This window comes from Neofelis nebulosa, chromosome 7 (genome assembly GCF_028018385.1).
Source record: "Neofelis nebulosa isolate mNeoNeb1 chromosome 7, mNeoNeb1.pri, whole genome shotgun sequence".
Classification (NCBI taxonomy): domain Eukaryota; kingdom Metazoa; phylum Chordata; class Mammalia; order Carnivora; family Felidae; genus Neofelis; species Neofelis nebulosa.
This window is the reverse complement of record NC_080788.1, coordinates 39,478,692-40,055,407: the sequence shown is the minus strand read 5'-3', so window position 1 is coordinate 40,055,407 and position 576,716 is coordinate 39,478,692. Positions and strand designations below refer to the sequence as shown.

Below are 576,716 nucleotides of genomic sequence, written 5' to 3'. Positions count from 1 at the left end.
TGAGAGTTCCATTTGCTCCACTTGGTATTTTGAGGTTTTGGTTTATTTGGTTGTTTGGGTTTTGTTTTGTTTTGTTTTGTAATCTATTCTAATTGACTTAAAATGGTATGATGGTATCTTATTGTACTTTTAGTTTGCATTTCTCTAATGACTAATGCTGTTAAGTAAGCTTTCATAACATTTTAAATAAGAAAACTTGTCAAAGATTGGACTATTACTAAATCACCTTTCCTACCCTGAAAATGATTGAGGAGAGATTCTCTCAGCTTCTCAGCTCTAAATCAGTTGTACTCTATGGTGCCAAAAAAAGGGATATTAAAGCAAAGCAAGCAGAGGTATTTAGTTGACTATGTAGGTATGGTCATATAGTTTACTTTAATAGTAGCTTCGTATTCATGGTGGTAGATAAAAGAATAGGGGAGAGAAAAGGCAATAGAAATATCATTACTATTACATTCCTGGGTCTTTAGGACATTGCCTTTTGTATCATAGGGGCTATCTAGAGTTCAAGGGACACTGGCCAAGTTGCTTCGGAAGGAGGAATTCAGTAGAGGTTAGTGTTATTGCCCAAAAGCACATATAAGGGATAGATCTAAGGAAGAAACTAAAAAAAGTAACCAGAATAAAAGCGTGGCCAGTAATGAAACTATAAATTAGGGTAAGAAGTGGTTGTGGCTTTGGGAAAGTCTCTGCTAGATTGTTTACTTGACCTTTTATTTTACTTAGGTTTGGTTTCATTTTTCTACAGAACATGTGCAAAGTGAAACACTTTGCCTATATAGATTTAATATGACCTACAAGACCTAATGTAGAGGCTTTATTAATACTTCTGCTAAGGCATACACTTAAGGAAAAGCAAAGTTTTAGAATATTAGGAAGTCCTACATATAAAAGCAATCACCATAAAATAAATCTTCATATGTAAAGATAAGAGCACAGTGAACTATTTATAAGGAACTATAATAATGCAAAATAGACTCTAAATGATGAAAAATAAGGGTTTCCAAAGCAACGGGGAAGACGAAACAAGTACATTTGGGGGGTGGAGCCTATTAGAAATAGTTGCAGATGAAAGTTTGGGGAAGAATTGCTAATGCCTACTGAAAGAATTTGAATAACTGGACCAGAAGCGGAGTCGGATAAATAAGAATGTCATCCAGACCGAATACATCAATGCTGCTAACTAGAGTGGGTCAGAAAATATCTTCCAAATCTTCCGGAATAATTTGCTCTTGTCACTACTGCTGCTTTGATTTGTCAGAAAAAGATTTATGGCTTAAGTAAGTGCACTGTCTATGAAACAAGGTTTTGTTCCAGATGTTAAGCCAGTCATAAAACGAGATCTGTCAATTTCTGAAACTAGAACAGGAAAGATGTGTGTGATGCATGTTTTGTTGGTGAAAAGACCTTTGGACCATGATTATTAGCTTCTAGTTCCAGAGAAAACTTCATATCCAGGGCCTAAGAAACCTCACTCATTTTTTTTTTCTTTGTGTCGTGGTTAAAGTCCTTGGAATGGGAAGTTATGACGCTAATACTTTCAAGAACTGCGCAGATACCTCTGAGAAATTTATAAGGTCCTTAAAAGAATCCATAATTTAGAAGGAACAGGAAAGGGAATTTTTGTAGAGAAAAGGCTAGAGTTAAAAGCCAGACGTGAAACAGCTCATGGAAGAACTGGGCTTTTTTTGTTAGTTTTGTTTGTTTGGTCTCGTTCACAATTGAGAAGCTATTAAGATCACAGATCCTAGCCCAGATTTGGAGATACTGGGGGGAAAGCCCTGACCTTTTATTTTCAATTCACTACCTCCCTTCCGCTGCAAATACAACCCCAACTACATCTGAACCATTCTCTCCTTTTGAGTATTTTATGATCAAGGCTACAATTGTTTGAAGGATTTCTCGGATCTTTCATCACATTACCTATCATTCATTTTGTGAAAGTATGGTGTCGCAGTTCTTTTTAATTTTTTAATGTTTTTATTTTATTTTTGAGAGAGAGACAGAGAGACAGAGAGGCAGAGCATGAGTGGGGAAGGAGCAGAGAGAGAGGGAGAGGGAGACACAGAATCTGAAGCAGGCTGCAGTCTCTGAGCTGTCAGCACAGAGCCCTATGCAGGGCTCAAACTCACAAACCATGAAGATCATGACCTGAGCAGAAGTCAGTGCTTAACCAACTGAGCCACCTAAGCACCTCTGTTGTCCCAGTTCTTAATACAACCTCTGTATTGATCTGATAGAATGATCATTAACTATCACCATTATAAAAAACATTCAATTGTCTATGTAGACCCACACAAATAGGCATTTACAAAAGAAATTCCACATATTCCCCTTTTTTCCCATCAGCCAAAAATAACCTCAACACCAGACAGTTATTTGAAATGATCAATTTTTGGTCTCCCATTTTTCTTCCTGAACCCCATTTCAAACGCTGAAACCTCAAAAGGAACCACAAAAAACTACATACCTTATGGGTACTCAATAAATGATGAACAACTGTTGCTATTGCACTGGTCTTCATAATTCTCACTTTATAAAAATGGTGGTCATTTATTCAGACAATCAATTGTCCTTAATTCATTTTTGTCCTAAACTTCAGCATCTCTGCAGGAATCACCATAATCTTTAATAAAACCAGAGCTCATTTAGGGTACAAGCTGAGAGAACTTAGAAATTTTGGTTTTAAAAATCAGTTACCCAGGCACCTGCGTAGCTCAGACAGTTAAGCATCCAACTCCGGCTCAGGTCATGAACTCACAGTTCGTGGGTTCAAGCCCCACGTTGGGCTCTGTGCTGACAGCTCAGAGCCTGGAGCCTGCTTCAGAGTCTGTATCTCCTTGTGTCACTGCCTCTCCCCCATTCATGCACGTGCTCTCTCTCCCTCTCTCTCTCTGAAAGATAAACATTTTTAAAAATTTTAAAAAATAAGTAGAAATCGGTTACCGACTATGAGATCTTCATGTGAAAAATTATATGGAGGACTCTTTACCCTGATCTTTTCTTCTTCTTCCTTTTTTTTTTTTTTCCTGTCTTCTCCGGTTTACAACAGACACAGCTACTTTACAGCCACAAAGCAGTTTTGCAACAGAATGGCCTCGAAATAGAATACTGCCCAGCTGAAAACTTAGGCAATCAAAGTGAAATAAATGAAATCGTGCCTGCTAGCCTTCACGTGTCATTTCTTAGAAGGAAAGCTATCACATTTTTAGGAGAATGTTATTCTTTAAGTGACTCTATACCTTCTCCATATCAGAGTTCTCAATTGCTGTAACATTCAGTCATGGCACGGCAACTAAGACGTTACCTGATTATCTACAAGTGCTGCTTTAGTGACGAAAATGCAGCTTCTGAAAATACGTTAAGTGCTACCACTTAGTAAGTACAATAGTGTTTCTCATTTCTCTTAGACTGGTAAAATCACTGAGAGCACATAAACTCTTTAAAAATTAACTATAAATGTCTACCTACTTGAGCTGCTCCAGCGCATGAATTAAACTGCTGCAATAATGCTGTGAAACCAAAGCCTGTTTCTGAAAAATGTGTTAATCTCTGTGGGGTTTTTTTGTTTTGTTTTTCTATTTTCTTTCTTTCTTTCTTTCTTTCTTTCTTTCTTTCTTTCTTTCTTTCTTTCTTTCTTTCTTTCTTCCTTTCTTCCTTTTTTCTTGTGAGAGGCCCTACTCTGGCCACAGATGACTTACTTGGGTCTCAGAGTTTTCTTTTTTTCAGTTTTGATTCTGATATGAAATTGAAATGATAAAAAGCAACATATGGGCCACTCTGATAGACTGAAAATTCTAGGGCAGCACATGACTCATGATAACTGTGTCGTTTGCTGTCATTAGAACTGCTTGTCCCACCATCTCAAAACATTTTGTAAACATGTTGTGTCCACTCAACACCAGCCCGATGGGAGTGACTTTTCCACATTTTTTTTTCTCCATTCCTACACACATGAGATCATTTTTAATGTGGAAACTTGAAGAAAGGTTTAAAATTATTTTTTTTAAGTCATTGTGGGTAAATTTGCCAGAGTTCTTATAAATGTCAGAAGCCAGTAGCCAACAAATCAGTAATATGGATTTCCTAACCACGTAGAAGTATGCGCAACTAGTCAGTGGTCTCATGATCTATCTACTGGCTTTAATCATGTGACTGGGTGCCCTATTTTATGATAATTAGGTGACACTAAAGCCTCAGAAAAAACATGATTCCAGGGTAATACAAGATGCCAGTTTCCTTCAGTCATTTTTTTTTTTCTATAGAAGTTTCTTGGGTTCTTGGATGGTTGGAATAACTTACCTTCGTGACTGGAGTTAGTTGAATTATTTATAAATTAAGATTTTTATTATGTAGTTTAATAGAAACTCATGCACTGAATAAGCTATTGTCAACACACTTAAATCCTCCCTCGTATAGCACTTGAATCTGTGAGGGGTTACACAAAGTTGGTTTCTCTTAGTCTAGTTTGTTTCAATAGTTAATTGTGAAAAGTCATTGTTCACCTTTGTAACCGGATGAAAAGGCTGTCCTCTTTTGGCCTGAAAAACGAGGAATCTCTGCATTTGTGGCAGCATCTACATGGTACAATGACATTGGAGATTTGGTGAACACCCGGTTTCAGTTATTCTGAGAAATGGGGAAAACTAGTTCGGACTTTGTGGTCTAAGTTACTTGGTTTAGGTTTGACTCTTTGGGTTTGACTCCTTACTTTTTTTTTTTTTTTTAAATAGCATTCCTCAAAAAACGTGGCAATGTGTTCCAAGTTGTTGATGATTCTTTTCAGAAAGCAGCTATTCCTGTCTTCAGCAAAGTAGGCAAGCACATTTCTCTTACATGCATTACAAAGCAAATATAGTCATTCAACTTGCAGGGAAGAATAATCTGTCACACACTATGATTTTTCACGTTGTTTTCCACAGATTGAGGAAAAAAATATTTGTAATCTTATTTTCATTAAAAAAATTTTTTTAATGTTTATTTATTTTTGACAGAGGGAGAGAGAGACAGTGGGAGTGGAGGAGGAGCAGAGGGAGAGGGAGACACAGAATCCAAAGCAGGCTCCAGGTTCTGAGCTGACAGCACAGAGCCCAATGCGAGGCTCGAACCCACAAACTGTGAGATCATGACCTGAGCCAAAGTCAGATGCTCAACTGACTGAGACACCCAGGCACCCCTGTAATTTTATTTTTATTTGAAAGTCCATTAAAATAAAAGAGCTAGAATTCAATTCGTATGGAAGCAAACTCTGATTCTTTAGCTAAAAGCTTCTTGGCTTAGCCTTAGATTTACAGTTCAGAATATTCTCAGGCTGCTGGCTTGGTTCAGAAGAGCAAGCACTCTGTATAACTCTGAATTAGAAGTCTCAACACACACACACACACACACACACACACACACACACACACACACACACCAAAAACCAAAAAACCCCAAACCCCTACTTTTCTTAATTACACTGTATTTTATAAGAAGATTACTCCCTCTAAAATTAGCTTTCTAATGGCAAAACAGCTGGATGAAATGTGAAAAATTCAAGGACTCATCTTGCTACTTCAAACATATAATTTCAACGACCTCTTTGATTCTTATTCTTATGTTTTGCAGTTTTAGAAAATACTCAAAACTTTGGTACGTTAAACTTTGGTACATTTGGTGCATTTAAGTCTGATATGTATGGTTTTTTATTTCCCGCTGTATGTTAGAAATCTAAAATTAGAAATACTGTTCACTTTTATATGAGGTTTGGTGCATAATCTCATTTCACAATGAGAATTGAACTCACTTTTTCTTTTTCTTTCTTTCTCTCTCTCTTTTTGTTTTGTTTTGTTTTGTTTTGTTTTTGAGAGAGACAGAGCATGAGCAGGGAAGAGGGGCAGAGGGAGAGAGAGAGGAGAGAAAGAGAGAGAGTGTGCCTTAAGCAGTCTCCATGCTCAGTGATGAGCCCGACATGGGGCTCAATCCCACAACCCTGGGATCCTGACAGGTCAGGATGCTCAACCAACTGAGCCACCCAGGCACTCTGAACTCACTTTTTCTTTTTTTCTTTTTAATGTTTTTTAAACATTTATTTATTTTTGAGAGACAGAGAGAGATAGAGCACGAGTGGGGGGAAGGGCAGAGAGAGAGAGGGAGACACAGAATCCAAAACAGGCTCCAGGCTCTGAGCTGTCAGCCCAGAGCCCGATGCGGAGCTTGAACCCATGAACCGTGAGATCATGACCTGAACCAAAGTCAGACGCTTAACTGACTGAGTCACCCAGGTGCCCCTGAACTTACCTTTGTAGAGCATAGCTTGCCCTTGGCCAACAGAGATGGTCAGAGACCCTATTGTATTTCTACCCAGTCTGACCATCTTTTTCTTAAAAAAATTATTTAACGCAGTAAAAATAAGTTCTGGCAAGTGCATAGAGTGGTAAAACTACCACTACAATCAAAATATGGAATACAAACCCCCCACATTCCTATATGCTACCCCCTTGAGATCAGACCCTCACCCCCCACTTAACCTCAGGCAACCACTAATCTGTTCCTATTGTTTTTCTAGAGTGTCATGTAAATGGAATCATAGAATATGTAGTGTCTTGAGCCTGGCTGCTTTCACTTAGCAAAACACTTTGAGGTTCATCCATGGTCTTATGTGTATCAAGAGTTTATTACTTTTTTTAATTTTAAGTTTATTTAATTTTGAGAGAGACAGTGCAAGTGGGAGAGGGGCAGAGAGAGAGGGAGAGAGAGAATCCCAAGCGGGCTCCGCATCATCAGCAAAGAGCCCAATACAGGGTTTGAACCCATGAACCATGAAATCGTGACCTGAGCCAAAACCAAGAGTCCGATGCTTAACCAGCTGAGCCACCCAGGTGCCCCAAGCTTATTCATTTTTTTATTGCTAGGTAATATTCCATTTTGTGGACATACTATAGCTTCTTTATTGCTCAGTCAATGGAAATCTGGGCTGTTTCCAATTGTTGGCTGTTACAAATAAAGCTATTATTAATATTTGTGCTCAGGTTTTTGAAAGAACATAAGTTTTAATTTCACTCTGGTAGATATGTGGGACTGAGATTGCTGCATCTGTGGTAATTCTATGTTTAACTTTGTAAAAACTGCCAAACTGCTTTCTAGAGTGTCTGTACCATTATGCATTGGCCACCAACAAATGCATGGGAATGTTTGAAAGAATACAGTTACTTTCTGTTCTTACCAGCTCTTGGTATGGTCAGATTGTTTTATTTTAGCTATTCTAACAGGTATGTAGTAGGATCTCATTGTAGTTTAATTTATATTTCCATAATGGCTAATGATGTTGAGCAACCTTTCATTGCTTATTTACTATCCATACTTCTTCTTTGGTGACATAAATATTTAAATCTTTTGCCCATTATTTTACTAGGGTGTTTGTTTTCTTTTTTCTTTTCTTTCTTTTTTTTTAATTTGAGAGAGAGAGAGCGTGCACACAAGTGGGGGAGAGGAGCAGAGAGAGAGAGAGAGAGAGAGAGAGAGAGAGAATCCCAAGCAAGCTCCACGTTCAGCATGGAGCCAACATGGGGCTTGATCCCATGACCCTGGGATCATGACCTGAGCTGAAATCAAGAGTCAGGTGCTCAACTGACTGAGCCATCCAGGTGCTCCTAAGGGGTTTGCTTTCTTATTGTTGAAATTTGAGAGTTCTTTATATATTCTGGACATAAGTCATTTGTCAAATACATGCTTTGCAATGTGTATGCATTTCATTCTCTCAACAGTGTCTTTTCATTCTCTTAACAAAAGATTTTCATTTAAATCTGTTTGTTCTTTGGTTTTTAGGGGTTTTTTTTTAAGAGAGAGAGAGAGAGAGAGAGAGAGAGAGAGCATGAGCAGGGGAGAGGGGCAGAGGGAGAGAGAGAGAATCTGAAACAGGTTGCACTCTCAGCACAAAGCCTGATAGGGGTCTAGATCTCACAACCCTGGGATCAATATCTGAGTTGAAATCAAGAGTTGGATGCTCAACCAACTGAACCACCCAGGTGCCCCTTAAATCTGTGTTTTGAAACAGACTGGTCCTAGAAAATTCTTTCAGATATTGTCTCTGTACCATTTTCTTGTTCCTCTCCTTCTAGAACTCCAATCAAATTAATGTATTTAAAGAATATCTTACTTTATTCTCCATATCTATTAACTGAGCTCATGTTTCCTTTTTCCTTGTCTCTTTTTAGTGTATGCTAGGTAATTTCTATTGTCATACCTTTCTGTTCATTAATTTTCTCTTCACTTGTATCTAATTGCTGTTAAGCCTGTCCATTGTGTTACTGATTTCAGTTACTGTGTAACTACATACTGTGTTTTTCATTTCTAGAAGTTGTTTTTTAATCTACTTGGCTATTTTCTATGGTTTCTTGTTTTAAATAGGTATTTTCCATTTTGTATTTTATTTCTTTAAAGAAATGAAAGAGTTATTTCACTTCCTGTGTCTGATAATTCAAATATCTGAAGTCTTTGTGGGAATTTTATGTTGATTCTATTGGATATTGTTTCTGCTGGCTCTCACCCATGTAACTTATTTTTGGGGGTGCTTAATGTTTATTACTGTGAGCTGTTCATTTTCCTTAGAGAATAATTTATGGATTATTGAGATACATCTCTTCAGAAAAGATCTGCATTGTTTCATCCCAACACAGAGCCTACTCAACTTACAATAATGGATTGAGAATTTTTGGATCTATCTTGACTGTAGATTATCATGAGGTTACTACAGTAGTTCAGGAACAGAACTTTTTGGTCCTCAATTCTGCTTAGTACCCCAGGAATTTTCCTTGTAGTCTTCTGAGGATGAATGGGTATATAGGTTTTTCATCCCCAGCTAAAGGGTCCAAGCTTTATTATAGGTTTATTTTATTGTAAGATGACTTATTTATAGGATTCTCCAAGCCTTAGGCTTTAGTTTCCGTCCCAGCTTCCCCTACCCAAACCAAAGCTGAAGTTCACCAGCTTGAACAAATATAACTTTGGGCAAAAACAACTTCAGGGTCATAGAATTGAGCAATTAGAGTGATATCATTTAGGTGAGTAGCATATAAATGGTGCCTCCTAGTGTTATATACCTGGACAATGTCAATTACCTGTCTGGGTTCCTACTTTATTTCCCTTTGAGCCAATAATTCCCTGGTTTTTAGTTCATGCTTCAGGGGAACCTGCTTGGGATTCTCTCTCTCTCTTTCTCCCTCTCTCCCTCTCTGTCTCTTTCTACCCCAACCCCTTCGAAATACACAAATAAACATTTAAAAAAAAGAGGTTTAGGTTTTTTTTTTTAAGTTTATTTGTGTATTTTGAGAAAGAGAGAAAGAGTGCAAGCAGGGGAGGGGCAGAGAGAAAGGGAGAGAGAATCCTGACGTGGGCTTGATCCCATGAATTGTGAGATCATGACCTGAGCTGAAATCAAGAGTCGGATGCTAACCAACTGAGCCACCCAGGAGCCCCAGAGTTTAGGATTTTTTAAAAAATTTAAATGTTTTCAGCAGGAAGGGCAGTCTGAACATCTCACCTGTCATATGCCCAGAAATAGAACTCTAAAAACTCAACTTTATATACTCTATAATTTATAAAAATATCTGATAGCCTAATTTGTTCAAATAATAATTACCTTTTTTTTTTTTTTTCTGGTACCAATGCTTTAATTAGGAAGAGTTCAATGGAATTAGAAAGAACCCATAGTCACTAATTCTTAACTATATTTCCTCATGAATTTTACTGACATACGTACTGGATTTACATTGAAATAACAAAGTAGCTCAAAGATTTAATAGTGACCACATTTTTTTAAATGTTTCTCAGAAAATGAGTGTATTAAGCCAGAATCATGTGTGTTTGCTGCATATAAAGTGTTGCATCTCCATGGTTACATTAAACATAACAAGTACAAAGGGGAAATGTCTTTCGGTGGTTGATAAGCTAAAAGGAAGTGAGCCTTGTTGTACTAGAATATTAGGAATGTTTTTAAACTTTCATTCAAGAATGGAAGGTTTCAGATTCTCCTGTAATACCCCTGGCTCAAACACACGTAAAAGTAGTTACGTAAAAACCACATGTGCAGTCAATGCTAAGAGTTGATGTATTGATATCATGTAGAAAACACGATGCAGAGATCATTTTCTGTGGTTTATTTAATTCTCTCTGTTATTTATAGTATTTTCTCTGAAGTATAGCTCAAAAAGTTCTAGCAATTAAAGTGAAAGGAAATCTGTCCTAGCCCAATATTAGCCCTACTTCTCTACTTGCAAGATATTATTTTATAGCATATACCAAATCAACCTTGGAGACAACAGTATCCACTTGTCCCTGGCATGTAATAGATATTCAGCAAGTGCTTGTTGAACCGATTAACTAAGGAACAGTCTATAATGGGCTGTTGTAAGGAAGGTGTGCAGTAGCTAAAATGTTGACTGGATCAAGTTACGAAAAGAACATTAAAGAAGGAAGATTCCTGGGATTCGATCTCCATTCTAGTTCTCCTTAGTGCTATGGCCTTGGGTAATCCTCAACCACTTTGGGCCCCAAGTTTCTTCATCACTTGCTCTAGTCTTGGTTCAAACTGCATTGCTGCTCCCTGTACATGCTGCATGATTTCCCAATTCAGTGTCTTTGTCCTTATAGTTATCTGTCTAAAATGCCTTCCTCCATCACTGCATGACTAAGCCTACCTAGCCGTGGCATCCTAATTCTTTTTTTTTTTTTTTTTTAATGTTTATTCTTGAGAGAGGGAGAGACAGGGCATGAGCAGGGGAGGGGCAGACAGAGAGGGATACACAGAATCCAAAGCAGGCTCCAGGCCCCGAGTTGTCAGCACAGAGCCTGATGCGGGGCTCAAACCCACGAACCGTGAGATCATGACCTGAGCCAAAGTCGGATGCTTAACCGACTGAGCCACCCAGGCACTCCCCTACTGATTATTTTTTTTAGTTTATTTATTTATGTTTGAGAGAGAGAGAGAGAGAAAGAAAACAAGCAGAGGAGGGGCAGAGAGAGAGAGGGAGACACAGAACCCAAAGCAGTCTCCAGGCTCCAAGCTGTCAGCACAGAGCCTAACACGGGGCTTGAACCCACAAACCACGAGAGCATGATCTGAGCCAAAGTCAGTTGCTTAATGGACTGAGCCACCCAGGTGCCCCCAGGCTTACTTGATACCATTCCAGCTAGAAGTTACCTTTCCCCTGATCTCACACAGCACTTGTTTACTTTAAACTTAGTGGTGTCATTGAATGTTTTATACCTATAAATGATTTATGATTTTTTATGTATATATCTGTACTTCTTTGCTTCTCTGCAAGGCTGGAAGCTCATAAGGGTAAAGCTCATGTCTGCTATATTTTTGTAGTCCTCCCCATAATACCTAGAAAAATACATCAAAGATTATATATGCTCAGTAAATATCTGCTGAATCTGAAAATAGGGCATAATAATGCTTTTCTTGTCAATGCGAGAGGTCTGTGTCAGATGATGGCTTGAGGTCATTTCCAGCTTTTAGACCAATGATTGTGAAGCACTGATGAGGAATGCTGGATATAGATAAGTATCCATTATGAGGACCAGAAAAGAGAATACTTGGGTGGATCAGAGCCTATTTAAAAGCAGAGAAGAAGAGGAAAATTAATGGTTTAAGAATAGGAAGTAACAAGAGCAGTATAGATATTCTATTCTAGTCATTTAAAAAAGTTCTTTTCTCCACTGCCTTTTTTTTTTTTTTTAAGATTACACATACCTGTGTATAGCTGGCATGTTCTGTACCCAGTTTTGAGAGATCCCCTGGGGACTTGAGCCAGAAAGTGAATTGCAATTTTAGTATGTAGTTAACAATCTCAGAGACAGAATGTTGAATGAAAGAAAGCAGACACAGCCAGTATACTATATGATTTCATTAATAGGAAGTTCAAAAACAGAATTTTTTGAACTTTAAAACTAATTTCTGGTGATAGAGGTTAAAATATGGTTACTTTGGAGGAGGGTGACTAGTGCAGGGCACAAAGTAAGTTTAGACGTGCTGGCAGTGCTCTGTATCTTGATCTGGGTTATGGTTACATTTTATATGCACAGGTAAAAATGTTTTGAGGTTTACAGTTAAGATGTGTGCACTTGACTGTATGTAAGTTATACCTCAATTAAAAAAAAAACAAGAATGTAGTTAATAATTCTGGTTGTACCATGTGTCACTGATGAGCAGGTAGAAGATAGATCTGAGCTATGCAGAGTTTCCTGGAAGAATGAACAAACACTTTTAAAATTCCAGAGTTTTCTCTGCAAACCTGTGGCCAGATGGCTCTCATAAATAATGCATCAAAATATGGCTAGAACTGTAAGAATTCGTGATGTGTGACAAAATGAAAACAACCAGTGATCATATGGTTTACTCATTTTGACTTTCATTGTGATTTTCTGGAAGAGCCAGGATCACCGATAAATTGTCATGCAGTTAAAATGGAATAAGTACGGTAGGAGGACACTTGGTAGTTGTGTGAAACCTTGAATAAGTCACAGGCTTTCTGGGTATCAGATGCTTTTTCTGTTAAAAGGAGAAATATTTTATCTGTCAAAGACAGAGGACAGAATCAATTGATCTCTTAAGGCTCATTCCAGCTCTTAAAATCTTTGGTTTATGGAAGTTGGAACCATAAAGAACAACTCTGGTTAAAGCTTTCACACTATTGGAAATAAGATAGGGAAGTAAGTCACTTTAAGAATCTGTAATAATAGGCAACAAAAAAAATGTAGGTGGAATTGGAGTCCTGCCAAATAGTAAGAGATCCAGGCAGAAAACATCTTTTTAGATGCAGCCAGCTACTACCTGAATCCATTTGCTGTTGTTCCCTGGGGATTTCCCTTGCCTTCAGCAAGGGGTTTAACTTAATAATGCTAAAAGAAAGAAAAAGAGAAAGAAAGAAAGAAGGAAAGAGAGAAAGATAGATAAGGGAACATTTTCAGACTTCAATCAAAGAAGGCATTGTGGGGTAAGTTTTTTCTTTGTGGGTTCATATTTGCAGAGAAAAAACTCCATTGCAGAAAATGATATTTCATAAACTATATGAGCAGAGAAAGAACACTTGTCTAAGTTTGACTTAAATAAAATCTCACAACTAGGAGGAACTACAGTGGTGTCATCTTTTTTTCTAAAGAGGCAGCAGAGACCCAGTGAGGCTAAAGGACTTGCCTAAGGTCACACAGCTGGGAGGATCACAGCCAGGAACACATTTCTGAGGCTTCCAGCCAGTTATATGTCTTCCACTGCACCAGGCTGCCCCCTGTGGTTCCTTTTGGGTGGCTTGAACTCCAAAGAAAAAGTAGGGAGGACTTAACACTATCCTTTGTTTTAAAAACACTCGCGTAGGAGCACCTGGGTGGCTCAGTCGGTTGAGTGTCTAGGTTTTGGCTCAGGTCATGATCTCACCATTTGTGAGTTCAAGCCCCACATCAGGCTCTGTGCTGACAGCGCAGAACCTGCTTGGGGTTCTCTGTCTCCCTCTTTTGCTGCCCTTCCTCCCTTCTGTGCCCCTATCTCTCAAAAATAAATAAACATTTAAAAAATTATATCAAAAGCAATTGAGTATCTGAGAAGCTGATGCACCTGGGAGTTAGAAGACTCTAGCCCTTCTACTCACAGCTGGCTGTGTGACCTTGGGAAATCTCCAAGCCTGAATTTCCTCATCTAAAATAGTACCTCACACTGTCTCCAAGGCAGAGGACCATTGAAGTAACCTATGAGAGAATGCTGTATAATTTGTAACCCAAAATGTGGTTATTAAAATGGAGAAGTTCTTAATGTACTTAGTAAATTAAGAAATTAGTAATTACAAAACAGTAATAACTGATAAAAATGCTCTGGGTGAATGTGTGTTAACAGCAGGGCTACTGTTAGCACATAAAAATCAATCATCCTGTAACAGAAATGTCCTTTGTTTATTTATCACAAGAGTCTAGTCTAATCACTTTTCATAAGACTCCAAGGACCTTTCCCTAATGTGTAGATGCTGGTTGTAAAAAGAACCTTTATGAGAGGCTACCTGTCTTTATCCTCCTTCATACTTTGTATTATCTTTTTCAGTTTGTGAGCCCAAGATGGTAAAAGTGATGTCCCATGGTTATTTTAATTTGCATTTTCCTGATTATTAGCAAGGCTTGGCATCTTTTCATCTTCTTATTGGAAGTGTAAATTGATAAAGTTGTATGGAAGTCTACTAGACAGTACCAAGAAAAAATTTAAGTGCATATTCCTTTCAAACCAGAATTGCTATTTTTCAATCACTCCCTTAGAGAAATAATGCTTAGATATATGCAAATAGAGGCACGCATTGTCTGAAATGGCAGATAACTAAAAACACCCTAAATAACATAACCATCAATAGGTGAAGTGATCAGATAAAGGATAGGATATCCAAGCCATGGAACACTGTGTAACCATTGGAAATGAATGAAGTAGACCTTCAACCTGAGGAAAAAAGCAAGTTGCAGAACAGTATGTGCAACACAACACCATTTACTTAGAAAATGAAAATAAGATCATTTATTTCTATATGCGTATATAGGTGTGTAAATGATAAGCAAATGTCTTGAGAATTACATAACAAACTGAAAACAGGTTACTGAGCGGAAGGAGACCAAGTGAGCCGGCGGCCAAGGGAAACTTCTGTATTCTTTGAATTGTTAGAGACTTTCAAATAAGAATGTATTTGTGTATTAATTGGTTAGTTGATAAAAAATAAAATATGGTTTAAAATGATACAGAGGGGCGCCTGGGTGGCACAGTCGGTTAAGCGTCCGACTTCAGCCAGGTCACGATCTCGCGGTCTGTGAGTTCGAGCCCCGCGTCGGGCTCTGGGCTGATGGCTCGGAGCCTGGAGCCTGTTTCCGATTCTGTGTCTCCCTCTCTCTCTGCCCCTCCCCCGTTCATGCTCTGTCTCTCTCTGCCCCAAAAATAAATAAAAAACGTTGAAAAAAAAAATTTAAAAAAAAATTAAATAAAATAAAATGATACAGAATACTAAACAATGAAAGTTAAAAGAGAGAACATTATTATTTCAGGATAAGGGACAACTTTCGGGTTCTAGAAATTTCTTGGATTTTCCAGAGTTGCAAGATAAGAGTCCTAAACTAAAGTTGAATTAATATGATACCTGCCATTCTGGCGAAGGATAAAAAGTGTAGTCAAGGGGCGCCTGGGTGGCGCAGTCGGTTAAGCGTCAGACTTCAGCTCAGGTCACGATCTCACGGATCTCGCGGTCCGTGAGGTCGAGCCCCGCCTCGGGCTCTGGGCTGATAGCTCAGAGCCTGGAGCCTGCTTCCGATTCTGTGTCTCCTTCTCTCTCTGCCCCTCCCCCCTTCATGCTCTGTCTCTCTCTGTCTCAAAAATAAATAAAAATGTTAAAAAAAAATTAAAAAAAAAAAAGTGTAGTCAAAAATCAAAATCATCTGGGGCACCTGGGTGGCTCAATCAGTTAAACGTCTGACTTCGGCTCAGGACATGATCTCACTGTGAGTTCAAGCCCCACGTTGGGCTGTGTGCTGACAGCTCAGCACCTATAACCTGCTTCAGATTCTGTGTCTCCCTCTCTCTGCACAACCCCCCCCCCCAACACACACACGCACTGTCTCTGTCTCGAAAATAAACATTTAAAAAAAAATTTTTAAATCAAAACCAGCTAATTTATCTGGCTATTTGATATCATGTAGAAATTGACTGATTTTTCTTTCACTTTTCATCCAGATAGCAAATAGACACAGATTGAGGTTCACCCATCATGCCATTGGTTTTAATTTCTTCAATAATTATTGTGTCCATCGTTAATATTTTAAATTAAATAGAGTCCATTTCAATGAGGTCACCTCTCCTTTTTGGCATTGATTTTTTTTTTCTCTGATCACAAAAGTATCATATGCTTGCTGTGAACGGAAAAGAAAGTTGGAAGCTATGAAAAAAAGAAAATGTAATCCCATCATCAAAAAGACATTTTTTTAAAGTATTTTTCTCTTTGCAATAGGTGTTCAAGGATTTGAGCTAATACTATTCATACAGTGTTGTGTCCCTTTTTTTTTTTTTTTTCAATTAACATTTTATGGTAAGCATTTCTGCATATCATCACAGATACTTAAAACATGTTTATAATGGCACAGTGATACTCTAAATTATGGGTACATCATAATTTATATACCTCTTCTCCATTTATAGGAAATTTTGCTTGTTTTCATTTTTTCACTATTCTACTTAATTCTGTGAGGAATATTCTTGCATATGATTTTTTCTTCCATCCTTGATTATGTCCCTAGGGTATATTCCTAGCCTGTGCTGGTTGTTTTCCATTTCTACCCCCACCTACTTCTCTGTCTTTTTTCATTCTGCTCTCTGTCTTATAGATAGCATCTCCAGGACTTCTTGTCCTTTGGCTTCCTTGGAGAGGAGTTCAGAGGGTGAGAAGAGAGAAGTAGGGATATTTCCTCCTCACTCTCTTCCTGCTTTGGAGCGGTGGCTGCATGCCCCTCCCACTCCCCCACACCAGCCTACTTTCTTGGAGGTTCCTACTCCACTGTTCCAGCTCTTATTACTGGATTCTATTCCAAGATTTTTTCCTCCTCTTGTTCTTTAGCTCTAGGAATGGTAACAGCTTCCCACTCTTGTTCTTCTCTGGGTGCCTCAACATCCCTTCTTTACTCCTTTAATCTGGCCCCCATCTATCAGTAGTCTTTTTATTAAAGCTTCTTCATTTGAACCATCCTGAGTGGAACCCCTTTCCTTTTGGGATCCTGACAGGCATAGAGCAAAAGAATATAAACTTTTAAAATGCAGTCTTGGTAGATATTGCCAAATTTCATTCCCAAAAGGTTATATCCATTTACACCCCCATTAGTAGAGTAAGATAGCCAGATGAGATGAACTCTTTAAGTTGCAATAGATTTTTGAAAGCATTCAGTATCCTGTTTGTTATCTTTTGCCTCTCTCTCTCTCCCTCTCTGATGTCACTCATAGGCAAGGTGTTCTGCCATAGGTCATCTAAAGAATAGTCATTAGCGGCAAAGGTGAAAATACTGGGATAAGCACTTGTGTATCACTTACAAATGTGAAATTCCCAGTGTGAGAAGAGACCCTGGGTTTTATTGCGAAAACAACTTCTTTGACTGATACCACTGAAGGGGGAAAACACGTCTGCCTGGGCACAGAGATAGTATGGTGTGGTTTGGGGATGTCAGCTCACATGCAGATGACAGCTAACCTCTAGCCCAGGAAACCAGTAGGGATGCAGTGCTGCAGCCTGTAGCTCTTAGTATCCACTCTGTGGAAGAATTTCTACTTCATCTTCCCTAGTTCTGGCTTTTTAAGGAGAGCAGTTTGTAGGTACATGGCTTATGAGAAAGAGAATCTACAAAGACATCTTCCATTACTTCCTCTCACATGAAAGGCAACTACACTATGGGCGTTTTATGGGTTGTTAGTACGGGGCTGAGATTTTAGCCAAGTGAACTGGATGTTTATACTATAGCTGACTCCTGACACAGGTGGAAACATTGTGCTTTGCATGTTCTTGCAAAATAATGAGACACCTAGTGGGCACAACATGAAAATGTCCTTATGGGAGATGGTAAGTTCAGCCAATACTCAGGTAAATGGTATCCAATAAGTACTTGCCTTAATGCTTCATTCTACAAAAATGTTCTTATTAGAGAAATACCCAGAGCTAGGAATCAGACCGACGATTCTCTCACATTGGATAATTGAGATACATTATTAGCGTATTGTTTTTCTAGCACTTAATAGTTATCAAAGTCCTTTAAACATAAAGTTTCTGCCCCTAACACTGAGTATAATAGTCTCCCCTACTAGGCTTCGGACTCCCCGAGGGCGGGGGCCACACAGGTTGCTTTCTAGCACTAGCTCACAATCTCATATGTAGAGGAGAGGTGCTCGGTAAAGGTTTGACGAACAGAACTCCTCTGAACAACCACGCGAGAGGTGGGACAGTTTGCTTTTTTTCTAAGTGAGGAAACAAAAGGTCAATGAGTGAAGATAATTGCCCTCCAGCTAAAAAAGTAGAAAAGCCAAACATGAACCACACCTTATAATCCTTTGCTTTTGCCCATGCCCAAGCAGACTATGTAGGAAAGCCCCCTTGCTCTCATAAATGCCCTCTGGCCTTCCCCTCTAATATGAGTTAGCAGCATTTGTGTTTATTCCATTATCAGGGACCCCTTATGGAAAATCATAGTGTTTAGATATTTATTTATCTATTTAAAAATTTTTAATGTTTATGTTTGAGAGAGAGACAGAGTGCGAGCAGGGGAGGGGTAGAGAGAGACACACACACAGAATTGGAAGCAGGCGCCAGGCTCTGAGCTGTCAGCACAGAGCCCATTGTGGGGCTTGAACTCACGAGCGGTGAGATTATGACCTGAGCTGAAGTCGGACACTTAACCGACTGAGCCACCCATGCACCCCTGGAAGGGTGTAGTGTTTAAATCAGGGATGGTCAATCAAGTGAGACCCCAGTGGGAGGCCTTCCTCACAGGATTTTCTACATTAGATTGCTTGGTATTGAACTCCATTTTTGTCTCATGCTGGGGCTTATGCATTTCCATCCTCATAGAACACATATTTGATCAGTACTTGGCGTGTAGATGGAGTAATCTGACACAAGCAAATCCCAAGGTGTCCCTTGGTTAGGCTTTGTCTTTGGCAAGCACCTTATGAAAAATCCTCGTCACACACCATGTAAATGAGTAACAAATCCTGTGAGATTATCTGGGTCAGTGTTTCTAAAACCAGGATTCACAGAACCTTGGAGTTTCTACCAATGAATTATCGGGGTCTAGAAGGTATCTGTAAATATTTTAAGTTTGGATGTCCTTTTATAATCATCGAAAGTTAACGCAAATGCCTTCTGGACCATCTTGCTAGCTACCTCATAAGTGAATCTGGACACAAGGATTCACTGTCCCGCACGAGGTATTTATCTTGGTACCCAGTAGTTAACTAAAATACTCTAACTTTTTATTGAGATATAATTCACACACCATAAAATTCATCCTTTTAAAGTGTGCAATTCACTGATTCTTCATAGATTTGCAGGTTGTACAATGACTACCACTATATAATTCCAGAAGATTTTCATTACCACCACCCCCCCCACCATGGGAGATGGTGAGTTCAGCCAATACCCAGGTAAATGATACCCAATAAGTACTTGCCTTAATGCTTCATTCTACAAAAATATTCTTATTAGAGAAATACCCAGAGCTAGGAATCAGACCAACGATTCTCTCACATTGGATAATCGAGATACATTATTACCGTATTATTTTTCTAGCACTTAATAGTTATCAAAATTCCCCCCCCCCCCCGAAAAATCCCCATCCACATTAGCAGTCGGTACCTATTTCCCTCTCCCTCCAGCCCCTGACAATTATGAATCTACTTTCTGTCCCTTTGGATTTGCCTACTCTGGACATTTCATATAAATGGAATCATACAATATGTGGCCTCTTGTGTCTACCTTCTTTCATTTAGCATGTTTTCAAGATTCATCTGTTGTAGCATTTATCAGCATTTTATTCCTTATCACGGCTGGATATTTTTTCATTGTATTCCATTATTTATCCATTCATAAGTTGATGGACATTTGGTTCATGCCCACTTTCTGGCCATTGTGAATAATGCTGCTATGAGAAACTTTTACTTCTAAGTTACAAGAATTCAGGTCCGTTAAGTCTTCAGATATACTGTTGGGGTCTGCAACTTCTCAAATTTGAGAAGTACTGACTCAGGCTGACTCCATTGTTTCCTAAAGAAAGAAATTGATCAGGTCACATTCACAGAGTCAATAGAAGCTTCTCCGACTAGATTCATAGCTCAAACTTGCTGTCTTTTTTTATCTGTAAGAAGTAGATATCTTCATTTAGGGCAGACCTAAGGTTCTGTAATGGTGGAGAGCCACCTTTAGCAGTGTGGTTAACACTTAACCAATAACTCTGGTGAATGTTGATCCAGCCCAGGTGCTGGGCAGCTCTTACTTCTGCAAAGCTCCTGGCCTGAATACTGGTAATATTTCCTCAGGCGAAAAGCCAGCAAAAAGAATCACCTGGCCAAACATCCCCAATTCAGCCTGCTTTTCTTGGAGTGGCCTCCCAGGGGAGCTCTCTGGACAAACAAAGCCTGTTGACCCAGTTTGAAGGCCTGGGAAATTATCATGTGAGTCACTGGGACAACAGAGCAAAGTGCCAGGCCCCTGAGAAACTATAGGCCCAGGCTTCCAGTGTCATTTGTGTCCCCATAGGGTGGGACCGGGAATCCCAAGGAGGTCTGCCACTTTCCACCCAGCCACTCCTCCAAGTGGTTTCCAAGCTCCTTGGTCCTGTGTGCGGTACCACAGAGGCGGATTCTTGTTTTCCTCCAAGCAGGCTTTGCCAACAGCAGGTCAGAGTGACAGCTCAGTTGTAGGAAACTAAAACAACCCTGGATACTTAGAAGAAGACATGTAGTGTTGTTTGGAACAAGGCCACAGGCTCTTTCTGGGAAGGAAGTGCTGAAGCGGCTACAAAAGTTTCAAATTAAAGACCAAGAATTCTGAGGCAGTATTTTAAAATAACACTCACAGGAGTGAGGCCAGGCCTTGCAAAAGAGAACCTCTAGATTACTTAAGGAGTGTTTTATAATGTTCTGAAGATTCTACTTCCTAAATTACACAAAGAGCTGGAGAAACATAGTCAGAAAAGCCATGCGGGTCAAACTTGTTACATTTAGATGGGGTGGAATGTTTGTGGCCTAGAGAGTATGGTGTCAGAAAGAATGCCAGAAGCTTCACAGGTCCTCAGATAACTCTCATGGGTACATAGGACTCCTGGGGAAGGGTAAGTACCAGAGTACAGGCTTCTGAATATCCAGGACAGCATGAGGACAAAGGAGGAGGTATTCATAGGAACAGGTGAAGAGAGGGTCACCCATGGCCGGTTTTCCTTTTTTTTTTTTTTTTTCTCATTTCTTCCTCTTTTTCTTCTCCTTCTCTTTCTCCTTCCTTTTTAAAGCAACACCTGATTCCACCACTTTATTCTAGAGTGTTCGTCATCAGGAAGATGTAGTTTTAACACATAATCCGATCCAGGATTATAAATTCATGCCTGGTGGGTGGTTTAAGAGAGCGAGTGACTATTAAATTCCTCCCACTGTGGGAATGGCACATGAAGTCTCTCCCCTCCGTGGATTTGCGGGATCCACTTCTGTGCCCAGAAGAACTAGAAGAAGACGATTCGATCACCACATTTTTAGGGTCTGTAGGCTTAACTACCCTCATCCCCATACTTCACTTCTTACTTTGTCCCTTTATCCTTTCTGCTTCTGTCTACTTCTGACGGATCTGGCAGAAATACAATAGACTCGCAGAAGCTGACTGTTCACTTCCCACCCTGGTGCTGTTGCTGCAGATTGCTTCGGAGCTGAGCTGCTGCCTCCGGGACTTGGGCAGTGTCGGCATCAGTCTTTGTCATCACAATTGCTGGGTCTGCCCTGGGGGCTGGGCGCCCTGCAGAGCCAGCAGGCCAGCCCCAGGCATGCCCTCTGGGTACTCAGGTGGAACATTGATGGGGGGATTAGAGAAAATATTCAGAACTAGACAATAAAGATGACAGAGGAGCAGAATCAGGTAAAGGTAAGTATTTCGTCTGTTTAAAGGTGCCTTCCTGATGCATGATGGTGATACATCGGCAGCATTGTCCGTTAGAATGTTCTGGGTCCATGGTAAATGTTCTACATCTGCGCCGTCCGATGCGGTAGCAACCCATGGCTACTGAGCACTTGAGGGGGGGGGTTTGTGAGGAATTGAAGTTTTTATTTTGTTTAATTTTGATTGATTTACACTTAAATAGCCATGTGATTAATGACTGCTATACTACGGGCACTAGCATTTTTTTAAAAACAGCAGAGAGAAGTAGGTCAGACATTGAGTCCTGGGTTCTAATTCTACCTCCTCTGTGTTATTAGCTTGTAACCCAAGGAAAGATCCTTAACCTCTCTGTACCTCTTTTTACACAACTGTAAGATGAGGCTAATAATATCTACCTTATGGTGTTGTTATTATAGGTAAGGCGGATGGGGTCTTGGGTAGAAGAAGGGACTCAATCAACAAAACTGGCCGCAAGGATCTGGGAGGAGTGAGGCCCAGGGGCACCTAGGAGGCTCTGTCTTTTGAGCATCTGACTCTTGATTTCAGCTCAGGCCATGATCCCAGGGCTGTGGGATTGAGCTCAGTGTGGAGCTTGCTTGGGATTCTCTCTCTCCCGGTCTCTCTTCCCCTCCCCTGCTTGTGTGCACCCACGTGCACACACATAATGCTCTCTGTCAAAATAAATAAATAAACATTAAAAAAAATCTCATACTCACACCTCCTTTTACTTTTTGATGTCTTCATTGGGATCTTAAACGTTTACTCTGAGGAGCAGGCAAGTCAAAGACTATTCAGTTTTGCAGTGGAGAAAACAGAGACCCAGAAAACAAACAAACAAACAAACCCACAAAAAACTAGTTGCCCCAAGATGTTACACCGAGGAGTTAACACAGGAGACAATCTCCCCGTGGGTCAGGGGCAAATGCTCACTCTGTCCTAAACTTTAGGAAAGTCCTCAAAGCTGTCTGTGGCCCAAAGGAGCCTGCCTCTTCTCCATTCTGCTCCTTTCCCCTCTCCAGTCGGCCAACAATGTGATATCTGTCCTGGCATTGACCCACTTCCAAAGACAGGTAACCACACTCTGCTCTCTGGAAAGCAGCAACTGTAATCTTTGACAAATGACTATGAAGAAATGGTTTAGTCCCGCTGTCTCATTTTTCCTCTGGCCCAGTCTGTAAATGCTTGCTCCTCAGGCACTGAGAATATTCTCACTGTTCCAGGTTTTAATAAACTTTGCACATCCATTTGCCTTTGTCTCCATGCCTATAATTATTTAACTGTTTTCTTCTGGTTCCTGAAAATAAGAATCCTGCCATCTGAGAACGGGTCAGAAGAAACAACCATAGAAGTAAAACTCAGGAAAACCATTTCCTGTCTTGTCACACACAACTACACCCCCTGTTGACAGAGGCATGCCAGTTTGAAACAAAAAACAAAAATCAAAAAACAAAAAAATTCTTTACAGCTTTATTGAGGTATATTTACTGTACCCAAAATTGCACTATTTAAAGTGTACAATTTGGGAGCCCCTGGGTGGTTCAGTCCGTTGAGCGTCTGACTTTGTTCAGGTCATGATCTCCTGGTTTGTGAGTTCAAGCCCTGCATAGGGAGGGCTCTCTTCTGTCAGTGAAGAGCCTACTTGGGATGGATCCTCTGTCCCCTTTTCTCTGTCAAAACAAATACATCAAAAACAAACATTAGGGGCACCTGGCTGGCTCAGTCGGTTAAGTGTCCAACTTCGGCTCAGGTCATGATCTCTCAGTTTGTGGGTTCAAGCCCTGCGTGGGGCTCTGTCCTGACAGCTTGGAGCCTGGAGCCTGCTTTGGGTTCTGTGTCTCTCTTGCTGTCCCTCCCCCATTCGCGCTCTGTCTCTCTTTTTCTCTCCAGAATAAACACAAAAAAAATTTTTTTTAAATAATAAACGTTAAAAAAGATAAAGGGTACAACTTGGTGAGTTTAAACGTGTATATGCCCATGAAACCATGTTAGTCAAGATAGTGAACATTTCCATCACAGACTGCTTTTTCATTTTGGATTGGAACAGAGTAAGTGTGCCCAGATCAAAACTATATAGTAAAAGCAATACCATCCTACTAAAAACTAGCGGCACTGGCCCCTGCAGGGCCATCCTGATTTCAATCACTATTATCATTGGAGAGGCAGTTCTCCCTTTGATCTCGGCATGGCTTTTCCTCTCTCCCCACGGCTACTACATTCATCATTGTGTTTAAGGCCAGCTCCTTTCCTGGCGCTCTGGTTTTCATTCCCTTCCTCTTTGTCAGACCCTCCCATGATGAGCATCCCCTTTCTCTGCTGAATCGTCCATTTCTTATCTACAAGCTCCTTTTCAATCTTAAACAAAAGCAAACAAAAAATTAAATGCCTCTTCCTGCCTCCCCGTATCTCCCCTCAGTCACTTATTACTCTATCTCCTGCCTCCTGGACATGGCCAAACTTTCAGAAATAGTTGCCCAAACTCATTCTACTTCCTGTCTTCTCCCTATCTCTCTCTGTTTTTTTTTTTTTTTAATTTTTTTTTTTAACATTTATTTATTTTGAGACAGAGAGAGACACAGCATGAACGGGGGAGGGGCAGAGAGAGAGGGAGACACAGAATCGGAAGCAGGCTCCAGGCTCTGGGCCATCAGCCCAGAGCCTGACGCGGGCTCGAACTCACGGACCTCGAGAGATCGTGACCTGAGCTGAAGTAGGACGCTTAACCGACTGAGCCACCCAGGCGCCCCTTACTCCTCTCTCTTAAAGCCACCCCCATCTCCTTCCATCACACAGATGCTGTTCTTGACCGGGTCACTCACTACCTCCCTGTTGCTTCAAGCAGTGAACCTTTCTCAGAAGTTATCATATTCTGAAACTGTGGCCACTCTATCCTTTGCAAAACAGCTTGGTTGTATGTGTTTTGTGTTTTTGTTTACAAAAGTGATGCTGTCTTTAAAAAAGAGTCAGGGGTGCCTGGGTGGCTCAGTTGGTAGAGCGCCAGACTTCATTCTGCTCAGATCATGATCTCACAGCTCATGAGTTCAAGCCCCACATTGGGCTCGCTGCTCTCAGCATAGAGCCCACCTCAGACCTTCTGTTCTCCTGCTCTCTCTGCCCCTCCCCCGCTCACGCTCTCTCACACACTCTCTCAAACATGAATAAACAGTAAAAAAAATAAAAATAAAAATAAAAAAGAGGCAGACAATAGATGAAAGTAGTAGGAGGCTCCTTCTAGTCTCACCCTGCCTCACTGCTACAGACAGTCACCTGTGCAGCCTTCAGAAGTCCCAGAAATCAGTCACTGTACCCTTCTAATTGGGGGAAATCCCTTGTTGTTCATAGAAGCCAAGAAATTTTTATAAGCAAACAAACACACAAACAATAGAGAAGGGCTCACATTCACTAACTTTTCAACCCTGATCGTAACAGTTGCTTTATATACTCGCCCTAAAGGTGACTTGGTGGCTGGGTCTACATGACAAGTCCCTGTTGATCTCTCCAGGCAGGAAGCCTGTCCGGGTATGGCTTTCCTGATAGCAATCCGTTGTTTTCCCCTTCCTAAAACTTATCGTTGAGAATGATAGGAATGAAGCGTATGGGCATCTGGGATCTTGTGAGGCTGACTTAGCGGCTTTAAAGGCTTACCGATTTTTAGACACATACACAAAAATGGGAGTTCCCATGACCAGTGTCTTTACCCAAGATAAGGTACAGTGGAAGAAATAAAAATCATTCCCCAAATCCCACAACCCAGAACAACGGCCATAAAAATTCTTTAGACATCTCTAAAGTTCCAAATACACAGGGTAATAATTCACAAATTATTCTGTAATTGCTGTTTCCCTCAGCATTTGCAATTCCAAGTCAGTAAGTACAGACTAACACCATGATTATTAATGCTTGCCAACCATTCAGGATATTTATAAACCATGGTTTACTCAACCAGTCTTCTATTGTTGGGCATTTAGGTTGTTTGCATTTTTTGAGGCCATAAATTACACAATGATAAACATCCTGTTTTAGCTTTTTGCTTTGGTGCAATTGTCTCCTCAGGCTAATTTCTAGAAGTGGACCAGCTTGATACAATGGTGCATACATTTTACTTTTTTTTTTTTTTTTTTAACATTTATTTATTTTTGAGACAGAGAGAGACAGAGCATGAACGGGGGAGGGGCAGAGAGAGAGGGAGACACAAAATCGGAAGCAGGCTCCAGGCTCTGAGCCATCAGCCCAGAGCCTGACGCAGGGCTCGAACTCACGGACTGCGAGATCGTGACCTGAGCTGAAGTCGGACGCTCAACCGACTGAGCCACCCAGGCACCCCTACATTTTACATTTTGATGCAATTAGGCTAAATTCCTTCCAGGGATGTTATACCAATTTATTTTCTCACCAACAGTAGATTTGAGGACATCTTTGGGGGCGCCTGGGTGGCTCAGTCGGTTAAGCGTCTTGACTTCGGCTCAGGTCACGATCTCAGTTTGTGGCCTGGAGTCTGCTTCCGAGTCTGTGTCTCCCTCTCTCTCTGCCCCTTCCCCACTGTGCTCTGTCTCTCCCTGTCTCAAAATAAAGAAAACATTTTTTAAAAAGCTTTAAAAAAAGGGACATCTTTGCCCCACTGTCACCAACACTGGGTTTTATCAACTTCTGGTTTTAGATGTGGCTTTTGTACACTGATTTTTTTCTTTATCAGTTGGAGTATTTATTTTTCTCTCAGCTAATCTCATTCATGTTTATTAATTATTATGTATAGTTTTAGTTCTGTCATCTTATTTTGTTTTCTATTTTTAGGCTTCCTTGGCATATATTTTTCTCCTTCTGGTAATTTTGAGGGTTGTTTGCCTGCTTTTAGTTCTGTAAGTGGGAATTGTGCCTTTCATTATGTACTTAGGTATATCTTTCTCAAACAGCAGAGTATTTACAGTTCTCTGATAATAGCTAACGCTTGTTGTACATTTACTGTACCCTCATAACAACCCTGTGAGGTCACTGGTGGTATGTTTTCTTTCCTTCCTCCAATTTGTTCGTATCTCCAGGCCTGGGATAGCTAAGAGTGTTTTGTGTACTTTAAATTCCTTGGGAAACAAAAATCATACCCTGGTTGGATCAGAGCTGAAATAGTTCTCCCTACTCAACTGGACAGTGATGATTATTTCTTTCTTTCTTTCTTTCTTTTTTTTTTTTTAATGTTTATTTATTTCTGAGACAGAAAGAGACAGAGCACGAGTGGGGGAGGGGCAAAGAGAGAGGGAGACACAGAATCCGAAGCAGGCTCCAGGCTCTGAGCTGTCAGCAGAGAGCCCGACACAGGACTCGAACTCATAAACCGCGAGATCATCACCTGAGCCGAAGTCGGACTCTTAACAAACTGAGCCACCCAGGCACCCCATGATTATTTCTGTTTAGAGCAATTAAATGTCCCTCTCTCACTTCTACTCCCACAATTGACAGTATCCCAAGGACATTATTATTTTCTTTATGTTTATTTATTTTTGAGAGAAAGAGAAAAACAGAATGCGAGTGAGGGAGGGGCAGAGAGAGAGGGAGACACAGAATCCAAAGCAGACTCCAGGCTCCCAACTGTCAGCACAGAGCCCGAGGCGGGGCTCGAACTCCTGAACTGTGAGATCATGACCTGAGCTGAAGTTGGACACTTAACCAACAGCCACCCAGGTGCCCCAAGGGCATTATTTTTTAACCAATCCAGGCTGTTCTGGTATAAACTGCACTTTCACATGAGTAATCTCATTGGGTCCTCACAGCAAGCCTTAAAAAATCCCTAAACTCCCACACTCGTGTGTGTGATTTGTCTTTGTGATCAGTACTCTGGTGCACTCAGCTGGTGTCCTCTGACTATCCTTTGACAGCCACATTTAAAAAAAAAAGAGAGAGAGAGAGAAGAAAAGAATCAAAACCCAGATAATGCCAGAACATCAAATTAACATTCTTTAGGCCTTGCCAAAGGATATACTTGTGTTTGGATGCTATTTAACTCTTATCTCTCTGTTGCAAGACAGAGAATTGGTATATATATGGAATATTGCTTGAAGTGTATAGAAGCCCATCCATCTCTCTAGTTTAGCATTTTCTAAAAAGTGTTGCTTATTTGTTGTGCAGGATGTTAATAGGTGTTATATGAAGAATGGATATGGAGGGGCACCTGGGTGTCTCAGTCGGTTAAGCGTCCAACTTCAGCTCAGGTCATGATCTCATGGTTCAGGAGTTTGAGTCCCACGACAGCTGGGGCTGACTGTTTAGAGCCTGGAGCTTGTTTCAGATTCTGTGTCTCCCTCTCTCTCTGCCCCTCCCCTGCTCTTGCTCTTTCTCTCTGTCTCTGTCTCTCTCCCTCAAAAATAAATAAACATTAAAAAAAAAGAAAGAAAAATGGGTATGGACAACAAATGATAGAAAACTCAAAGTTGCTCATGGAAATTGCTCGAAGAATTGCCTTTAATAGGCTAATGTACACCGCGAATCTATAAGATGAAGATATCATATGCAAACTTATTTGATCTCTATTAATGTCTAATAGGCACTAGTGTTCTGTGGAACACAATTTGGGAAATACTGATAGGTAGGAAATAGTTTCCCCCCCAAAACTCACCAATTATAAAAAAAGAAGGAAAGCCCACCATTTGTGAAAACATGGGTGGACCGTGAGGGCATTATGCTAACTGAAACAAGACAGGTAAAGAAAGAAAACTATTGTATGATTTCACTTATATGTGAAATCTAAAAAAAAAAAAAAACCCTCAAACTCATAGATACAGAAAACATTGGTGGTTAAAACTTCTAATGCATTTATGAAGCACCCTCTCTATGTTTGAAAGAAGTAGAAGGCCTAGGCCTTCAAGTAACTGGGAAGTCAAATGCAGGTTAAAGCAATGGGCACCAACCCAAAATGGCTACCCAAAATCCTACTGTGATTGTATTTTGCTTTGGTGCGTAATTTGGAAAATAAATGTAGGTATCAATAAAATTGAAAGTTACATTTTCCAAAGAAAAGCCTAGTGCCAAAGACACTCTAACACATGTATAAATTCAAACAAACCTACATGAACAGAGGCGAATTTATTGAACTGAGAAACTTCCTAGGAAAAGAGCTTTCACATCCCTTTATTCCTTTCCAAACACTAATTGCTCAATTAAAATTTGAAGGCAAATAATTTTTCCCTTTAAGGAACTAACATTAGTGATGTTTTAGACTAATATATTAAAAAAAATTTTTTTTTAATGTTTATTTATTTTTGAGACAGAGAGAGACAGAGAATGAACGGGGGAGGGTCAGAGAGAGAGGGAGACACAGAATCTGAAACAGGCTCCAGGCTCTGAGCCGTCAGCACAGAGCCCGACGCGGGGCTCGAACCCACAGACCGTGAGATCATGACCTGAGCCGAAGTCGGACGCTTAACCGACTGAGCCACCCAGGCGCCCCCTAATATATTTTTTTTAATGATTATCTCATCTTTTTTTTTTTTTTAACGTTTATTTATTTTTGAGAGAAAGAGACAGAGTGTGAGGGGGAGAGAGGGACAGAGAGAGAGGGAGACACAGAATCGGAAGCAGGCTCCAGGCTCTGAGCTGTCCGCACAGAGCCCGATGCAGGGCTTGAACCCATGAACTGTGAGATCATGACCTGAGCTGAAGTCAGACACTTAACCGACTGAACCACCCAGGTGCCCCTGTTTTAGACTAATATTAATGCTAAAATTATCTGCAAATTTTCTCTGAATTATGGTTTTCTCTTTCCCTGCCTTTTCTCCTGGAGAGCTCCTCACTCATCTTTCAGGCTTTCAGTTTGAATTTTGTTTATTTAAAAGAATTTTTTTTTTTAACATGGTGAGTAGCATTTTGTTGATTTTTTTTTAATATGTGAAATTTATTGTCAAATTGGTTTCCATACAACACCCAGTGCTCATCCCAAAAGGTGCCCTCCTCAATACCCATCACCCACCCTCCCCTCCCTCCCACCCCCCATAAAAGAAATTTTTAACATACAATGTTGTATTGTTTCAGGTGTAGAACATAGTGGTTAGACAACTCTGTGTTATGCTATGCTCACAAGTATAGCTACCGTCTCTCACCATACAACGCTATTATAATACCATTGATTATATTCCCTATGCTGTGCCTTTCATCCTCATGAATATTCATTCCATAACTGGAAGCCTCTGTCTCCCACTCCCCTTCACCCATTTTGCCCTGCCCTCTGACAACTACCAGTTTGTCCTCTGTATTTATGGGTCTAGTTCTGTTTTTTTGTTTGTTCATTTGTTGTATTTTTTAGATGCCACGTATAAATGAAATCATATGGTATTTATCTTTCTTTTTCTGACTTATTTCACTTAGGAAATAATACCTTCTAGGCCCATCCATTTTGTTGCAAATGGAAAGATCTCATTTTTTTTTTTTTTTAATGGCTGAGTAATAAACACAGGGGTGCATATATCTTTTTCAATTATTATTTTTGTTTTCTTTGGGTAAATACTCAGCAGTGGAACTACCGGATTGTATGGTATTTCTACTTTCAATTTTTTGAGAAACCTCCATACTGTTTTCCACAGTGGTTGCACCAATTTGCATCAACAATGTGAAAGGGTTCCCTTTTCTCCACATCCTCACCAACACTTGTTATTTCTTGTCTTTTTGATACTAGCCATTCTGACAGGTTTAAGGTAATATTTCATTGTGTTTTTGATTTGCATTTCCCTGATGATTAGTGATTGAACATCTTTTCATGTGTCTGTTTGCCATCTGTATGTTTTCTTTGGAAAATGTCTACTTAGCTCCTCTGTCCACTTTTTAAATTGGATTATTTGTTGATCTTTTTGGTGTTGAGTTGTATAAATTCTTTTTTTTTTTCTTTTTTTAATGTTTATTTATTTTTGAGAAAGACGGAGACAGAATGCGAGTGGGTTGGGGGCAGAGAGAGGGAGACACAGAATCCGAAGCAGGCTCCAGGCCCTGAGCTGTCAGCACAGAGCCGGACACAGGGCTCAAACCCACAAGCCATGAACTCATGACCCAAGCCAAAGCTGGACGGTCAACTGACTGAGCCACCCAGGCGCCCCAAGTTGTATAAATTCTTAATATACTTCTGATATTAATCGCTTATTGGATGTATTGTTTAAAAATATCTTTTCCATTCAGTAGGCTGCCTTTTCATTTTGTTGGTAGTTTCCTTTGCTATGCAAAAGCTTTTTATTTTGGGGGTAGTCTCAGTAGTTTATTTTTGCTTTTGTTTCTCTTTGCTTGAGAAGACCTATCGATAAATATGTTGCTAAGGCTGATGTCTAAGAGATTATGGCCTATAGTTTTCTTCTAGGAGTTTTATGGTTTCAGGTTTCACAATTGGGTCTTTCATCCAGTTTGAGTTTCTTTTTTTGTGTATGGTGTAAGAAAGTAGTCCAGTTTCATTCTTTTGCATGTAGCTTTCCACTTTTCCCAGCATCATTTATTGATGATCATTTATTGTCCGTTGTATATTCTTGCCTTTGTCAAAGTTGAATTGATCAGATGAGTGTGGGTTTTTTCTGGGCTCTCTATCCTATTCTATTGATCTGTGTGTCTGTTTTTGTGCCAATATTATGTTGCTTTGATTATTATAGCTTTGTAGTATAGTTTGAAATCAGGGAGTGTTATACCTCCAACTTTGTTCTTCTTTCTCATGATTGCCTTGGCTCTTCAGGGTCTTTTTTGCTTCCATATAAATTATTTGTTCTAGTTCTTTGAAAAATACTTATTGGTATTTTGATAGGAATTGCACTGAGTCTGTAGATTGCTTTGGGTAGTATGGACATTTTAGCAACGTTGATTCTTCCAACCCATGAGCATGGTATAGCTTTCTCTTTATGTCATTTTTAATTTATTTCATCAGTGTTTTATAATTTCCAGAGTACAGATCTTTAACCTTCTTGGTTAAGTTTATTCCTAAATATTTTATTCTTTTTGATGTAATTGAAAATGGGATTATTTTCTTAATTTCTCTGTCTACTACTTTATTAATGTACAAAAATGCAGCAGATTTTTGTGTACTGTGACTTTTCATTTATTACTTCTAGTAGTTTTTTGGTGGAGTCTTTAGGGTTTTCTATGTATAATATCATGTCATCTACAAATAATGACAGCTTTATTTCTTCCTTACCAGTTTGGATAGCTTTTATTTCTTTTTCTTCTCTGATTTCTGTGGCTAGGCTTTCCAATACTGCAGAGAATAAAAGTGGGGAGAACAGACATCCTTGTCCTTTTCCTGATCTTAGAGGGAAAGCTTTCAACTCTTTCCCATTGAGTTGATGTTAACTGTGGGTTTTTCATTTATGGCCTTTAATATGTTGAAGTGTTTTCCCTCTAAACTCACCTTGTTGAGAGTTTTTATAATGAATGGATGTTGAATTTGGTCACATGCTTTTTCTACATCTATTGAGATGATCATATGGTTTTTATCCTTTATTTTGTTAACATGGTGTATCATGTTTGATTTGTGGATATTGAAACATCCTCACATATGGATGGAATAATCCCACTTCATCATGGCGAATGGTCCTTTTAATGTACTGTTGAATTTGGCTTAAAAATATTTGGTGGAAAATTTTTACATCTCTGTTCATCAGGAATAATGGCCTGTAGTTTTCTTTTTTCACAGTGACTTTGTCTGGTTTTGGTATCAGGGTAATGCTGGCCTCATAGAATGAGCTTGTAAGCATTCCTTCCTTTTCAGTGTTCTGGAAAATTTGAGAAGGATTCCTTAAATGTTTTATGGAATTCACCTGGGAAGCCATCCGGTCCTGGACTTTTGTTTGTTGGGAGTTTTTGATTATCGATTTAATTTTGTTACTAGTAATTGGTCTGTTCAGATTTTCTATTTCTTCCTGATTCAGTTTTGGAAGACTGCATGTTTCTAGGAATTTATCCATTTATTCTAGGTTGTCCAATGTGTTGGCATATAATTTTTCATAGTAGTCTGTTACAGTGCTTTGCATTTCTGCGGTTTTGGTTGTTATTTCCCTTCTTTCATTTCTGATTTTACTTATTTGAGTCCTCTCTCTTTATTTTTTAGTGAATCTTGCTAAAGGTTTATCAGTTTTATTTATCTTGTTAAAGATTCAGCTCTTGGTTTCATTGACCTTCTCTATTATTTTTAGTTTCTATTTCATTTATTTCTGCTCTGATCTTTATTATTTTCTTCCTTCTACGAACGTTGGTCTTTGTTTGTTCTTCTTGTTCTAGTTCTTTTAGGTGTAAGGTTAAATTGTTTCTTTGGGATTTTTTGTTTGTTTCCTGACGTAGGCCTGTATGGCTATAAACTTCCTGCTTAGAACTGCTCTTGCTGTGTTACAAAGATTTTGGACCATTTGTGTTTTCATTTTCATTTGTTTCAAGGTATTTTTTGGATTTCTCCTTTGATCTCTTAGTGGACCCATTAGTTGTTTAGTAGCATATTGTCTAGCCTCTATATTTTTGTGTTTTTCTGTGTTTGTTTATTTTTCTTATAATTGATTTCAAGTTTTCTTACTGTTGTGGTCAGAAAAAGAGGCTTGATCTGGTTTCAGTCTTCTTAAATTTACTGAGACTTATTTTGTGGCTTAACATGTGATTTATTCTGGAGAATGTTCCATATTCACTTGAAAAGAATGCACATTTTGCTGTTTTGGATGGAATGTATCTGTTAAATCCATCTAGTGTAATGTGTCCTTCAAAGCCACTGTTTTCATACTAATTTTCTTTCTGGATGATTTGTACATGTGTGTAAGTGGGGTGTTAAAGTCCTCTATGTTTAGTGTATTACTGTCAACTTCTCCCTTTATGTCTGTTGCTGTATGTTTTTAGGTACACCAATGTTGTGTGCATAGATGTTGACAGTTGTTGTATCCACTTGTTGGAATGATCCCTTTATCATTATGTAATGCCCTTCTTTGTCTCTTGTTACAGTCTTTGTTTAAAAATCTGTCTTGTGGTGCCTGGGTGGCTCTGTCAGTTAAGTGTCCGACTCTTGATCTTGGCTCAGGTCATGATCTCAACAGTTCGTGGGATTGAGCCCTGTGTCAGGCTCCGTGCTAACAATGTGGAACCTGCTTGGGATTCTCTCTCTCCCTGTCTCTACCCCTCTGTAGCTCTCTGTCTCTGTCTCTCTCTCAAAAAAATAAATAATAAACTTTACAAAAATTTAAAAAAAAACAACAAAGATCATAAAACTATGCAAGTGAGAAGGCAAATCAGTATTAACTGGACACTTTATGTTGACTGTTTCACATACTTTATCTCAGGTGATCCTGACAACAGCTCTAGGATAGACATTTCCCCACTTCACAAATGAAGAAACTAAAGGGAAGAGGGGATAATAATTTGCTCGAGGTCCACAGTGCTTGGAAGTGAGGAAATAGGACTTGACATGTTATTATCTTAAACATATTATTTTATTTTATTATTAAAAAGGTTTTTTTAATGTTTATTTTCTTTTTGGGAGAGAGGCAGAGCACCAGCAGGGGAGGGGCAGAGAAGAGGGAGACATAGGATCCGAAGCAGGCTATAGGCTCTGAGCTGTCAGCATAGAGCCTCACATGGGACTCAGACTCACAAACCACGAGATCATGACTTGAACTGAAGTCAGCGCTCAACTGACTGAGCCACCCAGGCACCCTTTAAACATATTATTTTAAAATGCTTTCTAGGGGCACCTGAGTGGCTCAGTCAGTTGAGTGGTTGACTTCAGCTCAGATCATGATCTCACGGTTCATAAGTTAAAGCCCTGAGTTGGGCTCTGTGCTGACAGCTCAGAGCCTGGAGGCTGCTTTGAATTCTGTGTCTCCCTTTCTCTCTGTCCCTTCCCCACTTGCTCTCTGTCTCTCTCAAAAATGAATTAACATTAAAAAATTAATAAATAAAATGCTTTCTAATACGAGTTAAAGGAGGGAAATAGAGGGAAGATAAGATAAAGAAAAAAAAACTGGGAGAAACGGAAAGAAAAAACAAGAAAGAGAGAGGCAGAGAATCTAAAGAAGAGTTTGTTTTAAGATAGAGACATAGAATTGCACAAAGAAGGAAGATGGGTTTGTTTCGATTTATTTTTTTTGTTGTTTTTTTTTGTTTTTTTTTAATTTATTTTTTAATATATGAAATTTACTGTCAAATTGGTTTCCATACAACACCCAGTGCTCATCCCAAAAGGTGCCCTCCTCAATACCCATCACCCACCCTGCCCTCCCTCCCACCCCCCATCAACCCTCAGTTTGTTCTCAGTTTTTAACAGTCTCTTATGCTTTGGCTCTCTCCCACTCTAACCTCTTTTTTTTTTTTCCTTCCCCTCCCCCATGGGTTTCTGTTACGTTTCTCAGGATCCACATAAGAGTGAAACCATATGGTATCTGTCTTTCTCTGTATGGCTTACTTCACTTAGCATCACACTCTCCAGTTCCATCCACGTTGCTGCAAAAGGCCATATTTCATTTTTTCTCATTGCCACGTAGTATTCCATTGTGTATATAAACCACAATTTCTTTATCCATTCATCAGTTGATGGACATTTCGGCTCTTTCCATAATTTGGCTATTGTTGAGAGTGCTGCTATAAACATTGGGTTACAAGTGCCCCTATGCATCAGTACTCCTGTATCCCTTGGATAAATTCCTAGCAGTGCTATTGCTGGGTCATAGGGTAGGTCTATTTTTAATTTTCTGAGGAACCTCCACACTGCTTTCCAGAGCAGCTGCACCAATTTGCATTCCCACCAACAGTGCAAGAGGGTTTCCATTTCTCCACATCCTCTCCAGCATCTATAGTCTTCTGCTTTCTTCATTTTGGCCACTCTGACTGGCGTGAGGTGATATCTGAGTGTGGTTTTGATTTGTATTTCCCTGATAAGGAGCGACGTTGAACATCTTTTCATGTGCCTGTTGGCCATCTGGATGTCTTCTTTAGAGAAGTGTCTATTCATGTTTTCTGCCCATTTCTTCACTGGGTTATTTGTTTTTCGGGTGTGGAGTTTGATGAGCTCTTTATAGATTTTGGATACTAGCCCTTTGTCCGATATGTCATTTGCAAATATCTTTTCCCATTCCGTTAGTTGCCTTTTAGTTTTGTTGGTTGCTTCCTTTGCTGTGCAGAAGCTTTTCATCTTCATAAGGTCCTAGTAGTTCATTTTTGCTTTTAATTCCCTTGCCTTTGGGGATGTGCCGAGTAAGAGATTGCTACGGCTGAGGTCAGAGAGGTCTTTTCCTGCTTTCTCCTCTAAGGTTTTTTTTTTTTTTTTTTTTTTTTAAATTTTTTTTAACGTTTATTTATTTTTGAGACAGGGAGAGACAGAGCATGAACAGAGGAGGGTCAGAGAGAGGGAGACACAGAATCTGAAACAGGCCCCGGGCTCTGAGCTGTCAGCACAGAGCCCGACGCGGGGCTTGAACTCATGGACCGCGAGATCGTGACCTGAGCTGAAGTCGGCCACTTAACCAACTGAGCCACCCAGGCGCCCCTCTCCTCTAAGGTTTTGATGGTTTCCTGTCTCACATTCAGGTCCTTTATCCATTTTGAGTTTATTTTTGTGAATGGTGTGAGAAAGTGGTCTAGTTTCAACCTTCTGCATGTTGCTGTCCAGTTCTCCCAGCACCATTTGTTAAAGAGACTGTCTTTTTTCCATTGGATGTTCTTTCCTGCTTTGTCAAAGATGAGTTGGCCATACGTTTGTGGGTCTAGTTCTGGGGTTTCTATTCTATTCCATTGGTCTATGTGTCTGTTTTTGTGCCAATACCATGCTGTCTTGATGATGACAGCTTTGTAGTAGAGGCTAAAGTCTGGGATTGTGATGCCTCCTGCTTTCATCTTCTTCTTCAAAATTACTTTGGCTATTCAGGGCCTTTTGTGGTTCCATATGAATTTTAGGATTGCTTGTTCTAGTTTTGAGAAGAATGCTGGTGCAATTTTGATTGGGATTGCATTGAATGTGTAGATAGCTTTGGGTAGTATTGACATTTTGACAATATTTATTCTTCCAATCCATGAGCAGAGAATGTCTTTCCATTTCTTTATATCTTCTTCAATTACCTTCATAAGCTTTCTATAGTTTTCAGCATACATATCTTTTACATCTTTGGTTAGATTTATTCCTAGGTATTTTATGCTTCTTGGTGCAATTGTGAATGGGATCAGTTTCTTTATTTGTCTTTCTGTTGCTTCATTGTTAGTGTATAAGAATGCAACTGATTTCTGTACATTGATTTTGTATCCTGCAACTTTGCTGAATTCATGTATCAGTTCTAGCAGACTTTTGGTGGAGTCTATTGGATTTTCCATGTATAATATCATGTCATCTGCAAAAAGCGAAAGCTTGACTTCATCTTTGCCAATTTTGATGCCTTTGATTTCCTTTTGTTGTCTGATTGCTGATGCTAGAACTTCCAGCACTATGTTAAACAACAGCGGTGAGAGTGGGCATCCCTGTCGTGTTCCTGATCTCAGGGAAAAAGCCTCAGTTTTTCCCCGTTGAGGATGATGTTAGCTGTGGGCTTTTCATAAATGGCTTTTATGATCTTTAAGTATGTTCCTTCTATCCCAACTTTCTCAAGGGTTTTTATTAAGAAAGGGTGCTGGATTTTGTCAAAGGCCTTTTCTGCATCGATTGACAGGATCATATGGTTCTTCTCTTTTTTTTTTGTTAATGTGATGTATCACGTTGATCGATTTGCGAATGTTGAACCAGCCCTGCATCCCAGGAATGAATCCCACTTGATCATGGTGAATAATTCTTTTTATATGCTGTTGAATTCGATTTGCTAGTATCTTATTGAGAATTTTTGCATCCATATTCATCAGGGATATTGGCCTGTAGTTCTCTTTTTTTACTGGGTCTCTGTCTGGTTTAGGAATCAAAGTAATACTGGCTTCATAGAATGAGACTGGAAGTTTTCCTTCCCTTTCTATTTCTTGGAATAGCTTGAGAAGGATAGGTATTATCTCTGCTTTAAATGTCTGATAGAACTCCCCTGGGAAGCCATCTGGTCCTGGGCTCTTATTTGTTGGGAGATTTTTGATAACCGATTCAATTTCTTCACTGGTTATGGGTCTGTTCAAGCTTTCTATTTCCTCCTGATTGAGTTTTGGAAGAGTGTGGGTGTTTAGGAATTTGTCCATTTCTTCCAGGTTGTCCAATTTGTTGGCATATAATTTTTCATAGTATTCCCTGATAATTGTTTGTATCTCTGAGGGATTGGTTGTAATAATTCCATTTTCATTCATGATTTTATCTATTTGGGTCATCTCCCTTTTCTTTTTGAGAAGCCTGGCTAGAGGTTTGTCAATTTTGTTTATTTTTTCAAAAAACCAACTCTTGGTTTCGTTGATCTGCTCTACAGTTTTTTTAGATTCTATATTGTTTATTTCTGCTCTGATCTTTATGATTTCTCTTCTTCTGCTGGGTTTAGGCTGCCTTTGCTGTTCTGCTTCTATTTCCTTTAGGTGTGCTGTTAGATTTTGTATTTGGGATTTTTCTTGTTTCTTGAGATAGGCCTGGATTGCAATGTATTTTCCTCTCAGGACTGCCTTCGCTGCGTCCCAAAGCGTTTGGATTGTTGTATTTTCATTTTCGTTTGTTTCCATATATTTTTTAATTTCTTCTCTAATTGCCTGGTTGACCCACTCATTCGTTAGTAGGGTGTTCTTTAACCTCCATGCTTTTGGAGGTTTTCCAGACTTTTTCCTGTGGTTGATTTCAAGCTTCATAGCATTGTGGTCTGAAAGTATGCATGGTATAATTTCAATTCTTGTAAACTTATGAAGGGCTGTTTTGTGACCCAGTATATGATCTATCTTGGAGAATGTTCCATGTGCACTCGAGAAGAAAGTATATTCTGTTGCTTTGGGATGCAGAGTTCTAAATATATCTGTCAAGTCCATCTGATCCAATGTATCATTCAGGGCCCTTGTTTCTTTATCGACTGTGTGTCTAGATGATCTATCCATTTCTGTAAGTGGGGTGTTAAAGTCCCCTGCAATGACCACATTCTTATCAATAAGGTTGCTTATGTTTATGAGTAATTGTTTTATATATCTGGGGGCTCCGGTATTCAGCACATAGACATTTATAATTGTTAGCTCTTCCTGATGGATAGACCCTGTAATTATTATATAATGCCCTTCTTCATCTCTTGTTACAGCCTTTAATTTAAAGTCTAGTTTGTCTGATATAAGTATGGTTACTCCAGCTTTCTTTTGGCTTCCAGTAGCATGATAAATAGTTCTCCATCCCCTCACTCTCAATCTAAAGGTGTCCTCAGATCTAAAATGAGTCTCTTGTAGACAGCAAATAGATGGGTCTTGTTTTTTTATCCATTCTGATACCCTGTGTCTTTTGGTTGGCGCATTTAATCCATTTACATTCAGTGTTATTATAGAAAGATACGGGTTTAGAGTCACTGTGATGTCTGTATGTTTTATGCTTGTAGTGATGTCTCTGGTACTTTGTCTCACAGGATCCCCCTTAGGATCTCTTGTAGGGCTGGTTTCGTGGTGACAAATTCCTTCAGTTTTTGTTTGTTTGGGAAGACCTTTATCTCTCCTTCTATTCTAAATGACAGACTTGCTGGATAAAGGATTCTCGGCTGCATATTTTTTCTGTTTAGCACACTGAAGATATCGTGCCAAGCCTTTCTGGCCTGCCAAGTTTCAAAGGAGAGATCAGTCACGAGTCTTATAGGTCTCCCTTTATATGTGAGGGCACGTTTATCCCTTGCTGCTTTCAGAATTTTCTCTTTATCCTTGTATTTTCCCAGTTTCACTATGATATGTCGTGCAGAAGATCGATTCAAGTTACGTCTGAAGGGAGTTCTCTGTGCCTCTTGGATTTCAATGTCTTTTTCCTTCCCCAGTTCAGGGAAGTTCTCAGCTATAATTTCTTCAAGTACCCCTTCAGCACCTTTCCCTCTCTCTTCCTCCTCTGGGATACCAATTATGCATATATTATTTCTTTTTAGTGTATCACTTAGTTCTCTAATTTTTCCCTCATACTCCTGGGTTTTTTTAATCTCTCTTTCTCTCAGCTTCCTCTTTTTCCATAACTTTATCTTCTAGTTCACCTATTCTCTCCTGTCTCTTCAATCCGAGCCGTCGTCGTTTCCATTTTGTTTTGCATTTCGTTTAAAGCGCTTTTCAGTTCCTCGTGACTGTTCCTTAGTCCCTTGATCTCTGTGGCAAGAGATTCTCTGCTGTCCTGTATTCTGTTTTCAAGCCCAGCAATTAATTTTATGACTGTTATTCTAAATTCACTTTCTGTTATATTATTTAAATCCTTTTTGATCAGTTCATTAGCTGTTGTTATTTCCTGGAGATTCTGTTGAGGGGAATTCTTCCGTTTGGTCATTTTGGATAGTCCCTGGAGTGGTGAGGACCTGCAGGGCACTTCCCCCGTGCTGTGGTGTATAACTGGAGTTGGTGGGCGGGGCCACAGTCCGCCCTGATGTCTGCCCCCAGCCCACCGCTGGGGCCACAGTCAGACTGGTGTGTGCCTTCTCTTCCCCTCTCCTGGGGGCGGGATTCACTGTGGGGTGGCGTGGCCCGTCTGGGCTACCTGCACACTGCCAGGCTTGTGGTGCTGGGGATCTGGCGTATTAGCTGGGGTGGGTAGGCAAGGTGCACGGGGGCAGGAGGGGCAGGCTTAGCTCACTTCTCCTTAGGTGATCCACTTCAGGAGGGGCCTTGTGGCAGCGGGAGGGAGTCAGATCCGCTGCCGGAGGTTTGGCTCCGCAGAAGCACAGAGTTGGGTGTTTGTGCGGAGTGAGCAAGTTCCCTGGCAGGAACTGGTTCTCTTTGGGATTTTGGCTGGGGGATGGGCGGGGGATGTTCCCCACCAAGCTGAGCTCTGCCGTCCGGGGGCTCAGCAGCTCTCCCTCCCTTTGTCCTCTAGCCTTCCCGCTTTCTGAGCAGAGCTGTTAACTTATGACCTCCCAGACGCTAAGTCGTGCTTGCTGTCGGAACACCGTCCGTCCGACCCCTCCTCTTTTGCCAGCCAGACTCGGGGGCTCTGCTTGGCCGGCGAGCCGCCCCTCTGCCCCGGCTCCCTCCCGCCAGTCCGTGGAGCGCGCACCGCCTCGCCGCCCTTCCTACCCTCTTCCGTGGGCCTCTCGTCTGCGCTTGGCTCCGGAGACTCCGTTCTGCTAATCCTCTGGCGGTTTTCTGGGTTCTTTAGGCAGGTGTAGGTGGAATCTAAGTGATCAGCAGGACGCGCTGTGAGCCCAGCGTCCTCCTACGCCGCCATCTTCCCTCCAACCCCTGTTTTTGATTTAAATACAAGTCCTAGAATTTCACACACAGAGACAGATACACAGAAGCTGATATTTACAAAACGATATCCCTCGTTTAAAAATCTGGATTTTTTTTTTTTTAGTTACTAATCTCAAGAGCAAATGTAACTAAAATCATCAGGTAAATTAAAAAAAAATTTATTTCAAGTTGGGAAGGACAGCTCTTCTTGAAATCATGTCTTCCTAAATTTTGGTGAGAAAAAAATCTCTGCTGTTATTCTTGGAAGATAGAGAATGCCACTTTCTTTTTTTATTTTTATTTATTTATTTTTTTTTTTTAAATTTTTTTTTTTTTTCAACGTTTTTTTATTTATTTTTGGGACAGAGAGAGACAGAGCATGAACGGGGGAGGGGCAGAGAGAGAGGGAGACACAGAATCGGAAACAGGCTCCAGGCACCGAGCCATCAGCCCAGAGCCTGACGCGGGGCTCGAACTCACGGACCGCGAGATCGTGACCTGGCTGAAGTCGGACGCTTAACCAACTGCGCCACCCAGGCGCCCCAGAGAATGCCACTTTCCATGGGAAAGAATGGTCCAGAAAATGATTCCTATCTTGAGGGCTCTTAAGATATCCCTAAGAAAGACACTTAAAGCCAGATACTGTTATTGAGATCATTAGTCATGCTATCTGGGCTGGTATTTGCTTTCTGTGTTCGGTGGAATTAAGATAAGAGCTAAATTTGGCATGGGAGTGGAGAGGAATTCTTCTCCCTTTTCCTAAAATATTGGGATTGTATCTAAGTAGCTTTAATTCCTAATATATGATCACCTAGGTATTTTTTCTTTAAGCTACTTAAAGGTTGATGACTATGTTTACTATTTCCTTTGCTTATAGTTGCTTTTGGTACATGCGTCTTCCTTCAGACTTCAGTTTCTTTCTCCCTGAGTATATCCTTTAATAACTCTTTCAGCAAGAACCTGTAAAAAGTAATCTCTCAGTCTTTGTATGTCTGGAAGTATCCTGAGTGAGAGTATAAGAGCATCTAATATTCTAGGTCATTATCCCTCAGCACTTTGGAGGTGACATTCCAGTCTTCTGGCACTGATTGTTGTCCATGACAAGTCTAGTATAAGTCATGGTCATGTCTTTAAAGATAAGGATTATCATCTGTCTGGTAGTTTTAAGATTTTACTCTTTGACTTTGATGTCCTACAATTTTATTTCATTGTGCCTAGGTGATGGTGTACTGTTATTTTTTCTGCTTGGCTGGTGGGCTTCTTCAGTGAAATAAACCAAATCTTTAAAATTTCACCCATATTTCTCCAAATATTGTCTCTCCTGCATTTTATTTATTTGAAACTCCTACTGTATTTATGTGAGATCTTCTCATTTTTCCTTCATGTCTCCAATTTATTAAAGGTTTTTTTTTTTTTTGTCTCTTTATCTGTGCTGCATTTGGGATAGTTTCTTTATATCCACTTCCAATTCATTAATTTCTTTTCAACTCTGTCTAATGTACTGTGTAATCTGTCTGTTAAGTGTTTTTTTCCCCAATTATATGTTTTGTGTCTGAAATTTCTAATCGGTTCTTTTATCATATTGATAATTTTTTATATAATGTCCTGTTTTTGCCATAAAGTATCTATTTCTTAAAATTCTGAAAAAAATTATTTAAAATCTCTTTAGATTGTTGTATTATCTTGAGGTATTTTCCTGTTTGTTTCTACCTCTCTCTCTCTCTTTTTTTTTTTCTGTGCTTATATTTGGTTTGTTTTTTTTTCAATTTTTTTTTAACGTTTATTCATTTTTGAGACAGAGAGAGACAGAGCATGAATGGGGAAAGGTCAGAGAGAGAGGAAGACACCGAATCTGAAACAGGTTCCAGGCTCTGAGCTGTCAGCACAGAGCCCGACGCAGGGCTCGAACTCACAGACCACGAGATCATGACCTGAGCCGAAGTCGGACGCCCAACCAACTGAGCCACCCAGGCGCCCCTATTTGTTTTGAGAGAGAGAGAGCACAAGCAGGGAAGGGGCACAGAGAGAGGGAGACACAGAATCTGAAGCAGGCTCCAGGCTCTGAGCTATCAACAGAGAACCTGACTCGGGGCTCGATCTCATTAAACACAAGATCATGACCTGAGCCAAAGTTGAACACTTAACCGACTGAGCCACTCAGGTGCCCCTGCTTCTCCCTCTTTTAATCTGCCTGTTAGTGATTTATTTCCTCACGTGATTTGTAATTTTTGACTTCGAGCTCATCTGCAGCAGAGTTGTTTTCCATGGAGTTCTGTGTGCCATGGACTTTGAAAGTGTTTCTAATAGGTCAGTTGCACAGTTTACTGCTGCCAAGACCGCGCAGGTTTCATGAATCATGACCAAATTTTTATGTTGAATTTTTAGTTCAAGAATCCTGCGTCAGATGCAAAATTTGTGTGTTTGTGTGTGTGGTATCTTTCTAAGGGTATATGAATAAATTAATCCTTTCTTTTATTTGATATTATGTAGACACAGAATTAGTAGAATGGAGCGCAAGGTTTTCAAATGTCTCATTTTTATTAAAGTTGTTTTTAGTTCCATATTTCAGTTTTATTTCAAAGTGGTAAAAATTGAGCTCTCACTTACACTCATTTATGTTGTTGTAGAGTGTAGAGTTTGTTGTTTTAAATTAAATCAGAGCTTCAATACTTGGATCCTTTTTTTTAATGCCTTCTCTATTAGCTGTTGCTGTTTTCTCCTCCGGGATGAAAGGCAGTGAGGCTTGAAGAATAGACTTCTTGTCTATAATTTATAGACTTGATTGGAATGCACCATGAATTATCCTTGTGAAGCCTTAATAATTCACTGCTTGTTGGGGAATTGGAAACTATTGATTCATGTTCTGCCCCGGGAGATGTTACTTCTCTCTGCTAAGGGTACATTATAAGGCTGGGTTTGGGCTTCCACTCTGCCAACAGGCGGAGTATTGCCCACTTTTCAATCTAGTATGCATGGAAGTCTTTCTCAGTTCTAGCAGGTAAAGTTTTGAAGCAGAGTTTACTGTATTTCCACATCTTTCTCTCAGATGTTACCCAATTAAACCAAACTTCCTAGAGAAATGAGAGATTTCTCTTTTATTGGAGAATATGTTTGAGACCTCGACTGTCCAATAAGGGAGTCACCAGTCACATGTGACCCCTGAGCACTTGAAATATGGTCAGTTCAAACTGAGATGCATTGCAAATGCAAAATACATAGTATGAAAAAAAAGTAAAATACGGTGTTAATAATTATCGATTACATGTTGAAATGACAGTATTTTGGATATACATTGGGTTAAATAATTAGGTTATTTCACTTGTTTCTTTTTTCTCTTTTATATGTGTGGCTACTAGAAAAATTTTAAATCACTTATGTGGCTAGCATTATATTTCTCCTGGACAGCACTGCCATAGTGTCTGACGAATAGGGAAACCTGTAAGTACTCTAATAAGAACGACTTTTGGTTTGTCATTTCCTCTCTGCACTTCCATTCACCATTGCTTTTACCATGTGATGCATTTAAAAAAAATATTTTACTTATTTATTTACTTATTTTAAGATTTTATTTTTAAGCAATCTCTGCACCCAACACGGGGCTTGAACTCACAACTCTCAGATCAAGAGTTGCATACTCTACCCACTGAGCTGGCCAGGAAACCCAACAATGTCCTGATTTTTTGGTATGAATTAATGCTGTACTACCACAATGCAGGACAATGTAAAAAGGGTTGCATCTCACTTGGGGGGAGTTGTAAGGTCAGCATATAAGGCGAAAACTGGATATAGTCAAAATTATCCTTGAAAATCCCTTACCAAGGCCTCACACTGTCCCTGTCAAGCCACCTTTTAGGTCCCACCCAGGCAATTTTTTCTCTGGGGCAGATTAGGGCAGATCCCTCTTTCTTCATTGAGACCAGATGAAGCAGTTGGCTTATGTTTGGTGCCATATTATAGCAAAATACAAATCTTAAATCCACAGTCACCCTCAGCATGGAGAGATGCCTTCTTGGGGGAAGCAGAAGGGACTGAGGTCCATAGGGAAGCAGGACATTTATCCTTTTTGTTCACTTGCTATAGAAAGGGGACATGCCTACTTAATTTATGTTTCTCTCTTTTCCCCTACCAGTCTTTCTGTTTCTTTTTTACATTTGTTAAGTTGTGATAGTTGAATTTGCATATTTTAGCATGTAAAGGTCTCCCTCTTCTCCAGATCTAATACTCTGTGTATCTCTGTTTCTAAATGTTTATAAAAAGTCAAAATGAAATTGCACAATCATGTGAGTATACTTAATGCCATTAAACTTTAAAATGGTTAAAATGGTTTATTTTATGTTATGTATATCTTACCATCATAAAAAGTCATAATGAAGCATAATTACAATTACTGGGGTAAAAAGGTGGGACTTTGGAGTCAGGCAACATTGGTGAGTGGAGATGTCACAGGTTGGGTTCTCCAGAAAGCAAACTCTGAGACTGCATTAAACGTTCAGGATGTTTATTTTTAAATAGTCTTTTCAGGGGCACCTGGGTGGGTCAGTCAGTTAAGCATCTGACTCTTGATTTTGGCTCAGGTCATGATCTCACGGTTCATGGGATCGAACCCTGTGTCAGGCTCTGTGCTGACAGCATGGAGCCTGCTTGGGATTCTCTCTCTCCGTCTCTCTCTGCCCCTCCCCTGCTCTTTCGCTCTCTCTCTCCCTCTCTCAAAATAAATAAACATTTTTAAAAAAGAAAAATAAAAAGGCTCTTGGAATCAACACCTATGGAAGGGAGAGATGGGAAGCAGGAGTGGGTAGAGGGAAAAATTCAGTTGTGCTGCAAGCTCTCCCAACAGCCTCATTCAGGCTCACAGAGAGCTCTGGAGTGAAAATGGTCCTGCAGAGTTGTGCCATAAAGTTAAAATGGTCAGGCCTTTATACCCCAGCTTCAATAATGTGGGCTGTCCCTGGAAGGGTGTAACCATGAATAGAGTGTTCTCTGCAGCAAAGGAAGTTCCTGGAGGGTTGACAGCTGAAGGCTCTCTGTAAACAACACTGTCACAGCTGGAGTGACAAGTCCCTCTTTGAAGGGGGGTCTGCACACTGAATTAATTTTGAGAAATTATTTCTACAGAATGGGGCTTCTTCATGGGATAGGAAATTACATGTCCTGCTCTCCTTCTGAAGTGAAAGACCATTTGAGGACTCTTTCCGTGAACTTTGAATCCTGAACAAAATGACAGAAGGATGAAAAATGGTTGACGTTCATACTCTCCTGACTAGAGGATGCGGTATTTCTGTTGCCCTGGTTCTGGCCCTGTCTCTCTCTCTCTCTCTCTCTCTCTCTCTCTCTCTCTCTCTCCCTCTCTTTTTTTTTTTTTTAAAGAAGGCTTCACTCACAGCACAGAGCTCAACACAGGGCTTGAACCCATGACCCTGAGATCAAGACCTGAACTGAAATCAGAAGTCATACACTTAACCAACCAAACCACTCAGGCGCCCATTCAGCCTTGTGTTACACAGCTTCCCATTCAGTCTGTGATCTGTTCAGTATCCCTCTAATTAATATCCTCTTTTCAGCTGAACTAAGCCTATTTCTTTTGCTTGCAACCAAATAACCCCAATTGATGCACTGGGGTTCAGATCCTGGCCCCACCACATTTAAGTGTTTGATCTTGAGTAAGTCTCTGTAGGTCTTGTTTTCTCTCATCTCCAAATTTGGTACAATAAAGTCTACCTTGCAGGATAGAGCCGTGGTAAGAGACAGCGTATGCCCAGAATTGTAACCAATAGTCTAAAGAGGTTATAAAATTAATAAAAACAGTTTCTGCTTCCTGCTCTCAGTCTACACTGTGAGCTACTCTGCTAGAATATCAAATGTTGCATATGGAAAATGCGCGAATAATGAGGACTTCTTGTTTGCCAGATTTGTATTTGGAACTGGACTTCAAGGTTCCATGCTCTGTATGGCTCTTCCCCAAAGGCCTTGAGGGGTGACAGCATTCATGACACTGCAGCATAAATTATTAGGATGAAGGAAGGAGACAGTAATCTGTCTTCCAAGAAGTGTTGAACCAATGGATGATCAGATGGAAAGTTTAAAAAATATATGTCCAAGGGGGTTGATAGCGATATCCTTAAAAATTGCTAAATTGGAAAAGGTGACTAATAACTGCCTTGGGATTTAACTGTATTGAGTAAAATATGCTTTGATGGGTATTTTTCATGTGTAGAGACACTGATTGATTTGACCTATGATGCATGTGTTTCTGTGTGTATAGATACCGTGTGGGATTGTAACGGGGTTCTGTTGTGCTTTGCCACAAAAAGAAGGATGAGGAAAAAGTGAAAAGATTCCCTAATCCGGTTGTTCAGATGCTGCAGCTTTTAGACACTCCTCCCTTGCCCCTCAAATCAGCCCTCACTGCCAACATCAGAATATTCAAATGTTTTCTTAGTTGAATTATTTATGACTTTGTGTTCTTTAGACTACAAGTGAAAAAAGCTGAATGAAAAATTAAATGGTTGCTATTGAAATATTTACAGATGGAAGGATATGATGTCTGGTATTTGTTTCAGAAAATGTGGGTGGGAGGCAAATAGCTGGCATAGTTAGGACAGGGTTAGTTACAGGTTAATGTTCTGGGGGGGCTGGATAATAGTACATAGGGCTCATTATTTTATTCTGTCTACTTTGTATATGTTTAAAATTTGCTAAAACAAAACACTTTAAGAACTGGATGATTATAGTTAGTTAAAATATGTATGCATAGGGGCGCCTGGGTGGCGCAGTCGGTTAAGCGTCCGACTTCAGCCAGGTCACGATCTCGCGGTCTGTGAGTTCGAGCCCCGCGTCAGGCTCTGGGCTGATGGCTCGGAGCCTGGAGCCTGTTTCCAATTCTGTGTGTCTCCCTCTCTCTCTGCCCCTTCCCCGTTCATGCTCTGTCTCTCTCTGTCCCAAAAATAAATAAAAAAACGTTGAAAAAAAAAAAATTAAAAAAATAATAAATAAAATAAAAAAATAAAAAAAAAATATGTATGCATAAAGCAAAGACTGGAAGAGAATGCCTAACAGTGAAGAGTTATATTAGCTGTTAGAGTAGATGAATTATGGGCGAATTAATTTTTGAAATTTCATTGAATATTATTCCAAATTTTATTTTTCAATAAATAAAAAAATCCAAAGGGAAGAAAAAACACACCAAAAAACTCTTTGAGGGTAAGAATCTGTGCTGTGCTGGAGCTGGCTTGTATCAGATTGACAGAACATTGTTAAATTTTTAGGAATTTTGCATCCTGGTTAATATCCTGTAAGTACCAAAACTGACGTGGTGGGAATATTGTTACCTCAGAAATCAAGCAAACACTAGAAATAAGTACTCCCAAGAACTAGTTGTTAAACATTTACCAGCATACCACCCATAAGAACTGTGTCAAATGCTTTTCTGCCCAGAATTATCTAAAGATCCTGAAATTAATGGGTAGATACTTATTAATTTATTCCACGCATATTTAGTGAGGTCCTACCATGGGCAAGGAGCTATGCTAGGCACTTTGTGGGGGATAGAAAATATTATCTAAAGAGGAGGAAGATATTCTAAACTTTGTGAGATAATATATACCTAAGAGATTAGAATACAAATATGGCAACTGTGGAAGTTGATGCTCAGTCATCTGCAAGGACTGAAGGTAGCTGACAGCCTCCAGCTAAGTGCCTTTATGATCCAACCCTAGCTTTCTTTCTTTTAAAAAAATTTTTTTGTGATGTTTTATTATTTATTTTTGTGAAAGTGAGAGAGAGAGACACAGTGGGAGCAGGGGAGGGGCAGAGAGAGAGAAAACCCAGAATCCAAAGCATTTCCAGGCTCTGAGCTGTCAGCACAGAGAGCCTGACACAGGGCTCGAACTCACAAGCTGTGAGATAATGACCTGAGCTGAAGTCGGACGCTTAACTGACTGAGCCACCCAGGTGTCCCCGAACCCTAGCTTTCTAAGTGTACACTAAATTGTACACTTCTTTTAAATTTGCATCCAAATTAGTTAGCGTATAGTGCAACAATGATTTCAGGAGTAGATTCCTTAGTGCCCTTACCCATTTAGCCCATCCCCCCTCCCACAACCCCTCCAGCAACCCTCTGTTTCTTCTCCACATTTAAGGGTCTCTTATGTTTTGTCCCCCTCCCTGTTTTTATATTATTTTTGCTTCCCTTCCCTTATGTTCATCTGTTTTGTCTCTTAAAGTCATCATATGAGTGAAGTTATATGATATTTGTCTTTCTATGACTAATTTCACTTAGCATAATACCCTCTAGTTCCATCCACATAGTTGCAAATGGCAAGATTTCATTCTTTTTGATTGTCGAGTAATACTCCGTTGTGTATATATATATATATATATATATATATATATATATATACACCAAATCGTCTTTATCCATTCATCCATCGATGGACATTTGGAGTCTTTCCATACTTTGGCTATTTTTGATAGTGTTGCTATAAACATTGGGGTACATGTGCCCCTTCAAAACAGCACACCTGTATCCCTTGGATAACTACCTGGTAGTGCAATTGCTGGGTCATAGGGTAGTTCTATTTTTAATTTTTTGAGGAACCCCCATACGGTTTTCCAGAGTGGCTGCACCGGCTTGCATTCCCACCAGCATGCAAAAGAGATCCTCTTTCTCCGCATCCTCGCCAACATCTGTTGTTACCTGAGTTGTTCATGTTAGCCATTCTGACAGGTGTGGGGTGGTGTCTCCTTGTGTTTTTGATTTGTCTTTCCCTGATGAGGAGTGATGTGGAGCATTTTTTCACGTGCTGGTTGGCCATCTGGATGTCTTCTCTGGAGAAGTGTCTATTCATGTCTTTTGCCCATTTCTTCACTGGATGATTTGTTTTTTGGGTGTTGAGTTTGATAAATTCTTTATAGATTTTGGATACTAACCCTTTAACTGATATGTCGTTTGCAAATATCTTCTCCCATTCCTTCAGTTGCCTTTTAGTTTTGCTGATTGTTTCCTTCGCTGTGTAGAAGCTTTTTATTTTGATGAGGTCCCAGTAGTTCTTTATTGCTTTTGTTTCCCAGAAATGACTTGTTTTTTATATTGGGTTTTCCCTTCTGTGAACATACATGTCTATTATCCAGGTTTTATTTTATCTATTTTAGTAAAGTTGTATTATTTTCTCTGAAAGCTCCCACATACTTTAGATTAAGCTTATCCAGATGTAGGTCATAACTTTTGCTATTCCTGTAACTCAAATATTTTTCTAACTGGCACATATGTTGTCTTTGTACGTATGTGTGAGTGTGTACGTGTGTGTTTACCTACCTATAGAGTATATACATCTCCTTAGCCACCTTCTTGAACTCTTTAAAAAACTGTTTCTTCCTTCTTGGAGTTACCTCAATATGTAATAAAATGGTCTCCAAATAATGATTTTTTTTAAATCTCTTTCAAAAGTTGTACCTTTTATTTATTTTTCTTGACCTTCCACATTAGATAGGTTTTCCAGAAAAACATTTAACAATAGAAATAGTAACTGGCATCTTTGTTTTGCTTCCAGTTTTTAAATAACAATCTTCTTGAGATATAACTTACATACCATAAAATTCACCCTGTTAAAGTGTACAATTTAAATCCAGTGAAGAAATGGGCAAAAGACATGAATAGACACTTCTCCAGAGAAGACATCCAGATGGCCAACCAGCACGTGAAAAAATGCTCCACATCACTCCTCATCAGGGAAAGACAAATCAAAAACACAAGGAGACACCACCCCACACCTGTCAGAATGGCTAACATGAACAACTCAGGTAACAACAGATGTTGGCGAGGATGCGGAGAAAGAGGATCTCTTTTGCATGCTGGTGGGAATGCAAGCCGGTGCAGCCACTCTGGAAAACCGTATGGGGGTTCCTCAAAAAATTAAAAATAGAACTACCCTATGACCCAGCAATTGCACTACCAGGTAGTTATCCAAGGGATACAGGTGTGCTGTTTTGAAGGGGCACATGTACCCCAATGTTTATAGCAACACTATCAAAAATAGCCAAAGTATGGAAAGACTCCAAATGTCCATCGATGGATGAATGGATAAAGACGATTTGGTGTGTGTATATATATATATATATATATATATATATATATATATATATATAACGGAGTATTACTCGACAATCAAAAAGAATGAAACCTTGCCATTTGCAACTATGTGGATGGAACTAGAGGGTATTATGCTAAGTGAAATTAGTCATAGAAAGACAAATATCATATAACTCCACTCATATGATGACTTTAAGAGACAAAACAGATGAACATAAGGGAAGGGAAGCAAAAATAATATAAAAACAGGGAGGGGGACAAAACATAAGAGACTCTTAAATGTGGAGAAGAAACAGAGGGTTGCTGGAGGGGTTGTGGGAGGGGGGATGGGCTAAATGGGTAAGGTGCGTTAAAGAATCTACTCTGAAATCGTTGCACTATACGGTAATTAATTTGGATGTAAATTTAAAAAATAAAATTAAAGTAAAAAAAATATAAGTCGTTTCTTCACAAATTAATCTATAATTGCAGTGTAATTCCAAAAAAATCACAATAGATTCTTTGGAACTTCTCAAATTGTTTATGATGTTCATCTGAAAACTGGAAATGTGATAAAGCCAAGAAAATTTTGAAAGAAAGGAAAGAGTTAGAAGGAGCAGTGACATCTGGGCAGAAAAGAGTTGATAGAATGAATTAGAAAGTTCTACAGCAGATTCACATATGAAGTTTTAGTGTGCAGATTTCAGGTGACCTTTCAAAACAGTGAGAAAAGATGGATTATTCAATAAATGTTGGGACAACTGGACATTCATGTAAGAACAAAATAATGCTAAAAATAGAACTTTTATATGGAAAAGGTTTCATTAAAAAGGTTAAAATAATAAATTGGGAGAAATATTTGCGACATATTTGACTGGCAAGAATTTAATAGGCTTATTTTTTTAAAGAGATTTTTTGAGTTATTCGGTAAATGATGAATACCCTGGTAGACAAATGGACAAAGGATTCAAATAATCATGTCACACAAAAAAGAAGTAAACATGACCAATTAACATTTAAAAAATTCTTTTTGCAAAAGAGTACTCCTAATTATAATAAAAGTTAGATATTATATGTTATAAAAGTTAGATATTGTATTATATGTTATATTAGTAAAGATGAAAGTGATGGACAGTACATCATATTTTTAAGAATATGGAGAATCAGGAACTCATAAATTATTGGGAATAGAAATTAATACAGCCATTTAAGAAGATATTTCTTCTAGAATTGTATTCAAAGGAAATAAATGGGTGGATGGGTGTTCACTCCAGCATGCTTAACAAAACACTGAGAAGGTCCTAAATGTCAGTAGCAGATTGGTTAAATAGACTCTGGTTCATCCATACAACAGAGTTCTAGAAGAACTTAAACTAGATTCGTATTAGGGGCACCTGGGTGGCTCAGTTGGTTAAGCATCCGACTCTTGATCTTGGCTCAGGTCATGGTCTCATGATCTCATGATCTCATGATTTCATGACCTTGTGATCTCGTGGTCGTGAGATCAAACTTTGCATTGGGCTCAGCCCTGACAACATGGAGCCTGCTTAGGATTCTCTTTCCCTCTGCCCCTCTCCCTCTCTTATACTTTCTCTAAAATTTAAAAAAAAAAATGTAAAAAATTAGCTAGATTTGTATTTAACAGTGAAAAAATTAGACTGCTTCACAGTATTATAGAATTTCTTATGTAAAAATACAATATTCATTTTTATTTGTGTATTAAAGAGTCTGAAAGAATATGTACCAAACTGTTACTACTATTTAAGGAAAGAAGGGGAGGGTATCAGCTTTTGTGTTTTCATTTTGCACGTAATAGAAAATTACACACAAATATGCCTCGATAATAAGTTGTATCTATTGGCCAAGTAACCAAAATGTCCAGCCTTAAAGTGGGCTTTGTTGAAGGAATGACACCAGGGTTCAACAATGTCATTCAGCTGCTAGCTTTCCTCTGGCTTGTAACTCTGCCTTCAAAGGTGAAAGCTTCTTGAGGACATTATGTTAAGTGAAATAAGCCAGACATAAAAGGACAAACACTGTATGATTCCACTTATATGAGGTAGTTAGAGTGGCCAGACTCATAGAGACGGAAGTAGAAGGGTGGGTGCCAAGGACTTGTGGGGAGTGGGAAAAGGGGAGTTGTGGTTTTATGGGTATAGAGTTTCTTTTTGCAAGATGAAAAGTTTTCTGGAGATTGGTTGCACAATGATGTGAATGTGTACTTACAAATGGTTAAGATGGCAAAGTGTATGTATATTTTGTACCACGGTTTAAAAAAATATATTACATTTAAAAAAAAAAAAAAAAGGCCTTATCCCAAGGCTGGCTCCCCCTGGTGGTGGGAGGGTTGCCGGCACATTCAGGCCTGTGGACTTCTGTTACTTGTCACACAGCAGTCGTGGGCACATGCCTGTTCCTGAATCATGCACATTCTAGGGACCCATTTGTAAACTTAGGGAGAAATTTTGGTTGTTATAGTGATTGGGCATTTAGAGACTGTGGGCCAGAGATACTAGATTCTGATAATGTATAGGACAATCCAATCCAACGCAGAATTTCCCTATATCTTGCATGACTTTTAATGTCCTATTTGACTTTAATATACATTTAAAAAACCTGTTCATAATCATCTGAACCTAGACCCTAACTCCATTTTATATATAACATGAACTGTTTTTGCATGTTCTTAATATATACTGAACTTGAAGATATGAGAATTATGGGTAAAGTGAGAGAAAATAGTGCTTTGTTTCACTTGGAACTCTACCAAGAGTTGTTCACTATTTCAGAAAATCATGTTTTCAACAACCAACACCACTGATGGTATTTGAGTTACCAGCTCAGTCCTGCATATTGCAGTTCACACTGCATAATGCAATTCACGCTGCATATTTTATCTCAGAAATCAGGATGTATCCTATGATCCGTGACATCTTAGATTCTATGAAATACGGTACTGAATATTAGTATGCATTTGCAGTATTGCTGGAGCCGTTTCTCACTTGACTTCTTGTAACAACCTCCCGACTGATCTCTCTGCTTCCACCCAGCAGTCTATTCTCAATAGAGCAGCCAGATTTTTCTGTTTAAAATGTAGATGAGATCATGTCACTCCTCTGCTCCAAACCTTCTAACGCGCCATTTTACGGCGTGTACAAGCCTTGCAATGTCCTATGAGGCCCTGTGAGATCTGGCTCTGTTACCTTTCCGACACATCTTCTTCTGCTTTTTCTATTACTGACTCCAGTCCACCTCACTGGCCACTTAAAGCGCACACACTCACCAGACAAGCTTCTGCCTCAGGGCTTTTGCACTGTCTATTCCCTCTGCCTGGACACTGTCCCCCTAGACAGGTGCATGATTCATTCCCTTACCTCCTTCAAATCTTTGCTGTAATGTTACTTTCTAGTGAGGTCTGCCTTGACCGCTCTATTTTAAACTGCAACCCACTACTCACTTCCTTACTGTTTCTTCCCCCCCCCCCCATCATCCTTATTAACTTCTAATATAATATATAATTTACTTATGTGTTGTGTTGATTGCCGTCAGAATGCAAATTTCATAAGGTAGGGATTTCTGTCTGTATAGCCAGGAAATTTAGGAGAGTGCTCAAACACTATTTGTTGAATGAATGGTGATTCTGCCAGTAGGCACAAGCCTCTAACTATCTCATTATGTCTCCTATTATTGTTGTGCCCAAGCATCTACACAGTGAAATAGATATCATTTTATAATGAATTATTTTCCTCTTCTCTCTGTCTTATGTTATAATTATAGCATATCCTAAGTTGTATTATACGATCTATTGATTTGCTAAGTCAGGATGGTGAAGTAGTATTATGAAACGTTTGTTACAATATCAGGGTTTGGATGTTAAGGTTGAGAACTGCAGGTTTAGACCGTTCCAAAGGCCACTCCTTGAACTGCGGGTGGAGATAATCCCAGCAAACTGCCTGGCTGCTTCCTGGATGGGAGGGGTGGGGTGGGTGTTGGGGAGGCCACCACAGCGTTGGCAACCAGGAGGAAACACACTGCCTTTTCCAGCTTTACTATATTCCCATATTGTTCATACTCTTTGAATATTTTACAATGAGCATTCATTCCTTTTGCAACAAGCAAAACCAATAAGGATATTTTTATTTAAAATACTATTGCAGAGGCGCCTGGGTGGCTTAGTTGGCTAAGCCTCTGACTTTGGCTCAGGTCATGATCTCGCAGCTCGTGGGTTTGAGCCCCACGTGGGCTCTGTGCTGACAGCTCAGAGCCTGGTGCCTGCTTTGGATTCTGTGTCTCCCTCTCTCTCTGCCCCTCCCCTGCTCACGCTCTCTTTCTCTCTCTCAAAAAATAAACATTAAACAAAAACACTACTATAAAATATGGAAAGCAGATAAGCAAAAGCAAAACAAATCACCTGTGATCTTATTCTCACTTCTAACATTTCATTTTATAACCTTTGGTTTTTCAGGCATGTGTGTTCACATTTGGATTTGGGGGATCATGTGGTTGGAGGTGTCTTTTGTCAAGGTTATTCTGGCAGCCCCTGTTGGATTGAGGGTAAGGCTAGGTTGTAGCCTGACAGTGGGGAAGGAGGGCTTAGACCAGACCAATGGCTGTGGGGATGGAAAGGGACACGACTCAGAAATACTGTAAAGGAAACGCGCCTTAGCGTGTGCATGTGAGTGAGAGCAGCGGGGCCTTTTGTGTCTGTTTTGCATCTGTGCATTCCAGCCTTGCATTCAAGAATATTGAAGAGGAAGGAGGACCTTTTGTCTGGGTTTGTGCTCTGTTTCTCTCTCACTCTCTTTTTATTTATTTATTTTTTTAACATTAATTAATTAATTTTTTTTTTTAACGTTTATTTATTTTTGAGACAGAGAGAGACAGAGCATGAACAGGGGAGGAGCAGAGTCTCACTCTCTTTTTAAAAAACAATAAGCTGCATTTTTAAAAAAAATTTTTTAACGTTTATTTATTTTTTGAGAGAGAGAGAGACAGAGCATGAACGGGGGAGGGGCAGAGAGAGGGAGACACAGAATCGGAAACAGGCTCCAGGCTCTGAGCCATCAGCCCAGAGCCTGACGCGGGGCTCGAACTCACGGACCATGAGATCGTGACCTGAGCTGAAGTCGGACGCTTAACTGACTGAGCCACCCAGGCGCCCCTAAGCTGCATTTTTGAAGTGTGGAATTTGATGAGTTTTGAGATGTGTATACACCTGTGAAACTATCACCACAACCAAGGCAACGAACATATTCACCATCTCCACAAACGTCCTCATACCTTTTAACCTGCCCCCCCCACCCCGACTCTTGTCTCGAGACTACTGATATGCTTTCTGTCACCCTAGGTCAGTTTGCATGTTGGGGAATGTTGTATAAATGGGATCATATGCTATTTATTTTTTTCCCTCTGGCTTCTTTCACTCGGCATGATTATTTTGAGATTTGGCCACTTGTGTGTTTCCAACATTGCTCAGTACTATTCCTTTGTGTCGATGCACCAAAATTTACTTATCCATTCACCTTCTGATGGAAATTCAGGCTATTGCTAGTTTCATGCTATTACAAATAAGTTTGCTATGAACACTCATATATAGGTTTTTGTATGGGTATATGCTTTCATGTCTTTCAAATACATAGTTAGGAGTGGATTGACTGGGTCACACAGTAAATGTTCCTCTGTTTTCAGCTTTGGCTCTATGTCTAAAAGTGTCACTTTTATCTTCTTTTTGCTCACCACAACCAGTTTAGAATTGTGGCATTTTTATTTCTCAGGGATGCAAGGATCTTTTTGCCCCCCAAATGACCGAAAACAAAAATGAGACTCTGGAGGTCTGCTAGTTTTTTTCTTTTTTTCTTTCTCTCTTTTAAACGAGCATGACTCTTATCCACATGGGAGGTTGCATGGGCTTGATGGGGTCCCACACTGCCAAAGCCAATTCGCTCTTCTAGGAGGTGGTGGTAAACACACAGCCACACACAGGGGCACAGGGTAAGAGTGTGGGGAAGGAAGGAGGATGGTAATTGGTACTCATCTAAAGAAATTACTGTAATGGTGAAATTTCAGAGGTCATAGCAGGTGTCATTTCTAGGCTGGATGTGGATGAGGATGAACAGGCTAACTTTGATCCAAAAAGCCAGCCAGTCCACAGGAGTTCTGGGAGGCTGTCAGGAAAGAGGCAAAAAGCCCCAGAAGGATAGTGATCCTGGGAAGACTGAGGAACTCATAGTATCCTGTCCCAGTCTTGTGACACTATCGCCCTTTTATCCTGACCTTCTGTTTCCTGTATTTTTCCATTTTTTTAAAAACTGAAATCCATTTCCTTATGGTTTTGTGTATTAAAATATACATAAAATTTACCATTTTACCCGTTTTAAGTTGATTGGTGGCATTCAGTACATTCATTATGTTTGCACAAACATCACCACCATCCACTTCCAGAACTTTTTCATCATCCCAAACAGAACCTCTGTACCCAACAAACAATAGCTTCAAGCTTCTGTCTGTAAGAATGTACTCACTCTAGGTACCTCATAGAAGTGGAATCATACAATATTTGTCCATTTGTACCTGGCTTATTTCACTTAGCATAACGTGTTCCAGAGTCACCCATGTTGGAGCATGTAGCAGAATTTCCCTCCTTTTTAAGGCTACATAACATGACATTATTAATATATACCACCTTGTGTTTATCCATTCATCTGCTGATGGAACCTGTGTTATTTCCACCTTTTGGCTATTGTGAATAATGCTGCTATGAACGTTGGTATCTATCTGGTATCTGAACATGTGTCTATCTGGTTGAGTCTGTGTCTTTGCTTTTTGGGGGGGGTATATACCTAGAAGTTGATTTGCTGTACCATACAGTACTTGTATGTTTAACTTTTTGGGAAAAGTTTTCAATTAGCAATAATCGCGCCTCGGATAAACCTCATTGGCTACGACACTGCCACTGCGCAAAGCTTGTTTAACTTTTTAAAGAACCACCAAACTGCAACACAGCGGCTGCACCATTTTACATTCTCGTGAGCAATGTACAAGGTGCAATTTCTTCGCATCCTTGTCACACTTGTTTTGTTAATAAAAGCTATCCTCGTGAGTGTAACATGGTATCTCATATGGTTTTGATTTATATTTCTCTAATGAGTGACGATGTTGAGCACCCTTTCATGTGCTTACGGGCCATTTGTGTATCTTCTTTGGAGATATGTCTATTCATGAAGTCCTTTGCCCATTTTTGAATTAGGTGGTGTTTTTCTTTGTTTTTGTTTTTGTTTTGCTAGTGTTGAGTTGTAATTGTTCTTTATAGATTCTGGATATGAATCACTTATCAGATATTTGATTTGTAAGTATTTTCTCCATTCCGTGCGGTATCTTTTCACCCTCTTGATAGTGTCCTTTTTAATTTTTGAAAGACGACTGTGGTATATGATTTATGATCTATGAGTACTGAACCTAGAAGACTAAGAATATGTGAAAAGTATGGGGCGCCTGGGTGGCTCAAACAGTTGAGGGACTGACTTCTGCTCAGGTCATGATCTCACTGTTTGTGAGTTCGAGCCCTGCATCAGGCTCTGTGCTGACAGCTCAGAGCCCGGAGCCTGCTTTGGATTCTGTGTCTCCCGCTCTCTCTGCCCCTCCCCCACTCATGCTCTGTCTCTCTCTGTCTCAGAAATAAATAAACATTAAAAAAAATTAAAAAAAAAAAGAATACGTGAAGAGTAAAGTGTTATAATAAAAGTCAGAAGGGAGCACCAGATCTTGCTTCCTTCATATAAAAAAAGCTCAGTTGGTTAAGCATCGGACTCCTGGCTTCAGTTCAGGTCATGATCTCATGGTTCTTGAGTTTGAGCCTTACATCAGGCTCTGCACTGGGAGCATGGAGTCTGCTTGGGATCCTCTCTTTCCTTTTCTCTGCCCCTCCCCTGCTTGCTCTCTCTCTCTCTCTCTCAAAATAAATAAACTTAAAAAAAAAAACTCAGAGGTTATTGTGATTCAGATTTCATAATCTGGAAAAAAATATCTATAGTTGAACTACATAGCATTTTGGCATAAATAATAAGTTATAATATACATTTATTTTAAACATGTATGTTTATGACTTAAATATATTTACACATACATTTATTTTACCATTTCTTTCTTTAAGAGTAGTTGGTGTTTTAGTGACTGTCATCAGATAATCAAGGTTGAGAGTTTCTTATCTTGTGTATGATTTGTTACCTTACAATATACTCAATAGAAAAGATAAAAAGCCCCCAAACCAAATCTCACCACGTCATAAGGTCTGTTTACTTTTTTCTCTCAAAAAATTCTTATTGTGAAATAAAGTCAGCATTACAAAAAGGAGCATGAAATTGATATGTAGAGTTTAGCACGTCGTTATAAAGTGAATGACACTATAAAAATCCTTTTGGATCAAGAAATACAACACTGTGTTTCCTTAACAAATAGCACCATGTATGGAAGTATTTTGTGTCAGGCTAGTGGATCCTTGGGCTCCACCCAGGGGATTTTGTGACTATTTTGTGGGATACTGAAGGATCCTGTGGGATCCTGAGGGATACTGTGGGATCTCAGTATTTTGTGAGATACTGGAGGGAAGTATGTGTGTTCTGGGCACTTTTCCTGAGACCTGGGGAGTATGCTCAGCCTTTCCAAAACAAGCAAGGATGGAGATGCGATGTTCATGGTATCCTGCCCTTTTCACACCATAGGCCCTGGCCGGGCCTCTAGCTAGTCTTTGCTATTAACTCATGGTTCTCAACCTTGGCACTAGTGATATGTTGGGCCAGATAATTCTCGGTTGTGGGGGAGCTGTCTGGTGTATTGAGGGATGTTTAGCAGCATTCCTGGTCTCCATCCCCTAGATGCCGGGTGGGCCTCTCACAGTTGTGCACTCCAGGCATGGTGCCAAGAGCGATACATACATCATTTTAATCTTCATGTTTGTCCTCATTTTGCAGATAAGGAACTGAGCTTCAGCAGGATTAGGTGAATTATTAAAGGTGTTACAGCAAGTGAATGGCTGAGTGCGAGTTTAAACACAGACCTATCAGTCCCCACTCTGTTTTCAGTAACCATGTAAAGTTGCCTCCCAGGTGGTGGAGGATGGCATATATTCCAGATCTTGCTTCCTTCATTAAGACATTTCAAATCTGGGGGCACCTGGGTGGCCCAGTCGGTTGAGCATCCAACTTCAGCTCAGGTCATGATCTCCTGGCTCATGAGTTCAAGCCCCGCATCAGGCTCTATGCTGACAGCTTAGAGCCTGGAGGCTGCTTCAGATTCTGTGTCTCCCTCTTTTTCTGCCCGTCCTCTGCTCGCACCCTGTCTCTCTCTCCCTCTCTCTCTCTCTCTCTCAAAATAAATAAAAACATTAAATAAATTAAAAAATTGGGGGGGAAATGCAAGCTGATGCAGCCACTCTGGAAAACAGTATGGAGAAAAAAAAAAAAGAGGTTAGAGTGGGAGAGAGCCAAAGCATAAGAGACTCTTAAAAACTAAGAACAAACTGAGGGTTGATGGGGGTGGGAGGGAGTGGAGGGTGGGTGATGGGTATTGAGGAGGGCACCTTTTGGGATGAGCACTGGGTGTTGTATGGAAACCAATTTGACAATAGATTTCATATATTGAAAAAAAAAAAGAAAACAGTATGGAGGTTCCTGAAAAAACTAAAAATAGAACTACCATACGACCCAGCAATCATACTACTAGGTATTTATCCAAGGGATACAGGTGTGCTGTTTCGAAGGGACACGTGCACCCCCATGTTTATAGCAGCACTATCAACAATAGCCAAAGTATGGAAAGAGCCCAAATGTCCATCGATGGGTGAGTGGATAAAGATGTGGTGTATACACACACACACCACACGCACACCACACACACACACACACACACCCACACACACACACCACACACAATGGAGTATTACTCGGCAATCAAAAAGAATGAAATCTTGCCATTTGCAACTACATGGGTGGAACTGGAGAGTATTATGCTAAGAGAAATTAGAGAAAGACAAAAATCATATGACATCATATGAGGACTTTAAGAGACAAAACAGATGAACATAAGGAAAGGGAAGCAAAAATAATATAAAAACAGGGAGGGGGACAAAACAGAAGAGACTCATAAATATGGAGAACAAACAGAGGGTTACTGGAAGCGTTGTGGGGGGGGGATGGGCTAAATGGGTAAGAGGCATTAAGGAATCTACTCCTGAAATCATTGTTGCACTATATGCTAATTTGGATGTAAATTTAAAAAAATTAATAAAAAAAATAAGAACAACAGTTGGGGCACATGGGTGGCTCAGTAAGTTAAACGTCTGCCTCTTGATTTCAACTCAGGTCATGATCTCACAGTCGTGAGATGGAGCCTCTGCTCAGCACAGAGCCTGCTTAGAATTCTCTCTCTCTCTCTCTCTCTCTCTGCCAAGTGCCACTTCCCCTTAAAATATATAAATATTAACAATCAAATAAGAAAAAAAATTTTTAGAGACATTTCATATCTATATTTCTAGGCTTTTTACTGGATATTTTCTTTTGGTTTTCCTACCAGCTGTTTAAATTGGACATTCCTAAAACTAAAGCCAACATTTTGCTTTTTTTCTGTTTTCTTTTTCCCTCACTTCCCTTCTCCTATTAATCATTCTTCCAAATCAATATTAAACCCCTGATCTTGGGGAGCCAGAGTGTCTCAGTCGTTTAAGTGTCTGACTTCAGCTTGGGCCATGAACTCACGGTTCGTGAGTTTTGCCCCACGTCAGGCTCTGTGCTGGATGGCTCGGAGCCTGGAGCCTGCTTCAGATTCTGTGTCTCCTTTCTCTGTTCCTCTCCTGCTTGCACTCTGAGTCTCTCTCTCTCTCAACAATAAATAAAGATTTAAAAAATATTTAACAAAACCTGATCTCTTTGACTCTTTTTTATATTTTCATAAGCAGAATCTCATATTTTTGTACATCTTGTCCAAACTCTATATTTCATTTCTAAAAAAAAATATTTTTAATGATTAGTAATGCAATCCTAGTCAAAACCCCAATATGGGTATTTTTGGAACTTAAGAAGTTTACTCTAAGGTTCATCTGAAAAAGTCCCTAAATATAGCCAGCGTTTAGAAAGAAAAAAGCAGTGAGAAGGAATTTCTGTATTTGTTTTTATTTATCAAATACATGTGGTTCTTATTAGATGTCAGGCACTATTCTTTTTGTTTTAGAGAAAGAGGGAGAGGGAGGGTGGGGGAGGGGGCAGAGAGAGAGAGAGAATCTCAAGCAGGCTCCAAGCTCAGTGTGACACAGGGTTGGATCCCACGACCCTGAAATCATGACCTGAGCTGAAATTATGAGTCAGACACTCAACCAACTAAGCCACCCAGTTATGTCAGGCAGTATTCTGAGCACTACACAAATATTTACTCATTTAGTACCACGTATGAGACAACGAAATAGACATAAAGCTATATAATAAAGCATAAAGCAGTGTGATATTGGCATAGGAATAGAAAACTTGACTTATTGGACTGTATCAGGTCAGGTCCTCTGGAATTAGAAGTGTAAGAGATTTGGGGCACCTGGGTGGCTCGGTCGGTTAAGTGTCTGACTCTTGGTTTCAGTTCAGGTCATGATCTCACAACTGGTGAGTTCCAGCTCCTCATCGGGCCCTGCTCTGACAGTGCGGAGATTCTTTCTCTCCCTCTCTCTGCCCCTCCCCTGCTTGCACTCTCTCTCTTTCAAAAATAAATAAACATTAAAAAAAAAAAGATGTGTAAGAGATTCATTTGGGAGAAATGTCTGTGAAAGACACAAGGGAGAAGTAGGGCCTTCAAACCACAATTTAGGTCTAATACCCATGCAAGGAGAGAGGGAAGAAAGGAGGATTGGGTAGGAAGAGCCGCAGACTATAATACAATTCTAAGAAAATCTCACCCAGGCCAATCTCGAGCTCCAAAGACTGCCTATTAGAAGAGCCTCATTGTAGACAGAACTGTTCTAGCTCTAGTACCCCTGCCATGCTCAGTCATTGAGAACAGTCCAGAGGGAGCGTGGTTTCAGTGGAAACATCGTAGTAGATCTTGGAGGTGTGGTAGCTAGAGACTGTCAGCCAACAACACTTCTCACACCAGGCTCTCTTGAAGGGACACGTGAGCAGTGTTCCTCTGTAGTTGCCAGAGGTATGGTGTGAAGATTCAAGAACAGACTCATGTGTATGTGGGAGCGTCATTTATAATAAACTAGGCATTTCGAATCAGTGGGAAAAGATGGACTGTTCGAATCAATGATGTTGAAACAATTGGCTATCCATTTGGAAAGAATTAATGTAGAGTCTTATGTCACATCATCCACAATATAAGTGAAAGCTGGATGGAGAAAAAAATTATAAAAATATTTGAAGGAAAGATTTTTTAAAAATAATCTTGGTGTGGAGAAGCCTTCTTATGCACCATGTAATACCCTGAGCCATAAAAGAGGCATATGGAAAAAAAGCATCATTAATGAAATTAAAAGTCAGGTGATAGATTTGAAGAAAATATTTGTGCCATATGTAACATGCAAAGGATTAAAAGGTAAGTATATATAAAGAGATCCTCTACATCAATATGAAAAGATAACCCAACAAAAGGATATTGACAGGCAATTCACAGAAGAAAGATAAATGGCTAATATATATAGGAGAAAATATTTACACTAACTGGTTATCAGAGAAGTGAAAATTACTGAGCAAACCAGATGGGCAAAAATTAAAAGTCATGCTAGTATTTTTTTTTAAGTTTTTAATTTTTTAATTTTTTTTTATGTTCACTGATTTTTGAGAGAGAGGAGAGAGTGAGAGGGGGAGGAACAGAGAGGGAGACACAGAATCCGAAGCAGGCTCCAGGCTCTGAGCTATCAGCACAGAGCCCGATGTGGGGCTCGAACTCACGAACTGTGAGACCATGACCTGAGCCGAAGTCAGATGCTTAACCAACTGAGCCACCCACTCACCCCAAAGTTTTTTATTTTTTTAAAAATTTATTTTGAGAGAGAGAGCAAGCAGGGGAGGGGCAGAGAGAGAATCCAAAGCAGGCTACGCACTGCCAGCACAGAGTCTGATGTGGGGCTCAAACTCACAAACTGTGAGATCACAACCTGTGCTGAAATCAAGAGTCAGACACTTAAGTGACTGAGTCACCCAGGCACCCTGTTAGTATATTTTTATACTAGTGTATAAAATATTGCAAAGTAGCTGGGAAAATAAATATTTGACTTCCTAGTCTCTAGGGAAGTAGGCAAGGAAGAAATGGTTTAGGAATAGTTTTGTTTTGTTTTTTTTAATATTTATTTATTTTTGAGACAGGGAGAGACAGAGCATGAACAGGGGAGGGTCAGAGAGAGGGAGACACAGAATCTGGAACAGCCTCCAGGCTCTGAGCTGTCAGCACAGAGCCCAACGCAGGGCTCAAACTTACAGACTGTGAGATCATGACCTGAGCCGAAGTCAGCCGCTTAACCTACTGAGCCACCCAGGCGCCCCTAGGAATAGGTTTTAATTTAGTGAACCTTCAATATCTGCTATATCCACTGGTAAGAGAATAGGAATGGTTGTACCAACTATGGTATATCCTTGCTAAGTAAAAACTATATAGCACATGAGTTAAATCTATATGGACTGGAAAAGAAAGAAAGAAAGAAAGAAAAAGAAAGAAAGAAAGAAAGAAAGAAAGAAGTTTTCAAGATGGAAAACAGTACACGTAACCTAATTTTATATATACTAAAAAAAAAAAAAAATGTAGCAGTTATCTCTGGGGTTGGAGGAATTATTGAAGTGGAGGAGGCCCTAAAAGGTTTGCTCCATATTTCTGGGGGGTGCCTGGCTGGCTCAGTTGGCAGAGCATGTGACTCTTGATCTTGGGGTTGTACGTTTGAGCCCCATATCGGGTGTAGAGATTATTTAAAAATAGAATCCTTAAAAAAAAAGATTTACTTTATATTTCTGTATTATTTAAGTTATTTACATTAAATTCTTATATTTCTTGAGCGATTAAAACAGACACATCAAGCAATTACTACCCCTCCTGCAAAAAACAAAACAAAACAAAACACGAACATAAAACCCTCTCTTCTTTGTCCATGGGATCCATTCACTGTTTTTTCCATAACAGCCTTTGGTTTTTCTTTCTTCTCTATTCTAATAGATGTACTCCATTTCTATTAGTTTGTGCCTGGTTAATTGCAATAACCTTCTGATACACCTCTTTTTTTTTAATTTTTAATGTTTATTATTTATTAGAGAGAGAGAGAGGAAGCAAGCAGGGGAGGGTTAGAGAGAGAGGGAGACACAGAATCCAAAACAGGCTCCAGGCTCCAAGCTGTCAGCACAGAGCCTGATGCGGGGCTCAGGGCTCGAAATCACGACCCGCGAGATCATGACCTGAGCGAAGTCGGATGCTTAACTGACTGAGACACCCAGGCGCCCCCTCACACCTCTTTCTTTACCCCAATCCTGCAGTCCACAGACACCTTACTTTTCCTAAGACCAGGTTGACTTCAATAATCCCTCTGTCCACAAATCTTTTATGAATTCCCTCAAAGAGTTCAGAGGGATGCTAACAGGTGTTCCATGGAAAAAGAGGCCTGTGGTCTTGGTGAATCTGGGAAATTCTGTGTTTAACACAGTGAAAAAAAGCTTTCTTCAGAGTGAAATACCTAGACTTTAAAATGCCACTGTGCTAAGGGAACTTCTAAAGTGGAGGAGGCTGTGTAATTCTTCTCAATTTATTTGGCCATGCAATCCTTCTTCTAAGTAACACTATTGACCTCCTCAGGACTACACTTTGAGAAACAATAGCTTAAGCGGAAAAGTTCATAATGATTCTTCTGGCATTAATGGCCTTGCTCAACATGTTTTTTAGCATCTGATTTCCTCCACTGTTCAAAATGAGTTTCCTTCCTTGCTTTTTTTCTTCAGGGGGTCAATGCTAGTTCCTCCAGGGAATCCTTCCTAATTATCTCAGTCTTTCTGAACTGTGGCACTTATCACCACAACTCTCATTAATGACATCTTCACAATTGCCTAGTTATTGATATCCCCCTTTTCTTGGGCCCCTTTTGTTTACTCATCTGAGTAGAGCTAGGACTGGGTCTTATAATCTGTGGTACATGTAATATTTAGCTGCTTGAGAATATGGTGCATTTCCCCCAATGTGGATAATACTTACCTTTGCACAAGGCAGTATCTAGACCTTAGATAAACCTTCTATTGCTTATACTATCACAGAAAGCACTAAAAATGACACTGGATAAGTTTCTTATTGCTGTTGTAACAAGTTACCACAAACTTGATGACTTCAAACAACACAAATTTATTATAGTTCTGTGGGTCAGAATTCTGCATGGTGGTCTCACTGGGCTAAAATTAAGATGTTTGCAGGGCTGTATTCCATCTGGGGGCCATGGGGAAGAATCCATTTCCTTCCCTTTTCCATCTTCTAGAAGCCTGTAAATTTCTGGGCTCCTGGTCCCCTTCTTCCATCCTCAAAGCCACAAGGGCTGATTGAGCTCTTCTCACACCACATCACTTTTCCACTTGTAAGGATCCCTGTTACAAATTGGGCTCACCTGGAGAATGTAGGCTCTCTTCCTATTTTGAAGTCAGTTGAAATTTGCAATTTTAATTCCATCTATAACCTTAATTTCCCTTTGCCATGTAATTTAACCTATTCACAGTTTCCAGGAATTGGGAAGTGGACATCTTCAGGGAGCCATTATTCTGCTCACCACAGGTATCCTTGCCCCAAAGTCTAAATTGAAGGTTTGCATATAGGTGGTAGGGGGTATGGCAGCAAACGGGAAAAACGTTTGGTAATAACAAAGCTCTTACCAAATACAGGGAGGCCCTGCTGCACGATCTTTGGGAAGTCACTTAAGTCTTAGTATCCACATTTCTGCTAAAATGAAAATTGCCACTCTGGTCTCTGCTTGTTTAATGAAATAATTATGTAAACGGGTTTAGCTTAGAGGATGACAAATACGGCTCAAGAAGTTCTTGATGAATCTTGATGAGGAGGGTGGGCGAAGTTCTCTAAATGACATCTGGAGATAGTTTGAGATTTCCAGAGAAAAGGAGGGAAAAGCGTCTGTCCTTGAATGAAGTTGGAGGTTGAAATTCTAGCAAAAGGAATCGAGTTGCATTGAAGCTTTGGAAGTAAGCTTTGAGGCAGAAAAGCCCAAGTTAAAAAGAAGGCGAAGTGAACAGTCTCCTTAGGAGACACGCAGGTGACAGTGACTACAGAAACGAAGGGGGGAAATTTGTGAACTCCCGTAGGCAAAGATTATGTTTAGAGAAATTCTTTCCCTACTTAGTTCAATAGTTCAAGGCCATATATACCGCAATTATAAAACAACCAGTTGGTGAATAGGTAAATGAAGTAAAAACGTGGTCAGGAAAAAAGCAGCACAGCGCAGGTTCCACAGTTCAATAGTTCAAGGCCATATATACCGCAATTATAAAACAACCAGTTGGTGAATAGGTAAATGGAAGTAAAAACGTGGTCAGGAAAAAAGCAGCACAGCGCAGGTTCCACCGAGATTTGAACTCGGATCGCTGGATTCAGAGTCCAGAGTGCTAACCATTACACCATGGAACCGCCACAGTAGAAGGGCCGCCTTGGGCTCTCTAATTCCTACACAACCCCGCCCCCATCTACAAACCTACCACGAACAAGCGGGGCTAAATCTCTTCCCAACACCCCGCTTCCCCGCATGGCGGCGCGAGGAATGAGGGAGAGGCCATTAAAAGGGTGACAAGCTGCCGCTAGGAGCTGGGAGTCCAGAGCTCAGTTTCCCCACTAAGCGTCTTGGAGGGGGCAGAATTTGAAGACGGACGCAAAGCTCCCGCAAACCGCCCTTCCTGGGCACAGGGGCGGAGCGCCACCTCCCGGAAGTACTTCCCCTTAGGGGCTGGGGCCTGCCGGAAGTGGCGTAGCGGCAGGGAGGGGTTCTTTACCCTGTCCGGCAGCTGAAGCTCGGCGTTCGGGTTACCCCTGCAGCGACGCCCCCTGGTCCCACCGATACCACTGCTGCTCCCGCCCCTTCGCTCCTCGGCCGCGCCATGGGCACCCGCGACGACGAGTACGACTATCTCTTCAAAGGTGAGGCCATGGGCTCTCCCACTCTCTTCACCGAGTCCCCCGTTCGGGGGCCCGAGACATTCCCGGGGGACCCGCGTGCGGGCTGCCCCTGCCCTGAAATCGGCCTTCCTCAGCCCTTCCTCTCTGTGCGATTTGTTCTGCGGTCTCCCAACTCAGTCCTTCTCCCCTCAGACGGGGAGCCCTCCCCACACGCCGGTCTCTTAGCGACCTCCCCTTAGGCCTTCACTATCCTCAGCGCCCCTCACCCTGTGTCCTTCTCGTGGCAGGCAGCTTTCTCCCCAATCGTCTTCCTTTCCCCGGTTCGGTGGCCCCTTGAAGGGGGCCGCCCCTCCCACCATCTATCTTTTCGGGTTTGGCGCCCCTCCCGCTCAGTATACACCCTTCTCGGCTCGCTCCTTTCCCGAGCCCGTCTGACCGGCCCTTCCCCTCGCTCACCTTTCTTTCGGCGCAGACTCCCACTACAGCTCTTTTTCTAATCTGCCCCCCTTTTCCCCTCGAGCGAGCCTCTCCTCTACGTCTCCTCTCAGCCCCTCCCCTCGGACAGAAGCCTCTCTGAGCAGTTTTCTACCATCCCTGGGCCAGGCCCTCGTTAAAATCTGAACGGGCCAGGGGCCCCCACCCCCACCCGCCCCACAGGTCTCGTGGTCAGTAACCTTCTCGCGCTGCCCCCGGGATCGGTAGCTCTTTCTCTGCCTTTCCTCCCCAAATAATCTAGAGCTCTCCGACGTCTCCTGTGCGACCCCGAGGGTGGGGGGTAGGGCAAGAGGGATTGTCCATCACCCACGCGCGCACTTGTCGCAGTGACCCGGCAGACTGTTGTGACTTCCCATCTAGGCTTTTTTCCTCCTACCCTCCCTACCCAGCGGCAGCCAGCCCGGGATAACTCTAGAGTCTGCTAGCGAGAAGGGGTTGCGGATGGGTGGTGGCTGTTATCCTTGCCAGACCTGAAGGCCCAGTTCCTGAGCAGGAAAGGTTGTGCGCTGCACAAATACTAGCTTGCTTTATCACTATGGACTGGTTGCTTCCTGCTGCAACACTGGGAGGATCCAACCTTTTGGTGTTTTTAGAACAGGAAGGGAAGAGTCTTAGTTGGCCACATACCTTTCCCAAAAGGTGGGGACTAGGGGGAAGTTGTGTGCTCTTTGGTGAAATTAAGTATGTAATACAAGATAGGGAAACATGTAGTGCCCTTGGACAAAACATATTGGAGGGTGGGAGTGGATGGAAAGAATTGCTTATTGGTTAGTCCAGAAAGAATCCCAGTAGTTTGTTGGTTTTTTTTAATCAACAAAACTAAAGGGTACGGTTTTCAATGAGAAACACAACTGTAAATGCTTAATTTTTGTTCATTGAATGCATTCCCACTCAGATGCTCTTTCTCTGCCTCTGAATTAGGGCAGCCATCAAGTAGTATGCTGAACAAAGATCATTACCAGGGAGGAAGAAGCCATTGCTATTAAAGCTTTACAGTGGAGGGTGGAGTTTAAAAAGAGTGTTAAGCATGGTGATTGTTTCTGACCTTGCCATTGGGTGCTAAGAATGATTGACTAAAGGGAACCGGAAACCTTTCTTTGCTTTACCAATACTTTGCAAATCTTATCACTGCTAACTCCTGGGCCAGAATATTCTGTTATATAGGGTGACTACATTCAGTGTTCACCCTCACTGCCCCATGGTGGGAAAGTCATTAACGGAGAAGAGAGCACTTAATGCATTTTACAAATACAAAAAGGAAATGTTAGCATACTGTTAGCTGAAGGCATCTGAGGTCAAGTGAAATTACTTAGGTAGGTGAGACCTTAGCGACTAGTGTTTAGTCATTATCAGGTTTATTTCTTAAGGTACAAGGTGGTAGGCAGCTAGGTACCTTTAAAGTGATGAATTTAGAACAAGATAGACTAACAACACAGTATTTCTCCTGTTTGGTTTGGAGCTTGAGTGTTGTTTATAGAAGCCATTTTTTTTTTTTTCACTAAGAATATTAAGTATCCTGGATTGGTTTAAGAGATTTTAACTTAATTTTGAGATTAGACCATTCTTGTTAACAGTGATTGAGAGTATAGGGCTTACAGGCCTGGATTCAAATTCTGATTCAGGTCCTAAATTTGCTTTGTGACCTTTGAACATCAGTTCCCTCCTCTATAAAAAGGAAATAATACCTACCTCTCAGGACTCCTTCCAGAATTCAATGAGACTGGTTATGAGGACTCAGTAAGTGATAATAATGTGAAGAAAGTTACTGTGGTTCTTGTCAGCTTTTTGAACCTTAACTCTTTATAAGAGCATTTAAGTATTACTAAAGAAACTGAAAAGTAGGAATTTGAGGTGCCTGCATGGCCCAGTTGGTTGAGTGTCCAACTCTTGATTTTGGCACAGGTCATGATCCCAGAGTTGTGGGACTGGGTCCCGCTTCAAGGTTCCACGCTCAGTGCGGAGCCTGCTTAAGATTCTCTCCCTCTGTCCCTCTCCCCTGTTTGTCTCTCTCTTTAAAAGTTCCTTTTTTTTTTTTTTTTAAGTATTTTATGTTTCCATGGGTTATGTTTTCATTTTGTTGTACGTTTTGTACATTTTGCTGTTTAAGATAGGGTGTTTAAAAATTTTGCTGAGAAGAATTTCCACTTTTTTTTAAAGCTCTTACAGGATATGAGTCATTAAAAAAAAAAACTTTAGTGCTGATTATTTGGCCAATTTTTTTAATTTATACAATTATATTTTAAAGCAAAGCAACAATATCACTTTAAAATGGTATCATTCTACAGAGATTATTCAACAAGATGAGCTACAGCTCTCCACTTGGAAGATCGCATACATAGCACACTTAATATTTGAGGGAAATAGAAGTTCATAACTCTGACCAATTGAAAATGAAGGGATATTTTGATTAGTAAACGATGTAGTGGTCCAAATGGGAATGTAAAGTGGGGAGAGCAGGGCAGTTACTCTATGTTACGTATTCGTTCTTGAACATTAGTTAAGTTCAACAATGAGACTTGGGTCTCATTGACCCAAAGTGTGGGGGGGGTTATTTTACTGTTTAAAACTTGACATTTTACTTTAAAAGCTTTATTTAATTGTACAGGTATTTATATACAATGTGGTTATGGCCTGTGGGACACATAAGTGAGCATCAATCATGGTTCCTATTGGTGTTGAAGACACCAAATTCAAAGTCACATTTTTTGCAAATATTTAGATACATCATTTTCTTTTCAATCGAGTTGAAGGTCAATAGTAATTAACCATCAGCTGATTTTCAGTGGAAAAGATCATAGGAACTTTGCTGTCTTGCATCTTGGTAGTTTTTCTTTCACAACTTTTGGTTGAGCAACTCACAATCTGCTGAATCTGGAAAAACTTGTCTAGACTAAAGCCTTATTGACTTATTGAATGCATTTTATTTTCAAGACTCTTTCAGTGAAGTAGGACCATGAATATAGCTGAAAGAGTAGAAAAGTCTCCCAAGTTTATTTATAAAAATCAGAATGAAAATTATCAGTTGATCATTTTAGATGATAACATTTAGATCTGATGCACTGTGTTTGATTTTTCTAATTAAATCTTAGTCTAGTACATTAGTTTGCAAGAGTGTGTAAAACTAAATGTGGTTGAAGAGGTGGAACTTTTTATTAAATAATGGATAATTAATATGTATATTCTGCTTTTATGGCATTTAGCCTAATATTTGATATATTATGAACCAAATTTAATATTAGGTATTATAATGATACTTAAAATTCAGCAGGTGAGGTTGACCAAGTGGTAATAAATATCACTAGGTTATTTTAGAAATGTTACAGGTCTTGGGGCACCTGGGTGGCTCAGTCGGTTAAGCGGCCGACTTCAGCTCAGGTCATGATCTCGCAGTCAGTGAGTTCAAGCCCCGCGTCGGGCTCTGGGCTGACAGCTCAGAGCCTGGAGCCTGTTTCAGATTCTGTGTCTCCCTCTCTCTGACCCTCCCCCGTTCATGCTCTGTCTCTCTCTGTCTCAAAAATAAATAAACGTTAAAAAAAAATTATAAAAAAAAAAAAAGAAATGTTACAGGTCTCTAATATACAGATGCTGTTATTTATGTTTATATTATTATACACACATACATACTTTTACCTAAGGTACTAGTTAAGGAAAACAGGAAAGTCACTGCAGATTCCTTTCTTTGAACTATAGGATGTGATCATATAGTTCACATTTTTAAAAAGCAATTAAATATTGTCATCCTAATGAGAGAAGCTATTTTGATTAGAAACTGAGTCCATGAATTAATTAATTTACTTATTTTTGGTTTATTTTTTCAGTCATAGCCTGTAAATTCTCTTAGGTTGTTCAGGTAATGTAATCCATTCTGGTTTGTTTATTTTTTTAGTGACCTTATATGTAACCCTTCTTGGTTTGATTTTTCATTTGGTAACTGAATAGAACCAGCTTTCCTTATTTTGTCATCTCAGCACTTCTTGGCAGTGCTGTTATTACAGAACCAATATCTTCTGGTGTCATTCAAGATATAATCCTTTAACAAGTTGTTAGTCTTTTAAATCTGGCAACTCTGTCCGTGTCTAGCAGAGGTAATTATTTTATACTGTATAAAGCATTCTTCATGAGTCTTGAATTATTTTTAGATAAGAGTGCAATTTTTTATAATGTTAAAATGAATTGGTTACATTGAGGGGCAAAATGCCTTCACTGTCTTTATGCTGAGGTGGGGAGATAATGAGTATAATCATTAGTTAACATGGCGGTCAAAAGGGAAGAAACCAAAATTTGAAAGTTCTAGAGGTTTTGTGGGAGGGAGAAGGTGTTCTTTGAGTGAGTTATGTATTTAATTTTCCGAAGGCTTTGTCATGCTTTTGTCTAGTTTTGTTATGCTAGATGTCTTGCTCTTTGGTTTTAAGCTGGCTCCTGAATTACTGATTGACATCTGAGTGTCTATAAAGTAGAAATGTTTTAACTTTTTGGTTTTTCCCTTCTTCCTTCTTCCCACCTCAAGTGAGGCTTTTACACCTCTGTGCTAGTGTGGGGCCAGAAATGATTGAAAGAGTTTCCTCAGCAGAACATTAGGTCTCTTGCCCTAAGAGGCAACACTGAGTGTATCCAATTAATAGGGTAGAGTACATCGCTGAAACTGGATTTGACCTCATCTCCAGAAAGGTGCACCTTGGAAACTAACATAACCAGCCATCCTATAAAACTGGAAGTGCATTGTTTTTATATGTTACGTTCATGACCTTAACATCTTTCCTGGTGTTAGAAATTAGAGCGTTTGCTATAATATCTGTGTTTGTCACAATACCTTTGACATCTCTAATTGACTATATAGCTAGAAATTACAGGTTGTACTGCATGGAGTTATTACCACCTGCATGATTTCTTGCTGAATCAGCTAATAGAGGAAGTCAGAAAGATATGCATTTGATAATGTACTCCATCCAAGACTGTCTAGAGGCCAGCGTATAGCCCTTCTTGTGGCAAGGAAGGAATGCGTAATAGACTCTCTTTGCCCTCTGACCAGAGTGCAGTGAGTTCTCACAGTTTTTACCTCCCTCTCTCTACTCCTCTGCCCCCCAATCTCAGTCTCTTTAGGAAGATATGGTCTTATTCCTTGGTATTATTCTCTCATGTTTGATTTTCTAGTCCTGGTGACTAAATCAGTTACCTAATAAGAAGAAGCATTACTAGTCAACAGTAGAAATAAGTATTTTTTCTGAAATGCTGATAACGTTTTTTTCCTTTGTAAAAATTTTCAGTTCATGTTCTGTAAACCTGTGAATGTGTTTTGTTCTTAAATGCTTTAAAACAGGTTAACTGCCTGTTTTATTATTTACGAAAAAAAATTTTTTTGTAAGTTTATTTATTTATTTTGAGAGAGTGAGAGAGCAGGAGGAGGGGAGGGGCAGAGAGAGAGAGGGGGAGACAGAATCTCAAGCAGGCTCTGCGCTGTTAGCGCAGAGCCAGATGCAGGGCTCAAACTCTCGAACCATAAGATCATGGCCTAAGCTGAATCAAGAGTCAGACACTTAACTGACTGAGCCACTCAGGTGCCCCCTTTTTATGAAATTCTTAAGTATAACATTGCCTTGGGTGAAAAAAAAAATCTCCATATATTTAGTTAGTAAATAAACTGTCTCCTTTAGTGATCATAGGAAATAAATTCATCTAAACCAAACTTGTTTTTAAAAAATTCTTAAGTCATAAGAGTAAGTGTGTGCCCCCATTGCTTTGGCTTTTACTCAGAGGAAGTCAAGAATTCTTAGCTTCCTAGGGCCCCTGTTAAACTTAATTGGAGTGTCTGTATTTGTAGGGGTCTCTAGCTTCTGGCCCATGTGATAAATGCAGCTATGAAAGATTCTTTGTAGTTTCTGTAATCTGGGTGGCAGAGTATATAAACCTCATGCCTCATATGGTAAATGTGTTTCATTTTGCCTGGGTGTGAGTCCTGAGATCACACCTAGTCTTTGATGAAATTAGAACACTTTCATTCTTTCCCTCCTTTCTACTAACATCCTTTGTTGCTTTCCTGTATGATACACTTTAATATCACAAATTGTTTATTTGGTGTAGGATTTATCTTCCAAGTTACTACCTCCTATAATAGTAAGGTTGGTATCACATTGATGGTAATTAATCAATGCCTAGCAGACTTATGATTAAAAATTGCATGTGTAAGGCAGGATACTGTATCTGTGCTAAGCAGATGATGTGTCCAAGTTATTATGTAGGTAGAAATAGGTTAAAAAGAATAAATTGGTTTTATTGATTGGTAACAGGTCAGGAATATGGGCTTTTGCCCTCTCCCCCGCCCCCATTCGTTTTAAAATATCTGATGCTCTTTTTTGCTTTAAAGCATGGTGTTATTTTGAATATGTCTGCCTCATTTATCTGACACTAAGTTCTTTGTCTTTTTAATCAGTTGTCCTTATTGGAGATTCTGGTGTTGGAAAGAGTAATCTCTTGTCTCGATTTACTCGAAATGAGTTTAATCTCGAAAGCAAGAGCACCATTGGAGTAGAGTTTGCAACAAGAAGCATCCAGGTTGATGGGAAAACAATCAAGGCACAGATATGGGACACGGCAGGGCAAGAGCGATACCGAGCTATAACATCAGCGTAAGTCTCATCGTTTTTAAGTTCTGAGAAATAGACTGAATTAGCTGACTTTTGGTATTGGAAAAGATAACTGGTTTTTTTTTTGTTTTGTTTTGTTTTCTTCTTTTAAGAATTCTAGTATAAGGATTTTGAAATTTATTTATAAATGTCCTTTTAAAAATAAATAATCCACAAATTTAGTTCTTCACGGTGTTCCCTTCCGTCTTGCGGTTTTTTTCTAATAGTTAAATACATGTTTTTGTTTTCAGATACTATCGTGGAGCTGTAGGTGCCTTATTGGTTTATGACATTGCTAAACATCTCACATATGAAAATGTAGAACGATGGCTGAAAGAACTGAGAGATCATGCTGATAGTAACATTGTTATCATGCTTGTGGGCAATAAGAGTGATTTGCGTCATCTCAGGGCAGTACCTACAGATGAAGCAAGAGCTTTTGCAGGTTAGTGATATGAATTTCACGATATTATAGTGATTCTGTATTTCTTACTGTTATGTCTTGCAGTTTTGAAACTTTTCCAGTGTGGGTAATTGCTTACAATAGTTTCAGGAAAGCAAACATCAGTGCTCAGCAAGGATTGTTGTTCTGAAAGTTAATGATGACTGTATGACTCTTTTGCTTAACCTTGAGTCATTAAAACATTGTATTTTGAGTTTTGCTGCCAAAAGTTGAATATAAATCCGATTTTTTTTCCTGACCCTGGAAGGAATAGATGATACCTGTCAGTTTATTTTATGCTTCTTGTTTTTTTTTTCTATTATGTCTGTGTTTTACCAAAGCTGCTCTATATGGGTGTGAAAAGTAGTGGCCCAGGGAGGTCAAGGACCGATAGAGAATGCGGCTGTTTAGTAGGAGTTATAACTTTTCTGGCTTTAGTGGAGGATCTGCTTGTTTCTTCTGTTCCAGTAGGGACAGCCTGTCGGAAGGCAGCATTATTCACTCTTGGCTAGTGAAGGTTGTGACTGTTTCCCAGTGATTATGCTGTGAATAAAGGTTTTTGTAATAGTTTTTCAGTTTTCCGGGCAAGAAGCTTTATTTCAAATAATATAGTTGCAGAATTTTAAGTGAATAAATACATACCTATCCATGTTTATATCATAATTATGTGGTTGATGGGGAGAAGGACAGTAAGGGATGGAAATAATGGAGTATTTGATAAGTTTACTACCTTTTGAGTAGTGTCACTCATTGCCATTCATTGGTAGTAGATAGATGTAACAAGTATTTATTTTAATTAAGGAGCCAGTGAAAATTTCTCACTGTTATTTTAATCTGCTAAAGTAAAGTAGAATGGTGTCCTTACGACTTAAGGGGTTGGGGAGGTCTTGGGTTTTACAAAATTTTATTATTTTCTTTTTGAAGTTTGAATGTATTACATCTCTTGTGTAAAATTTGACAAGACTGAAGTTTTTCTCTCTCCCCACTCCTTGCCCCCCCCCCCGCCCCCCAGAAAAGAATGGTTTGTCATTCATTGAGACTTCTGCTCTAGACTCTACAAATGTAGAAGCTGCTTTTCAGACAATTCTGACAGGTAAGACTTGAATTTTTACAGTACGCTAGTGGGAATTGGAAGTTTTATGAATGTAAACAAATTAGAAAACTATATATCACACTATCTAAGAATGACTCATTTAAGAGCTGCTATAGCAAGAACTGTTTAGAGTACAAAATTAGTTAACCCTTGCTTGCTGAGCTTTAATCCTAATTCATTTGGTTTATATTGGGAAAAGTACTTTGAAAATAATTTGTTCACTTCTGTTATTACTTCATTCCAGATATTCTGTACTTTGTGGTCACAAGCACAAAGTAACGGTTAAAGTAATCCTTAAATTTTCATAAGATGAATATTGAAATCATGGCTGTGGAGGGGCACCTGGGTGGTTCAGTCAGTTAAAGGTTGGACTCTTTGATTTCGGCTCAGGTCATGATCTTACGGTTCTTGAGTTTGAGCCCTGAGTCAGACTCAGCACTGACAGTGAGGAGTCTGCTTGGGATTCTCTCTCTCTGCCTCTTTCTCTGCCCCTCCCCCACTCATATGCACATGTTCCTGTGCACACGGGCATGTGCATGCTCACTCTCACTCTCTCTCTCTGTCAAATAAATCAATGAATAAATAACCTGAAATCTTGGCTATGGAAAGCTATAAATGCCCTTTGAAATTCAGTAAAGAAAATCTTGCTTGGTTCTGATATGTTACAGAAGCAGCTAGGGAAAACTATACTTTTTTTTTTTTTTAACATTTTTTACATACTTATTTATTTTTGGGAGAGAGAGAGAGACACTGAGCGTGAGCAGGGGAGGGGCAGAGAGAGAAGGAGACACAGAATTGAAGCAGGCTCCAGGCTCTGAGCTGTCAGCACAGAGCCTGACGCAGGGCCCGAACCCACAAACCACGAGATTGTGACCTGAGCCAAAGTCAGATGCTTAACCGACTGATCCACCTAGGTGCCCTGGGAAAAATACATTCTTAAAAATTTAGATGAAAAAACAGTAAAATTCTCCTGTTGTAGAAGAAGCAAGGTGTCACCTTGTGGAGAAAATCAGCAAGTGACTGCATATGGAAAAGTTTAAATACATAGTGGGAAAAGAACAAAGTTCATGCTGTTCTAGAATGTAGATGTGCAGACAGATCAACCTTAGGGATTTCAAGAAGGCATTGTATTTGTGTTGACTTACATTTACTCTGACTTTATTAGAATGACCAAATTTATCAGCAAGTTTAATCTTAATCCTGTAGTAAGTATTTTGGTTGTTTTAAAGTACTTTAAAATTATATATTAACATTATTATTTTTTCAAATTTTTGTTGAGAGAGAGAAAGCAGGCATGCAGCTGCCTGCAAGCGGGGGAGGGGCAGAGAGAGAGGGAGACACAGAGTCTGAAGCAGGCTCCAGGCTCTGAGCTGTCAGCACAGAGCCCGACGTGGGGCTTGATCTCATAAACCTTGAGATCATGACCTGAGCTGAAGTCAGGTGCTTGACTGATTGAGCTACCCAGGCTCCCCGGGATTCACAGATTTTAACTTGTAAATGTCTTATTTTATATTGGAAATATGTAGGGAATAAACCCAAGAATTTAAGAGCATGGACTTGGAAGCCTTACTTGGGTTTTAGTCCTGGCTCCTTCACTTACCAATGGCTCTGTAAGCTTAGGCAGGTTACTTAATCATTTCTAGGCCTTAAATTTTGGGGAATTTTGTTTTTGTTTTGTTTTTTTGAGAGAGGGCTTATATTTATAAATAAATACCTTGTGATATGATTTGACTTGGCTGTTATGTTGTGACTTAAAGGTTTTTGTCTCTATAACCCACAGAGAAGACACTGTCACTTGAGACATCTGTAGACTCCAAAAATGAGTACATGACTTCATACATGTTAAAATACTTAGCTATCCCTGGTACAGAGTGGACATTTGATGAATTAGTAGCTAATAGCAGTTAAAGCATGAAAATAAACTTAATTAGAAATAAACTAGATATTGGTAATTTACATACCTATCTTATTAGAATTCTTCCCTGTTATCAGAAAAATAGTAACTAACAGAACTGGTGCTAAGGTTGGATAAATAGTCTTTGGACCACAGTAGCTTTCCTTTAGAATCTTCTTTGTGTCAAGTTTCATTACAGACTGTTAGAAGCAAGGAAGAATTGATTAAATATGCAGTGTGTCTGCAAATCCCACTTTTCCTTACAACCGCTTGTGTGGATTCTATTAAATCAATGTGTAGAGTACTAAATTTAGACCCAGGAGTTATAGGTTTTTACTTTTTATCACTTTGTTCCCACTCCCTGTGTAACTAGTCGCTGAACTAGTCACTGGACCTCCCTGGTCCTCAGATTCACAGTGTCTTAAATAATGAGTGAGTTAAATCATTTTGAGGGTCTGTGAGTCTCTTAAGGCCTCTGAAAACCTCACTTTTTTTAGTCCTTGTTGAAATAGTTTTTATGTCCCATCACATCTCTGCATTCTAGCCCATTCTGATCTCAGTTTCTAGCCTATTCTGATACTAAGTGAAAATGAGACCATCTTCAGTTCACTATTTTATGTGTCATTTTGCAACGTTTAATTTAATGATCCACTCAAACATGAGCTAAGTGATCAGTAAGTATGATATATACTTAAAATTGAACTGTTTTGTCCTTAAAGATGAAGGACCTATGGCTATTTTTCTTAAAGTTCACTCTAGATTTAACATTTCTTATTGCTTGAACAAGACTTTCACTTACTACCATTTTTTCTCTCTCTATTCACTATTTTCTCAGCTTCCTCCATAAATCTTAAGTATTAATCTGTGGGATCGGAGGTCACTGCATATGGCAGCAGACATCTCTTGTTTTGCATGTGTTAGGATGTTTGTTCTAAACTTTTCTTCGCTTTATACCAGTAGGAGTATTAATAAGAGAAGACAGGGAGGGGGGAAAAAAAGCAACAGGAAACACCACGGTAATCTCCTTAGGTTTAATTCTGCCTTGAATGTTAACAGCATTAAGGGAACATTTACATTGTATTTTGATGTTGCTGGAAGAAAAAAATAGTTTTTTTTCATTTTTAAGGTGAAAAATTAATTGTATGTTGGAAAACTTATCTACATTAATACTCCAGAGTTAATTGTGTTGCTTGTTTAGAATAAACTCATGGCATTTTTGACATCCACAGACGACAGTAACTCCATGACAATTTTACTGATAGAATTTTTTAGAGGTAGTTAGCTAGTACTTGAGTGAACCTGATGGATTGCCTAGCCTTTGCATTGCAGTGCAGTTTTCTTCCTTCATCCTCAAGTTTATTAAGGGATGTTTTTAATTTATATTTTCCATACTCTTATTTTTTCTTTCAACTTGGAATTTGATAATTTCAGACTGAAGAGTTGCAGTAATAGTGCAAAGAATTTGCGAGTACCCTTCACCCATGTTTCCCAAATGTTGGTATTTTATCATATCTGCTTTATTCTTTTTTCTTTCTCTTGCTGTATGCATTTTTTTTTCTTGTATCAGTGTGTATTTCTTAAAGACAAGAATGTTCTCTCTCATAACCATAGTGCACTTGTAAAAAATCAGAGAGGTAGGTAGTAATCCACATCAGTGTTTAACTGCAGACCTTATGCAGATTTTTCCAATTGTTAGCACAAGAAATTCTGGGATCACATCATGCATTGCATTCAGCTGTCCTAGCTCTTTCATCTCCTCTAATCAGGAAAAGATCCTTAGTCTTCTTTTGTTTATTGACATTTTTTTGAAGGGTACAGGCCATTTATTTTGTAGTGTCCCTCATTTTGGGTTTGTCTCATGTTCACTCATAATTGAATTCAGATTATGCACTTCCAGCAGGAACACCACAAAAGTGCTCTTAGTGCATCCATCAGAAGGTCATGATATTGGTTTGTTGTATTTATTACTGGTAATGTTAACTCTGATCACTTGGTTAAAGTGATAACTGCAAGGTTTCTCCAAGTAATTAGTAACTCCAAGTCATCTTTTTAATTAAAGATGGTTAAAGTAGTGAGAATCATTTAATTAGGTGTAGTATCTTTGTTCTTGGCATGTGGCAACCTTTTAAATACATCATTGTATCAAATCAGCACTTTTCTGACTTTGAAGAAAATGGTTAGCAGTGGGTTTGAAGACGACCTAACAAATTCTGACCAAGGCTATAGTGAGTGAAACAACTCAAGCTTCTGTTATTTTCACAATTTTTGGATGGCCCAGAGAACTTTAACTCTTTTTGTTCCCTAATTTGGAACAATTGCATTTAACTTCGGTAGAGTTTACTTGGCAACTAGCTCCATACTTTCATTAGGATAGAAATAAATATGTGTCTTTTTTTTTTTTTTTTTAATGTTTATTTATTTTTGAGAGAGAGAGAGTGTGAGCAAGGGAGGGGCAGAGAGGGAAACACAGAATCCAAGCAGGCTCCAGGCTCTGAGCGGTCAGCACAGAGCCCCATGTGGGGCTCGAACTCACGAGATCATGACCTGAGCCAAAGTCGGACACCCAACCGACTGAACCACCCAGGCGCCTCAAGCATGTGTCTTTTTAATTTTTTTTTTTTTAAGCATGTGTCTTTTTAATTTAACTTTACCTGGTTGTATTTAAAACTATGTTACATTAATATTTTATCTTTCTATTTAGATCTATGAGAGATCCTAATACAAGAACGACACAGAATAGTTCCTTTTCTTTTTAACTTTGCCTATCCTTTGGACATCTTGAAAAGGGACTGCACAGGAATTGGTGTATCACATACATTTGGTTCTAAAGGAGAACATGCCCTTGAAAGAGGAAAATGTTTGCATCTGGTTTAGCAGGTTATTAGTCCTGTTTCTGTTTCCACTTAACCTCTAATCAGATACCAGGTGGAAGGTATCTGCTTCCTATTTTCTTATCAAGGTTTCTTTTAAGTGACACACCCAGCCACAGGAGATGTTAAATACATTACTTGAGTAGCATCTTAGTGCCCATTTCTTTTACTGTTTTGATCCACACTTTCCTATTGATTGCTTTGGCATTTTCATTAGTGGATGTCTTTTTGGTGACTGGAACAAATGTAGCCCTAATCCATTTTTACAAAACTGTACAGTAGTACTTGCAGACCAGTTACACAGTACTGCTCAAATTGCTTGCTTTGGAATGAGACCTCTTTAATATTTAACTTACTGTTCTCTGAGAACTCTGCCTTGTCCTCTCTTACAGTGTTTGCTTTTCATGTAAGAGCCTGCAAAAGATTTTTTGTTGTGGTTCCTCTAATCTTCCAAACGACTTGTAAAGAAGTTAAAATTTGTAGAGGGTCCCATTTAATAATTTGCACTTGAGAAAGAAGAGCCATCCAGTTTGGGATAAGAGAAAACAAAGAAAGAATGAATGAGTAGTGTAGTTTTATAGTAAGTTGATGATTGTTTTTATTCCTTAGGCACTAGCCTGATTGGATGAGTGTCTTTCCCTTTGCCCTTGACACACTCCAGTTCCGTCTCTTTGCAATGAAAAGAATCTAAGTGAATTAGACTACATATCCTGTTTTTTTTGTTTAATTCTAGTCAGTAGGCTTTCTTTATTGCAGTGTTTTTCCCTTGATCCTTCTTCAGCTTTGAACCACTGTCAACTTTCTGAAACACAAATTTTAGCGCCTTCCCCTCCCCACAAAAAAGTAAGAAAAGGTACATTATAACTGTCAGCATTTTTGCTAGTTTACATACTCAGTTGACTACAGCTTGCTGTTTTTCATCTTTAGGGAAATTAGTTCTTAATTTGGAGGAACTTACTCATTTAACACATTTCTTCCTCTTTAACTTTTTGTTATGGAAAGTTTCCAATATACCAAAATCAGGACAGTATCATGAATTCCCATGTAGCCACCAACAGCCATCCGTTCATGACCAGTCTTTCTTCCACCTCTTCCCTCCCTTATTATTTTGAAACCAATCCCAGATATTATATCATTTCATTTGTAAACATTTCATGATGTGTATATCTAAAATATTAGGACTTAAGCTCAAAATAGCAAAACTAGTAAAAAATTGGCAGTATGTCTTATTATCATCTTTATCCAAACAATATTACAATATTCTGTTTCATTTTTTTTTTTTTTTTTTTTACCGTTCAAATTAGAATCCAATCAAATGATGTTCCTATTTGGTTGACATGTCTTGGAGCATTTTGAAAATATAATTCTACTTTTCTCTTTTTTACCCTATAACTTTATAATTTAAAAATATTCAAGTATTATAGAAATAATACAGTGAAAACCTTAAACCTTTCATCTTGAATCACTTTACCACATTGGGCTTATTTGTACATGTGTGTATATACTCTTTTTCCTCTTTGCTCAATCTTCGGAAAATATATTGTAGACATTGTGGCACTTTACAAGTAAATAAATACTGGAGCATTTTATCTTCTAAGTACAAGACATTCTATATAATCAGTACGATATGTTCAAGTAACAAATTTCTTGAATATAATATATGGTACTGTGATTATGTAGAGTAGTTCCTTGAGTATATGGTATTTTGATTATGTAAAATGCCAAGTATAATATATGGTATTGTGACTATGTAGAATGCCTTGTGCTTGGGAGATATGGTGTTAGCTTATGTGCAGTTCATATTCCTGTTTCTTCAAGTATACTAATAATGTCCTTTATAGATTTGGTTTTTACATTTTAAATGTCATTTTGGTCAAAGGTCGCACGTTGATGGAATTGTTTTCTATCTGGGGCATTATTAAATACAGTAGCTACTGGGCACAGGTTGTTATTGAGCACTTGAAATATGACTAGTGGACTGAGAAATTGGTTTTTAAATTTAATTCAATTAAAAATTAAAAAAAAATAGAGAGAGAGAGAGAGAGAGAGAGAGAACGAGTGGGGGTGGGGTAGAGAGAGAGGGAGACACAGAATCTGAAGCAGGCTTACAGGTTCCTAGCTGTCAGCACAGAGCCAGACTCGGGGCTCGAATTCATGAACCATGAGATCATGATCTGAACCAAAGTCGGATGCTTAACTGACTGAACCACCCATGTGCCCCAAATTTTATTTAAATATGTGACTACTGTATTGGACACTACAGATGCAGAACATTTATCCCCATCTTTTAAAGTATTTTATAACAACAAAGTTTTTGAAGACTCTTGGCCAGTTTACTTGTGGGATGTCCCTTAGTCTGGATTTATCTAATTGTTTTCTCAGGATAAATTCATTTTAAACATTTTTGGCAGGAATACACTGGTATCCTTCATAGGAATGCACTGTGTCTTTCGTAGTACATCATAATAGGAGATAGATCGTGTCAGTTTGTCCCATTTTTAGAATTCTCTTACCTTTTGAGGTTTTTGTTTTTGTCTTGAGAGAATAAAGATAAGTAAGATACATTCTCTGTTTGTAAGGAATTTATAATTTAGTCAGAGTAAAATACTTTTAGGCAGTGCAATATATGACCGAATAAAATGAGTTAAATAAAGATACTTGGTGTAGAGGAATTTCATAACATTTATTGGACCAAAAAGTTACTTATTAAATTGTTAAGCCCCTACTATATACCATATGCTGGAGATACAGAAATGAATAAGGTAGACACAGTGTCTATACAGAGTTTAATGTTTAGTGGAAGAGGTAGACACAGATTTTCTTTTCTTTCTTTCTTTCTTTCTTTCTTTCTTTCTTTCTTTCTTTCTTTTTTTTTTTCTTAACAGTTTGGGTGTCATATAAGATCTTAAGTTGCTTGTTAATAATTACTTCATTACAATTTAACTTTAGTTCAGGAGACACTGATAAACATCATCTTTCCCTCCTTTCCAAGAGTCCTTGGCATTTTGGCATGTTGGTGAAGTTGTGTTCTTCCCTGCACAGCCAAGAAAAATACTAATGTGTCTCATAGTGCAGATTTATTTTTATTTTTCTGTGGTACAGTGTGATGCTATGTAGGGTTTCTTGATAAGGGTAGACTGAAAATACTCTCATAGTTTAATATTTATTATTTTTTTTTTCTCTCATGGCTTAATTTACATCTAAGCCCGTAAACTATGTAATCTCTTTAAAACAAGATTTATTTAATTGACTGGTGAACGGGAAAACCAGTTTTTCTCTTCTTACTCTTCGAGAAATTGTTAAAATAATGGATTGACTCTAATCAGTGGCTATTTGAAAATAAAACTTAAATTTATACATTCTTTGGCCAAGTTTGTTTGCAGTCTTTTTCTGCAAATCTCTTTTCTACCTCTGTATACTTACTTTTATATCAACTATTAATGAGTCTATTCACAGTGAGTATTGCTGGATTTTCTTCTTTTTTCAGAGATCTACCGCATTGTTTCCCAGAAGCAAATGTCAGACAGACGTGAAAATGACATGTCTCCAAGCAACAACGTGGTTCCTATTCATGTTCCACCAACCACTGAAAACAAGCCAAAGGTGCAGTGCTGTCAGAACATATAAGGCGTTTCTCTTCTCCCCTAGAAGGCTGTGTATAGTCCATTTCCCAGGTCTGAGATTTAAATATATTTGTAATTCTTGTGGTCACTTTGTGTTTTATTACTTCCTCATACTTATGAATTTTTTCATGTCTTAAGTCTTTTGATTTTAGCTTTATAAAATCATCCACTTGTCCCAAATGACTGCAGCTTTTTTTTCATGCTATGGCTTCACTAGCCTTAGTTTAATAAACTGAATGTTTGGATTCCTCAGTTATTGTTTACTTTTCATCATGGAAGCCTGTCACTGTAGGACATAATAGAACTTGATCGCTTGAAGCTCAGACCTATTGGTCTTGATCAAATCAAACTAAGAAGACCTTAGAAGAAATAAGCTATCATTTTGCCACAGAGCAGCGAATAATGAGCAGCTTATAATTCATACACTCTTCTCTCAATGCAGTGTATATTTCCACAGATCTAAGAATTGCCCTATAAACACAGCAAGATTTTGAGAGCTTGAAAATTTTCCATTATTCTGGAAGTCAATTTCTAAAATGCCTTAATAGGGTTAAGTAGTTTAGTAAATTTTGTTTTTTAATTTTTGTAAGCATCAAAGTTGATTAGAGAGGGGGGACACTTTTTTCTGGACAAGAATTATCTTAATAAACATGAAAGACTGTTCTATGGTTTCAGTAGCAGTGTGGTTATGGAGCCATATGTTCAACAACGCTGCCTGGCAGGCTGGGAACTCGAGAGACTGGTGGAGTTCCATCTGAGATGCCTCTGCTGCAGTGATCAGGCAGCCCAAATCACTGGGCCTACCTGTTTTCCCAGCAGTAGGTTATGTGGCCTTTTATTGCTCAGGCAATAACTGGTTTAATGCTGTTAGTATCAGATTGTGAAGTGTTAATTTTGTCTTAAAACCCTCCAGTAAATGAAATGCAACGTAGTTTTATCACCATATCTATCAGCAGGCATGGATAATTATTTTAACAATGCTGATGTTGAGTTTGCAATATATTATGGAATACAGTCCAGTTAAATTTCTGGTTTCAGTATGTCTAGGAATAGAGTGAGAAGTTAATTTCTGCTCAAGTGGTACCACTTAAAGGCATGTATTCTTTTAGTATGTCGTACCTTGAGTTTAAATAGAATGTATTTAGGCATTATACCAACCTGAAATACTTTTTCCCACTACATTATTGAAATCAATGGAGCAACTAGTTTCCCATTTAGAAATGTGCACACTAATACTGAGTTTTCCTTTCTTGTGGATAATATTAAGCACTTACTCTGCAGTGTTCTGAAAGTTGTGTCAACTGAAGTGATACTATTCAGGATGGTGGAATATCCCCCAAATACAAAAATATATATGTGTGTGGGCTTGCATAGATTACTATGTTGCATAGTTAATCAGTCTTTTGCAGTGCTTATGACGTGTGGGGCACACGGAAGGCATTGCTGTGGTCAGTCTTTTTGGTTTTCTTCTGTAGCCATTTATTATTTTAGTGTATTGGTTGGTTATGAAGATACTATTATCTATTTGTAAATCGCTACTTTGTATTTTATGCATGCTCTGTAACTTGATTTATTTTTATCTTTATTTTATTTTTTAGTTATTGATTTGGAATATATTCACATTCTAATAAACAGTTATAGGGGGACTATTCTTTATGTTGTCAGATTACATTTTTCCTTTGAGTGCTTTGGATGCAGCCATGGAATATTTGATTCTGATGAGTAAGAGCATAGGTCCTTGCATTACAGAGTAAACACTGAATTGGAGGCATCATTGTATGAATTCAGCTTTGATTTTAGACATGGAATGCAATTATGCTTTTCTTGGAAAAGGTATCACCAAAAACATTAGGGAGGTAGTCTTTGTATTTTCATTTATAACAGTGTCATCAGACCCAGCAAGAGGCATTTACTCAAAATTGGTAGTAAATCTTTCACAAAATTATTTAAGAGAAGGAAACCGTAGGTAGTGAATTGAAAATCAATAACTGAATTTTATCAAGTATAGACTTAATGTTGCCTTGGGCATGGTTGGATCTTGGGAGAATTCCAAGAACCCTTTAAGTAGTAGTAGAAAATGTCTTTGCATCTTAACAGTGTCTTCATTCTGAATAGTATCTCAGGAGACAAACTGTCTCAAGTAAGAAACATTAAGTTTTAAATTACTATGACAGTTTAGGGCTCAAGGCAGTTTAGAAGAGTTTTGCTGCTTGACCCTGCTTTTCAGTTATTTTAACTTGGAATTTTTTTTTTAACCTATTCTCCTGGAAAGTCCGTTAGCCCTCCTGATTTAAACTTGTATGTCATTGTTCTTAAGTGCTATCTGTGCTATCTATGATTTTTCTTTAATTGTGGTTGTAACTCTGTAAGGGTATCTTTAGCCATTGCATTGTGTATTCTAAATTCTAATTCTAAGAAGGGGTGCTAGCTGGTGATTTGTGCCAGGGGTCTTTTAAGTTCTGAAAGGTTATGCAGAAAAGTTAGACCTCTTGAGTTTAGATTGCCCATCAGAGCTAGTCATGTTTATTTCATCATTGGGAAAATGAACATCTTAAATTTTGTCCTCAGTGATACTTGTATTTTCAAAATACAGATACTCTCAGTGGTTTGATTGTTGTCCTGATTTCTTCCATCTACCGTAAAGAGGAAAACAAAACTTTTTAGACAGTTTTGGCCAGTACCAGAAGCAGAATAAGTCAAAGGCTGGGTTGATAATTAAGAACTTAATCTAGCCTGTTAGGTTTTAATTAATGGAGCTGTGTGTGTGTGTGTGTGTGTGTGCGCGCGCGCGCGTGCGCGCTTAAACACAGGAGGAAAATAGAGATTGGTTGTTTGAAGTCTCACAAACATTTTAAGCCTGAAAAAAATTCAAAACAAAATCTGAATTTTGTATAAGAACTGTGCATGGCGTGCATTACTTGTGTGGGGAAAAAGAAATGAACAAAGACCCTGAAAGGACCGTCTTCCACCACATGCTTTAATGGGTTAGCATAATAGGCTAGTGCTAAAATTAGGAGGGCTGATTTTTGTTATCCTGTTGGGTCCGTGCTGATGCCACACCCTTTCTGGGATTTGACAGGCCACCTTTTCCACTCACCTAAATGATATGCCAAATAAACTGAAGTTGTCATGCTAATGTTTTAAAGAATGGTTGTATTTCCTCAAGCTATAGGAGGCTGAGGGTAACAATGAAATATAAAATGCTAATATCATCACAGCTTCTGTAAAGGAGATCATAGGCTGAGAAGTAATTTTAATTGAAGGGTTAATTTCACTGAAAATTGAATTGGAGGATAGAGAAGGAACATCTGAAAGGACACTTATATATGTGATATTGGGCATATATTAGAAAGTATGCTAAAAGTGGCAGGTGTACTAGAGCAGTGGACTGAGGAACAAAAACTAGGATTCTAGTCGCAGCTCTTTAAGTTTTTTTTTTTTTTATCGCTGAGCCTCACCTTCTTCCCACTAGTGAGAGGAATAGGTTAGATTATTCCTGGGGTTTATCCCAGCTCCAGTTCATTAATCTTATGAATGAACTCTTCAGGTAGTAGAGTCAAAGTATTATACATTTGAATGTAAATTGAATAGATAAGTAAAAAATCACTTTGCCAAATGTTTTTGGTCTTAGAATAAGTTGATTAAAATGTTATCATTATTTCTATGTTAACCCCATTCAGTGAGATGAAAACTTTCAGAACATTTGCAAAATGACTGCGGTTTTCTACCATAAGTGTCAGTACTTAGCGCATGGGGGTGGGGAGCACATGATGGGCTGCTATGTCACTTGTAAATTGAGAACTGCTTATATTGGCTTTTACTGTTAAAGTTCTGCTGGCTTTTAATATATACCTTCTAAAATATATTCATGTCTGAGAGAGAGAACTTTTAAAAACATTTTGTGTTTAATTTTTTACTATTATCTCTTGAAGGAATCTATAAGAAGGTAGAGCAGTCCACAGTACTAGCTATCCAATAGAAACCAATAATTAAGTCCAGGGATACAGGTTTTTGTGGCCAAATACACATAACATGAATGGCATTATTTGGCTGTTAGTTTAATAGTCCAAATATTAAGCATAGAATTGATAGGTCCCAGCACAGGCGTCATATTTGCTGCTAACTACTCTATTACCAGTACAGAGTAGTGGTGAAAATCAGTAGCCAGCCAATAGGATTCCTTTTCTGTCTTTGAGTCAGTGGGACTTGCCTCTTGCTCCCATCCCAATAAAATGAGTAAGTATTGCTTGTAGACCCATTTCCCTTGACAACTTCCATTCTCAGCATACTATTTTCTCAGATCCTTGTCTTATCTTTAAGTTGCTGACCATGGTTTTTGTCTATGCCAAAGCATTTCATCATGCGGCCCTAAGAATATGATAGGAGAAGGTCATGCCTGATATGGGACATCTGGAAAGCCCCAAGAAGCAAGACTATTTCTGCAGGCTATCTTTGATAGGAGACCAACTCTGGAGGAGCTGTTAGGATCATCAGTTACTGGTTTTGGTTTACATTTAAGTGGGTGCCTAAATAACAGTACTTTGTAATATCTCAGGTCCCTGTGCTTTCTCTTATCCAAGGCTCTGGAAGGCCATCTGCTGGGCTAGACAATGGCTTGGGAGGTAGAAGCTGGAATGAGGAGGAAATCTCACAACTTGTTGCTACACACTAGAGCTTCCATCTGCTGTGGGTTTGGATTGGACCACTGCTTTCTAGTTCTGCAAATCAGGGAAGAAAATGTATAATCGGTACCCTACTAATCCCTAGGGCCCTCCATTTATCTCTGCCCTTTTCTAGTTGCAAAAGCATAAGATTCATAAGTGTGGGAATGTACTTTGTTCATACTTATATTCCTAATATCTGTCCCTTCTACTACTCCATGTCAGAACAATAAAGAAGGAACATCTAAAAGAGTGAGGGGGCTAATCCTAGGATTCATTCTAGTTTCGCTTGGGAGCTATAGTTTGAAAGTTACCATTCAGGCTAAAAATGTTTTAATTAAAAGTTGTGTAAAATTATGATTGGTATGATTATAATACGGCATTTATATAAAGTATAAATTATAGTATAATGAATCCCTATGTACCCATCCATCCCTTCTGAGAAAGATTTTTCAATTTCCTGTTGTCACATACTAATTAAATGGGCCTCTTCTGCCTTCCATCCAGTTAGATGAATGGCTCATAGAATGTATCATTCTTGAATCTTCTGTGTTGAGTGTACAACCTGCAGCCTTTGGTTATCACTTATGGTATTGGGTAGTATTCTGAGCCTTGTAAGTCATAATCTAATATTACTGTTCTCAGTAAATACCTTTGTTAGCCTTAAAACTCTTGATCATGTTTTGTCTTTCACTGAGAAGTCAAGCTCCAGCCCTTGAGAATTGTCTTAGGAAGATCGTTTCTGAATGGTCTTAGTCTCTAACAAAAATGTATTATTCTTGGTTAAACATTTTATTCAGTGGGAATAACTTCTGAGTGTCATGTAAGCCTTGGGAACTGATAAGTTGAAAGCTTTTACTTTGACTTAAATAGGATTATGTACCAACTTTGAAACTATGAAGGAAGAATTTTAAACTTATACTTTTGAAAGCATTCAGTAAGCTATTTTTTTAGCATCTGTGTTTTACTACAAAATTAATCCTGCTGCCTCTTTACCAGTTAGGTCACAAGGTTGTTTTAAAAGGTCCTAAAACATGCACCCACTGTAATGTACTGGGTGATAACTTCTACTAGTGGAAAGCTATTCACTGCACTTACGCAAATTAGGTGGCCCTTTCACTTGCTTTTATTCCATTCCATAGAAGTACCTTTGTGCCTCTGGACCTGAGCACAGGCCTTTGAGTTCAGTCTTTGTGAAAGCAGAGAAATTCTCTATTTGAATATTTGACGTGCATGAGATTTTTCAATCTTTGGACATAAATAAGAATATGTTACTCCTGTTCATTACTTTAAAGGAAGGGACTCTCATTATAAATATGATAGGGCTTGTTCACTTTATTTTCAAGTATCTGTTGGGATAATTTTCACTTTTCTGGCTGCCTAAAGTGACCACACAAAATATAGTTTAGTTCTGCCTTTTAAACCTAAGTTGTAGATTATAGATACACTTTCAATGTGCAGGACAACAGTAGGCATTCTTGTTAAATTAGTTCGAGAAATTCATTTTATTTTGTACAAGGTACGATTCCTCTGAACAGTGAACAAATATATTACAAATCTGGGTTATTTAAAAAAGTATTGCCACTTCATAGTTTCACTTATGCTTTTGTACAATAATAGTGTTTTCTTTATTTGTTTGAATTGTATGCACATCACTTTGAGTGAAAACTAGTTTCTGTAAAATAATCACACAGATCTTTCCAAGTTGCCAATAAAATGCACAGTGCTCATATATAGGTTGACCACGAACCTGTGTGTGATAGTGCTAGACGGAAGTTCCTAACAGTTGCTCTGTAAGATTCAACTGTCTCTTACCAGTAACTCCTAGGTATGTGAAGGCAGCTGTTGTCACCACAGATTAATCACACCCTCTGCCTTTCCCTTCTCTGTGCTGCCTAATATTAATTGCATTACATTTCTTTAAAAAATCATAGAATGCCAGAGCTGAGGGGTTGTGAGAGCTCCCTTACTCTCTACTTCTCTCCTTTTTAATACACAAGGAAGAAAGGAGTCCAGAGAGGGCAAGTAACTCGCCTGACCCAACGCTTTAGCAATTCCACCATGCTACCTCTTGCCGAATTTTGCCCATGAGATAGTTGGCAAAAAAGGGGTGAAACCTGAATGCTGCTGCTGGTTTGCAGTTTGCCAGGCAGCAGTTACTGTACATGCAGGGTAGGGGAAGAAGATAAAACCTGGGATTCAAATGAAGTTTCTCCTGGCTGATCTGACTTCGCCATGCTTCTTGATCCTTGCTTTACAAAGATAATTGAGCACTTTGCTGCCCTGACATACTGAGGTAAGTCTCTTATCTCTATTTCTTCCTATGTATGTATGAGACATATTTACTTGGGTCTACAAAGGAATTTTCTAGTATTTCTATTTTGTAAGGCTTCAGTGGAAAGGAAATTTGCTATTGCTGATCACTTGCTCCCATGCACACATGCAGCATTCATGTAAGTATTCTATATTTTCCCCTAACGATAAAATTTGCTTAAGCTTTGTGTGAAGTGAGGGAGGGGGATTTACTCATTTATTTCTTTTCTTGCTTTTGCTGGTTAGTGCCCAAGTTAATGGGTTCCATGGCAGACTTCCAGGTTGTATCAAGGGCCTCAGAACTCCCACATTTCCTGTAGCAGCTATATGCCAGCTCTATACCCGTTGAGTCCCTCTTCTGTATACCTCTTTGGAAGGAATTTTTACTGGCTGGACTCTTATCAGAATGGAGTAGTATAGGGGTGGCCTTTAGTTTCCTCGGTTTGCCCTTATGGTCTTGAATTCTTGTGAGGAGGTCCTCTTTTTTAGGGCCTGGGAATTGGCTCCATTTTGACTCCTGAGCCCCTGTCTACCTGTGTTTACTACTAGTGGGAGGTATGGACACATCCAAATACTGGGATCTGGAGCATGAGCTCGTTTTAATACGTTTTTGGCCCTGTGAGTAGGTGGTGGTTTTCAGTAGAAACACTTCATACCCTGATACGCTGTTTACTGTGAAGTTTTACATCATGTTACAGCACCTGATTACAGTCTTTATTTGATCATTTCATTTCCATCAAGAAGCATAATGTACTTTAAGCAGACTGTTAAACTTGCTCTATCCACTTTTGTCCAATTTCCTCTACACTTTTAGGTCCTATACTATATCAAGCTCAAGATTTACAAAGAAATGCTTGAAAGCAAGTACTCATCTGACTCGAGGAATGCCAACCAAATAAATATGGGAGGCCAAACAGCCGTTTTTAGGGATGCTTAATTCACACCAGTCTGTGACTGATTGCTTAAAGCATCATCTCAGAGTTCTAGTTCACCTGGAATGACTCAGGTATTGGATGGACTAAGGAGACATGACAAGGCCAGGACTGGGCAATGTTGTTGAACCTTGAATCAGCAAGATTTGGTAAAGCTGGCCTAGAAATCATTGTTGTAGACTGAAAGAGGCTGCTGCTGCGCTTTGGAAAATTTTCCCCCTCCTACTACCACGAAGGGCAGAAGAGGGAAAGTTCATCTGTATTTATTAAAGTCTTACTTTTAAAAAATTGAAGTTGTCAATATTAGACTGTACGCTGTAATCTTGGCCATTGTGATGGGTGGATCAGACATACATGTGTAGGTACTTTAGTGGTGATATTAGCAGTTTGTGTTTGTGTATTATTTAGGTAATAAAACAGAGGTTGAAGGTAACAGCAACCAAAAGTACATATACATTTCAGGTGCTTTAAAGTAATCCCTTCCCCTCCCCAGTTTCCCCTTCCCCCCTAGGAAGTTTGTGAAACCTATGCTACGTGTTTTCTTAAGCATCATTTTCAGATGATTAAGTATGTCAATATATATATTTAGCTGATGTTCAGTAGCTGTATCTTAAATGTTTTAAAAGATCCTATATAGTCCTGGGCATTTTGGGTTGGGTGTGGGTGGGTGGATAGGATTTGCCTTTGTGAACAGACCTTTCGAACAATGACCCCAGTCCCACTTGGAAGCTCTTCTTTAGTTCCAGGTGAAAGTAATAACTAACACGCAGCTGAAGTCAGTCTGTGTCATTATTTCAAGTCAAGGGATTGTCTTCTTTCAGAGAGTCAGAATATTCAGCAGAGCACATTGCAAGAGAGAGGCTTCTCTCTTAAGACTGCTTGTCCTGGGAGGGCCCATTGGCAGGGCTTTGTCTTACTGGGAGGAGGTCATAATGACCAGGAATATGGCTGTTCCTAGGTAGGTCGTATGGATTCTGGATATAGCTGGAGTTATGACCGAGGCCTTCTTGGACCACACTGATTGTGGGCTCTAAGGAATATAGTGAAAAATGAGTTCAGAGAACAGATTAGCTTTGGTTGCCTTGTTGGGGGGAATAGAGTTCTATTTAACTTGATAGGGAGAGAAGCCAGGGATTTATAAATCTGTGATAAATATATGAGGGTTATGACTGAGGCTTGCTCATGAAATGGAAAACCTAAGTGAGTATACTATTAGAATCCCAGGCTCTGGGTCAAAACCAAGAGGTTTAGAATATCCTAGAGGTAGGAGTGTCATCCACGGGCCGGAGACATAGGTGAAACGAAGAAGGTAGGAGACGGTGATTTAGAAACTTGGCAAATGTCTGTTCTGATTGTTTTCTTTTTTAAACTGGGATTTGTATCAGCAATCAGTTGAAGTGTGTGTGTGTGTGTGTGTGTGCGCGCGCGCGCACGCGTGTGTATATACCCACTGACTCCCCACCCCCAGCATTTCTGATTCATACTAGTCCTGGTGTTTTTTTAAAGCACAGTTAATACGAGAATCTGATTTCCTGTGTGAGAGAGGAGGGTAGTCCTGGGAAAGACCGTTCGCCTTGGATTCCTTAAAAAGCAACAAAAGAAGGGTGTGTTTTCAAGACCGGGTGAGTGGAGAGGGCTTGTTTGACTTCAGATACTGCACTATTGCCCTGATTTCACTAAGGTACTTATTTGAGACACCTACCAACTTCATATATATTTTTATTAGATGTCGACAAGGATGCTATATCTGTGTACGGAGACCCTCTGTGCACAGGCGACTTCATTTCTACGTAGCTGCTTTCTGGAAGCTTGCAGGTGAGGATGGGCGGGTCCTTAATTGTGGCGTAAGGGTTTTCACTGCTATTCAAGGAACAAGTGCTAGAACTGCACACGGATTCTTTCATGTAATCTGTAAGGCAAGAAAGATTTCTTAGGACATGAGAGGACATAAGACTTAATTTCAATACCAGAAACAGATTGCAGTTTATGTGCCTTCAGGATCCTAGAGCTGTCAAAGCCTATGATAACCCCAGATTTCCTTCTTAAATATGTTGGAGTGGTTTCCTAGGTAGGGAGAGTTCTTTTCTTAAAGAAACCTACATTTTTGGAGGGACAGGAACATTTTTGCTTTTGGCTGTCAGTTCTAGCACCAGAACAGGATTATTTTATGGTATCTGTAATGCGCTTTCACATCTATTTACTTTTTTACAAAATCCTTCAGAGATGGTAGATAGTTTGCATTTTATAGGATGAAGGCCCAGAGAGATGAAGTGACTTGGCTGATGTCACATAAGCTCATAAATAGCAGTGCCAAAACTTGAATGCATGCCTTGGGACTTCTTGGCCTGTTTGTTCTGTGATATCATTCTTCCTCTGAATTCTTTTTGATGACTAAGAAGCTTAGATTCAAAAAGAAGTAGGTGTGTGTTTTGGCACAGGTGTGGGCAACTTTTAGGCAGCAAACTTTGGCTGCCGGCATCCCTGCTCTTGAGAAGGTTGTGATCAGAGGTGGGGCTGACTGAAGTGTAATAGAGATGTGAAAAGCACCTGGGTCTCAGGCTAGCCTTTGGAAAGTTCCCGTTTTCTAGTAAGCCTTACAGCGTATCCCTGGGGTCACTTACCTTAGTTCTTGTGAATGCTAACTGAAACCTATTTTGACAGTATCTTTTTCTGATACCAGGAGAACTGCTTCCTGTCCTGCTGCCTGTCTAGTGCATCATCCCCAAGACTTCAGGGTATGTTAGGGTACAAAAGGATGCAAACTGATTTCCAAATAGGAGGCAAAGTAACTGTGGCTCACTGGAGGAAGAAAGTGTTTTCTTTGGGACCAGGAGTCACAAAAGGGAAGGGGAGCCCCTCCTTCAGCCTGAGACTATCAGTGCAGCTTCTAGATAATCCCAAGTGAGGCAAGACTGTTCTGATGGCCTTTAACAAGCAGTTGATTCTCTCATCTGGCAATTCAGGCCCTCATTCTGTGAGGATCTGCCAGCCAGGGGGTCTAGAAATAAGCATGGAGTTGCAGGACTTGACAGTCATGAGTGGTCTTCAGAGGTCTAAATTTCTATAAGTGGTAGCAGATGGTGAAATTTCTATATTTCTCAGCTTTAAATTTCTGTAAGTGGTAGCAGATGGTGAAATTCTTGGACAGTCTTCCACTAGAACCATCACATGCTTTCTGCCTCCAGCTTGTGAGATAAATGAAAATGTAAAAAAAAAAAAAAATTGATCATTGTAACTCATGGGGTGACTAGATGTTCCCTTAGGTCCAAGGAGAGCAGAACACTCCATGTGGATGCAAGTTGAGATGTTTGCTACCACTAGCAGTCTTTTGTCCTGTAACAGGTGACTGGGTGGGAGGGGATCTCCTTTTCTGCTAGTACAGGGTTACTGATGTTTGTCTCAGAGGGTAACATTTCCTTAATCTTGTACAAAAGTACATTCACCCATTAATTCATTCAAGTGTTCACAACACCTGTGATCTAGCTTAGAACAATAATTCTTCTCTCTTCCCCTTATTTATTGCTAATGAGGAAACTGAAGCGTGGAGTGAGGAAGTGACTCCCCCAGGGTCACACTGCTCATCGGTAGTAGAGCATGCTCCAGAACCAGGCTCAGAACATTTTCCATCTCACCCTGGCCCACAGGTAGAGAGAGGATGTTGGCCTTGGTCCCATTGCAGATTGTGGCCTCTTTGTAGCATATAGAACCCAAGAGAGGAGTAAGAGAAAACATTCTTGCTAGACAATGAGCAGGCCCAGCTGTTGGTGAGGGGCTCATGAAGAAAGGGGGATGCAGGTCCTGTGAGTCCTGGGCCACAGCCTGCCCAGAGCCACATAAAGCTGCTTCTACTGAGTTCTTTGTTTTCTCTTTTTTTTTTTTTTTCTTTCCTTTCTTCCCTCTTTCCTTCCCTTCCTTCCTTTTTACTACTTTGTTTCTTAGTACAAGGGCTGGAAGTATGTCCAAGAACCCCAGCATAGTCCATCGGTCCCGCTCTGTGGTCTCTGAACGTGGTAGCCAAGGAGTAAGGAAGTACTCAGGACTCAGAGCTGCTTGTTGGAAGCTGAGACTAGAATTGCTTAAAGAAAGGCTGTCTCCTGAGTGATAAGTCCTAACACCCCACCCCTACCTCCTCACCCAGACACATCCTTTTACTTTGATTGGTGGGTGCCTTAGTTGCATGTTTTCTAAAACTTAAGGAATAGCAATGGAAAAGGTAGCCCTTATAGCTAGTATCTTCACTCCATTTAGGTCATTTGAAACTTGTTACATCTGTGAAGAGGGCTGGACACGAAGGACTAGGATTACTACTTCAGAAATGAGGATAGCGAAGCTCATAAAGTTTGCTTGATGCTAGTAAGTGGTCAAGTTACGACTCAACCCATCTTCTCTGGTATCTAGTCATGGTGTTTTCCTCCTTCCATCTGGTTACTTGTGCTCCTGTTCTGTATCTTTCAATGCAAACTGTAGCTGCAACAGCTTTGTTCTACCCTCAACGAGGAATACCTTCTATCGATGGGGGGCCAAGCCCTGCTGGGAGAGAAAGGCCAAGCTCTAAGCTTTTGGTGGATATCCCATGATCAATTTATTTGTGGCAGTGGGGGAGTCTTGAAGCTGTAGCGCAAAGCTGAAAAGAGCCACAGTCAGCCAGTAGTGCCCCTCTTCTCATTTCCACCAGAAGAATCAAGGCTGCCTTCAAATTTGGAGGTATACAGTAGTCTCCTGCCCTCCCCAATCCACAGGGATACTTGTCCACGACCCCCAGTGGATGCATGAAACCACAGATGGTACTGAACCCTTTATATACTGTTGTTTTTTCCTTTGCATACATACCGATGATAAAGTTTAACTTATAAGTCAGGTACAATAAGAGATTAACAACAATAATAGAACAATTATAACAATATAATGTAATAGATGTTATGTGAATGGGGTTTCTGTCAAAATACTGTACTGCACTCACCTTTCTTCTTGCGATGGTGAGGTGAGGTGAATGACCTAGGCATTGTGACAGGCCACTATTGATTGGCCTTGATCATGTGCTTCTGGATCACTGTTGACTACGGGTAACTGAAACCATGGAAAGCAAAACTGCAGGTAAGGGGGACTCCTGTAAATAGTTTGCTGTGCAGCAGGGGATGCAGCTAAGTGGATGAAAGACAAGTTGGGGTTGGGGGAGGGGATTCGTTTTAAGGAGAAGCTGTATCTCATAAAGGGGCCAGAGTGAAAGAAAGGATGGAGAAGCATGTATGTGTTGAGGTGGGTGAGAGAGGGTGTTGGATAATAAAATCATCTGGATTCTATTTTGGGGAACTGGAGGGAGGAAAGGGCCAGGCTAGCTGAAAAACTTACACTTTAGAAAGCTATTCTTTGCTCCAGCTGAGTCATCTACCTGCCTGCCCTCAGGGAGGGTGGGGTAAGGGGAAGAGTAACCTCTCTCAGGCACTTCCCCATCCTTTTACAGCCCCACCCTACACCAGCCAGTCCCTGCACTTGAGGGCATTTTGCAAGGAAAGGGGAAGCGTCAACCAAAGCCACCTAAGCTTTGGAGAGTCACTCCTCAGCGGTCCGTAACTAGCATCTGGACCAAAGACTTAGCTTTATAATGCCTTAGCATTTTTTCTCTTCTAGTTCTTATCTCCCCCAAACCACACATAGCCTTATACCCTCAGATGCAGAAGGGGCCTTGGAAATGAGCCTATACCTCTTGATTTTATAAAGGAAGCAGCAAATCCAGAGAGGGGAAATGACTTTCCGAGGCCATCCTGTAAGTAGGATCTGATCTGAACTGTGGGTGGGAACCTAGAAGGCTTTTAGGTTCACACTAACATCTAGGTAAAGCCAGGATCTCTTAGAAAACCCAGACACTGAACATCTGTTTCTTCTCAGCTTATTATTATTAGTCACACTGCTTTTTTTCTTCCTGGGCCCTAAGTTGGCATTCTTTTCTTCATTGAGAGACCAGGATATGGGGAGAGGAAAAGGGAGATTTCAGGATCAGAAGGAGAATCACACTGACTGAAAAAAGTTTTCAGGAGGTCACTGGACTCCTAACTAATCTTGCAGCCCAAGGTAACTGCAAGGAGAGACGTGGAGGTTGGATTAGTAAGGAGCATACAGGTAGTTTCCCTGAGGCTGCAACAGTGGGATTCAGGATTTCAGGATCATAAAAGTGATGGAGCATACTGGGGAGGATTTCTTCTGTAGCACTTTCAAATGCCTGACGGATAAGGAATTGAACACAAGGCAGTTTGTTACAATATCATTGTGGTGAGGGGGAGAATGGGGAGAGACGGACAGGTGTTTAGGGGTAAAATGGGGTTAGTGCAGCAATGTGTGTGGTGGTGTGCAACTCCAGGATGACAGTGAGTGGAGGTCTTCAGTAAGTAACAAGGATTAAGGTCCTAGAGGGGGCCTTAGAGATGGGGCTAGTTACACCCTCATCCTTGGAACAGAGGTAGAAACCAACACTCAGGAAATAACAATGTGACCTAGTCAGTGCCACGCAGTAAGAACTAGGAACAGAATCCAAAACTTAGAGGCCAGGCTCTTTCCCACTGAGTTCAGAGAACACTCAGACTCTTACTTAGGGTTCTCATTTGGTTTGGCCCAACAGTTTTAGAAAGTAATCATTCCTGGTACAGACTAGTTTATTAAATGTTTATTGGGAGTTCAGCCAGTTAGTGGGGTTTATTCCATAACTTTGGCAAATAGTTCTGTAAAGTTCCAAACTGTGACATTTCATTTTCCTCTTTTTGAAATCTCTTATTCTGATGTGTTGGTTCCTAACATCTGGTGGCATATTTACCTAGACAGCCTTCTTTTCTCGAATTTAAAGGATGTTTATAGCCAGAGTGGTAAAACAAAATCTGGCCTTCCTTGCACTTACAGGCTCAGATACGTGATCCCACAAATGAGGAATGAATGACGCTGAGGCAGAGACCCTGCCCTCCTTAGCTTTGACATTTATGGTTGCGAGTCTGAAAGCAGTTACCCTAATCATAAAACAAAGTGCATAGGAAAGTTGAGTGCTCATTTTATTGAGGTGTTTGGGCCTGTCTGAGCTTATTCATGCCTGAGTCATGCATATTTTGAGAACTGGGAAGTCTCTAAAGAGATCTTTGCTGTCCAGATCTTTGAGAAAGAAACTGAAGTCCCAGGTCACAGTGATAAAACAGTAGAGCTTTCTTTTCTTTTTTTAGCCTCCAGACTGTAATGGTACTTGCCTCCATTTGGATGGTTTAAGTTAATATGCAGAAAATGGCCAGAATTGATGCTCCTAGGGGAGTAGTGTCCTTTGGCTGGTCAGGAGCCTAGGGGTTGACCTCTGTCCTCAGATTGTTCTCTTGTGGTGTGCACATCTTGCCCTCCCTGCTTTAGTATCACCTACCCCTAGCTCACCTAATAACCAAGGGCTATAGATTATAGATGACTAGCTCTTCTTATTTAGGAAATAGTTGTGTCTCAGGTATAACTAAGGCTCACTCTGAAAGACCAGAACCAGTAATTGAGGAATCTGGGTCAATCTAGATCAGTGGTTCTTAAGTGTTAGTTGGGTGATGTGCTGCATAAGAATATCCTGAAGTACTCATTACAAATGCGGATTCCAGGGCTCCACTCTAGATATGCTTCAGAGTCTTGGGAAGATGGGGTGTGGACAACTGTCTGTTTAACAAGCTTTCCAGGTGATTCTGGTGCACAGCTAGATCTAGGATATATCCATTGGAATCTTTGCTGTCAGCCATCTCTCTCAGTGTGGTTGAGACTCCTAAATAGACCTCAAGAGACAAAAGGACAGCCCTATTACATTAGTACAACCCTCTACAGTATGCAAAAAACACTTCCCATAATGTGTTTTTTTTTTTTTTTTTTTTTTTTATTGGCTACTCATGATAACCTTATTAGACAATAGGACAGGTATAAGTATCCTGACTTTGCAGATGAGGAAACAAGGCCTTGGAGAGCTCCCAGTCTAAGGTCACCATTAATGAGACACAGTTTCTATTTCACACATTCTGTTACTTAAATGTAGGGCCTAAGCCCAGGGCAGGACCTGACCTTTATCTTTGGCTTCACCCACAGATGTCCTAGAAGGATGAGCCACCTCGCATTTCCCATGTGCTAAGGATTAGTCCTTTCCCTGCTTTCAGGGGCACAGATGTCAAGGGTGGAGTACCATACTGTATTAAAACTAGGTATTATATTCATTCCTTGTGCTCCAGAAAGCCAGCAGGTGCAGGGTGGCATTCCTCACCAGCACGACAGGAGGCCTCTGGGGCGGGTAGATTGACTTTATTTCAGATTTTATAATCAATTTAACTCATACTAATTGGTTGGATAATGACATTCTACATTTCCGAAGACATTTAGTTGGCATCTATAAAAAACCCACAAGCGCTTGCTAAGCAGGTGCAACTTAAATCGAAATATAAATTCATTATTATTATGATTGCTCCTCCTGAGCAGAGCTACCCAGCAGCCCCAGGTCCTGTGGTCTTTTTACTTTTTTGGGGAATGAGGGGAAGAGATGTGCGCAGTGTCTCTGGTAGAATTCCTGGTCATGTCAGATCTGCACTCTCTATCTTGCTAAGCCCTTTCTAATGGGACGTCAGGATTGGATACTCTACCTTTGAAGCCTTTGTCCATAATGTATGTGTTCTGACGTCTGTCCATTCCACAAGCACCTGCATTAAAATAGTGTAAAGAAAGAAAAATGGGGTGAGTGAAGTTTACTTGGACTGTATACGTTTTTGCTTTATTTTTTTCTTGCCTTTTTTTCCTCCCCTACCCATAAAATTAGCTGAAGTGCTAGAGAATTATTCTGGGTTTAATCTACTCTAAATCATTTTGACCAGGCAGGAATTCTTACAGGGATCAGAAGCATTAGCGGTGAGCTACAGCGCCCCCTGGCATATGCAGCACTGCTTCTCCTCTTTAACCTTAACTGTGAGGTCCTCAAGAGGCAGTTCTCATGACACCCGCAGTCACTGTAGGTGAAGTTCCAAGCTCCGGACTTACAGGATAAGGAATGAATCAGTACCAGTTCCTAGCTTGGGGAAGGGGTATATGACATTCCAAATCCCAGTTCTGTTGGATTTTGGAATGGGGTTGGACTGTTTCTTACCTCTCAGCTCTGGTCCTGCCTCCTCTCCTGGATCTGATGCTCAACTGAGGGGAGCCGGGGAGGGAGGCGGACTGGTGGCTGAGATTCTTTTTTTTTTTTTTTTTTTTTTAAATTTTTTTAACGTTTATTTATTTTTTGAGACAGAGAGAGACAGAGCATGAACGGGGGAGGGTCAGAGAGAGGGAGACACAGAATCTGAAACAGGCTCCGGGCTCTGAGCCGTCAGCACAGAGCCCGACGCGGGGCTCGAACTCACGGAACGTGAGATCATGACCTGAGCAGAAGTCGGACGCTTAACCGACTGAGTCACCCAGGTGCCCCTGAGATTCTTGATTAGTTATCTTTCCAGGATGTACAGTCATTTCTATTCACAGTCTCTCTTAGTTACCCATTTTTGGGGGTGGACCATTTGCACAAAACAGAGGTGCCTTTGACAAGTATTACCACTGTTTCAGTCTGAAAGATTTCTCTCCCTTTTGGCTGTCACAATTTATCTAGCTCCTGCAATGCATGGTCCTTAGCCATAGCCAGATTCAGGACATAAAACTTGAGGGACCAAACTCGGCTTCTTTGTTGCTGGTGATACCAGAGAAGAAGCTGTCTGGCATTTTTAGGTTGAGACTGTAATGACTCTGGTAATTATTTTTCAGCTTTTAACTGAGTCATTATTTTTCAGCGCTTAACTGAGGATACAATACCAGGCAAAAAGGCATGCAGCACATAATGACTAAAATACAATTTTGACTCCACTTGACTCTTCCCTGTTTCAGACACTGAAGACCAACCCACTACTATCTGGATACATCCCTATACCATAACTCCTCCACAGAGTTCCTAAGTTGAATTTGTAGGAATCTATTCTTACCTGCCTGCCTCCCACACATTACGGAGTGATAGGGCAGAACCAGTCCAGGTTTCCCCCTAGGTTGCTGTTCTTCTAAAGGGCCTGCAGGTACCTGTGTCCTTCAGAAACATGACTCAGAATCTGTATCCCTGGCCTCAGTTCAGCTCTTTATACCTATACTATGCTTCCTTCACCCTCCGGGAGGGAGGGAGGCTAGGCTAGGCTGTCAACTTTTCCCTTTTCTAGAGCAGGAAGCAGAGGTCCACAGAAGGACAGTCACTTACCCAACACAAAAACCAGGACCTAGATCTCCCTAACTATTTTCTCCCATTGGCCACCAGCCTACCTTAGTGTAAGCCAAAAAATGATAGCATGTGGTGGCTCTGGCTGCACTGGTTGAAGAGCGAGATCTATAATGCGGGGAGAAATGTGGGCTGAGCCCAGAGGATGCTCCCTTGTGGAAAGAGATGCAGGGTGGTGGGGGTGGGGAGCAGGAGGATTATATTTGGTGGGGTTGCTGAGAAACCGGACACGGCCGAGGGGGCCCACAGCCAAGAGCACAGCCTCCTAGGTATAGACTCTGAGTCTTTGCAGCCCACGACTGCTCAATAGGCAGATGAATTCAGAACCTTTTCTCTTCTTAGTGCTACTGCACCCAGGGACCTGCAGGGGTTGGTGGAGCTTCATTTCCTTGAGCTCTAGAAACCAGCTAGAGCCTGAGGGTTGTCCAGTATGCTAAGGCCCTGCCCTTGAGGAGCCACTTTGCAGGGAGGCTACATTCTCTGCTGATTCATTGTGCTTACTCCTATGGCACCTACTTCTGTAACTCCTACCCACATTCTCCCATAGCAGGACTGACTTTGCCAGTCTCCTTTTTTCATCTTGCCCCAGCCACCAGCTTTGAGTCTAATACAGAGCAGAGAGGATGTCGGTTGACACCTCCTTCCCCCACCTCTCCAGATCCCTGCTCGACAACCCTACCCTATGGTCTCGGAGAGCTTGGCCTGAGCCACTGGTGGGTCTGGGGTCTCTCTTTGTAGGACAGTGGGCTTTTAGACCAGAGAGCCAACTCTCTGTCATCCACACCCACAGGGCCCAGAGAACCCCAGAGGTGCTCCATCCTCAAGTTCTCAATGGTGTGGGATTGTAATCTGTGGTCTATAGGGAGTATAATTATGATGTGTCGCCTTCACCTAATACCACAGTTTGTCTATATCCAGTGACCATGATGGGAACAGAAGGGGTGATGGGGGATGGATCCAGGCAGGCTTCCTTTAGATAGGGTTTTGGGTTTGTAGACTAACCATGTTGGGAAGAGGGCCCAACAGGGAAAGATCTGGGACCATGGCGGGTAAGTCTGGGGCAGGAATGCGGGGTAGGGCAGGGGGTCTAACCTGGTGAGTGTGGCTCAGCGGGGCGGCTGAGGTGTCTAAGTTCAATGTAGAAGTCCTCGGGCGGGTACCTGGCCTCCAGGGCACTGATCTGGAAATGGGAGTCTAGTGAGAGGAATGACAGGGAGGAGCCATTATTCCCAGGGCCCTGGTATGGCAGGGTGGGGAGTATGGAGGGGGTGAGGGTCAGGGTGGGGCAGGTTAGAAGGAATTAGGGCCCCTATGGATAGTAGCCAAAGGGGCTAGGGCCAGGGGGATCTGCTAGAGTTGAGGCCATCGACCTTTCCTCCCTCACCACCCCCCCCCCCCCCACAACAGGAATTGGTGCCTACCAGGACATCAGGGCAGAGGAAGCAGCCCTTGAAAAGAAGTACTTTGGTAGGGCCTGGCTCAGGGAAGGGTCCCTTTCTCAGATGGTGAGTGCATCTTTTGCCTGCATCTGTAAGTCCCGCATCCAGGCTCTAGCTGTCTCCTTTGTGGTCCCTGGGTCATAGCTACCCTCTCCCCTGATATAAAGGGCATCCTGGGCTTCCTTTGCTTATAAGAGCTGAAACCAAGGCTTGGGTTTCCTCCCTGTACCACTTCTCCATGGGGAACCCATGCTCAGGATTCATTTAACCTTCTCCCTTGGAGCTAGGACAGGGCCCCTTTCCATGTGGAAAAAGGAGAACAGGTGGGACATGATGGCAGGAGACCAGACTCAAAGCACTACTGACCTAACACGTTCACAAAGCTGTATGGGGTCCAGCCTGCTGTTTCTCTGTCAAGGGACTTGTTACTGAGCTGTTTGGAGAGTAGGAGAGCAAGTTAATCCCTTGGCTCCCAAGGTGCCCCTGCCCAGCCTTCACTTTGCCCAGCCTTGTGCACCCACCCCTGTGACGATCCTGACCCACCTATGTCTTAGATCGTTGAGGGAAAGGAAGAGCTACATGTAGCATGGCATGGCCGAGACCAGTGGGAGCAGAACCTGCCCCCTTCTAAGCTGTCTGGCTGAAATTGTAGGGTTTGTGGCCCTTAGGACAAAGTAGGGCAGGGCGAACATAGACCCAAGAACGGGGCGGAGCCTAGCTGGCTCTGACAGGGGAAGCAGGTCAGGTAGGTAGGTGGGGCTGAGCTGTAGAACAGGCTCTCCAGTGTCTTAACTGCAACACGAGGCCATTTTCAGTACAAAGAGAGGCGCTGAGATTGCAACATCACTGTCACCTCTGCTACCTGGCCGTGTGTGAGTCTTCCTTTTGTATGAGCAAGGGAAAGCCTCAGCTTTGGCATCATTTTTGCCTCTAATCTGCTGTAGCCTTGATGTGGCTCTAGTTAATCAAGGACCTTGTACTAAGAAAATCTAGATTCCTTGCCCTCAGCTTCCAGCTCCTCAGTTAAGCCTAAAGCTGAAGCTGGGAATGAGAGTCTGAGCTGAGGAGGGGAAGAAAGGGCCAAAGCTGTGGGGTAGATGGCTACAGACTTTGCTTATGGGCCTCAAGATACCCTGCATACAGCACTCCCATTTCATAGGAAAACTGAGGCTGAGAGCCTGTGGAAGAAAGTAGCCTTGGCGCTGGCTTGACCGTGCTTGCTGTTGGGGTTGAACTGTGTGTTATTGTTAAGGGGTTCAAGCTGTGTTCTACCAGGTCTGAGGACTGGTGGACATTTTCTGTGGGCCAGACTGGGAGAAAGGATTCCCAGAGCTCTAGGGCAGAGGCTTAGACTATGAAAACCGCTTCTGTCTGTGTTCCTCACACAGGAAAGATGATGCAGGAAGCCAGGAGGCCTGGGATTGCCCTCCTAATGGTCCTACTGTATGTATACATGTGTAGTTGTGTGTGCACATGCATGCACATGCTTAGGTGGGTGTCAGGAGGAGTGCAGCATGAGGCTTTTCATTTCTGAACCTCCCACTCTGCCCAGTATGGGTCCTGGCACACCAGGGGGACTCCCTACACATGGGTGCTGAGACATCCTTACCCAAGGCCCTGTGATTGTAAGAGGAGGTCTTGCCATTAGCCAGGGTTATGCTGGGAGCTGTGATGGGAGGGCCGCGTCAAGGGTGGTGCACACCTGCCCTTGAACGCTTGTGGGTCTCACTGTCAGTGGGAACACTGGCTATGGCTGATGTTTGGGTTTCCTGTCCCTTGTGTTGGTTCTGATTGCAAAACAAATGGTTGTGGGTATGTAGTTGTAATGTGTATGCCAGATATTAGGACATGAGGGGTACCTGAGTAATAGTGATTACTCTCTAAGGTGCTGGTTGCATGCATAGTGTCGGAAATGGACTGTAGTGATCGGTGGTAGGTGGGGTAGCATGTAGTGTTTTGGTTACATGTCTTACATGGCAAAAGTGACAAGGAGGCTACATGTGATCACATGGGTTGGTACCAGTTCGTTACACACGGGTGTGCGGGTACCTATCCGATTGCTGCTGTAGGTTGGTTTCATGTGATGTCTGCTGGTTACGTGGCACTTGGTTCTGTGTAACCTGCTGGCTTCCTGTCCTATGCTTCACAGAGTGTTTACATGTCCCATGGATCACGGGGCTGTGTTTAATGTACTGGCAGTTGGTTCCACATGGACCCTCCAGGTGGGGTGCAGTTCCTTCCTTGGACAGAGGTGAGGGCTCATTGGGAGGATAGTGGGTGGGGTCTGGGGAGTCAGGGGCCCGGTACCTTGGTGGGGCTGTTCCTGTCCAGAGTGCTGGCCTGGCTGGTGGCAGGCCCCCCGCACGCCAGTGCGTGGTAGCTGGAATTGGAAAAGCACTGGGCATGGCTGCTACTTTGAGACAAATCTGGGAAGAGAACAAGGTGCCATACCATCATATTCCTGCCCTTGGCGTCAGAATACCCCAATACTAACACTTGGGCTGGGCAGCTTTGAAGAGTGCTCTGCAAAGAGAGACTGCTAAGTCCCCCATCCCCCAAGCTTTCTGGCATCCACTCCCCCCACAGATATCTGTAGGGCCTGATTTGCCTCTTCCTTCATGGTGTCCCTCCCTGTAGGATGCAGGTCAGGCTCGCCAGTGTGGAGGGTGGCACCAGCAGCTAGAGCATGGATGAGGGGTGCTGGCTCGCACAGCTTCATATGTCCCTCAGTTGCTACATAGCACTGTGCTGACCCCCCACCACCCCACCCCACCCCCCCGCCTCCCTCCAGTGTTACATCCCAGGAATGAGGCCATAAAGAGAACCCCTCTCTTCTTAGCCCCAGCCCTGCCCACTTGTGGATTCCAGCACCCCTCCACGGTGTTGGGGAATTCCAGTGGAGTGGTGTGGGAAAACCAGCCAAACTTACTCATTATAGTCCTAGAAGAAAATCCCCAAATCATCGCTGTGGGCTTGGGATTTCATCAGGGGATATTTGCTTTGGCTGAAACTCAGGGAGGTGTGCAGGCCAGGACCTCCCTGAAGGTAGGGTCTGCACCTGGGCCACCCCTGTCTACCCGGCAGCACCTAGCATCGAGTGGGCATGTGGTAGGCAGCCCTTAGCAGGAAAGGGCTGAGGTGATCTTGCTTTTCTAAATCCGAGATGCAAGCGGCTGCAGGTCAGCCGTAAGTTAGGAGCCAGCTGGAGGGAGCAGTCATCCTTGTGTTTACCTAGACAGGCCCCGCCTCCTGTGGCCCAGGGCTGTGGGCAATGTCAAAGCATTTTGACCTCAACTCTTTAAGTAAATACGAAGCCAAAAGCCTCATTTTAAGGCAGCAGTCCAGGGTTCAGGAGATGGGAAGGATCTGGCCCAATAGCCCCACCTCCACCCCATTCAGACTCTAGATAGAATGCCCCCTGGGGATACTACCACATTTGTGGACCTACTGGGCCATTGCCCAAACTTTCAGACTCTCCCCCTACCCTGAGCCAGGCACCATCCCCTTCCACTGGATTAATAGGGCGCTCCTAACTCTGGGAACTGGGAGGGAGGGTTGCTCTGAGACCTTCAGCAAGGAAGCAAAAATGGAACAGGGCTCGGATGCAGCCCCAGGCCAGTTTCTTGAGGCGGCTCAGGCACTGGGCTGGAGAGGGGTTCCCTTGGAGAGTTTAGGAAAGTTTCTGTTTAGTATGGGTGTTCCTGTGGCCAAAGCCTGGTGAGAAAGATGGGAAGCTCTGGGTAAATGGAAGGAAGTTCCTAATCATAGCTGCTTCAAGCTGGGCACCCAGGAAGTGACATTCCCATAAAACCCCATCTACTTTTCCTAAGTAGGTTCCTGCTCCCCACACTCATTGTCTCCAGGAGCATCTGACCATCCATCGCCTTCAGGAGATCCTGCAAGCACGACCACCCACCTCCAACAATCAACCTGGGTGTCCCCAAGGATACCATGTGACTCTGGGGTGTGTGTGTATGTGTGGGGAGGGGCAGGAGAGGTGATGCTGGGGGCATAGTCTTTACCTGAGAGTGAGTAGTCCGTGCTGGTCATCCTCATGGCAGGTGTGTAGGAGACACGGGGAGCCAGGTCACGGCCTTTCTCTTTCTGTCGCCGCCGGCGCCAGGCGAACAGGCCCAACAGCACCACAATGAGGAACAACAGGAGGACGATGCCTGTGACCGCACCCACCGAGTGCCGCTCTGCACCCAGTGCCGGGCTGATCTTGGTGTAGGGATTCAGCTCCTCCATCATGAGGGCAGCTGTGAAGGGAGGGAGGACACGAGTGTGGGGGAGGCCTGCTTGCTCTTCAGATCTTGGCCCAGGGCCTAGACTCCTCTAATGTTAGGAGACCTGGGTTCTGGTCTTCGGCCCTATTCTTCAATCCCCGTGTGATCCTGTCCCTCACCGTGCCTGTGTTCTTCAACTGTCTACAGCAGATGGACTTCCAGGGTCACGACCAAGAACAAATGTGATCACGGATGGCAAATAAAATAACAACAAATGTATACTGAGTACTTTCTTCGAAAAATGAGTTACAGATACTAATTCATTTTATCTTCCCAGCAGCCATATGAGTAAGGACTATTTAATTATTTCCCTTTCACAGATGAAGAAACTGACTCACGGTAAGGTTAGATAACTTGCCCAAGATCATATAACCAGTAACTGGTAAAGTCCGGTTTCTCCGGAGTTCGGAAGAATTGCACTCAGTGCATCTCCCTGCTTACCAGCTTTGTGACTCTGAGTCCTCAGTTTGTTCATTTGTAACATGGGGACAATAATCTCACCCTCCCCAGGGAACTGTGAGCACCATAGGACAGACTGGCAAAAAAGCGTGCCATTGTGCCCGATGACTGCCCACAGCATCCCTCTTGATGATACATGAATGGGCTAACTTTTCATACTGCTGCCAAGCCCATGGTGGGGGCATCCTGCCGCCCAGCCGAGGCTAGACCTTTCCTTGGCTATTGGCAACTGGGTGAACGGAGCTAGTCAACATCCTCGGGGAAATGTGCTGCATTATCATTCTCTGTGATCATCAGAATGCAATAGAAATGTCTTTTGGGCCCCTTTCCGTTAGGTGGATAACTGAGAGCCCATTATCATTCCCCATCTCGCACAAACAACAGTGTAATCCCTTATTTGCACCAATTCACGAGGGGTTTTCATGTATACAAAACCATTTATTGAGTGCTTGCTTATGTGCCAGGCACTGTGCTGAGTTCTCTACTCCTATCATCTCAACCTGGTCCTCATAATTCCTATGGGGGGTCCTCTGACTATATAGAGCTGGAGCCAAGGTTGAGCGCCTTTGCACTCCTTGGCCCTCAACAGAACCTTGTGTTGTGTTGGAAGACGGATTAATCTACCCTTCCGACTTTGCATGTGGAAAAATAAGCCCGGTAAAATAAAATGACCTGTCCAGCATACCTAGCCGGTAATGGCAGAACCAGAATTTGGCATATCTTCGATTGTCTGGTGGCCTTTCCAGAGGATTAGCTTGCGCTTACCCTTGTGTGGCTCATAGCAAACTGGCCAAGGAGGAGCATGGGGAAGCCATGACTGAGAGGTTCCTGCTCCATCTGCCTCCAATATCCGGCACCTGGAGCCTCTGCAACCCACCCCACTCCTGCTCTCCTTCCAAAAGTGCACAAACCGAAGTCACAAACCGCCCTTCCAAAATCCAGTTGTTCCATTGGACTCTCCTCCGATCCTGTCTCCATGGGGCCCTTCCAGAGCCCCCTGCCTAGGGACTCTGCCACCTGTTACCTTGGTCACACCGTATTCCTTTGAATCCAGAGCTGCAATAACAGGTGCCGGTGACGTGGTCACAGGTGGCGTTGTTCATGCACTCACATAGCTGCTGACACCCGTAGCCAAAGGTTCCTGGGGCACATCCTGCGTAGCACGAAGAAGAAATGGGACGGATAGACACATCCTCGCTCACTCTTCCCATCCTATATGTGGCCAGCTATGATTAGCCAGTTCCAACTCAGAGTGAAACCTATTACCCTCTGTCTCCCACTGTGGTTGGACCGTGGGAGCACCTTAGCGGTGGACAGAGCACCTTAGCCCTGAGTGTTGGGGGACACCCACTCCTACTTCCTCCTCACCTGACACATTTATGCAGCATCTTTCACAGGCCAGGCCCTGAGCTGGGTGCCATGGAGGCTTCAAAGAATTAAACGACTGTCTCCCTGTATTCCCTCAGTCCCCCCTCAGGCCTCTGTGATCTGCCCTTAGCATCTTCCATTCCTCCCCCCAGCGACTGGAGGAAGAAGCTCTACAGGCACATGGATGTAGGCATGACCTTCAGCCTTTTTTTTCTTGGGAGTTGCCCCAAAAATCCAGGGAACACGAGGTGCAGAGCCCTGAATGAGTGGACTTTGAGGGGCGGTGGCAGGGGGGCTTCCCCTGCAAGAGGCTGATGCCTGGCACCAACACTCAGGGTCAGGGGTTGGGACGGCTTACTCTGCTCGCAGTGTCGCCCGGTGAAGCCCGTGCGGCAGGTGCACTTGCCGCTGATGTGGTCACAGCTGGCGCCATTCTGACACTGGCACACACGCCCACAGTCCTTCCCGTAAAACGCTGCGGGGCAGCCTGGAGAAACAGGGTGGGGACAACTACGGAGATGCAGCTAGGACCAAAGCTGTCATCTGCTGCCTCTCTCTGAGCACAGGGTGGGAACCTGTGAGACCCTGCACCTCAGCTGTCACTACACTCTGGACTCCAGGCTTCATGAAGGGGTAGGGGTGAGAGTGAGGAGTTCTTTAGACAAAGGTGTGTTGGAACCAGAGACCAGGCTAGGGTCTCCTTGCTGTGTAGCCACGGACTGTTCCTCCCTCTCTGGGCCCTACTGTCCAGAGGGTCGGGTCTTGGTGATTGCCCCGGGTACCTTACAGCCCTGACTTTCCAGGACTTGGGGCTCATCAACCCCCTGAATCCATCCAGGCTTCCCAATCCTGGGGTGGGGTAGGGGGCAGCTCCGGCCCCGGGGGCCTCCCTCCTCCCTCCCTCCCTCCACAGGCCCGGACGATGCTCAAGGCAGCCAGCAGGCCGCAGCACGGGATCCCCAATAGCTGGGAGGCCAGGAGGCAGGACTTACGCTGAGTGCAGAAGAGTCCAGTCCAGCCAGGGGTGCAGTGGCAGGCCCCATCCTCGGCGCTACAGCGTCCCCCGTTGTGGCAGCTACACGTGTGGAAGCAGGCAGGGCCCCAGAACCCTGGTGGGCAAGCTGGAGGATGGGTGGGACGCAGAGGGTGAGACAGAGGCAGACAGAATCGGAGGGAGAGGAAGGGGGACTGCACGTCAGCCAAGATGCCAGGATACACCCGGGTGGAATTTCCTGGCTTTCCTGACACGCTGTTCCCAGAATTCCTCCACTCACCTCCTGACCCACTCACCCAGGATCCTCTGCCCACTTGCCCAGCTCCGAGGGCTCCTGAACTTCCCTTCTCGGGGGACCGGCTGTGATTTGGAGCGTGTGGGGGTGTGTGAACTAAATAATGCAGTTTACAGCGTGAACACTGTTAACATTCCCGTGACGACGGGGACTTTCCCAGGGTGGGGACTCCCCTCTTTCGGCTGATGAGCTCCCCAAGGACGGCACTGTGTCTCCTCCACCAGAATGGAAATTCCCTCAGGCCAGGCCATCCAACTGGGACCTCCCTCAGGGTACTGGCCACATCTCACCCATCGCACCAGGAGCTCCACGGGGCTAGAGGTTAGGCCTTCACCCTGGTGTGCTCCCTGTTACTTCCATATCGGATTGGGGTACACCTTACAAGAACAGCTTCTACAATTCCTTGTCCAGGCTTATGTGCCCAGGACATCATTCACATGGGTCACTCAGGGGACCCCTCACCCCTCTGAGGTGACTGCCCTGGCCTCACGTCACTTCCCCACTCCCAAACCCCAGCAAGCCAGTCCTGCCCCCTTCTCCTCCCCAACCAAACGTAGGGGCTACTCCTTGCTCAGGTGCCCACGGAGCATTAATTCTCAGTCTTAGTATCAGTGGTACTCCCAACAATGTCAATATCTCTATTACCAACAGTTAATGCCAGTGATCAATCCTAATGACTCATCATGTTAGCTATGGAGCTAAATGGGACTCAGGTGGACATTCCTGTCCAGAGAAGGAGATTTTGGTGGAGGCACCAGGGACACAGAGTTCTGGGCAAGGAAGGGGTGTGTTAGGGGGCCAGACTTCCGGTGGGGGGGCGTTCCCAGGAGGCAGCTGCTTACCCTGTGAGCAGTCCTTGCCAATCCATCCAGGGAAGCACTGGCAGGAGCCATCGATGGGGCTGCAGGTCCCGTTGTTGGCACAGGAGCAGAGCTGGGCGCAATCCTGTCCAAAGCGCCCTCCAGCACACACTGTGGGCACAGGACAGCCTGGCTCCTGCCCTCCCACCTGCACTCCTCAGACCACCACCCGCAGCTGCTGCACCCCTACATGTTCCCAGGCCATTGCCATCGTGGCCCTGGGCTCACAGATCTGGGTGGGAACTGCCCACCTCCACAGCCCCATCACCCTTCTCCATCTGCGCAGAAATGAGTTCCCCTCTTGTGCCCACAGCTGCATTCTTCTGGACACTCTATTACTGATCCCCTTCGAAAGAGGCCCAGACTGAGGCCCAGAGGGCTAGGTAGAGGCCCTTGACTTGGGCCTCACAGATGGAAGCGGTGAGGCTGGGAATCTGGCCTCTGCCCTCAGTCTACACGGCTCCGCGGCCTTTTGCTTTCCATTACCACATTCTTGCTGGCATCACTATCCCATAGCCACGAGGGTGGACGATGTTTGTAGCTGGAAGCAGAGGGGTGAGAGCAGGGTGGCAGGTCGGCCTGCAGTTAGACTGTTGGAGGACTGTCTCTGCCCACCTGTTTCCTCTGTCTCTACAAATCCCACCTGTTCCTCAAGCCTTAGCTCAGCCTCAAGACAACCCTCCTGAGTCCACAAGGAGCTCTCTTCCACTGAGCTCCTGTGGTTATTTCCACCTTGAGTCACTTGTAGGGTTATGATTCTCACCCCTCCTGGAGGAGTCACTCCTTGGTCCCTAAAGGAAGGGCTGGTAAGCTCTGATAGAACTAAGTCTGAGTGTTAATTGAGCACCTACCTTTCATTTCCCCTGCAGTTCATTCTCCACCTGCTTCCTACAACTTGAGCTCTTTAAAGCATAGTTCTCTTCTTAATGGCACTCCTGTGCCCTGCTCAAACATCCTCAGTGGCTCCCCACTTCCCCAGAATAAAATATAGCTACCTCATCTGGGTTACCCTTGACCACCTGTCTCTCCCAGACACATAAGCCAATGGCCCACACAATACTTTCTAAATACACCGCATGCCTTCACTCCAGCTGTTCCCTTCTAGAGTTTCCCTGACCCTCATGTCCAGCTGTGGAAATCCTACCCTACCTATAAGACTCATTTTGTTCTTAAACTTTATTTGTTTGAGAGAGAGAGAAAGAGCGAGAGACCGAGAGCGAGCACAAGCAGGGAAGAGGGAGAGAGGGAGAGAGGGAGAGAGGGGGAGAGAGAGGGGGAGAGAGAGGGGGAGAGAGAGAGAGGGGGAGAGAGAGAGAGAGAGAGAGAGAGAGAGAGAGAGAGAGAGAGAGAGAGAGAGAATATCCCAATCTCACAATTGTGAGATCATGGCCTGAGCCAGTATCAAGAGTTGGATGCTTAACGGACTGATCCACCCAGATGCCCCTATAAGACTCATTTTAAATGCTACCTTCCCTATGATCTCTCTGTAGTAGACTGTTAATCTTTCAACAATCCATTGTCTTCTTCCTTAGAAGTAGAATCTGAAGTTTTAGCTGGGCTTATGGCCACAAAGACTTCATTTCTTAGGCTCCTGCACCGCTGGGTATGGCCATGTGACTACATTCTGGCCAATGGTAAGTGGAAATGCATGTCTTTAGTTGCCCATTCCTCATCCTTGTGGAAGGATAATGTGGATTCTGGATAAGAACTGTGGATAAGGTGGCTGAGTTTAAGCAGCTAGCTTTCATCAGAGGGGGAAGCCATGTACTGAGGATGGCTGAACAACAAGACAGAAGGTGACTGGTCCCTGACATCTTTGTAAGCTACCCTACCATTCTCCAATGGTTTACTTCTGGACAGTTTCTTTCTTGTTTGTTCGTTTTCCTTTTCCCTTTCTCTCTCTCTTCCGGAAATAATGTTTGTCATTTTCAAGTCAGTTATTTTGGCTTTTTATGTCACTTATAGCTGAACTAAATCCCGATTCACCCATCTTCTCTGGTTTTGGGGTGCTATGTTCTTGTTTGAACTTCCAGACCCTCGGTTAGTTTCTTCTTCCTGGTCTTCTGTTACTGTAACCTGTGAGTCTGTTTCAGGCCAGGCCTGAGTTCTACCCATGTCTTTGTCTCCCACAACACCTGGAAAAACCAGGCAGGGTAGTTGAATGTGTGGAAATAAACCGGCTGCCCCTCAACTCCCAAGTTCTTCTGGGGAAGGCTGAGTTCCAAATTTCCCCCTCTAGACTACAGGCTTTGTGAGGTCAGGGAATGTGGTTCTCCTGTTCTTTATTGCGTCTGAGTGCTCAGCACAGTGTCTGATGTGTAGGAAACACTCAGAGAATATTCCAACATGGCCAAAATAGGCCTCAGGAGCAGTGACCTTCCAGTGGGTTCTGCTGGGACCAGTGACTCTTCTCCCTTTGAGCTCTTCCAGGTTCAACCTTCTCCCCTTAGAGCCCAGTTGTAGCCATCCCCACAATCCTCCAAGAAGGCTTCCGTGCATTCCTGTTATGGGGGAGGAATCCCTTGAATGTCCGAGGCCCTCAGCTAAGTCACTCAGAGGATCATGGGAAAGTGTTGATTCTTAAAGAGAAGCGACTTACCCAGGACCCAGGCCTCTCAAACCTTGGGCTGGCACCCTCTCCTTATGCCACACTGCCTCACCTTCAAGCCCTTCCCCAACCAGATTGTGGGCAGCTGGAGCCTGGGATCTGCGTCCACCTCATGCCTTTCCTGGACATGACCAGTGGTTGGGACAAATAATGAAGGCGGCATGGTGCACCAGGGTCTCCAATGTAAAGCCCTGGGTTTGGGTCTTAATTTTATTTATGTATCCAGCAAACAGTTCTAGGCACTTATATGCACGAGACACCATTCAAAGTGCTTCACAAATACTAGTTCGGTCAACCTTGTAATACTTTCAATATTAGATATTTTCATTACTACTCCCTATTATCAACTCGACAGATGAGGAAACTGAGGGACTGAGGTCAAGTAATTTGCCCAAGGTCACACAGCTAGAAAGGTCTGCCACTTACTCGGTGAGCACTTTTGGACAGACTGCGTGACCCCTCTAAGTCTCTGTTTCCTCATCTCAGAAATGGGGCTAGTGACCCTCGTTCACTGGGCTCAGGCCGTAGTTCGCAGCTATGGGGCTGATCTGGGGCCCTGCGCTTCCCCTGGCCGAAACCTTAGCTCCTTCCAGGGCGGATGGCTTGCCCCTCGCCACCTGCAGCTCAGGTTCCTGCTTCTTCCCCGGCTCTGGGAGGTGCTTGATTTGGGGAGCCCGTTTCCCCAGTCCTGGCCCTGTATGGGGAAGGGGGTGAGCTGCTCCACCTCCCATACCCCCCAAACCGGCTCTGGGCTTCTCTAACAAGACAGTCTTATCTTTGAAGTCTTTCTCACACGCTCCAGGCTGACAAATTCACCCGCAGAGCCGCTAATGCGATCAGTCTAATACATTAATTGGTCGACTTCTTAGCTGAATCAAGAGTGAGGCAAGAAGAGGGGCGGTGGAGAAGGGGGCTGGTGAAAAGAAAACATCTGGTTATATTTAATCTATGTTTAATGATTCTGCATAAGCAGTGTCTGTAATTTGTAACTTGCTGGAAAGCCGGTCATTAGAAAGTGTCAGTTCAATTTTTTACAAGGTTTGAGACTTAACCAGGGCAGTTGCCATTAATAGCAAACTCTATTAGATCTATATGTGGAAAATACTCATTAGGCCAGCGGGCGATAAATCAGACATCGCAGGATCTGAGAGTTACTCCGCGGGCTGTTTAGGTCCTAATTTAGACCCAGCCTATCTGTATTGACGGCTGGGTCTCCGATGTTTAATAAGTAAACCTCGACGCGTCGGGTTATGATTAAACTGTCCTAGGAGGGCTGCAAGCAAATGAAACTGTCACATATGCTTCCCTGGGGCCCAAACTTCTCATGACCTCAAAGCATCATGGAATGAACTTTCCACTCATACATATTAACGGCCCATAGCCTTACAAAACCAGCCCAGCTCAGTGGTGATTATTCATCAAAAGAATCTGTTCCCCTGGGAGGTAGTGAGCTCTCAGTGGAAGCATCTAAGCAGAGGCCAGATGAGATTCTCGAGCAGATGACCTTGAAGTTGCTTTAAGCTCTAAGTTTACCTTAGTCTGAGATCTCTTTGCTTCTATAGGTCAGAGTACAAATTCTGCACCCCTGTGTTCAAAGCTGTCCTGAAGGCCTCAGACCACACCTTCCCAGTCCCCCCTCGGCCATCCCCGGCCCCCACGTTCTTTAGCTACCCCTTAATGCCAGACAGTCCCATGTCCACACCCAAGCTGCTTGCTCTACCCGCAACACCTTTCTTCCTTCTCTGCCTCTTAGGCTAAGACCCAGCTAAAGACCTGCACAGCATGCTGCTGTCCCCCAAATCCACACCGAGCACTGGCCTAATAACTGAGCCAGGGACGGCAGTAGGCAGCGGGGTATGCCAGAGCCCCCTTCTACTTTCGCACTGGTTGCTAAATACTCAAGAATTTTGTGACCGTGTTGAGCCACTGGGACTGTGGCATCAACCACGGCGGAGACATTGAGGTCACAGAACTTGCTTGCAAATGTTACAAAGCGAGGCTTTCCCCCCACAGAGAGCCAGTTTAGCAGCACGCCAATGCAAATAAGCTTTAGTATCTCCCTTTTCAAGTCCTGTTGAGTGGCGGAGGCTGGCTGGAGTTGGCCTTGTGAAGGATGTTGCTGTGGAGATGGGAAACTGCGGTGAGGGATCAGTGACGTTGGCCTGAGTGTGGGGGGAGCAGGGCTGGGAAGCTGCCATCTCCAGCCCATGCCAGAACTGTCTCCTCTGAGTTCCCACAGCATCCTCTGCCTTTACCACTTGGCACTCAGCAGAAGCCATTCGGGGACGCTTCTTACGCAGAACTCATCTACGCTTATTTCATTTTTCCTCAGCTTTGGAGTCACAGTTTGTTTCTCAGCTCTGCCACTTTCTAGTGGTGAGACCATGGAGTAGTCATTTAACCTCTCTGAGCCTGTTCCTTTTAACTGCGCCATGGCTTTGTCTCATGCCTGGCGGTGACCAGTTCTCACAAAGGTAGGCCTACGCCCTGAAGATGCAGGGAGCTGCCTCCACGGAGCATGATGAGAAGCCCCAAACCCCTCCTTCCAGCCCCTTCTCTCCCAGGATGCCTCGCCTCCCTGGCCCATACCTTCCCCTGGAGACACTACCTTGGTTGCAGAGGGCTCCGGAGAATCCAGGGAGGCACTCACAGATGCCACTGATGTGGTGGCAGGGACCACTGCTGTGCACGCAGAGGGGACATGGCTGGGCGCAGCCATGGCCATAGAAGCCAGGGGGGCAGACTGGGGATGAAGGGGAGAGGATGGTCAGCAGCCTCACGGGCCCCAGTCAGCTTGGCTACCTGGCCGGTTCCACACAGGGATGCAGAGAGGCTCCTCAGGGGTATGCGGAGAGCTGTCTCCACCCCACACCTTCCAGGGCCCACCCCCTTCTGCAGAGAGGAGCTGTGGTCTGGTCCTGTTTCCACTGAGGAGCCAGGCTGGGCCCTGAACTTAGGGACAGAAAAGCCAGTGCAGGGAGAGAGGGGACTAGAGGGAGAGGTTTGATGGGGGCTGACTCTGAGACCCCAGCTCCTCTCAGGCCAGGACTAGTTCCAACAGGGAAGGGGTGCAGAGGGTGAGCCATCTTACTTCTCTGGCACAAGGGTCCTCGGAAGCCAGGGGCACACTCGCAGCTCCCGTCCTCTGGGGAGCAGGAGCCACCGTTCTCGCAGCTGCAGGAGACGGAGCAGTTGGCGCCCCAGCGACCAGGTGGACACATGCTGTCACAGCGGATGCCTGTGGGCCAGAGGCAGACTCAGGTCAGTGGTAAGAGGAGTGAAGGCAGAAGGAAGGATGATGGGAAGGGGCGCCATGCAGGATAAAGGGGTGGAGGTGAGCACAGTGTATCTGGGAGTGCAGAGGAAAACTCCTATCTAGACTTGGCTGGTCTAGGGAGGGCTTCCAGGAAGAGGAGATGCCCAAACTAAGTCCTAATGGCCAAGGAGGGATTTACCAGGTAAAGGAAACCCTCTGTGCAAAGCGTAGGAGGCAGGAGAGAGAATCGTGCCTTGAAAGAAAACACAGCATAACGTGGCTGAACCATGAAGTGCAAAACGAGGTATGGCAAGAGATGGGATTATGGGACCAAGAAGGGACCAGGTCACGAAGGACCACTCTCATCTTTGACATCTTAGCTGGTATCCAAGGTTAGGCTTGAGAGAAGCCAACTCTGGGGCAGGTGAATGCTGTTACGGGGCGGGGCTGCACGAGCCACGAGTGAGCTCCCTGCCTAGTGGCCACATCGGCCCAGGAGCCACTGGTCCTTTGGGTCCCAGACAACCAGCCCTAGGGTGAGGGCTCAGACAGTGGGTGGGGTCTTTTCAGATCCTTTTGACCACAGCCCTCGGTGCAAAGTGGATTTTATATCATATGTGCACACATGTTTGTAATAGAAACCAACACTTTGCAAAATGAGGTTTTACTGCCGCTGTATGTGACGCACTCCGATGTTTTCTCTACGCTATGATGTATTCTATTAAGAAAGAGGAGGAGGGGCGCCTGGGTGGCTCAGTCGGCTAAGCGTCCGACCTCAGCTCAGGTCACGGTCTCGCAGTTCGTGGGTTCGAGCCCTGCGTCGGGCTCTGTGCTGACAGCTCAGAGCCTGGAGCCTGTTTCAGATTCTGTGTCTCCCTCTCTCTCTGACCCTCCCCCATTCATGCTCTATCTCTCTCTGTCTCAAAAATAAATAAACGTTAAAAAAAAAAATTAAAAAAAAAAAAAAAAAAAGAAAGAGGAGGAAGGCCTACCTGGTCTTCTTGAGCGGAGACAGAGCAAATACGTTACTGAGATGATGGCAGCCCAAAGGCTAAGAATGAATTTTAAAAGGCCCGAGGCCCCAGCTGAGAGGTGGGGTTTCCTCTCAGTCAGAAAGACTTCCAGTCTGACATGCATTAGGTGAACAGATGGGTGTGGGCCCCAGGAAACTGGCGTGGCTTTGGATGGTGAGTATCAGAGGCTCAGAGAAGAACAGAATTAGCTTGAAGATCATGTCTGCCTTGTTCTAGGGACGGGGGTTGCGAGAAAGAGAAAGAGAGAGGGAGGAAGACTCTCAGGCCCAGTGACGAGAGCCAGCCCTAGCATGAGGAGAGCAGTGGGACCAATTTGGAGGCAGGCTGGAATTGCAGAGGCCCCCCTGTGCCCATGGGAAGGGGAGGGAGGGAGGGAGGACTGAACAGCCAGAGAGAGCGGAGAGTGAGGGGATATGACAGGCCTTATTCACCCTCCGGTGCCTGTCTAGTCCAGTGCATACACTCCCTCTTTCGCCCCCCTCCCTATGACATCTCAATTTGCCAGCAGGGCAAGGGTTTCCGATGCTGCTCTCCTGGAAATGAGGCCTCTTCGTGGCACGGGGAAATCTGGCCAGCACACTCCACCCCTTGATGGAGGCCTCTCCCGGTGCGGTTTCAAGGGCTCAAGAGGCTGACCCTTGACCAACCCCACGGATTGACTGAAGGGCAGCCTGGGGAAGGCAGGGCCACGAAGCTGTTCAAAGCTTTGGATACTGCTTCAAGTTTCCCCTTCTCGAGGCACACGAAACCTGTGACCTGCTCCAAGGAATCTTCTGTTGGAAACCCAGGATCAGACTGTGGGCCGAGGGACTCTGCTGTTCCCGGGAGGCCCACCGGACTAAGGCAGAGCTCTGCTGCCTGACGGCGACCTCTGATCCCATCGGTGCCTCAAGTGCTTTTTGTAGGCTGACCAAGGCACACGGGTCACACATAAACACTGCTCTTTCCTGAAACCGTATGCGGATACTGCTGTGATTAATAAACACAAAAGCACCCTTGAATTCGTGGCAGCTTGTGGCTATTGTGCGTTCTCCCAATCAATGGATATTAAAAGTACAGCTACTCTCCTGTGTGGGATCCTCAACATGTTTTCATGTCAAGAAGGGGTCCTCCTTCTTGGGGCCTGAGATGGTTCTCAGTGCAAGGTAATTATGCCGACGGCAGGTGTCAGCAAGGGCCCACTGGGTTTCAGGATCTGGCAACTTTGATATTACAGGCCTGGTTCTGCGGGAGTGGGGCCCCTGTTGGAGGTTTTTCTATGTCCTAAGAACTCTCTGGAGCTCAAGACACTGGGATCTGAGTGGGGAGAAGGGCCCAGGGTTTGCCCCTGCGTGGAGTGCCCCAGTTCTACTGGAGGGCCAAAGGAGCAGATCCTTGGCCTGGTGGGAGGGTCTCCAGTTACAGCTTCTGAAAACGCACAGCTTCATCAGTTACGCTATCTAGGCCTTGTGTTCCCAGTAGTTGAATAGGGATAACAATCCCCCTTAGAGGTCCTCCCCTGCTGTATTTTTCGGGAGCCCCCTCTTCATCTATACTGATGGGTAAAGCCAGGCAAACAATTCATGTACTGTGACCTCAAATTCATGCCACGAGGCCAGCAGCGACTCAGCAGCCCACACCCTTCAAGGTCTGCTTAGGGTCCTTCTGCAGGAAGCCTTCCCAGATGTCTACCCAGGGATTCGAGCATCTATTTGAAAGTCAGTGGCCTACAGCTTTGTCCCTGCCTATTATTTGAATGTTTCGTACATAAGGCTCGTCTCCCCTGGCAGCAATGTGAAGGGAGCATGGCTTATTGACACTTCTGACCCTCCTTATTTGGTGCTCCTAATGGACAGGACGCCATCTTGGTTATCTTTGCTTCTCCCGTGCCCAGCACAGTGTCAGGTACGTAATAGGTATGCAGGAACTACTGCTTTATTGAATTTTGCTGTTTACTGCTAGGCCTGACACAGTGCTGGGTACATGGTCGTTGCCAAGTAAGGACTACGGTGACTGCTTGAGTCAATAAATGCTAAATGAATGAATAGATGATTCCTTCTTACAATGCAATCCTGTGTCCCCATCCTATTGGCACTAACATTCTGAGACCTTGGACAACTCCCTCTCCTCATCTGTAATCTGAGAGGTTACAGTAGATCATCTTGAAGGTCTCCTTCACTTCAAGGGGAAAACCCATATATGGTTATAGCCCACCTTCTTTCAACTTACTTCAATAAGCATTTAATAAACACCGACTAGGTACAGGCCAAGGGGAACTAGATGTGATGGCACTTGCCAAAAGGGTCTGGCTTATGCAGGCAGGGGGAAGACATGCGCATACTCAGGGCAGAGCAAAACCGGTATTGAGTCCAAGCATGAGCAATGAGCCAGGAGCTGGGAAGTCAGGGAGAGACTTCTTGGGGCAGGTGTGGGTGGGGAGGGTTCACTGAGTGCGTGTCCGGGACCTACACCCCATCCCCTCCTTATCCTTCCTCGGTCCCCTTTTCCATGACAAACCTCAGGACATCAATCACTCCTTTGAAATGACTTCAGGGCCGCATTTGGAGAAATGAGCTTTAGAACAGCAGAGGCCTTGCTGAAAAGTTGTCCATCAAAGACAGAATTTTTAAGCACTAGATATCATTAAAATCTTACCAGCTCGCTTGAAATCAAGGCAATGAAAAATTAAAGTGGATTTCCACTTGGCTCCAGCTAGGCATCTGGGGTGCCAGTAACTAGGGTGGAATCTCACTCCGTACCAAGGGGCAGGGCAGAGGAGCCAGGTCAGAGATGCTGCAGAGGAAGCGACGTCCTTGGCTTTCTGCTGGTCAGCAACCTGGTATGAATTATTATCTGCAGGCCTACACTGCCAGCAACGCCTGCCTCTCTTCCTCTGTCCACCACCTTGGGACCGACTTCATTCCCGCAGCACAGCATGATTAAGCACTTCCTGTATTCATGCGTTACGTTTATTGAGCACAGTGCCATGCACATTTAGCATCTCCCAAGTATTCACTCATTTCAACTTCAAAATGACCCTGCAACTGGGAGGGTTAGAATTATCTGCATTTCATAGATGGAGAATTCAGGACCCCAAGAGGTTAAAGGACTTGCCCAAGGTCACAAACCCAGGCGGTCTGGCTCCAGGTCTGTGTTCCTGACTGCCATGGCCTCTGTCTCTCAGTGGGAGGCAAGCGGTGGATACAGTGACGAACAAGGCCCTGCCTCCAGGGAGCTGATAGTCTAGCTGGGGAGCCGAATAATAAATACTCCGATACAGGTTCAGTGTCGAGTGAGCCAAGTATGGCAAAAAGAAGAGTGTAGGATATGATGAGAATTAATAAAAGGGGCTCTGATGTAGTCTTGGCCTGTTGTAAGGGGAAGGCCGTTATCAGGTGAAGAGAAAAGGAAAGAGTGACCCAGGCAGAAAGAAGGCACGTACAAAGGCCTGGAGTCAGGAGAGTGGTCGGCCCAAATGCTCCAGGGTAGTAGACGGGAGGGGGGGGGGGAGGCAAAAGGGAGGTGGCGGAGGTGGGAGGGGGCCAGATCGTATGGACCCTGGGCCACTGTAAGGAATTTGGATTTTATGTAAGCGCCAGGAGAAGCCACTGAGGACTCTTGAGCAGGGGCTAGTATGAATGCAGCTGTGTTTTAAGAAGTTCACTTGGGCCACCATATGCATAACGGGTGCAGCTGGGCAAGAGGGGTGGCCCAGAAAGAGCAAGTAGAAGGCCAAGGCAGGGCCAGCTGGGAGATGGTGCCTGGAGGACCAGGATCACGGCAATGGGATGGATTTGCTCTACGTCTGGGGAGCAGACTGAAGGATACATTTTGGACCAGGAATACGAGCCGGAGCTAAGCGGAAGGTCCCCGTCCCCCTCCCTACCATATCCTCTGTGAATACAGATTCAGCACCTACACCCACCAAGTGTTCAACCTTTGTCTGATTTCTTACTGGTAGGTTCCTGACCTTCAGAACGAAGCCTGCACGTAATAGATGTTCAATAATTTGTCTGCTTGAATTGTATGGAATGGAGAAGTGGGGCCCAGAGGAGATAAGGGAAAGGTGCATATGTAAGGAGCAAGAAGAAGTGAAAAAGAACCGTCAAGAGAAGTGCAACCCCAAAGACCTAGTTTCACAGGCCTTGGGTGGTGGCGAGGCAGGGGGCAGTTACCTGTCCATCCGGCCAGGCAGCAGCAGTGGCCTGTGACAGGATCGCAGCCGTCCGCATGGCTGCAGTCACAATGCTCACTGCAGTTTAGCCCAAATGTGCCATCCTGTGGAGAGAAGGGGAGGGAGAAATGACCAGACCTAGACTCCCAGAGGTTCGTACACTTCTGTTGGATTTTGATGACAAAACTGAGCCACTGCCCCATGGGGATGCAAAGAGACTGTGGCCGGGGCGCAGTTGGGAGCACTTTTTATAACTGGTGATCGACATGGCCACGAGGTCACTCCAAATCATTCTTTGGCCGCATTCACAGAAATGTAGGGTTCTCGATGGTCAAGCTCAAAAGGATGTAGTTAATGATCATTAACACAAATTTGTAAATGAGAATGAGCTTTGCAAATCACAGTGCATCGGTCCCACGTGAAGAATGACTGATCTATTATTTATTCCTAGGCAAGAAGGTACCAACCGACTTTTGTTGCATGTTCATTAGGTGTCAAGAGCCTTCTATCACTCATTTCTCTTAATCCTCACAGCATACCTTTGGGATGGTTCCATTATATTCACAAGTTAAAGACGAGAAATAGGGTCAGAAAGGCGAAGTAACGCGTTCGAGGTCACATAGTTAGGATGCGGCGAAGTCAGCATTTGAACCCAGGACTGTAGGCCTCATTCAACAATATCACACAGTGGTTGGTTTAACTTATTCGGATCTTAGACTAAGATCCAGTGATTAAGTCTGGGTGGTTATTGCTGAAGAGTGTTTGGTTTTGTCCTCCCATACCCTGATCATAAAATTATTGAGGAACAGCAACCCCGAGGGGTTAGTAATGGCTGTCCTGTAGCAGTGGGTTATGAAGGATTCTGAGGCTGCGCATGGGCTCAGGGAAATGTGCCAGAGACAATTAATAATGTTAACCAAGCACAGCAAGGGGGAAGTGATGCCACGGCACTCCATCTGCCAAAGATCTGCCATTTTCTAGAGGAAAGGGCTGAGGTCCCAAAGCAGGAAAGTGGCCACAGAGATTAGAACTAGGGCTGAGCCCTGAACCCACGTGTCCCACCACCTAGTCCAGGGCTCTTGTCTGCACACCTCCGTGGACAGAACGACCGCAGGGAAAGGGTGAGAGGGGCTGCTGGGCACACCCGGTCCTTCCCTGCCCCGGGCGCTCACCGGGCAGGGCAGTTCGCAGGTGTCTCCGAGCCAGCCGGGGGCACAGGAGCAGGAGCCATCGGCGGGGCTGCAGGCTGCCCCGTTGGCACACGAGCAGCTCTCATTGCAGTCCAGGCCCCACGTCCCGCTGGGACACGGCAGGGTGCAGTCCAGGCCTTGCCACCCTGCGGGGAGGGACGGGGGCTGTCACCGCTCCATCTGGGCCCAGCACGGCCTTCTGCCCCCTCTCCCAGCTGGGCCCCTGCCACCTAAACCTTTGTTTCTCTGATTGCTGCGTTAGAAGACACATTCCACCTGGAGTCTGCTCAGAAACACAGCACGGCTATTAGGAGAGCTGGGGCGAGAACCCAGGTCTCCCGCCTCCCAGTTCTCACTGCCCGTGCTGTAAGTGCTTGATTCCCCCCCCGGGACAGGGAACCGGCTGAGATGCGGAGGGCTATTTCTGCCCAGGGTGCAATCCGGCAGCTTATTTTAGGGCCCTTTTTTTTTTCCAGGACAAGCTGGTTTCCCATTCTGAGGCTGGTCACTGGTCTGCTGGCTCTCAGATCCATTTCTCCCCCTCCCTGCTCTGATCTGTGTCACAGGGGGCTGATCCCTGCTGCCACATACCCCAGGTTCTCCCTCAGCTGGCTCCCAGATGGGCTTCACAGTGGGTGACCTTGCCCACAGACCGCAGTGGGGGAGCAGGAGAGACGTCACGTACCTTGTCCCCTTTCTCTGCTGCAGGCAGGGCCTCTGATGATGGCTGGGTCTCCACCGTGCTCCAGCACTGTCACGCAACCCCTCTATCCATGTGCCAGCTCCCACCCAGTGGCCCTCACTCCCAGGCTCTAGAATTCCACTTCCTCCATCTGTCCTTCCCCTCCAGGAGTGGTGGAAACTCCTCTCTCAGCTTCTAATCTCTAGTCAGCCTGCCTTCCTTTGTATGCCACCCCAGCGATTGTAACACCACTGTAACTAATCCCCTCTATTACATTCCTGCTATTGAAGTCCCTGGCATGGGTTTCCTTGGCTGGAACCTGACAAATAAACTCCCTGACTCTGCATGTGGGTGGATGGGGCAGGAACAGCCCAGACTCCTCAGCTTGGCAGCCCACTCGGGCAGTGTGCACATCTGAGGAGGGTGGGACTGGAAAAGAAGGCACATCACCTTCCTTGCAGGTGCAGGAGCCATCCACGGGGGAGCAGGTACCACCGTTGTTACAGGTACAGACGGACGAGCAGTTGGGGCCGTAGGTCCCCGTGGCACATGGAACTGCACAGACCTCTCCCTGGAAGAAGAGGAGGTGAATTCTGGATCAGAGTTGTCCTGTGCTGGTTGGCTGTGGTAGGGAGAATAATGCCCTCCCCTCTTGCCCCCATAAAAGATGTTCATGTTCTAATCCCTGGAATCTGTGAATGTTACTTTACCTGGTAAAAGGGACTTTGCAGATGTGATTAAGGACCTTGAGGTAAGGAGAATATTCTAGATTATGCAGGTGGACCCAACTAATCACATGAGTCCTTAAAAGTGGAAGATGACTAAAGAAGATCAGAGAACTATGCCATAAGAACTCCCCCACCTGCCTGTCACCTGGTTGGAAGAAAGGGAACACAGCCAAGGAATGCACTGGCCTCCGGAAGACAGGATCAACCCTCATTTTAGAGCCAGCAAGAAAATGGGGACCTGAGTCCTACAACCCTAGGAACTGAATTCTACCAACTTCCCTGAATGAGCAGGAATCAGATTCTCCCCTAGAACCTCCAAAAAGGAACACAGCCTGCAGACCTTGACTTTAATCCAATGAGACCCACACCTGACCTACAGGACTGTAAGATAATAAATCTGTGTTGTCTTAAACCACTAAATGTGTGGTAATTTGTTACAGCAGTGATAGGTAACAGTGATTGTCACTGATTGGGGGAGGGGTCAGGCTTCCAAACTACAGCTCCAGATGGGGAAAGCCCCCATGGAACTTGACCCCTGAGTCTGTATTAGGTCACAGCAGGACAGAATGTAACCCTTTGCCTTTCAATATTATTTGATTCTCGCCAAGAACCCCATGACACAGATAATAGTACTCTAATCTCCATTTATCTGAACCTCAGAGAAGTTAAATGTAGACAGTAATAGTTAATGTTTACTGAGTGCTTTCTCAGTATCAGGCACATACATACATCCTCTCATTTAATCCCCACAAGACTCGCAGGAGACTATTCATTGCCTCAGCGTCATTCCTGATTTATAGATACAGCAATTGTATGGAGAAGTTAGGTAACTCTGCCCCAGTCATGGTACTAAGAACAGCTGATCTCTATTTGAACCAGGGCTGGCTGTCTAACCATTCTGTTACCAGGCATCCTAAATTGGCATCCCCAGAAAGCATCCTCCGAGATGGACATTAGTGAGCTCTTGAGAAGGGTCCCCATGAGGAGTAAGGGAAGCAGGACTGTGTAGGGGAGAAATGGCCCTGAGTTGCAGTCAACAATGATCTCTGCTGATCTGCCAGAAAGCTCTGGAGCTGGGGTGGCCCTTAGAGATATCCAAGCAGGGGAAGGGGAGGGAGAGCCTTTACAGCCCCCACCCAGCATTGGACATCCACTGCTCCGGGGAAGGAGGCATGACTTCATAGGAATCGGCACCCTCTGACTGAGGGCAGTTTCTGGAGAGGGACGCAGTCGGGAGCCACTGTTTCCTGAAGCTGGGGAAGAAGGGGTGCCTCAGCCCCAAAAGCTGAATCTGAGGGGCACACTACAGCGTCCACTATACCAGGCCTCCACGGGTGGGCTATTCATTCCAGTGAAGGGTTCAAGGCGGGGGCGGGGGGGACCAGGAATGGGGACTCCACAGGCCTTGAGGGGTGAGAGCATTCAATGTGCCGGAGAAGAGCCAGGTACAGGCAATCCAGGCAGGAAGAGTGTGGACAAGAGTGCAGAGGAGTATGAGAGCTGAGAATTTTCTAGGGGTAACTGCTGGAAGAGTTTGTGTAGGGAGCGGTGAGGGGGATATTTAAAGGGGAGCTGGGAGCCTTGAACGGCAGGTAAGGGGTTTGGGCTTTCTTCCCTGAGCTCTTTGGGACATGCCTTCCATACTCAGGAGCATGTTTGCTCTGAGCATGTGCTCATTAGAGGTTGAAGTCCTTCACCAGAAGTCTCCATGGTTCCCAAACTTTCCCCTGCCAGTCCCTGGCAGGCCCTGACCAGCTGGAGTCTGCAGCACTCCCATTACCCAGAAAGATCTAATTTTTCCAAGACTATAAATAGCCCCCAGGAATATATTTAAGCTCTGAGGGTCTTGGCCCATGGGCAAATTGCACACACAGCTTATGAGTTTCTCTGCATGAATTTACTTTAAGGGAGAGGGGTTTCTCTCCTGGTATCCTCATTAGTGTCCCCGGCCCCAGTCCTCCCAGGAGGCCTCCAGGGGCCTGTGAGCCCAGCTGTGGGTCTGATGATGGGGCTCAGAGAGGACTTTCCATCCTGGCTCTATTCCAGGGGGCAAGATACAGAATGCCCAGCTTGAAATGTTTGCTCCCCAAAAGGCTGCACCAGGGCACCCATTTTCTCACAGTGAAACCCATGCAGGGATATTGACAGCTTGAGGTTGCCGGGCCGAGAGGACTTTCTTCTTCCCAGAGAAGGAAATGGAGACTCAGAGAGGGTCAGTGACTCATTCTGCACCCCCCACCCCTGGTGTATTAGTGAGGATGAAGGAGAAGGCAGGGAGGGAGGAAGGAGAATCAGACGTTCCTTCCAGAGAGGCGGCAGAGCCCGGTGGTTCGAGAATGGACTCTGGTGCCATCCTATTTCCAGCATTTACTGCGTGACCTCGCACAATTTGCTAAACCGCTCTGGGACTCAGTTCTTGCATCTGTAAAATGGGAGAAATAATATCCCTACCTCATACGATTGTCAAGAGGATCAAATCAGTTACATTTGAAGTAGACAGAACAGCGCCTGGCAGGTAGAAATCGCTATAAAAGCTCTTATTACTGCAAAGAAATCTCTCCCGTGGAAAGAATACACAAAACCCTCCAAGGTTTTGGCAGAAGGCAGCTATGGAAAAGGGATCATCTCTCACTCAGTGAACAATGCTGAGCCCTGTGCAGTAAAGAAGGCTGGTGCTCACAGGGGCAGGAATCCTGACTTCATGCCCCCGGGTTCACCTTCTCCCTCCTCCTGTAGGCTGTGTCCCCAGTTCTCTTCCTCATGGCTGAAGCAGGCCAGAAATTTTATCACGACACACCAGGGGCATGGTCTGGGCGGACAGATTGACCTTTCACTGAGGAGGGGCTACTATGTGCCAGGGGCGCCTCCCAACACTTTGCATGTTAGCTCCTAAAGGCAAAAAGTCCAAACAGAGCAGCGAGCAGTTTCTAAAGTACAGAGTTCTGCACCGAAGGGATGTGAGCCGGGTACGCCTAACTCCGAGCACTCCCCTTCTTCCACCCATTCTGTCCTGACCCCCACTTGGCTCAAACTCCTTCAGAAGCACGCGTACTAAACTTTTCGCCCAGTTTCCTACTTCCGGCCACTGAGCGGAGGGTCAGGCCTGCTCTAGAATTGATTGGCTGTCTCTGGGGATTGACATTTACTGCAAGCCAATCATCAGCCTAATTTCTCAGATTTAGACTAACAGCCCCGCCCACCTCCGGGCAGGCCGGGGAGGCTGGCTAAGGCGGGGTGATTCCCAAGGTGCCCCAAGTACGACCTCCCAACACGCAGGCCATTGTCTCACCCACACACCACCCCAGATTGGGGGACCACTAACAGGCTTTAATCATGATGGCCTGTGAGGCAGGTCTGAGCCTACAGGGTCAGTATTTGTATCTATATGTGCTTAGTCAGTGTATACACCTATGAGTGTGTGCGTGTGTGTGTGTGTGTGTGCATGTGCGCGTGCATGTGTGGATGTCTAGGGGTATCTGTTTACCTGCCTGGGTGGGTCTGGGTAGAAATCCTTTTCCTCTTGCTACGTTCCGTCCCCAGTCCTGCTCTAGTGGGAATGGGTACATACACAGCCACTGTGCTTGCGTCTGCCCTGGGCTGTGAGCTCAGGGAGACGGGGATCTGATTTTATTCATGTTTAGATTCTCAGTGCTTGAGAGCCTGTTGGTACATAATGAGCCCTCAATAAATGTTGTTTAATTGAAATGAGATGTTTGTGGGTACACGCTGGCTTCTACTGTGGACAACCAGAAGGACTGGGCACCTTCCATATGCTTTCTCTCTCATGCCAGGCAATTCAACAAATGTTCGCTACGTGGGGACAACTCTGAGCCAGCCTGGCAGTGGGCTCCAGGGGCCCTCAGGATGCTGAGACCTAGTGTCTGCCTTTGGGCAACTCCCAGGCAGCGTCCACACAGGCACACTCTTGGCTGCATCCAGATGTGTTTACCTGTCCGCTTATTTGCTGTCTGCTCCCCCAGTGAGACTGAAAGTTTCATGACAACAGGGCTCTTATCTGTCTGGGCTGCCCCAGTGTCTGTAGCTCAGCATCTGGCATAGAGTACAGGTATCTATCATGTTGAACAAATGAGTGACGGGACCTGTTGGGCCCAGGTTCTGTGGCTCCCATCACACACACGAAGCAGAATAGTGTCTGGTCTGAGGCTGGCCACGTTACCACGCCGAAGCTGGCCTTTTCTGGGGGCTCTTGTGAAAAGGGAAAGCCAGGCCAGATCCTGGTCTATGGTTCCAAGCCATACCCTGCCACTCCCTGCCCAAAGCCTACCCGGCCAGGCTGAGGGTGAGAAGCGCAGCTACAAAATTACCCTGCTGGCCTCCAGTGCACCTGCTCAGGGAGACAAGACCCTCTGACCTGAACAGGTAAAGATGATCAAACCCATGGCTCTCATGAAAAGGAGACTATAAGCCAGAGGGCCACGAGGCGGAGCTGAGACCTGTGGGCCAACGCTCAGGGGACTGGCTGCCAGACTGCGTCCTCTCTGCTCCCTGTCCCCCGGCCCAGTGCCTGGTCTAGACCAGCCCTGAATCCACATCTGTTGATCTTTTCACACTCCGGGGAAAAGGAGAGGACAAGAGGCCAGGCTTGTGAGCTCACATCAGAGGTAAAGTTGGGGGGACTGCATTTGGCACCTCTCATGCCTCACGGATCTTGGCACTTACGCCCCCACTCCTTCATCAAGAGCACCCTAAGGCCCTGTATTGAGGCTGTTCACCAAGATCTCCATCCAGCACATCTCTTACTGCCAGAAGACAGTGTTCTCTTCTGATTGACCCACGTTCATGCTGGGTCATATATAGGTCTTGGTTTCCCTATCAATTATATGTCGTTATTAAAATCAATCCGTCTCCCCAACTTCTTGCCACCAAGGACCCTTGTTAGTATCCTCCCCCTACAAAGCCCCTTCAATTTGAAAGGCACTGGCGATATTCTGGGCTGGTATCTAAGGACAGTCACGTATTGAGCAGGTGGAATGTGGCCAGTGACCACATGCCACGTGACTCTGGTGGCAGCATCTTGTCCACCAACCATGACCCAGAAATTCCAGTGATGTCACCTGCAACCAATCAGAGCTTCTGATGAGCGCACTGTAACCTGAGATATCACATAGAGTTAATTTAATTCTAATTAAAAGCAAAAGAAAAACCTCGGTGTTTTAGTTAGCTTCATCGCAGGTAATGGAATATTGCCTGTAGGCTCTGTGAAATGTTCAAAACCCCTCTTGGCAACCTGCTGCAGCCTTTTCAAACATCTAGCTGGGAACCACCGGCTGAATTGTCTCTAAGGGCCCTTCAGCTCTGACTCTCTGAACATTTTCTTGCCTGCAGTAGGGGTCTTAGCGGATGGAGGAATGGTAGGAACAGAGGCCCAGGGCTGGGGAGTCCTCCTGGGGCTTTAAGAATCACACGGGCCAGGTGGCCACCTACTCTGCTCATGCATGGTCTGGGCCTGACCACACACCATTCATAACAATGAGGGGACAGCCCACTGTACCAGAGTTGGAAGGACTCTGGCAATCACTTGGTCCAGCTGTCTTGTTTTACAGGTTAAGGAAACTGAAGCCAAGAGAGGGAACATGACTTGCCCAAGGCCATACAGCCAATGAGAAGCAGGGATGGGTTTCAAACTCAACCTCTTGGCACCGATTACAAGCACAGGATGCTAATAGCCTAGCTGTGGTGAAACTCTAGGAGAGCCTACGCTGCCCCTGCTCATACTGACAGCACACTCACCACCGAAGCACAGAGCATCCGGAACACATGGCCCTGACCTTGAGGAAGGGCTGCCTGCTGAGGCCCAGATGCTTGGAGTCTTTCTCAGCACCTGGAAATTGATGTCTGAGCATTCTTACATTCTTACCCATCCCCATCTCCCCTCCACACAGCCCACACCCCCAGCCCCAGAAAGGGAGCCCTCCACCTCCCACAGGGACAGACCCCCGAGGTTCCAGCTTCTGCTGGGGGAAGCCTGCCAGCCCCGCTCAGCGGCTCCACTCTGTGAATGGACAATGGATGTGAACACCTCCTCTCATCCAAAGGCCTGTTAATTATAGATGCAGCATTGGCTATTAACATCTTGAACTTGATTTGAAAGAGCTACCGGTGGAATGGAACCCCTGGAGCTGGTTGCTGAAGAGATGCAAATCTCCCCTACACCTTCCACCTGCCTTCTTGCACAACGTGGCGGCACAGGCCCAGACCCCGGTGGGTAATGAGTTACATGTTCTATTAAATTTGTTTCAAATGCTCTTTATTGAATTTTCTCCCCTGCAATACGCTGCTTTGTAGTTTGGCCCTGTTTGGGAAAATTAATCAGCAGCTGGGCTTCTGGTGTGGATCATCCGTTTTCCTTGCAACGGGCCAGAGGTTAATGAGTATTTTTTGGAGAGGGAGGAGGAGGGGGATGGAAAGTGGTTGACTCCGCCTCCCACAAAAGAGGGAGGCGATGTTGCAAGTTCATCTCTGGGTCCCTTTAAATATGTTCTGGGGGTGGGAGGCAGTGTAAACGGAGCGGAGCTGGGCTCTCTAGATCCAGGCCAGGGTGGTGGGTATATGCTCCTGCCAGCCTATGGGACCTCAGCAGAGAGGACTCTGGGAGAGCCAGTCAGGGAAGCCACCCTGACCCACATGTCTTCTTGTTGGACAGCTACAGATGGTTTAGGTAAGAGCGGCCCTTGCATCTAGGGTCAGAATGCATGGATCGAAGTAAGGCAAAAGCACCAGCTCATGGCAACGTGGCCTCATTCATCCATCCATCCAGTCCACAGAACTTTGCCAAACACCTCCTATACAGGCCAGGCACCATGACAGGCCCCGGGTCTCATCAATGATGACACCGGACTAGATGCGGCCTAAGGTCCTATTCAGCCCCTACCATATTCTTGAGCCTCCCCCCACCCCCCTACTTCAGAGCAGGGGTCCCTGTCACCGGCTCCTTTGCGGCACTAGCTGCAATCGTAATGAATTAAAAAAAGAAAAAAATCAGCTCTCATTCACTGGATTGTAAGTTCCAGGAAGGTAGGGACTGGGTCTGCTTTATTCAGCCCTACAGCCCCAGCCCTTAGCACAGACCCTCGCCCACACTCGGTGCTCAGTGCACATGTACTGACTTAGTTCGGTAGTTCCGGAAATGGTTTTCAAGCATGAGCACGTGTCAGACACTGTGCTAGGCTGGGGGACACACCAAGAGTAGCACAGAGAATTTCCCCCCTCATGGAATTTACCCCCTAGTGGCTGGAGCAGGGTACAGCATGGGGTGAGGCAGTGGCATGAGAAGGGTGGAGGTTAGTCCCCTTCTTACATCCCCACAACGTTCTGCAGGCAGCCTTTAGTGGCCTCCCCGATCTTCTGGTTGCTCCTGTTCCTCCCCCTCCCCTGCTACCCCCGGAGGTTCACGGCCACCAGTGCAGGCTGATCTTGATGTCTAACGTCATGTCAATGCCAGCAGCACACATGTGGAGTCCGCTTGGTTCTTTCCAAGGCCCCCTGCCAGGCGGGTGGCCACGTTTGCCAAGCAAAGTGCCAGCCCTGGGCTGCTGGCTCTCTCCCTGCCCACCCTTCTCAGTCGTCACCACCCCCGGCTCCAATGCTCAGGCAGTGGGACTCCCAGATAGGGAGCCTCATTTATAATTTTCTGGGGAGAAAGAATGACACATGGCTCGCAAGGCAAATAGAGAACAGCTCGGACTGAACGCCAACCACGGAGGGCTCTCCAATGCAGAGCAAACCTCACTGGACCTAATTAGTGTGTCACTGATAAAGCAGCAACTGACAGTGGGTACATGTTGGGGAAAAGAAACTCTGCATAAGGCATGAGGAGCAGAGGGTCAAAGAGATGAGAGGGAGAGAGGGATGGAGGTCACTTATCACATCCATTCCCATCCCTGCCTTCCCATGCTGAGGGGGTAACACCCAGGGTCATTCTGTCTGGCTCCCAAGGGGGATGGGTGGAAAAGGGCTGAAGATTAGGCCTGGAAGCCCTATGTCTGTCCAAAATGAGTTAGCTGTTAGTGACCTGAGGCTGCTCTGTACAGCTGTGCAGGCAACACACTGCACAACTCTAGAGGTGCCACTCACAGGACAGTCATCAGTTTGGGTATATATTACATTAATTTTCTGGCAGATGTCAGTAGAATGTCTTGAGAAAGGGATGCCTTTTTCTCATCTGCACAAATGTGCTATATAACTCTGACCCCTCACAAGTCTTCTCTGAAGGAGCACAGACACCTTCTAATGGTTCCCAAACAGATACCAAGATATTACAGAGACCTGAACAGTTGTGAGTGTGGTCAAGGAAGGATATTTGGGCTCAAGTTAAAGCCATGCCACTTACTGGCTGCAAATCCAGGAGGTCCTCCTGGAGACTCAGCTGCTTGCTGTCTTGGTAAAACAAAGTTTCTCTTCTGGTCTGCATTGCTGTCCTTGTCCTATCAGTAAGTCCCCTCCCCTTCTCCAACTGGTTCCTGCTGAAGAGTCTCTTCTGAGATCAGAGAAGGCATCACAGGCTAACAAGAGCTCATAGAGCCCTCATCAGAGGTCTCTGTATCTTGCCAGGTGACTCCCAAGTCTAAGAGCCCTGCAGAGTTCTTACATGCGTAGTGGGCAGCCCCCAGAGACGGGGAGCAGGTGCAGGCAGGACTCTGGTCCTCACCACTGTCCACACCCTGCACCCCTACAGATGGGGCTGACCTACTGTCTCAGGACAGACTGCTCCCTTGGTGCCAGCCCATAGCAGGTGCTTGATGTCCTCTGTCCCCTTCTGTTCTTATAATAGCCCTGCAGGGAAGGAATTACCTCCCTCGAGAGAGAACCACCCTAGAGAGAGGCCAAACCAAGGCTGGAGGGGTCAATCTGCCCTAAGTCACTGTGGGAAAGGGGCCAACAGATCCCTCTGTTGGGGACCAAGCTCTCCCCTCGACCCAGCCACCTTGGCTGCAGACAGGCTGGCGATACTGGGGACCCAAATGTCCCGAGCACCTACTGCGTGCTGGTGCCTTCCTACACATTAGTTATTAAATGTATGGTGATGGCTACTAGCAACCTCCGGGGGGCAGTCTTAGGGGGCATTTGTATCTCGTGTCGGGAAACTCTTAAAGCCCCAAAGTCTTTAAAACTTGGAGGAATAAAGCTAAGATGGCGGAAAGACAGAGAACAGGCCCCATGAGCGAGAGAGCCTGGGGAGTGAGCCGACACCCATCAAATGGTGTGTATCCTCTGAAAGAGACAGCGCTGGCTACAGTGACGATGCTGGTGACAGCACTGCTGGCGACTGAGCATGCCGTCAGCGTGCCGCACGCGGAGGGCCTCAGCCCTCAGTGGGAAGGCCTCGCTTTCTAAGACGGCTTCGCTTTCCTGCTCTTGGCCTCATCTCCCCATCCCTGCTCCTCCTCCTGTGTCCTGTGCTGAGGGTCTGGGGGTGGGGATGACTCCAGACACAGAGGATCAGGGCCTCCCCTGCAGGATCAGTTCTCCCCTGAGGACAGGACAAGGCTTCCCAACAAAGACTGGGCCCGAAGCTTCGAGAGTCCCTGGACAAGCCCTGACAGCCTTACGGCCCCAGTCACTCCGCATCAGATTTTTTTGAGTTCCTTCGCGGTTTTAGAAAGCGCCAGGAGAACACTGCTTCTGAACTGCCAGGAGAGCCTACGGTGGGGCATCAAGGAGAGGTCTCCATGAGCTTCGAGGAAAGAGTTTGCAGAACAGAGTGGGGCGGGGGCCCAAGATGGGACTAGTACTGGAGGGCCACCGCCCTACTTCAGATGTTCTGCAGACTGTTTCTGGGGAGCCTGTGTGTGTGTGTGTGCACGTGTGTGAGTATACACTCCTGATGCGTGTCATGTGAATATTACACGTGGGCCCTGCACGTACTAGATGCACATGTGCTCTGCATGTGTTGAAGAGCCCGCGAGGGCCAGGATTTATGCCTGTTGTCCCAGGGTCCTGATTTGGATGGTAGTTTCTCGGGGCCGCCATGCGTGGTCCGTGCAGTGCGTGAGTTTGGTGTCGGCGTGCTCTGTACCAATGGTGGGGCAGCTGTGGTATAAGCTTAGCATCTGCACGTCGGACATTTGGGCCAATCCTGGCCCTAGAGCCCCAAGGATGATTTGTTCGGGTAGCTCTGAGTATGGACTGTATGGTGTGGACACGCTGGATCCATGTGAGGGACTGGACACATGAGAGGGGTGTGTGTGTGTGTGTGTGTGTGTGTGTGTGTGTGTGTGTGTGTGTTGCAGGGCCTAGATCCTCTGAGGTGGCGGCTGGGTGGTATGGGCCCAGGGAAGTGGCCTGAACAGCTAGAGTCTCAATAGTGATAATGTCCCAGATGGGAACCAGATTATGGGAAACAGATGATCCTACAGATTCTGATGGGGGTGTTTACCAGGGTCCAAGTAAAATGTGGACTATTCACGACCTAGGGGATGCTTTTTTTTTTTAATGTTTTGTTTTTATTTTTGATAGAGAGAGAGAGAGCAGAGCGTGAGCAGGGGAGGGGCAGAGAGAGAGGGAGACACAGAATCTGAAGCAGGCTCCGGGCTCCGAGCAGTCAGCACAGAGCCGGATGTGGGGCTTAACCTGCAAACTGTGAGATCGTGGCCTGAGCTGAAGTTGGAGGCTCAACCCACTGAGCCACCCAGGCGCCCCAAGGGGATGCTTCTAAATGACCCATGCATTTATTCAACGAATAGCTACCGCTCCCACTCTGTGCAGGAGACTGTGCCAGTCCCGGGAGGGGCCGGGGTTAGGAAGGAAGCAGGGTGGGGAAAAGGGCAGAGACACAGGGATGAATCGGACAGACCTGCCCCCTACCCCGGCCGCTGTCTAGTAGAGAGGACAGAAACATCCACAGTGGGCCACCAGAGCGAGGGGGCCAGCACACAATATGGAGTGGTTTCGTTCCAGTGGGAAGTGAGCAAGGAGGCTGTACAAAGAGGCAGAAACCCAGCTGGGGCTGGTTCCTGCACAGGCCGGGTTCGGCCAGGAGGATGGACAGCAAAGGCATCCGGGGAGGTGGCAGATTGGACAGAGGCACAGCGGCGGGGCCATGCGTGGCTGAGGGGGTCTCCAGGGCAAGGTGATCTGTTAGGATCTGCTGGAACACTGAGGCTGAGGGGCGGTGGGTAAGACAGGCGTCTGGCGGTCAGACCGGCCCAGCCAGGAAGGCCTCGGGTGCCAGGCTCCAAACTGTGCCCTGAAGACAAAGGTGGGTCCAACAGCAGGTAAGCGATTTAGTGTTCCAGCCTATTTTAGGAACCCTCCTCCCCCAAAGGCAGGGGTCTGGGCCACTCCTCTCTGGTTGAGAGAGGTTGAAAACCCAGACTCAGGCAAATTCAATCGCTTATGGACTGTAGAGTCAGTCATTAAAGAAAAGCAGTTATAGGCCTGACTTCTCCCTGCAGGCCAGGGAGAAGAGGGGAGCGACGCCCCAGAGGGAGATGGGGCTGGAGGGGCTTGTCCTGCAGCCCTGGCCTGGGGAGCGGCTCAGGGCTGGGCTTGAGAGTGGGGAAGGCCAAGATGGGTAACCATGCTGAGCCTGTTCCTATGTGTATAAAATGGCAGCAGTGACTTGTCACCCATAGGGCTGTGAGAACACAGGAGATGCTGGGCAGGAGAGCATTTTGGAGTGGAAGAACTGTGGTACAGACAGGGGTCATGGTAGGGACCCGGGGCTCCATCCACACCACCACCTGTCACATTGATGCTTCCCGTCCTACCTGACGGACGCCTGATTGCTCCCCAGTTTGATGCTACTTCCAAATTTGACTCCCGTGGCTGGAGCACCCCTGTGGCCGTGGTTAAGGTTTTAGCCTGGTGGGGGGCGCTGAGGATCCTTTGGGGTTTGCCCAAAGAAGAGGCAGGGCACAGAGGTTCCAGTGGGCTCTGGAATCTGACTGTTGGCCTTAGGTCCTGGCTCTGACACTTACAGAACCCTGGGCATTTTACTTTTTCAGCTTTAATGGGGTATAGTTGACCAACTTGGGGTAAGCTGTTAACCTCTCTGCATCTCAGTCTTCCTGTCTGCAAGACGGGGATTGTGGTAGTACCTTCCTCCAAGGGTAGCGGTGAAGCTCAAGTAAGTTAATATATGTCATCTTCGGGGCGCCTGGGTGGCTCAGTCGTTAAGTGTCCGACTTCAGCTCAGGTCACGATCTCGCAGTCCGTGAGTTCGAGCCCCACGTCGGGCTCTGGGCTGACGGCTCAGAGCCTGGAGCCTGTTTCCGATTCTGTGTCTCCCTCTCTCTGCCCCTCCCCCGTTCATGCTCTGTCTCAAAAATAAATAAACGTTAAAAAAAAAAATTAAAAAAAAAATATGTCATCTTCTTAGAGGAGTGCCAGGCCCAGAGGAAGGGCCATAAATGCTTTAGGCATTTTGAGTGTTACACACGGTCCATTAGAGCCCAGGCCACTGCAGACCGCAAGGAAAGGAACAGATTTACCTGCTCTGGCCACTTTCATGCTCTGTTTCCCTTCACTACCATCCTGCAAGGTACTCCCCATGGGAGGTGAGCAAAGTGAGGTATACGAGGTGGGCCTGTTATACACTGCCACATTGGCGAGATTCAAACGCGGGTTCCCTCGGCTCAAAGCCCACGCCCTCCCCACTACACCAAGCAGCCTCTGCTGAAGAGCCACAGGGAGTGATGGGAACCAACTTCCACTGAGCACTCACTATAAGCTGAGCTCTTAGACAGTGACGTCCCTGTCTCCTCACACAGGGTACGGGGCGGCAGAGGTTAAGCATGGGGCTGCTTTGGTCACCCCCCTTGCTCAAGACTACAGTGGCTCCCTCTTGCCTGCTGAATTCATCTCGTGTCCCTGCCCTGGCGCACAGGGCCCCGCCGGCTCTGCTCCCACTCTCTCCCCTCACATTCCGTCCACCCCTGCTCATCCGGGCCATCAAGCTGGGGTGCCCCTGCCCAGGTCCCCTGTGCCTGTCTCAGGAATGAACACCCCTCCTCAGACCGCTCAGGTGAGGTGAGAACAATTATCTGGTAGTGTTTTTGGAGACAACTTTTGAGTTTTTGTTTTTGTTTTTGTGTTTACCCCCATTGCTAAGTTCCCTATTCGCCCCGCCTTGAAGTAATTTATTCATGACCTTTTTGTGCAACATCTTTCATTTTCCAGACATAATCACATCTTCTGGCAGGAACCCCTTTCCCTCCTGGGGTGCATAATTACTGCTGCAGATGAGACTATTGGTGCTAATGACTAAGTGGGGAGATGGCCGGGGAGGGGCCAGGCTGGGTGGGGTCTTGGAAGAGAGGGCAGGGGTAGCGGGAAGGAAGGGAGGGGGTTCTTCCTTTGTTCCAGACCTGCAAGGTTGGTAGGGAGTCAGTCTGCCCACTGCTCCCCCTCACGTCTCTGGGGACACACACCCTGGAACTTCTTCCAGTCCTTCCTATAAGTGTTTCCTGTGAGCTTTACAGCAGCCCCAGGATGCAGGGAGCACCTATCTTTGTAGAAGATGAAGTGAAGGCACAGACGGGTAAAGTGACTTGGTCCAATAGTGAGGTGGCAGCAAAGCCAGGGTCAGAGCCCAGGTAAGCATCCGGCTGGCCGTCTCCTCAGCCCTGATCCCCTCACCGCACAGCTGTCCTGAGGCGAGTGTGGCCTCTGAACCATAAGCCTTGGGTCCAGCTCAATGTCCTCATGAGTCACGTCACCCTGGACCAGACCTGGAACCCCTCCAAACTTTGGTTTCCTCTTCTGTGCAATAGCCCTAACACTTTTCGCCCTGCTTTCCTCATTAGGGGGGCTATGTGAGGCAGCTGGGTAAGCTGGGAAGGGCCGCCCCAGAGGAAGGGAGGGAGACTGAGGCTCCTAGCCTACCTCCCCTCAAAGACAAAGCGAGGAAGGGCACTAGGCTCCCACCGAGAAACGAGAAATGAGGTTGCCAAGGCTGTGCCCTTTCCCAGGAAAAGGCCTGAGGGAGTCTCCAAGCTGCTTATTTAGCACAGATCCACAGCCCTCTCCTCTCCAGTTTTTGCTTGTGGCTCAAAGTGCAGGCTCTGGGTTCACACAGCTAGAGGCTCAGCTCCTGGTGGCCACTTACAAACTAGGGAAGGTTACTTCACCTCTCTGAGCCTCGGTTTCCTCATCTGCAAAGTGGGGATACTGATAGTCTGCACCTACAGGGTAATCGTGAGGATTACATAAAATGACGAACAAAGAGCAGGGGGCCTGGCCTAAGGCGTGCCATGGTCACTCACAGCTCCGCTCGCTCATCTGCTTCCTCTAGACCTTTCAGGACAGCATCCCTGACTCGTGGCCTGGGCCAACTCTCCAGAGTCTGTGGGGTGGCTAGGCCCGAGAGCCGGTGGGAGCACACACCCCAGGAACACCAGAGAATTGGATGAAAAGAAAACTGGTGATGCTCAAAGCATGGATGCCTCAGCTCCAACACCCTCTTCTGTTTCATGGAGAGAGCTCCAGGCTCTGGACCAAAGTCCCAGCTCCAGACCCCAGTAACGAGGGCACTGATAAAGACATGAGGAAGCCAGCAGGGAGGGGGTGCTCTGACATGAGGGATGTCTATTTTTTAGAACAGAAGAGTCAGCAGTTTTCCCTAATAAAGCCACAAACCACGGGGTCCCAGAGGGGGAAGGCTGGACTCAGCCTTAGTGACATAAAACCAATTTCCCCTACTTTGCTCTGCGGATTAATTGCCAACATGGTTTAATACTCTGGTGACCACTCCCCCAACTGCTATCCCCCTCTTTGCCCTAGGTAAAATCAGTTGATGTCTGCTCCGGGGACAGCAAACTCAGGAGGAGGTAAAGGACTGGGAATTGTGTCACCTGATTTCCATCCCAGTTCTGCTAACGATTTGCTGTGTGACCCGGGATAAGTCACTTTCCCTCTCTGAACCTGTTTCCTTCTTTTTAAAATGAGAAGGTGCGGTAGGGAAGTGCTCAGCATTCTTCCCACTCTGCCATGATGAAGAATAATTCCCGTTTTGTGCTCACACTGACCCTGAAGGGCAGGCACTATTAACCCATTTCACAGATGGGAAACTGAGGCTCAGAGAGGCTGAGGACGTCGCCTAAGTTCACAGAGCTGAGGGACAGGCTTGGGACTCCATCTCAGGCTTGTCTGACCCCAAAGTCCATGCCTTTGCCTCCAGTGTATCAACTCTATACAACCACACAAGAAACCTTGACTTTACTAAGCATTTGCTACATGCCAGCCTTTGTTCTAAGCCTTGTACATATTTATCTAATCCAATCCTGAGAACACTAGAACATAGTACCATTATTTATCCTGTTTTATAGATGAAAAACTAAGGCTTGAGAAGCATAAGTAACTGGGCCAAGGCCACCCAGCAGGCAATGACAGAGCTGGGAGTTGAATCCTGGAGTGTGGTGTGTATATGTTTACATTTTTGCTACTTTGCACTACCTGTGTTCCTCTGCTCACATGGGCAGGGCAGCTAGAGGGTGAATTCCTCATCTGCAGTGCAGCACCCAGGAAAATTTTGTACTATAATTAGGAAACCAGTCAATGGCGGGGCGGGGTGGGGGGGGGGGACATGAAAAGCTTAGAGCTAATAGCCTGCAGACCTTGGGTTTGATAAAGAACAAACAGTTAGAAAAGAAAAGGCACACACATTGTACACATGTCACCTGGCTGTAATTTTTCAGTCCACATTCTCTTCTGGCCCCGCAGCTGTCCTCACTCCCTCGTTCCAGCTCAGGAGCTGCACAAAAGGCAGACACACATTTTGTCCAGCTTGGGGGTGGGGGCTGGAGGAGAGTGACGTCTTTAAAGGACACCAAAAACCTTGGAGGAAAATTCAATCACTGCTCCACTGATCTGGATTTTCATAACTCTCACCCCTGTCCTGCCTTCCCTGGCCAGAGTGGCTGAGGTTTGCATACGACCTACCGACAGCCCAGAGAAAAGGCAGAAAAATGTGGAAACGAGTTTGTTCATTTGGGTGATGGAGTGCCCGCTCCCCTCGCCAGCATGCAGGGTTCAATAACAGCAGACAGGACTTCAAAAAATTGCAGCATAAATAGATGAGCCCTTTAAGGTAATAGAAATTCTGTCATCCAGGGGAGAAATATAGGCCCCGGACCCCATGGGAGGGGACACCAGGTTCCTCTCCCCAGCCTCCCATGCTCCCCACACCCATTATAGCCAGAGCTGAAAGGGAGCATCTGTACTGAGCAATGACCAGAGGGCCCCTTATCTCCCAGACACACGGGTTCCATGCAGGGAGAAGGTCTGGGAAATCCAATCGCTGCAGCTCTGGTGACCACACAGGCTGTTCGCTGCAGGTGCCAAGGTGGCAGCAATTAGTCCGAGAACAGGCGAGGAAGCTTCATCAGGCTGGCCACTTAGGCGAGGCCTTAATTAAGGAAAGCTGGTCAGCAGAGAAGTGTGCAGGGGCTGAGAAGCTAACCTTCTCCCCCTGTGATGAGAAAGCCGATTCTCAGTTCTGTGGCTGCCCTTGGGAACCCAGGAGGCCCCGTCAACCCTGCAGCTCCTGGCCAGAAGGAAGTTTCAACTAACTACTCTCTTTCTCTTGCTCCCCTTTCTGCCTGGACCCCCAAAGAGGGCGTTCAGGCCAGGACCAGTCAATCTCTTCAGGTAGGGAACTGCTTGGGGTAAATAACAACAATAGCAGCAGCAGTATGAATGAAAAAATAATGGTAGTAATAAGCTAACTCTTGTTAAAAGAGTACTGATATGCTAGGTATTCTAGTTATTGTGTATGTATTAATTAGTTCTATCAGCCCAGTAATCCAAAAGACTTTATTATTATTTCCCTTTCATATATGAGAAGACAGAGGCACAGAGAGGTAAAACATCCTGCCCAAGGTCACACAGCTAGTAAGCAGCAAAGCTGGTATTTGAAGTGAGGGAATCTGGCTCTAAAGTCTCTGGGTAACCGCTATGTAATATTGCGTAAGGTAGGAAGCTCACACCATTCCCCGCGCCCCCCCCCCCACCAAAAAAAACAAACCCAGAGATGATGTTGGGTGATAGCTATTCTAGTCCCACTACAGCTACCTGTTTATCTGAACTGCAGAGAAACCAATGGATGTTTTCAAGCCTCAGCCCTGCTGGCATGGTCTCTCAAGAAATGCCATGAGTTTCCTTCCTATAGCGGTCAGTGCTGGAAACTTCTGCTTTAAGGGCATTCACTGCTCTTCTCAAAAGTTTCATCCATTTCAAAATGAGTATGTTGAGCAAGATGTTCACATGCTAGACATGGGCCAGGGGGGAGGCAGCTGGAGGAGTAGACAGACTCTGAGTATGAGCCATCTGCTATGGGAACAGAGGAGAGCTTAATTCTGAAGAAGGAATATTCAGGGAAGGCTTCATGGAAGAGGCAGCCTTTGATCTTAGCTCTGAAAGGCTGAGAAAGATTTTCATAGAGATAAGGAGAGTGGGGAGGGCATTCTAGGAAGAGGGAAAATCTTGAGAAAAGGCACAGTCAGAGGCTCCAAAGCAGACACTGTGCTTAAGGAAAGGTGAGTCATGTGTGGCCACAGCAGAGATTTGTGGCAGGACTTTAGCAGGAGATGAAGTTAAGGTGGACTAACTAGTTTTAAGGGCATACAAAGGACTAGGGTTTGAGTTTTGTTTGGTGGGTAAAGAGAAACCATATAGAGGGATGATGTGATTTCAGCCTCCAAGTGGATAGACAGCTCCGCTTAGTCCCCTCGACCACGGTTAGGCTGTTCCTCACTTCCTGAATCATCCCTCATGTGGGCACTCCTAGGACTCTGCTGGCCTGAGCCTCCTGTCTCGACCCTCACTCTGCCCTCCCCCACCTCTGTTCAACCTGGTGTTCTGACTGGGTGGGGCCCTAGGTTCTGATAGGACAAGACAACCTTAGAGGAGAGAGAGGCTTGTGGCGGCTGTCCTTGGTGCTGAAACAATATGCCTCCCAATTTTAAGCCCTCCCATTTAAAAAAAATTTTTTTTTTAACGTTTATTTATTTTTGAGACAGAGAGAGACAGAGCATGAACAGGGGAGGGGCAGAGAGAGAGGGAGACACAAAATCTGAAACAGGCTCCAGGCTCTGAGCTGTCAGCACAGAGCCCAACGCGGGGCTCGAACTCACAGACTGAGATCATGACGGGAGCTGCAGTTGGACGCTTAACCGACTAAGCCACCCAGGCGCCCCTAAGCACTCCCATTTTAATGATTAGTTCCCATACCACTGTTCTATTGCGGAGCCGATTTCATTCCCATTTTACAGATAAGAAATAGAAGCCCTGAAAGCTAGCATAACCAGAGCTACGAACCTGGTTTCTCACCTTCTAGCCCAGGGCTCTTTTGCCCCACCCAGCAGCCCCAATGTAATTCAGCAAACCATGCCTCAAGTAATTATTACACTGGCATTGCCAAGCTAACATGTAAGATGCCTAGACTTTACTCCTACCTCCAGCTCTATGTCCATTTCCCCAAACATCAGCAGGTGTGTCCACCCCATAATGCTTCCTGAGACTGACCATTTAGGGTGACCCACAGGTACTTGGGTGGACCTGCTTGGAACCACAGCTGTGCATATTCATGGCTCTGCTTGTTCCAAAAGGAACCCCTGGGTATATATAGCTCACCTTGACACTCTCCTTGATGGGAGGGGTGCTGAACTTGGAGGAAACACTGCCAATACTGCCAATACACCCCAATACTCTCATAGTGCACCAATAATCACTATCATTTTACTGGGTGCTTACTGTGTTCCAGGCACTGAATCACAAACTTTCCATATGAAGCTTCTCACTCTCATGGCAAAGTCTACTCTTAACAAATGAGGAAATTCAGGCTTAGGCAGGCTTAGGCTTAGGCTTGCCAGTAGGCAGAGTGGGAATTGGAGGGCAAGGATCTGAACTCAGATTTGTGTGGTTCCATGGTGATCTGTCAGTCAAAGTCTATCATCTAACATATGAGAGCTCAGCGGCTCCCACCACTACTGGCTTTGTGATCCTGGGCAAGTCACTTGTCCTGTTTGAACTTCAGCTCCTCATTTTCAAATTGAAGAATGTGAAAGTGCACCTCTACAGGGCTCTTGTGAGGAATAAAGATGAAGCGTGCAGCAAGGACTCAATAAGTGTTTGCTGCTAGTGTGAATATGATTGTTACTGAGCACAAGCTCTTTGAAGGCTAAATGGATGTCTGATTAGCCTTTCCATACCACCAGATGATTCCCAAGTTTGTCAGGGTAAATATCTAGTGTTCTGAGAAGGAAAGAGGAAGAATGTGAAGGCCAACACACCCAGGCTGCCAGGTGGGTCTTGCTTCTGCCCCATATTCTCATGACCTCTGCAGGGGTTGGGGACCATCTGGCTGGAGCAGGCAGGCCACTAGACTCTCAAGGGTGGTTCTCGCTACCTTATTAGTACTCTTCACATCTACGTTGAGTCTGAGGCCATTCTCAGTCCTCAGAGACTCTGCTTTAATAAAGCTATCCCCAAATCCTCCCTAAAGAGCCCTTGGCAGGGAGAGCTTTGCTGGGTGGGGCCAGCTGAGGATGTGGCCTCACATCGATTACCATGTTGGCTACTCACATCCAATAGCAGACAGGAATGATGTGACTCCCATCTTACAGAAGAGGAAACTGAGGCCCAGCAAAGCGAGGCAACATGTCCAAGGTTAGTGAGCCTAGGATAGAGGTCTCCAAACACTCAGAAAAGGGCTCTTTTAATTAGTCTCTAATTAATTGCTCATCCTAAAAATCCTTCAAGGAAAAGGGCAGCTGCATAAATTTATAGATTAACTAGCAAATAAAGGCATTCCTAATTATTATTGACTGCAGGTCATTCTGGTGAAGGTCTCTGCCAAGTCGGCTCTGCTGATTGCCCCAACCCCAACCCTGACCAGAGCTGGCTAATTGCAGGAAGTTGCATTCATTCAGAAGCTGGAGTAAAAGCAACAGTAATGAGTTCCCCCTTGGAGCCTGGTGCATTCAGGAATGAGTCACACTGGATGAGAACAATTGACTGTTCTGTAATCACCTCCAGCAGCTCCTGCTCAACACCCAACAGGGCCCCAGAAGAGCCTTTCCAGGTATAATGAGGCTGGGCAGGAGGAGATGGATGAGAATTCACAGGGTCTCACCAGGGCAGTTTGGCTTACAATCTGTCTTAGCCCTGAGCCCCACGCAGGTAGGACTCCACAATGAGATGATTACTGCAAGTGCCAAGTCTCCCAAAGTTCAAGGGCAGGAAGTCATTTGCATCCCAGATGGGAGGAAGAGAAGCAGGGGACTGGCCTCCAGACTGCAGGAGCCCTGGCCTGGGGGCAGTAGGCACACAGACTCTGGCCTCCCTAGCCATCTGAAGGCCTTGATTCTCTCTTCTATTGAGGAATAGTGACTAGGCAGGCAGTTGGGGAGTGAAGAAGGGGGAACATGGGACACTCAGCAGTCCCACAGATAATGTATACAACTTCAATGAGCCCCTCTCCCTTGGCTAACACACACACACACACACACACACATACACACACACACCCCTCCTTGCTCCTACTTTCCTTTATCTTCCCCATAAGGGTGTGCTTTCTGATATGGTCCCTGGAGTCTGCACAATGGGCCATCTTACACTTGATCTTAGCCAAAAGGTGGAGAAGCGATGCATAGTGGACCATCTTAGAAATCAGTGGGTTCATTTCCCCCTGCACACTTACCATTTGCAGATGGAGGAACTGGGGGCTCCAGTTCCTGGAGGAACTGGGGAGGAAGCCATCTGTCCAAAGTCATAGTGGAACTGGAACTGGGGTCAGAATGCCCACACTAAATGTCTGGTGTGATCTGTCCACTTCCACTCAGTCTCCCAAACAACTAGTCTCTCCTACCCAAACCAAAACCTTGGGCACTGACATTTTCTGTGGAAATTATGGCCAAAGCTCACACCAACAAAGGTAAATAAGAAAGGAAACCTACAGGGGGAACAGACTTCTTTCTCTTTCAAATATGTCACCGGAATTCATTTTCACCCAGTTTTATCTGCACGAGGGAGGAGGAAGAAGGAACTAAACAGAATTTTGTTCAATAGACCAGGGCAACTTGCCCACAAAGACACCAGGCAAACCCACACTCCCATGTTGTGCTTCCCTGTAGATCAGTGGATCTCCACCTTGGCAGCACACTGGCCTCAACTAGACCGAAAATATCAGTGTTCTGGAGGGGGGGGGGGGGGGTGGACAGGCATCAGTGTTTATAAAGCTCCCCGGGTGATTCCAATGGGCATCCCAAGTTGAGGACCACCCCTTCCTGCTCAAAATGAGGCCACTGACCAGCAGCACTGACATCACTTAGGAGCTTGTTAGAATGCAGAGCCTCAGGCCCCACCTGCATCTACTGGACCGGAACGTGCAATGCAATAGGGCCCACCGCTGATTCATGTGTGCACTGAAGTCTGAGAAGCACTGAGGTGAGGTACTTGATGTATTTCATCTCTACACCTGGCAGCAGTTTTGCGAGGCACGTGTTCCATTCCAGAGATGAGGAAACCGATCCTGAGAGAGGTTAACTCACTGCTCCAAGGTCACGGAGAAGCTCTAGGACAACCAGGATGTGACCCCAGTGTGGTTCCAAAGACCACACTTTGTGCTGCACAGACCACTTCCTACAGCACAATCAAATATATGGCCCTGGGGGACCCCAGAGTGCTTGGGTCCTCAGACCCACTGGGCACGCCCCACCTTCGAACAGGATTCCACTTCCAGTGTCAAGTTCCCTCACCTCATAAAAACCAGCATAATTCATGAGAAAATACAAATAGTAAACACATGGGGGAAAGGTTCACTCTCCCCAGTAATCAGAAGAGAAATGCAAATTAGAGCAACATCAAGGAGCCATTTTCTACCGATATAATTAGCCAAAAAAAAAAAAAAAAAAAAAAAAAGGGATGTTAGCGAAGTTGTTTTGAAATAGGTACATTTGTACATGGCTGGTGGCGGTATAGATTTATATAACCCTTGAGGAAAGTAATATGGCGCCATCCATCAAAAGCCATAAATATATTATGCCCACTGACCCTGGGAATTCACCCTAAGGAAATAATTCAATAGGAGAGGAAAAGCTGTTTGTAGGAAGATGCTTATTGTAACATTTGCCGTGAACATTGGAAACAACTCAATATTCAGCAGTAAGGGAATGGCTGAGTAAACTGGGGTACATCAGCTCCTGCAGTGTTATGCAGCTATTTAAAATGATAATCAAGAAGCCCAAGCAGCAAATGTGGGTGAAAGCAAGTAGAATACAAAACTGTGCATACTGTGGTTATTATGATGGAGAAAGACCGTGTGCATAGGATTTGGACAGGGAAGAGCTGGGCAAAGACAACCGGTGCTCAGGGTTGAGGGGACAATGGAAAGACCCCCTCCTTTTAATCTACAATTACAGACCTCAGTATAACTGACCCTTTGAGAGCAGCCTGGGGGCTCTCTGGTCAGGAGCTCTCTGAGGGGGGTGTGGAGTCACTTCCACTCTTCGTCCCTGGGCAAAGGGATTCCCAGATTCCACTCAGAGGTGGGAGGAGCTGACGCCTCCTCTTCTGTGTAGGCTGGAGAGCATGAGGCCGTGGGAGACCCTTCCCATCTTACCATGAAGCCTGGGGCACAAGTGCAGCTCCCAGTGATGCTGTGGCAGTCGGCGCCGTTCTGACAGGTGCAAGGCAGCTGGCAGCCATTGCCATAGTAGCCAGCAGGGCAGGACTCGTTGCAGTGGTGGCCAGACCAGCCTGGCTGGCAGGTGCACGCTCCAGTTACTGGGTGGCAGCTGAGCAGATGAGAGAAGAATGAGGGGACAGTCTGGCCAGAGAGGCAGCCACGTCCCACCCTCTGCCTACCCTAAGTCTGGTCTGCCAGGGTAGCAGGATCAAAAGGCCTCTCAGGTTAAAATACTTACTGCCTTGTTTGTTTGTCAGAAGGTGCCAAGGTCAAGGTCACATGGTCTTTATGGCCCCAAGAAGGCAAGGCTCATGGTAATTATATAATTTACCTAAAGTCACATAGTTTGTTTGCAAAGGAAGCAGCAAAATCAGGATTATAACACAGGTCTTCTGACTCCCAAAGAAGTGCTCTTTATAATACAGAGTCCAAAGAAGAAGGGAGCCTTCTTCAGTCCCTTCCCTATGACTGTGATGTCCAGAGCCTCACTCACCCTGTACTCAAGGCAGATGCCTGGTGAGGCAGCAGGGCGTGAGAGGGTTGCAGTGAGACCCAGTGACTCTGCATATTGTAGGTACGCCATGGACATTTGCTATGTTAAAATGAGACCTGAGGGCAGATGTGGTCTCTCTCTCTCCTCTGGCGGTGTCTGCATGGGACAGGATACCTTCCATCTGGGCTTTGGTAGGGCTCCTTAAGAGTGACTTAAAGAGTGATAATCTTTACCCCTTATCTGTCTGGCTGCCTGGCATGACCTCTAGAGAATAGGGCAATCTCTGGCTAGCAGAAGTCTGATCCAACCAACAGTCAATATCTATTCATGATCAGAGGGGATGCTGGTGTGGTGACCATGTGCTTCTCAAAGCTTCTGTGGGGAGTGTAACTGACCAATGACCCCAGCTACTGTGTCTGAAATCCATCACTACATTCACTCAGAGCCCACACTTCCCCTGGGCTGCTCCCAACTAGAGCATGGCACAGACATTAAAGGTTGGCCCATTCCTGGGAGACCAGAGATTCTTCTGATGGGCAATTTGATCTAGAGACTCCCCATCTTGCCAGACTTTCTTAGAACTGTGATATAATCTAGGACTTTCCACCCAGCCTTCCTTCCTTCCCTCTCCTTCACATGGGTCAGACCTGCACTGCACTCTGGTGTTTTCCTAGCCTCCCAGCCCCCACCCCGTTTTCCCTCATAGATGTTTCTCTAGTAAATCTCTTGAACGTGGGGAGAACCCAGACTAACACTCCAAGGAAGATGCTGAATGGTAGAGACAAGCCAACCTTCCTAGATTCCCTGTGTCACCTGCCTCTCTTCTCCAGAGTCCAGCTGAAGGGATATGATCAAAAGAGGCATGCTCTGGCCTGGCAGGGGAGCCTGGGTACAATTCTTGATTCTGCTAAATTCCACGAGACATGGGTTTTGTCTCCCCAGGTCATTGCTGTATCCCCAGCACCTGGCTTGTATTCACTGCCCAATTAAATATTTGGGAGTGAGTCATACTTTCACTATGAGTAATTATTTTCTGTGTCTATTGACTTATCATATGTCTCTCCCACCAGGTGGCAGCTCCATTGGGGAGGGCCCTTTGTCTATTCCACCTCTCTCTGTATTGTACCCCAGGGCCCCGCAGAGTCCCTGGCATGCTAGAGATGCTCAATACATATTTGGCAAATGAATTAATGAACACACTAATTGTGTGAAGCCCAGCCAAGCTATTTCTCTTCCGGGAGCCCTGGTTTTCTCATGGAAAATGAGGGATGGACAAGAGTAGACAGTTTCTGAATAATAAGTGCAAGTAGCTAATAATCATCTTGGAAAATGTTTAGTCTCATTAATTATCAAGTCAAAATAACAACGAGATATCACTTTTTCTCTATCAAAATAGATTTTTTTTTTTTTAAGGGACAATACTCAATGCTGGTAGAAGGTTCTGGAAAACTATGTGGGGTTATGTATCAGGAGTTTTAAAAATATTCAGACCCTTTGGTCTTATAATTCCATTTCTAAGAATCTGTCCTAAGGAAATAATCATAGTGGCAGAGAAAGATTTATGCACAGAGATGTTCCCTGAAGCATTATTTATAATAGAGGGCAAATGAAACCAATCTAAATAATAATGTGACCAGGCTATTAAAACACCAGGCACTTTATACATATATTTCTAATCTTCAGATAAGCCTGTGATTTAGGCATTAGAGCCTCTATTTTACAAAGGGCACTTGGAGGTAATGTGACTTGCTCACAGTCACATGGCTAAGTCAGGGGAAGCAGGGATTCAAACCCAGGTCTGTCTGACCATGTTCTATCCATGGTCTTATGCCGCCTCTGACAACAAAGTGTTGGTTACGTGAATTATGACAATTTGTATGAAGAGATGTTACAGAAATATCCAAATGCTTCCCAAAATCTTTACTGATACCAGGTGAAGTGAAATAAGCAAATTTTAAATAAGTCATGATCTAAAATATGGAAAAAGTAAGACAGATATACATAGACGTGTATGAAGCACGAAAAAATGACAACAAAATGGCTTTGGGGTTGAGAAATTATGATGACTCGCAGTTTTTTCTTTAAAAATGTATTGTCGAATTTTCCCAAACTGAGCATCAATTCTATTTATACACAGATGTAAATCAATAAAAAGTGTAAATAAGTGGAAAAGGAGAATCATGCAAGGGATGAGGGTTTATAAGACTTCCTGGCTCCAGACAAACTCTTCCCTGAGCCCCACGCCATGAGGGGGATATGGGTAGTTACGTGGGTGCCATAGGGCGGTGGCCCCCACGTGGTGACCCTGACCCTCAGCTAGACAGATGTGGGGCACATCCCCCTGTCTCAATACTCTGAGCAAGCCCCTTCTTGGTTCCACATTTCCAGGAGCCTCTCCTGGGGTGGGAGGGTCCAGCTTAGTGACCGTCTCAGGGATGGACACAGGTGGATCTAACAAATGACCCGGCAGCCTTGGCTGTGGCCATCAACTCAGCCCAGCCAAAGGGTCTCAGGCACGCTTGTGCCCTTCCCATCGGTGGGTTCTCTCACTGCAGACCCTGGCTCTGGTGGGACCACCACCCCGTGAGAAGCAGACCGGGCACACGCTGCCTGGTGAACCTGACTTCTAAGTGCTCCCGCAGGGCCCGCCTGTAGTCTCAGCCACCAGCGTTTGGGTGTGTGCATTGGTGTCAATTTTACTTTTCACTCAGAGCACCGGAAAAGCTCAAAACTGCATCTGAAATCACTTCTTTCTCCCTCCTTTCATGTCCCTAAAATTCTAGGTAAAAAACCCATGATCTCTAGTTTCTTAATTTGATTGCTTATCATTAATTATAAAACCTCTCAAATACCTTTCAAGAGGGGCTGGGGGGGGGGGCGCCTGGGTGGCTCAGTCGGTTGAGCATCCGACTTCAGCTCAGGTCATGATCTCGCAGTCTGTGAGTTCAAGCCCCGCGTCGGGCTCTGTGCTGACAGCTCGGAGCCTGGAGCTTGCTTCAGATTCTGTGTCTCCCTCTCTCTCTCTGCCCCTCCCCTGCTCATGCTCTGTCTCTCTCTGTCTCAAAAATAAATTAAAAAAAAAAAAAAAACAAAGAGGGGCTGGGGGGGAATGACTGCTGGCTGTGTGATTTATGACTGAGAACTGGGCACCTTCCTCACATCTGATCTCTCCCAGGCGTCCCCTGTTCCCTGCTCCCCTATGCTTCGTGGTGGCACAGCCATTCCCTCAGTCACACGGTGGACAAGTGACTGTTGGTTAGGCTCAGGCAGAGGTCACAAACATTGGTGTTTAGGCAGGCTCAGTTCACTGTTTTTTTTTTTTTTCTTCCCCTTGTCTTTATGCCATTTTCTCCAGACATAGATTAATCACAAATTAATAGGAGCCGAAAGCTGAACAATACAGGAATCTTTTCCAGGTGGATTTTTCTGTCGTTTTTATTTTGGTGGCTCTGAGATTTCTATCAATGCTGCATCTATTGGCTAAATAAAATCTTTCAAAGGTAATACATGATCATGGCTGCTGGAATTCGTCTGTGACAATCCAGTTGTGGAGGGGACACGGCAGAGGCCTGACACACAGGCACTCTCTTTCTCAAGGTTATTCTTTTATGAAGGAGGATCATTTCTTTGTGCGTGCTACACAGCATTTATAAAGAGAATGAAGCGGTGGGGGGTCTGACCAGCCACTTCTTCCCTCCTCGGGCACATGGGTTCAACCTCTGTGAAGCAGCCTCTCCAGAGGGGCACCGGGCAGAGAGAGGCTGGGACCAGATGTGGAGGGTTGGGGGTCGAGAGTACTCTGTCTCCCTGGGAAGATACTCAAGGCCTTGCATGCCTTCTTGGCAGGGCTCTGCCATAAGCTCTCAGAAGCCAGGGGGAATTGGGGGCTAGGCTTCTGGGGACCCCACACTCCATGTCTCAGGGAGCTGGGGGGACACTTCACCTTCAAAGACCACAAGAGAACTTTTGCCCCCACTGGGCTGATGAAAGGTGATGGACAGACTGGGAAACTGAGACCTAGAGAGGACAAGTGTACATAGCAGGGCATTTGATCAGACAGAGCAAATGTCCTGAGGCCAGGACTCAGGGGTCCCAGACCCCACCCAGGATAACTTAACTCCCTCGAGATGAGAAGCCATAGAGTTCTCCCTCTACTTTTCTTGGATCCCAAGAGAAGGCTCTATATTGGGACAAAAGCTCATGGAAGAGAGGAGTGACGTGTGTCCATGCAGAGGAAGAGAGGTGTTCCCTGTGGCCATGAAAATGAAGTCAAAAACAGCCTGAGAGAGTTGAGTCAGGCCAGAGGCTCTCAACCACGGGCAATGTACCCTACATTCCCCATCCAGGAAACAGTTTTGCTTGTCAGAACTTGGGGGCGGGTTGTGGCCACTGGGGTCTAGTGGGTAGAGGCCACGGATGCTGCTAAACCCCCTACGATGCACAGAACAGCCGCCACAACCAAGAATTATCCGGCCCTAAATGCCAACAGTGGCCAAGTTGAGAAACTCTGAGTTAGACTGAATGAAAACGTTGAGTATGTGGGTTCAGTTATTGGGCCAGTGTGCCAAAAGAGCGGGGTGAAACATGAACAAAAATAGTACGGCAGAGGGGCGCCTGGGTGGCGCAGTCGGTTAAGCGTCCGACTTCAGCCAGGTCACGATCTCGCGGTCCGGTCCGTGAGTTCGAGCCCCGCGTCAGGCTCTGGGCTGATGGCTCGGAGCCTGGAGCCTGTTTCCGATTCTGTGTCTCCCTCTCTCTCTGCCCCTCCCCCGTTCATGCTCTGTCTCTCTCTGTCCCAAAAATAAATTTAAAAAACGTTGAAAAAAAAAAAAATTAAAAAAAAAAAAATAGTACGGCAGACATCAGCCCAGTGGCAGAACCACCTAGAGGCATTGGCTGAGTTGAATTCAGTGATTCTTCTTACTGAGGGTCTGCCCTGTGCCAGGCACCGTGCAATGCTGGGCAAGCCAGGTCATAACCGCCCTCAAGGAGCCTGGGCCACGTGTGACACAGCAGCCTGAAAGGAGGCCGCCATGCAGACACGGAGGAGCCCGGCCCGGAGCCCCCAGTTCTAAGAAACGCTATGGACTCCCAATCCCTGAAACATGACACGTGTTAAAGACAGGAAAGCAAACAATCATCAATATTGGATGGGCTGAGATTAGCGACGGAGAAGAGGGAGTCCTTCCAGATTAATAATGCATGGAGGACTCCTTCAGAGGAAAAATAAATTATGCAGGGCACGGCTGCTCAGGCACAGGAGGAAAACAATAGCTCTTTAATCTGGGGGTTGGTTGAATCTCTGTGGCAAGGATTCTCCCTGCATTGGACCTCAGCGGCAGCAGCCCTGCTTCCTGTCCCCGAAAGGGTCCTCCCTTGGCTTCCAGCTGGGGTGAGGGGGGGTCCTGGTGCAGTTCCACCTGTGCAAGAGGTCCAGGCCCCTGACCGGCCATATGGAATCTTTAGAGCCTCAGAGCTCTTACCCTGTCCTCCAGACCCAGCAAGGACGCCACCTCCTCAAGACTTTCCAGACCAACAGAGCAGTTTCCTGTGACGCTTTCTAAGCACAGCCCTGGTCAGTTACTTGAGCACGTGTTGGGACCCAGTGGGGCCAGCCACATAAATCTTACCGATTCCAAGATGCACGTTCCCCCGCATTCCCCCCTCTCAGATATTGGGCGAGCTATACAATCAATGGTACGTCATGGTTCAGGTGATAGCATTTTCCTTTCTTAGTAGTCCGTAAAACAGAGCTGTGCCTCACTACTGGTATTGTCTCGTATTGGAAGACATATGGTAGAAGGGGCTCAGTGTGTGTGAGTGCTCCAGACCTGAGTTCCTGAGGGCTGGACGGGTGCTGAGGGACTCGATTTCCTCCTTGTGGTCCAGCCCCGCACGCTCTCAGTGTTTGCTGAATGAATGACTGAGTGAATGACTCGGGTCATATATAGGTCTGCTAGGGCCCTCTCTACGGTGTCTTCTCAGCCCTCTGCCTCGCAGGCAGCATCATCCCAGCCGCTCAGCTCCAGGGATTGAGGACCGAGGACAGATCCCCTCTAAGCCATAATGTCTGCTAAGATGCCTCCGCTTGCAGTGACCAGAGGCTCTTGGGTGATCTGTGGAGAATCAAATGCTGGAAATGAAGAGGGGGCTGGGGCCAAGTCCTGGCTGTCCCAGCAACTGGGCTGCAAAGAAGAGGCATCTCTGTCTGGCCTGCAAACAGCAGCGGTACCCATTGCCCCGAGCGTGCAGTCCTCCCGAGCTGTCTTGCAGGTCCGAGGAGAGAAGGGAGACTCCCCCATCCTTCACCACCCAGATAAGAGGCAGCCACATAGAGGGCTGTGGAGGTGTTATCTGGGGCCGACAGCCTCATTTATTACCAGAGGGTGCTGCCAGCTGGTGCATGAAGCAGGAAGTGAAGAAGACACGGAAGAGGTGGCCCGGGGCGGCTCTGGCTTCTCTGCTTCCCAGATTCAGGCTTCCCTGGAAGCAGCCGTTGGTGCCAGCTTCACTCGAGGTGGCCTCAAACCCGAAAGGACACAGACCGCAGGGAGAGGCTGGCCCTGACCTCTGTCCCTCCTACTCCTCCACTCTAGCCAGGGCCTGCTGGGACAGCCCTCTTCAGGTCCTAGGAGAGCCACACTGATCTCTAAGGCCCCTTCCAGTATTGATCCTCTGAGCTCCAAGGCCCTGGCTTCTGCCCTGGCAGTCTTGTCCCTGAACCTCTAGGGGCTGGCGGATGGCTTAGTTAGGCATGGAGCACACGGAGGGGAAATTTCTCAAGGACAATGGCCCCAGAGCCTGTGGCACGTGAGCTGAGCCACCCTAGCACCCCAGGACCATGTGGCCACACTCCACGCTGTTGCCCTGAGGGTCACCAAACTCCCTCCTTACTTCTGTGTGTGGGGTCTCAGGCGGGCCCATTTTCAAAGCTGGCAGCTGGGTGTGGTAGACAGAGGCAGGTGACCCGGGTCCTGGTCCTGGCTGTCTGTGGCTTTGGCTTCCCCTTTTCATCAAAGTGGTCAGCTGAGCTCTTCAATGCCCCACCCAGGTGACCAAGCAGGGGCATGTGCCCTGAGAAGCTCCCTCTCCACCAGTGTTCACCCGCCCACCCAGCCCCCGGCTCACCTGACCCCAGCTCGTACCTGATGGTGTTGTCAGCATCACAGGGGCAGGGCAAGGCACAGCCCAGGCCATACAGTCCCTCGGGGCACAGCCGCTCCTGGCAGCGGGGGCCTTTGTAGCCGGGATCACACTCGCAGGCGCCGGTGGTGGGCGAGCACTGGCCTCCATTGTGACAGTCACAGCGCTGTGAGCACTGGAAGCCGAAGGTCCCAAACGGGCATTCCTCTTGGCACCTGCGGGAAGGAGACTGGGGTTGAGGCTGTGCCCCGCCACCTGCCCTTCCAGATCCGCCCAGCACACACCCTGTGCCTCTAGGCCTGAGCCTGGGGTGTGGCACCTGATCCCAGCATCCCTCCCTCCCTTCTCATCTTCCAGGAAGCACCTGCAGGCAAGTCCCCGCTTGGTGCCTGGTCCCCTCAGTCCCCCCGGCACGGAATTTGTATGGTCATATTTCATTGATTAGAGGCCTTAAATGGGGTTTTACTTCACTTTTTTTGATTGCAGTAAAATATATGTAACATAAAATTGAACATTTTAACCATTTTTAGGGCTCAGTGGCATGAAGTATATTCACATTTTGTGCAACTGTTTCCACCATCCAGCTCCAGAACCTTTTCACCTTCCCCAAGCTGGAATGTCTGTACCCATTAAACAATAAACCTTATGTATTTTTTTAATAAAAAAAATTTTTTTAACATGTATTTATTGTTGAGACACAGAGACAAAGCATGTGCAGGGGAGAGGCAGAGAGAGAGAGAGAGACACACACACACAGAACCCAAAGCGGGCTCCAGGCTCCGGGCTGTCAGCACAGAGTCCGATGCAGGGCTCAAACCTACAAACCAGGAGATCATGACCTGAGTTGAAGTTGGATGCTTAATCGACTGAGCCACCCAGGCGTCCCATAAGCCTTATGTTCTTAAGCTATGTTTTAGCATCTCTGCCATCAGTTCAGTCTTACAACTGATGGCGTGTCACAGGGTAATTATCCGTGTTTTCATTCTTAGCCGTCGACAAAATGATGCATCTTATCATTGGTGGCATCTTGGGTTTGATGAAACGTGGTCATTTCATTTCTAATCACTGTTTCCGATTTTATCTTTTGGGCAGATGTACAGTCTCCCTTGGTCAGACTAGAAACGTGTGTCCTCCACCAGTGTGGAATTTTCCTGAGTACAAGAGGTATCCTCCTTCACCAGATGGGAGAATCCCCCACACCAGGGACTAATCCTCCTCGGACTGGGGATGCTGGTGAGCCAAGGAGGAAAAGTGAGCCCCTTTCATGTCTTGACTTTTGTGTCCAATAGTTTGGCCTGCTCCTTGGAGCTTCCAGTAATAACCTTCATTATTTAAATCATTGCCTTGCAGCCCCTGGGTGTGGATCCTCTGTGGAAGAGTGAGACCCCTGCTGCAGAGTGCCCGACACCCCCCACCCCAGGCCAGGGCTATTCCCCAGGGAGGCAAAGTCACTGTCACTGCGATCCTGACAAGGTCAGGGGTACACCTGGGGACACAGAGGGTAAAAGAGGTGGGTGGTTCCTGCATCCCAGAGACAAAGGAAATGGCCTCTGGGATTTGGGATGACCCACGAGGCAGTCTGCTTCTGTGATGCTGGAAGGTCGATTCTGGCATCTGCTTTCTCATCATAGAATGGGATGATAATAAAAGCTCCCCAGGTTGTTTGAGGATGAAATGAGGTAATGTGTGTAAACCCTCAGAAAGGTGCCCCACGCACGGTAAGGGCTCAGTAAGAAATGTGAGTTATTAATTTTCCCGTTAATATTGTTTTCTAAAGTTCTCAGAGCCCATCCGACCTTCTGCCTCATGTTCTGATATGAAAAGGCTTCAAGGGAAAAATTCCAAAGCGTTAACCATGGAGTAGACTTGAGGAATTCTAAAATGTTCTAATTGTCATCTAGACAACCATTTTCCAGTTTTCCTATGCCTTCCACAATAATGGTGGGGAGGGGGGTATAAAAAATACAGCCCTAAGTTCTTTATTAGATCTTGGAGAGTTGTGAGTTGTAACCAGTGTTCTCCACAACAGGGCAGGGAAAGACCATGTCTGGGCGACCTTGGGTACTGATCACGATGGGGAGGGGCCCCGGTGATGCTGTAGGACTGGGTGGCAAGTGCCTCATGCCCAGAGTGGCCGGTGTGCCAGATGTCAGTCTTGGCATAGGGGGTCTCTGTCTCTCTTTTCTTTGTCTCCTTGAGCCCATGATGACAGGAGAAGGAAGAAGGTGACGGAGGTCTAACTTTGCGGGCTTTCCTGAGGAAGATGCCACCCATCCTCCCCTCACAGAGTTACTGTGACAAAAGGAGGAATGGAACAGAATGGACGGGCAGTGGGGATGATGATGGGTACAGCCTGGAATGTGGTCAGAGGGGACTTCCAGCTGTGCACACCCCAAAGTCCGGCCACAGGCCCCTAAAGCAGCAGGCATGCCCGTCACCCTCACTTTGGAGTTGAGGGGGCTGAGACGCATACAGGTGAGGTGTGTTCCAAGCTCACGCAGCCTGCAGGTGGCCAAGATGACGCTGCTCCCCTGCAGGTCTTGTGGCATTTTGGCCAGTCTGGGGTCCCATGTAGGGAAGGTCCAGAAAAAGAATCTGGAAATGAAAGAGAGGGAGGAAGAGAGAAGAAAGAGAGGGAGAAAAGAGAGGGAAGAAGAGAGATGAAAGAAGAGGCTGTGTGAAGAAGAAACAGAAGGTGGAAGACAGGAAGGAGAAATAGTAGTAGGATGGGGGAGGAAAAGAGGGAAACTGAGGCAGAAGGGCAGGACACAAAGCAATGAAGAGCTGGAAACTCACTATCCAAAGTGCCAGCCCCTGTTCAGCCTCAGAATGGATTTTTCCAGATGTCACTCAGTTTGGTTCTCCTCAGATGTCTCAGATGTCAGGGCAAGAGACCCAAGCGAGGAGACTCTCCTGACTCCTCCTCCCTTCCACTGGAACATTCCTGCTCCCTGCCATCCAGAAGGAGTGGGCAGAGCCCTGGCCAGTGAGCTCCTTGTGAAGGGCACCACCCCTACCCTGCCATATTTATGAAGTGACTTATTCCACAGCCCCAGAAAAAGAATCTGGAAATGAAATATTGACAACCTAATCCATTTACATAATCAGCCTCTTTTTTTTTTCTTACTCACAATTTAAACAACTTATTTATTTAGAGATCAAGCAACGACTGCTAATGAATTTTACACAAAGCACGCTAATAACGGGGCCTGTGGAACAGAAGGGTAATCACAGCAGGAATTAGTTTTCTACTTAAACATCCTTCCTTTGCAACATATCAATCTAATGTGTCTGATATTGCCATTAACAACCAGATCCATTGCTCAATTAAATTACAAAATGAGCTGCAAAGCCCTCGTTACGTTTCATGTTTAATTTGCACTGGATTCTGCCTATCCGGGGAGGCCTGCATTATTACACCCACTCAACTTTAATATGCTTGCAATGATTTGGGGAGGGTTAATGCAGCTGTCACCTACAAAATTAATGGAAGCAATTTTACAAAATATTAAACACTAGGTGGCCCGTTTAGGTGGGAAACCCAAATGCTACTGGCCCTCCCACTGAACTCTCTATAGTTGATTGGTGAAGCTTGCTCAGGAGACCCCAAGGATTTGGGATTTCTCTCTGCCCCAGGATTGAGGGCTGCCCCAACAAGAAGAGGGATTAGAATTACTTTTCTGTTGGGCACATCTTGGAAAATCCAGAGCGTCAGTGATGTAAGGTCTACTGGTGTTGCGTCCAGCCAGCTGGAAGTCTGGGCCTGCTTGTCTCCAACAACAAGTGAGCTGTGTTACCTCTCATGTGCAGGTGGACTGCAACAAAGGGTCCTGTTCTGGTTCTGGGGTCTTCTAGCTCCTGACCCTTGTAGCTCATCCTGAGCATTTCCTTATTGGGGGAGAGGGTGAGGATGTGAAGTTGGGCTCGGTGCTTCAGTCCATCCCCTCTGCACCTTCCCCCAGAGACCCCCATCTTTGACAGAAGTCAGAGAGGATTTCCAGATACTGCACCCCATGTTCTAAGGCTGGGAAGATCAAAGGGATGGATACTGGCTCACAAAGAGATTAGATCTGGCTCAAAAGACTTTGGGCTAGAAGCACATAAATGTAAAGCAAAAAATGGAAAATCGCTTTTCTGGACATCGCCAAGAATTTGAGGCTGACTCCAGTCACAGTTGGAGGGGCCCAATTATATTGTCACAACCAGAAAGATCAATTAGTTGACTCAGCCTCGATCCCTGCTTGCTGATGTTATCTGGGCAGGAGAAGCAGAGGGATGGTGAACAAACGTTCCTCTTGCCTCACCTTGTCTGGGCAGAGTAACAAAACCCAAGGTCAGAGATAAAACGCAGATCCCACAGAAGCAGGAAAAGCGTGTGAGAGCCTCCTTTCTACCACCCCTCTCTCTGCTCGAAGAGACACATGTAGTTGAGACTTGGCCTGGGTCCTGTGGGCAAACGTCCTCTTCCAGCTCTGAATTCACTCACCATCCAACACACTGACTGTGGCTTCTCTCACTTCCATAGCACCAAGCCCATCATCATGGCATCCTTCTTCCTACCATGGCAAATGTACTTATACAGTAATTCCTCAGTTATGTGTTTTGTGAGCTATCTGCTCTGCAGGGCTGGAGTGATTCCTGGACCCTGGTGCCCTTGTTCAGTCTGCTCTCAGGCCACTAGCCTTCAGAGAACGCAAACTTATGCCTGTATCCTTTTGGCAGAACTCAAATTAGGCACAGAAATTTACTTCTAGAAGAAATTATGCAAAATGTACTAACTAGTTTGCACCCCCAGCTTCCTTGGATTACTGGTGCCATTGTCTCCCTGCAGTAAGGCAGAAAGCAGAGAGTGGCTAGTAGGTGCTCACTTCCTTCTCTGGGTGAGTCAGTGCAAGTTTAGGGCTTGGGTCACCGGGCTGGGGGCGGGGTGGTGTGTGTAGTGGGCCAAGGGCCAGGAAGGATGAGTTGATGAGTCTTCCTGGCAGGAGGACTCAGAATGCTTTCTGAGAAAGGAGCAGGAAGGCTCACAGAGGGATGCTGTGGGCTGGTGAACCCCAGCCGCTCTCTGCAAGGCTGCTGGGAAAATGAGCAATATGAACAGCAAGGACAATAGCTAACCCCCCTCTTACCTGTCCCCCATGTAGCCAGCTGTGCAGTGGCACCGTCCAGTCACATGATCACACTGCCCTCCATGGTGGCAAGGACAGTCCTGGCTGCAGTTCTGGCCGAATGTCCCTGGTGGGCAGGGCTGGGCACACACTGCTCCCTGAAACAGAGGAGGGAAGACACACATAGGTAGTGCAATCCTGAGGCCACTCTCTCCTAGAAGTGGCACAGCGGCCGTAGTCCAGGGACCACCCCATTTCCTCAGTGGGACTTTCTTCCCAGTCATAAAGCATAAGAAGCTGGACATGGTGGCTTCCAAAGCCCCAATTTAGAGACAGGGAGACTGAGGCCAATTTGCTCACCCAATTATTCAGCACACATTTATTAAGTGCCTGTTGTATACCAGGCTCTGTGTTAGATATTATGGATAAAAAAGTATGAGGGAGACTCGATTTGTGACCTCCCAATCTACTGGGGAGAGAGGCAACAAAGCAGATAACTAAAGTACAATGTGCTAAGCACTGTGACACTGGCAGACAATAAAGTGCTGAGGAAAACAGACACTCTAATTAAACATAGTGGTCTGGAAACACACACTTTATTTCTATTTCTTTCCCCAACCCTGCTAACATGAAAGCAAAGGGGCAAAGGTATGAGCCTGCAAAGACAAAAGCAATGGAAGTGGAGACCATGCAGGACACAAACGTCTTCCAAGATATGCTGGAAGATGGTAACCTCAGTAAAGCTCAGGAATCAAAGACACCAAGAACATCTGAAGGTCCAAGGGCAGGTGTGCAGGAACAGGAAGGCTATTCAAAAGTTTATAATAGATAGAATTAGACCCCAGACCTCTGCCCCCACTTCAAACAGCCAGGTGACTTCCCCAGTCTGGCAGAAGCCTGGAAGTTGACTTTTGAAGAGTCTGACCCACGTAGGCTTGGACAGAGGGACACCAAGCACAACTGAGGGAGGTGCCATGAGAAACAGGGATCCTGTGCACTCTGCCTGCTCAGCAACTAGACTGATTACCATTCCTGCTAGGGATGCAGGTAAGCTCAAAAGCAAAAACATGCAGATATTGATATTTGAGGGTCCCATCAGTCAACAAGCCTGGAAACTCCCCCTACCTTTAAGCTTCCTAACAGCTTTTCTGAGGCTCACCAGAAAACCTGAACAGGTAGTGGAGGATCACCAGATATTTCAAATGAAATAACAGGTGAAGACCTAAGCAGAAAATACACAAAAGGAACACAGAGGAAATAGGAAGTATGCAGGGAGCAAAGACAACTTTTAAAAAGAGAATTACAAACCTCCGTTATAATTAAAATGAGTATCCGTAGGTAGTTATTTGAAATTATTTTTATCTATGAAAGAGCAGAGTGGTATAAAAGGAAATATCCCAGAGAAAAGTAAAGATTTCTTGAAATTTAAAAATAAGATGGCAGAAATTTAAAAATTTTTAGTAGAAGAGCTGGAAAATGCATAAATTTCCCACAAAGTAGGACAAGAGAGAGGGAGAAGTGCAGGGGTGGGGGAGGCACTGAAGGAGGAAACTGTAGGCAAAATATAATAAAATTAGAGGATCAGTCCAGGAGGTCTGACATCTAATTAACAGAGGATTTCAGACAGTGGAACAGAGAAAATGGAGGTGCCTAAATTAAATGGGAAATATAATACAAGAAAAATTTCCCAGAATGGAATAATGGAAAGCACTGATCTCTGAATTGAAAAGGTCTAGAGAGTTTCCAGCATGAAAAATGAAAAAGACCCACATTAAGGCTTATAATTATAAATTTTTATACTTCCATGGATAAAGAAATTATCCTCAAAGTTTTTAGAAAGTCACATACAAAAGAATAGGAATCAAAATGTATTGGATTTCTTAACTAGAAGCTAGATGATAATGGAGCAATGCCTCAGAAATTCAGAGGAAGATAATTTCCAACCTAGAATTCTATACCCAGCTAAACTAACACTCAGGTGGGGCGTAGCCTCAAAAAACTAACTTCCTAAGCTTCTCTTCTAGAAAGCTACTGAAGGACTTTTTTTTCATTAAAAAGAATTATATGATAAAAAGAAAGAAATGGGGACTTCAACAGAAGAGAGAGGTGGAGGGAATCACAGGGTGGCAGTGAAAGGAAGTCTGAGAATGACACCAGGGCAGCAGGAACTGAAGTACACAAAGCTCTGGGGGGTGTGGCCTCCAAGAAAATAATTGGAACAAAACCCAAATTGAGAGATTTCTAATGGGTCTGAACTTAATGAGAGGCCTTTTTGAGTTCTGCCAGAGAGTTTTAGGGATAAATTAGTAACAATACATAGGTGAGCATATTAACATAAACACTGATTTTGAATTCATTATGTCATCAAATTATGAAGTCATCAATGTCATCAAAATGATTCAACCAAAAATTATAATAAAGTTGCACTGAGAGGGTTGGGGAAGGGTTGCATGTGATATGTATGTGTGTGTGTGTGTGTGTGTGTGTGTGTGTGTGTGTGTGTGTGTGTAAGACAGATCTGAATCTTATCCTATGGTAGGAAGTCAACAGAAATGGCAATGAAATGGCAGTGAAGCATGTGATGCAGAAATGAGGAGGGAAATGCCAGAAGAAACACCTACAAGAGGTGAATGCACTTGCCTTTCAGGAGTAGGATTTGTGAGTGAGTCAGGGGACTACTTTCCCCTCCCTTCAGTACTAGCCTTGTGAGATTAGATAACTTAAAAAAATTTTTTTTAATGTTTATTTCTGAGAGAGCAAGAGCGAGAGAGAGAATGAGCAGGGGAGGAGCAGAGAGAGAGAGGAAGACACAGAATCTGAAGCAGGCTCCAGGCTCTGAGCTGTCAGCACAGAGCCTGATGCGGGGCTTGAATTTGTGAACTGTGAGATCATGACCTGAGTGGAAGTTGGACGCCCAACCGACTGAGCCACCCAGGGGCCCCAAGATTAGATAACTTTAAACAATTATATCTGTGAATCTTAGGTCTTTATAAAAGAGAAATCTGAACAAGCTTCCCTTTCAGCCTCTCCCTTTCATTTCTCTTATGGAGACCAAGGATTCTCCCACAATTAATTCATCAATAAGTTCAATACACAGTTATTAAGCACCAATAACTGCTGGCCCAGAGGAAGCTGGTTTACTCAGGAAAATGCTGCCAGACCCAAGTCATTTTTCAATATCATCCAATTTATTGTAATGAATTAGGTGGGAGGCTTTTTAGCTCAGATTTCTCTTCCCCACCTGTCAGAAGGTGAGGGACTGGTGTGGGGGGAGTGGAAGGGGGAATGGAGAAGGCAGAGGCAGCAGCTGAGGGGACAGTGAGATGAGTGTGTATGTGAGGAGAGGGGCAGGGAAAAGCCACAGAGGAAGGGGCCCTTCTCCTCCTATAGGGGTGATAGGGGTTCCCCATAGAGGCTTGCCTTTCTCACTATACCCCAGAAGCTTCTAAGACATGACCAGGACTCTACAAGGAGGCCCACAGAGAAGCTTCGTGTACAGAGTGTTACCTTCTGAAATTGCCTGGGAAAATCAAGCTCTGGATTGTACTCTTTAGATCTGTGAGTGTAGTGGAAGCCGCTGGGGGCCAACACGAAAGTGAGGGCTTGGAGGATGATAAAGGCAGGACCCTTCTGCCCAGCACCCTCTTCCCAGCCCTAGCCGTCCCTGGGAGGGGCCTCAGGACTGAGCTGCAGCGTCCTTACACTGTGACTCTGCATGCATGAGGGGTATTAATAATTCATACAAATCTGCAAGTTAAATGCTGTGTAAAAAATAGAAACGCAATTGTCTACAAAAAAATTAAAAATATAAAGTCCCCAAATCCATAGGTGTCTATTGACAGTTTCCTGTCGTCTTGAAGAACAAACTTCTCACTGTGTTGGGAAGAAAAAAATTCCTCCAAGACTTCCTCCCTTCCCCTTCTTTGACCACTGGCTTCCATCAGTGTCTCTAGAGAGGCCTGTGGCCCATTCTCCTCCTCCCTCACCCTGACCCAACCTCAATGCCTGCTGCTAGGCCTCTGAAAACCCAGCCTGTGGGTGGTGGAATTCTGGAAGCAGGTGGGAGATAAGAGGGTCTTTCCAGAGACTGGTTCAGGGTGGGAGAAATGGGCAGGTGAGAAATGAGAGAGGCAGCAGCCGCCCCTTTGTCCTCAAAAGAGACAGTCAGACAGACACCAAGGGCTGGGGTTCAGGAGTCCAAGAGTCAGGAGACCCAGATTCTAACCCACCTTCCTCTTAACCAGCAGTGTAGCCATGGGCAGGTCACTCAACCTCTCTGGGCCTCAGCTTCCTCATCTGAGAAAGGAGGGGATTGATGGACCAGTGGTGTTCAGACCTCTAAAAGCTGGGAGGCCCTGTTTTTATGTGAAATCTTACCAAGAACCTCAATATAGAAAGTAGATTAAAATGGACAAGTGAGGGTGTGTGGGACCCAGAGCCCTAATTATTAGGCTCCCCACCCACCCTCACCCCCAAGAAACCCTAGGGTTCTGTGAAACTCAGAAGGAAATCCTACAGTCTTGATCAATTATTTCCAAATATGGATCTGCGGACAGGGTTGGCTGCTGCAGAATCATCTGGGGATCTTATTAAAGATAGAGATCCAGGCCCCAGAAAGTCTCTGGTGGGGCCTGGAAATCTGTTCTTAAGACCCACCCTCAGCCCCAGAAACTCTGGCGTGCAGCCACGTTTGGACACTGCTGGACCAAATCATCCCGAGTCCTTTCCTGCTCTAAAAAATCCCGGCAAATCTGTGCCCGTGTCAATGGGCCCTGCAAGCATCCCTCCAGCCTGCTCCCCATGACTTCTGCATTCACAGCTTCCCGAAATACCCTGCTCCTACTCAGCACCCCTGTCCTCTCTGGCTTTGCAAAGAAGTTTCAGGCCCTGGGGGATGCAGCCCCCTGTGTCACTGAGCTTCCCCCAAAATGGGGTGTGTTACTGGAGAGTCAGAGGCGGGGGCACAGCCTGGGAGAGTCCGATTTAGTGACTCGGTGCTCCTGAGAAGCTTGGGTCATTGGTGGGGGGAGCCCTGACAGAGTGTGTTAGCTAAAAAAAAAAGAGGCTTGTGGATTGTCTGCAGGATCCAGGGATATAAAACAAGCAATGATAAAGGACAGAGTCTGCAAAGCACTTTGAACGTGCACTGCCTCATCTGAGCCTTTTGCCCACCAGGGCGGTTATGAAGGGCAGGGCTTACTATTGTTGTATGGGTTCTGCTTACAGATGGGGAAACAGAGACCAGAGTAACTGAGCACTTTTTTCAGGGTCAACACTGGTTGCAGGACCTGAACTGAGGCCTGTGAGGTTATAATTCCCATCCTTTCCTTTCCATAATAGCGGTTCCCAGACACAAGAGCTGGGTTGGTTGAGGCTGCACCAGAATCACCTGGAGCACATATTGAAATACAGATTCTGGGCCCACAGAACAGCGGGGTACAGGCTGGGAATCTGAAGTTCTAGAACTTCAGGTGATCTCTACTCTTCCGTCTCCCCTCCTCCTCCCACCTGTTCCCCTGCCCTCACACCACACCCTTTCTGCCACATTGGGCCCAGAGCCCACGGCAGCTCAGGTGAGTACCTATCTATGTCCAAGGAAAGAGCTTATCTAGATTTCAACTCCTTTGAGCATGACAGACCACAGGCTCAGAGAGGTTAAGGAACCTGCCATCAGTTCACACAGCCCTTAGATGTAGACTGTCATTCAAAGTTGTGTCCAAGGGATCTCCGGTGGTTTTCTAGTGATGCCTGTGACCACAGATAGGAGGGAGGGTTTTCAGGGTGGGAAAAGAATTCAGCCCCTCAACGTGTGTGGGTGAGGGACGCTCACACCTCTTACAGAGGCCCACCCAGGTCCTGTGGGCCCACCTACCGTCCAGCCTGGGGGGCAGGCACACTCTCCAGTGATGTGGTGGCAGGTGCCCCCATTCTGGCAGGGGCAGCGCAGCTCACAGTAAGCCCCGTGGCTTCCAGGCGGACACAGCTCCTCACAGCTGCATGAGGAAGCAGAGGTGTCAGACATGGCAGCATTCAGTCAGTGGCAGTGTCCCAGTACTCCAGGGCTCCCTAGGAATTCGAGAGTCCACAGCCAATGTGAACTGTATTAGCTGAGATGCAGTCCTGCTTTCTGCCAGAAGGGGGAAACAGGGCTCAGACATAATGAACTGGAATGCTGTGTGACTGGGCCCATGCCTATGGGGTAACTTAAGTGCTTAATGTCAAGAAGAGTGTTTTTTGGGGAAGGCTTCCGTGAGAGGAAGACATTTTATGTGGGTCCTGAAGGTGAAGTTAGTTTCACTGGGAGAAGAGAAGGAAGGGCATGCCAGGCAGAAGGAACAGCATGACTAAAGGCACTGAGATGTGGTTATTGATCTGGCTTTTAAGAATCTACCTAGATTCAGGGAGAGTAAGTATCTGAGGCATGCCCCACTTTTAGCCTCTGGAAAGTTCTCAGCTGTCATGACGGGTTCATGTGCACTGCTGAGGTATGAGGGAGGCTTTGCACAGGATCTTGGCCTTGGGCCTCAGGGAAATGGCCCTGGCCTCTAGCTGGAGCTGGCCCTGGAGTTGGCCAGACCTTGGGGCAGGAAACACCCTCAATCAAGGATGTGTCGCTGACCAGTGTCCTTGGATACCCTCTCAGGATCTAGGGCTGTTGGGAGGCCACTGAGTCTTCAACAGGGTGGGGAGCGGGGAGTGGGGAGGAGAACTTCAATCTTGCTCTGAGGGGGTCTCAATTAAGCAGTCTTGGAGGTTCCCTCTCAGTACAGACTCTCTAGAGAACTGGAGTGAGGGGCTGTTTGGGATGTGAGGGGAGAAGACAGGGGATATGAACAGGCACAATAAATTCTCTGAATCTATTCATGGTACTTACTGCCCAGGGCCCTCACCCATCTCTTTCTCAAATGGCCTGGAAGGGTCGGGACCCAGGTGAGCAGCGGGCGTTTGGGTTATGATCAGAGGAGAATGCCAAACAGGTCTGGGGCCCGGACAGGAAGGGCCTCCCGGGAGGAGTTTCATGAACTCCTGATGTACTTGGTCTCAGCTTGCACCTGTTACCCTGGGGCCTGGATGGAGGGACCGGGGACCTGCGTGGGTGAGGCCTGGGCATTTAACCTCTGTAGGGCTTGGGGTCACAGCGCGGGAGATCTGCCAGCCAGGACTACCTTGAACTTCTGTCTGTACCCCCTACCCTGATCCTCTGTTAGGGGCCAGTGGCAGACTGCGCAGCTGCGGGGAGGGAGCCAGCCCCGCCCCGCCCCGCCCCTAGGGCCCTGGGGGCGGTACTCACTAAACTCCGGTATAGCCCGGAGCGCAGAGGCACTGGCCGGTGCGGGGGTCGCAGCTGGCTCCGTGGCGGCACTGGCACTGCAGCTGGCAGCCCTTGCCGTGGGTGCCCGGCGCACAGAGCTCCTCGCAGCGCCAGCCGCGGAAGCCGGCGGCACACACGCAGGCGCCCGTGATGGGGTTGCACAGGGCTCCATTCTGGCATTGGCACCGATTGCTGCAATGGGGGCCCCAGTGGTCGCTGTCACAGCCTGCAAGAGAGGAGCCGGTCAGGGCTGAGGGAATTCCCTGAGGGACTGTCCTTGGGACGGGGGCCTGAACCGATACCCCAAAGGCCACTCTCTGCGTTGCTCTTCCCTGGATAAGGAGACAGCAAGGGCCATTAGTGGGGAAGCTTTGGCACCTCATAACCTCCATGGGTTCTTCGCCAAGCCACTCCACTAATCATACACCCTAAGAAGATTATTTCTTCAAGGTATCTCCCAGTCTGAGCCATCCCATTCCAACCAGTGCTTCCCTGAAGCCCCTCCCGGGTATTGAAATTCTGGAACCATAAGCTATTCACCTCCCTCTGCCTTTGCTAAATTCTTCTTGGTTGGTTGTCTCTGTTCCTCTCAGCCAGGCTTTCTCTTCTGGTTTGCTACCGCTCTTCTCTGTGACACTACTCACTCCCCCTTCTCAGTCCCTCCCCAGCCCAGCCCCCATCTCTCTCTCTTTCCCTCTCTTTCTGAAACTCATTAGTTTTCTCACCTCTTGTACCTCACTCTCCAGTGAGAATGCCTTCTAGCTCCCTGCACCCTCTCCCCCCCACCCCCCTCCCATCTCCCTGTCACCCTTCCCATCTGTCTCTCCGAGGCTTCTCCTTTTCAGCAATGTCTACCCACCCTGCACCCCCACCCCCCGCCCCTGGGTTGCTTTATCTTCAGTTCAATTTCTTTACTTTCCAAGTAGCCAACTTCAGAAGGAGCAGGAAAAAGAAATGTTTCCCTGGGAGGAGCCAGACAGCCTTCAAGATCTTTATATGTAATTAAGTGTTTCAAAGAGTGATGATATCTGAGCCAGCTTTGCAGAAACTTTCACAGCTGTGGAAAGGACCTGAATGGCAGAGCCCCAGGTAGGTCACCCAGCCTGCTGCCACCTCCCCCTCTGACCTTCCCCTGGTGCCTATAGGACACCCAATACCAAGATGTCCTCAAACCACAGGCTCATTCACTTGAATCCTGGAGTGTGGTGGATGTGGGGTTCAAGCATGGCCATAGACGGGCACAGATAATGTTCTACGAGAAGTTCAATGGAGAAAAAGACTACTCCCAGCTAAGGAGATCAGGCAAGACTTCCTAAAGTCTCATTTGTCTGCCTATCAGAGTGACCAAGTGTCCTGGTTTCAGCACTAAAATCCCACCTTCTGAGAAATCCTTCAGTCCTGGCCAAACTGGAATGGCTGGACACCCCACCTTCTGAAGACAAGGTGCCGATCAGATGATCTTTGTGCTCCAGTGATTCTAGGGTTTAGACACTCAGAGAAGGAAGGCGGCAGGTGAGTGTGACTGGGGAAAGTGTCACTGGGACAGGCTCAGTATGAACAAAGAGGCAGTGGCGCTCGAGTGTTGGGCATGCACAAAAGCAGAAGGTTCTAGTGAGGCCAGTGAGTACATGGGATCTTTGGGGACTAAGGCATTGATGGAGGAATCACTCCATCAGCCCCACAAACTCCACTGGATGTACCTCCCACTTGTTGATCAAGGTCAAATGGTCAATGTCATGGAGCCTGTCCATCATCCTTTAACAGATGGAACCAGCCTGGGCCCAAATCCCTGTCTTGCTTTATTCCTTCTTCATCTCTGCCCCAAATATTCACATATACAAACTGAGCTGCCAGCTTATGAGTAAGCCCCACCCTGCATTTTCTACCTGGTACTATGGTGAGGCAAAATCAAGTCCAACAGCCAAAATGATCTTGACAAAGAACAAAGCTGGAGGCATCATGCTTCCGGATTCCAAACTATATTACAAAGCTATAGTAATCAAAACAGTATGATACGGGCATAAAAACAATGGATCAATGGAACAGAACAAAGAGGCCAGAAATAAACCAAGGAATATATGGTCAGTTAATTTATGACCAAGGAGCCAAGAATATACAATGGGGAAAGGACAGTCTCTTACATCATACACAAACATTAACTCAAAATGGATTAAAGATTGAAATGTAAGACCTGAAACTATGAAACTCCTAGAAGAAAACATAGGTGGTAATCTCCTTGACGCAGGTGATAATTTTCTGGATTTGACAAGAAAAGCAAAGGCAACAAAACCAAATATAAACAAGTGGGACTACATTAAACTAAAAAGCTTCTGCATAAGAAAGGAAACCATCAGCAAAATGAAAGGCAACTTACTGAATGGGAGAAAACATGTGCAAATCATGTAACTGACAAGGGGTTAATATTCAAAGTCTATAAAGAACTCATACAACTCAATAGCAAAAAAACAAACAAACAAACAAACAAAAAACGAAACAAAAAACCCAAACGATCCAATTAAAAAATGGGCAGAGGATCTGAACAGTCATTTTTACAAAGAAGACATACAGAGGGCCAACAGGTACATGAAAAGGTGCTACACATCACTAATCATCAGGGAAATGCAAATCAGAACCACAATGAGATATCACCTCACACCTGTTAGAACGGCTAGCATCAAAAGACAAGAAATAACAAGTGTTGGCAAAGATGTGGAAAGAAGGGAACCCTCGGGCACTGTTGGTGGGAATACAAACTGGTGCAACCATTGCGGAAAACAGTATGGAGGTCCCCCCACTCCCAAATTAAAAATAGAACTATCCTGGGGCGCCTGGGTGGCTCAGTCGGTTGAGCGTCGGACTCCAGCTCAGGTCATGATCTCGCGTCCGTGAGTTCGAGCCCTGCGTCAGGCTCTGGGCTGATGGCTCAGAGCCTGGAGCCTGCTTCCGATTCTGTGTCTCCCTCTCTCTCTCACCCTCCCCCATTCATGCTCTGTCTCTCTCTGTCTCAAAAATAAATAAACATTGGGGCGCCTGCGTGGCGCAGTCGGTTGAACGTCCGACTTCAGCCAGGTCACGATCTCGCGGTCCGTGAGTTCGAGCCCCGCGTCAGGCTCTGGGCTGATGGCTCGGAGCCTGGAGCCTGTTTTCGATTCTGTGTCTCCCTCTCTCTCTGCCCCTCCCCCGTTCATGCTATGTCTCTGTCCCAAAAATGAATAAAAAATGTTGAAAAAAAAAATTTAAAAATAAATAAACATTTAAAAAAATTAAAAAAAAAAATAGAACTATCCTATGATCCAGCAATTCCAGTTCTGGGTATTTATCCAAAGGAAATGAAAATACAAACTTGAAAAGATATACGCACCCTCGTGTTCACTGCAGCATTATCTACAACAGCCAAGACATGCAAGCAACTTAAGTGTCCATTAATAGATAAATGGATAAAGAAGATGTGGTATATATAGACAATGGAATGTTATCCAGCCACAAAAGAGAAGGAAATCCTGTAATTTGTAACAACATGGATGGACCTTGAGGGCATTATGCTAGTAAGTCAAACAGAGACTTATGAAATAAGTCAAACAGAGACAAACACCATATGATTTATGTGGAATCTAAAAAAATGAAGAAACAGACAAGAACTGGACTCATAGATGCAAAGAACGATTTGGTGGTTACCAGAGGTAGGGTGTAGGAAGTGGGGAAAATGGGTGAAGGTGGCCAAAAGGTACAAAGTTCTAGTTACCAAATAAATAAGTCATGGGGATGTAATGTCCAGCATGGTGACTAGAGTTAATAACATTGTATAGTTAATAATATGTGAAAGTTAGTAAGAGTAGATCTTAAAGGTTCCCATGGCAAGAAAAAAACCATGTAACTATGTATGGTGACATATGTCGACCTGTGGTGATCATTTCACAATATATACAAATGTGGAATCATTATGTTACATACCTGAAATATTTTTTTTTAATTTTTTAATGTTTATTTATTTTTTTGAGAGAGAGTGAGAGACAGAGCTCGAGAGGGGAAGGACAGAGAGAGGGAGACGCAGAATCCGAAGCAGGCTCCAGGCTCCGAGCTGTCAGCACAGAGCCTGATGTGGGGCTCGAACTCACAGACTGTGAGATCATGACCTGAGCCGGAGTCAGACAGCCATCCAGGCACCTCTGAAACTAATTTCTTAATACAAAAAAAAAAAAAAAAAAAAATCAAGTCCAGATATAGTTACAAACTCCACCCACAATGGAAGAGGCTCACAAGACAGAGAATAACCGAGTATCCAGCAGTCAGCTTCTCCCACGTCACCCTCTCTCTGGGACATATATCAATGAGTGGAAAGACTAGCCGAATTAACTGCTATACCATTTCTCAATCTCTTTTTGTTGCCAAGCACACGTAGTTGAATTCCCATAAATTTAACGTACGTATGACGTGACTCCATTGTAATAATAACGACAACCACGTTTTAAATGCTCACTTGTGACATTTAAAACCCTGTAAGTTAGGCTTTATTACTCTTCATTTTACAGATGGGGAAACTAAAGGGTCAGCGAGGTTAAGTGATTGCTCAAGGTTCTAGTCAAGGGCAGGCTCAGGTCTGGCTCCAGCAACCTCCACTGCTGGTAAATGGGACACTTTCTGAAGGATGCTTCTGTGGACAGAAACTCAGGGGTGCCACTGGGCATAAGGGGGCAGCTGCAGAACACAAGGGTAGAGATGCCACGTAAACCAGCCACTTCCTCTCTGCTCATCACTGGGAACGGCCCCAGGATCTAGAACAAGGGATTCCCTTCGTTGTTAGGGTCATAGTCACTGCCCTCGGACCTTGACTCTGAAGGAAACTGCTAGAGTCCAAAGCCAGTTTGTCCTCGGTGCATCCCAGGGCGTAGTTATGCTTTGCTTATCAGAGGTGACCTCCATTCTCTCTGGCACAACCCAAACCCCAAACTGGAGAGCATACAGTCTAGTGGGGACGGAGATGCTAAGGCGGCATTTAAAGTATCTCAAAGAAGTGCCACAGCAAGGGTCGTTCAGGACAATACAGAAGGGCGCAGGTGGGTTTGAATCCAGACTAAGGGGTTAGGGACTATATCCTCAAAGAGACCTGAAGGAGGGGTGAGCGTGGGGAATGGTTCCAAGCAGAGGAAATAATGTATGTAAAAACTTGGAGCTGGGAAAAAGCATGACATGAGAGAACATTTTAAAAGGTATGTGTGTCTGGAGTATAGACTTTAAGGGAGAGCAAAGTATAGGTGGGGAAGATTCCTGGGCAGGATCCCAGGTCCAAGGGCTTTGTGAGGCATGTTCAGGGGTGTTGACTTCCCACAAGGGCAGCCGGGAAACTCTAGATGTGTTCCAAGTAGGGGACAGACATGATTAGGTATGGCCGTAGAAAGACTGCTCTGGTAAGAATAGATATGTGGGCAGGAAAAACGGAGCAAGAGTGGGGTCAGGGGGACTGGCTGTTATATATATATAGTAGGAAAGAGATGGCGGTGGCCTTGACTAAGGTAGTAGCACTGGGGATGGAGGGAAGGGGACAGACTCCAGCTGTATTGATGAGGTACAAGCCACAAGGACTTGCTGACTGACAGAGTGCTGGAGAAGGAAGACGAGGGAGGAAGGATGTCGACCCGGCTCTGGCTTCAGCTGCCGGGTGGATATTGGTGCCAATCACCCTAATTCTTTATGGGCAACACAAGGGTGAATAGCACATGTCGGGGGAAAGAGAATGATGGGCCAATGAATTTGAGGTGTCCAAGAGACATCCAGGAAGGCATTCAAAGCCACTCACTCACCACTAACTGATGCCCTAACACTTAGGTGCTTTCATTCTTTCACTTGTGTGTTCCACAAACATTGGCCAAGCGCCAAGTAATGCCAGAAAGTGTCCTGCCCTCTTGGAACATACAATCTAGTGGGGACAGAGATGCCAGAAAAGCCTATATGGTGTGCCGTAAAATGCCCTATTAAGGGTGTCAGAGAAGCACAGGCAAACACAGTTCCATTAGGTCTGACAATCTGGGTTCTCAGCGTGCGTGTGTATACACACATGTGCAAATTTGTGTCTGTGTGTTTTATGGAGTTCCTAAAAATACATAGAAAGAGCTTCATATCACAGTAGGAAACCATGGAAACAAACAGTAAACATCTGTAGACTAAAAAAGCAAAGCATTTGCCATATTAATGGAGCCGTTAATCTAGGGGCAAATAGCCCTGTAAGTCCAAGTTGACAGGAAGAGGTTACATTCAATTTAGAATATTCTGATTAAGGGAGCAGGGAAGTGTGTAATCCATTCCATATAAATTTCCCCTCAGAGTGATTAAATGAAAAAAAATGTTAGGGTTCACAGGGATAAGCTTCAGTTATCTAGAAAATCCACTTAAAAACACCTCATTCCCCAGCAATGACAGAGAAATGAGGCAGAGCTGCAGTGAGTCAATTATCTTTCCTGTTGAAGGTGAATAAAAACTACAGTCATTAAAATTACAACAGGATTTTGCATTCTTTCACAGATACAAACTCTTTCCAATTTGGCCTTGGAATGTCACCCCCTCATGCTTTTTTTTTTTTTTTTTTTTTTTCTCCCTGTCACAGACATTCCTTTCTAATTATTTTTTGGCTTTGGCTGATGTTTCAAGTGGATGTATCTTCTCCGGGCAGCTAGCATATGGCCTGGCTTGTTCTGTTCCCTTAGGCTGGCCCACTCACCCCCCTTTCCCAGCCAGTACATCTCCCTACTTCGGGGTCCAAGGCTAATGTGTTCCTGGCTCATTTAATTCTTACAACCACCCACCTGCAAGGGGTGTGCCTCCATTTTGTAGATCAGGAAACTGAGGCCCAGAGAGGTTATGTAACTTGTCCAAAGTCACACAGCTGGGGAGTGACTGGGCATTTGAGCTCCTAACCACTGCTGTCCTGCTGACTGTGGTCCGGTGTTGATGGAAGAGGGGACACGGGACACTGGCAGCCAGCCTGGGCTAAAACAGCCACCTTGGATAATTCACAAGGAGATGAGAAAGAAGAGGCTCATTTTTCACATGCACTTCATTCAAGGGCTGGCGTACGTGTGAATGGCGGTTGTAGGTCCCGGGTTTCCCAGGGTTGGCCCTACTTCTCATAATTCTCTTAAGATTATTGATTTAGAACTTTTTATATTGTGTAAAATACACATAACATACCTTGTGCCATTTCAATCATTTTAATTTTTTTTTAATTTACTTTGAGAGAGTGTGCACACGCATGTGTGCGTGAGAGGGGGAGGGGCAGAGAGAGAGAGAGAGTGAGAGAATCCCAAGCAGGCTCCACGCTCTGCGCTGAGCCTGATGCAGGGCTCAACCTTACAAGTATGAGATCATGACCTGAGCCAAACCAAAAGTCGGACGCTTAACCGACTGAGCCACCCAGGCGCCCTGAATTTCCCTTTTTAAGGCTCAACAGTATTTTATTGTGTAAACAGGCCTCATTTTGTTTATCTGTTGATGGACACTTGGGTTGTTTCCACTTTTTGGCTGTGGTAATAAATGCTGTCATAAACATTGGTGTCAAACATCTTTTTGAGTCCCTGAAGGTCATTTATTAAAGGCACAGCTATGTTTTTATGCCTTCCTTGACTTTCTCTCTTAGGAACAATAACTTGGCTGACCATTGTTTTTTGTCACCACTGCCATATACAAGCAGGTTTACGTGCCTTGTGTCCAATCTCTTCCCTTAGCCTAGAGAGTCCATGCATTGCTGCAGGGGGAGCTGGGGGGCGGGTGCCCTTGCCTGAGTCACCCCATCCCCCACAGGCGCGCAGTCTCCCCCCGTGTCCAGCCCAGAGCTGGGCACAGGAAGAACCGTCAGCCAGCTGACAAGGCTTTTCCAGCGACTGAAGAGCCCTCTCTCAGCTGCTTTTGAGGATTTGCTTCCTCAGCCAGTGGTTCTCAGCCTGGCTGCACGTTAGCATTACCCCAGGAGGTTTTAAAAAAGACACTCATGCCCGGGCTTCACCCCTGGACATTTGAATTATTCTGGGGTGGTGGGGTCAAGCATAGATCCTTTTAAAAGCACAGCTGGCAAGGACTATCATCCTTCCGGTGACCTGTGTGCTCACTGGTCCTCTCAGAGATGGGCAGGAGGATGCTGGGTCTGAGGTGGAGTGGAGCAGATGCTTGGTTCTTCCCATTCCACAGATGGGAATCCTGAGACTCAGCATGGAGGAAGACTGGCCACTGAAGTGAAGGTCAAGCGTTAGAAACAAACCTGGGATCCACTGACCCTGAGTTGCCCTGGCCTGTACGAGAGCCTGGGCCGAGGCCTCTCCACACCCCCCACCATTTAGCAATGGGAAGGCTTGATAGAGTCAGAGCACCTCCCCGGTGGTCCCCAGGCCCCCGCCCACCCCAAGAAGATGTAGGGAGAGCTGACACACGGAATTGCTCCTGAGTTTACAAAGCAGCGGGCACACAGGCAGAGATGGGGCTGGAGCAGCCCCAAACCATTCCAGCTGATAAATAAAGTGACTTCCCAGTGAGTGAGGCCATTTGTCAACTGACTTGCCCTAATAAAAGCACAGGCAAATTCTCGGAGGCTGAGCGCCTCCACGCTTTTCAGGCCCGAGCTGCAATTTTGGGGGCCCACCGAGGCTGAGTCACAGCCAGCGCTGTGCAATCTTGGGCAGCCCCCTCCCCTCTCTGGGCCTGTGCTTTCTCATCTGTAGAATGACATATTTGGATCAGTGGTTTTTGCTTGGAGTAGGTCACCCTCCCCAAGAGGGCATCTGGAAATGGGAGGGGGGAGGGAGGAATTAGGTTGTCACAGATGATCAGGGACAGGGACAGTTCCGCACAATGAAGAACTATGCTCTCCAATGCCAGTGATGCTCTCATTAAAAGACACCAGCGGGTAAATTCTGGGGTCTCTTCCAGCCTCGATTCTGTGTGGTTCTACGCTCCATTGCTAAATGTCCCCACTTGAGAAAGAGGCCAGAGGGGACCGGGGTGAGAGGTGTGTTTGTCCTTGTGTAGACAAGAAAAATTCGAGGTGGTTACCCAGGCTCTGAGCTGAGCCATCGCTCAGCTCCCTATCTTTCCACTACTTAGATTGTTGGAATTAAATATTAATAGACCAAGGTGCCATAGATTAAAACCCAAATCTCCTGACACAGTCCCTAAGCCAGAAGATGCTGACAGCACAGGATTATAATGATGTATCATTAGCTCTTAGTGATCTATTTATTACACTTGTTACTTACTCTGTTATTTAACCACATTATCTGTATCTCCCTTAAGCCTCTGAAGGGAGGCGGGACTCACAGTGGCTGCCTGGGATGCAGAGTGGACCTCCACATCACGCTTGTTTCCTGGGGCACAGGAGCGGACGGATAAACACACACATGCAGGAAAACCCCCTCACCCTGCACACCTACTATGGGTCAGCTGGGTTTCCCACCTGTGTTACTCCACTGATTCCTCTTCTAACCGGGTGCCATTTATTTATTCCTCGCCTTGTTCCAAAGAAGATGGAGGCAAACCATGTGAGGTGGAATCATTACCCCATTTCTCAACTGAGAAAACTGAGGTTCCGAGACATTAAATAACTAAACCGGGGTTTATCAACTTTGGTGCAGTTGATATGTTGAGCCAGAAAATTCTTTGCTGTGGGGGCTGTCCTGTGCATTGTAGGATGCTGAGCAGCACCCCTGGCCTCTCCCCACTGGATGCCAGTAGCAGACCCTCCTCCACGATTGCGACAACCAAAAATGTCTCCACATATTGACAAATGTTCCCTGGAGGGCAAAATCACCCCTGGTTGCAAAAGGCAGAGTTGAGAGTCTGAGTCTGCCTGTCTTACTACTAAGCTTTAGAGGTCATCTCTAAACACATTTTATCAGTCAGGGAACTCTGGACCAGAGAGACTGAGCGCCTTGTCTGTGCCCACACAGCTGATGCAGTGAAGAGCTAGATTGGAAACCAGTTGTGGCCATATCGATGCAGGGCTCTCACCATCCCAGCATACTAGCTTTTGGGAGAGGAGTTGGGCTCATTTATTGCTTGTCAAACAATCATTGAGCACCTACTAGGTTCTAGGAGCCCATAGTTAGTTGGAGAAGCAGACAAGCAAATAGGAAACATGGACCCATTGGAACATGGGGTTACTAGCAGATGCTGGGCGAGCTGTGCTGGGGGAGCTACAACTGGGCAAGGTGCCCCACTGTCAGGGCGGGGGTCAGGAGACCCAGAAGGGCCTTGAGGTAGCCGGGCAGGAGGAGGGAATGAAGCCAGAAGGTACATTAAAATGCCCCGAGCAAAGGCTGTCACTTCAGCCCATTTACCTTCCTCATCTCCAACACCACAGCCTCGACAACAGTTCTGGGCAACCAAGCACATTTCGACCAGATATCATCATGCCATCAGAACACCAGGAGGGAGTCGAGAGACTCAGTAACTCCATTCTGCCAGGGCCCTGAATCTCTCTGTGGATAGATGCATCTGGAATCCAGGACTGGGTCCTTGCTCCAAGATGTCACCAAGTCTGCCTGGCATCCCACCGTTAGGACTGCACTCTTCAGGGTCTGCAGGGATCCCCTAGAAGAATGCTCGTCATCCTTGTTTGTGTAGGAGTGTGTGTCAGTCACAACACATTATTAGACATTAATATCCCAGTTATCTGTTAATATCTGGGAGGAATTAGAAGACCCGGGAGCCAGATTGGGAAGGGTGTGTGCGTGCGCGCATGTGTGCGTATCTGCTTTTGGAGAGGGGAGATGGGAAGGTATAAAAGTCAAATTTATCAGCTTCCCTGGGACTGCTATGGATACAGAATGCCACCATATTACGTGGACAGGGTGATGAGAAAGAAAACTAGGCATTAGGTAGTTTGTAGTGCCTAATTTGTTCATTTCAAGCCACAACTCCTCAGAGTAGCTATAATTATCCCCATTTTACAGAGGATGGAATGAAGGTTAGGCGTGGTTAGGTGACTAGCACACGACCTCACAGCCAGAGTGACCTCCTGCCCCATTTCTTGAAAGGGGACATTTAACAATAATGCCTTGAGTTCAAGGCCCCAGAATATCTGATGTGAGGCATGGTACAGCTGGGACATTGGAGTTCCTTTACACCTGTGCCCGCCTTGTACAGAGCGGGTCTTCAGACCCGAGAGGCAGGGAGCTGTCCAGGTCACTGGGGACAGGTGGGAAAGGGGGAGACTCAGGATCCACGTGAGCTCTCTAGGCCCTGCTTAGCAGAGAGGCTGGTGTGGACTCCATGGGGTCCTGGCAATGCCAGTCACTTCTCTTCCAAAGCCCAAGTTGGAATGCACGCACCGCCCTGCCTCCCCGCCCTCTGGGATAAATGTACCTCTGTGACTTCAGCACTTCTGGCTCGTCCATTTCCACGATGGGGTCAGCGAGGCCCAGGGTGAGAGGTAAGCTGGGGGCTGCCCCCAAATGGATCCAGGGGCAGCTCAGAGCTGGTCTGTCCTCAGCTCTACTTAAAACCTACCCCCCCGCTCCACCTCCACAGGCTTTTAATGAGGCCCAGCTCCTAGCTGCCTGGCTCCCTCTGATCTGTCTGCATCACTGCCTTTGAAGCTTCCCAGCCCCAAAGACCATTTATCTCCACAATTTGCCTAGAAAGCCTCATAAATCATGTCTGTGCACAAAGGAATTACCTCTTTGGAGGAGCTTTCAAAGGCAGCCGGTAAAGGCACCACAGACCTGCTGGGGGACCACCGCTTTGGCCCTGCACCCTCCCTAGCATGGCCCGCCCCTCATCTGGTTTTCAAAGCTCTGAGGAAAATCTGGGCTGGGGATGGGAGGGGAGCTGTTGGGGATCAAAGGGAATTTGGTGAAGATCCAGCGTGTGGGATGGGAGCCCCAGGTACGGGCTCTGAGGGACACGAACTCACAGTTGGAGCGGGAAAGGACACAGGAAGGTCATGGGGTCCAGGCTGGTTTCCCAGGAGAAGTGAACTCATTCCACGACCTTGTCTACCATTTTCCCATCATTCCATGTCATTCCATTTTCTCCAAACAGTGAAGTCTGGGCTGGTAGACAGAGCCTCTCTCTGGCTGTCACAGTGGGTAAGTAAAGTACCACCCTTCCAGGCCTCAGCATCTCCCTTGGCAAAGAGACAGGATCAGTCCAGATGAGTGGGTGCCAAGCTGCGACCCACGGAGGCCAAAGGGGTCCTCCGTGTGCATGTGTGGGGTAGGGGTTGGGGCCATGAAAAGGGCTCCGGACCCTCTATTTCCACAGCTTCAGAGCTGCTGAGTGCCTTGCTGGGTTTTCATATAAGGACAAAGGATTAAGAAGCTAAAGGTTGGTGAAGGGAGGTAAAAAACCAAGGTCTAAGATCCTCTTTGCCTTGCAAAGTCTGTGTTTAATTCCTCTCATGGTCAGAAAGTTCTTCCATAGGTCTGAGAAACTTCTTGCTGCAATCTCAAGTAATTTCTTTTTGCTCTTCTGCTCACTTCTGAGCAGCCAGGGATGCTCACGGGGAAGCAGCCGGAGTGGTGCTCAAGGTCTCTGTCTTTAAGGAACTTCCTTTCTGGCCCTGTGGCCAGCCCCCACCCCCACCCCCACCCCAGGGAATACATAGGAAGCAGAAAGAGAGGCAGTAAAAGCCACGCAGAGGCCTGGCTCCCTTGTGGGCCCACAAACCACTTTTGAACCAAGGCCTGGCTCACCTGTTGCCCTATTCATGATGGGAAAGGGGGTCTTTCTCATCAGGTGGAAAGGGGGAGAAGAGATTGAGGCTGGGGGGATGTACTGGGGCTGTTCCGGTAGCTCATTAGCAGTTCACAGGCACCAGGGAGAGGTAAAGTAAATTGAGGTAGTCTGGGCCCGGGCAGCCTGGAGAGACATGTTGAAAGTCAGAAGGCTGTGGGCCAGAGGCAGGACGGACTAGAAACCTCCACCCCAGCTACTCATCCTGGGAGGTAATGGCACACCCAGAGGCCTGGCGGAAGGCTGTTTTCACCGGCAGACACCCTGGCTCCTCTAACTGTCCTGCAGGGCTTACACCGCAATCATTCTAGTGAAAAAGATTCACATCTGAGCCACTTTTTCTTCTGGAAAAGATAGTACCTAGGGCTGACTGGTTTACCCTGTGCTTTGCATTAGCTGGGCTGACATTTATCGAAAACTAGTTAGATGTAAGCTCTAGCCCGGGGGTGGGGGGTGGGGGCTTACAAAGGGCCTGGTCCATCCCCAGGGGCCACGGAGTGATCAAAGTCAGGTTCACAAGGCTGTAGCACTTGCTGGAGGGGACAGCACATTTGGGAGGCTTGGGGGTGTGGTTGGGGAGGGGTTAACCTGCCCAGGAAGGCCTCATGGAAGAAGTGGGATCTGATTTAGGACCTAGAAGGACAGCAAAGGCCAAGGGAAGGAGACTTCAGGGTAGAGAGCCATCTGGAAAGGACAGGTGAACATAGCCCTGACAGCAGAGGCCCTGAGAAGCAGGCTGACGAGTTTGTTTCATTGAAGGAAGACCAGACCACTGCTTCTCAAAGGGAAGGACCAGCTTTGTTTGCTTTGTTTTATCAGTTTTCCAATCCATCAGAGACGCGCGGGCCTTACTGAGCATGACTTGTACCGTACTGTAGGCACTCACCATGACAGCACTCAGACTATGCCCTGTTCAGCAGAGCTGTCCATCAACCATGGGCCTGGCTGTCACAGCGATGTCAACAGTGCTATACGTTTTCAAACACTTACTCTCAGTTTCTTACTCATTGCAATTCTTACTTATTTCAGTAACAACTCCTGGACCACCCCGAGTGGCACTGGGCCAGCACACAGCTTACAGGACGGATGACGAGCAAACCACGGCAGGGTTAAGCTGGCTTTACTGGAGACCCGGCTGCGTAAGATTTCTGTCCTTTCCATCTCCTTTGGGAAGTCCTGTGGACCCCAAGAGGCTGTGGAGCTGCCTAAAAAAACCAGGAACTTGGGAATGATGGAGGTAACCAAGGAGGACACCGAGAATACTAACAGCCACTGATCAGAAAGGCCGCGTGGTTGCATTGGTGCCTGCTGTTCTATCATGGGGAACAGAACACCCATGCTGTTCTACCCAACACGCAGCAAGCCCTGTTGCAGGTGAAGCACTGTCTGAGCTCTCTGCAATTAGCATCTTGTTTAAACTCCATTTTCAGATAAGGAAACAGAGACAGAAAGACGATACCCTGCGGAAGCAGAGCGTCCAGATGTTGCCCCAGTTGTGAGGAAGTGCTACTCTCCAATCCCTTCCTGTCTCTGGCCCCATCTGCGAGTGATGGACACCACATTCCAGTCCAGGCCCCTCTGCTGAGATTCTGTGTGGCTTTAGGCAGATCACATCTCCTCTTTGGACCTCTACGTTCCCCATTGTAAAATCAAGAGAGGAGAACTAGATGATCCCCAAGATTCCTTCCATTTCAGGCATGCTGAGCTCTCTGAGTCACCTTGAGGAACTATAAGAGACAAAGACCCAGGAACGTGGACAGCAGCAAACCCAAGGGAGGAAGCAAAGTGTTGAATCTTGGAGCACAGGTCTGAATTTCCGCCCATGGACACTCACTGGATTACAGGCATAAATAGAATTTTCAAAACAAGAACAACGAATGGAAGCTTGCCTCCCTTTATACAACCATTCTTCCAAGTCTCTGTGCAACTAATTTGCTGTTTGGAATAACCCTGTTTATCTGTATACTTTTGATCTTCCAAATTACCTCTATGCTTATAGGTCATCAAAGCAAAGATTGGCATTCCCATTGCTCAGATGGATTAACTGAGTCCCAGAAGTGAAGCAGCTTGCCCAAGGCCACTGGTCTAGTTAGCAGGAGAATTCAAGACTCCAGGTCTTCAGGCTCCAATCCCACCCAGCCATTCTCCCCAGCAATGCTTCCCTAGTGGGGTCATTTAACACAGCCTACCTATCAGCAGCAAGCCATGGCTCTTTGATGTTTGGAGTCTCCTGCCCACCCCTGTCTTGGTATTTATGTCATTTGCGTCATGGTCCATTTGTCCCTGTTATAGGGAAAGACTGAGGGCAGCTCCCAGTTGGGCCTGCCAGTCAGAGGACACTCTATTCATCACCGCTGGGCAAGGACCTCTGGTTTCCCTGGAGAGAGGAGGCCTGAGGGCAAATGACAAATGGCCTTCCCGTCTATTGAGAGCTATAATCAAGGACAGGGACTGGCTGCTCCTGGGATCTTTAAGGATGAAAGCAGGAAAAGACACTTGTGCTGCAGTAGGTCTGGTGAGCCATCCATTTGTTCATTCACCCCATAAAACTTTATCGAATGCCTACTATGTGCCAGACACTGGGGATCAAGTGGGGAACAGAACACCCATGGAACCTTCCTGGAGTTGCCGGTCCAGCAGCATAGAGAGACAATAAGCAAATAAGGCCTCTGTTTTGGCCTTTACTCAAATGGCACTTCCTCATTTCTAAGCTCTCTCCCCAACTGCCTTAGCTTTCTCTTTTTTCTAGAACTTATTTGATCTGATATTATATAGTCATTGCATCATATATTTTCTTCTTTTTTTAATTATCTGGGACTCCCTCCAGAATGTCAGCCTCATGAGGGCAGGGCTTTGTCTTATTGACTGTTGTATCCCCAGTTCCTAGAACAGTGTCTGATCTATGGTACATGCTCAATAAATACTTGCTGAACAAGTGAATGGATTAGTAATAAGCTGCAGTAAGGGTATGAAGATCCAAATAAGGGCTTGATGGTAAACAAAGGGAGGGGCTTCCTTTCAGTTGGGAGATCAAAGAAGGCCTCTCTGAGGAGGTGTCATTTATGCGGAGAGCTGAAAGATGGGAAGGAGGCAGGTGAGGGAGGAACAGGAGGTAAAAGCCTTCCAGGTAAAAGCAAGAGTGTGGACAAATGTCCTGAGGTGGGGAAAGGCTGGGCAGAGTCAATGCACCGATGGGGGTGCTGCACAGCTGGGACACCATGAGAGCAATCATAGAGGGAAAGGGCTCTAGGTGAGGTCAAGGGGGCCAGGTCACATATGGCCATGGCAGGGAGCTGGGATTTTAAGAACAATGGGAAACTCCTGAAGCGTTCTATCATGACTCAATGAAGTAATAAAGCAGGACTTCCCTGTGAGCAGGAATCACAACCCTGGACCAGGAGGGACATGGTCCCTTTGCATCCCATTATCATCCTGGGTAGCCTAGGAAGGGGGGGAGGGGGCAGGGGGGAGGGGAAGTGGGAGAGGGAGAGGGAGAGGGAGGGGAAGAAGGAGAGGGAGAGGGCAGGGAAGAGGGAGAAGGGGAAAGAGAGATTTGCTCAGAGAACTGCCTGTTGCCAATGAGATGCCCCACCCACCCACCCCTGTGCCAGGCAGGAGACAGCTGGGGAGGGGGAAGAATAGGGAGGAGAATCGGTCAGGGCAGCTCAGTACATTCGCATCCAGGTGATTCAGAAAATGTGCTGACAGTTGTACACAAGCTGAGATCTCATAAATTATATCCCCCTTTTCCCCCAGGAGGGGCGGAGGCCGTGCTAAATATAGTTCCCCTTATTGTTATTTATATCTCTGGGTGCCAAGCAGGGACTCCCGAAGCATGTCTCACCCATCACTAACTGCGGGTGCTGTGTTTGCCAGAAGTTGGAGAGGGGGGTTCGGGATGGGTCCCCCCGTGCAGCTGAGGACCGTGAGGAGGAGGCCCAGGGTTGCAGGAGAGGCCAGGGCCACTCTGGGAGCTGATTTCCCAGTCAGCTGTCTGGCAAGGAACATGGCCAGCACATGAGCAAAGGAGACGGGGTTAATGACCCTTAGGATTTCTGATGACCACAGGCGTGGCCCACAGCAGGCAGCAGCAAGAAGCTTCATTAAGCAGGACATCCACATTCTATGCTTCTGGAACATCCCTTGAGCTCCTAGGGGCCTGGGACTTCAGAGAGAATCTAATGAGCTTAACTTAGAAAAGTGTCTCAGGTCCTTAGCACCCCTCATTCTGTCTTGGGGGGTGCTCAGTCTCCTCCAGAGCACCTAAACTTGTCCTCCATGTGATAGTCACTTCCTCAGGCCCTGCGGATCCCACACAGGGGAGGGGCTTCTTCACCTCCTGAAACTCTCTTATCCATTAAGGCTCCAGTTAAATGCTCCTCCCTAGAGAAGGTTTCTGGGAAACTTCCTACTCTCCACCTCATTCTAAATTCATTGTGTTTACTGCTTATTTGCCTCACATTGAGGTGGGTGCTTACCCATCAGGCCCCTGGACTTCAGAATCCTACAGAGCTGGGTTCGAATCCCACTGTTCCCTCTTCTCACCTGTGCCATGTCAGACAAGCTATGTTATTCCTTGAAGCTGGGCTTCCTCATCTTCACTATAGAAAGGGGTTCATCCATGACTTAGAGGGCTGTGTCCAGGATATGGTGCAGACATACCTTATTTAAGACTCACAAATAGGAGGTGCTTGATACTACTCAACAAACCCTTTGAGAAAACGTGGAGATAAATAAATGCATAAACAAAGCCAGTGATCAAGGCATCATGCTATGTGCAAGGGCAAACTCATTAGGTAGCTGAATTATTAGGGTCATTAATAATGGGTCATTATTGTCATCGCCTGGCTGAAAACTCCTCTGGGAAAGGAGTTGGTTGGAGGTTCCCCAGAAGCAGACCCTGAGGTGATTCCATGGGGAAGGGGCGGGGGGGGGGGGGGAGATGAAGTGCCACCAGCACCTCTGGGAGGCGACGGAGAACAGGGCTTAGAGGACCCCAGCCAAGAAGCAACGAAGGCAGGGCAGGGCGTTTATCCATTAACCTCCTGGTCCTGGTTGAGGCTGTTGGGATGGGCATTTGCTCTCTGGCACCTCCGCTCATGGAAGTTTGTCACAGGCACCCTCTGGTGTGGGAAATGCACCCTCAGCAGTCTGGGGAATCAGGAGCATCTGTTGCGAGGGACCAAGTCTGTTTCGCTCCCTGCAGTGTGCACCATGCCTAAAGCACTGTCTGGTACACATTAGGCGCTCAATATTCATGTTTATCGATTCAATGACTAATTCATCAACAAATCTACCTAAGACATGGCTAGAGGGGCTGGGGATAAAAAGCTGGCCAGGGCTCCTGCCCTGGGACCCTCAAGACCTGGATGGGGATAGGGGTGGGACAATGACACATGCAAAAGACAAAGGATGGGCTCCTGACAGCATGGAGCCCGCTTGGGATTCTCTGTCAAAATAAATAAATAAACTTAGAAAAAAAGACAAAGGAGGAATTTCATTAAAAGCCGAGGAGCTAAGACCCAGGCAGAGTGAAGGCACACTACAAATATAAGGTGCAGAAAAGGAGTGGTCTCCAGGGCTGGGAAGGCTTTCAGGAGAATGAGGGACTTGCTTTGCCGGGAGGAAGAGTGGACTCAGGCATCAGGGAGAAGAGTCAGGAGGTTTGAAAGAACAGCACAGGCAAGGACTCGGAGGCAGGAATATGGAGGGTGAGGGTAGTCAGTGTGTAGGGAGACCACAGGGTAGGAGAGCTAGTAGGAGCATCTAGTTTCTCTGCCTTTGTCAGGGTTAGAGTTGGGGTTTGGGGTCAGAAATTTGGCCTCAGAGAGCTCATAAGAGAAGGGACCAAATACCCTGGAAACTGAAAGACAGCAAAGGTGGCCCTCATTCTGTAACTCAGTGTCCCTCTAGGATAGGCTCAGCAGCTGTCCTGATATCCCTCTACCTCTCTCTACCTGTCTTGATTTCCATCTTTGCTACCTCTCTCCACACTCTCACCTAATTTTCCCCTGCCCTACCCATCTTTCTCTCTCATCTCCCTTCCTGCCATGGTTGGGATCCAAAAGGGTGGGGTGGGAGGACTAGGTGAGGCTACCCGAGGCCAGGATGTGCTGGGAGATGTGTGGGAGGGTAGTCAGGAAGCCCTCTGAACTGGATGTTTGAACCAAAGGGGGTCCCAGTGGGCATCCCCAGCATGTGGAGGTTTTCTTTCCTTTTCCTTTTAAAACATCTCACTTTCAAAGGAAGCCAGGCCCAAGTGAAGGGATGGGATAAACTCAGGCGCACAATCAAAATGCCTTTGAACCTGGGCTGAGAGCTCTGTGGTCCTCTCCTGTTCCGGTCAGGAGCTGGCAGGGGGCTGGGGAACCCTGATGTCTAATTGGCAGCTAATTGAATACTGGGAGGGGAGAGTGCATTCGGGGCTGAAAGCAAGTTGCTGGGGATTGGGTGAGCGCAGCTCTTTTCAACTCAGTGTAAAAGCAGGTCTATTACGGGTTTTCTTGCCTGCATCTAGGTTGTAGGGAGACAGGCTTCTGTTGCTTAATGAGCTCATGGCTCAGGCTGTCTCCAGCTGGGGAGCTTGCGGAGGATTTCAAGGCAAAGTTAACACTGTAGTTAGTTCTAGCTGGCTACCTGTCATCACTCAGGCTCTAGAGAGAGAACTACCTTATTAAGATGAGCAAACAGAAGACAAGCTCCTCAGCAGAGCCCCCAGGTGGGGGAAGGGCAGGGTTTGGTCACTCACAAAGCCTAGGAGAGTCCCAGACAAGTGTTTCTCTCGTGGTTTGATGTGGACCAAGGAGAACTTGGAAGGCACTACTATGGGGACTGGCCTGGATCTAAGCTTGGGGCTGGGCATTAAGGCATAGGAATTCAGAGCATGGCTGTGAGGCTAACAGACTTGGGTTCAAGTTCTGGTTCTATAGGGTGACCTTGGGCAAGTTACTAAAATGTTCTGTATCTCGATCTCCCTCATCTATAAAATGAAAGTAATAACAGCACCTACCTAGTAGAGTAGTTGTAGTAATTAAATGTGATTACATAGGACTTAGCACAGTGCCAAGCACATGATAAATGGAGAATAAATTATAGAAGTTATGATTATGAAGGATCAGGGCTGAGTAGACTATTTGCAGGCTTCCGAGTTAAGAATCCCACAGATGATTCTCAAGAAGAGAGGAGGAGGATGTAATCACAAATTATGAGCATGGCAAACACCTTCACAATGAGCTAGTCCAGTGCACCCCTTTCACAGGTGCAGAATCAGAGGCCCAGAAAGGGAAAGTGATTTGTCCAAGGTCACATGGTAAACTAGGAACAATGCTGAGCCTGAAGCAGGTCTTCAGAGGCCCCGGGCTGCTTCTTCAACAGAACTGGAGCTGAACCACAGATGTGAGTTAGAAATGAAGAGTGTAAAACAGTTCCCTTTGTTCTTTTCCCTGCCATTTAAGAGTGGGTTATGGTGGTTTCCCTTATTTACCATGTTCGGCTCATGTTTCACGAAGACAAATTTTCTATCCCTGGGAATGACTGAAGTGAGGGTGGGAGGTAAAGCTGGCCCAGGATAAGCCATCAGAGCCTGAGAGTTGCCTGTTACCTGCCAAATAACACAAAAGCACCAGGAGAAAGAGAAACATCAGGTGGCTACAGATTATTGTAACAAGTGTCCAAACCAGTGGCCAACTTGTAGCGTCTTCCTCCATCCCACCTCTGCCTAACTTCCAGAGTAACCTTCCTAAACGTCCAATATGGTGAGGTGACTGCCCTGTGTAGAGCCCTTCCATGGCTCCACAGTGATCTGAAGCGCAAGTTCAGATGCATGGGGGCCTGGCATTCAAAGTCCTCCACACCCAGGCCCAGTCTTTCCACTGCCCAACCCCTTCCCACTCAGGTTCCCAGCAGAGTCTGCCTTTGTACACCTCAACTTTGCTGAAGCTATTCCCCCTGCCCCAGAGTCCTGCTCCACGCAAACCCATTCTAAACCCCCATAAGGCAAGTTGATTTGATTTCCCTTATTATTCAGTTGTCTTTACTATGACTCAAATTTCTCATAGGGAACACAGTGTGTGAGACAAGAAATGTTTCCAACTATGATTTCTCTGATATCTCCATATACAACAGAGGGTGACTTGATATCTTTGAGTTGAGGTGGAGAGCTAAAAAGGCAGATGGACAACACCAAGACCTGTAAAATGGATATACTAATCCATGTTTCACCTCACAGCAAAGACTAGGATGAAATTAAAGGGAAGATGGTGGCCATGAAAGGGCTTAGGGCTGCCACTGAGATCTTAAGTCAAGACTTCCTGGGTGCCTGGGTGGCTCAGTCAGGTCTGACTCTTGGTTTCAGCTCAGGTCATTATCTCACAGTTTCATGAGTTTGAGACCCGTGTTGGGCTCTGCACTGACGGAGGCTGCTTGGGATTCTCTCTCTCTCCTTCTCTCCCTGCCCCTCCCCTGTTCACACCATCTCTGTCTCTCTCAAAATAAACAAATAAACTTAAAATTAAAAAAAAAAAAAGAGACTTCCCTCCAAGTCTTGGTTCCCTTACCTGCTAAATGAGGTGTTGGAGAAGGAGGTCTCCAGGAACCATTTTGGCTCTGATCTAACTTAACCACTGAAGACAGAGGGGTGGAGAAGAATTCACTCAGACAGGGCACAAAGGGGGCTTCAAATATTTTTGTAACATTTTCTTTCTTTAAAAAAGATATGACATAGGGGCGCCTGGGTGGCTCAGTCAGTAAGCGTCTGACTTCAGCTCAGGTCATGATCTCATGGTTCATGAGTTTGAGCCCCGCATCGGGCTCTGTACTGATTCCTGAGAGCCTGGAGCCTGCTTCAGATTCTGTCTCCCTCTCTCTCTGCTCCTCCCCCACTCACACTCTCTCTCTCAAAAATAAACATTAAAAAAAAAACTTTTAAAAAAGATACGACACAAATACAGTGAATCAATCTTTTTTTCAGTCTGGGTGGTGGGTGATTTTCATATTATTTTCTCTATTTTTTTCTATGTCACAAATGTTTAACAATTTAAAAAACAATTTTGTGATCTTCTCAGCAGTAACCATCTATTTGCCTGACTTCTACCATGTCAATAGGAGGCACCATCTCCAAGGGCAAACCATGTATCAGTGGAAAAGACTGAATTTGGGAGTGGTAAGATCCAGTACTGCAGGAGATATTCAAGCAGAGGTCAGATGCGCTGTACATATTATGGAAGTGGTTTGTATGATGGGTGAAGGTTGGTCTCTGTGACCTCAGAAGACTCTTTGTTCTAATTCTCTGTTCTTACAGGGCCAGCAGAGGTGCTGTCCTTGGTGCTGAATCCCACACCAGTAAACTTCTGAACACAGACCATGGAAATGAGAACAATTCCTTTCATTCTTGTCACTCTAAGATACAAACTAATGCCTCAATTTCCAGGACATTCTGGTGACCAAAATGACAGGGAAAAGCCCTTCTTTTTTTTTTTTTTTTAAGTTTATTTATTTATTTTGAGAGAAAGAGAAAGTATGCATGAGCAGAAGAGGGGCAGAGAGAGAGGGAGAGAGTTCCAAGCAGGCTCAGTTCTCTCACATGGAACACCAATATGGGGTTCGAACTCACGAACCGTGAGATCATGACCTGAGCCAAAATCAAGAGTGAGATGCTTAACTGACTGAGCCACCCAGGCGCCCCAAGGATAAGCCCTTCTTAAAAGGGTTTCTGGTATTTGCTTTCCTGAAATTTCTTCTCTGATCCCCAGCTACTGCTGGCGGTTGCTTGTTCTTTCCCAGCCTTATACGGAACAGCACAGAACTGGGAACCAGAATGTTTGGGGATAAGTTCTAGATCAGCCACTGACAGGCTGTGTGACCCACAGCGAATCCCTTCACTATAGTGAGCTTCTGATTCTTTATCTGTCAAGTGGAGATAATTGCACCAGCTGATAAAATGCTTGAAAACATGCTTGCTTGTGAAAACACTTAAGTGTCATATAATTATTAATTGGCAATAATATTATGATTCCTGCTCCAGTAAGTATGAAGTGAAACTATCCCTCAGGGCGGGAAGGCAGTGAGTGTTGGGGGTTGAGTTAAGCTGAGAAAACTCTTGAGGAAGTTTAGAGAAAAACTGTCCAGTTGGTTTCCCTGTGGGTAAATGAAAACCTTTTCAGATAGTGTCTGGTGACATTTGCAAGCATCACAGAATTTTAGAGTGGAGGTGGGTAGTGAAGCATCTCTAAGTGATGTGGTGTTATTTGTACTGACTGAGCTGAGGGGCAGCCTCAATGGGTAGGGAAATGGGGTCCTCCTGGGAGAACAAAAAGGGTTTGAGGTCGGAATGTCAGGGCCCACATTCTAGTCCTGGCTCTCTGCCATTAACCTATTCACATAGTGGAAAGCAGCTGGACTCAAGTCCAATGTACCCACTGACTAGCTGTGTCACCTTGGGAAAGTCATTTCACTTCTCCAACCCTCAGTTTCATCTGGTGGAAAATGGGTATATTGAAGCCTACCCACAAGGATGGTTATAATAGTAAAATGAAGTCTTGGATGACAAAGGGCTTGCTAACCTGTAGCACTGTATGATGGTTCGTATTCATCCTTTGGGGGCCTCTGTATTAATCACCTATAAAATGGAGACAACAGGGCTTGACCTTATGAGCTGGATAAGAATGAGGAGGAGAATCACACAGCCACTGGCATTTTGTTATCATTGTGAGAAGTGGGAAGGGGGAGGAAGATGGGGCAGAGGAGACATGCTGAGCTGAAAGTCAAGAGACGGGTTTCCAGTTTCTGCTCTACCCTACTCAACCACATGACCTCAGCTTCCACATCTCTAAAGTGAAGGATGGGAGTTGGTCCCTGCCAGCTACAACATACAACATACTCAAGCGCTGGGCTTCTCCCTGAGTTCTCTGAGCCCACAGAGCTAAAGCAATGCTGGCCTAGAGTTCTCTGAGGGAGCTAAGCCAACAACTTTCATTTCCATTTCATTCTCTGATTGAAAGGGCCAAGCATCTCAGTCCCTTCTTTCCTCCACCTGTGGTCAAACCCCAAAGCGGGCATGATTTAGACACAGTGGGCCCCAGAGACTGGGTTTTGAATTCAAAATCTTGGTGTTTTGCTGAGCTCTCTGGTTCTGGCCTGGCTTCCTCCCCACTGCTGGCATCCTCGACAGGAAAATAAATTGCTGTTGTCACTCTGCTTTTTGTTCCAGTCTATATTCCATGAATAAGATATCTGAATGACATTAAGTAACCTGTATATAAAAGTCCTTTCTAAAGGCCAGAATGGTAAGCACAGAGAGGTGGGCTCCAGGGCTGGGAGAGAGCCAAGGACAGCTCCCCACTGGCAGCCTTGCCAGTGTTCAAGAAAGTAGGATCTGTACATGTGCACACACAATGGGAAAGGGACCTTCATGCTTTTCCCGGGAAGCAGGGGACCTTGAGCCTGCTGATTCAAACTTAGGAGCAAACACAAACGCCTCATTCTCCTTCACCCAAGGGGCTGCATTTCACTACAACCCTCCTACTATCCCGGATTGAATTATTTCTCTCTTGGCTCAGGCGCTCTCAGTTAAGGCTCATTCATGTTCTGATTCATGTGGCTTCACACTGCTGACCTGCCTGGGGCTGAAGGGTCCATGGTGCCAGCACTGAGTGAGTTAACTTAGGAAGACTCATAGGTCGGCACAGGTGAGTCACCAGGTATTCTGCCAGCCCTGGCTAGCTCCTCACACTAATGGTAGGGTTGACATGTGGCATTATTAGCATGAGGCATATGCAAAGTTCAGCATCAAGTAAGATGATGCCCATACTTGGGACAATCTTAGGAAAATATAGTCACACATAGACACACACACACACACACACACACACACACACACACACACACGATTCCTGACCCACAGGACTTACAGTATGGTATAACTCCCTTCTTTTTTCTTTTCTTTATAAAGTTAGTTATTTTGAGACAGAGAGAGTGTGAGTAGGGGAGGGGCAGAGAGAGGAGACAGAGGATCCCAAGCAGGCTCTGCACAGTCAGCGGGCAGAGCCCGGCGTGGGGCTAAAACTCATAAAACTGTGAGATCATGACCTGAGCCAAAATCAAAAGTCAGACACTTAACAGGATGAGCCACCCAGGTGCCCCAAACTCCCTCCTTTTATAGATCAGGATGCTCTTATTCAGGGAGGGACAGAGACTTGCCCAAGGTAAAAGAGTCACAGGGGCCATAAACCAGATCCCTGGACTCCAAGTCCAGTGCTCTTTCTACTAAATCATGCTGCCTCTACCTAAGAATATTGCCTGTTCCAGAACCCATGGAATAACAAAACCTGAATTCCTGTCCCAGCCTGGCCTGCCAGGTGAGTTGGGAGGCTAATGAAAAGGACAGCAATGTAACCTGAAGTTCATAAGAGCTTTTTGCTCTTGCATTCTGGGAGAAAATTTCTGGTTCTTTGGAGTCTGTCTACTTATGGTCTTAATTACTTGCGTGTACGAGATCTTGCAATCTGTGCCTGGGGACTCTTTGAATTGCAGATTAATATTCAACTAGCTGGAACGATCTTCAGAAGGAGGCTCGTGGTAATTAAGTTGGTTAGAGAACACTTCAAACTAACTTTTTTTTATGGCACACAAGTGCAGTAAATTACCAGTTTAGAAGGAAGACCAGTCCCTTAATGGTATTTCTTGGGAGACATGGTGGGCCATGCACTTCATTCCAAGACGGGGGAGTGTCCTTGGGGGTCCCTTCCTAGGGGCTGGGTGACTGCAGATTGTGGGGATGGGAAGAAAGGGTCAGAGAAAGGAGCAAAGATATGAACTGGGCTGTGAGGCTTTGAGTCAAGACCCAGTGACCTAGCTGACATCTGTGACTTAAAACCCAGTGATTCTGTCTAGGGAGGAGAGACATCACAGTGAAAGAAAGTGACAGAGTATGGGCATTTCAGAAGCAGAGAGTGGGACTGATGAGCAGAATCTAGTGAGTGAAAATGCTGGATCATATCTGGTCTTCTAAACAAAGTGGGCTAGGGTGGGGGAAGCCTTGAAAGACTGCCCAAAGCTGCAGGTATTTTAGAGGATAATTTTCGGTACCGGTGAAGAATAATCTGTGTATCTTAGACTAGCTGTTCTTACCGTTGTGTCGCACATGACAAATCAACAGAGTGTGAGGTTTGTCACAACTGATTTGCTACTAATGTACAAAACTGGTGAATAATTTATTTTTCAGACTAAGTAACAGAAGTGTCAAGGTTGTAAGTGCACGACAACCTCGCTCTATATTACTCACGTTACGTTCTTAAATGGGAGAGGGTGGGAGCCACTGACATTGTCCGTACCCACGGCCAGCTTATCTGGCCCCGGCCCATGGGAACAGCATATGTCACTGTGTCTCAGTGGAACAAAGGTCAAGGAAACCATTTTTAAGGATACACACGGTCAGGTGGGGAGCCATTAGATGTGGCAATGGGGGTGGGGTGGAAGGTGGAAGGAGGAACCCCCCAGCTAGAGTGCTGGGGTCCCCAGCAGCTCTATATGGCATGGTGTGGGGCTGTGGGGGTGCTTAAAGGGAGCTGGCAGGAGCAGCCACATGTGGTGCCTTTCTCATAGCTGGTATAGAAATGCCCAGGTGCTGCAGGAACCTTCCTGTCTGTCCTTCCAGTGGCTTCAGACACTGCATCAGCACAGATGTCCTCAGGGATTGCTCTGACCAAATGTGGCCACCATAAGATTTTAGAAGACCCCAAGGGGTGAGAATGAGGAGGAAGGAAGTACAGGATGGAGTGGGGGGAGTGGAAGGAGGAGGGAGTCCTCCTCGCTTACTGGACATGCCATTGCCCAGCTGGGGGACTCGGACCAAATCACTTCAGAACTCAGTTTCCTTGTCTGTAAAAATGACATCTGCAGGAGATAAAAGATGTGAGAGGCTGCTTATGTGAACATAGAGAACCTGGAGGCAGACAGCACTGTGCGAAAAAACTCCTGGTTTCTTGTAAGAAACCTCCACCTCCAACAAGCCTCGTGTGACATTTTGCAAGTCACTTGGACAAGTCTCTTAACTCCTCTGTTTCCTCGTCTATAAAAAAGGGATAATAATAGTTCACAGGAGGGGCGCCTGGGTGGCTCAGTCGGTTAAGTGTCTGCCTTTGGCTCAGGTCATGGTCTCGTGGTTTGTGGGTTCGAGCCCTGCGTCGAGCTCTGTGTGGACAGCTCAGGGCCTGGTGCCTGCTTCGGATTCTGTGTCTCCCTCTCTCTGCCCCTCCCCCACTCACACTCTGTCTCTCTCTCTCGAAAATAAATAAATATTAAAAAAATTTTTTTTTAAATAGTTCATAGGATTGTGGTGAGGATAAAGCAATGCATGTAAAGCCCGGAATGCAAGCTGTGAGAATAGACCTCTGGTGAATTGACCTAGTATTATTATTATTAAACATAAGGAGTGGACTAGGCAAATTCTAGTACATCCATGGAATATTATGCAGCCCTTCCAAATGACAATTATGTGGCAAATTAAAGCGTGATTATGCCATGCTGTTGACAGAAAAAAAGAACATACTATCACATATCATATGTACACATTATGATCATAAAATGTATGCATATGAACAGAGAATGCAAAATAATGAGGAGAAATATAGATTTCTTTCTCCCCAAATTCTGTTTCTCAATGTTAAAAAATCAGGGTATAGGGGGAGATGCTCCTGGGGGGGGGGGGGTCTCTGGCCCTGGCATGTCGAGGGTTAGGGGCTGTCTCTGCTCCCTGGTTAGCTGCTGCCTGGAGGCTGAACTCCCACAGTGCGATCCCCCTGAGATGTGGGACCCTGAAGCTAGAGCCCAGCATGGAGAGTCCTCAAGCATCTGCCCAAGCAATGTCAAAGTGGCCCAACTGACTCCTCCTTTGCTTAATTTGTGTCAATCGATTTCCTATTTTTAATTAATAATTCTAATTATGATGCAGCAAATTTACCCAACAGCCGTGACTGAATTAATCAGGGTCTATTGATTGGGGCTGCAGAGTTATCCCACAGTTTCTGACACCATCGATTTCCTGTTGGGAACAAATAAGAAAACACGGGTAGGGCAGATGCGGCTGTCATCCCAGTCTTGCCCCTGCTGCTCCCCCACACCCCCTGCTGTCAGAGCCACCAGGCAGCAGCACCTCCCTTAGGAGCCCCAGGGAGGCCATCCCAGCCCTTGTTAGTTTCCACAAGGTAGCAGGGTAGGTGACAACAGGCCTGCCCTGGAGCAGGGGGCTCTGCAGAAAGGGTCACAGCAGTTCTGGGCTTTGTTTAGAATCTGTTCAGAATTCTGCTGCTGTATCAATGGGCAGAGATTAACTTCCATCTCAGTGTCCCTTCTGTAGTAGAGAATCTTGGAGACTCTCCTCTCTTGCCCTGTCATTTTACAGATGAGGAAACCAAGGCCCACGGAGAGCACGGTCTTGCCCAAGACAGCCCACTGGGTCACTGAACAGCTGCAGCTGGAACTTAATTAAGTCTTTGGCCTCCATGTCCCATCCCACTCACATGGCGCAGAAAGTGTGCCTGGCCGAGCTGGAGGAGCCTGGAGGGCAGGGACAGATTTTATCTTGTGTCTCTGTCCTCTACTATGGGGTCGACCATCAGGCAGAGAAGCTTGGTACCCAGCGTGGCCTTGGTGAGCCAGCTCTGTGTGTTCTTGGCCTCACCCTCCAACACTGGCTCTGTGCTTGCTTCTTGCTATTATCCTTCTGGGCCTTGAGAATGCCAGCCTCCCACCCCCTGCCCCAGGTCTCCAGACTCCACACCTGGTCTTGATATCAATGTGGTGACTTCTGTGCCACGCCTGCACTCCTGAGTCCGTGGGGAACCAGATGAGTCCCCACTGCCTTTGTGCCTTCCCTGTGCCAGGTACCTCACACACGTGGTCTAATTTAATCTCCACAACTCACCGAAGAAACAGATGTATGAGGAAACTGAGGTTCAGGGAGATAAAGTAGCTTGCCATATTCCCACTGTGAATAAGGCACAAAGATGTGAGTCTGGGACTGTCTTACTCCAAAGCCCATCGTGATTCCTTCACAGGAGGAGAAAGGAAAGAAATCAGGAGAGGGATATTAATAGTGGAGACTATGGGATACATGCGGTCCTCATAACAACACTGGGAAGGGCACCCAGCTAATAAACGGAAGAGTGACACTTTGAAACTGGCAAAGACTGGGAAGTATGGGAAAGAACAAGAGTAGTTCATTTGGATACAGGTTGGCTGAAGACAAGTGAAGGGGCAAAGAAAGGTTGAGGTTGGAGGGGTATATTGGAGCCAGATCATGCAAGACTTGTGAATGAATGGAGGAGAATCTGGATGTCCTCTGTGCGGCCCGTGAGAGCAGCTTCAAGCTTTGAGCAGAGGAGGGCCATGGTCAGGGTGGTTCAGGGACCCTGATTTGATTAGGGTGGGTTTGAGGGGGGAGAGGCCAGATGAAGCAGAGACCATTAGAAAGTTACCACAATAGTCTTGAATGAATGAAGCCTGGAACCAAGGCATTGGTGGTGGGCACAGGGAAGAAAGCAAGAAGAATTGGGGGAGGGGGCTGATAGCACCTGCAGCTGATTGAAGGTGGGGTCTCCAGGATTTCTTGTTTGGGTCATTGGCAGGCAGTATGACCTCATTTTAACTGATTACATCTGCAAAGATCCTACTCCCAAGTGGGGTCACATTCACAGGCTCCAGGTAGACATGAATTTGGGGGTAGCTGTTCAGTCCAGTACACAGGACTGTGTACACAGTACACAGGGGAATAATACATCTGCCTCATAGGATGGCCCCTTCCTAGGGCTAAATGAGATATGATTACGAGAAACAGCCACCTGACTTCCATTATTCTTCTTTCAGGTACAGAGTTGCTCCAGAATCTTCACCCATGAAGACTTAGAAAGACTATTTAGAAGGACAAATTCAGGAGGGAGAGTGGTCGTCACCAAAATCTGCCTTGAGATTCCCTGGGTGCCTAAGGTGCACAAACTGGGGTTTCCCATTACTCATCAGGTGCCCCAGGGAGGCCCCCTCACCCCCTCCTCAAGTTCTAGTCTTTCATCTCCATGGACTTCCCGTTGGTATCACAGCACGTGCATCAACTTGCATCAAGGGGCAGGGCGACCAAGGAGGACCAGGTCACCTCAAAGAGAGTAACTACATAGAGACGTGGTACTCATGTTCGCGTGGTACTCCAGAAGCTCCCAATTACCAGGTGTAACCTAATCAGTGGGTGCTTATGAACGTTTAACAACCAGGTCTTCGGTGGGGGAGGGCGGGGGGGTGGGGAAGGAGCCCTGGTTTGTAGCACTTGCTCATATCTATGGTGTAAAGACTTCTGCATGGCCAATTTCAAGCTACCAATATGAAGCAACAGAACACAGAATTGGGAATAAATGCACACCATCAGCTGTCATGAGCTGGTATGAGCCAGCTCAGAGCACCACTGCACACAATCATCTGTGAGCCAGGGAGCCACGAGGAAGGGTCTGTGCACATGATTCCCCCTCTCCACCAGCCAGCACCTTCTGGATTGGTCAACTCTGCAGTGGTCATCAGCCAATGGATACGGGTTTAGAGGTGGCAAAAACTCTTATGATTGGGGAGGCTGAGCACCATTTGGACAGGTGTGGTGCTGCAAAGGTGATCCGGGCCAGATGTGAATCCACATTCTGTCACTTACCAGCTGTATAACCTGGGTAAGTCACATAACCTCTTGTTGCATGATTAATCTTTCCCTCAACAATTATTGAAGCTTCACTGTTATAGACAATGGGGGAATAAAGATGAAAAATGAAACAGTCCCTGGGTCAAGAAACTCACCGTTTCGTGAAAAGAGAATCGTAAAAAAATTATAACATCATGGCATAGGTATCAGTCTCCCCATCTATGGGGGTCAGGAGTCTACTCCAGAAAATGGAATAAGAATACACACAGAAAGCTCCCAATAGTAAGTGGAACACAGTAGGGGCTCAGCCAATGTTTGTTAAATCTAGGAAAGGAAATCTACAGCAGGAAATCATCAAGTATATGGCACACACCTGCTCTGGCAAGGTACTGGGCTCAGAGCTCTGGGGACTGCAAAAAATGACCACTGGGCTACAGTCTGGGAAGATGATGGGAAGGTCGCACCTTTCCCTTGCCCCTTCCTGTCTGCTCATCCAGTGGTCACCTTCTTTCGCCATGCCACTGTGGGAGGTCAGGGTTGGGGGAGCCTCTGGCAGATTCCTCAGTGCCTACCCAATCGGAGTAGCTGGGCACAATATGGCTTTCTTTGTTATAGGAGACAGACCCTTAGACATTTTTTTTTTAATGTTTATTTATTTTTTGGGACTGAGAAACAGAGCATGAGTTGGGTGGGGGGGGGGGGGGTAGTGCGGGGAGAGAAGGAGACAGAATCCGAAGCAGGCTCCAGGCTCTGAGCTGTCAGCACAGAGCCTGACACGAGGTTCAAACTCACGAACCAGAAGATGACCTGAGCCAAAGTCAGACACTTAGCTGACTGAGCCACCCAGGCACCCTGACCCTTTGACATTTCTAGGCCTCAAGTCATAGAATGGGATAGTGCAAAGAGTTCACTAATACAATTATAATTTTCTTCTTTTTAACTAATTAAAAAAAAAAACAACAACCTTTTTTCTCAACTTCAGTAGTCATTAGCATATGGCCAAATCTTGCTTCAACTTATCATCTCTTCTCCTACCATCCCCCATGTTTTTCTCTTTCACTGATCAGTTAGGATTGGTTGAGTTTTTGCTGCTACCCCCATCACTCCAGGCTTGCAAAATAACTTCCTCTTGCCTATTTTTCCTACAATACCTGTATGCTGCCAACAGAGGGCAGCAGGCTGCCTCATCCCTATGGTTCAAAGAATTTCATCCTAGAATCAAAACTCTTGATTTTCCAATAAAAACAAAACAATCTGTCATTCTTTTCTTAAAAAAAAAATCTCCTTCCCATCCACCCAATTTTTCGCTGGAAGCAAAGAGTTAAATAAAATTTAAACACAGTGACTCCTCTTAGCAACGCCCTTGACAACCTGCAACATTGACAAATTGTCTCTGATCCAAACTGCCTTCTTTTACAAAGCTTCCAGCTACAAATCCAAGCTGACAGCCGAATATCACCTTCAAAACGACAAGTTTAAATGAGTTATTATTTGTAAAGGGCTTAGAAGGGTGTCTAGCACATAGTAAGCGCTATGCAAGTATTTGAGGTTCTATTTGTTTTCAATTTTTAATTCTTTTCTTCCCCCATTGCACAGGAATGTAAATTTGTTTCAACACTGCAGGAATTAGCAACGAATGAGTCTTTATTACTCCGGTTTAATTATCTACTCCCTGGGAGCGGGAAAGGGGATGCCTATGGAGACCGGAAGTTGTCCCAAAGGTGGCTTGGGCTGGGGCTGATTTCTCTCCTCCTCCAAAACCTCCCCACAGGGGAGACTCTGCAGCTCCTTCTGGTTTACTCATGGTCATCTGACTATCTGGGCTGAGCCAAACCTGCTAATTACAGCGATGTTGGACAGGGGTTATTTTTTTTTTTTTTCTTTCCTGAGTTAAGCCAAGAAATGCTGCTGGAGAAGCACAGCTGGTGTGAGCGGGATCAATTAAATTATCATAAGCAGCAGGGGGATGGAGGAGGGGAGGTCTCACAAGCCAGGGCCATTATTACCACCGCAATGGAGCTGTCATCTGTAGACAGACAGCCGTATGTCAAGCCTGGCAGAGACGGTCAGACTGACGGGAGCCCTCGGTGTCACCTCAGGGAACTGTTGGCGCCCACGAGTTCTCGAGAGGCTGCTAATGATGGTGACAGTGGTGACTGCCATTAACTTAGCTCCTTCTGTGGGCCAAGCATGTCATACGCTGTTAGCACCTAAATGGGTGTTACCCTGCCCATTTTCCAGAAGAGGACACCTGACCCTCAGAGCCACTGACTTACTCAAGGTCTCACAGCCAGTAAAGTGAAAGGGCTGGATGACGGCCAGGTCTGTCTAGCCGGCATGTTCCCGTTCAGAAAAAGCTGGCTTTACTTTCCTTCACCACCCTGGGGTCCTCTGACCCTGCTTGCTGTCCCCCTCCTTCCTCCCCCTCTTAGAGTGCTTCTCCAGAAGATGCTTGCTCTTGGGTGCTCCTTCTCAGTACCCATAGGCTCCTCCAGGCAGGTGAAGCCCAAGGGAGCACGTTTGTTGCTGTCTTTGCCTCGGGCACAGAAATGACTCCAGCCCGGGCTCTCCAGCCTCTAAGGCCTGCCGGTCAGGTTCCTGCTGACTGGTGTCCCAGAGAGAACATTCGGGCGCATGTGGGCATGGGGGGTGTGAGGCAGCGAGAGCCTGACTCGTTGGCCGGGCTGGTGTATGCAGTAAGATTTGGAGCCCGCCCCGGGGTGGTCAGACGTAAAGACCAGGAAGATAGAGATGAGAGGAGACAGGCTCCCAGAGACAAGACTTGAGAGGGTTTCTGGGAAGGAAAAGAGCCTGCCTTTCAGACTTCTTTGGACAGGAGCCAGGTGGGGTTGAAACAGGAAACAGTGGAGTCGGTGGAGGTGAGAGGCAGGGTGTCAGGGGTGCCAGGATACAGGGGACGGGGACGCTGGATGAGCCTGGGAATGGGGAGCTGCACCCAAATACAATGCGTACCCAGCAGGCCTTGCAGACCTGATAGGGTCGTCCAGGCCTCAGTAGGCAGGGTCGCCTATAGGACAATCTAGGCGGGCCACAGAGGGACAGACAGGGAGGGAAGCCAGGCTCCGCTCACAGGAACATCCGTCTCCTTCGGGTGCTTGACAGTCTCATCTCAGGGTCACGTGAAGTCCCCAGTGTGGTTCAGAGTCTGTCCCTCCCATGCGATTCCAGTGACCGGGAAGGGCATGTACCATCCAGCTGGCACTGCCCAATCAGGAGGGGCCTCCCACTTTATTCCGCTGTGCCCCTGCAGGACAGGTAGCCCTGTCTGGGCACCATCCTCTTGGCTTTCACCTCTGACCCTCCCTGTAGAATAAGATGGTGGCTGACAGGTGGCTGGGCTGGCCTCAGAGCCACTCTACGGTTTTAGTGGAGTGGGTACAGACAAGTGGGTGAACCCCAGATGCCCACCCACCCCGGTTCTAACCTGCTGCATCAGCCAGCAGCCCGAAACCATGTGTGACAGTGCGAGAGAGGGGGTGAGTGACAATACGTAAGTGTGCGCGTGTGTGCGTGTGTGCACGCGTGCAGGAGTGTGGATAGATGTTTGTGGAACCGTGCGTGTGAATGTGAAGAGCATGTCAAAGGGGGTGGGGTGGGTGTGAGGCCGCGTGTGGGGCTGTGAAAAAGTTCTGAACGCGAGGTTAGAGCAACAAAGAGCTCTTGACAGACACAGTTGGGCAGACCCAGAGCCAAAGACACGCTGAGATCAAGAGAAGTATTTGGAGAGGCAGAGGCCCCAGAGACAGGCTACGATGAAGGGAATGCAGATCTGGAGAGACAGAGAGGAGAGAGAGACACAGAGACAGGTAAGTTGAGGAAGGAAAGCAAGACAAGGATAGCTTTTCAGCAGAGAGGGCTGAGTGTCAGTGATACCTGTGCATCCCCTAGATAGGGTCCCCCTGAGATGCATTGGAGGGTCAGCCTAATGTAACCCCATCACTGTAGTGAGACCCATCACTGTAACCCCAGACCTGTGGAGCTATTTCTGGTTCCAAATGTCAGCCTTGGAATGGGAAGGGCGGAGCCCAAGGGAGAGGAAAAAGCATGCGTGTCTGTGAATGTGTGGAGGGTTTGGTGGGCAGGGTCTATGCCTATCAACCAGGAGCTACCTTGCAGAAGGGCCCTGACCACCTTCCTCCCTCCCCTCTCTCCACATCCCCCAGCCTCAGTCATCCCAGAGACCACTGACATCCCCCCAGCGGGCTTCTCTCTTGCCAAGCACCAATCCTGATACAACATGCGTATTCTGCTGACTTAAGTCCAATTTACTTGGGGAAGAAAACTTCTCTGGCCCCCAAATCAAATCACTCAGGGAAAGAAGGGGGTTGAAAGGAACCAGGGGAAATAAATGTATTCAGCAAGTGTATTTTTATTCCAATAAAACTTGATTCAATAACCACCATGAATATTTCATTTGCAGGAGGCTGCCCCCCTCCTATAGCCTGCCTGGTCTCAGGCCAATTTTGCCCGCCCTCCCTCTGGGGCAGCACAGTCCCCTGCTCCAGTGCTCTGGGCAGCTCTGACAGTAGACAGGGAATGGCAGGGCCCTCCGGCCTCCCAGCGATCACCAGCTTCTCAAGGGGCCTGGCCCAGTTTCAAGAACAGGGCAGCGCTGAGAGCTTTGGGTGGAGAACTAGGTTCAAACACTGACTTGCTGGTTAACCTTAGTCACGTGACCTCACCCTGCACCTGCTCCTTCTCTCTGCCTTACCACATTCTTATGAAGATCAAAAAAGACACAATGGATATGGACAACTTTATGTACATCAGTGATTATCCTTCCCTGGGATTGGGAGCCAAGGCAGAGTTATCCAAAAACTGTATCCCCACAACAACCTACCCTTTTCTGGATCCATGCTTTTAAGCCATTTCCTTTACTATCCCACTCTCATTCCTTACCCCATCCCAAACCAGGCCATGCCACCTCTAATAAGTAAATCTAGGTGGGGCTGGAAGGGGTCAGACTGGGAAGGGGATTGTAGGCTTCTGTTGTTTTGATAGCACAAAAGCACTACCCTTTTCCTGGGCCCCAGTCATGTGTAATGGGTGGGGCTGATTCCACAGCCAATCAGAACACTCCATTCCCTGTCATAGTGATTAGTCCTGGGATGGGTACAGCCAGGCCAATGTGACAATCCTGGGACTTTCACTGGACTAATTGGGTAAAAAGGGCTCTCTCTCTCCCTCTCTCTCTCCCTCTCTCGGTTGGGGATGTGAAGTTGGGAGACTGCAGGTCTGGAGCTGCTGATGAGCATTTCTGGTTTTTCTTGGGAAGAGAACACTTGAGAATGAAGCCAACACAAAGGAAGATAGCTCCAAGGTGGAGACAGATTACTGACATCATCTGAGCCCTGTGAGGTAGCTGTATCCAGAGAAATATCCACCTCTGTTCTTCCCAGTTACAAGAGATAACAAATCCCCTTCTCTGCCTAAGCCATCTTAGGTTGGGTTCCCATCACTTGCAGTGAAACAGTACTGGTTAATGCCCGGGATCTGAGGCATATCTTTTCATCTCACTAATTAAAACTTTCTTCGTCCCCAGGGAAATGTCTAGGGAAAGCGGGGCATCCAACTGGAAGACATGGTGGGGGCTTCATGCTGGCTCATCCCAGTCCCCTTACCCCTGGAAGTACCTTGAAGAATTCAAATGCAGTCAGCAGTTGTAGTGCCCCCCCCCCCCCGCCCCCGCCATGAAACTCTAGGCATCCCTCAGGGAGTTGGGGTAGGGTCCTGCAGGGACAACTCTAGGGGTTACCCCTACCCCCACCCACCTTGCAGGCGGCTCTTGCTTCTCGGTATTGTCATCAATCAACCAATCAATCAGGTAATCAACAACAAAGGTAAAGTGGAATAATGGGCTCAGGATCAGGAAGATTGGGCAGGTTGGATGCCCCTCTGTGCCTCAGTTTCCCTGTCACTGAGATGAGGGGATTGGAGAAGATGAACTCAAGCCCAGCTCTGACATCATCTATATTTATGAGTCTTTACTATGCTTTAGACACTTGGGAGAAATAGAAATAAAGAAAGGACTCTATTCTTAACCTCACAATCTCTTTGGGACTAGAAGACACACATTAAAATAAAGCAAAAAAAAAAAAAAAACCGCCACAAAAACCCCAAAACAAAAAACAGTAATGCTGTCCTAAAGGCAAAACCTGAAGGAGAGGAGGACTGACCAGGGTGGACTGCAGGCTCTTTCCTGGTTCTCTGAATCTGTGAGAAGGAAAGAGGCTACGTCTTGGGGAGACAGAAACAGCAGCCAGTGCCAGTTGGCTGAAGCCCAAACAGTTTTCTACGGAAGGCTCTGGGCATCAGAGGAGTTTCCCAGAAGCCCCTGCCTTTCCAAGCTGGTTTGGGCAAGTGTGGAACTAAGACCCAGGTGGGCTGGGGTGAAAACTCAGGAGGAGGAGGGTGGAGAAGAGAGGACAGGCACTTGTGGGGAGCTCATTTCTCTTCACTATTTCCTCCCTTGTAAGTTTGCAAATTGCAAAGTGGCTTCTGGTAAGACGGGGCGGGGGGGCAGAGAGAGAGAGAGAGAGAGAAAGGCAGGGCAGGGCTCCTGGGTCAGCTGGGGATTTAGGGTGTGGGGCAAATGAGGAGACTAGAGCTAGCCAGGCAGGTGTGTGGGGTCTGGGGTCTCTGTCAGAGTCCTGAATAAGGGACAGGGAAGAGGCCAGATACAAAGACCCCTGCAAGCAACATAGAGCCACCCAGGCCCTGTACCACAGCTAGCTGAGCTCAGGGCTCCATCCTGCAGGTAGGGCCTGGTGGCTTGGGATGTGGACATGGTGACAGGTGCTGGGGTCTCAGGCCAGCTGGCTATTCTATGACATGTGCCCTCTTGGACCACCATGTAAGGCAATGCAGGAGGTTTGCTGCAAATGGGTGCCCCGTGGAGGGGGCCGGCGGGGAATGGACCTGGCTTATACTCCACTCGCCTGGTCATGTGCCCTGGCATGGGGCTCAGTCCGTCCCCCTGGAGAAGTGTTGCAAGGGTGGGCCCTGTGCTCTCTCTTGAGGTACAGAAGCAAACAGTCCTGAGGACAGAAGTAAAGTGCTGGGGCAGAGATGAGGAGGCTTTGCCCTGACTTGACCTCCTTGACTGTGACCACGGGCAAATCCTCCAACTTCTCTGAGGCTGGGCTAAACTGTGGTCCTCTCCTGACCACATACCCTGGTCCCTTCTCCCTGTATGTCTACACAGAGGGACCACATTCTTTCAGGAGCAAACCATGAGCCAGTCCCCCTGCCTCTTACCAGCCCCACAAATACAATCTCTCCTGGACCCAGCGCAACATGGAAACTCACCCAGGGGGAAGAGAAGAGTGCATGGCCCAGATTCTGTTTGGCCTCGGGCGGGGCCAGTTCCCCAGTACTGACAATACCAACTGCTCATGCTGGGGACAAGCTTTAAAAAAAATTTAAAAAGACCATCCCATTTGCAAAATCTCCTCCTCCTTCCCCTTTCTTCCTCTTCTCCCTAATCTCAGTACCACCTAGGTAGCCCCTGATTCCCAAATCCCAGTTAGAAACCGGGAAACTGGGGTGCCTGGGTAGTTCAGTCAGTTAAGCATCCCTTGGTTTCTGCTCAGGTCATGATCTCACGGTTCATGAGTTTGAGCCCCACGTCAGGCTCTGTGCTGACAGCGTGGAGCCTGCTTGAGATTCTCTGTCTCTGTCTCTCTCTGCCCCTCCCTTTCTTTCTCTCTCAAAAATAAATAAATAAACAACAACAACAAAAAAAGAAAACTGGAAACTATCGTAGGTACCTTCCTCTTTCCTACCCTCTGGAACTAATTGGTCATCAAATTCTGTCAATCCTACTTTCCCCAAACTCCTTGGTGCCCCCTTTGCACGTCCACTCGCCTTTGTTCAGGCCCTGCTATTTCACAACTAGATCACTGCCTCTGCCCTCCAGGTCCCTGGACTTGATCTCCAGCCCACTTGGTTCACCTATAAAGCAAGAGGCTTGATCTAGGTGACCTCTAATTTCCCATCTGGTGCTGCTGGTCATGACTGACAGTCTAATGCAGCCATGCTTGGACCACACTCTTAGGTCCCAGACATTTAAAAAAAACTTTTTTTAAGGTTTTTATTTATTTATTAGAAAGAGAGCATGAGCAGGGGAGGGGCAGAGAGAGAGAGGGAGAGAGAGAATCCCAAGCAGGCTCCATGCTGTCAGCACAGAGTCCAACGTGGGGCTCGAACCCACAGTGGGATCATGACCGGAGCTGAAATCAAGAGTCGGATACTCAACTAACTGAGCCACCAAGGAGCTCTGTGGTCCCAGATACTTTTAAGAATCCGATGAAAGCTGTGGACTGTCCCTGACAAAATGCATACACGTGCGCACACACGCATACATACAATTTGTATATGATTTCAAGGACTTCATGGTCTAACTGGGGCTCGGGTCCACAGACTCCAGGTTCTGAATTTCTGTTTGAATTTCTAGGGCCGCTGGGCTCAGAGGAAAGCCCAGACGAAGATCCTATTCTTTCATCATCCTCTGGATGGACTCCAGGGACAGCTGCTACTTGCCCTGAATTCCAGGTAGCAGTCAACTGCCCATCGGCTCAGGCCCTGGGGCTGAAGCCTGCCTGGAAGAAGCAGGGTTGTATCCACGAGAGCCACTAGACCTGACCCTGCAGGGTGACCCAGTTTACAGGCGGCCCAGCTGGGGCTGGAGAATGTAACCATGTGCCTTGGCCACATGCAGACCCAGTTAAAAGGCAGATTAATGGGTGGTCAGGTGTGAGGAAGCTAGCCAAGGCGCCACGCTGGGGAACACAAGGCATTTGTTCGGGTCTGTGAGGCACTTTATGAGTCCCTCCTAGCTGGCCTTTCTGAATGGAGAAGCCTCCCAAAGACTCACAGCCCCAATTGCGAAAAGGCTCCTCTGTCTTTGCCTGCTGGAGAGTTCACAGAAATCCAAGTGGGGCCGGAGTGCCCCTGTGCGTGTGCAGAAGACAAGTAGCTCAATCAATGGGCTGGATTAGAGACCCTGCCGCAGCGGGCAGGTAATAGCAGCAAGGCACCAGTTGCTCAGACCAAATAACCTTACCCTGCACGTCACAAAGTGTCAATCACAAAGGATTAGAACCAGCCAGGGGCAGCGGCCCCCAAGAGAAAGGCCTGAGGCTGAGCCAGCAGACAAGAATGGGGCTGGGGAGGGTGGGATGGGCCGGTGGGGGCCAGCCTGGCGGCCTTGGGGGGCCGAGGATGGAGGAGGCGGGGGTCGGGACCAGGACAGGGAAGGGTTGGGAGAGAGGTCACGGAGGTCACCAGCAAAAGCAAGGAGGGAAGGGACAGCGAGGGGATAGTGTAGGCTCAGGATGAGGCCGGATTATTCTTGAGAGCGAGACTCTGAGTCTCATTGACTCCCCACTGTCTGTATTCTTGGAGTCTAAACCAACCACTGGAAAAATGTTAAAGTCTCCTGAAGTCCTGGGCTTCTTAAAAAAATATTTTTTTAATGTTTATTTATTTTTGAGAGACAAAGACACAGAGTGCCACGTGGGGGAGGGGCAGAGAGAGGGAGACAAAGAAACTGAAACGGGTGTGCCACGCTCTGAGCTGTCAGCACAGAGCCCGACGTGGGGCTCGAGCCCACAGACAGTGAGATCACGACCTGGGCTGAAGTCAGACACTTAACTGACTGAGCCACCCAGGCACCCTTGAACTCCTGGGCTTCTGTTGATAGTCCAAGTGCTTTGGGGAGCATGGTTGCCCAGAAAAACACCCCCCCCGTGAGGGCAACCCCACAATCTCCAGAATTCTAAACCTGCACCAGCCCTCTGGGGCCCCTAGGCCTTCCCACAACATGATCTCACCCGACCCTCACAGCAAGCTCAGAAGACAGGGCTGTTAGCCCCTAGATCTCACAGAGGAGAACACCAAGGCCCAGAAAGAAGTGACTTCCCCAGAGTCCCACGGCTGGTCAAGGATGCTGCCACAAGCCCCCGTTTCCTTGTTTGTGAAACGGGTATGCTGCCTGTGTGCCTCATGGAAATGATCACGATTGCTGCCATTTACTCCAGGCTGGGCGCCATGCTGAGCCCCAAATGTGCAGGGTGTTGTGGATTCATGTCAAGAATGCTGTAGGCTGGTGGAATCGCTCTGTTTTGCACCTGTAGAAACTACGGCTCAGAGAAGGGAAGTAACTTGCCCAAGATCACACAGCCTGTCAGTGGCCAAGCCAGGATTTGATCCCTGGTGGATCTGGCTTCAGAGCTTCTGAAAATCCAACATGAAGGGGATTTGTAAAGTGCCGTGTGGGGGTCAGTCATCACTGCTGGGACTGCGCAGGGGGTACTGTGGGGAGCAGAGAGAGGAAGCAGCCAGGAATCTCAGTCCCTCTCAGCTGAGCTAAGTGAAGAGCTGGGTCTTGCTGGACGGGGACTGGGTGCCTCTCTGGGTGGGGTGGGGCTCGGTTTGTGTTTGGTGGGGCAACTATGACTGGCTCCTCCCTATAGTTCAGCCTCCCACCACCCCTGCTAACAGCCTACAGGGGAAATCACTTACAAGCTTAAGTGACCTCAAGCGAACGCCTACGAGTCTCCAAGCCTCAATTTCTTAATCTGTAAAATGGGAATGATAAAGACACCTGCCACCTGGATCCATGCCGGGCGGTGCTATATGAATCATTAAGTGGTAGACCCCCTTTTGCCCTGCACGGCCCTTGGGGCTTTGCCCTGTGCCCGAGACCCAGCCTGGGCTTGCAGTCCTGAGCTTTTGTGAACTTCTAACACTCATCATCCGCTTCCTAGGCTTCAGGATCAACCTCTCCAAGCCCTGCAATGCTGGGGAATCCCTGGTCCACCTATTCCCCCGAGATGATAATTAACAATGCCTCCAACCACCTAGCACATCGCACTGAACACTTAGAAGGGAAAACAGGGTGGAGGGGGGGAGTCAGCAGAGACAGGCCTGCCCAGAATTGGTTGGGGCATCCAGGACCGGCTTTCTCACCTTGGTTGCACGTTAGAATTACCTGGGGAACATATAAAAGTCCATGCCAAGGTCCAGCCCCCGGTCTTGGTTCAGATCTCCAGGGTGGAACCCGGGCAGGGGAGATGTCTCTTGCCCAGGTTCCCCAGGTAATTCTAATGTGCAGTCAGCGTGCAGAACGTCTGTCTAGAGACAAGGCATTCTGGACTTTAATGTGTGTGAGAATCACCTGGGAGGGCTTGTTACAACGCAGTCTCGGGCTCAGGTGGCCTGCGGTGGAGCTAGGGGGTCTGTATTTCTAACGAGCTCCGACTGATACTGACACTACGGGTCCGGGGGACTGCGCTTGTGAGTAGCACTGCCTTGATGAAGGCACCCTGACTTGGTCATCTCTCTTCCTTGCCAGCCCTAACAAGTTTCTGCACAGCGCCCCCCTCAGGAAACACTTGTGGAATTCAATGCACCCGTAACTGAAACAGCAATGGATCTGGAGCCTGGTGGCCTGTTTGATTCCTAGTTTAAGTGTTCTAGCTCTGTCGATTAGGGCAAGGCACGTTATCAACCAGGGGTCTCCGTATCTGTGTCTGGAAAATAGGTACACCATTACTCCCCCAAGGGCCTTGGAGGATCGGTGGGAGAAGAAAATGTCATCAAGTTAATGAAACGTAAGTTGATATTCTTTTTTCTTCCACTTGCCACTGAAGGGCACATACGACACAGAGCCTGCCCTCAGTGACCTCTCCATGCCTCTAATCTGGCTATCTTTGGTAACCCTCCAGAACCAGCACCCCAACAGCCCTGGAATCCAGCATGTGCTGGTCATGCTGGCTATGCAGACCATCCTGGGCCCCCCCACCCAGCTCCAGAGCCCTGGCCAGGCCCAAACGGTCCCTCAAAAACAAGCACGCTTCCAGATTTATAAGCACACAAAGACTCACAGGCCTTGGGCTTGAATTTGAACTTTGCCCCTTCCAGCCATGGGGTGAGCCCACGTTTGGGCTCCCAGCAGCCCTTGTAAACAACCGGCCTCCAAATCACCCTTTTCTTCTTCTTCTTTTTTTTAATGTTTATTTATTTTGAGAGAGAGAGAGAGAGAGAGAGAGAGAGAATGCGTGCGAGCAGCGGAGGGGTAGAGGGAGAGGGGGAGGGAGAGAGAATCCCAAGCAGGCTCTGTGGAGCCCATGTCCACCCCCATCCTGTCACACCTTATCTCAGTGGGCCACAGCCTCAGCACCAAGATTCAGACTGAGCAGGTCTTGGGTGGGGGTCAGAATAACCTACTTTAAAAAAAATTTTAAGGTTCATTCATTTTTCAGAGACAGAGAGACAAAGCCTGAGTGGCAGAGGGGTAGAGAGAGAGAGGGGGAGACATAGAATCTGAAGCAGGCCCCAGGCTCTGAGCTGTCAGCACAGAGCCCGTTGCGGGGCTTGAACTCACGGACCGCGAGATCCTGAGCCGAAGTCGGACACTTAACCGAATGAGCCATCCAGGCGCCCCTACCTTTTTTTTTTTTTTTTCTAAGTTCCCAATGGTGCTGTTCCACAGTTAAGGCTGAGGACCACCGCTGTCCATGCTCTCCTCACCCCTATGGGGATGCCTGTCCGAGAGCACTGGGTTCAGATTCAGAAATCCCAGGTTCAAGTTCTGGCTCTGCACTTTAAGCCATGTCCTACAATCCGTCACTTAACAGAGTTGGGCCTCAGTTTCCTCATCTGCAAAATGAGGCTAGTGAGGCCAATCATCTTGGAGGAATATACAGGGTCGAAAAAGATCAGGAGTGTGGAAACACTCTGAAAAGAAGGACGTACACATAAATTCAAGGTGCTCTGAGAAGTGTAGTGCCGGGCCACCCACCGGCGTCCTCCCCTGGAGTCCCTCCCTCAGTACCTCACAGGGGCCAGCCAGCCAGGGCCACCCATGGTCCCTCCAAGCGTCCCTTGCCTGATGGTGCAGGCTCCCCCTGCTGGCTGCACCTCACATTGGCAACTGGCTCTCTCCTTGTCCACTTCCATCCCGGTTCTGAGCACCCACCCTGTCCCACCTCCGTGCCTTTGCTTAAGCTGTCACCTGTGCATGGGCCGCTCTTCCTCCCTCCCCAGATTCGGGGCTCAGCCACCCTTCTAGAGCCACTTCGGTGCACCTGCTCCAGGGAGACATCTCTTCCTGTGCCCAGTCTCCTCTTCCCGGCAGCCATTTGGTTGTAAGCCTGGACTGGACTGTGAGCTGCCTGAGAGGGCCCTTGTCTTAGCATCTCTGTAGCCCCCAAGGCACAGACCCCTACCACAGACCCTGGCACACAGTAAGTAGCCAATAAAAGTCTTTTGTAACACAGAAAATGTTTGTCCTTGCTAGAAAGCCAATAAATGCAAATTAATGCAACCAGGAGGTCCTATTTTATACTTCCTAAATTAGCAATTTAGGGGGGGAAAATGACAATATGCACCGCTGACCATGTTATGTCGAAATTGGTACACATATTACTGATAATGCTGAAATTGGAATGATTATGTGGAAAGTAATATGGCAATATATAATAAGGGTTATAAAAATGCTTATTCATTTTGACCTAGTAATCCCGCCCCTAATACTGCATCCAATGGAAAGCATTCAAAAGAATTACAAGTGTTATATATGCATGAAGATATTCATTGCAACATTATCTATAATAGCCCCAAACGGGAAACAACCTCAATGTTCAACAATAGGGGAATTGTTAAGTAAATTATGGTATATAAACTCCACAAACTATTATGCAGCCATTTAAAATATTTATGAAAACTATGTAACATGGAAAAATACTTATGATAAAATGCAAAATAAAAAATTCAGAATGTAAGATTATATGCACATTATAACTATGTAATAAAACCGTAGCCATGCTGACAAGGATCAGAAGGAACTAGGCAAGAATGAAATTAATTATTGTGTTAAGGTGGTGGGACTAGAGATGGTTTATTTTTATTTTTAAACATTGCCTGTGAGATTGTTATAATGCCATTTTCACAATGCAGAAGTTAACTACCCAAATAATAAATGTTTGTCAAATGAATGCAAGGAGAGAGAGATCAGGGAGAAGAGTGATGTTTGGGGTAGTAGGGGAGGGGGGGGGTGGGAGGACTCTGGATCTACCTTCACCCCTATCCCAAAGTATCTTGGGCCGATTCCCTGGGGTCTGAATAAACAGTGCGGTTCTGGATGTGGCCACGTGAACCCAGAATTACTCTGCCTTTTTGGGTGCTCCTAAATCATTTTGGGTACCTTTGGGGAAAGGTTGGATTTTCTCAGTCTCCCAGAAGCCCGTGCTGCCCTGCAGTGTGGGGGGCTGGACCAGGGAGGAGTCCAGAGGGTGCTCAAGTTCAAGTAGCTGATGACCCACAAGGTCTTCCCTGCCAGGGCCTCTCACACAGGAGACAGGCTGAGCCCGGAGGAGGAGGGGGAAGGCTTTTGCTCTACACCCACCCATCCTTACCTTCGAGCTTTGAGAAACTACATGTCTAGTGCCTAGGAGAGTCCCAGTTCTCACCTGCTGCCCTGGCATAATTATTAACAGCCCCTTTTAGTCTTACAAGTGTCCCAGTTGGGACATGGTCACATTATTCAAACCGTATCACAGCAGGAAAAGAGAGGAAAAGTTACTCTGTGGCTGACGGCTGGGAGGAGAGGGGCATCTCTCTCCTGGGGGGACCCAGACCCAGAGATGTCAAGACGTGTTTTGGGTGGGCCCTTGGGTCACCTGTCCCTTCCATTTCACAGCTCCTGTGTGCTGTCTCTGTCCCGGGGGCCTCCTGGGGGGACATCCATGCCTTCATTCCCCCCTCCTGGAGTGCCCTCTTTCTGTACCTGCCCCCAACATTCACGGCGCCCTGGGCTTTGCACCTCCAAAGGCCTATCCCCTTCCTCCTCCACTCTTCCACTCCTGAGTTATCCCTTTCCTTCCTCTGGACCTCCCCCTCCTGCTAACGGAGACTTTCCGCTTTAATCAGGTATTCTTTCCTGTCTCCCCAGCCCCAACTCATCCTCTGCTGAGCCAGTTGAATTCCTTTCTCTATTCCTGGGGACATTTTTCACCGGTCCTTTCTCCAACCAATGTTATCTCAGCGCTAAGCGGGATAATAATTCTGCCCAATGTCATGGGAATTCTCAGCAATCTTTGCTTCTGACAGTGACAAAGCCCTTCAGGCTCAGATACCTGAGCACACACGCTCATCGATAGATTCAGGCACTACTTTTCACGTGCCCACACTACATACGTGCCACAGGCAAAATTGCAGGCATTCCCGCTGTATGTTCAGCAGACCACACGTTTCCACATCACACACACACAACACACATATCCAAAACTTAGCATGTAATACCCACCCCAAAGACTCATGCTATGCAAACACACATGACACAAATCCCACACGTGTTGTGGGTATGCCTCAGACCACACATCCATTACACACACACACACACACACACACACACACACACCCTCACGTGAAGGCTTTGGGGCTTCTGCAGTGTCAAGATCCTCTTCAGGGAAAAAAGCTCGATTCTTCCCACAGAGGCCACATTCCCCCACCAAGCTGCAAAAGGACTTCGGCGAGGAATGTTCATTACTGCTAACGAGCATTACATGCCTAATTAATTCCCAGGCTTGGTTTGAGGATCTGACCCAGGGCCTGATTTCCATTCAGGGAAAAATAAGCAGCGAGCTAAAAGGGCTTGTGTGCTTTTAGCAGGCTTAGTGGAACCTAGGGCACACTTGCATTTGCCCATCACGTCCCCAAACCCAAACCCCTGGGGTGATCAGCCTGATATGAGAACACCAGACCTTGTCCAAGTGGAGGGAAGCTGGGTCTCCTCTCTGACTGCTTTTCTGCAGCATCAGAACCAAAGCGAGAATGTCTTACGAGCATCTTTGGATAGGTTCTGTGCTCTACCCAGGTAAAGGTCCCTTCACCTCCGCATGGAAAAGAGGCCCTTCTCAGCAACCATTAACAGCTGGTATTCCTTGTTCCTCGATGTGTGGGTGTGGTTCATCCATCTGCACAGTCAGGACCTTCTGTGCCGAGGCTGGTTTCCTTTGCTGGGATATAGCACAGAATATGCAAGGCGATTGCTTTGGGAGAGGGGGCCCGAGCACAGGGTTAGCAAACACGAGGTCCTCTTGGCCAACGCTGCAAACACAAGGTCCTCTTGGCCAACACTGCTTGCGGATCACCGCGCTCTCCCCCACTGAGCCTGGGCTGGGGTCCTCCTTCAACCCAGCACTCTCCTGCCAACAGACCAGAGGCGATGTGCAGGGGGAGGACAACATGCCATTGCGAGAGGAGTATTGCTACCACATTCAGCAACTTTCGGGGGATGGGGGAGAGAGTATCCACAAGCAAACCATGGAAAGGCAGTAAAGAAAGAATGGTGGAGAAGCTGACCTTTATCAAGCCAACCTGGACTCAAAGCCACATGCTGCCATCCATTAGGCATGTGATGTGATAAGGCAACTACTTATCTTCCCTGGGCCTCAGGTTCCAAAGGCGTAAAATGGGATGATAACAATAGGACGTTCCTCATGGGGGTTGCTGTGCAGTTTAAAGAAAGCTGCTGTGCACGCAGTGTGTGGCGAAGTGACTGGCACAGATTAAGAGCTTAATTCTTAGTAGTACAGAGTTGTTTTCTTAGTTGTATATTATTGTTAGTGTTACTATCGCCATTACTGCTCATGCCTCGCTGACATTCCTTTTGGGGAGTTTATACTCCTCGGCACAGCACCGAAGGCCCTCCACAGTAGGGCCTCACCCTGCCTGTTCAACCCTTAACTCCCTAACACAACTACGCTGGTCTCCGGAGCTCATTTCCACTTCCGTGCCTTTGCTCTCGAGGTCCCCTGGCCCGGCACGCCCTTCTCCCTCTTCTGTCTAGCCAAACCTTTCTCCTTCAAAGCCAAGGCTCTTACCAGCTTCCACCATGAACCCGCCCTCTCTCACCACACACGCGGAGGGCCCTCCACATGCATTTCTATGGGGTTTATCATGATCATGAAATGTTTCAAACACACAAGAAGTGATGAAACAAATGCCCACGTACCCACCACTTAGCTTCAAAAAGAAAAGGCAAATCACAGATGCTGCTGCGGTCTCGCACTTCGCTCCTGATTGCATTTCGCCCTCCCTTCCCAGAGGTAACCCGCATCCTGAGTGTGATGTTTATCACTGTCAGGACCGTCTTTAGGTTTTTACCACATGTGTATTCCTTGTCAATATCAGTTGTACTTTCGCATGTTTTGAAGCTTGACAGACACATACGGAATCTGCAGCAGGCACTCTTTGTACTCTGTGCCACGTGCCCTCGGCCCTCCTGCCTTCGGCACAGCCGTGGGGACCTCTCGGGGCACCCCGCCAGCCTCCCATGTCAGCCCCGTGGAGTCTCTGCTTGCCAGCCTCAGGGCTTACTCCCCAGTCCCAGAAGGCTGCTTAGCTTGTGCAGGCACAGCCAGGGGGGCCAAGAGCCAGCACCTCTGGGGTCAAGCCCCAACCAACGGGGGAGAGGAGCCAGTAGACAGCCACCTCGGGTCTCTCTGTCAGAGGCCGTTTCCCATGAGTGTGATTCCTCAGAGGCCCCCGAAGCTGCCCCCACCCCCAGTGACCTGCTCAGTAATCCCCTTGACTGGCTTTCTCCTTCTCTGTTCTCCCCTCCTCCTCCTCCCTCCTTCTCCCCAGGAACAGCTCCCAAAAGAGCTCCCTGCACGCAGCTCTGCTTTTGGGGAACCCCAGCTAAGGCGGTATCGCTTTTGCCCTCAACACTGCTTTGAAGAATCATCCATGTTCTTACGTACAGCTCTATTTCATTCAGCTTCAGTGCCACAAGGTACTGCTCAGCATGAACAGGGGTCTGACTCCATACCCCTCTCGAGCTGGAGGACACTTATGCGGCTTCCAACATGTCGCTATGACAAACAGAGCCACCGTGAGCTTCCTGCCCGGTTCCTGCTTCCCTTGAGTTTTCCATCAGGCTCTCTGACCCCAAGTCACATTCGCCTCACACTGCCGTTTAGCTCTTTGATGTCCACGTCTCCCTTCCTACAGGCAAGCCCCAGAAGGCAGAGGAAGGCGAGGGAAGGAAATTAATTCACCAAACAAACTCAAGGAGATCTGGTGGATTTCAACCCCAGCCAGATCCAGCTGGGTACCACTCAAAGGATCGCCCATTCATTCCTACAGTAAGTATTGATGTGCCCGGCACATGGCTTCCTCCTCCTCTAATTCCTCCCTGCATTTCGTCCTTCTTCCTTCCTCTTTCTTTCTGTCCTACCTCCCCAGGGGTCCTCCCTGCATAATAGGTACAGAGGGAGACGTGGGTCTGCCAGCATCACCAGCGATAGCCTGAGCTATTTCTTAGAACACCATGCTGGTAATGATACTCCATGGCCCGTTAACCTGCGTGCAGATGGCCTGCACGCAGCAGTTCTGAGCTCTCGCCACTGGTCTGGCCCGGGTGATCCTGGGCAGGTGAGCGAGACACTGTCTCTGCCGCGTCCAGCCCTCTGATCAAACCCACACGCTCTGGGAAGGCTTCCTGACTCTCCCGGGCACCACAGTCCTGCAGCTTTTAGCATTTCTGTCTCATGCTTGCTGAGTCAATGACTCAGTAACATTTATTGAGTACCCACTCCAGTCAGGGCCTGAGTGAACTCATGAACTGCCAAAAGACGCCTGCCAGTTTTCATAGCTGAGCTTGCTGTTTTCTTGGTGGCTGGCTTCAGGCAGGTGACCTAACCAACCTCTCCAGGCCTCAGTTTCCTCAAGGATAAGAACAGCCCCCAACTTCGTAAGGTTTGTGTAACGGCAAAATGAGTTCTCATGCGTAAGTGCCTAGAACAGTGCCTGGCATATAGTTAGCGCTCCTTGGGGATTAGCTTCTATAGCCTGGACATTCTCTCTCCCCCATGATGGGTGGGGGGCAGGGCAGAGGAGGGGTCTCAGCTTCAGGAAAGAGTTCTTCCATCAGAAGAGCGGATAAGTGCCCCAGTTCCCTCCAGGTCGCTCGCACCATCCTGGTGGCCCTCTGAAGGCAGGCTTTAATTTCCTCAAGGGACTGGATTCTTCCCCAAGGTGAGGAGGAAGCAAGTTCACCTCCCTTAGCAGACTGAAGGCCTCCAGGGGTAGACAAGATGCTGCTGGCTGTGTCTGTCCCCGGCCTCCCTCCCTGGGGCCAGTTCTTCCCTGGTGGAGCAGACGTCGGGGACACAGACAGGAGGCACCCTCAAGCTGACATCCCCACGGCCACACCAGACCTAAAGTTTGACAAATTAATTAATAGGAAAGGTCAAAACACCTGGCTGCAACCCTCAAAAAATTCTTTTTATTATCCGCTAACGGCAACACTTCCCAGAGCAGTTTGATATGAAATAAAATGTTTTCATTGTCTCAGCCTTGGCTTCGAGAGGCAGAAAAGGAGACCAGGGAGAGAAAAGAAAGGAGTCGTTAACAAGATTAAGAATGCAAACTTCCTAAAAGGGTCAGGGATGATGAATCGAGGCCTGCACCTCGTTCCTCTTCAAAGATGGGGTGACAGGGAGAGGTGGGACTCCTGAGTCCAGGTTCAGGGGGATGTTTAGACTCTGGTATGGAAGAAAGGGCAGGGTTCAGGGGAAAGCTGGATTCTTCTCCTGGTTTTGCTATTCAACCATAAGCATGCTGTTTCTCTGTCTGGGCCTCTGTTTTCTCCTCTGCAAAATGGGCAGATGTTTAAGGACACGATCCCCCAAAGTGTTCTCTGTGGCTAAGGCTTGGCATCTTGGCGTGGTTAAACTCAGTGTTCGCTCCTTCCTCTTCTTTCACACTGGGACAAGAAGATCGTAGTTTGGTTTGGCACTTTAGCCTAACCAAGCCCTTTTAGCACATTCTACAAGAACAGGAGAGATGTGCCGGAAGAACATTATTATCTCCATTTTGCAGATGAGAAAACTGAGGCCCAGATGAGCGAAGTCACCATTGTTTCCATTACAACAACTAGCAGCTCAAGGTCATCCCTGTCAAGAAACAGATAGCAGGCTGAACCCAGGTTTGGCCCCTCAGCCTATGTTCTTTCCACCATATGATGTAGTTTCTCAGAGCAGATGATGGGGGACCAAGCCAAGTTCACTAATCCAATCACCTGGGTCTCACTGGCACCTGTGCTGAGCAGCACCTGGATCCAAAGCAGGAATGGGGGCAGGGAAGAAACAAGAGTAGAAAGGAAGTCTTGGCTCAACCCTTCAGCAGCCAGGGGCCTAGCCAGCTCATTCATGGCACACAATCCCTCTGGTGCAGTCAGCCTAGGGCAATGGTTCTAGAAGTGTGGTCCCTGGACAGCAGCACCAGCTTGTTGGAAATGCAAAGTCTCGGGCTCCGCCTCAGACCTACTGAACCAGAAACGAATGATAAATGGATCCACTTGAGACAAAATAAAGAGGAGGCTACCTATGTGATAAAAATGTTCAGAATGCCAGGATTCATAACTGCACTGACAAACATCTCCCATGAGCAGCTACGAGGAGAATTAGAAGAGGGAGAGGGAGAGAAGCTTTCATTCCACGGTGAGGAGGCCGGTGAGATAAACGCCCTGAGCAAGACTGCACAACCCACCGGTGACGAGAGACGGTGGAGATGTTTTGCTCAGAGTGGGCACTGAGAGCCAAAGGGGGAAGTTCAATGTTTTGGGTACTAAGCCTAACGCTGGCCTCCGAGCCCAATCCCCAGCTAAGGGAAGAGGGAAATGATGGACGTGTGTTGTGGCTATCTAATGAGCTGAGTACACTGAGCTAGACATTTGACTTTTCACCAGCTCATGCAGTTCTTGAGAACGAAAGGCAGGCGGCATTATCCCCACTTACGGACAGGTAAGTAGGCCCGGCGAGCTTGTATAGCCTGCCCAAGTGGCCGCACCAGGGTGGAAGCTGAAACCCAGGTCTCGATGATTTCAAAACCTCCAGCCCTGCTCTCTCCCCTGGATGAGAGCGTCCAAGAACCCATGCCTGCCCCACAGCCTGTACCTCCAGAGAGGGCAGAGAGGGGCCGTCGGTTGACGGTTCCGAGCTGTGTCAGGTGGATGTGAGGTGACAGCCAGCTCTCACTGATCTCTACCTCTTAGCAAACCCTTCCATGTTTCAGGTATGGTGCCAGAGCTGGTAGTCTTTTTTTGTTGTTGTTTTTCCTTTCTTCTTAGAAAGAGACAGTGGGTGCACGCAAGCAGGGAAGAAGCAGACAGACAGAGAGAGACAATCCCAAGCAGGCTCTGTGCTGTGAGCACAGAGCCCAATGTGGGGCTCGAGCTCACCAACTGTGAGATCATGACCTCGGCTGAAATCAAGAGTCAGTCGCTTAGCTGACTGAGCCACCCAGGCACCCCGAGCTGGTAGTCTTTTCGTGTTCACTGAGGCTTCACAGATGATAATGTCAAATGTGGCAGCAGAGAGGCTTACAGCCCAACCGGGGAGACAAATATAACCCAACTGAAACATTTCCTAATGCTAGATAGTAAGTGGTTTAAGACCAATAGGGGTGGCTTAGCAATTCAGAGACGGGAGAGAGAGGGGAGTACCCTTGAGCAGTTTGGGAGGGTTTCCTGGTGCAATGGTGGGTCTACAGTGCTCAGGATCAAGGCCAGTGGCCGTGGTGGTGGCCACAGAAAGTCTGGCACCTCAGAATGGCTCTCCATCAAGCCTCTAAAATAATGCCAGATGTTTCACTGATGCTTCCCCGGCCTCTTTCCCATACAATAATTATCTTTTAATGGCACACATTAATGCAAATTGGGTACATCGGGAAGTATATTTCATAGCAAATGTGCACTCAGTCCTCTAGGTAGTGCCCCCTCCCAGCACTACAAGGTAAGGCAGGCACTCTTCAGTGGGGGTGGTGATGAAGGTCTAGGCTGAGGGCCGGTTATGTGGGCATAGAGGTTGTAGCTCCAAATAGGGAATCAGAAGTCGGCAGATGGGAAGGGAAGTCGAGGGTATCCTACAGCATCGTACTCACCCCTCTTTTGGAGTACTCCTATTGCTACTGTAATCACTCACTTCCGTGCCTCAAAACTCTACTAGACTATATTGTTCCAGGGAACAAGGGAACAGGAACACCATGTATGGTTGTGTGAGTTGTGCACTGCACAAGGTGCCTGGCTTAAAGGGAAAAGGGCTGATATTCAGTCTGCCCTCAGCTTGCCACTGGGACTGTGTCCACTTGGAGGAAGGGCTGCCTTTTGCTGTCTTCACAGAGGGTTCATTTAGGCGTGGGGGTGTCCCAGCCTGATACTGTGCCTGTGTGTTCCTGGCTGTATCCCTGTCCCCCAGCACAGTACTAGGCACATAGTAGGTCCTCAGTAGATGTTTGTTGCATTACTAAAGGCATGAAAATAAGCGAGAATCCAAGAATGACTAAATGGAAGAAAGAACAGCTCTGAAACGAGGTGTGTTATTCCATTTCACAAATAAATAGCCAGCTTTCAGAAAACTAGGGCAGGAACTGTGATTTTTACTTTGAGTATTTCTCTCCTTTTTTCAAGTTTTTTAATGTTTATTTATTCATCTTGCAAGAGAGATATAGAGAGTGAGCAGGGGCAGGGCAGAGAGAGAGGGAGGCAGAGAATCCCAAGCAGGCTCTGCACTGCCAGTGTGGAGCCTGATGTGGGGCTTGAACTCATGAACTATGAGATCATGGCCTGAGCCAAAATCAAGAGTCAGGTGCTTAACCAACTGAGCCACCCAGGAGTGGCTCAGATCCTGAGCCAAAATCAAGAGTCAGATGCTTAACCAACTGAGCCACCCACTTAAGTACTTCTCAACTGCCCCAGTTCTCCCTCTCTAAGTCAAACACAGCTCTGCGCATACAACACAGCCTTAGTAAACTGATCAGCTGGGAAAGGGATAAACCCGTGTCTGTTAAGACCCACGGAGAGCTGGGAGGGTAAGCAAACCCATGCTATTGAGCAGAAGACACAAGCTCTCTACCTCGGCTCCAGATAACTTCTCTGGACCTCAGTTTTCTTGTCCATAAAGTGGGGATATCCACAATTCCTATCTCATGGGGTTTCTGTGAGAGCAAATGAAATTATGTATGAGAAAGGGTTTTGTACCTTCTGAAGAGCTACACAACAACAGCTCCCATGGACTGAGGAAAGCTTTGAGGTATACACCAGACTGGGTGCTTCAGACATGTTATTCAAAGTTGGCCAGCTATGGCCTGTGAGCCACATTTGGCCTGTCACCTGTCTTTGTAAATAAAGTTTTGTTGAATCACAGGCAAGCCATTCATTTGTATATTGTCTGAGACTGCTTTCACTCTACGAGGGCAGAGTTGAGTAGTTGTGACAGAAACTTTTAAGGGAGCACACAAATCCTAAAATATTTACTCTCTGGTCCTTTCCAGAAAAAGTATGCCAACACTTGTATTAACTCATTTAACCTTTTTTTGGTTTTTTTTTTTACATTTATTTATTTTTGAGAGACAGAGCACAGGTGGGGAAGGGGCAGAGAGAGGAGAGGAGGAGACACAGAATCCGAAGCAGGCTCCAGGCTCCAAGCTGTCAGCACAGAGCCCCACATGGGGCTCGAACTCACAAACCGCGAGATCATGACCTGAGCTGAAGTCAGATGCTTAACCAACTGAGCCACCCAGTCGCCCCACTCATTTAACCTTTCTAACCGCCCTATGCGTTAAGTAATAATATTATTTTATTTTAGAATAATTATTATTTAGAATATTTAGATATTATATAGATGATATTATATAGATAATATTATATAGATATTAATATTCTAAATAATAATTATTTAGAATAATATTTACAGAGAAGAAAACAGACACAGAGCAGTTAAGTCACTTTCTGGGAAAGTGGCAGAGCTGGGAATCAACCCAGGGTGGGTAGGGGCCAGTTTAGAAGCTCCTGGACCCCAAGGACAAAGGGGATGTCCCAGAAAAACAACTTAAAGCCAAACAGAAGGTGTTTCTTGCTCACGCGAGGTAGAGAATGCACTGATACGGTTACCCAGGGGAGCCGGTCAGGGCTGAAATGGGAAATGAGGCTGAGAAAGGTTCAGTAAGCTTCGGGGGAACAGACTTTTTTCCAGGTAAGCTAAGAGTCCTGGGGGAATAGATCTGTTTCCTAGGGCTGCCATAACAAAGCACCAAACAACGAAGTAAATTCTTTCCCAGTGCTGGAGGCCAGGAGTCTGAAACTAAGGTGTTAGTGGGCCGGGCTGTGTTCCCTCTGAAACCTGTAGCAGAATCCTTTCTTGCCTTTTCCTGGTCCTAGTGGTTGGCTGGCAGTCCTTGGCATGGTGAGGGCAGCATGTCAGTTTCTGCCTTCACTGAGCATCTCTGTTTCGATGTGGCCATCTTCTCTTTTTTTTTTTTTTTTTTTTTTAATTTTTTTAGTGTTTATTTATTTTTGAGAGACGGACACACACAGCACGAGCTGGGAGGGGCAGAGAGAAGGAGACAGAATCCAAAGCAGGCTCCGGGCTCTGAGCTGTCAGCACAGAGCCCAACGCGGGACTCAAACCCACGAACTATCGGATCATGACCTGAGCCGAAGTCAGATGCTTAACTTATTGAGCCACCCAGGCACCCCATTCATGTGCTCATCTTCTTATAAGGACACTGGTCATGCTGGATAAGGGGCCCACCCTACTCCAGTGGGACCTCATCCTAATTTAAGTAATGATGTCCACAATGACCCTGTTTCCAGGTAAGGTCATATTCTGAGGTACTGGGGGTGAGGACTCCAACATATCTTTTTTGAGAGGGACAAAATTAAGCCCATAACGAGGAATGTCTCAAAACTCTAAAGGGGCTGTCCCAACCCTTCTCTCAGTCAGGAAGGGAGCCAGCCAGAGACAGAGAGAGGGAACAGAGCCCTTCTGGCAACCAGAGTGGGGTGAGTTCATGGCTATTTTGATCTCAAAAAGTCCTCTTCTAGAATTTTCCCTGTCCCCATAGATTGAAAGCTCCTTAAGGCTGGGGCTGGCTCTTATTCCCTCGTCTCCACATAGTAGGTGTTTAATAGTAGCTGGCAACCTGACGGTCATGTCAAACTGCCCCTCGATGCCTCTGTTGGAAAAGTAGCGAGGCCAGAGGGCCATGGGGCTCACCAGCTCTGTGGTTCCTCTTGGGCTGAAATCAGATGCAAAGAAACTGGGCATTGCCAGGCCAGCTGGGATGCTGGGGGCATCCTGGGGTAGGAGGGCCCTGAACTGGCCCCATCTGCTCTCCTGGCAGGGTTTCTGAGGGATGTCTGGACAGAGGCCATACTAATGCCAGATAACATGCAGTGCAGGGGCCTTTGACTGTGTGTTTGCTTGGTTAATATAATTATGCCCTCGAGATGTTGACACAAAAGGAGCCATATTTGAGAAGGGCTTATCAGCCACCCCAAAAGTCCCAGATTACTTCAACAGAAAGGCTCTCACATACACATGTAATCTAAGGAGTGTTCCAGAAGTGTTGGCTGCAGGGCTGGCCCTGCTGATTTAGAGGTAGTAAGATGTACCAGGCACCTACTAATGGCCCCCACACAGAACTCAGTCACTTATTCACTCAACAAATACATCATGAGCTGCTTCTAGTCAGCCAAGCACTGGGATTTTAAGGATGACAAAGACCACAATACCAGCCCCAGAGGGGGAAAGATACACAGAAATAGGTAACCGTGTGCTGAAGTATTTACAGATAACCTGATCCGGGGGCATGGGGAAAATAGGTGGATATGTAGGTGAATCAAGACTAACCAGCCGATGATACTTACTGAAGCTGAGTGATGGTTACGTGGGATTCATATTATTCTTCTACTTTTGTATATATTTTAAATATTCCATAGGAGAAGCTTCAGAAATCAAAATTAAAAGCAAACGGTGCAGTGGTGTGGGGTCGAGGAATACTTTCCAGAGGAGGAAGTAATCTAACTCTAATCTGAGAAAGGAGAGGAAGCTTCTACCCTTGAGGAGCTTGTACAAAACAGACATCTCTGTTATGGCAAGATGATATAGAAGAAGATAGTATTCAGCATCACCCAGATGAGTTCAAATCCCACCCATAAATTTGGGAAAATAACACCTACCCAACAGAATATTTATTGGCCTTAAGGAAGGTAATGGACAAGAAGGGGGCCTTGCCCACAGTAGGCACTGAATCAATGATTATTTCATTCATCTTTCTATGGATGCATCCTCCATTATCCATCCATCCATCCATCCATCAACCATCTATTCACCCCTCCATCATTGATCATCCAACTATCTATCCATCTCCACCCATCTACCCCTCTACTCATCCATCATCTACCCACCCATTCATCCATTATTCATCCACCTACCCTCTCCACATCCATCTATTCACCCATCCATCCCTCCATCCACCTGCCACCCAACTTTCTATGCATCTATCCATCCACCCACCCACCGACCTACCCACCCATCCATTATCTATTTATTCATCCATTACCACACTGTATTCTTTGTGCTCTACTCTACACTGTGAATTCCTTTAAGGCAGAAAGGGATAGTGTGCGTCTTCATATTCCTGATGCCACACACAGAGCCAAAGTCCCAGAAAGTGCCCCATGATTTTCTTCCCAAGAGCAAATGTGTGATGGAAAGTTCTCTCATGTCTGCCTTTGGGGCCACTTAGTCTTAGAAATTAAACCAGAGGATAAGGAGAATGGAAGGGTGGTGTATTAATTGGGAGGCTGGGTCTACAGGATGTGGAGCTGAAGTAAAGGCTTAGCACCAGTGCCCTGCAGAGGGGACACTCTGAATTACGAAACCCAAACGGTGCAAGATGAGAAAGTACAACAGTCAGGAAAGCCTGGGTCATGCTGCTATAACAAACAATTCCCGAATCTAAGAGGATCAACACAACAAAGATTTGTGTTTGGCTCACACAAAGTCTATTGTAGGTCCAGGCAGCTTTCCAGGGCAGCTGGCCTCCATGCAATGAATCAGCAATCCAGGCAGCTCCAATTTTTTCGTTCTACCACCTTAACACAAGGCTTCCATGTCTTCCACAGGAGGGGACAGCATATACCCCCGCCATACTTTCTCCCTCTCATGTCTGAGCCTAGAGTCCCGTAGCTATAGAACCCAGCAGGGCTTTTGCATAAAGGTCCTGTGCTGCAGGACTCCGGGCACGGCAGGAGAGAGTGGAAGGATAGGGCACCTGCTTGTCCACTTAAGACACTGTTCCAGGGTCACCTTCCTATTTCATGGCCTGAACCTCCCTCTGTATAAGCTTCCTCTGATTCAGGGCCCCGTGGCTTGGCATCTCCACTTAACAATTTGTAGCAGAGATATTAATGCCCACCCAATATCCATGTGCTCTGCCACATTACCAGTCCCTTGGGGCCAGGAGGGGCCACGAGAATAGTCCTGGCCAGTGGAATGTGAGGGGTGTGACATGTGTCCCCTCTGACTGAAGCACAGAAGAAGAGGTGTGACTCTGGCCCATACTCTGGCTCCCTTGTTCTCCCAAAACAGCAGAGCTTCGTGTGGGCACAGTGCTTTACAGTTTGCACGGCCCCTGCCCCACCATGATCTCACCTGAGCCTCGCCACAACCACGTGCAATAAGGATGATCATAGCCCCATTTTGCGGTCGTGGCAACTGAGGCTCAGGGAGGTGAAGCGACCTCCTCCAGGTCGCAGGGCAGCTATGTGGCAGGGAGCTGTCTCTCCACTCTCTTTCTTGCCTTATTTTGTTCTTTCCCATCCTTCCAGCTTATCTCCTATCTCCCCACCCCTACACACACACCACTATCCCAAATACCAGACATCCCAAATGACCCTTGGAAGTTTCTAATCTAACTGGAGGGGGGCGGGGTGGTCCACCCAGGCTCAGGAAGCCCTACTTCCAGAAGGTGGGCATTCAGCTTGCAGGGTGTGGGTCTCACAGGGGGCCTGGCAGTCAGGCCATCTCGACGGTTTCGCTGAAGCAGATGTAGGAGGACAGCTGGGCTCTGGCCCAGTGCTGCGAAGCATCCTGCAGAGTATTGCAGCTATCATGAGCAGCAGGCCTCTGCTCTTGACTAAGAGGCTTCTCACACAGGCTTTAGTTTGAGCGTCAACATTGCGGGGCTTCCTTGTTTGCTTTGTTCTTAAGGGATTTGTTCATTTGTAGTGTATACTATGTCCACTTCTAAAGAGAAAGCCCGGGGGCGCCTGGGTGGCTCAGTCTGTTAAGCGTCTGACTCTGAATTTCTGCTCAGCTCACGATCTCACAATCCGTGAGATCGAGCCCCGCGTCGGGCTCTGCGCTGGCAGCACGGAGCCTGCTCGGGATTCTCTCTCTCCCCCTCCCTCTCTGTCCCTCCCCCACTCACGCACGCACGCTCTCTCTCTCTCAAAATAAGTAAATAAACATTTAAAAATAAATAAACACAGAGAAAGTCTGGAGCAGCAGTGAGGAGAAATGCTTATGGGCAGCCCCTTGCCCTCACCCCTGTCCCAGGCTGGCTTTGCCAACACACGCATCAGCCATTTGCTCACCTCCACAGTCTTTGCCCAGACTGTTCCTTCTACCAGAAACACCTTCCTCTCACCTCTGCCTGGCCGACTCTGCCCACAGCTCACGTATGTACAATCAACCACGTAATGCCATACCTCACTCCCTACCACCACCTGTCAGGAATGGGGAAAAGGAGGCACAGAGCATCTCCCTCCCCGGGTGCCCTCTGTTGCAGGTGCCGTGATAACAGTGGTGAACGCACTAAACGAATAAATGTGGACTTCAGTGCATCTCAGGAAGTTCATTTGACTCTCAGCTCGGCAGACCCAAAATTCTGGGTCTCAAGGGAGCCGCACAGGATGTTGTGTCTTCCCTAAGCCCGCCAAGGGAGGGATCCAGGAGACAAAAACCTTACCTAACAGAGGAAGGAAGGCCCAAATGCTTGCTATTCAGAACAAGTGTTTTAAAAGCTGTTGTGTGGTTGCTTGTAGCATGGCCTTGTGATGAGTGTTTTTTTTTTCCTGACAGACAGAACTGGGTTTGAATCCCAGCGCGGCACTGTACCAGCTGTGTGACCTTGAGTCAGTTACTACACGTCTCTGAACCTCTGTTTCTCCCACCGTTTGCTAGCCAGGCCAGTCATTTATCTTCTCTGAGCCTTGGTGTCCTCATGTACAAAATGGAACGGATTCTGCTTTCCTCAGGGGTTCATTTTAAGGATCAAATGAGATCTGTGTGCGCGCGCGCGCACACACACACACACACACACACACAAAACACAGAGCACTGGGCTATAATAAATGTTGGCTCTCCTGGCTCTATAATGACCCGTTTATTACTGGCCCGCTTCACTCCACAAAGATTAATATACAGTGTCTAGAATAAATACCTTCTTCGATTCGTGTCCTTCCTCTCAGAACCCCTTTATCCCTGGGCCACAAGCTCCACCCAAACTCCTAGTGAAACTGTTTGAAAGATGAGAACAAAGGTGCTGATGGCAGGCAGGATTCCGGTCAGCCTGGGAGAGGCTGGGTAGAGCAGGTCTCCCAAGATGCCAGGCTGCCTGCCACACAGGGCATCCTCCGGGACTGAGGCTGAGAGAACTCTCAGCCCACATGCCCTGCAGTGGGTCAGTAATGTAGCTTGAAGTAGAAGATGCCACGCTGGGCTGAGGGTGGGATGATTAGAGCCTGAGGGGACCGGAAGAAACCCCCATTTAGAGGAGTGTTTGTTTCCCGGCTGACCATGGGGCAGCCTCAGGGCAGTGGGGATCGGTGGGCCCCAGGGGGAGTCCATGGGTCTGCCTGAGGTTCTAGATGCTGTGTGATGCCATCAAGGGGGTACCTGGAAGGTGCCCTTCTCCAGGAGGTTCAAAGAAAAAGAGAGAGAGCCATCTGGGTGGATTTTGACATAGGAAGATGGCTTCTCTGCAGCCCAGGGCTCTGCTGGGCCTAGCAGCCATGTGACCACGGGCAAGGCTACTTCTAAGCCTCAGCACCCACCTCCCCAGCCTGTAACACCTGCCTCTCAGTTCACTGTGACATTCAAAGGAGACAATGCGTGGAAATACTTGTGGACTGGACCACTGAGACCCAGTGCCTGGTCTATGCTGGCTGATCGAGCCTCCTGCTTACCCTGGTGGGTCGCAAACAGCAGGGGAAGGCCTGGCCGTCCAGGGTCCCAGATGGGCAAGTGAGACTACAGGAGGCTAACATGCCCCACAAAGCATACTGTAATACTTCTAGAAGGCACTAGAACTAAAAGACAGAATCCACATCGCTATCATTTATGGAAACTTCCAGGGGCCCTGTGCCAAGTGAGTGCTGTACAGGCCTTACCCCCTTTGGATGTCAAAACAGCCCTGTGAAGTGCTCCCTCTCATCATTCCCATTTTACAGTTAGGGAAACCAAGGCTCTCTGATGATCCTCAGTCCAGCTCTCCTCTCAGTAGAGACCATCAGGGGTGTTTCTTGTAACAGGACGGCAGGGCTGCAGAAGGGAGCCAAGGGCCTGGGGCAGGGCATTTCTGGGGGACGCAGCCCCGGTGCCCCAAACAGCTTGCCCCATCCTCCAAGGGTATGTGTCTTTGGGAGCTAGGAAGTGTGGACATGTGGACTGGCTGCTGTTCCCCAGCCTGGAGCGGACCCGCACCAGGATCTGTTTGTTTTGAGGAAGGAGGGAACTGCTTCCCCATTATCTCCCTCATCACAGAAAGACTGTGCTCTAGGCTCCAACTCTGGGTTTCAAACTGTGTTGATCTTGGGGCTCCTGGGCCAGCGGAAGGGTCGGGGTGGGGGGTAGAGGTGACAAAGAAAAGGGATGGTGTGTTCATGGTTCTAATTTACCGATGGCAATTAGCTTCCTAAGATGGCTAACCTTTCAACCTTCTGCCTGCCTTCACTGAGGGAACTATTGACATTTAGAATGTGCAAGCCAAATGCTGCAGCGAGGGAGGCAATGTTTTTTTAATGGGGACTCAGAGCCTGTGGATGTGCTCTCCCGGCCCGTGCCATTTGCATACTTTACAGGGTGTGGGTCGAGCTGCATTTTAACAGGTTTGTGGGCTTGCTGGAAAACCGTCAGTGACAGTGGGAAGTTTTATACACGTGGGTTCCAGACATGGCTGACTACGCATCTTTATACCCTCTCTCTGCTCTGGTCCACGCTAGGAAGAGGAGGCAGAAAGGATGGCTCGGGTCTGGAGTGGGCCTGGAGGCTTCACTCTCACAACCTATGGAATTAAAAGATCAGGGGGGCGCCTGGGTGGCTCGGTCGGTTAAGCGTCTGACTTCAGCTCAGGTCATGATCTCACGGTCCGTGAGTTCGAGCCCCGCGTCGGGCTCTGTGCTGACAGCTCAGAGCCTGGAGCCTGTTTCAGATTCTGTGTCTCCCTCTCTCTCTGCTCCTCCCCTATTCATGCTCTCTCTCTGTCTCAAAAATAAATAAACGTTAAAAAAAAAAAAAATTAAAAAAAAAAAAAAAAAAAAAAAAAGATCGGGGTTCTTTTCCCAGCCTGCCTTCTGGCCCAAACCCACCTTCCTTGCAGAGGAGATTGGGCCTTCCCATGGTTGCTGGGTCCAGCCTTCTGCCTCCAGGCAATGTGGCCCTTCCTCCGACCCAGCCAGGGGCCTGGTTCTTTAGTCCATCCATCTATCTGTCCATCCATTTATCCATGCAAGCAACTAACATTTACCAAGAGCTTATTATTGCCAGGCAGTGTTGTAGGCACTGTGGTTCTAGGCACTGTGGATGCAGCAGAGAATAGGATAGATCCTGTCCCCGTCCTCATGAAGCTTACATTCTAGTAAAGAGGACAGATAAGCAAAATAAATATGTAGGACATCAATTGTGCAATGGGCTGGGAAGAAAATAAGGGTGGAAGGGGGAGAGGGCATCCACTCCAGCAGGGAAGACTTGCACTTTTAGCATGGTAGACAGGAACAGCCTTACCAAGAGGAGCAAAGACGTGGAGCAGTAAGGAGCGAGCCACGGAGCCCAGGGGAACAGCCAATGCAAAGGCCCTGAGGTTTCCAAGAGAGACCTGCAGAGCAAGGAGGTCAGTGCGGCTAGAGACGAGTAAACAAGGTTGGGAGAAGCAGGCCAGACTCCAGCAGGGCTATGCATGCCTCCGACGGGCTTTGGCTCTGACTCTGTTGTGAGGAGTCAATGGAGAAATAGCATGCCCTGATCAGAGCAGTTCTGTGGAGAGATTTCAGGGGCTCGGAGAGACAGGCAGAGAGCAGTGAAGAAGCTATGGCAGTAACCCAGGGGAGAGGTCCTTTCAGCCTCCCCAGAGAAGGTGAGTCCTTAAACTCCCCAGACAGGGGCCCACCCTGACCATAGGGAATTCTCTCGAACATGGCTCAGCCTGGATTTCCAGCCCTTTCAGAGGCTGGCACTTTCCTCTGGGGACTCAAAGCCTAACTTAGAGGAAGCCTGCATTAAAAGATTGTTGGCCTTACCACACCATTTGCTAAGCGCTCTCCCCCAGAGAGTCACTGAGGGTCTCCAGTTAGAGGCACCTTTCCCAGATAGATATGAGCCGCAAGGAATAAACCCTGCAACAAACCCTATGCCTCCCAGCGTTTTAACACTTGCAAAGTCCTTTCACCTGCATGAGCTCACGTGCATCTCGCAATATCCTCCAAGTTAGCTCCTTTTATTATTATGGTTTCTGCTTTGCAGGTGGAGAAACCGAGGCCTCCATTGGAGGAGCTAAGAGTGAGGACAGGGAGGAGGGGTGAGCCTGGGGTGGGGAGGGTCCTGAGTCACTGCCTCCCGTCCCCCAGGCCAGCGAGCCCCTTCTCCTAAAGGCTGGGATGGCGAGAGCAGTTTTCCTCCACGAGGTGACTCTGACACCCGATCTAGCCAAGACCAACAAGGTCCAAGACCCTCTTTCCCACAGAGGAACCTGGCTCAGTTCCATCCAGGAGAAAAAGTTGTCGGAGGAAGATGAGGGTCGGCTCGGCCCAAGTGAGGCTTCTCCCACGGGTTCTCTGTGCTCCGCAGTGTTGAGTGAAGGTATGATGGCAGCCATTCAGCCACAGGGGGACAGAGCCTCTGGTGGGGGGTGGCTCTGGGTGGCTTGTGCTCTTGTGGCTGACCAGGGCTCAGAACTCAGACGGAGGGAGGAAGCGACAGGGAAGTGATCACTGGTCATTTCAGGCCACCCGTGGCCTTCTCTGGGCTCTGCCTGCCTGGTCACTCATTGGACTCCAGGGACAGTGAGGGCGCTGTGCAGTCTGGTGAGGCTTCCTCAGAAACTTCAGCCCATATTTATAATAGATTTATAAGAACTGTGTGGACATGTTTGCTTTTTTTAGCCCCTCATAAGTGATGCCATTATGGCGGCTATAACTCTTATTTACTCCATCAGCAGGCTGCTGGCAACGGCACAAAAATAGATTTGGAGAATTTATCTCATACATGCATCATGAGGAGGCAACAAAGGCCCACAGGTGAGATTTATGTGGGCGGAGGTGGGGGGGCCAGTATCCATCATACATCCCACCTTGGCGTTCACACCGCTTCTCAAAGAGAGCCATTACCCTTCTTAATCGGAGCAAAGTAATTGTGTAAACTTCCTCCCGGCAACAAGAGCAGCTGTCCTCCTTGCCCTCTGGGCGGGGCTGTGCTGAGGGGCTTGGGAGGCTGGCCTGCTCTCAGAGAACAGCAGAGCCCATGGAAGGTGTGGGGTCGGAGTCAGCGTGCTCCACAGAAGGGAGGCCGGAGTGTTTGCACATAGGTTTGTTTTGTGCACTGAAAGAGCCCTCAAAACCACACCCGGCATCCTCATTCCCGGTCCAGATCGTTCGCTGTGTTCTCACTCCTACTCGAAATCCCTCTCTCCCTCCTCTAACCCGGGCTTACCCAGTCACCAAAGCCCCATCAGATCATGCCTCCTTCCAGATGCCTTCTCTGGCTGCTAGCAGGGAGGGGGAGAAGGTACCCTGAGCTGAGAGGGTGAGGACAACGAAGAGCGGCCAAGGCCTGACTCCGCATTGACCGGGTCTCCCCTTGCTGAGACTTGGTTTCCTCGCCTTTAAAATAGGAGGCGAGGGGCGCCTGGGTGGCTCAGTCAGTTGGGCGTCCGACTTCGGCTCAGGTCACGATCTCGCGGTCCGTGAGTCCGAGCCCCGCGTCGGGCTCTGGGCTGATGGCTCAGAGCCTGGAGCCTGCTTCCGAGTCTGTGTCTCCCTCTCTCTCTGCCCCTCCCCCGTTCATGCTCTGTCTCTCTCTGTCTCAAAAATAAATAAAACGTTAAAAAAAAATTAAAAAAAAAAAAATAGGAGGCGATACTAAGGACTTCAGGACCTCTCCAGATCTGAAGTTCACTGAATGTCCCAGCCCTCATCTTCACCGCCCTCCCACGTCTGAAGTGCCAAACCCCTTTTGAGGGTTTTCATCTCTGGCTACGTATTAGGATCCCCAAGGAACTGAAAACTAAATTACCAAAGTTTAGCTCCACCCTTCACCCAATAAACCAGAATCTCTGGGGTGGGGCCTGGGCATCAGCATTTTCTAATGTCTATAGTATTCCAACATCCAGCCAGAGTTGGGAGAACCCACTTGGGATCTGGATAACCTAATTTATGATTATAACGAATGCTAACTGGATGGACAGATGGGTGGAGAGGTAGGCAGACAGGAGAGTGCATGGACGGATGGATGTGTAGATGAGTGGGTCGGTGGGTGCACGGACGGTGGGTAGGCAGGTGGACTGAGTGGGTGACAAAATGGTACTTCCTTGCCAATGTTTGCTAGTTTCCTTGGGTTGATCTTCTCTTTTCATCAAGACTATGACCTTCCTTAGGGCAAAACATTTTCACATCCTTTATGTTCCCCAACAATGCTCAGCATAGAGCCAGAGAAAACTAGTGCTCAGGGGAGTTCTAACACCCTTGCATGGTAAGAACACTAGGCCAGGAGAAGACAGGGGGTTAAACACTGCATCCTTCATTTACTGTGACTCTAATCCAGTCAACTTGCCTTAGGTCTCTCATGGTGTTAGCAACAACAATAGTGATAATAACCCCTGCCAACTTGTCAAGGTCAAGTGGTTCAGATAAATTTTAAAGTGTCGTATGCACGGGGGAACGGTGTTATCAATATCTCTAACATTTGGTTACCCAACTCAGCAGTCGCATCCCCAACCTCCCTTGCGATGCTGGTTAGTCAGTGGCCATCCTGCCTTTGGTGGCATTTTAGCTGCCCCCCTGAGGGCTGAGTCCCCCACTGGCGGAGACATGGGCCCAGACATTCCGGAGGCCCTTGAAACCTAACCCTGACCCCTCTCCATGCCCAGTCAAGCAGCCACAACTCCACAGTCTGGCGTCTCTGCTCTCTACCTGGGGCATTAGCCTTTTCCCTCACCAGCTCCCCTCTCTCGGCCTGCTCCCCTCAGACGCTCAGCTCCCAGCTCTGCTCCGTTCCCAGTAGGTTCCCTGGCAGTAGGGCCCAGCGCGGGCCCTGACTCTAACACGCCAGCCTGCTAGGCTGATGCAACAGCTCCTGTCCAGTCCCTGCCACCCGACGGTGGTCCATCCTGCATGCTAGCCATCCATGGACCTTGCAAACGCAAAGCTGATCGGGTCCCCTCCTGCTGTAAAATTCTCAGTGGGTTCCTTCGTGAGGGCTCCATATAGCCTGATCCTAACAAGCCTCTCCAGCTCCAGCCCCTTACCTCCGCCAAGCCTGTGCTCCTGACACATGGATTTTTCAACATTTCTCAGATACACTGGGTGCTTTTCCAACTCCCGGCCTTTGCATATGCTATTCCCACTGCGTACAATGTCCCTTCTCCTCTCCAGTCTCTTCACTTGACCAACTTCGACTCAGCCTTTAAACCTCACCCCCGGGGCCATCTGGATGAGGATTCTCTCCATTGGCCTGGGCAGGATAAATGGCTTGGCAAAAGGTGAGTGTGTGAACATGGGCTTCAAGTGTGTTCTTTTAAAATGTCAATATGAGAAAGTCCAAATAATGTAATTAGGGCTTCACTCTACTTTATAAAACCCTTCATTTAAAACACACAGTCATTGCGAGGTGCCCTTGAACAGGGAACTACCTTAGGAGAGTTGATGCAAACTTCAAACGTGAGGCACAGTTGGGTTTACAGGGGAGGTCAGGGGAAGGAAGGAAGGAAGGAAGGAAGGAAGGAAGGAAGGAAGGAAGGAAGGAAGGAAATAAATTAGGGAGGAAGGAAGGAAAAGAAAAAAGAGAAGAAAAGAAGGTGAGACACAGAAGGGAAGAATCCAGAGAGGGTACGTCTATAACCTGAGATTACAAAAGAGGCTATTCTCTAGAAGCAGGCAATAAAAGCAGGTAGCATTACTGAATCAGGCATAGAATCTGGATAAGTGGTGGGTGTAGACACAGAATCTAGGTAATTGGAGAGCCAACCCGCCCATGTTGAACCACACAAGACAGAGTAAATTTCACCAACTCAGTCTGGATAAAATACACCCGAAATGCCACAGCCACTGGACAAGATGCACGCTCAACTGCGCCAATTTTCCTCTGATAGGCTGAAAACTCCTGCACTTTTAGATTATTTCATGAAACGCGAAGTATAATTGCTCTGGGCCGTTGGCACTAAGAACTCAATAGGACTATGGAGATTCACAGGCCCAGGATAAAGCGCGTATGAAGTTCCTAAGCGTTAGCTAACGCAGCTTTCAATTACGCTCACCCATTTTAAACTGTAAAAGAGGTAATGTTAATCAAACATTTGGTTTGCAAGTGTTTTTCTTCGTAAATGTCATGTACAAGGAGACATTCAGACGTGATCCACAACATAATTGCGTGAGGGTGCCTCATTCAGTGATGTGTGTTTGCACCGGTGTGTGAGGAGGGAGGGAGCAGTCTCTTTGATTCTCAGGCTCTGTGAATTTCTTTCCACATTTCAGAATACGTAGCATTTGGAAAATAAACCCCGTGCTATTTATAATGTTTGGTAACATTCCGGTCTCAACTCAATTTTCACAGTAAATATCTTGCCCCTGAAGCAAGCTCTGTGTATTCCAGGACGGAGTAAATATAAGGCACCAATTTGTTGTTCAATTACTAGTTATTAAATCATAATACTGGGAAGCTTTACATGGCCACAACTGCTTGGGTTTTGAATACAGAACAGCCTCTATATGATTTGGGAATCTCTCAGGGGGGTTTTCCCATCTCTTTCCTGGAGATTGCTCACAGTAAAAATTCCAAATTTTTGCTCCAAATTCCAGCAGCAGGAGAATGGACTTCATGACCACTGGGAGGCATTGCCAGCAGCAGGAGTGTGTGAATGCATGACACGGGTCAAAGGCTTTTCTGGAAAGCAGGGAGGCAGCTGGCTCTGAAAGGGTGATCCAGTCCTTAGTACTCAAAATGTGGTCCCAGACCAGCCGCAGGGGCATCACACGTGAGCTAATAGTTAGAAATACAGAATTTCAGGCCCCCAATTTTACCCCCTTCCTACATACCGAATCAGACCCTGCATTTTAACAAGACCTCCAGGCGACACACGTGCACATTACAATATGAGAAGCCATGGCTAGTTAATGCCCCAGTGATTCCTCCCAATTACTGGAGTCTCTGACCCATTTCATTTTTTACTGTTCTGGGCCTGAGAAGAGGAAAGAGCTGTGGATGGGGCAGGGTGGGCGGTGAGAAGAGGTCAAAACAAGATTAAGCAAGTTAAACAGAACTTAACCTTCTGAGCCTCATTTTTCCCATCTGTAAAATGGGAGATCAAAATACCTGCCCCACTCAGGGTTGTTGTGATGGTTATAAACAATGTAGACCCAGCGTCCAGCTCTGTGCCTGACAAACAATAGATCCTCAATAGATGTTAGTTCCCTGCCCACGTGAACTCTACATACCCAGCTAGACAGCCACGCAGGCAAGACCTGGCCCGATCATGAGCATGAGGGCGACAACCCCTAATTCAGGCAAAGAAGCCTTCATCCCAGAAGAAAGGAAACAAAAGCCAGAGGAATACACAGGAACCCCTCAATGTTAGGAGGCTGCAGGTACCCGTAACACAGAAAGGGAAGTTCCACAAAGGAGGTATCACTGAGTGACAAGGGGCACAAAGTTAAGATCCTGTCTAGGACTTAGGACACTGGGGTTCCAGACGTGACTCAGGCAGAAACTTACTGTGTGATCCTGGGCCTCAGTTTCCCCACTTATGCCTCAGAGAGGATGGAATTCAGTATCTCCAAGGTCCCTTCTAACCCTATCGTTCTCTGATTCTGCTCGGAGATTCAGGGAACAGCTCTCGCCAAGCTGCAGGCAGACTTTTCTCCCTGGGAAAATTAATTCAGTCCTCAATGTTGCAGTCTATAAATTACCGGCCAATCTGTTTCAGAAATATTAAGGGAACATTTATAAATTGCATCTTCCATTCAATGCTGCAGAGTAAAGATCTTGGGGCCTTCAGATGTTTATCTTACTTAAAGCCCCAGCTAGAATCCATCTCCCCCAGCCTTCATGGGAGAGAACATCATTTCAGGAGTTGGGGAGCGGGGAACCATACGTCAAGCTGACTCCCTGCCTCCTTTTCCCCCATTCCCTGCTCTGGAGAATTTACTGCCCCAAATCCAAGCTGGAGACTTTGAGTGAAGCAAAGCGAGGGTGGGAAGTAGGGGAGGGGGTGCCTGTTGTGACAGGAGGCCGGCGTGGGGCCCATCCCTTTGATCACCCTCGCAAGGCCCAGGGTAGTGGTGCTGGCTCAGGGGCCCCCGAGAACAGGCCAAGAAGTTAAGCTGTCTTCTGCCATAATTGATTTTGACAGCATAACAAGTTAATTCGTCACTGTTTTGCAACTTATTTGAGAATTCATCGGTAAGCAGAGTCCCACAGGACAGCTTGTAATCACTTGTAAACTCAAATTAGGGCTCCCAGTTAAAGACGGTTGATATCAGGTAGAGCCGGACTCCGACCAGTGACTACAAATGCACCTGTTTTCACCTTCTCTCTTACATCAAGGACATGCTCTGCTAGAGGTGATCCAAGACCAGGTTCCAAGCATCACTGTTACCAAGTGATCACGCTAATTGGAAACAGCTTGATGGGAGGGAGGAAAGGCAGACCAAGTCCCCCGTCCCTTAAATACACCATATTCTCTTCTCCTCGGTTATTGTGATTATGGTTAGGCTCATTGACACGTCATGGTGAAAAATGAAATGCACTAGGAGAAAAAGGCTTGTTCAGGGCCCAGCTCCTTGAATAGAATTAATACCTGAGCTAAACCCCCTTCCAGCAGGGTCCCCCTAATACTTTATTACAATAGTTTATCAGGAACAGTTATTTTAATACCAGACCATAAAGACCATCTCGGGTGGCAGCTTTATTTCCCAGGAGTTAAATATTAATTGCCACACAAAAGGAATATAAAAATGACACGGGGAACAAATATTCCAGCTTCCTGCAAAGTGGGAAGAATTCTTTAATATTAGCATCGCCACGATACGGTGCACACTGAGGCTTAATTAAAATGCACAATTATTGTACAATGTTTTTTTTTTTTTTCTTCTTGGTGGCTTCAATGAGATGGGCTCACAGATGGAAGCTGAGGCCACATCCTTGCAAGACGGGCTCTCGATAAAGCACCGCCTCTCCGTGACATAACGGGGCAACCACAATAAATGGTTGATATCAGAACACGGGCCACTCAGAAGGCAAATGCAACTTCACCTAAGAGCCTTAAAATGTTTTAACTACCATTTCAATCAAGTCTGGAAGTTTGAAATGTGGCACTAAACACACTTCTTCGAGAAGCTGTTTTCTTTCCACCCTCAGAACTAATAAATCCAAAAGGCCTACTTAAGCTAAGACAAGCCAGGAGCTGAGGAAGCAGTTTTGGAAACTGTTAAAAACATCCCTCCAGGGGGTTGAGGGGCAGCTGTGGGCTGGGCTCTGGGGGCCCCTCCTGTGCCATGAGGCAGGAGCAGATTTGGGGCAGGGTGTGCAGGACTGGGACATCCCAGTTATATGTACCTCCCCAAATCCCCCAACTCCTTCCACAGCTCCAGAGGAAGGGAAGCAAAGGGCTTCAGGACGCCCCAGCCATATCCCCTCTCTGCAGAAGGGAGGCATCAAGTGGTCACCTCATCCCGTCCCCTCCTTCCAGGTGGCCCTCTCCCAGCAACTCCCACCCCCCTTCAGAAAGAGGAGACGGTGCTGCCTCCTTGGGTGATATGCGGTGCTATTATGCAGCTGGGACACATGGGCACATCCGTGCCGGTTTCTACAATCCTGAACTATTTCCAGACTAGTTGGTGAAGACCCATTTCCCTGAGCCCGTGAAGTCCCTCTCCCCACTGCCCCAGCCACGCCAGCCCCTTCACTGGCACCTCCCCTCCCAGGACTCCCGATCACTCAGCAATTAAGGGACTCATTCCTGCCTCAGCTTGGCAGCTGGACGCCTGGAGGCCGGCGGGTCAGTACCCTCAACCATAGACACCTGTTTCTAACATCACCCTTAGTTACCTTGGAGAAGCTGCTCTGGACCTGGTTCCACTTAGAAACCATCTGTCTAAGTCCCCTTGGTCACATGGAGGACCGGTGGGAGGGTGTGACCCGGTGGCACAGACAGGGCGAACCCCGGCCAGTGCGGGACCCCCCCACCCCCACCTTCCTCACCATTCGGAAGTCCTCCTCCAGTTCTAACCCAAGTCTTTGCTGCTTCCAGGCACATCTTTCTCTGGCTCAGTCCTGCCAGCCTCATTAGGGCCTCACTGCCCTTCTCCCAGCCCCCAGCGTTCTAGCAGAGGAGGAGGGCACCCCGCTGGGCAGGTCCTTTTTCCGCTAATTGGGTTTTAATGGTCCTGGCCAGAGGGATGGGCTTGGCTGCCATGTTTGGCCCCTGGCCAACTGGGGACCCAGGGGGGAAAAGGTAGGGGTGCGGCTTCATGAGCAATGCCTGCAGCCCTCATGACCACCTGCTTCTGACTCCACTGAGGCCCGAGCCACCTTGTCCCTGCCCAGTCCCAAAGACCCCCCCACAAGACTAGCACACACTCTCTAGGCTCCTAAACTGATGGAATGTGAGTCATGCAGGCTTGGGACACGCAGAGATCCAGCGATTCTCATCTGTCAGGACAGGGAGAGGGCCAGCACGCCTGCCAAGCTTCGAGAAATGCTAGGGATATGTCTCAGGCCCCCAGAGACTCCCCTGCCCGCTGTGTGTGTAAGACAGAGCCGCTCCTTCTAGAAGCCAGGCTCCCAAGCAGAGAGCTAATGTGCTGATTTATTTACCTAATTATAGTAAAACAAACAAGCTGGAAGCTAAGGTGGTCTGTGCTCTTGTTCAGAAGGCAGCCACACCTTCCTGCCCGGGTTCTTGGGAGGCTGAGGGGGAGGAAGGACAGGCAAGGATCTGAGCAGGCACCTGGGAAGAGACAAGTGGGAGTGTGGGCACACATTAAGGTCCCCAGTCCGGCACAATCGCTTCCCTTGCAGACCCATCCTGATCCCCATTGTGTCTGCTGCTCCAAACTGTCTCCTGTTCCTGAATGACCCTAAGCATCCCAGCTTCCACACCTTTGCTTGTGCAGAGCGCCCACCCCCCCTTGCCCTTGCCACGTGGCTTCCGTATTACACCTGTCCCCAGGGACCCCAAGGCACTTGGCCTGCCCACCACTTTGGCCATCTGGTTCTCTGGGCATGTCTGTCCCTATAGCACTGGCTCCCAGTCCCTCTGGGGGAGGCAGAGGCCAGACTAGGGACTGGAGGAGGCAGGGAACCCCCTGTCAGGGCCAGAGTAGCAGAAAATGGGAAGCCCAGAAAGAAGAGGGTGCTGGCTGCGGAGACCGGGGCCTCAGGGGGGACTGAAAAGTGTGACTTACAGGCATGTCACCAAATGGTGGTAAATGAAGGCTGCCCTCCCACCCCTCAAACCTCAGGGGCCTTCTGGGGGTGGGGCCAAGGGGTTAAGCCCTGACTCTGCTCAGAGGACCAGGGAAATTGTAGCTCCATCCTGACTGCCAAGGAGACTGAGACCCAAGGAGGTGAAGGGAGCCATCCCAGGCCATCCCCGGGCATTCAGGCTGAGACAGCTTTCCCACCACACTGTCCCCTTCCCCTAATATCTCCATCCCCCTCCCTGGCCCAGACCTGGGAAGGCCTCACCACCCACATCTCAGCCTTAGACTCACTCATTTATTCATTCATTCATTCATTCATTCATTCATTCATTCATTCCATATTTCTTGAGTATGGGGTACTGTTATTGGGGATGACACTGGTGAAGAAGACAAGAGGAGACCCCTCAGTAAGCTTACAGTCCACAGAGAGACAGATAGTAGCCACATAACTCGGTCAATAAAATGATCACAGGTTGTCATCAGAGCCTGTGTGGTGAGTGGAGGGCACAGTGCATGGGGTAGGGGTGCCTCCTTAGGGTCAGGTGGTCAGAGAAGGCCTCTCTGGGAAGGGGACATTTGATACATGAGGGACGAAGAGGAGAGAGCCCTGCAAAGGTTGGAGGAAACTCCTTCCAGGCAAAGGGGTCAGCAAGTGCAAAGGCCCCTGAGTCAGAAAAAAAAGGCTTGCAGGAGGCCAGTGTGACTGATTCATAGCCTGCAGGGGTGAGGCTGGAGGAGGCAGCCCAGGGCCAGGGTGTGCAGCCAAGAATTTGGAGACTTTGGATTTTGCCTAAGGACAATGGGAAGCCATTAGAGGATTTGTAGCAGGTGAGATGACATCGAATTCATTTGCCCCATCACTATCTTCCCCCACGGGCTGCCCTGTATTCGCCTTCAACAGCAGGAGAACGGGGTGTCGATATTACGGCTGCAAAGAGTTGCATGCTGCAGCTACTGGTGGGAGCTTGGAAGCAGATTTTCCCCATTGATCCACTGGTAAGACTATACCCCACTGATACCTTGGTTGCAGCCTTAGGAGACCCAGTAAAAGACCCAACTAAACCATGCCCAACTGCTGGTCCACAGAAACTGTAAGGCAGTAAGTTCGCATCGTTTGTGGTAATTTGTTATGCAGCCATAGAAAACTAAGGTGAAAGAGTGAGCTATGCAGATATTTGGGGGGAAACGATGGCAGGCAGAAGAGCAGCCAGTGCAAAGGCCCTGGCAGGAGAGGGATCCCATGGAGGTCAGAATGGCAGACGCAGGGCAACTGTAGAAGATGAGGTTGAATGACTTGGCCAAGCGACACGGAGGGTTTTTCGTTTTTAGTCTGATGGACATTTTGTTAAGCAACCCGTTTGAATTATGAAAAAAGTATATTTCAGATGTGGATTTTAAAAATACACTCTACTGGGGTGTCTGACTGACTCAGTCAATAGAGCACATGGCTCTTGATCTTGGAGTTGTTTGAGCCCTACGTTGGGCATGGAGAGAAAGTAAATAAGTAAAAAATAAAAACTTAAAAAATACAAGCTACGAAAAGTAGGACCAATATACATATTCAGAACAATTAAGATGTCCCCAGAGCCGGGGTCCCTGGGTGGCTCAGTTGGTTAAGCGTTCGATTCTTGATTTTGGTTCAGGTCATGATCTCACAGTTCGTGGGTCCAAGCCCCGCCTTAGGCTCTGTGCTGGTGGCTCACTTGGGATTCTCTCCCTCTCTCTGCCCCTCTCCTATCGCTCTCTCTCTCTCTCAAAATAAATAAAAATAAACTTAAAAAAAAAAAAAAAGATGTCTCCTGAACCATATTTATAGTGGCAAAACGGTATATAGTCATTGCCCCCAAATTTCATTTTTATTCAAATGCCAACAAATTACATCATTACAAACCAATGGCTTTGTACCTAGATAGTTTGGTACTTTTATTTGGCAACACTCTGGGACATACCTGAAGCTTCAAATATCATTTCTAAGGAGCTCCTGGGGGTTCTGAACAGAAGAGGGACATGATCTGACCCATGTCTGAGAGTGCACACTGGCTGCCAGGTAGAGAATGGGCTGCAGGGGGGCGAAGGCGGATGCAGGGCAGCGAGGGGGAGGCAGGTACACCAGCCTCGGGGAACGATGAGGGACCCTGCCACTCACCCCTGCCCACCGACCAGCCTGGCTGGTCTCCCGCAGGCCCCTGGGGTGGCCTGCCAAGGCGAGGCCAATGACACACCCTGGTCCCCATCCTCGGGCAGCAAAACTTCCAGGCCACAGCTTTGGCCCAGACCAGGATACAAGCCCTTACTACTACTGCACATGCACCTACTGTGTGCAAGGCCACAATTCTCATTCCTGGCTTTTCTGTCTGGGTTAGGAAGACCCCAGGTTGCATTTAGGGGAGATGCTAAGTTTTCTTTAGGGAGCTTTTCCTGATTAATCCCCCAGACTTGGGAGGATTCCTTATGCTTCAAGCTCTCCACGCTTGGGAGTTATCCATTAATTTTGCGTCAGATTAAAACCCAGAGAGGAAAGGAATAAAGGGAGTAAAACAAAAATTTCTTAAGTACTCACTGCTTATCAGGCAGTGTCCTGGGAGCATTTCTTTCTTAAGTGAAGTATGTGAGTGGCCTGACTGCCTTCATTTTGTTTTCTAATGAGGAGACAAGCTCAGAAAAGTCAAGTGACAGGCCTGAGGTTACACAGAAATTCTCAACTCAGCAGCTGGGATTTGAACGGTCCATCTGACTCCAAAGCCCATGTTCAGAACCCACCACCATGTCAGCTACCTAGCACTCTGATGAAACACCAAAATAAAACACCAAATAAAACAACTCCACCTGATGAACATGGATGCAAAAATCCTCAACAAGGTATTAGCCAGCCGGATCCAACAATACATTAAGAAAATTATTCACCACGACCAAGTGGGATTTATACCTGGGATGCAGGGCTGGTTCAATATCCGCAAAACAATTAACGTGATTCATCACATCAGTAAAAGAAAGGACAAGAACCATATGATCCTCTCAATAGCTGTAGAGAAAGCATTTGACAAAATGATGAAAACCCTCAAGAAAGCAGGGATAGAAGGATCATACCTCAAGATGATAAAAGGCATATACGAGCGACCCAATGCTAATATCACCCTCAATGGGAAAAACTGAGAGCTTCCCCCTAAGGTCAGGAACCAGACAGGGATGTCCACTCTCGCCACTGTTATTCAACATAGTATTGGAAGTCTTAGCCTCTGCAAGCAGACAACGCAAAGAAATAAAAGGCATCCAAATCGGCCAGGAGGAGGTCAAACTTTCACTCTTCACAGATGACATGATACTCTAGATGCAAAACCCAAAAGATTCTGCCAAAAAACTGCTAGAACTGATTCATGAATTCAGCAAAGTGGCAGGATATAAAATCAATGCACAGAAATTGGTTGCATTCCTATATACCAACAATGAAGCAACAGAAAGGGAAATCAAGGAATCGATCCCATTTACAGTTGCACCAAAAACCATAAAATACCTAGGAATAAATCTAACCAAAGAGGTGAAAAATCTATACACTGAAAATTATAGAAAGCTTATGAAAGAAATTGAAGAAGACACAAAGAAATGGAAAAAGATTCCATGCTCCTGGATAGGAAGAACAAATATTGTTAAAATGTCGACACTACCCAAAGCAATCTACATGTTCAACACAATCCCTATCAAAGTAACACCAGCATTCTTCACAGAGCTAGAACAAATAATCCTAAAATTTTTATGGAATCAGAAAAGACCCCGAATAGCCAAAGCAATCTTGAAAAAGAAAACCAAAGCAGGAGGCATCACAATCCCAGACTTCAAGCTATACTACAAAGCTGTAATCATCGAGACAGTATGGTACTGGCACAAGAACAGACACTCAGATCAATGGAATAGAATACAGAACCCAGAAATGGACCCACAAACGTATGGCCAACTAATCTTTGACAAAGCAGAAAAGAATATCCAATGGAATAAAGACAGTCTCTTCAGCAAGTGGTGCTGGGAAAACTGGACAGCAACATGCAGAAGAATGAACCTGGACCACTTTCTTACACCATACACAAAAATAAACTCAAAGTGGATAAAATACCTCAATGTAAAACAGGAAGCCATCAAAATCCCCGAGGAGAAAGCAGGCAAAAACCTCTTTGATCTTGCCCGCAGCAATTTCTTACTCAATATGTCTCCAGAGGCAAGGGAAACAAAAGCAAAAATGAACTACTGGGACCTCATCAAAATAAAAAGCTTCTGCACAGCGAAGGAAACAATCAGCAAAATTCAAAGGCAACCAACAGAATGGGAGAAGATATTTGCAAATGACATATCAGATAAAGGGTTAGTATCCAAAATCTACGAAGAACTTATCAAACTCAACACCTAAGAAACAAATAATCCAGTGGAGAAATGGGCAAAAGACATGAATAGACACTTCTCCAAAGAAGACATCCAGATGGCCAACTGACACATGAAAAAATGCTCAACATCACTCATCATCAGGGAAATACAAATCAAAATCACAATGAGATACCACCTTACACCTGTCAGAATGGCTAACATAGGGGCGCCTGGGTGGCTCAGTCAGTTAAGCGTCCAACTTCAGCTCAGGTCACGATCTTGCGGTCTGTGAGTTCGAGCCCCGCATCGGGTTCTGGGCTGATGGCTCAGAGCCTGGAGCCTGCTTCTGATTCTGTGCCTCCCTCTCTCTCTGCCCCTCCCCAGTTCATGCTCTATCTCTCTCTGTCTCAAAAATAAATTAAAAAACTTAAAAAAAAAAAAGCTGCTGAGGATTCAACTCAGTTTAAAAAAAAAAAAGAATGGCTAACATGAACAACTCAGGCAACAACAGATGTTGAGGAGGATGTGGAGAAAGAGGATCTCTTTTGCATTGTTGGTGGGAATGCAAGCCGGTGCAGCCACTCTGGAAAACCGTATGGGGGTTCCTCAAAAAACTAAAAATAGAACTACCCATGACCCAGCAATTGCACTACTAGGCATTTATCCACGGGATACAGGTGTGCTGTTTCAAAGGGACACATGCACCCCTATGTTTATAGCAGCACTATCAACAATAGCCAAAGTATGGAAAGAGCCCAAATGTCCATCGATGGATGAATGGATAAAGAAGATGTGGTGTGTGTGTGTGTGTGTATATATATATATATATATATATATATATATATATATATATGATGGAGTATTACTCGGCAATCAAAAAGAATGAAATCTTGTCATTTCCAACTACGTGGATGGAACTGGAGGATATTATGCTAAGTGAAACTAGTCAATCAGAGAAAGACAAAAATCATATGACTTCACTCATATGAGGACTTTAAGAGACAAAAGAGAGGAACATATGGGAAGGGAAACAAAAATAATATAAAAACAGGGAGGGGGACAAAACAGAAGAGACTCATAAATATGGAGAACAAACTGAGGGTTGCTGGAGGGGTTGTGGGAGGGCAGAATGGGCTAAATGGGTAAGGGACATTAAGGAATCTACTCCTGAAATCATTGTTTCACTATATACTAATTTGGATGTAAATTTTAAAAAATAAAAAATAAAGTTAAATTATAAAAACAAAACAAAACAAAACAAAAAAACAACAACTCCAAATCCCACCAAATAACCCACTTTTCCAAGAAATAGCTAGTGCAATGACATTTCAGGGTAATTAATGAGTTAGGACCATCTCGTAGGAGGGTGCGGGTTTGTGAATTAGATGTTTAATTTAAGGGCTATTATTCCACGATATATTTATGTTTTCTTAAAGTGTTATTATTTCACTGTCTGAGAGACATGGTCTAGACTCCTCCCTCATCCTGGGACCTCTATGAGTCAGAGCCTTGGGCCCCCACACCAACCTGAGAGCTTCCCCTAGACCCCACCAGCCCTGCCTACTAGGCCCCATCCACAGCCCCTATTCGCTGGGTCCTGTGTCCATACGGACCCCACAGGTTTTAGAAGCATGGTCACAGCTGATACAAGCAAGAGGAGAAGCAGCAAACTTGACCACAGATGAGGCAGGAGAGGACATGTCTGCCATCAGCACATGCCCAGAGACCCCACCATGGCACCTAACGGTTTTCTTTGGCAGTTGTCAGAAATAAGATTTAAGACTGAAACTTTACAGAATAATCAATAGACTAGGAAATGATGGAACATAAACCATGAGTCTATTTGTTCTGTGGGGGTGAAAAAAAAGTCAAGTTTATCAGCAGAGTTGAAAAGGAAAACAAAGGGGAAAATGGCGAGTGCCCCCTCCTGGCGGGACCAACTATTGCCAAGCCATCCTGGGCCCCCGTCCTCCTCCCTATTCTGGTCTCCCTGGGCTCTGCACATCTGGATCTACGGGCCCACCGCACTGGGGTCCACAGCGGGGTAGGGGAATTGGTTAGGTCACTTCCAAGTGGCGTTTCCCCCCATGGAGCCTCAAACTGGCTCCCTAAGAGACACTACCCTGGGGCAGGCAGGGATGGGTGCCCACATGCCCTAGAAATTCTCTCCTCAGCAAACATTTCCTGGGCCGGGAGGACACGGCCAAGTATGGCTTAATGGCCTCCCACTGCTCTTTGCATTATTGATTACAATACCTGCTTAGAAGCTTGAAAATGAGATTTTTTTTTTCCCTCCATTGATTTCCACTTGGCAAACGCCAAGATTCTCCTGACTTTTCCCTGCTGAGGATGCTTGAGAAGGGCATAGTGAGGTGCAGGCCAGCTGGGGTTCCCTGCATCATCTTCCAAGGAACATGGGAAACCTCCACCCAACTGCCCTGCTGCAGAGAGGCCGTACCCAGGGCTCAGGAACAAACTTCAGGATTGAGATGAGCAGTTTGACCTTGCATCCTGCACAGAGACACCCCAAGTTAACAGGATTTGGGGCTGCTAAGGCCATTTTGTCCATCTCTCTTTCCAGATAGTTCTGAACAGGGATCCAATAAGGGCAGTCAACCTGAAGGGAAGCCGGCTGGGTGGGTGGGGGGGGGGGTGTTGGTGGAGGGGGACGCTGCCTAAGGACTTCCCAAACCCTGGAAGAAGGTGCCTAATAGAGGGAGCCTGCAAAGTGGGGTTTCTGACAGCTCAGGAATGTGATCACAAGAGAAGTACAGAGGACACTTTCCTGAGAACAGAAGCAGGGGAAGAAAAAGGCCACAGGGAGCTTGGCGACTTGGGGTCAGGAGGGCGTGGATCGTAGGGTCCCAGCACCAGAGCCCGCAGGACCATCTCCCTGGTCACTGACCCTCCCTCCCCACTCCAGGCCTCCTCACCCACGCGGGCACTGCATTTCTTCCAGGGTAATGTTTCTATAGTATTGTTGGAGACCCAGAAGGAAAGTACAGGAGTTTAAAATTTTTATGTGTCTATTTCAATGATAATTTAAAAAACCCAAACATCAGCATGTTGTACAGACCCTGGATGACCACACTGTAACTGAGCCTCAAGCCGCGCTCCCTGCTCTCTGTCCGGGGTGAGGGCTCACTCTGCTGTGCTCCTGGCCTGCTCCCGAATGGAGACCGCCATCCCCTGTGTGTCCCAGTCCAAGAGAAGCCTGCTGTGCTGTCCTCACACCAAGCTCCAATTACAGAAACTGCCCAGACCTCTAGGCTCTCGGGAGGTGAAGTTCTGCCATCTCCTGGCCAGGCCCCTAGGGGGGCTGGAATGTCTCCTCTGGATGGCAGCAGCCAGAGGGCTCAGCCCTGCCTCCTGAATGCACTGCCCTGGGTTAGCCCGTCTCACCTTGAGCCGAGGCTTGGGGTCATCCCGCTTCCCAGGAAAAGTCAAACCCCACAAAAACCAACCAGGGTGCCTCTGTTTCCCTGCAGAGAAGCTGAGGTCAGGGGATGTGCGGGGCATCCCCTGACCCCAGCAGTCAGGAGGCAGTGGAGGCCCGCAGCGAGGAGAGTGCCATCTGACTGCCACCTTCCAACCGACTCCATTTCTCATCTGTGTACCAGGAGCAGTGGTCACTGGTGGAGCTCATCTGCCTGCAACCAGATAGGCAACTCTGGTCCCTCTCTGGGCGGCAGTTTCCTCATCTGTAAAATGGGGATAACACCCATCCCTAATTCCGAGGTTGGAAATAAGGATTAAACGCGTTAGTACAGAGAAAGCGCTGAGAATGATGTTTGGCACACAGTCAGCGCGTGATGAATGAAAGCGATTACTTACACGGTGGGGAAGGTGAACCAGATGAGTCTATAAAGCTACACTCGGGTCTGAGGCTTGATTAAATCTCGAAAGACAGCCCCGTACGTGGCTGCTACAGCGACCATCACTGCTAAGACCACCACCAGCAAAAACGAGGCTTAACATCTCTGCAAAATAGGCCACATCCACTGTCACATCCGTTACCGCATTAAAGGCTGAAAATAGCCCTGTGAGCAAAAACATTAATGTCTCCACTTTACAGATGGAGAAATGGAGGCCCAGAGTACAAACGGGACTTGATGAAGGCCTTGCGGCTATTTTAGGGTCCTAGAAGGGACCAGAACCCAGCTCTCCTGGGGTATACCACACTCTCCCATCACCTTCCCAGCATCCTACACCCACAAGGAAGCATTCGCCTCTGGCCAACAGGGCCTGTAACACCTAAGCCCTGAGGGGTTGCTTTCCTACTTACTGAGGCACCCAACTAGGGAGGGCTGCCATCAAATAGGCTTTTATGGCTCCCATAACCGTTCTAACAAATGTCTTTCCAGCAGCAGTGGCTGAAAGCAGATTAATGTCTCCGTGGCCCTAACACTTCTCGGGCCCCTTTTGCCTGTCAGGTCATTACCGGCTGGTTTATAGTCCTGAGGCCTTTTTCCAGTCCGCAAACGGTTTGCATGATAAAGAGACCACAGGGCTAAGCATTCCTGAGCTGCTACTCCTCCATGAGCTGGCTGGTGGAGACCAGTCCTCTTTTCTCTGATTTGGGGGCAATGGATGGGAGGCCCTGTTAGGAGCCCGGGGCTCTGGAGCAAAAATGCTAATGCCACCACTTACCAGCTGTGTGGCCTTAGGCAAGCTGCTTCACTGGGCTTCCATTTCCTCATCTGTAAAATGGGAACATTAGTACTTTTCAAGGATCGAGAGTTCCGGTTTATGTAAAGAACTCAGTATATAGTTAGCACTCAGCCAATATGAACTCTTATTATTATCTTCATAATCTCTGGGCCCTGGGAGGGCAGGGACTCCGTCCTGTTCACTGCCTGGCACGTAATAGGCACCTGATAAATCCATGTTTGGTGAACAAATGAAGGGGGGCCATTGTAAAGCCAGATTTGTAGATTGTAGGGTTTCTCTGCAGTGGCACGACCAGCACTGGGGCTGTGACAATTGTTTGCTATGGGGCTGTCCTATATGCTGTAGGATGGGGAGTAGCACGTGTGGCCTCTGTCACTAGATACTGGTAGCACCCTTCCCCCAAACTGTGACAATACAAAAGTCTCCGGACACTACAGAATGTCCCCTGAGGGGCAACCCATGCCTCTCCTGATCTCAGGAAATCGGATGACCTCATTTGAAAAATGAGGACGTTAAGGCTCAGAGAGAGAAAGTGACTTCCGGAAATCACACAGCAATTTAGTGGCAGGGCTGGGATTCACACCCGGTTGTCCTGACTCCAAGTCAAGCGCTTCCTCCACTTTACCTCTGCCTTCGGTGGTTCATTGTCATAGCCCTGCCATCAGGACACGGGCATGGGCTCTAAACCAGAGGCTGCTGTGCTGTCCCTTCAGTTATCCTATAACATGGGTGCTGGTCATGAGAGGCCTGGGCAGCCAGTTGTACAAGGTCCCCCTGCTCTGGTGACAGTGCATGGGGCACAGCCACCTCTGTGGTCAGACTGCTCTTCCTGTGTCTCTCATTCGTGAATTCACTCATCAAGCATGGGCAGCGACTAGGGACTGGGACTCAGTTGGTTGAGAGTCACCAGAGGGACAGGTGTTTAATTACTAGGTATGTCGGGGTCAGACAGCCTGGAGGGAATCGTGCTTCTCATGGACACTTACCCTGCCTCAACATCAGTCTCTGCATCTGTAAAATGGGAGTGATAATGGCACCAACTTGAAGACCACAAGCACAAGTGTCCCTCGGCATCCGAGGCTAATTGAGTTCAGAGGAAGCTGTCATGGTGAGTGATTAACCCAAGACTTTATATCCCTCCTTTCTGTTCCTGAATTGGATAGCAAGGGTGTGGATAGGCAGGGTCCTGTACCTGTCTATGAGAAGGGGTTTGCCATGAGGATTAAATGTGTAAACCAGCATTTCCTGGACACTTTGTCGAGGCATCATCTAAGAACCTTACACACGTCATACCTTATTCAGCTCACACAACAAGCCGCCAAAGCAGCCACCATTTTTTAAAAGAAGAAACCGAGGCACAGAGAGGTCATACAACTGTCCAAGACCCCATAGTTGGGAAAGTGGTGAAAACAGGATGTGAGCCAGTCTGCTTCCTTAACCTGTGCCCACTGGGTCCCAGGACTAAGGATTGAAAGCATTTACCCCAGGACCACTGCTGCTGCTATAGTGATGATGATGATGGAGATGATATTATCCTAGATGATAAAAAGGTTTGGTGATCCTGTCTTGAAGGCATTTAATGCTTTTCACGGGGGAAAACATTGGGGCAAAAAATTCTAATGTTCTAAGATAGGAATTGGTAAAGATTTTCTACAAAAGGCCAACCGGTAAGTATTTTTTACTTGGTGGGCAAGACAGACCCCTGCCACAGCTATTCAACCCTGCTAATATTGTGAGAAAATTATCATAGGCATCCAGAAACAAATGGGCACAGATGTGTTCCAATAAAACTTTATTTACAAAGGCAGGCTATGAAACAGACATGGCCCATGGGCCTTTGTTTGCCAAGGTGTTTTAAGAGAACTGCTTTAATTAGGAAGAGTGCCCAGGTCCCTCTCTTTTCTCCAGCCCAGGGGAAATGAGCCCAGTGGTCTGGGGAGAACGTTCAGGAAAGACTGCAGTAAAAGTCACACGTGTGGGCTCTGGGGCAAGGGACAGCTCATGGGAAGGTCAGCCCCAAGGCTGCCGCCACAGGTAGCGAAGCATTGGGAAGCCCAGCTTAGGCAAAAGACCGTGGAGCCTGCAGGCTGTGGGTACTGCCCCGGGCTTGGCTGTCTCTTCCATCAGAGTCTTGCAGTGAGCAATCAGAGGGCTGGGCCCCAGAATCTTCAAAGGGACACCTGCCCTGGCTGTTACCTGCTGTTTTGTGACTCATTGAGGACCCAACCTCAACGGCCCAAACCTGCCGTGGCTGGGCTGAGGATGTCTGATGTGACAAACTCCACTGTGGCAGGAAAGGAAGAACGCTCAGCATTCTGGAATCACCCCTGCGCAAAAACGGTTGGTCGACCACCCCTGGCTCACAGGTTTGTAACCCCGTGTTCACGAAGAGGCTGGCTGCGGTGGCGGGCGGGTCTGCCGAACCCCGTTTATAAAGTTGCTGCAGAGCTAACGAGGTAATTCTGAGCTATGGCGACTATCCTCTTACCCGGACGTGCTCTTTCAAATCAATCCGCCTCTCCCCCAGCAGCCATGCGGCCTTGACAGCTCTGCCTCTCCAGTTCCCTCATCTGCCGAATGAGAATAATTTGCAAGGCTGTCTGGAGGCTTAAATGAAACCCACGTCTGTGCTCGCAGACACAGGCCCGCCCAGAACCTGACACATAGTAGGCGCACTTAATAATGTTCCACCCTCTCCCTTAGATTTGTGTGTAGTCCAGCGGCTACTGAAACCAAAGGTTATAGGAAGATTTCTACAAAGGAAGACATACGGAGCAAACCGTGCATTGGCTTGATCTCCCCAGCTCTCCACCAAGAACTAGGAAAAGACAGCTGTCATTCATTTCAGCGGTGGCTTCTCCTGGTATAATTTAGCGGCCAGGCTGTCTCGTAGTTTCTTCTTTTCTGTTCCAAGGAATTCGTGGGCATGGAATGGGGGAGATAAAAATCCGACCCAAGGCCCGCCTGGTGGAACTGCCCCCTCCCTGCCCACCTGTCCTGTACACAGGCATCAGCACCCACAACGCTGTCAGGCTGTGATTCACTGGCCTGGCTCCCTTTATGAGGCTCTACGTTCCTTTTTTTTTTTTTTAATTTTTTTTTGGTTTATTTATTTTTGAGAAAGAGAGAGAATGCGGGGGGGGGGGGGGAGGGGGAGGGGCAGAGAGAGAGGGAGACACAGAATCAGAAGCAGGCTCCAGGCTCTGAGCCATCAGCACAGAGCCCGACGCGGGGCTCGAACTCATAAACCATGAGATCATGACCTGAGCCGAAGTCAGAGGCTTAACTGACTGAGCCACCCAGGCACCCTGGGGCTCGATGTTCCTTAAGGAAAGGGGCTGCCTTGTCTCCCCCCAGCACCTAACCTACAGCCTGCTCCCTGGGAGTTCCCACAGTGAGATGCTGCTGGGCCAGCCCTTCACATCATCAGCCAGGCTGCCCAGGAAGTCGCTGCATTTCTTGGTTTTTCTCTGGATGCTCTGGCTGTGACCGATGTTGAGAGACGCTCAGAGCTGAGAGCAAAGGCAGGGAGGTCTGTCCTGCTCATCTTTATTTGCTAAGCAAATTGTACTGGCTTATGAAAGAGGGTTGTTCATTTCGACAGCAGGCCTGCCTATGTGGTTTATGCTCTCTCCACAGAGAAGCCCTGCAGCCACATCGGAGATCTGGCATTTCCCGTGATCTGGACCGTCCACGGCTCCTGGGTCCCCATCAGGGCTGCGACCCAGAGCCGAGAAACATGCAGTGCAGAAAAGAGGGGAACCCTCGGGGATTTCCTTTGGCGGTGATAGCAAGGAAGAAACAGTCCACGCCCCTCATCCTGCTGCCAGTTATCAAAAGAAAGCTGGTTCCAATGCCAAGTTCCTTCCTGCCCTCCTGTCCTGGCTCACTCTGGACACCCACCACCCAACCCGGGACATACACCTGAGGGAATAAATGAATACTACCAAACCCAGCACCACTGGCCAAGTCAGCACCCTGCCAGACAACTGCCTGCAGGCACTCTGCCCTCCAGGAGCCCTTCCCCGCTCACCCCAACCTGAAGGGCCCTGCACCTCCTCTGAGCTTTCAGCACAATGCGTGGTGCCGCCTGGAACGCCCTGCCCTGACGTTCCTTGGGTAGTTAGATAATCGCATGCCCCCTAGATCGAAGGCACTGTGTGGGCAGGGACCTGCCTGTCCATAAATCCTCAGCGGAGCCTGCTCAGCAGTTGTCCTGTTCTGCTGAGCCAGAAATAGACCGAGTCCTAAGGTTTACAAACTCACGAACCCTCGCTCTTTGTCTTTCCTTATCATCCGAGTCTCAGCTCAAACGTCCCTCCTCAGGGAAGCCTTCGCTGACCACCCTGCCTCATTCCCTTGAACTTACTCCTCTATTTCATTTTCTTCACACCCACGTCCCTGCCTCCTGTCTCCCTCACTAGAAGGTAAGCCCCCCCTGAAGGCACACGCTCTGTCTTGTTTGCTGCTGTCTCTCCAGCACCCAAACAGGCACACGGTGGGCGGCCAACACCAATGCACTAAGAGAAATGCACTCTTAGATGGGTGAGTTAAGGAAGGCGAGCGCAGTCAGTGCGGTGAGCGCACTTCACCTGAGCCCCCTTGTGTAAGGTGCTCACCCGTGACCTTCTCCTCAGGCAGCCTTTCCAAGCCATACAGACCTCAGACAACTCATACCCGTAGGCCCAAGGGGACACTGCAGAGCCAGGACCTGGGACGGTCGCCCGGCTCATCCCCATGGTAGGACTAGAATCTCATCTTCCTGACTTGCTGTCACACCACTGTGTCCAGCTCCTCTGATCCCCACCCCCACCCCCAGCCCCACCCCATCGGCCCTTTGTTTTTTTTTTTTTTTTTTTTTTTTTTTTTTTTTTCAACATTTTAAATTTATTTTTGGGACAGAGAGAGACATAGCATGAACGGGGGAGGGGCAGAGAGAGAGGGAGACACAGAATCGGAAACAGGCTCCAGGCTCTGAGCCATCAGCCCAGAGCCTGATGCGGGGCTCGAACTCACGGACAGCGAGATCGTGACCTGGCTGAAGTCGGACGCTTAACCGACTGCGCCACCCAGGCGCCCCTTTTTTTTTTTTTTTTTTTTTTTTCAACATTTTTAATTTATTTTTGGGACAGAGAGAGACATAGCATGAACGGGGGAGGGGCAGAGAGAGAGGGAGTCCATCGGCCCTTTGATTTAAGGTGGCGACTTTTCCCAACGGAACAGCAAAACCTTAGTAAGAAATCGGCCCGGGCTGATAGATGACACAAAGTTGGCACCAGCCTCCTCGGAGGGAGTTATTTTAAAGTATTCAGATTTACTAGGAGGGGAGCAAGTCAGAGGAGGATTTAGGGGCTTGGCTCCTGGCAAGACATGTGGACAGGTCCCCGAGGCATCTAAGACAGACATTTCCTGTGCCATCTACCTCTGCCTTTGCCCCGCCACCCTGAGATGGATGGGGAGGCCTCTGGCATGAGGAATTTATTGGGAGCTGGTCAAATAAATTTGAAGTCTGGGATGTGAGCAGAACCTTCCCTGCTGGGGCCCTTGTCTGGGGATGTGCCGTGCAGTGAGCCTTCCCTGAGAGGCTGTGCCCCTCCGCGGAGGGCAGGCTATCTACAGTCTCCTGCAGACTCCAGGAGCCCAGCGCTCCTCAGCCCCCATGATGAATTAGACCCACTTCCCCTCTCCATTTGTCTGGCTCCTGCTGGGCGCTGCAGATAAAGTGCATCTCACCATCCTAGCTGCGGTGTCTTGAGTTCAGAGGCCTTAGCTGCCCTGTCACCTTTCTTTCCCATGCAGACCCAGAGCTTCCTGGAGCTCTAGGTTCCTCTGGTCTCCTAAGTCTCCTACCGATCAATCCCTGTCCATCCTTGAAGGAGCTCAGTCCTCACCTCTTCCGGGGAGACCTCCCTGATTTCCCAGGGCAACCCAGGCTCTTCTTCCTGAACTTTGAGCCTATGTTTGTGGCACGCGTGTTTATCTGCTTTCTGTAGCAGAGATGATGGGCAGCCTGTGCCCTTGACAAACTCCAAGTTTTTTTAAAAGTTTTTTTAACATTTATTCACTTTTGAGAGAGACAGACAGAGCATGAGTGGGGGAGGGGCAGCGAGAGAGAGGGAGACACAGCATCCAAAGCAGGCTCCACGCCCCGAACTGTCGGCACAGAGCCCGATGTGGGGCTCGAACCCACATACCGTGAGATCATGACCTGAGCCGAAGTCGGGTGCTTAACCGACTGAGCCACCCAGGCGCCCTGCCAAACTCCAAATTTTTAAAGTTGCCAAACTCCAAACTCCCTGCCTTCCTGCCTACTCCACACCTCACATCTGGCATTGTCAGACCCTTAGTTGGTGCTCAATCAACATCTGTTGAACTAAATAGAAGGAAGTGGACACCTAAGTTTAATGCAAACCATCACATTCTTTTTCTTCACATGAGCTCGGGTGTTTGCCAGAGAAAGAGGTGACAGCCTTTTCTTTTGCATATGGAATATTTCAAGCATATTGTAAAGGTTAGAGAAAATTAAAGCATCGTATATTCATCACACAAATCTTATCATTCCCCATTTTTGCTATAGATGTTTTTATTTTCTTTAAAAAAATTTTATTAAGTTTATCTATTTAGAGAGAGACAGAGAGCATGAGTTGGGGAGGGGCAGAGAGAGAGAGAGAGAGAGACAGAGAGACAGAGAATCCCAAGCAGGCTCTGCACTGCCAGCCCAGAGCCCGATGTGGGGTTCAAACTCACGAACCATGAGATTATGACCTGAGTCGAAGCCAAGAGTTGGACAGTGAACTGACCGAGCCACCCAGATGCCCCAGACATTATTTTCAAATAAAACAGCACACAGCCGAAATTCCTAGTGTAAACCTCTCTGTCCCTTCGTCTGCCCTCCCAGGGGCGACCTAAGCCCGACTTCGGCATTTACCATTGCCGTGTCTGTTTTTATACTTAGGCGCTACATATTCATTATTTTGCATGCTTTTGAATTTTATATAAAGGATATTATATGGTATGCACGTCGCCTTCTGCAACTTGCATTTTTCACTCAATATTATAGATTTGAGATTCATGCAAGTAGACAGGTATAGCGCTCATTCATTCCTTTGAACTGCTGTGGAGATTCCATTGTGTGAATACATTAGGAGTCACCCATTTCCCACCTGGGGGACTTCTCCGGGTTTGCTCACAGCTTTTCACCACGGTCAACAACGATGCCGCTTGCACATGCTGGAGAAGCTCTCTGGAGAAGCTTTTCAAATTGCAGGTTGCAACCCAGAAGAGAGTCACAACACTGATACAAAAGGTTCCAAGTACTATTGAAAAAAATTAAGTGGAAGAGTTTTTTTTTTTTTTTTTTTGTAATTAACTAAAGAGATTTTATTTTTCAAAGTTTATTTATTTGAGAGACGGGGAGAAAGCACAAGTCAGGGAGGGGCAAAGGGAGAGGGCGAGAGGATCCCAAGCAGGCTCTGCGCTGTCAGCACAGAGCCCGACACGGGGCTTGAACCCACAAAGCCGTGAGATCATGACCTGAGCCGAAACCAAGAGTCAAATGCTTAACCAACTGAGCCACCCAGGCGCCCCGGGTGGCAGATCTCTTCATTTGAATTTGCATTTTCTTGACTACCAGGGAGGTGAGCATCTTTTCCTATGCTTACTGCCCATCAAAATACCCTTTTCCTGTGACATGCATGTTCATATTCTTTGCCACTCTTTGAATGGTTGATCTTATTGATTTGTAGGATTTAACGATATACATTCTGGTTATCAATCCTCTGTGGACTGTAGGTGTTATGAGTGCCTTGTCCCGGTCTGTGGCTTGCCTTTTTACTTCGTTTTGCCAGCTCTGACATCCTGATTCACAATGAGGCAAAAGGGGACGCCTGTCAGGTTGACTCTAGAGCAGGGTGAAAGCTTAGGTCTTTCTGCATCCCCAGAGAAGACCCCTAATAAACGTTTGGTGTCCATAATAGAACTCGCTTAATAAGTCTGTCAGATTTGCCTGGCAGAGAGCTGGGCTTACAGCAAGGGTTCTGTGGAGACTTAATGAATTGAGTCGTGGTTTTGCTACACTAAAAGAAAAGTCTCAATGTCCAGGCAGAGAAATCAGAAAGAGGGTATCTTCACTGCAAAAAGAACATTGGCTTTATGGAAGGATTTCCTGTAGGATGTCTATGAAGTTATGAGTCGATTTAACTCAGAATTCAACTTAACGTCCAGTGTTCCAGAAAGCAAATTTGCGTCTCCAACAGGGAGCCCCAAGCATCTTGACTTCAGTCATCCCTGTGAGCTCACAGTAGCCAAGTGATTCTTTGTACTTTACAGATGAACCAACAAAAAGTAAACATCTTGTCCAGATCACATGGAAAGCAGGGGCCAGGGAGGAGTTGGATCCCACACACCCTGATCTCCACCTGACAAAAGGCTGGGACTCAGAGCAATGGGTATTTTGAAGCCAACAGATCCCTAGGCTCTCAGACGTAGGGGAACAAGCTGACCTTATTGGGAAGGAACCTATTACCTAACTCAAGCCAGGTTCAAGTCCGAATATCTCTATGTGTATCCCTGGGATACCAAGAAAGAGATGAAGGACAAACTCATATTCGACAGGACCTCAGAACAGGAATAGGAATGACAGCTCGCACTACTCAAAGGCCCACTTGCTTGGGCTGGGGGCTCCTTGGGCAGGGGCAGGGGCTTATCTGTCTCCACATTTCCAGGACTCAGCACAGTGTCTGGCACAAGGAAGGGGCTCAAGAGGTATCTGCTGAAGGAATGGGTAGATGGATGGATGGATGAATGGATGGAGAGATGAACGGCTGGACGGAACGATGGACAGATACACAGACAAACGGATACACAGTTAATGGATGGACGGATGTTCCTCATCTGGAAGGAGCCCCAGGGAAAGAATCAGTGTCAACAGACCCTCTCAAGCAGGCAGCCAGATCTGGGAATCTGCTGCAGCTGTTCGTAAAACATACCAAGTGGCATAACTGCAAGAAATAATTGCTTCTAATTGGGCTGAATTATTCTGGCCATATACTAGACATATTTTTATAACTTTATTAATTATTCAATTTGAGGCCTATTACCCAGCCTGCCAAAATGGGCTTTCCTTATTAGAGGGTGATGGATGCCCCAGGTCGTCTGCTTCCTCTGCTGCTGGAGCACCATTGGGCAGTTGCTGCCTGCCTCGGGGCCCCACTGGTGTCTGAGGACTGGGGGGGGGGGGGGGGGGGGGGGAAGGGCAGGGCTGTCCCTGATAGGCAGGCTAGGAGTCAGAGACCCCGGAGGCCAATACGGCTGTTTCAGGTGCTCTGCCTGGACATCCCAGGGGGCCATCAGATCTGCCTTCTCTGGCCTGGCCACGGAGGCAGAAAGGTGTCAGAACACATCCAACCTGGCCTCTGTGGGTCACTCCCTGCCCAGATCCCTTCACCAACTCTTAATCACGACGGTCTCCCCTCCATCCAATCCTCTCCCCACACGATGCCAAGTTAGCCTGCCGTATGTTCTTCAGTGGCCTCCAGTCAGGGACAGGGGGAGGACAGCATGGCCCAGCTAGCCTGGGGGATTAGCCGGGACTGGAGGGGCAGACCAGAGCCTCCAGCATGCTCTCTGTTCCCATACCTGGGTCACAGGTTGGTCACAGATTGGTCGGGAAGAGGAAGAGTACAGAGGTTGCCCCACCAGCAAACGATACAGACTCAGCTGATGAAAAGTGGACCGTCGGGGGCTCCCCGAGGCCCACGGAACAAGGCCAAGCTCCTTGGGCTGTTGGTGTTAGAGCACCACACCAGCTAGCCTGGCCTGGCCTCCTCCACACCAGACGCCCTCTGCTTCAGCCACAGAGACCTGTTCACCATTCAGTACCTGTGCTTCGGTGGGTCAGTCTGCCTGGAATGCCCTCCCTTTCCACACCTGACTATTGAAACTTCAAACCCCACCCTTCTTTGAGCTCTGGTTCCAACCCCTTCTCAGCATCTTTTCCACTTTTCCAGCTGGATGTGACCTCTGCTTCTTCTGAAGGACCAACCTGACTCCTGGCCTCACATCACGGTCCTTGGGAACACGCGCCTGGGTGACACTGGTAGGTGAGAACTTTCGGAAGATCAAGAGACATGGCTTTGAATTCTCCCGAGCTGCCAGCCCAGAGCCCCACACTCTCCCCTAGTCCCAGCACCACCCCTAGATCGTCATCCAGGGGAACCAAAACATGGGAGAGCAAACCCACTGGATCCCACTTAGCACTGTGCTGAATGTCCACCGTGTGCACACAGGGTGCAGGGCCCCGGGGATCACAGAGACAAGACAGACAGACCCGGGCCCTGCCATGGAGAAGATCTCAGGCGACGGGAGCTGAGAGGACAGCAAACACGCAATCAAACGATCATCCAGCGTGGCATGGGCCACAGTGGGCATGTGTATACAGTCCAGGTCTGGGGAATAAGTGTCACAGTAGGGATGGCATCTGAGCTGAGCTTTATTTTTTTTTTTTTAATGTTTTTTTTCAACGTTTTTTATTTATTTTTGGGACAGAGAGAGACAGAGCATGAACGGGGGAGGGGCAGAGAGAGAGGGAGACACAGAATCGGAAGCAGGCTCCAGGCTCCGAGCCGTCAGCCCAGAGCCTGACGCGGGGCTCGAACTCACGGACCGCGAGATGGTGACCTGGCTGAAGTCGGACGCTTAACCGACTGCGCCACCCAGGCGCCCCTGAGCTGAGCTTTAAAGGCAAAAGAGCAATGGGTCAGTGGATACGGGCAAGCTGGGGGTGGGGGGAGGGGAGAGAGTGATGGAAAATGAGGCTAAAACCTAGGCAGGCATCAGAGTCAGAGAAGCCTTACAGGCCTGGCCGAGGAGCTGGGGTACTTCCTGGTGGGCAAAGGGGAGCAGGAAAGTGACATGGCCCAATCTGCATGTGAGCCTTCTCCCTACCTCCCAAGTGTGAGATGGGCTGGAGAGGGAAAGCGGGGAGCCCTGTAAGGAAGGCTACACCAGAATGTTGAGTGTGGTCTCCAGAAACAGACAGCCTGAGTTCAAATCCTGACTGCCACTTACTGGCTGTGTGTCCTCCAGCCAGGTACTCAACCTCTCTGAGCCTCAGTTTCTTCCTCTGAAAGATGGGGATAATAATGAATAGTAATGTCTAATGAAAGGACAGCATGTACAGTATGTGCTGATAGGACAGAAGTCTAAGTGGGACCAAAGTCCAGACCACCCTCCCTTTCAGCATCAAATGCCACCTCGTCCCCAGCCGCACACTCTGGTGGAAACAGTCCTGAGTGAAGGCAGCACACACTCTGGAGCAGGTGAGTGACCTCGGCTTCCTCAATGTCAGAACAAGGGTTGAATCCCCACCCCCGTAGGGAGATGGGACTCCCACCCCCAGTGCTGCCCAGCATGCTGCGGGTCTGGGCTGACTGGGGCAGAGCTGAAAGTCCTTGGGGTCCCGGGGCTGGGCTTAGAGAGCGGCCCCAGAGAGCACGCACCTCCCCCCTCCTCTTCCCTGCCAGAGTTCCAGACAGTTCTCTAGGCTGGTGGGGCCAAGATGGGAGCAGTGCGAGATTCCCTTCCTAGAGGGCTGTGTTTCCCATGGAGACCCAGCCCACGCACCCCTCCTGGAAACGAGGCTGTCCGCTTACGTGTGTGCGTCTGTGTGTGTGTGTGTGTCGGGGGTGGGCACAGTGTCCTTTTCATGCCTGGGCGGGGCCAGGGAGCGGCGGCAGCACTGCCTGCCAGCCCCACACGAAGACACCGGCTTGGCTGCTGTCATTCTGTTCTGTTTCTGTCACATTCTACGCGGGCTCTCCCACCCTCCTCCCTCTCCCCGGTTCGTGAGCCTCCCTGTGTGTCACTTATTTATTAATTTTGTTCTCAGGGAGCAGATGGCCGGAGCTAAGTCTGGCAGAATGTGCCTCCCTCCCCCCCTCTGTGACAGCCCCCTTGAACACGCGGCTCACGCAGGCTGCAGGCTACCCAGTTTCTGGATTTCTCAGACAAAAATTGACTTTCAGGATAGGCCACACGTGCCCTTGCCTGACTCTCCATCCTGCTTGGATGGCATTGGTCCCAGTACCTCTTCTGGTCTGAGAGGCACAGTGTGGGAGGGGATGAAACCCTGAGGGGCTGCCCTCCCTCAAGGAACCGGGGGGGGGGGGGGGGAGGGCAGAAGCCCCATGCCTCTTCTGCCCCATGGCCAGTCTCCCTTGGACTTGGGAAGGAGGCCCTTAGGTCTCCTCTCCTTTCCTGGTGGGTGTCATCGCAGGACAAAGACACAGTGCTGGGACAGACATGAGGTGGGGAGACCAGCTGTCCTCAGTCCCATGTTCTGGGGCCTCCACAGGCTGCCCCCCGCCCCAGCCTCATCCTCACCCCCACAACGGTCTGGGCTCCACGAGGGCACAGCACACCCACATATGCTCCCTCTCACTCCCTGTTTCTCCTGAAAGTCACCTCAGGAGAGGAACAAACTCTGGAAGGGGGATAACAAACCTCTTCACTAGCTTCCACAACATACCCAAGGCCGGGGGGGTGGGGGTGGTCTTAAAAGGGGGAAGGCAGGGGCTGGGGGGGAGGGAGGCGACAGCCAAGGGCAAATCCAGCTTCTTGCCATCCCTCCCCTACGGCCCCCATCCCCGCCCCCCACCCCCAGGACTTGGGCAGTTTCTGGGTTGAGGTCTCTTTCAGCCTCCAACACAGGCTCCTCACACGTGTGTATGTTGTCCCCTTTCTTATCCCCGTGGCCTGTGGAAAAAGCCAGGCAGACCCAACTCCGACATTCACCAAATGTGGGGCCTCAGGCCACCACTTAGCCTCCCTGCGCCTCAGTTTCTTCATCTACAAATGAGAGCACAGCACATACCTGTTTCCTTCCTTCCTGTACCCTCCCCACGGTGACTTTCCTGGGCCATCCAGGTGCCCCCACGCATGAAAGCCAGAGGCCTTCTCTCTCCCTGGACTCCTCCAACTCCCTTCCTCTGTGCTAGTAGTTCAAAGCTCCCCCAGGATGGGGGCTATGCCCTCCACGTCCCCAAATCCGCCCCCCACCCCGCTTTAGCCCTGAACCCTTGGCAGTGCTGTCCTCTGAGAGGAGCTCAATAATGTGCATTAAGTGGAACTCGAGGGACAGGAGCCACTGAGCCGATGGGGCTGGTGGCCCTTGCTACTGACTTCTTTTTTGTTCGAAATTAGAATTCTGGGGTGAATAGCAGCTTCTCTTACGCACAGACCTTGAAAAAGCATTTGCTGCCGCATCCGCCTCTCCCTTCTGTTCCCGTCACGGTGACTGAGCCCCAGCGTGCGGCGCTGACACGGAGCCCACTGTCCCGGGGAGGCCCACAGGCGCACCAGATGCCGGCAGAAGGCAGCCCAGGCGGTTCTGCGAGGGGCCGCGGGCTGGGCAGAGCAGCACGAGAGAAAAAGCAAGTGTGATTGCTTTGTGGTGATTCATCTGAAGTTGCTTTAACCTTGACAGCCAGCACAGCGTAGTGGAAAAAAAAACAACAACCGGGGAGCACCAGCCCTCCCTGTTGGCATGACGCCCCTCCACACGCCCCCTCCCTGATGAGGCGACCAAGGCTCAACAGGACACCCCCACCCGGGGGAGGCAAGGATGTGAGTCATGAGGCTGCCTCCACCCATGGCTGCCCTCCTCCCCACTCCTCTTCCAGGTCCCAGAATGTAGAGAGAGAATCGAAGGAAGGCCGTGCACGGGGGGGCAGGGGAGAGGAGACTCCCTCCCCAGAGGTCGGTGGGAAGGTCACCAGGGCCCTTGATTAGGTAAGGAGATGCTCGATTTTGACTTCCCAGAAAAAGAGCATCACGGGATTTGACAGTGGACTAGCCACACCAACCTTCCCGTTTTATGGATGAGAAAACTGAGGCTCACAGAGAGGGAAGGACTTAGCTACGGTCGCCCAGGCAGCGGTAGGACCTGAAGCCAGCTTTCCTGTGTGTTGTGGCACAGGACCTCCATTTCTTTAGAGGCAGTGTGAAGCTGTGGAAGGACACAGTTCTGGGTTGTAATCCCGGATCTGCTGCTCGTTAGCTGGGTGAGTAACAGAAGCTACTCTTCTTCCTGGAGCTTTGGTTTCTTTATAAAATGGAGATAGCACCCATGACCTCTCCAAGCTGTCGGGGGATGAGATGAGATTGTCTATGTGCAGCATCTGGGAGTGGTGGGAGCAGGAATCCCCATTCACCTTCCTCCACAGACCCTGTGGCCCCTCACGCTTCCTTCTCTCCCACTCTTCCCACTCGGGCTCCTTACCCCATCGCTGAGAAGGATCCCCAAAGTTTTGGGGCCTTCCCAGCAGTCTGCAGTGGCCCTTCCCAGCAGACCTATGGGGCTGCGCCCACTCACTCCCCCATCAGGCCCTGCCCATCTCCTTCTGGGCCCCCTCACCTCCTCCCCAGAGGCAGGAACCCTGGCCCGCATCGTGCACTTGCACTCTGTCCCCATGCCCTGTGCTGCCAGACTGTGACGTCTCCATATTCATCAGCGAGAAGTGTGCCCAGGGATCCCGGAGATGGGGACTCTTCCCTGATGGACTTTTCAAGCCAGGCAGATGGCAGGGTGGCCCCTCTGGAAATTCCCAATCTCAGTGCCTTGGCCTGACCTGCGGTCATGAATCTGTGCTCTAGGCCTGGGCTAAGGAACCAGGAGGATCTGGAACCTTTAGGGTCATCTGCACAAAAGTCTATAGAACAACTTGGTCTATTTGGTTTGACATGATAAGATCCATGTGCCTCTACGACAACTCTAGCCCTGAACTCCTAGAGCAGCTGGTGGGAGACAGGAGGCCTGGGAGCTCTGCCACTACCTCCCTGGGTAACCTCAGAAGCAGTTTCCCTTCTCTAGACCTCAGTTTGCCCGTCTTTCAAATGGAAATAGACCCAACAATTTCTATGGTCTCTCCCAGCTCTTGATTCAATGGCTTCAGGTTAAATTATGAGATCTCAGACATGGTTCCGGGATCCCAGACCATGCTTTCTAATACTCTATTCCAGGACTTTGTGGCTTTATGAAAGATAAGTGAAGAGACCTTCAGGAAAACAGCAATGTGAGATTCCTATGACTCAGAGCCATGAGGGTCAGCACTGAGCACTATGGAAAGATGAAGAGGCCCTAGAATGCCCCGGACCAGGCAGTGGGGGCTGGGCCAGAGCCTTTATGCCGATCCAGAGCCAAGGAGCCCAGATACAGACAGTGGGCATACTGCACACAGCCCAGAATTCTGGAGGGAAGACAGAGTTCCCAAGAACACAGTGGAGAAAGGGGTTCAGGGCCTGATCTCTCTTTCAACCATCCTTGCAAATAGTCACAGCAGCACAGGGAGATCCAATTCTGGTTATGGTCTTTCTGCCTTTCTACTGCTTTCAAACATTACTTCTAAACTGGCCCTGCCCCCAGGAAGGCCTGGTGGCATAGCTCCAAAATGTCCACCAAAGGCTCAAATAATCACATTTTTGTTTTTTGTTTTTTTTAATGAATGCCAATTCTGCATTTCATTCTATAATAAATCTTTATTTGTTTTGATATAAGGAGCAACATTTAAATTACTTATCAGATAACTAATGTACCATTACATGGTGAAAAATTACACTCCATAGTTTCAAAAACCTTTAGCAGAAGTCTTTTTAAAAAAATGCTCAGAAAACTTGATATCCACATGTAAAAAAACCTAAGTTGGACCCCTGCCTTATACCATATACAAAAATTAATTAAAATGGATCAAAGACCTTAATGCAAGATAAAACTCTTAGACAAAACACAGAGGAAGACTTCATGACATTGGATTTGGCAATGACTTCTTGAATATGAGACCAATAGCACAGGCAACAAAAGAAAAACTAAGAAACTGGACTTCATCAAAATCAAAATATTTTGTGCATGAAAGGACCCTAATTAACAGAGCATAAAGGCAACTCACAGAACGAGAGAAAATGTTTTCAAATCATATATTCGATAAGGGATTAATATCCAGAATATATAAAAAACAGCCCAATTAAAAAACAGGCAAAGGACTTGAGTAGACATTTTTCTAAGGAAGATCTACACACAGTCAATAAGCACATGAAAAGATGCTTGACATCACTCATCAGTAGGGAAATGCAAATCAAAACCACAATGGAATACCACTTCATACCCACTGGGATGGCAGTTATTAGAAGAAGAAAAAAATCCTGAAAATAACAAGCACTGGCAAGGGTTTGGAGAAAGCAGAACCCTTGGGCATTGGGCATTGCTGGGAAATGTGAAATGGTACAGATATTGTGGAATAAGGTATGATGATTCCTCAAAAAATTAGACGTAGACTTATCCTGTGATCCAGCAATCCACTTCTGGATTATACGCCCCGAAGAAGCGAAAGTAGAAACTTGAAAAGCTATCTGTATACCCGTGTTTCTAGCAGCATCATTCACAATAGTCAAAGAGTGGAAGCAACGCAAGGGTCCACTGATGAACAGATCAACAGAATGAGGTATGTACAGACAGTGGAATGTTATTCAGCCTTATAAAGCAAACAAGTTCTGATACGTGCTACAGTACGGATGAACCTTGAATATAGGAGGCTAAGTGACGTAAGACAGGCACAGAAAGTCAAATATTATAGAAGGTGCCTAGAGTAGTCAAATTCTTAGGGACAGAAAATAGAATGGGGTTGCTATGGCCAAGGGGAAGGGAGAATGGGAACTACTGTTTAAGGAGTATGGAGCTTCAGGTGGGGAAGATGAAAACGTTCCGGAGATGGATAGTCATTACAACTGTTCGACAATGTGAATACACTTAATGTCACAGACCTGTCCGCTTAAAAATGGTTAAAATGGTAAATTCCACGCCACGTATCTCTTATCACACATGCGCACACAAATCTAGTAATCACATACCTTAGTTTGAAAAGCACTGCCCTCCAGGGTCCCAGGCCACTTTAGGAGCGTGGGTATATTTCCGAACTGGCAACTGTTTTATTTTAATCTGCAGGGTTAACTGAAAGCCAAGGCAGCCAGGGGTCCCACCCACCATCCAAGAGAACAAGGTACTCCCGAGTGGTGGCCCAGCATGGTGGGCCATGGAAGTAATGCCTCGCGCCCAGTGTGGGGTGGTGGGAAGGTCTCATCAGACAGTAAGATGCTGTGTAGCGAGCTTTTACTGTCCTGCACTCTGTCCCCGCACACGGATGGAACAAGTTCAGTGGAGTCCAAGGATGGGGGAGATGGTGGGGAAATGGAGAGGTCTCTCAGGCCCCCCCCCCCCCCGCCCCTCTGGGGGAAGCAGGGCGCCTGGTTGGGTTGGGCGTCCGACTTCCACTCAGGTCATGACCTCACGGCTCTTCAGTTCGAGCCCCGTGTCAGGCTCTGTGCTGACAGCTCAGAGCCTGGAGCCTGCTTTGGATTCTGTGTCTCCTTCTCTCTCTGCCCCAACCCCCGCTCTCACTCTGTCTCTGTCTCTCAAAAATGAATAAATGTTAAAAAAAAAAAAATTAAAAAGAAAAAAAAACAAACAAACAACACCACACTAGAGCCCGGAACCCGAACTGCAAAGCATCACGGGATGGGAGGCAGAGGGGCAGGGCCCGGGAAATACAATAATTAAATAATACAATGAAGGCTTAAGTTTCCAAGCTGATTCTTGGGTATCATTTGTAAAAGTTAACAGGGCATATTTAATTTAGGAATTGGCTCACGTCCTTCTCCTTACAGCCGAAACCTCATAAATGAAATATACTGGATCATTGCCCAGTGCGGAAATAAAAGTTATGAATAATGTTTCTATCTCAATCATTGTCAGCGCTTTAATATTCCTAATTACTTTAAAAAGCTAGATATTCAATATAGGAAAACTTTTTTTTTCTTTTTATCTCCACTTGTGAGATTAGTACAATTTAATAACAGTCGCTCTTTTGTCTTTATTCAGTGTAAACTGACATTTCATCCTTTCACTCTTCATTATTATAGGGGATGGAGGTTTATGACCAAGCATGGAGCCACTCCATTTCCCCATATCGGTCCATCTAACACCTTGGAATTCTCCGCAACAACTCACGTGTCCGCCCCCCAGGCAAATCAGCATCACCTCGCTTTCTTTATGGAGCAGAGAGAATTCAGTCCAGGCCTTAAAGAAATCAGGCTATGGGGTTCTAAGTCCAGAAAAGAACAAAAAGCCTCCCACCCCCACCCCAGTACTAGATAGATCTGTCCCCTTCACAACTGTCAAAGTCATAAATCCCTTGGCAGCCACAAAGGGCAGGACAGGGCAGGCAGTAGGATGATGGATCTTTATAACCCTCCCTGCCACTTCCAGGAATTTACCCTAAGAAGAAACCGGGACAAATGGGCAAAGATAAATGCACCAGAAAAATCACTGTTGCATTTTTTATACAGGGCCACAGTCCCTTGCCCACAATCCAAAAATCCCTAAGAGGTCCAAAAGAAAATTGTTTTTAAAGTTCGGCACCAAAATTCATTTAGAGGCCAGATGTGCACGGAAATGATTTGTGGTTATATATTGTCTCAGTGTCACTAGATGCGATTAGTCATATATCCCTTCAGAAATATTACTATGTTTCATCCCAGGGTGCTGCCAGGACACCACTGAGGCTATAGGTCATATATGTATAGTCATCATACATGTTCCTAACCTCTGAAAAAACTGAAATTCTGAAATCGACAGGCCCCAAGGATCCTGAACAGAGGATGGTGGGGTCTGCAGTAGTGAAAACCCCAAAATGACTTAAATGCCCATCCATGAGAGACTGGTCACATACATCTGGTAATCCATAGAAAGAAACTCTACAAAGCCCATTAAAAATTTAAAGGGAGAATCATGTTTATTGACAAGGAAATGAGTGCATGACCTAAGTTAAATTTAAAAAGCAAGTTCCAGGGGCGCCCGGGTGGCTCAGTCGGTTGAGCGGCCGACTTCGGCTCAGGTCACGATCTCGCGGTCCGTGAGTTCGAGCCCCGCGTCGGGCTCCGGGCTGATGGCTCGGAGCCTGGAGCCTGTTTCCGATTCTGTGTCTCCCTCTCTCTCTGCCCCTCCCCCGTTCATGCTCTGTCTCTCTCTGTCTCAAAAATAAATAAAACGTTAAAAAAAAAAAATTAAAAAAAAAAAAAAAAAAAAAGCAAGTTCCAGAACAGCACATACACATGATCTCATTCATAAAAGTTGTATCCAGATCTAGCTCTCCGTGCAACTATGTAGAGAGAGGACAGGAAGGGCGAACACCCAATGCTGGAGGCGTCTGTCTCTGGGTGTGTGTGTGTCTAACCTTTCTGTACGCTTCTGGTACGGTTTGGATTTTCTTTTTATTTACTGTATTGTATTGATTGTATTTTACTTTTTATTTTTTAATGTTTATTTTTGAGAGACAGAGTGTGAGTGGGGGAGGGGGAAGAGAGAGACAGACGGACAGACGGACAGACAGAATCTGAAGCAGGCTCCAGGCTCTGAGCTGTCAGCACAGAGCCCGACGCGGGGCTTGAACTCACAAACCACAAGACCATGACCTGAGCTGAAGTCGGATGCTTAACCGACTGAGCCACCCAGGCACCCCTCTGTTGTGTTTTTTGAGAGAGAAAGAGGGCACAAGTGAGCAAGGGGCAGAGAGAGAGAGAGAGAGAGAGAGAGAGAGAGAGAGAGAGAGAGAGAGAGAGAATCCCATGAGGGGCAAGGAGAGAGAGAAGCAAGGATCACCCAAAGTGGGGCTCGAGCTCACCCCATGAGGGACTTGAACTCACCAACCGTGAGCTGAAGTCAGATACTTAGCCGACTGAGCCCCCCAGATGCCCTGGATTTTCTTTTTAACGTGAACAGGTATAATTTTATAATCAGAAAAACAAGAATGATGCTTTCCATTAAACAGAAACCAAAGCTTCCCTGCAAGGGTACCACACATACAGACATGCACACGGGCAGCTCCCATGCAGAAATCTCCAGAGGTACACACTGCACTGACCGGGACACCCATCCGCAGGGGCCCGGGCCCCACAGAGACCCCAAGGCACGCTGAGGCAGACAGGCATCCAGCGGCACACTAGCAAGCACGTGCAAATTGCTTGCAGTACACCTAGTCACAGTTCGTGACCCGCAGCGGATTGATCTGTCTGCACAACACTATCTCAGGGACACATCTTTCAAGCAGATCCTTCTTTCCTCTGTGAGCAGCACTGTTTTCTCATCAAAGACCGATCTCAACCCTAAGCTGTATTAACAGAGGTTCAGGATCCAGAGGAAGAACATAAAAATTAAGAGTTCAAGTCTGGGACTCAGGTTTTTGCTTGCTTCACAGCCCCGGTTTCACCATGTACCAGGTGCGAGCCTGTGGAAAGTTCTTTAGCCTTTCTGTGCTTTGACTTTCTCATCCATAAATAGGGCTCATAACCATTCCTCTTCCATAGGGTTGTGAAAATTAAGTGAGAAGAATACCTAGTGCATAGTAAAATTCAATAAATAACCTATTTCTATTATTCTTTTTTCCAGGCAAGCCTATGTTGTGTGGTCAGACCCAGGAATGATAGTTCAAGAGGAATAAAGGCCACAGCCAATGGATGGGGAAGGCAGATCAGACCATGTAAGGAGAAACAAAAGAGTTTGGAGAATAAAAACCTGGGGAAGGAAGTGATTGCTATCTCTAACACCCAAAGGGCTGACCCATGGAAGGGAACTCTGGTTTCTTCTATGTAGCCCCAGTGGCTATTACCAACTACTTATTTCTTTAATGTTTATTTATTTTTGAGAGAGAGAAAGAGTTTGAGCAAGGAAGGGGCAGAGAGAGAGAGGGAGATACAGAATCTGAAACAGGCTCCAGGCTCTGAGCTGCCAGCACAGAGCCCAAGGCGGGACTCAAACTCATGATGAGATGATGACCTGAGCCCAAGTCGGATGCTTAACCGACTGAGCCACCCAGATGCCCCCTATTATCAACTACTTTTTTGAAGAACATCTTCCCATACACAGTCTGTGGCCTTGTTCACTGATCACCTTGGGAGAAATTCCAGACATGGCTGGGAGAGTCATGGCGATCCATCACCCTGCCCTGGGCTTTACCATGAGCGAGAACTGACTGGTGAAAGCTTGAGACAGGTTTCCACTCAGTAGAAGGGGAAACTTTCCAAGAGTCAGCATGTGCTTTCACTGGAGGCAGGGAGCTCTTTGTTAATGGAGGGACTCAGGAAGGAGTCAGAAGGCCCTTAGTGACATCCAAGTATTCAATGCCCTGAGTGACTTTGAAAGTCAGAGTCTGTGAATTCCTGTCCTTCAGTGCTGGTTCCAGCAGAGGGTTGGAACCCATCTTTCGGGGCCTCCTCCGGGCTCAGTACTACGTGCCTTCGAGTAGACTTAGGGGGTGGTGGCTCTCCAGCCCACGAACATGGGTTTAATTGAGGAAACAGCTTATGGGTTGCTCGGCACCAAGTCTGATGACTGAATCGGGGGTGGGGAAATTGAGCAGTCCAATTTTGTACTGGCAACTACCGAGGCCATTTCCCTGTATGTTACACCATACCGTATGTTGGTACGCTGTATGTTACCTCCAACCTGCCCAGTCCTGTTAAATCGACTGCCGCCTTCTTTCCATTTCTTTCACCAGACAGAAACCCTGAGAGAGGCAGACCATGTCTGAAAGACCTGTCAGGGCCCACCCCGTGCCCAGCATATAGTAAACACCAAACACACTTAGGCTGATTGCCGATGGTGGTTTATATGCACTCAGGGCTCCTGAGACTCAGGCTGTATTTCAACCGCCAACAGGCTGCCCTTGACATTGTAATCCAGCAGCAGCAAGCAGACCTGTCCCAGCAGGGTTCACCTAATCCACGTTAGCTCTTCATCAAAGATTCATGGTAAACAAAGTTACATAAAACAAAACATGGACGAGCACAAGCCGGGAAGAAGCTCTTGAACATTTTAGCCAACATGTTTCCTGTTTGTTCACAGAAAGACTAATTGGACACATTTCTTTACCTCAGGAGACTCTCAGGTTTACTTTCCGTTGTTTGGAGGAATCCCTGGCCCACCTCAAAGCAGGGAAACAGGTGGCAGGAGGAGACCACTGTGGTCACTGGAGGCCCAGTGCATTGCAGAGAGTCTCCTGAATACCCCCAGATTCTGGCCCCTCCAAGCCAAGATAACCACCCAGGCTCAAAACAAAACCACATCTAATAGCCTTGCTGTGGAGTATATCCTCATGCACTGGGTAGACAGAGAGGCTCCAGTCAAAGCCTTTGGAAAAAAGAACTAGAACTAGATGTTTCCAACCCAGCAGAGCCAGTGGAAAAGGGAAAGAGCACCACATTGGGCCAACATGGGCCCACCTTTCCCCTCTTCAAGTTTTCATGACCATTGCAGCTGTCTGTAATGGGACGGGGAATGGGGAGGTGGGTCCCAAAGACAGGCAAATACTGGGGGTTAGATCCCCAATGGATCTGCTTAGATATGCTATTGTCTCAAGTCACAATAAGGAGGACACTCTACCCCAGCTCAAGGCAGGAAGAAAACTGGGCTTCAACACTCATCGAGGCCTGTTTGAAAATCATAGAAGACCATAATGTGGTCCAACCATTGACTGCAACCTGTGCCAATGGAAAGAGGGTCATCTGTGAGAATTTAGGGGAAATGAGCCAGAAGAGCAGGAGTGGTCTTCAGCTGGGGTCTTGGCAGAGGACTCCCAGAGCAGCTGCTGGGTGTGCCCCACTCCCTCGGTGGCCAGTCCCACAGCAGAGACGATGCCCTGTAGGTCTGTCCCAAGAGTGTGTGTCTCACCTAGGTCTGTCCCAAGAGTGTCTGTCTCACCCCATCCTATCTAGGAAGCCTTCTCCAGAGAATATGAACTTTCTACCCAGAGAAATGCAGGAATCCAGTGACCCACGCCCTAAGAGTCTCATCCTCCTACTTTTGGGGACACAGAGGTATCCCAGTGCCCACCAGTCTCATGAATTGGTCCCTCAAGCTTCTGTGAGCACCCACAGGACTTGGCCTTTAAACCAATGAAGCTGAGGACCAGGCCTTCACCACAATCCTTGACCCTGTGGGTCTGCACCCTTGGGTGGCATCTCAATTTCACACCAACCCTTGAAAGACCATATCTAGAAGTGTTTCAGCAAGCCAGAGTTGTACAAATACTCCACAGTTCCATACAAATGTGATGCACAATGCCCCTCCAGACCCCACAAACCATTACCCCCATGCCCCTGGGGACTTCTGCCCCAAGTGACATCAGGTAAACTGCAGGTTTCCCTCCTCCCTGATGCTCACACTCGCCTGGGCTGCCCCAGGCCAACGCAAAGAATTCAGCACACACATGGCACGGCCCCTCCCAAACCAGAGCCAAGGGACCCCTCCTGGCCCCAAAAGGCCCCAGACTCACCGCTGGAACAGTCGGGCCCTCCCCAGCCGGGCTCACAGTGGCAGGTGTCCGGGGAAACACAGCGGCCGTGCACACACTCTTCCGTACACAGGGCTGCAGGGGGCCGGGAGAGAGGGAGGAAGAACAGGAACAGACAGTGAAAACCAACCATCTGGTCAAAGAGCATAAACCACTTTATAACGATCCCCTGGGGCCCAAGGATGCTCAGAATGCATCACTGGCTTTGGGGGAAATCAAGCTACTCCTGACCCCAGTCATTTAATTAACTCTGAAATGGATCCAACAGGAGTGTGCTTCATCCCAGCACACTTTCCTTCCTAAAAGGAAACCCAAGCCTGAGAAATGGAAGCCCTAGCTTTTCAAGAACATTCTGTCCAAGATTTAACACTTGGAGACCCTCCACAAACCCCGGCCCTAAACCCACACTCCTGCTCTCTTTCCCATAAGCTCAGGAAGTGACTGGTCACATCCATCTTCGGCTTTCCCCAGTTTCTTTCCACAAGGGCCCCGAATTGTATCAGGTTGCCTGAAAGGTAGCAGGTTCCCCCCACCTTCTGCTCTCCTCCCCAAATGTCCCTATTTTGGGGCTCTCAAATGTCAGCAAATCTGCAAAGTACACAAATGCTAAGGAAAAAGCAACAGCTAATTATAAGAAAGTAATTAAGAGAGACATCTACGATGATGATAATTGTAATTAGAAAGTGTCTGGCAATTTCTTATCATGCAGTCAAATGCTACAGCCTCCTGAGCCGGGAGGCAGCAGCAGCAGCAAACTTTCCATCAACTTCCTCCAGTGCCGAGAAGGCTTATTGGCAGCGGTTTGAGGAAGGGGGATTATTTCTCTCTTCCTTTGACATCCACATTTTCTCAAGGTCGTCCTTTGCTCCTGCGAGATCTGCCCCACCATCTAATCCATCAGTGAAGGATTACAGAAAACCCCCATTTGCCACCCAGGCCAATTTTGTAAGCTCAGGAAATCAGCAGCTACCATCGACCCTGTCAATTTCTTAGACGGGATCTAGATGAACTGCTTCTTTCTGACAAGCAATGAGAGAGACCTTCTCTCTGCCTGGAACTGGCCTGGGCTGGGGGAGCAGGTGGGCCCCAACGGGGAGCTCTGAGGAGCAACCACTGATCTCCAAACACCCCCTCTATTGCCACGTCCACTGCCTGGCCTGGAGGTCCACCGAGAGGCCGCTGCCAGGTTAGACAACAAAGTCCATTTTAGGGCTGGTGTGAGGTCCCTCCGGCCCCTCCCCAACACGGATGCTGACCCTGAAGCTGTTGCCTTGGCTTTGCCCAAGCCCCCAGAGGAGTCATTTCAGATGCCCCACACACAGGTCAGTGGTCTGCAGTCAGCCTGTCCTCTACAAGCCCGGCTATGGTATGTCTGGGGAGGGCCCTGGCACCCAAGTCCTTCTCATTTGCACAGGTGGCCTTCAGGGAGGGTTCTGGTCTGTGAAGATCTCCACATGCCCTTGCTTGGAGCTCCAGAGGATGGCCAGGGCCGACCAGTTCACCCAGTTCTCACTGGGGAACTGGGCTGGCCCCTGGCCCCAGTGACCAGCTCCACTTAAGAGTCACAGTGAACTGCTCACCCAGCAGCTAGCAAGACTTCATGGGCCACTCCTGCCGCCCTAGCTGTCTCTCCTCCACCGGTCTTTCCAAACTCAAATGGGTCAATGTGCCCAGAACACACTGGACACCAGATGTCCATCCCCAGGCTCCCCCTCAGAGGCCAGCACCCAGCCCAGCCAGCTCCAAGCCCTGGCCTCAGCTGCTCCTTTCCCCCATCTGCATCCCCAGAGGCTGAGGCTCCAGCATGGTCCACTGCTGGGCCCCTCAGCCTTCCCGCAGACCCTCCCGTCAGCTCGTCAGATTAGCTCAAGACCCCTCCAGCTGCTTTCTGACTGCACAGAGCAACACCTTGATCCCGGGGGGCTCTGCCTGGGGGCGGCGAGGGCAGACAGGGAACAACGAAACTCTAAGCATCAGGGCTAGAAGAGACCTCAGAGAAAATCATGTCCAACCCCTTCATTTTAGACCCGGAGGAACTGAGGCCCGAGTGTTTGTGACCTCATGGATAGCGTGTGGTCTCTTGACCAGGAAGGAAGGACTCGGGGATGAGCCTCCTGAGAGGGAGGGGAGAGGTGCTCAAGGCCACGGACCTTCACCTCTCACCCAGCTGGATGTCTCCCTCTGCCCACATAGCTCAGGGGCTGGGGGAGCCAGCCCAGAGGGACAGCACAGGGTGCTGGGGTTGACCCCAAGGAGGGTGAGAGCTGAAGGCAGAGGCCAGAGAAGCTGCTTCCAACACACTGAGCCCCCCGCAGGGGGTGCTGCGCAGGGGGCTCAGGGCAGCTCAAGGGCGGAGGGAGGAAAGACGAAGTGTCCTGCTAACCCTGGCCTCTCTCTGGCCCTTCTCCCTCTGGAGACCTGAGCACAGGCCTACCTCCTGTACCCTCCCCCTCGCTGGAAGGGTGAGGCCTTCGGGGGCTCTGGGCAAGCCCCACACCACCTTTTCCCTTGGCCTCTCCCCAAAACCCCAGGAAGCCCTAGGAAAATCTGTCGAGCACCTACCCCATCTCAGCCCTGTATCCAGCACCGGCCCCCAGTGACCCCATGTGCGGAGAAGAGCGCCCCCCCGCCCCCCACTCCCAGTGTGGCTGCTGTCCCTGTGGTCCCTCAAGACCACATTATCCCCTGCCCCTCCTCATCACCCCGGTACTGTGCCTGGGCTATCTGCGTGTCAAAACCTCAATCCGTTCATATTTCATAGGTGTCGTTTAGACAGTGTCGCTTGAAGCATGAACCATTGATGGCAGAGATCCAAGGCTCAGACAGCCATATTTGGCGATTGGGCCACTGTGTGCTTATGGGCCTGGCGGAGAGGGCCCAGGACGTGGGTGCTGGGAGGACAGTCTCCTGAGGAGAATGGAGGGGAGACGCATGCTCCTCCCTGGGGCGGGGGCACCTGACTCCTACCCTTGACTCCACTGTGGCCCAGAGGTGGACAGCCCCTCTACAGACGCCTGGGGCTTACACAGCAGCCACTCCTGGAGTGAACAGGTGCCCGAAGTTCTTTCCGACCCCAGCCCCTCGTGCCAGCCTCTGTCTAGGCCCTGGGAGGGGCCGAGTTAGGCTTCTGCCACACTGGCCTCCCTCTTCTCTGCCCCGTGACTCTAAACAGGGGCCTTTTGTTAAGCCCCTCTTTCCGTTGCTGTTGGGGACAGGGAAGCAGAGGCTGGCCGTGACATAGGCCCACGGTGTGACCGAGGGCCAGCCACCTTCCCTGAGCCTCTGCTCCCTCAGCTTCCCACCACCTACTGTCCTGCCTCTAGCATCTGGGGACTGGAGGCATCTTTAGCGAGAAGCAGCACAGCACAGTGGTCAAGAGCAAAGACTGCACCAGAAAGCCAGTTCTGGGCCCAGGGATGCCACTTAGTAGCTCTAGACCTCAGGCAAGTGCGTACTACCTCCGTGTCAGTCCCCATCTGTCCAGTGGGGGCCAGTGACAGGACGGGCCTCAGGCTGTGTGTGAGGATTATATGAGTTGACAAAGCACCCAGAACAGTGCCTGGGGTATAGTAAGTACGGTAGGAGTCTTGCTATTGTTATTTAGTAAGGTGTCCTCAGACCCGAGGCGGGGGTCTCCACACACAAGCTGTCCCCCTCACTCTCACCCTTCACGGAGTCCCAGGACACATGGGGAGGGCTGCAGGGATCTGCTGACAATCCCTGATAGGGGATGGTACGCTGGAGGGCACCCCTGTCTCCGCCCCTGGTGGGGAGGCCAGGGTGGTAGGTAATGTGACGACCTAGGTTTCAATTCCCTATCTGTCAATTACAATTACAGGACGATAAGCCAATTATCTAACCTTCCGTGCCTCAGTTCCTTCATCTGTAAAATGGGGATAATAATAGTACCTAACTCGTGAGTGGTTGGCAAAGACTTAATGAAAAACATGGAAAGTGCCAAGGCCAGCGGCTGGCACACAGACACCAAATCTCTAGTCCCTGCCCCTTGGCTCTGGCTGTTTCTGGCCACAGGGGACCAGGGTGACTGGGGGTCTTGAGCACCAATGGTGTGGGGTTGCAGGACAGCTCCAGGAGTGAGGAGATCTGGGTTTATTACTATCCGCATCTATCTCAATGATATCAAACATCTCACTTTCCTCTCCGGGCCCTGCAGCTTTACCTATAAATTGAGACAAGACCAGATGAGGTCTGTAAAGTCCCATTCAGCCATGAATCATCACGAGCTATCATTCTGCCCACACCCTCCTTGAAATGCCTGGATCACTGCCACTACCCTAGTCCCACTTCCTGGCCCCCAAGCCCCATCCCCTTTCTATGGCCTGGTAAACCTTAACATCACAGGGAGCCTGGTTTCTGTCCTTCATCCCTTTGGAAACGGCACTGGACTAGGAGGCAGGAGACTACAGCGTGAGTTCGGGCTCTGTACTCCTGCCATATGACTCTAGGCAGGTGGCTTCCTCTCTCTGGTCTGTAAAACAAGCAGACTGCAACTCATCACCCTTAAAGTTCCTCTACTGCTCACAGCCTGTGACGCTTCTAGGGCTATTCAGGCTCCACCATGTCACCTCACAGCAGCTGGAGGCTCAAAACACTTCCACTGGGCTCCCTAGCCCTGGGTCACCAGGGTCACCAAGGCCAGGCATAGCCTCCATCACCCAGCTCTACCGAGAAGCTAGGGAGGCTTCAGACACCCAGTCTGCACATCTATGGAAGGCGAAATGTTTTCCCACCAGAACCCCCCCTCTCCACACAAGGTTCCCCTGACTGACCCAGCCCAGAGAGGCCTCTTCTTCCACCGAATCCCATGACATACTGTATGTGTGTATGCGGGGGGGGGGGGGGGGGGGGGGGAAGGGGGGACAGGGGAGGCAGTCGGTGGCACATAGTCCACTTGGCCGCCTGCCACTTCCCCCTTAGCTTGGGGTCATTTGGTCTCCCCAACTAGACTGTGAGCCACTTGAGACTAAATCCAGAGTCTTAAATATCCCCAGACCTCCCGTTGGGTCATACTTTACAGATGCCCTATGCGTGGCTGGTGGTGACTCTTTTGAGTACCTGTCCTTTCTGAGGAAGGGACATTAACAAGCCCGGAGAAAAGGATCAGGATGTAGAGGGTGTGGACCTGTGATGGTCATGTGAAGGTTGGGACTTGTTGGGAGGGCGGGTACCGTGTTGTCTAGCTTGGAGAAGAAAGTACAGGGTGGGAGGCAGGTCACAATCCGCGGGGCAGGCTGAAATGCTGAAGAGAAGCGGGAGCCGTTCTGTCCCAGACAGAAGAGGGATCCAGGGGCACATGTGACAAGGGGACAGATTTCAGGCTAACCCGAGGCAAGGCTTTCTAACACCTGAATGGGTTCAGCAGTTCGAAAGGCTGTTTCTATAGGTAGGGAGCAACCTATCGCTGGGAACATTCAAGCAGAGCACAGAGGACCCTACAGAAGGGAGGGGTCGGCAGGCAAGCTGGCCCTCGAGCCAAATCCTGCCGGCTGCCTATTTCTGTGAATAGAGATCTCTTGGAGCACAGCCATGCCCATTCACATACATATTACCACGGCTGATTTTGCACTACAGGGACAGAGTGGAGCTGTTGCCGCAGAGATGGATGGTCAGCAAAACCTAAAATACTTACTCTCTGGTACTTTGTGAGGGGACAGGGCCCTTTTGCTCCAGAAGGTTCCCGGCTGGTGGGAAGTCAGACTATGGGACTCTAAAGGTGCCTTTTGCCCTTCTATTTTTCTATCATTGACTCACTCCCAGGTATGATCACATGGTAAAACAAAGCCCAAAATGTGCTTAGGACACACCCGATGATGCCAAGCCTCCTTTTTTAAAGTAGTACTCTGGGTCCACGCAAAGGAACAAGGGCCCGTCAAGCTGCGAGGCATAACCTTCAGCAGCCACAAATGCTCAGCTGGCACTCTACTGCAGTCTTTTCTTCCCTCCCGGGGCTGGGGACAAGGACTATGGATGATTTAGTGACCCCTCGTGTTGCCACTTATGGTCTTGCTCAGGTAGACACTGGTAACTGCAGTCAGTGAGAAAAAGCCAAGTGATGAGTCCTTTCTTTCTGCCAGGCGTTGAATTTCCGTTGCCCATTTCCATCCTGGAGGCAGGTATAATTACTACTCCATTCATAGTTAGGAATCTAGACCACAGGAAGGGCTAAACGATTTGTGCCAATGCCCGTAGCTACAGTGTAAGACAGGTATTTCTCAACCTTGTTTTCATGATCAACCACTCCCCTCCAGGAATCATTTTAGACATTTTGTCCTTAATCACTCTCCCGACATGAACTTTTCATACAACACATATACATGCAATACATACACAGATACACAGTGCATTTGTGCTTTCTATGCAAACAGACTAAGAACCAATTTTTACCCCCTGAGAATGCATGTTCTCTATCTGCCCTTCCAGATCACTCTCAGCCCTTCTGTGCCTCTCTCTGTGTCCCGAGAAGTAGATCTCTGTGGACTGCATGGGCTTCCTTGCCCTCTGGCTTCTGGATGGGTTTGGCCAATGGGAAATACCAGCAGGAGATGGAAGGGCAATGGATTGGCAGTAGTGATGGGCCTTTGCTCTACAGCTCAAGGTCTTGGGCGGGGGCGGGGGTGGGGTTCTTCCTGCCCAAGCATGGAGTGGCTCTTCTTGGCTGCTAGCCCTAAATGCTCTGTCATTCCTTACTGGTTTCCTTATCCCTCCCCGTGCCCTTACAAATACAGATCCCTCCCCCCATCTTGAAAGTAGAGCGTTTCTATGAAACCTTTTGTAAGCCAAAACAGCATAAAGCAAAAAAGGAATTGCCATTAATTTATATGAAAAAATTTCGCCACCCCCCCCCCCCCCCAAATAACCTCTTAGGCTTTTCAGATACCTTGTGACACATCCTGCTAACAGAAGCACAAAATTAAATTGAGATAAAACACAGATGCTCCAACACAATTCAAAGCTATGCAGGCTTGATGCTAAATGTAGCTCCTGGGGAAGGATCCTGGTGGGGTCACTCTTGCTGCTCAGGGTGCATGCTCCCTTTATAACCGCTTGCTGCAAAGCAAACGAGGAGTGCTATCTTCACTTGCACCTTTTTTTTCATGAAAGTAAAAATCCCCCATGGATTTCTCTGTGTTCACAAAAACAGGTAGTAATGTAGAAGTCTTCTGTAAAAGCAAAATGGTTCAACACACACTTTCAATAAGTGGGGGATACCTGCAATCGCTTTCTTAAACTCTCCTCGGTTAACAGGCCATCTGTTTCTTGCCAGAGCCCTCAGTGATCCAGTGGCCAGGCCAAGGTTTGAGCCCATAGCTACGTGATGCTAACAGGCCTGCTCTCATCCGCGTGCTCCATCACCGCCTGGACCACAGGTGACATAAGTAAGTTCCAACACCAGATCCGTCACTAATATAGTCCACTTTCTCCTCTGGGTCTCAGTTTCTCTGTGCAATGAAGGGGCTGAAGGACAGGATCCAAACGTTCCTTTGAGCTTTGGGAATCTAGGGCTCCACTGCACTGGGGATTGGCTTTTTGGCATACTTTGATTTATACCAAGCCGGAGAAGACTCCATTCCACAAAGGCGGGCACAGAGCTTGCCACGAAAGAAATGTATCGAGATATAGATATAAGGCCAGAACATCCGTCCTGGGGCAGGGGATGAGCCCGTATGAGGAGCCAGGACCCAGCACAGGCATCTTGGCATCAAGCAAAGCGGTCTAGGCAGATGTGGGGTCTCTTCTGCAAACAAATTGCCGAGACAACACTGGCCCTTCCCTGGCCGAGGCTCCCAGTCTGCTGTCCCTCGCTCACGGTGAGCCCTCTGAATCAATTCTCACTCCTATTAGCATTCCACCCAAGACAACCCATAAGTCCCTGAGGCGTTCGTGGTAATATATTTTGCCTGGTGGTTTTCAAATGGTCTTACTAGTTAATGGAACTATAAAAATTACTTACATGAAAAGGTCAAGATAAATAAAGACAACTTCCATGTTCCCTGGCCAACTAGGCTGATACCCAGCTAGGACAAAAGAGGGCTAGGGAGCCAGGGAAAGGAGGTGGTAGCCTCCCAGAATTCTGCAGCATATGGCTTCTGGAACTTCCCCCAAACCCAGTGTCCCCGGTGCCCCCAGGCACATTGATCCGTCCTCCATCAACATTCTTGGCAGGAGGAGCCACAGATCAGGCTGTCGTTTGATTCTGCTTAGAAATAAAATGACCTACATCCAAGTGGGCCCAAATGCCAATTCTCAAGTGACACACTTAGCATGAGTGATTCTGCCACACCTAAGGTCATGTGACATGTGGGAGCAGGTGCAGGTGCCTACATCAAGGAGGCCACCAAAGAGAGTTCCAAAACAATTCATCATCCCTTTAAAGCTACCAGCACCAAGTCCGGTGCATGGCCAGGAAGAGTCAAAACAGCTGGTCCTTCCTTCTAAGCACATCTAGAGTCTGCTTTGATTGGCTGTGGTCACATCTGGCTCCAAGATATAAATAGTCAAAAAAAAAAAAGAAAGAAAGAAAGGAAGGAAGGAAGCATTTCACCTGTAGGGCTGATATTGGGAGCCAAGAGCTCTTCTTGTCTGGAGTCCGTAGGCCTGCTGGTCCCCCTTCTTCCCACTGGTGGGGGGCAGGGGGCACTGGGAAGGCTCACACAGGACTCAGACAGGTAACCAGCGGTTTGCGGCCCCCACCCAATCTGCCAAGCCGGCCCATCTTAATCTGGTGGTGTCTTTGCCGAGTTTTATTCTTTGGCAATCTAGTGTTTACCTAAAAGCCTGGGTCCTTGTTCTGCCACTTATTAGCTGCATGTCCTTGAGCAACACGTCTCGTCCTGAGTTTCCCCATCTATAAAATGGCTATGGACTTAGACAGTTGCTGCAAAGAATAAATGAGTTAAGGGGCACCCGGCTGGCTCAGTCAGCTGCGCGTCCAACTCTTGATTTCAGCTCAGGTCATGATCTCACGGTTGTGAGATCGAGCGAGCCCCTTGTCGGGCCCTGTGCTGACAGAGTGGGGCCGCTTGGGATTCTCTCTCCTACTCTCTCTGCCCCTCCCCCACTTGTAATTGCTCTCTTGCCCTGTCCCTCAAATGAAGAAGAAGGACGAGAAGGAGAAGGGAGCTAATTCACACAAAGCACCTAGAACCAGAGGTTAGTTCTAACTGTTGCTGGTTGTTTCTTGTTTTTATGCTGTTGTCATTAACACCCCTCTTCCCAGGGCTGGCCAGGGGAGCTGGGATGCCACAGCCCCAGAGCATTCTTAGGTTCATTTCCAGCTCAAAGAATGATAGAGGGGCCTGAGTTAGACCTGAAGCAGCTTCCTCATTCACTGAGGCAGGGAGGTGAACATAGCCCTGGGAGCACGGCAAGTGCGGGCACTGGGGGCAGGCAAGGAGGCCCCAAGGTGCAGCCTCAGCTCACTGGTGATTGTCATTGTGATTTCAGGGGAGAGAAGCCTGGAACAAGAGGAAGCCACAGTCCGGCTGCCAGGCCCTTCCTCTCCTCGAGGACCGTGGTGGTGCTTCTGGGGGCAAACGTGAACTTGGGTAGGGGCGTGCTCCCCGTTCCTGAGCACCCTCTACTCTTCATGCGCATACCCACCCACACGTGCATTCACTTGACAAGCGTTTATGCGGCACCTGTTGGGTGCTGGGCCCCCTGGGCAGGGATTTACCCAGACGAGTCCAAAAGGCAGAAATGGCCAGGCCCTGCCCTGCCCACGGGACTCCCAGGCGGTGAACACTCCTCCTGCCTGCTGTTGACCCTTTTCCCTCAAGGAGCTCCTCTGGCCCTTAGGAGCTGGGGTGTCCCCTCAGGGAGTTGTGCACAGAGGGACTGCACTCAAATTCCCCCAGGGGCCAAGACCGGGAGGAAAGGCAGAGAACGGACTTGGGAGCCAGGCTGTCTGGATTCAAGTCCTGGGTCTGCCACTTCCTAGTTGTGACCTCAGGCAAGTTACTCTACTTCTCTGGACCTCAGTTTTCTCATCTGTAAAGTGGAGACAAAAAATAAAACTAAAAAACTAAAAACAAATAAATAACATGGGGAGAATGGCACTCTACCTCATAATTTGGTTGCCAACTCATCAATACAAGGAAACTGCTTAGAACACTGCCTGGCACATGGGAACTTACCTATTTTTTTTTTTTTTCAAGGTCATCTCTTCCATTCCCCCGCCTCTGAGCAATCACTTACTCCAGAAGCATTTCCTAAGCTGTGCCCGATCCCCTGCTGGGTGCTGGGAATACCGTAAGCAAGTAAGCCACAGTCCAAGCGAGTAAGCCACAGTCCAAGCGAGTAAGCCACAGTCCAAGCGAGTAAGCCACAGTCCAAGCGAGTAAGCCACAGTCCAAGCGAGTAAGCCACAGTCCAAGCGAGTAAGCCACAGTCCAAGCGAGTAAGCCACAGTCCAAGCGAGTAAGCCACAGTCCAAGCGAGTAAGCCACAGTCCAAGCGAGTAAGCCACAGTCCAAGCGAGTAAGCCACAGTCCAAGCGAGTAAGCCACAGTCCAAGCGAGTAAGCCACAGTCCCCGCTTCCACAGTGCAATACTGAAGCCAGCACCTGAGCGCGAGGGCGAGCAGACAGGGGGGTGGCTGGGTAGGCAGGTGGGGGCACTACAATGTCTCTGGTGCCGAAACCATAGCCAGGTCGGGGTGCAGGACGCGTGCCAACAAATGGGAGGCGATGCTGTTATGTTGACAGGGGAAAGGCTTCACCGAAGAGGGGATGTTCGACTTGACGTTCATTCATAATACCTTTACTGAGCACCTACCATGTGCCAGAGACTGTATCTGCCTTCCCCACGCCTACAGACTATGAGGATTTTGCCTCTTAGGGTTTTCTGCTAGGAGAAAACTTCCTGTACCTTCCTTCTTCCCATCTCTCACCTCTCCAGCCTCGACCCTCGCTCCTGCCATCTCTTCTTTGGCACATGGAGTATCTGCTGGTTGTGAATGAGCCTCTCTACCCCGGGCCTTCTTAGAGCCTGGAACCCATCTATAACCCAGCCCTGCAGCTCTCTTACCACTCCTGGTTACCCTTCACATGAACTTGGACGCCACTTCCCGCAGGAAGCTCTCCCTGACTGCACTGCCCACCCCTCTCCCTGCTCCTACAGCATCTGGTATGCCCCCATAGGGCACAGAACTGACTACTCTGTGCCACTGGTCTATCTCCCATAAATTCCACAAGGGCAGAAAGAACGGCCCTCTGTTGTTCATCTTTATGTCCCCTCGCCTCACATGGTGCCTGACCCACGGCAGGTGTTCAATAACTAAATGTGGAATGAATAGGTGTCTGAATCTACGAAGGATCACTCCCCTTTCCCTTCATCCTGAGCCCTACCTGTCTCTAAAGTGGGCCACACCAGTCTGGTAGGGGTTGAATACATAATTCAGCTAAGAGACCAGGGGAATGCCAAGTCCCAAATCATCTCACGGTAGCCTAGTGAAATGCTCTTTAGAAAGATTCCAGTAACTCTCCAGCTAATAGATAAGAGCTGTTCAGCAAAACCCAATGAGAAGGATTTCAGTCTGGGGTTTGGGCCTCCCGCTTCTAGCCTGGAGCCCTGAGGGCCATCAATCATTAAACGTCAGTATCAGACGGCAGACTCCCCTGGGAACCTTTCTTGTATCTCTACCAATCACCCCAAGATATTAGCCTGCCTCTCATGGCTTGCCTCAACATGGCTTAACTTTTTTTAAACATTTTTATTCATATTTGGAGAGACAGAGTGTAAGCAGGGAAGGGGCAGAGAGAGAGGGAGACACAGAATCCAAAGCAGGCTCCAGGCTCTGAGCTGTCAGCACAGAGCCCGACGTGGGGCCCAAACCCACAAACTGCGAGATCACGACCTGAGCCAAAGTCAGACGTTCAACCGACTGAGCCACCCAGGTGCCCTTGGCTTCACCGTTAATAATTGTCATCAATTTGCCAACTCGTCAGGATGTCCCTAGCGGGTTTCCACGTAGAGCAATCCTGTCCAAACACTGGGCCTGACAAAAGCCCCAGTGTGGCTGTCAATTCCCTTAATCCATCCTGTGGGCCCGGCACCTGCTGGTGGACGCTCCTGATGCTCTCAGCCCTCCTCGCTTTGTAAAAGATTTTCCCGGCCGAGCTGTTCAAACCACCAATACTGCATTCTTACATGCAGCAACAGCTTTTCAACTTGTTAATGATGTTGGAGCATACGGCCTGAGTCAGCAACGCCCAGCGCACAACCCAAGAAAATCTTTCTCCGGGTCTTTTTTTTTCCCCATTTGACAGATGCCAGGCTTACTCTAGAAAGACACATTCCAACTGATTGATTTTTTTTCTTTGAGAAATTGATCCTCATCACCTACGAGGAAAGCAAAACATGAAGCTTGTCGAGTTGTTGTTTTGTCTTTTTTTAATGTTCTGATTTAAAAATCAGTCCCCTGGTTCTGCCTTGCAACTTGCCTTTCCTGAAGGAGCCAGCCTCTTCTCGTGGCCACACGTGACACAGTCCCAAAGGAGGGGGTGCTGGAGGACGGGCAGATGGAGGACAGAGAGGCCCCGGGGCAGACGCATGTGATTAAGCACACGGGCTTCCGGATGCACAGACTTGGGTTCAAGTCCTGATTCCTCCACTTAACTAGCTATGTGATCTTGGGTCAAGTGAAATGACCTAACATCGCAAAGCCTTGGGTTCTTTATCTGTGAAACTGGACCAACGGCACTGCCTAAATAAAGGGTGCTGTGGGGGACTCGCTGAAATAATCAAGCAGTTGACAGAGTGGGCTTCTAGCAAGCGCCCCATAAATCCCAGCTCTTACTACCATGATTGGTTTTAGAGGAGGCAGCCCACATGTGATACCTGAACATGTTGAACCTGGGGACTTCAGCAGACACTCTGAACCACAGCATCTCAGAAGGGGCCAGGGAACTAGAGTCCCCCCTTTCACCTCCTCATCCAGAGCTTGGAGCCTCTCTCCTACACCTCATGCCAAACTTCTGCTGAGATGCCTCTACCAGCAGGGAATGCAGTCACTCTGCCCCAACCTCATTCAATTGCATCCACACCGGCAAGCGAAAAAGGCCCTCTCCAACCTCCGGGCCTTTGCACATGCTGGATTCCTTCCTGTAGCCACCCTTCCCACTCCTCCTTGCCTGGCTAATACATCTCTCAGGTCTCACCCTCAATGGTGCCCACTTTAGGAAGCCATCCTTGATAGATAAGGTGCTCCTGATCTGTGCTCCCCTAGCACCTGCCCTTCCCCACCAAAGCACAGGTCCCTTGTTGCTGTTTCACTTGTTCACGGTCTTCAGCACTGGACCAGGAGCCTCTGAAAGCAAGTCCTCAGGGCCCAGCACAGTAGTGGCCTGGAGCGGGAACTCAAGAAACATCTGCTGAACCTACGAATGAATGAATCAATGAAGCCCCGTCCATGTATCAACAACTCTGATCACTAGAAAGCTTTTTGCTTCACTGGGCTGAAATCTGCCTCCTCGGAGCTTGCCCAACTGCTATCTTGCCCTTCCCTGCCCCCCAACCTACGTCTCCTCCCGATTCCCCATAACAAGACTTCAGGGAGCTCTTCTCCATCAGAATGGAAGCAGATCGGAAACAGAGTGACAGGACCCCACAGAGCAGAGTGGCTGGGACCGAAGGTGCCCACCCATGGAGAAGTGTCCTTCTTTCTGTCAGAGTTAGTCTTTTGTCCTGGGTACTGTAGCCTGGCTGCCACCACTGACCAGCACAATGAAGCCCACCCAAAGCATCTGAGCACTGTCATTGCCCCTGCCTCTGGCAGCGAGGAGCCCGTGGTCCTGCTGGTTTCACATCTCCTCTCAATCGAGAAGCTAAATCAGGAGCTACTTAGCACCACTGATTTAGGGCTTTAATAAAAATAATGCAACAAAGTGAATAGGAAAGGCAGCTGTGAAGGTCACGGTCAGAGCTCCTCCTAGCAGACTTCTGCCTTCCCTGCCTGCGTCTCTGCCCAGCCAAAAGAGCCCTCGATTCCCTTGCAACCCCACAAATGAGAATTGGTGCTTTTATGAAATCAGTCCTCATCACAGCCACATCCCTTTACAGCCCAGGCTGTATCTGTTTCTCACAGGGCCGTGTAGGGGTTCCCTGCCACCTCGGGAACTTAACCCTTCTCTCTACAAAGACCCTGGCCTGAGAGGCTAGAGGCCTCTGAATGTGCCCCAGCTCTGTGACTGATTCACTGCGAGCACCACTCACAGCCTCTGCCTGTGCAAGGTGGCTGGTGACAGGGTGAGGCAGCCGTTCAGAGCCTGTGCCACTGAGGTCCTGTGAGTGGGGGTGGGGCACGGGGAGTTTGCAGTGTTCCCCACCCCCAACCCCTACCCAGGCACAGAGACTTCCACTGGGACCCAATGCCAAGCCCAGAGTGTTTCCTTACATTCTAAATGAGTCTATTTGAACACCTAATGCTTTAGTAATAAGGAGAAAATGTTATTTTTAAGTGACCTTTTTATTTTTAAAATCACTATGGCCTGTCATACAGCTTCTAAGTGGCAAAGCCAGGATTCCAGCCAAGGGCCCTGCAGGCCGTAGCTGGCCCTCCTCTCGGCTCCCCCATTCGGCCTCTTGAGCAGACCCAAACCCGTAGCAGGTGAGTAAAGGGGCAATGCTCCCATGGGCTGGGTGAGCAGGGAAGGCTTTCCAGAGGAAGAGAACACCCCCCCCTACTCCCCATAGGGTGCATAAAACACCTCGCCTGGGCAGACTGAGGTCTCAGAAACACAGCCCCCACCTGCCCTCGCTTCTGACTCCAGTGGTCAGAGCAGGGCCATGGGCCTCTCACTGCTCCCGGGCAGGACCTGCCATCACTCTGGCCCTGGCGACTTGGGTGGAGGGAACACACATCCCACCCTGACCCTCCCAGGCTCTCTCTGCAGGATGCCCCTGCCCTTCGCCCCCTCTCCCACACTCCCCCTCCCCCCTGCCCGTGCCCTGCAGCAGATCCCTCAGCTGGGGTGGGGGGGTGGAACAGCTGAGATGCAAACAGGCAGGGAGGAGCTCTGTTCTCCCCTCAATAGTTCACCTATAGGCCTATCTCTGTATCTCTGGGGAAAAGCATCACCTCAATATCCTTGCACCTGAGTAAATGACAAACGTGAGGGTCATTTACTGCAATACTGTCTAGGGTAGCAAAAACTTGGAAATAACCTAAATGTCCATCCATCCACAAGGGCAAGGACAAAGAAATGACGGCACAGCCACACCGCAGAATACCTTACAGTCGGAAAAAAAAAAGGCACCAGACCCCTCCTCGTGTACTGATAACATACACAAAGCTAGGGCCAAAGGGACAACAGTAAAGGCAGAGCAGGGTTTAGAAGATTCTGCCATCGGTGTAAAAATGAAAATGCGTTGGAAAAGAAGGCATGTATACATTTCCCTAGATGTGCATAAAATAGCTCTGAAAAGACACACAGAAACTCGCAACAGTGGTCCCTTCCAGGAAGGCAACGTGGGAGAAGGGTTTTCTATCGCAGGCCCTTTTGTAGCTGTTAAATATTGAACCAGGTGAAATGTGTTACCTGCGCAGAAAATAAATACCATTAAAACTGAAAAAATAAGACACACCCATGCCAAAAGTTCTGGTTAACATACAAAAGAATCCACTGGGAGAGGAAACACGTGACTGTCACACTTACTAGCCCCAGGTGAGAGTGACAGCTACCACAACGGAGCCCTGAGCCAGTGGGACTCAGGAGCAGTGAGTTTTGCAGAAGGTTTGAGTCAAGGGGCCAGGAACTATGTGCAGCTTGGTTCTCCGGCTGAGTTAGGGCCTGGAAGTCACCTTTGCAGCAACAGCTGGGTCTCTCTCACCCCCAGCCTGGACGACAGCAGGTTCCCCAGCGCCCCTGCTGTGCCTGGGAGGGGGTGCGAGGGCTGCCACTGGCCTCAGCACAGCACCGGGAGACCCGATAAAACACGATGGCACGACGGATTCCTGAGGTGGCGGTTACCTCTGTATCACGCTGAGAGCAATATTGATTCTTTCAAGTGAGACCCTGGTCCTCCCTCCTTCCAACTTTTATCAGCCTAATCTGGTGAGATGCCTCCCTTCTCCAGGCTCCTTCTGTCTTCCTTCCTCTTTGTGTTCTCTCCTTCTCACCACCCCGCTCCCCCCCCCCCCCCCGCCACCACCCCCTCACTCTCCCATCTCCACTCTCCTTCTTAACTCATCAATTCACAGCCCTGCTCACAGGCTTCCTTCTCCCCTTCATCTCTGTGATGCTCTGCTCATCCAGACCCAGTCACCCCAGCCCTTGGCAGGGATGGGTGGGGCAAAAGGAGGGAGGGGCTGAAGCATGGTCCCCCCACCTCCCCAGGGGAGCCTGCAGGAAGGAAGCTGAGGGGCACCCCCCTCTCACTGGTCAGCTGCAGCCCTTGAGAGAACTCTGCTTTCCAGCACAGAGCAGCGAGCCCACACACGATCACCTTCTTTGGGTCCCTGTCCCCCTCCCTCTCTGCACCCCACCCTCGAGCAAGCTCTGCCTTGGAGTGTCGGACTTCCTCTCCCACTTGCTGCCCACTCACCTTTCCACCTTTTCTTTAGGGGTCAGCCCATGACCCTGCTCTTGAGGCGTCCGGCCGGGAACCCCAGCCGGCAGGGAGGTGGCACGCCCTACTTAGTATCACAGTTCCGGTGACACCCGGCTCCTAAATATCTCAAACTCCTTAAAGGTTGGGACAGATCTTCTTCATTTTTTAAATTATTATTTTCATTATTTTTTAAAAATTTATATCCAAGTTGGTTAACATATAGCATATTAACGACTTCGGAAATAGAATTTAGTGACTCATCATTTACAGATAACACCCAGTGCTCATCCCAACAAGGGCCCTCCTTATTGCCTAGTGCCCACTTAGCCCATCCCCTGACCCCATACCCCACCAGCAACCCTCAGTTTGTTCTCTGTATTTAATAGTCTCTTATGGTTCGTCTCCCTCCCTGTGTTTATATTATTTTTGCTTCCCTTCCTTTATGTTTCTCTGTCCTGTATCTTAAATTCCACATATGTGTGACGTCATATGATATTTGTCTTTCTCTAATTTCGCTTAGCATGATACCCTCTCGTTCCATCCACGTAGTTGCGAATGGCAAGATTTCATTCTTTTTGATCGCCGAGTAATACTCCATTGGGTATATACACCACATCTCCTTTATCCATTCATCAGTCTATGGACATTCGGGCTCTTTCCATACTTTGGCTATTGTGGATAGTGCTGCTATAAACATGGGGGTGCATGTGTCCCTTCGAAACAGCACACCTGTATCCCTTGGATAAATACCTAGTAGTGCAATTGCTGGGTCGTAGGGGAGTTATTTTTAGTTTTTTGAGGAACCCCCCCCCCCCATACAGTTTTCCAGAACGGCTCCACCAGTTGGCATTCCCACCAGCAGGTGCAAAAGTGCAACGGGTCTTCATCTGTGCCCCGCTCTCTCCCCCAACCCCAACCTGTCACCAAGCACAGTATTTCCAGAGGAAAGCAACTTGGCAGGCATATGCAGAAAGGAAGGAGAAAAGGAGAAGGAAAAAACTAAAGCAAGAACAGATTTCTGCCTCTGAATTTTCCAAGCATGTAATAGTTAGTATTCATCTGGCACTTCAGCATTTCTAAAGCACATTTATGTTTGCCATTTCATTTGCTTTCACAACTCCCCTAAGAAGTAGCCAAGAATGGGGCGCCTGGGTGACTCAGTCTGTTAAGCATGTGAGTTTGGATCAGGTCATGATCTCACGGTTCGTGAGTTCAAGCCCCACATAGGGCTCTGCTGTCAGCGGAGCCTGCTTCAGATCCTCTGTCTCCTCTCTCTGCCCCTCCCCCTCCTCCCTCACCCAGCGTGTGAGCGCGCTCTCTCTCTCTCAAAAATAGACATATAGAAAAAAGAGAAAGAGAGAGAGAGAGAGAGAGAGAGAGAGAAGTAGGCAAGACAGGTCTGTTATTTCACTCACTTTACATAGGGGGACAGCAAGGCTTTAGAGACATGAAGGTACTTGCCCAAGGTCACCCATACCAGGGCTAGCTCAGAGCCCGATCTCCCTGCTCCATGCCCCTGGACGCTGGCACGGCCTCTCTCTTTGCCTGGAACATTCTCTTAGAGCAGCCGGCATGATCAAATATCACCTCCCGTAGAGGGCTCAGCTTGCAAGCTAAGTTATCAGCCGCTGGAGGGCAGAGACACCTGCCCACTGCTCCTTCCAGTGCAAACACGTAGCCCAGAGCCTGGCCTTGCCCAGTGGCCAGGCGACGGTTGCTGGTTGCTGAGGGCCCTAAGGCGGGCCTTGCTCAAGGCCCAGCGACGAGGAGTTGTGCCGGGAAGGGGGCCAGAAGCCCATGCCTCACGCTGCGGGGTGAGCCACAGTGCTCCTGCGAACCCACGATTCTAGAAACCAGAATGCCTGAAAAGGCAGGGTACTTCTTTTCCCCCGGGGTGGGGGGGGGGGCAGAAAAGTACAGGAAAAGTGACCGTTCGGCCTTTAAACACATAAATAACATTGCTTCTTCTATCCCCCGTCCCAGAGCACCCACCTACAGAGGGCATGAACGGCAGGCACTCAACAAAATGTCTTACTGAAACAAGAGACAAAATCGGGCCCGGAGTAGTGCTGTGCGGGTTGCCATGGAGTCCGACAAGCCATCGGAAGGCAGCGGTCAGGGCCGAAGCCCACATGCTTCCGTGGCTCCCTCCACACGCACGTGCAAACACAGCCCCCGGCACCTGCTCCGTGTTCCTCCAGGGCCACACAAAGGCCTCCCGGAAGAGACCCGGCTCTGGGACTTGGGTGAGTGCTTCTCTATGCCCCAGTTTTCTCTTCTGGAAAAATGAGGCGGATGACACCATCCTGGCTGGAAAGCACACAGATAGAATAACAAGCGTTCTGCAGAAAAGACGAGGTGAGGTGGGCCCTAGGGCCGGGGTTCCTGTGTTCGCATTTCCATTCCGCCCCTAGTAGCTAGTTACTAGGGCAACTCAGCTGCCGGCTGCTGTGTTTCCCCTCATGCCCTTAAGAGCAAGCAGCTGGCAGGCACTACAGGTAGGGGTGGCCTTGGCCTTGGCCAAGGGGGAAAAGAGCAGTGTGGAAGATAGCCTGAGGACAGGTCTCCGTTAGCAGAGCAACCGTACATCTTCCTAGCACTTTACAGTGTGCAGAGACCCTTCTTTCCCAAGGTCATGCTTTCCTGCTCCCCTCTCTACTTGCAGCTTAGAGCCAGGACTGTTAGGCGTACACGGAAGAGAACCCCAAGCAGCTCAGAGGAGGCAGGTAACACAACAAATGAACAGCAGAGCCACAACCGGAATCCAGCCCAGCCAAGCGAGTTTTGGCCGGACACTGTGCTGGGCACTGGGTACCAGACTGTCCTGGAAAAATCGCATCTAGACGGGGAGCCAGAGGTCCCCGGGGCAACCCTACCTCATAGCGGAAGTCCTGTTCCCACAAAGGGAAGAAGGGAGCCCGGGTAAGACTCCACAAGGCAGTGGCTGCCACTGCCTAGCCCAGATGGCCTGGGGGGGGGGGGTGTCTCAGGGCAGAGCCTTCCTATCTGGAGCAACGATAACCCCCCCACACTCCCCAGCTTTGATCCAGGCTCTTGCCTGCATTAGCACTGGTCTAGCAGGTGACAACAAGGTCAGGGGCTATTCCCATGGGAGCCCTCTGGGATCCAGCCCTGCTGGCCTCTCCTATTCTACCCCCCACCACGCCCTCCCCCAGCCCTCTGCTCTCCACCAATTTCTCGTTTCTTGGGCACATACATACATCTCAATCCCACCTGAGGGTCTTCTCCCATGCGGTTCCCCCAGCCAAGAGCTCCCACCCCATCCCCAGGCTTCACTACTCATCCTTCATATCCCAGCCCCATACCCTCTTGCCTGATGTCCCCAACCTCCTATCTGTGGGAGGGGCCCCTGGTAGTGGTTCTCAGCATCCCCTGCTCTTTCGCTCCAAGTCACCCACAGAAAATGTCATTCTCCATTTACCTGGGGAACAACAGTTGAAAGCCTGTCTCTCTCTAGGCTATTAGCTTCATGGGGACACATATCCTGTGTCTTTTGTTGACACTTGGACCTTCCTCCCTGGCCCTAACCCTGAGTACAGTAAACACTCACTACACGTCACCTGAATATAAAAAGTAAATGAACACATTATATAGTATTACAGAGTAGATACTCAACAAATGTGTTAAACAAATGACCCTTTTGTCTGAAAAGATGCAGTAATGACTGTCATATAGACATTACCAAAATAAACACTTTTCTCATCCTGCGTCCGCTCCATGCCTCCATGGGATTGGATGTAAATAACACCTTGCATTTGTGTGTAACAAAATAAAATTCTAATTCGTGTTACAGCCCGCACGTTAACCTTGCAAGGGTAGGTAGCCAAACGCTGCTTTCCTCAGGATGGTGTCCAGGGAGGCTAAGTGATTTCCCCAGCTTCACACAGAGTTAACGGAAACATGGACAGAGAAGCAGGGCGATCACCTCTGCCCTGATCAAGGCAGACCTGAAGCCCCTTCCTACTTTCAAGAGGAAAGTGGAGAAGTCCAGAAATGATGCTTTGCTGGACTGTGAGCTCCCTAAGTGAATGATCATTTATGTTTTATTAATTCCTGTATCTCCATCACCCAGCCCGAGTGGGGCACATTACAGGTGCTTGAAAATAAACTGCTAAATCAACAAATGATGTTCGACCTGGAAAAGAAAATGGGAAGGAGAGGATAAACGAGAGGGGAGAGAGATTCTTAAACATCTAAAAAGCTGTTATGTGGAAGACAGAGACCTGTTCTAGAACCAAAAGAAATACCTTTCTCCCCCTGAAAGCAGTCTGTATCACTTGGGCTTCCTTAGTAAGGAGTGAGTTCCCTGTCAGCCAAGGTAATCAAGCCAAGCCAGAATAACCATGTCTGGTTGTAACAGCAGCAGGGCTTCCATGTTACAGAGAACCCTGGGGCTCCATTTACATATCAAGAGTATGAATGATGGCCCAGGGGCTCAGGTAGATTCAGTGGCCTGTAGAGTTCCACCTAATCCTGAGAATATGTGATTCCCTGATCTAGGAACAGAAAAGAATCAGGATCCACTTCTAGGTCTCTAGATCCACAGTCCCCAGCTCTATGGCACATGAAGCCTGGGGTTCTGGACCAGAGGGTCCGACAACTCAGCTCCAAGCCTCAGCTACTCCTTTCACTGGGAACCAGAAAACCGAAACTCCTCCCCTAGTGTGGGTTCCCTGATGCCCACTGTCCCCTTGGTGCATCTCCCTGGCACAATCTCACACACAGCCCCCCCAAAGTCCTCCCTGAGAGCCATCTCCCATGTGCCCCAACCTCCCCCAGCACAAAGGCACCGTTGCATGGGGAGAACGAGGTGCAGCTGGACCCAGAGACAAAGGGGAAGAGAGGCAGCCATCTTTAGGACAAGGTGCCAGCTCCTGGCTGCCTCTGAAGGTCATTGGATGCAGCTATTGCCTGTAGCCCTCCCCTCTCATTGGGTATAATTAGAGAACTCTCGATGGCCTCCACACAAGGAAGGAAAAATTCATGAAGGCTGAGGAGAAGGGGGAAGCCAAGCAGGAAAGAAGTTCTCACCTCCAGCCTCCTTAGCTTTAGTGATCAGAAGCCATTGCCGCCCCAGAACACAAGGCCAAGTGGGCTGAGATCGGTTTGCCCATTCCCACCAGGCCTCATTGTCTCTGGGGAGGGAGAACCAAAAAGGCAGCCCCTAAAGCCTGGGTCCAGCCCTTCTGCTGCGGAAGCAAGGCCCCCAGCCTCTTTGGGGAGGGGCTATTTTGATTTCCCAGAAGTCCCCTCCTGGCAGACACTGAAATGATCAAGAAACCCTTCCAATTGCCTGTTAGCCCCACAGAGACATAGAAACATTCAGACCCAAACCCTGCTTTCTGGGCCTTCAAGACAACTTCCGCAAGGGGGCCAAGGGAGGAAGACAGGTGACGATGACATAATGAACATAGCACAGCAGGCAGAACAGCAGGGCACCCAGAGCCTGCCCTAGACCTCTGGGGAGAGGGTATTCTTCTGGCTGGGGAGAGGGCAGGGTGCTTTAAGCCTATGTCCCATCCCCACAAGCCAGAGAATGAGGGACGTAGAGGGGGCCACAGGCCATGCTCCCTCCGTGCTGGGACGCCCTGGCAATGGACTAGGGCAGTCAATCCAAGGGTGACCCGCTTAGATCGGTTGTGATGTTTTGACCGTAGAGTCTCATAGTAAGAGGCATGGAGGGATCAGGATGGGGGACAGAGCTGGATTCAGATCAAGTCTTAAAGGGGAGAGGGCACTACAATCCTCCACCTAGGTCTCCTCTCCCCTATCACAGTCCCCAGCTCTACACCAACCTCTCTCCATCCCGGGGAGCGTGGAGGTTAACACATTACCTCCTCAGGGAACAAAGCTACATTTTAGCAGGAACCTTCTGGAGACCAGGAAATCATCCAGGAGAGACTCTAACACAAAAATTCCTGGCTCGTTGGTGGGAGAGATACTGAAGAGCCCTGAGACACAGCAATCGGCACGATGCTTTTTTTCCTAAGAAGCGCGCCCTCAGCTAACACGGCCTTGGAAGATCTGCCTCTGTCCAGGTCTGGCACAGTCTCTAGGAAAGAACCCTGGCTTTGGAGTCAGACAGGCCTAAGTTTGAGTCTTGTCTTCCGGTCCCTAGCTCCAAGGACCTCTGGCCAGTTACTCGGCCTCTCTGTGCTTCTGCTCCCTCATCTGTGAGCTGAGAGGACGCAACCCACCACAAAGCACTGCCGGAAGATCGGAGGAACACGTCACGGCGCGGGCACACCGTGGGCACACCGCGGGCCCCACCCCGTGATTCCCCTTCCACCCCACCGGATACGCAGACGTGCAAAAGAAGATAGCTGTCATTTGGAATGAGAACCCACTGGAATATATTCATCATTCCAACCAGCTGGGGGGCTGGGGATGGAAGAGAGCCACTTTGGGGGAAGGATATTAACCGTTCCAGCCAACCAGAAGTCCCTCATCACCTTTAACTCTCCCAGAGGGAGCCTGTCCAGGTTGAGTTATCTTCTGTGGGAAGGAAAAGCAGCTCTGGCCCTTTTAACCTAACACGGATCATAGAGCAGAGAAAATATAACAGCCCCAAACCACTAAGCACTCTTCAACTAGATTTTCCCAGCCCTGCCGAAGAGGCGAGCGGCGGCCACCGTTAAAGGAATGACATGTGTATTTTCTGGAGGACGTGGAGGCCCCACCTGCCCAGTGGAGATGGTAGAGATCCCCGGGGAGCTAGCAGGGTCCTGGCCCCCAGGACCTCAGAGGCAGGCCCCGGCCAGGACAGTTCAGCAAGGGGGCAGACGCTGAGGCAGGGTTTCTGGGGATGGATGGCCATGCAGCGGGCACGGAGACATCCCATCGCCCTCCATCATCCACCTGCTTGACTGCTGGGTTTGTGGGCGGCTGCAACGTACGCACGAGAATTGCAAGTCCCGTAATTCACCCAGATGGTGGAGGCTCCCGAATTGTTCCTCCTCAAGAGACAGCTGTTCCACCGCTGGGCCATATGGCTCCCCTTGTCTGCACCCTGCTCTGGGAAATGAACCACTTTGCACAGGCTGCTTCTCAGATCTTAGAGCCGTCTCTTGTTCTTCGCGGGTAATTAAGACCTCCGGCTGAGGCATCCCTGTTTCTCCACGTGTGGTCTGTACACATGTCAGAGCAGTGTTTTAAAGCTCCATCAAGGTAAATACAGGCGGGCGAGGCCCGCCAGCCTCCCACTCAAGGGGTGCACCTACCATCACAGACTCAGAGAGGCTGCCGGGAAATCGCCTCGCCACCCCTCTGCGAGGGTGCGCCCTCACCTCACCCAGGCGCGTCCCGGAGTTCTGGGCTGGCAGTGACCTTCGGAGGTCATCTCCCGTCCACCCTTTGACGGAGGCTCATTTCGGCACAGGCAGGAGGAGACAGACACGCCTTAGACACATCTTTTCACCATCGGCGTTATAAAGTTATTCACGGAGACCTTTAAGACTAGCTTTGATTTAGGAATGCACTGAGCGAGCCCCTCGGAAAAGAAAGAGCGCTTCTGGATGGAAATGCCTGCTGTCCGCAGCAGGCTGGGTCCTTGGACCCCCCTCTCTGTCACCATTTCTCTCCAGGACACCCTGGCAAGCTGGACCCCAGACATGCAGAAAAAGACTTTCTTTGTTCTCTAGGAGGGAATGTTGCCATCTGTGTGCTGTCCTAGAGGAAATAGCCATGGCTGGGGCCTCACCCTTTACGAAGCTGATCCGCACGCTTGATGGCTCCACCCCATTTCTGGGACACTCACCAGGAACCCGATAATATTTACTTGCTATCCTTTCTGACGGTTTCGAGCGTTTTCTTTAGGAAGTCAGGGGAAGGGCCCATGTGCCCCACCTCCCAACCCCACGCTTATACAGGGCTTCTTCCCAGATCTGAAAACTGACTCCTCTGGCCCTCAGCCTAGCGGGAAAGCTCTCTCTGCATTATCCTGCCATACCAGGTAATAAGAGCTGACACTGAAGCATTTACGGATTCCAATCATTGCCCGTGAATTTACTCACCTAATCCTCATAAGCCTAAGTGGAAGGTGCTGTGATCACCCCATCACGCAGATGAGGAAAGTGAGGCAAAGAGAGGATACGCAGCGGGGCTCCTTAAACAAGGCTCTATCTCAGCAGGAAATGGGAACTAGCATAGAGAACGAGCGGGACAGGTGGCCAGGTTGGGGACTGGAGTGACCACACACTGCAGGGGCCCAACAGCGGAAGCCACCGTCCTATCCGCTAAATACCACCTACCCTCGGGGCGCCTGGGTGGCGCAGTCGGTTAAGCGTCCGACTTCAGCCAGGTCACGATCTTGCGGTCCGTGAGTTCGAGCCCCGCGTCAGGCTCTGGGCTGATGGCTCGGAGCCTGGAGCCTGTTTCCGATTCTGTGTCTCCCTCTCTCTCTGCCCCTCCCCCGTTCATGCTCTGTCTCTCTCTGTCCCCCCAAAAAAACTAAATAAAAAACGTTGAAAAAAAAATTAAAAAAAAAAAAAATACCACCTACCCTCAACCTCCAGAGATACCAGAAGCTTCCAAATGTGGCCTGGTAGCAGCTGAACCTGCAGACCCCGGGCTAGAACAGCGTGGCTAAGAGCACAGAGCCAACACCAGATGCCCGGGCTTGGCTTCCGGCTGTATCGCTTCATTGCTGGGTGACCTTGGGGAAGTTATGTAACCATTCTGTGCCTCCATTTCCTCATCTGTAAAATGAGAACGTTACCAGTACCTACTTCACGGGGGCGTTGTGCGATTAAATGAGTTAATACAGAAGCGAGGCCCAGCATCTAGTTTGTGTGTTGTGTAAGTGATAGCTCTGATGATGATAAGGCAGCAAGAAGAGGGAGAGGTGGGGGAGGGGAAGACTGTTATTCCTACTGCCAGATGGGTTAGGCGGGTGTCCTCAGGGGCTAGCGATTACAAAGCCCCATCACATAGTTTCGTAGGACAAGGTCGACGCTCCTATTCTGTATACAAGAGAAAGTCTGAGAGGGGAACCGGGTGTCTTGAGTTGCTCGGCTAGTTGGAGTGGACAGTAAGGCTGTAACCCAGGCGCCTGAGCCTGAGCCACAGCTGAATGTTCTGCTGGAGAGCCTGAGCGCTAAGGACAGCACGCCCTCCAGCCTGGGGCGGGGACCTCGTTCTCTTACAGGTCAGCTTCCCCGGGGACTTCACAGTCCCTGCTTCCTCCAAGCTGATCCCCTGGAAACCGGCTCACCACTAACTAGCTGTCGGCCCCCGGGGTAAAGCGTTTAAGTTCTCTGAAGCTCAGTTTGACATGCACAAAGGGAGGGACAGTTCCTGCAAAGTCATCTTGAGGATAAAATGAGATAACAAAAGTGACCCACCTGACACCAAAAAGTCAGCCCCTTGCTCAGCTCCTCACTTTGTGAAGGTGACGCTCCACCAAAGGAGGTCGTTACGGAGGATGTGTTCCCGACGGGCTTGGTGCACCTGAACAAGCTTCTCCACCTTGACCGGTGTCACCGTGAGCCCCTCCTTCCCCTCTCCGCACCCTGCCTTGTGGTTCAACCTTTAGGGGAAACTGGGAAGGCCTGTGCCAGCCCCAGAAGGTCCAAGACGCAAGCCAGGGAGGTCCTGCCCTTGGGAAGCTTGTGAACCTCTGGGTCACATGAAACTTGTCAAGATAATCCCAGGGCTATGTATGTCCACCACCTCGAAGCATTTCCGAGGATCTCCCTGACTCTGTTTCATGATTCTTGGCCAATCATGTTGCCTGTGTTTGGTTCTTCCTCCTGTTGCTTGGTTCCCATTTCAAACTATCCACTCGGTCCTAGGCCTCATGTTAACTTTGCCCACGGACCTGGCAATGAGAAAAACCTCTGCCCCACAGTCACCATCAGTGGAACTCCTATGTCACAGAAGTTCAAAGCCTCTCCGTCTTCTAATTACCCATGAGGAACTAAGGCCCAGAGAGGTAGAATCCTGTACCCAGCCAGCACAGCCAAGATGATGGCCAAGCAGGGGGAGGAGAACTCCCATCTCTGAAAGCCAGGCCAGGACCCACATCTTACAGCGGCGCGGTGGCCTCAAGCCCCAAGGGGGTGGTTCCAAATTACAGGCAAAACCCCAGTCCTCTTAGCCAGGGTCAGTGACCTCCTCAGAGCCAGAAGCCAGTATCGGGGAGGACTCTCAGACAACAAATGCTACTTTAGTGCCCCGGGACTGGGGCAAAACCTCCAACTGAAACCATCCCATCAGGCACCAGATGGCATTTGACTTCAGGGCTGAAGACCTCATCTAGATTCAGACCCAGCCACCGGCTGCAAACGTGGCCCCAAACCTGATCTTGCCTCCGGGGCTTCATGCAGAGAGGCAATTAAAAAAGGAGGGTGTGCTCTGATTAGAAAGAGACTAGGGCAGCCGCTGCCGCGAAGCCACAAAGTCTGTCCCCGGGCTTGTGGATAGAGGTCCAAGCCCAGAAGAAGGAGAAGCAAGAGAAGACGCAGACCGAAGAGGGCAGGGAAGCCCTGCTTCCCTCCCCAGAATCATCTCGGCTGGTAGTGCTTTATAGAAGTCCATTGTGCAAAAACAAGATTAAAAGGGACAGGCAGAACAAAGCATCACTCTCCCTAACAAAGGCCCCTCCACTTAGTAAATTAGGAGCTCTTTCCACCTGACACACTTTTAAAGGAAAATCTTCAATTACCAAGCACTGGCGGGGCCCGGCAACAAAAGGTCTGTCCAGTGACTTTATTCTCAAAGCCCAGAGCAGGCATTGAAATGGTTTTATGTAATAGAGATACTAATCTAGTCCATATAATTTTGAGAATCCTTTATGGAGGACTGAAGGGCGTTTGAGCCCCGCGGCTGTTTCCAAGAGATTTTCTGCAGCTTATGCATTTACCTTGCCAAAAGCTTAGCTGAGCAAACAAACATTCCTCTAAATCACACCCACTGCTGATTTACTATCAGGCCTCTGCAGTTTGTTTGGCGATGGAACCTTGTGGATAAACAGAGGCCAAGGCCTCGGTCCTTCCACCTGACCAGACCAACGGGATGAGGGCCTGCCTTTACACTGGAGCCCCCCTGGCTCCCAGATTTGAGACATTCCCTTTCCCTGCCATCAGCTCAGCCCAGGGTAAAGGCAGCCGGAGGGACAGTTCTTGGTCTGGCCAGGGGCAGGAGGAGGCCTCCCTGGCTTTTGCCCTTGGATCCAGGTCTGCTCCATCCCAGAAGGAGATTGATGGTGTCATTTGGCTCCCCCTTCCCACCCCATCCCGAGCAAAGACAAAGTTCTGGCTCCCTTGGTGACAATTCAGCAACACTGGCTGCTTGAAAAGGAGAAAGGAACGTGGGAAAGCATGATGGGAAAGGTGACTCTCAGGAGAACCGAGAGAGACGAGAACACACACGCTGTCTAAACACACAAGCACGGGGGCGCCTGGGTGGCTCAGTCGGTTAAGCGGCCGACTTCAGCTCAGGTCACGATCTCGCGGTCCGTGAGTTCAAGCCCCGCGTCGGGCTCTGGGCTGACGGCTCGGAGCCTGGAGCCTGCTTCCGATTCTGTGTCTCCCTCTCTCTCTGCCCCTCCCCCGTTCATGCTCTGTCTCTCTCTGTCCCAGAAAGAAATAAACGTTAAAAAAAAAATCATCTAAACACACAAGCACGCAGACCTACACTCGAGACGCGGGCTCCGGGGCCCTTTTCGTTGGCACACATGCAACACACACACACAGCAAGTGTATACACCGCGAACATGCGTGTGCGCACCCAGCAGGGAAGAGGGGAGCTCCTCCCACACGGCGAAGCCGAGTGCTCATGAATAGACAAGTGCACATGTAATAATAAAAGCTAACATTTCCACACCACTTACCATGTGCTTGGTTTACATATATCCACTTATTTAATGCTCATAGCAAGCCCATAAGGAACAGTACAGCACTTTCCAGTTGAGTAAACTGAGGCACAGAGCGGGCACGTAACTTGCCCCCCCCCCCCCCCGGTCACAGAGGCAGGAGGCGGCAGTCTGGTCCCAGGGTCTGCGCTCTTGACCTTTACGCTGTCAAGGACATGCCACACCAATACCCCTTTTTAAAATTTTCTTAAAGATTTCATTGTTAAGTAAACTCTACACCCAACATGAGGCTCGAACTCACAACCCCAAGATCAAAGAGTCATATGCTCTACGGACTGAGTCAGCCAGGCGCCCCGAGACACCCTTTCATGGGTGGGCAGTAGTGTCCACACAGGCAGACTCACAACTTCCTATGCACACACGTACACACAGCCAGATGCCAAAGCATCCACACATCACATACAGGGCCCAGACGTATCACATCTTCAGGTTCAGGCCTAGACTTAGACTGGGGAGAAGGGTGGTGAATATTAACATAGTTAAATACTTCTGCTCTAGTTGGTAAGTATTGCCACCCCCGCCCCTCCCCGCCCACAGTCCAGCACCTACAGAGTTAACCCTGGCACCACAACAGGCCTCAAGGTCCCTATTCCATTCTAACCTCTTGCTGGAAGTGCCACACATGTGGTTAAATATTTTCATTCTTATCCCCAGGTACGGACAAGGTGGAGACAGTGGGATGTCTGCCTGCCACAAGGTGGCGGGGGGGCCTGGTTCTTGGGCCTTCCGTGAGCCTTGGCCAATGCCCAGCCAGCATGGCGTGAGGGGCGTCCAGCTCTCCCAGCTAGTCCCCCCTCCAGCCACTGATGGGCAGCTGATCAAGGCTCTTCAAAGACAAGAGGACTGAGTGGCCACTGGGAGCAAAGGGAGGCTCTGAGGTGTCATTTTCACCTTCACAGAGGCCATTCGGCTTCCCTTAAAGAGCAAAGAGCAGAGGAGACTTGGGGGCTGGCCTGTCTGTCCTCCCCAAAAGCCCATTAATGGCCACTTTTTGAAAGCTCTCTGCTACAAAGGCCAGGAGCCAGGAGGGAGGAAGCAGCTTGACAAACCAGGAGGCACCGCGTGAGCAATTTCTCTTCCTCATGTCTTGGAGGTTCAGTCCCAGCCCAGGGGGTTAGCCTCCTGGGTCATGCCCCCTACGGAGGCTCAGAGCAGGATCCCCAGGCTCTTCGCACACGAGTGTGACACTGGGCGTAGACACCAGAACTCTGGGAGGGGCTCTGGGAGGCCGAGGGAAGGAAAATGGGGACAAGGACCCTATCTGAGGCAGGTCACCCTCCGCTCTGGGATCTCGAGGTCCCGCCCAGAGACCACTCCTCTGGGTGTCCTTTGAGGGTCCCCAGGAAAAGCTAGCCCACACGTCCTTCTTCTAGCCAAGGCTAGTGTCTTCTAGTCAAAGCTTGTGTCTCTGCTGGGCCCTGTGGTGGATGCTAGGGACACAGAGGAGTCCCACAGCCATGGCTCTAAGGCGCTCACTGTGCGGGGAGAGAAAGAATAAGTGAGGACAGGTGGAGCTGAAGAGGGGCCAAGATCAGGACTGGGAGGGGAGAGGGAGGCGTCAGGTGGGGCTCCCCAGAGACCACGCAGCTCTGCACCGAGTCTCCAAGAGCCACTAGCTCCAAGAGCCACTCCAAGAGACAAAAGCAGGACCAGGGGTTCTGGGAGCAGGGGCATCTGGAATGAAGTCCCAGGGAGAGACAGTGTGGAGAATCCGGGTGTCTGGCTGGAGCAGAGAGGATCACAAACCACAAGGGGACCTGGGAAAGCAAGATACAGGATGAGAAGTCCCAGCATGGAGGGGCCTGGGTATAGCCCAGGCACTTAGAGCAAGCAGCAGTGGGGGGGGGGGGGGGGGGGGGGCACAGGGGTGAAGTATCAAAAATATGGGAGGGGGCAGGGCAGACCTCAGATCGGTGGTACCTGATCACTATTTTCTGAGCCCCTACTCTGGGTGTGGTACGCCGTGAGCCACTGTAGACCACACAACAGTATGTTTTTAAAAGGGTGCTCCTACCCACAGGAGCTTATAGTTCACTTGTCCATTCGTTCATTCATCATTTATTGAGCACCTACTATATGGCAGGTACTGTTCTAAGAGTAGAGAGGTCAGCTAGGTCCCTTATCCCTACTGAACACATAATCTAGTTGGGGAGACAGAAAACAAAAATATATATGTTTCACATCTCTATATCAGGTAACAGTAGTGTTAATTAACAAAACAGGATAAGGGGACACAGAAAGATGGTTGGGGGACTGCTATTTCAGATAGGGTGGTCAGGAAAGACTCCGATAATGTGACTTTTGAGAAGAGATGGGGTGAAATAAGGGCGAGAGCCACATGGCTCTCTAAGGGAAGAGCATTCGGACAGAGGGGACGGCACACGGGGCATATACAAAAGAGCAAGGTGGCCAGCACGGGGGAGGGAGGGAGGGAGGAGATGGGTCGGAGGCCGCTGGGGCCGGGCACAGGGAGAACATCAGAGAAGCAGCCAATAGCCAACATGGACCAGAAATCAGAGCTGGCATCCCATAGATGTTGAGGGCATTTAGAAGATGGCAAGCAGGGCCCTTGGGAAGTTCCCATAGAAAAATAGTGAAGTCAGGTTGGGGACAGGTTAGCTACTTCATAGGCTTTACCTGGCCCGAGACACCCAAGAAGGGGACTTTACATAAATGCCCAGCTGTTCTGACACTAATTAAGGCTTCCCCTCAGAGGCTGCCCAGTCCGGATAGCAGAGGTTTAATTACAGCTGCAGCTGGTAATTAAGAAGCAGCACCTAGATCCTTCCACGGCTGTGTCAGCACACCGGACTCTGCTGGCACTCGCCACAGGTGGGGGAAAGGCCTAGCAGGGAACTTTAGGGCCAGGCCGGCAAAATGCAGTCGGACAGACCCCAGATCCCCAAGGTGCCTGAGCACAGCCATACACAGCTCCCCCATCCCCACGCACCTCCTGATTTGTCTTTCACCCCCTTGACTCTTCCTTGCTGCTGCCCCCACAGCAATTGCCACCGTGACCCTTCAAGGCCCTCATGAGATTGTCCAGGATCTTCCGTGTGGTGCTGAGGGTCCAGCCCCAGCCCCACCCAGCCCTCTCGAGTACCACTTCTCCCACATTTCCTGTGCTCTGGCCCCGGAGGCCTGCTGACGATGCCCTGGTCCCGTCTGCTCTTTCCCACCTCTGCTCACACCAGTGCCTCTGCCACAAAGTGCCCTCTTCACACCAAGAACACAGACAGCAGGGGCACCCGGGTGGCTCAGTCAGTTGAGCATCCGGCTTCAGCTCAGATCATGATCTCACGGTTCATGAGCTCAAGCCCCACATTGGGCTCACTGCTGTCAGCACAAAGCCCACTTGGGATCCTCTGTCTCTCTCTCTCTGCCCTGTCTCCCCCACTCATGCTCTCTTGCTTTCCCTCAAAAATAAATAAACATAAAACAAGAACACAAACAGCAGTAGCTACCATTTACGGAGCCCTCACTGTGTGCCAGGTCCTGCCCTGAATGCTTTCCTGGTGGGAACTCCTTTAATCCTCACGACAGCCCAAATGGGCAGGAACTTAATACAGCCCTGCCTTATTTTACAGATGAGGAAAACCAAGGCAGAGAGAAGCTAACTAACATGCTCAGAGAGTCACCCAGGAGAAGAAATGGGATTTAAAACTCATGCTCTGTCTTGGGGCGCCTGGGTCACTCAGTCGGTTAAGCATCCGGCTTCAGCTCAGGTCGACCTCGCGTTTTGTGAGTTCAAGCCCCATGTCGGGCTCTGTGCTGACAGCTCAGAGCCTGGAACCTGCTTCAGATTCTGTGTCTCCCTTTCTCTTGCTGCCCCTCCCCTGCTCACGCTCTGTCTCTCTCTCTCAAAAAATAAACATTTAAAAAATTAAAAATAAATAAAAATAACAAAACTCATTCTCTGTCTTAACCATTGCCCATCTCCTGCTCTCCTGGCAAGTTCCCACTCCCCTTTGAGATTCTGCTCAAAACTAACCTCCTTCAAGGAGTCTTTTTGGATCTCCCTTCCCCCTTCAATTCCCCAGAGTTATAGTTGCTTCTCCCAAAGAGGTCTCTCAGTGCTCAGGGTCTATTTCATTCACGCACTTTCTTACTCACTCATTCAGTAATTATTCAGCACTAAGTGCCAGGCACTGTGCCTGGCCCTGGGACTAACCCGTGTAGGACACATGGTCCCTCTCCTTCGGGAACTCACTTGTGAGTGGGATAGACATGCAAGGCAGCATCACAACCAGTGGGACAGAGTGACAGATGGTGCTCTAGAGTTCAATTGGGGGAATCCGAAATAGGTGCTAACAGGAGCGGTGTCCAGAGAACCCTCCGGGCCTTGGTGCCCTACCGTGGATTCACTTGTTCAACAATTCTTTATGAGGACCTGAAAAGCACTAGCAAGTGATGGAGAGCAAATGTTCTGTTTGCTCACCGGAAACGAATGAATCTGCAGCAGGGTTAAGCATCAGTATCTTATGAGTTTGGTTAGTGTGCATCATCAACTGGAGCTCAGCCACTCGAGGCATCCTAAATCAATGTTCTAAGCCCACAAGACTGGGGAGGAGATCGTAGTGGCTGCACCAACTTTGGCCACTCAGTGAGGATGTGTTGGGGCAGCTAAACAGCCATTACTCCTCCCCCCCCCCCGCCCCCCCCCCCCACATACCAGCCCAGTGACCCTTGGTTTCCTTGCCTACTTATTTAAAGTGTGCTTATCATGCTGTCTTAGAATTTAAGTGTATACATTTCCCACTAGACTGTATGCTTCTTATTCATCCCTCTATCCCCAGGACTCCATAGTGCATTCAAGGCATAGATAGGTAATAAATGCTGATGGATGGATGGATGGATGGATGGATGGACAGATGGAAGAATGGATGTTGTTCTAGGCAGCAAAGCTCAGCACCAGGTGCTGGTGACCCGGGGGAGAAGCATCAGCACTGGTTCTGGTCCTGTCAGCAGGCTGCATTCTCTGGGGAGCCTCCTAGAAGGTCAGCAGGAAATGATTTTTCCTAGTAGCTACGTGGAGAGGCTTTCAGACAGGACCCACAGCTCTGTACACACGTGTACGTACACACACACACACACACACACACTTTGATCCTGGCAGGTCATCCTTGCACCCACCTTTGCAAAATTCTGAAATCAAATCAGTTTGTCTTCCGTCCCTTCCTCTTCCTACAAACCTTTTCACCTGCCCTCTTGTCCGGCCCCACTTCTCTCTTCTGGCCGCAGGTCCCTCCCACCAAGAGGAAACCCTCTGCAGGGGGGAGGGGAAAGTGAAGGACTAGAAGTAGCACAGATCTCAATTCCTGGGCCGCACTTATCCACCGGACAAGGCACTTAGCCTCCCTGGCATCAGTTTCCCCTGCTGTGCAAGGGCCGTGGTAACACTCCTCCAGTCTGTCAGGAGTGAGTGATATACCGTAAGGGAAAGTTCAGGGTAAACCACCAGACGTTACACCGTTTTATTATTGTTGTTCGAAGCTAGCCCTCAGTCCACGAAAGCACTGCCCTAAACGTCACTGGGTCTGGTTATAAAGCCCCCCCGACTCCACCGCTCACTATAAAATAGGTACAGTTCCAGTGACACGGAGAAAGGGCTGATGAAGGCCGCTCCTGCTACAAAAATGCCCCCAAAATATAATTTACAACTAAAAAACCAAAAATGTAGATATCTGCGCTCTAAGGAGAGAAAGGTAAACCGCCAAGTGTAAGAAAGAGCAGTGAGTCTACAGGAGGGACAAAAGGGCAGATACTGAAGCTAAGGTAGGCCAGGGAGCATGGGACCTAGCTAGCCGCTGCCCGCAGCCCCCAGTCCCAGCTAGGAGCCTGGGGTTTAACACCCACACAGGGACAGATGGCCTTGGGACTTACCAGCTCCATGTAGGAGAAACTTGAAAATACGGCCCACCGGCCACATGAGAAATAAGGGATTCCGGATGAGCAGAAAGTCTTCCACAAGAAACAAGAAACCAGGAGGGGGGGATGGAGAGTGACTGTTTAATGGGACCAGAGTCTTCTTCAGGGGTGATGAAAAGGTTTTAGAACTAGACAGAAGTGTCAGATGCACAATGTTACCAATGCACTAAGTGCCACTCTCCTGCACGCTTCAAAATGGTCAATACCATTAGCCATTGTGTCATGTGTGAATTTCGCATCTTTTTTTAAAGGAAAAAGCAAAAAAAACAAAAACAAAAACCCCACGCCTTCGCCACAGTTCCAGCCTCAGCATGGAATCCCAAACCAAGAGATCAGTGCAGAGACTGGTCGTGAGCCAGTGAACAACAGTATTGTGCCTACTAAGAAAACGCAGAACTCATGTGTGGGGCACGTGCACACCCCAGGGCGTGGGGGAGGAGACAAAAAGCTCAAGGGTTCGCAGCAATAAAGAAGGGAAAAAAAAAAAAAAACAAGAAAAAAGAAACTACAACCTATATGGGGAAACAATCCATCACAAGGGAGAGTCAGCTATCTCCACAAACAGCAGAACGGATACTCTGAGCTAACCAAACTCATGGACCCAAGATGGAACTATCTTGACTCTATAGCATAGCTCAAGATAGAACCATCTGAAAGAGACCATCCATACATCTCACATAGTTAAAGCAGTAAGCAAAAGATTAGAATTCATAATGAAAGCACCGGGGCGGCTCAGCTGGTTAAGCCTCCAACTTCAGCTCAGATCATGATCTCACGGTTCGTGAGTTTGAGCCCCACACGGGGCTCACTGCTGCCAGCACGGAGCCCGCTTTGGATCCTCTGTCCTCCTCTCTCTCTGCACCTCCCCTGCTCACTTTCTCTCTCTCTCAAAAATAAAAACATTAAAAAAAAAAAAAAAAAAAAAAGAACAGGACACTACAGAAAAAAAAAAAAAAAGCAAACCTGTAGATCTGAAGAAGGAAAAACAGAATACTCCTAGGAATGAAACATGCCATTGTTGAAATGGAGACCTCAACAGATAGGGTAATTAGCAGAGCCAAAGGATTTGAAAAATGGATCTGAGGAAAATTTCCAAGATACAGGATGGAGAGATAAGGAGATGGAAAAAGAGAGCCTAGGAGAGAGAGAGGAAGTGGAATGAGCATCCAACATTTTGGCACTTCAACAGGAGAAAACTGAGCGAATGAAGGACAGGGGACATTTGAAGAGCTATGGCCGAGAATATTCCAGAATGGATAAAGGACATGAAAATTTAGCTTCAAGGGATATATACGTCTGAGGAGCAAACAGTGTGAACGAAAGCAACTCCACACCCACACGAGCATTAGCCCGCAAAGACGAGGTCCAGAACACGACAGAAAAACATCCTCAGACCCTGAGGGAAGATCACAGAGAACCTAGAATTCCACAGGCAGCTAAAGCACCACTCAGGAGTGAGGGTAAAACAAAGGCGTTTTCAGACAAGTAAAGCATACGAGAGGCGTTCGCTCACGGACCCTCCCAGGAAAAACCCCTGAACACAGATGGCCCTTCGAGAAGAATGAGGCCAAATCTAGCAAGGAGTGAGACCCAAGGAGAGATGAAGAGCAAGCCAATCAGTAAACCGGAGCTGAATTCACAGTTAAACAACAATCCGCTGTAAAAACAACTGCGATCCTAAGACAGGGGTACTTAAATCCCAAAAATGGTGTGAGGAGTTTGCTGGAGTTAGTTAAATCTTAAGCACGGCTCGGGTGCCCTCAGTGCAGCCAGTATCCCAGATCGTCCCCTGCCGGCTCCCCCTTAGCCATCCCAGGACATGCACACTGAGCCGGAGCGGTCTCCCTTCCAGGAGGCTTAGCAACCCCCTCCCCCACCCCTCCTGCACCCCTCTTCCACCCCCAATCAATGGTGGGAGTGGGGAGGGCTGCTGGTGTGGGGCCCGTCAGCCACTTGCCTGGAGCTTCATTCCTCTACTTCTTGATTAGGATGAAACCCACACTGCGGGGAGGCTGGCTCTGGGATTCCAAGCATCCAGTGAGAGGGCTGGAGGACACCACTTAGGAAGTCTGGGGGCATTACCTCCTCCAGGAAAAGGAAAAAGGGGAGGGAGGGAGGGATCAGGCAGACCAGTTCCCCCTCCTTGCTGGCTACTCTGAAGCAGGCCCTCTCCTCTAGCCCATCGAGAGAGGGCCTGACTACCAATGGGATGCACCTGCTAAGCAATCTGCTTTCCCACCATCCTCGGCAGTTTTCAAAGTGTGGTTCCCAATGAGCATCACCTGGGAACTCGTTAGAGAAGCACGCTCTCTGGCTGCCCAGCTCCAATCTTTGAATCTGAGACTGGGGCTGGGGCTCAATGAGTCTGTGTTCAAACGTGTCTTCCACGGGGATCTTCTACTAGGTTATCAGGTGTTCGAGAACACACATGAGTGAATTGTGATTACCACGGCATCTGTAGGGTGATAAGCCCTAATACTGCTCACTAAATATTTCTGACCCGCCAGAGCCCTCTTCTCTCTGCCATGGCAACCAGCAACACTGCAAAGTTCGTGCTCCAGCAGCCTGGGTCCTGGGGCGAGCAGGCCCCAGCCAGCCAACAGTGGTCATGCAAAATGAGCAAGGAAGAGAAGTCTATTGTTTTAAGCCACCGGGATTCGGGGTGTTTGTTACTGCATCATAACCAAGCCCATCCAGTCTGATACAACCTAACGTTTTCAAAGAGCAGAGTTTCCCCAAATATCTCAACAAACACCACCGCCTACGTGACAAAACCGGCTCTGTGAGGCAAAGGTGCCCTCTGGCCTGTCTCACGAGAAAGGAGAAAGAGAGAAATGCCATTTGGGTCCAATGATCCTTAGGAAATATGGGACTCAGCTGTATCTGTAGCTAAGGGAGAGGGTGGGCAGTTCTGGTGCAGAAGGTTCTAGAAGGGCTGCCAAGGCCTCTGGGATATGGATGGCAGTTCTGGGGCAGAGGAAATGGCACAAAAAAGAGAAACAGTAGTGCCACCCTGCATGTATCAAGCTCTATGCATTTCAGGATCTTTACTCCTTCCACCCACAGGGATGATCCATCCTATGCCACGGGGGGTCCAGAGAGGCAAAGCGACTCACCCAAGACTGCACATCTAGCTAGTGGCAGAGTCAGCCACGGCTTTTACTCCCGGGCCGGTGTCCTCCTACTATCTGCTAAGAAACGGGCTCCAAAAAGGCCGTTTTGGAGGGAAGACGATGCCCTCCTACCCCTACCCAGAGCATGGGTAATATTCTCGTGCCTCAGTCCTGAGGCATTAGATGGGTTCTCACCAGGTTCTGGTGAATTCAGGAGTTTCTCTGGTCCCCAAGGGGTGGAGAAGGAGAACTGGAGAGGGAGGGGGCCACAGGGCATCGACTCCTGAATGCTTCTTCTGGGTTTGCAAAGCTTCTCATCTGGCACCCTGGGCACAATCCCTCACTTGCCCGCTACCATTTTTCCCTCATGCAAGTTCCCTGCCCCTGGGGTCTCCACTCGCTCCTGGACGGCTGGCAAAGCCTGCGTGAGGGCTGGCTGGTCCCCCTCCTTTCTTCCCATTGCAATAAGCGGGAACGAAAGAATGCTAGTAATGGCCAACACTCACCTGTTTACGGGTTCAACTGTCTCCCTCCCTAAAATTCATATATTGGAGGCCTAACCCCCAACTCTTCAGAATGTGGCCTTATTTGAAGATAGGGTCTTATAGAGGTAATCAAGTTAAAACAGGGTCATTCGGGTGGGCTCTCATCCAATCTGACTGGTGTCCTTACAAAAAGGGGAAACTTAGAGAGACACAGACACAGAGAGAAGGCTGTGTGGGGAATGGAGTTACCAGAAGCAAGGAGAGGGGCCTGGAACAGATCTCCGGTCACAGCCCTCAGAAGGAAGCAACCCTGCTGACATCCAGATTTGGACTTGTAGCCTCCAGAGGTGTGAGCCAGCACACTCCTGGTGGGGAAGCCCGCCAGGCAGTGCTGCTTTGCAAGGGCGGCCCTGGGAAATGAATGACTGCCTCCCCCAACCCCTCCCCCAGCCAGATCTGCCTCCCCCACCCCCCCACCCCCGTGGTCTCAGGCCAGCTGCCTCCACGCCCTTGCTGACGGGGTTCCCTCTCTCCCACCCACACCCAAAGATACCATTCCATCCAGCCCAAACCCTCACGAAGCCCCCCGAGTGACAGCAGGTCACAGCATGGTCTCCCACCTAGCGTGTCCGGTCTGTGGGTTCCTCCCCACATTCTTCTCCGGCTGTTGTCCACGGATTTTTCTGCATGTGGCCTGGCCTTCCCAACAAGACCGTAGGTTCCACGAGGGCAGGAGCTATTTCTACCCCATCTCTTCTATCCCAAGGCACAGCACCATGGGTGGGCCACGATAGGCGTCTAATAAATGCTGGTGGCACACCCTTCAAGGGCTTCTCCCGTCACTCTTCTGTCAAGAGCTGACGTCTCATTAACTCTCGCTAAGTGGGCATGGCTGAAGAAGACAGTCTCTCCATTCCACTCGGTTCTACTTTATCAAGATGCTCGTTGAAGCATCTGCAACTCTGGGGGCATGTATCTGTGTGCCAGATCATCTCTCTCTGCTAGGGCTGCAAGCCCCTCGGGGTAGCAACCATCTCTCATGCGCACCCAAGTGCGTAGGCAACAAGTCAACAAGCAACAGTGTCAATCGAATGGATAAACATGAACACATGGCAGAAATGATTTACCAGGGTTTCAAAGACTCTGTGAGGGATGTGAGGGATCCATGAACCCACTGCAACTGTGTGCAAAGGAAGGGCTGTGTGTGTGCACATAGGTTTATATATGTCATGTGCATTTTCCCAGGGAGAGGGCCCATGGTGATCTGGAGAATTAAAACAAAAGCCAAGAGTGAAAAAAATGTTAAGACCCAAAGCCATGGAGTAGGGGAGCTGACATTTTTTAAGCCCCTACCCTGTGTCTGGCGGTAGAGGTTATTACCATCCCCATTTTACATGAGTGGAAACTGAGGTTCCAAGAGGTGACGTCTTGCCTAGGCTCACAGAGAGGGCAGCAGCCCATCTGAGAGGTTCAGGGCAGCCTCCAGAGCCAGACAACCTAGGTTCAAATCCCTGTTCTGCCACTTTCTAGCTGTACGACCCTGGTCAAGTTACTTACTCACTCTGTGACTCAGTCTCTCCATCTATAAGATAGAAGTAAGAGTACCTACTTCAGAGGGCTGTTGTGAGAAGCTGATCCATTAATACACATGAAGTGACCGGAACGGCGCCTGGCGCAGGGGGTGTGCTCTGAAGAGGATGAGGAGGAGCATAAAGAGGAAGAAGCTGGGAGGGACAGAGCTGAGAGTCAAACCCAGGCCTGTGTGACTCTTGCCCCTCTGGGTCAGCACTACCAGTACCCCGCATGCCCCAGTGCCCCATCCCACTGCTGAAACTCTCCTGTCCCCCTTCAGAAAAAGCCTTCAGTCCTAAAGTTGGCTTTTCTCGCTGGCTTCCTGGAGGTGGCCTGGCCTGTGGCCACCAGCTCAGCAGGCAGTACCTGGCCGTTACATAAGGAGTAGGTAGGAGGTGACAAGCTGCCGTTCCCAGTCAGCAAGACCGGGCCTGTGCAATCAGGACACTTAGTGTTTCTGCCCTGGTCTTCATTTTCCAAGAGCTTTACCAACACCCGCTAATGGAAATTAGAAAAGAAATGTGCTCATCTGTTCCTGGAGCCCCGTGCTGACATCTGAATTCCCTCTATCATTTCCCTGGGTCCATCTTGGTGCCCTGAGCCCCGAAGGGCCACTCACATCCATTCTGCTTAGGCTTTATGAGTCCTCTGTCACCCCCCCCATGCCTGGTTCTCGCTCTCCTCCAGGCAGACAGAACAGCAGTAAAGCTTGGTCTTGATCTCACATCTACACCCAGGTCCCCATAGGAACCCCATCCCAGGTGACGTGCCAGCCAAGGCCTTGTCCCAGCCCAGTCCTCTGCCCTGCTCCGGAGAAACAGCCTTTTGGGGATGGCTTTGGGTATCTTTGTATTTTTCCTGCAAAACCATCATCAGTGAACGCATCTGTGGGAGCATTTTTCATTCGTTCCTGTAATGCAATTAGAATCGAGTTTCTCCAGCAAGAGGGGATACGTAACATCAGCAGGGGAAAATTGTCATTTCGTTCCCAACGCCAACACGCCCACCCTGCCCAAACTGTCTCTCTGGTGCTGGCTCACTCTACCCACCCAAAGGGCAAGGAGAATGCTAACAAGGAACATCACTCTCCAAATCTGCCTCCAAATGAAGAGGCAGAAGTTTTGGGGGTGGATTCCCCTATGTCATTAATAGTGGGGGGCTCCCAGCTTCTCAGACACTCTCCCACAGTGGCAACCCTCTACTGCCCACAGGAGAGCCCCATCCTGGCCCCATTACACCTGTCAGAGGTGGTGGGAAAGAGTCCATTGGACTCCAACAGGGCCCTGGAGTCATTCTTCCTGAGAGGTGAAATGACTTGCCCAAAGCCACATGCCTCAGAAGCTGTGACCAGAACTCAGATCCGCAGGTTCCTGGGTATCTCCCACTGCACAGAACTGCTCCCCCACCCCCACCCAGAGGGCCTGAAGCTGCCAGAAACTCAGCCCTTGACTCTCTGGGGACACCAAGAGCACTGAGCCACTGCAGACAAACAGGGGGAGAGGTTCCATGTGTCTTTCATGCACCCCCCTTGTTTTCAGTGTCTCCCGATCAGTTTTGGAAACCCCCCACTTCCTGGAACCGGCCCCCTGTGATCTGTCTTACTCTTGCTATCCTCCTTCTAGGTACTATGGTCTTGCTATCCAATGATCCAGCTTGCCTTCCTTCCTCCCTTCGAATCTCTATCCATCTGTCCATCCATCCATCCACTCATCCATCTCGTCACCGTTTATCGATTCAAGTCTCCTTCCATCCGACAAAGCCTTCTGGAGCCCTTCAGATCTGTACCAGCCACTCAGCCCTTTTTCCCCACTGCTCCTCAGAGCACCCTCTCCGGAAGGGTCCACTTCTCTCCTGACCCTACCAAAGCCTGGAACTGACCTGCTTCCATTGATCCCATGTGATCCACGTGTTCCCATGTGATCCCACGCAATGTGTTTATACCAGACCCATGATCCCCTCAGAGCCAGCAGCAGGCAGGGACTTCTGGAGCCCTCGGGTCGGCTGAGGCCTGCTTACCTCCCTTCTCTGTTCTCTCCCCTCGCCTCCCAACCCCAGCGAGGCCAGAACAGAGGCGGCCCCTACGTACGTATGCAGAAGTCTCCATTCTCGTAGTAGCCAGGGCAACACTGGGACCTGCGCCGGTACATGGTCCGGAGGCCACGCCGATACGCCGTCTTATAACTGATCCTAAGGCACAAGGGAGAAAGCCACTTGAAAGTATTGAAAATCAATCACTCCCGTTAGAATGATATTTGTGTTAAGCTACATGGAGGATGCCATTCAATAATTACTTTAAAATGCATGGCGGCTTCAAATATGAAGGAACACAATAAAGAAAAATCGATGGCTGCATCTGGGCCATTGTGATGCAGAATGTATTACTGACGCGGCGTTTGCTACACCTGCTGACTTTCCCAGGTCTCTTCAGCGTGATATTGAACAGGGTTTCGGAAGATACTTTCTGGGGTACTTGTGGAAGGTGACCGGGGCGGGGGGTGGAAGGGCTCTCCTAAAACCCCCCAGAGGAGCTCATAGGGTGACCTAGACCGGAGGTGTGGGCCCCGAGAGTGTCTGCCCCAACAAGCAGACTGCTCACAGCTTCCTAGGGACTGGTCCACACACCTGGAGAACCAAAACGGGGTCAGCAAAGGGTCCCCTGAGTCTGACTCAGTCCCAGGAAGCAGATTAACCTCCGTCACCCCAAAATAACATGTCCTCGTCCCTCGGGAGGCTCAGAACTGACCGCTGGCTCTGCAGAGGAAGAAACTAAGGCCCAGGGAGCAGGAACTCTGGACTGGAAGTCAGAGACTTGCATTCCCGTTCTTCTGCTGACACAGATGTTGACACTTCCTCCTGTGCCAGAGATTTATAGGCGAAATCTCATTCCATTCTCTGCCCGAGGCAGGTAGCATTACTATGTCACCTTTATTTTATTTCCTTTTTAGGGTTTTTTATTCTTGTCTTATGTATCCCTCTTCTGTTTTATGGATGAGAAAACTGGTATTCAGAGAAGTTAATGACTCGCTCAAGGTCACACAACGGATCAGTTTCAGAGCCAAGATTCGAACCCAAATCAGTCTAATCTCAGTGCCCCCAGGTTTCCCTTATTGTCCTGTGCCAGTTCCCACAGGGCGGCTGGCTGGCCATACAGGAAGGCCAGAGTGAGGAGGAAGACCAGGTAAATGGATGGTGGGTGGAATGAGTCCTTAAGAGGGAGTCAAAATGGGGTACTGACAGGCAAAGCCCCTTCCTCACACACAGGGTCAAAATGGAAGAGACTGAAATGGCCATTAAAGGCCAGAGAGAGGAAGTAACTCCCCAAGGTCATGACATGTGACTACGCCTCAACCCCAAGTCCTTGGGCCTTGAAGCCAGAGCCCCTTCACTTCCCCCACCAACACCCCAGGGGAGCCTTCCCTGCAGACCCCTCCCCAGTGGGCAGAGCATCAGGGACCAGACATGGGAGACGCCTACAGCCTGCTTTCCATGGAGGGTTAGGCCAACGTAGGAAGGGAGTCCCACAGCACAGGCTGGGCCAGCCCTCCCAGTCCTTAAAGCCCTCGCTTTATGACAAATGACAGTGCAGGGCTTCTGGGGAAATCTATGATATTTGGGAATGTCGTAAACTAAGGGCATTCTACTTTGTCAAAAGCCCATAATGGGAAGTAAGCCGGCCTCACAGTGAGGCTACTTCCATGACACAGGAAGGCAGCTCCTGGCAATTTCAGGGGTGGTGTAGGCCTCTCAGATAAAGAACGAGGTAGGGCTGGCTTAGATTTCATCCAACCTGGTCGCCATACCACACAGGCTTATCCCTCAGCTCTTCCAGTGGCGGCGGGTGGGGGGGCGGGTGGTCTTGGCACCGTGAAAGCCTGCCGGGACGGAGATGTCTCCCATGGCTTTGGTCTGGGAAACCCTTGCTTGCTCCCAGCACCGGGGTGGGAAGCAGGAGAGGGAAGGGGCCAGGGCCCAGGCTGTCGGGAGAAGGGTGCTACCTTTAAAGAAACCATTCTGCACTGAGGCAGACTGATGGTGCAGCTGCACCTCCTCATTTCGCAGTCAAGGGCGAGGGGAAGGGGATGTAATAATGGCTGACTAGCTCCTATGGGGCCAACCTTCCTGCAAACAACTATGAAATCTGGGGGAAATATAAAAAAAACAACTACCAGAAGGCGCTAGAGAGAGAACAAAGGTGGGTACTGGAGGGAAATACACACTTGGGAAAAAGGAAATGACACTGGGCAAGGTGAGCCCAAGTTCAGGACCCAGTCAACAAGGACTCCGGACGGCTACAATTCAGAGAGAAGGCACCCGGCCTTACTGGTTTGAAGCACCACAAGACAAGTCCAGCAACTTGAAAAGTGAAAATTGAAACCCCGCTCAGAAAAAAGAACAGCAAAGAGGAAGCCCCATATTTGTTACAAAAGTCTCTGTCCAAACTCCTGGCCCCTGAATTATGTGTGTGGAGGACAGGTCCCACACAGTCCAGCTAAGACTAAAAATACTGAACGGGAAATTGATTGTAGCCAGGTTAACTGATAGCTAAAACAAAACAATAACAACAACAACAACAACAACAACAACAACAACAAATCAATACTCTCGGGTGGAACATAACAGAACTCAGTCTCTACAGTCTCTGCTGTTTATAATGCCCAGAATATAATTCAAAATGACTAGACATAAGAAGAAACTGGAGGGGTGCCGGGGTGGCTCGGCCAGTTAGGTGTCTCGACTCTTGGTTTTGGCTCAGGTCGTGAACTTACAGTTGTGAAATAGAGCCCTGTGTCGGGCTCCATGCTAGGCATGGAGCCTACTTAAGATTCTCTCTCTCTCTCTGTCTCTCTCTTTCTCTCTCTCTCTCCCTCTGCCCCTTCCCTGCTCACACATGCTCACTCACGCTCTCTCTCACTCTCTCTCTCTCTCTCGCTCGCTCTCTCAAGAAAAAGGAAACTAGAAAATATCACCTATATTAAAGAAAAGACAACCCATGAAGACCAACCCTGAAGTGGCCCAGATGTTGGAATTAGCCAGTAAGGGTTTTAAAAGCAGCTATCGTGTCCTACACTCAGACATGAAAACCAGGACTTTGGCTTTTCAGCGTAGAGCAAATTTCCCCAGCCACACTGCTACCCACCGTGATTTAGGCATAAACCACAAAGAGGGACTAGGCCCAGGAGGAGGAAGCAAAAGGAATCTGAAACCAACACAGATGCTGAGCAACTAGGAAAGAAACCTAAGGGATGGCGTCCCCCTCATTCCCCCGCTTACCCTCAGATAATAGTGCCACCTTGCCGGATCTAACAGCTCGCTTTTTTCCATCTTCCCCTGTATTTTTCCCAGTATTTTCACATCCCTGACCTCACTGGACCCTGTGAGTAGGCAGGGCAAGGATCACTGTATGTTCGATGAGTACACTGGGAATCCCAAAATAAAGCAGCTTGCCCGGGGTCATCCAACAAAACGTGTTCTCTTCCTTCCTCTCCTCTCTGCCCCAGCAACATGAGAGAATGGCGTGACCTGCGGGGGGCGCTGCAGACAAGGGAGCAGGAGCCCCGTGCAGTCATTTAGACTGAGTGTCTCCCGTGGGCAGCCTGGCCAAGGTGCCGAGGGGGTGCCAAGTCCTAGCCTGAGCTCAGTTCTCCAAACCAGATGCCCTGGCATGGGGCTACCCCTGCTCTGAGGTTTCTGTCTTAGGTTGTATTTCCCCTTGAAGCTGACCCTGAGGCAAAGATTCAAGGACAAGGAGTTTATTTGGGAGGTAACGTAAGGAAGCCCTGGGAGGGGAGAGGGAAAAAGAGGGTGGAAGAGGCAGCCAATTCAGGGTATGCTGGGATATGTGTAGAATACGCCTCAAAGTTTTCCCCTCTGCCCTCCAGTGAGGGAACCAGGGGACTTATCCACCGACTCCCCACCACCTCTCGTTGGGTGAGAGACGCCCCCAAGGGCAGGAATTCTCTAGCACTTCTGCCCTACCCTGCCCATAAGCTTCTCTGGCCAGAGAGAAGCCCTCAGCAGGGACTCTCAGATGGCAGTGCATTGACTACGGCTGCTACAGGAGACTCTTACTACCCGGCACAAAGCCACACTCTGAGGGCTCAGCACCCCCTCCCCAGCCCACCCCCCGAGAGAGGTACTCACCGGTGCCTGGTGCACTTGAACCAGCTGAGGATATCTGTGCACCGCGTGTAGTAGATCTGGTCGAAGGGGTGTGCATATGACTCCTGGACGGTCACCGCATAGCTGAAAGTCAGGCGGGAGGACGAAGAAGCTATGGTCAGCACCTGAGAGGCTGAGCTGGTATGGGGTCTCCTTCCCCAGGGGAGCCGGGCCCACAGCCACGTGTCCAGGCGCTCAAACCTCCCCTCACCCCGCTATCCTCCTCCTGCCCTGCATGCCCTCAGCAATCAAACCTCCCCGACCCCAGGCTGGACCCAAGGCACATCCCTTATTGCCCTTTGGCCCGGTTCATTTTCTGAAATTCCAGTTCATTTATCAGAGAATGAACGAAGCAGAGTTTAGGTTTATTCTACGTGGCTCTGGAAGGCAGAGCCAACAAGTTTCAACATACTTTGTGTGGATCTCTATGGTTTTCAGCGCGTCTACAGGGAAGCCGACCCTTAGAGCAAAGTGGTCCCATTTCACAGCTGAAAAAGACTAAGGCTCAGGGAGAGGCCGGTTGCCCGGGCCACACAGCTGGTACCGATAACTGCGAATACTCATTAAAGGCCCTGTGTTAAGTGTTTGAGCTCATTTTAATCCTCACAATCTTCTAAGACAGGTGGCACTGCTAGTAGCCTTATTTTACAAACAGGGACAATGAACATCACAGAGACCAAGTGACCTCCCCAAGGTCACTTACCTTCCGCTCTCTTTTGTCTCCGGGATAGCTGGGGGAGCATCAAGGACATGCCCCAGATCCCCTAATCCAAGGAGCACCTCGTTATCCTGCCTGCTGGCTGTAAACCCGAACAGTGGGTAGAAGTCACAGAGGGGGGCGGATCTCAGCCTGACCCATATGTCTTTCTACCTGCCCGCCCCTGCCGGGAGTTGTATGAAAAGGCGGTCGAGCCGGGATGCTGAAGGGAAGATTCATGCTTGCTGTGCAGGCTGGGAGAGGGCCCCAGCTGAGACTTCAGGAATTCATTTTTATGTAGGTTGGTATTCCTCACCGCTTCCCCCCAGACGGCTCACTGACCTGGGCCAGATGGCTAGATCCAGGCTATAAAAGCCCGTCTGCTTTGCCTGAGGAAGCTCTTGGTTTGCTTGCAAGGGGGCTGAGCAGGCCAGCTCCCCGAGTGGGTCCACAGCAGGCTCTCTGATGCCCGAAAGGTCAAAGATCTAAAATTCAGAAAGCGGGGCCAGGAGCAGTCAGCAAGGCCCAGGGACTCGGGGTGCTGGGAAATTCTCTGGCTCTTTGAAGCACTGAGGATATGAGGGTCCCTGCTGAGCCTCTATCAGCCAGCAAGCAGCAATCGGAGACAGAGGCACACATCTGCGCAGACATGGGCCAAACCCTTTTTCATCTGCAGGCTCGGGGACACGGAGGCAGCTCGGCACCTACCCCTGACCTCCCACGGGCCCCTTCCAACTCTGAAATTCCACGATCCTATGCTCCCACAGGGCTACTGACTACCTCACTTAGGGCAGAAGAGTGACTGGATAAGCGTGCGTGGGCTCCGGGTCACCTTCGAACCCTGTCACTCGTTAGCCGCAAGTCCTCAGACATGTTATGTAACTCACGGAAGGCTCCGTTTCCTCACCTGTAAATCCATGGCAAATACTGCCAAGGGCTTCGCGCAGTTACTGTGAGGACTAAGAAAGGCAACAAGAGTGTCCATCTCTCAGGGTGGTGGGAAGGTAAAGTAAGATAACAAGTAAAATTGTCAGCGCAAGATAACACACGTAAAATTTTTAATGGGTGCACCGTAAGCGTCCAATAGACGCTGGCCACCATTGCTATACGACTGCAATGGTTCACCTCCTGTGCTACACATTGAGGTATTTCCTCCCCGGCTGTGGCGGGGAGAGGAGGAGCCAGACCACACGAAGAATGGGCTCCCCACCTTTGCTACGCACTCAGGGACTCAGGCACCCCTTCCCGTTCCGACACAGACAGTGGGTGCTCCGAGAAGAGGCATCAGCCCGACAGACGGGTGAGGAGAGTATCATGGGGGGAGCGGTCCCAGCTCTGCAGGGGGTCCCCTGGGCCGAGTGAGTCTGGCAGTGAGACCTTGAATCAATTCCAAGTCTCCGGGGCGAAGAGTGTGCCCCTGGTTTCGTGGCTGGGCGGTTTAACACGCTCGCTTGCCAATATGCTAATGAGGGACCAGATTAATCTTGTAGAACTGGGCTTTACCAGCCAGGGGAGGTCTTTGCGCTGGGTTTAATGGTGGAGGGGCATAATTAACAAGGAGCCTGCCAGAAGCGCTAATCCAGCTGAGAAAGTCTCCCTACGCGGTCTCTGGGGACCAGGGCACGTTTCCGGAATGATGCAGACTAAATCTGTCCATATGTAGTAGGCAGTGGAGCTCAGGTGGGCAAGCCAAGAAGAAGAAGGCACCCGGTGTCAGGGGGCACTGTCTGCGAGGCCTCCTCCCCCTTAAGGGTTGGAGAAGCACCAGGGGCCCCCAGACCTCACTTTAGCCATAGGGTCTGTCCTTGTCCTCCCATCAAATGATCACCTCTGCTGACAGCCCAATCAGCCTGAAATGCCAGCTCAGTGCAAGCTCAGTTCAGAGTGTTTTCCTATTCCCAGTTTATTAATGTTGCGGGGAGGGCGGGGGGTGAGGGCGGTTAGGAAATTAGAGAATTTGGTTTCAGTTTGAACAGATCCACAGTTGGGACTCAGAAGAGGGAAGTGAGGATGGGCCCTGCCATCAGGGAAGGCTCCCTGGAGGAGAGGGCCCAGTTAGAGGAGCTGGGGAAGGCAGCGAAGGGCGGACGGGAGGAGGTATCCTGGAGGTGGGGACATAGCACAGCGATCCTCAGGAAGCAACTATATCTCAGCCTCGGATCAGGTGGATAGTAGGGGGCTGTCGAGGCTGGGATCCGTCAACCAGGGAGGCTAGTGTGCAACTTCACCTGACAGCTCTCTCACCCTCTGGGAAAGAAAGGTTTAAATTCACCAAGACCAGAAGGGCAAGAAGCCCGAGTCACCTCAGAGCCATGTGGAAAGCTTATGAAAAATGCATATCCCTAGGCTCTACCCCAGACCTGTAGAATCAGAGTCTCCGGGGCCAGGACCCAGAACACTCCGTTTTCCACGCCTGCCTCCGCTGAGCCCGATGTGCTTTAAAGTCTGTGAGAACCGGTTCCTGCAAAGCCAGAGGCGTCACCAAGAAAAGACAACAATCGACTTTTGCGGTCGCGAAAGCCCATTCGTGACACCGGTACCCCGATCCTCCAACGTGCCTGTGAGGCCAGGGTAATTATTCTCCCCACGTGACAGTGGGGAAGCAGCCTCAGGCTGGTTCAGACACTGCCCCAAAGTCCTACAGCTGCCGGGTGACAGACTGGAGTGAACCAAGGTCCTCTCGTTGCAGACCTTGTGTTCTCCCCACTGCACCTAACCGGTGTCGGTTTGCTCCAGCGGACTCTGTGGGGACCCCCACGGAGCGCCCAGTCACTGCCGCACATGCTCATACTGGCGTAGGGGCACTCCCTCTGCGCCCCCAGACCCTCATCCCTCCAGGGCTTGGGGTGGCCTGGGCGGGCGGTGCCTTTCCCTGTCGCGGGGCCGGGACATTCACCCTCGCAAGCACGGAGCACGGCCAGCCCCACTCGCCTGTCCTCTACCATCTGCCTCCCCCACCAGGCCCTCATCTTAATTTTATTCATTTGATTTATTAACATCTAAGTGGCAGAGTCGTCCTGGTCAGCGCGGCCAATCAATTCCAGGGTTTAATTCGGTTTTTCCTGATTGGGTCTCCGGTCACTATCTTTCTGCTCACCAAAATCAATACTTTAACCTTGTACTTCAAAGTCGGGCTGTCTGCAGGGCCCTGGCCCATTCCCCACGGACCCAGTGCTGCAGCCAGGATGCGGCCGGCTCTTCTGCAGAGGCCCCGGGCCCCTCTTCCCCTGGTCCCCTCCTGCCCACACCAGGTGGGAAGCAGCAGCAACGGCATCTCAGCATCGGAGAATAGCACATCCGGATTGCGGTCACTCACCGCACCCCACCTGCCTGCGGACGGGCACTGAGCCCCGCTGGGCCTCTGGAAAATGGTCAGGGAGGGCCAGTGCGGGGAGGGACCGGAGTTCATTGTCATCTATCACACTGCATCACTAAGTCAACCCCCTCCCACAGCCCCGAGTCCCAGACAGAATCCATACTGCTTTGTCCTGTCTTCCAGCGTCTGTGCTGTGTCCCCAGCTGGACCACAGGCCCACGGTGGGCAGCTTCTGTACCTCCCGACTCCGCTTTTGTCCCAACAGTGCCAAGCCCAGGGTGAGGCCCTCGGGGAGTGCCTGGACATCTGAGATCCACATCTTACCTCTCCCAGTGGCTGCACACGTTGGGGTCCTCGGGGTTCAGGGAGAGGGCAGTTTGCAGGAGAGAGAAGACAGTGAGCCCTGTCACCGAGAGTGCCATCCCGGGCCCTGTGGGGGGTTGGGGGAGGGGACAAAGGAAGCAGCGTCATTAATCAGACCGTTTTCCCGGGCATCTGTTTGGCACGGAGACTTCTCACACGAAACAACAAAATAGACTTGCTAAGCAGACTAAGTTTCCCCCCAACGTCATGTAATGAGCATTTGATATTTCACACTCGCGGGCTTTGACTACACAGCAACACTTCACCAGCTCTGAGTAACCGGGGAGTGGGAAGCCTGAGTCAGGGAAAAGTTGAAATTCCAGGCCAGAGCTTCTGAAAGTTTTTTTGGCTCGTGGAACTCCTTTGAGAATCGCCGGAAAGTTCAAGAACTTCTCCCCAGAAAAATGCCCACATGCACAACATTTGGCTGCGCTACCGGGGTGTCCTCAGGCCCCTGAGCCCATCCTCGGACAAAGAACCCCTGATCTTTAAACGCAATGTCCTCCCTCTGCCCGTTCTCCCTCATCTCTGGTATGCTTGGAGCATCCAATTCTCTCCCTACTCCTTCCTGCAAAAAGGAAAGAGAAGAAAGGTGTCTGCTGTGGCCAGAGCTGGGAAGCTGAGCTGGGAAAATCCTTCCAGACCACCCAGAAGGCTGGACCTTGCTTCTCTTGCTGCTATGGGGTATCAGTCTCTGACTCCCACACTGATGCACACATCACTCGCACCGAGGGACGAAGGCCTGGTGAGGGGCTTTGAGGAAGCAGCTCATAGAGTTTGATCCAGGCCCCTGAAGTGACAGCCTGTGGCAGGTGTCAAGTGTACCTACACAGATGTCAACCCCCCAGGCTCCTTCCTGCCCTGGCTCCAGGACCCCACGACCCTACAGCCTTAGAGAACTGTCCAGGGCTCCCACCTCTGGGGGCGGGGGTGGGGAGGTTGGGGGCAAAGGGGGAGGGAAACTCACCCCAGGGAGCTGGAATTCATATGTGCTCAAACATCAGCTCTAAAATGAATGAACACTGTGGCTCAGAAAGATAGCACTATTTTTCATGTGTACACAGATGCTATCGTGATTTGCTTAAAAGCTTCACTGAATTCAGAGTAGCTTCTCTTCTCCGTCTGACACACTAAAAAACGCAGTTGCTAATAACTGGGGGCGGGGATGGTATAGAAAATATTTTGACGTTGGAAAGGGGTCCCCAGGCTTGAAATGGTTGAGGATCCAGTCCATTGGCCCTGAGCTCACCGATGAGGAAGTACTCACCCTACTCAGGGACAGACAAGAGTGACAGGGATGTCACACACACCCCCATCTGTACCCGGAGGGAAGCTAAAGAGAGCTCCTGTCTTTCTTCGTGAAAGGTTAAATGCTCTCCTCCCCATCCCCAGTAATTTCCTCACTAAACTCCTTCTTAGCAGCTCCTTCAAAGATAAACAAATTGTCACAAGTTCTGTACAACTGTGGGGGTCCAAATTAATGATTAATGAGGCTTTTCTGTTTGAGATCTGAAAACAATCTGGCTACACGTATTTTGGAAATCAGTTAGGAAAGAGAAAAGCAATTCTGGTGTTCCCGCTCAATTTGCAAAGTCCAGGAGTACGCAGGCCACAGCCACTCTTCTCCCCTCCCCACTCACACTCCCCCCCTATGTCCTTGGGGCCCCAAGGGGCCTCTCCACAGAGAGCTGGGCACAGCCTGGAGCCCACGCAGCACTGAGGCCGCAGGGCGTTTCAGCCCGTTCCCCTCTGAGAAGAGGAATCACAGTCGATCCCGGAAAGAGTCTGCCCGGACGTGGCATCATGTTTTAGGGAGACTCGTGTAGGAGAAGAATCCTCTTCCAGGGCGAGGGGGGCTGATCAGCCATCAGATAAATTAAATCAAGGAACAATGGAAGCGACACGGTGCTCCCAAAGGCACAGAGTCAGGATGCCAGTGGCCGAGAATGCCTCGTTCTGGTTCTCTCCACAGCCCTGTCTCATTAATTTGGTCACTCCTGTAATCTACAGCGATCTCCTGAGTGGACCTCCCGACCGCATCTTCAAACTTAGGAAGCTTAGAACATCAAAGGATAAAGTCACCTGGATTAGAAGAGAGTGTTCCTCTGGCCCCTTTGGATCCATGGTGACAGGAGAGGAGTGGAGGATGGAGGGAGCTGGATCGTTGCTAGAATTTGGGACATCTTTCCAAATGTTCCTGAAAACCTCCTCCCTGAGTCCGATCTGGGCAGGGCAGTTTAGCTGTCTCCCACCGGATATTGGGGCATAGAGGAGGGGGTGGGGGGGGGGCGGGTGTTTGAATAAGCACCCAGGAAGAGGAGGCAAGGACCCAGGCAGCTCGGCAGCCTCTCTCCTCTGTCCGTGTTGTGGCGTGAAGGCCAGCAGAGCAGGGAGGATTCGCATCCAACCCTTGAACAGCCCTGCCACCAGCATCCACGTGGTCCCCCATCTGAGGCCAAGTCTGCCTCTGTGGAAGTGTGGGAAGGGAGCTGAGAAGGATGGCCAAGGACAGCCAGCCTGAGCGTGGAAGGCTCCCCTCAGGTTCCCTCACCCTCACGCTTTCTCCCAGAACCCGGCCCAATCTACAAGATGCAACCTTATCACCCACACTTCCCGCCCTGGGCCACACTGGTCTCTCCCGCTCTTTTCTTCATTCACACTGGCCCCCTTGTCCTCAATGCCCCGACATTGTCAACTTTACACGTGCAAGTACTGTCAACTCGAGGTCCAGCTCAGGCCCCAGCCCCTCCTCCCCTTCAGGGCCTGGGCACCTACTGGGTGCCAGGCACGCTACACTCACAGAGCTTAGAGTCCGGGCCATGCGGCCCAGCGCTTACCAAGTCCCATCTCACGTGGACAGCTTTTCCAGCCTGTGTTCTTCATGTGTCGCATAACGCCTCAAAGGTGGGGTCGAGTCCTAGGTCAGACCAGTCAGTTCCTCTTGGTAACTGGTTTTAGAAGAAGTATTTCGAGGGGCACCTGGGTGGCTCAGTTGATTGGGCGGCCGACCTCGGCTCAGGTCATGATCTAGCGGTTTGTGGGTTTGAGCCCCGCATCGGGCTCTGTACTGACAGCTCAGAGCCTGGAGCCTGCTTCGGATTTTTTATCTCCCTCTCTCTCTGCCCCTCCCCTACTCCTGCTCTGTCCCTCTCTCTCTCTCTCTCTCTCTCTCTGAGAAGTATTTAAAAAAAAAAAAAAGACGAAGAAGAAGCTTTCTACTCATCTCAGACACTTCACTTGAGGCAGAGTGAAGAGAAGCCAGAAGGGAACCACCCCCACATGCGGGCAAACCCCTCGCCATGCACGTTAACGGGGCTTCCCGGGGCTCTCTCTCTCAAGAGGCTGGATCCCAAAGACATGTGCTCACAAGATGACTGAGGGAAAATCAATGCTGCCGCAGTGGTTATTAGGCCGACTCCATTCGGAGTGACAGAGGTTAACGTATCGGGCACCATCTGATTTAGGGCATTAATAATTAAATAAGAAAATGCCCCTGGTTTCACTTGGGGGCAAGGGAACATGTAAATAGATCAGCTGGTTCCCTTCCCTCTTGTCCATGCTCCCTGCATATTAAGGAGCAGAGGAAGAGAGTTGAGGTCCCAGCGATGGAGAAATTTCCTCCCTGACTGTGGGGTCTGGCTGCTTCGCACCCAGTGAGCCAGGTAGGAGGCTGCAGGGGAGAGAAGGTGGCTGGGAGATGAGTCTGCACACCTGCCCCCCGCCTGAACTGGTCATCCGCGCCCTCCTGGAACACCACCGGCTGGACCTGGGCTACACCGTGGACACAAAGAAATAGCACGCGTCAGCTGCCATCTCTTTGAGGAGCTAAAGAGGCAAGCGGTGAAGTCCCCCTGGGGGGCCCGTGGGGGACTCTGTGGAGCGGCCGGACTTAAGATGGACAGAACACGGGGGCGCCTGGGTGGCGCCGTCGGTTAAGCGTCCGACTTCAGCCAGGTCACGATCTCGCGGTCCGTGAGTTCGAGCCCCGCGTCAGGCTCTGGGCTGACGGCTCGGAGCCTGGAGCCTGTTTCCGATTCTGTGTCTCTCTCTCTCTCTGCCCCTCCCCCGTTCATGCTCTGTCTCTCTCTGTCCCAAAAATAAATAAAAAACGTTGAAAAAAAAAGATGGACAGAACACGGAGAGAGGGCGGGGAAGAGAGGGCATTTCGGCGGCAGGCACAGCATTAGCAAGTGCACAGGGAGGCAGGAATGTTCCATGGCGCTGGAGGCAGCAGAGAGATGACGTTGCGGAGCCGTGGGGGCCATGGGGGCAGCTTTGGGAGGTGTTTCCCAAACCAGGGTTCTGTGGAACACTAGTCCCACGAGCCACTGATAGAAATCTCCCAGAGCTTTCCACGAGTGAGTTAGTTCAGGAAATGCTGCACGCTTATGCCCGCATCTTAACTCTCCCAGTGTATCTCAGGCCCTGAGAAGACCCCAAGTAAAGAGACCTGCTTTTACTTTGTTTGATCCAGTGTTTTCCCTACAACCCCTTCTAGTCAATGCGCTAGGAGCAGAGGTCCTCAGAGGTCCATTTGGAAAACTCTGCTCCCCTCCATCAAGGGCAAGTGTGAAGGAAGCCCTGCTCCTATCAGCCTGCATCCTTAGAGTTGGTATTCATTTGTTTATTCTAACACTTGAGGGCCCCCTGTGCCTGGCACGTGGTGTTAAGGGGACCTGCCACTGGGTAACCTAAGAGACACTGACATCGTAGCAAAGGACCCCTCCTCCCAGCCAGGCTTATGTTCCAGTCTGGGTCAGCCCTGCAGGCTGGGCAGACCTTAGAGACGGCAGCGTCCTCGGGAGGCCTGCGCCTCCTGCCCAGGGTTCTGCCATCGCAGGCGCCCCTAGAGTCCAGCCTGAATCTCTGGCCAGACACCAGCTGCTCACATCAGCCAAGATGCATAAAACTAGGGCAGAGGCCAGACAGACAAACAGATGGCCTCTGCCCCGGGATCAGTTGCTATGACCTCACAGTCCATCTGTGCAAAAATCCTCCCCCACCTGCTTCGCTTCCACCACCTGCCTAGTCCTCCTGACTGTGCCGAAATCTTGGACACGGAAGCCTGGTCCACGTACCTGGAACCTGCTCTCTGTCCATCCCAGTCTCTTCCAGGGAGCCCTTCGTCCCCAATAAATTTGCAGTGGTGGCGGGGGTGGCGGTGGCTAGGCGCTAGTCTGTGGGTCCTGGGAGGTTTCCACTTGTACAACACTGGGCATCGATCGGTAGTGGCTGCTTGGAATGCAACACTGAGAAACGGGGGTGGAGTGGGAAAGCGTGCCATGATCGATTAGTAATGCCTGTCATAGGCACCGAGTGGGAGAGGGACACACAGTTGCCTCGCACTTGCCCCCGTCCTACACTGCTGATCAGTTATTAGTAGCTTTGGAAATTGCTCTTTTTCTATTTAAGCCATCCAGATGTGGCCGCAACTCTTCCCTCTGGGCCTTAGAACCTGCGCATCGTTTTCCCTCCCTTGATAGCACACTTTTAGGACACCCATCATGAGGACAGAGGCTGGGGTCTGGCGCGTGCATGTCGTCCTCAGCACCCAGAGCACCTGCCTGCACGTGGAGAGGGCTCAATACCCCTCGTCAGCCCATTATTGACTCTTCAGCTAAGCGCATCACCCAGCCTTTTGGCCAGCCCAAGCCTCAGGGCACATTGCTTGTGTCTGGCCTGACAGAGGCCACCAAAGATCTGTCCCAATGGCAGGTCATATACTGCACGGGACATTCCACACTGCGTTAACACTGCACCGCGGAGACATCAATCTGTTGGCAGTGGATACAGGGAGCACGGTGACATCCTGAGAGTGATTCAAAGCCTCCCGCCTGGGCCACCCCACCAGCGCGGGGGTACATCTGCTCCAGGGACCAGCACAAGGCGGGCATTGAAGCCTCCTCAATAGCTCAAGCTGCAACTTGGGACTGACGTATTCCGAGCGCCTCATGAAAAGGCGCTTTCAGACTCGGGAAGCAGCAGAAGCAGCCCCCGAACTGGAACTGATAAAGCAAACGCCTCACATCCCTCCCAGCATGTGGGTATAGAAAGAGAGATTTCTATCTTCTATTTATAGAACACACACACACACATAAATACACACGCTTCTCTATCTCTCTCTTTTTTTTTTTTTTTTTCGTGAATAAAACAAAACAAAAAGCCAAGTTTGCACCCAGAGGGGCAAATACCAAGGTTATCATCCTGTCTGGCAGGCCTTCCCCCTCATCTGCCCACGGATCTCCGAGCTGGTTCCCAGTCCCCAGGCCCCTCTCTATTTACTGGCCTTGCTGGGGTCTGATTAATGTGAGATGAAAAGCAGAGCTGAGGTCCGCCCGTAATTAAGAGGCTTCACCCTTTGCCTTGATGAGGCCTCCTGCCCTCCAGCAATCCCACCGGGGGCCCGGGTTTACGCCCAGAAGGCTTTCTAATCTCTCTGCACTTAAAAAGAAAAAAAGTTTTCAAAATAAATCCACAGCTCTTAATCTCCAAAAGAGTGATTCCCTGACAGTGAGGAGTGCAGCAGAAATTCCCAGTGCCAACACGGAGACCCTGCCAGGTGCCTGCCCACTGGGATAAATCAGAGAGGATTGCAAAGACATGGTAAACGTCCTCCTTGGAGTATGGGCTCAACCGCCCCGATAAATTCTACTTTCTCCTTGCCCGGGAAGCCTCGGGCTGCAAATCCTGAAAATGGCACCACGGAGGCCTACCATTCATCAGGGTCAAAAAGACGGTCCTGTCCCCTGCGCCCTTAAGCCCTATAGACCAAGCGGCCGTGGCATCAGCCAGGCTCGGAGAGAAATCACAGCATATCCCCAGGGAGGGGGAGGTGGGGGGGGGGGTGCGGAAACTGCTAAGTTGATAAAGCATCCCCCTTCCTCCCCCACTGGGTGCAGCCTCTGTGTTCTGGGCCCTCAATCCTTCCATTCCCAAACAGGCAGCAGAGGCTCCCCCAGCCTCCAGCCCCTCCAAAGATGAAGGGAGGAAACTTATCTGTGTTCTTAGGCCATTCCATTTCTCACAAAGCCATTATCTCCATCTTTCCATTTCTCCGCAAATCAGGGAGCACTCAGCTGGCTTGGCCAGCCCCGAGGCCGCCTGCCCCTCCCAGCCCACCCTCCCCAGGCCTACTCTGCTTCTCTCCCCCAACCCCTCCCAGGGCCACGGGGTTCTTGGAACCGTGCGAGTCCCACGTGCCCTGGCTTGAAATCATGGCTCCGTCCACACAACCCCCAAAGATAAGTCAGTCCCTCAGGGCCATACAGCCCCAAGGAGACTATCCCATTCCTTGCCACTCTGAAAACACATTTCTCGGACTACAGGATGCAAGCACAGGTGCCTGGATAGGAAGGCGCACTAAGGGACAGGGCCGTGGAGAATCACCGCCATTGGAAAATCAAGGGTCCCACGTAGGCTGAGGTGAGGATGACCGACTAAACAACAAGCCACACGGTATTAGAACAGGCACCGAGACCTGGGAGCTTCAACTGTCCAACGCCTCGTCCCCCAGGAGGGGGAACTGTCACCGGGTGGCTGGTTCAAGGTCACATGACACTCAGGGGGCAGAGCTCACGTGAAAGGGATAGCGAAGCCAGACTGACGTTGTTCGAATCCTGACTCCACGTCACTGGCTGTACAACCTGGATAAAATCATTCACCTGCCTTAGGGCTGAGTGTTTTACAGGGACCACATCAGGCACCGTCAACTTCACGGCGCTGTTAGGATACGAATGAGTCAGCAGGTAAAGCATTTGGCCCCGTATCTGGCACATGGAAGGTACCCAATAAAATACTCGTTTCCTCTCAACCCATATTCCCCCACCTCAAAGATCCGTCTAACTCTAGAATTCTGACTTCTAGAATTTCTAAGGAGCTGGAGAGGAAAAAAAAAAAAAAAAAGACACTGATGGAAAAACCCTCGGTGGAAAATCTAGGCTTGGCTGTATGGATTTGGTGACTACTGGGTCCGTCTTTGCTGTTCAATTGTCAAGACGGATCTCATCTTTCAACTACCGAGCACACGTTTATTGAACACTTGCCAGTCACTATGGACACAAAGATACTCAGGCAGGCCCCTGCCCCAAGACCACCAAATACTTGCTGGAGGGTGTGTGGGAATGGCTGTGACAGGGCCGTGGACCCAGGATGTGGCTTAATTCAAAGCACTGAAACCTTTCCCTGGCAGGAAGCCTCAGGCAAGTGTGATGGGATATCAGAGACCTTTGCGGGGATCAATGCGTAACAACCCCGCAGGTGCCTCCCACGTTGAATCTGGCCCATCTCTGTTCCCACTGCCTCTGAAGCCACTCTTAATCAGCACTGCCCGCTCTGGAGAGAGAACAGCCCAACCCCCCCCCCCCCCCCCCCCCCCCCGCCCCAGGATGCAAGGCAACCCCTTCTCCTTGGGTCTTCCCTCCTGAAAGCCAGCTCTGCTCAGGAGCAACTCAGCTTTCCACAGGCCCCGTTCCCCACACCCCCCCCCAACCCTGCCTGCTAAGGTCACTGACTTGCTGTGTGACCCAAGAAAGCTTGCTTTCCCTCCCTGAGCTTCATTCTCTGCTTGTCCCAAAGGCTGGGGTCAGATTGCATCATCTCCTGGACCCTTTGAGTTCTACAAGTTCACCTATAGTGTGTCTCCCTTTCCTGCCCTTCCTCTCCTCACATTTTTCTCTCTCTTACCCAACTCCCAACCCGGGGTTTGCCCCCATCTCCCCACAGCAAGGGGAGAGGCAGAGGAGGTAGGAGAACTGGAGTCTGATCCTGGATCTCGGAGAACTCATTTCACTGCTCCGAGCCTCCTTTTCCTCTTTGACTACGTGGGCAGGATGAGAGAACAACAGACTCTCAGGAGAATTAAACTGCAGTCCAGTACTGGGAACGCAGGGCTCGGTAGCATTGTGATGGTTGTGCGCCTTAGTCCCTGCCTCCTCCCTGCTCAATCCTCAGCACCCTTCTAATTAAAGACTGCCCTCTTGTCTTGTGCTCTCTTCCCACCCAGCACCCGTATCAGGCACATTCCGCCCCCTCACATAATGGGGGCCACCTCTCCCCAGGCAGGAGCTAAACAGGAGGGCCTGGCTGTCAGCCCGCAGACACAGGCATCAGCCTAGGATACTCCAGGTTTCCTTCTGGAACCTTCCACATGAACCTAGGCCAGAAGATTCTGAAGCCAGATACCTACTGTCCCAAAGCCCAACGATGTTCATGCTTGTGCACTCGTGGTGGAAACATGCATCAGTGGGTTCTGGAAAGCAACTGGGCAATGTCTAACATGTTTTCATGTATATCTATAACGCAGCACAAATTAAATTGCAGAAGTATCTGCAATTTTTTTTTGTTTTTTAGAAATTGACTAGGACCAAGGATAGGTTCAAGAATGTTTCTTGCAATATCTCTTAATAAAGAGATGTTTGTTGTAGCATTAAAACAACCTAAATGTCTAAATCAGTAGGGCCCTTGCTAAATAAATTCCACCATGTCTACATAACAAAATATTATGCCAACATTAAAAATATTGATGGGTGGAAAAAATATGGAAGCCTATATCCACTAGAGCATTAATAGTGATCATCTTTCATGGGAGCTGGAAACGGTATCATAGGACTTGTGCTTCTAAGTCAACATTTTTATTGTTATATTAGTGTTTCCTACAATAAACATCAGTATCACTATAATCAGAAAGGCAAAGATATTTTAAGATAATGTACATAGGTTCAGCAACATGGAAAAATAACTCTGATGTATTATCATATGAAAAACACAGGTTACAAAACAGCATGAACATTACGATCACACTTCTATAAAATGTGGTGTGCATGTGTGTGGTGTTGAGAGCAAGCAAGACGGAAAGATGTCCAGAAGGATATTTATTTTACTTTAATTTTTTTAATGTTTGTTTATTTTTGAGAGAGAGAGAGAGAGAGAGAGAGTGCATAAGTACATGAGTGGGGGAGGGGCAGAGAGAGAGGGAGACACAGAATCCGAAGCAGGCTCCAGGCTCTGAGCCATCAGCCCAGAGCGCGACGCGGGGCTCGAACCCACAGACCGCGAGATCGTGACCTGAACCGAAGTCGGACACTTAGCCAACTGAGCCACTCAGGTGCCCCAGAAGAATATTTAAAATGTTAACAAAAATCTCTAGATGACAATATTTTAGGTGACTTACTTTCTTCTTTATATTTTTTTGTATATTTACACTGTCTGTGATGAGCTGGCTTCAATTTTAAAATTTGAAAAACCACAATAAAGCCATCTTCGTTTGGGAAACAAAGAACCCAGGGCCCTTTGGACAGTGCCCTCAACAAGCCTACCTTCCTCCAGGTCCAGATTCTTCTCGGCTGCTCCTTGGGGGTACCTTTTCCCAAAGAACAGGGATTCATCAGCCCTGAGCCTGCTACCCCTAGGGACACAGGCCACTTTACAGGGCTCCCCAGGCAGCCCTCGGAACCATCAAGCTGGGGCAAAATTGCCATTACAATTGTATGGCATGTGTCCATGCTGTGATTGTATCTGTGCCGTGATTAAAAACATTATGCCATCTCAAAGATCCAAAATGATCTTACGACACAGAAAAATGGATGGATAATGTACGAATCTGTCAGCTCTATCCAGTATAATAAATGAATCAGGTATTCAGATCTTAAAAGAAATTTATTGCAGTCCTTTGTTCATGACACTGATGAATTCTGGCTCACAGCCTCGTCAGGTCAGCCTGGGGCACTTCACCCCACTCCGGGGCCCGCTCAGTCCTCCGCACCCACACAGGCTTGCTCCTCCAAAGCTAACAAGAACCCAGAGCCCTGGGATCTCAGTTCCTGGGTCCAAATCTCACAGCATCTCTTACCAATTGTGTGACCTTCAGTGGGTCATTTAACCTCTGGGAGTCCCGCTTCCTCCTCTGTACAGGGGGAATAGTAAGAAAGCCTACCCGCAGGGTTGTGAGAAACCAAAGAGATTAGGGTTACAAGAAGGGCTGTAAACAGTAAAACACTGGGTAAAATATGGTCACTGCCCTCTTGCTGGGGCCTTGCGGGGGGCGGGGGGCAGGGGGGGGGATGCAGCAAAATAGTCCTGGGGAGGAGGGGAGGCGTGCACAGAGACAGAATGAGTTTATTCGGATCCTGAGACCAAGAACTGCCTCCTTGGGGGTGAAGCAAGTTTGCCACAAGGGAGAGCAAAGGACCGAAGATGAATTTCAATAAGGCTGCAGCTTGGCCCAACCCAGGCCCTGCTGACCTACAGCCTAAGCTAGAGACGATTCCAAGTCTGGAACCAGAGGCCAATTTGGCTGCGCTTCCGGCTTATGCTGCGTCTGACAATCCTCTCCACAGCCACACGCGTGCGTGAAAAACTACAGTTCCTCCGAACTCCGGTTTCCTGGAGGAACAAGACGTTCACGCACCTTCCAGAACTTCAGCACCCCACGCTCCCTCCGCAGGAAAGGAACCACTAAAACAGACGTGCGGCACATAGAAAACCTGTCCCTCTTCTTCCAGGTTCAATCTGCAGAGTAGCACACAGCTCCCAGATTCATTGTGTTCCTGGCCTGATTACCCGTTGTTTATTTCAGTATTTTCCAGGAAATTGTTCATTAAGGATAAAAGCACCTGCTTACTGTAAGAGAGCATTACACAAAGACTCTGGCACGGGGGCCTGGGAAGAACATTAATTAATGAAGTAAAACTGAACAAACATGCTATAAATTAAAGGTCTAAAAAGAAATATCTGGCATGTAGTGGCTTACGATGGAAGGCTGAAATGAAACATCATATTTTTAGACCACACTGGTATGGGGGGAAAAAATGGGAGGGGAAAAAATTACAAAAGGTGGCAGAGGTAACGATCTATTTCTAGAGCAACGAAAGCCTGGGCTTCCATTAAGAGAATTATAAATCAATTCTGTTTTGTCTGGGGGCATATACGCGCCGTGTGTGCTAAATTAAAAAGCTTAACATGTCAGAGCAGTTCCTCCTGAACACTCCATGGAACGATGCCGACTGAGGCACTGAGGTGTGAGAGAGGCATGGCAGGTCGTGAGGAGGAAGGAAGGAGGATTGGAGCTGTGTCGCTGATTTAGGCCCGTCTGGGCACGGGCAACCCTGAGCACCCTGAGCAACCCTGGGCAACCCTGAGCACCAGTGTCCAAGAGAAAATGTAGCCAAACCCCCATTAGGTGAAACCTTCAGTTAACCAGGACGCCACCATGCAGCTGGCAGCACCCAATGGCACCTGTCAGGCTGGGTTCTCATCAGTCCATTTCTACCCCAGAGCAGCGGTTTCTGCCCCACAAATGAGCAGGGCTCACCCCACTCTGGGCCCTCCTGAAAAACAGTTTCCAGGGCTGGTAACCTATTCTCTTCCTTTCCCTCACTTCATACCTACTCCTGAACAATGACAACGTCTTTAGGAATGATGATCCTGAAATCACGCAAAATCCCGATCAATCCAAAGAGATTTGTTCCCACTTGGTATAACCCACTTCCCAAGGCCATAAGGGGACAGGGCACGTTGCAAAAGGATTTGGGTGGCAGGCACTGGGAGCAGCATAAAGGCCTTCTCTGTCTCACTTCCAACTCAACAGGACATTGAGAAATATGAACAACCCATTCCTCAAGGCAAAATGGGAGAGGGGACAGGTTTCCCCTCTGGCCCCGGCTTCTCCGGGTTGCGGGCCCAGCCTGCGAGGCGCTCCCCTCCAGCGTGCTGAATTGTCAATACGCAGGAAACAGGAAGCTTGTGCCAAGTCTCCACTATGCTTCCGATTCTGTGGTATGTCCACAAATCTCTAAATTGGCCACCGCACGTACAGGGACTCAGTGGTGTAGGAAGAACGCGGGGCAGGCCAGAAGCCTGATGACCATGGTAGGCCTCTGACACAGGACGCATGTTTGGCCAAGAGAGGGAGAAAAGAGAAAAGCAAGTGGGGTGGGTGGGAGTTGGGTCTGTTGACTTGCCGAGGGTCACAGTGCAGAAGTGGATGAACCAGATCTGAACTCAGGACCACCTGCTCGTCCATCACTATGCTTCCAAGTATGGCTTTGCTCTTCAGACTCAGAGCCTGTGTGTGTGTGTGTGTGTGTGTGTGTGTGTGTGTGTGTGTGTGTACACACATATATGCATGTGTCCCAGGTATGATGTGCTGGGAGAGGGATGGGCCATCTCTGGATCAGAGCCTCCTCTGAGATCACTAAATTTGAGCGGAGGAAGGGACAGCACTACGTTATGGTGAGAGAAGGAATGGCCTGGGCTACCTGTGTGACCTTGGGCAAGTCTCCTGCCTCGTTGATGCTTATTCGCTGCGAGGAAGGCTTCATTAGCCAGAGTTCCTCATCTGAACCGCCGAGCCCAGAAAAGGATTCCAGTGACTATTTCCCAGCTTTTCCAAGGATGGGACATAACAGGTACCATTCTAGATGCATAGGATCCATTACAAGACAGAGGACGTCATAGGGTGTTACGGCTGAATTCTCTCTGGAACCTGAGAAAGTTCTAGATGGTCTTTAAGGTTCCTATGGCTCTGACATCAGGAGATGAGTGGGGAGGCTGCGTGCCTCCATTATAGGAACGCTGCAGGGTGATGTTCCTGAGCACAACCAAGAGTTCAGATGAGGAAGCCAGACCCCCTGGACCAGATTATCTTGCTTTACAATATCCTTGTGTGTGTTTCCCCTGTGTCATCCCTTAGCCTAACTACCTTCTTTAAATGCACCAATCTTGCCTCAGCCGCACTTTGAGAACTCAAGGAAGAGGTTGGGGACAGCTCACTCTCTTCCCTTAGGGCCAGTTTGGGTGCACGGGGCAGCTACAACTGGCAAGACATCAGAATGGGATCCACAATGGAGCACAAGACTCCCCTGCACGCCCCCCAGCCCTCGGAGGATACGATGCGGAGTTTATTCGATTACAGAAGGGGCCAGTGCCCGGGCAAGGCAGGGCAGTGCTTTGTGCCCCAGCTATGAGAGGTGCCCACCCGGGAAATACTCTAATAACCTTGAAAAGTGAGAACACGGTGAGCCCTTCTTCACACTCAGCTCTGCCTGTGGCGCCCCCAGGCGCTGGGAAGCATCCCACAGGCGGCTGGGAAGGGGCAGCGCCCTGTGGAGTTCAGCAGCCATCTCAGCAGGCCTCTCAAGAAACTTTGGGCTCAGCAGTAGCCACGGCAACATCTTTGCATCAAAAAGGACTTATCTAGACAGAACAGACGAAGGCCAGACTCTGGATCACTCCGCAAAGTGGAGCTGAGGATAAAATCACCCCGAGGGAAGAAGGCAGAGGAGACATTTATTTCAAACCAATTTCACCCGCTGCGGAGCAATCGCTAAAGCCAAATGCTAGAGCTGTGCGTATATGTGTCGCGGCGTATGAATGTGGGAAAAGCAAGGAAGCCAGCGCTGCGGCCAGCCTAGTACAGCTGTGAGAAGACAGAATCTGCTGACGAGGTGTCCGTGGGCTCTGAAGATGGCCTGAGCCGAGCACCCAGCCAAGGGCCCGATCAAACAGGCCAGAGATAAAGAAACCCAGAACCAGGTCTCTCCCTACGTCTGGCAAAATTGCTGTGTGACCCTGAATGAGTCACTGTGCCCCTCTGGGCAATGTCCTGATAGGGAGGAGCCAGAATCACTTCTCAAGTACGCGGTCTCTTCCTGAGGAGAGGACCTGAGCTTCAAGGCCTGAGTTTGAGCTTTCTAGTGTCACCTACCAGCTATGGGACCACGGAAAGACTCTTAACAGCTTCTCTGGACCTCGGTTTCCCCGTTTATGAAGGGAGGCTGAGTGACAGTTCTGTTGTTTTAGAGCCAAACTTGGACTCTCACTCAGGTCCCTTATTGCTCTACAAGGTTCCACAGTGACTCTCTGCGGCAAGAGATGACGGGGAAGAGGGGTTCCCTCCTGTGCTCTCAGCCACTGGCCCAGGGCCAGTGTCACTAAGCGTTTGATAACTAGCCAATGACTGGATCAATGAATCAATGAACAGGTCTCTGTCTGCGTGAGAGAACAGAGGCCAAAAGAAAAGAGACTTGCCCAAGGCCGCATAACGAATGGCAGAGCTGACCTCAAACACAGGTCTTCGGACCCCAGATCTGGTGCTCCTCTTGCTCCACCGTGCCCTGGGAAAGAGAAGGGCAGCCCTTGAGGAGAGCTCCTTGGGGGTGGGCAAGGCCCAGATAGCCTGGGGACAAGCGTATGGTGAGATTCCCCTGGAGGCATGTTGGATTCTGGGTACCTCGAATCTACCAGCCCCTCAGTCAACTTCAGCGTCTGCTGACTTTCCAGCCCATTCAAACCCGTGTCCGTGGGTGCAGAGAGAAGGATGGTCAGTGGCCAGCCAGGATCTCTCCCTGCCACCTCCTTCAGCCTTCCCTGCAGGTACTTCGTTTTCTCCTCCAGCGATGGGGCACAGAGGAGGCAATGAACTAGAGAGGCAGAGTGGGGGGCTACAGGAAAGCTTTCCTCCCTGCCCTGCTTTCCCCGGGCTCTCAGAAATTATTTCCACCTGCCCTCCCTCCCCAGGACTCAGGAGACAGTTTCTGTAGCGCCACCTGATCTTAAAAATCCTCACCTTCCTGTGGGTGTTTTACAAAGCACGTCCTCATCTACTGTCTTTGCTCCTAGAAGATCCTTTAAGGATGAGGACCCGGAGATGGGACTTGGGGTCGTGGGTGGTGAGGAGAGGCCCAAAGGTTCAGGAGCAGAGCGGAGCACAGAGACAGCAAGCTGACATTTGTCCAGAAGTGACAGGCTCACCCTTTCCTCTGATGTTTCCTCTGTCCTTGAGAAACCGCAAAGGCAGAAATCGGAGTTGCCCTCATCACAGAGCTCAGGGTAGGGGCTGAGGCTCCCCTGGTGGGGGACTGGTGGGGGGTTCACTCCTTCCAGGAGGGACATCTAGCACCCCTCTTCCAAAACATGCACACATTAAGCAGTGGTACCCACCCTGGCTACATGTTAGAATCACCTAGGGACATTTTAAACATCCAAGCTTGGGACCTCACTCCAAGCCAATCAGAACCAAATTTGTGTGGCAGGAGCTTGGACTCAGTATTTTTTTTTTTTAAGCTCTTCAGATGCTTCAGATGATTCTAGTGAGCTGTCAGGGTTGAGAACCACCCACTAGGGCCCTCTGAGGGCAGAGGCTGAGGCCCTCGTCATGACTAAAGCCTACCAGGGCACCTGGGTGGCTCAGTGGGTTGAGGATCTGACTCTTGATTTCGGCTCAGGTCATGATGCCAGGGTCGTGGGACAGAACACTTGAGCTCAAGCGTGGAACCTGCTTGAGGGCACAGGCATCTAACCTGGGTACCTCCTTCCGGCAGGCACTGTGGTTCTGCCTGGACTCACAGGACACCCCCTCCCTATCGAAGTGTCTTTGGGAGGCAGAAGCAGGGGTCTGCTGAGCCACTAGTGAAGTTGCCCGTCACGTTCAAGAAGCCAGTCAGGCCCAGGTGAAAGAAAAGAGCAAAACTGCTGTAACGGAGATGCCCAGCAACCCCTCCCTTAGCGCATCTATACGGCAACAGACACAGGGCAGAGGGGCTCGTGGCTCTGGCTCACCCACCCACCCCCAGGGCTGGCATGAGTGCCCTGGGCACCAACCAACCTCATGCGAGCCCAATCACAGATGGCCAACGAGCAGGCCTTTACCGGCACCCCCACAGGCCGACCCCATTTGTGGAACAACACTGCCATCCTTCTCTCCACCCATCTCTCTACTCCAGGCCCCTCTGACGTGCCAGGCACCAAGACTACAGCAACGAACAAAGTAGACCCCATCTCTCCCCACAGAGCATAGCCACGTGGTAGATGCCACAGTCCCCACTGTACAGGCTCAAAGAAGAATGATGGCCAGCCTGTCACTGGGCAGACTAAGCCAACCCAGGCCCTCCGGTATGATGAGCCCCACTGCACAACCGGCCAAGTCCCTTTTCCTGATCCCACAGTGAAAAGCAGCAGGAATCCTCCTGCATGGATGGGAGAGCGGCACTCACTTGGGGGAGGCTGGAGCCAAGTACGGTCCCTGCGCCCTGAGGTTCCCCCCTCCCCCCTGCATCCGCCGTGTCTTGCCCTTCCCCCCACTCCCTCCTCTAATGAAAACTCTGAGAGCCGGAATGAAATTCACCTTAATAAGCGCTCGTTAGAAATATGCTAATGGGGAGGAAGCTGATATCATATGCCCTGAAACCCCAAAGGGAGAGGGAGATGAAAAATTCAATATTGAGTTTTGTCTCATTTCAAAGCCACTTTCGAAGTGGCCATAAATCTTCTGTGTGATGTGACATAACAGGGAGCTGCCAGCGGCTCGGGCGTTAATAATTAGCAGTTGCCAGGTGCTGAATGCGTTTGACTTTCCAGTCCTCTCTACGGGAAAAGAAAGGGAAGGTGCAAACCAGGGCCAAAGCATCCACACAGGCTGCCCACCCGCGGGCCCTGGCTGGGGCGGAGCTCGTGGCTGAGCGAGGCCGTGGAACGCGCCAGAAGAGGGAGGCTCAGGAATATGCAAGGGCCATCTTAAACCCCAGCCTAGGTGGGGTCAAATTCCACCAGGTGTGTGGCTCTGGGACAAGTCCCTAATGAGATCAAGCCTCGATTTTTATCTATGAGATTAGTAAGAGCACATATCCCACGCTGGGTCCCTGGGAGGATCACATGTGGCATGGGTATTAACTGGCTTACGGTGGAGTTTGGTAAAAAACGCACTCTGGAGTCCGCTGGTCTGAATCAGGAACCAGTTCTGTTAACACTAGCTGAGTGACTTTGGACAAACGACTTAATCTCACCGAGGCTGTTTCCTCATCTGCAAATGGAGACGGTAATTGTATCCATTGTGAAAACTAAATGAAGTAATTATACACAGTATCTGATACCCTGTAAAAACTCAACAAACACAGCTGCTGTCACTGTTGGGCTCCCGTAAAGAGTAGCTACTGTCTACACTGCTGTCTCCTTCAGTTCCCCCGTACCCCTCTAACTGCCGGTGACTTAAAAAATAAGAAACAACAACACACAAAAAACCTAAGGGTTGTCTCTTATCCCCCCCCCTTTTTTTTTTTCTAATTTGCTGAGTAACTTTGGGAAACTGACTGGACCTCTCTGATCTGAACTATGTAGTCCACAAAGTGAGGGGGATGATTCCTGCTCTGATCTATCTGTAGAGTGGTTGTAAAGACCGAGAAGGTCATGCTAGTGAAAGTGCTTTGAAAGGCATAATAAACGACACAGGTGCAGGGAATTATCAATTATTGGCCTCCAAGGGGAAGGTTGTTCTAAATGCCCTCCCCTCCCCAGGCAGCAAAGGACAGTCTTTCTCAAGACCTCAGAGGAAAAGTCTACATTTCTTATAGACAACAGCGACCACAAATTATAGCTTTTGATTCCTACAGATGTCTAACTGAAGTTCCTCCTTCTGGCTGTTGAGAAATGCAAGTCCTCTTGCTGTGCCCTCAGGAGAGAAAGTGACAAGCCGGTGGTCACCATTTCGATGGGAGTTCCTCACAGTCAAGAACAATTGGTTTTTAATTTCCAATAATTAATTTCTAATGGCCATGCTGTGCATGGCCCCAAGGGGCGCATGCCAAGTATGACTCGTCACTGCCACCTGCCACACTGGTCTCCCCCCATCCAATGAGAGGGATCTACTGACTGTATCAAAGTCAAGTTGCTCTCAAGTTGCTTTCTCTTAATATCTGTACTCATCTGCCTGGAGACCCAACAGTTTCTGCGCTGGCCTCGGTCCACGGAGCACGCTTTGAATAGCTGGAAGGCAGTGGGAGCAGAGGAAGCAGACAGTTCTCTGCCCTGATACTGTTTTGTTTACACAGATCAGCACCTTCTCAAGGAATTTCATGTTTTCCTCTCACCCTCTTGCCACTTCCTCTGCCTTTGCTTTCTAGAACTACTTCCTAGGGGTTCCCATGATGCTCCTGCCTAAGAACTCACAGTAAAGTCCTGCTCCTGAAGCCATTTTTCCAAGACAGGCATAATGTGGAAACTCTTACTGACCCGGGACTGGGGATGGACAGTGGCTGGGTCAGAGCTGCAAGGTCCCAGGATTGTCCCCTAAGCCTCTTCCACTGCCAATGAGACCCAAAAGGGAACCTCAGTCATCTCATCTGGTCCAAAGTCCCAGCCTAACTTTGTCCTCCCCAAGCCCCTGCCTCCGTGACCTAGGCTCTAAGAATCTGCCTTCTCCCAAGGCGCCTGGGTGGCTCAGTTGGTTGGGCGTCCGACTTCGGCTCAGGTCATGATCTCACGGTCCATGAGTTCAAGCCCCGCGTCAGGCTCTGTGCTGACAGCTCAGAGCCTGGAGCCTGCTTCAGATTCTGTGTCTCCCTGTCTCTCTGACCCTCCCCCATTCATGCTCTGTCTCTCTCTGTCTCAAAAATAAATAAAACATTAAAAAAAATTAAAAAAAATAATAATAAATAAACGTTAAAAAAAAAAACACTTAAAAACAAATCTAGTTACTTCCCTGGTCCCTGCTCCAAAATTCTGACTTATTGCCCTTCTCCAACTGGTACATTACATGATGGCCCAGCCCAGCGTTCTTGCCAGCCTCCTCCCAAGGACCTCATGCTTCATCAATCATTCACACAACACAGAAGCACCTAGAAGGTGCCAGACATTAGGCAAGGACCTGGATACATAACATGTCAAGTCAAATGCTAACGGGAGAGAGAACAACTTGTAACTACAAAGTTCCAATACCTGTGAGACTCCAAAGACCCAGACTTGGGCCATTGTCAAGGGATCTGAGGAGGGGCACCGGCCAGAAGAAGGGGCATATATGTGGAGACCGGAAGGAGGCCAAGGAGTCAGCCAGGTAAGGCAGGAGTGCTTCGGACAGAGGGAGAAAGAGGAAGTTCATTTGAGGAAGTAAAACTGGCTCGTTCTGGCTGGAGCAGAGTTTCAGAAGGGTCAGCCCCAGAACATTCCGTCCCAAGATAAATGGGCAACCACTGGAAGGTTTTAAGTGAGTGATCTATTTGGCCAGGGTTGTATTTTCAAAGGATCCTTTTCTGATTAAAAAAAAAAAAAAAAAAAAAAGTAGAAGAAAAGTGAATGCTCATTAATAGGGACATAACATTTTTTAAATGACAGATAGATATCTACACCATGGAATATTTGGCAGCCATTAAAAGGAAAAGGAATGAATGAGAGCAAGTGGTTGAATTGGAAGGATTGCCAGGAGGCAGTGGGAAGGGAGAATGTCAGAGGCTAGACGGCATCATCCTATTTTCGAAAACAAACAGTCTGCGCGCGCGCGCGCACACACACACACACACACACACACACACACACACACACACACACACCTGCTATACATGGTTAGAGTTCTAGGATGTGGAAGGATATAGAACAGGTAGTGGGGGCAGGGGGATTCCCAGAGTGGGCAAGGGGTGAGAGCATGATGCAGGGTGAAAGGGAGGAGGGAGGCAAGTTCAAGGGGAAAAAAATTAAGAACGAGCTGAAAAGAAAACAAGTATGTTTGCTTTTATGTGGAATTATTTATGTGGAGGCCTTCGGGACTTAGCTTATCTGCCCCTCTGACCAGTGCCCCTTCTCAGGCTCTCTTGGCAGTGGTTCCGGAATATTCCAAGAAAAGTAGGCAATTTCCCACTGCTGAGACGTGTCTAGAGAAGGGCTCAGATGGGTTGGGGCTGGGGCAGGCAGGATGGTGCTGGTAGGGCAGGCGGTGGGGCTGGTACGGTGGGCCTGGGGCGCAACGTCCCTCTGTGGTCAAACCTCCAGACTGCGCTAGCTGACTCCGCGTCCACCCCAGGGACTGGCAGCCCTCCAGCCGTTGTGTCCCCTACCGCCTTCCCCAGCAGCCTGGCTGTCCTTCCAACTCTGTGCTGTCCCAGCTGTCCCTGGGGGTGGGACTAGAGGGTAGAGGGGGAGTGGGCAGGTCTGGTGCCAGATCAAGTGGCAGGTCCCTGATCACCTTCTCTCCCCACGGGAGGGAACCCGAGGATCTGACATCCCCTTGTTAGAGCAGAGCTGCTTGAGGCAGGAAGCCTCTCTCCCACCACTCCAGTCCCTAAGGGCGCTCGATAAATCATGGCTGGTTCTTGGACATGGTTCCCCCGTTGAGTAGTGGGAAGCCCTTGGTCAAGTCACTGCACCACCCAGGGCCTCAGTCTCCAGAGCTGTCAGGGGGTGCGGAAAAGACCTTGCCCGGTCAGGCAAGAGGAGGAAAGGTAGATACCCAGGACAGGACAAAGTCAAGTGTCTGTGCCCTACAGCTGTAGCTTTCTCTGCCCCCTCTGCACCCCTCATCACAGACCCTTTCCTACCCCTCATCTCCCTTTCCAAATAACCACAGCCACAGCTGCAGACACACCGGAGCTCAGCAAGGCTCCAAAAGCCGCTTTGGGAAAACCCTCCACGGCATGATCGAGACAGGCTGGATTCCTGATTCTGCCTGGCAATGCAAAACTTGACAGTCGCTTGATGTCTCTGATCCTCGGTTTCCCCATCTGTAAAGTGGGGATAATGACAGGACCTACTTCAACAGGCCGCTGTGAGGCCCAAAGGAGTCGGTGCAGCCTACGGAGTTGTCGTTTTGAACCATTATCGCTGGTGGTGTCCATGGGTCTCCGCAGGCTAAGTAAGTCTAACTTCCCAACCCCGTCCCCACCCCCAGGCGCCTCCATGAGCTGGACAGACCACACCTCCCGTCAGCACCACTCGGAGTGCAGCCCACTGGGGTTCAGACAAAACACCGAGTGGGAAGCCAACTGTCACACCCTTACAAAGGTTAATTGCGGGATTCAACAAGAGGGAGGGAGTTTGCCCCCCTCGTAAACACGGCTGATCAAAAAAACCAGCAGCATCTTGTAACGATGCCACCGAAAGAAGTCCACCATCCCACTCAGCAGCTTTAGAGCAGGTGGAGGGTTTCACCCAAGACACACCCACTAAAGCCCCGCCCCTAAGGGGCTTCCCCATCCCCACCAGGCCTCCAGAGATTCCCCCAGGGCCCTGCATGTTCTTCAAAAGCGGCAAGAGGCCTTGGGCATAGAAGAATGCCCATCCCACTGTTCCCTTGAAGCGGTGCCTGCTGGAGCCCCCAAGAAGTCAATTAACAGCATCTGGCTAATTAAAGCGAGATGTTGCATTTCGCTGGTTGACTCAGAGCTGCGGAGGGAGCGTGGGAGAAGCAGCCCCCACGTCCCAACCAGCTCCCCGTTTCATGTGGCTCTGGGGACACAGAGCTTCTCTGATCCCTTTGAAAGCTGTGGTCCCACCAGCCCCAGAGCAGGGGGCCGGGCCACCCAGGGGAGGACAGCAGTTCAAAGCCAGCCTGGCGGGCATGGTGGGATCCAGTAGGGATCGGGAATAATTAGGGCATTCCAGACCATAAGAATCAATAACATAATTAACAAATATTGTGCTATTCCTCAGAATCTTGCTACGAATTATACTGTCTTTGATCATACAGTGTTCTCTGACTGTTAATGACATGTAATGTTAATTACCGGAGAAAGGGAATGACTCAGAATGAAGACTTCCTTGGAGAATAATTAATATTCTTTGAGGAGTCGCAGAGCCTGTGAGAGGGGCTTTTCCCCCCAGTTTGGTGACTTAGGAACCTCAGGAAGCCCACCCTCCTTGTCCCTGGGTAGGCAGACCTGTCCCTTATGAAGAGGGTGCCTTATGCATCATAGGCATGCTATAAAGACTTAGCTGAATGAAAGAATGGATCAGTGAATGACGAGGTTCACCCGGAAATCTGTTAGAGTCTTAGGGTATGAGGGCAAGAACACTTTGAATCATGATCTAGTCACTCTTTTTTCAAGTGGGACAACTGAGACTCAAAGAGAGAAAGGCCCTTATCAATGACAAAGTTGGGAAGAAAACTCAGATGTCAGATGATCAGTCCCATCCGCTTTCCACCACCTTCACCCTGCTTAATTTGGGGGGACGTTAGGAAAGATTCGAGGGACAAGGAAGGAATGTCTTAGGGTTTGGGGAGGTACTCTTTTTGCCTTGAAATGCGTTGGGAATATTTCAGGGGTATCCAGCCTCATACCTTGGACTTACTCGGAAGTCCCTGTGTGGGAATGAAAGGTCCCAGTCAGCTGAGACACCTCCCAAAACATAGGGTGCATGCTGGGAAACCACAGAACCGTGTCCAAAGTCCCCAGAGAAAGACCTTCTGCCCCTCAGACTCCTCCCATGTCCAGAAGGGAGGACAGAAGGGAGGAGCCAGCACCTCTCTGTCATCACTGCCTTCTCTGCACTGGAGCTGAGCCCCCTGGAAGAACCAAGGTCTCATTATCCAGACGGAGCTCTACCAGAGGGAAGGCAGGGATGTGGGGGCAGACAGCCCTGGACCAGAAATCACAACACTGGCTTCAGATCCTGTTCTGCCACCAGTCATGGGCAGATCACTCCTCTCTCTGGGTCTGGGTTTCTTCATCTGTCAAAAGAGCTCACCACCCCAGATCATCACTTCCTTCCAGGCTGATATCCCTGGACTCTGAAATGATGGGAGAAATTTTGACTTCCTAGTCTTCTGAGGCGTCCTCAGTTTCCCGACCCCTCTACCCCAGGAGTTCGTACTTCCCAGAGCAAATGTCTCTCCCAGACAGAACGGGTCATTAGGTCTGGTGGACCCCCAGTTTCCAGTAGAGAAGAGCTCCTAGTGGCCAGGGAGAGTCATCCCAGCTCGGGGAGCCCCAGCCCCTTTCCCCCTTCTCCCTGGGGGCCAGGGGCAGGGCTCTGAGCTCCATTCACAGCAGGAAGGAGGGCAGGCTCTGGGAGGGTAGAACAAGGGGTGGGGCCCCCTCCCAACTCCATTGCTGCCCAGGTGCTCTTCAGTGCCTGGCTCTCATCCTGAAAGCCATCACAGGCACTGAGAGTCCCTACGCAGGGCCAAGGTGAGGAGAGTGCAGGCCGATGCTGCTGCAGGACCCCCCTCACCCTCCCACCTGCCTGTTCCAGGTTCCGAGACTCAGCCTTGGCAGCTGCCTGCCTTGCCTGGATCTTTGCTCTGGGAGGCCCAGTGCTACAGCACCAACCCCTTATGCACCCACTCCTCCAGCTCCCTAGGAAACATGGGCCTATTGCCAGGGACGGCGAGGTAGTGACTGGTAAGCACCCTCCTGCGTCTCAGAGTCCCCGTTTGTTCAATAAAAACCCACTTCGGTTTCAAGTCACACCCTTCCCTTCAATGCATCTTTAGTGCTCTCATGGGGCAGAAAGGGCTAGAAAGAGGGTTCCTATTTCTCAGAGGCAAAATAAAGACACAAAAAGCAGGGACAGCAGCTAGGACTGGAGCTCAGACATCCCCCTCCTTTGCTTCCCCACCTCCACCTGATTCTGGATTTTTCTCTGCGGTGTAAATCACCTCCCGGCACCATGTTCCAAGGCAGAGAAAACAGAAATTATTCTGCACTTGGTTACACAGGAGCCTGGGCCGACCCCTAACACGGTGAGGGGCCCTGGGATTCTCTGAGGACAAGGCAAGGTTCATCCTCCCCAAACCCTTGCTCCTCAGTCCAGTGGGGGCCTGACTGTGCTTTTTTCTGGACCATCCCTGTCTCCAGGGATGTCTGAAGTCTCCACTGCTTTCTGGAAATCTCCCTTCTCTTGATAGGACAATGCAGCCCACAGGGGCACGATCTTGTCATTAGCGGACTCCCCACCCCTGTCCTCCCACTGTGGCCTTGTGGATGCACGTGGCCCTGGGGGCAGCCAGTGGTCATAACCCAGACTGCCTGCCCCCACTCTAGACGGCAGTGGCGACCAGCACTCACGATTGGCAGCTGTGACCCAGAGCCCAGGGCATGAGCTCCTCCGGACCGGGCTGTGGTAGGGGGACCCGGGCCTCAGAGGAAGCCGCTTCCCCCAGCTGGAGCCTCCGCCTGCTCACAGGCGTGTCCTCCTTGTGCCTGCATGAACCGCACTCCCACCTCTCCTCTCCTTCCCATCCTCAAGATGCCCCTCTGACCCTCAGTCCCCTTCACACCCCCTCCTAGTCCTCTGAAGGAGAACCTCTACCACGCAAGCTCGCCTTTCCACGCTCATTCTCTGTCACCTCCTGCCCAGGCTCTCCACTCTTCAGGGGAAAAGGCCAGGTTTACATGGCTTCCACATTCCCCAGAGCACTGACGTCTTACTTGGAGCTGAACAGGTGATCGATAAAAGCTCTTTAGTGGATGGGCTGGTGGGGAGAGTAAGGCAGGTTCTCCTTGGCATGATGAAATGCTCATGGAAGAAACCAGCTCCGACTCATGATGTGATCCCAAGAAGCACTTCCTGCTCCCTTTGGCCGTTGGACCCCAACGCCCAGGCTCTCCCAGGCACAGAAGAGCCACTTCCCACCTGGTTCTTCAGGAGGCACCTGCAGAATGGAGAAGTAAGGGGGCTGGGGCTTTGGAATCAAGAGCCTGGGCTCAAACTCTGCTCCCGTCTTCCTCCTGTGCTCCCTGATCAATTTGCGGCTTCTCTCTAAGCCTTGGTCACCCTCACCTGGCAGGGTGGCAGACAGAATCACAGGAGCTCATGCATATTCAACACCTGGCCCACAAAGGTGCTCCCCAGGTGCCAGCTCCCCGCCCCCTCCTACTGGTTGGCTCTGGGTTCCGATCCAGGACCCAGGGACAGGCATCAGCAGCTCGGGGAAGCAATGCACGGGGATCTGCCAACCCCAAGGATGGCCACCCCTGGGGCCGGGCTGCCCACCAGCTCTCCAAGGGCACCACTGCTCCACAGACAGGTGAAAACCCTTGCCTACTCTGACACCGGCAATGAGCAGCTTTGCATGAGACAGGCAGCCCAGCAGCGCCAGCGGGCGTGGCTGCAGTAAATGATAGCGTAACCCTTGCCGCCCGAAACAACAACATCATAACTGTCAGAGCAATTTTCCACCTCAGTGGTTTAACACCTGAACTGCTGCTACTCCCTCCTCCCCCTCCTCTGCTGGCTGGTGCTGGTGCGCGCTCCTTCTCTCCCCCGGAAGCCAGCCCCGCCAGGAACCATCTCTTCCAGAATCGTGGCAGACGGCACTGGCCCTCAGGAGCCAAGGGGCCGCAGGATTAACCAGCACCCCGGGGGTCTTCAGAGAAGAGAGGAAAGGAAAAGCCCACCAGCTCAAATACCCGATCCAGCATCTGTCAACATCTGGGTTATAAATAATCCAGGGGTTTCACAGGGATTGCAACATTAGACTCCTTCTGGCCCCCTGTCATAAAGATGTGGTTATTAATCTGTATTTACTGGGATCATGTTTATTTTCCTGGAACCAGAAGCAAAGCACTGTAGGTATGTGAGGGACAGAGGCACCTCTGAAATGCCGCCTGTCTGTCGGGGACCTGCCAGAGGAAGACACACGCGCACTGGGGTGAAAGTCAAAATCTGTAACGACTGGTGGGGCAGAGGGATGGTTGGGACAGGAAGTACTCCTTTCAGGTGATGGATCTTGGTGTAGTTTCAGTGAAGGTAGCTCCCCGGGGAGAGTTTGGGGTCAGAGAGGCAGCCCTCAGGTGACCTGGGGCAGGAGCTCAGCTGTTTACCAACCAGTATGGAAGTAGTTCAATATTTTAACAACCATTACACACACACACACACACACACACACACACACACACACACACACACACACCTTCCTTCCCTGGTTTACTCTAGTGGAAACTCTCTTTCCCCAGGGAAGCATCAAGTTCACTGACAGCCAGCAAGATCCCCTTCAGGGGAAACCAAGGACCAAATTAGAATCACAGACTCACAATGTCAGATCTGAAGGGGTCCCTGAGACGATCTTGTCCAACCCTTGGGTTGGCAGATATGTAAACTGAGGCTGCTTAAGGTCATTCTGGGACTTAAGGGCAGGGCCTATATGGGCCCCGGGACTGCTCAGTGCACACTATGCTGGCTCTGTCACCAGAGCCGAGCGCCGGGCTTGCAGGTCGCCGTGCTGTGCAGTAACTAGGAGGGTGGACCATGCGCAGTGATGCCCACCCTCCCGGGTAAGGGCTCCGACTTAGGACCATGGAGAGAGAGAGAGAGAGAGAGAGAGAGAGAGAGAGAGAGAGAGAGAGAGAGAGAGAGAGAGTGAGCCCCTCGGCTGAAGAATTTGCCCATATCTGTCTTGGGATGAGCACAGGGACAGTGGGCAGGAAAGAGGTTGGGTAAATCCTAAGACAAGGGCATTGTGAGCCTGGAAGAAAACACACCCGGAATTTAGGATGTGATACAAAAACTAGTTAAGGGGCCAGGAGTTATTCATACCCTGTCTGATCTGGTCTGGTCTCATGGCCTTAAGGAATATCTATTACATACCGATCACTCCCACATTTATAATCTTAGCCTAGGCTGTGCCTGTGAACTCCAGACAGGTTTCCACCTTCCTACTCAATCTCCCTACACGGATGTCTAACAGATGGCTCAAATTTAACGTGCCCAAAACCGACCCTCCCCAAAAAGCCTACCCCTCCTACATAGAGGTCACCCTTGATTCTTCTCATCATCTCTCACTTGGCAATAGCCCCCTCACGGCCTCCCTGTTTCCATTCTTGCCCTTGACTCTATGACTTGCTTTCATGGTGAATGCGCTCTTCCAAGCAAGGGGTGGGAAAGGGTGATGGGGCCTCAGAGTGGCCCCCACCAGCTGAGCCAGGACTCACTTTTTCCCACCTGGGAGGAAGCCGCTGGGGCAGTAGTCAGGGAAGGAAGTGTGGATGCATCATGGGGTCTTAATGCCTACCTATGTCTGCATTTGGTCATATCTGGTCCCCTCAGCAAACGTGGCCCAGACTCCCAGAGTCTCCTGGTTGGAAGGGAGCTCAGCATGTGGATCTTCTCACAGTGGCCCTTGGCTCAGCACCTCCACTGCCAGAATCTCCCATGCCCTTGCCAGTTCTGGCTGTTCCCAGAACCTTCCCACAAACTGGTTCCACAGTACTCTGTGGAATGTTCTGGCTGCTCCCAGCACCTTCCAACAGGCTGGTTCCACAGTATTCCGTGGAATGTTCTGGCTGCTCCCAACACCTTCCCACAGGCTGGTTCCACGGTGTTCCATGGAATGTTCTGGCTGCTCCCAGCACCCTCCCACAGCCTGGTTCCATGGTACTCCATGGAATGTTCTGGCTTCTCCCAGAACCCTCCCACAAACTGGCTCCACAGTACTCTCTGGAATGTTCTGGCTGCTCCCAGCACCTTCCAACAGGCTGGTTGCAGTATTCCGTGGAATGTTCTGGCTGCTCCCAGCACCTTCCCACAGGCTGGTTTCACGGTATTCTGTGGAATGTTCTGGCTGCTCCCAGCACCCTCCCACAAGCTGGTTCCACGGTACTCCATGGAATGTCCATGACAAACATCAGTCTCTTTCTCACCAGCACAGCCTCAGTACAGGGCTCCAAACCACAGACTCAGAGTGGCCAGCAAAACCTTAGCAGCTTGTGAATCATTGGTTCCTCTTGCCCCCTTCAGAGAGCCTCCCTATGCACGTCCCAGGTTCCTTACAGAGATAGACATAGTTCGTGGCCTGGGCTGTGCCCCTGTGCCAGGTCAGGGCAGAGCCTGGTCCCCGAGGGGAAGAATACCATTTCCTGTGTCAAGGCTCCTTCTGGCCCCTCTGTTTGGGAGTCTTTCGGCCTCTGTGGCTGTGCACCCTTATCCCTGTCCCCTTCTCGTTCTTTCTGCCTTCATTAGCCCCTGCTACCGAATAAGACAGGAAATTCAAGTCTTCCCTGGTCCAAGGAGCTCACAGTGGGCCATACCAGCCCCTAGGGCCTGAGCCTGAGCCCACCCCTGTCTAAATCAGGGCATCCCAGACGTGAGTGGTAGCTGAGCTGAGAGAACCTCGCCATCACAGTTCAATTCCCTGTGTACCCAGAGAAGAGAGTTGATCGAGAGAAAAACACCTGCCTGAGGTCACTGAGCCAGGGCGAAACGCCCTAAGCCTCAGCCCCATCCCTTCCCATGAGGCCTTGAGAGCCATGAGTTAGAGGCTTCTAGCATGAGCTCCTGCCCCTCGAGGCTCTCTCCCTTCCTCCCCATGCCATGTTTCCAGGGGAAGCCCAGACCCTGAGCCAGACCCGCGCTCCTCCCACACCCAGTGACCGTAGAAGAGTCGTTTTACCTTTCAGACCCTTACGACTCCCCATCTGTAGAAATGAGGCCAACGCCTCACTCGCAGATCTTAGCGGGGAGTAGCTGGATGGAAGGCCAGCTAACAGCTTCCGAATCGGAACATACGTGGCATTCACACGTCACACAAGGGTGAGGGACCTCTATGTAAATGATGACATCTCCATGGCTGAACCCCGCCACCCTCTCCTCACTCCCCAAGGAGCCATCCTATCCAATCTTCACTTCCCTGATCGCTACTGGCAGAAGGGTATTCATCCTTGAATGAGCAAACAAAAAGCAAACACTTCTGCCTTAATCAGTCAAAGCGAGTGAAGTAGTAGAAGTGTCCTGCCCCACCGACGTCACCTCACACACCCACGTGTGTGTCACAGAGGCTAGATCACACACCCCACTGCCTCACGCCAAGCTGGCTACAGGAAATCAGCTCTGAGACGGGGAAGGGGCACCTTCCACACACAGGCTTAGCGCCCGCCAGTCTCTCCAGCCCCACCAGCAACACCCCCTCCCCCTCCCCCGCCGCATACCCTGTGGCAGCCCCGGGTCCGGAATCTCCTGTCATCTCTCCCCCCATCGCCCGCACTAATGTCCCCGAGAGAAGACATCGTCGGAAGCACTTAAGCAGGCCTCTCAGCCCCCGCGCACCTGTCCTGCAGACGCCTGACAGAGGAAGATAAATATATTTATAATACACAGCAAAGTGAATAACAAAGAATTTATATAGTTGTCTCTGACAAAGCTGACAAGCCAGAGCTGGCAGCTTGCTTTAATCGGTTCCCAGCTGCGCCCAGGAAACGTACAGGAGCACAGCTCTGACCTTTTGGAGTGATTTCCAAAGGGAAGGTTAAAGTTTCACTGCAAAGTAGGGGGCTTTTTTTCCTATTACTTTAAATGCAAGAGGGGTGTGAGGTTGTGCAGACAGGCCAACCTCCCAGGTAGTAGCGGGAACAGGGGAATAGGATTTGATCTTAAATGAATCCCCGGATGCCTCTCTTCCTGCAGGGGCCCCGCTGAAACGCTCTGCTCTCTGGGTAAGGCTCCACGGGTCCTGGTCCCCGTTCGTCTGAAGAAATTCTCGTTTATGTGAATAACCTGCAAATCGGCTGGAAATACACGTGGCTGCGGACTCCAAAGATTCATCTTTGAGAGACACATTGCTGGAAAAGGGACCAAATATTCAAAATGTCTCTTTGAAGCCCTGCCTCGTTTTCGTCTCCCCCGACCCCTAACCAGAAGGACTGCCAGGAACATCCAGAGTCCAGAGTTGCCATCACCCACGGGTCTCCCTCTTCTCCTGTGCAGAGTCAATAGTCAGAAGCTTCGTGTGGAAGCTAATGAAATCTGGTTTCACTGCAGCCAACCATTTAAAGTTCTCCTTCTCCAGGGGCGCCTGGGTGGCGCAGTCGGTTAAGCGTCCGACTTCAGCCAGGTCACGATCTCGCGGTCCGTGAGTTCGAGCCCCGCGTCGGGCTCTGGGCCGATGGCTCGGAGCCTGGAGCCTGTTTCCGATTCTGTGTCTCCCTCTCTCTCTGCCCCTCCCCCGTTCATGCTCTGTCTCTCTCTGTCCCAAAAATAAAGAAAAAACGTTGAAAAAAATAAATAAATAAAAAAAATTAAAAAAAAAAAAAATAAAGTTCTCCTTCTCCAAAGGCAGGCTTCACACAAATACAGTCCCCTCCTCCCATCAGATAGAACCATCCAGACTCAGCCTCAGAGCAGCATCCTCAAAGTCTGCCCACTTTGCCCCTTGGGCTGAGAACAGGACTTGGGGTGCCAACTTCCAGCAACAGCTGCTGGAAAGGTCCTCACATTTGCATCCCACCTCTGGGTCAGATCCCAAACCTGGCTACACACCAAAAGCACCTCAGTAGCATGGGAGAAAGATCTAGAAGATGCAGGTTCCTGGGCTCCCACTTAGCCCAAGTAATGGGCATCTCAGGAGTCTCAGGAATCTCTAAGGATGCAGCCCAGGAAGCCAGATTTTTAAAAGTTTCTCCAGGGTCCTAATGAGCAGTCAAGTTTGGGAAGCATGGGCCTCATCAGCTCCGATAAGGTGAACAGCAGAAAAGTCACTGCTCCTCAAATATTTCCTTCATCTTTGGGCACCTGAAACCCCTTTCAAGGAGAGGCCCACGTCTCGTTTTTATTTTTAAGAGTGAGGGAGGGAAAGCTATCTACACATTCAATGCAATCCCAATCAAAATTGCACCAGCATCCCTCTCGAAACTAGAACAAGCCATCCTAAAATTCATATGGAACCACAAAAGGCCCCGAATAGCCAAAGCGATTTTGAAGAAGAAGACCAAAGCAGGAGGCATCACAATCCCAGACTTTAGCCCCTACTACAAAGCTGTCATCATCAAGACAGCATGGTATTGGCACAAAAACAGACACAGAGACCAATGGAATAGGATAGAAACCCGAGAACTAGACCCACAAACGTATGGCCAACTCATCTTTGACAAAGCAGGAAAGAACATCCAATGGAAAAAAGACAGTCTCTTTAACAAATGGTGCTGGGAGAACTGGACAACAACATGCAGAAGGTTGAAACTAGACCACTTTCTCACACCATTCACAAAAATAAACTCGCAATGGATAAAGGACCTGAATGTGAGACAGGAAACCATCAAAACCCTCGAGGAGAAAGCAGGAAAAGACCTCTCTGACCTCAGCCGTAGCAATTTCTTACTCGACACATCCCCAAAGGCGAGGGAATTAAAAGCAAAAATGAATTACTGGGACCTTATGAAGATAAAAAGCTTCTGCATGGCAAAGGAAACAACCAACAAAACTAAAAGGCAACCAACAGAATGGGAAAAGATATTTGCAAATGACATATCGGACAAAGGGCTAGTATCCAAAATCTATAAAGAGCTCACCAAACTCCACACCCGAAAAACAAATAACCCAGTGAAGAAATGGGCAGAAAACATGAATAGACACTTCTCTAAAGAAGACATCCGGATGGCCAACAGGCACATGAAAAGATGCTCCTCATCAGGGAAATACAAATGAAAACTACACTCAGATATCACCTCACACCAGTCAGAGTGGCCAAAATGAACAAATCAGGAGACTACAGATGCTGGCGAGGATGTGGAGAAACGGGAAGCCTCTTGCACTGTTGGTGGGAATGCAAATTGGTGCAGCCGCTCTGGAAAATAGTGTGGAGGTTCCTCAGAAAATTAAAAATAGACCTACCCTATGACCCAGCAATAGCACTGCTAGGAATTTACCCAAGGGATATAGGAGTACTGATGCATAGGGGCACTTGTACCCCAGTGTTTATAGCAGCACTCTCAACAATAGCCAAATTATGGAAAGAGCCTAAATGTCCATCAACTGATGAATGGATAAAGAAATTGTGGTTTATATACACAATGGAATACTACATGGCAATGAGAAAAAATGAAATATGGCCTTTTGTAGCAACGTGGATGGAACTGGAGAGTGTGATGCTAAGTGAAGTAAGCCATACAGAGAAAGACAGATACCATATGGTTTCACTCTTATGTGGATCCTGAGAAACGTAACAGAAACCCATGGGGGAGGGGAAGGAAAAAAAAAAAAAAAAGAGGTTAGAGTGGGAGAGAGCCAAAGCATAAGAGACTGTTAAAAACTGAGAACAAACTGAGGGTTGATGGGGGGTGGGAGGGAGGGTAGGATGGGTGATGGGTATTGAGGAGGGCACCTTTTGGGATGAGCACTGGGTGTTGTATGGAAACCAATTTGACAATAAACTTCATGTATTGAAAAAAATAAAAAATAAAATAAATGAGGAGAAAAAAATTTTTAAAAAAATAAAATAAAAAATAAAAAAAACTGAGAACAAACTGAGGGTTGATGGGGGGTGGGAGGGCGGGGAGGGTGGGTGATGGGTATTGAGGAGGGCACCTTTTGGGATGAGCACTGGGTGTTGTTTGGAAACCAATTTGACAATAAATTTCATATATTGAAGAAAAAAAAAAAAAGAGTGAGGGAGGGGCAGAGAGGGAGGGAGACAGAGGATCCAAAGCAGATTCTGCACTGACGATAGCCAGCCCGATATGGGGCTCGAACTCATGAACCCATGAGATCATGACCCGAACCAACTGAGCCACCCAGGCACATTTCTATAGCTCTCCCCACTCAGGCATGAATCCACATTTTAAAACAGGCCAGATGACCGGCTCTGGTTTCAACTTAAATATTTCTAAGTCCTCCACGCTGTGGCTCCTGAGCTCTGCGTTTCCCGACAAGCCTAGATTGCATCTCTCTTAAAAGAATGGGAGAAAAAAATTGCAAACCGTATATTTGATAAGGGGGTGATATCCAAAATATACAAGGAGCTCACTCAACTCAACAGCAAAAGAAGAATCCAGTTTTAAAATGGGCCAAGGGCCAGAATAAACACCTTTCCAAAGAAGACATACAGACGGCCAACAGAGACATGAAAAGATGTTCCACGTCAATAGTCATCGGGGAAAAGCAAATCAAAACCGCAATGAGCTATCATCTCACACCTGTCAGAACGGCCAGTATCAAAAAGACAAGAGATAACAAGTGTTGGCGAGGATGTGGAGGAAAGGGAGCCCTCGTGCGCTGTTGGTGGGAATGTGAATTGGTGCAGCCACTCTGGAAAATAGTATGGAGGTTCCTCAGAAAGTTAAACACAGAACTACCCTACGATCTGGCAATTCTGCTTGTGGGTATTTATCCAAAGAAAGGAAAGCCACTATCACAAAGAGATATCCACACCTCGCGTTCCTTGCAGCATTATCTACAATAGCCAACACGTGAAAACAACTGAAGGGTCCAGTGACAGATGAATGGATTTTTAAAATGTGAGATAAATAGATATACATATGGCAGGGAGCCTGGGAGAGCATCAACACTGGGTGGCAGTAAAGGGGGCAGCAGGGAGCTGGTGAATCAGTGACTCACACAATGCCCAGGGGGTCCTGTCTTCCACCGGGCGGCCGATGCCAGGCTGTGCTGGCATCCACTGTGCCCCTCCCGAAATACGTTTCTTTCCCTCCTTCCCCCAGAGCTGTGCCCAGGAGCCCCAGAACCCAGAGAAAGACCAAGAACCCCCCAGTCCTAAGGTCTAGGGCCATGTAGGTGCTTTGAATCCATTACTTGGAGTGTGGAGGGGAAATCCTTAAAGGTTATTCAGCACCCTCACGACTGTGGTCACTCTAGATACACCTTCTACACGACCCCGCCACCATCCCCCACCACAGCTGGACCCCCAGGGACCTCGTGGCACATGGGAAGATGAAGGGGAAGATTCAGGCCTGAGCCCAGACGCCAGAGGGAACACAGTGATGCCTTCACCAGATCACAAGAACAGACGTTGGGACATGGGTCTTGATGTCATCGTACCTTGTGGGGCCCTTTGCGGGAGGCAAGTTTCTGAGAAGATGGGGGCGAGCTTTGGTGGGAAGGATTACCGGGGTCTCACCTGGGCTGCGTTCCAGAGGGCTAATCAAGGGAGGCCAGAGAGGCCCTAGAAGGGGGCGCAGTGGTCACCAAGGCCTGATGCCAGCTCCCTGCAGATAAGGCAGGTCAGACCAACTGTAATTCTTCTGGATTAGGAAAAGGTGAAAACAGCACAATAAGCCTTCTGAAAGATGTTCGATCTCTCTCACGACGTAGTCATTCCCTCTCCCCGTTCTTCTTTGCTAATTGAACTCCAATTTGCTTGTATGATAGATGGTGACCCTTATACCCCAGAAGGAGCATCAGCCCCAAAGGAGGAGTTAAGATTGGTGATCTCATCCCCCTTGGCTAATGATTGGTGTAAGAGTAGGCACACATCACTGATCTGGTAATAACGTGTACCAAGAAGTCAGCTAGGAGAACTTCCTGTTTGAAACAAAAGGACAAAGCCTCGTGAGGAAAAGGCTTCCCTCTCTCCCCACTTCCTGACTGGAACATGGAAATGATACCTGAGGGTGCAGCAGCCACTTTGCAATGATGAGGCAACACACCAATGTGCAAGGATGGTGGTCAAAGATGATAAGGCCTAGTTCCTCACTGTGGAACCACCTGGCCAGATGCAGATACTGAACCTGCAGGAAACTTGCTCCGTGAGAAATAGATACCTCTATTTATTTCAGATACTCTAATCAGTGGGGGTAATTACTAACGTCATTCATTCAATCATTCATTCATTCATCCATTCAACAAGTATTTGTTGAGTGCCTACTACATACCAGGTAATGTCCTTGGCACTAAAAGGAGACACGGGTACACACACACACACACACAGACACACACACACACACACACACAAGTGTGCCCAGAAATCACCTGTATTCTAGTGGGGAGAAGGAAGGGATTAAGAAAATAAATAAGTGAGGGGCATCTGGGTGGCAGCTGGTTAAGTGTCCAGCTTCGGCTCAGGTCGTGATCTCATGGTTCGTGGGTTCAAGCCCCGTGTCGGGCTCTGTGCTGACAGCTTACATTTGGATTCTGAGTATCTCCCTCACTCTCTCTCCCTCCCCCGCTAGGGCTCTCTCCCTCCCTCTCTCTGTCTCTCTCTCTCAAAAGTAAATAAATAAACATTTTTAAAAAATTTTTAAAAGAAAAGAAATAACGATATACATGTTACACGGTAATAAGCACCCTGGCAAAAACACAACCAAGGAAGGGGGCATGGAATGGCAGAGCTGGGCGAAGGGGTTACGCCTGACACAGAGTGTTCTAGACCTCACCACAAAGGTGATATTTGATCACAGGTTGGGAGGAGGTGAGGGGGCCAGCCGAGCAGGTATTAAGGGGAGGCGTGTTGCAGGCAGACGGAAAGGCAGCCTAAGGCATGCCCACCAGGAGGACACCGCCATCCTGAAGGCAGGCTTGCAGGATGAGGATATGAGGTCTTCAGCGTATTTCCCAGTGACTTGGACACACACCCAGAGCACAGGCTCACAAGATCCTTGAATAATATGAGACCCGACAGAATGGGACGAGGATCTCAAAAGCTCTTGACGGGCCGGAGCAATGAACGGAATGGCAGAAGATGAAACATAACAGGGATAAATGCAAGGGGCTTCACTTGAGATCCAGAATGTCAACAGCACAGCCCTTCATGAGGAGACACAGGGCAGTCACGTGAGTGAAGAAGCCCGGGAATGTGCCATAGTGGGAAGTTCAACAAAGGGGTGTGTTCACTTGAAAAGCTAACAGTACAATCTCCATGTACGTCTTCATGGACCTGTTGTAAAGGAGCGTGCCAGCCCCTCTCTGTCTGGGTCACACCAGATGCTGCTGGAGGCCCGAATCCAAGTCAAAAAGACACAGATCGGGGCGCGTGGGTGGCTCAGTCGGTTAAGCGTCCAACTTCAGCTCAGGTCATGATCTCGCCGTCTGTGAGTTCGAGCCCCGCTGTGCTGACAGCTCAGAGCCGGGAGCCTGCTTTGGATTCTGTGTCTTCCTCTCTCTCTGCCCCTGCCTCCCCCCTCTTTCTCTCTCAAAATTAAATAAACATTTAAAAGGAGAAGGAGAAGGAGAAGGAGAAGGAGAAGGAGAAGGAGAAGGAGAAGGAGAAGGAGAAGGAGAAGAAAGACCTAGGGAGCTGGAGGAAGGGACACTCAGACAGACATGTATCGATTCTCTGGCACATTCAGTGAGCACCCACCTTGGGCAATCACCGTTGCTGGTTCTGGGAACATGGAAGTGCCTCACAGACCACCAAACCAGTGGCTTCCGCGCTTCAGAAAACACCCCATAAAAAGAAGTACACTTGATACGGGGAACCACTGGACACGAATACATGTATCCACGTATATGTGTCAAACAAAGGCTCCACACAGCTCTATGTGCCTTTACTTGACATGAGGTGATCGAATATTTTGTATTTTCCCATTGTTAAAAGGCGAGTTGGCGATCACTGAATGGCTGCAATGACCCACTGCTGGCTTGTCGCCAGCAATGTGGAAAACACAGAACCACACCAGGATAAGCACCACAAGACAGAACAGACGGCGTGTGAGGGGAGCAAAGGCCAGGGTCAGGACTGGCCAGGCCGAGAAGTAAGGTTGGAAAACAGTAAATTGCATGTGATGCATACTTTATCACAACTAAAAGATTATTTAGACCTAGAGAGAACAGCCCATAGTCACTGCCTTTAAATAACGTAGGGTGGTGTGGCTTCTGGAATACTACACGGCACCATGCAAAGAACTACAGCCACATACGACAATGTGGTGTTTCACTGAGCGCAAGAAGTCAGACAGCGGGCTGACTACACGATCCCATTTATATAAGGTTCAAGAGTAGGCAGTGACAGTCACCTCTGGGAGGGGAGGTGGCATTGACTGGGAAGGGGCATAAGCAACCCATCCAGGGTGAGAAGAAAAATGTTCTAGATCTTGAGCTGAGTGGGAGCCACACAGGTGTATCGATTTGGAAAAATTCATTGAGCTGTGCACTTAAGATTTATACACTTCACTGCCTGTAAGTTATACCTCAGTAGGAAAGGAAATAAAGGGGAAAATGTTTAAGGGAAAGGAAATGAAAAAAAAAAAAAAAAAGAAACATGATTGAGTCACTTCTTGGGTGGAAATTAAGTTGAAAAGTCCTCATGTAAGGGAAACACTGCATACAGTCAGAATTACCCTTGCAAATCTCTTAAACCACCCGTGAAGTGGAGTATGTAATACACCACGGTAACATAATGTGTATGCTTTCTAAAGTCGGAAAAACACCAGGTTCAACAAAGGCTAGAACAAAGGGAAATGCTGAGGCATGGATACCAGGTCCTACAGCCTTCCATCTTTGCATCCATCACATCATGTTAGGGAGCAGGGGAAAGAAGGAAAAATCTAGGGGACTCTGCCCACCCATTCAGGCTTATTCCATTCTGCTTCAATATTAAGCTACTATAACATGTTTGTTATTAAAAAAAAAAAAAAAAAAAAAAAGATTGCGGGGCACCTGGGTGGGTCAGTTGGTTGAGTATCTGACTTTGGCTCAGGTCACGATCTCATGGTTCATGGGTTCGAGCCCCACATCAGGCTCTGTGCTGACAGCTCAGAGCCTGGAGCCTGCTTCCAATTCTGTGTCTCCCTCTCTCCCTCTCTCTGCCCCTCCCCCACTCATGCTCTGTCTCTGTCTCTCAAAAATAATAAACAAACATTAAAAAAAATCAGTTTGTTGTAGCGAAAATTGAATGAACTGGGTTCTGAAGCTAGCAGAGAAGTTAAACACAGCCACCACTCCATCTTTAAATTCCTTCTGTTTGGCCCCAAGGAAGAGAAATAAGAAGGGGGCACCGTGGTGGCTCAGGCAGATAGGGGTCTGACTCTTGATCTCGGCTCAGATCATGATCTGATGGTTTGTGAATTCAAGCCCCACATCCGGCTCTGCATTGACAGTGCTGAGCCTGCTTGGGATTCTCTCTCTCCTTCTCTTTCTGCCCATCACCTTCTCATTCTCTGTCTCTCAAAATAAATTAACATGAAAAAATATTTAATAAAAACATTAAAAGAAATAAGATGGAAATAACAGGAAGAAGGATTCCGGCTTAAGAGAAGAAAAAGCTCTTCTCTTTTCTAAAGTGCTGGTGGAGGGGCTAAAGTGGAGGGGCTCTCCGAAGACGGATGTGCTGGTAAACAGTGAGCTCCCCATCAGCAGAGGGAATGCACAGGTTGAACACTTGCACCAGGTGACTTTGACCGGCCCCTGCCAGCCTAGAGCTTCTGAGCTGGCCGGATCTCCTGGCTCCCTGTCCTGGGCACGTCCCCTCTGCTCACAACTGCTCTGACAGTGAGATGTGTTGCTGGCTAGAGGGACTTGCCAGGAACTCCAGGTGGCTGTCCTAATAGAGGATTGCTTTGCCGCCCCTGAGGATTTACAGCCTCCCTCCTGAGTTATGGGAAGGCGGGCGGAGCCCATAAAAAGAAGCCGTCCAGGCAGTGCAGTACTCGGGGCATCAATCAGCGACAGCCTGACCACTGGAGCAGAGTGAAGATCAGTCTGCTGGTTTCTCACCTATAAATTCTTCCCCCCACCCCGGCACAGGAGGAACAGATGCGTCATATTTAAGAAGAGCTCATGCCACCAAAACCCATAAAATACCTGGGAATAAACATACCAAAGAAGTGAAAAATCTATACACTGAAAACTATACAAAGCTTATGAAAGAAATTGAAGAAGATAACAAAAAAATGGAAAAAGATTCCATGCCCCTGGATTGGAAGAACAAACATTGTTAAAATGTCGACACGACCCAAAGCAATCTACACAGTCAATGCAATCCCTATCAAAGTAACACCAGCATTCTTCACAGAGCTAGAAAAAACAAACCTAAAATTTGCACGGAACCAGAAAAGACCCTGAATAGCCAAAGCAATCTTGAAAAAGAAAACCAAAGCAGGAGGCATCACAATCCCAGACTTCAAGCTATACTACAAAGCTGTAATCATCAAGACAGTATGGTACTGGCACAAAAACAGACACTCAGACCAGTGGAACAGAATAGAGAACCCAGAAATGGACACACAAACGTATGGGCAACTAATCTTCAACAAAGCTGGAAAGAATAGCCAATGGAATAAAGACAGTCTCTTCAGCAAGTGGTGCTGGGAAAACTGGACAGCAACACGCAGAAGAATGAACCTGGACCACTTTCTTACACCAGACACAAAAATAAACTCAAAATGGATGAAAGACCTAAATGCAAGACAGGAAGCCGTCAAAATCCTCGAGGAGAAAGCAGGCAAAAACCTCTTTGACCTCAGCCGCAGCAACATCTTACTCAACATGTCTCCGGAAGCAAGGGAAACAAAAGCAAAAATGAACTATTGGGACCTCATCAAGATAAAAAGCTTCTGCACAGTGAAGGAAACAATCAGCAAAATTCAAAGGCAACTGACGGAATGGGAGAAGATATTTGCAAATGACATATCAGATAAAGGGTTAGTATCCAAAATCTACGAAGAACCTATCAAACTCAACACCCAAAAAACAAATAATCCAGTGAAAAAATGGGCAAAAGGCATGAACAGACACTTCTCCAAAGAAGACATCCAGATGGCCAACTGACACATGAAAAAATGCTCAACGTCACTCATCATCAGGGAAAGACAAATCAAAACCACAAGGAGATGCCACCTCACACCTGTCAGAATGGCTAAAATTAACAACTCAGAAAACAACAGATATTGGTGAGGATGTGGAGAAAGAGGATCTCTTTTGCACTGCTGGTGGGAAGGCAAACTGGTGCAGCCAGTTTGGAAAATAGTATGGAGGTTCCTCAAAAAGTTAAAAATAGAACTACCCTATGACCCAGCAATTGCACTACTAGGTATTTATCCAAGGGACACAGGTGTGCTGTTTCGAAGGGGCACATGCACCCCAAAGTTTATAGCAGCACTATCGACAATAGTCAAAGTATGGAAAGAGCCCAAATGCCCATCGATGGATAAAGATGTGGTATATGTATATGTATGTATACACAATGGAGTATTACTCGGCAATCAAAAAGAATGAAATCTTGCCATTTGCAACAACGTGGATGGAACTAGAGAGTATTATGCTAAGCGAAATAAGTCAGAGAAAGACAAATATCGTATGACTTCACTCATATGTGGAATTTAAGATACAGAACAGGTGAACATAAGGGAAGGGAAGCAAAAATAATATAAAAACAAGAAGGGGGACAAAACATAAGAGACTCTTAAACACAAAGAACAAACTGAGGGTTGCTGGAGGGGTTGTGGGTGGGAGGATGGGCTAAATGGGTAAGGGGCATTAAGGAGGGCACTTGTTGGGATGAGCACTGGGTGTTACACGTAGGGGATGAATCAATGGAATCTACTCCTGAAATCATTATTGTACTATATGCTAACTAACTTGGATGTAAATTAAAAAAAGAAAGAAAGAGGGAGAGAGACAGAGAGAGAGAGAGAGGAGAGAAGAGCTCGTGTCACATGTTTCATCCCAGGGATGCAAGTGGTGGGGTGGGGGAGACGGAAGAGACTAAAAAGAAAGCAGCCCTAAATACGGCCTTCAACTGGACTCACCTCCAACCGGAGTCCCCAAACTCACCTCCCTCAAGTCCCACCCCTAAGCAAATGGTGCTGAGTGAGCAGATAAGAAAGAACCATATACCCGGGAGCAGGGTGGGGAGAAAGGACCATATGCCCGGGGGACCCAGTGTGGCCTGAACAAAACTAGAAACATCAAGGTGGACCCATCACACTTACTTCTGGAGGCTGGGAGTGGACAAACTTCCTAGGTCTTCTATTGTAGTACCAGGAAGGACTGAAGGTAGAAGTCCAAAGGACAGAGAAGGGCCAGACTGCCCTAGACCCAGAGTCATTGCACCACACAACTCTGCAGGTACCTTTCACATCATTGCCAATGTGAATGAAATTATGCAGTGTACAACCTGGTTGGCCGTACACAGCAGTCCTGCTGCACCTACCTGAAAGGTCTTTCTCCTGGAGGATGGGGTAGTAGAGAGACCACTAAACCAAGAGTTAGGGGACCTGGGTTCAAGTTCTAGCTTCACCTCCAACTTGCCAAGGGCCCCGGGCGAGTACAGCTTTTCTCTGAGCCTTATTTTCCACACTCATAAGATGGGGACAATAATTCCTGACCCACTGGATCTTTCTCACCACGTCTGACATGTCTCTTATGGGCTTTGTGGAGTTTGGGACAGTGGGCAACTTGTAGAGATGGCCCTTCCAGAGTCCATTCAGACCCCAAACCTGGGCCTCAACCAGCCTTTAAAAATTACCATCCTGCCTTTCTAGGGACCACACCTCTCTGGGACAGAGCCTACAAGAGCTGACAGGATTTACAGCCATGCACAGGGTGCTCCATAATTTCTGAACTAAAAAGCAGTGCATTTGTCTGACAACCAGAGAGAACATTTGGCACTGGCGCTGTCCCAGAAACCCAGGGCCATCTGTTTGCCAATCCCAGGCAGGTACCTGCAGCTGCCAACAGCTGTGCCCGCCGGGGAGAAGGTCTGGGGCAGGAGGTACGGCACAGCGCAAGCCAGCTTTCCTGCCAGAGCTCGGGCTCCAAGTGGCTGGGAGACTCAGGAGAGCCAGCCACCTTCTCTGAGGGCGTGTGGATTCACCTTCCCAAACTAGGGTAACACCCTCACAGCACTTTGGAAACGATATTTACTAAAGCCCTACTTTTTCAAGAACTTGGGCTCAGCTGCTGAGAGAAATGGACCAAAAGTGGAGCGGGATGGCACAGGGGCCCGACTTAGCGTCTGGCAGGGGCAGGTTTGAATCCCACCCCCGCCACCCTAAATCCCCGTGTTCTCCAGCAGATTCTATCGACCTTCTGATCCGCTGGTCTGAAGGTAACGTGAAGTTCAGAGAGTAGGTCAAGTTCCTGGCGTGTGGTGGGTATCCACAGGGTAGCTGACCTCGTCTAAAAGCTTCACACGGCTTTACTTATGAGATTAGGCACGGCGTTTACTTGGCAGGTAGGAAAAGGGAGCTAGTCACCAACACCAGCACCAGAGAGAGAAATGAACATTTTTTTAAAGCCTCTCTCTTTGTCCTTCCCCTCCCCTTCCGTGTCCTATGACCTCTGCCCTCCCCGGATCTCTCCAGGTGTCCCTGGGCCCTTCCTGGTCTCTCAGCAGTCCTGCCGGGGCTTCCTCCTGCCCTTCTCTCAGTCTCTGCTTTTCTATTTCCCTTCCTCTTGCCTCTCTCCATGTCCCCTATCTTCCAGGCTGAGCAGAAGGGGACTTGTGGGGAAAGCCAGAAACAAAAGCCACCAGCTCCCCTGTGGATGCTGCAGTAATGACAGGGTGCAGGGAAGGACTCAGAAGACCAAAGGAGTGGCCTCTCTTCCTCCACCCTCCACGTCCTGCCAGGCCAGAGACACCTTGCCCAGACTCAGCTCTGCACAGGAATGGCCACAGACTCCTGCGACTGGGGAAGAGGCGTGGCTGGGGCCCAGGACGGTGCCCTTGGGAAAACTGCTGCGGGTGCCGGCGGTGGCCCTGCCTGGCAGAGCGAGAGAATGCCATGACGTCCTTCCACATCAACAGGTATCCACTCCTGGGCGAACTGGTCCATAGCAGGCTTTACACACTGTCAGTACGGTAACAACACCACATTTATGGCAGTGGGGCCCTGGCCAGAGTTCCAGATCCATAACCACCTTCCCTCGGATGGCTAACAGGCTTCTCAAACTCAACACGAACAAAACAGAATTTGGTTCTCCCTTGCCCTCCTCTGCCCCCTGGTTTGCCACCTTGAGGAGGCTACCACTGTTCATACTGCAGAAGCTTCCTACCTGGCCTATGCTTCCCCACCCAGCAGCCAGAGAGAGCTTTAAATATAGCAGACAGACCACCCTGTTCTGCTATTCAAAATCCTCCAGTGTCTTTCACTCACAACTGGACTAAAATCCAAATCCCCTCCTAGGTCTTGGAGGCCCCCCTGTGATCTCGCTCCCGCTCACTTCTCTGGAGTCATCTCACACCACCCCCTCCTGTTCTCTTTCTCCATCCTGAGGCACCTTCTATCCGTTCCTCCAGCAAGGCAGACTCCTTCCCACCTCAGGGCCTTTGCACGGACCGTCCTTTCTGCCTGGAAAGCTCTTTCCCCAGATTTTCCCCTGTCTGCCTCCTGCTCATCGTTCAAATCATCTCCTCCAAGATGCTCTCCCTGATCCTGTCCTCACTCACCCCGGCATCTCCAGCACCTGGCATGCTGCCTGGCACAGAGCAACCCTGGATAGATATCTGCTGAGTGAATGTGTAAGCGAAAGACGGTGTACACTCCTACAGCTGCAGGGTGGAGAACATGACATGTGGCTTTCTGGTTCCCTGCCATGCATCCCATCCTCCCTCCCCCGGACACAATGAACTTGGTCACGGCCACTGTGGCTGCCGCCAGCACAGAGCACCAAGGGGCATCGTCTCTCTTCACATGGACTCTGCCTCCCAGTCCCGGCCCTGCCTGTCATGGCCACACAGCTTCAGTGGTCAGAGTCACAGCAGAGCTGGGCCTCTTGACAGGGGCAAACAGCTTCAGGGTGCTGGACCACCACTCCCACTCCTGGGATCAGAAAAGGAAACCTTCCAAGTCCAGGGCCAACCAGAACAAAGGAAGTGGTGCCCAAGACAACCCAGAGGGGAACCCTATCCAGAGGTTTTAGACCTCTGGCCTACATACCACCCACCCCCAGTTTGTTTTTACAGCAGAAGAAAGCCTTTGGAGGCGGAGAGATCTGTCCAAGGTTGCACGGCAAGGAAGAGGAGCTGAAATACCCCCCTGGAGTCCTAACATCAGGCAGGGCAAATTGCACTGACCTACTCTAAACACAGGCAAGTTTTTCTTGTATTGGTGCCTCTCAGCCTGGTTTCGGGGGGGGGGGGGGGGGGGGCAGCCACCAGGCCCTGGCCTCCAGGAGATGCAGCCTCTAGCCCTCTAGAGGGAGCACCCCCTCAGGAGGTGAAATGCTGCAATGCTGCCTGAGGGGCCCCCTGTGTTCCCCCTGAGCCACGCTCCTCCCAGCAGCCAGAACCGGCTTCAGAAAGCGGCCCTGATCCCATGGCTCCTGAGGACACCTCCTCCCCAGCTCCCTTCTGATAATAAGACCCAAATCTTCAGGCTGCCCCCAAAGGCCATGCAGGCTCCCGCCGGCCAGCAGTCACCTCCACTGCTCCTCCCCTATAGCTCCCCCGTTCTGGCCACTTGGCCTTCTCGGTTCCTCCAACCCCCCAGCCCCCATGGCCTTTGCACTTGTACTTCTCACCGCCGGGCATGCTTTTCCCTCAAACCCCTGGCCTTGGTAACTGCTGACCATCCTCTGGACTGCGGCTCTGACCCTTCTAGCCCCTGCCCCTGCTCGACGCTCTGTGAGCCTCTCCTCTGCAGCCCTCACCACACTGTGTGCGTGTGTGCGTGTGCAAGATTAGTGATGATCCACCCTACGCTGTCCAATACAGTAGCCACTGGCCAGATGTGCTATTGAGCATTTGAAATGTGACTAATATGAATCCAGACGCACCGTAAGTATAAAATACCTCCTTAGTAATGTCTATATTGATTCCTTGTTGAAATGGCAATATTTTGGATATACTGGGTTAAATAAGATATATTATTTATGTTGCTTGTTCTCTTTATCTTTTTTTAAATTATTTAAAAATCTTTATCCATGTGTTTATTTTCAGAGAGACAGAGACGGCTCAAGTGAGGGAGGGGCAGAGGGAGAAAGGGAGAGAGGGAATCCCAAGCAGGCTCCTCACCGCCAGCAGAGTCCGATGCGGGGCTCGATCCCACAAAGCTGTGAGATCACGACCTGAGCCGAAACCAAGAGTTGGACGCTTAACCGACCGAGCCACCCAGGTGCCCCTCTTTTTATCTTTTTTAATGAGGTTGCAAGCAAATTTAAAATCACCTATGTAGCTGGCATTTGTGACTGGCATCGTATATTCATCTGACTAGAGTGATCTTGTCAATGCCTGCCTCCCTCACTCCGTGTCTCTCCCGCTCACCACTGTGCAGACTCGCGGGGAGATGACCAGGCCCAGGAGATCTTGCTCATCCCAGGCACTGGACACACATGTGCCGAATGATCACATGCCAGGTCGCCCATCCCACTTTCAGGAAGGGGAAGCGATATAAACAAGCCACCCGATCTCGCTGGCTTCAGCCTCCATCCCACACCCCCCTCCACCCTCTGCCCAACAAAGACCCAGGCCCAGATGTCTCAACTCCAGAGGCCAGAACCAGCAGAGCCAAATGCACAAGGAAAGGACATCCCAGCAATCAGTGAGGGCAAGCAAAGCCCGTCTGTCTCTCTCTCTCTCCCCCCACCCCCCTCAAATATCATTTCTCACCGTTTGGAATGAAACCCATTATTCCCAATTAACCTGCCGTGAACCCACAGTACTTGCTGGCTTGCCTATAATTATTCATCCATAGTAATAGCTAAAGTAAATTCTGGCAGTCTCAGCTAACACTGACATCTCCGTTGGGAAAACTTTCAAAGATGCCACGTCCTTGGTTCCTTATCTAAAGCTTCCCTGCCCCGTTTGTTTCATTTTATTTTTTATGGTTAATGTTTGAAAAGAAGGGATCCCAGACCAGAACATCTCCATCCTGACGCCAGGTCGTTGGGTGAGACTCCGGCAGTGCTGTCCCCTACCTTCCCGCCCGCAGGCAGGGCAACAGCCGGACAGGGAGCATCCGGCCCATCCGGGCAAGTCACACACAGATAAGTTTTGCAATTAGCCGGTCCTTCTAGAGGCTCCCTTCGCCCTGCTCTCTCGGGAGCTAGGCTTCGCAAGCCCACAGAAAGCATAAATCTCGTGCACAATTTATTTTAGGTTGTCAGATGTAATTTACTAAGAGACGGTCTTCCCCAAAAAAAAATCCAGAAGGAAACCTAACGTGTCATTTTAAATTAAGTGTGGCTCCTTTTGGTTATCTTTCTATCTGAACGTCTGCATTAAAGATGCAGAGGCCTCTCCCCTAGCATCACAATAATAATGATAATAGTGGGGATGAGGCTTCAGTCAAGAGCCAGGGTGGGCAATAGGCAGAGAAGGGGCAGACGGAGGAAGACCTGGGGACGGCAATGGCGCCAAGATGACGCTTCCTTCCTGATGCCTCTCAACCCGCAGGGGTCCTGCCCAGAGAGGAAAGTTCTCAGATGCCCAAGTTTTGCAGAGGAGACTAGCTAGCTAAGAGGGCAGTGAGTAAGTGGAGGAAGTATATGCAAGACACTAATAACACGCTCTACCGAGGGTCATTTCTTCCTCCCGCTAAGAGAGCAGTGTCTCTAATGGGGTAGCCCATCTGAACTGAATCAACACAGTGACCCCAGTGGTTCGGGTCCCAGCCTCCCCGCCCACTCGGTCTTTTGGCATTCATTTGGCCTCCCTGGGCTTCAGCTTCCTGTCTGCAGAATGGAGATGAAAACTTTCTTGCAAAGTGAATTAAGTTGCAAGGATAAAAGGAGATAATTTTGTACAAGTGTCCACTATCTTTTGAGATGCTGTACAAATAGAAGGGATTCAAATTATAATCATCCCTTATAGACTGAGAGGAGGTGGCCACAGGGGCTCTAAAAAGCTCTGACAGCGAACATTCTGGTGCCCTTGCCCACTGCTGTGAGGGTGGGCTGCTGTAGCTCATCTCTCCCCATCCCACCCCCCACCACCCCCAAAACTGTCCCCAGCTGACTGGAGCCACCTGCCTGTCCAGGAGCTTGAGAGTTCCCCTTCCTGATGCCTCTTAGTCAATGACTGATCAGTACAAAAGGCTGGCCCACTCCCACCAGGGGATCACTCTGAGTTCCGGTTCAGACTCCAGAACCATCCCCAGGGGGGCAGACCACAGCTAGGCTTGGCCTGAGGCCATGTCCTGACTTAGCTCCTCCCCCTTCCCTACTCTGCTTCCCTTCCTCCCTCTCAGGTTTCTTTCTGAAGAGCCCTCCTAAGGGTAAATCATGTGTTCTGAATTCTGGTCTCAGGCTCTGCTTTCTGAGGAAGCCACTGAAGGAAGACTCCTTCAAAGCAGAGGTGTTCCTCCTTCAAAGCCTCTGGTGCTGCTGTGGCTGCTGTTAGAGTCTGGGGGACCACAGTGCAGAGGCTCAGTGGGGAAGGAGGACAGCCAGTGTTTCAGCCGGACCCCTCAGGCCAGGCTGCACAGATATCCGACCAGTGAGAGGAGGCCAAAAAGATGAGAGGAGCAGAAAAGCCAGGGCTGGAAGGAGGATCGGGCTCCCAACAATGTGGGAGGGACAAGGCCCTCGCCTCGGGGACCCTGGTCCCGCTCCCGGACCACCAGAGCTCATGGAAGGTGGTGAGAAAGCCCCTTGCCACAAAGTCTCCCGAGATTCTGAGGACGGAGAGGACTGCGGCTCTGTCACCCGAAACGAGGCTGGGGTCTGTCCCGAATGCAGGGACCCTAACCCTCCACCGTCAAGGGCTCTGCATGTTGGGGGTCTCTGGAGAAGGTGATGGAGAGGTGGGAGGAGGAGAAGGCCACCTTGTCGAGGTCTCTCTTTCTAACCCAGTAAGAAGGCCACACGGGGAGCACCCGCACCCCCACCCAACCCCCCTCCCCTCCAGGAGGGTCACGACCTGTAGACTCACTGCCATTGGCACTTTCTTCCAATCCCCCTACCGCCACCCACCTGCTCCCCCCCCTTTACACCCTTTGTCAATAGCTCCTTTCACAAGGTCGTCATTACCCACTAATTGTCCCAAATCTCATTCCCTCATCCTTCTTGGTTAAGGATTGATTTAAGGAATGAGTTCAATATCCCTGCCGTCTCCAAGTGCTTATTAATTCCCGGCGCCTCCAGCTCCCTGTGCGGAGCCCCACTCACCTCGCACTGCTTCCCCCCTCACTGATTGGTAAAGCCCCGGCTTTTAGGCCTGCAGGATGGGAGGCCTAATGTGCACTAATCTATCATTACTTCACGCGGCTGGCAGAGTGACGGATGGCGGCGCTGGCCGGCGCTGGGAGGGAGATGGTCCTCCGCCTCCTCCAGGACCAGGTTCGGTTGGAAATTTGCTCCACGGGAGAATGACTGCCACCTTCCTCTGAGCAAGCAGGGGAGGCCCTGCCTTGCGAGAGCGGAGACCCAGGATATCAGCAGGAATCAACGCGTGCCTGCCCCTGGGCCTGCCCCCCTCTCACCGTCTATCCCAGGGCTGGAATAGTCCATCCCGCGTGGGCTGGCCTGGATGTTGCCCATTCTACACCGTCCCCGCCCACCACCGCCCCGCCCGCCCATCGCTCTCCAGCCTGCTCTGGGGCCTAGGGGGCCGACCTGCATGGATGGCATCCATGGGGAGCCTTGTCCTCCGCCTCTGCCAGCCTTCAGCCAATGGGGAGCCCCAGCAGCAGATGGGAGGGAAGAGAATGAGACTGGGTGATCATTGGACTGGCCGGTCCCTGCAGGGCCGCCTCAGGCTGCCTGGGTTCTAAAGGTCGCAGCTCCTGGCGGGTGATCCTGTCCCCTCACACACACACACCCTGTCTCTCTCTCCACTCTCCCTTCCTTGCCCCCTTGGGTCCAGGGCTGGAAACAGGCCAGTGCCAGTCAGCCCAAGGCACTGCACACCCCCTGTGCCTTTCCTCTGCTCTGCCCACAGCTTTGTCAGCAGTCGTGTTCTCAAATCACCCCTCTTGAGTGTGCACCTGCTTCCTGTTGGAACCCTATTGGAACCCTGCCCAACATACCTCATCTTACCATTGAGGAAACAGAGGCTCGGGGAGGACCAGGACGTGGCCTAGCTCACACCAGTTTATGGCAGGGCTGGCTCCAGAACTCAGGTCATCTGACTGCCTAATAAGATTCTGCCCACCTGACCACTCAGTATTTCATTTCTGTCCCTGCCTAACCACTGGACACACCTCTTTTTATTTGGGTCACACTGGGAGAAACACATTCAAGGTGCCATTGGGGCTCAGAGAACCTGTTCCTGCCAGAGACGGTAACATCAGCTCAATGCGGATGAGAAGGTCCTGTCTGCGGCACCTTCCAGAGGTTAGGGCATCCACCTCCAGGTTGTTCTGTGGCCTGGGACATTTTTCCTACAGTTTTTACTACCTCCTCAGGCAACAGGGCACCTCCTATGGAAAATGCCAAGCCCTGGGGGCGCCTGGGTGGCTCAGTCGGTTAAGCCTCCGACTTCGGCTCGGATCACGATCTTGCAGTTGGGGAGTTCAAGCCCCACATCGGGCTCTGGGCTGACAGCTTGGAGCCTGGAGCCTGCTTTGGATTCTGTGTCTCCCTCCCCCTCTCTCTGCCCCTCCCCCTCTCACACTCTATCTCTCTCAAAAATAAATATTTAAAAAATTGAAGAAAAAAAAAAAAAAAAGAAAGGAAAAGAAAATGGCGAGCCCTGGGCTACATCCAACCCCAACCCAATCAAGAGACTGGGCGACCCAACTTTCCACCAAAGACCTTTCTTTTTACAGAAGTCCTTCATTATAGAAGATAATTACTTAGCCCACGAATATCTATTCCATCTTCTTGAGAGGCCAGGGACCTGGCTGGGCCTGGAGTTAGTCTAGCAGGGGACATAAGGAGCCAATGCCAGCTAACAGAATAAAATAGGACCTACAGATCTGAGGCGGAATGACTGACGCCTCCCCTCCCCGCCTCACAGAGCAGAGACCAGTGAGGTCTAGAGGGACAACCCCAGGCCCTGGGACTTGTTCAGGGGCGCCAAGACCCGCCTTCCCTCTGAGACCCACGGGAGCCCTCACGCTACAGGCGGAAGACCCCAGCCACCTCTCCCTGCAGAATTTGCCACAAACCAACAGCCCATCCCAGCAAATGAAGTCCGTATTCCCTTTGATTTGCCAGGGGCCTCTCCTCCAGAACAGTCCTCTGAGGGGCTGACCTGCCCTCCCCGAGGCTTAAGACACATGTACGCATGTGCACCCTCTCCCTGAGACAGGGTCCTCTCCCTGGGCGTTTGGTGCCAAGTCTCCCACTCAGGGCCTCGTGGTCTATTCTTGGCACCTCCTTCTGGCTTGGTGTCCGTTATTCCACAGGGATGGGGAACCCAAGGAATCTGCCACATTCGCATTACCTGGCCCAAATCCAAAAGTCACCGGCAAATCCTATTCCACTGCCACCTTCAGACGCAATAGGCAATCACCCAAAAAGGCTCCCCAAAGGTCAGACAAGGCCAGAGCTTGGAAAGGGGCTGAAGGGAGAGGGGTAGGATCACTCTATTATGGACCTCGGGGAACTGCCCCATCTCAGCCCTTCTAAGAGGGGAATAAAGCATGTGCTCAGGATTTAATCAGGAGGAAACTGGCCCCAGGGAATTGAGGCAGGATATGTAAGGAAAACTCTGGGCTAGAGATCCAGAAATCTGGATCTTTAGCCAAACCTGCTACAGAGCCTTTCCCCATCCTGGCCTCTTCCATAAGAGGAGGGGGAGGATCCGTTCAGCCTGACCCCTGTAAGTGATGTGACTGTGCATGGTTCCAGGGGGAAGGAAGAGTGGTGACCTCAGTCCTGATGCTGCACTCTGGACAACGAGAATTCCATCAGGCCCTTCTTGAAATACAGCCACAGGGAGGAGAGCCTCACCCTGGGTCTGCTGGAGCCACACAGCTCATCCCAAAAGGAGTCAAAGCCCTCAACCCCTGACAGGGGCCTCCTTGGCCAGCCTCCCCTCTCTTCTCTAGGCCATCCTCTTTCAAACCCAAATTATCTAGAGCTGCACCGTCCAATCCAGTAGCCACATGTGGCTATTTAAACCGAAGTTAATCACAATCCAATTAAATTTAGAGCTCAGGTCCTCCACAACACCAGCCACGTTTCAAGTGCTCGGTGGCCACACGTGGGCAGTGGCTTCCGTATTGCACAGTCAGATACAGAGCATTGCCGTCACCGCAGAAAGTTCGAGAAGCTAACCTTGGTTTCTACAAAGTGGTTCCTCCAGTGTCCCTGATTCCTTCCTGCCACAGGGTCAGCCCACTTTTTCCAGTCTTTTGCTCTAGGGGAGGATCATGGGTGGTGCTGAATGGGGATTCACCACAAGTAATGATGGGGTAGGGGTTTCCTGTCTGCCTGGCCCTGGACAGTTCAGTCTCCCGCCAGAATCTGAGAAAGACGCAGTCAAGTTAACAATCCCCTGGCACCTGAGAGGTTACAGACATTATGCTTCAAACAATGACAATGATCACAGGCCATCCCTCAGCCAGCCCCCTTCCCCTCCCCATTTGATCTGACCACTGTTCAAAGATGTCAAACCTTGAGAAGGGGTACAAGAGAAAGAGCCAGAGAACATTTCAAGATTTGGGAGATTTCTACCAACATGATTCACGGGAGCTCAAAACCCCAGGGATCATTTTGGGGTCCTCATCTTCCCAGAAATTATTCTTAGATAGGGCTGGGGAAATCCCCCCCAAGGGGTTAAAAGCCAAGAAAATAGCTTCTCTGACAAGCACAGAAGCCTGGCAGGGGTGGGGTGGGGCAGTGGGAACCAGACAGCTGAACGAGTTATCCAGAAATTACAAGAGGCTTTTAAAAGTAGAAAACGTAGCATGTGTCAAGCCCATAATGTATAGACCATGATTATTTTCCACTGAATTTTTTTGTATTTAATTTTGTGGCGACTGTCCCCTTTTACATCATGTACTCCGCCATCACTCTTCTCTTCTCTTAATATGCACAGTAATCCCTCTCCCCTTGTGTCATATAGTCAATAATTCCCATCCTCCGGTTCCAGGGTGCTTGCGATGAGGGGAATGTCACATTTTAAATTAGTAACAGCTGTGTTTTTGTTTTTTTCAATTTCACCTCCACTGATGGCTTGTAAATATCGTTGAGTTCCAAAAAGCAACACGGGGCACCCTGTCTGCCCTGGTCCCCAACTCAATGGCCTTTTTGAGGGGCTTTTCTCTGAGGACAGGATGTGCCTCAGACACAGGCCAGAGGAGGGAGCACAGAGCAGCCATCCGGTCCCATCCTCCTCCTCCATGGAGGACACAGAGACCTCCACAGGAAAATAACATGCTTCCCATTAATCTCTCTTTGGGGTGAGGTCCACCCTGGTCCATTTAGGTCACCGCCCATTCTCAGGTGCTGCCTTTGCTTCTCCCTCAGATGGGAAGGAGTGGACAGCAGCCAGGAAAGCAAGGCTGGGACCTGAGTGAGGAAGCGAGATACCTGAGGCATCCAATTTAAGGGGGCACTGGCTCCCAGGTGCAAACCCTGCACTTACAGACCCTGAGAGCCAATGCCTCCTTCACTTGTTCAGCCCGAGGCACTTTGCCAATCTCAGCTGGGTCCTGGCCCTCCAGAAGGACCATCCCTTTGTAGGTCTGGGAGTCAGAACCAGATGGGAGCTTTGGGGAGGGGGTGGGGACTCAACACCAAGAAGAAAGAGTGACTCGGGAAGGGAGTTCATTAAAATGCTTTAAGGGACTCCAAACTGTGAGAATGTTGCGTTGTGTTCTCTGGTTTTATTTATTTATTTAATTTTTTTTTGAAGACAGGAATTTAGCAAGAAATCAATCAACACACTTGCTGATAACTTATTCCATGACAAAAAGGAAACAAAAACCCCATAAATTTCTACAGCCTTTGGGTAGCCAGTGTCTACTGCCACTAATTAATTTTCTAGAACTTTCGCTCTCCACATATCTCAAAACATGGTCAATCTGTCAGCCCCGGGAAGGCACTGCCAGCACCCGCTGTAGGAGGTTGCTGGTTCTGGAATCTCGGTCACACAGTGGAGGAGGGGAGCCCACAGCACGCTCAGGCTCCCCCATTCTGACCTGTCCTCCTACCATATCCCTGCACCTGTTCCAGCTGAGAGAAACAGCATGCTAGAGCACAGAATGGTGTGTGCAACGGGGAAAAACTGCCTCCCTGCCTCCATTTCCCCAAATGTAAAATAAGGAGATTATACTCAATCTGGTTTCAGATTCCTGAATTCATGTTACTTTGCCAAACATTCAAGCCGTAAGAGTATGGGCTCCTGGGTGGCTCAGTCGGTTAAGCATTTGACTTCGGCTCAGGTCATGATCTCGCAGTTTGTGAGTTCAAGCCCAGCATCAGGCTCTGTGCTGACAGCTCAGAGCCTGGAGCCTGCTTCGTATTCTGTGTGTGTGTGTGTGTGTGTGTGTGTGTGTGTGTGTGTGACTCTCTCTCTCTCTCTCTCTCTCTGCCCCTCCCCTACTTGCATTCTCTCTTTCTCAAATATAAATAAAACATTAAAAAAAAAAAAAGCCATGAGGGTATTTGTCTAATTTGTAAACTCCTGGAGGGCAAGAATGGAGTCTTCATTTCTGCCCCACCCCCTGCCCCTGTCCCCCCCAGTGCACAGTGTCTAACACTGTCTTTCACACAAACGTGCCCAATAAAGGTCTGCCTGATTGCACTGCAGCCTTCGACTCTCCCAGGCGCAGGCTATCTGCCATCACCAGATCGGGAAAAGGTTTCCACGCCCTCACTGGGGGCGCCTATGACCCAGGAACCTCACTCCTGAGAGTTCCTTCTTCCTGCCAACCGTCCAAGCTCACTGGTGTCTCCCCACAGGAGCAAAAAAGGACATGAGACTCGACCTTGTGAAGTTAGCCCCACAGCTGAAAATTTCAGATTAAAACCCCAGATCATCTGTGGGGCAGACATCATCCACAATCTGAGCCCCAAAGGAGCAAGCAAGTCAGTGTGGGCCAGGACCCTTCCCTGACCTGACTGTTCTGAGAGGATGTGAAGGAGCTAGAACATTCTCCAAGATTCCAGAGGGGATCAGCAGGCAGTGAGGTTCCAGGCAGCGGCACCCTCAGTTGCGACCCAACACTTGGCTCACCTTCATGTGTGGCCTCCTTGAGAAGGTGACCTGATGGGAGGCAGGCCCTCTACGTCCCTTCTCAGAGCACCTGAACCCCACCCCTGTGCCTCACAGAGTGGGATACAGATGCTTTTCTCCTTCACAGGGACAAGGGAGCCCTCACCCACCTCATAGGCAGGAGGACACGGTCTCATCCTCCTGAGCCTCCTCAGCGTGGCTCGTAGTTTCCTTTTTTATTCATTTATTTATTTTTTTTTAATTTCCTATTTCCTCAAATAGCATGTGTCTATAATGAATACCAGGCTCTCTTTGGCAGACAAAAAAGGAGCATGGAGGGGAAATGTGAGAGCAGTAATCCATTGTAACACTTTAGGGGAAACTGCAAGCAATTTCCATTCTATTGATCCTCCCTGGGCATCAAAGCCACACTCAGTTTATTTGGAAAATTAAATTCTGGAGCGTGTAGCATGAGGGGGCTCTAGTTGTCTTCCTCTACGACCACAATTTAATTACGATCTCCATTTAAATACAGTAGAGGAAAGGGGAACCTTAGGGGCTCCCTGGACCCAGCCCCTGTGCTGTGGGGTCTGGCTATAGGGACCCCACACCCACAGCGGAAGAGCCACGTGACTCAGTTACCTTCAGCTGACCACTCATCAGCACCTCAGGCTGCTGCTCATTTGCATTTTTGCTTATGCAAGTTTTAACAGCATATATTCATTAAAATGTTAATGATTGCTAAATTAACCTAATTGGTTGAGCGTGCTCCTTCTCCAAAGGTAAGATTTTGATCTTAACAAACATTGTTATTATTAGAAACAAAGCAACATTACTTAGGCACAAATTGGATACGATGTGTTAAGATATTCATTTGGAGGAGAAGCTAAGAATCAAGGTACGTCCGATCCCAAAGCTGCACTGGTGGTGTTCAGGCTTTGGAATTTCACAAACAAGTCAAATTTATGCACAGTTGTGTGCACGTGTGCGCGCGCGCGCACACACACACACACACACACACATACACACACACACATACACACACACACCCCACACACACGCGCGCGCGAGAAAGCCTGGCAGAGACTGGAAAACTTACAGCCACACAAGGACTTTGCAGTCACCTTCTATTTTCTGTAATTTCTACTATCATCTCAATTTCATGAACACCAGGGACACTGGATGACAATCCCAAAGTAGAGTCCTTAATAAGTCAATAAGTTTAGCCTCATGAAGAACTCACCACATTGTTTTCATTTTCCTAATCTCATCCGTGACAACTTGGTCACAGTCTAGCACAGGTCCCCAGACCACCCTTGGCAACTCCCGCCCCCCTGCCGGCACAGACTGATTTTTCTTAACTGAATTTTTATTTAGGAGCGTTGCTGGCAGAGGGTCGCTGTCTCCGCCCCCTGCTCATCAGCCCAGGTAATTGAGCGCACAGCTCGCTCTCATGACGGTCCAGACGAACTGACCTCTCACGTCCTTTGGGTTCTTCCACCGCTGACCAGTTTGCTCCAGAACAAGATGGAGTCCCACTAAAGGCTTCCTAGAGGAACGTCCTCCGGGGCAACCAGCCAAACCTGTTAGCCTGAGCCCCACGAAATCAGCACAGTGCCTGGCACATGGCAGAGTCGTAAGAGTTGCTGGATTCCAGTGAAAAGTCATGGTGTGGCCCCCTCAGCCACTGAAAAACCCGTCCCAGCCTCCTCTTCTGCCTCTAAAGACACCCAGCACGTAGAACAGGGAGGGAAGCAGGCACATCTTCCAATGCCCTCAGACAAAGGCAAATCAAGTCTTCCATTCCTCATACCCTGACCCTCTCACCGGTCCTGAGATTCCTTTGAAAGAAGTGACTTTTCTCACCCATTGTAGGTGCCAAGGGTAAGAAGGAATGACAGACAGAGCCACGGTGCTTGATCTACCAGGGAACATCAGCAATATTTGACAAGCTGACCGGCTCTCCCGAGAATAGAACTGTCATTAAGCCAAGAGGGAAATCATTACCTGATCCATAAATGATTACACAGGAGTAGGAACTGTCGCTCCCTTCTGAGGAGTTTGCAGAATCGGGATTTTAAACAGTGCAGCAAACTGATGCAACACTCAGCTCCCTGGAGCAGCTGGTGTATTATTCACAGGAAAAAAAAAAAAATTCAGAAGTTAAGGCACTTTGTGCACTCTGGGGAAAGAGAAGGTCTCAGGGACTCTGACTATCAAAGGATTTCAGACCATCCACAGTGTCAGAGCCGGAAACTTCACTCAAAGGAAAACACAACTATTCGGATCTTCTGCCTGACAGCTTGGGGGCCTGAAACTTGCTGAGGTCTATCCACTGGCAAAATAAGGGACTGGAGTCAGAGCTGCAGACAACTTGGGTCATCGAGCCAAAGACACTTCCTTTGCAAAGATGGAGGCTCAGGTGCAGCCCACAAGGATGAAGCTATGTATAGGAGTGGGGAGCTGGAGACGTCCTCAGGTGTCCCTTGCCCTTCCCTGGGAGGATAGAGGAGAAGCAGGTCATAGAAACACGCTAGAGAGAACTCGGCATCAGTAAGAAACCATGGGCTGACTATACCTATAGCGATAGGGTGGGCCCCGAACCAAGCTGTTGAGTGAAAAAAGCTGGGTTGACCATGAACTATTGAGTGTAATTAACTCAACTCCCTGCACCTGCAGTCCACAAACACGGGAAGAAACAAACCGAGGTCCAGAGAGCTTAAGACAGTGCTCCTCAAACCCTAACGTGTGAACAAATGTCCTAAAGATCTGGTAAAGGGGCGCCTGGGTGGCGCAGTCGGTTAAGCGTCCGACTTCAGCCAGGTCACGATCTCGCGGTCCGTGAGTTCGAGCCCCGCGTCAGGCTCTGGGCTGATGGCTCGGAGCCTGGAGCCTGTTTCCGATTCTGTGTCTCCCTCTCTCTCAGACCCTCCCCCGTTCATGCTCTGTCTCTCTCTGTCTCAAAAATAAATAAACGTTAAAAAAAAAAAATTAAAAAAAAAAAAAAAAAAAAGATCTGGTAAAAAAAATGCAGGTCCTGAGTCCCAGGGCTGCCACGGGGCTTGAGGTCTGCATCACTCACAAACCCCTTGGGTGATACAGAGGCGGCTGGGTCCACAGACCTCGCTATGGGCGGCAAGGGCTTAAGAGATTTACCCAAGATTAAAAAAAAGGGAGCAGCAAAGTCCAAGGAAGAGACTACGTGTCCAATACAGATAAGTTTCAAAATAATTGTGCTTCCCGGAAGAAGAGAGACAAACGAGAGTACATTATCGTAACGTGTGCTTCCATTTATATAAGCTTCTAGAACATACATGCTAATCTTGTGATGGCAAAAGGCAGATCAGTAGTCGCCTGGACATGGGGCTGGGGGGATGGATGGATTACAAAAGAAACTTTTGGGGATAATGGATATGCTCACTATCTTGAGTATGGTGATGGCTTTCCGGGTGTATACATAGGTCAACACGCATCGAATTGTACAGTTCAAACATGTAGCTTATCAGTCACACCTCAACAAAGCTGAAAACAAACAAAAGGATCTGTGTCCTTCCTCCCCACCCCTACCACACTGGAGATGTCCCCTTTGCATTTCAAACTGAAAGGAAGAGTTTTATAGCTAGCCCACGCACCCACGGCTGGACCCCATCCCTCCGTCTCCTCCACCCCTCCCACCTCAGGCCCACCGCCATGTCACCCCCCCAACCCCCACCTGCTTGGGATTCCAGGCTGACTCTACCCTTGTTCTGCTCTTCTTACCTGTCCTCCCACACACTTCCCCCAAACCCTCTTGCACCCTGTCCTTCCCCGCACTCTGCCACACTGACTTTCTTTTACTTCTCCCAAAGCACCACCTTCCCACCCACTCTGGATCTCTGTCTACACTGCTCACCTACCCCACCTCTTCCCCATCCCTCTTGCCTGGTGAACTCCTACACATCCTCCAGTCCAAGCTCAGGTGTCCTTTCCCCAAGAGACCACCCCCAGCCCAAGCTCCTTTGCTCTATACTTTCCTAGATCGATGTTCCTTTCCTTCCAAGTAGAGACACCAGTTTATCACCATGATTTACACCTGCCTCTCCCACTGCACCGTGAGCCCTGTTTTGCTCACCTCTACGTCCTGCACCTAACGCAATGCCTGACACACAGGACATGCTCCATAAATACTCATTTGGTATAAGAGTGTCTGGTGAACCTTCCAAAAGGCCTTTGGCCATTGCTAGGCAAAGACATTATCAGATTTGGTGGCGGCAGCTGATTTAGACACACACACACACTGCCTCCGCTGCACCCCCCTGGGGCACCACACTGCCCCGCACCTGCCAGCCCCTGCGCCTGGAGCTCTACAGAGAAGATCCACCAGGAATACAGGCTAATCTGAAAAGTTCTCCCTCACGTCCAACCTGATCCCCAACCTTCCTTTCAAAGCACCGTTTGCATAAAGTAAATGGCACTTTTGCTTTTGTAGGCTTTTTTCTTTCCACAATTTCAACACCTCTGTGTTTGGATGTAATTATCTCCTTTCTGGGCTCGTATCCCAAACTGTGGCCGTGCCGATGAGAGCCGGAAGATAAGTTTCAGAGGACGATCTGGACCCAAACAAGCCCCCTCGGGCGAGGCAGCCAAGCCTTGGGACTCACTGCCAACTCAGGGCAGACTCCGGAGACCAGGGGAAGCCACCCTGAATAGGGGGTGCTGGTAGGGGAGGGGTCAGGCAGCAGAGAGGCCAGAAGAGGAAGGGGTGCTCCCAGGAAGCAAAGGTCAGGGGCAATGGGTTGGATGCCCAGTCGGCCGGCCGGCAGGCACCAGGTGGAGCAGCTCAGTGGAAGCACAGCCAGGCAGCGGCGCCCTCGGTAGAGGCCCAGGAATTAAAGAGACAGGGCTCAAAGTGCTGGCCAGCCAGGCATCAGAGATCCGGAGGGCTAGACGAACGCCAAACGGCCCTCAGCGGCCGCCACTCCTGCCCTTCTCTCTGCCATTTCCGCTCAGCGCATCTGGCCATTTCCTGCCCAAACCCTGTCCCGATGTCAGGACCCCCTCAGCCCTCTCGACCCTTCCTCGGTTCTGCCCAGCCAGAGGGGAACATGGAAAAGAGTGAGGTGAACACCCAGACCCAGGCTGAGCGCACTCCCTGACAGGCCCGCCGGAATTCTCAGGCTCCTCCGCCACTGGAGATGTTACGGGAAGGGAAGGAATCTCACGCACAGACCCTCTGGGAGGCGGGGAGGGGGACCGATGGTGAGCTGCCCTTGAGGGCTGTGCTGTGGCCCAGAGCCCGAGTCTGGAGGAGGGGCGGCCAGCACCTGCACTGCCTGCAGTGGCTTCTATCCTAAGCCCCAAAGGGTGGTGATGCTATAGGAATCCCTCCTCTGCCTCTGCGGTAAGGGAGCTGGCATCATTCTCTGAAGGCGTACAGGTCACCGCAGGTGGCTTCCTGAAAGGAGGATGGGGGGCAGGGAGCGGGCCGGGAGGCTGCACATAGTGGGAGATCATCCTCGAGAAAAAGCAGGGACCACCTGACATGCGTCTAGTTATGGGTGCATTCTCTGTCTCCATCACCGGGGGACCCCGCCTGTCACTGAGTGGTCGTGGCCCTGCTGAGCCAGTTCCCTTGATGAGCCTCCACCCACTCACACAAAGGGCGCACGAGAAACGAAGCCCAAAGGTGAACGTCCCTCGTGCCAATAACAAAATACTAACTGATGGGCAGTTTATAAAGCAGCTAGGACAGACATGATTATCACCCTTCCTACTATGGGGAAACTGGCATTCTGTGCCCAAGGTCACAGAGCTAGTGATGGCTGCACCAGGATTTAAACCAGGAACAACACCAGCTTTGAGGGAAATCCCATCTCCGTTTTAATCCTAGCTCTGCCATCCACCAGCTGTGTGACCTGGGGTGAGTTACTCAACCTCTCTGAGCCCAGTGCCTTTCTTTCTAAAAAAAAAAATTTTTTTTAATGTTTATTTTTGAGAGAGAGAGAGAGTGCATGAGCAGGGGAGGGATAGAGAGAGAGGGAGTCACAGAATTCGAAGAAGGCTCCAGGCTCTGAGCTGTCAGCACAGAGCCGACACAAGGCTTGAATTCACAAACCATGAGATCATGACCTGAGCCGAAGTCAAATGCTTAACTGACTGAGCCACCCAGGTGCCCCCCCATCGAGTTGCCTTTCTTAACAACTGTATTAATTACTATCTATCTCACAAGATACGAGGGAGAATGAAAAAAGGTGAAATATACAATACAAAGGAATGCAGTTAATAAATGTTTGTTTCTTCTTTCCAATTCCAATTTTTTTTTATTTTTTAATGTTTATTTGTTTTTAACAGAGAGAGAGAGAGAGAGAGAGACAGAGAGAGAGACAGAGCATGAGTGGAAGAGGGCCAGAGAGAGAGGGAGACAGAATCCGAAGCAGACTCCAGGCTCTGAGCTGTCATCACAGAGCCCGATGCGGGGCTCGAACTCATGGGCCGTGAGATCATGACCTGAGCCGAAGTCGGACGCTCAACCGACTGGGCCACCCAGGTGCCCCTCCAATTCCAAACTTTAAAATACATTGTTTTGGGACAATTCCAACATGGAGGTTACAAAGGACTTTTCAGTGAAAAACGAAGCACGTTCTCATTCTCGAAAGTAGAATCTAGGAACACGTGTGGCCAAGTATTTCTCTGTCTTCAGCCACCCAGGCATGGAGCCCCTTCTTTCTGCTCCCTTCCCCCTTCCCTCTGTATATCAGGGGAGATAGAGCAGTACCCCCAAGTCAGGTCACCTCCTTCCAGAGGAAAGGAAGCCGGCTCACTCCCTGCTGGGGCACATCCACCTGTAATGCATGGTTCAGCGGTGAGCCCAGATGTGCCCCTGAAGGTGGAAGGTCTGTCAGCAGCCCCAAGCCTGGTGACAGCTGGAGTTTCACGGCCAGGGACCAGCCGCAAGGGAGTCTGACCCTCACACCCAATCTCTGGTCCAGGAAGGAGGGCTCCAAGTGTTGTCTGGGGACAGTACAGCAGTCTCCTGTTCTCGTGTGCAAAGAAAGCACTTCCTCTCCCATCTATTTACCCGCAGTCCTGAGAGGCGGGCAGTGAAAACGCTGTCAGCCCCATTCTGCAGGGAGGAATGACAAAAGATTGTCCAGGACAGTGGGGCTTGACCCCAGCGTTCCAGAGTCCAAGCTTCTGTCCACTTCCATGTCCAACTCCAGTGCCCTTTACACGGAGTCCCGCCTGCTCCCTGAGGACTCCTGGCAGCATCAAACCTAAGCCTCCCTGTGTCAATGTCAACTCCACGATATTTTGATAACTGAGCTGTGGCTACGTAAGAGAACGCCCTTGCTTTTAGGAAATACACACTGAAATATTTAGGAATAAAGGAGCATCACTTCTGCAACTATCATTTTGGATACACATCCACACCCACAACGCGGGGTTTCTCAACCTGGACACTGCGGACATTCTGGGCCAGATAATTCTGTGTCGGGCAGAAGATGGGGTGGTTTCTGTGCATCGTAAGAAGTTTAGCAGCATCCCTGGCCTCTACCCACTAGATGCCTGTATCACCCACCCCCTACTCAAGTGTGACAACAAAACTGTCTCCAGGCACTACCCAATGGGGGCAAAATCACTTCCTATTGCGGCCGAAAGAGACAGAAAGGGTGGTAAAATGTTAGCCTCCGGTTTTGTAAGTTTCCTGTAAATAGGAGATAATTTCCACATAGAAAGTTTAAAAAAATAAAATTCCACGAGCACTTGCAATCTAAACAAAAGGAAGAAAGAGAAGACCTTGCCAGGTCACCGGCTCTCGGTCTCCACCCCAAAGGCCCGCATTCCCTTTGCTCACAGGTCATGGATCCCACAAGGGAGCGGTCACTACGTGTCAGAACCCCCTCGACCTTCCAAACAAACGTGCGCTCACAGAAGCCTCCGGGTGTGAGGTGCTGGAGCACCCGCTCTACAAATGGGGAGCCCAAGGCCGGGAGGGACGAGGCTCCAGGCGCTGCAGCTCCAATGGCGGGGAGAGGGGGCCCTGAGCCCAGCCTCCTGACCTGCCCCCTTGCAGCCCCCACCAGCACGTCTATGCACTGGGCTTCTCCCAGTCCCCACGCAGCACTGCATGGACCCCCTTGCATACATCGAAGGTTAACCACGGCCTGTGCATCTTTTATATTCCTTTCCCAAGGGGGGCTGGGCAGAGCTGCCTTTCAGACGGTTCCAAGTCAGCAGATTTTGCCTCCTGCCTTCGCCTTACAATCTGTGGTTATTCTGAATCACGCTGGCTAACTGCCATTCAGAGCAAATTGGTTATCCAGGGGGAAAAAAAAATACCCCAAACTTTTAAAATAAATAAATAAACAAACAAACAAATAAGCCAGGGAAGGGCGGGGGGTGGGGGAGGAGTGGGGAGAGAAGGAAAGTAAATTGCACACATGCAAATTGGAATTATTTAAAAATTAAAAGTTCCTTTAAATTATTTAACCTAATTCCCACCCGACTCTCCCAGGGAGACAGCCGCTTGTGTTCCGCCGAGCGGAGAGGATAAAGCAGAAGCCTCCAGAGGCAGCCTCACAAGAGAGGGGAGGCCAAGCGAGTCAAATTTTCCAAACACCTGTGTGTTTGGGCTGCCGCGCAAGAGGCAGGCAGTGGTGAGACCCGCAACCTGCAACCGGCGGTGAGAAGGGGAAGTACAAGAAACATAATTAATGCGGGTATCACATTTCATGGCTTACAAAGCACGGTCTCGTTTTTATTTAGTCCTCACACCCACCCCAGGGCTCCGCATCGCATCATCGCCCGTTGCTATTTTCCATCGCAGGCATACAGAAGCTAAGGCCAGGAAGGGTTGGGCCTCGGGTCACAAAGCCAGCCAACGGTAAGCCCAAACCCCGGCCTGGAGCCCCATGCTGAGGCTCTTTTCCTTCCCTGTTCTGCTGGACCACCTTCCAGGAGGACCGTGGGAGGGAACGGCAGGAGCAGGGGGCCTCGGGTCAGACAGCCCCCAGATCTCATTCTGCCTCTGCCGCTTCCCACTGAATGATCCCAGGCAAAAAAAAAAACCTCATCTCCCTGAGCCTTTTTCCTCACGGGGACGAGGAGGAGGAAACTCGCTTCCTGAGACTGTTAAGAGAGTTGTAAGAGATGATGCATCTAAGGCACGAGGCACTTAGTAGGTGCTTGACGAATGGGGTGCTTAACAGCTCCAAGGAACAGCTGGGGAAAACAAGGGTCCACTTAAATGTCCACTCTGCCCACGAATGTTGGGCCAATAGTTCTCAACCAGACTGCACACTGGAATCATCACGAAGCTTTTAAAATTCCCAGAGCCCATGTGGGGCCCCAGAGCAATCAAATCGGAATCTCGGTGTGTTTAAGGCTCTCTGGGTGATTCCAATGTGAAGCCACAGTCAAGGACCGCTGTGACACTCCATTTAGGATATGAGCGATGAAAGCATACATTACTCTGTAGCTGGTAGGATTCAGGGTAGACACTAAGTGGAGCTTTTCTGAAGGGTTCTAGAAGGCAGATCCAAGGAATAATGTACACTGTCCCTCTGTGGGGATTGGCAAGAGCAGCCTTTAGTGACGGAGGGAGAAAGCAGGAAGAGCCTGGATGGGGTGGGGGGCCTTCCAGAGGCCTTCCTCCAGCCTGGAGGCAACCAAACAAACCAAGCAAGGCCCCCAGTAGGTAGAATGGGCAAGCAGTGAGGGACGGAGCGAGCGCTTGTGGTGATTACATAGCACCGTTCAAAATGCCAGACAGCGACCTGTCAGAAATCCTTGCCCACCCGAAACCCCCCCAAGAGGGACACTCCAGATGGCCTGACAGTTGCCACCTGACTCAACCTCAGGACAAGCACAGAATCGCCAGGGTGACTCCATTCCTCCCCACCCCGCATGGCACACTGAGATTCACAATACACCCTACGCAGGTGCCAAGCCCTGGGCACTACCCAGAACTTCAATTTCCTTTCGATGAATCCACGAAGGGTCTAATTTGCATGCGATTTGCATAAACCTGCTTGTTTCCATTTAAGAAAGACCCCAACTCTGAGCAGGTGAGATAAAATAAATTGGCTTATTTATTGTCCCTCCTGCTGCAATTGTATTCCAAACCTAACATCTCCCGAGTGTTCCCAGGGGAGCGTTTAACACTGCAGCCTGCTGAGGACCTGCCCTGGAGGGTGAAGACAGCCTGGGGGGACTCCCAGGGAGACAGAAAATGTAGTTCCCTCCTCCCCAAATCAGGCCAGGGCTAAGCCAGAGGGCAGCCTCAGAAGGAGGACCAGAGCAGTTTCACGGTTTTAACTGTAGCCCCCCAAAAATCAAACCCTCTTTTGCTGTCCTGTCCTGCCGTGGGGACCACAGTCCTGTCTGAGCCCAGGCTGGAGGAAGGTTGCTCTTCAAAACGGTCATTTTATTTATTACAGACACACTGTCAAGGCCAAAGCACAAAGGATTCAGCTGACTTGTAAGGTCCCTCCTGACTCTAAGCTCTTACACAGGGGTTTCAACTGATGCTTTGCGTCACACAGTTGAGTGGAAAAATCCATTATGTTAACAGCTGGCACCAGCATTCCTTAGGGAGGGAACTGTCTCTAGGGGGAGAAAAGCCTTTGAAAGACTGCTTGGGGGGCCTGGACTCTGGGGGTCTGAGACCACTGAAGCCGGGCAACCGCAGGGGGGTGCCACGGAGAGAACGCCATGGAGCAGGTACCACGGAGAGGGCAGCACAGGAAGACCATGGTCTGCTGTACTCCTTCTAGAACGGCGAAAGGCAAGATGGAATGAGGCCTAGGAATGATGGGGGCCAGGGCGGAGCAGGGGGAGAGCCCCTGAGGTCAAGATGGCTTCAGACTGAGCCATCAACCCAGTCCCGCTGAACTCTATACCACCGTCAGGTCCCAGAAATCTTGAGGACAGCGCGGGCGTGGCACTGGCACATCTCTTCACTGGATCACAAGGGGCTGGGAGACTCCAGCTGATGCCTGGGTTACACTCTTAACAAGAAGCCTGTTAAACAGTAGCTCAGCAAATGTTGGGGGCTTACTCTGGAAAAGGCATTCTGCTAAAATCTCCGTAGCAATCGTAAGGATGTAGGTTCTGTAACTATCCCAGTTTACAGAGAAGACCGAGGCCCCGAAGAGGCTGCATGATTTGCCCAAGGTCACGTGGCTAGAAGGTGCCAGAGCTAGGATCTGCCATCCACCTGCCAGGCTCGTAATCACCGCATTACATCAGGTAAGCCTCTCAGCTGTCCTGTAAAGCAAGGAAGACCAATACTGACAGGGACAAGTTTCATTGACCTAAGTGACTCACCTAAGATCACCGGCTGGGACGTAAAGTCTTCTGATCTCAGTGTGGGCCCTTTTCGTTGTACCACTCTGCCCCTTGACATGTTACAAATATCAAATGAGCCTATGATTTGGTACTTGGGAGTCATCAGGCAAGATGGCATTTGGAGGTGGCGAGACAGAGAAAGGGCACAGGCTTTGGTTCAGGAAGACCTATGTTCTGATCCCCGCTCTGTCACTTTCCAGCTGTGTGTGCCACACAACAAGTTATTCCATCTCCCTGACCCCCAGTTTCCTCCTCTGCAAAATGGGGGGTACCTCCTGTCCACTGACCTCAGAGGATAAGGAGTGTAATGGATTTTGATGTTCAAGGCGGAGCCCTGAGCCAGGACAAAAACAGGTTTAGACACGGAGAAAACGTTGAAAGACTCGTGGGACATCCCTTACCCACCAGGCCCATCAGAACATTTCTGGCTCTCTCCGTGGACACCCCAACCCCCACCCCTGCTGGGGCAGCAGTGTTCTTCATCAGAAGCCCATTTTCCACTCCTCTGAGTGACCACCCACCTAATCTCTCTCCCCTTGGAACAGGAAAACATGGTGCTACACCCCGGTGCATTTCTCTGCCAGTGCAGAACCCCGGGTCTCATCGTGCACCCTGCACCCTGCACCCAGCAAAACCAACCGGTTCTGTTTCACAGAGGAGACAGCCTTGCCCTCCCAGAGATGCCATCCCGACAGGCAGACGTGGACCCTGTCTCCAGGGATCTCCCTCTCTGACGCAGGACATGTATTTACTGCCCTAGGAAAGCCCAGTGCCAGGCAGGAAGACCCAAGCGCTTGCCCTCAAAGAGCTACCAACCTGATGCGAGAGCCTCAGTCCCCACTTCCCCTTTGGAGGTATCCCCAGTCTGAGGGAAGTTCCTAACCCCAAAGATACACTGCACACAGGTACACACACTCATAGGTGCACACGCACCAGCCCTGCTGGGGGACATCCTGGAAGTTCAAGGGGTGGGTTGAGAGGGGCGGGTCCACGTGGGAGTATTAGTGCCCTTCAGTCTCCTCAAATTTCACCTCAACCAAGGTGCTCCCATGAGGACCTCATCTGGGCCTTCCCACCATTTTCCCAACTGCTTTATTTATTTTTTTAAGTTTTTTCATCTTTGAGGGGCACCTGGGTGGCTCAGTCGATTGAGTGTCCGACTTCGGCCAGGTCATGATCTTGCAGTTCATCAGTTCGAGCCCCACGTCAGGCTCTGTGCTGACAGCTCAGAGCCAGGAGCCGGCTTCGGATTCTGTGTCTCCCTCCCTCTGCCTCTCTCGCTCTCTCTCTCTCTCTCTCTCAAAAGATGAATAAACATTAAAAAAAAATGTTTATTCATCTTTTGAGAGAGAGAGAGAGAGAGAGACAGAGCATGAGTGGGGAAGGGGCAGAGAGAGGGAGACACAGACTCTGAAGCAGGCTCCAGGCTCCGAGCTGTCAGCACAGAGCCTGACGTGGGGCTCGAACTCATGAACTGCAAGATCATGGCCTGAGCCAAAGTCAGACACTCAACCGACTGAGCCACCCAGGCGCCCCCCGACCCCAGCTCCATTAAAATCACAAGTATTTTCTTCCCAGACCCTAGAGTCCCTTTTACTGTTTAATATGCCCATCCCCTCCTACTCGGGTGATGGGAGCTGCTGTTAGCAGAGGCTCTTGGAAGCCCACCCCACCCGATCACGGTGGGCCAGCAACTGACAAGGACCCTGGCACAAAAGCCCAGCCCCCTTGCTTCAAGACGGAAACTGCAGTGCAATTCCCATCGCAGAGCTCCCCTCGTGATCAGACTGAATTAGACTCCATGTGAAACCGCCGCTCGCCCCCTTCACCTGACAGCACTCCCAGCGAATCACCTGCACATGGATCCAAGCCTCCAGCTCTGCGTCTATGGAACCTGCCCTAAGACACCAAGGAAATAAAACGTGAAGTCGGAAGACCTGGCTTCAAACCCTACCTCCTTAACCTGCTAGCTATGTGATGTGAGGCAAGTTACTTAACCTCTCCAAGCCTCAGTCTCCTCATCTTTAAAATGGGAGTGATGGGGCGCCTGGGTGGCTCAGTCGGTTGAGTGGCCGACTTCAGCTCAGGTCACGATCTCGCGGTCCGTGAGTTCGAGCCCCGCGTCGGGCTCTGGGCTGATGGCTCAGAGCCTGGAGCCTGCTTCCGATTCTGTGTCTCCCTCTCTCTCTGCCCCTCCCCCGTTCATGCTCTGTCTCTCTCTGTCTCAAAAATAAATAAAACGTTAAAAAAAATTGTTTTTAAATAAAATAAAATGGGAGTGATTGGGGCGCCTGGGTGGCTCAGCCGGTTAAGCAGCCGACTTCAGCTCTAGTCACAATCTCACGGTCCATGAGTTCGAGCCCCGCATCGGGCTGTGTGCTGACAGCTCAGAGCCTGGAGCCTGTTTCAGATTCTGTGTCTCCCTCTCTCTGACCCTCCCCCATTCATGCTCTGTCTCTCTCTGTCTCAAAAATAAATAAACGTTAAAAAAAAATTAAAAAATAAATAAATAAAATGGGAGTGATAATGAGTCCAATAAAATCATATAAGTCAAAGTAGTTTGTGGCCTGCTAAAAAGCCCTATCAGCAAGACTGTGGTGTGGTGGTCGTTACAATCTTTGGAACAGCGCTGTCCTCAAAGAAAGACAAGGCATAGAAATCCATCCACAAAACCCATCCCCCCCACCAAGGGCCTATTAATTACCCTGCAGCCAGAGTCACTGGGTCCATGGGTCAGTACCAAAACGATAGTGAGGACATCTCCAAACACTCCAACTTTTCCTGGATCACCGGAACATACCAATCAATCCCCAGATCAATAGAAGACTTTAAATGCATTTCTATTTTCAGATTCGTATCATATGTTAATATTTTGTCAGTAGACAATGGTGGCGGGCATGTTAAATATATACCATTTTAATATTTCATGAAGACCCTTAGGTACTTTCGGTTATAGTAAAGTCTGTTCTTTCACTCCAAAGCCATTTGATTCTACATGTTGCAAGCCTCAGCTGTTTACGGTCCCAGACTAAAATATTTGTGTTAACATGGCTGCCCCTATTCTGTACCCAATGACTCCCTTAGTCCTTTCAAAAGTTTCCCATTCATTCATTCGTTTATTTATGCAACAAAAATCTGTCAAGCACCGGGGCGCCTGGGTGGCCCAGTCGGTTAAGTGTCTGACTCTTGATTTTGGCTCGGGTCATGATCTCAAGGTTTATGAGATCGAGTCCTGCTTGGGATTTTCACTCCCTCCCCACCTCTCTGCCCCTCCCTTGCTCACACTCTCTTGCACTCTCTCTCTCAAAATAAATGAATAAACTTAAAAAAAAAATCTGCTAAGCCCCTACTATGACACTGTATAAAGCACAAGAGGTACATTAGTTCCGGGGCACCTGGGTGGCTCAGTCGGTTAAGCAGCCAACTTTGGCTCAGGTCATGATCTCGTGGTCCATGAGTTCGAGCCCCGCGTCAGGCTCTGTGCTGACAGCTCAGAGCCTGGAGCCTGTTTCAGATTCTGTGTCTCCCTCTCTCTGACCCTCCCTCGTTCATGCTCTGTCTCTCTTTGTCTCAAAAATAAACGTTAAAAAAAAAAAATTTAAAAAAAAAAAGAGGTACATTAGTTCCAAAGTAGGTGTCCCCTGAGTTTCCCCAAAGGCAGAGCCTGAGACAAAGACATGCGTGCAAGTAGTCTAATCGAGAGGTGATCCCAGAGGGCAGGAGAAAGGGACAAGAGGAGTTAGAGGAGAGACAAGGGACACAAGGATTCACTATCTAGTTGGTCAACACTATAGGCAGCTGGGCTCATTCTGCTGGGGCTCCTAAGGAGCATCTCAGATGTGTCCGCCCAGGAAATGAAACAGGGAAATATTTATCCATCCCCAATGGGGAAATACTGTCTGCGTTGGCTAGAGACAGCCATGCTGGTGTTAGTTCCCCTGCAATCCTACGTTGGTATATAGGTTCCGCTTGGAGTCTCTCACCTCCGGGTCAGGAAAGTCCTGGGGCACCTGGGTGGCTCAGTCAGTGAAGCATCTGACTCGTGATATCAGCTCAGGTCATGATCTCACGGTTGCGCTGTGTGCTGGCAGCACGGAGCCTGCTTGGGATTCTCTCTCTCTTTCCCTCTCTGTGCCCCTCCCCCACACGTGCGCGCGCGCGCACTCTCTCTCTCTCTCTCTCCAAGGAAATAAGTAAATTTTTTTTTTAGAAAAAAGAAGGTTGTGTTTAAAAGTTTACCTACTTGGTAGAGACAGCTGTGGCGTGGAAAGAAGCTATTTTGCAACTTTCCTGAAGGGCAGCATCATGTATCCCACCTACTTTCAATCAGGAATTAAGGTGACTAAGACGAGAAACTGCTAAACTATTGCCTGCAGCCACTTCAGATGTATCATGGTTTGAAACAGTTTCCTGGGAAGGAAATGGTTAAGCGGGAGGAGGGAGGTGAGTTACCTCCCCGAGAAAGAAAGAGGACTGGTCAGATCTCCTAGCACACATGCTACTGAGAGATCTCTGGCGACCAGCGGTGGTGTTTGCTAAAAGCCAGTCTTCATCTATGGAAGGCTCTTAGCAGATGCACCAGGCTTACCTGGGAGCCTAGAATTGCCTTACAGTAAATAAATAAGGAAACCTATGAATTTATGGAACAGGGAGCCCTTTAAGTCACATAAGCTATGTCGCTATCTGAGTATACAGTGGAGATGTTTCAAAACCAAAGCAGCTCCTTTCTGTGGAAACAAGGTAGTTACAGACAGTTCTTGGAATCCTCATGCGTACATCTGGGCAGAGTAATCCTCATGTGGCGAGAAAGGACTGATGGGCTGCCTCGGTGGTCCCGGACCACCCCCCTCCCCCCTGCTCCACTCGTACCTGCTGTATTCTTGACATCCTTTGTAAACCTTGATGCTGGGTAAGGTCGCTGAGTCCTAAGAGTCTGATTTGACGATTCAATGTTTTGTGTCACCTCAGTAGGGACCATATATACAGCGTCATCTCCAGGTTCATTAAATGCACATGTTCTCTGCCTTTCAGACCACTGTCTCTCGCAGCGCTTATGTTTTTAGGTTCCAACCACATCTATAAAGTCTCCAAAATTCCTTGGTCCTTGACCTCGTCCTAGTGGGTAGCCCAGAGACCCACATCCTAACAGCCCAGCAGGAGTTCAACGGTTCCGCTGGTAGGAACGCCTTTTGTTAATTCTCCCTGGGCCCCTCCCCTCCACAAGGCCTCCAGGTCTCAAGAAATCTTACCCATGGAATGAGTTACGTTTACCGAGAAATAATTAAAATAGTTTTTCCAACTTTAAATTAATCAAAGACATTCGTAACTACAAGTCAAGAGCTTCTGACCAGCGTGAAGCTACCTATCATGTGAACTTGACAGCATTTCAGATGAAAGCAGAGGAAAGTGGTCTCAACATGGATAAATGTTGAATGGGAGGAGGGCGGGGGATTCCTTTTGAAATTTTGGAAATACTTTTTTTTTAATTTTTATTTATTTTTGAGAGAGTGCAAGCAGGGGAGCAGCAGAGAGAGAGAGAAGACACATAGATTCCGAAGCAGGCTCCAGGCTCCGAGCTATCAGCACAGAGACCGACACAGGGCTTGAACCCACGGACCTCAAGATCATGACCTGAGCTGAAGTTGGATGCTTAACCAACTGAGCCACCCAGGCACCCCTGGAAATACTTAAAAAAAAAAATTTTTTTTTTAACGTTTATTTACTTTTGAGAGACAGAGAGACACAGAGCATGAGCAGGGGAGGGGTAGAGAAAGGGGGAGACACAGAATCTGAAGTAGGCTCCAGGCTCTGAGCTGTCAGCACAGAGCCCAACGCGGGGCTCAAACTTACAAACTGCGAGATCATGACCTGAGCCGAAGTCAGTCACTTAACCAACTGAGCCACCCAGGCGCCCCTGCCCCTGGAAATACTTTTTAAAGGCACCTCAGGTTGGAAACCACCGCTATATATATTCCTTTATTCTCATTCACTTTGTTTATCATCTGCCATTTCTCTGGCCGTTCATAAAGCTCTTGGATTTTTGCCAGTTTACTTGCTTCAACCTTTAGTATTCCCCCACCCGTGTGATCTTAATGTCAGCAGCAAGCCTGAAGCTCACCATGAATATCGATTTTCGAATCCCATGTAAAAATGTAAATAACCATCTCAGGACCCACCCATGGGCCCCTTTCTCTCCCCCTGGATGTCCTAATAGCTTTGGGCCTCAGCAACCCTCTGCGTGGACCCCGGCTCAGCTTCCCACCCGTCTAGAGTGGCTGTTCGCCAGAGACGAATGAACAAACAGATCCATGGTATGCAAGGAGAAAAAATTAAATCTCCTATTTTTATTACTTCATTGAAAAGGAGAAAAATGTTTATTCAATACTTAGTGTGCATTATTGGTAAGCAGTCCGTGTATATACTTTATTAACAAATTTATGCATATTGGAATGAAGCTCAAACCTTTTTTTATGAAGAGCAGCGGACAATCCAAAAAATGTAGATGTCATTGCTGAACATATTGTCTCCATTTCCTACCCCCTTCCCCATCCCTCCTATTTTTCTCTCCCCAGTCCTATGGCCCTGGGTATTTTTCCAGCTGTCACCTCCCTCAAATCTCCACTCTGTTACTCTCTGCTCCAGACCTCTGGCTTGCTCTCCACCCAGTCTCCTGCACTTAATGTTTCAGAGCTCCTTGCATATTCACTGGCCTTCAGCGGGGCCCACCCCCTGCTCCCCAGGCGAGCCCCAGAGGCCCCCACACCCAGACCCAGTTCCTGAGCCCACAGTCCAGCTCAAAGCCCCGGGTCTCTACTTAACATGGGTAATTGTGGAGTCAGAACAAACCAACAATATAAAAATGTCGCTTGAAATGTTACATCATGTAGTCCAAACTAGAAACAGTCTAAATACCTACCAGTAGGATTTTGAAGAAAAAAATTGCGGTTTATCTGCAAAATGGCCTGTTATATAGCCATTAAAAAATATATTGTCTAGAAATTTCTAACAACATGGGGAAAGTCTCAAGCTACAGAATCAAGTACGAAAGCAGTCCTCAGAATCTCTACAAAGTGTAATGTCTGCAAAGAAAACATACACATCGCCAACAGGTACATGAAAAGGTGCTCACCATCAGTAGCCGTGAGGGAAATGCAAATCAGAACCACACTGAAATACCAACTCATACCTGTTAGAATGGCTAGTATCAAAAAGACAAGAAATAGCAAATGTTGGCAAGGACGCGGAGAAGAAGGAGCCCTTGTGAACTTAGTGGAAATAGACATTGGTGCAGCCACTACGGAAAACCATAGGGAGCTTCCTCAAAAATTTTAAAATAAGAACCACCATATGATCTAGCAATTTCCCCACTTCCGGGTATTTATCCAAAGGAAATGAAAAGAATAACTCAAAAAGACACCTGCACCCCCATGTTCACTACAGCATCATTTACAATAGCCACGGCATGGAAACAATCTAATTATCCATCTATGGATGAATGAATAAAGATGTGATAAAGATACACACACACACACACACACACACACACACACACACATACAATGGAATATTATTCAGCCAGAAAATAAAAAGCAAATCTTGTCATTTGTGACAATGTGGATGGACCTTGGGGGCATTATGCTAAGTGAAAGGAGTCAGACAGAGAAAGACAAATATTATAGGACATCTCTTATGTGTAGAATCTTAAAAAAAAAAAAAATCATAGATACAGAGAACAGATTTGTAGTTGACAGAAGCAGAGGATGGGGGTGGGCAAAATGAGTGAAGTGGTCAAAAGGCACAAATTGACAGTTATAAGATACATTCTGAAGATGCACGCAGAGCACAGTGACTCTAGTTAACAATGCGGTATCATGTGTTTCCAAGTTAACCACGCTGTGTTATATATTTGAAAGCTGCTAAGAGAGTAGATCATAAAAGCACTCATCACAAGAAAACAAGTGTAAGTATGAGAGGTGATGGACGTTAAACTAAACTCATTGTGGTGATCATTTTGCCATCTATACATATATCAGATCATTATGTTGTTAGAGTGCTACGTGTCAATCATATCTGATTGAAAAATACAAGCAAACCAGACCAGAAGGCATTCTTCAGCTAGAATATAAGAAACATGCCAACTCTGGTTAGCAGACTGAGTTTTTCAAAACAATCTGAATCTCCAGGTATATAGTCAATGGCCAAAAAAAAAACCCCAAAATCATGATTTTCCAGAATGTAAATTTGCTCCTCTGCTCACTGAATTTAAAAGTATAAATTTTGTAAAGAGAAGTACCTGCTGCGGGTCAGGTTCTAACAGACACATCGTATTTTACATCACATAAGTATAATCTCAACTATAAATATATAAACATACATAAGGAAAAAGAGCCTGGCAGGAAATATACCAAAGTATTGCTAGAAGCTTTCTCTGCCTTCATTCACAATTCAGTTAAGTATTCACTGATGTTCCTTACGTATTCTGGCCTTGAACTGGGTCCTCATTTATGGAATCATGGCTGATTTTGGTTTTCTTTCTTTCTTTTTTTTTTAATGTTTATTTATTTTTGAGAGAGAGAGCACGAGACAGGGAGGGGCAGAGAGAGAGGGAGACACACAATCTGAAGCAGGCTCCAGGCTCCGAGCTGTCAGCACAGAGCCCGACGCGGGGCTTGAACTCACAAGCTGTGAGATCGGGACCTGAGCTGAAGTTGGATGCTTAACTGACTGAGCCACCCAGACACCCCGGATTTTGGTTTTCTACTTTACACATTTCTGGGTTTTTCTAGTTTTCTTTAAAGAGTGAGTTTTACTTTTACAAAAAATAAAACAGAATCAAACAGTGTTTTTCTTATGAAAGCATATACCATGAATCTAAAGACTGTTTTGAAAATCTGAATTGTATGTACTGATTCCTGCTTGCTTACATGTTTTACCCCTTGTAAAAAACCTCTCGGGGATAATTGGTATTATTTCTTCTAGAGAAATAATGGTACTTTTCCTGGGTGGTTGCTCTCTCTGGGAATTCAGGGATCTTACTTCTTATCATCGGTTACCCTCCCCCACCCTTAGTTCCAGAGCCTCCAGAACATTAGTGACTGAGCCCGAGTTAGCCAGCAAAGGGGCTGTGACACAGCAGCCAACCCCCATCTCCAATTGCATCCAGACATAGAAAGGCATTATAACTCCAACAGGAAGGAGTGAAGTTAGGCATAAGGCAGAACTTTCCTTCTGGCATGGTGGTTCAACCACAGAGTGGTGAGACACTTTCTCCAGGGAAGCCAGGGAAGGGCAGGGTAACAACAGGCCTCCTTACGGCCTCCTTACAGCCCTAAGACCCCAGTGTGCCTCTTCAGAGTCCTGGATTACGGCCACCGAGATCCAAAGCATCCCTCAACCTCCCCACTGTCAAACAGAAGTGTTTAGACACAAACCCAAGGCCAGCTGGCGGACCTGACCCTGCACACCTCATCTGGGAGGGGGCTTTCGTCAGGACCAAATGGCCTGCAGGCCACTCGGGCTCAGAAGGGTCTCTGAAGGGGCAGCACTTGATGCCCAATGACAGCGCTGGAACAGAAGCCCTCACACCTTGGGGAAGCTGTACTCCTAACTCCTGGGACCCCAGTGAGGTCCACACTCCTCACTCAGCCACCCCAACCCCAGTCCATCCAAACCGCTTCACCCCTTCTTTCTCCAGGCCTTAGCCTCAGTAACACAGTCCCCTTCCTCCATTCCACCTCCCCTGCTCCCCTCTCTGCCTCCAGGCTGCATGTGGGGCTGGGGAGACTGAGGAGGGCGCCCCTGCCCACAGCCACTGAGAACAGAAAACAGCAGAAAAAGGGCAGGGGAAGGCACACAGGTGTGCAGGGCGATTCACAGGCTGTGAGGGTGCCGTGGTAGCTGGGAAAGCCACGGACAGACAGACAAGGGGTGGAAGTTCTACAGAAGAAGTAATGTTACCCTGCGACGTATGCGAATGCTCCCGCCTAAACGCTGGGTTTCCAGAAGGTGTCTTTAACACCCTAAAATATTTCCTTTGGTTAAAAACCTGCATCCAGACCTTGCCATTATCCCAGTGAGGGGAGAGGGGTGGCTTTCCCCAGTGTCCAGAAAGAGGCATGACAGATAGGGGCCAAGGCCACTGTAAGTGCAGAGACCCTAACGTATGTGCACGCACACGTGTGCACCCTCACGCATCACAGACCCACACCACATAAGCATGCACACATGCACACACCACAGATGTACACATACACGTGCATGCACCCCGCACACACACACAGGCCCTCCATACGGCCATCAGCCATTAGAGCAATCGACACCCAGTGCCGATGCGGCGGCCCATTTGGACCGCTGTTTCTACAATGAAACGTTTATTAGCAATGAAGAGCCATCATGTCCGCAGTGAGTGGGCACTACAGTACTCTTCACTAAGGTCAAGTTCTCGGGGAACAGCCACTCAGCCAGAGTGAGGCGGGGTGGGGGAGGGTTCCTGCTCCTGCAGCCGGCCCGGCACACTGCTCCCCCACTGCCCGGCCCCCTCAAGGACAGTCCCAGCCCCACTGCACCTGCCTCTGGCCTCCCCCACATCCTGCCCACCCCACCCTCTCTCTTCTCTCTGTGTCCCTGACCAGCGACACCTCAGTCTCCGACTGGCAACCCAACGCAGAATTGAGGGAGTCCTTTCCTTTCTGGAAGCTTCCTTTTGTGCCTGTGGTTGGGTTTCCTTTGGGGCTGACTGCCTGGCGGGACTGTGCCCCCCACCCCCCGCTCCTGGTGCTCTGGGCCCCAACGGGAGGGGAGTGTCCCGTCAGAGGGAGACAGCCAGGCCCCGCTGGCACCAAAGCAGACATAAGAAGAATGCATATGAATGGTAACCGGAAACACATCCCTCTCTTTCAGCCTTGCCAACCTGGCCTTTCTACCCTCCAGGGCCTAAAGGAACTAACCAGAGGCATCTGACCATGTGAAACCACCCTGTGCCTCCACCCCCACCCAGCCAGCACCTCTCTTGGCTGGAGAAAGCCCTGTCCTCAGTTCACACCTCAGGGAGAGGGGCACCTGGAGCCTCAGCCCCGGTGTCCCGGCCTCTCCGCCCACACCAGCAACCCCAAAGCACTTCCGCTTTTCCCCTTTGCCTTCTGCAAAGCTCCCACCAGCGCGAGCCCATGCACTCCGCCAACTCTCCGGTGGGGCAGAAGCGGAGACCTTGGCGGAGATCAGAGGTCAGAGCACCGATCCATTGGTTCCAAGGGTCTGCCTCTCCTGCAGCCCACTGCACCATATTTCTGCAACATGATCAATCCTCCGCAGCAGAGGGCGGAAGGCACTGTGAACTGGACCTACCGCTGTCAGGTCGCTCAAGAGGTCGCACGCGTCAACTTTGGTTCTGTCATTCGGAACCGATAAACGGGGTAGGAAGCAGGGCATCCAGGTCAGACTCTGGGGTCCCAGTGGACCCAAGTCGTCTTCAACGTAGTCTTCAATGTAGACTGTGAGTACAGGCAGGGTGACCTTTCAGAACCCCTCCTGGGTCACAGCCTGCCTGCTTATAAGAAGGATGTGTTCCCAAGAACTCTGACCCCAGAGGGAAACGGAGTCAGGCAGTCCCAGCTGTGACCCACGCACCTCTGCAAGTTCCTCCTTGCCCCACCCAAATTCACCTAAATGAGACTCTACAGAGGTGAGAAACAACCTCCCTAATCAAACAGGACACGGAGAGCAAACAAGCAATGCAGTGATGTGTGATTCTTAACTAGAGCTTGGTTGGGGAAAAAACAGCTACACGAGGCCTTTGGGGGACAGCAGAGAAAATTTTAATAAGGATTGGGCATTAAGAGATGTTGGAAAACTGGGGTGACTGGGTGGCTCAGTCGGTTAAGCATCCAACTCTAGATTTCGGCTCAGGTCATGATCTCGCGGTTCATGAGTTTGAGCCCCGCATCCAGAGCCACTCTGGCAGTGCGGAGCCTGCTTGGGATTCTCTCTCTCTCTCTCTCTCTCTCTCTCTCTCTCTCTCTCTCTCTCTGCCTCTGCCAGCTTTCTCTCTCTCTCCCTCTCTCTCACTTAAAGTAAATAAATAAACTTAAAAAAAAAAAGATGTTAGGAAATTATTGATTTTGCCAGTTGGGATAAGGTTCTTGTGATCACATATGAAAATGTGCTTATTTTTTGGAGATGGACGCACGCTGACGTGCTGACCTGGTTAGGAGTGACTATCACGATGGTGTAATTTACTTTAAAACGATTCTGCAAAAAATATAACAGACGAAGTAAATATAGAAAAACGTCAATGATTGTTGAATGTTGATCATGGTATATGGATCTTTAATTGCACCATTTTTTCCACTTTTCTACGCCTTGGTGGATTTTCGTAATAAAAAGCTAAAACAAAACAAATCAAAAAACACTTTTTTTTTTTTTTTTTAGAAAAGGAAGAAAGAGTGGCAGAGAATGTTTCCCAGCCTTGCAGCGCCAGGGGCAAACCCAGATTTGAGCTGCTGAGTGGGTTCTAGTAGAAAGGGCACAGGCTCTGGGGTCGGGGAGCCTTGGTTCAAGGCTGGCACACCCTCTCCTCTCTGCATGAATGAATCTTCTCTGAGCCTCAGGTTTTCCTTATCTGTAACACAGAAATAATAAAACTACCCTCACCACGTTGTGAGAACTTGACGAATTTTTACATGTGGAAGTGGCTAACTTTTAAGTTTTTTTTTTAACGTTTACTTATTTTTGAGAGAGAAAGACAGAGAGAGACAGAAAGACAGAGCATAAGAGGGGGAGGGGCAGACACACACACACACACACACACACACACACACACACACACAGAATCTGAAGCAGACTCTTCACAAAAAAAACGTCCAGTGGGTCCTCGATAAACGTTCATTCTTGTCTTCTCTCTGCATCTCCCCTACTTGGTAAGAGGGTCGGGCTAGCGTGAGGTGACAAGATGCAAAATTTAAGGATTTCCACTTCCCGGGAGATAACAGAAATGCACTGTCCCCTGTATCTGCGGCGAAGTACAATGAAAAACTCTGGACGCTCTATGTAAAACAATTATAAGAAGGAAGGTGGAAGGAAGAAGCAGGCCAACTAGGAACCTCAAGTCCTCACAGATGGTGAGTTCCCTGGGTTTTTCAATGGCAATTTAAATCTATTTTTGTTTGCAACTTCTGCATGAGGCAATAATTATAAATCTGTGTTGATGGGCACACGATGTATAAAAATGTAATTTGTATGATAAGTAACAGCACAAAAGAGAGAGAGGGAATGAACTTACATAGAAGTAAAGTTTGGGGGGCGCCCGGGTGCCTCAGTCAGTTAGGCATCCGACTTCGGCTCAGGTCATGATCTCACGGTTCATGAGTTCTAGCCCCACGTCGGGCTCTGTGCTGAGAGCTCAGAGCCCGGAGCCTGCTTCGGATTCTGTGTCTCCCTTTCTCTGCCCCTCCCCTGCTCACAGTCTGTCTCTCTCTCCCTCAAAGATAAATAAACATTAAAAAATTAAAAAACAAAAAGTAAAGTTTTGTATACCATTGAAATAAATTTGATATTAAATATTGTATTTTAAATAAGAAGGTTTAGAGATGTAAAGAAAGCAAGGTTTCTGTACTCAAACTGATAAAATGACACCATAAAACTGTCATAAGTTATGTATACATAATGAAATACCTTGAGCAACTCCTAAAAAAAAGCTATACAGGGGCGCCTGGGTAGCTCAGTTGGTTGAGCGTCCGACTTTGGCTCAGGTCATGAACTCACAGTTTGTGAGTTCGAGCCCCGCATCGGGCTCTGTGCTGACAGCTCGGAACCTGGAGCCTACTTCCGATTCTGTGTGTGTGTCTCTCTCTGCCCCTCCCCTGTTCATGCTCTCTCTCTCTCTCTCTCTCTCTCTCTCTCTCTGAAAAATAAATAAACATTAAAAAAATTAAAAATTAAAAAAAAGATATACACACAAAAATACTATAGGGAAATCAAAATCAGTTTGTAAAAACATGGTTAAGTAACCCCCCAGAAGGCAGGAAAAAGAAAACAGAGAAATGAGAAACAGAAACAAACAAATAACAAAAATAAAATGGTACTTAAGACCTAAGAAATCGATAATTATGTTGAATGTAAATGGCCAAAATACACTAAGTAAAAAAGACATTGAAAAAAAAAAAGGGTGGCAGGGAGATTGAGACTGGCAAAATTGTTTTAAAAATATGCCCCATGCCTGGGTGGCTCAGTTGGTTGAGTGTCCAACTCTTGATTTCAGCTCAGGTCATGGTCCCAGGGTCATGGACAAGCCCCATGTCGGGCACCATGCTGAATGTGGTGCTTGCTTGAGATTCTGTCTCTGTCTCTCTCTCTCATTCTCTCTCTCTCTCTCTCTCTCTCTCTCTCACTCTCTCCCTTTTCCCCCCTCCCCTGCGTGAGCTCTCTCTCCCTCTCTCTCTCAAATAAAAAATAGAAGGAAAAAAATAAAAACATGCCCCAACTAGAGTGGCTAAAATAAAAAACTGTGACAACACCAAATGCTGACAAGGATGTAAAGAAACTAGCACTAATATATTGCTTGTGGTAAAATAAAAGGGTACAGTCACTCTGGAAAATAGTTTGGCATTTTCCTTAAAAACTAAACGTGCAGAGAAATGAAGAAATGTTCACACAGAATCCACCCAAGAGTAGCAGCTTTATTTGTAATAGCCCGGAACTGGAAAACAACCCAGATGTCCTTCAGTGGGTGAATAGTTAAACAAACTTTGGTACATCCATTCCGTGGGGTATTACTAAGCAATCAAAAGGAAACAAACTATGGAATGCAACAACCTGAATGAATAATCTCCAGAGAATTATGCTAAGTGGGGGGGGGAGGGGAACAACCACAAAATGTTGCATACTGTAGGATTCTATGAAATGAGAAAATGATGGAAATGGAGAACAGATTAGTCATTGCCTGGGGTTAATGAGGGCTGAATAAAAGAGCAACATCCTTGTGGCGATGGAATGTTCTGTACCTTGACTTTACCAACGTCAGGATCCTGGTTGTAATACTGTACTGCGGTTTTGCAAGACATTACCACTGGAGGTAACTGAATAAAAGATATTGTTTCTTACAACTGTATGTGCATCTACATGTATCTCAAGAAAGGAATTTAATTCACAAAAAATTAAGGAGGCACTCGATCTCAGAGTCATGCAAATGCAGGGTTAACACCTGAGAGCGAGCATATCCGTCAGTGTTTACCTTAGGGACCTCACTTGTCTCACTCTGGTCCCAGCCCTGCCTGGAAAGTATGCCTTCTCGGATCCACGCGGAGAATTCTAGAACCAGAGGACCAAAGCTTGGCCTCTAAAGGGCCAGGAATCATCATGATGTTCCATACCACCCACGTCCCAAACACCCCAGTCCAACTATCCCACAACGTGGAACCGTGGCTCTGTGGGGGACGACGGGCAAGGAGGTATGAGTGGGAAGATCTGCTGTACTTGAGGGGAATCAAGTGCATTCTGCAGAGATAGAATTTTAAAGGGAGGGACTTTTGGGGCGCCTGGGTGGCTCAGTCGGTTAAGCGTCCGACTTCGGCTCAGGTCACGATCTCGCGGTCCGTGAGTTCGAGCCCCGCGTCGGGCTCTGTGCTGACAACTCAGAGCCTGGAACCTGTTTCCGATTCTGAGTCCCCCTTTCTCTCTGCCCCTCCTCCTCCAATCCCATCCCCCCCCCCCTCAAAAATAAACATTAAACAGAGAAAAAAGAAAGGTTGTTTTAGCCATCATCCTTTGAGGCACACTGAGCAACCTTGGACCCTCTCTCTGCATGTCCAAATCCTGGGGCCTCTAGATCCCAGGGCGGCTGTGGAGATGATGGGATAACTTTCTGTGCCTTCTTCTGTCCCTGTGTGTCCTCTCAGGTATGCCCTGCCCTGGGGCCTTTCTAACCAGACCCATATAAGCAGCATCTTGCCAAGGGTGCAACTCAGCCCCATTTTACAGGAAAGAAAGCAAAGCTGAGACACGTTCCAGGACTGGTCGTCACCAGTTTACCCTGATCCAGCCGCAACAGTTGTGTCAAGGTCAGCATCTGTTCTAGACTCTGCCAGGAGCCCATTTCCACCGCTCAATGCCCCATTCTGATGGGCGGGTTCTATGATGTACCAATTGTCAAATATTTTGGCTATGACGTTGGCTAAGACACAGTGCATGGGGGAGCCTCTTAGAAGCAGCTCCTTGCTCCCCTCTGGGTATATTCAAAATGCCAGGGTATGTTCCCTTCCCTACATAACCCCTCCTGCCAGAGAAGTCAGAGAAAAATACACTGATTTGTTGTCCTAAGGATCCAAATCACTAACACGGACCCAACCGCACAGACCTAATGAGACAAAATCAGACGTCCTAAGACATATATAGACTCAGAGACCATCAGAATTCCACACAAAGGCACTGGACGGAGCAGAGTTTACTGAAGGGGACTATTTGCAGAGGCGTGCACAGGATTAAGGGAATCCGCAGAGAATGTTAAGACGTTCTGGAATTTGCAACGGTGGAAGTCCTGAACAGGCCCAGTGAAGAGTGGTGGTGGCAGGGGCTCGAGGAGAGCTGAAGCGGAGAAAGAGGGGCGCCATAGTGGGGGCGGGGGGCAGCCCCTGCCAGAGCCTCGCACAGGGAGGGAGTAGGGAGGAAACCCCCCAACCCCTCTCTCCTCCCGCCCTCCAGTCTCCCACATGTGCCCCCCATTGGCCAAACCCAACCAGGAGGCAGAAAGCACGGGCCCAAGCAGAAGTGAGCTCCTCCGTGGCAGGGAAGGCAGAGACGGCTGTGGGGGCCCAAGCGGCAACCCGAGGGGCACAGAGAGACCATCGTAGGCCCAGAGCGATGGGGGACACCTGTCACACATGGTCCCTTACGCACCAAGACCTGGCACACAGCTGCCGGACTCGGCACCCACCCACCGTCTCGCAGCTGTCCTCGGCCTCTCCCGTCGGCGCTGGCTTGGCGTGTCCTGCGGGGAATGCCTGCAAAGGGGAAGCCTGGGTGCCTTCCCTGCCCCCCCACCCCCGCCTCTGCCTTAGGTCCCCAGAAAAGGGAGAGGACAAAGGAGGGTTTCTCCTCCTAACATGGCCAAACCCTCAGCCACGGGGTCCTAGAGCCAGGCTGGGCTGGCCTCTCACTCTGCCAAGAGCCCAGTACTGAAGGTAATTACATTTCTTTTCCTCTGCTTGGCACATTGCCCCCCGGCAACACAGGGATGCCCTTCCCCCCACCCCCACTGCCAGCTCTTAGCCTGGTCTCCACCTGCACAAGCAGCGGCATCCCCACCGCGGAGCCCGGGCCCCCAGAGGCTTGCTGGCAGATGGACTGAGGCAGCCGCCAGTGCAGAATCCCCACTGCCGGGGACTCCCTCAGCCCACATGGGGAGCACCAGCAGTCGGGACTCCACGGAGGCCGGGCAGGCTACCTCGAACCACGGAATGCGGGTGTCCAGAGGGAGAAGGAGCTATAGGCTCTGGACAGCTGGGGGGAGGGTCAAGTTCTCGGAGTGGGGTGAGCCTTTCTATGCCCTTGCTGGCTTCCCAGCTTTGCAGACCTGCCTGGGGTTTAAGGCAGAGCTGGGGAGAGCCAAGAAGCTCTTTGGTGGGATCAGGAAATTATAGCACAAGGAAGAGCAGGAAGGACAAGTCATAGGAGCTTATAAATCCCTACACTGGCCGGGGCGGGGCGGGGCAGGGGGGGTGGTGCTGTGAGCTACAGATAACTCAGGACTGAAATTAAAAAATCAAACTTGTCCCTTTGTCCTCTCCTGCTCTCTTTGATCACTCCCTGTGAATAAAATAAATGAAATAAGCCAACTAGATACTTCAGATCATAGCTTATTAAAGCTGAAAGGGATCTCAGAGATGACGCCAATCCTTTGACTGATGGATGAAGAGACCCAGAGAGGTGAAGCAACATGTCCAAGGTCACACAGCAAGATGGCGGCGGCACTAGGGCAGGAGCTCCTGAGGTCTCCGAAATGTTAAGAGCCTATCACGCGCTGGGGACTGACTCTTCTGGACGTTGGGCTATAGCAGCGAACAAAACAGACGTGCGGTTAGCAAATGTAGACCGATGCTGCCCCATAGAACTTTCTGCAGTGATGAAATGCTCCACATCTTGCTCTCCAGTACAGTGGCCACGTAGCTGGTGTGGTCAGAGAACAAAATTTTTGCTGCATGTATTTTAGGATTGCTCCGTGTTCGTGAAGGATGGACTGTTTTGTCATTATGTCATGTCCCTCCCCTTCCCTGGGAATTTTCTTTGCTCTGAAGTGGACTTTGCCTGATATTAATAAAGGCACTCATGCTTTTTCTGCTGATCGATGCTTGCACGGTGTATCTTTTTCCAACCAGGAACTGAATTTTTAATTTTATTTGTTTTTAATTAATTCATTTAAATAACCACATGTGGCAAATAGCTACAATATTGGACAATGCCATTGTAGAGAGCTCAGTTCTGCACGTTCTGTCTCCGTGCTGCCGGTGGCTAAGCAGACCAGCTCCTCCCCCCAGGGAAATACCACCAGGGACTGTCCCATGTAAGTCAGAGGCCCCAAGGAAGTTCCCCGACTGGGGGAACCATCCTCGTCACCGTCCGGGATGGAGAAAATGAACCCTGACCCACCCCTCTTCCTGAGATTCCGGAGCAGTTGGGTATACCCAGGGGGCAAGAGACTAAGCGTGAGTTGGCTACTTCCAGAGCAAAACTTTGTCTCCGTCCTTGCTTCAGGCAAGTTCTCCCACCAGAGTAGGGTGGCCTGATCCCTCCCCGTTCTGGTCCTCACACTGCAGGGGGCAAGCATGCTCAAAATGTATTCTGGGGGTCTTGTGCAGGGAGCAGGCCTTTGCTTTGCTAGGTTGGCTTCGGCCTGGCCAACAGCAGCTGGAAATGAGACAGCAGAAGGGAAAGGGACGGGCCTCAGGGAGGGGAGAAGTGGCCACTTGGTTAATTGAGATGACTTACATGTGAGGCTGGCCAGGTAGAACCCATTGCCGCCAAGGACTCCTCGGGCAGAGTAACCTCCTTTCTCCTCCCGGCGTCCCCACACCCTCCTCCTCACCACACTGCTGGGTCTGCTTCCTTGGCATATCACCCCCAAGCCTGGCATCTCCTCAAAGGAGCTCACGGCACCGTGGGCACCCTTCCTGCACGTTTGGCACATGCAGAGGTTGCCTTTCCCTCCCAAGGCCCAGCGCCACAGAGCTGGGGCACTGTGAGTGTGCCAGGAAGCTCGATGGAGAGGGCAGGGGAGGGGAAGAGAAGGAAAGAGAAAGGGATTGCTACCCTGAGTCAGCAAAGGGCTGACTCACAGGGAATCCAGGGAGAGGGTCCTGATGTCCCGTTTGCCACTAACCTCTAGTTCGGAGTTACAATGCGCTCTCTCTCTCTCTCTCTCTCTCTCTCTCTCTCCTCTCCACACCCCCTCCCCACCTCCAGCCTGAGTTCCAGTCTCCGTGCATCTTGACTCTTTGTCTGCTTGTCTCTTGACATATCCCAGCATGGTTACCGCCCCCAACCATCACTTTGTGCCCTTGCCTTGGTCTCTGTCCTGAGCTTAGAGGACAGTAGAGCTGGGAGCCCAATGCGGGGAGTAAGGAGGATGGAAACCAGCCGGCAGGGGCCCCTGCGCCCCTGGAACCTCCACATTACACCAAGCACACCTCCACTTTAATTTACACATCTTCTTTCATTTTTTTCACCAAATAAACTGTCACAATAATACAGGAGCTGATTCAATCCGGGCAGAGCTGTACAGATCACATCAGAAAATGACTGATAGTCTTGATGTGGAAATTGCATTTATCATACAGGCAAATAAAGTGTGAAGACGTACACTCAGAATAAAGGTTTCGTCGGCACTGGAGTGCACAATTCACCTGGGATCCGCCCCATCCCCCAGCAAAAAATGGGGCAACAGCACAGATTCAAAATAAGATTGTAACAGGGAGCAGGAGGGTCTATGGGATCAGGGGCCAGCAGAGGCTGGTGGGTTGGGGTGCATGGGGTCCAGGCAGCGTGGGGAAGAGCGCCATCCAGACAGACTAAACCACGGTCCCCACCTGTGCCGGGGAAGGGAACAATGGCGGAGGGCTACCGCCCCCGAGAAGTCCTAGGAATTTGCTCCACATTGGAAACTCATGGCGAATTGCTCCGATAATTTACTGGCCCGGCTGGAGAGATGCATCTTTGAACTCCAGCAAAAGACTTTGAAAACCACTCTCAAACCTGGCTCTCAAAGCCCTGTCTGAGATGAATTAAAGGGAATTATGCACATAAACCCCCCAGATCAAGGGGACGCCCACTCTCCTTCAACTGCCTGCAAGCTGATTAGACAGATAGAGTTCACAGCAGAACAGGCGCCCGGGCTGGAAAAATAAAATAAAATAAATTTGAAATGCAGAGATGGATGGCTTCTGTCACCAAGTCTCTCCAAAACCACGGTCTGTAAATTGGAACTTCCACGGATGCTAAGGCAAGAGTGATAGCTCAGTGGCGGCCATTGGCCTGCTGGGGTGTTTGGGGAAGGACTCTAGCTTCCCCTTAAAAATTATCCACCGCCCCGTGTAAGGGGATCCATATCCAGGAGGATGGTTTTGGCTCTAAAATACACCCCATCACCCCAAGAAGGAGACACCGAGGCACGCCAAAGCCGGGTCACACTCAGACCCTCGCGTGTGCCACACTCACATGGTGCCCAGCGCCTGGCATCTTGCCGGTGTTCAGCAACGTTTACGGAAGACCAGACAAGATGTTGCCATCTTCCCGGGCCCTGCTGAGCCAATTCACCCCCACCTTGTCCTCTCCACTGGCACAGCCCAGGTCCCACATGAGCCACTGAGGGGAAGCAGTGGACAGGTACCTAGAACTCTATTCCGCTCAGACCCTGGTCCAGGCCAGAGGCAGCTGACCGTCAGGAGTGCGGAAATTGAGGTTTTCCACTCCAAAGACTGATGTCTCTCAGGCCAGGGCACCTGGAGAGGGAGGCCGGAGGGGGGATGTGTTGAAGGCTATGGCGGCCCACTCAGATCCCTCCTTTAGGACTGAGCCATTCATTTCCAAGTCCTCTGGGAATTACCCTTGGCCAGAGAAAGCCACTTGGGTCAAGGTCACACCCCAACTCTAGGGGCAGCTGCATCCGATGACTGGTTAGTTGGCCAAAGGGAGGGTGGCTCCCAAGGCTCGGGCCCTTGCCTCGTGGTGAGACTGCTCTGCGGGCCACCCCTCCCCGCGGAGGGGAGGCTCCAGTGTGACCCCATCGCCGTCCAGCTCCACGCTCCACCCCACTTCTCCACCCTCTCTCTCCACAGGTGTTGATGCCAGGGCACGTGCCACAGAAGTTGAGGTGACATGAGATCCCTTGTCTAGCCTAGTCCGTCATGGCAGGGCCAAGGGGACCCAGAGAGGGGAAGAGGCTTGCCCCTGTGTATGCGGCCGGTCCTGGCAGAGGTGCCCCTAGAACTCAGGCCTCCTGACTCCACGCTTCCCCAGGAACGCTCCAGAAAGGCAAGGCCTTAGATGAGTGATTGAGAAAGACCATTTCCCGGTCCCCACTGGCTCCGGTTTCCACTCTGTCATTTTGTGGGCCCTCATTCCCAAAACACGCTCCGTGGGTGCTTAGCATCTCTTGGCTCATCTAACCGGCATCCTTCGCAGAACGGGGTACGAGTGCTGCCGTTTTACAAGGTTTATCGAGAGCCTCGCTCAACTAAGGAAAGGTACTTTCATCGGTCTCGGCTGGGTTATTACAGTTGACAATTACCTGTCTATGTGTCCCCCCAATTTTTAAACGGAGGGGAAAAAACCCAGAATCACCCAGCATTTACATTGATTTGGCTAATCCCTAGAGGAGAATACAATTAAACGACAGGAACAAAATGAAAGCTGACTGATGAGTTGCCATTTTAAGACACTTGGTTCAATTAAGCTAAAAGCCTGCTCTCGGGGCCACAGCAGTCATTCCCAAACCCTGCCAGCCTGTCAGATCGGAGTCGGGGCTCCTCAGCAAGAATCAGGATGCTCTCAGAGCCAACAGGGAGGGAATCCCCGGAATCTGCACCTGAACCTGCCTTTCCCATTTACGACCAACTTCGCAGATCCCTGCTGACAGCCAATCACCCTTCTCTGCTGGCTGAGACTCAACCGGGGCTGGGGTATAGACAGGGAACACGGGTTCTAGCTCTAAAGCATGGAACTTCTTGTTTTTTATCCTGTTGGCTTGCCCATCTGCTTGCTTTATAAAAGATGGGCCCCTGGTGGGAAGCCAGGGCCTGTTTTGCCACTAACTTGCCTCAGTTTTCTCATCTTTAAAATGGGGGCATCCGTGGACCATGGAAACCTGGATGTCAGCTCCCTCTCTGTTGAGAACACGTCGCGAAACTTCAAACCGGTCCTTAATCCTCCCTCGGTTGCGGCTTCCTTAGCAGCAAAATCAGTCTTAAGTGCCTGTTTATTCCACCACAAGGAAGCCCATAAGTATTGGCACAGAAAGGACAGCCTCTTCAACATAGAGTTTCAGAACAATGTGATATCCACTGGCAAAAAAAAAAAAAAAAAGTTAAAAATAGGTACATACTTGAACTTGAAATGCTTCACCAAAGAGGATATACAGATGGCAAAGAAGTACATTAGGCATTAGGGGAATGAAAGTTAAAACCACAGTGTAATGTCATTCGGGAGAGCTAAAATAAAAATTAATGATAACACCCAATTTTGGCAAGGATGTGGAGATACTGGGTCACTCCTGTTATTACCGCAGGAATTTAAAATGATACAGCTACTCTGGAAAATAGTTTGGCAGCATTTTTTTTTCCTTAAACTAAACATGCAATTACCATATGACACAGCAATTGCACTCTCGGGCACTTATCCCAGAGAAATAAAAACTTATGTTCACACAAAAACCTACACTAGAATGTTTACAGTAGCTTTATTTGTAACAGCCCAAACCTGGAGACAACCAGAATATCCTCCATGGGCAAATGGTTATACACACACAGTACGCCCATACTAGGCTGAAGAGTGTCCCCCGAAATTCACATCCACCCAGAACCTCCAAATATGACCTTAATTGGAAACAGGGTCTTTGCAGATACAAAGAGTTAAGATGAGGCCATAGTGGATTAAGGTGAGCCCTCAATCCAGTGACTGGTGTCCTTATGAGAAGGTCAGGTGGCAACAGAGGCAGAGATTAGAGCAATGCCTCTGCAAGCCAGGAACAGCCACGGTTGCTGGCTAGGAAGAAGCAAGGGAAGATTCCTCCCCGGAGCCTTTCAAGGAAGCACCACCCTCCTGACACGTTGATTTCAGACTTCTGGCCTCAAGAACCTCAAGAGAATAAATTTCTGTTGTTTTAAACCAGCCGGCTTGGGGTACTTCGTTACAGCAGCCCTCAGAGGCTAATACACCACGGGAAACTACTCAGTAATAAAAAGGAACAAATTGATATGCAACAACCTGGACAAACCTCCGGAGAATTAGGCAGAATGAAAAAAGCCAACCTCAAAAGGTTACATACTCTGTGATTCCATTTATATGACATTCTCAAAATGACAAAATTAGAGTGATGGAAACCAGATCAGTGGTCACCAGGGGAGTGGGGAAAGAAGGCTGGACTATAAAGGGGTAGCACAAGGGAGGTTTTTTTTGGGGGGGGGATGGTAGTGACTGAACAGCTCTGTACCCCGATTGCAGTAGGGGTTCCACGAATCTGAACATATGATAAAATTCAGAGATACACACACAAAGCGAGTTCATGGAAACACTGGTGAAATCCCAAACACGATCTATAGTTAACAGTATGATGTCAACATCAATTCCCAGTTTTTGTATTTATGCTATGTTTACCTGAGATGCTATTTAGCACGGGGGGCGGGGGGAAGCCAGGGGAAAGGTACCCGAGCACTCTTTACTATTTTTGCCGACAATTATTTCAAAATAAAAGGTTTTTTAGAAAGGAGCATTGGGGAGATTATTCCATTATGTTTTACAAGTATAAAAAAAATTAAAATAAAAAAGATGTTACTCTTTGAAGTTGACTTCCAGCAAGTTCTGGAGGCAGACAAACCCAGGTTGCAATTCAGGCCTGTCATTTACTCGCTCTGCTGCTTTGGGCAAGTTACTTCACTTCTCTGAGCCTCAGCCTCCTCGTGTGCACATTCTCATACCGGAATAATGACACGCTGCCTTTATATTCCATGGAGATGATGTGTGTAAAAGCAACTGAAGCCATCACTAGAACATGGGTGGTGCTGAGTAAACCTTAGTTCTGATCTTATCCCAACCAGTGCAACTCCTCCCATCTGTTTTCTGGACCCGCCATTGCATTTGATTCGAGGTCAAATGACCCTTCAAGGTCAAACGGTGTTCTCCTGGGAACCCAAGTGCCTCTAGAATACAGTTCTTCCAGATCTCCCTACCTGGGCCCACATACGGGCTGGGCTGCCCCAGAAACTCAGCCCTCCTTGAAAATAAACACCCCCTCTGGGAGCCCCAACCAAGTCTGCAAAGTTCCCCCGCCATTAAGCCCTCAGTGTTGATAGGGAACAGCACAAACTCTCCCCTGCTCTGAGACCCATTTACTGTCCCTCCCTGTCTTACCCCCATCATTAGCCCGGATACTATTCCAAATGGCCTTGCAACCTTTATGATTGCAAAGTACATTTTACAAAGTACCTTTCGCACATGTTATATATCTCTCTAGCACCCCAACAAGACCCTAGCTGGAGGCAGAGCAGGTAAAACCCCAACTTTCCAATCAAGGAGGTGGGTGAGGAGTAAGAAGGAGAAAGGGAAAACCAACCTACTGTGTGCCAAGCACTTCATCTCCTTTCATTTAATTCTTACAACAAGATTACGACATAGGTAGTATTAAACCTCCATTTTTTCAGATGAAAATAACCTCCTCTTCCTCAGTTCAGAAAGGTAAGCAACATATCCAATGACACATGGCCAATAACAGCAGAATGGGGATCAGACCCAAGCCTTCCTGACTCTAAACCAGGGATCCTTCCTTCACACCAGGCACAAAGCCCATCATGCTCTCATCCTTCCTCCCATCCATCCATCCATCCATCCACCCCTCCATCCATCCTTTATTCATTTTAACAAGAAGCAATTGGAAATCTATGGGGGTCTCTTGAAGACCAGACCAGGCCCATGAGTGCTCGGGCCCCACATTGTGAAGATCTTCAGATGCTCCTCCTTACATCCCCAAAAGGCTCAATCTTTTCATACTCTGTCATGTGTTTCTACCCTGGGAATTTCCTAGAGCACCTTTTGCCTACTTTAGGCAGTAACACCAACATCCCTTGTCCCTATTGTGCAGGGTCAAGCCTGGAAGGATCCTTAGAAAGCAGTCAAGAGGACACTGGGATCCACAGAGGGGAAGACACCTGCCTCGAGTCCCACAGTGAGACGGAGGCAGGGGCAGGACTAGCCCCCAGGCCTCCCAGCTCGTGTCCAACCGTCTCTGCATGGGTCCCAGCACAGCCGAGCTCCGTCACTGCTGATGGCCGTGCCTGCCAACCTCCTGGGGAGAAGGCTGCCTGGGTCGGGGGCCCACGGCGGTTCCAGCGCTCTCTCTTCCCTTCCACATTCCTAAATCCTGCCCATCCTCAGCCCCACTTCAACCCTGCTTCTCCCTTGAAAGCTCCCCAGATCATTCTAACCCATTCTAGCCTCTCCTTCCATGAACCATGGCTATGTCCACCACATTCCCCCTGACACCTCTGGATCTCACAGGATTTCACAGCCATCCCGAGCCTGAGTTCAACCTTCCTGGTCAGGCCACCACCCTCCTCACAGCAGTTGGCATAGCTGAGAGACTATAAAACAAAAAAAGCGGGGAGGAGATAGAACCCTCTTTATTTGAGTATTTGTCCATACCATCAGACTACCAGTCCAATTTGGGGGGATCTCTCCTATCTTTTCCCAAACCTGGGGGGAGTTGGCACTTTCCCCCAAAGAACAATCTAGAAGACCTCTCTTCCCACGGTCACATTGCCTAATAAACTACGCAGGATTAAACTTGAGGGTAAAATCCCACCTTGAAGTTGAGACTGCCTCCCCTCGTGACTAATTGAGACGCCAGGATCAAACTAAGTGTTCCATCCCATTAAATAAAGCCACATAAAAGATTCACCAGCTAACAGCGCCTTCCCGACTTCCTCAAGCTGGCCTACAGTAAGTATTCCTAATTGTGCTTGTTAAAAAGTGGATTTATGAATCCCAATTAGGCCACTCGCACTTACGCGGCAGCAGTTTTCAATACCCCCGAACCTTCCTTCTTCCCGGGATGAAATTATTTTTGGTGGGTGACAGGATAATTACCGCAACATAAAAGGACCCACCCGGTACCACAGCAGCAGCTTCAGCAGTTCTGTTAGGAGGGCTCCAGGACAAGCAGAGTCTGGATGGCAAATTTAAACCCAGGTGGGGCTGCCGTCACTCCATACCTCTCAGCCATGCAGGCACCTCTCCTGGTACTTTCTCCTTGGATCCAAAAGTGAGCCGTTAAGGGTCTGACTCTTGATTTCGGCTCAGGTCACAATCTCACGGCTCGTGAGTTCGCGCCCCGTGTCAGGCTCTGTCCTGGGACTCTCTTTTTTTTTTTTTTCAACGTTTTTTATTTATTTTTGGGACAGAGAGAGACAGAGCGTGAGTGGGGGAGGGGCAGAGAGAGAGGGAGACACAGAATCGGAAACAGGCTCCAGGCTCCGAGCCATCAGCCCAGAGCCTGACGCAGGGCTCGAACTCACGGACCGTGAGATCGTGACCTGGCTGAAGTCGGACGCTTAAGCGACTGCGCCACCCAGGCGCCCCTGTCCTGGGACTCTCTTGGGATTCTCTCTCTCCCTCTCTCTCTGCCCCTCCCCACCTCAAAACAAACACATTTAAAAGTATTTATACCTATTTTTTATTTTTTTATTTATTTTTTTTTAACGTTTATTTATTTTTGAGACAGAGAGAGACAGAGCATGAACGGGGGAGGGGCAGAGAGAGAGGGAGACACAGAATCGGAAACAGGCTCCAGGCTCTGAGCTGTCAGCACAGAGCCTGACGCGGGGCTCGAACTCACGGACCGCGAGATCCTGACCTGAGCTGAAGTCAGACGCTTAACCGACCAAGCCACCCAGGCGCCCCTTATACATATTTTTTAAAACAGCCTCTAGATGCCGCCCTGCCTTGCATTCCCCCTGCCCTTTAGTTCCTGGTGGCTCCCCAGCTCTGCCAGTACCTTCCCATCCCAGAGCAAGTTCTCCCCCCTGAATGGCCTTTCCTCAGCCCTGTGCTTCCCCACCTCCCATAAAGATCCAACTCAAACGCCTCCACCTCCAGGAAGCCTTCCTTACTTGACCCAGCCTCTTGCGCCTACTGCTGCTCAAGCACATGCATCTGTCCGATTCCTCACGTGTGTTTGTCCCCGGCTCTGGGCCATGAGCTCTCTGAGGGCAAGGACTGGTCGTCTTCATCCTCTTCCCCAGTGTCTGACACCTGGTAGGCCAGCTCACCCACTCACTCCTTTGCTCTTCTTGTTGGAACCCAATTAGAAATGGGCAAAGGATCTGAACAGACTTCTCCAGGGACGATAAACAAATAGCTAAAAGGCACATGAAAAGAGGCCCAGCATCGCTAATCATCGGGGAAACATAAATCAAAACCACAACGAGATACCACCTTGAGCCATCAAGATGGCTGCTGCTGATAAAAACAGAAAAAAACAAGCGTTGCTGAGGATGTGGAGAAGTTAGAGCCTGCATACACGGCCCGATAGCGATGGAAAACAGTGCAGCCGCTTTGGAAAACAGTCTGGCGGTTCCTCCAACGTTAACCACAGAGTTACCGTATGACCTGGCAGTTCAACTCCTACGTACACACTCAACGTAAATAAAAATACATTTCCATGCAAAAACTTGCGCAAAAACTTCAAGGCTGTATCATTCCTGGAGTCAAAAAGCCGAAGTAGTCCCAGCATCCATCGTCTTGATGAACGGATTTTTAAAAACCCATACAGGGCGCCTGGGTGGCGCAGTCGGTTAAGCATCCGACTTCAGTCAGGTCACGATCTCGCGGTCTGTGAGTTCGAGCCCCGCGTCAGGCTCTGGGCTGATGGCTCGGAGCCTGGAGCCTGTTTCCGATTCTGTGTCTCCCTCTCTCTCTGCCCCTCCCCCGTTCATGCTCTGTCTCTCTCTGTCCCAAAAATAAATAAAAAACGTTGAAAAAAAATTTTTTTTAAAAAAATAAAAAAAATAAAAAAAATAAAAAAAATAAAAACCCATACACTGGAGTATTACCCAGCAACAAAAAGGAACGAAGGACTAGTTCATGCCACGACAGGGATGAACCTTGAAAATGTTGTGCTAAGTGAAAGAAACCAGTCACAAAAAAAAAAAAAAAACCAGGGGCGCCTGGGTGGCGCAGTCGGTTAAGCGTCCGACTTCAGCCAGGTCACGATCTCGCGGTCCGTGAGTTCGAGCCCCGCGTCAGGCTCTGAGCTGATGGCTCGGAGCCTGGAGCCTGTTTCCGATTCTGTGTCTCCCTCTCTCTGCCCCTCCCCCGTTCATGCTCTGTCTCTCTCTGTCCCAAAAATAAATAAAAAACGTTGAAAAAAAAAATTTTAATAAAAAAAAAAAAAACATATATGATATGAACCCATGCATGTGAAATGTCCAGAACAGGCAAATCCATCAAGACAGAAGGTAGATTCGTGGCCACCAGGGGCTGGGGGAGACAGGATAAGGGTGACTACACAGGAGTAGGGCGTTCCTTTCTGGGATGATCGTGGTGATGGTGGCACAGCCCTGTGAATATACTAAATCCCACTGGATTATAATAAGATACTAAAAACCACTGAATTGTACGCTTAAATAGTGAATTGTGTGGCATGCGTATTATATTTCAATAAAGCCATCACCAAAATTATTTTCATTTTTAAAAATCACTTGTTGGGGCAAAAAAATGTTTCTAGATTTTTTTTTTTTTTGGATTGTGTAAATCCTTAATATATAGAATTTTTGTGATGAAGAGAAATACTTTATGATAGTCGACCACATTTCCGATATCAAATAAACATCTAAAATAGTTTAAGATATTTTATTTTATTTTTTTTTTCAACGTTTTTTTTTTAATTTATTTTTGGGACAGAGAGAGACAGAGCATGAACAGGGGAGGGGCAGAGAGAGAGGGAGACACAGAATCGGAAACAGGCTCCAGGCTCCGAGCCATCAGCCCAGAGCCTGACGCGGGGCTCGAACTCACGGACCGCGAGATCGTGACCTGGCTGAAGTCGGACGCTTAACCGACTGCGCCACCCAGGCGCCCCAGTTTAAGATATTTTAATTAGAATTTTTTAAATCCACATGTAGAGCCTCCTAATCCATACCTTTTATCCCCCTAAAATGATGGGTCAGTTAATTTTTCAAGCTTTGAAAAAGCAGTGTTGGAGAACAGCTCATGTTCTGTAGTCTTCGGTATGCAATCATTTGTTTCGGTCACATAGTGTAATTTATAGGGTAGAGATCATTCCACTTAAACATTAATAGTCTTTTTGCGTTTCATAGTCAGTGATACCATGTGAAAATGTTAGAATTCTGAGTTGTGATTTTACTGACTTGTTGCTTGCTTGTTTTTAGGCTTTGTAACTTTTAATATGTTCAAGTATACTGTCCAAATAAACTGAATACTCCAGTATTTTACAGAAAAAAAAAAAAAAAATCACTTGTTGGGCACTTACTATGTGGGGAAGGGAGCAGCCCAAGAAGGGCTGACCCCAGTAGCCTGAGCCCCGGGGCAGCCCTCTACTGAGGCTCGCTTACCATGGAGCACCTTCCAGCCACTATTGCAACCTCCCTCAAGATGTCAGCTCCCTGGGGCGCCTGGGTGGCTCGGTCGGTTAAGCGTCCGACTTTGGCTCAGGTCATGATCTCACGGTCCGTGAGTTCGAGCCCCGCGTCGGGCTCTGTGCTGACCGCTCAGAGCCTGGAGCCTGTTTCAGATTCTGTGTCTCCCTCTCCCTCTGATCCTCCCCTGTTCATGCTCTGTCTCTCTCTGTCTCAAAAATAAATAAACGTTAAAAAAAAATTAAAAAAAAAAAAAAAAAAAAAAGATGTCAGCTCCCTGCTTGGCCCACAAAACACTGACCACGACCTCTTTCCTTGAATCAGTCAGCATGGAGGAAATTTAATCAACCACAGGACCACTTTTACCTAGGGACGTAGTACACACAGCAGTTAAAAGCAGTCTCTAGAACAGGACCTCTTAGTATCAAATCCCAGCTCTGCCTGTTACCAGCTGGGTGACCTTGGACAAGTGAGCCTCGGTTTCGTCACCTGTAAAATGAAGGGACGCCAACATTATCTACCTCTTCAGGCTGTTGGGTAGATGCAACGAATGAATACATATGAAGTGCCTGACATCGTGTAAGTTCTATACAAGGATCGGCGAGACTATTTCCCGAGAGCGGGGAGTGACTCTCACGAATGGGGTGAGCGATGGGCAGGTCTTAACAAAGTTCAGTCAACAGCTCCAAACACCCATTTCTCCTGGAATTATGTGATTTTTCCCCCAGCCCTCTCTCCCTTTAGCCAGAACATGTCAGCCCCTCTGCTCCCCACGGAAAAGGGTCTTTGCTCCCTCGAGTGCCAGAGGACGTGGCCACCAGGAAGAACATGGGACCCTGGGACAGGGAGGCAGGTGTGCAGCAGGGAGAGGCCCCGGACGGCGGAGCAGCCGGCCGGAAGGGCCCGGCCCTGCCATCTGCTCCCCCAGTCGCAGTGAGTGGCCTGGCATGGAGTCACACTTGCTCACAGCCCAGCCTCTCCCAAGCGCCCGTTAGGGAGCAGCTCGAGGGCCCAGCCCGCAGGAGCCATTTCCTGTCGCAGGGGAGAGGGGAGCGGCCCCGCCCAAAGGAGAGGCCTCTGCAGGGCCCTGGCCCAATGTACATACTCCCATTCCGCTTAAGAGTGGCGATAAAAACCAGCTCTCTCCCCAGGAAAGTGGTGGCCGAGGCACCTGTTCAGGAGGCAACATGGCTTGGATAAGCCCCAGCGAGGAGCTGAGAGACGAGTGCTCAATGGGTGACATCGCCCTCCACGCCACCAGGCTCCCCACCAGGTTTGGGTAATCATTACTTTGTGTAATGCTTATTTTTGAGAGACAGACAGACAGCCAGAGCAGGAGCGGGGGAGGGGCAGAGAGAGAGGGAGACACAGAATCCAAAGCAGGCTCCAGGCTCTGAGCTGCCAGCACAGAGCCCGATATGGGACTCGAACCCACAAGCCGCAAGATCATGACCTGAGCTGACGCCGGACGCTTAGCCGACTGAGCCACCCAGGCGCCCCCACCCCCCTCCAGGTCTGGATCATTAAAATGCTTCCTTAATGACTGCTCTTTGGAAGCAGAGGCCCAGTGGGCTTGACCCGTCCGGTCACATCTGGTATGTGCACATTAGCACTGACACCCATCCTCACGCTTACATAAACACGCGGGCATATACTCACACTCACACATGCACACCACTGCTCACACACACACTTAACACGTTCACACTCGCACACATGCGCACTCGCACACATGCCCGGAGGCAGCCCCTCGGCCCTCCAGGGCTCCGGGCTCTGCCGACAGCACAGGGGGCCAACAGGTCAGTCACAAGACTGTTCTCCCACTTGCCAGGCTCTTGTCCTCCTTCAGAAAATTAGTACCTGGGCAGGATTCCCAGGGAGGTGGCGCGAATAGTGGAAAACACCCGGGTCCAGAGAGAGCTCTGAAAACCGCCATGCTGGAAGAAGGTTCCAAGGACGTCCGCAGCCCGCAGGGAATAAACATGGACAGCGGTGGGGAGGCAACATTTTCTTACGTCGTCAGAAAACATGCCAGGGGTTCGCGGTTTATAGAGAATGTCTTCCTGCACTGTCTCATCGAGCCCTGCTGTACCACTAACCCACCAAGGCATCGTGAGCCTCAGTTTCCTCGTGGAGTTGCCGTGAAGATTCAAGGACATAATGCATGGAAATTGCTGGGCCCAGCGCCTGCCACATAGTAAGCCTCAGTAAGTGATAGCTTTTATCCTCGGTATTATTAATATTGGATATTAATATCAATAAATCCTACAGCAATCCTGTGAGGTGTTACTGTCTTCTCTCTGTACAAATGGAAACAGAAGATGATTTATGCCCGAGATCTCTTCTCCGCGTGGCAAAACCCGACTCAGGCCTTCCACCTCTAAGGAACACCTGCCACTGCTCCATGCTGACCGCTCACCTGGGACCTATTTCTCCCAGCCTGGCCCCACAGCGTCCTCCTTCCCAGTTCATCCCATGGACGTGGTCTGTGTCCTACTGTCCGGGATGTGCTCGGAAACGGCTTTTCTACTTCTTTATCCCCATCCCCATCCCCTAAAGCCCCCAGGGAAGAGCTAACCCTGGCCCAGTTAGACAGCAACTCCTTTTATGCTCCAGATCCCCCTCTCTTAAGACCACATGGACCAGCCACCCAGCCTCCGGGATTGCCCCTTCCTCCCTGTCAGACTCTATCCCCAAAATGCCTGCCAGGGGAGGTGCGGTGGAGGCCACAAGACCCCAAGCCCAGGGGCTAGCACAAGTTCCTGTTCCTGCTCTAGCCCCAGATCACCCTGAGACCTTGGTCAGTCACTTCCTATCTCTGGGCCTCGGTTTGCTCTCTGGCCAATGAGGGGCCAGAAAGGTCCTTCAAGCTATGACAGTCTCTGAGGCTGGGAAGCTGCATAAGATCTCAAAATCCAAGGCAGGCTAGTGGGGAAGATAATCTGGGACGAAGGAGCCTTTGAGATCGGATCACAGCAGGAAGGCTCTTGAGAAGATGCTGTACGGGGAGGGTGTTCAAGTAATAGAAGTCAATAAAGAGACGCTGCCCTTCCCTCGGGCTCATTGCAAGGCTGTCCCCACAGGAGCCCTCACAGACAGACAGACCTGCTCCTCCTGCTATCCTAGGTTTCCTTTTAGAGCTACTTGGGGGAGACTATGGAGCTCCAGAGAAAGGGGCAGCCCGGTGGTGGGAGAGCCCACCCACTCACACCCACATACAGATACACACTAGAGAGGAGCCAGACCCAACGGGACAGGGAACCAGGCCAGGCAGGCCTGCCCCCAGAAATACGAGCTCCCCACACCAAAGCGGGGACCGCTCCCCGTTAATCAGGCCAGCCGCCCCCCCACAGACTGAACCATCTCCTACCGCAGCCAGCTGAGGGATCAGGGTTTAGCAACCTCATATAATGTTTTTGCAGATTTTTCTTCCACACTTCTCCGCTCTGTCTGGGCCCCTCCTGAAATAGATTGCTGCAGAAGTTCCCATGATCTCTGGCCTCCAGTTGGGTCTGGCCAACAGGGCAGCCCAAAAGTAAAAGCAGGGCAGGAGGAGAGTGAGCAGGGTCACTGCGATTTGGCCGAATCTCTTCTGGAAAGCCACATTCCTATCAGGCAGCCCTCTCAATGCAGTACCCTCCCCTAGGGCACGTGGCCCAGGGATGCTAACTGCTCTCCACGGTTGCTAGCCTCAGGGTGCTGCCCTATCCTTTGTCAGCTTTCCTAAACTCTGCCCATACCTTTGTCAACAGTCCCTTTGTTAAACACGCATCAAATCAATTACCCAGCTTGAATGTGCCCCCCCCCCCCCCGCTTCCTGCCAGCACCCCAATACATCACGGAAGGAGAATGTTCTTGGCCCAATCATGATGACAGAATTGTCACGACCAGGAACAACAAAGTCGGGCAGAAACAGCTTTGGGGGTGCCTGGCCTTGTGGCTTCTCAGTACTGTGGAGCCCTCTGTGGTGAAGTCCCCAACCCAAATGCCCCTGCGGGACCCAGCCAGGAACGTGAATGAGCCCAAGATTCCCAGGGGCCATGGCAACCCAGGCAGCATGTGACCCAGTAGAACAGGAGGCTGCCATTCAGCTCCCACCACAGTTGCCAGGCAGGAACGCGGGTCTGGAGTTACCAATCTTCTAAGTATTCTAAGGAAATTGGAAATAACATGCTTTTATGTGAACTCTTCTCCTGGTTCATATGTTTTAAAAGCAAAATGTCAGCCAAACGTATCTACGGCCAACAGAGAGTTATTTGTTCCCCCTACTGGTTAGGCTGTAAGACTGAAATCCTATCTTCTAGGAAGACAGTTCAGAGGGACGACAGCTTTGGTGGCCCTGCAAGGCTGCACACTCCCAATCTCTGAGTCTCTGCCCTGGGGAAGGAAGAGGGCCGACAAGATCCTCTGGGGAAGAGGGCCCCTGGCAGAGCCCAGGCCACGGGGAGAGGCAGGCAGCAGGTGACAGTGAGGTCCACGGCCCCAGGTCGGGGACAATGAGCTGGCCTCTAACAGTTTCGGGTTATTTGGGGTTTGTGGGTTCACTTGTCCACTAGTTAGTTACCAAGCTCTGTTTGTCTTGAGGTCGCACTAAGTTCGTGTGGAAGTGGCAGTGGTCCATACTCCCCATCCTGGCGAGGGAGCTGACGGCAGCTCCTGGGAGAGGGGGAAACTGGTGTCCTCACAAAGGCCCAGCGTCTGTCCTCCTTCAGGGCCATCCAGTCACTGGGTGCTCAGGTGGCTGTATCTCAGAAAGGGCATCTTATCCCTCCGGCTGCCTCCAGGACCAGCCAAGCTCCCAAATTTGCTTAGGAGAAGAAAACCTCTCCAGTAAGGAAGAGCCTCCAGCGAGACCTTCCTCAGCTTTCTTTTTCTTTTATTATTTTAATGTTTATTTGAGACAGAGAGAGACATAGCATGAGCGGAGGAGGGGTAGAGAGAAAGGGAGACACAGAATCTGAAGCAGGCTCCAGGCTCTGAGCTGTCAGCACAGAGCCCGAGGCGGGGCACGAACCCATGAGCCGTGAGACCATGACCTGAGCCAAAGTTGGACGCTTAACCGACTGAGCCACCCAGGCGCCCCAAGATGGTAAATTTTATGTTATGTGCACTTACCGCAAAAAAAATAAAAACTTCCCGCCCTCCCCCCCCCCCCCCCAGGGCTTGGTCTAGCTTCTTACCAATGGAGTTCCATTAATATCCACACGATTGGGCATTTTTGGTGACGAGACTGGATAGTAATAAGAAATTATAATACTAATGATGACAGATGCCTTACATTTATGCCGCGCTTTGAACTTTAGGAAGAAGAAATAATAAACCTAACAATAGTAATGATAGATGTCTTACATTTGTATAGCACTTTGAAGTGTGCAAAGCACTTTCACAGACTTAATTTTATATCATCTTCAAAATCCTCCTTATAAAAAGTTGGGGTGGGGGGGGAGTAGATGAAACAAGACAGGTGAAATGCAAATCACCAGTGAAGCAGGATAATATGGACATGGGGGCACACTATGCTGCTCTCTCTACCTGGGGATCTGTTTGAAATTTTCTGTTACAGTTTTTTAGGGGCCCCTGGGTGGCTCAGCCCATTAAGCATCCAACTTCGGCTCAGGTCATGATCTCACGGCTCGTGGGTTCGAGCCCCACGTCAGGCTCTGTGTTGACAGCTCAGAGCCTGGCGCCTGCTTCGGATTCTGTGTCTCCTTGTATCTCTGCCCCTCCCCCACTCACGCTCTCTCTCCTCTCTCTCTCTCTCTCAAAAATAAATAAACATTAAGAAAGATTTTTTGGGGCGCCTGGGTGGCGCAGTCGGTTGAGTGTCCAACTTCAGCCAGGTCACGATCTCGCGGTCCGTGAGTTCGAGCCCCGCATCAGGCTCTGGGCTGATGGCTCGGAGCCTGGAGCCTGTTTCCGATTCTGTGTCTCCCTCTCTCTCTGCCCCTCCCCCACTCACGCTCTGTCTCTCTCCTCTCTCTCTCTCTCTCTCTCTCTTAAAAATAAATAAACATTAAGAAAGATTTTTGGGGGCGCCTGGGTGGCGCAGTCGGTTAAGCGTCCGACTTCAGCCAGGTCACGATCTCGCGGTCCGTGAGTTCGAGGCCCGCGTCAGGCTCTGGGCTGATGGCTCGGAGCCTGGAGCCTGTTTCCGATTCTGTGTCTCCCTCTCTCTCTGCCCCTCCCCCGTTCATGCTCTGTCTCTCTCTGTCCCAAAAATAAATTAAAAAAAAAAAAAAAAAAAAAAGATTTTTTTAAGAAAAAACAGTTTTTTAAAAAAACACTCTAGTATGTCAGTAAAGTAAGAGGCATTATCAGCACCAGGTTTGTTTTTTAACCTAAAGAAACTGAAGCTCAGTCACTCAGTTTGTGTGGACCCACATGTTCTAGGTTAGAGAAGTAGCATTTCCACCCCCTGTCGAGTGCTCTCTTTCCTATCTCACTGTTGCCCAAAGTGGGTCCAACAAACACCGTTTCCTCAGAATGTTAACAGTTCTACAGAGACTAAGAAAAGACGGTTAAATAAGTTTAACAAAGGGTTAAACAAAGCATGCGAGTCCATTTCCTGCAGGACTTGTCAGAGCCTTTATAGGGCATTCCGTAGAACTAGTATTCCCTAGAACACTGCTTGGGAAACATCAAGGAGCGTTAGACCCACAGGTACAGAGGAGCCCTATTATGCACCCCAACCCCCCTCTGGCCCCCAGAGCAGGGCTTTCCAGAGATCAGAACCCTGGCCAAGTGTAACCCACGTGAAAGGATGTGCTGCAGATGAGCCCTGCCGGATATATGCAAGGTGCTGGGTGACAGAAGGAGATCAAACATAATCTGCCAAGGGAGCTGGGGACAACTATGGGGGTTATAAGGCCGCCAGACAATGACTGGGTCAGAACATGAGTGGTCACCAATGACAAGAGACACATACGAGGCCTTCCCCAGTCCTGGCCCTCCAGGCTCCCAAATTATGTCAGAGCCCCGTGAAACTTCACTTTGGAGGAGGGAGAGGGCTTGTGTTTCCGCACCGGCTGCCCCTGGGCCTGAACAGATGCTCCAACCCTCTCCTGAGCCATGAACTGGGCTGCTGATTCAAGCTCTCTCTCTCTCCCTCCCTTGCCAGTCCTCTACCCCTGGACCCTTTAGTGCTTCTTTGGCAGTTTCACAGGCCCTTTGGGCGTCTATACTGATGCTTAATCACTAATGAAGCACAGGTTTTTTTCCATCTCCCTCTCCACCCTTCTCCCGCCCGGTAGTGAGGCTTTGGGCCGGAGAAGAGCAAGTAAGAGAAAATAGGACCTGCTTTGTGAAAGCTGGAAATGCATCTGTTTATTATCCTCAAATAGCAACTACTTCTCATTGAGCACTCACTGTATGCCAGGCCCTGGGCTGGATAATCACCCACATACAAACTCCACGGCAACGCTAAGAGGTAGGGCCTGTTTTACATCCCATTTTGCAGACGGGCAAACTGAGGCACCCAGAGGGGAAGGGATTTGGCCCATACCACCTAAATGAGGAGTGATACCGAGCTTTGAACCCAGGCAGGGCGAGTCTACAGACCCTGCTCAGAACCACTACACTAAGCTGCCCCCACCCCCCGACAGGCGGTCCCTGGTCAGGAGCCTGCAGAGCTGGAACTCCCCGAGGGGCAGGTCTTGAGAGGCAAGAATGGCCCGGGGGCAGCCGGCCCAGAAGCACCAAGACCCCTAGACTGTAGAGACTGTCTCTAGCAACCCCAGCAACGTCCCAGAGCCACTGACTATCCATGTGCCTTTGTGCCCACCCCTCCACGCCCCATCCTGGTCAACTGCCATTAAGAGGTCTTGACCTGTGTGCAGCAGCAGCAGCCGGGTCAAGGCCGTGGGAGCTAGAATTAGTTGTGCTGTCAGACTTAGCATCTCAAGTCCCCAGGGAGGGGCACCTGGGGGGCTCATTGGTTAAGCATCCGACTCTTGATTTCAGCTCAGGTCATGATCTCGCGGTTTGTGGGTTCGAGTCCCACATCAGGCTCTGCGCTGACAGGGCAGAGTCTGCTTTGGATTGTCTCTCCCTCCCTCTCAGCTCCTTCCCTGCTCATGCTCACTCTCTCTCTCGCTCTTAAAATAAATAAATACACTTTAATACACACACACACACACACACACACACATACATACATACACACACAGATAAAAGTAAAAATATAACAATAAAAATAAAGGCCCCAGGGAGCTCTGGGTAACCTCGTGCCATCCGAGCTCTGGCCTTCCCTTCACCCCAGCCTGTTGGCCCCCTCTAAAATACTGGGTTTCAGGGGCACCTGGGTGGCTCAGTTGGTTAAGCGTCCAGCTTCAGCTCAGGTCATGATCTCATAGTCCATGAGTTCGAGCCCTGTGTCGGGCTCTGTGCTGACAGCCCAGAGCCTGGAACCTGCTTCAGATTCTGTCTCTCTCTTTCTCTCTCTCTCTGCCCCTCCCCTGCTCGCACTCTGTCTCTCTCTCTCTTTCAAAAAGTTAATAAACATTTAAAAAATTACAAATATAAAAATAATAAAAAATAATAAAATAAAATACTGGGTTTCAAGCCTGGCTACCTGACCGGTACCCCAGTCCCGTAATGGTCTGAACTCTGACCAGTAAAGCCCACTTCACCTTACTGCCCCCAAGGGAATGGATTCTGACCTTTCCGCTTCCAGTCTCCGGTGAGGGTCTTGCTCCAAATGAAATGAGCACCGGGATGGGAAAGGAAGGACAGGAAGTTTACTTAAGGCAGTTGTCTGCGAGCCCCTATGTCAGCCACGTGCCACACTTCCTGCCTTATTTACTTAACCACCCAACCACCTTATGAGGTAAGCAACAGTGTCACCATTTTGCAGGTGAGGAAACTGAGGCTCAGGATGGTTCGGTAGCTTCACGAACGCTGCACGACAGGCAAGTTGAAGACCCTAACCTGGCTCGAAAGCTCCCAGAGGATACCATAATATACCACCTTTGCGGTCAGCAGAGGCAGGTGTGACCCTGGAGGAGATAACACCACCTCCACTTTACACAGGGCTCACGCCCCAACGGGGTAGACCGCGCGCTCAAGTTCACCCAGCCGTTACTTACACCAGCTCAGGACATTCGATGTGCCAGGCACCTCGCTAGGCACTTAGCATGCATGATCGTATTTAATCCTCACCGCACTGTAAGAGAAGTTACCATCGTGACTACTCTCTTTACAGATGGGGAAACTAAGGCTTACTGAGCTAAAACCAGCTCCCCAAAGTCACTGCTGTAAATGCCTGCCCAGCAGCCATGCCCCCTTCTTCATTCCCAGGGTGCCCCGCTTTTGTCCAGGTGCCCTCCCCTCTCCAACATGACTCAGGGAAGCATAACCCACGTGAATTTGCATTAGTTGCGCCAATCACGGTAATCCCTGCCATCATGCCAGTGACTGGTTTAGGAAGGAGCATGTGACCCAGTTCTGCCAATCAGACATGAGGAAAGCCTGTTGGGGGGATTCTGGGGAAAGTTTCCTTGCTCTTAAAAGGAGATGCCCCGTAAGAGATGGGCACCCCCTTTTCCCACTGGATGTCATCATTTCTGAATGTGATGACTGGAACTATGGCAGCCACCTCACCACCATGAGGCGCTAGCACGACAACGAGTCGACATGCCGAGGAGAGCAGCCGGAGAGGTAGAAAGGACCTGGCTTCTTCTTGTTTAAGCCCTTGATGTCACACTTTTCTGTTACTCGCCCCCTAACTGATACAGCCAAAGGGAATGTGAATGTCCATCTCTCTGGCTCTAAACTCAAAACCAGATAGAGTCTAAGCCCAGAGCTTGTATCTGTAAGCTGCTCTAAAGATTGAATATCAGGCCGTCAACCTAGACAGACCCAGGATGGTTCCACCCGCTTTTTTTTTCTTTTTTTTTTTTAATTTTTTTTTTTAATGTTTATTTATGTTTGAGACAGAGAGAGACAGAGCATGAACGGGGGAGGGGCAGAGAGAGAGGGAGACACAGAATCTGAAACAGGCTCCAGGCTCTGAGCCGTCAGCACAGAGCCCGACGCGGGGCTCGAACCCACAGACCGCGAGATCGTGACCTGAGCCAAAGTCGGACGCTTAACCGACTGAGCCACCCAGGCGCCCCGGTTCCACCCCCTTGACCTTGGGCCTGCCTGGTTCAGTCCTAGGTAGAAGACACAAGCCAGGGCCCAGGGCCAGCCTGGCCACCCAACCGAAACTCCAAGCCGTGAAGAACGAGGACCCCAGGAAGGGCGCTCAGCAGACACCTCATAATGGGGGAAAGATCCTGGAGCCAGCCCCTGCCCCTTGGGAATCACGTCTCGTTTCATTTTCCACTCTTACCGCCTCCCTCTGCCGCTGCCCCATAAATCTCCGGTTTATTAATCCTTTACATGAAGCAGTTGGTGCCGGATCCTGATTTACTCCCTGTTCATAAAACTCTGAGATATTAAAGGTGGAAATTACCCAGAAGGACACAGAGCCTCCGCTGGGGAGCCCCAGAGCAATTCCTGGCCCCGAACCAGGCCCTCTCTGCCCTTCCCGCCTTCAGAGCTCAGGATGTGGTGACGTGATTGCATTGTCCTCCCACCCAGCCAAGACATAAGGGGCTCTGCTCTGTACTCACACACCTCTCCACCCCAACCCGGCACAAAGCAGGACAGGAGGCACCACGGTCTCCCTGAAAAACCCATCTCAGAGTCTCCTGCTTTTTGAGGGTTTTCCTCTCCTTAAATCCCTTTTGCTATATATGCGGGGCGGTGGGGGGGTGGGGGGTGGGTGAGGGGGGTGGGGAATTGAGCTGGGGCAAAAAGTAGGAGCTGATTAAGACAATTCAAGTGCCAAAATCTGTAACAAATCCAGAGATAGCACCGGGAGGGAAAGTGGACCCTTTGTGTTAAATGACTTTACCCGTCAGGTACTCAGAACACTGATGGTCTCTAAAAGCCATCAGAGCCTGAGCCTAGTAACATAACCTGGGAAGGGTCTCAAGCCTGCTGAGACTCCCACATCTCATAGTATCCGCCCCCCCCCCCCCCAACAACATTGTCTGCCAAATCCCACATCTTCCCTAGAGGTCAGAGACAACCACAAGCAGTCGTCAGGATCTCATATCAAGGGCAAGGACGATTCGAGTTCAGTATACCAACATATCTTTAGCCAGACTATACGCCAGGGACACCAGTGGGTCCTGGGTCCCTGTCTGACCAAGTCCCTTCTCCTGAGGCTCTCGCCATGGTTTTAAAGTTAGAAGACTATAATCAGCAGGGTGTCAGGGGAGCAGAAACGCAGGTCACTTAGCCCAAAGGAGGGAGGGGGATTCAGGGAAGGCTTCCTGGAGGAGGCAGTGTCTGGGCTGACAACAGTGTCCCACTTCCTTTGCCCACTGACAACACTATCTGGGTGCCCTCAGATGTTGGGGGCCTGGCACCTGTGTGCTGACCTCCATTCCTCTCATCACACTGGTTACTGAGTCTGTTCGTTCCCATCAGACGCGGTGCCTCGCGGACAGGGACCGTGTTTCCCTCGTTCTTGCCTAGTGCCCCTCAAAGCCTGGTGGGGGAAACTCCCCGAGTGTGGTGCCCAGTCTGCCCAGAGAAGGTGCGCTCCTGACAACAGGGGGCCTGAAGCCTTGTCTCCTTCCAAATCACGACCCCCTGCCCGCTGCCAGAGAAGACCGCCTGGTTGCCCAAACGATACTCTGAAGAGTGATGTTCTCTCCACCGCAGCTCCGGAAAAGGAAATTCGCAAGTGTGTTTTCAGTGCCTTGCATGTGCCACCAACTCTAATTCTCAGGTAATCCTGCGGAGTAGCAACAGTGGCTCACATTTTACAGGTTAAGAAACTGGGCCCCAGAGCAGCTAAGCCACTTGCCCAGTTCCACCACTCACAGTCCGGGCCTGGAACCCCACGCTCCCGTGCAAAGTGCACCGGCGTGCAGAGAGACCCAAGTGCGACCCCGGGTTACATCACCTCTCTGGCCTCAGTTTCCTCATCTGGATAGTGAGATAACAGGAGGACCTCCCTCACCAGGTGGTTTGAGAGAACTGAGCGAGACGATCCTTAAAGAAGCCACCACAGAGCTCCCTGCCACGCACAGCCATCACCCTGCATGGCTCAATGCCGTCTGGAGGGCAGGCTGCCTGCCCAGCGCTTCCTGCCTCCAGCCACTCTGTGGCCCCTTCCCGGGGACAGCAGGGGGCAGGGAGAGGCACACTCCTGAATGATTAAGCGGACCAATGATCCAATCTTCTTGTCCGGGTGGGTATAAATTACAGCAGGAAGCTTTTGGGGTAGGTGTCTTCCGTGGCATTAGATGTATCATTAATTATGTATTAAGTGTTTGAAAGGAAAAGACATCAGTAGCCTATAGGATGTATTTGCATGGTAACAGAGGATTGATTAGATGCAATATCTATACTGAGGGCTACTGGGATTTAGGTCCCGGGGCTTCGCGGTGGTGGTAAATTACAGCCACAAAAATCTCTGCAATAGTAAATAATGGCGTCCCAACTGCTGGTGGGATTCTCCGTGCCTGCTGATGAGAGCCGCACAGCCACGCGGCAAGGAGAGGGGGAGCAGGGCAGGGTCCGGGTCCCAACTGCTGTGGGTCCGGTTATCCAGGTGGGCGACCCCTCCCCCCCAGCGAGGCTCGGCTAGAAACACCTGCCCACCTCGGTCTGCGCATACGCCAGAGAAAGCCTCGAAGCTGCTTCCCAAACCCGGGTTTTGCTAAAGGTTCTTCCGCAATTCCCTCTGGGAGTTAGATGCTCGAGTAGAAAGAAAATGCAAGTAAGTGTTGCTTCTCAACCTGCAGGCTGTGTGTGTCCCCTTTTAACGAGGAGATAGGGAGGGGGTGGGAGGAGAGCCGCTCCCACCCCTGGAGAGATGAAGGCCACCAAAATCCCTGTAGCCTGGTGCACAGGTGTGCCTCCCAGAGGCAGCAGGGACAGGCTCCTACCTGAGCCGCGGTGATGACTGTAACAGGCAACAGTAACGAGAGCTTATGCTGTGCCAGGCCAGGTCTAAACCCACGGCACGGATTAACTCACGTATGCCCCAAAGCAGCTCTGTGCAATAGGTGCTATCATAACCCATTGTACAGATGAGTAAACTGAGGCACAGAGAGCATTGCTCACTCCTGCACCTCCTTCAGGCTATCATATAAACGTCACCTCCCTAACCACTCTATTTTAAACTGCCACCCCGGGGCACCTAGGTGGCTCAGTCGGTGGGATGTCCGACTTTGGCTCAGGTCATGATCTCGCGGTTTGTGAGTTCAAGCCCCGCGTCGGGCTCTGTGCTGACAGCTCGGAGCCTGGAGCCTGCTTCAGATTCTGTGTCTCCCTCTCTCTCTGCCTTTCCCCTGCTCATGCTCTGTCTCCCTCCGTCTCTCAAAAATGAATAAATGTAAGAAAAAAAAGTATAAACTGCCACCCGACCCACCCCATCACCTCTCCCTTCCCGCTTTTCTCCACATCCCTGGTCACCTTCAAACATGCTCCATGACCTGCTACCTTATTTTGGTTTTAGTCTGGCTCCCTCCACTAGAATGCAAGCCCCTCAAGGGGCAGATTTTGGTCTGCTCGTCTTGTATCGCTTACTGCTACATCCTCAATAGCTAAAACAAACCAGGCACATATCATGTGTTCAGTAAACATTTCATCACTTGCCCAAGGTCACCCAGCTTTTAAATGGCAGAGCTGGGGTTCAAACCCTAGGCACTCCGGTCCTGATCCAGTGCTCTAAGTCACCATGCCTCACCCAGGAAGAACATTCTCCTTTCTGGTTAAGCATGTATGGGTGTCACGGGGGCACCCAGCCTCCCCACCACTGAATGAAACACCATGGGCAGTAGTGATCTCTGAGCCTTTTCTGTTCCCCTGCTCTGAGTTGGGAATTCCAGGGCCTCTGGGCACAGCTCACGTCTGACTCTTTGTTCGTAATGACAAGTAGGCCTGAAAACAGACACCCTCCAAATAATCTGTGTTATGGAATGGGTGTTTGTGTTCCCCCAAATTTCACATGTTAAAGCCCTAACCCCCAGTGTGGCTATATTTGGAGTAAGAAAGAAGCTAAGGTCATAGGGTGAGGCTCTAATCTGATAGGATTAGTGTCCTTATAAGAAAAAACGCCAGCACAAGCTTGTGAGCCTTTCTCTCTCTCTTTTGGTCACTCTCCTTCCCCATCCCACTCTCCCCTGCCCCTTCTGTCTCTTCCGGTCTCCTTCCCCCTCCCTCCCTGACAGGGAGCATATACCCAGGAAAAGTGAGCATGCCGTGAGAAGGCAGCCAGGAAGAGAGCTCCAGAAACCAAAGCAGCCAGAATATTGATCTTGGACCTCCAGCCTCCAGAGCGGAGAGAAAATGAATTTCTGTCATTTAAGCCAGCCAAGCTACAGTCTTTTGTTATGGCAGCCCAAGCAGACTAATACAGCCTGTCCTAGCTGCGTGGGTCTCGCACCTGCTCGAGAATGCTGGTGGCTGCCCACTCCCTGCAGGGTACTGTCCACGCTCCAGCACCTGGTCCTGATGGTGGACTAATCGATTGACTAACGGCAGCTGCTGTCTGGGCACCTTCCCAGATCTGCTCGGTCCCACCTGCTTCCTGGAGCGCCAGCCTTCTCCACGGTGAGTCAGTGGCTCCACTCAGCCTGGCCACAGACAACCCTCATGTCTAAGCAACCGGCCTTCTTGCCTCACGAAGCTGTGGCCGGCTGACATTTGCTCTTCCTCCTTCCTTGCCTCACTTTCCTTTTCCTCTCGCTCACCTCACCCGGAGACTGCCCCCCCCCACCCCACCCCCCGCCCTGGAAAGCACTAGCACCAATTTTTGCCTCAAACTCTGTTTTCTGGGGAACCCCAGAGCTGCTCAGCCACAGATGTCCCTTGCTGCCCAGTGGGGCCCTGCTTAAAGACATACAAGAGAAGATGAATTACTTGACTTTGAGAAGGAAACCAGATACTGCTGACCCTTTGATCAGGAGAAAGAAGGGACCTGGATCCCTGGAGGCACAGACAAGGAATCTCTTGTTGCCATGCTGCCCCTGCAAATGTTTCCACCCAAGTGTCCTGGGGACTGACTTCCTAAAAAAACGCTAAAGGGATTCAAGGCTGCTGCCTGTTGCCTGTTCCTGGTCTAAAGAGAGTCTGACCAACAATTTATACTAGAGTGTAAAAGACATACCCAAGAACCTCTGTTTTCTAATGGAGCCCATGGCGACTGGAGATGCTAACATTCACGGGGTCTTTATTATGTTCTAGGCACCGAGCTAAGCCCTTTACCTGTGCTGGTCATTTAATCTTCCCAGCAACCCCTTGTACTATTGTTAGTTTTACACAGATAAGAAAAAGGGCTCTCAGACAACCTAGAACTTGTAGGTAACTTGCCCAAAACCATGCAGCCAGGACTCCAACTCATATCTAAAAGAGGGAATGTCAAGTATGGTGATGGCCCATAAAGAAGAAGCTTGAGGGGCACAGCTTCCCGGTGGAGAAGCTTTTTGGGTTGGTAGTCTCTGCAATATCAGAAATACCATTAATTATGCATTAGGTGTTTGAAAAGAAGAGACATCTTTGCTCCTTGGTCATCCATCCAGCCCTGGCCTCCCGGTCCAACCCCAGTCAAGGATGAGTATAGAGGTGCTGAAACATCCAAGGTGGCCCTTCCTTTTCATCCCGCCAGGGGCACAGCAGGGGGAGCCCGAGAGGCAGGCAACACGGCACAAGCTGGACTGTTGACTGTCCCTCGTATGAGATGCCACAGTTGACTGGGAGCGGGAAGCAATCACCCACGGAGTAAGAAAGTCTTCTTCTTCCCGAGACTGCGCTTCCCAGGGTCCCAGGGCCTTGTCCCCAAGGAACCGGCCCCCCTTCCAAACGGAGGGGAAAACAGTTTCCGTCCTCCCCAGGTCCCCGATTCTGTGAGAGAGTTCTGGACCAGAAAGAATAAAAGAAAAAAGCCGCAATTCTTAACATAATGACCTTCAAGAAGAGCAACTACATTTTACCTTGAAAACCGCAGAACCGAAAGCAGAGTCTGTGCAGACAATGCAAATGATATGCATGTAATATGCAAACGTGGATGCAAATGACCCGAGAGCAGGCGGGAGGGGGGCACCCAGGGAGCCTCTAGAGGGAAGTAGAGGGAGCCCAGGGAGGGCAATTAGGAAGGGGCCAGGGGCCTGAAGTCAGGGGCTGGGGGAGCGTTTTTTGGGGGTGAGCATCTTAAAGAGAGCCCCAGGTCCTCTGTGAACCTTCCCAACCCCAACAGAGCTCTTCCGGTCCCACCAGCCGGGCACGACATACCCACCCGCGCACCCGCTCACGCACACAACCACTGTCACCACAGACACACACACATTAGAGCACAACACGCACGCTCACAGAGACGCACACGGTCACGGAAACACCGACACACGGACTCACAGACATTCGCAAACACAAAGGCACACGGACTCCCTCACGTACTTGCCCACTGTGCCACACACTCAAACACCCGAGTGGAAACGCGGACGCCTACAAACACACACAGAAAACGCACCAACACAGACGCAGAGACCCACACGCAAGCACAGACGCACACAGATCCAGCCTGACCCAGGGCAGCCAGTCAGACAAATCCTTCTGGAAAGGAAAGAGACCTCGATGTACGGAGCGCCTGCTCTCGCGCCGGACGTGATGCAGGAAGTTGATTCCTTATTTAATCTTCACAAAGCAGTATTAGGAAACGGGGGGGTGATTATCCCAGTGCTTACTGACAAGGAAGAAAGAGCCCGTAGGCGAACCGGCAGCCCCAGTAAGCCGCAGGACCCAACCTCCTGTAGTCCCACAAGGCTGCAACATTCTCCCCTCCCCGCCCAGCGGAGCCTCCTCTGGATAGGACACAGAAGTTGCTGTGAAGTCTACCCCCGCCCCCTTGGTCCTCCCCAAACCGGCCTTAACCCAGCCAGCTCCCTCAGAGACACTCCCACCCTTCCCTCACTTCAGCTAGGGTGTGCTCCCCGCTACAACCCACATTCATTCTGGAAATCTACCAGATTCTGGAAATCTACCAGAGGGTGCAAGGAAATCGTTCTTTTCAACCCAAATGGGAGAGAAGACTGGATTTTCAGCAGCTGCCTGTCTGAGAGAACGTTCACACGAGAAGAATGATGCTCTCCTCCAAAGTATACAAACTTTAAATGCCACCCTGCCCACCCCTTCCTACAAACACACACTCAAAAAGAAATGTGCTTTTCAGGGCCAGGATGAGTAAGATTTCTAAGAGTTCTCGCTTCCTGCCGTTAAGTCACTGTGCCCCCTTGGGCGAGTCATCCCCCTCCTCCATCCCACGGTCCCAGTGTCCTAACTTGCCTAGGAGACATAGGACAAGCTGATTCCCAAGTCCCCTTCCGTCTCCCTGATAGCACAAGAGTATGGAGCTGACAGTTGTCCCTCAGTGTTCCCCAGAACCGTCCCCCACCGGCCTTTGAGACTCACTGCTGATGCCAGGATCCAAGAGCCTCTAGAACCTGAACCTCCACCAGGGAAGGATCAGACACAGCTCCAGGGTCAGGATTTACCCATCATCCCCAGGCCTCTGGCCTCCCAACCGGAGACATTCTACATCCCCCTGGTAACCTCGAGAGTCTCAGAAGGAAGGTCAGCTGGGAGCGGGGGAACCTTAAAATACAATAAGGCCGTGATTATCGGAGCGAGCCAGAGTAGTTACAAAATTCCAAATTGTTGGTTTTGAGTGTATTTAGGGCCTCAGCCTCTCTTTCCAAATTAATATTCATGGAGACTGGCATGCCATTTATTTGCATATGTAGATTGTTGCTCATCCGCAGCAGGATAAAAAGTTTTGGGTTGTTTTTAATTATTGTACTTATTCTCAGCTTGGATGATTAAACCAGGCAGGTCAGGCAGGGGAAGGGCATGTCCCAAGGGCAGAAGTGGGTTTTCATTTTTGCTCTGAGTAAAGGTGGGACCTAGATATACAGGAGTAAGTCGCCCTTACCCCGACCCACAGAATCAATTCCAGAACAGCACTCTGGGGTCATCCCATTAAGCCCCTACCTCAGGAAGCCTGACCATCTCACACATACCCACACAAGCCACTGGGACACCAAGCCTGCCACCAGCACTCAAAGTCACTGTTGCAAGGCAGACACCAGGTTTAGGGTATGACTTTGGGCAAGTCACTCAAAGTCTCTGAGCCCTGGTTTCTGACAACAATAATTTGCTTTGCAAAGTTGTCGTAAAACACAAACTAGACAATTGTGGAGACGGATGATAGCAATGGTCATGCACTATCATGAATGTACTTAATTCCACGGAACACTGTACACTTAAAGATGGTAAATTTTTTAAAATATTTTTAATGCTTATTTATTTTTGAGAGACAGAGACAGAGAGCGAGCGGGGGAGGGGCAGAAAGAGAGGGAGACACAGAATCCGAAGCAGGTTCCAGGCTCCGAGCTGTCAGCACGGAGCCCGACGCGGGGCTCGAACTCACAAACTGCGAGATCATGACCTGAGCCGAAGTCGGCCGCTTACCGCTTAACCAATTGAGCCACCCAGGCGCCCCAAGATGGTAAATTTTATGTTATGTGCACTTACCGCAATAAAAATAATTTTTAAAAAACCCAGAAAGTTGAAAATAAATGCACCCAAAACCTACTTGCTCAAGTGTGAAATGCTAAAAAAGGTAATGGTTAAGGTATCTCACCTGCAGTAACAAGCATGCACCTCCCAGGCGCCTTCAGGGAAGGTTCTAGCCCCTGGCACTGCTATCTAAAGCCTCCTGAGGATCTGAGGGCCATTATTAAGTCCTATCCTGCTCTTTCCTGGCTCTGCTCCTCTTTTTTGCACAAATAACATGTCTTAACTGCTACCAGAAAGCTCTGAGTCCACTGTGAGAATCCAGAGGCTCCCGCTTACTCCAAAGTCCTTGTACTCTAATCGCTCAAAGCACCCTGCCACCTGGACAGTGTCTGTAGGTGGGGAGGCAGTGCAGCCTGGTGGGACCCTGACCGGTCAATCTCTCTGAGCCTCAACCTTCTCACCTGTACGATGGGGATAATACCTACCTCTATTCTACGAACCTCTTGAAATAACAGCCCATAACAAAGGTTCAGAACATGGTTTGCAGTACGTTGATTGCTGACCAACTAGCCGCAACTGTCGCATTAACTCTTTCAGACCACTGGGGGCGCTATTCAGAGTGCTCAACAGTTCTCAAGCAGGGGTTCCGTAGGCATCCTAAGAATCAGTGTTGTGTTTTCACTTCAAAGACCAAGCAGAGACACTCAGTCTCTACGCCCAGCTTTGCACCAGGGTCTGCTGTTGCACTAGAATTAAATAGAGCTCCTTTAATTGTGCCATTGGCCTTAACGAGAAAAAAAGCAGCATCCTAACACACAAATGCTTTTGTGCAAGTGCCAGCCAAATGACCCCTCGGCAGGTTGTAGGGACAAAGGTCTCACTGTCATTCCAGCTGAGAAATGTAATGGGACAGGTGAGTCACCACAGGGCACATGGCGGAGGAAGCAGCCAAAATGCCCCATGCAGCCAAAACCACAATCTGTAGCAAGGGGTGATTTAACCTTAATGGAAAAACAGCATCTATCACATCAAATTAATATTGTTAATCTGAATGTTATTGGCTTTGTAGTTTGCATTTTAATTTATAAACTTGTTTGGAGTTTAATATTGTATAAAGTCATAAGCATAAGTTATGTATGCCTAGTTTTATATTTATATATATTTAAATATTATTATATTAATAATTTAAGACAATATTAGAGGTCTGTAGGAAGCCTTCTCCCCATTTAAAGTGGAACCATCTGTCATTTCTCAGGTTTTAAAACCAATGGCCTAAAAATTAATGCAGAAACAAACATGGGGAATAGTTAAGGTCTTTAAAAAAACAGACTTACTGGAGGCGCCTGGGTGGCTCAGTCAGTTGATGTCTGACTCTTGATTTCTGCTCAAGTCATGATCTCATGGTTCATGGGATTGAGCCCTGTGCTGGGTTCTGTGCTGACAGTGCAGAGCCTGCTTGGGATTCTCTCTGTCTCTGCCACACCCCTGCCTCTCTCCAACTAAAATAAATAATTTTTTTAAAAATAAAGTTTAGGGGCGCCTGGGTGGCGCAGTCGGTTAAGCGTCCGACTTCAGCCGGGTCACGATCTCGCGGTCCGTGAGTTCGAGCCCCGCGTCAGGCTCTGGGCTGATGGCTCGGAGCCTGGAGCCTGTTTCCGATTCTGTGTCTCCCTCTCTCTCTGCCCCTCCCCCGTTCATGCTCTGTCTCTCTCTGTCCCAAAAATAAATTTAAAAACGTTGAAAAAAAATTAAAAAAAATAATAAAAATAAAGTTTATTGGTCATTTCCTTCTATGCTGGATGGGGAGAGGGGCAGCTTGGCTGAGAAGAAACTGCAACAGAACAGGTGAAGGTTAAGAGACTGGCTCAAGGTCATTCACAAGTCAACCACAGCACACAGACTTCCTGCCCTGGATGGCAGGAAGGTCTCTGGAACCCTGCGTGAATGAACTCCTTACTTGTTTGCTCCTGAAACATCTTATTTTTCACTGGACAAGCCATAAAGGCTGATAGAGAAGCAGGCTTCCTCCGCACCCCAGCTCCGCTCTCTCCCCACTCAGGACCAAAGTTGCATCCAAGTCACGGGAAAGGTAGGTCCCTCCTCCCAGCTCCCAGCAGCACCAGCGGCTCCCAGCTCAAAGTGCTCCAAGAATGCCTGGAATAAAAGATTTCCTGTCTATTATGCAGGGACACTGGGCTTAGTGCAAAGAAGCTGCCGCCCACAGATCTCTCCAGAACCCACCTCTTTGCCACCTCAGACGCCAGCATCACCAAAGGGTAGAGACGCTGAGCCCAGCCCAGCTTCAAAATAAACCAGTTTCGAGGGGCTGGCTCATTAGGGAGGTGTGACCGACCCAAGAGGGAGCCCAGGGGAAGGGAACTGGCCAGCGTGCAGTCAAGGGCTCAGTTATGTAGTGGAGACAAGAGAGTTGCAAGAACCCAGAGCAGAGGCAGATGGACGAGCGACGGCCGAGACGGCAGCCCCCTACAGGGTGGGGGGCCACAGCTGAACTGTGCCAGACGGGTGGGACCTGACTGAGGAGTGATTTCAGCCAGCGGCACCGGCCGTGAGAAGGACGACAGTGTTTCTAAGGCAGTGGAGAGACTGAAGATGAGGAGTCTCACCTCCTCCCAAGCTCCCCTCCATGTCTCCATTGCCACCTTCTTGCGGATCCTCAGACATACCAGCCGAGTTCTCGCCCAGGGCCTTTGTCCTCGCTGTTCTGCCCCGTGCCCTCTGCCCCCGATATCCACATGGCATCCTTCCCCGGAGGCTCTGCTCCAATGTCCCCATCGGAGGGGTCTCCCCTGACCACACTGCATAGAATAGCAGCGTCTCATCGCCAGACATACCCCTTTACTTTGCTATCTGTCTCCATTATAACCATCACGAAGTATATTATATAACGTGTTTGTCTTTTTTTAACCATCTGTCTCCCCTCAGTTCCATACAAGTGCCATGAAGGCAAAGACTTTGTTTTGCTCCCTGCTATGGTGAGCACGTGGTCAATGTTCGGTATTTGTAGAATGAATGAATGAATGAATGAATGAACGAACGAACTGGAGCACAGAGGATGGAAGAATGCCTGTCTTAACTCCCGGGGCTGGCACACTCCTCCAGCAGACTGCGCCGCTGCTGATAAATCGGCAGCGTCTTCCTTCCACAGGTAACACCTGAGACACACAGCGGGCGTGGTGGCAGGTGAGGGTGGATGGATCCAAAGGGTCGGATGGGGGAAAGGAAGGGCAGAGGAGTTAGCAAAACCTGGCTCAGGCCCGGCTCGATCCCACTAGCAGAATGTTTTATGCTCTAATGGAATCTCTAGTCCAAGCTTGAAGGCGGCAGGAAAGACAGTAAAGGGGAAAAGGTGTGCGATCAATCTAACACAACCTAACAGGAGGGGCAGGTCCTCAGGAAAAGAGTCACAGGAGATGTCAGAGTTTTAAAAGCCCCCAAACACACTCTCGGGACAAAAGACAGTCTGAGTCTCATCAGAGACAGGAGACAGAAGGAGGCAGGTGGACAGAGCGAAGAGGGAAGAGAGTCTGGGAGGACAGAGCACACGGCAAGGTCGGGAGAACCTCACGGAGATATATATGAGATAGAGCACAGAGGAAAGAGCTTGATCCTGACCTTTTCTCTGCCTCCCGCTGGCTGAGTAAGCTTGGCAAGACACTTCACCTCTCCCAGCCTCCATTTTCTCATCAGTAAAATGACAACGATAATCCCAACACCCCGGCGGGGTCGGGGGGGGCGGGTTGGGGGGGGGGGAGTTGGTTACAAGGCTGACTCAAAACGGTTCCTTAAAAAAAAAATCACCTAAAGTGGGACCCAACATAGAGCAGACATTCATCAACTTTAGCCTCTTCCCTAAAATGAAGTTAAGGAAAAAAGAGTAAAGATGAACTGACTTTTGGGGTAAATCATCTTATTTCCCCCATTCCTGTGATTTACTAATTCAATAAATAGTCACGGAAGTGCGCTATGCTCGCTGGCCAGAATCCTGGGTGCAAAGCAGGGTCCACCCCCCACCCCCCATCTCAGACCTCGATGCTCTTACATCCAGTTGGGAAGGTGAGGAACGTTCCAAGCAAGTGGAGAACAACGACACCAGCAGCATATTATTAAGGACGGAATTTGCGCCGTAGGCAATAATTGCCACGCAGGTTCAGGAGAACGAAAGACCAATGCTTCGAGATCACTGTGGGCTCCGGGTGGTCAGGGGAGGTCTAATGAGGACGCAGCTCTAACACCGCCCTTGAAGGAAAGGGTGACTCGGCTGACACACAGAGATGGGCAGAACTCGAAGCAGAGTCCACCGGAGTTGGTGAATCCTAGAAGGTAAGGATGGAGAGACAGGATGCAGCGGCTTGTGGAAGCTTTCAAATGTCTATTTGAGGACTTTGGGCTGCATCCAGTGAATAGTAGAGAAAAAAATAGAAGGTAACGTGTGGAATGTAAACAGTGTTTCGGGATGACTTCAGGACGTTTTAGGGCGGGAGGCTGAGAGATGGCACCCCCAAGGAACACTGGTGTGTCTGCAGCCCTGGATTCCAGACTCATTGCCACCTCTGCCTTAGAATTGTAAGCTCTACTATTTGCAGAGGTCCACAGACTGCTCCTTGAGACCTACGTCCCTGTGCCCTCCCATGCGCTGTGCCCGGAGGATGGCAGACCGGAGCAGGAGACCAGGGCTGCTGCCCAGCGTGAGGTGGAAAGACCTTGAACAGAGGGAATGTCTCACGTCGGAAAGGAGGACTTCTACCCAAGAACCGTAAGAAAGAAAGTTGGTGCGTGAATATTGGAAATAGAGGAAGGGAGTGGGCATCCAAAGTGCTGCTGAGGTTTTGAGCCCAAGCATCATCTGGGAAGGTGGTGGTGCCAACAGCATAAATGAAGAATCCAGAAGCGCAGATGGCTTGAGCCGTGAGAGGACATCGGATTTCATTTTAGGCATATAAATTTTACAATGGCAGCCAGATACCCAATAATAATAATGATAACAATGTCTAATCAGCACCTGAAACGTAGTAGGAGACGTGGAGACTGATGGGTCATCCTGGATCGGAAACCAGGAATCCAAGATTGGCGAGGAAGCCACTCTGCCCTGCCTCCTAGAACCACAACTGTTCTATAACCACGACCATATTTGGATGATCAAAGACACTATGATTGTAGGGATAAGATCTCATCTTGGCCAAACGGTCCCATTTTACCACTGAAAAAAAAGAAAAGCAAGAGGAAGCAAGTTAGGCAGAGAGAGCTTATAACCCATCCATACTTAAATGTTAGAGTTCCAGTATGCATTCTGAACCACCGCCTCCAGGAAGCCTTCCCTAACTACTGTGGCTCCCATTGATCTCATGCTCCTCCTACCATGGTTGGTCTGCAAGTCATAGTTACTTATCTACTCTCTGGTCTGTTCTCTGATTATTTGACAGCCTCGTCCTCTCGTGTCTCCTGCACTAGATTACAATTCTTTTGATGGCAGAGATCAACTCTTCAGATAATCTACTTCTTGTATACCAATTAACTGTAATATGGAGTTGATACAGATTTATATTCCCAATAAATCCCCATTGCACAGAGGAGTAAACTGAGGCACAAAGAACTCAAAGGCCTTGCCTAAGGTCACAAGGCTAAAAAGCAGACAGACAATTCAACCCAGATCTTAAACTCTCTAACAGGCACTGTTGATTGCTTTCTTTTTTCCAAAAGCATCCCTCTCTGAGGCCCAACACACAAATCAAGAGTGTTCTAGACCAGGGGCGCCTGGGTGGCGCAGTCGGTTAAGCGTCCGACTTCAGCCAGGTCACGATCTCGCGGTCCGTGAGTTCGAGCCCCGCGTCAGGCTCTGGGCTGATGGCTCGGAGCCTGGAGCCTGGAGCCTGTTTCCGATTCTGTGTTTCCCTCTCTCTCTGCCCCTCCCCCGTTCATGCTCTGTCTCTCTCTGTCCCAAAAATAAATAAAAAACGTTGGGAAAAAAAAAAAAAAAAAAAAAAAAAGAGTGTTCTAGACCAGTTACGGTGGTCTTCTTCTCCTGCCTACGGTTGGTGTACATGGTCATGTGATTCGCAATTCCGGCCAATGAGACATGAGACGAGAGGGAAAGTCTCGGAGGGGCTTTTGGGAAAGGTTCCCCTCCTGTCTTTTCTGCCTCTGCTCCTTATTGTAAGGGTGTAATATCTGGAGCTGTTGCAACCATCTTGTGACCTTGTAAACAAGGAAAGATGAAAAGAATCTAGATCTTGATGCTGCTGCTGAAGCACTGAAAGAAACAAGCTCCAGGCAAACAGAGCCCATACCTCTTACAATGGGAGATACTAAGTTCCTTACTGTTCCAGCCAGTTGGGCTCAAGTTTTCTGCTATTCACAACCCAGAGTGACACCCAGGCTAATCGAGGGCTCTTGTCCCTACAGATACCCGAGCCAAGCATTACGGGAGATATATGACAAGTAAAAGTCCTGGTCCCTCTCCTCATTGTGCTTGTCCCAAGATTGGACAATCAAGAAGTGTTCGATCTATATTTGATTAATTCTCCCTTTGCTCACCAGTTCCAGGGACTATATTCCCTGAAAGCATCTTTCTTCCCTTTATCAAACCCCACTGATTATCTGCAGGTTTCAGCCTCATGATTTGACTCCAGTCTCAACATCACTGACCAGGTCCTTCCCTGTAGTGTCCCCCCACCTCTGATGATCAAGCTAAAAGCAAGGTACTTGCGCTTGGCCCAGAGAGACCATCAGCGAAACTCCGCATTCCTAAATATTTGTTCTTTGAAATGTCTTTCTCAATTAGATCTCACCCAAATGTTTGAGAGTCAGGCTGAATTCCAACTTCCTGCTCCAGAACAGACATGTTGAGCCTGCATAATTACTGCAGCCAGCTTTATTTGCTATAAAAACATAGATTTTTTTTTTTTTGCTCCTTCTCAACTGTAAAATAATCAATAAATAGGATCCAGATGAAAAATGCCAGCATTTAGGAAAACGACCCTTTTATGGTTCTTTTCTTTGGAGTCTAATTAACACATTGGGGATAAAATGTGCTATTACATTTACCCAACCAAGCTAAGTTGAAACATAAACCCTCCTTTCCTCCCGCTGAGATATAGCTGCACATCAGAAATATAGGTGAAACAGACAGTTTCAAAACATTCTGAAATGTTCAACAAACAGATCTGTAAACCTGTGATGTGGACTTCCTCCAGCCCCTCCCTGCTCACGCTGGCTATTCAATTGTTTTTTCTCTCTCCTCTAAGAACACATTGCATAGTTACCGTCATAGGAAACACAGACAGTCCCATTAGCAGAAGAAGCAATCTCTCGGACTTTCTTTCTTTTAAGTAAAGAATACATGCCTTTTTGGACACTGACCACCCAGGCCATGAAAGTTTCATGAAGGGTTCTCAAAGCAGATGACACCTTTTCAATTATAACCGCTGCTATAATAAACCCCCACAGAGCCACGGGGCATGGAGTCTACATCCAACACATGATACCTATTTATTCCCTAATTATATTGCAATATATCCTCTGTGTGTGTGCTGATGAAGATAAAATATTCTTTTAATTCTATGGCCTCCTGGGTGGGAGGGAGGGAGGGGATTACACAGAGGCAAATTCTGGGAGTTCCCAGAGCTAAATCACAGCCTTTGTCCCAGGTTCCTCTACTGCATAAGCTCAAGAAAAATCTCTCACTTTCCCTTGTTCTACCACAGTGGTTCTCAAAGTGTGGTCCCGGACCACGAGCATCAGCACCACCTGGGAACTCATTACAGACCGAAATCACCGGCCCATTCTGGGCCCACTGAATCAGAAACCTGAGGGGTGGAGCCTAGCAATCTGTGTTTACAGGAGCCTTCCATATCGAAGTCTGAGAACCACTGGTCTAGAAAACAAGAAGGCAAGAACATCATTTTAAATTGAATCAGAGATCAGGAATACCTGGACTCTATAGTGCTGGGCTCCTTTCTGCAAAGCCGTCCCAGTCTGCAGAGTCAGGGCTCCATTTACCCATCTGTACAATGGGGCTACAGAGTTCACAAAGGAGCTGTGGATGCTGGAATTTAAGAGGCATATGGTTTCCTGGCACCAGTCTCTATGGATACGTAGCAAGATTATAGTTGCCAACACTCACCAGCTCTCTCCCCGCACCCGTACTCTGACGGAGCAGTTCTCCAATGCCATATCTAAGGTCTTCAATGCAGCTCCCTCTGGGTTACCCTTGGCAACCAGAAGCTGGGGTCATGGAAGACCACAGAATCTCCAAGTCTCATAGCCAACAGCTTCAAGCCTTTGTCCTCAGAGCCTTGAACCACGAGTGGGGAGGCTCAGGAATCTCTGCTATATTGTCCCATTTCTTCAGACATCTTTTGTGTATTTGCCTCCATTCTACATCTAGACTTTACGTCACGGAGAACAGGAGCCTAGCATGTCAGCATCATGAGGTATGGGGCTCTGCCTGTCTGATTCGTTGGTATATCCCCAAGCCTTAGACCAGTGCTTGGCAAAAAGTATGGTCTTGAGAATTGTCTGTTGACTAAATATTCCTAGCCCGGTAAATGCCCTCCCCATAGGAGGTACAACAGTAGGTCCCAAACCCTCAAGTATCTAAATTCTAAGTTATGGATGGAAAGGGGCAAAGAAACTACTGTATATGAAAGCCCAGGGAACAAGGAGAAAAAGGTAAAGGGAAAAGCAAAAGGCTGAATATAACCCTTGGCTCATGGGGTGCTGACTATCCATCCAATTGCTCACCCTAGATCTAGGGCTAGAAGACTCTGGGGACACGTTCTGAGTTTCTGTTCTGAGCGGCTGGCTCACCCAGCTGTCCTACTGCTTCTCTCTTAAAAGCCAAATTCTCATCCGCCCTGACTCTGCTGTCCTTCCATCAGCCTCTGAACAAGCCCTGAGCTCTCCTACCACTCTCCTTATGCTCAAGCCTTGTGCCCCACACTCCTCCCCCCCACCCCCCCACCCCCCCCAACCAGAAATCTACCCAAGGCTCAATTCCAAATCCTCCCTTCTCCAGGGACTATCCGTAATTCTGCCCCCCTCCAAAAGTGATTTCCCCTGAGAACGTCTAGAGTGGATTCCTTGGGTAAAAGACAGCGACTGCCCTCCCTTTGGGTGGTACTTTATGGGGCTGGGCCAGGTCTCAGGGCTCCCTTTACCTGCAGACTTCGGTGCAGGCACAGGATAGGTGTGCAACAAACTGTCACCTCAGTGATTGATCCTGGGAGGTGATCACAGCACAGAAGCCAACGAGAGAATCCAGAGACCAGTCCTCTGCCTCTAACCACACACACATCCAGTTCTCAACACCAGCCAAGGGCACGCTGTGGTCTGACTGGACACACCTGCCGGGTGCTAAGAAAGTGATGACCACAGCACAGAGTACTAGAAAAAAAAAAAAAAAAACCCTAAACTAGGAGTCAGAAGATCTGGCTTACATTCCCTTGCACCCCTTAACCAGCTCTAACCAAGTCCTTTCACTTCTCTGGGCCTCCGTTTGCAGATCTGTGAGATGGGAGGAAGAGGGGGAGACTGCAAGGTCCTTGAATTTCTAGAGGCTTAAACAACGTGTACGCAACCGACTGAGGTGGTGGGCGGTGTGCACCGGGGAAAACCCGCCAAAGGAGCTGAAGACTGAGTACTCCCCGGTGGTCGGTTCACCGACCCCCGGGGACTCCGCCCAACCTACACGCAATGACAGCCAGCCTGGAGGAACCCTGTCCGCAAAGCCCCCAGCTCTCGGTCCCACTTAACCTGCTCGAAACCTTTCAAGACAACCTCTCCAACAGCACTCCAACAAAGAAAGGGGGGAAGCCGGGGCAGCTCGCTCCGAGGAAGCCGCACAGGCGGCGAATCCGGTCTCCCGGACTCCGGAAGCCAGCGGACCCACGCCCCCCGCGTGCTCCGGTAGCCCCGGCCAACCTCCGCCCGGTGCCACCTGGCCGGGGAATTAACCCCTGCTTCCCTGGCAGAGCGCGGGGGATGGTGGGGCGCACTGATTCCCCGGGCACGAACACCCTGGCCAGAGCGAATCGAGACGGCCGGGATCCCAAACCACCCAAAGGCCTCCTCCAACCTGCCAGAGGCCCGGCTTTATCCGCTCCCGGGCGGACGAAGTGGGAGATCCCGAAGCGGAGCCACTTTGAAATACTGTTCTAGAGGACACGACCACGCGGGAAGGAGGCCGACCAACCTCGCAGCGCGGGCTAGGGGGAAAGGATCCCGAGACCGACTACCCGAGGATGCAGCTCGGGAGCCCAGGTCCGGGAGAAAGCAGCCCGGGGTTCGGGGACTCCGGAAATTGTTCGGCCCAGGTTCTGCGTTCCCAGGTTCCCGACGGGTCAGGGCTCCATCCCACTCACGGACCTTGACGCCCGCGGGGAACAATGTTGCATCTTTTTAAATCGTTGTGGGTTTTTTTCCCTAACAAATTAGGAAAAATAAACCAAGTCTGGGAGGAAGGGGGCTGCGCTCTGTGACTCCAAGGGGCCACAAACCACCACCATTTCCCCACCTCCAACACAACCACCCCAAGGCTGGGCGAGAAGTTGGGAACTTCGGGACCGCGCTCCAGGCGCGCACTGGGAGTGTCTCGCTTCTCTTTTAACTTCGGGAGTTGGGGGTCGCCGCCGAGAGCTGGAGGGACGTCCGGGAAGTCGACCCGCGGGGCTGTTCGGTGTCCCAGACTTCCCCGAAGAGAACCGGGGCGGCGGGATGAAAAAGAAACGAAAGGAGTATGCAGTCCGTTTCGTACCTCCAAAACGCGAAGGCGCGCAAGGCTCGGGCTGGGGCTCGGCGGCAGAGAGGCGCCCGGCCGCGCCCCGCAGGCTCCGCGCCGCGTCCCCCGGCGGGAAGGGCGCCCGAGGCCCTGCGCGCAGTTGGCGCGCCCGGAGCGGCTCGGGGGTGGAGTCCCCAGACGCCGGCGGACGAGCTGGCGCCCTCCCCGGACCACCGCGCCGCGCCGCTGCGCTCGGGGCTTCCCCGCCGCGGGCGCCGCGCCCGGACTGCGGCCGGAGGGCCCGCGCCTGCCCGCGCCGGGCGCCCCACGTCCTGCCCGGACATCCCGGCGTTCTCCTCCCCGCGCCAAACTCGGCTCCCGCAGCCCGCGCCGAGCGGGGCAGCGGGGATCCGCGGAGCCGGTGGAAAGTTAGTGGCGGGGCTGCAGAGCCCCCTCCCCGGACCACAGACCCCAACCCCCCACCCCCCCCCCCGTCTCCCCGTGCCCCCCACGCTTCCAGGCTCCGCGTCCTCGCAGTCCCGGCTACGCCACCTACCTGCTTCCGCGGCCGCCCCGGGCTCGGCCGGCCAGTCGCGCGGTCCTGTCCTCCGGAGCCGGAGCCGCGCCGGAGCGCCGGGCCAGGAGCCGGAGCTGCGGGCTCGGCGAGCGAGCGAGCGAGCGAGTGAGCGAGCCGGCGGGCGGCTGGAGCCGCGGCTGCTGCTGCCGAGCCAGCCCCCACCCCCCGCGTCCCTCGGTCCCTCCCTCCCCTCTCAGCTCCCTCCTCCCTGCTCGTGGCTCCCTCCCTCCCCCCTTCTTTCTCCCGCTTGGGTCCTTTCAGACCCTGCTCTCGCTTGCTCGCTCTCTCGCTTTTTCCGATCTTCCAGTCCCTCTCCAGCTCTCCTCTGGGTTCTTTTTTCTCTGGCTCTGGGTTTTCCAACATCCCTTCTCATCACCCTGCCCCCACCCCGCCTTTTCTCCCTTTTGCTCATTCCTCTCCCATCTCTCTTTTCTCTCTCTAACCCTTTTCTGTGTCTCTTCGTATTTTCTCTTCCTTTTAACCTCCCCCCTCCCCCCACTTCGTCTCTACTGTCCTTTCCCCTCCCTACTCCCCCCTCCCTCCGGGTGGGTCAGTAACGCCTGCCCTGCGTGCTGCCTCGGGATGGGAGATCTCCCCTAGGATGTGGAGGGAAGCCGGGGAGCCCCCAGGCCTGGTGGTAACAGGCTGAGGAGAGAGAGGAATGGGCCAGAGCTGGAAACTGGAACTCCAGACACGGGCTTGAGAAATTTCTGGGCGGAGGGCGCTCCTATAATGTCAAACCCCTAAGCAGGCCGGGTTGAGCCAAGCCTGGTAAGATGAGGAAACTGAGGCCCATGAAGAATAGAGCAAGGACTTGCCTCTTCACAGAGGTCTACTCCAGAGGCAGGGCCTAGAGCACCATTGCTCCTTTGATGACGGGGAAATGAGAGGGTGCCCCAAGCCAATGCACTCCTTCTAGTCTCTCTGCCTATCCCAAGCCCCAGGCCCCCAGGGCCGCTAGGAGGAAGCCTTCTCCACCTTGGGCCGCCTGGCTGCCCCACACAGCACTCCTGGGGGAGAAGTGAGCCCCTAGGAACACTTGGCCCAGGTGTGGAGAAGGGAACCCTCCTCCCCAGCCCCACTCCTCTCTAAGCAATGCCGGACTTACCAACACACTTCTGCTTCTCAGGGATAGAGTAGTAGCGGGTGCTTTGCTTGTGCGATTTGTCTGTTCTCCTCAAACTCGGACAAGAGCAGGAAGGCCCAGACTGGGGCAAAGGTGCTATACACAGCTCTCCCGGGGAATTTGTTACAAATAAAGCACACAGGTTGTCTAAAGCTTTGAGGAATGTGTGTCTGTAACTGTGTCTGGTCGCCTTGCCTTCTCAGCTCAACCGCTGATAGTCGTCATTCTGGGCCTGATGGGGCAAGTCCCACCTACAGAGGCCTTACCTGGCATTCCCACATTTCAGCCCAGTGGGACCCAGAGGAGTGCCACAGGGTCCTGATTCCCACGGATCCCATCGTGCAGCCCTGCTTCGTCAAGATGGGATCGTGATTCTCCTAGTGTCGCTGGGGCCAGAGTTTAAGCCCTTTAGTACATGGTACCGACAGGAAGCAGACCCTCCATCCAGCCCTGGGTAGAGACCAGCCTTGGGATATTGGCAAAACCCCAAAACCCCACACAAATATCCCATCAAGTTTCCTGCCTTGGGACATCAAATCCAATAAATAAACCCATGCCGGGCCTCTGCCGTTCACCCCCCACCCCAAAACCAGAAGCATCTGGTCAGGGCTGGGACTAGGGTGAAGCAGGTTAGGCCCCTAGGGCACAGCATTTAAAGAGGCACTCACGTTCAGGGCCGTGCGTGGGCAGAGGCAGCACCTCCTAAAATTCTGCAGCCTAGTTCCTGCTTCCCTCTAATCCTGGTCAAATCTTAGGGCTGTCCCTAACGAGCAGTGTCGCCTTGGTCCATCACTAGGCCGCTCTGGCCTTCAGTGTCCCCACCTGACCATGAAGAAGCAGAAAGACAGGTTCTCCAAGGGTTTCTCCAGCTCCGAGATGCCGTACTTTGTGGGCTGCCAAAGGCTAAGAGAAGGGGGCCGAACTTTCTGGGTTTGCACTCCTGTGCCACCACTTGCTAACTGTGACACCGGGCAGCCGGTCGCTTCTCTAACCTCGCTTGTCCCGTCAGTAAAGGTGGGAAGGACTACGATGCCGTGAGCCCTCTGAGGATTAAAACAAATGATGCACATTGTCGCCCTTGATAACTGTTAGCAGTTATAGTATACAAGGTAGGTATGTGCACAGTTTTCCTTCCTCTTCCCTTTTGGATTATATGTTCCACCTCCCGCCATGCCTCTCACCCTCACACCTACGTGGTGGGCACCCATTTATAATTCCCAAACCCCGGTTCTACCAGGTTTGGGAGGTGGGCAGGTCTCCCTGGATAACCCTTCACCCCATCTCAACAAGCAAATGCACAGGAAGCAGCCGGCTCCCCCCCCCCCCCCGCCCCGCCCCTCTCTCTCTCTCTCTCCCCCACGCTGCCACACTGCCAGACGTGAATCTCGCAGCTGAGGGTTACTGGCCCCCTCTGCGCTGGGCTGGGGATTGCCTGGTTTTCAGCCATACTCTAAAAAGCCACACGGATCTATAAAGCTGCACCTTCTCCGCCCAGATGGCAGGCCTCCAAGGACACAGGTCCCAACAGAGCCAGGAACACTTTTAGCAAGCATCTCTGAGGGTCGGCTCGGGGTCAGTGTGGCGCCCATGATCCATCATTCGTTTGCCAGTCCCTGAGAGCCTGCTCACGGGAGCCCTGCCCTGCACATCCCACTGCTGTGTAGATGTTCAACCCCGCGACAAGTTTATTTGGAAATTGTGATAACATTTAAGAGCGGGTACTCCTCTAAATGCATGATCTGAGACAAAAGTCCACTATTCTGAATTATCAACCCTGGAAGTCAAAAAACTTGCACTCAAAATAATATACAAACAGGGAGGGGGACAAAACAGAAGAGGCTCTTTATATAGAGAACAAACAGAGGGTTACTGGAGGGGTTGTGGGACGGGGGATAAGCTAAATGCGTAAGGGGCATTAAGGAATCTACTCCTGAAATCATTGTTGCACTATATGCTAACTAACTTGGATGTAAATTAAACAATAAATTAATTAGTTAATTAAAAAAATAAAACAGGGGCACCTGGGTGGCTCAGTCAGTTAAGCATCCGACTTCGGCTCAGGTCATGATCTCACGGTCTGTGGTTTCGAGCCCCGAGTTGGGCTCTGTGCTGACAGCTAGGAGCCTGGAGCCTGCTTGGGATTCTGTGTCTCCCTTTCTCTCTGCCCCTCCCCCCCCCACTCATGCTCTGTCTCTCTCCATCTCTCAAAAATGAATAAACATTAAAAAATTTCTGGGGCGCCTGGGTGGCTCAGTCGGTTAAGCGTCCGACTTCATCTCAGGTCACGATCTCGCGGTGCGCAAGTTCGAGCCCCACGTCGGGCTCTGGGCTGATGGCTCAGAGCCTGGAGCCTGCTTCCGATTCTGTGTCTCCCTCTCTCTCTGCCCCTCCCCCATTCATGCTCTATCTCTCTCTGTCTCAAAAATAAATAAACGTTAAAAAAAATTTTTTTTTAAATAAAAGTAAATAAAAGAAAGAACAACAGCAAAAAAAGAAAAAAAGAAAAACAAAAAGCTTGCACTCTAATTGGGGCAAGAAGACTGTAAAGCACAGGGGTGGAGTGAGGTGATTGAGAGCAGGGGCCTCAGAAGCAGATGCCTGAGTTCAAGTCCAGGCTCCATCACTTGTTAACTATGTGATGGAGAGTGAGCTACTTAATCTCTCCATGCTTCAGTGTTCTCATCTGCAAAATGGGGATGATAGTAAGATAAACACTGCTATTATCCCCATCTTACATGGCAGGAAACCGTGGCTCAGAGAGAAGAATTACCTGGCTCGAATTCACACAGTCAGTAGAGCCCAAGCAGAATGAAATTCATCGCCCTTGCTCTCACCCACTACCTCCCCCCTCGGCTTCTCCTCTCCTTCTTTTTATGGGGCTCCCAGGGTCTCTTCTCCCAGGAAACATCTGACACCCAGCTCATTTCCACCTCTAAACACTTCAGCCTAGATGGGGGTGGAAGATGAGGTGAAAACTCTGGTGACCAAGGTGGGACGGCCTTCTCATTTTTAGAAATAAATTATCAGGGGCGCCTGGGGGGGCTCAGTCCATTGAGCGTCTGACTCTTGATTTAGGCTCAGGTCATGATCCCAGGATCATGGGATCGAGCCCCACATGGGGCTCCGTGCTGAGCATGGACCCTGCTTGGGATTCTCTCTCTCTCTCTCTCTCTCTCTCTCTCTCAAAAAAAAAAAAAAAAAAAAAAAAAATCCAGGGCACCTGGGTGGCTCAGTCGGTTAAGCGTCTGACTTCAGCTCAGGTCATGATCTCATGGTCTGTGTGTTTGAGCCCCACATCGGGCTCTGTGCTAACAGCTCGGAGCCTGGAGCCTGCTTCAGATTCTGCGTCTCCCTCTCTCTCTGCCCCTCCCCCACTCATGCTCTGTCTCTCTCTCAGAAATAAATAAACATTAAAAAAAATTTTTTAATCCATTACAATTTTTAAAAGAGAAAGAAATTATCACAAGGCTAGGACACAAGACACAATGTCCAGGACTCAGACCAGCACACTCCCCACGTCCCCTCTGTGTAGATGAACAGGGGATTCCCTTTGTTCTCCTTCCCTCTCCCTCTTCTCTTCGCTGAGGGGTCACCTTTTCCCCTCCCGCTTTCTGCAGAGCCCTGGCTCAAAGCCCCGGGGAGGAACATCCACAGAAAATGCATCAGGGATGACTGGAATTTGTTGAATGACAGAAAAATTTCAGAACTCATAGGATCTTACAGCTCCTCTGGTGAAAAACCTGCCTTATTAGCAGGGTTAGGAAAACGTCTGTTTTCCCACCACACCCAAAGGCATCTGGGGGCTTCCTTACCTCCTTGTCTATTACAAACCCTTGCATAGGGCTCTGCCTTGGTAAGAGAATAAGCAAAGTATCTACAATTTATTACTAAGGTATACACGTGGTCTCATTTAACTGTCCCAGCAATGCTCTCCAGCAGGCATTAACATCCCCTTTCACAGAAGGGGAAACCAAGGGTCCCAGAAAAAAGTGACAGAACCCACAGTTGAACTCAAGCCTGCTCACCTGCTCTTGCACCATAGGGCTGGCACAAGCAAGGGCCCTGGGGCCAAAATACAAGGAGGCACTCGCTCTCGGGCACCAACTCTTACTTACACAACCCCGAGAAAAAGCAACCTTCGCATACCCTCCAAAGCATTAGAGGGGACTGTGGGCTCCCTGTGTCTTAGTCCTTGACGTGGTCCCGAGGAGAAACCACACAGCAGCCAGCATCCAAGGTAACTCACCAGTGTTACCCCTGCTCACATAACACACACAGACACATCCTCCAACATACCCACACTCAGCCGTCCTGCCCAGCACGCAAATGGCCAAGGGAAGATAACCCAGCACACCTACGTAAACACCAGCACAACGCAAAACGTCTGCACGTGCATATAATACAATTCCTGCACTCACCCAAAAAACAGGGGAGGGAGGTGGGGGATATCTGAGTAAAATCCGAGTGGCGAAACTTTTTTCACAAGCTATTTATGAACCTGCAGCCACCGGTCGAAGCCTCGATTAACTTGGTTGTATTTATTAGATCGTGTTCAATATTTAATAACTTTGAATATGGATTGAATATTTAATGAGTTTGGTAGAGACCCATTTACATTTAAACGTCAGAAGTGCCAATTGCTTTGAACTAGGAATTGAGTTTGTGACTCATGCCCAGAAGCCAGCGCTGGAAATCTCTCCATTCTATGCCTTTCATAGATTTACTTAAATTATAGGTTATCATCATGACATTATTACACTATTATTTGCTATTATAACAGATTATTTATTACACAGTCCCAGGGAATGTGGCATTTAGACACCGAATTTCCCTGCGTCCAGGCAAACTTGGATTGGGTCTCTTGTTCTCTCTCCTCCATGTCTGCCAGGAAAAGGCACCGAATATGATGCTGTGAAATGCTCTCGTCTTAAGCCCTTAGTCCTCCCACAGGCACAAGATGATCTGGGAGTGATTTATGTGGTATACATTTTCCAAGACCAATTTGTCCAAGCGAGGGAACTCTGCAGACTGTGGGCGAGCGACATGAATTTCTGAAGCTTCTTTTTACCGAAAGGAGAGAATCGGATGCAAAATGCAGCTTTCAGAGGCATCATGGAGATTCCTGAAAGTCCTTGGAGGATGTGGGATTCTGGAAGTCAATGAGCGAACTTAGCATATCCACGTATGCAGGTTTTTACGTAAGTTACGGTTATAATAATGATGATGGCGTATGGGTAAAAAGTAATTACAAAATGTGGTTTGTCAGGGGCCAGAGTTAAATCACTGGCAATGGTCCTTATGCCATAGCAGGCTGCAGCCCAGCAGGGTCAACTGCTTACTCACCACAGAGAGATAATGCCTTCCCCATCAAATACCTCATCTCACTGACACACATTTGTCATATTCTGATCTGCTTTGATTTGGGGTCCGCAGCAAATGTAAATGAATGCTGTCCAAAGAATAGTAATGATAGGGGCACCTGGGTGGCTCAGACGGGTAAGCCTCCGACTTCGGCTCAGGTCATGATCTCGCAGCTCGTGGGTTCGAGCCCCGCATCTGGCCCTGGGCTGAGGGCTCAGAGCCTGGAGCCTGCTTAAGATTCTGTCTCCCTCTCTCTCTGCCCCTCCCCCCTCTCAAAAATAAATAAAAAATTTATAAAAAAAAGGAATAGTAATGATAATAAAAACCATTAGGTGGATAGTAAGCCTCTGACCAAGTCTGTGTGGTCATGCCTCTTGGAAACTATTCTCATTGTATTTGCAACAGATGATCGGGAAAAATACACCACTAAGTGCTTCCCTCCTCCTCACCTGCATCCGTGTGCCAACCTTTACATCCTACCTGACACCTGAGAGCCACCCCAGTCTATCTGCACGTCCTGAATTCGACATAGTATTCTGCCCGCCCCATCCCGCCCCCGACTTTATTTCTGCTGTTCTCAGAGCCTGAATATCCTTCCCATTCCTCTTTCCAGCTTGGTAAATTCCAGTCTTGTCCTTTAAAACCCTGCTCATTGACAAGGCCTTTCTTGGCCCCTTCAGCCTACCTGTCTACCTGCCTTGGTTAGTACTTTTCTCACTGTCATCTGACGATCTCTTCACCGGTCTACCTGCCACCATTGGACAGTGACTTTCATAAAGGCATTTCAATGGCGCCAATGTTTCAGACAGCGCCCGGCCTAATGTTGGATGGATGGATGGCACACAGCTTTCCTTCTTGGCTCTTTATCCTTTGACTTGAGTGGAGTGAAGTGTTGGTTGAGGAGGCCATCCCTACTTTCCGGGAAGCTCCTAATGTTACTCACTCTTAGACTCAAGTCAAAGCTCCAAGGGATTGGCCACCCCTTCGTTTTACAGATAACGTCCAATCCCTCATGTTTTCATCCAACGGGCATTTACAATGTTCTCACTGTGTGTGCCAGGCTCTCCCTGCCGTGCGTCACAACCCAAATTGCTGAGTCAACCCAAGGGGATTTCGAGGAGTGCCCAGGGTCCCAGGGGGGCAGCATCGCTTCTCCAGCCCTGTTAGCAGTCAGTTCCCTGCAGTGACCGAGAGACTTTGGAAGAAGCAGAAGAATCGCCCACCTCAGGAGGGGGTCTGGGACTCCTGGCCGGTGGCAGCTCCGTTTGGCAAACCCTCAGCTCTTTATAAATGCCTCAAGTCCTCGGCGGAAGTAGGTAGGGTACCAACTCAATTCTCACGTAAAACGAAGCGCCAGCCTGCTGTTCAGTCTCTTCTGCCACCGCTCCCCGCTCTGCTCTTGGTTCCCCAGCGATGCTGCAGATTTGCAGGCCCTGTGTCCTACGGGAACACAAGCGAGGGAAGGGGCTTCCATTCGGTTTGCTGCCACATATCTGGTACACAGTAGGCCACCAAGAATGTTTCTTAGAAGCATCAGTGAATGAGATGTCACACCCCAGTCTTTCCTAGTGATATCTCCTCTGTTTGGAGCGCCCTTCCAGCTTTCTTCTTACTCATCCAGCAAGACAGCTTGGGCATGTTGTCCTATCAGAAATCTTCCTTGGAGCCCCCGGGCTGGACTGAACCCCCTTCCTCTGGGTTTCCTGGAACCCTGTACCCAGGCCTCTCTTTCACTAACCACAGCACGCTCCACTTATCTGTTACAACGTCTGCTTCCCACACCAGATGTCGAGATCATGAAGACAGGAACCACATACCATTCATCTTCATACCCTCACCTCCTTGGCAAGGCATCTGGAACACAGAAAGCACTCTATAATGATTTGTCAAGTTGAACTAAACAACCCCAAATGGATGCAGATTGGGTCCTACCAAATGTGATGGCTGATTCATTTGGTCATTTGGCAAATATTGATTGAGTGCCTCTGAGGTGCCAAGCACTGTTCTAGGTATTGGAGATCCAGCACTGAGCCAAACAGACAAAAATAACGATAATGGCAGTACTTGTCAATTAGACGTGACCCAGATATTTTAGCAGGGTAGTTAAATGGTATGTGGAGTCAATATGGAAACTGTTTTGAACTTCAGCTTTCACCGTGGTATGATATAAGTAAGGCAAGAAATTCAGGGTCCCAATAACTCCACAGTCTCTCTTTCCTGGGTTCCAGTATCTGCATCTATATAACCGATACATGTTATAATTTCCCATGAGATATGTTGATATATGTTTACACAGGGTCCTCTGAAATTCCTTGCACATTTTTAAATCTCAATAATTTGCCTAGAAACACTTTACAAATAGCATTAAGTATTCCAAGGCTTAGAAAACACTTCACAATGGCCCAAAGTACAATTTAAATCCCATGATAAATAAAAAATTAAAGTGCAATCAGCTTTCAATTCAGTTGCAATTCAATTTGCCTTTAAGTGTCATTTATGGATTTCTTTGATCATACCCGCTCCCTATGTTACATTTAACAAGCTTTGATTGAGTCCTTCTATTGTGCCAGGCACTGGAGTAGGCATGAAGGAAAACCAAGATTGATAGGACATGATCTTAACCTTTATAGTGCCCCCGGTTTAGTGGGAGAGACGGAAAGGCACCTTACCTGCTGTAACACATGACACCTTGCAAAGCCTCAACCCAGGTATACACAGGCACTATGGGAGCACAGAGGACAAGCATGTTCCTCCTGCCTGGGGAGGTATCGGGAAGGCCTGGTGGAAATGGTGATGGCTGAGCCACACCTGAATCCGTAAGTCTGGTTTGGCAACCAGTGAAAAGAAGGGAAAGGAAGCGCTGGAGAAAGAAGGGACATGCGCACAGCGATGGAAGATATACGACACGTTCAAGAATGGTACATTTGCAGCTGGAACAAATGCAATGAAGAGAAGAAGGTTGGAAAGGCGAACGGGCTCTGATGGTGAAGGGTACTGACTGATAGGTCAGAATTTTATCCTGGAGATAATGGAGAATATCATCAAAGCTTAAAGGTTTTAAGATGATACGATGCCTTTATGTATATGTGTTGTATGTATTATATATGCATTATATTATATATTATTATACTATATATGCTAATACACTACATATATTAATATACTAATATGTACTAATATACCATAATATATACTAACAATGTTTTTAGTATATTAGTATTTATTATAGTATACTCTATTATATTTTATATTATACTATATATGCATGTATTATACTATATTATGCATATTATAAGGACATAGTTAAAATATTCTGCCACAAAAAAATGCATGAAGACCAATACTATTGGCCTTTTATGGAGTGTTTACTGTGTGTCAGGAGGCACTGCGTGAAGCACCTGAGAGGTACTGTCACATGTTCTCGTCACATCAACCCTGAGATGAAGGTATCGTGAGGCCCATTTTACAGATGTAACCATGGAGGTTCCAAGTGGTTAAGTCTCCCTGCTAGTCTCCCAGCTAGTCTGTAGCACTTGAACTTAGGTGGATCTGACTCCAATCACCTCTGGACCATGGCAGCAGCTTGTCCAAACAATTAAGAAACTCATGAATGAGGGGTTTACATAAAATTCTCTTTTCTGCCTTCGTATATATCACAGGTTTTTAAATGTTCACACTTTTTAGCCCAACAATGAGATTTCTGGGAATAAATCTTAATAATCCGAAATTCGCCCAAAGATGAGTGCACAAAGGTGGTCATTGCAATGTCATTTATAACAGAGAGAAATTGTGAGGCACTCTAAGTGCTCAGCAGTAGGGAAAGGGTTCATTATGAAATGATGGAGTATTACATAAGCATCAAAATTATGATTGCATGGGACAGAAAATTGTAAATACATAACCTCAACTATGTAAAGAAAATGCACCGCAAAAAAAGAGAGCAAAGACACAAAAGACACATGTCAAATGTAAGTGGTGACCTCCGTGAGGGGACGAAGCTTTTTTCGTCCTACACATTCCAAATTTTCTACATGTGAGCACCTCATTCTCTCTCTCTCTTTTTTTTTTTAAGGTTTTACTTTTATGTAATCTCTATACCCAATGTGGAATTTGAACTTACAACCCCGAGATCAAGAGTCAAAGGCTCTACTGACTGAGCCAGCCAGGCACCCCTTGAGCACCTCATTCTTGAGATAAAGAAAAAAAATTTTTAATTTTTTTTCAACGTTTTTTATTTATTTTTGGGACAGAGAGAGACAAAGCATGAACGGGGGAGGGGCAGAGAGAGAGGGAGACACAGAATCGGAAACAGGCTCCAGGCTCCGAGCCATCAGCCCAGAGCCTGACGCGGGGCTCGAACTCACGGACCGCGAGATCGTGACCTGGCTGAAGTCGGACGCTTAACCGACTGCGCCACCCAGGCGCCCCTTGAAAAAAAATTTTTAACACCATCCTTTGTCTTTTTTAAAGACATGCCAGCTGGATCAGCCTGGGCAGTCAGAGAAATGACAGATGTCTACAGCCAAGTCACCTCCCTGCCACTTGATCCTCGGATGTCGTTAGATCAAAACATTGACAGAGCTAGTGTCCTGGCCAGGACAAGCAAGGGTCTGAATTCAAATCATTCCATTTATTTACAGGTCCTCAAATATTCAAAGGATGCAAAATCATGCATCTTAAAATCAAAAATGTAAATTGCAATGTTCTTACAATTTGTTTCATGAACACTCCCTGTTTGTTCCTTAGCGTGACCGTGACCGTGTTCAATTTTCGGGGGCTGGGGTTGGAGAAGAAAGAGCAAAGCCAGCACTTTGGGGCCCAATCTGGGAAACCAACTGTCGGGTTAAGCGCTGAAACTTTACTATGAGATTGGTGGGCCCTCTCCGTGGAATTAGAGCTAAAGCTAATAACCTAATTTGGAATAATTTAAAGCTCTTTTTAGGGAAGTTTTTTACTCAATTGGGCTCATTATGCATGGGTTTAATGTGTAACAATTTGTTCTTGAAAGCTAACATTATTGTTGGCAATAAAGATAGGAAGTGGAAATAAGTTTCCAATATGTAAAGCAGATTTATTTCTCGTTTCATATGGACTTGTTCCGGGTCTCTGCTTATGAATCACACCATGCTCCCTGCAAAAAGATGCTGTCCATGCAGTTGGTTATGATAAATGGCCTGTAATTGTGAATCTGATATTGGTTTTCAATATTGAATTTATCATTCTGTCCTCTTAACAGATATTAAATACTTTTCAGAATTTATCCATTTGCCTGATCCATCTGTGATTTTTCAATATGTAAAATTTATTAGTTTCCTAGTTTTTTGAGATTTTAACAGTCGACAACATCATTAATAATGCTGAGTAATGGAGCTGACCTCTTTTAAACCCCGTTCCCTTCCACTAATCCAGAACATCCAAATTGAATCAAAATGTATTCGATTTAGGGACCCGAAAAAGAAAACGGCTGGCCGGGGCGGGGCGCCTGGTCTGAAATGCGGCTCCCACAGGCTGGTCATCCCTCTGCCTCTTCACCTCCGAGCTGGCAGCTGGCGGGAGAAGGCGGCTCGCACCTTCACCGCCTCCTCCTCCTCCTCCTCCCATTGAATGAGCCAGCTTAGCGGCCCTCCACTCCCTCGGCTGCCTCAGTTTCTTCAACGCGGGGTGATTGATGATAATAATAATGCTGCTTGTCTGGCTCCCTCATGGAAAGCGCTTTGTGAATTAATAGAAGCGAGCAGGCTGTGCACTTGGAGAGCCCCCTCCAGGACGGCTCCCATGCCGCCCTGGACCGCTCATCCAGCTCGGCTGGGAAAGATTCCTGCCCTTCATAATCTGGGGTAGTGCAAAAAGAGAGAAAGAAATCAGGCTGGGTGAAAGAGAAACAAGGCGGTGTGAGACAGTGACAAAACTAAACTTACCCTGCCCCCTGCTTCTGTGCATTTAAGGCCACCCCGGCGTGTTGTGGCCAGAACAGCATGACAACCAGCTCAAGGTCAAAACTGGGGGCCTGGGTTTTTTGCGGGGCTCTGTTGTTGCTGGAGTTTGTAGCCTACGGGGCCACATCCCACAGTTCCTGTATCATCCACCGTGTTGAGCGGACACCTGGAGGCACAAAGGCTTACAGAACTGAGCTCCCAAGGTCAGGGAACACATTGGCCACCAGCTGCAGGGGTCCTTCAGCCAGGGCCCCAGAAGAGGATGGAATCAGGGCGGTGCACACAGGTCGAAGGACAGTGAGCCTCGTGACAGGCCAGGGGAGAAACGGAAAGCAGCCTGAAGAAGGGGCCAGCTGAGTTTCCTGGTCACACTTAGGGAACACAGAGGGTCACCTTCTCAGGACCATTCCAAGAGGAGCAGCCCCACTGCTGCCTCTGACCTGCAGAAAGTTGGAAAATAACTGCCTTTCCTTCCCCTGAGGCCTAATCTCATATTCTTGCAGCAGCCCAATTGACTTTCAATCCAATGCAAATCAGCTTCCTTGGAAGTTTTGTCTATTTAAGGATTATGGGCCAAGATCAAACTATCAGAAGAAACTGGGAGCCGTCAATAGGGTCGGTGAGAGGCGACAAGTTTCCAAAGGGCTCCTGTGTCAAGAAGAAACTTGCCTTTTGACCAAAAGCCAGAGGGCCACCTGGTTCCAGATCTGGCCTATGAGGAGCCATATCAGATCAATTGTCTGTCCCAGCTAAGACCGGAAGCCAAGGCTCCACAAACTCCCTTTATGATGCGCTTTCTGCCCTGCCCGAGCATGATTTACAAACTGCCCCAAATCCCAGGCATTTCAGAGCCATTTATAGATTCGGCTTTTCTTCCTCCATCTCTTGCTGCACTTCTCCCATCAACGGCTAACCACCCTTCAAAGTCTTCTCTCAAACAAAAGGTAATTTTAGCCTGACAAGTGTTTAACTGAGTACCTGAATGTCTAGATGCTTCGCGCTTCAACTGCTATGGAGATACAAAAAAACATATGAAATAAAGTCTCTAGGGGCGTCTGGGTGGCTCAGCCGGCTGAGCGTGTGACTTCATCTCAGGTCATGATCTCGTAGTTCGTGAGTTCAAGCCCCACATCGGGCTCTCTGCTGTCAGCACAGAGCCTGCTTCGGATCCTCTGTCCCCCTCTCTCTGCCCCACCCCTGCTTGTGTGCTCTCTCTCTCCTCCAAAAAATAAACATTTAAAAGATAATAATAATAAAATGAAACACAGTCTCCAACCTCAGGCAGGACTAATAATGGCACTTCACTTAATAATCAATTATTAAACACTTACTGCATGCCTGGTCCAGCTCTGGACACTGCAAAAACTCGGGAAAAAGAATCCCGTTTAGTCCCTTCCCAAGGAGCTCACCTGATGAGAGAGAGAGATTAGAGGTTTTAACATACAAACCCTAGTGAAACCTGATGTAATGTTAAGCCGTGTGATTGAGGCAATAGGTACAAAAGGGTTGGGCAAGACTGATGTGGACTGGAAGCCATCAGAGTAAACCTTATGAAGGAGGAGGCAGGAAAAAGGAACGCAAGAAAAGGATGGGCCAAGCAGAGAGGACAAGATACACATTGTGTGTGTGTGTGTGTGTGTGTGTGTGTGTGTGTGTGTGTGTGTGTTACTATCTTGGTTTATCTTTATTGTGTGTTATCTTTATTATCTTTATTTTATTTCATTATATCTTTATTATCTTTATTGTTTATGTGTGTTACTATCTTTATAATTCAGTCCTTCAGATATCTGCCCACCCTCCCAGGTACTTGCCCATACTTATCTGACAAAGGAAAGGGGCAACAAGGTTTAGGGAGCACCTACCTCATGCCAGGAGGCATATTTCCCTTAACATTCATTGTCATATGCGTCCTGCCCAACTGCCCTGCCAAGTAGATATCATGAGCCCCCCCTTTTTTTTGGAAGAGGACCTCAGAGCTCAACAGGGAAATCATTTGCCCAAGACTATCTGACAAGTATCTGGGGTGCCTGGGTGGTTCAGTTGGTTAAGCATCCAACTTCGGCTCAGGTCATGATCTCACGGTTCATGAGTTCGAGCCCCGTGCTGGGCTCTGTGCTGACAGCTCAGAGCCTGGAGCCTGCTTCAGATTCTGTGTCTTCCTCTCTCTCTGCCCCTCCCCTACCTGTGCTCTCTCTCTCTCTCTTTCTCTTTCTCTCTCCCTCTCTCTCTCTCTCTTTCTCTCTCAAAAATAAATAGACATTAAACAAATTTTAAAAAAAGACTGTATGACAAGTATCAGCCAGGCTGGGATTCAAACCTTGGCCTTGATCTCCTAGATCTCATAGTCTCTTACCACTGAATCATGTGGACTCTAGGAAGCAGAGTGGCAGTACTCCTCATGGAAGTCAAGGCCATGCTCGAGACCAGGATCCGGAAGGAAGAGGAGGAAGAGAAACGGCATGATGACCGCCCTTCTAAGCATGACCAGCCCAAGTGCTGTGGAGGGCAGGGAAGAGAAACTTGCAGACCATTCAGCTGTTTAGCGAGAGACACCCCTACGCTCCCTTGGGGTATTTCCTGGGGCTGTCATCCACACTCCGACTTTTCATCACGTTGGCTGCTCCTTATGGTAAGATGTCAGTCCTCCTGAAGATACGAGGCCCTCCTGCAGCAGCTGGGGTCCCCTCCAGGGCTCCCGGTCCTTCATCCAGGGCAAGGCAGGCTTAGTGAGATTGGGTGCTCGGAGAAGCTCCGTTTCTCGACTCTGTCCTCTTCGAAGAGGCGTGGGAGGAAAAAACTCACTGAACCAGAAAATACATATCTTCTGAGCACTTAAATGGGTCCTGTTTTAAGCCTAGATCGGTGTAATTAAAATTATAAGAAAATAAGACCAAAGGATACCCCCCACCGTCCTTAATTAGGAGCGAGATGAGAAGGAAGAAACTCTGGTGTAACTTATTTAAAAGGCATAGTCCTGAAGTGGGACCAAGAAAGAGAATAATTAAAATGAAGGTTTCATTATTGTTTTTTGAAAGGGTCTCGGCGGACAGAGGGGTCTAATTGGCAGACAAGACACATGAAGGGCATTTGCTCATTCTCGGAGTGACTGTTCTGAAGATGGATGTGCAGAAAGCACTAGTCTCTGGGCCCTCTTTCCTACCTCCCCAGGGTCTTTCCAAACAGACGGGAGAACAGGAAAATACCAGGGGGCCGGGATCCTGGGTACACCGACGCCCATCACAAGAAATGGTGAAATTTCTCATATTCCCTTGGCATGCAGGAGGTGGAGTGACCACGGCTGCCATTGCCATCATCGTTATGGCTGCTGTTGTTAACATTTATCCAACATTGTACTCAGCACAGCGCAGAGCATAACGCAGGATGCAGCCCCAGCTTTGGAAATAAACATCCAGGCTCCCTACTGGATTTCTGCCCCAGCAGGGCACCCAGGCTTCAGCAATTCTGGATCACTCCATCCTCCACTCCCCTGACGCTGCCTCTTGGTTTTCCTTGAGCCATTTCACGTCTCCTGGAAACAGCCTAGCGTTCTGAGGCCCCGACCGGGTTGCTTGGCCCTCAACTGGCCTCTCTAGCCAAAGTCAGGGCTCCCAGAACAGGGCTGAAAGTGGAAGCTGGCGTGGGCAAGCCGATCCGAGAGGGAACGAACGCAGGCAGGGAAAGCGTGAAGCCAAGAAAGCATGGCGTTTCTCACGACTGGCGTGAGAGTCAGATTCAGTACTTTGCCTAACGTCACCCGCCACCCCCGCTGCTCCAGGCCCCTCGTTTCTCTTACCACTTCATTCTGCAATCTTGCACTTTAGAAATCCATGTGTACTCTTTAACAATCAAGACCCACACCACAGCAAATTTTATCCGTATGCGTCTTTGGAACACGAAAGCCTTGACAAGTGTCCATGGCCATCTAAGAAATGTATAAATATTATCTGTACACATTAGTTCCTCAAGCAAAGTCCCACTTCCCACTGCCAAATGTTATTTTTTATAGCAGCTCTGCAAGATGAGTGAAGGCGTATATTTTACCAGTAAGCCACTTTTTATAGTGTGGGGGGGGAAAAAAAGCCCCAAACATTTTTATTGCTTTTTAACCAACAGGATATCTGAATGCAAATGAATGAATCACCTTTGCGATGATTGGCTGCCAGAGTTTCCTTGTCATACACAGAGCAGGCTCAGTGGATGTGACTTGTATCCTCATGAGTCCAGGGAAAGAAAAAAGACTGACTGCTACCAGTGAATTATGAGATTTGTCTTTATCAGTGAAAATAAGGTCATAACTGAGCCCAGCTACCGCCTATTATATGTGTGTTCCATCTACTTTTCTGTATAATGTGATCCAGTGTGCCAGGGTGAGCCAGACCAGCCCAGTGTATAAATTAGCCATTTTAAAAAGCTGCATTAAATCTTTAAGGCCACCAGGGTACCTTTTAATGCATTGATGCCACTCTTCAATAGACGCTCGTGTTCTTTACTTCTGACCTACATTTCGATGACAATCTGATGGAAAAAGGTACTGGAAGGACTCTCCTAAGTGTCTCTGAAACTAGAGAGAAAAACTAATACGTCGAAGCACAAGTGTGGATCCCCGTCAAAAGCCAGCCAGTTGTGGACCTGGGTTCCTCATAGCTACTTCTAAGGAGAACAATTCATTCATTCATTCATTCATTCAGTATTTGTTTACAGAGCAGTTTCTCTGTGCAAAACACCAGGCAGACCTCTGAAGTCCTGGCTCTTCCAAAAGCCAAGGAGAGGGGGTAGGCTTTACACGATGGAAGCTCTTTAGGGGAAGGACGAAGGAAATCATGGGAATTTTCTAAAGCCCTGTTTTAGAAACTCCTTTCTGCATCCCAAACAAGCTGACACTAAATCCTACGAAGTGGGATGTGTTTAATGTGGAGGATCAAAAGAAATAAAAAGACGCTGCAACTCACATCTCCTCCGCATCGTCTTTGGCCGGGAACTTGCACACTGGTCTCCTTGGAGCTACTTCTGGGGAAACAAGTGTGCCAAACACTGCCACACGGAGTAGTCTAGGTCCACTCGGCAGTCTTCTCTTCCAGAACAGCGACAGAGGTAGGGCAGCCCAGCAGCGGGCCAAGGGCTGTGAGGGATAGAGGGATCAAACAGACACTAGTCTCTATCCGCAAAAAGCTCACAACTCATTCACTGAATAAAGGATTATTGGGCGTCTAGTGTCTCTACCTGCTCTGTTTGGCTAGCTGGACTTTTCAGCCATAACCAAACCAGTGGGAAGAAACAACGGAAGGCTTGTGTCCTTGTATATACTTTAAAAATCAGACCCACACACACCGTCATAAAATTCCACCCACACAAGTCTTCGGATCAGGAAAGCACCGACAAGGGTCGGTGTCTGCCTAACACAAAGAACCTGCTCACTCTTTCATTCAATGCATTTTTATTGAAAACGTGCCAGATGTTGTTCTAAGCCCTTGGAGAACAGTGAACTAAACAAGGTGCCTATCCCTGTGGAGGTTACACTGATGGGAGAAGACAGACAATAAATAAACACATGCACGATGTGTACAGTTTCCCCAGTAGAGTAGAGTGGACTCTGGACCCCAGCTGCCTTGGTTTGAGCCCATCTCTGTCAATTACTAGCTGTAGAACCTTAGGGAAGTTATTTAACCTGTGGTGTCTCGGTTTTCTCATCTGTAAAATGCAGATACTGATGATGATGATGATGATGATGAGAAGAAGAAGAAGAAAAATACCTAATTCGTAAGGCTGCCGTTAAGGTCAGTCGTGTCAATCTACGTAAAGTGTTTTGAACAGTACGAGGCGAGTCGTTAGTATCATACGTGAGTGCCAGTAATATCAATTCCCTGCTTGTCAGATAGAGATGAAATGGCACATTAAAAATAAGGATATAGGGGCGCCTGGGTGGCTCAGTCGGTTAAGCGTCCGACTTCAGCTCAGGTCACGATCTCGCGGTCCGTGAGTTCGAGCCCCGCGTAGGGCTCTGGGCTGACGGCTCGGAGCCTGGAGCCTGCTTCCGATTCTGTGTCTCCCTCTCTCTCTGGCCCTCCCCCATTCATGCTCTGTCTCTCTCTGTCTCAAAAATAAATAAACGTTAAAAAAAAAATTTGTTTTAATAAGGATATAGAGATGATGGGGGTGCTATTTGAAATTGGGGGGTCAGAAGGAGGGGACATTTGAACTGAGACCTGAATGAGGCAAGGGCATGAGACATTCAGTCACCAGGTAAGGGCACCGGAGGCAGAGAATGACAAGAGCTAAATCCCTGCCGTGGGGCCATGGCTGGGGTGACAAGGAGCAGCGAGATACTGGAATTGGCCACAGCAGAGGGAGGGAGACGAGTGGCAGGATGTGAGGCTGGTGAGGCGGCCACGGGCTGGTTTTATCAGGCCCTGTGGGCCATAGTAGGGTCTTTGATATTATTCTAAGAGTAACAACAAGTGAACAGGGTGTTGAGCAAGGGAGTGACAAAATTGATATTTTAAAATCTTCTGTGTATGGTGGTGCCTCAAAAAATTCAAAACAGAATTGGGGCCCCTGGGTGGCTCAGTCAGCTAAGCAGCCGGCTCTTGGCTTTGGCTCAGGTCATGATCTCACGGTTCGTGAGCTCAAGCCCCACATGGGGCTCTGTGTTGACAGTGCAGAGCCTGCTTGGGATTCTCTCCCTCCCTCTCTCTCTGCCCCTCCCCTGCTTGTGTGCTGTTTCTCTCAAAATAAATAAGTACACTTGAAAACAAATTCAAACCAGAAATACCATATGATCCGTCAGTTCCACTTGTGGGTATGTGTTGAAAAGAATTGAATGCAGGGTCTTGAAGAGACATTTGTATGCCTGTGTTCATAGCAACACTATTCACAATAGCTAAACGGTGGAGGCAACCAAAGGAAGGAAATGCAGACAACACGTTGCAACATTGAAAACGACACACTAAGTGAAACAAGCCAGTCACAAAAAAACCAAAAAAATCCTGTATGATTCCACTTACATGAGGTATCTGGAAGAGTCAGATTTGTAGAAACAGAAAGTAGGATGGTGGACGCACCAAGGGCTCAAGGGAAGGGGGAATAGAATTATTGTTTAATGGATACAGAGTTTCAGTTTTGCAAGATGAAAACAGTTCTGGAGGTGGTTGCACAACAATGTGAATGTACCTAACTACTGAAATGTATACTTAAAAATGGTTACAACAATGAATTTTATGTGTACTTAAAAGTGGTTACAAGGATGAATTTTACATATGTGTATTTTACTGAAATTACAAAAAAAAAAAAATCTTCTATGGGGCACCTGGGTGGCTCAGTTGGTGAAGCATCCGACTTTGGCTCAGGTCATGATCTCACGGTTCATGAGTTCGAGCCCCACGTCGGGCTCTGTGCTGACAGCTCGGAACCTGGAGCCTGCTTCGGATTCTGTGTCTCCCTCTCTCTCTGTCCCTCTCCAGCTCATGCTCTGTCTCTCTCTCTCTCAAAGAAATAAATGAATAAACGTTAAAAAAAAATTTTTTTAATCTTCTGTGTGGCAAATAGACTGGTGGCAAGAAAAAGTGGAAGTGGGGAGGCCCCTGAGATGTTCAGTTAACTGCGGCCTTGTAACAAACCAAGCCAAAACTTGGTGCCATAGAACAATCACCAAGTTATCGTCTCTCTTGGTTCCGTGGGTCACTGAGGCTCAGCTGGCTGGGTCTTCTGCTCCCGGTGAAATGGATCAGGCTGCTGTCCTATGAGGGCACAACTGGCTGAAATGTCCATGATATTCACTCATATTTCTGGCACCTTCGTTGGGGGGGGGGGGGGGGGCAGTGAAAAGGCTGGGCTCAGCTGGGACGCTGACTGCTGGACCTTTCTCTTACTCGGTACAGTCTCAGGCCTCTCCCTTTCATATGACCTCTCCACGGGGCCTCGTCACTGAGTCTGTCCAGCAGAGTAGCTGGACTCCTCACAGGCGGCTCCGGGCTCTCAGAAGTACAAACGCCTTCTTGATGCCCAGGCCAAAAAAAACGCAGCGAATCACGTGTCCCATGTTCCATTAATTAAAATGAGTCACGAGCCAGCCAGCATTCAATGTTATAGATGCAGACAGGCATGACTCCCAGGAGGCCTGGTTCCCTGGAGACCATCGTGTAGCCTCACTAAGTGGTGGCAGCAATTCAGGTGTGAGAAAACGGAGGCTTAGCCCCGGAAGACAGCAGCGGAGGTGGTGAGAAATGGTTGATTTGGGATATATTTTGAAGGTAGAATCGGTAAGATTTGCTCATGGCTCAGTTATGAGCTCAAAGATATGTTGGGTGGTGCCTGGGTGGCTCCGTCGGTTAAGCGTCCTACTTCAGTTCAAGTCATGATCTTGACTTCATGAGTTTGAGCCCCACCTCGAGTTCACTGCTGTCAACACCGAGCCTGCTGCGGATCCCCGTCCCCCCCTCTCTCTCTCTGCCCCTCCCCCTGCTTGCACTCTCTCTCAAAAATAAAACCACCCGGGTGCCCCCGGCCTCTTTTATTTATCACCGTTCCCCCTCCCCCTGCTCTGAGTTTCTACTTTCTGATCCGAAAGACAAGGATCATAAAACCTGCTCACCCTCGTATGTGAGACCAATCCGCCTTGGGTTTGTTACAAATGCAGTGGCCACGGGAAGACCACACAGCCTGAAATCAGGAAGTCTAGTTCCAGCCCCAGGTCCATCTTTGCCTGGCTGTCGGAACCTGGGCAGGTCATGGAACCTCGCTTTGCCTGCTTCCTTATAAAATCAGGCCATAGTGGGGCGCCTGGGTGGCGCAGTCGGTTAAGCGTCCGACTTCAGCCAGGTCACGATCTCGCGGTCCGTGAGTTCGAGCCCCGCGTCAGGCTCTGGGCTGATGGCTCGGAGCCTGGAGCCTGTTTCCGATTCTGTGTCTCCCTCTCTCTCTGCCCCTCCCCCGTTCATGCTCTGTCTCTCTCTGTCCCAAAAATAAATAAAAAACATTGAAAAAAAAATTTAAAAAAAAAAAATAAAAAATAAAATCAGGCCATAGTATCTGCATTGCCTGTGCCAAAGGCATTTTTATGAGAAGCAGCACAAAAACATGTAAAGCCTTTTTGAAAAGGCATAAAATGGCAAATGGAAGGTATAATTACAGATCCAATATCTAGGCTTGGGGGGGGGGAAAAAAAAAAACAATGACGACCGGGTGGAGTCGGTAAAATCTACCCTTTCTCATGTGACCCAGGGGGGTTCCAGACTTGGCTTAAGGAACAGCCAGGGGAGAATACCATTCAGAAATGCTGTAAAATGTAACCCATAATTGCAAGTCAATCATACACATGGCATGAGAGTTGGTGAGTTATTCATAATAATGGAATACAGATAATAAGCTTATATTTGTCGCACTTCAACTCTCAGGGCAACTGTTTTGTTACTTTTTTTTTTTTTTTTTTTTTTTTGGTAATACCCTGGAAAACTAAAGGGTGGAAGCAGCAGGTCCCATCATGGAAGCAAAGAAACAAGAACCAAGGGAAGAAAGGCCCAAATAAACATCTCTCTTCAAAGGTGAGTGTGTGACATCTGGGGCCACGCCGGGTTCTGGAACCCAAGGCAAAGACGGGAAGACACGTATTCCAATATCCCCAGGGGCCACAGGCCGCCTTTGGGTTTTAAGGTCTCCTCTGAAAGACACCCACACACTAAATAGCCCGGTATTCAATTTATTCTCTGCAGAAGCATAAAAGAACGGGTCTGTGCTGCAAGTATACGAACCCAGGCTCTGAGGGAGTCAGGTGCAGACAGTTTAAGCACCAAACCGGCCCCTTCAGGCAGGAGAGCACATACATACTAAAGGACATGGAAAGCAGTCATCGCCTTTTAAAAAGAGTGTTTCTGTTTTCATTATCATTTAAGGCTGTAGTCAGTATTGAACGATAATAAGAAACTGGCATGGGGGAAAAAAATGCGCCCAAATCACAGGCGTACACAATAAAAGTGCTATTATAGACTTTTGTGAATATAAATAGTTTTTAAAATGAGGCTGCCAAGACTGGCATCTCAGAGGCTACCTGAGAAAGAGCCATGTTTATATATTCCAACAGCTGCACCAGTCACCAGTCTCGTCCTTCCACCACAAAATGGGCTGGGGAATTCTTCCGGAACAAATATCAGTACAGACTGGTTGTGGGGCAAAGCGGGGAGACGCAGATTGAAGTGGAGAGGACACAAAGGGCAGAGAAAAGGGACTTGATGCCCGACAGGGGAATAGCGAAGACGACAAAGGAATAGAAGAATAAAAAGGAATGGGGACTGGTCGACTCTGAATACATCCTCAATTGTACCAAAGTAGAGGCGTGGCTCGATGATGGTGTCTTTGCATTTAGCAACAATCCCAAACACACAGGGTGCCATTTCTTTGCTTTCCGACATTCTGGGGAAGGCATTGCAGTGACGAAGGAGTATTCAGCAGAAACATAATAATGTCACTGCTGGTATTTCCTTTAATTGACTTATCCGCTCCTCCCCCATAAACACATGAACTCATAGACTTCAAGGGGGCCTAGTCGAAAGGAGGGGCACACTGGAACTCCATGGTGAAGGTCAAAGCTTCATATGAGCAACGGAAAGTAAGCATAAGAAAGGACTTTCTGGGGGCGCCTGACTCCAGGTTGGGTTATGATCTCATGGTTCGTGAGTTTGAGCCCCACGTCGGGCTCTGTGCTGACAGCTCAGAGCCTGGAGCCTGCTTCGGATTCTGTGTCTCCCTCTCTCTCTGCCCCTTCCCACTCACAGTCTGTCTATCTGTCTGTCTCTCTCAAAAATGAAAAAATGTTAAAAAAATTTTTTAAAGAAAAAAAAAAAAGACTTTCTGGGGGGTGCCTGGGTGGCTCAGTTGGTTAAGCGTCTGAGTCTTGATCTCAGCTCAGGTCAGGATCTCACGGTTCATGAGTTCGAACCCTGTGTCAGGCCCTGCACTGTCAGCTTTGGGATTCTGCGTCTCCTCTCTCTGCCCCTCCCCTGCCCAATAAATAAATAAATAAATAAATAAATAAATAAATAAGACTTTTTGACAGTGGGGAGTGGTGAACCCTGGAAGCAGTCAAAAGAGCTTGGCGAATTTCAGAGGTGGAGACGTGGGCCGGAATAACCACTCCATGTCTTTCAGATCGTTCAGATACGAAACACCTACTCAACCGGGCAGGGCTACCGGATAGGTGGTCTGCTGGATCGGAGACTGATGGCCACCCGCTGGAGAAGGCATGAGGGGCTTGGAGGTCTGCCAAGGGTTTCAGGGTCCACAACAGGTCCTCTGTGACCATTGCTGGTGAGCCCGTCCAGCGTGAGTAAAGAGATGAATGCATGCGAGTGGAAACCACCAACGAGCAGTCGAGAACGTGGCACCAGAGCTGGGTCATCGCATCCGGGGGCCCCATCAGGGCCTCAGAGCAGGACTCCCATCAGTCTGCTCCTCTTGCCACTTCCCAGGGGACTTCCCACCCCATGTGGCTCTTTTAGGCCACGGTACCCCACCCATCCTGGTTTCTGGCTCCAAACCTATGGGTCATCCCTCCATCATGATGTTACTGCTTCTCCTCTTCCCCGTTCACTGCAATCTGGCTGCCACCAAGCCCTCTAAGACTCTCCCCATCTATCCCTTCTCTTCAAGCCCCTCTGGCCTAGCCAAGGTTAAGCCATTTCTCCTCTGTAGGAGCTTCCCCCCTGGCCTCCCTCCTGCTCTCATTTGCTTCTACCTCCAAACCATCCTGGTATCACCTCCAGATTCATCCTCTGAGGTACTGGTTGGATCACACCATTCCTCTGCTCAAAAACTTTCCAGGGTCCCCACTGTCCAGGCAACAAAGCCCAAGATCGAGTATCCTGTCATTCAAGTCCCTCCACAGTCCCGCTGTCTTAACCTTTCTCACCTAACTCTCCACGGCCCAAGCCACCTTCCATGTTCCCACTGCCACACGTCTGCTTGGTGTTTCCGCTTTCTGCCCTGCTTAGTCTCAGTTCAGTCACCAGCTCCACTGCTTGGCCATCACCTGGCCCAAAACAACATTTCCCTTCTCTGAAGGTACATGCAATACACTCAGGGTCTCCACCATCCACATGGCTATTTATGGTTCGTTACCTGTGGCATCTCATCTGTTTCACATGACACTGAACTTTAATTTGATGTTTCATCCCTTCTTTGTGTCTCCACTTCCTGATCAGGGTGAAAGCTCTGTGGTCTGCATGCTCCGTTCGGGTCTCAACTTTCTCGCTGTCCTAACCTAGTGTTCCGAACAGAGGAGGTGCTCACCGATCACTCACCAATTTAAGGGGGGAAAGCGTTAAGAACATTGTCTCCGTGGAGGTCTGGAAAGTTAGCAATCTGTTCTGGAAAATACAGAAAAGGACTGCTTCCCGGGCACCTGGGTGGTTCAGTCAGTTAAGCACTCGTCTCTTGATTTCGGCTCAGGTCATGATCTCACTGTTCATGAGATCGAGCCCCGAGTCGCGCTTTGTACTGACGGCCCAGAGCCTACTTGGGATTTTCTCTCTCTCTCTCTCTCTCTCTGCCCCTCCCCTGATCACACACACACACACACACGCTCTCTCAAAATAAATAAATAAACTAAATAAATAAACATTAAAAAAAAAAGGACCACTTCCCCAAAAGACTCCAGCCCTAGATGAGGCAACACTCCCTCTGACCCACTTCCTCTCACCTCAATGGCTCAATTCAAATTAAAAATTCAGAATCTTCGAAGGGGTGCCTGGGTGGCTCAGTAGGTTAAGTGCAACTTCAGCTCAGGTCATGATCTCACAGTTTATGAGTTCGAGCCCTGTGTCGGGCTCTATGCTGACAACTCAGAGCCCAAAGCCTGCTTCTGAGTCTATGTCTCCCTCTCTGTTCCTCCCCCACTCTCACTCTGTCTCTCTCTCTCTCAAAAGTAAATAAAGATTAAATTTTTTTTTTTTTTTTAATTCAGAAGCTTTGGGACACTTGGGTGGCTCAGTCAGTTGAGTGACCGACTCTTGGTTTCAGCTCACGTGGTTTGTGAGTTCAAGCCCTGGGTTGGGCTGTGTACTGACAGTGTGGAGCCTGCTTGGGATTCTCTCTCTTCTACTCTCTCTGCCCCTCCCCCGCTCTCACTCTCAAAATAAATAAATAAACTTTAAACACATAAATAAAAGAAAAATTCAGAAGCTTCACTGGAAACACCTGCCACAAGTCAACGCAGAACCCAGCAAGGAGATTCTCTAGAGGTCCCAGGTTCTAACCCAAAAATAACGAGGCTAGTTTGGGCTCGTGACTTAGTAACCCCCACAGTTGGGGTTGGGACAGGCTCTGGCCAAGTGCAGGGAAAGCACGTCCATGCTCCCACGGATGCACACACGTACACCCCTGTATGCAGACCCAGAAGACATAATCATTCTCTGCAGAATTTTGAAACTTCGTTCCCAAATAGCCCGTGGAATTGAATTTCTGATATCTGAGCGCATATATGGATATGCATTTTCCATTACTTGTTTAGGCAGACTATAAAACATCACAGTAGAGGAGTCGCCAATTTATGAACAGGTTGTGTGCTTCAACTTCATTTGTTGGCTATTTGGAACTTAGAACACGTTTTTCCCTAGAAGCAAGAGGGTGTACCAGCCCACTTAACCCATGATGTACTGCACTACAAAACAGTTTCTATTCCATCCGTCAGGGGTTTGCAAACTCACATGCCTGTAGTGGACCACGGAGACGAAGAGAGTCAGGAAAATATAGAATGATAGAGACTGGGTTGTGCACGTCCCACCTAAAGGGACCGGCCACTGCCCGGCTCCAGCGGGGGTGCCTGCCATGGAGGAGTACTTACTCCACACAGCAGATAAGGAGAAGCCAAAACCCAAAAGTTTATGTGAACATAGTTGGCCACTAACTTGAAAAAATTGTATACACAGGGCACATGAAACAAGACATTAGTGTGGGGGCGCCTGGGTGGCTCAATCAGTTATACATCTGACTCTTGATTCCTGCTCAGGTCACGATCCCAGGGTCGTGGGATCGAGCCCCGCATTGTACTCTGCACGGGGTGTGGAGTCTGCTTAAGATTCCCTCTCTCTCTCCCTCTGCCCCTCTCCCCCACTCGTGTGCTCTCTCTCTCTCTCTCTCTCAAATAGAAGTTATATATTTAAAAAAACAAAAGACATACCAGTGAGCTGAAACCGGCCCATATGACCTCCACTCAATAACCTTGCTTCTTTGGGAAAAAAAAAATATTTTTTTATTTGTACAAGCCAACACCGGGAAAGTAGTTCCCCTCTTCTGGCGAGGTGGGTGGTGGCTCCTCGTGGACAGCATTCCCAGGTTAAGTCTCTACCCTGCATGAGAGAAGGCTAATGTCTCTGGGGATCTAAGTACCCATGGCTGATGTAGGACCTCTGGCCCTCAATCTAAGCCCCCCAGTGGGCTCCATCACTGAGTTGAAGGATATGACCTTTCTACTCCTCTCTGATGTTACCAGGGTCATTTGTCAACAGGGTCTGTGCAAGTTAGGACCATGTTTTGCTTTTGTTTCAATGGTGGCTGCTAGTATTGCTCTATCATTTTGACTGTTTTTCTTTTTTTCTGACTATACACGTTATAGAAGTTCACTCTAGAAAACCTGGAAGTTTTTCCTTCTAGAAGTAATCACTGCGAATAATGATTTCTTTTTTTTTTCAATCTTTTCCCTTTAATTTTTTTCACATTATAGAAGCATAGTGGATTGAATGATGCTCTCTACCCTCCCCTCCAAAATAATATGTCTACGTCCTAATCTCTGGAACCAGTGAATGTGACCCTGTTTGGAAACACGATCTTGAGATGAGATCATTCGGGGCAGGTGGCTTCTCAATCTAATGACAAACATCCTTATGAGAGACACACAGAGGAGACACACAGAGGAGGAGGAAGCAATGAGACCGTGGAGGCAAAGACTAGAGCGACGGTGACCACCGGTCAAGGAATGCCAATAGCTATCAGCAGCTGGACGGATTCTCCTGACAGCCTTCAGAGGGAGTATGGTTTTGACAGATTTCGGACTGCTGGCCTCCAAGAGTACGTTTCTGTTTTGCCAAGTGTGTGGTAATTTGTTAAGACAGCCCTAGGAAACTAATACAACAAGTAATACATGAATAAATGGATGTAATTAATGCAGACAATGCAGGATTATGTAAAGCGAAAAGGGTGATGGCCCCCTACGCGCCACACAAATCCCTCTGTATTCCCTGTGAATAGTAACTGTTTAGTAACAACCCTTCTAGGCTTTTTTCTATGTACTTAACACACACACACACACACACACACTTAAGTATTTTGTGTCTTTTAAAAGAAATGAGATCATAGTATTCAGCTTCTTGCTCTTTTGTAAATTCGGTATTTCTTAAGGATATTTGCATGTCTGTACAGAAAGATCTGACTTATCCTTCTCATTGACTGCAGTATATTCTCTGATCATAGCCTATGTCATTGTTCTCACTGATTCTAAACTTATTGAGGTAACTATATTACAATGATGAATCAAAGCTGACTCTCTTCACTTGGCTACCATAGAAGTTATCCGTCACCCCTCTCCCCAACTTACGACCTCCCTTAAAATGCATCTGCCTGGGGGCGCCTGGGTGGCTCAGTTGGTTAAGCGTCCGACTTCAGCTCAGGTCACGATCTCACGGTCCGTGAGTTCGAGCCCCGAGTCGGGCTCTGGGCTGATGGCTCAGAGCCTGGAGCCTGCTTCCGATTCTGTGTGTCCCTCTCTCTCTGCCCCTCCCCCGTTCATGCTCTGTCTCTCTCTGTCTCAAAAATAAATAAACGTTAAAAAAAAAAATTTAAAAAAAAATGCATCTGCCTGTCTGTCTGTCTGTCTGTCATGAGCTCCATTCTGGCTCTATATCTCTTGCCATTGGAATTGACCAAGCAACCAAGTGGCTTGCTTTGGCTAGTGATGTGTTAGCAGAAGTCACTTGAATCGTTTTCAACTGGAAGCTTTAAGCGCCAGGCTCTTGCGGAAGCACTACAGGCAGCCTCCTTCAGCCTGGGTCTCCTGGTGAGGACAACACAGAGCAGAGGGTCATATTGGTGTGAACAAAAAATAAACCTCTGTCATTCAAACCGCTGAGATGTGAGGGCTATTTGTCACTGCAGCAGAACCCAGACCATCATAACTGATTACACATAGATGTGATATACACGTCGTATGTGGGATGTATTTATCCTACATATTTGTATATATATCCTACGCTAAAACTGAAGAAAACTTAGAACCAGTAGCTTGAAAGAGAGCGTGGTTCATTACAGCCTCCTCAGTAGCAATCAACAATATTGACTAACAATATGCTTCTACTTCCCGTTTAGTTATTTATCCTTTTTCTATTTTCACGAAGATGATGAATTTAATGCCAGTGGAAGTGAAACATCGTGTTTTCAATATCGTGAATATCACACCAGCCATAAATTAACAAATCTGTTTGGTGGATATGTGGGTCCGTGGCCTTGCTTTTAGGTCTATAAATGTCACTATGCCCGGCGTCCACTTAGGAGGCAATGGGCTTCAGGTTATTTTCTATGGTTTCATGGACATTTGAAATAACAGTGCTCTGTGGGCTCAAAGAACAGCCCTTCTCTCTTGCCTCTGGAAAGGGGGATTGGCAGGTGCTGCCTGGCTTCAGGGAGGGAGGAAGTGCTTTTCTCTGATCAACAGTGACGCCTCAAGCTGATTAAAGAACATTGTTTGTAGAACTGGAAGAGGATCAAAACACCTTCAGTTCTCCAAGCCAGAAAAGATAAGGCCTTGAAGGCTGAAATGGTAAACATAACAAGAGCCTTATAGTTTCACTGAAAGATATTGAAGATCCAAGCCTCTTCTCTCCTGGGCAGAAGAATATTTTTTAATGATATCTCTTAAAACGTCAGATTTAACAGAAAAGAAAAAAGAAAACCCTCTTGCTTCCCCCCACCCAAACACTGCAATCAGAGAAGCTTCCTTAATCACCCCATCACAATTCTGTGAGGACGAAGGCAGCAAATACTGGCAGCCCGTCTCCCAGGTTTGATGATGGCAGCGGAGGGCACCCATGACAACGACATATTACATTTAAAATCCAAATCTTCAAAAAATGCCAGAGCCTCCTATCACCTGTCACAGTGGGGTTTTAAGAGAGGATCCTAATCTGGGGGAGACAGCATCACTTCTCTTAGGAACCAAGGGGGAAATAAAAGAAGATGGTTCTTACCCACATGAACCCCCCCCCACCCCCCGCCCCAGACACACCACCCTCTGCAAACTGGCCCTGTGTTAGCAGAAGGGGCTGGACTCCATGCAGTGATTCCTGAGGGGATTCTGGGCCCATTGTAAATAGGTGCTACTTAAGATTAATAGAATGTGGGTTTGTACTGGTGGAGTTTTCTCCTCCTCAGACTGCATTAACCAAGGCGGCATTGCATTATCCATATCATTCATTAACTTCTGTATAGCCTCTGGATTACCATCTTGGTTCTCATATTTCTTTTTTTAAGAACATCATCTATGCTGCTCTCAGATACTTAATCCCACAGTTTTAAATATAATTTGTTGAGCTCAAGTGTTTATTATAAATCGTTATGATAAAGCTAGGGTCTGAATGTTCGTGTCCTTCCAAAAGGCATATGCTGAAATCCTGATCCCCAAGGGTGACGATACTGGTAGGTGGGGCCTTTGGGAGATGCTTCAACCATGAGGGTGGACCCTTCATGAATGGGATTAATGCCTTATAAAAGAGACTCCAGAGAGTTCCCTAGCCCCTTCTGCCCTATGAGGATACAAGGAGAAGTCTGCAATCCAGAAGAGGGGCCTCACGGGACCATGCTGGCTCCCTGATCTCGGACTTCCAGCCTCCAGAACCGGGAGAAATAAATTCCTATTGCTTATAAGCCATTCAGTCTGCAGTATTTTGCTATATAACAGCCTAAATGGACTAAGACGAGCAGGCAGGATTCCATGATGGCTCCCATGATTCCCATGCTCTGATGTACTCACACCTTCTCCAGGTTATTCAAATACTAATCTAGATGCTGCTATTAAGGGGTTTTGCAGAGGCCATTAAGTTCCTGAATCAACTGACCTGAAAATAAAAGCCTATCCTCAGGTTGGACCTGACAGAATCAGGTGAGCCCTAAAAGGAACTGGGTTCTTTTGGTGAGAAGGTTCAAAGTGTGAGAGGGCATGTGGAGAGACCACGTGGCAAGGAGCTGCGTGGGCCTCTGGATGCTGACAGCAGTCTCCGCCTAACAGCCAGCAAGAGAGCAGGGCCTCAGCCCTCCAAATGCAAGCAACTGAATTCTGCCAACAACTCTGTGAGCTGGAAAGAAGACCCCGGCTCCAGAAAGGAATCAGCCCGGCTGGCACCTTCTTGTCAGTCTGGTGAGACCCTGAGCGGAGAACCTAACTCAGCTGTGCCCAGACTTCTGACCTGCAGAAACTGTGAGACAAGAAATGAGTGTTTTTTTCAGTTGCCGAGTTTGTGGTAATTTGTTAGGTGGCAATAGAAATCGATTACAAGCAGACAGAGAGAGCTGGCTCTGACCTAAAACGTAAAGGAAATTAAGCATGATAAATGTAACTTTAAATTTTAGCCCTCGTTCTTCTTCCTTTAGAACCAGATGTGAGCATGTAGCTTTTTTATTAAGTAATAACAGTTAAATTGAAATACTTAACACTTTATTTATATGTATCCCCAACCTGAAAGGTTTCCTGGAGGTTAGGGTCATTGCTAAGTACTTCTTATTCTCTTCTCCATGTTTTCACAATGTTTCTATTGAAATGAGAAGGCTTTAGAGGGGTACCTGGGTGGTTCAGTTAAGTGACTGACTCTTGATTTTTGGCTCAGGCCATGACCTCACAGTTGGTGAGTTCGAGCCCTGCAGCAGGCTCCATAATGACAATGCGGTGCCCGCTTGGGATTCTCTCCCTCCCTCCTTCTCTCAAAATAAATAAATAAACTTAAAAATTAAAAGGAAAAAAAGGGCTCTAGAATTCATAGCTCATTCTTGTAAGACAGAAAATGGAGTTCACTTTGCCAAACTCAAATATATGCAGTAACAAAATAGTAAAATAAATAGTAAAAGTCCTTGTAATACATTCACCCAGTGAAATAACTATATACCATGACTGGTATTCCACTAGTAATAATAATCTTACAAGATGGAGGAAAATTTAATTTCATCAAGTAACATCAATACAAAACAAAAATAAATGACAAATAATAATGTTTCTATTTTTGAATTATAAATGGCTATTCATATAACTGAATTTTTTTTCTAGTCTGCTTCAAGACATAATGGATTTTCTTTTTCTTTTCTGTATTAATCAATGAAGCTTAGTTTGTAATTAATTTTGTAGCATCCAGACTTTTGAGCTCCTTGGATAAAGATATTAATACTCAGGTTTCTTGTTTATGTGTTTTTCTGTCGAAAATAATAGGATGCATTTTAGTGGTTGTATGTAAAAGGCCAAATTTCAATTACTCAGGTACCAGCACAGAAGGGACTTCAGCTGATGCCCCCTCCACCCCCGCCCCCTCAAAAAAAAAAAAAAAAAAAAAAATCAATGAAACAGCGCCCCTTAGTGGTAGAAGGACTAAATTGTCAGTAGGTTAACAGTACAGTAAAAATCTTGCTGCAATATAAATTGCTAAGTACAAAATAATTTTCTCTTTAAAAAATTAGAGTTAAAAAAATTAGAGTTAAACAGGGAGCAATCATTGCAAAGTGGATTATGGGGAGTCATAGGGCGTTTTGAAAGCCAAAAGGGAGCCATTGTATCTGCTGGGAAAAGTGAAAATCAAAGATTAACAGCCTTTAACATACAAGGAATTAAATTATCCTGAATACAAGCAGGAAAGTTATCCCACCAGCCATTTGTCCTCCAACGACTCTTCCACTGAGATGGAACACAAATGAAAGTAAGCTGATTCTTCAGATAAATGGGATAATTTTAGACACCTACATGACCCTTTAGAATCGTCGACTCAATAATACCAATACCCAGAAACATCTGTCCTGCTAGCCACATTTTATAGCTGAAGTCACTAAGGTCCAGGGAAGACAGGAAAGCAGCAGGGTCAATATTTGAATGTCCTTGTTTCCAATTTCCTAAACCTAAGATAATTGGGTTCACCCATGCTCCATTATGTAGAATGTACCCCATTCTGTAACTCTCCCCACTTACTAGCTGAAAGGTGGCGTGGCTGAGCCATTACTGCGTGGGTTCCAAATCTGGTTTACCATTCACCCAGTGTGTAGCCTGGGGCAATTACTCATCGCGTCTGTACCTCAGTTTCCTTGCTTATAAAATGTAGTTGGTAACAGTATCACAGTCAAGGCCTTTTCTTTTTTATTTTTTTGGGGGGATTAAATGAGAAGACAGGAAAAGTGGTTTGAGCGTTGCCTGGCACCTAGTAAAACCTTGAGAAACATTAGCTGTAATTAGCTGATACTGCATAGATTGACAAGCTCTTCAAGAAGTTGCAAACTTAGGGTAAAATTTAAAGACTTCAAGGGCTTCCTGGTTGGCTCCATCGGTGGAGCGTGCAATTCTTGATCTCAGGATTCTAAGTTTGAGCCCCACCTTGGGTGTAGAGATTAAAAATAAAATCCTTTTTTTTTTTTTTTTTTTTAGTGTTTATTTTTAAGACAGAAAGAGTGAGAGAGAGCGCATGTGTGAGTGGGGGAAGGGCAGAGACAGAGGGGGAGACACAGAACCCAAAGCGGGCTCCAGGCGCTGAGCTGTCAGCGCAGAGTCCTACGCAGGGCTCGAACTCACGAACTGCGAGATCACGACCCAAGCCGGAGTTGGACGCCCAACCGACGGAGCCACCAGGCATCCCAAAAATAAAATCTTTAAATCAATAAATATAGACAGACAGACAGACTTCTAAGATGCGTACCAGCTACCACCAATGGCAATTACTTGGGAGGAGTAGACTTGGCGTGCTTTAGTATTGTTGGACTGACGATGTTGCAACAAACGTGTTGTACTATCGTCATTTCAAATAAATCAAGACAGAATATTTCAAAGCCTGCTTCACAGACCCACTGAGCCCTTGGAGTTTACCTTCCAGACTTTTTTTTTTTTTTACATTTAACCTCCCTATTCCCTTGGCCCTTTGTAAAGATGCCCCATCCTCTCCAGGCTAACCTTTTGATGAGACCTTTTGATTATAATCCAGTGGTTGCTGATGTCTGCACTCCCGGACTGCATCTGCAAAGAGGCTTGCCGATACTGCAAAGCTTCTGCAGTGCAAGCACCCTGGGCTCAGCTCAACGAAGACCGCAGTCATGCGCCAGGGAAACCGAGCCATAAGCCGAGATTTCCATCAGCGACCCGGTGCTGAAAGCTGTCACAGCATTCTGCTATCTGGGCACCAGGCTGTCCATCAGCACTTGGCCTGACAAGGAAAGGGAAAATGGAAAAGAGAAGCAAGCCGCCAAGCATCCTTCCCAGTGTGGCACTGCTTGGCATCACCATAGCCCACACCCAAACACGGCCCCGAAGACCACTGCTGCTCATGCACCTCCTAGAGGAGTGTGCAATTCAGAACTGCTGTGGAATTCTTGAGCAGCTTCACCAGGACGTTCCATGTCCAGTGAGAGGTGCTGTAACAAATAGGCAACTCTTCAGCAAACTTCTTAATATCCTTTGTAAAGCTGGAGGGTATTAGGGTAACGCTAGCCGCTATAACAAAAGTTTGTTGCTCCCTGACAAGAGTCCCCTGTGGATGCTCCTGGATTGGAGAAGCAGGACTCTGCTCTGTACAGCCCTTATAGGACCCAAGTTGATGGGGGAGGGAGAGGGTCTCCTGTCCTCAATGATGGCTTCCAAGATCCCCTGGGCTTCGGCATCCAGCTGATGGAACAGGAAGGAGGTGTGTTCATGGAAGGTTTTCCCGGACTAGGCCTGGAAAATGGTGTCATTACATTCTGTGGCCACAGCTATCTATGTGCAAAGGAGGTTGGGAATGTGGCTCATGTGTGTGCCTAGAGGAAAAGAGTACATGGATTCAGTGAACAGAGAGCCAGTCTCTAAGAAATCACTTATTTTGGGGCATGTGGGTGGCTCAGTGGGTTAAGGGTCCGCCTTCTGCCCAGATCATGATCTCATGGGTCGTGAGTTCGAGCCCCACATCAGGCTCTCTGCTTTCAGCACAGAGCCCACTTTGGATCCTCTGCCCCCCATTCTCTCTGCCTCTCTCTCGCCCTCTCCCTCAAAAATAAATAAGCATTAAAAAAAAAAAAAAAAGTTAAAAAAATCACATATTTAGGTTCAGTCGGTTAAGGGTCCGACCTCGGCTCGTGTCATGATCTCGCAGTTCGTGAGTTGGGAGTCCCATGTCAGGCTCTGTGCTGACAGAGTGAAGTCTGGAGCCTACTTCAAATTCTGTCTCCCTCTCTGCCCCTCCCCCACTCACACTCTGTCTCTCTCGCGGTCTCAAAAAATAAATAAACATTAAAAAAAAATTTTTTAAATCACATATTTCCTTTGAGGGGTTGTGATCATGATTAAAGAAGACGTGGGGGTGGGTGCTTGGCTCATTAGCTACTGGGGAAGAGAGTAAGGATATAAAAAGAGGTGAGCAGTAGAATGTCCAAGCAGGGACTAGACAGCGGGCTGAGCACTGAAAAGCTATTAAAGCACTTGCCGGCTAACCCAAAGACTCTATGCTAAGTTGGTCATTAATAATAGTAATAATAATAATTAATTAATTAATAAAAAGATAAATTGGTCATGGAATGAGTTAGATTGACACTAGGTTACCAGCCAACCTGAAGAAAATCTCTGTGCAGTGAAAATACATTGTAAAACACCACACAATCTCCAAACCTGTGGCATATCCCTCTTAGATACTGGCTTGGTTCTGAGAGACCCAAAAACTTAGCAAGAAGAAGGAGGAGGGGGCAACGGTGGGGAAGGGAGGGGGAGGAGGAGGAGGAAAAGGAGAAGGAGAACTTTAAATTCTAAAAAGTTGAACGCACCACCTTCCGGCACACCTGTTGATTTTATGTCTGAGAACTACAGTTCCAGAAGCTGTGGATACCTACAAAAATGGCAAAAAATCTTACTAAAACCAAACTAGAATTACCTAGCCATTATGAGGAATGTTCCAATTAGACAAGACTGCTCATTTAAGAAGTGCACTTGAAAACAAGGGTCCCTGAATTAAATAACGAATGGGATACCGATTTTAAATCTTGAAGTTTCCATTACACCATACACGAAAATAAACTCAAAACGGATGAAACACCTAAACGTAAGACAGGAATCCATCAAAATCCTAGAGCAGAAAGTAGGCAAAAACCTCTCTTTGACCTCAGCCGCAGCAACTTCTCACTCAACATGTCTCCGGAGGCAAGGGAAACAAAAGCAAAAATCAACTATTGGGACCTCATCAAGATAAAAAGCTTCTGCACTGCAAAGGAAACAATCAGCAAAATTAAAAGGCAACCGACAGAATGGGAGAAGATATTTGCAAATGACATATCAGATAAAGGGTTAATATCCAAAATCTATAAAGAACTCAAACTCAACACCCAAAAAACAAATCATCCAGTGAAGAAATGGGCAAAAGACATGAATAGACACTTCTCCAAAAAAGACATCCAGATGGCCAACCGACACATGAAAAAATCCTCAACATCACTCATCATCAGGGAAATACAAATCAAAACCACAATGAGATACCACCTCAAACCTGTCACAATGGCTAACATTAACAACTCAGGCAACAAGAGATGTTGGTGAGGATGCGGAGAGAGAGGATCTCTTTTGCATTGCTGGTGGGAATGCAAGCTGGTGCAGCCACTCTGGAAAACAGTACGGAGGTTCCTCAAAAAATTAAAAATAGAACTACCCTACAACCCAGGAACTGTACTACTAGGTATTTATCCAAAGGATACAGTTGTGCTGTTTTGAAGGGGCACACGCACCCCTTTATGTTTATAGCATAAAGGGTTTATAGCAGCACTATCGGCAATAGCTAACGTGTGGAAAGAGCCCAAATGCCCATCGATGGATGAATGGATAAAGATGTGTCATATATATATAATGGAATATTACTCAGTAATCAAAAAGAATGAAATCTTGCCATTTGCAGCTACGTGGATGGAACTAGAGGGTATTATGATCAGCGAAATTAGTCAGAGAAACAAATATCACATGACTTCACTCATATGTGGAATTAAGATACACAACAGATGAACAGAAGGGAAGCAAAAATAATATAAACACAGGGAGGGGTTCAAACCATAAGAGGCTCTTAAATACAGAGAACAAACATGGTTGCTGGAGGGGTGGTGGGTGAGGAGATGGCTAAATGGGCAAGGGGCATTAAGGAGGGCCCTTGTTGGGATGAGCACTGGGTGTTATATGCAGGGGATGAATCCCTGGATTCTACTCCTGAAATCATTATTGCACTATATGCTAACTAACTTGGATGTAAATTAAAATTAATTAATTAATTAAAATCTTGAAGCCTCCAAAGGCTTCAAGATTTCAAAACCGTTTCATTAAAAAATTCATCGCAAAAGGATAATGAAAAATTAAAGACACAGAGGTACCTTAAACAAAAGACAGTAAGATTGACATGCCTCCTACTGTCCCCTTCCGTTCTCCTTTACCTGAGTACTAATGTTCTACTGATTTTCTATCTGAATTGCCTGTCCACTCTGAAGACAGTATTAACCAGGTCCCTTTAAAGGGCGCCTGGGTGGCTCAGTTGGTTGGGCGTCCCACTTCCGCTCAGGTCATGATCTCCCGGGTCATGAGTTTAAGCCCCACATCGGGCTCTGTGCTGACAGGTCGGAGCCTGGAGCCCGCTTCGGATTCTGGGTCTCCCTCTCTCTCTGCCCCTCCCCCGCTCACGCTCTGTCTGTCTGTCTGTCTCTCTCTCAAAATAAGTCCACATAATAAAAAAAAAAAAAAAATCACACAGTTCCCTTTTAAGACAAAGCCACTCAAGATGGCAGCAGTCCTCCTTAGATATCTCTCACTCCTTGGTCAAAGGCCAAACTAAGGGCCGTAGTTAAAGACATTTCCTAACCGCAGGGAGGATCCCCAAAAGGCTTTTGGAAAATCTGGAGTCATCGCTGGGGCCTATGATCCAGGCTGCCAGATCTTTGTGAGCGTCTACACATGTTGGCAGGACCTGGTGAAGGCCCAAAAATAGATGCAGGAAGCAAAATGGCAAAAACCCCTGAGAATGGCATCAGAGATCCCCAATCTTTAGTATGTTCCCCTCATGGACCAGTAAAAGCTTGCAGTGCTTCTGCAATGTAGCAACTGACCTTTTACAAGCCATTCCTTGGGGCACACAGCTGGTTCGGTGGGTGGAGCGTGCGACTCCTGATCTCAGAGTTGTAAGTTTCAGACCCACGTTGGATACAGAGATTACTTAAACGTATTAAAAAATCTGAACAAAAAACCAAAAAGCCATTCCTAGCGTCATCTCGGGCCATTGACTGGTGTGTCATTCAAACAGGCAAACAAAAGATGAATCTATGGCAGACTTTTTAATTTTATTTATTTATTTTTGAGAGAGAGACAGAGTGCAAATGGGGGAGGGGCAGAGAGAGAGGGAGACGCGGAATCCGAAGCAGGCTCCAGGCTCTGAGCTGTCCGTGCAGAGCCTGATGCGGGGCTCGAACCCACAGACCGCGAGATCGTGACCTGAGCGGAAGTCGGATGCTTAACCGACCGAGCCACCCAGGCACCCCACCTATGGCAGACATTAAAGCCCATGTGGCAGCTCTCTTCCTACAGCTTCCAGCTTCCCAACAATAAACTAGGTCACACAACCCGCTCTAGCTGCCCTATTTACAAATGGATTATCTCTTGAGATCGGTAGATTGATAAAAAACACAGGAAATAGGATGGGAAGCCACCAGTTTGACTGACAGTCATGACCACAGCTGAGCACTTTGAAAAGGACTTTGAAGTGAGACCATAAACAAAAGTTCATCAAACCATGGGCCTTACAGCCACAACAGCTCTAAGGGCAGAGACCTAAAACATGGGCCTCCAGCATTACACCTCCTAGGGGTCCGTTACCAAAACACGGGGCCGGAAATCAATGTCTCAATTGTAACCAACTGGGACTCCAAGGCCTGATACAGATTCTTCCACATCAGCTCAAATGCCCCCATATCTGCCCCCAAAGAAGGCCCCCATATGGTCCCTTCCCAGAGTTGATGGGACTCCAAGGGCCCCTCCGATAAACTGCTCCCAGTAATCCCTTTAAGCAGCCTATGGGAAACTAAAATGAAAACTGATGGGAAGTCTTGCCAAATTCTGGTAGCTACTGGTGCTACACTTTCTATTTTAAACCCCACTCTCCTAGGACAATAAATCCCTCCGAGTGAAAAGAAGGTTTCCATAGTAAGGGTATCTAATAAAATTCAGAGAGAGTTTTCTATCTCAAGCAGTACAAATGACTCTGTGACCTTTCGCTGAAAACATCCCTTTTTTCTATGTGATTCAGGCCTAGTTAATCTATGAGGTAGAGATCTCCTTTCTAAATTAAAAGGGATAAGACATTTTGCCTCCATTGGAGACCTCACCTTAGCATTTCCTGACCAACTTGAACCTGATCTTTTATGTTCCCTACAAGGTCCTTGACACTGACGAGGAAGAATTTCAACAAAGGCCCCTGATGTAATCAAGGTGCCCCAAAATCTGCGGGCTGCTTCTAATACTGACATTAGGAGAATAAAAAGTTCAGAGCCTATAAAAATTCAGATATAACTAAACCTCTGCCCCAATTGCCTCAATATCCACTAAAACTTGAGGCCATCCAAGGCCTCACACTCACTTCTTGGACCAACCCCTGTAATGTGCCAATCTTGTCAGTCCAGAAACCTGAGAGGGAAGATGGCAATTTGTCCGGGACTTGAGAAGTATTAACAAGGTAGTTATTCAGGGCCCCTGGCTGGCTCAATCCGTGGAGCATGCGACTCTTGATCTCAAAGTCGTGAGTCTGAGTACCGCGGTGGGCGGGCGTAGAGATCACTCAAAAAATAGAATCTTTAGGGGCACCTGGGTGGCTCGGTCGGTTAAGTGTCCGACTTCGGCTCAGGTCATGATCTCACGGTCCGTGAGTTCGAGCCCCGCGTCAGGCTCTGTGCTGACAGCTCAGAGCCTGGAGCCTGTTTCAGATTCTGTGTCTCCCTCTCTCTGGCCCTCCCCCGTTCATGCTCTGTCTCTCTCTGTCTCAAAAATAAATAAATGTTAAAAAAAAAATTAAAAAAAAAAAATAGAATCTTTAAAACAAACAAACAAACAAGACAGTTATTCCCTGTTTCCCAGCGTTCCCAAACCCAAACACCCTTTTGTCGTGAGTTCCAGCTGCCTCAGGGTGGTTCTCTGCTGTAGACTTTTGTTCAGCCCTGCAGACCCTAAGAGCCAATATCTATTGCCTCCTACTCCTACTCTTTACAGTTCTTGGATCTCAGGCCTGGCTGGCTATCGTAGAGTATGGGTGCCTAATTTCCCTCTCTTGGCTTCCCCACACCGGGAACTTACTGAAGTGTCAGTCCCTGAACCCCTGCCTTGGGAGGATAAACAGAGCAGGCCTTGATAGGACTAAAACAAGCACTACGAGAACCATGTGCCTTAGATCTCTGTGTCTATTCAAAACTCTTCACCTTATTTTGTGCCTGAAAGAGAAAACCAAGCCCTGGAAATGCTTATGTGAGAACATGGCAATAAACAGACCCGCTTCCTGGGATAGCAGACAGCTGGACTCCATGGCTCTCCACCCATCCCGACTGCCTTAAGGCTATAGCCTCAGCTACAAAGTTCACAGAAGCCTTAGGACATGCCATTTATTTACATACTTGACAGGCTGCCCTAAATCTTCTTAACTCTGGATTGACTGAACATTGCTGTGCAAGCGGACTCCTCCTCCGAGAGCCTTCCGCTTTCACGACCTAATTTACATCTTAAATGTTGCAATGTCCTTAATCTACAACCTCTCTGCCTGATGAAGGTGAGCCCCATGACTGTGAGGTGTGGACATCCCATCTCGTGACACCACATCCTGCTTCGCAAGACACCACTTTGACTAATCCTGGTCTCATTTCGTTTGCTGCTGAGTCATACTATCAAAATGAGAAAGGGATTTTCCAAGCTGGATATGCTGTTACTATCCAATGTGAGCTCCTTGAAAGAGAGAATTTGCCACAAGCTAAATCCATCCAGCAGGGCTCCAGGCCCTTACCGGAGCAAGCCAGTTATCAAAAGGACGAATTGTTAACATTTATACTGATAGCCGGTATGCCTTTGGGGGTCATCCATGATTTGGAGATGTTATGGAAACAAAGGGGTTTTCCTACATCTTGGGGGGGGGGCCCAGTCAAAAATGTACAAGAAGGAGGGGTGCCTGGGTGGCTCAGTAGGTTAAGTGTCCGACTCTTGGTTTCGGCTCAGGTCATGATCTCACAGTTCACGGGATCAAGTCTCAGGTCAGGTTCTGCACTGACAGCGCACAGCCTGCTTGGGATTCTCTCTCTCCCTTTCTCTTCTCCTCCCCCCGCACACGCTTTCTCCCAAAATAAATAAATATTGTTTTTTAAAAAGTGTACAACAAGTAAATGACTTCTGACTGCTATTCTCTTATCCTCCGAAATCGCTGCCATCAAAACTGAGGCATGAAAAGACGGAACCTGGGCATCCGGAAATGCCCTGGCTGATTTCCATGCGAGGGCAGTAGCAACAGACTCTATAGAGGTTGTGGCATGTGTGTGTAAAATCCATTCTGCTCCCGACCCCTCGTTGCCAGACTTCTGCCATCGTGATTTCTTAAGTACAACGTGGCTACCGTCTGCTCCTGAATCAGAGACCAGGATGGGTAAACAATGGTTGTAGATTAAATGCACCGTTGGGGCTACGGGGCACCCCAAGACAGCCACTTGGTTCTTCCTTGCTCCCTGGCAAATCCCGTTTTTCTGATTTTGCACTCCTTCACCCACCAAGGAGCAACTAAAGGGATTTATATTACAAGTAAACATGGGTGGCGAGACTTCTACAAAATTGCAAAAATGGTTCACCACCAATGCCTGATCCTGGAAAACCTATTTTCATTCCCAGAGGCCTCAAAACTCCTTTGTTGAGACCCTTTAAGCATCCACAGCTGGACTTCATTCAACTGCCACCTAGTATAGGTTATCAATGCGTCATTGTTATTGTCTGTGCGTTTTCCGGATGGGTTGAAGCCTTACCCTGCCGCAAGGCAGATCCCCTCACAGTGGCAAAGAAATTAGAAAACATGTTTCCCACTTGGGGTATAACTTCCACAATCTCCAGTGATCAAGGCACCCATTTCAGTGGGCAAAACTACAAGCTTTAACAAAAACCTTAGCAACCTCTTGGAATTATCACGGTTCCTATCACGCTCAATCATCAGGCAAGGGCGAGAGAATGAATGGGATCTTCAAACTTAAAAATCTCTAAACTTGCTGAAACTCCTGGATTCTGTTGGCCTCAGTATTGCCTCTGGTCTTGCTGAGTACTTCCAGACAGCCTTTGGGAAACATAAACTCACCGCACATAAGACAGTCACCGGTCAACCAACATTTATTGGTATACAGCTTTCTGCTGATCCCTTACCTCATGCTAGTATGACCAGTTACTGTAAATCTTTCAAGTCTTAGGCTAAAGCCTGTCATCAACAGGTTAAAGAAGCTTTCCAAGATCCCAGTTCAAAGGGTCCTGCTCGTCACAGTCTGGAGCTTGCTGTCTAGGTATTCTGGAAATGTCATTAGAAGACAGTTCTTGAATTCTGAGAAGGGACCTTACCAGGGTGCCTGGGTGGCTCAGTCAGTCAAGCATCCAACACTTGGTTTCGGCTCAGGTCATGATCTCACGGGTGGTGAGTTCAAGCCCATTGAACCCCACATCGAGCCCCACATCAAGCCCTGCATCAGGTTCCACACTGACAGTGCAGAAACTGCTTGGGATTCTCTCTCCCCCTCTCTGCCCTGTGTGCACTCTCTCTCTCAAAAATAAATAAACTTAAAATAAAAAAAAGAAGAAGGGACCTTACCAAGTGCTCTTGACACTGATGTGAAACCAGAAGGCATTGAGGGTTGGGTGTACATCTCACAGGTAAAGAAGGCTCCATGTGACATCTGATCCTAGGCAGATACTGGAAACTTCCAAATCAAACTGGTGAGAAAGACAAGTAGCTTCCATTGAGTAGACTGCTTTCACCCAAGATGCCAGATGAAGACTTCATATTTTAAATAAACTTGAAATCCTTTCTTCTATTTCCATTACTCTGGCATTGCCTGTGCCATCATCTGTATTTCCCAGACCATTCCTAAGGAGGGTAACCTTTCAAACTGTTGAATTTCTCATCAAAAACTCCAATCTGTCCATGATGCTAGAAACCCCCATGGTCATTCCTATGACCAATTTCTCTTCTATTCCCAATGTCACTACAACAATAGACGCCACCCCCCACTCCCTGCCTTAGAAGTCTCTTATCAAGTTCCACTCAAATGGCCAGAAATCTAGTGCCTTGTTTCTACTTTTCACCAATGATAACTGTTTTACCCAAGGAGACACAAGTACCTATGTAAATCTCAATACATTTGCACACCCACACTCCCATGATTACCTAACTCAGATCTGTCCCCAACCACAAAAAGACCTCACCGGCAGCACCCATCTTTGCGAGGTATTTAGAACAACTGCTTTGTGCTAGGAGATTTACTTCCCAAATACACTGAAAACCCAACCGAGTCCTGGCTTGAACAGGCAAATGCAACAATCCCTGTGGGTGAATCCATTGATGGTATCACCTTAACAAGAATGCTTTGTGCCCCAACATGGTTTATCTTTGTCTGTGGTGGTTCTCATCCTCCTTGGGGCTCTGAATTCCTAGATGGCTGACACAGAGTTGGGTAATAGCTCTTAGGGTACCTAACTGTGCCTCTAACCATTTACATTCAAACTAAGTCACCCCACTCCCCTGAATTTACATTGTCAACTTAGAAAGGACCTTTTTTTTTTTTTTTAACGTTTATTTATTTTTGAGACAGAGAGAGACAGAGCATGAACGGGGGAGGGTCCGAGAGAGGGAGACACAGAATCTGAAACAGGCTCCAGGCTCTGAGCTGTCAGCACAGAGCCCGACGTGGGGCTCGAACACACAGACCATGAAATCGTGACCTGAGCCGAAGTCGGCCGCTTAACCGACTGAGCCACCTAGGCGCCCCTAGAAAGGACCTTCTAAGAAACTTTCGAGATTCAGGATTTGCTTCCTTTCACAGGGCCCTACTTCCTTGACTAGGAATAAATGGGAATAAGAGTATGATCAGGGACCTCTCCTTAACTCTTGAAAATATTGCAGCATGTGCTAAGACAAAAGCTGCCCAACAAAAATCCCTAGACTCTGCGGCCAAGGTTGTTTTTGATAATAAGATAGACCTCAGTACTCTTTCAGCTGAGCAAGAAGTCATCTGTGCTGTGGCCACCAGGACCACCTGCTGTACTGGATTAAGGCTTGAGGAGAAGTTGAAACAGTTACATAAGTAACAGTTACATAAATTGGGGCACCTGGGAGGCTCAGTTAAGCCTCTGACTTGCAGCTCAGGTCATGATCTCAGGGTTCCTGAGTTCAAGCCCCACATTGGGCTCTGTGTTGACAGCTCAGAGCCTGGAGCCTGCTTCGAATTCTGTGTCTCCCTCTCTGTCTGCCCACCCCCCACCCCTGCTCATACTCTGTCTCTCTCTCTCTCTCTCTTTCAAAAATAAATAAAACATTAATTTTTTTTTTTTTTTTAAAGATCACTATACATGCCATTTGGCTTTAAAAGGTGCCTGCTTCAATGCGATCGGTTTTTCTTTGACTTACTTGATTTTGACTGGGTTGGGTCTTGGGGACCATGGCTCCAAAGTGCACTCCAAACACTGGGAATTATTCTGCTCATAATACAGTGGTCTCCCTAGTACACTGTGTTCCCTCCAAAGCTTTAAACGCAGGTGTAACAGCGACTAACCACCAAGCAAATGATCTCCCTAGAACGCCAGAAAAGGAGTGAAGGAAACGACCATCTAGAAAACTGTGAACCTGGAGTCATGACCTGTGACTACCACGGAGATCCAGCAAAAAAAACCATCCCAACCTGTGAAAATCACAGAGGATCAGCAAAAGCTGTGAGAAGCACAGAGCATGCGCTAATGGCTTCAATTTTGATCACACGTTTCACTTGAGAGGAGAGAGGGGGGAAAAAAAGAAAGGAACAATAGGCCCCAAACTGCCCCCAGGACAGCAAACCAAGACTTAATTGGTCTCTGCCTCTCCCAGGAATGTGCCCTTAGCTAGTCTTTCTGGAATTATTTGATCCACTCTAGCGAGGTGTTCCGCATGATTGATCCCCCAACTCTTCCTCCAAGGGAAGGTAACCTTGCCGGAAACAATCCACTCTTTGTTCAGAACTTCCTTTTCCACTTCCCTTTGTCCTAAAAACCCTTCCATTTTGTACAGCTCCTCAGAGCTCCTTTTCTGTTTGCTAGATGGGATGCTGTGTGATTCATAAATCCTTAAATACAGCCAATTTGATCTTTACATTTACTTGAATTTTTTTTTAACAATAGGAAGCGCTAATGTTCCCAGCCGGCTGGTTAAACCGCCTTAACTAGAGCTCAAGAAGGAGACTGTAAAGTCCTTAGATACAAGAGCTATATTTTATTCATCTGTGAATAACACAGTAATGAGTTAAGAGCCTGCTTTGGATTCGGCCAGTTCTTGGCTTGAGTATTGATTCTACCACTTAATAACTGGGTAACCTTGGCCACTTAACCTTCCTACTCCCGTCTCATCATCTGTAAAATGGGAGTAACAATGCCTGACTCCATTGACTTGTGGAAATTACATGGGACGCTTGTATGTCATGCTTTTGGTACAGTTCATAAGTCTTCACTGAGTGCGTGGAAGAACAGTGGCTTCTACCCAACGAAGAGTGTGCGATCCCAGAACAAACTGTGAATCTCCAAGTTTAAAGGAGAATTCCTTTGCCAGAGGCTGCAAATGCCCTAAAGCTGGGATTGAATAGATAAGTGTTTACCTCAAGGAAATGGATTGGTTTTCATTTTATCTGCATTATTTGAATTTTTATAGGGATTAAAAATACATGAAATTAAAAATAAATACGACTTTTTAAGGGGGAAAAATGCTGGGCTGGCAGGGTTGCTGGCTTATTCGCTCAATCTTTTAGCTCTTTTTGGAAAGCAAGACCAACCAAGAGAAAACACTAATAATTACCCCCTCCGCAGCTCCCATTCCTGTATGGCCCCGGGGGTCTGATAACCCTTCAGAGTTGCACCAAATCTTTCTTCACCAGGCTTTAAACTAGCTTCCAGCTATTCCACAGATCTTATATCTAAGTGTTTTGGGCGGTTTCCACCTTTCCCAGCCCCCAGGCAACGGTAGGCAGGGGAGAAACTGAGGCGGGGCTGCTGTAGCCTGCCGGGGCTGGAGCACGCCTGCCGCGGGGCTCCTCCAGCTCTCAGCCCCGGACGGTGGCCGTTAGGGCGGTTCCTGCGCCCCTCGGGGCGCTCCGGCGGCTACCAAGGGGTGCCCGGGAGCCCGCGTAGACCAGGCCGCCCGGCCGAGGGGGCGGGCCCCGAGCCGCGGCCTCGCTTCCGCCCGCGCCGCGCCTCGCCCGCCGCCTCCCGGCCGCTCGCTCGGGGCGGCCTCGCAGGGCCCGGAGCCGTGCCCCCGCCGAGCACCGCCGGCATGCTGCAGAAGCGGGAGAAGGTGCTGCTCCTGAGGACCTTCCAGGGCCGGACGCTGCGGATCGTGCGAGAGCACTACCTGCGGCCCAGCGTGCCCTGCAACAGCCCGCTCTGCCCGCAGCCCGCCACCTGCCGCAACGGTCAGAGTCCCGGCCGGGCCGCAGCGCGGAGAGCCCCGGGCGGCGGGAGCGAGGGTGGCGGGGCCGTCCGTCCGCCGGGAGGCGCCGGGCCGCGGCAGGAGGCGGAGCGCGAGGCCGCCGGGTCTCCGCCCGCCCAGGCAGCAGCACTCGGGCCCGGCGGGCGGCGGGGCTGCGGGTGCGGAGCGAGAGGCCCGGCGGCCCCGGAGCCGCCCCGACGGCCGCGGCGCGCTGCTTCTGGGGCTCTCCACTTCCGGGCCCAGAGCCCGGCGGCCCGGCGATCGGCGCTTTCCGAGGGGCCCGTGGGCGCCGGAACCGGCCTCTTCTGCGCCCCCAGGATCGCGAGATCGTGAAATGGGGCGAGGGTGCTGAGCTGCGGGGCCCACGGCGCGAGGTGGGGCGCCATCCCGCGGCGCGGGCGCCCAGAGCTCCTGCTGCCGCTCATTTGACACTTTTTACTCCCCACAAATTTTCTGACCTGCCAGCCCAGATGCCTCAGACTTTCGGCCAGTGGAGAGTCCTCTGCACTAGGGTTTGCGAATTGTCTGGGCCCTCGTTGTACAGGAAGGTCACGGGAAAGCTGGATTTGGAGCTGCCGTGCGCTACACCTTCCCCCTCTTGTTTTCTCAGCTGCAAGGGTGGCCGATTTAACGAGGGAGATTACTGGTTCTCTTCCCTCTGGTGGGAGGGGGGCGTGAGGGTCCTTCCCAGCGAGTATTTGGAATCCTCAGTTTATGGTTAAGGTGAACATTTCGTTTACACCTTGGTGAACCAGGTCCCTGAGATGCGGGCCGGGTGGAGAGCCTAACCACTGCCCTTGCTGGCACTGAGCATCTTTTCCAGTCGATTCCGGCTTTGTGGCCCCTGGAGGCTTCCGAGCATGTTCACAAGCTTGATTCAGAACCCGCTTGAAATTGCCAGGCATAAACAAGTGGTTTACTTGTATATTTGGAAGGACCCCACTTGAATGCCATTCGAGTATGTCCGTGAGTTAACATAAATAAATATTTAGGTTGTGCTGAGGATTTGCTGGTTTTTAAAAAATTAGTCATCTTCTGCACCCCTGGCAACGCCACACAGCACGCTGAGTCTCATCGCAGCTTCAGAAAAATGAAGATGCTGAATTTACCTGAACTTGGGGCCTCTACCAAAGTAGATTTGTCATGTCCTTCAAAAACTTTAGGGTGTAGTTAAGACTGGAAGTTATCTTGCAAACTGGAGCACCATGACCTTGAAATAGTAATAAGCCAGGCTTGCAAACGTCTAATCGCTTACGTTTTGAATTATGTTTTCAGATGGGAAACTCTTGTCTAGTGATGTGACTCATTACATGATCCCAGATTGGAAAGTTGTTCAAGATTACCTCGAGATCCTTGAGTTTCCGGAGTTGAAGGGAATCATTTTCATGCAAACGGCTTGTCAAACTGTACAGCATCAAAGGGGCCGGAGGTATCTCTTTCACATTATTTATTTATTTATTTTTATATGGCGTATTTTTCTTTTCCCCTTTAGAAAAGGTCCCTTTGTTGGAGGAATTCATTATTTTGTCTGAAGGGACTTTTTGAACTAATTTGGTATTCTCTTTGCTGGTGAGGAAGGCAGTAACGTTATTTTATATTTCGGCTTCAACACCTGGCCAGGAGCTCTGACTGTAGATCAATAAACTGCAGTGTCCCCAGCATATGGGTATTTAAGATTCTTGGCTTTTGGTTTGCATTTAGTTGCTCAATACATTGTTTTTCAGAAGCCTACACTTTGAGGGGAAGGGGAAAGAGTACTGCTGTATTTTTAAATTTTAAACTGTTTATTGTGATACAAATTGCACTTAATGAAACCAGAAGTAACTTGGTTTATATTTACATTACTAGTAAAACTACCAACCACACTAATTGTATTTGCTAAACAAAGGATCTCTGATTGAAATCCGTCCACAAGGCTTGCCTTGTACCTAAATGAAGAAGAATTGTTTGTTCACCTTTTAAACAATTATCTGAAAAATGGTTTTGCTTCATTTAACATTGGGAAAGGATTTATGATTTCAACGTGAAGACTGCTTAGAACCACCATATTAGAATTATGCATCCAACCTCTTAACACCCCTCGTTATTTAGAAAGCAGAAACTGTGTGTTTATCCTTTTTTAAGTGCTGTGGCTTCTTCAGACGTTGATGGTAAAAGATAAAGTGTGTTTATTTGTATATGAAAATGATGAGTTGTCATTATATGCTCTGTTCAAAAAAAAGCGCATTGACTGGATTGCAGATTTTTCAGGTTGAATATTTTTAAATGAGCCTGAACTTGATTTTGTTCATACACACAGATAGAGACGTTTATACACATCCAGGTTTGAATGCTGCTCCAGGTGTCGTATTTCAATTTCTGCTACTAAAATCAATTTGTGGCTATCATTCAGATTGCGCGCACTCTGCTGAGGCTTTTCAGCTTCTGTTTTCAAAAATATTTTTAATGTTAAGGGTTGTTTTAAAAACCAATTCCTGGGACACGCAAAAGCAAAGAATTGGAATTTAAATGTCTTTTCTCCTGGACATTTCAAAAGTCGTTAAATTGATGAAAAACTATTGTTTTTCCACCATGTCTCTAAATATACTAAATGTGAAAACAAAGGATGAGGAGTTGTGAAATAGGCCCATACGACAACATCTTGGTTTTCCCATTTGGTAAGCACATTTTGAGCTCATAGTTCCAGGCCTTATAGAGTACAAAAAGAAGTACGGTTGACTCTTGAACAACATGGGGATTAGAGGCATGGACCCCTACACAGGCAAAAATCCATATATATATATATATAATTTCTGATTCCCTCAAAACTTAATAGCCTACTGTGGACCAGAATCCTTACTGGTAACATAAATAGCCGATTAACATATGTTTGGTATGTTATATTCTATATTGTATGCGGTATTCTTTTTCTTTTTTTTTTTATTTTTTTTAACGTTTATTTTTGAGACAGAGACAGAGCATGAACAGGGGAGGGGCAGAGAGAGAGGGAGACACAGAATCTGAAACGGGCTCCAGGCTCCGAGCTGTCAGCACAGAGCCCGACGCGGGGCTCGAACCCACGGACCGTGAGATCATGACCTGAGCCGAAGTCTTAACCGACTGAGCCACCCAGGCGCCCCTGTATACGGTATTCTTGCAAATGAAGTAAGCTAGAGAAAAGAAAACATTAAGAAAACTGTAAGGACGGGGTGCCTGGGTGGCTCAGGCAGTTAAGCCTCCAACTCTTGATGTCGGCTCAGGTCATGATCTCATGCTTCGTGAGTTCAAGCCCTGCATTGGGCTCTGCACTGACAGCATGGAGCCTGCTTGGGATTCTCTCTCTGACCCCCCCCCCCCCCGCCCCTGCCCCTCCCCTGCTCCTGCTTGCTCTCTTTCTCAAAATAAATACCTTTACAGTGCTGTATCATATTTACTGAAAAAATAAAACCTCACATAGAAGTGGACCCCCACAGTTCAAACCCAGGTTGTTCAAAGGTCAACTGTATTAGTCCCTCTCTCAACAGACCTGTTGTCTTGTTGGGTTAGGTGCAAGAAGGTAATGGTGGCACACCTTAGACCCAGGCAGTATTATTTAATGTAGACTGTACAAAGTGCAGAGGTAAATAGAGGGTGTGAGGGTTCAGCCCAAAAGCTCTCCGAAGGAAATAGGTTTGAGCGTGGTCCTAAAGCAAGGGTGCTGGATATAACTGATGAAGAGAAAGAGGAGGCAGGACAAGGAATCAGCAGGTTTGGGTCTTGGTGCTTTGTGTCCCTGGTAAGCAACCAACAGGTTGAAACCGCTAAATGACCAAAATTACCTGAGCCCTAGAGAGTGTCATATATTGAAAGCTAACTTTATAATTGATCCCAACCGTTGACTATGGAAGAGCCAGGGAATTTGCTTTATTAATTTAGACTTCAAAAGCGTTAGGTAGAAGTAATTGGACTTTTTATTTTTTATATTAAAAAAAGTTTTTTTTAACGTTTATTCATTTTTGAGACAGAGATAGAGCTTGAGTGGGGGAGGAGGAGCAGAGAGAGAGGGAGACACGGAATCCAAAGCAGGGCCCAGGCTCCGAGCTGTCAGCACAGAGCCCGACATGGGGCTTGAACTCACAGACCACGATTTCATGACCTGAGCCGAAGTCGGACGCTTAAACGACTGAGCCGCCCAGGTGCCCTGTCCTTGGACTTTTTATATTTAATCGCAAGTGGCCTAGCAGAGGCTCTCTGGTGTTTTGCTTCATTTAATGTTGGAAAATATTTTGTTCTGTTTTTCAGTTCTTCCTTGGAGATTTTTGAGATGCTAGTAAATAATTCATTCTATTTGATACACTTTTAGGAACATTATTGCTTAGAAAAGCTTTGTCAATTAAAAATACCTGGTTGGTCTAGTGTCTGGTGTAAGGATGCCTTGCTTTCTCTCCTTTGGGCCCCTTCCTGAATTCCTTCATTCTAGCTTCAGAGTCTCAACAGTTTCTCAGTATATGACATAAGACTGGAATTACAGGGGTGCCTGGGTGGCTCAGTTGGTTTCAGCTCAGGTGGTGATCTCACAGTTCTGTGAGTTCAAGCCCCACATCGGGCTCTGTGCTGTCAGCCCTGAACCTGCTTGGGATTCTCTCTCCTTCTCTCTCTGCCCCTACCTCCTGTGTACCCTCATGCATTCTCTCCCTGCCTCTCTCTCTCTCTCTCTCAAAAAATAAACTTAGGGGCGCCTGGGTGGTTCAGTCAGTTAAACGTTCAACTTTTGATTTCAGCTCAGGTCATGATCTCACAGTTTGTGAGATCAAGCCTCACATCGGGCTCTGTGCTTACAGAGTGGAACCTGCTTGTAATTCTCTCTCTCTCTCGACTCCTCCCCTGCTCACACACTCTCAACATAAATAAATAATTAAACATTAAAAAAAATAAACTTAAAAAATTTTTAAATACTGAAATTATAGAATATTATAATTGGAAAAGATCTAAGAGGTCAAATGATCTAATTCACCATTCAATATAAGTATTACTCAACATGAGTAATGTTACTGACTTTGTTTCTAAAAGGCTTTTTATAGGCTTTTTTCTCATGGACACCCAGTGTTAATTTATTTGATTGCATTATTACTTAAACGTGTTTAAACATAAATCTAGATGTAAAGTCCTCACACTTAAGTACTTGCTACAGCCCTAAACCCAAACCAGACCTTCATATTAAATAAACAAATTTACAAAATAAAAAGATTGCAAATGAACTTTAACTTAATGCAACAGATGACATTGTTTTACTGAGATGAAATCACCAGAGTTGAGTGTAACCATAAAAAGACATAGTGTCTTACCTGGTTCTTTAATGTGATCTTGTATTTTGATTTCAGTAATATCAATGCAGAAAATGGCCATTCTCAGAAGCATAATACATAAAGCATTATCAAAAAGTGTTGAGTTTTTGATTGTTGAGGATAATCACATGTTCTACCATCCAGCAATCCTCAAATGCTTATTCAGTGATGGATTTCTCTTTTTTTTAAGCTTATTTATTTATTTTGAGAGAGAGAGAGAGAGAGGGAGTGTGTGTGTGTGTGTGTGTGTGCGCGCATGCGCGCGCGTGCGCATGCGTGCACGCAGGAGGGGCAGAGAGAGAGAGGGAGAGGGAGAGAGAATCCCAACCTGGCTAGGCACCATGAGCCCGGAGCCTGCCGTGGGGCTCGAACCCACGAACCATGAGATCATGACCCGAGCCAAAATCAAGAGTTGGTTGTTCAACGGACTGAACCACCTAGGCGTCCCAGTGAGGGATCATTTGATGACTCTGTGAGGCTGTCTTGTCCACAGCATTCATCCATCCGTTTATTCAACAAATACTGAGAGACCGTGTGTGCCAGAAACTTGTGCTAGCGCTGAGGATGCAGTGATGAACAAAAGCAGACACAGCCTTGAGGGGGAGACAGGTGCTACTGAGATAATCATGTAGATGGGGGACTACAGCTGTGACAGATGCCCTGAGAGACAGGTGCGTGGTTCCAGGAGAGCCTAAGTTAGGGAGGAGAGGAAAGGCTCCTGAGGGAGATGCCTACCCTGGGCTCTAGGGGATGGGTAGGAGTAAACCAGAGAGAGAAAGGAGAAAAGCTTTCCAGGTGAGGGGGCTGCTGTGCAGGGTGTGGGGAGTGGGGGGGTTTGGCCCACTCAAGGAACCGAAAAAGGCCCCGGCTTGGATGAGTCTCCGGATGTTGGTGAAGGGTTGTAAGCAGGGTGGGACGATATATATGATCAGATTCCTACTTTGAAAAAGTGACTGGGGGCGCCTGGGTGTCTCAGCATCCGACTCTTGATTTTGGCTCAGGTCACTAGCTTCATGGGTTTGGGCCCCACGTGGGGGGCCTGCTCTGACAGCAGGGATTCCCTCCCTCTCACCCTCTGTCTCTGCCCCCGACCTGCTCATGGGCGCTCTCTCTCTCTCTGTCTCTCTCTGTGTGTGTCTCTCTCTCAAAGATAATTTTTTTTTAAACTTAAAAAAAGGGAAAGAGGGGCGCCTGGGTGGCTCAGTTGGTTAAGCAGCCGACTTCGGCTCAGGTCATGATCTCGCGGTCCGTGAGTTCGAGCCCCGCATCGGGCTCTGTGCTGACAGCTCAGAGCCTGGAGCCTGTTTCCGATTCTGTGTCTCCCTCTCTCTGACCCTCCCCCGTTCATGCTCTGTCTCTCTCTGTCTCAAAAATAAATAAACGTTAAAAAAAAAATTAAAAAAAAAAAAAGGGAAAGAAACGATGACTGGGCCAGTGGAGAAGCTATTACTTTAGTTCACATGAGAGGTGTTGGTAGCTTAGAGATGGACAGAAATAGAAATATCCAACAGCATCTTAGTAGGTAAAAGTCTGTAGAAGTCTCTAAGTATGTAACCAAGAGAACCGAAACTCTATCCACACAAAATTTGTGCACAAATGTTCATAGCAACTGTGTTCATAACAGCCCCCAAAGTGGAAACAGCTCAAATGTCCATCAACTGATAATGGTTACACAAAGCATGGTTTATCCATACGAGGGAATACTGTTCAGCCATAAAAGGAATGAAGAACCAACACAGGCTACAAGCATCGATGAACCTTGAAAATATTGTACTAAGTAAAAGAAGCCAGCCACGTGAAAGGTCATTTTTCTATGATTCCATTTATGTGAAATGCCTGGAATCGGTAAATCCAAGAGATAGAAAATAGACTAGTGGTTGCCAGGGGCAGGGGGATGGGGAATGATTGCTTAATGGCTCTCAGTTTCTTTTTGGGGCGATAAAATGTCTGGACCTTGTGGTGATGGTTGCCTAACTCTGTGACTGTACTAAATTGAATTGTATGTTTTAAAAGGGTTAATTTTAGGGGCGCCTGGGTGGCTCTGTTGGTTGAGCGTCTGACGTCGGCTCAGGTCGTGATCTCACAGCTCGTGGGTTCGAGCCCCGCATCGGGCTCTGTGCTGGCAGCCTGGAGCCTGCTTCGGATTCTGTGTCTCCCTCTCTCTCTGCCCCTGACCCACTTGCATTCTGTCTCTGTCTCTCTCAAAAATAAATAAACATTAAAAAAAAAAAAAAAAGAAAAGGGTTAATTTTATGGTATATGAATTGTATCTCAGGAAAACTGAAGAAAACCTACAAAACTTATTAGTGGAGTTGGATATGTGAGGTCAGAGAGAAGATGGTGTTAAGGCCGACACCGAGTTTCTGGTTTACATAACTAGATAGAAAGAGGGAGTGCTGGGGGAGGTCCAAAGGGGTGTGACTGGGGGTCATTCCTTTGAGGTTGTCTTTGAGGCTTCCAAATGGCAGTGAGGTTTAGAGGACATCAGATGGTCCAAAATATACTCCGTTGAAAATGTTTTAATACTACCACCTAGGGGCATCTGACTGGCTCAGTCCGTGGAACATGTGACTCTTGATCTCGGGGTTGTGAGTTCAAGCCCCACACTGGGCATAGAGCTTACTTGTAAAAACTCTGGGGTGCCTGGCTGACTCAATCAGAAGAGCATTGATCTCTCTCTCTCTCTCTCTCTCTCGATCTTGGGGTTGTGAGTTTGAGCCCCACGTTGGGTGTAGAGTTTACTTAAATAAATAAAACTTAAAAAAAAAAAAATTCTTGTAGAAAATTCAAGGACCTCTGAAAGTAAGCCTCTGAGACCCTAGCAGGATTCTGCAAAAACTGCTTGAAGAAACACAACATTGTACATCCCTGGACTGGTTGTGGGACGCCCACTCCTAACCCCCGGAGAATATAGTCTGGGGGAGGGGATGTTGCATCTGTAAAAAAATCCATCTTAAGAAGGCAAGTCTAGCCATATCCCTAAGAAATTGTTTGAAATGTTTAAATAATAGAGATTTGGGGGAGTGTTTAAGCCAGTCTAGGGAAACTAGGGTTCTTCTGTGAGACTGGAATTTTTAAAACTTCAGATCATTTTACTGTACGTGACTCTCTGAAACTGCTGTTCTCCTGTCATTCAGGCTAAACTTGTTCAAGGCGCTGTGATCTGCTGGCTCCGTGCAGGATCCTCATATATCTAATCCCATCGTATGCACCACCAGCCCTGACTAGCAAAAAAATATGACTATATTGTGTGTATGCACTATTAAATTACAACCATAAGCCCACATGCCTATAAGAAAACTTGACTGTCACACTCAGAGTGATGCACTATTTCCTGCTTTCCCCATTAATATTCTTGGGCCATTTGTTCATTTGTCTTACCCTGCTGATAGGTAGCTGACAAATGGAAGCGTGCCCTACAAGTCTAAGGAAAATATATGGGAGTGAAACTTTAAATTGAGAAAATTCTTTTTTGCGAAGTTACATATTTTGCTAAACATGGGGAAGGATTGTCAATTCCTCTAATTTGTTGGTAAACGACCTGGGTCTGGCTTGTGGAACACCAGTTTTTGAGGAGGACAGGGTTGGAGAATCCCCAGGCCTAAGTGCACGTGTCAGGGGTGCCTGGGTGGCTCAGTCAGTTAAGCGTCCAACTCTTGATCTCCGCCCGGGTCACGATCTCACGGTTCGTGAGTTCAAGACCCAAGACCCATGTCGGGGGTGCTGTCAGCACAGAGTCTGCTTGGGATTCTCTCTCTCTCTCTCTCTCTCTCTCTCTCTCTCTCTCTCTCTATCCCCCCTCCCTCTTTCCCTCTCTCCCTCTCCCTGCCCCTCCCCTGCACACGTACTCTCTTTCTCAAAATAAATAAACATTAAAAAAAATATATATATATATATATATATATGTATAAAGTGTGATAGCAAATCAGGGGATGTGTGCAGAGCCTAGCAAAACTGTAACTGAGTTCTGAAAATGTCAGGGTTTGTTCTGACACACTGTTGTCTTGTATTTGGACCACTGTTGTCACAAAGAGATGTGAGTTCATTTATGCATTTGGAAAACATTTCTTGGGCATGTGAACCACTGTCTGCTATCCTGAACTTTGTCTCCTCTCTCCTCCCTTGGCCCTTTGTCTGGCTAACTCTCACTCACCTTTCTCATCTCAGATGTCATCTCCCCCGTCCCTCCCATGTTCTTGTCACACTCTGCACCTCTCCCCGTCATGGCACTTCTCCCACTGAAATGGGTGGTTTCGATTTTTGTTTTTATTTTGCTTTGCCAGTTAGCCTAGCTGTTTTTTTAAAATTGTGGTAGATGTATTTGGCATAAGATTTACCATTTTAAACACTTTTTTAAAGTTTATTTATTTTGAGAGAGAGAAAATTCCAAGCATCTCCGCATTGTCAGCGTGAAGCCCAATGTGGGACTTGAACCCACAAACTTTGAGATCATGACCTGAGGCACAGTCAGGAGTCAGATGTTTAGCCAACTGAGCCATCCAGTCTCCCACCGCTTTTAAGTGTATAGGTCAGTGGCCTTGAATACATTCACATTTCGTGCAACTATCACCACCGTCCTCTCCAGAACTTTTTTCCATCTCCCTAAACTGAAACTCTACACCCATTAAATACTAACTGCCTACCTCCCTCTCCCCCTAGCCCCCTGGAAACAACCATTCTACGTCCTGCATCTATAAACGAGACTAAGTACCTTACCTCATATAAGTGGAATCTTACAGTGTCTGTCCTTTTGCCACCGGCTTATTTCGCTTAGCATCACGTCTTCACGGTTCATCCATGTTGTAGCCTGCGTCAGAACTTCCTTTCTTAAGACTGAAAAATATTCCCGTGCGTGTACACGCCACATTTTGTTTATGCATCTATCTGTCGTTGGACAGTTGGGTTGCTTCCTTGGTTCCTTTTGGCTATTGTGAATGATACTGCCACGAACATTGATACAGGAATGTGTCCTTGACACCCTGTCTTCAGTCCTTTGGGGCATACACCCAGCAGTGCAGTTGCTGGGTCATAGGGTAGTTCTTGGTTTAATTTTCTCGAGGAATGGTAATTTTGCCATGGCCACCGCAAGCAAAGGACAGAAAGGAGATGCCTAGATGGTGTCCCCTGAGGGCGCTCAGTGGCGCAAAAGGGAAGGAATGCAGCCGATATTTGCTAAATGAAGGACCTTCAATATAGAAGGTAATTGGTAAACGAAAAAGTGCACTAAGTCCAGGTGCTTTATTAGGGGTAGATAAAGGGCGCCAATACTGTGGGCGATAAGATCAGGAAAAATGGGCAATATTTTTTCAGTGTCGTCTCTGAAATAATAAATTACAGTTGTTTATGAAGTCTCCTCTAAAATCCTTAATTGCGTAAGAAATAAGCGCTCCTTTAGAAGAATTCGTGCATTACAGAAATGGGTCCAGCAGAAAGTAAAAAGTTTTCACCTTACTACTGTGCAGGGACGGGCACTGGGAACAGGGTGGTGTAGACTCCTCTGTCCATATCCTAAGAGGTTTTAAAAATGACTTCAAATATATCTTTGTGAAGGTGGGAAGACTACCAGGTAGTGACGTTCCAGGCATTTCTGAGATGGGGTGGGGGGCAGCTTTTCTTTGCACAAGTGGGATCCTGTCAAGGACAGCTGCCATTCACAGCGACGACACCGAATCCTTTTGTTGATTATGAAATTGTGTGAGTGCTATTACTTGATGATTCTTTTTTAAATAGCTCAAAATTAGAATTACTAAGAAAATAAAATCACTGTGTCTTGTTTTCTAATTAAGTGTTAAGACGATACAGATATTGGTGATTAGCATTTAAAGAAGAGAAGTTGGAGAGTTCTGCCTTTGCTTAAATATAAAGACTCATTTAAAAAAAATTTTAATGTTCATTATTTATTTTTGAGAGAGGGAGAGAGACAGAGTGTGAGTGGGGGGGAGGGGCAGAGAGAGAGGGAGACACAGAATCCATAGCAGGCTCCAGGCTCTGAGCTGTCAGCACAGAGCCTGACATCGGGCCCGAACCCACGAACCACGAAATCATGACCTGAGCCGAAGTTGGATGCTTAACCGACTGAGCCACCCAGGCGCCCAAAGACTCATTTCTTTTAAAAAACATGGCAGCGGGCTGCGGGTAGGAATGGGAAAGCATAAATTTTATTACGTTAAAACACATCTTGGGGCGCCTGGGTGGCTCAGTCGGTTAAGCGTCCGACTTCGTCTTCAGGTTATGATCTTGTACCTCGTGAATATGAGCCCCATGTTGGGCCCCATGCTGACAGCTCAGAACCTGGAGCCTGCTATGGATTCTGTGTCTCCCTCTCTCTCTGCACCTCCCCCACTTGCACTCTGTCCCTCCCGAAAATAAATAAACATTTAACAAAGAACACATGTTAAATGCCAATCATCTCCCTTGGGTGATTTATATGTTAATTTAACATCTAGTTTAATATCAGTCCATTTTTAAGTAAACAATTGGCTTCCTTTAAGATAACTGTGAACATTTTCTGTATTTCATATTACCTCGACTATTGAAAAGCACCTTCTGAAAAAGAAGAGAAAAACATCATCTTAGATCCTGACCCGTATGAGGTGCAGATTTGACGAGAGACTTTGGCTAGCACTATCGGAAGGATCTCCGTTTGGAAGAAACCTGAAAACTTTGTTAGTTGTCTGACAGATGGCAGCTAGCCGTCATTCGTGTAAATGAGGTGGCTGCGTAAATAAAATTCACAGATAAATCCCCAGGCTTCTTCCCGTTACCTGAACTTTTCTGGGGCTGCCAGCACAAAGTAAAATGTACCAGTGCCTACTGCCGTTTCTAGAACAAAGCGAGGTACCAGAGTAAAGTGCCAAACTCTGCTTTGCCTGCTCTCCTCCGCGAGCCTCTGAAGAGGGGGCCGTGCGGGGCAGGGTCTTGTAATCACTGAATAAATGGCCACACGTCTAGAAGGGGAAAGGGCAGAGTGATTGATCCACAGGCTAATTAATGTGATCGAGCACATTCCGGCAGGCAAAATTGAGAAACAACAGCCCCATAGTACTACCCACGCCGAGGCCAATAGAAATAAACGTCTCTTGGGTTTGAAATAATCAATCTTTTGTCCTGAAATGCCTCATCTTCTTTGATCCTTAGCAAGAGCTGGCAGTCGATGAGTACCTGCTGTGTCAGATTTCTCTTTCTCTTCTGTGTCCCAGACAGTATAACAAATTGCGAAACCTCCTGAGGGATGCCCGTCATGATTGCATTCTGTTTGCTAACGAATTCCAACAGTTCTGCTACCTCCCTCGGGAGAGAGGAGAATCCATGGAAAAGTGGCAGACCAGGTATGGCACCCCCCAATGGCTGCGAATGGTCAGGACTGTCTTTAATTTCTTTATCCGGGAGTTGACCTAAATAGCGTGCTAGAATAAACCAGTAGTTATTCTGGAACTGTGATTAATACTGAAATGCTTAACGTGCCACTGTTGTAGATATGTCGTTCGAATACATACATATTTTAGAAATTGTCATTAGGGAGCTGTAGATACTCAGAGTGTGTTTGCCCCAGATCTCAGCAGCTGGTAGGAACCTTCCAGGGATCCAGAAGTCATAACTTGAATGTGGGGGTGTGGGGGGAGCGGGGAGGGATCTACTTTTAAGCTAAGATTATCCAATTTTCCTGGTAGAAGTTGTTCTCCTATCCCAACCGGTCTTATTAAACTGGAACTGGTAGGTTAACTCTGGTCAGGCTGTTTTAGCCGTTTAGATCCACCTAAAAGCAGAGCCTGAAGCAAGGGGTTGGGTGTGGGTGGTTGATGCGGGAGGCAGTTCCCTGAAACAGCAGTGAGGAAGTGCGGGGAGTGAGACAGAAGGGAAGGAGGGAGAGCAGTTAAGGATGCGTTACTGCTGTGGGAAACTGAGGCTCAGTCCTACTGGGAGCCTCTGAGAAGCCGCGTAGTATTTGCCTCAGAAGTCATCTGGAAGAGCGGAGGCCAGGGTGTTGTATAAAGGAGACTTCCGCTTTTAGCTGAGGGTCATTCTGCAGGGGTGTTAACTCCACCCAGTGGGCCTGGGGGGGGGGGTGGAACTGCCACCCACCTGCAGCTGAGTCAGAGGTGGGCCTTTTGCACAGGTGCTGGGCACCCACAGCCCCTGCTCTGCTCTTCTGCAGAGGGCCGAGGCCCTTGTCCATACAAAACATTTCAATCCATACAAAACGTTTCAATCCATACAAAATGTTTCAATACAAAACATTTCAATCGTCTTTTTCCTTGTAATTCTTTTTTTTTTTTTTTTTTTTTTTTTTTTTTTTTTAACGTTTATTTTATTTTTGAGACAGAGAGAGACAGAGCATGAACGGGGGAGGGGCAGAGAGAGAGGGAGACACAGAATCGGAAGCAGGCTCCAGGCTCTGAGCCTTCAGCCCAGAGCCCGATGCGGGGCTCGAACTCACGGACCGCGAGATCGTGACCTGGCTGAAGTCGGACGCTTAACCGACTGCGCCACCCAGGCGCCCCTTCCTTGTAATTCTTTATCTGTGTAGTCACTAAATATTTAAATTCTCTAAAGTAAAATAAACACTGATACACACTGAGTCCTTAATTATAGTCCTAAGTTCCCACAGGGCTCAGTACCAGAAAGGAAAGCCAGTCTTTCTCTAGACCAGGTCACATGTGAGCAGTTAGAAGGATCTTACTTACTAACCACACAGGCTTGCACATAGGAGAGACTCAGTATATGTCCGCTGAATTTTTTTTTTTTTTTTAATCTAAAACTAAAGGAACCTTAGGTAGCATTGTGATTTCCAGACAGGGAAACACATGCCTACGAAACCAACTGTCCCAAGTTTACACACTTCATTGGAAACACAGTCCAGCCCTGAACACACGTCTCCAGCCCCAGACTGTGTTTTCCAATTCCGATTCTTTTCAGGAAGATTTCCAGACATTTTGTGTTGACTCCATCGCAGACCTTATTGGATTGTGACCTTGAGCTGGACGCAGCCTAGTTTTTCTCTTAGCCAGACTTGTCTCTCCAGCTTTGAAACCTCACGTAGCCTCGCTTGTCATCCGTGTGGTGCTATGGTAATGGCTTTCCAGCCAAAAGGTGTTAAAAGACAGCAGAGCCTTGTGGTTTCTAGGCCATATCAAGAAATGAAAGAGGTTGCCGAGGTGGTTGGATGTCTTAGGGAAGAAGAGGCTTGTCGGGTGCTCTCTGATTCGTGTTTTATCCCCCAGACTGCCCAACCCAGGGCATATTTATGACCAGTGTTCGGGAAATAACTTGTTGAATGAATGGGTGGTCGTCCTCATAAACCGAGGGATAGCAGATCAAAAGGCCGGTGTGAAGCTTTGGACCGTAGCTTGTGTTTGTCTGCCTTGGGAGGGCTCATGTGCCCTTGCTTTTCTAGGAGCATATACAATGCAGCCGTTTGGTATTATCACCACTGCCAGGATAGGATGCCAATCGTTATGGTGACAGAAGACGAAGAGGCTATTCAGCAGTATGGAAGCGAAACCGAAGGAGTGTTTGTGATTTCTTTCAAGGTACCTGCATCTGGTGTGTCCGTAAGTGTGTCTGTGTGTGTTCGTTTCTTCAGTGGCGCCCACAATGCTCTCGATCCAGAAGAGGGATGCTCCAGCTCCAGCTCTCCAGAAGAGAGAGCCTCCAATGCTCTCGAGGCAGAAGAGGGAAAACAAAGAGTGAAGGAAGACTCCAGCCAACGAGTTCCATGTCTGTGTCTCTCCCCAACCGTGGAATCTTGGCTTTAGCAAATTTGGGCAACCCCCCTGTGACTGTAAGACCCGTAGCATCTGAGAGTTCAGCCCAGGAAGCCCCTGTGGACATTAAACCCATTGCACAGTTACAGCAATAACAATAGTGGTGATGATGATGGCAAGAATAGGTTGGATGTTATAAAATTGCCAATACTATTATTTTTTTTTAAATGTTTATTTATTTCTGAGAGAGACAGTGAGACAAAGCGTGAGTGGGGGAGGGCCAGAGAGAGGGAGACACAGAATCGGAAGCAGGCTCCAGGCTTCGAGCTGTCAGCACAGAGCCTGACCCCGGGGCTCGAACTCACGGACCGCGAGATCATGACCTGAGCCGAAGTCGGACGCCCAACCGACTGAGCCACCCAGGCGCCCCATATTATTTTTGACCTCCAAAATGGCACTTTTATATGGTCCCACCTAATAGTAATAGCCATCATTTATCTATGTCAGGCAGTATTCTAAGTGGATTGTTACATTGAATTCTTACCCCATGAGGTAGGTGCCATTGTCCATGTTTTGCGGGTGAGGAAACTAAAGCCCAGAGAGACTAAGTAACTCACCCAAGGTCACACAGGTAGAAAGTGGAGGAACCGCCGGCACTCTGACTCCAAAGCTCTTAACCACCGTGCTCGGCTGCCCCCCACATTGTTTTTCTGCGTGCACACACGACACGGTTTTAATCTTTTTTCGTTTTTAAGTTTACTTATTTATTTTGAGAGAGAGAGAGTACAAGTCGGGGAGGGCCAGAGAGAGACAGCAAGAGAGAATCCCGAGCAGGCTCCATGCTGTCAGTACAGAGCCCGTTACAGGGCTCGAACCCACGAACCGCGAGATCGTGACCTGAGCCAAAACCGAGAGTCAGACACTTAACCGACTGAGCCACCCAGGCGCCCCTACGCACACCGTACAGTTTTAAGGGCCAGTCTTGTTTTGGCACTGTTCCTCACTCTTCCCCACTTGTGAATGTACACGGGGGTTAGCAGGGATACAGGAAGGGGCGAGATGCGGTATCATTTATGTGAAGGCCGTCCCATCGGCTGAGTGTACAGATCACAGGTGGGAGCAGCGTTATTGGTGGCCGTTTTGGGGGGCTGTGTTGGCAACCCGGTTCTCCTATTTCTGGGGTACCCCTTGGGTAAAGTGGGATGGCTGTTGATCTCTCAACAGATTACTGGGCTCTTCTGTCTGCCCAGCTGGCCAATCAAGTGCCAGTGGTTCATGCCGGGTTTTGATTCAGAACCTCAAATGAGGCCCTCCGTTGCCCCTGTCAGTTGATGGAAAGTCAAGTTGGACTTCGAATCGTAGATTCTATAAGAGTTCCCAGGTGCACGTATTGCTAAAGATTTGCCAATAGAATTTTCTTGGCCCTGCTCTAAAAAAGTGTGCCGGCGTGCCAGAGAGTTCCGGGGGCGCTGGATATTAATGGCAGTGTCACTTGTTTTTTCTGTTGCAATACATCATGTCTTGTTCTCGCAGAGGACAGTTGCCTAAAATTACATTTTTCTGCTTTTTGTTCAAATTACTTTTCTTCACAGTCCGGTACTGTGGTACCGTTCATTGTGTATAGTGTCTCCTAAGCAAACTGTGTGACCGAGGGCTTCATAGAGGCGAATGATAGATAGTGGGAAAAAAAAGAGATACTGCAGAGTTCAGACGAGAAGGCCAGAAGTTTCTGTGGGGACATGAAGTTAGCTGAGAAGAGCGAAGACAGTAAATCCTCATGAAGAGGCGGTTCATAGTGGCAGGAACTGGGTGGTGAGAAGCGATAAGTGACCATAGAATTGGGGTACTGACGTTAGCACAGACAGAACTTCTCGAAGGACTGGGGAAAGAAAGGAGGTGATTCAAGCAGGACCCTGAGGTCCATGGGAGAAATATTAGCCTTGACAATAAATATAATGTATTTTCTTTTTTTTTTTTTTTTAATTTTTAAATGTTTATTTTTGAGAGAGACAGAGACAGAGCACGAGTGGGGGAGGGGCAGAGAGCGAGAAAGAGAGAGAGGGAGACAGACAGACTCTGAAGCAGGCTCCAGGCTCTGAGCCGTCAGCCCAGAGCCCAGTGTGGGGCTTGAACTCACGAACCGTGAGGTATGACCTGAGGCAAAGTCAGACACTCACCCGACTGAGCCACCCAGGCGCCCCTGCATTTTCTTTTTTATGCGAGAAAAGCGAATGTGCTAGACTCTACCTTAGACTTAAAGTTGAGTTAAAAACATGTAAATTTGGTTTTATTTAGTGAGAGCCAACCATTCGAGGGAGTGTGCTAAAGACGTAGCACAGCCAGCATCAACACACCGTCCTCTTGCGGGTGGTGTCCTCTCTGATAGACTTACACCAAGAGGTGTGGTAACACTCAGTCTACGTGGCGGGGAGGGACCCTGACCACTTGTGTCAAAGTGAAGTCTCGTACCGAGTCTTCACACTAATAGCGATGTCTCTGTGAAGCGTTACAGCATCTCCGGATGGTCACCAAGGAAGACTCCATCGTCTGGGAGCTCATGACGGGGAAGCCCCAGAAGAATAGAAACGTCTCGGCTTTGCCCCCTCTGCTCACTTGGCATAGCCAGTGGGTTGGGGGAAAAGGGGACGTTTCCATATGCGCTTTACGCCTTGCCATTTGTACCTGCTTGTTTAAGTTTCTTATAAGTTTCAAATGTTTCAGAATGGGAAAAAGAAAAAAGAAGACAAGAATGCACACATGAGAGTTTTTTCTCTGCATTTACTGCAGGCCATTGTCTGTGGCAATGAGATACGCGTAAAGATAGGCAGAAGGCCGCGCGCGCACGCGCGCGTGTGTGTGTGTGTGTGTGTGTGTGTGTGTGTGTGTGTACACGCTCACAGAGAGAGGAGGAGATTCGAAAGTGCAAAGCAAGCATTCCGTGGTAGGAAGGGCCTCCCTAGGGTTCGTTTGGCGAGGCTTCAGGGATTAGTGAGATGGTAGAAAACTAGCCCGTAACGTGAGACTCGGGAAGGTAATGTTCATTCACCACCTCTTCAAAACCACACGCCAGCGGTTCCCGCCCGGGACTGCTTGTAATACTGCTGGAAGGGAGAACCGTTACCTTCTGACCACGTTTCTCTTTTGCCTTTATTGAACGCAGAATTACCTGGACAATTTCTGGCCTGATTTAAAGGCCGCCCGCGAGCTTTGTGACTCCATCCTTCAGTCTCGACGGGAAAGAGAGAATGAGAGTCAGGAGAGCCACGGGAAGGAGTACGCAGAACATCTTCCCCTGGAAGTGTTGGAAGCCGGCATTAAATCGGGACGCTACATCCAGGTGAGGGTGGTCATGCGACGTCGGCGTCGGGACGGGCCAGTCTGTTTTCTTCTCGCCTTTACTGTCCTGCCACAGGCCTTTAATTTCAAAGGCTATAAATAAAATGGGCATGAGTAAGCCAGGGCTGTCATTGTTGAAGATGGTTTTGGAGTCGTTCTTCCTGGGGACACCTTGCCGTCTGGTTTGGTGCTACTCTGTAATCTTCTTAATTGGGTTACGTATTGAGCATCACACAAGTAGCCTTATAAGTGCCTCCAGTCTCTGGGAAAGAGCATATATTTTGCAATCAAGGTCTGGAAATTGGGCAAAATGGTGAAATTGGTGAAATTTGGCTTCTTCGCCCCTTTGCAATATTCCTGCCTCTTTCAAGGGCCCTTTTGTGGTCCCCCAGGACCCAGACCCCAGAAGCTGTTAAGCTGTCTTGAGAAGGAATCAGATAAAATTATTATTCAGATTTCAACAGTTTTACGTGTGTGTGTGTGTGTGTGTGTGTGTGTATGCGGTGTTATGACATTGGTAAGTTTGTGTATCTGCCACCACTATCAAGATACAAAATTGTTCCGTCATGAATTTTACATTTTTAACAAGCAGCTCAGGTTTTATGCAGGCCGAAGTTTGAGAATGCCATGCTGAAGTCCCGCCCTAAAGTTGTGGGTTTCTTTTTTTTTTTTTTTTTTTTCCTTTTGAGAGAGTGTGTGTGCTTGAGCAGGGAAGGGGTGGAGGGTGGGGGGCTGTGGAGAGAGAGAAAGGAGAGAGAGAGAGAGAGAGAGAGAGAGAATATGAATCCCAAGCAGGCTCTGCACTGTCAGCATGGAGCCCAGTGTGCGGGCTTGAACTCACAAAACGTGAGACCATGACCTGAGCCGAAGCCAAGAGTCGGACACTTAACTAACCGACTGAACCACCCCATATTTTGGGGATATTTTCATATACTTTTTGAAAACTGTACCTAACGGGGTAAAGCAAGCAGAAAAGAAATTTTTCAGTTGATTTTTATTGTGATTTTAGGGAATCCTGAATGTCAACAAACACAGGGCCCAGATAGAAGCTTTCGTTCGACTTCAAGGAGCCAGCTGCAAAGATTCAGGTTCAGTACACGCCTTACATAAACTTCCCCACTCTGTCTCTATTCTGATATTGCGCAACGAAGAAAGTGAGGTTGAAACTGTCGTACCCTACCTGCCATGTTAGATATTCCTGCTCGGGGTGTGTTTTACCTGTCCTCTCGTGTTTTATCTATAGTTTGTGATTTTATTGTAGTCGGTTTTAAAAAATGAGAATAGCTGAGTTTTATTGAGTGCTCAGTCTACATCAGGTACTGTTCTAAGCTCTTAATGGAGACACCTGTTACTGGCAAGGATGCCCAAAGCTGCAAGTGAGGAAACTGTAATACAGAGAAGCAAAGTAACTTGCCCAAGATCACACACCCGGGAAGTGATGGGACTGAATCTGCTGCTGAGGCAGTTTGGGATGTTAAGACACTGTCCTGTGCTGCCTTATTGGAATCGTTTTATTTTGTTTTTAAATTTTTTTTTTAACGTTTATTTATTTTTGAGACAGAGAGAGACAGAGCATGAACAGGGGAGGGGCAGAGAGAGAGGGAGACACAGAATCTGAAACAGGCTCCAGGCTCTGAGCTGTCAGCACAGAGCCCGATGCGGGGCTCGAACTCACGGACCGTGAGATCATGACCTGAGCCGAAGTCGGACGCTTAACCGACCGAGCCACCCAGGCGCCCCTATTTTGTTTTTAAAATTATTTATTTATCTTGAGAGAAACAGAATGAGCGGGGGAGGGGCAGAGAGAAAGGGAGAGGGAATCTCAAGCAGGCTCTGCACGGTCAGCACAGAGCCCGACGTGGGGCTTGAACTCACGAACTGTGACATCATGGCCTGAGCTGAAGTTAAGAGTCGGATGCTCAACCGACTGAGCCACCCAGGCGCCCCTGGAGTAATTTTTTAAAAGTGATGAAAATGAAGAAGGCGTGTAAATAAGTTGTATCGTGACAGAGTATAGTTCCTAGGTCTTCAGGGACAGGGTAGAAAGCACCCCGGGAGTCAAGGGAGCGGGGCTGGGTTGAAGGAGAATGAGAAGCGGTGCCTTTCTCTGGCTTATGCTCGAGAGTTTGACAGTAGCCGTGGTTCCTCGGCCGCCTGACCCCTCCCTGGCTGCGTGGCCCCTGTGGCCTGTGTGACAGAGTTCCAGACCAGGCTTATGTAGTCTCATGCAGGGCACCGTCACCCACCTGAAAAGATGGTCAGACCTTAGAAAAGCATGTGACATAAAATGGCACAGTGGCAGTGTTTCTTCATTCCTAACTTGTGGAACAAGGTTTGACTGCACCTTTGAGAGGAGAAAGCTTGGATTTGCAGGAACGCTTCCTTGTTTGGAAGGCGTCACGGGTGTGGCCTCCCCTGTGGCTTCATGGGGTTTCTGTGTCCCCGCCCAATCACAGGTTTGGCCAGTGACATCCTAATCCACGGCATGAAGGCTCGAAACCGCTCAATTCATGGAGATGTGGTAGTCGTGGAACTGCTCCCTAAAAATGAATGGAAAGGAAGAACCACGGCCCTGTGTGAGAATGACAGTGATGACAAGGCCTCGGGAGACCCCCCGAGCGAGCCCATGCCCACAGGTGAGCCCACCGGCTGGTCTCCCAGTTATCCATTCTTTCTGCGGAACATTTATCGTTCCAGAGATAGTGCAGTTACTATGGTACAATATAGTTTCTTCCCCCCCCCCCCCCCCCAGTACCAGTTTCCCCTCTCTGCAGATTTATTTTATTCTCTTCGGCATCCAAATATTCTGTACTGTCTCTTAGAACAGAACAAAACCAAAAATCCTCTCAAGTCCGGATCCCCTCCAGCTACCGCCCTTTTCTCTGCTTCAGTTTATGGCAAGACTCAGTGAAACCCTTAGTCCTGTGTTCTCTCTGCTTCCTCTTCACCCATTGTCTCCCGAAGCCGCTACGTTCAGGGGCCCCCACCCCCCAAAAAAACTTGACCTCTGGTCAAGGACACCAGTGACCTCATTGCCAACAGCCCTCGGCACCCGTAACCGTCAGCAGCATTTGGCCAACAGATCACTGCCTCATCCTTGGCTTCTAGGTTCTTCTCCTCTCCTGCTGGCCACTCCTCCTTGGTCCTTTTGCTGGAGCTTTTCCGTCTTACGACCTCTGGGCTCCTCGCTGAATCTCCATCCGCCTCCTCTCCCTGGGGATCTCCTTCACTCCTCTGGCTTTATTTTTCGAGCCCAGAGACCAGACCCCCTTCTCAGCCTCCAGTGTTGTCTGTTCGGCATCTTCCCCTGGTGTCTGATGGGCATCTCACATGTAACGCGCCTAGTAACAGACTCCTGATTTCTGCCCCCAAACCTGCTCCTCCCCGAGTGTTCCAGTCTCCGCAAATGGACGTTTCATTTTACAGTTGGTCAACCCAGAGGTCCTGGGATTACCCTCGAGTTTTTCTTTCACATGTCAGCAAGTCCTGGCAGCTCTACTCCCAGACTCCACCTCTTCTCCCCTAATTGGGCTGCCGGAACCGCTTGACGCGATTTTCCCGGCCGCCTCCTCACTGGTCTCCCTGCCCCCACCCTGGCGCTCAAATGGCCTTTTCTCCATACGGGAGCCAGCCACAGGGATCCTTTTACATAAATAATTATTTATTATTATTATTATTATTATTATTATTATTATTATTTTTATTATTTTTTTTGGGGGGGACAGAGAGAGACAGCGCATGAACGGGGGAGGGGCAGAGAGAGAGGGAGACACAGAATCGGAAACAGGCTCCAGGCTCCGAGCTGTCAGCACAGAGCCCGACGCGGGGCTCGAACTCACGGACCGCGAGATCGTGACCTGGCTGAAGTCGGCCGCTTAACCGACTGCGCCACCCAGGCGCCCTATTATTATTTTTTTTAACGTTTAATTTTGAGAGAGCGAGTGAGAGAGAGTGCGAGAGGGGAAGGGGCAGAGAGAGAGGGAGACACAGAATCCGAAGCAGGCTCCAGGCTCTGAGCTGTCAGCACAGAGCCCGACGCGGGGTTTGAACCCATGAACCATGAGATCATGAGCTGAAGTCGGATGCTTAAACAACTGAGCCACCCAGGCACCCCCACAAAGATCCTTTTAAAAGTCTTTGGGGCCTGTGTGTCTCTGCTCAAAGCTCTCCAGTGGCCGTTTCCTGTTTCACTCAAAATGAAATCCAAAGGCCATACCGTGGCCTACAGGGTCCTGCCAAGCTTGGGCTGCCTTGTGTCACTGTCCCCGTCATCACTCTGTTCCAGCCACATTGACCAGCGTCGTACCACTGGAAATGAGCTTTCCCCAAACCTCCTCAGGCCAACACTTCAAGTCTCTGCCCAGATGTCACTTTATTTAAAATAGCGGCCACTGCTGACCCTGTATTACTGTTGGTCACCTTACCCTACTTGATATCTTTCTGAGCAGACATCATTCCCTTCCCTGTATTTACTTCTTCTTGTCTGTTTCCCACCCCCACAGACACCCAGACTAGAGTGTCCACTGCAGAAAATCAAGGACTTTGTCTGTTCTGATGCTGCTACATTCCCTGCACCTAGAACAGGGCCTCAAACCTGGTAGGGGCTCAATAAATATTTGTGGAAAGATAGCACTTTTGACTATTAAAATTTGTTTTTTTCTTGACCGTAGTCCATGATGATTGAAAGTGCTGTATATAAAAAAAAAAAAAAAAAAAAGAAAGAAAGAAAAGAAAGTGCTGTATATCAATCAGGCTTATGATTAGAATACTTTTCTGTATATAAGGTTGGCCCAAATGATGTTGGCTGGTGGGAAAATGCAAGAAAGGGAAAACGCACAGGAGAGGGCGTGAGTTGAAAAAAGTGAAAGTTACTGGCTTTTCCCAACATACCTAAACCTGAGGTTGATAAGGGAAGGGCAAAGGAGAAAGTGGGACCAACGGATTCTAAATGTCACATTGGACCCCACAGTAGGGAGGGCATCCTGACAATGTTATAAAAAAAAGTGATCTTTCAAAAAAATTAGCAGGCATCTTAAGGTGAACGTTTAAGCATTTCTCGACTTGTGTGGGTGTGTGCTTGATACGAACGGGTCGTTGTGTTTTCTGTTTTCTTCCTCACTGCCGAGCTAGTCAGCGCCTAGATAGGTGACATCTCACCAGTTAAGGCCTTCTTTTGTTTTGTTTTCCCAAAGGCAGAGTGGTGGGCATCCTTCAGAAGAACTGGCGGGATTACGTGGTGACATTTCCATCCAAAGAAGAGGTCCAATCTCAGGGCAAAAATGCTCAGAAAATCCTAGTTACGCCTTGGGATTACAGAATCCCCAAGATCCGAATTAGCACTCAGCAAGCAGAAACCCTCCAGGTAGCCGACATTGTACTTCTCCTGTTCCCCAGCTTTTGTGTTTGCCAGCTTTTGAGCTATCCCAGGAAACCCTGTTAATTCCTTTGCATAAGAAGGGATAAATTATGGGTGGCGTCTGGCATTTCGAGATCCTGGTGTTTTTTTTTTTTTAATTCTAAATATATAGAACCATCTATTAAATAGTCCTTGGTTGATAAATGAAGGCCAGAGAGAAACTGCCCTAGAAAGAGCTGTGTCGGACAGCTACAGAGTGCATACATTATCCAGCTGTCCAACACAGAAACTTTCAATACATGCGCTTTGCCAACACTAACAAGCTTTCTTCCAGCAAGGGATATAGAAATACGATCACTCTGCCCTGGAGGGATGATATAGTGATACTTCACCGAATCGATTATCCATAAAGGAATATAGCACTGGGGAGAAGACATACACGAGACAGTTAGAAATTAACCTGTACTGTGGCGAAGCGTGTAGACATCGTCCAATTTGATATCTGCAATTTGATACGCGCAGTTTGTAAAATGAGACACCGAAGCAGGACGTCCCCAGCCAGTAACTGGGTCGTCGTGTACCTTTTGCATCTCTTGAAGCCTTCCGTGGGCTCTCTGAGGCCAAGTGTAACCACTGCTTTCCAGACCCGTGGGTTTGCTGAAATTTGAGAGCTTGTGGGGTTCAGCTCACGCTGACACCTCCTTCCCCACCAACAGATGTCTTTAAAAATTAGAGAGTAACTTCAAAGAAAGTAGGATGTATCTCCCATGCTCCCAAAATTGAGATTTTGTTTTGAAATTGAATTTGCACTATGCACACTGAGGTCTTCCTCTGTGTTGTGAATGTTGACTAGAACGTGTTACAGTTGGCTTTCTTTTTTTTTTTTTTTTTTAAGTTTATTTATTATATTTTGAGAGAGCCTGCATGAGAGCAGGGGAGGGGCAGAGAGAGAGAATCCCAAGCAGGCTCCTCACTGCCAGTGCAGAGCCCAACGTGGGGCTCGATCTGACGAACTGTGAGATCATGACCTAAGCCAAAACCAAGAGTCAGACTGGTGTCTGAGCCACCCAGGCACCCCATAATTGGCTTTCTTTAACAGAATAAAATTTCCAGCCTACTTATTTGATGGAGAGAGGTATTGCCTCCCTCCAAAGCATCGGGCCAGGCATTTACATAACCATCTGGCAATTTAGTAAAACAGCAAGAACGAAAACAAAACACAAAACCCACTGTTACATCGGCCACTCTTTTTGGAGCTGGGTGCTGTTTATCTCTTGTTTGTTTGGTGCTTCTCATTGACCCACTTAATTCCCGGTGCTGGGCTAGTGGATTTTTTTTTTCTCTCTTTCGTGCAGGACTTCAGGGTAGTTGTGCGCATCGACTCCTGGGAGTCAACATCCGTGTATCCAAATGGACATTTTGTGCGTGTGTTAGGAAGAATCGGGGATCTGGAAGGGGAAATTGCAACCATCTTGGTGGAAAACAGTATTTCGGTGGTCCCTTTCTCCGAAGCTCAGGTCAGGTTTCCCCGAGTCCTTTGGTCTGGTGAAAGACATTCCGTACAGTTTCTTTTTGCATTTGTTCGTTGTTTGGTCATTAAGAAGAAAAATCGCTGTACTGGGTAACCACTCACTAAAGCCACAGATAATAATCTCACTCTTCTGTATTCTGTGTTTGGACCAGACTGAAGTCAGTTTCAGGCGCATAGTTCATTTCCTAGGGCCTCACAGCTCTCAAAGTTTTACATTTTCCAACTGTGCTTAAAAATGGTCTGTCAGTATCATATTGTCAGTACATATCTATCCCCAGCAGTCACGAGGGTCCCCAGTTACAGATCCTACTGGGCTCCACTCCCTGTCCTAATCATTCAACCAGAGCCCTGCACAGAGCTGCAGGAGGCAGCTTCTTGAGTTCTATACATTTCTGACCCGTGGGTCAAAAAAGCATGCTCCTGAAACAGTTTCTGTAACCTTGGCAGAAAACACAAATTCAATAAACATTAAACATTAGCTATTTCCATCACTTTATGAGCTCATAAAATCCTCATAAATCTTGTTTATTATTTTTGCATAACTATATTCATAGTGCGTCCATGCTATTTTCTGTTCTGTGTCTTTTGCTTAAAATTATTTCTGTGTATTGCCATAGCTACTTCTTAGTAAAGGTTATGGCACTTGATTGTGTATTGATGTACTCTGGTTTGTTTAAGTCTTCCTCAATTGCTGGGCCTTGGGCTGTTTAATTTTTCAGTAGTATAAAAAAAAAATCTACTTCAAACAATTTTACAAACATTGCTCTTTTTTTTTTCTTTTTCATCATTTTTCTTGAGACGTAATCCTTAAAGTAAGATTATCAAGTCAAAGGGCATTAAAAATTTAAGTGACTTTTCTTATGTATCAGTAGATCGTTCTCGAGAAAAATTGGACCAGTTTGCATTGCCATCAAGAGTGGATGGGTGTTCTTATTTTCATTACAGTTTTTGACAGAACAGTAGCTATAATAGTAAAATATCTTGGAATATTTTACATTATTAAATTTTTATGTTTAACATTAGTTTCTTGAAATTATTTGTTGACTTGCTTTGACAGCTCTTAGTGAAAATGTTAGAATAAAATAAAGCATGGGTTAGACTTCATGGGACTAGAATTTTCTCTTCTCATTTAGCCTACTTAACTGCAAATTGATGGCCTAAACAAGTAATAATGGAGAGACAATGCCCTAGATTGGTCCTGCTTAAATTATCTTTAAGGAATAGGCTTTTAGTATTTGGGACACGTTGATTCTTTTTTTTCAGGGCTTGGATTGAATTAAAAGCTCAACTGCATTTAAACAAATGAATCATTTGAAAATGGGTAGACGTTGTGCTCTTGATAAGCCTCTGTTTATCCTCGATCTGACCTCCATAACTAAAGAAGCTGCCGGAAACAGGCACATTTCCTGACAGACTGTAAGGGTCCGCAGGGGCAGGAGACTGTGTCTTTCTTCTTGGCTCCTGCCCTTTCCAGAGCCTCGCACAGTTCCTGACACACATGAGGCACCTGATAAATAATTCTTGATCCAAAGAAGCGAATGCAGGTTAATTGCAAAAGGTAATGGGGAATGAATGGGACTTCTAGGAGGTGGCAGTGAGACTCTTCGAGAGCCCAGAATCGCCTAGGAAACTCGGGGTGTGTGAACTGCCGAATATCTGACTCTTGTTGGACAGATGTGTGAGATGCCAGTAAACACACCAGGAAATCCCTGGAAGGTGAGTCCTGAAGAGGAACGAGAACGTCAAGACTTGAGGGAAACCCATCTTGTATTCAGCATCGACCCGAAAGGCTGTGAAGATGTGGATGACGCACTCTCCGTCAGAACCTTAGATAATGGCCACTTGGAACTTGGGGTCCACATTGCAGATGTGACACACTTTGTGGCACCAAATTCGTATATTGACATCGAAGCCAGAACAAGGTAATGCTGTTTGAAATGAACACTATGATTATGTGTGTGTGGCTGTAACACATTCGTACCTCTCCGCTCCCAGATTTTCAAAACGAACATTGCACAATTCTGTGCAATTCTGCAGATCCCTCCTAGGGGGAGAAAAATTGAGGTCCACTCCCCTTTCCCTTTAGAGAAATAGTACCTTGATCCATTTACCTTTCCTTTTTTTCAACAGAACCTTTCACACACTTTCCTCCTAAATTGCAATGAGCTAAATGTTTCAGGTAGGAATACCCTTTTATACGAATACTGGATCATTACACTCCAATTCTTCCTAGATAAGGAAGATTCATGCCACTTTTTCCTTTTCCTATCAGCGGAAGAACATTCAGCCCGAGGCAGTACCCCTTAGAAAAGTGGGGGCATGGGAATAGCTTTATTACCCAGTCGGCTGCACTTTATGAAAAAGCAACAGCCTTGGGGGATTTGCACTGAGGATTTGGCCATTTCCCTCCCCGCGGCCCCTGCAGTCAGCACTTCTGCCTCTCGCTGCTGAAGGTCACGCACCCGCACGTGTGTCGTTCACAGGGCCACCACTTATTATTTAGCAGACCGGCGCTATGACATGCTGCCCTCCACGCTCAGCGCCGATTTGTGCTCTCTTCTGGGAGGCGTTGATAGGTGAGTTTGTTCATAGTTTGTTGTGGTTTTTTAATCTCCAGAGTTTGTCCTGGCTCTTCTGTGATGCCCGGTGCTCTTGCTTCTGGCCTTTCTCTTCTTTCTAATGTGCTCCACCCCCTGCTCCCCACCCCTGTTGTCCCCCTGTACCCTCCCGCAGCCGCTTAGTTTTAGGCAGATTTATTCTCTAGCCTTCCCTTCCCTTCCTCTCATCTTTTCCGTTTATCTAGCTGTGAGGCGGCTTCTACCTCTGTTGTTGGCTTTTTCAACTCAGCTAAAGTCTGGGAAGAAACGCATACGACTGGGGCACCTGGTTGGCTCAGTCGGTTAAGAGTCCAACTTCGGCTCAGGTCATGATCTCGCAGTTTGTGAATTTGAGCCCCGTGTCGGGCTCTGTGCTGACAGCTCAGAGCCTGGAGCCTGCTTTGGAATCTGTGACTCCCTCTCTCTGTCCCCTCCCCGCTCATGCTCTGTCTCTCAAAAAATAAATGTTAAAAAAAAAAAAAAGAAACGCATACGACTTTGCGCATACCTATTCCCTGGTTGAGGCTATTTTGCATGACGATCACGAACTGTAGGGAGTTATCTGTTATAGTTAATGTTTATAGTTAATATAATGTTTTTGAATATGTAATAAAACCAAAATCTGTAGGTTCCAAAAGATATTTAATGAAAGGCTCCCTTCTACCATTTTCCCCCAGCTGCCAATTTCTTCTGTGGTTTTCTAGATATAATGCACATACATGCAAATGTGGACGTGTGGTCTCTCTTCTATGCACAAAGGGTGACATTGTGTGTGTATGTGTGATATATATACACTGTTCAGCACCTTGCTTTTTCTTCTCTTAAAAATGTATCTTGGAGATCATTCCATATTAATAACAGTTGCTTATCTATGGACATTTGGATTGTTTTCAGTCTTGCTATTACAAACTGTACTGAATTACATGAAACATAAGTCATTTCACATTTTTAAAATTACAGTATCTGGAAGATAAATTTCTACAAGTGGAATTTCTGTGTCAAAGGGTATATGCATGTGTGTTTAGAGAGATGTAATCAAATTGCCCTCCATAAAGGTTAAACCAATTATATTCCCACCATGACCGTGTGAGAATGCTTGTTTCCCTAAAGCCTTGCCAACACAATATGTTGTATTTTTTTTATCTTTGCCAATCTTAATAGATGAAAATGGTATCTTAGGGGCGCATGGTGGCTCAGTTGGTTAAGCATCTGACTTCAGGTCATGACCTCATGGTTTGGGAGTTCGAACCCCGCATTGGACTCTCTGGGCCCACTTTGTTGTTGTTGTTGTTGTTGTTTTTTTTAATTTTTTTTTTTCAACGTTTATTTTATTTTTTGGGACAGAGAGAGACAGAGCATGAACGGGGGAGGGGTAGAGAGAGAGGGAGACACAGAATCGGAAACAGGCTCCAGGCTCCGAGCCATCAGCCCAGAGCCTGACGCGGGGCTCGAACTCTGGCTGAAGTCGGACGCTTAACCGACTGCGCCACCCAGGCGCCCCTCTCTGGGCCCACTTTGGATCCTCTGTCCCTTTCTCTCTGCCCCTCCACTGCTGCTGCTTTCTCTCAAAATAGGTAAATAAACTTTTAAGAAAAAGAAAGAAAATGATAGGTGGTTTTAATTTGCATTTTTCCTATTATGAGTACAGTTAAACATATTTGTGTATGTTTAACAGTCATTTATGTATTTTTTTCTGTGAACTATTTAATGTTCCTTTCCCATTTTTTTTCTTTATCTATTAGTAATTGATTTATAAGAATTCTTCACAGGGGCCCCCAGGTGGCTCAGGCGGTTAAGCGTCCGACTTCAGCTCAGGTCATGATCTCACAGTTCGTTGAGTTCAAGCCCCATGTCGGGCTCTACGCTGACAGCTCAGAACCTGCTTCAGATTCTGTCTGAATTCTGTCAGATTCTGTCAGATTCTGTCTCCCTCTTTCTCTGCCCCTCCCCCTGTCACACTCTGTCTCTCTCTCTCAAAAATAAACATCAAAAAAAATTAAAAAGAATTCTTTATATATTAGGAAATTTAGCCTTTTGTTTTTTATATGTTACATGAGGTTTTTTTTAAGTTTATTTTGAGAGAGACAGCAGGAGTGGGGGAGGGGCAAAGAGAGAAAGACCAAGAATCCCAAGCAGGCTCCACACTGTCAGCACAGAGCCCCAAGTGGGGCTTGAACTCAAGAAACCATGAGATTACGACCTAAGTGGAAACCAAGAGTCGGACACTTAACTGATTGAGCCACCCACGTGCCCCTATTGCAGAGGTTTTTAAGTAGAGTGATTTGGTGGCAAAGCGGTTCTTTACTAAACCTGTCCAGGTACATTTAGAGTCTAGTTCTACTTACCCCAAAAATGGAAGAATTGAGGGTACCTGGGTGGCTCCGTCGGTTAACCCTCTGACTTCCACTCAGATCATGATCTCACAGTTCATGGGTTCGAGCCCCGCGTCTGGCTCTGTGCTGACAGGTCGGAGCCTGGAGCCTGCTTCGGATTCTGTGTCTCCCCCTCTCTCTGCCCCTCCCCCACCCACGCTCTGTCTCTCAAAAAATAAACATTAAACACATTTTTTTATTAAAAAAAAAAAAAAAAAACGATGGGGCGCCTGGGTGGCTCCGTCGGTTAAGCGTCCGACTTCAGCTCAGGTCACGATCTCGCGGTCCGTGAGTTCGAGCCCCGCGTCGGGCTCTGGGCTGATGGCTCAGAGCCCGGAGCCTGCTTCCGATTCTGTGTCTCCCTCTCTCTCTGCCCCTCCCCCGTTCATGCTGTGTCTCTCTCTGTCTCAAAAATAAATAAAACGTTTAAAAAAAAAAATTAAAAAAAAAAACAAAACGGAAGAATTGAATAATGATGTCAGCATTACTGGTTTTGTAGGTATGCTGTAAGTGTCATGTGGGAATTGGATAAAACCTCCTATGAAATTAAGAAAGTGTGGTATGGCAGAACCATTATCCGATCAGCATACAAACTGTTCTATGAAGCAGCCCAGGAACTGCTGGACGGAAACTTCAACATTGTCGATGATATTCCAGAATTCAGAGACCTGGATGAGAAGACCAGACAAGCCAGGCTAGAGGAGCTAGCGTGGGCCATTGGAAAGTTGACCGACATTGCACGCCACATCCGAGCTAAACGAGACGGTTGTGGCGCCCTGGAACTGGAAGGGGTAGAGGTTCGTGTTCAGCTGGATGAGAAAAAGAACATTCATGACCTCATCCCCAAGCAGCCCCTGGAGGTCCATGAGACGGTGGCTGAATGCATGATCCTGGCCAACCACTGGGTAGCCAAGAAGATCTGGGAGAGCTTCCCGCATCAGGCCTTGTTACGCCAACACCCTCCTCCACACCAGGAGTTTTTTTCTGAACTGCGAGAATGTGCTAAAGCAAAAGGCTTCTTCATAGATACACGGTAATTCCTCTTTTGAGGGGGCAGAGGGAAGGGAGTACCGTGCACCGGTTTTACTGTCGTTCTTAAAATGCGACAGCCAGATCTTTGCCCCAAAATAGAAAACTTGTTAGCTTTTTTTCATTTACTATACAATGTAGGTATAGAGATTAAAATTAAAACAAGTTTATTTAGGCATAATGTTGATCCACTACAATTCATAATGCAGAAGTAAGGAGCCTGGTTTAATTTCATCTGCCCCTTAGGCAAATACTAAGAAGTAATCCCATGTATTTCAGTACTTTAAAAATGCACCAGATCTTTGAGGCAATATCCTAAAACACCACACCAATGGTACATTTATATCATCACTTCATAGAATGAGACATTTTTACTGCCCCCCTCCAGGATAAGATTTTCCCTTTTGAAAATGATGTATCGGGGCGCCTGCCGGGCCCAGTCAGTAGAGCATGCAACTCTCAATCTCAAGGTCACGAGTTTAAGCCCGATGCTGGGTTTACTTCAAAACAAAAATAGCTAACGGCTACATTAAAAAAAAAAAGATGTAAGATGTATAGAGGATTTTTTTTCAATATTTTGTTTCAAGTAATAGATTAGTGCTAATTAAAATAGCATTGATTTATCAAAATGATTTTTTTTTTTTCCCACCCATGTCTCTGACAGTATCTTTTGTTGGTTTGTTTGGTGGATGGGTGAGCTGTGTGTGGGGGCCAGGCATACTTGGTGTAAGTGCTTTCAGACATCTTGTGTCATTTGTAGTTTACTGATGGGGAATTACAGCTGCTGAGGGTAAGTGACTTACCTGTAGATCACCAGTTACTTAAGGAAGAATCTGGCTTTAAATCCACATCTGTCATACTTGAAGGCTCTCACTAGCCTGTACTCTCTTGATGCTCCTGTTTATCATTTTCCGCCTTTCTTCCCTCCGTTTCTTGGTGGGCTACACTACAGAAGTGAAATTATGTGCTACATTGTGAATTTCATTTTTTAATATAATTCTTTATTTCCTGGGCTTTAAAAATTATTTGGGTAAATAGAGTACTTCCTGTCTCTTTTTCTCTTTGTAAAAAAAGGAAAATAATTTAGGTTTCTTTTACTTGTACACCTCAGGTTTAGTTTAGTTTTGTTTTCTAACTCCCTCTGGCTCCATAATTCTTGATTTTCAAAAAGTCCACCCTTTGATCTGTAAGGGATGTTTAAGGTTAAGGGTCTTAGGAATTCATTTCAAGAAGTATTTGATCACCTCCAATGTGCTGGGCATTAACTTAACCACATAGGTATCAGTACATTACTCTTAAAAAGTGTATTTAAATTGATATACTTGGTGTGTTTAAACCTTAAAAGCAAACTAGATTTCTATAATTTCTATAATTGAAACTAGAGTTGCTTCTAAAACGTATCCAAAATAAACTTAGTTTCTTCTGAGTGACAAGGATGTCCCACAGAGTATTGACTTGGTAAATTATCGCTTGAGACTAAATAAAAGTTTTTCCGTTTTTTTGTCAGGTCCAATAAAACACTGGCTGATTCTCTGGATAACGCGAATGACCCCAACGATCCCATTGTAAACAGGTTGCTACGATCGATGGCCACGCAGGCGATGTCTAATGCACTGTATTTCTCCACTGGGTCGTGTGCAGAGGAAGAGTTCCATCATTATGGTGAATGATAGCATTTTCTTTTGTGTGGCCATAACCTTGAGCGAGTCATTTAAAAGTATGTCTTTTTGTTGATTTCCATCTTTTGGTTTCCTTTTGAAGGCCTTGCATTGGATAAATATACTCACTTTACTTCTCCAATAAGAAGATACTCAGATATCATAGTACACCGATTGTTAATGGCGGCCATCTCAAAAGATAAGAAAATGGAAATGAAGGACAATTTGTTCAGCAACAAAGATCTTGAGGAATTATGCAGACATATCAACAACAGAAACCGAGTAAGAGAGGATTTTAAGTTCTCTTACCCATCATCTCTTTCACTAAGGGAATATCAGCTTTATTTTGTAGTGGAATGAAGTACCATATATTCTAGCAAGTTAAATGCTAGCATTATTCTAACCAATGAAATAACATGAAAAATCGTAAAGTTTCTTACATAGCTCTCAATACATTTATAAACGAACGCCCTGAAGTAACGATGTGTGTTTAGGAGATTTAATGATAGGTTAGATATTTTCCCCAAATATCTGAAAAATATTTGTATTAATAATTTTCTAGAATACAGCCTTTTTAGAGACATCTTTGCTGTGGGAGTATAAATTCCATGTTTCACCCGGGAATGTCAACATGCTTTGGGTTATGCTTCTTCTTCCAGGCAGCACAGCATTCTCAGAAACAGTCCACGGAGCTCTTCCAGTGCATGTATTTTAAAGACAAAGATCCAGAAAATGAGGAGCGTTGCATATCTGATGGGGTCATATATTCAATTAGAACAAATGGTGTGCTTCTGTTTATACCAAGGTATGTTACATCTAACACAATAGTTGTTAAGAAATCATGTAGAACGCAAACAGTCCATCAGTTATGATTAAAATAGCTACATGAACTATTTATAGGTACATGATATAGATGTACATGATATAGAATAATGCACTACATAAGTATAAAGATTAGCATCTAGTACATCTGTTATTAGTGGGCAGATAGGATTTTACTTTCTTATTGAGCAAAATACTGCTCCACCTGCTCAGCGAAATATTTGGGGGTAAATGAGAGAAAAAGTTGTTTTTAATCTACAAGAGAAACTAACATTCTAGATTAAGTATATAAGACTTGTATACTAAGAATACATTATCTCTGGATTTTTACTCTGGCCATGATTCATTCAGGTTTGGGATTAAAGGGGCTGCTTATCTAAAAAATAAAGATGGTTTGGTGATCTCCTGCGGCCCAGATGGCCGTTCTGAATGGAAACCAGGATCCCTGCAGCGATTTCAAAACAAAATCACCTCTACCACAACAGGAGGGGAATCTGTTACGTTCCATTTGTTTGACCACGTAACAGTAAGTCCGTATCTACATTAAGCCTCGCTTTGAATGTAAAGTATAAAGAATGTGATCTGGTAATAAGCATCTTTCTCCTCTGTGATAGGTGAGAATATCTGTACAGGCCTCCCGCTGCCATTCTGATACAATCAGGCTCGAAATAATAAGTAACAAACCGTACATGTCATCAGATACAGAACTATTTCATCAGAGCTCCCTCTTGCTAAAGAGTGATTTAGTGAAAGAAGTAACCAGATCTGTGGAGGAAGCTCAGCTTGCCCAAGAAGTCAAAGTAAACGTCATCCAGGAAGATTATCAAAAATACTGCCAAACAAAGGGAAGAAGCCTGTACATGCTTCTAGAAGAGATAAGGGACCTAGCTCTTCTGGATGTTTCAAACAGTTATGGAATGTGAGATATTCTTCTTACTTCATTACAAGAGCTGTTTTGTGAATGTTTTACCTTCTTTTTAACATCCAATGTTCTGTGTCACCTAATGGACTAGTCGACTGGAAATGGGTAGATCACAAATGCACAAAACGTTTTCTCATCCTTATTAATTACAGCTTCGTTAAAGTGCAATTAGGTCACTGTGGAAACGGATTTTTCAGAAATGAACACATCGTGAATGGTGGCTCTGTAAGTCCGATTGCCAGTCTCTTTTTAATAAACCCAGCATTGATTTTTGATTAGCTTGTCTCAAATCCATTCTTTCAAAATAAGTTAATTTTCCTAGTAACTGCCACACTGGGCCATTTGGGTCATAGACCCCTCTGACACCTGTCAGGTTAACTTTCCGGTTGCCTTCAGATAAGACCTAGTTTAAATTAATGTTAAAAAAACAAAACAAAACAAAAAACATTTAAAAATAAAAATAAATAAGGGTGCCTAGGTGGCTCAGTCGGTTAAGCGTCTGACTTCAGTTTGGGTCATGATCTCAGTTCAGGAGCCGCGTACCGGGCTCTGTGCTGACAGCTCAGAGCCTGGAGCCTGCTTTGAATTCTGTGTCTCCCTTTCTCTCTGCCCCTTCCCCGCTTGAACACTCTCCCTCCCTCAAAAAATAAACATTAAAAAAAATTTTTTTAGGGGTACCTGGGTGGCTCAGTTAGTTAAGTGGCCGACTCTTGATTTCAGCTCAGGTCATGATCTCAGTTTGTGATACAGAGGAACCCTGCATGGGGCTCTGCCCTTACAGCATGGGGCCTGCTTGGGATTCTCTCCCACACCTCTCTGCCCCTCCCCAGCTCATGCTCTCTCAAAATAAATAAACTTAAAAAAAATAATCATAAACTTGGTTATCAACATGGTACCTTATCTGTAACTTACCCTCTATCAAGCTGATAAACTCAGGCAGGAAAAACTCCAATTGGGTCTACCTACCATCTGGTCCTAACACTTGTAGCCTCATATTTGCCATGCCTCAGTCTTCCTTATTTTCTAGATTTTCATTTCTGTATCATTATTGGACATGTTCTTCTCAATCCCTGGACTCTCATCCACCAACTCAAAGGTGTCCCGTGAGTCCTCCCTAGGTGCTATGTGTTCCCCATGATACTTTGCAAGTCTCTCTCCCACCAGTTGTTAAGGTACCAAGGAGCACTGGAACTTCCCTAGCACCCACGCAGGCCAGACAATATGTCAGCCTTTCAGGTGATGCTTTAAGTATTAAAGTGACTCCTCAAAATATACATAAGCACATATAAAACTTTAAACATTTTACCAGAAGTGTACATTGCAGAACTAAACAGCAATGAGAAACTTTCATAAAGCCTTTAGAGACAATTTGTGAGATTTCTATTTCTTTTTTAAAAAGACATTAATATTCATTATATATTTACATCTTAAAAACAGCCAATTGTGTGAAAAGGAAACATTCAATGGCACACTAGCAGCAGAAGGTGCTTATTAACTCCTACTCGTTTTCATGTCATATCTATATAAACACTAAAGGGAATAAATCAACTCAAATAAGAAACGAGTATAATTATAATACCAGATTTTAAACAGGAATCTGTGAAAGTCTTACTACATGAGGATTTTCACACCAAGTAGACAAAATACATAGTAATCTAAAACTTAGAGGATAGCAAGTTAACAGCTTTTCTCTTAGTTGAGGCCTGTCCAACCTCAGTGACATTCCCAGATAAAGCATAAAGTTACCACTATACATTTTAAAAGGATTGGTCCAGTTGTGTTTTCTCTATTTTTAATTCCTCCTCTTCATTTACAGCATTGGCAGCAGCATCATTGTGTGGACTGTCGAGAATGTCTTTGTCAAATCTGTTTGATGACTCCTCCTCTTGATCTTCCCCTGTATTAACCTCTTCGATGGTCTCTGTCCCGGGTATGCTCGCTAATGAGTCTGAAAGAGAAATTACTCCTTCTAAGCACCTGATCCAATCTTACCTGATAAATACAAATCTCTCCACAAACTTACATCAGTGGAAATGAAATCTATGATCATTTTCCTAAAAACAGCCATTTTTATACATGTACAAAGTCCACTCAAAAATGCAAGTCTTGAACTCAAACCTTGAATCACAGCCAAATGCAACTATTTTCATTCAAAAATCATAACTACTAGACAATCGTTTTTAAAAATCAAATGCTCCTTGCAACTCTTTTTTTTTTTTTTTTAATGTTTTTTTTTTTATTTATTTTTGGGACAGACAGAGACAGAGCATGAACGGGGGAGGGGCAGAGAGAGAGGGAGACACAGAATCGGAAACAGGCTCCAGGCTCCGAGCCATCAGCCCAGAGCCCGACGCGGGGCTCGAACTCACGGACCGCGAGATCGTGACCTGGCTGAAGTCGGACGCTTAACCGACTGCGCCACCCAGGCGCCCCTCCTTGCAACTCTTGATCTTGGGGTTGAGTTCAAGCCTCAGGCTGGGTGTAGACATTACTTAAAAATAAAATCTATTAAAAATAAATAAAAATAAAAACCAAATGCTCTAAACAGCTAAATGTCAAAGTGACCTCTAGCAAAGAAAATTTAGGATCCTTGTATCTATTTGGCCAAATTTTAAAGTCATATATTATAAATAGAAGATAAACCTTAAAATGCTTATTGCCAGGTATCTTTGATAATGGCAGCAAGGAACTGCCATCAGTGATAGTTGTATCTTCATGTAATTTTTCACCTGGTAGTAATAAAATATCCATTTGTAAAGCTGAAGATTAAATTCATTTTAATTGGAAAGAATGATAATGTAGTGACACAAATTTTCACTTGAGAGTTTTATTATCTTAGGTGAAACTTGTTTTATAACATGATGCCTTCAACACTTAACTGTAATTCTTATTTTCCCATTTCAAAAGGAAAACTACATTGGAAACTGAAAAAGATATATGTGATTCTCCTTCGTGCATTCAAAACCAATTTTCATTATTTTTAAATATAGTTTTGACAAACTTGGTTGTCTAAGTTTCCAAACCCACAGTATATTTTAAAAACAGCAAATTTTGGGGCACTTGGGTGGCTCAGTCAATAAGCGTCCAACTCTTGGTTTTGGCTCAGGTCATGATCTCACATTTCGTGAGTTCAAGCCCCGCATCGGGGTCCACACTGACAGTGCGGAGCCTGCTTGGGATTCTTTCTCTCCCTCTCTGCCCCTCCCCCACTAACTCTGTCTCTCAAAATAAACTTTTTTTTTTAAACACTTATTTATTATTGAGAGGCAGAGAGAGACAGAGCAAGAGTATGGGATGGGCAGAGAGAGGGGGAGACACAGAATCTGAAGCAGGCTCCAGGCTCTGAGCTGTCAGCGCAGAGCCGGACGCGGGGCTTGAACCCACAAACCGCAAGATCATGACCTGAGCCAAAGTCAGACGCTTAACCAATTGAGCCACCCAGGCACCCTGAAAAATGAATAAACTTAAAAAAATAAATTAAATAAAAATAAAAAATAAAAACAGCAAAATTTAAGACAGTTTTAAAAAAGGGAATGCATCTGATAAGCAAACCGACAGCTAAGTGACAAAATGCAATAAAAAGCAATTAAGGACCTATTTACGTCATAGCAAATGGCTCTGAATCCTCAAAGGGTACAGAAGGCATTTTGTATGTTTAGGAAGGTACCATAATAATTAACGTTCGTAATTATGACCCTACAGATAAAATATGTGTCACATGCCTTAAGGAGTCAGGGAAGAATAGATTTTTGAAAGATTCAGAATCAAGTTTAAGTGATTAAAATAATTTTTCAAGAGGTACTCAGTTATCCAGAAAACCATCCTGGACTCCATTTATTCTTTGAAGATTCCAAATAGCTCTCACATACATACACACACGCATTGCCTCTCTCTCAGATATACATAAACTTAATATACTGTATCAGATTTTTCTATTCCTAGAGGTATTTTATTTTGGAGGTAGTAGAGAAGTTAAAATTTCTAACATGTCCCTGATATATTAATGGTAGCACATAAAACCCAGCATAAAATTTACCATTTCCGAGGGACTGACTATTACTCAGTAGCTTTGCCTGCCTTCTTTCCAAGGCCAGTTGTTTATTTCTCTCAATTCTCTGTTGTTCTTCTTCTGTTAGGCTTCTACTCGACTCAGAAGCAAACTTCTCACTTTCCAATGAGCTTGTCAAAAAGGGATCTGATTCGGTAGCAGTTACATCATGTACATTATTTTCTCTTACTTCATCTAGAGTAGAAATCAAAGTTAGTACATCCATAGTTAGAAAAAGAGCTTATGCAGCTATTAGTTGAAAACCAGTTTAAAGTAACAAGACGCCAGATCTGAAGAAACAAATTTGTTTCTTCAACTTGTTCTGAGGTGTGAGAATGTTACAAATACAGATTACCCTTGAACAACATAGTAGTTAGGGGCGCCAATAGACAGCACAGTCAAAAATCCACATATAACTTTTGCCTCCCCCAAAACTTATCTGCTAATAGCCTACTGTTGAATACCAATAACATAAACAATTAACACATCTTGTCTATGTTGTATGTATTACTCAATTTTTAAAGTAAGCTAGAGAAAAGACAATGTTATTAAAGGAAAGCATCAACAAGAGAAAATACATGTACAGTACTGAACCACAAAAAATCTGTAAGAGGAGGGAGCACCCGGGTGGCTCAGTCGTTACATGTCTGACTCTTGGTTTCGGCTCAGGTCCTGATCTCATGATTCGTGGGTTTGAGCCCCGCATTGGACTCTGCACTGACAGTGAGGAGCCTGCTGGGGATTTTCTCTCTCACTGCCCCTCCCCTGCTCGTGCTCACTCTCCCTCTCTCAACATAAATAAATAAACTTTAAAAAAAAAAAAAAAAGAAAAGAAATATAAATCTTTACAACAAAAGAACAATAAATTTTAAAAAAAGAGACCTTTTAAATCAAATGGTAATACTAGTTTAAAAATATGCAAGAAGAGGGGCGCCTGGGTGGCGCAGTCGGTTAAGCGTCCGACTTCAGCCAGGTCACGATCTCATGGTCCATGAGTTCGAGCCCCGCGTCAGGCTCTGGGCTCATGGCTCAGAGCCTGGAGCCTGTTTCCGATTCTGTGTCTCCCTCTCTCTCTGTCCCTCCCCCGTTCATGCTCTGTCTCTCTCTGTCCCAAAAATAAATAAACGTTGAAAAAAAAAAAAAATTAAAAAAAAAAAAATATGCAAGAAGAGGGGCGCCTGGGTGGCGCAGTCGGTTAAGCGTCCGACTTCAGCCAGGTCACGATCTCGCGGTCCGTGAGTTCGAGCCCCGCGTCAGGCTCTGGGCTGATGGCTCGGAGCCTGGAGCCTGTTTCCGATTCTGTGTCTCCCTCTCTCTCTGCCCCTCCCCCGTTTATGCTCTGTCTCTCTCTGTCCCAAAAATAAATGAAAAAAGTTGAAAAAAAAATTAAAAAAAAAAAAAAATATGCAAGAAGACAAAGCAAAAGTTCTTAGTTATGATGAGAAAATATTTTCTGCTTGGGCTAATAAAAGAACTTAAAAGAATCCAAAGGATATTCTTGTTTTACATCCGACAAAAACAATTTAATAGCTTACTATAATGTCTGTATGATACACAGTAGTAATTTTATGTTGGCTAATTTTTTTTAAATATTTATTTATTTTGAGAGTGAGAGAGAGAGAGCATGCGTGTGAGGGAGGGGCAGATAGAGGGAGAGAGAGAATCCCAAGTAGGCTCCTCACTGTCCATGCAGAGCCCAACCTGGGACTGGATCCCACAAACCATGAAATCATGATCTGAATAGAAGTCAAGAGCCGGGCACTTAACCAACTGAGCCACCCAGGTGCCCTGCCCCTAAGCTAATTTTTAATAGGGTAAATAAAACTCAGACACAAAGTGAAAAGGGAGGGGTGCCTGGCTGGCTTAGTAAGTGGAGTGTGTAACTCTTGATCTCCGGGTTGTGAGTTTGAGACCCACACCGGGTGTAGAGGTTACTTAAAAATAAAATCTTTCAGGGGCACCTGGGTGGCTCACTCAGTTGGGCATCTGACTCCGGCTCAGGTCATGATCTCACAGCTCATGGGTTCAACCCCCATGTCAGGCTCTGTGCTGACAGCTCAGAGCCTGGAGCCTGCTTCGGATTCTGTGTCTCCCCAGCTCTCTCTGCCTCTCCCCTGCTTGCGCTCTGTCCCTCTCTCTCCCTAAAATAAATAAATATTTAAAAAAAAATTTTTTTTAATAAAATAAAATCTTCCAAGGGCGCCTAGGTGACTCAGTCAGTTAAGTGTCTGGCTCTTCATTTCAGCTCAGGTCATGATCTCATGGTTGTGGGACTGAGCCCCACACTGGGCTCAGCATGGAATGTGGAAACTGCTTGGGATTCTTTCTCCCTCTCTCTCTGCCCCTCCCCTACTTGTACTTGTTTGCTTTCTCTCTCTCAAAATAAATAAACTTTGAAAAAAAAATAAAATCTTTTTAAAAAAAAAAAAAGAAAAGGAATAGAAATTTAGAGATCTATGAACATATTTCCACGTGAATTTAAAAAATAACTCGGGTGCCTGGGTGGCTCAGTCTGTTAAGCACCCGACTAATAATTCAGTGCTCTCTATATTAGTCTCAATAAATTCTTTTTTTTTTTTTTTTAAGTTTACCTATTTATTTGGAAAGGGGGAAGGAGGAAGGGAGAGGGGCAGAGAAAGAAAGAGACAGAGGGAGGGATAGAGAGAGAGGGAGGGAGAGAGAGAATCCCAAGCAGGCTCCAAGCTGTCAGTGCAAAGTCTGATGTGGGGCTCAAACTCACAAACTATGAGATCATGACCTGAGCTGAAATCAAGAGTCGGGCACTTAACCAACTGAGCCACCCAGGTGCCCCTAGTCTTAATAAAACTTTAAAGCCCTGTACACCAATAATCCTCAAAGTAGGATGCCCGTGAAATGATCCACAGTGGGATGGAAAGTAAATATTGTATCTTCCATTTATATTTCATTTAAGAATTAAGAAAAATTGTCGTACTGAATTCAAGACAGGCAGTGACAAATTATCATTTATCCATATGACAAGCAGTTAGTTCCACCTGTAGAAGGGTAGGAGAGCTGGGCCCTTGCTCATGTTTTGAATTTCAGCATATTGTGACACAGAGTTGATTCTAATTGCCCAGTTAAATAAACTGTCTAGTTTTAATACAAAATGCGTGATAGCTTAAAAATATTTCTGCAAAATAATATGTAGAAGAGAAGGTAGACAGAGATAACAGAGATACAAGCAAGAACTAAGAAAATGGCAAAGCTGACATTTCACCTTCTCCCTACATCATTCACATCACAGGGTTAAAAAAAATAACGTCCTCTGATCTGACAAGTAGACAAAAAAAATTTCCATCAAGAAGATCATTTGAAATATGAATTTACATACATTGTGCCTTGAGGTATTAGCTAATGTAGTAAAAACCATCACAACTAGCACAACATTTTAGGACAAAGATAAACTGTACAACTATTCCAGTGGTTTAAAATCATACGATATTTAATTTTACAATCCAAATCCCTTTTGAGGTTTCTTCCTTGACAGTGAAAGACAAAAAGCAACACACTTGACCTTCCAGACATGGAAAAAAAAATGCGGCCAGAAACCAAAATCCATTCCTTTGTCAGGAAATATTGATGGAAGACAGACAGAAAACATTGCTAGAGAAGTTAAGAAACAAGTATTAGAACCAACTATGCAATTTTGGGATATCTAACATGCTTCACCATCCATGGCTTACAGGATTCCAAATTAATGATAATGAAATACATATCGAACTACTGTGTTGTGGGTCATGAAAGGAAAGATCTCTTCAACAGTAAATGGCCTCTTTAATACAATGTCATGTGGAAAAACAACGGGAACATAATCACTGATGGAGCTTCAACTGATAAAAATGGGAGTAAAAAAATTAGAACCACACATGAAATTCACTCACTGCAACATTCACAGGCAAGCCACTGTGGCAAAGAAGCTAAAGACAAATATTCAATGTGCTACAGGATGCCATCATTTCGGCACACGTCAACTACCAGATAAGCAAATATGCAACAATTATTAAAGGGAAGTAGTGCTATGGGAAAAAAAGGATAGAGGAATCAGAACTGGCGGTGGGAGTACAATTTTAATAATGCGGCTACAGAGACTTCACTGAGTTGACATCTGAGCACAGTCTGAAGGAGGTAAGAGAGCCATGCAGACTTGGGGGCGGGAAAGACAGAGGACGTGTTCAAGGCAGAGTGTAAGAGTGCAAAAGCCTTGGGGCGCCTGGGTGGCGCAGTCGGTTAAGCGTCCGACTTCAGCCAGGTCACGATCTCGCGGTCCGTGAGTTCGAGCCCCGCGTCAGGCTCTGGGCTGACGGCTCGGAGCCTGGAGCCTGTTTCCGATTCTGTGTCTCCCTCTCTCTCTGCCCCTCCCCCGTTCACGCTCTGTCTCTCTCTGTCCCAAAAATAAATAAAAAACGTTGAAAAAAAAAAAAAAAAAAAAAAAAGAGTGCAAAAGCCTTAAGACAAAAGTGCGCCTAGCAGGTTGGAGGAACAGCTAGGAGGTAAGTGTTGTGGACGCAGTGTGAGTGGGGAACTGTAAATGATACAGTCAGAGAGGCAAAAGAGGCAGGGTAAGGAATAGATACTGTAGGGCCAAGTAGGACATTATAAGGATTTTGGCTTTTGCTTTGGATGAAATAAGGAGCCACTATAGGGCTTTGAGCAGAGGAGTGATAGGACTATATGTCTGTCAAAAATATAAAAATATAACCCCTGATTTAAAAAAAATTTTTTTTAACTTTTTATCTATTATTGAGAGACAGAGACAGAGCATGAGCATGGGAGGGGCAGAGAGAGGTGGAGACACAGAATCCGAAGCAGGCTCCAGGCTCTGAGCTGTCAGCACAGAGCCCGACGCGGGGCTCAAACTCACTAAACGTGAGATCATGACCTGGGCCGAAGTTGGTCACCCAACCGACTAAGCCACACAGGTGCCCCAACCCCTGGTTAATTTTTAAGAAAAATGATTGATAAAAGGTAGATGACAATTTACTTGTAAACTTCGACCAAAAATCCTTGCATTAGTGAATGGGATTGGAAAAGGGATACCGAGAGTTGTGAAGTGCGGTGTGTGATACTCTATTTCCATTTGGATGCATCTTAATAAGGTAAAACCAAGATTGGGTGGGAAAATACTGTATCTACACCCCACCTTCAAATCATCGATCAAGTATTAGCACAAGATTTTTGGGAAAAAAAAAAAACAGTAGAATATTCAATCATATTGTTCTCACTTTAAAACCTCATAATAATGTTTTGGTGAAAATAAAAATGTGCACTATTTACCATATCCATTTAACATGTATTATAAAAACAAATAAAATGCTCAAAACATGTACTGTTACAGTCCCTTACCCAAAAGATTTGGAATCTATCCTCTTAGGATACAAAGAAAACAGATACAACAAGGCTGTGTGATATAGGCCTCTTCTATGTACCCAGGATTTCAGCACGCCTGTAATTCCATGACTAGTCCTGTGTTAATTTATGCCTCTGCATGAGTCCCTCTCTCCAAAATCACCTTTGCCTGGACTCTACTCCGTATCATTCAAAGGACTTGTGATACGTCCTCTGTGAATCTTTCCCCTCCCCTAGGTAAAATCAACTATGCTCTCCTTTGCATCCTACCCTGTGCCCTATTCATATTTCTAATTCTAGCACCTATCAGAACAGAGGTAGTGTTATATCTCACTCGTTCACTAGTCTGTCAGCCCATGAGCCAAGGGGTCTGAACTTATTCATCTTTATCCCTGAAACTTTAGCACACAATATGCAATTCAAAAAGTGCTGAACAATCTAACCCAGTGGTATGTGCTGTGGAATATACTGTCGTTACTAATTCCTTTTTATTTACCAAATCCCATGCCACTGACATATACCATATGTTACCAACATATTTACAAAAAAATTTTTTAATAGTTTTTATTTATTTTTGAAGGAGAGAGAGACAGAGCATGAGCAGGGGAGGAGCAGAGAGAGGGAGACATAGAATTTGAAGCAGGCTCCAGGCTCTATGCTGTCAGCACGGAGCCCGGTGTGGAGCTCAAACTCACCAACTGGGAGATCATGACCTGAGCTGAAATTGGACGCTTAACCGACTGAGCCACCCAGGCGCCCCGTTTTACCAAAATATTTAAATCTTGGATTATTTAAATCACAATCCTTCACATTTTTAAAAGCAGTTTATAAATAACTTTGCGGGATTCTAAATGCAGCCTGTATTTTCTACATCTATTAAAAGTTTAAAAGACAAAAATAAACAAACATGTATGGAGCCATCGCACAGAAAATCTGATAACTATACAGACCCTGTCGGCAGGAACCATATGTTTTGATGTGTGTGACTGCCTATGGTTGCATTGGACAACTAACAAATGCAATCGATACCAGGAACAGTCACATAGGTCTTACTAAAATCCTATAGACATCCTCCTTAGCTTACAATGGGGTTACATCCTGATGAGCCCACTGTAAGTTGATAATATTTAAAGTCAAAACGGATTTAATATACCTACCCTACCTTAAACATGCTCAGAACATGCACACCAGCTTACAGTTAGGCAAAATCGTGTAACACAAAGTCTATTTTATAATAAAGTGCTGAATATATCATGTAATTTATTGAATACTGTACTAAAGTAGAAAACAGAATGCCTGTCAGTGTTATCGGTTGTTTACCCTCATGATCATGTGACTGACCGGGCAGTGCGGCCACCATTGCTCAGCATCACGAGAGAGTGTCCTAGCACACACCCCTAGCCCAGGAAAAAAATCAAAATCTGAAATTCTAAGTACGGCTTCTACTGAATGCCTATCACTTCTATACCATCATACAGCTGAAAAATCATTTCAATCAAACCATTGTTAAGGACCATCTATGTACAGCATCTGTACTCTTAAGAGAAAAGTAAACTATTTCACCATCAAATTATTCTAATTCCCCAAAGCCCCTTCTTAGTTATGTATATGTATATGAACACTCTATTTTGTCATTTATTCTCATTAACAAGCACCACAAAGGATCGACGGGTCACCACCTGACTTCTCAAAAGCTCAAGTTCTATGGCGAAATATATTTTTACAGCATCTCTTAATGGCACTGCAGTCATGTCTTTAAGAAACAAGTATTAAACAACACATACCAAGGCATCTTAATTCATTCCTATTTACTGTAATTATATACACAATATAGACGAAGAACTCAGTGCTTAGTCTACCCATACCCCAACTAAATCTATTTCTAAAGCAGTATTATATTAAGAAACCTATATTCTTACCATTATTAATAAAATCTTCATGTAAAATAGGGAGGTCAAGTCGAATTCGTTTTAAACAAGTCTGAAAATAAAAGATATTTTTATACTTTCACCAGTAACATTTGGGGGAAAATGATAATTTATTCAATTCTTAGTTTCAAAAAGGTTGTTCTTCAAATAAGTACTATTAATTTCCTTTCTCTCTACCGAGAGAGATTTGAAAATGAAAATGCAAACAGCTACTTAGCCTCAACTGAATCCATACTTGGCAGGATTTAGCATTGTGAATGATATTCATAATCATCTCAACACCTACCTGAACTTCCTTTTTACTTCCCAGGTATTCAACTCTGTCAATAAAATCCTCAAATTGCAGTTTAGGGAATAGCCTATGTGCCCAATGCTCCATGTGTCTGATTAGCGTTTTCAAGTCTTCAGCCTGGCACATAAAAATAAAAATGCTAAATAGAAGATCCATTCTCACAACTGACCTTGTCAGCAGATTTTAGAATTGAATAGTAATGCCAAAGTCACTGGTGTCATTTTATATTTATATGGTTAAGAAACTTTTGAAGAAACTTTAAGAGAAATATTTATTGAGCTTAGAGAACTGCAGTCTGAAAGAGCACTAGATACATATTTTTTAAAAAAAACCAGTACGAAAACTTAATAAAAGTTAAAAGATAATCATGTGTCTTTTCAGAACTGTAAAGTAACATATGAAAATAAGCTTTAATAAAATATGTCAAGGTATCTTTTAGGAATAACTAAACAAAATGACAGGTCCCTAAATCATATATAGAAAACAAAGTATTGAGAATTCAGCACTGTGAAAATATATTCAGAAATCCCAAGGGCAAAGTACAAAGACTAGCAACAACAGTTTAAATGTTCTCAGAGCACACTACCTGTATATGAAATTTCAATTTAACATTAAAAATTTTAAATGAAAATGAAAAACAAAGTTTAATAAACTGAACTAATGAATGACAAAATTCTAAATTCCTGGTTTTACTATAAAATATTTACTTCTTCTCAATGTATTTTTTTTTTTTTTTTAACATTTGTTTATTTTTGAGAGACAGAGAGAGACAGGCAGACAGAATCCGAAGTAGGCTTCAGGCTCTGAGCTGTCAGCACACAGCCCAACGCAGGGCTTGAACTCACAAAACCATGACCCAAGCTGGAGTCAGATGCTTAACCAACTGAGCCACCCAGGTGCCCCAATAATATTTTTTTTTAATTTTTTTTTAACATTTATTTACTATTGAGAGACAGAGAGACACAGAGCATGAGCAGGGAAGGGGCCGAGAGATGGAGAGACAAAGAATCTGAAGTAGGCTCCAGGCTCTGAGCTGTCAGCACAGAGCCTGATGTAGGGCTCAAACTCACAAACCCAGGTGCCCCATCCAACAGTTTTTTTTTGTTTTTTTGTTTTTTTTTTATTTTTGGGACAGAGAGAGACAGAGCATGAACGGGGGAGGGGCAGAGAGAGAGGGAGACACAGAATCGGAAACAGGCTCCAGGCTCCGAGCCATCAGCCCAGAGCCTGACGCGGGGCTCGAACTCACAGACCGCGAGACCGTGACCTGGCTGAAGTCGGACGCTTAACCGACTGCGCCACCCAGGCGCCCCTCCAACAGTATTTTAAAATAGAGTAGTCAGGGGTGCCCGGGTGGCTCAGTCGGTTAGGCGTCTGACTTCAGCTCAGGTCATGATCTCACAGTTCCTGGGTTCGAGCCCCGCATCAGGCTCTGTTTTGTTTTTTTTTTAATGTTTATTTATTTTTATTATATTGTTCATTATGTCTAATTTATTATCATTATGTATACATTTATATAATTATATGTTATACATTATTATATATAATTGTATTATAAATTTACATATACTATTTATATATTAATATTTATTATAATTTGTTTATTTATGATTATATTAATAATTATTATTATTGTAAATAATTTATTTATATTTATTTTTGAGAGAGACAGAGCATGAACGGGGAAAGCAGCAGAGAGAGAGGGAAGACACAGTATCTGAAGTAGGCTCCAGGCTCTGGGCTGTCAGCACAGAGCCCGACGCGGGGCTTGAACTCACAAACCGTGAGATCATGACCCAAGCTGAAGTCGGTCGCTTAACCGACTGAGCCACCCAGGCGCCCCCCCACAAAAAATTTTTTTAATAAAAATTAAAAAATAAAGAAAAAAAAAAAAGAGTAGTCAAAACCACAGGCTCCGGGTCAGACTGCATAGATTCAAATCTCAATTCTACCACCCCTAGGTAAAATCAACTATGCTCTCCTCTGCACCCTACCCTGTGTGACTTTAAACAAATCACTTTACCTCTATGCCTTCTTCTTCATGTATAAAATAAGAATAATATTATACACACTTTGTAGGGTTATGAGGAATAAGTGACACAAGTAAAGTGCCTGACAAAGTATGCACTCAGATACTGGCTATTATTGTTGTTATCTGATCTTGTCTAAGAAGCCAGTGGTCAAGCCTACCAGTAACTAAACGTGTAATACTAAGAGCATGTGTTATCCTTCTCATTCTGATAATAAATATAAAAGGTTTCTTTTAATCCAATCACCTAAGATTATTTTCCAATTGTTGGGTGTAGCTGGTCAGTCACCTCACAATGTCATGTTAGACGGAAGGGTCACAAGAAGAGAAACACCCAAATACAGTAGGATGTCCTAAGTCATACACGGAGAAAAAAGCAGTAAGAACTCAACTTTGTGAGAAAATAAGAATTTCCAATGGCAAAGTACAGAAGACTAAATAGCATAAACTCTCAGAGCCTACCCTCACTCAGTTAAAAAACACAAAATTTTTATCCTTCAGATACTCATTTATGCTAAAAAAGTACTTATGAAAATGATGAAGACTTCATTAAATTCAAAGCACCAATTCATCATTACAACCCAAAAATTTCAACAAGGGCAATGATAGGTATGGTTTTAAGGTTTTGGTGGGATTTTTTTTTGGTTTCTTTTTTTTGGTTTCTTTTTTTTTTTTTTTTTAATTTTTTTAATGTTTTTTTATTTATTTTTGAGACAGAGAGAGACAGAGCATGAACAGGGGAGGGGCAGAGAGAGAGGGAGACACAGAATCAGAAGCAGGCTCCAGGCTCTGAGCCATCAGCCCAGAGCCCGACGCGGGGCTCAAACCCACGGACCGTGAGATCGTGACCTGAGCTGAAATCGGACGCTTAACCGGCTGAGCCACCCAGGCGCCCCTCTTTTTTTTTTTAAGTAAACGTGAGACTTTAACTCACAACCCCAAGATCGCGTCCCATGCTTCACTGACTGAGCCAGCCAGGTGTCCTTCTCTTTTTTTTTTTTTTGAGATGGGTATGGTTTTATTATTATTATTTTTTTGAGAGTGTTTGCACGCACATTCATGAGGGTGAGGGAGGGGCAGAGTGGGAGAGGGAGGGAGGGAGAGGGTGTGAGAGAGAGACAGAATCCTAAGCAGGCCCCAAGCCCAGCACAGAGCCCTATGCAGGGCTCAATATCCCAACCATAAGATTATGACCTGAGCCGAAATCAAGAACTGGAAGCTTAACCAACTGAGACACCCAGGCACCCCCATCCTTTTTTTGAGATGGGTATGTTTTAAAATATCCTGATTTAGGGGAGCCTGGGTGTCTCAGTCAGTTAAGCGTGTGACTTGGGCTCACATCACGACCATGCATCTTGTGAGTTAGAGCCCCACACTGGATTCTCCGCTGTGGGTGCAGAGCCAGCTCTGGATCCTGTCTCCCTCTCTCTCTGCCCCTCCCTCACTGGCACTCCCTCTCTCAGAAATAAACATTTAAAAAAGATAAAATATCCTGATTTACATTTAGTTTTGTGCCAAAATAGGACACAGACTTCTACTCTCTCTTCCTATCCACTGAAGTTGAGCAAAGGTACAATTTTTCAGCCTCCCAGGTTTGAAATCTTGGGATTTTTAATTTTTAATTGAATTTATTTTTCTTTTTTCTTTTTTTTTTTTTTATTTAAAAAAAAATTTTTTTTTTTTTAACGTTTATTTATTTTTGAGACAGAGAGAGACAGAGCATGAACGGGAGGGGCAGAGAGAGAGGGAGACACAGAATCCGAAACAGGCTCCAGGCTCTGAGCTGTCAGCACAGAGCCCGACATGGGGCTCGAACTCACGGACCTGAGCCGGAGTCGGACGCTCAGCCGACTGAGCCACCCAGGCGCCCCAATTGAATTTATTTTTCATTGTTTATTTATTTTGAGAGAGAGAGCAAGAGAGTACAAGAGCAGGAGAGGGGGAGAGAGACTCCCAAGCACGTTCCATGCTGTCAGCGCAGAGCCAGAAGTGGGGCTTGATCTCATGAACAGAGAGATCATGACCCAAGCGGAAATCAAGAGTCGGAAACTTGACTGATTGAGACACCCAGGTGCCCTGTTTTTAACTGAATTTAATTTTATTTTTCAAAGTAAGCTCTATGCTCAAGGTGGAATTTGAACTCATGACCCCAAGATCCAAAGTCACACTCTCTACAGACTGAACCAGTCAGACACCCTTCTTGGGATTTTTTTTAAGTTTTTTTAAATGTTTATTTACTTTGTGTGGGGGGGGGAGAGAGGAGCAGAGAGAGAGGGAGACCCAGAATCCGAAGCAGTCTTCAGGCTCTGAGCTGTCAGCACAGAGCCCGACGAGGGCCTCGAACTCATGGACCACGAGATCATGGCCTGAGCTGAAGTCACTTATTCAACCAACTGAGCCACCCAGGCACCCCGAGACTATTTTTGACTCCCTTTTTTTTTTTATCTCCTTCTATCCAATTGTCTAAGTACCATATGCTGTTTCTCTCTCTACTACTGCCCTATCAGGCTATCTTTACCTTACTCATCATCAACTTGGTAGTGCAACAGCTGCCTCCTTCCAGCCTCTTCCTCTTTCCGATTATCCTGCATACCACACCAAGATGGTGCTCACTGTTGTATTAACATTACTCTAGCTGGGCTATAAAAGGGGAAGTCTAAGCTCTGCCTTTAACTATTGGCAATGGACACTTAAAACTCTAATAAAACTCCATTTCCTTAATAACTAGATAAGAGAACCAATACCTACCCCAACAGGTTGAGAATTAAAGAATATATTTGAAAATACTTCATAAACTACAAAGCTTTACAAAGGTATCTGCAAAAAATCGTATCTATACTGTACATGATTCAGAGAGAAGAGACTTTTGGGGGACCTGGGTGGCTCAGTCAGTTAAGCATCCAACTTTGGCTCAGGTCATGATCTCATGGTTTGTGGATTCAAGCCCCACACTGGGCTCTGTGCTGGCAGTGCAGAGCCTGCTTGGGATTCTCTCAAAATAAATAAACTTAAAAAAAAAGGTAAGAGACTTTTTTCTAATTTTTTAATATTTTATTTATTTTTGAGAGAGAGAGAGAGAGCGCGCGTGAGTGTAAGAGGGACGGGGGGGGGGGGGGGGGGAGGGAGCGCAGACACAGAATCTGAAGCAGGCCCCAGGCTCTGATCTGTCAGTACAGAGCCCAGTGTGGGGCTTGAATCCACAAACCATGAGATCATGACTTGAGCTAAAGTCGGACCCTTAACCAACCAAGCCACCCAGGTGCCCCAGGAGACTTTTTAAACGTACATTTGGACAGTGATCGACAGTTCTTAAATGTCTTCATTTTTCAACAACTTAACTGATGCCTACTATGAATCAGACACACATGACAAGATAAGTATCATATCTTAGGGACACGTAAGTGATTGATACAGGTAAAGTCCTTGCTCTCCTGAAACCTAAAATTGCTCTTTAATGTAGACTAAGTAAATTACATTCCTAGAAATTATGAAGTATAAAATCAGAGCTTACAGACTTAGAGATGATTTTCCTAAAGCCATACAAGGGCACAAATTAGACTGTAAGACAGGTTTCTGATTCTTTAAGCAGTGCCCTTTCCACTACATCTTAGTTTCCCAAGAGATACAATGAATGATAGTATCTGTGGCACATTCTAAGACTCCTCAGAACATGGTAATGGGCCCACAGTTTTACCAATATTTGAAAAAACAAAGGTCTAAAACAAAAATCAGACATTTCTTACCTCATAGCCTTTACCTTTGAATTTTGCCTTATCAAACACATGCCGTAATGCCGGAAGCCCTCTCTCTGAAATTAATCTGTAGAGAGAAATAGGTTTTGAATTTCCAGTTTGCTAGAGCCATCAAGGAGAAAGCAAAACCGTAAGAAGAAAAAATATTATCTGCTGAACTGAAAAAATATGTCTTTAGAAATAACTGATCCCCCCCCATCAGCCCAACTAAAAGTTGGTACTTTTTTCCAAATGTTTATTTGTTTTTGAGAGAGAGAGCAAGCCAGGGAGGGGCAGAGAGAGAGGGGGACAGAGGATCAGAAGCAGGCTCTGGGCTGACAGCAGCGAGCCTGATGTAGGGCTTGAACCCATAAACTGTGAGATCACGACCTGAGCCGAAGTCAGACGGTCAACTGACTGAGCCACCCAGGTGCCCCCTAAAAGTTTTTAATATAAGGAAAAAAAAAAAAAAAAGGAAAGAAAAAGTACAAATGTTTAAGGAAATAGTAAATGTACCTCTGAGCATCCAGCCTGGGTATATTCCGTTTAACTGTTCTCTTTGGAGGTACAGGAACAGGTGCTCCTCTCTCTAACTCTGGTGAAATATATTAAGATTTAATATTACTTAAATAATTTAAGTCTCATTTACAAAATGTCTCATTTCTATGCTGATAGATGGATAACAGAACGTGGGCACTCTTTTGGAACTCCATACAGACCTTCATCAGGTTCAGCTCCCTCACCATCTTCTCTCTGTGGAGACGCTGGAGGTGGGAAAGGAGGAAAAGTTTCATCTTCCACATGCTCATAATCTGGTAGGTCAATCAAGCCATTCTGTGGTTCCAGCATCTTTTCTTCTACAAGAAAAAATAGGGGCGCCTGGGTGGCGCAGTCGGTTAAGCGTCCGACTTCAGCCAGGTCACGATCTCGCGGTCCGTGAGTTCGAGCCCCGCGTCAGGCTCTGGGCTGACGGCTCGGAGCCTGGAGCCCGTTTCCGATTCTGTGTCTCCCTCTCTCTCTGCCCCTCCCCCGTTCATGCTCTGTCTCTCTCTGTCCAAAAATAAATAAAAAAATTAAAAAAAACGTTGAAAAAAAAAAAAAAAGAAAAAATAAACATGTTTATTCATCCAAGTAATCTATTATACAGTTAAGTCCTACCTGCAGCAAAATGCACGTGTTTCAGTCAGTTAAACCACATTTCAAACTCGTATCATGAGAAGGGTAGAAAGTGGTGATAGGAAAAATAGAACTGGGTTAGAAATCAAAACCGGGGCACCTGGGTGGCTCAGTCGGTTAAACGTCTGACTTCCACTCAGGTCATGATCTCATGGTTCATGAGTTCAAGCCCCGCGTCGGGCTCTGTGCTGAGGGCCCAGAGCCTAGAGCCTGCTTCAGATTCTGTCTCCCTCTCTCTGTGCCCCTCCCCCACTCCATCTCGCTCTGTCTCTCAAAAATGAATAAACATTAAAAAATAAATAAATAAAAACTAAGGTTTAAAAAAAAATTTTTTTTAACGTTTATTTTTGAAAGAGACAGAGTGCAAGCCTGAGGCGGGGCTCAAACTCACGAACTGCGAGATCATGACCTGAGCCAAAGTCGGACGCTTAACCAACTGAGGCACCCAGGAGCCCCAAAACTGAGTTCTAATGTAGACCCTGCCGCTTAATAACTGCATGGTTTCCAGCAAATCATTTTACCTCAACTGTTGAGTCTCCCTTATCATAAAAAGATGATTTTGACTTTCCAGAGGGTTTCAAACTGTGGTCCAAATGGATATGAAATCGGCAGGGTTCAGATACCTCTCACCCCCACTTCAACCAGAGCAGCTTTTTAAAAAACCTGTTTACATACTGGTCTTCTAGGTAAGGTTTCCTTTGAAAGAAGAGAAATAAATAATCCTCAGGTTGGTAACTCGAAAGAATGTTTTTCAGTACCATCTAACTTGACCCCCTCAGCAACGTCTCACACTTTTGATCAGTTCCTTTTTCTGGAAAAGTGTTTTCATTGACTTCTGAAACACAGTACTCACCTGGTTTTCCTCCCTCTCTGGACAGTCCTCCTGGATCTTCTGTGCAGATTCATCTTCCCCTAACCTGGTTAAGCATTCAAGGCTCCATCCAAGCCTCTTCACTCATTTATGCACATTGCTTTAATAATCATTTGTAGATGGCTAATTTTTCTTTAATTTTTTTTTAACATTTATTTATTTTTGAGAGAGAGGATGAGCGAGCACGAGTAGGGGGGCGGGGAGGGGAGAGGGAGACACAGAATCTGAAGCAGGCTCCAGGCTCTGAGCTGTCAGCACAGAGCCCGACGCGGGGCTTGAACTCAAGGACTGAGAGATCATGACCTGAGCTGAAGTCCGACGCTTAACCAACTGAGCCACCCAGGGGCCCTAGATGGCTAATTTCTTATCTCTTTACCCTAGGCGTCAAATCTGAGCTCCAGATCCCTACTTCTCATTTTACAGCTCTTAAATTTCTCAAAAGCACCTACAACTTACCATGTACAAACCAAACTTCTAAATTTTCCCAGTTCAGTGAATGACATCTATTCAGGTATGCAAATAAGAAACTTGTAAGTCACCTTTGATACTTCCTTCCCCCATCCTACATATCCTGTCCATTTTTCTTCCTAAACATCCGTTCAGTCTTCCCATTTCTCCCTACCTCCACAACTGCTTCCCACATTTCTTGCTTGGGTTATTCGATTACTCATAACCGCTTTGGCCTTTTTCAAACCATTCTCCCTATTACACCTAGGTTGAAGCTCCGAAAAACATAAAGCCAGTCACGTGATCGCTTGGCTTAAATACTTAAATAGCTTCCTGCTGCGCTGAAGCTAATGATAAAACTCCAAGCCCCTGGGTGGGCACCTTCCTACTTCTCCAGCTTCACTTCATACCGCTCTGCAAGCTCTTTTCTTTCAGTCCCCTGAAAGAGCCATATCCCTCAGGTCACAAGTCCTTTGCTAAGGCAGCTTCCTATCTAGAAGGCTCTTCCCAGACTCCTTATCTCTTTCATATCTCAATTATCACCTCCTCAGATAAACCTACCCCAATTTCCCGGAACTAAATCCTCCTATAATAAGCATTCAAAATGTCACATGCCAAGTGCTGCACCATTGTATCCCCAAAGCTGGTATACAGCAGGTGCTCCATGTTTACTGAATGAAGGAATAAAGTTTCCAAAGCTTCCCTCAAACCGTAAAACCAGCGGAGCTACAGGATCCCTAAAGTCTCTCCAATTCTAAATTTCAATGACCACAAACACATAAAAACAAAACAACGTATAAGGTTCAATAACCACAGATTTTCAAAACTGGAAAGGCAATTAGAGGTCATGTAATCTAAAGTAGCTTCCTACCTACAATAAATATATTCAAGTTAAGTTCAATTCTAGTTAATTTTCTCTAGGAAGAAATGGGGTTCACACCTTGGAGATCAACAGGGAACTCTGAGTTTGATGGCAGGGCACAAACTATATTAAGTGTAGCAAGAAGCAATGTTAATTGCTTGTTCATTAATATCCAAACTACAATTCGTTCCCAGGCCCTTAGGGCTCCAATGTCTAACTTCATCCAAGTTATCAAAACAGTAGAAAGTGACGAAAGGGGAGTCCCACCAGACTGACTCAATGTCCTCCTTTGCTAACCACCCTAAAAACACTAAACTTTCCATCCCACCCCTCTTCTCCATCCTTCCCATCCCCGCTCCGCTAGTCTCACTGCAGTTTCATTCATGCATTCATTGCGCATTCATTCCACGTTTCACAGGACGCATCCTACGTTTAGTAACCCCTGGACAGCAAGTAGCTGGCGGCGTAAAGATCGATCTGATGCACGTTCCCTCCCGCCAGAAAACGGGGTTTAACCACAAGCCGACCCGAAACGGAAACAAGTAAATGCGCCCGCCCTCCTCACCACCAGGTCGTGGGCTCTCAGTCCCGCTCAGCCCAGGTCCCTATCACAGCCTCCACACTCCCTCCCCGCGACCCCCCAAGCACCCCAGCTCCTCCACCTGCCTCGCTAGGCCGCCGCTTCCCCCAAACCCTTCCCACGCCTTTAAGCCCGCTCTCACCTCAAACGCACGGCTGTGGCTACGGCGCGGTGCTTGGCACGGCTGCCAAACCGCGTTGATCGCGAGACTCTGAAGATTTTTTTTTTTTTTTTTTTTTCCCCCGCGAGAAGAGGCCTTGGCGTTTGGCGCCAAATCTGCGCAGGGTTCGGGCGGAGCCTAAGGGACCCACCTCCTCCAGGCCCCGCCCACCCATGTCCGTCCCCGCCTTTCCTGGGTCCCGCCCTTCCACCGCTTCCGCCCCTCCTTAATTCCTCACGGGAAATGAAATTTATTTGCATAAAGCTCATTGTGTTATGCTCTAAGCACTTTAGACTTTGGAGAAAGGCCTCAGTTTTCTAGAAAACTGGCTTGTGGATGGAGTAGAAAAAAATAGAGGCAAAAGAATTTAATGAAAAACTTCTGATTGTTCAGAGTTAGTAACAATTGCTTGAACACTGAGTTTTACTGTTTATTGCATAATGAGCTGAGAAAAGAGGTGATAGAGTGTTAGAGTCATGTAGGCACAAAAATGTCAAAAATATGTCACTTTATATATATAAATTTTTTTTTAAGACAGTTCAGGGATGTCTGGCTGGCTCAGTGGATAGAACTGGCGACGTCTTGATCTCAGGGTTGTGAGTTCCAGCCACACTTGGGTGTAGAGATTACTTAGAAAAAAAAAAGTGAATCCAAATGTCTTCAAATTTGCTTATAATACTTGTGGGGATGGTAACTGGGAATATAGGAGGAGGTGGGATGGGGACTCACCTCTATACCTTTTTTTTTTTTTTTTAAGAAAGTTTTACCCCATGGCGGGGTTTGAACTCATGACCCTCAGAATCAGAGTCACTTGCTCTACCAACTGAGCCCGCTGGGTAACCCTATACCTTTTTTTTTTTTTTTTTAGTTTATTTATTTTTGAGAGAGAGAGAAAGAGGGAGACATTGTGTGAGCTGAGAAGGGACAGAGAGAGAAAGAGAGAGAGAGAGAGGGAGACACAGAACCCAAAGCAGTCTCCAGGCCCGAGCTGTCAGCACAGAGCCCCTTCTGGGGCTCCTGCCAACCAACCGTTGAGATCATGACCTGAGCCGATCTTCCGGTGCTCAAACGCGCTCCGCCCCATACCATTTTTAAACATATAAATACATTAATACGCAAAAACAAAAAAACAACAAAAAAACCCTAAAAGAAGTTATCTGTGGCAAATATGGCATTAAGATTTGACAAACCACAAAGATGGGTAGCATTTGCAACATTATTCTACTTTGCTATAACTTGAAATATTTTGTTAAAATTATAAAAGAATAGGGGCGCCTGGGTGGCGCAGTCGGTTAAGCGTCCGACTTCAGCCAGGTCACGATCTCACGGTCCGTGAGTTCGAGCCCCGCGTCGGGCTCTGGGCTGATGGCTCGGAGCCTGGAGCCTGTTTCCAATTCTGTGTCTCCCTCTCTCTCTGCCCCTCCCCCGTTCATGCTCTGTCTCTCTCTGTCCCAAAAACTAAAAATAAAAAACGTTGAAAAAAAAAAAAAATTTAAAAAAAAATAAAAAAAAAAAAAATTATAAAAGAATAGAGACGCCTGGCTGGCTCAGTTGGTGGAGCATACAACTCTTGATCTCCGAGTTGTAAGTTTGAGCCCCACGTTGGGTGTAGAGATTACTTAAAAATAAACTCTTTTTAAAAAATTATACAAGAATAAATCAAGTGTGTGAGAATAAGATAAACTAAATTGCAAGCAAGCTGTATTATCTAAAATTGTGTATGCAAATATGTATATGTACCATTTTCCTCGATTTTATGATTTTATTTCTATACATAAATATTTTACATAAAAATATGTATAAAATACATTTATCTATATCTAAACATGCAAGATAACATTTATTAATATTAAGCAATTGAGAAAATTAATGTTAGGGCCCCTAGCTGGCTCAGTGAGTAGAGCATGTGACTCTTGATCTCAGGGGTTGTAAGTTTGAGCCCCATGTTGGGAGTAGAAATTACTTAAAAATAAAACCTTTAGGTGTGCCTATATGGCTCAGTCAGTTAAATGTCTGAGTTCGACTTAGGTCATGATCTCACGGTTTGTGAGTTCAAGCCCCACATCCAGCTTGCACTGACAGTGGAGAGCCTGATTGGGATTCTCTCTCTCTCTCTCTCTCTCTCTCTCTCGGTCTCGCTCTTTCTCTCTGCTCTTCCCTGACTTGTGTGAGTGCATGCACTCTTTCTCTCTCTCAAACTAAATGAATAAACTTTAAAAAATAAAATAAAACCTTTTTGAAAAGAAAGAAAATTAACATTTATTTGAATGGGAAATATGTCGACTTCAATAGTCTGAAAAACTGAGGCAAGGAGCATTCTTCCAATTATCCAGGTAACAGCCTATATTCTCCACTAATAAAGTAAATGTAAAAGCACTTTGAGAAATTGAAAAGTCATACTGCTCCCCTCACCCACACCCACACAGAAAAACCCAGCCCAGAGGCTCTGAGGGTTTGAATCTCAGTTCCATCATTTACTACTTGGTGACCTTTTGTGCTTCAGTTTTCTCATTATTAATAACAGTACCTCCTGGATAGGGTTATGGGGAGCATTAAATTATAGTACTTAATGTTACCTGTTATTATCCATATAATTTTTAGAATGTTTGACCTTTTGAGAAAATGTAAAGACTTTGGTAAGTAATTGTGGGCCCATGTGAATATAACTACCACAGTTATAAAGCACTGACATACTATTATCAAAGGTAATCGTCTCTTTTGTTCATATGTGAGGAATAGTAGAAATATATTTTTCAGGGGCGCCTGGGTGGCTCAGTAGGTTAAGCGTCTGATGTCAGCTCAGGTCACGATGTCACCGTTCGTGGGTTTGAGCCCCAGGTCAGGCTCTGTGCTGACAGCTCAGAGCCTGGAGCCTGCTTCAGATTCTGTGTCTCCCTCTCTCTCTGCCCCTCCCCTCCTTGCACTCTCTCTCTCTCTCTCTCTCTCTCTCTCTCTCTCTCTCTCTTAAAAATAAATAAACATTAGAAATATTTTTTCCATAGCAGTTTCACCAGGGATATAAAGATAGCTTTCCCATGCACTATGTCAATAACCCTCTCTTAAAACAATTTAATTGTTTTTAGAAGTGAATAGTATTAAAGAAAAAATAGACTGTGAAAGGCCAAAGATTGAGTATAGAGTGTAAAAGTTTTTTTGGCAAGCAGAGAACACACTCAGCCCAGAGATGAGGTTTGGAAAAAAGAGAAATGGAGTATATCTTTTACAACCAAAAGACCATGAACTATTTTTTTCTCACAGTAAAAAAAAAAAAAAAAAAAAAAAAAAAATGAAGTCTCTGATTCTTGTTGATTGGTTGGTGTTATTTGGGCTTATCAGTTAGGTGAGTGGTGGGCTGGCTGCTGTGGTCTGCTGTGTATTTGAGGACTACATCTCAAGACTGTGGCATCTATTTGACTCTGTCTTGTACATGACATGTCCGAGTTGGGATCCTATCACCCAACCAGGTCTATAACAGCATTAGCAATCGAGGTGGCCAGGCCAGGAATAATACATTCAGATCTGATTCAGCTACAAATAACAGGAAAAAATCCTAAAATACACTAAAATACCAATAAACAAAATAGAAAGCTTGTTTGTTTCTCATGTATAAGAAATCTTGAAGTGATGAGTCCACAGTTGGTATGGTGCACCTTGGTGTTAAGAATCCAGACTCCTGGGGCGCCTGGGTGGCCCAGTCGATTAAACGTCTGACTTCGGCTCAGGTCACGATCTCGCGGTCCGCGAGTTCGAGCCCTGCGTCGGGCTCTGGGCTGATGGCTCAGAGCCTGGAGCCTGTTTCCGATTCTGTGTCTCCCTCTCTCTCTGTCCCTCCCCTGTTCATGCTCTGTCTCTCTCTGTCTCAAAAATAAATAAAGACGTTAAAAAAAAATTTAAAAAAAAAAAAAAAAGAATCCAGACTCCTGTCTTCTTGCTTTACCATGGAACCATCTCATTCTCAAGTTCACCTCATTGTCCAAGATGGCTTTTAGAGCTCCAACTGCATTTCAATCAGCAGGAAAGAGGGAAAAACAGCCCATTTTTAGAAAAATTCCCAGAAGTTGCATACAATTCTGGTTACATTCCATTAGGCAGAGTGCACTCACATGGCCACACACAGCTGCAAAGGAGACTGGGAATAAAGTCTTTATTCTTGGTGGTCATGGCTCAGTAAAAACATCAGGGTTTCTATTACTGTGGGAGAAGGGGTGAAAAGATGTCGGGGGACATAGCAGACTGCTTCAAATAACCAAAGAGAAATAAGAAACCAATAATTAATTTTTCACATCTACAATTATAGAGTGTTCCGCAAAATATTCAGAGTGTGAATAACTTGTACTTTCACAATAATGCACGCAAGCAGCTTTTAGCACAAGAAGAATATTACATCACTGTACATTGTGTTATGCCTTTTTGGAATCTTTCCTAGACTACACTCTGAAACCACATTATCAGCTCTACTAAGAACCCAAAGCCTAACATAATCAAATTGCTTCATTGCACAGTTGCCCTTTTGTGATACAAAAGGCAGGGATTAGATGATCCCCAAAGTACTATTTTAACGGAGGATCCTGAATAGTAATAAATCAACAGGTACCTATTGAATGCTCTGTGTTTTAGGTAATAAATCAAACTAGTTAATATAAGAAAATCCCCTGTGTTTGGGGACTCCCATTGTTTTATGAGTTTATCCCTAAGATAAAAGTTGAAAATTCACCTGCAAGGTTCTGTACGCTAGGTATACACTGGCTGCCCCATTTTTCCAAATGAGTGAGATTTTGGGTCAGAAGAGGGTGAAAATAGAGGAACTGCTTGCAACCTATTCTGTCCCCCCGCCATAACGATAATAACTAGCTTCCAAGGGAAGCAGGGCAAAGGTGCTGGTGGTCGTGTTCAGCATCCAGCATCAGTGGTGAGAGTGGAAGTCCGTTTTTGCCCAGTGGTAGAGGCACTTGCGTCCAACTTTGAATTTTCTACTTCCAGACTTTCAGGGTCTCCAATGGAGGAGCAAAACAACAAAATTTTAGCATTCGTACTGTATAGCTCCCAAGACTTACTTTCTGCCCACTCAGATTCTGGGAGCCATGTGTATTCTTTCATACATTTCTTTCTGTTTAAACTAGTAACAAGATGGGGTGCCTAGGTGGCTCAGTTGGTTAAGCATCCAACTTAGGCTCAGGTCATGATCTCATGGTCGTAGGTTCGAGCCCCACATCAGGCTCTGTGCTGACAGCTCAGAGCCTGGAGCCTGCTTCTGTCTCTGTCTCTTTCTCTCTGCCTCTCCCCCTCCGCCTCAAAAATATATAAACATTAAATTTTTTTTAATAAAAAGAAAGGATGAAGGCAATATACAGTTAAACGCTCATTTACTTGGAACCCGAAAGTTGATAAGTGCTAGAAGAAAGTTGAACAAGAGCTGGAGTAGTCAGGAAGGACTTCTGGAAAGATTTAGAGCTTGAGGAAAATCTTGGAATTAAGTAGGATTTGAATAGATGTATGGGAAGGTTCCCTGAGATAAGGAAAATAATAGAAGCATAAAAAATGGTTAAGCTTAGGGGCACCCGGCTGGCTCAGTCTGTAGACCATGCAACTCTTGATCTCAGGGTCTTGAGTTCTAGTCTAGCCCCATTTGGGTGTGAAGCCAACTTAAAAAAAAAAAAAGATTAAGTTTCAGTAAAGAAACTGATCTACTTGACTCAGATTGTGTTGTTGGAAAGAATGAGAAACAAGTTAGGATAGCTGTTTTGAACAGAGGGGTCTCATTATAGATTCTTTTTTTTCATAGCCCCTAAAGGTTTTAAATATTATTTTATATATTTTTGATACCTACAAAATAAAATATATGTATAACATTTATGTATGTTACAAAGCATAACAGAATGCACACACCTGTGAACACAAGGTCCAATCTAAGAACTAGCCAATATCTTACACCTAAGCTATGCGTTATCCTTCTCCCATCCCACTGAGATCACCACTATCCTGAATTTTTTATTTATCATTCCTTTAAAAAATAGTTTCAGTGTGTATTTGTAGGTCTAAAAATATAAGCAATATGTTTCATATTGCTTGTGTCTGAGCTTTATACAAATGGTGCTGGGACGCCTGGGTGGCTCAGTCAGTTGAACGTCCACCTTGGGCTCACGTCATGATCTCACGCTGTCAGCACAGAGCCTGCTTCAGTTTCCCTGTCCCCCTCTCTCCCTGTCCCTCCCCCACTTGCGTGCTCTCTCTCAAAAATAAATAAAACATTTAAAAGTATATAAAATAAAATAAAAGCAAATGGTGTCAAAACTTAAGTTGTCTGCGTAGGCTTGCTTTCCTCACTCCATATTTTATTCTGTGATTTTTCCATGTTATTTCATACAGTTGTAGTTGAGAAATTTTTCACTGCTATATATTATTCTAGTATCGGATGCATCATACTTTAACCATTCTCTTGTCCATAAACATTTGGAATGGTTTAAGAGTTTTCAAACTACGAACAGTGCTGCTATTGACATTCTTATATTGTATTTTACATATACATTCTTAGATGTGTGTTGTTACACATGTGTTGATTGTTATGCATATACTGATTAATACGTATATAAGTCAAAGGAGCAAAGGCCTTGAGAAGACAGAAGGAACGGGATCCAGACTACGGAGGGAAGAGATAGCCTTTGATGGGGGACACAGCACTTCTCTCCGTTCTAAGATGAAGGATGAAAAGTTTCGATGTAGGTGTGTTATGGGGTTTATGGTAGGAAGTAAGGATCAGAGAGGATGACTGGATCACTCCGTGGTTGTAGTTTTCCCAGGTAAGGTAAGTGCAATGGAAAAAGAAAGGGACAAGGGACTTGAAGTATTTGCAGGAAGTGATGGACCTTAGAATCTGCCCTGAATGGAATAATGACAGGAGGGGGCTGAGTGAGGATGGGGACTCGAAGTTGAGCTCTGGCTGGTGCCTCAGGTTTGTTTCCAGGAGAGCTCTTGAGCAAGTCAGCCTATTGTGGTCACAAGATAGCATGTGATCTTGATTGATCTAAATTTGTGATCTTGAAGGTTGTATCATGCAGACGCCCAGAATATCAACTGGGGTATCCCTACTCCTCCAAGGTTAAGTACAACTGACTCTACTCCTATCACCTCTGCTGCCTTTGGAAGTTGAAGGCCCTCCCAAGATTTTTGGGAACACCTACTGAGACTTAGGTCCTCAGGATCATCTCAGCCTCTGCATTCCTGAATCTCATATATTATTTCTATTCAAAACCACTTCAACCTAGCCCTTTCTCCAGTTTCAACAATAAAAGTCACTCATTTAGTAGATGTAGAGAGGTTTACAGTCAACCTAGCAAAACCCTCATCTCTATGCCACCTTCCCCCCTTTTCTCTCTCCTTCCCATCTCCTCTGTTGTAGATGCCATCTGTGTTCTGTCTTTTCCAGCTTGAGACCAATTGACACCTTCAGGGTAAGTGTGGGAGGCGGTATGTATGGGCGTTCACAAGTTCAAGCACTTATTAAAATACAGGATTTCCCACTGGACAGCAACATGCAAAAGAATGAAACTGGACCACTTTCTTACACCATATAAAGAAATAAATTCAAAATGGATGAAAGACCTAAATGTGAAACAGGAAACCATTGAAACCTTAGAAGAGAACACAGACAGTAACCTCTTTGACATCAGATGTAGCAACTTCTTACTAGATATGTCTCCTGAGACAAGGGAAACAGAAGTATAGAAATGATTGGAACTTTATCCAAATAAAACCTTCTGCACGGCGAAGGCAATAATCACCAAAACTAAGAGGCAACATATCGAATGGGAGAAGATATTTGCAATGATATATCTGATAAAAGGTTAGTAATCCAAAACATATAAAGTAGTTGTAAAACTCAATACCTCAAAAACAAATAGTCCAGTTAAAAAGTGGGCAGAAGTGGGGCATCTGGGTGGCTTAGTTGATTAAGCATTTGACTCTTGATTTTGGCTCAGGTCATGATCTCAAGGTTCATGAGTTCGAGCCCCACAGTGGGCTCTGTGCTGACAGTGTGGAGCCTGCCTGGGATTCTCTCTTTCCTTCTCTCCCTGCTCCTCCCTCACTTGTGCTCTCTGTCCTTCAAAATAAATACATAAAAATTAAAGATATATATATATATATATATATATTTAAAAATAAATAAAAATAAAAAATGGGAAGAAGACACGAATAGACATTTTTTCAAAGACATACAGATGGCCAACAGGTAAATGAAAAGATGTTCAACGGGGGTGCCTGGGTGGCTCAGTCAGTTAAGTGTCTATTTCTTTTTCCTTTTTTTTTTTTCAGTGTTTATTTATTTTTGGGAGAGAGAGACAGAGCACGAGAAGGGGAGGAGCAGAGGAGGGGCAGAGAGAGAGAGAGAGGCAGACACAGAATCTGAAGCAGGCTCTAGGTCCTGAGCTGTCGGCACAGAACCTGATATGGGGCTCGAACCCACAAACCACAAGATCATGACCTGAGCTGAAGCTGGAACCTCAAGTAACTGAGCCACCCAGGCTCCCCTAAGGGTCTGACTCTTGATTTCAGCTCAGGTCATGATCTCACAGTTCATGGGATCGAGCCCCATGTCAGGCTCTGCGCTGACAGCACAGGGGCCTGCCTGGGACTCTTTTTCTCCCTCTCTCTGTGCCCGTACCTAGCTTGTGCCTGTGTGCACACATGTTCTCTCTCTCTCTCTCAAAATAAATAAATAGACTTAAAAAAATAAAATTCAAGTTAAAAAAAGAAAAGATGCTCAACATCACTCATCATCAGGCAAATGCAAATCAAAACCATAATGAGGGGTGCCTGGGTGGCTCAGTCGGTTGAGCGTCCGACTTCGGCTCAGGTCGTGATCTCACGGTCTATGAGTTCGAGCCCCGCGTCGGGCTCTGTGCTGACAGCTCAGAGCCTGGAGCCCATTTCAGATTCTGTGTCTCCCTCTCTCTCTCTGCCCCTCCCCTGTTCATGCTCTCTCTCTCTCTCTCTCTGTCTCAAAAATAAATAAACATTAAAAAAAAATTAAAAAAAAAACCACAATGAGCTATCACCTCACACCTGTCAGAATGGCTAAAAATAACATCACGAGAAACAACAGGTGTTGGTGAGGTTGCAGAGAAAAGGGAACCCTCTTACACCATTGGTGGGAATGCAGACTGGTGCAGCCACCCTGGAAAACAGTATAAAGATTCCTCAAAAAGTTAAAAATACCCTAAAATCCAGCAACGGCACTACTAGGTATTTACTCAAAGGATGCAAAAATACTGATGTGAAGGGATATATGCATTATCAACAATAACCAAATTATGGAAAGAGCCTAAATGCCTATCTACTGATGAATGGATAAAGAAGATGTGTATATATATTTGGGTTTTTTTTAATTTTTTTTAATGTTTATTTTATTATTTTTGAGACAGAGAGAGACAGAGCATGAACGGGGGAGGGGCAGAGAGAGAGGGAGACACAGAATCCGAAGCAGGCTCCAGGCTCTGAGCCGTCAGCATAGAGCCGGACGTGGGGCTCGAACTCACGGGCCGTGAGATCGTGACCTGAGCTGAAGTCGGACGCTCAACCGACTGAGCCACCCAAGCGCCCCTATATATTTGTGTATATATATTTCTCAGCCATTGAAAAGAAAGAAATCTTGACGTTTGCAATGACATGGATGGAGCTAGAGAGTATTATGGTAAGTGAAATAAGTCAGAGAAAGAGAAATACCATATGAATTCATTCATATGTGGAATATAAGAAATAGACCAAATGGACACAGGGGGAGAGAGAGAGAGAGAGAGAGAGGCAAACCAAGAAACAGACTCTTTTTAAAGAAGTATTTATTTTATTTTTGAGAGAGAGAGAGAGAAAGAGAGAGAAAACACGCGACCTGGAGAGGGACAGAGAGATAAAGAGACACAGAATCTGAGGCAGGATCCAGGCTCTGAGTTGTCAGCCCAGAGCCCGATGCGGGGCTTGAACTCATGACCTGTGAGATTCCCCAAGGTCAGACACTTAGCCAACTGAGCCACCCCAGCGCCCCAGAGACGAGCTCAACTATAGTGAACAAACCGATGTTACCAGAGGAGAGGTGGGGGTGGGTAGGTTAACTAGGTGATGGGGCTTAAGGCGTGCACTTGTGATGAGCACCAGGTGTTGTATATAAATGTCGAATCACTAAATTGACACCTGAAACTATCATTACACTGGATGTTAAATAACTGGAATTCAAATTAGAACTTCGAGGAAAAAAGTACAGGATTTCCCAGCAAGAAGACTTCTCTCCCTAGGAGGTCATTAGCACTATCCATTAAGGCAGTAAAATGTTCTTCGCCTCCATCCAAAAGAAGAGTGATGAGAAAGTATTCCCAAGGCAGGGTAGAGTGGAAGCGAGCACGTAGCCACCTGACATACTGAGACCAGCCCTGTTTGAGCTTTCATGTCTCATGTTTTCTAATTATTTCTTCTGTGTTGCCAATAGTAAGGTATTTTACAATCCTGAAAAATATTTGAAAAAAGAAAAACACTTAGGTTATTTTTGACCCCTTCATAATTTAAAAATGTTTGACGTTCGAACGCTCTATAGGAGCACTTTCACCAGGTGAGGGAGCCGGGGAGCTGCTCCTTATGTGTTTTCATGAGCGAGGAGCATATTTTAAAGATTCCAGGTTGAAGAGGTGTTATTCAAAACATGGAAGAAAATTTCCCTGAGTGCATTCAAGTAGCAAAGTTGTCTTAGATAGAACACAATGCGAACTACAAAAAGAAAGATCAATAAACCTGACTTCATCAAAGTTGAAAACGTTTGCTCTCTAAAGAAAATGAAAACACAAACCACAGGCAGGGGGAAATTAGCTGCAAATCATATATTTGACAAAGGACTTGTATACCATATAGTGTATATAAAGAACTCTTACAAGTCAGTAATAAGACACACACTGCAATCAAAACGTGCAAAAGATTTAAACATCCACTTCTCCAAAGAAGATACACGGAGATTAAATAAGCACGTAATTAAGATGCTGGGTAGCACTAGTCAGTAAGGAAACGCAATTAAAACCACAATGGGGGGCGCCTGGGGGGCTCTGTCGGTTGAGCATCCAACTTCCGCTCAGGTCATGATCTCTCGGTCTGTGAGCTTGAGCCCTGCATTGGGCTGTGTGCTGACAGCTCAGAGCCTGGAGCCTGTTTCAAATTCTGTGTCTCCCTCTCTCTCTGACCCTCCCCCGTTCATGCTCTGTCTCTCTCTGTCTCAAAAATAAATAAACGTTAAAAAAAATTTTTTTTTAACCACAATGGGATGAGACAATGCATCCACTAGAATGGCTCAAACTTGAAAAGACTGATCATACAGTATGTATGTGTTCTACACATACAAAGGTGTACAACAAATGGAACTCTCCTCCACTGTTGATGAGAAGGGAAAAGAGTTTAAATACTTTGGAAAATAGTTGGACATGTTTTAAAAAGTTAAACATATACCTACTGTATGACCTAGCCATTTTGCTCTTGGGTGTCTACCCAAGAGAAATTATAACATATCTTCGTAAGGACTTGCACACAGATGTTCCTAGCAGCTTTACTTGTAAGAGCTAAAAAACTTGAAACAACACAAATGTCCATCAAAAAGTGAGTAGAGGGGCTCCTGGCTGGCTCAGTCTCTGGAGCATGTGACTCTTGATCTCTGGCTAGATCCACATTGGGTGCAAAGATTACTTTAAAAAAAAAAGGTGAATAGAAAAACAAATTGTGGGGGCACCTGGTTGGCTCATTTGGAAGAGTATGCAAGTCTCAGTGTGGTGAGTTCGAGCCCACATGGGTAGAGATTTCTAAAAAAAAAATTAACTTTAAAGAAAGAAAAACAAATTGTGGTGTACCCATAAAATGGCACACTACTGAGCAGTCAATGAACTATTGACACACACGAAAACATGAGTGAAACTCAGCAATCATGCTGTATGAAAGAAGGCAGACATACAATTCTATTTACATAAAATTCTAGAAAATGCAGGGGTGCCTGGGTGGCTCAGTCGCTTGAGCCTCTGACTTCGGCTCAGGTCACGATCTCATGGCTCGTGAGTTTGAATTCCCGGGCTGGGCTCTGTGCTGACAGCTCAGCAGCCTGGAGCCTGCTTTGGATTCTGTGTCTCCCTCTCTCTCTCTGCCCTCCTCCAACTCATACTCTGTCTGTCTCTTTCTCTCTCCCTCTCTCAAAATATAAATAAACATTAAAAAAATATATAGAAAATGCAAACTATACTATGGCAATGGGCAGATGAGGGAAGGATTCTACAGGGGCACAAAGCAAGTATTGGGGGATGATGGATGTGTTCACTCTCTTGATTGTGTTGATGGTTTCTCCACAAACTATGTCAAAACTGTTCAAATTTTATACTTTCAATGTGTGCTATCTATCTTACATGATCATGGGTCTGTAAAAAAGAAAAAAGATTTAAAGTATAAGAGATATTTTTAAAACACAGAAGAGGGGCGCCTGGGAGGCTCAGTCGGTTGAGCATCCGACTTCGGCTCAGGTCATGATCTCGCGGTCCGTGGGTTCAAGCCCCGCGTCGGGCTCTGTGCTGACAGCTCAGAGCCTGGAGCCTGTTTCAGATCCTGCGTCTCCCTCTTTCTCTGACCCTCCCCTGTTTGTGCTCTCTCTCTCTCTCTGTCTCAAAAATAAATAAATGTTAAAAAAAATTTTTTTAATAAAAAAAAATTTAAAAAAAACACAGAAGAAAATACCCTCAATAGTATTTAAACTAATTTGATTTTATTTACTGAGTTCCCAGTTTTCAAGAGTATATGGCACTGAAATTCATCCTACCTTACAGGAATTGAATGAGTGATTGCTTTTTTCTCATTATTATTTTTAATTTGTTTGTATTGAAAAACAAACAAGGGGTGCCTAGCTGGGTTAGTCCATAGAGCATATGACTCTTTATCTCGGGGTCGAAGTTCCAAGCCCCACATCGAGTGGAGAGATTACTTAAAAATTTAAAAATTTAAAAATCTGCCTGGGTGGCTCAGTCAGTTAAGCGTCCAACTTCGGCTCAGGTCATGATCTCCTGGTTCACAAGTTCAACACCATGTTGGACTCTGTGCTGACAGCTCAGAGCCTGGAGCCGGCTTCGTGAAATACGTCTCTCTGTCTCTCTGTCCCTCTGCTGGTACTGTCTCTCTCTCTCTCTCTCTCTCTCTCTCTCAAAAATAAACAAAGACATTAAAAAATTTTTTTAATTTAAAAATCTGAAGAAATTCCCCCCAAAAAACAAATTAAACAGAATAGGAACACATGGGTGACTCAATAGGCGAGGCATCTGACTCTTGGTCTCTGCTCAGGTCATGGCCTCATGGTGAGATCGAGCCCTGTATTGGGCTCTGTGCTGACAGCTTAGAGTCTGCTTGGGATTCCCTCTCTCCCTCTCTCTGCCCCTCCCTGCCTCAAAATAAAAAAATAAACGTTAAAAAAAAACAAAACAAATAGAAGAGGTACCACAATTGTTAGGAGAGGAATGAAAAAAAGCCACGTGATTTAGCTGATTATTTCATTTTATAATTGTTCTCTCCTGTCGTCTTAACCCTTCAACGTGAGAACGCTTCTTTTCATGTTTACGCTGCAAGCTGGTTAAGTGGCTTGAAATAAAACAAAATACTCCCATGTGAAAAGAAACCATACAGTTTTCATTGCTGATAAGGGCAGAAAAGTTATGACAAAAAGTTTTGAGTAAAAGTCTACGAATATTTCCTTTTTTTGTTTTTTAATAAAAGGGCACTGCAGCACATCACAGTTGGGTTTTTTAGAAGCTTGCTAAGAATTTTTTCTTCACTTGGAACGCCTGGGTGGCTCAGTCGGTTGAGCGTCCGACTTCGGCTCAGGTCGTGATCTCACAGCTCGTGGGTTCGAGCCCCGCGTCGGGCTCTGTGCTGACAGCTCGGAGCCTGGAGCCTACTTCCGATTCTGTGTCTCCCTCTCTCTCTGCCCCTCCCCCGCTCATGCTCTGTCTCTGTCTCTCTCAAAAATAAATAAACATTTAAAAAAAAGAATTTTTTCTTCACTAGAATAGTACGACTCAGTTATTTTCACAAAGACTATACAAAGACACATGGAGAGGATAGATTCTTCAGTTTCAGTGAGCTCTCAGGTAGGTAACTCATTGCTATGGAAAGAGCCTGGGGTTATTGAGAAGGTAGACCTGGACCCTGACTAATTTTTGCTACTGATTTACAGCGTAACCCAAACTTTTCTGGCTACCAGTCTCTTTTATAAAACAGAGATCACATTGGGTCGTATACTTCATTTATGCGCTTCAAGGTATCGTTTACAGGATCTGGTCAGAAAGAGAAGGGAGAGATTTATTCATTCAACACACATTTATTGATTGGCTGTATGCCAGGTATGGTTCTCGGAGCCAGTGATGAAATGGTGAACAAGACAGAGGAGTCCCTCTCTTCCAACAGGGAACCAGAAAATAGTGGAGTGCCTGGGTGGCTCAGTCAGTTAAGCGTCCGACTCTTGGCTTCTGCTCAGGTCACGATCTCATGGCTTCGTGGGTTTGAGCCCCACATTGGTCTCTGCGCTGGCATTGTGGAGCCTGGTTGGGATTCTCTCTTCATGTCTCTGCCCCTCCCCACTTGTGCTGTCTCTCCCTCTCTCTCTCTCTCTCTCTCTCTCTCAAAAAAACCCCAGAAAACACAAAACTAGAAGATAAGTAAAAAACAAGGAAGATAATAAAGAAGAAAACAAAAAGGTAATGCGGTCGGGAGCGACTGGAGAGAGGGTGTAGTAAGAATTAGGAAGTGACATTTGCCAGAGTTGTATGGCAGGAAGTACAGGAAGTCCAAAGGCCCCAAGGTAGCAACCAGCAGGTGTGTTCAGAAGGAGGAAAGGTCACAGTGGCCAGAGTTTGGTGACTAAGGGGAAAGTAGGAGGAGGTGAGGCGTGGAGGTGGCAGGCCTGGAACGTTCTGACAAACATTTTGGAGATGGATCCACTGGGGGGCCTTAAGCAGAAAACACATTTTTGTTTGTTTGTTTTTTAAGCTCCTCGAACTGCTCTATGAAGAATGGACCATCAGGAGGTCAGAGGAGGGCCGGTTAGGAATCTCATATGTACGGGAGCTAGAACTTCTAGGCAGCCCCACTCCTGATGTTTGCAAAGCCCAGGGCCAGGGACTAAGTGGAGGCCCGATACCAAATGCGTACATAGGTAAAAGTTACAAATTGCAGGGCAGGCCATTAAATAAAATGTGTTCTATCCTCCTATCTTGAAAAATATTCATAACAAGGTAGAAGGCCAAGTTGGAATTTAGCGATCTCACATTCCTTGGAATGGCATGATGAACTATGGGGAGAGCTGGCTGCTGGACTTCCTTCCTCTGTCTCCTCCCCCTTCTCTTCCCACCTCCAGTTGCACCCCCACACTTCAAAGACCTTCACCCATAGGTACGTGAATGAACATCGATCCCACCAACCTAGCCCTGTCTACTCCTTCTTTTTTTTTTTTTAATTTTTTTTTTTTAAGGTTTATTTTATTTTTGAGACAGAGAGAGGCAGAGCATGAACAGGGGAGGGGCCGAGAGAGAGGGAGACACAGAATCTGAAACAGGCTCCAGGCTCTGAGCTGTCGGCACAGAGCCCGACGCGGGGCTCGAACTCACGGACACGTGAGTCCCAAGCAGGCTCCACGCTGTCAGCATGGAGCCTGACTTGGGGCTGTACCTCAGGAACCATGAGATCATTACCTGAGCTGAAATCAACAGTTGGATGCTTAACTGACTGAGCCATCCAGGCGCCCCGATAGTGTATTTTAATAATAAACTGGTGATAGGGCGCCCGAGTGGCTCAGTCTGTCAGGTCCGACGCTGGCTCCGGTCATGATCTCACAAGTTCTCGAGCTAGAGCCCTCCGTTGCGCACTGTGCTGACAGAGTAGAGTCCCCTTGAGATGCTCTGTCCCCCTCTCTCTGTCCCTCCCCTGCACTTTCTCTCCCTCTCTCTCAAAAACGAATTTTACTTATTTATTTACTTATGTTTTTAAAGTTTTTTTTAAGCTTATATTTTTAAGTTTATTTGTTTATTTATTTATTTATGTTTTTTGAGAGAGAGCGAGAGAGAAAGAGAGAGAGAGAGAGAGAGAGAGAGAGAGAGAGAGAGAATCTCTCTGCACTGATCGTACAGAGCCTGATGTGAGACTTAATCTTAACCGCGAGATCAGGACCTGAGCTGAAGTCAGACACTTAACCTACTAAGCCACCTAGGTGCCCCATGAATAAGCACTTTAAAAAAAAAAAAAGTAAACTAATGTAATGAATTTCATCATGGAGATACATCATAAAATTCCCTAGTTTTGGAGGTTAATTTTAAAGATAATACAATTTAATACTTTTTAACACAGGGAAATCCAAAGAAGGATACCAAAAATTGTCCATAAGCTTCTCCTCTGGGAAATACCTGTGGATGTTTTTGAAGAAAAGAAAGTAGTATATTTACATGGACAGAAAAATCAAACAATACAAAAAAGGTACAAAATAAAAGGGAAAGTTTTTCTTCCCATTCAGCAAGTCTTTCTTTTTAAAGGTAATTCCTATTGAGGTACCTGGCTGGCTCAGTTGGTAGAGCCTGTGACTCTTGATCTCAAGGTTGTGAGGTTAAGCCCCATGTTGAGGGTAGAGATTACTTAAAAATAAAATCTTAAAAAAATAATAAAGATAATTACTCTTAAAATTTTTTAAATAGTTTTGGGCAGCCTGGGTGGCTCAGTTGGTTGAGTGTCTGACTTTGGCTCAGGTCGTGAGTTGAGCATCTGACTTTGGCTCAAGTCATAATCTCATGGTTCACGAATTCAAGCCCTGCATGGGGCTCGCTGCTGTCAGCGCAGAGACCACTACAGATCTTCTGTTCATCCCCCTGCTTGCGTTCTCTCTCTCAAAAATAAATATGGTTTTTTCCAAGAAAAAAAAATTGAATTCAATAAAAGAGAGCAAACGAGTTGAGTATAAAAGAATAATTAATTTCTGTCTACATTCTGTTATTATAAGTAATGGTGAAACAAACATCCCTTTGAATATAAATCTTTGTGCACATCTCTGCTAACTTCCATCAAATAAATTCCTAAATTTGCACTGTATGCATTATGGACTTAATGTGAAATTGCTTCTTCTTCTTTTTTTTTTTTTGTTAACAGTTATAGGAGTGCCTGGGTGACTCAGTCAGTTGATTGTCGACTCTTTTTTTTTTTTTTTAATTTTTTAAAAAAGATTTTTTTTTTAACGTTTATTTATTTTTGAGACAGAGAGAGACAGAGCATGAACAGGGGAGGGGCAGAGAGAGAGGGAGACACAGAATCTGAAGCAGGCTCCAGGCTCTGAGCTGTCAGCACAGAGCCCAACTCGGGGCTGGAACTCATGAACCGTGAGATCATGACCTGAGCCGAAATCAGACGCTTAACTGACTGAGCCACCCAGGTGCCCCTGTCGACTCTTGATTTTGGCTCAGGTCATGGTCCCAGGGTTGTGGGATCAAGCCCTACATTGAGCCATGCTGAGTGTGGGGCCTGCTTGAGATTCTCTCTCTCTGTCTTTCTCTCCCTCTGCTCCTCTCCCCCACTCTTGCATGCTCTCTCTCTCTCCCTCTCTCTCTCTCTCAAATTAAAAAAAGAAAACAGTTATAAACTAAGTTTAAATGATATCCAGATTTGTCAGTTTCTAAGTTTGGCCCCAAATTCACAGAACTTAGAAAAAGTGTAGTTCTATCCAAATATGCTGAACTTATGCCAAATATGACTTGGCATCACTTAAAACTGAAGATAAATATCAAAATTAGAGAAAAAAGTAGAGAAAGGAAAAATAATCGCAAGTTATTATTTATGGCACCACCAAGATCTTTAATGTCATTTTCACTGGAGATGCTTGCAAATATCACAGCCAGGAGCACCTGGCTGGCTCAGTCTGCAGAGCATGTGACTCTTGATCTTGGGGTCATGGTTTCAAGCCTCATGTTGGGTGTGGAGCCTACATTAAAGAAAGAAAGAAAGAGAGAGAGAGAGAGAGAGAGAGAGCGAAAGAAAAGAAAATATCACAGCTAAACAAACTTCCCTGATGACTTTTTTTAAGGCTTTTATTTATAAGTGATCTCTACACCCAACGTGGGGCTCGAACTCACAACCCCGAGATCAAGAGTTACACACTCCATTGACTGAGCTAGTCAAGCACCCCATCCTCATTACTGTTTTTTTTTTTAACGTTTTATTTACTTTTGAGAGTGAGAGAGCGAGGGTGGGAGGGAGAGAGAGAGGGGAACAGAAGATCTGAAGCAGGCTCTGCACTGACAGAGGAGAAGAGAGAGAGAGAGGGACAGGACTCGAATTCACAAACTGTGAGATCATGACCTGAGCTGATGTCTGACGTTCAACTGACCGAGCTACCCAGGCGCTCCCCCATCCTGATTAAACCAAGCTAATTTGGGGGTGTCTGGTTGGCTCAGTGGGTAGAGCATACATTCTGGATCTCAGGATCTTGAGTTCAAGCCCCATAGTGGGCTTAGAGCTTACTTAAAAACAAAAACAAAAGATGGGGCGCCTGGGTGGCGCAGTCGGTTAAGCGTCCGACTTCAGCCAGGTCACGATCTCGCGGTCCATGAGTTCGAGCCCCGCGTCAGGCTCTGGGCTGATGGCTCGGAGCCTGGAGCCTGTTTCAGATTCTGTGTCTCCCTCTCTCTCTGCCCCTCCCCCGTTCATGCTCTGTCTCTCTCTGTCCCAAAAATAAATAAAAAACGTTGAAAAAAAAATTAAAAAAAAAAAAAAAACAAAACAAAAGAAAAAACTAATTTTACTTGTCTGCTATTTGGGAAGATATCAAGACAGACTGATTGACCAACTGATTGACTGTCTGACTGACTGACTGACTGACTGATTTGTGTATGTATGTATGTATGTATGTATGTATCTAATCTCTATACCCAAACTGGGGCTCTAACTCAGGATCTTGAGATCAAGGGTCAGATGCTCCTCTGACTGAACAGCCAGGCACTCAAGATACCAAGACTCTTTAAAAGATCATTGACCTGGGAATCAGGAGGTATGTCCCTGTTCTACCACTAACGAGGTATACGGTGTTGTAGGATGCCACTGAACATTTTGAGGCTGCGTTCCCATTTATAGTATGGGGTGATTGAACACCTTGACTATTATAATGCAGCCCTAAAATTCTAAAATAACTCTGTATCCCATTCTCTATATGCAAAATCCCCATATCACAGGCCAATCTGGGATCCCATGCTCCACCAATAGATAAAGGTCTATCTGTTCAGAGGAAGCCCACAAAGGAGCGAGGATAAACAGCCATTTGGTTTAGTGGTAATTATGATGACACTACAATGCTATCATTATAACGACAATACTTTATATTTTATGAGACTGTACAATTAAAACAATCTGGCACATTGCAGAGATTCCTTGCTCCTTGGGAATACACAAAACTGCAGAACACGTTGATGTATCAATAATTATAGCTTAAAATATCATAAAATATACATAAACCCAGGACTATGTGTCATGCACAGTTCGTTGTTGGAGATGAAACTCTTTTCAGGCAAATTCTCAGCTCTCTATAAGCTGACCTGGCCTTCGAGAAAGAGTGTGAATTATAAAAAGATTGCCAGTCAGCTGTTAGGGTGGGTCGGCCTGTGGAGGCCCTATATGCTCTTGTCATAGCTCTCAGATCACTGTAGATCAAATGGTTACTCTCATTTTAAATTTCCTGCTTCTAATCTTTGCAAAGCACTTGGCGGGAACAGGGTGATACAGGGGTTTTCGGCTGAGTAGAAGAAAGCATGAAAAAAAAGGAAAAAAAAAAAGATCAACGATGACAAGCATTCTTTTTTTTTTTTTAGAATTTTATTTTATTTTATTATTATTTTTTTTAATATATGAAATTTATTGTCAAATTGGTTTCCATGCAACACCCAGTGCTCATCCCAAAAGGTGCCCTCCTCAATACCCATCACCCACCCTCCCCTCCCTCCCACCCCCCATCAACCCTCAGTAACGATGACAAGCATTCAAATGAATGTCCTAGGGGAGAGATTTGTTTACTCTCAGACCAGATTTGAGAACAAGAATATCCGGGATCCTGGATTGTGATTCTAAAGGAAGTCAAGACTTCCTTTTCCACAGCTGCACTGTAGGAAGCTGGTGTGTCCCAAGTATATCTTCTTTCACTATGCTACCCAAAGGTGAAAAGCCAAGTACCCCGTCTCTCTCAGATGCCAAGCTGGGGTGAGGTCCCTACCCCCGCACCCCTCCAAAAAAAAGGTGCCAGATCTGACATCCTGTCTGGCTGAAGCCACATCCTTAGAGAGCAATTGCATTACATCATTCCTCACCTTGTTGAGGCCTCTTTTCCTTTAAAATGAAGGGCAAGTGACCATTAAAAGTGGTTCCCAAAATAACCCCGTGGTTTCATTGCATTTGGAATGTTTGACAACCAGCATTGAGGAAGCGGATGTACCTCCTCTGAAGGGGTTGGGGAGGGTAGTGTTACCCTTCACACTGTGACCCTTCCCTCAGTTACTCGTTGGGAACAGCTGCCAAACTCACAGGAGCTTAAAAATCTAGACAATGGATTATATTTCTTAGCTATTTATTTAAACCACTTAAAAATTAGCCCCACCTTAGACAAATGAATTACAGGCCAACAAAGTTAATGCTAGTGAAAGCATTTAATAAAGAACCAGAGTTCTCTTGACTAGAGAGTAGGAAACTGTAGCATTAAAAAGAGAAAATAAAATAAAATACAATAAAATAAGTAAGAAAAAAGTGTAGCCTGGAGTTTGTTCATATAGAATAACTTCTATGTGCAATACCTTGGCATTTTTTATTTTGAATCTCCCAACTGACTTTTTCCTAATAACAGAACAAAAAATCTTAATTTGTGAGAAGCAAATATGGACGTTCCTCTAAAATATAGCTCATACATTGATAAAGTTCATTGATCCTATAATATCAACCTAATGTGAGTATGGCTAAGATAAATACAAGCCCCCATAATGTAAACAGAAGCTATCATTGGGTAGTGTATCATCAATGGTTTTTAATTTCCTTTTTATACTTTCTTAGCTTTTTTCCCCACATACTGAACTGTAATTAGTTATATAGTTTTTTCTTTAAAAAAATTTTTTAGTTGTACCTTTTTATTTTTTATTTTTTTTTTTTCAACGTTTTTTATTTATTTTTGGGACAGAGAGAGACAGAGCATGAACGGGGGAGGGGCAGAGAGAGAGGGAGACACAGAATCGGAAACAGGCTCCAGGCTCCGAGCCATCAGCCCAGAGCCCGACGCGGGGCTTGAACTCACGGACCGCGAGATCGTGACCTGGCTGAAGTCGGACGCTTAACCAACTGCGCCACCCAGGCGCCCCAGTTGTACCTTTTTAAACCCACACAATTTGAGGGGCGCCTGGGTGGCTCAGTCAGTTAAGTGTCTGGCTCTTGTCTTCAGCTGAGGTCATGATCTCACCATTTGTGAGTTCAAGCCCCGCATTGGGCTCTGTGCTGATGGTGCAGAGCCTGCTTGGGATTCTCTGTCTCCCTTGCTCCCCGTCCCTCCCCCGCCTGCTCTACCGCTCTTTCAAAAGAAATAAAAATAAACTAAAAGAAATTAAAATGAAAAAATAAAAACCCACACAATTTGAAACAAAAAACAAAATGCTCAGGAGACATAGTATTTTATTGTGAGAAAGCCCTTACTACTCTTTCAATCTAAAAAGCAAAACAGAACAAATAAAAACACATTTTGGTCAGTCTGACCTATTTTCTAAGAAAAAATGTTTTCTTATGATTTCTTTTTTTAATCCCAGCTTTATTGATATATAATTGACACGGAATATTGTATAATTTAAGGTGTACAACTGTCGAGTTGATACATTTATATATTGCAAAATGATTACCACCATAACATTATATAACACCTTCATTCTGTCACATAATTACCATTTCTTTTCTGTTAGAGAATATTTAAGATTTACTGTCTTAGCAACATTCAAGTATATAATACAGTATTATTAGCTATAATCACCATGCTCTACATTACATCCCCAGAACTCGTTATTCTTTTTTTTTTTTTAACGTTTATTTATTTTTGAGACAGAGAGAGACAGAGCATGAACAGGGGAGGGGCAGAGAGAGAGGGAGACACAGAATCTGAAACGGGCTCCAGGCTCTGAGCTGTCAGCACAGAGCCTGACACGGGGCTCAAACTCACGGACCGTGAGATCATGACCTGAGCCGAAGTCGGACGCTTAACTGACCAAGCCACCCAGGCGCTCCCAGAATTTGTTATTCTTATAACTGGTAGTTTATACCTTTCACCAATATCTCCCCATTTCACCCCCACCCCCACCCCAGTCTCTAGTAACCACCTTTTCACTCTCTTTTTTCCCTGAGTTTGGCTTTTTTAAGATTCCACTTAAGAGGTATCATCTCTCACTTAGCATAATGCCCTCACAGTCCTTCCATGTTGTTGTAAATATCAGGATTTCTTTCTTCTTGTAGCTGAATAATATTCCGCTGTGTAAAAATACCACATCTTCTTTATCCATTCATCCATTGACAAACACTTAGGTTATTTCCATATCTTGGCTATTGTGAATAATACTGCAGTGAACATGGGAGTGCAGATATCTCCTTGAGATCCTGATCTCAATTCCTTTGGATAAATACCCAGAAGTGAGATTGCTGGACTGTATGGTAATGTTATTTTTATGTATGTATGTATGTATGTATGTATCTATTTTTTTTTCAACGTTTTTTATTTATTTTTGGGACAGAGAGAGACAGAGCATGAACGGGGGAGGGGCAGAGAGAGAGGGAGACACAGAATCGGAAACAGGCTCCAGGCTCCGAGCCATCAGCCCAGAGCCTGACGCGGGGCTCGAACTCACGGACCGCGAGATCGTGACCTGGCTGAAGTCGGACGCTCAACCGACTGCGCCACCCAGGCGCCCCTGTATATATCTATTTTTTAGGAACCTTCATACTGTTTTCCATTCTGGCTATATCAATTTGCATTCCCACCAACAGTGAACAAGGGTTCCTTTTTCTCCACACCCTGCCAACACTTGTTATCACTTTTCTTTTTGATGATAGGCTTCTAACAATATCGCATTGTAGTTTTGATTTGCATTTCCCAGATGATTCATAATGTTGAGGGAATTTCTTTAAAAAAAATTTTTTTTTAATGTTTATTTATTTTTGAGACAGAGAGAGACAGAGCATGAACAGGGGAGGGTCAGAGAGAGAGGGAGACACAGAATCTGAAGCAGGCTCCAGGCTCTGAGCCGTCAGCACAGAGCCCGACACGGGGCTCGAACTCACAGACTGTGAGATCATGACCTGAGCGAAAGTTGGAGGCTCAACCGACTGAGCCACCCAGGCACTCATGTTGAGTGAATTTCTTTTTCTTTTCTCTTGTAATTGTTTTATTGAAGGGTAACATACATCCAGAAAAGTACATAAATCATAAATGGAATACACCTGTACAACCTATACCTGGATCAAGAAAGCAAACATTACTAGCACCTAAAAAGCCCCCTTTAACTTACCAGCATATTATTCCACTCCTCAGGGATAATCACTGTCTCAGCTTCTAACACCATAGATTAGGCTTGCCCATATATATGTATTAGTATTACATTTTATGTCTAGCTTCTTCTACTCAACAGGGTATTTTTGAGATCATTCATATTGTTGCAAGTAATTGTAGTCAATTTCCACCAAACTATAGAACATTTCATTGTAGGAATTTACCACAATTTATTTATTTATGGCTGATGAACATTTGGGTTGTTCCGTGATAACTGTTACAAATAGTGTTGTTATGAACATTCCTGTAAATACTTTCTTTTTTTTTTTTAAGCTAATTTATTTGTCTTGTGAGAGAGAGAGAGAGAGAACAGGGGAGGGGCAAAGAGAGAGGGAGAGAGAGAATCCCAAGCAGTCCCCATGCTGTTAGCACAGAGTCCGACTAGGAAGTGAATTCCACAAACTGTGAGATCATGACCTGAGCCAAAATCAGGAGTCAGACCCTTAACTGACTGAGCCACCCAGGTGTCCCAAATTTGTGTTGCATTGTACATAGGCAGTATAATTGTCTTTTCTCTTTTAATCCTTCTTGAAGGCCAAAAGTAATTAACTCTAACAGAGTCCAATTTATCATATTTTCCCTTTATGATTGTTTTTTTTTTTTTTTGTGCCTTATTTAAGAAATCTTTGCCTAGGAGCACCTGGCTGGCTCAGTTGGTAGAATATGTGACTCTTGATCTCAGGGTTATGAGTTCAAGCCCCACATTGGGCTCCATGAGCATGGAGGCTACTTAAAAGCAAGGAAACAAACAAACAAAAACAAAATTAAAGTGTACAACTCGGGGGGCACCTGGGTGGTTCAGTCAGTTGAGCTTCTGACTCTTGATTTCCTCTCACGTCATGATCTCAGAATCATGAGATTGAGCCCTGTGTTGGGCTCTGTGCTGAATGTGGAGCCTGCTTAAAATTCTCTCTCTCTCTCTCTCTCTCTCTCTCTCTCTCTCTCTCTGTCTCTCTCTCTCTCTGTCTGTCTCTCTCTCCTTCTGTCCCTCTCCCCCAACTCTAAAATTAAAAAAGTGTACAATTCAATGGTTTAAATAAATTCACAGAGATGTGTAACCATCACCACTGTCAGTTTTAGGACATTGTCATCACCTCAGAAAGAAGCTTTACGTCTTTATCATTCTGCAGTCCCCAGTTCACCTGCCTCACCAAGCCCTAAACAAACACTAATCTACTTATTGTCTCTATAGATTTACCTATT

General features: G+C 47.5%; 4 protein-coding genes, 2 long non-coding RNA genes, 2 other non-coding genes and 1 pseudogene across 24 annotated transcripts; 3 read left to right on the top strand and 6 right to left on the bottom strand.

Moving 5' to 3' along the window:
- Nucleotides 1-57,806: 57,806 nt before the first annotated feature.
- Nucleotides 57,807-57,934, bottom strand: LOC131518294 (U4 spliceosomal RNA; annotated as a pseudogene).
- A 9,590-nt stretch (nt 57,935-67,524) lies between these two features.
- Nucleotides 67,525-67,596, bottom strand: TRNAQ-CUG (transfer RNA glutamine (anticodon CUG)). The gene has a single exon. It is a non-coding gene; the product is annotated as a tRNA-Gln (tRNA).
- A 325-nt stretch (nt 67,597-67,921) lies between these two features.
- RAB11A (RAB11A, member RAS oncogene family) lies at nt 67,922-86,767 on the top strand. 2 transcript variants are annotated; one of them, XM_058737323.1, is made up of 5 exons: nt 67,922-68,100; nt 75,002-75,197; nt 75,446-75,639; nt 76,649-76,729; nt 84,981-86,767. In XM_058737323.1, exons 1-5 carry the CDS (start codon nt 68,061-68,063, stop codon nt 85,118-85,120), a joined length of 651 nt encoding a protein of 216 aa, XP_058593306.1. In that variant the 5' UTR covers nt 67,922-68,060; the 3' UTR covers nt 85,121-86,767. The 2 variants fall into 2 exon arrangements, with proteins under 2 accessions (XP_058593306.1, XP_058593307.1); XM_058737324.1 differs by lacking the exon at nt 84,981-86,767 and adding an exon at nt 80,055-80,074 and having other exon boundaries at nt 67,923-68,100.
- A 4,496-nt stretch (nt 86,768-91,263) lies between these two features.
- MEGF11 (multiple EGF like domains 11) lies at nt 91,264-449,542 on the bottom strand. Of its 13 annotated transcripts, none has more exons than XM_058737313.1 (27): nt 449,403-449,542; nt 323,980-324,085; nt 319,625-319,726; nt 315,570-315,670; nt 273,906-273,998; nt 169,322-169,568; nt 167,903-168,023; nt 162,052-162,188; nt 156,925-157,137; nt 149,221-149,395; nt 126,364-126,484; nt 125,214-125,377; nt 124,043-124,145; nt 118,690-118,836; nt 118,207-118,341; nt 112,973-113,101; nt 111,834-111,962; nt 111,200-111,328; nt 110,498-110,626; nt 108,751-108,987; nt 107,036-107,154; nt 105,095-105,161; nt 104,711-104,817; nt 104,382-104,469; nt 101,647-101,703; nt 94,725-94,931; nt 91,264-94,052 (listed from the first exon to the last, which is right to left on the bottom strand). In XM_058737313.1, exons 2-27 carry the CDS (start codon nt 324,075-324,077, stop codon nt 93,892-93,894), a joined length of 3,516 nt encoding a protein of 1,171 aa, XP_058593296.1. In that variant the 5' UTR covers nt 324,078-324,085; nt 449,403-449,542; the 3' UTR covers nt 91,264-93,891. The 13 variants fall into 13 exon arrangements, 12 of the variants coding, with proteins under 12 accessions (XP_058593296.1, XP_058593293.1, XP_058593297.1 ...); XM_058737310.1 differs by lacking the exon at nt 449,403-449,542 and adding an exon at nt 408,665-408,777; XM_058737314.1 differs by lacking the exon at nt 449,403-449,542 and adding an exon at nt 380,369-380,489.
- On the top strand, nt 102,239-109,232 carry LOC131516396 (uncharacterized). The gene is made up of 2 exons (XR_009264052.1): nt 102,239-104,794; nt 108,562-109,232. It is a non-coding gene; the product is annotated as an uncharacterized LOC131516396 (long non-coding RNA).
- A 5,525-nt stretch (nt 449,543-455,067) lies between the features above and the next one.
- Nucleotides 455,068-463,270, bottom strand: LOC131516394 (uncharacterized). The gene is made up of 2 exons (XR_009264050.1): nt 463,178-463,270; nt 455,068-457,764 (listed from the first exon to the last, which is right to left on the bottom strand). It is a non-coding gene; the product is annotated as an uncharacterized LOC131516394 (long non-coding RNA).
- A 32,235-nt stretch (nt 463,271-495,505) lies between these two features.
- On the top strand, nt 495,506-530,665 carry DIS3L (DIS3 like exosome 3'-5' exoribonuclease). 4 transcript variants are annotated; one of them, XM_058737304.1, is made up of 17 exons: nt 495,506-495,743; nt 497,036-497,189; nt 508,263-508,391; nt 510,458-510,593; nt 513,928-514,104; nt 515,113-515,191; nt 516,560-516,739; nt 519,296-519,465; nt 520,815-520,976; nt 522,665-522,912; nt 523,474-523,566; nt 526,459-526,992; nt 528,496-528,650; nt 528,750-528,928; nt 529,306-529,451; nt 529,820-529,994; nt 530,083-530,665. In XM_058737304.1, exons 1-17 carry the CDS (start codon nt 495,605-495,607, stop codon nt 530,389-530,391), a joined length of 3,165 nt encoding a protein of 1,054 aa, XP_058593287.1. In that variant the 5' UTR covers nt 495,506-495,604; the 3' UTR covers nt 530,392-530,665. The 4 variants fall into 4 exon arrangements, with proteins under 4 accessions (XP_058593287.1, XP_058593288.1, XP_058593289.1 ...); XM_058737306.1 differs by lacking the exon at nt 495,506-495,743 and adding an exon at nt 495,942-496,134; XM_058737305.1 differs by lacking the exon at nt 520,815-520,976.
- A 1,082-nt stretch (nt 530,666-531,747) lies between these two features.
- Nucleotides 531,748-550,005, bottom strand: TIPIN (TIMELESS interacting protein). The gene is made up of 8 exons (XM_058737308.1): nt 549,815-550,005; nt 548,505-548,642; nt 548,302-548,380; nt 547,798-547,873; nt 542,020-542,142; nt 541,725-541,785; nt 534,427-534,633; nt 531,748-532,338 (listed from the first exon to the last, which is right to left on the bottom strand). Exons 2-8 carry the CDS (start codon nt 548,632-548,634, stop codon nt 532,148-532,150), a joined length of 867 nt encoding a protein of 288 aa, XP_058593291.1. The 5' UTR covers nt 548,635-548,642; nt 549,815-550,005; the 3' UTR covers nt 531,748-532,147.
- Nucleotides 540,712-540,847, bottom strand: LOC131518528 (small Cajal body-specific RNA 14). Its single transcript, XR_009265197.1, has one exon. It is a non-coding gene; the product is annotated as a small Cajal body-specific RNA 14 (non-coding RNA).
- Nucleotides 550,006-576,716: the final 26,711 nt, after the last annotated feature.

Bases quoted from the DNA above. Each gene is read 5' to 3' on its own strand.
- TIPIN (XM_058737308.1), bottom strand. From the start codon at position 548,634: ATGCTGGAACCACAGAATGGCTTGATTGACCTACCAGATTATGAGCAT. The intron at 542,143-547,797 runs GTAAGAAATGTC...TTTATGTGCCAG, and splicing joins TCAAAGGTAAAGGCTATGAG to GCTGAAGACTTGAAAACGCT. The intron at 541,786-542,019 runs GTAGGTGTTGAG...TTTTATTTTCAG, and splicing joins GAAGTAAAAAGGAAGTTCAG to ACTTGTTTAAAACGAATTCG.
- DIS3L (XM_058737304.1), top strand. From the start codon at position 495,605: ATGCTGCAGAAGCGGGAGAAGGTGCTGCTCCTGAGGACCTTCCAGGGC. The intron at 497,190-508,262 runs GTATCTCTTTCA...TCTGTGTCCCAG, and splicing joins CAGCATCAAAGGGGCCGGAG to ACAGTATAACAAATTGCGAA. The intron at 515,192-516,559 runs GTTCAGTACACG...GCCCAATCACAG, and splicing joins AGCCAGCTGCAAAGATTCAG to GTTTGGCCAGTGACATCCTA.
- MEGF11 (XM_058737313.1), bottom strand. From the start codon at position 324,077: ATGGCACTCTCGGTGACAGGGCTCACTGTCTTCTCTCTCCTGCAAACT. The intron at 104,818-105,094 runs GTCAGTAGTGCT...CGGGACTTACAG, and splicing joins CAGCTTTGTGAACGTGTTAG to ATGCAGGCAAAAGATGCACT. The intron at 94,053-94,724 runs GTAGGTGTCTCA...TATATTCCTTAG, and splicing joins TAAAAATATATATGAAGTTG to AGCCCACAATCAGTGTGGTC.
- RAB11A (XM_058737323.1), top strand. From the start codon at position 68,061: ATGGGCACCCGCGACGACGAGTACGACTATCTCTTCAAAG. The intron at 68,101-75,001 runs GTGAGGCCATGG...CTTTTTAATCAG, and splicing joins GTACGACTATCTCTTCAAAG to TTGTCCTTATTGGAGATTCT. The intron at 76,730-84,980 runs GTAAGACTTGAA...TTCTTTTTTCAG, and splicing joins TTTTCAGACAATTCTGACAG to AGATCTACCGCATTGTTTCC.